Source organism: Rhinolophus sinicus, chromosome 7, assembly GCF_057876585.1.
Source record: "Rhinolophus sinicus isolate RSI-liver-muscle chromosome 7, RSI-T2T, whole genome shotgun sequence".
NCBI lineage: Eukaryota > Metazoa > Chordata > Mammalia > Chiroptera > Rhinolophidae > Rhinolophus > Rhinolophus sinicus.
Window position 1 is genome coordinate 40,880,378 of NC_142507.1, and position 542,679 is coordinate 41,423,056.

Genomic DNA, 542,679 nt, shown 5'->3' on the forward strand with positions numbered 1-542,679 from the left:
CCCCTTGCAGAAGCATAATTGATCCTTTGATAGGACACAAAGCTTGTGCTGGAAAGAGGATATATTTACTGTCTAAGTATTTGCCATATTTAGAAAGATGCTGCTGATGAGGCAAGTGCTGCCCAGATTAATAAGTCACTAAAAATTGAGAAAATTTAGCTTCTTTGGAGTTTCCTTAAAAAGGACTTTTGGATTTTTATTGTAAGGTCCATCATTTAAAATGTGTTTAGTACTCCTGAGTGATCCAAGTGTCATGTTTTTGTCAGTGTATTAACAAAATGTAACTATGGAACTAGGTGAGGAGTTTATTAATACAAGCTTCACTATGTGAGAATATTTCATTTTGTTCTCCGTTCATTTGAATAGGCTATGAGAGAAACACTTTTTGGTGGTTGGAAGTTTACCAACCATAAAGACTTGCACGACTGTTTTATGAACTGTGATCCTGAGAAGAGCATTTTTATCATTCAATTTTCTCATCTACTACTATATTAGTGAAGGTTCTTATGACTCTGAGTAATAAAAAGCAACCGGGCTTACTTCAACAAAAAGATAATTTATTGAAAAAAAAAGCAGGGCTCTGAAAGGTAAGGGACAGACACAAGCCATAGAATTTCAGTAGCTGCTTACGCTGTGATCAGTGTATCTCCAAAGTCAATGAAGCCCTATTGTCCCTCCCTTAATGTTTAAGATCTAGAGAAGCAGAGAACTTTATTGACCCATTACTCTCCCAGCATGATTGCATTAAAAGGAATGATTTCTGTCCAAGAATACTATATACAAAATAAAGAAGGAGCTGATAGAGTGGTAAAAGATATCTGCAATGTCTAAAACTGACAAAGTATTTATAATCAGAATACACCAGGGACTCCTACAAATTAACTAGGAAGAAAAAAAAAGTAACTCCAATAGAAAAATGGATACAAGTCATACAGAGGAGAAAATTCAAAAATTCATGAAGCATGTGAAGAGATACTAAAACGTTCCAGTAATCAAAGACATTCCAATGAAGCCACAATAAGAAGTCAATCTAAACCTATGAGTTCAGCAAAAATGAGAAAGTTGGTAATGCCAAGTGTTGGCAGCAATGTGTGGCTGTTGGAACCTTTCGGCACTATTATTAGGAGTGTGAACTAGAGCAGCTATTCTGGAGAACAATCTGGCGCTACCCAGACAAAATAGTATGTGTACAACTTAGCATTTCCAATTCTATTTTGGATACATATCCCAAAGGGGACATGCACAGGATATTCCCTGCAGTGTCATTTGTAGAGGCAAACTTTGTGAAAGAGCGACAGGTAAAATGTTTTAAATGGACACCATGGAGAGGAATGCACAGCTAAAGCAACCACTCAGATGTAATCAAAGCAATGTGGGTGGATTTAAAAGCATTGTTCAGTGTGACAGACAGAGGCTGAACAAAATATATTACATAATGTCATTTATGCCACTTAAAAATTACATACTAACGAAATAACAATACACATTTTGTAAAAGTACCTGTAAACAAAAAGATACCTGCTGTGTGTTTTGAAATTTTGCCTATGGTGGAGAAAGGGAGGAAGGTGAGACTTGGGGATGGATAGATAATGGAATCATTAAATAAATGATGCAAAGGAGGGGATTGAGTGGACCAAAGATGATAAGGTACCATGAGATAAGTAGTAAACCATACTACTCACCATCTGGTTATATATTTATATGTTTTATTAGTGTACACCTGATTAAAAAAATAAAAATAGCAGTCATGTAAACGCGTTATCTTGATTATCTGAAGAATCTAGATTGAAGGGCAAGGAAGCTGCTTATAAACATGAATTAAAAGTAGCTATTCTCAGCTTTTGAAAAATTTTGTGATCCACCATTCCTCTTATTATTTCAGTACATCTTAAAATGTTCTTCTTTATTACCACCATTTCCTAAAACCCCATGGTACCTAATTTTAATCATACAACTGTGTACACATTTTCTTTCCAGTCTGATCTTTCCTTTCATTCATACTGACTTTTATGTCCACGTCATGCCCCATTCAACTTTCAATCTTAGTGTGTAGCCCCTTCAATGAATCAGCCAACAGCTTCCTCTACCCTGCATCATTCAAGCACAAGCTTGATCATATTGTCCACCCTATTGTCACATGGTTTACTTCCTTATGGGCCTCTAATAGCTGCTTTACAATGTACTCTCCCATCTTCTCCCATCCACTAAAACTGCTACTTTCTACTACCACTGAGACTCTAATATCTCATGCACAGAAAATTAAGAAAGTTGATTATAATTGACCCCTTGATACCGTAGTTATCTAATTCTTTAACATCTAAAATCTCACCACCTCTCTCTTACTGAATGGCCTCATTTCAAACTTTATTAAGGATATTGAACTCCCTAAGTACCATCCAATGCACCACAATTCTCTAAATGTTGATCACTAATGTACTCATCCCTTTTCTTTTTTTTCACCTTCGCAGGAACAGAAATATTTCCTCTTATCTAACTCCTCCACCTGAGTCATAAATTCCAACCCTTTTCAATTCCTAAGAAACTTTGCTTCCATATTTATCTTATTCCTAATAGCTCCACGTTCTCCCTCCTCATTGGGCCCTTTCTCTTTCTTCAAGCACACTTAAGACTTCTCTCATCTTGAAAACAAGATTTGCTGAATCATCCCTTGCATCCTAAACCGTTCTCTCCCTGATCCTATGGAAGCACTGATTATATAGAATTTAGACACATACCATCTTGCGCTGTATCTTAAAAAATTTTTATTTTGGGTAATTGTTTCACTCTACTGATCCCCAACCCCACATCACACACACCGTACATCGGGACACATACAGATGATTTCTCAGGCAGGGCAAACTCTTTCTTACAATGTTAGGAAGAATTTTGTTTACTCTGTGGATATTTCTTTTCAATAGCAAAGCCCCAGAAATATGAATTATTTACAATTCTTGCCTGGATAATTTCCATTCCTTCCTAACTGAATTCTCTGTCTCTGTTTCTCCCCACTCTAACCTTTTCTTTTCTACAACACAAATATTTGTATTTCTCTACTACCTAGAAAACCAAGTTCATCTCTTTAGCATTATATGCAATCCTTTAGCAGGACATCTATTCTCTTTCAAAAATGTATCCCCAACTCTTCTTTTCAGTTCCATCTTCAACCAGAAACCTTTCCGGTGTCCATGTCCTAGCCATATCAACGATTTGCATTTCCTAATAGCAGCCTGCTACCTTTTTGTTTTATCTTCATGCTTTCTACATTCTGGCCAATCTAGCTGGCATGTTTGTTCTCATCTCTACCTAGTAAAACTCTACTCAGGCCTTTAAGACCTCTGTCAAATATTATCTCCCTGTGCGTTTCCACAGACATTAAGGTGAATAGCCACGCTCTTTCTGTTCCCATGGCCCTCTGTTAGCACCCTGCCGTTCTGCCATCATAACACTCACCACACTGTATAGTAATTACCTACAGAGTATCTGTCTTCACTACCAGAGTGCAAGCAGAGACTGTCTTATTAACCAACATATCACTAGCCTGATGTCACTGCCTATTACATAACAGACAGTCTATAAAGTCTTGTTGGATGAACAAAAGAAGGAATTAATTAGTTATATTCATATTTATATGTCTTCCACTACCCACAGAATTGTTCCAGAACAATAGTTAGTGTTGAGTAAAAGATTGCTGGGTGGGTAAATGAAGGGGTAAATTAATGAATGACCTCTATTTTCCTATGTCTAACCTTTATCAAATCATTTCCCTTCCCCCCCCCAACTTAAATTTGTTATTAAACATTAATATTGGTAACAGACTGACCTCTCTTAGCTTTACAAGTCCCTTAAAGTCTGTTAAATATCATTTAAAATATATTCCTAATTCTATTTTTAGGATAGTTTATTGTTCATTATTATATGTGCTGCCGAAGTGAGCATTATTGTTCATTATTATTATATCGGGGCACAGGAATGGATTAAGTATAATCCTTGGTTCATGAACGTTATCATTATTGGTTATTAATGCCCTTTTTCATTTTATTTGTTTGATTATTTGTTTGCTTATTTACTGAATGTATTTCTGTGAGCCCGTCAAACAACCTAAGAATAGAATATTACCAGCATCTTATATCTATCTCTGTATTACTTCTTTATTCACACTTCCCCTTCCCCACTATGCCAGAGTAACCTCTATACTGAATTGTATTTTTATCATTCCCTTGTTGATTTTCTTCTTCTTTCTCATATAGATATACACTTGCTTTTGAACTATATAAAAAGCATGTTATACTGTATATATCCTTCTGGGAATTCTTCCATTCCCTGAGCATTATACTATAAAGAATCAGACAATTTCTGTTTTTCCTATAGGGTAGACCCTCTTATCCAAGGGGAATATGTTCCAGGAATCCTCAGTGGATGCCTGCAATCATCGATAGTACTGAACCCTATATATACTAGATTTGTTTGTTTGTTTGTTTGTTTGTTTTTCCTATACATGCCTTTTCATTTAAAGGAGGATTTTATGGCTTCTCTTTGGCATATCCGAATTGCCAGCATTACTACTCTTGCACTTTGAGGTCATTATTAAGTACAACAAAAATTACTTGAACACAAACACTGCAATACCGCAACGGTGGGTCTGATTAACTGAGATAGCTACTAAGTGAGTAATGGGTGGGGAGCATACACAACATGGATACAAGGCACAAAGGGAGGAGTCACTACCAGGGAGGGAGGGAGCAGAACCGTTGAGATTTCATCACACTACTCAGCACAGTATGCAATTTAAAACTTATAAACTGTTTATTTCTGGAATTTTCCATTTAATATTTTCAGACCGAGGTTGACCGTGGGTAACAGACAATGTGGAAAGCAAAACCGTGGATAAGGGTTAACTACTGCAGCTATAATTTCTTCTTCTGGGGTTTTTAAAATCCACTGTATTCAATTACAGGAGACCAATGCCTCCTCTCTGAGAAGTCAGGGTCCTCTCAGACGTAATTTCCAAACACTTATACAGTGATAAAATTAGTATATTTTTAGATTGAGACTTAAGAAACAAACAAGTAGTCTAAGAAAGGTTATTTCTAAACTCTAAGCACATTGCCCAATGATTTTTTCTTTTTTTCAAATAAGGCATAAAGTTTCAAGCATGGGAGTCTGCAGCAAACTATCCATATACAACCAGGATTACTCTATGTCTCACTAATCAGAACACAATCTCTTCCTGTCTAATTTGTTCATTCAAGAAGCATTCTTTTTAGTCTGCTTCCTGTGCACCTGGCACTGATTATAATGCCAGGTATTCCTTTTGTTTGGTAATCTTCCTGACTTATCTTTTGCCAACCAATCACATAAAGGATGAACTCTGCTTATCAGAAACCCAGTGTGCAGTAGTTGATACATAATGCTCACTGGCCAATAGAAAATTATTTTAGCCTGAGACAAAAGCAGGGGAAGCAGCAGCAAATCTTGATGTAGTGAAATGAGATTAACTCTACAGAGGCAAAAGGCAGCAGAGTGTAACTGTGAAGGACACAGACTTTAGTACCTGGCTCTGCCATGTTTTGTCTGAGTGTTCTTGAGAAAGTTACTTAAGTTCTCTGTACCTTAGTTTGTTCATCTGCATAATGAAACTAACATCAGCCCTGGCTTCACAGAGTTGTTATAAAGTAACATGATTTAATATTTATAAAGTGCTTAGAAAAATGTCTGCCCCATAATAGAAGCCAATATAAGTATTTGATACATAAATAAATGATTTTACTGATATTTCATATTTGTTTGCTTCTAACTTTAGCTGCATTTTGATTCCTTCTAAAAAAGTATAGTACCAGAGGGTAAGGGGGATCAAATATATGGTGATGGAAGGAGAACTGACTCTGGGTGGTGAGCACACAATGGGATTTATAGATGATGTAATACAGAATTGTACACCTGAAATCTATGTCATTTTACTAACAATTGTCACCCCAATAAATTTAAAAAAAAAATTTTTTTTAAATATAGTAGTCTTTTGTCATTCTTTGAGAATCTTTCCTGTTGGAAACCATGGTATGTTATTCAACATGGCAACTCAGGTGGAAGACCCCATTCTTGATAATTTTGCATATATGATCATTTCAAGTGAAGACATTGTGTTGACCTAATTCATTCATATAACTGTGCGATTAATGTTTATTGACCTCTTACTTTGTGCAGAGAACTGTGCAAGTGCTTCAGCGAATATAAAGAAAAATAAGACTTGGGACTTGACTTTGAGCTGCTTACAATCTAGTAGCACAATCTTATGTAGATGTCGTAAGAGAAGTGAAGGTAAATTGTAATGCAAGTTCAGGAAAGGGAGATATTTTACCCAGATAGAAATACTAAGAATTTCTGAGAAGGATGCAACTCAGGTAGACTCTGAAGTGTGAGCAGAACATGCAGAAAAAGGAGAGTGTTCCAACGTGAGAGAACACAGGACTGGGCAATTGGGCAGCAAGTTACCTAAGTGTGAATTTAGTACAGGTAGTAAGAGCAATGAAGGCTAGAAACGTAAACTAAGACTAGATTATAAAAGCTAACCATTATTAAGCAGATAACAGCTCTAGGAATGGCACTGACTGTTCTAGATATATTATCATATTTAATCCTCACAATAACCTTGTGGGTAGATACTAATATTATCCCATTTTATAGATGAAGATACTGAAGATCAAAGAGGTTAAGAAGATCCCTAATGTCTCATACTAGCAAGTAGGAGATCTGGGTTTTGAATCAGGTCACTCAGAGGCCCAAATCTCTGAAATTAATTTTGAATTAATTTAAATTTTATTCATTTTTTTTATTTCAATGTTTTATTTGCATTATAATGGAAGCCCAAAGGAGAAAAGATTTGGATTCTAAATAAGTAGATATAAAAATCCTTGCTATGTAAAGAGATGCTATTTGGAAAAAAGGTACAAGGCCCATATAAAAGCAATGCGTATCTGAGATGCTTCCATTGCCATTAACTCCTTACAGACACAGATGGAGATTGCCATGCAGGACATTCTATAAAGGAAGTTCTTACCATCAACACCTGGGGAAGGAAGAGGAAGGAAGCAGGACTGGGTAGAGGAAACTATTCTATAATGAAGTCTCAACAAAGTCCTTACCCCACAACATGGGGAGCTCTCCTGCTGAGATGGCCGTTTAAGAGTTCTCGCTAGTTGAGCTGAGGTGACCATGAGCATTTGTACCTGCTTGTTCACCAGTCATGGAATGATATCTACTCCTAGCAGGGAGTATGACCTTGAATAAGACGAAACTGTTCAGTCCAGGCATTCTCAATGGTGGCTGAAAATGGGGGCTATGTGCTGGCAGCACTCCCTGGAAATAAGTCCTTCATTCCTAAGAAGAACCTTCTTAAAGAAGGCTCATCACAGCTTCCACTACAGGTAATAGATTAACCCCTCAATCTCAAAGACTTAATCTAAGAGAAGTTCATTTCTCTCTTACATAAAGTCCAATTTGTCTTGGGAGTTGGGTAGGGATGCTCTGACTACGCCATCATTCAGAAACCTGCGATCATTCTATCTGTGGCTTCCTTCACCTTTGAGGTTTCAGCATCCTCTTCATTCATTCATCAGAAGGGGAGAGAAAGGGGAAAGGATCATATAGGAGATTTCTGCAGGCTAAGCCTGGAAGTGATATATATTACTCTTGCCTACGTAAGTCTTGCCTCCAACAGGCAGAATTCAGTCATGTGACCATACTTACCTGAAAGGGAAACTAGGAAACGTAGTTAATCTGTGTACTCAGGAAGAAAGAGAAATATGGTCTAAAACAACTACCCAGTCTTTTACAAAAGTATTTTCTTAATAAGACTAATTTTTCTGTTTTTTTATTGTACAAAGCAATGTGCTTTCCAAACGATTCAGCATGGATTTCAGCATACATGGACTTCCTTCGTAGTGAATGGTGTCTTTGAGATCAGGCAAGCCTAATATCTGACCCAGATTTAGACAGACTTAAGAAAATGTGCAAGTACATGATAACAGGGTCAAAATGTGGTGGTTTGCCTGAGGTCAGTACTTTTCTTCCCTCAACTTTATCCCTCTAAAAAATAATACTTATCTGATGATTAGTGATGTTGAACATTTTTTCATATGTCTATTTGCCATTCGTATGTCCTCTTTGGAGAAATGTCTCTTCAGGTCCTCTGCCCATTTTTAAATTGGATTGTTTGTTTTTTTGTTGTTGAGCTGTATGAGTTCCTTATATATTTTGGATATTAGCCCCATAAAAACCACAATGAGATATCACCTCACACCAGTTAGAATGGCTACCATCAACAAAACAAACAGTACAAATAGTAACAAGTGTTTGAGAAGCTGTGCAGAAAAAGGAACCCTCATACACTGTTGGTGAGAATGCAGATTGGTGCAGCTGCTATGGAAGGCAGTGTGGAGGTTCCTCAAAAAATTAGGAATAGAATTACCATATGACCCAGCAATCCCTCTCTTGGGTATCTACCAAAAAAAAAATCTGAAAACATTTATCCATAAAGATATATGTGCTCCGATGTTCACTGTAGCTTTATTTACAGTGACCCAGACATGGAAACAATCGAAGTGTCCTTCGATAGATGATTGGATAAAGATGTTGTGGTATATATACACAATGGAATACTATTCTGCCATAAGAAAAAATGAAATAGTGCCATTTGCTACACCATGGATGGATCTCGAGATTGTAATGCTAAGCGAAATAAGTCAGACAGAAAAAGTCGAGAACCATATGATTTCACTGATATGTGGCATATAAAAATGAAAGCAATAAAAGAACAAGACAAACAAATGAAGAAACAAAACTCATAGACACAGACAATAGTTTAGTGGTTACCAGAGGGTAAGAGGGGATGAGGGTGGGAGATGAGGGAAAATGGGATCAACTATATGGTGAGGGAAGGAGAATTGATTCTGGGTGGTGAACACACAATGTGATATAGAGGTGATGTATTACAGAATTGTACACCTGAAACCTATGTATGTAACTTTGATAACAATTGTCACCCTAATAAAATTTAATTAAAAATAAATAATAATAATAATACTTCAAAATATTTGGTCTATTGACAGTAATATTCTAGTGCAAGGATAATCATAGTTTTTCTTTTGGTTAGACTTTTACAGTTTGGAGCCAGAATGCTAGAGATTGCCAGCAGTGCTTGCTGTTGGAAACACTACATCCACACTACCAAGAATTCTTCAGTGAGCAAAGGGCAAGTGGAGGGTTTCCTGTGTGCTGGTTAAAAAACTGCTTTTTTCCTACCTTCTAAGTTCTTCTAGTTGGGCTAATCAAATAAACAGAGACAGAAAAACAGAAGAAAATATACAAAGTTTATTATAGCTGTACATGCCAGGGGTGTCTAAGATATGAGACCCAAAATGCATTGGGCAGTTGAAGTTTATATGCCATGATGACAAAGGAGAAAGTGGGCAGAGGTGTGAGATTTCAAAGGAAAACAGCAATTTACAGGTAGCTAAGGAAGAGTGGACCACACATGGCAGGCATATTCCTGCTAGGTAACCCAGAAACAATGGGACACGGGGGGGGGGTGGGGTGGGGTGGGGTGGGGGGGATCGAGCTACTAGGCCCCTGCCTGGGGCCTCCTGATCTAACCTTAAGGCGATTATGTTAAGATGCCCTTCCTGGAGTAGGCCTTTCCATCTGAATCTCTTAGGCAGGAAAGGGAGAAGAGTCTTTTGTTTCTTAATAACCAGCTTAAAATCAATATCCCAAAAGGCACAGTTTGAGGAGAGGCAAAACTTTAGTCCCCTTCACATGGCAAAAACATAGTAAATACCGCAATTTTATATTCATAAAATTTCAAGTTTTTAATAAACATTGATCCTAAACCTCGCAGGAAAAGAACACATTGCTTATTTTTTTGGACTTATCTCTCGCTCAGATGGGCTGGTATACAGTACTATACCATGCCAGCATGCTTATTTGCTTGAGCTATACTATACAGCCATTTCTCTTCCTCACTTACCTTGCTATATTTCTAAAATAACACCCTGACACTTTTGATCCTCCATTTGTATCATTCTAGAACTTTCCTCTTTCAACTGCAGCCTGGAATGTATATCAACAAGTGTTAAGATATCCAGGGATTGTTTCCTACGTGGCGACCAGCAGTGCACAAAAAGCAACTTGAAAAGTAACTTATTATTGCTCTTTGAATAAGCTTTAGGGTCAGACTCTTTAGGTCCATCTGTTGCTACCTTCTCAACCTTGTGTCTAGGGACAATCATTTTACTTTACACTCTTCAGTTGTTGTTGTTTTTTCATCTGTAGAATAGGGTTTGTTTGGTCTTTGTCCCCTTTCTTGCACAGGGCTCCTAAAACCCTTGGGATTTTCCTAAGTGATGAGAGCCAGAAAAGTGTCTTTTGTTATGTTAATGGTGATTGTTGGAACTCCCAGAAGGATGGGGGCTGATTGCCAATGAAGCCAGTCATGTGATTATAGGGTTGGAGTTTTTAGTCCCACCTCCCACTCCACTGCACCCCACCTCTGGGGAGGAAAGAGGGTCTGGAGATCGAGTTCAATCACCAATGGCCAATGACTTATCACTCATATATATGTGATAAAGCCTCCATAGAAAACCCAAAGAAGAGGGTTCAGAGAGCTTCCGGGTTGATGAACATATGGAGATTGGGGACAGTGGCATGCCTAGAGACAGGATGGAAGCTCCTTGCTATTTCCCATACCTGCCTTACGCATCTCTTCACCTTGCTGTTCCTGTGTTATATCCTTTTATAATAAACCTGTGTGGACAAAAAACAGGGCCACATACTAAACCTGACAAGCTCAGGGGAGGTCAGCATGGCAGGCCCCACCAACTCAGAGACCAAAATTAACCACACAGGATGGTCTGAACATAAAAATCCTAGCTAAAAGCAGATCATGGTGGGTAGGCACACCCTAGGCTAGTAGTTTTCTTGACAAAGGTTCATCTTTACCATAAGTGTTGTTTGTGTGTGTGTGTGTGTTTTTGCATCTTAGATGACATACCCTTGGAATGTCAGAGTAATCCCTTTTTCCCCGGACCCCTCAGGGTACAGCCCACTGCACCAGAGCAGGAGACCACAGAACCCCTCATTGTTATCTTGTTTCCCCGAAGGCCACCTCTATGTGCTGTAAATGTTAATTATTAACTACCATGTACTCACCAATGTAAAAGAAGTATGTGTCGCTCCGTTTTACTTTTTATCCAATCCTAAAGATTTCCCACTTTGCTTTCTCCCACCCCTTAAATCTACCACCAGTGGATTTCATGTAACCCTCCTTACATCTCCTCCTTTGATTCTAATGTATAAAATAAGCTGCAAAGCTGTCATTCTCTGGAGTATTTTCATAATCTGTTGAGATTTTGCTTCCCTGAAATTGTCATTAGCTTGGTTCAAATAAACTCATTAAAATTCTCAGATTTGGACCTTTCTTACATGGACAATCTAAAAATTGCTTGTTGGTATGGGGAAAATAAACCTTTTCTCACACATTGGAGTTGGTAACCAGAACTTTTAGTTGACCATCACACAGAGTTCTTAGGGATTGTGGGTAATTAACATTCATCATGTGCCTGATACTGTTCTTAGTGATTTACTTGTGTAAAAAATATAACTGGGCCACTTCAAAATGGAGTCAGAGCTGCCATCCCCCAGGAACTGTTTTGTATGTCTTACTCCTCAAATTTTGGGGTGTTAGAATTGGGCAAAATAACCTTTGGATTGAGCCTAAAGCAGCACTGTATTCCAAATACTTGTTTGCAAAGATAACAGGAAAGCAGACATTTTGACTACTACACTGAAAACTAATACATTCTTTAAAATTAGTGTCACTATGTTAACTTAGCTGCACCACTAGAAATTCTTTCCTTAGCTTACTAAGACCCATAGAAATTACTTCCTTCTAGTCATGTAATTATTCCCCTTCCCTTTCTTATATGTACCTCTTGTTCTCACCTCATAATCTAATTAGAACACTATTTGGGTTTCTGCCTGAATCAGTACTTCTGGAATGGCTGTTCTTTTGGATCTTAAATAAACACCTGTATCCTCTCACTTTTGCTTTCTGTTTTTAGGTTAATACTTGTTTAATTCTTATATACCTAAACTGTATGAGGTGAGAGCAATTATCCCCCCTTTTCCATTTTATAGATGAGAAAACTGATGCATAGGAAACTTAAATAATTTGCCAAAGGTATGGGCAGGGATAGAATCTGAATCCAGCCAGTCTGTCTTCAGAAATTAGACTTCAGAAATTAGACTCAACACACTGCATACTGAGAACTGAAGTCAATTGACTCAGGGTCATTTAAAAACATCCCTACTGGGCAAAACTCACTCTGCTTTTCATAACGGGAACCTTAGCGATGTTCATGAGTTACCTGTCCCAGACCTGTGCTGTTACTTAATCCTGTGAGTTGATATCAGCAGTAGAAAATCTAAATGTTCCAAATCCTTTGAATTCTCTAATAATGATGATGATAATAATAATTCATAAAACTAAATTGTTAGCAGAAAACTTATTTTCCTAATAACTATTCTGTATGAACCCAACAGGTAATTTTAAGGTTGCTTTCTTTAAAATTGAAATAACTTAGTCTAAACTATACAAATATTAAGGCTACAGGGAAACAAGCCAAATCAATCATGGTCGAATGGCATGAAAAAAGTCTTCCAAGACTGAAGTTTTGAAAAATTATTGCTTTTCAACTACAATTTCATTTTCAAAGTATCCTTTCTTTGTGACCCCTAAGAAGTGGAAAGATGAAATCCAACACTTTATTTAAAATTGCCACTTTTCAAAACAAGAAATGGGAGACGTCTTCTGTTTATGTTATTAAATAAATCATTCTTTAAAAATATCTTTTCATATTTACATAGCTCACATCTCTAAGATACTCAAGATACTCAAACCAAAACTCTCATTGTAATAAATTACCTTTGAACTAGAACTTGAAAATGTAACATGACTAAGTATTTAAATTTAGAATTTCGTTGGTAAAATACCTCAGAGACTCTAAAAGACTTCTTATTTGATGCTGGATGAGGAAAAAATGGAATGGAGTATTGTATAATAGTTACATAGAGGCAAGAAGCTACAGCTCAGCCTGTTTTGAAAACCTACGATATGTGCTGCATGGAACCCACTGCCCTAACGACCTCTAGGATTGGGACCAGGGTTTCCTCCTCACAGAATGTCTCTAATTAGCTTTGTGGCTGCCTCTTCAAGGATGGGTAGGATTTCAACAAAATGAAATTAAATAAGAAGAAGAATGGTTTGTGTTAGAAAATAGGCAGAGGTACAACTGACCAAAGCACAGGGATCGTGGCAGAGACTAGTAAGCACTGAGGCTAGAAATAGAATGACCTGAAAATATGTGAGTGTCCATCCAGGCCTAACCTCTGGCACATGAGGAAACTGAATCGCAGGGAGATGAAGTGCCTTTCCCAAGTCGCACAGCTAATGGCTGCGCTGAGATGCTCCTCAGCAACCCCGCTCCCCAGGCTGGTTCACTTTCCATCACCTAATAGTTGGGGACAGATAATGGATGGAATTGAATACCATACTCAGGTTTTCCTCTATAAGAAGTGATCTGACACTGAAACACTTTGAGCAGCAGAATATCATAGTCAGAGATGTAAACATCTGATTTAAGCAGCACTGTGACAGGGGAACTGAAGAAGGAAGAGGCTAAAGGCAGGGAGACAGGCAAACGTTTTGATCTTTGACCACTGGGGACCGGAACAAGGGTACCGGTGCTGAGAATGGCTTGGATGGGACAGCTAAGAGGCTTACTGTGAAAGGAGAGCCAGACAACTGGAGGAGACCTAGAGGAATGAGAGAGAAGAAACTGTCAAACCAGCCATGCACCTGTGGGCAAATCATTGAACCTCTCAGTGAGTCCTGTGTATGAAGCACTAAAGAACAATTTGCTTCTGCCTTTATTCTGTAGGAACCTAACAGGTAATTTAAAGACGGCTTTCTTTAAAATTGAAAAATTCAGTGGAAACAATATCAACATTAATGCTATAGGGATAAAAAGTCAAATAAATCATGGTTCAGTGGCTTGAAAAAAAATCTTCCAAGACTGGAGTTTTGAACGAGAGAATCGTTGCTTTCCAAATTTCATTTTCAAAGTATTCTTATTCTTTGCATTATGACTTCACTACAGAGCGAACATATTACCCTTCTGTACATAGAAGAGACAGAGTAGAGAAGAAAGGGCTCTGTGCTCTATCCCAAATCTGCTGCTGACTCTTCGCAGCTCCTAGCAAGTCCCTTTTCTGAGCTCTCATTGTCCCATTCTGTGATACCGGGCATTGCCTGGGTGATGTCTGACACCTCTTCCAGCTCTCATGACAGTGTTTCTGAATCTCAAATGTGAGAAGGGACACAGGGGTCAAGGACTGCCAGGTAGAAAAACGCTTCCACCTGGAGTATCTTGGAAGTTAGAGGGGCACGGGTTGGAAGACAAATTTGCTCTCCTGAGTTCAAGGAGAATCCAGCTTGGTTGTTTCGTCACCCTCCCTGAATCCTGGAGTTAAACACATGGCCCGCTGGAGTGGCAGAAGAGCCTCTAGAAAGATGTAACCTAGCAGCTTGCCTCTATGCAGCGAAGTCCACAAATAGCACACCCCGTGCAGGAGGCTGCCCTTTCTGTCAGTTCACTCAGCACGTCTCTGAGGTGTCACCTGCCTGGGCGGGTCATCAGTCTGGAAGTTGTCCTCAGCCTTCAGGAAAAGGGTGTCTGTGAGCACACCTTGTTGAGCAGAAGGCTTTCTGGCTATTGGGGCGGACTTTTTACATTTCACTCTGTTACCCATAGCTGGGTGTCAGGAACCTACTATTCAATGCTTTACACACAGCCCCCACACGCCTTCTGTATTCACTGTGCCGAGTCACCAACCAGAGCTCCAAACACATTCTTCTGAGTAGTTTTTGTGCTTCTGAGCCAATGCAAGTGCCCTACGGCACAATATGATGGATCTATCTTTCAATATCAAATAATCAATTATGCAGAATGCTTCATTAACAATAACGACTAGAGTAAATGGCCAGGGTCGTGGCTACACAGCTCATCTGTGCTTGAATTCACTGACCCCCTCCCACTCTCCTTGTCAAGAGATATCAAGAAACAAATTCATCAGGAATAACGGCCAGATGTTTGCTTGTTAATGATCCTTCCACAGTCAAAAATGCGATGACCATGGGACACTTCATCTTGTCAATTTTTATGACAGAAAACATGCTTAATTTATCATCAGCTTTGCAGAAAACAGAGCTCTTGCTCATCCAAACCAAACCAGAATTTAGTCTCGTTTGCACTCTAAGTACAACAAGAGCTTTGCATAGTTTGGCCAAACTGTTTCTATTTCTTGCCCGTCCTATGAACTTAGCATCGGGAACTTGAACAAGCAGCTCCCAGACCCCACTCCAAGTGCTGAACTGAGCTGAGTGTTGTGCTAAAATGAGCCGTGGTGGGATCAGTGCCAGGCTCTTCAATCTTGCCTGAGGCCCCCATCAGTGCTCTGTCTCACCTGCACAGTGTGGAAATGCCTCACCAGCTCCTGCCACTCTCAGCCCTCATAGTCACCTCTGCAGTGAGTGATGCCCTCCACACTCTTCTCTGGCAACCTAAGTGTCCCACAGACTCCAGAGCTCCTATCAGGGTGTATCTGTGTGTGTGCCCCCTCCCAGGGTAGTCTCAGCACCAACCACAGTGCACTTTTCTTTCCAAATATGAATGTGCCTACAACCCACACAGCCATGCTGTATGCAGTGTCATCTGGTTGTTTCATGGCCTGTCTCCCCCACTGAATGGGGCAGGATCCGAGTGAGGGCTATTTCATAACTTCCACAGTTGATAAACTGGGCAAAAGTGTAAGAAATTATGGGTAAAAATGTATTAAAGGGGTCGACCCGGTGGCTCAGGCAGTTGGAGCTCCGTGCTCCTAACTCTGAAGGCTGCCGGTTCGATTCCCACATGGGCCAGTGGGCTCTCAACCACAAGGTTGCCGGTTCAATTCCTGGAGTCCCGCAAGGGATAGTGGGCTCTGCCCCCTGCAACTAAGATTGAACACGGCACTTTGAGCTGAGCTGCCTCCCGGATGGCTCAGTTGGTTGGAGCGCAGGCTCTCAACCACAAGGTTGCCGGTTCAACTCCTCCGAATCCCACAAGGGATGGTGGGCTCCACCCCCTGCAACTAGCAATGGCAACTGGACCTGGAGCTGAGCTGCGCCCTCCACAACTAAGACTGAAAAGAACAACAACTTGAAGCTGAACAGCACCCTCCACAACTAAGATGGAAAGGACAACAACTTGACTTGGAAAAAAAAAAAGTATTAAAAAATCCTCATAAAGGCAATGCAAATTATAGAAAAGGCCTTGGAATCTGAAGTCCAGAACCAAGTTAGAAATTATAATTCAGTCTTCTACCTGTGGTGTAACAGGCAAATTATTTTATCTCTATGAGCCTTGGTTCTTCATGTATAAAATGGAGTTCTTGGGCGGATCAAGAAAAATAGCATATGTAAAAAGCCTGGCACAGTGCCTGGTACATAGTGAGGAGTCAATAAATGTCAGTTCCCGTTTCCTTTTTGAGTTATCCAGTAAAAAGACCAGACCCATCCAATCTCAATTTCTTTCTTTCCGTCTTTGTCTTACACAGACTCTCTCTCTCTCTCTCTCTCTCTCTCTCTCTCTCTCTCGCTCTCGCTCTCGCTCTCTCTCTCTCTCTCTCTCAAACATAATGCCCAGCAATTGATCCCCCTAGAAGAATAATTTGAAGAATAAAGAAGAAACAACAGTACTGAAACCAAAACAATATGAAAAGTATACACTTGACATAATACAAGATCTTGTTATAATATCATCCCCATTTTCTCAGTTTACAAACAATTGCAGACACACAAAAGTGTTTTCCAGCTACCTTATCTTAGTCTGCGCAGCCTGCTATAACAAAACACTGTAGACAAGGTGACTTATACAACAAACATTTATTTCTCCCAGTTCTGGAGGCTGAGCACCTGAGATCATGGTGCCAACATGGGTGGGTTCTGGTAAGAACCCACTTCCTGGTTTGTAGACAGTCACTTTCTTACAGTATCTTCATATGGCCAAGAGAAAGGTCTGTGTCTTCTCTTTTTGGAAGGTCATTAATCCCATTGGGTGGGCCTCACCCACATGATCTAATCTAACCCTCATTACCTCCCAAAGGACCCACTTCCAAATACCATCATATTGGGGATTAGGTCTTCAACATATGGCTCTGGGGAGGGGGGTATATATTCAGTCCATAGAATACGTCATATAAGTATTGTTCATAAAACTGCAAAATGGAGTCACCTCATTATGTTTCATGACTCTGAAAGCATTCTATGTTCATTTTTAACAGTAAGCAGTCACTTTATGGGTTTAGTTATTATTAGTAATATTTTTACCAGTAATTTAAAGCTAAAGTCGTTTCTCCAACACTTAATTTATACACTAATACCTGGAGTGGCAAAGTTTTCTTTGTAGAGTCAAACAAATTAGGAAGCTGTTCTAATTTAGTTTTTTAACTGCATTTTTGTTCCATAAAAAAGGGAGACACAATACACAACATAAAGAAAACAAAAATGGACTGAAAGAGATTATGCAGTTTCATATTCCCCCATTACTTGGGGTAATGATATGAAAATACCTCAAATGCTGTGGTCACCATGAGGACACAGCAGCAGAAAAATAGTATTTTATTCCATATTTATCCCTGAGTATGAAATTACAGCAATATTGAAAGTCCCACAGTTCTTCAGCTTCTGGAAATGAGAAATGTCTCTTTACTACTCCCGTTCAGCTAACGCAAAAAGTCATTGAGAAAGCTTCCTCCCCATCTTCAACCTTGTATTTCAGTGGCTAGTGCCCATTTAATGTTACAGTTTTATCTGTCTTATTGTCTCCCGCTAGGGCAGCTATCATGGAAGTAAGTATTAATGATCAAGGGCTACACGCTGTGAGAGAGAAAAGGAGGAACAGAAGGAGAGTAAGAAGGATGAAGACAGAGAAATTTCTAAACACAAGAAAATATTTGATGTGTAAAATCCATTTAAAACACCAGAATTGCAGCAGGGGTACATAAAAGGAAGAGTTTTTGTACTAAAGAGCTACACATTTGGCAAGCTATTAAAAATGTTATGAAATTTTTGGTTACGCATTCCCAAATTTAAGTTGACAATGCTTGGACCAAATGACATTGCTCTATTTCTATAATAAAACTGCAAATCCTTAATGCATATCTACAAACCTCATCAACAGCAATGCTGTTAACCGAACCAGCTCATCAGGAATTGATACCCACATCTATCCACTTGCTCAGCCAAGACAACGTCGTTCTTGAGCCTGTCTCTCTTTCATCCCAATCACCACAATTCACCACCAACTCCTCAGTTCTACTTGCCAAACACATCTCTGAGTCATTCAATTTCCCTGAGTTTTCACTCTTACCCGCCTCGCCCATCACCTTTCACTAGAACTTGTCCAGTGAAAATCTATTCTCTCTGGATATCCATTCTTCCCTCTCCTAATCCATTCTCAGACAGTAGGCCAGAATGATCTCTATAAAATAAAGTCTGACTTTGTCACTTGCTAGGCTCAAATCCTTTTAACTGCTTCCCGACATTTTTTAGAAAAATGTCAAAATTGTTGACAAAAACCCAGAAGTTTCTTCATGATCTGGCCACTACTTGCCTCTGCAACTTCTTTTTTCTTACTCTTCCCCTTCTCACTCTGCTGCTTCTCACTGCCCTGCTTTGGTTTCCTCAAAATGCCAGGTACATCGTTACATCAGTCCTTTGGTACACACTGTTCTCTGTATTTGAAGCAACACCAGCAGCCCTAGTCCCTCTTTCCTGGCTAATTCCTATTGATCCTTCAAGTTTGGGCTTGACAGTTACCTTCTCAGGGAGCCCTGGAGTCCAGTTTAGGTTCCCTGTTAGATTCTCCTATGGCATTAGTTTATATTTTCTTCAAGGCACTTAGAATAATTATATATAGCTATTTGTGTGAGTGTAGATTTAATGCCTGTATCCACCACTCTAAGTACCATGAGGGCAGAGAATGGCTCTGTTGTTTGCCTAGCACAACACCTATAAATAGTATCAGTGCTTTGCGGAATTAATTCATTAGTAAAGTTTACTTTTCCTTAAGCAAGCATCTACATTCCCTTGCAGCTATACTTCTGTGCTAATTAATGGCTATAATTTTTCGAGCACGTATTATGTGCCAGGCATATATTATGTGCTAAGCATGTCATGTGATATGCTGAGTGATATGCTTTATGGTAACCCATAATGTAATGCAGTTATCATCTCCATTTTCTAAACAGGAAACGGAGCCTCTCAAGGTCACAGATTAGTAAAATAAAGATTCAAAACAAAGACTTTCAGGCTCCCCTGGCCCATATTCTTGAACAATTCATTCTACTGCTCCCTTGCAAGAGAAGGTCAATTAAACTTCGTGGGGTGAGGAGAGGAATCAGGAAGTATGTGTTTTGTTAAAAGTTGGGCTGTCTATTATTACTGATTCACACTGACCCCAAAACATCATTTTTCTCTATATTTGTCATTGCCATTGACACTTCCTCTAACCACACCATGCTGAAGTGGGGAGAAATGTGTTTCTGGTTTCCATTCGATGTTACACCTCAGACAGGAATGAGTTTGCAGCCTGTCTCTTCGAGCTGCTTGAGTTTGTTTGTTTTAAATATGAACACATAAGATTTTTCCTTTACTGCCCTCAATACAGGTTTCCCTGCTTGGCATCCTTGCTGGCCAAAGACTGTGGATGACGGAAGCAGTAATGTACGTGTGGCAGGATTCCATCAGGGAAAAGGAAATAGGGACTTTTCCAAGGGAAGTTAAATATACACTAGCTTGGCTTTAATCAAAATGGTGAAAGATGTCATTTAACCACTTTTTAAAAGCGCAACCAACTCTCCTGCCATAGGATTATCTCAACATGCAACCTTATCCATTACAAATCCTGGAAATAGCCAACTCCTCTGTCTTATAAATACACCAACTCTTTGCTCCTCCAAAACTGTTCCCTTGGTGACAAGTCCGTTCCCTGGGTGATAACTGATGGATTTCTTCCTGATGTCACACAGACGATGACTTTAATCTGAAGAAAGGCTTCAGCTCTTTCTGAAGCATTAAAAACAGGATGCAATCATGGTTCTCCTAAGGATAAAAAAATGGAACTTTCTATTCAGCCAGGAAAAGTCTGCATTCTGTGCTAAAACTTGAGGAAAATGCCAATAGAGGTGCTTTGGATAAATATTCCCATGTTCTTGTCCATTTTGGTTGCTTCTGTCCTATGTCTGACTCTGAGCAAGGAGGAGTGGAATATATGCATTGTACAGAAATGTCACTAGTGAGTACAATTTACTGAGCCTCTGCTCATCATTGAGATGACAGTATTTCACAATCCCAGAGAAAATCTTAAGACAGCACATCCAACTTATGGAAGAGAGCCTTCTTTTTCCTATTAATCCATTTTTTGTGGGAGACTTGAACTGCAGTCAATAATACTCTTTGGTATTTATCGTTTATTTATTTTTAAAAATGTTTATTCTCCATATACTTTTTTCTTCATATTAAATATCAAGGGTTTCAACAGGAAAACTATCATGCAGTTAAAAACTTTGAAGCTAGCCAAAATCATTTTCACAATTATTATTCTCCGATTTCCTGCAGATGACAAAATAGCCTAGTCCACAGGAACAGAAAAACAAAATTGATGTCCACCTAAAACGACTTAATGTTTTTTTACAGGAATTATTAGGAGGCAAACAAAATAGTTTAATGCTAAATGTTTGTTTTAGCCATTGTTCTGAGCATCCTGTGTTATTTTATAGGATGTTTTAGGTAGGAATGCACCTGGTACATATGTTAGCTTTCTAAATTAAGCCTTTCAGATCACAGTTGAGGTTTTAACAGCCTCTTAATTTAGATGCCTTGATATATCTTCACTTTCATCACTGCTGCCATTAAAAACAGGATTTTTGCGAGTTCACATGTGCCCTATCAAAATGCTAAATTTTGGTTATTACAAAATTGATCGTCTTAAAGCCACAGATGACTGTATTAACAGGCTACTTGGTAAAGTTTTTAATATTCCTATCCTATTTGCATCTCAAAACTGTTGACTATTCCAGTTCCTTTTTTAAAATCCTGCCCTAAGTAATCATCTGACAACTTTCCCTTAGTGTCAGCTAAATGAATATTCTGGGGGGACAAGGAAAAACAGAGACATTGCCACATAGTAGCAAGCTAAGAAGAAAAGTGAATCCCAAAGTGGAAAAGAGAAGAACGTATATTCTAACCCAGATTCTGCTCCTTATTTCTTTGGTCCTTATACATTTAGTCCTCAGGACTTGGCTTTTCTCAGATTGTGCTGTGATATATATATTACCTTATTACTACCCAGAGTATCAACGTTAATACAGCACTTTGACTCTTGAATTGTGAAGGCAATGGCTTAGAAGCAACATTTTGATAATTCCATGTTTTGGGGAGAGAATATATTTTATACCAATTTCCACTCTATTGATCGTCCCCAAAGACATTACAGTTATTAATAGACAAGAATGGCAAAGGTGCCCAAGATAAGCACTTCAGGCGAAACAGTCTCTACCATTTTTGCTTACCATTACTAGGCATACAATTGGTACTTAATAAAAATTTATGAATGAACACATAGTGAATATGATATGAATGAAGATATAGGGGGAGAAGGGAGGGACAAGGTGATTTGAACCTCTGACTACAGCAGCTTCTGCCTCCTGAGAGAGCGGCATATAGTCTCTCTGGGATATAACAAAACACTTGATGCGTCATTTGGTTATCGGGGGTAAAAAAGCCCAGGATACTCCCACATATACCTGTGTCACCAGTAGTACAAACATTAACTTCTCATTTAAATATGTTTCCAGCCTTCCAGATATTGGTATCACAAGTGGTACGTAAACTTAAAAGTAAGCCTATACTACATAACATTTTGTTGGCTCTATTTACTTGCAGAGTTTGGGGTGGTTGCCCAAGGTTTTTGTTTGTTTGGTTTCCTATATATCTTGAATTGCATAAAATAGCTCTGTGATCTCGTTTAATTCTCACAACAAGCATATATAGTAGGAATCCATCCGCATCTCCATTTTACAGATGAGAAAATTTACATTCAAAAGTAATTTGTTCAAGAGTCACACAGATAATAAGAGACAGAGTCAGGGATTGAACCCCCATGACTACCTGGCTCCAAGGCCTATGATGTGTTTTGAGATGAGCTCAAAAGAGAGGTGTGCCGTTCTGGAAAGAATAACTATTATGTTCCCCTAAATGAATCTCTAGTCTTGAGAGGAAGTTGGTCTGTGAGATGGAGGGCTTTGGGCAGATCTGTCTTATAGGGAAAACTGTGATCCCCACGGGGCTCCTAGATAAAGAAGAGAACTCCAAGTATAACTTGTAACATCCAGGATCTGAAAAACAAGTTGGGGTGGCCTGAATGCATGCAGGATAGGAAGGAATTTAGCAACGTGGTTAATGTCACCTTGAGGTCCATCGTGACATACATAAGGCAGGGCTGGGTTCAGACTCGACTGCAATATACACTTCTCTGAGTTTGTTTCCTCACCCGAAAAACAGGTGTTGTAATGGTATCTACGCCCCAAAGTGATTGTGAGGGTGAACTGACAGAATGCAACTCGGCAGGTTACCTGGCATATTTGCTTTACCTAAGGCTAGTGATGAAGGTGGTAATATGGACCATCACCCTCCAGCTGAGATGAATAAAAGTGCCCTGGACCCTAGTACATGGATTTTGCTCTCTTTGAATTAAAATTTATCCTCATAAGTTGGTTCAGGAGTCTTTATAAGGCAGAACAAAAGTCTTCCCCATAAGATTTTTATCTCGTTATTTTTGGTGAGGGCTGAAGGCAAGAAAACCTAAGGAAGATAAACTGAGTCCTTCAAGTCATGTAGGCAATGATGGCGAAAGGAGCTGGTTACTGTCAGCTGTTTTTATTACACCTTATTGGTTTAAATTTTGTGATTTAAGGAACAGTGTCCTCTAAGTACTGTAGCCCCCAATGGACCAAGGATATAGGAAGAAACATTTCCTGAGTGAGTAGCATTGTTTTTGTGAGTTCTTCTTTGACAACCTGGGAAAATCATAGCAAAACCCAAGCTAATTAATATAAAATAAATATAAATATCCCTATATGGGTCATGAAGAAGATGAGAAAAATGACACCTATTTCCTACCTCACTGACAAAGACACTTAAAAAAAAAAAAACACAAGCAGATACTGCTGGCTGGCTTCTAGGTGTGTTTAACTAATTGGAAAAACACTGAATTTTGAACAGATCCCTCTGTCTGCCGAAGGCTACATTTTGCCACTCAGAAATACAGCTGCTAATGTGAACTCAAGCAATGCACTCAGAACCGTCTCAATAGCTGCAGAAGTCACAGAGCATGGAGGCGATGTGGTCTATCTCCTTGACAGGTGGACTCCCATTTAGCCATCACATCCCCAAATGGTTGAACCACAGTGACTTGCTAAAGGAGAAAAAAGTACTTTGGATATAATCAATTTTCACTGCTGTATGGTACTTCTAAAAGGCTGCTACTGTAATAAAATTAGGATGCCACTTTATTATGGCAGTGGAAGTAATTTTATTTACTTTCGCAGTCGACACATACACACAGGGTGGTGAGAGCAAGCAGCTGCCGCACTTGTTAGCTCACTGATTAAATATGTTGTCACCTAACTCTGAGCTAATTAAAGGAAATTGAAGGTGTTTCTGCATTAGCCAATGTGGCATTAACTTTAACTGAGGTTTCTGAGCTTGCTTACTCTTTTATCTACCATATTTTAAAAATCACTTTTCTTTTTCAGTAGAGATTTCAACCAGAGTTACCAAAACCCATTAGAGCTATCTTTGAATCTTTGGGGTATGTTATTTATAATAGCTATTTACGTCTCTTGCCATCCGATTGTGGAAGAAACTGCAAATAAGAAACAGAGAACTACAGAAACCAGAAACATAAAATTAATTAATACAAGATTTTTGTTTTGCTTTTCCCTACACGATGCCTCTATTTGTGAGTGGACCTATGCATTTCAATAGAAGTAAACCTTCTATTTCAATAGAAGTAAACCTTCTTGTATAGGCTTAAGGCTGATCCTGTGGAACCAACCCGAATCCTGGGAACTCTGTGACTCCACTCCCCTGGCCTCTCACATCAGCTGCCTGGAAGCTTCCTGGCCAGCGGTACTGCCACTGTGTATGTCTCTATATGCAATAACCTCATCATACAGCTATCCCAGTACCAGAAAGTTGATTTGTCTCTTTCCAAAAGCAGATGGATGTCAGTGGGTTGTTTTTCCCAAAATGTTAGCTCTGAAATATTTATCTGTGGCTTTGTTTATACTTATGCTAGTGAAAAGGTAACTTTGGGGCTTCCAAGATCTAAAAGAGAAAGCTCTTAGATACTTCAAAGGGAAGGAAGAAAAAAAGGAAGATCTGGAACAAAAGTTGAACTACCTTGCTGTACCAAACCCACTTCACCAAGGTTACTTTCCCAAATGAAAAAAATATCAGTAATTTGTATTTATATGATGCTTTTAACTTTTTCAAAGCACTTTCACTTATATTATCCTGTGGAATCCAGGAGCTGGCTTTTATAAATGGAAAGTACGTAAGTGATTCTAGGGTGCTTCTAGAGTTCCAAGCGAAAAAAGCTGTCAAGATTAATTAAAAGAAAAGTGCCCAGAAAAGAATCAAACCAGTGCTAATCAAGCAGCACACAGGTGATCAGGAGGAGACAAAGCCTATCGTGTAAATGGTTGAGAATTCAACAGTTTAAGTAGTACCGTGTTTCCCCAAAAATAAGACCTAGCCAACCATCAGCTCTAATGCATCTTTTGGTGCAAAAATTAATATAAGACCCAGTCTTAATATAAAACCGGGTCTTTATAATATAATACAATATGATATGATATGATATAATATATAATACCGGGTCTTGTATTAATTTTTGCTCCAAAAGATGCATTAGAATTGATTGATGGTCCAGCTAGGTCTTATTTTCAGGGAAACACAGTGATAGCAATTCTAAGCAAGATTAAATGCAGGGGGAACAGCTGGAACCACTTTTAGCCAATATTGATTGATTTAGTTTTCATAACACCAGTCAACCAAACAAGTAAACAAAGGCTTTTCACCTCCCACTGGTTATATTGACTTTAAATTCATTGTCTGTGTCTTACCAGATTTTGAAAATTATAAACCCAGGAGATAGACGATCTGGGGTTAAAATTGGGGTGAGGGGAGATAATACTTATGGATTTTAAAATGCAAAAAATTGGGGGGGCTACATACCCAGCATGGAATAGTACATGGAAAATAATACTAGTACAGACAGTGAGCAACACACTCATTGTATAAGGTTCATTTTTTTTAAGAATTGCAAGTCCATGAATTTGAAAGGAATTGCTTTAGGCAAGTCAATGGACGAGGTGTTTCTCTAAGATCCATTGTAGCATTAATATATTATGATTCTGTGAACAACACCCTGGAAACATGGTTTATCAACATCTCCATCTATAGCAGCAGCTTATATATAACATCCAAATCCTAAGGAAGTAGTTTGCTCTGTCGTACATTAACAGGAAACAGAATTACCAGTTTATAAAAAATGAAAATGAAGAAAGGAAAGAAGGTGGGAGGAAGGGAGGAAGAAAGAAAAAAAAGGCCTTCTCAAGGGCCATCAAATCCATTTCTACATTTTGATTCGATATAGAATCTCTCAGAATTTTCCATGAGCATCCAGACACGTCTCAATACATTCTGGTGACTGACCCTTGTTTGCTGCCAACTTAATCCATCAACTGCTTTAACCGAAAGCCCTGGAGAGCTGAGGCAGCCAAAGGTATTGGACTCTTCCAGCACAGCTAAGGAGACATCCCCTCAAAAGCTATGGAGACATGGCCCAGGATTGCTTTTTCACTAAAAGGATGTAATTGCTAATGCAGTTATTGACTTGATGGATCTGTCCCAGCCTAGTTTATTTCATTAGGGCCGTTTCCTCAGCCATTTTAGGATGAAATTTCCTAGGCACCTTACTACAATGAAAACATCTGTCTTCCTTTTCTCCGTTTTTTCAACATGTCATTAAAATTGACTCATGTTTTTTAAGGGCTCATGACGTACTAAGCACTGTATAATACATGGCTGTAATCCCTTAGCAGTTTATATCTTAAATATGCCCTACCAGTGAACACAAAAGCAGCCTCCATATTTGATCCCTAAGATACCTGTGAAAAGCTTTGCTGCTTTCATGAGTCAGTTATTTTAGACCACTTATGGTTCATTGATCCTCTTAAACAATTGCTTGATCATTTCCTTCTTCATCAAAATATGGGCAGAGATGCCGAAGAACAGTTGTAGCCAAAAGCCTTACATTTTCCTCTCGTGAGATAAGAGTTTTGCAGTGATTTCTAAGCTGCAGATTAGGAGACCAAACCCCTTATTTTTCACCGGTTAGCTAAAAAAAAAAAAAAACAGATCTCAGTGATAACAGTCATCAAAAGCAGCTTGTATATAACATCCAAATCCAAAGAAAGTATGTTCGCTACAACAGCTTAGGAAGGTTGGCTTATTCAAAGATGGCAGATTGCTTTCATCCAAATCTGAGGAATGAAACTATTTCTTATAACTTGAAAGACAGTATTTCTTGGAAGGGACAAAGAAACAAAGAAACGGAACCCATGTACAAACTCAGTGACTTCGAAATACACATTTTCAGGACGGAATGGCAAAGCCCACCTGCATGTACAGCCGAGTGTGAATGAAGAGTTAATGCGATGTTTCTCACCTCAACCCTTGCCACACTAATTAAAGTGGTGTCAGCCCTCCACTGTAAACTAGTGGTATGATTTTCAGAGGTTTATGACTCAACCATAAAAATTCACTCTCAGCTGAAAACTGGCACAAGGCAATGAAACTTGAGAACACAATTTTTGTAGAGAAAAATCATTTCAGCTCTTTTAAGGTTATACAAACTTTTTTTTTTAACTTTTCATGCTCACATAATGAAAATAAATCTGCTGTATATATACAAATTTTCTATGAGTTTGTTGAATTTCAATGATCTATGATGTTTAAAGCTCTAAAATATTTATGTTTATACCCCTCCCCACCCCTCAACAGCAGTTTTTGATGCAAGCAAATATTGGGACTTTGCAGAACTGGAGTCAGAAGAAAGCACAAGAGGGTATCAGATCTAATCCCTTTTCTCCATGTACAGTTTCCCTTTGTTTCCCTTCCTTCCTTCTACACGTTATTAATAAGTTAAGGCTAATTTCTTCCTTGGGTTTCTCAAGAATTCTTTTTTAAAAACTGCAAGACTTCCAGGGAGATGGCAGTATCTATTCTGGCTGGAAATATGGAATGCAGTGTGGAGGTTCCTCAAAAAATTACGAATAGAATTACCATATGACCCAGCAATCCCTCTCCTGGGTATCTACCCAAAAAATCTGAAAACATTTATACATAAAGACACGTGTGCTCCAATGTTCATTGCAGCTTTGTTTATGGTGGCCAAGACATGGAAACAACCAAAATGTCCTTCAATAGATGAATAGATAAAGAAGTTGTGGGATATATACACAATGGAATACTATTCGGTGGTAAGAAAGATGATATAGGAACATTTGTGACAACATGGATGGACTTTGAGAGTGTAATGCTGAGTGAAATAAGTCAGACAGAAAAAGCAGATAACCATGTGATTTCACTGATATGTGGTATATAAACGAAAAACAACAAAGGAACAAGACAAACAAATGAGAAACAAAAACTCATAGACACAGACAATAGTTTAGTGGTTACCAGAGGGTAAGGGGGGTGGGGGGTGGGAGATGAGGGTAAAGGGGATCAAATATATGGTGATGGAAGGAGAACTGACTCTGGATGGTGAACACACAATGGGATTTATAGATGATGTAATACAGAATTGTACACCTGAAATCTATGTAATTTTACTAACAGTTGTCACCCCAATAAATTTAAATTAAAAAAAAAGAATTCTACGAATTTTTTTTTTTAATAAACTTTCTAGAAGAATGTGTGGTAAGAAGGGCGATGTGATTGGTGTCTCAAAGGCCATTGACCAAAAGAGTTGGTTTGGCTGTTGGGGATGGTAAAAAACACCTTCTCCCTTTGGAAGAGAAGAAGCCATTCTGAAGCAATGGAATCAGAGGATGGATGTATTTTTCAGGTATATCCTATTCTTGCAGCAAGCTCCTTAGATAAAACCCTTTTAAAGTCACTCATCTTTTGATGTCATTTGCTTCATATAAACTGTCACTTTAATCAGATCTTAAAAAGAATGAAGATCCATTTATGAACTCGAAAGTTTCTTCCTTGAAACAGCAAACAAATATTAACAACAACAACAACAACAAAAGATGAATTCATTTTAAAGCATGCTTCTCTCTCTAGTCTTGTAAAAACAATAAACAAAGAAATCCAGTCCTAAATCAGTTCTACGATGATGAACTGTGTATCTTTCCATAGTAAGTATTTTAATTCCATTGATTTAAAATAATTTGTACAGTAAAGGATATATTATGGAAATCTTCCAGAGAAAAAGAAAGCAATTATTTTAATTATTTTAAAAGGTGAATGAATTAGAAGAAATGAAATAAAATTACCATTTAATCAGTGTCTATTACATATCAGGCAGTTTGCTAGGCAACTTTCATTTACATATTGTGCTTAAGGAGCCAAATAAATTCCAGTTGACACTGATGCTTTTTCTATGAGGTTAAAAGAGCCTAAATCACAGGGAGAGGAGGGAGATGGATAAAAGCACCAGATGAGAGAAAAACACCACATTGCCACTGAAGAATGCTCTTTCTTACATTCTTTCAACTACACATAGAGTACACATCAAATCCGTAGGCAGCAGGTATAGACTGGCTTCGGAAAGCGCATGGGAAAAGTTAACCCCTACACCAAATCCATCAAGCAGTGATTAAACTCTCCCAATAAGTGTGAGGTCAATGAAGAAAAGGGCTCTTACACTCTGGCTCCTTTTGTAAAAGCTGAGCCTCTCTAAGTGCCAGAGTTCCATCTTGACTTGTATTTTTTATGTTGAGCTTCCTCTCCCAGGAGAAGAATGGAATATTCCAGGTGGTCAGAAGAGCTAGAGGAGAGTGAAGAAGTTTTGGCTTGTATGCAGCAGGCCAAGAAAAAGGTTTCCAATGACCTAATTTAAAGGACTCTCACCTTGTAGGGCATAGAGAAGACACCACAGACTGTCGGACAAGTAGGTGTTCCATGATCAGAGGTAAAACAATTCGGTTTGACATCACTCTGACTTTGAGGCCAAGACCACCAACAGAGCGTGCTTGGCAAGCTGTACTGAGAATCCTTGCTCAAAGGACAGGCAGGAAGGGAAACCAGAGTGTGCAAAACTTGCTGATTGGTCTCTGGGATTTTCAGCCACATCAGCATACACAGAAAGGAGCACTTTCATCTTGGCCCTCTCTAAACACAATGGGCAGGGACAGAAAATGAATGTAGCTTTAAAAACAAGGGGAAAGTCCTTCCCAGTGAAGAATTTTGGAACAGCAAAAATGTTTTTCTCCTACAGGGATTTGAATCTTTGCTTGTTTGTTGTTCTTGTCATTTTGGTTCTTAATGTGATCACAGTAATTTGCCAAATGAGACTTATGGACTTCATATTTTCCCTTTAATATTATTTTTTTCTAAATGAAAAAGGTATGTTGTCAAAGGCTGTATTTTGAGCATTTTCTACTTCTATTTCAATCTGAAAGTTTGGATAAAACAGAATTGAGGTATGGATATGGCCTCCTTACATTCTGAATTTTCTCGTATTCCCTGAATTGATGTAATGTTTTTTCAAGTAAATTATTTGTGAGATAATTGTGTACAAATAGGTCAAAAAATACTTTCATATATTTCAAGGTATTTTTTTATCCATGAATTGATTTAGGTTGGGTATCAGGATTTATATTTTGATGTTCAAACCATAATTAGGGCAGCTGTAGATTTGTAGATGAGCTTTTAACAGATCTTTGATGGTTCGTGAATACCAGCAAGGAGAAATTATCGTTTAATTATCTGTGCCTGAAACTGTTCAGTTTACCTTGACTGAAAAAGCTGCCCAAACTGCTAAACTATCTACTAACCCAGCTTCCCTAAGTCTATTCCTGCCTCCCCACTTATGTTCACAACATCTTAGAACCTGGAAAGGAAAAATGTACAGTTATGAGCGTGATTCTTCCCTCTGCCCTCTGTGATACGTACATTGTCCGTGATCTATGCTGAGCATTGAACTTGGCTTGCTTCCTCTTCCCCATCATGGATTATACCACCCCACACCTTATTGCTCTGGATTCCTGGCATTGAACTTCTCACCTTAGGCCAGGTTCCATTCCTTGGTCTCTCTTCCCAATCCTCACCAAAACTTATTTTCAGCTACCTGTCACTTTGGAAATACAAGATCAAGTAAATCATCACCTCGCAGCACTCACACTTCAGGTCTGTAACTCAATTCTATTCTGAGAGCCTTCCTGAAAACTGCAGAGAGATGAGTTCTCCCTGTTTTACATTTTAAAGAACTTTGTCCTTTGCAGGATTCATCACAATTGTCATCGTACAACTGATTATATAATCATTTGTTTAATGTCTATCTTTCCTACTGTACCATAAGATGGCTGAGAGAAGGAACTTGTTCTGTCTCATTTCCTGCTGTGCACTCAGCACCAACCACCATACCTGACAGATAGTAGGCCTTCATGAAACACTCATCACTGCTAAGTCAATAGTCACTGTGGTTTTATGTGCTATTCCTCACATGGAACATTTGTCTTAAAGGAAGAGAAGGGAAGCATGCTTATTGGGCTTCTTCATGTTCCAGTATTATGATAGGATCAAAAGCATTACCTCATGGGTCCTCTCAATAACTCTGTGAGGAATGGGTCATTATTCTCAGATAAGTTCATTATTCAAAATCCCAGAGATAGAGTAGGGTTTAAACCCAAATCTGCCTGACTCCTAAGTATTTTCACTACACTGCACTTCTTTTGTTTCCAAAGAAAGTAATCCTTATGATCAAATGTACAACATTTCTTTCTGACCCTTCATTCATATCAACGAGGTGATCATTTACGTAATTTATGAGCTTTTAATAAGTCTCATTGTTTACTCTCCTAACTCCTAAAATCCTTTGTCTATACCACAATGTAATCTTATCTATAAATCAGGCATGCCTATCTGCTGCCTTGAATCTTCCAGGTTTTTAAATGCACCTAGAATGAAGTCCAGATTCCTTGCAATGGCCAACCAGGTCCTCTGTGATCTGTCCAGCCTACTTTTCAGACCTCATCTCCTACCACAATCCTTTTTGATCGCCATGCCTCAGCCATGCTAGTCCTCTTAATTTTCCTCGACTACACCAAGCTCATTCCTGTCTTAGGACTTTTGCACTCTTCTCTCCTTCTGAAAGTCTACTGTCCTGGCATTTACATGGTTGCATCCTTCTTGCCAGTCAGGTCTCAACTCAGCTTTTATGTCCTCAGGGAATCTCCTCTGACTCCCAGGTTAAAGTAGTACCCTTACCTTGACCCCTATCATTCCCACCGTACTTCTCTGAGATACTTTTTCATCTAGTTAAGCCAAACCTTCACCTAGCTAACTCTTACCATCCAGGCCTCAGCCTAATTATCACTTCCTCAGAGGAGCCATCCCTACACCTTCAGAGAGGGGAGGTCTTCCAACTGCAGATTTTTTAAAAAACTACTTTTTCTTTGCTAAAATTATAATCAAGTAATATTGCTGTTAGCCCTTTTAACTCATATTCTCTTATTTATTTATTTGTGCGATTTCCCAAACACAAATATGAATGTAAGCTCCATAAGACTAGGAAACTTACGTGTCTATTTTTTTTTTTTTTTTTTTTTTACTGCAGTATCATCCAGGGATAAGTAAGTGGTTATTTTTTGTGGAATTTAGAGTGTAGAAAACATTTTAAATGGCTATTTAAAGTAATTATTTCAAGTAATTACTTAAGAAGTTATAATATATAACTGATTAAACTGAGACCTGGAATGTAAGTATGGAAAATGGGGTGGGATGGTAAGGTAAGATTACATAAACACGTATATATCCTACACTCCACCCCAGAGATCTACTGACTCTCTGTCTCATTGCCCTGTTCTCTTCATAGAACTCACAACCATCAGAAAATACATTGTTTTCTTTGTTTGTGGCCTGTCCCTCCAAACCATTAAAAAAACAGTGCCATGAGAAAGAGGACTTTGTCAGTCCTGCTTACCACTATACTTGAGTGCTCAGAACAGTGGCTGTCATGTAGGAGGTGATTGATAAATGACTTTTAAATGACTATGTGAAGATCTTGAAGCAGTAAAAATGAAATCAAGACACTAAAAGAAAAGCACTATGGCTGTGACATAAGATGGGAAGAGATAATGGTGCCCGCTAATTTGGGTTTGGTGAGCCTGTGGGTAAGCAAAAAAACAGAACTGGTAAGCATGCTAAGGAAGTTGGACTTCAGGCAAATGATATCAGGTTTAAGCAGCTGCATTATACGATCAAATATGTGATTTTAAAACACTGCTCTAGCTACAGTGTAGAGAATGGATTGAAGAGAAGCAAAACTGGAAGAAGAGCAGCCAGTATCAGAAAATTTTATAGTTATCCCCACGGGAAATGACAGTCTCTTGGACCAAGGTGAAGGCCATAGCAATACAGAAGAGCAACTAGATCTAAAAGGTGTTTGAGTAACAGAACTGATTGACGTGATGGATAATTGGATGTAGCAAGTGAAGAGAGAGAAGACAGTGTTGATTCCCACCTTGAGCCACAGATGAATGGTGGAGCTATTGCCTACATAGGAAAATCGCTGGAGGAGGAGAAAGCTTAGTGCACAGGGTGAGAGTTCTGTAACTCTGTGGATTGGAAGGGACTCTGAGACTTTCCAGTGAGTCAGTCTAGTAGGAAGGTAGACATACATGTCTAGGGCTCAGGTACATTAAGCTAAAGATAAGCACACTTAGGAATAGTCTGCATTATTGTCAGTTGGTTGGTTTTGTTGTCACTGTGTATAGATAAGGCTCTGGAGTCAAACTGCCTGAATTTGAATCCTGGGTCCCCTCCACCTTTGTTGAGTGATCTTGGCCAGGTTACTTATTACCAGCAAACCTCAGTTTTCTCATCTGCAATATAAAGTTAATAAAAGGACCCACCCTCACAGGATTGTATTGATGGTGAAATGAGATAAAAGGTAATATGATAAAATGAGATAAAACATAGCCTTATATAGAGTGAGCTCTTAATAAATGTTAACAATATTAGCCATTATCAGCCATTTGGGCATCATAGAGACTACTAAATTCATGGATTTTTGTAAATATTACAGAGGTAACATAAAGCCAACAGACTCTCACAGGTTAAATTTTTGTAGTTTTCATCCAAATTTAGATCACGTAGTTCAAATCTTCAACAATAATGACAGCTGAGTTCCTATTTACAGGCTGATGCCTTTAATTATTATAGCAAGCACTGACACCATTTATGACACATTCCATTCCATATTTATTCTATTCTTCAGATTCTACTTGTGTCGTTTTTGGTAAATAGTTACTAACATACAAATATGCATTATACTCATAAGGAAGCGTTAATAGAAATAAAAACTAGTTACCCTAAATTTCTGTCATAATTATTTTTCCTGACTAATCAATGAAAAAGCATTCAAAATGTAATATTATGCTTCCCAGAGGTATATGCTGAAACCTGCCACTGAATAAGTGGTCTCCTTTTCACCTATAATAGATAATATATGTATAAAAGCATAGGTAACTTTATCAGCTGTCGTTATCTTGTTCTTTTTCTTCATCAAATGATACTATGGAATGGAATTGAAACACTAAGTTAAATAGAGATAGAGATATGTGTGTGTACACACACAGGTATTCTCACACACATACCTATATACATATCTACAGAGTAAATTAAAACGGCATGTGAATTATATACACAGAATAGTTTTTAAAAGGTAATAAATCTTCGCCCTGGGAGGGACCTTAAAAGTCACATCATCCAGTGGCCTCATCACACAGATGCAGTATCTGAAGTTGAAAGAATTGGGATGAATTGCTTGAGATCATGCAATGATATAGGGCAGAATCATGAGAGCTGGCCTTTTAACTTCCAGCCAGTGTTTCTTCACTATACTGTGATTAACAGATTTGCAACCGCACTTTATTTTCAATTGATTCTGATGGAATCATGAGTATGTTTGTTGTATTCAACTTCCATGCCTTTACTCTAGTAGTTAAACAGACTCAAAAAGTTAAACTGATTATCTTTATCTCCTTTCTTTTGTCATATATTATAGCTTTAAAAAATAAACAACCCATTATAGACAATTAAAAGATCCATACGGCAAGTCATTGTCTACAAAAGATTTGAAAATAAGGCTGACATCTGTTACAAAGAAGGATTAATTAAGTATTACTTTAAATGATGAATTCTGGTTCTATTTCCCATGAGAACATTTGGTAAATGTACTGTTCTAATTAGGGATTTGGATCAAAATATCATTTTATTCTAATCATGAAGTCTATTAAGATTTTTATTAATACTATCAGTTTTACTAACTATGTACATCACACATGCTTATGTGACAAACACAAATAGTTTTCCTTTGGTGAAAAAACAATCTTGTAAATGGTATTAACATTGATAATTGCTGGTTATTAATTTAGAGCTAAACTACTACATTATAATTCCCTTTCATCAAAGCATGCTTTCTTCGTGATATGTCATTAAGCACACTATGTCATTAAAATCTCCTAAGATCCTATAAAGTGAGTGACAAGAAAAGGAAGGCTATGCCAAGAGGTATGGCAGATTTGGCTTAAATACTGGCCTTATCTTCAGTATGAAGTACTGGTTCCTACCAAAGTAATTTTCAACAGAAAGTACATGCCATAAGCCACACCTCTCCTCTACTATCTTCCTATTTCCATCTGAATCTAGTCACGTGACTTGCCCTAGTCCTATAGTATAGCATTTGCAAAGGTAGTATAGATAATAGAAAGAATACAGAAATTAGAATATGGAGTCCTGGGCTTACATCCTGCCTTTACTGCTTATTCCCTCTGTCAATTTAGGCTGGTGACTTAAGCCCCTAAACTCTTCTTTTCTTTATTTTGTCATGTATACTATAGGGATAAGTTATGATGATAATACACACATTTCTCAAAAATTATTGTGAGAATTACCTGAGATAATTTAAGGGTATGCCATACAGCATTCCTCAAAGAATCATTCAGTTCAGGACTTATCAAGTAACTCTCCTAGAATTTGTGCATAGCTGTTACACATTTTCCAGAAATATACTAGGCCACCAGCAGGTGGGGGGAAGAATGGAGTAAGACAAAATGAAAATATATGTGTATGTGCAAATAAATATTAAATTGCCTGCATATTTCTAATGATAACATGCTTATTTTTTAATGAATGCTTGATTACTTACAGAAAATAATTATTTTAATCTTACTTAGAACATCTAAAGAAAATTACCTGTTGAAAAATTTTGTTATAATGGGAGGAAATGTAAAATGCCAAATCATCCTATTAAATAATAGACATTTGGAATGCTAGTTACATGAAGAGGCCTGCTCCATTGTGAATGCAACCTCAGTGCCACAACTGTACTCTGTCACCTCAAAGGACAAGAGGGTAGTGACAGCTGGGATGGAGGATATAGCCAGGGCTTAGCTGGGAAAGTTATTTGCTGGGTGGATTTTCACAGACGGAAAGGAGGGAGCCTGCAAGAGGATTGTTTGTGTATAGGAGAGTAATTATAGAATTCGTTTTTAAAAATGTATTGAATGTACATCTTAAGAGAGAGTAAATTATAAACAGGGAAGTATTATCAAAAAATGTTTAAAAAATAGTTCTTTTACATGTGTGCTCTAATCTAAGTTACATTCATATTTAGTGAATGTTTTTAATTTTCTTAAAGCAAATTTTGGGACATCTTGCACCCACTTGGCCAAGCAAACATCCATGATATCAAATGACAAGGTAGTTTCTGGAAGCAGCAAACCTTATTGGTTCGGCCTTTACTTTTAGAAATGTGTTATAAGTGAAGGCAGCTGCCCAAAAGCCATTGACCACTTATGCCCTCAGCCTGTGGTTGTTTTCAACAGCCACCATGCCCTCTGAATCAGTAGTAAGCTAAATTTTTGTGTGAGGACCAACTCAGAATAAAATTTTTAAAAGATGTTTATAAGGCCCACTTTTAGAATTCAATATGAAAAGAACTTTTATAGAGATTCATAAAAACATTTATTCCTACAACTTAGATAACTTACTTTACTGAAAAGAAGAATGTCAATGAGAAAAACTGGCACTGCATTTAGCTACTGAAATTGTTCATATTTAGATGTATTTCTGAAGTAGCAACAAAGAAACAGGCATTAGAATTCAAACTGAATAAGCATTACTGGGTACATCCTAGTAGTAGCTAGGTCATACACAGCTTACTGCTACAAATCTAAAGTCTACATCAATTTAATATCAGAAGTGCTAAACTCAAGCAGCTATAATCACTCCCTTGTAACTCCCATTGTTGGTCCCACTCATTCTGCCTCTAGGCTGTATCCTTGAAGCTCAACATCAATGAAGAGATTTATACAACTGAGCAAATTTGTATCACCCATTTTTATGATCATTAACCCCTTCTCCTAACAAAAAGTACTTCTGCTTCTATTCTGAATCCCAGTCCCTTTTGCCTTTGCAAGGAATTTACTTCTTTGGATATTCTTTCTCTCTCCCTCATCTTAAACTTCTTCTCAATTGGATTATTCTTATTAACATGTAAGTATATGCTACTATTTCTGATCTTTAAAAAATAATAACAAAAAAATGAAAGCATCTTATCTTCCAACGGTTACTGCTCTATGTTTCTCTTTCTGTTTGTATCCAAATGATTAAAGAATTTTCTTCTTGCCCTGGCTTTACCTTTGCACTTCTTGTTTACATTTCAACTCACTTGAATCTGTCCTCTGTCTGCAACATTCCACCTAGCTCAAGCTTGCTAAAGTTAGCACTGACCTCCATGATGGATTTTTAAGCATTTGACCCAGTCGGCCACTGTTTTCAAAACATCGCTTCATTGACTCCTTGACATTACATTTCGTCTGACTTGTTTGGGAATTCTCTCAGTCTCCTTTGCTAGCTACTCTTCTTTTTAACCTCTCAATGTTAGAGTCCCTTGGGCTCAGGCTCAGTACTTCCTTTCTTAGCCTCTCTCCCTAAGGCTCTCATCCATTTCCATGATTTTAAATACTGTCTGTGCTAATGACGCCCAAATTGATATTGTCAATCCTGACACCCAGAACGACAGACTCATATCCAATTAACTAGGGCAGGTCCTCAAATGATGTCATTTCATTCAATGTTTCGTTATGATGTTGATGAGATGGCTAAGTAACTTAACTCCTGTCTATGTCAATTAGCCTATGGTAAAATTGCTTTCATTATATATCGTTTCATTTAAAGTGGCAGAATCCATTGAAGAAGTTAGATGGAGGACTTACTATACTTGACTCAGTGATTTACACGCCTTGGGGTCATTGCAAACCAACTGTCCAATATGGAACCCTTATTCTTCCCTCCACTAATCCATTCAGTGGCTTTCCATTCCACTCAGAATAAAATCCAATCTCTTTAACATAGTCCCAAGGCTCTGCACGATTTGACCTTTGTCCAGAACTTCAAACTCATCCTATGTTTCTGCACGGCAGCCTCACTGAACCAATTTTAGTTCCTAGAAAACATCAACCTCTTGCCTGCCTCAGGTTTTGCATATGTTATTTCTTCTATCTAGAAAGCGCCTTCACTTGCTTTCATCCATCAGTTAACACTCTTCACTCAACTAAAGTCAACTCATCTATTAGGGTTCAGTTCAAACATTACACCTACAGCTCTCCAAATCAAGTCAACTCTCACTCCCCAGCTATTATTCTCTCTCATAGAATCCAGTTAATTTGCTTCATGGAAGTCATCACAATGTTTAATTATATAATCATGTGTGTGTTTATATCCAGCTCTTCTAGTAGATGATAAACTCTATGAAGCGGGGAAATTTTCTATTTTATTTACCATTGTAACATACTGTGTGGTCCATAGCCAGGGTTCAATATGCATGAGATCCTGAACTAAATGAATAAAAGTTCATTACTAGCTACTTAAACAGAATAAGCTATTTAATCTTGGTAATGACTCTACATATAATATTATCCATGCATATTATAAATATAAAACATTTAGTATTTGTATCTCATATAATATCTGAATTTGCATAAAGTTTGTGACATGGCGTAACTGCCTAGAAAATTCTCCAATTTACAAAATGTCTCCATTTTGTATTATGTATTTGAACTCCCAAACATCACTTTCATTATCAGATAATGCGACTGAGTCTTAGAAAAATAAAAGACTTACTAAAAATCACATTTCTAGTAAGATGACATATTTTTAGATTCTCATGTCAAAGACTCTTTATAGTATATTATGTTGCTCCAAGACTAAATTTTAAACCTTTGGAGAAATATAGCAGAAACACAACTTTAATTTCCCATTTATTCCCTTAAAAGACAATTACAAGAAACATTAACTTTGATGCCATTAATAAGATTTCATTACCAAATTCACCCCCCACTCTCAGCAATTACAATGCTAAATAATTTTGGCATCAAAATGGAAACATTTAAAATGATTCTATCTAGAGACAAACTATACCATCATAGTTTCCTGGTTCCATTCACTGATTAATGTAGAATAATGTGGTAAGGGAAGAATCCCCCTAATTTTGAGGAGTGGAAGATGATAAAAATTATAGCTAGCAAGTCCTATCATTAAAACACTGTCTTCCACTAACCTATTCACTCATCAGGAAATCTGCATATATATTTTGATAGCTATTTTTCAAGTTTAAACATATAAATAGCAAAATTCTATTCATAGAATAATGCAGGCAGGTTCCGTGGCATCAACAAACATAGACTTATATGGAGCCATTTCTCAAAGAACTACTACTTTATTTTATTAGTAATATGAACAATAATAATAAATAACAATTACTGAGTACTTTTAATGGTCAAAGCACTACTTTAGACTTTTTAACTGCTATTTTATTTTACCCTCAAATCACTCTTTAAGATAGACATTATTTCTGCCATTTTGATGATAACGATGCAAAAGCTCATGGGTCATAAAACCAGGCTTCACGATTGCTCAACGTGTAAGGTTGTGGATATGGTATTTTAACTCAGGTTTTTCTACATCACACCTGTTTTCTTTACATGCTGGCAATACTGACCACCTTTGCAAGTAGCTAACCTTGGTTTCTTTATCTTCAACGTAATGATTATTGTTCTTTTTCTGGGAATCTAATGTTTTCCTAAGAATCTTCTAAAACCTCCATTAAGAATGGGTGGGAGTGAAAACAACAAAACAGTTATTATGTGAGGTGAAGGATGTTAATGAACCTTATTGTGGTAAACATTTCATAATATATATATACGCTTTTCAAATCATCACATTGTACAACCTTGAATCTTCACAATGTTAAATTATATCTCAATAAAGCTGAAAAAGAATGTGTGAGAGACATAAATATTAACTCAGACAGAAGCATGAAATCCCATTTTTTTTACTTACCAGTTGTTGATCGTGGGTACGTTATCTTACTTGAAGTAATTTCTTTGTCTCTAAAACAGAAATGAAAATAACTATAAGCTACTTCATGGGATTCTCAAGAGAAATAAATAAAGCATGTCATATACCAAATATGTTCCCCGATCCATAGGAGATGTCCGATAAGTAATAGTTCTTAGTGCATCTTTTTAAGTTGTTTTGAATATTACTATGTTACTTTTTAGTTGTGTGACTTTGACAAGTTTACATAACCTCCCCAGGATCCATTTCTTCTTAACTTAAATGAAATTATCATATTACACCTGCCAAATTATTTTGTCCAAATCAATTTTTGTTCAGACTGGGTAGTTTTGAGAATGAAAAAGGCATTAAAATAATTCAAATAATATAAATTTTGAAATATTCACTAAAATTGGTTTCATTTATATCAGTATAACCAGAATATAGTTCCGTACAAAAATATTTATAAAAATAAAATTATTTATAAAAAAATAAATAATATATCTATATACTTTACAGAAAAAAAGAAACATTTATAGTGGTTACCTGAGCCTTAAAAATAACATAGGCACAATAATCATTCTTGTTAAAAATTCACATAATTTAAGTAGTTCCTTAGCTACCGTGTTTTCCTGAAAATAAGAGCTAGCCCAACAATCAGCTCTAATGCATCTTTTGGAGCAAAAATTAATGTAAGACCCAGTCTTATTTTGCTATAATATAAGACTGGGTTTTTAATAGTATAATATAATAATAATATAATACAACACAATATAGTATAATATAATACTGGGTCTTATATTAATTTTTGTTCCAAAAGATGCATTAGAGCTGATTGTCTGGCTAGCTCTTATTTTCGGGAAACACGGTATCTTTATCTCATAGCATATCACTGATATTATTTCTACAACATGATTTTTCAACATTGATTTAGTTTTAATTTTTCATAATATTGCCTAGAATCATCTTTAAAATTACATTTGTCATCAACAAATTTGAAATTCTTGATATCTCCAATTGATTTTTTTACGTAGAACATAATACTTGAGAAAATATTCTGTCTACAAGTGCTGAGGAATATGGTATGCTCAGAGCAACTTCTGCTATATGCAGGGAAGTCTAAATTTTTTTTTTCATGTTTAGATGTGGAAATATTTTATCTGAAATATTTTTATAAATAATATATTTTGGGCCTACTTAAAGTAACAATGTTCAACAAATATTTTTGTAATTAAACTTGTCACTACATTCACTCTTTTATTATTCTTTTGAATGTTTCACCAAATTTGATTTTCCAAAATCATTAATCTTCTCAATTTCATTTTATTATGATAGCGAATATAAATTTATACAAGTAAAACAAGAAGCCACATCAAATTCAATTTTAGATTATGTTTGAGCCTATAGTAAAAAAATTTGTAAATTGTTCTGATTTTCCCACAATCTTTTTTATCTTTTTTTGTAACCAAGTTTTCTAATATTTTATGTTGTTTAAAAAGAAAAATTGGGAGAGTGATGTCAGCAACAGGGTGGCATGAAGCGTGTTCCCTGAAATTTCTCTTGGAAGTTAAAATAAATTGAACAGCTATATTCAACAAATGATTAACTATGCAAAACACAGACACACCTGTGAGATCCACACATCGAAGCATCTGAATGTGGATGAATCAGGGCAAACAGGGAAGGAGGAAAGGGAGAAGTGCAGAAACGGGGGCTGCAAGATGCAGCCCAGACCTCACTGCACTCCCAAGAGATGGTAGGACTGAGACTGCAGGTGCACTTCCTGTGGCCACAGCAATCCTGCCTGAGGGATCAGCATATAATACAGCTAAACCCAGTAATGGAGGCAGAGGCCTTGGGGAAAGACAGAATACAGAAGTGTGACAACTGGGGTCTAATGGCCTTCACTGCCAGCAGAAAAGAAAGCCAGAGCCTTGCTGCCTCCTCCAACCTCCCAACGCTCGCCTCCTCAATACCATCCCAGTATTAGCAGCAGCCCCTAGAAAACAAAACAAAACAAAACAAAACAAAACAAAACAAAAAGGTAGCAGTGTCGAATTAAAGAGCAGAATATCTACAGCCTTGAGAACTGGAGAGACAGTTACTGAGCAGCAGACGCACAGTGAGGCTAATTCCAGTGACAAAGGAGGAGCTGTAGGAGTGAGGCAGCTATGGTCTGGTAGTCATCATTACTTAGAAGAGTACAAAGTCACAGATACACCGGTCACCTCTCCTAGCCCACCCTGCCCTGACCTTTCCCAGCAGATCACAGCAGGAGCAACCAGGGCTGCTGAGGTGTACAGCTCTGTGTGTGGCTACAGAGGCAGCACTGGGAGTTCAGAGGCTGGCAACCGCAGCGACCACCACATCCTCCCACAGCGGGTGGTGCCCTGAGACCAAGGAGACCTGGTCACAGAGGAGACGCCCATCTCCACAGGAAATCTCCCACCATGCAAGAAGCAAGAACAGTGCATGAGAAAATAAAAAAACTCTAGCACGAGAGAGGGAGAAAAGAAAAACAAAACAAAACGCTCAGTGCTACCTACTAGAAAGAAAAAGAAAGACCTCTTCACATCAGCCTGCTGCAGAATCAATTCCCATAGACACCCAACAAAAGAAATAATCCATTAATTGCCATGAATAACCAAGGTAACAAGGCAACTCAGAAAGAAAATGAAAAATCTCCACAAAATGAACTTAAAGACATGGAAATATGTGACTTAAAGAGCAGAGAATTCAACATTGCAGTTCTGAAAAAAACTCAATGAGATACAAGAAAACTCAGATAAGCAGTTTAATAAACTCAGAAATAAAACCAACGAACAAAATGAATATTTTACCAAAGATACTGAAGTTAAAAAAAAAAAAAAGGCAAATAGAAATTCTGGAGCTGAAGATCTCAATAAAAGAGATGAAGAATGAAACAGTGAGCTTAGGAAATAGAACTGACCAGATGGAGGAAGAATTTAATGATATCAAAGATAGAAATCTGGAAAGGACATAGATGGGAGATGAGAGAAACTTGAGAGTTAAAAGAAATAAAAGAATTCTACAGGAACTATCTGACTCCATCAGAAAGAGCAATATAAAAACGTGGGTATACCGGACAGAGAAGAGAAGAAGGGCGCAGAGAGTGTACTCAAACAGTCAACAAGAACTTCCCAAACCTATGGAAAGAACTGGATCCTTGAATACAAAAAGCAAATAGAATACTTAATTACTTCAATCCTAACAGGCCTTCTCCAAGACACATTATATTACAACTGTCAAAAATTAATGACAAAGAATTAATTCTCAAGACAACCAGGAAAAAAAAGACTAACTTATAAAGGAAAGCCCATTAGATTACCATCAGATTTTTCAGCAAAAACTCTACAAGCTAGAAGGGAGTGGAATTCAAATATTCAAACTACTGAAAGAGAAAAATTACCAGCCAAGAATAATATATCCAGCAAAGTTATCCTTTAGATACGAAGGAGGAATAAAGACCTTTTCAAATATACAAAAGCTGAGGAAATTTTCCACCACAAGGCCTGCATTACAGGAAATACGGAAGGAGACTACTAATACTGAAACAAAAAGACAAAAGTGTAAAAAACCATCAGCAAGATTACTAACAGACAGAGAGAAGCAGAAAATGCAACCCCTACACAAATAGGGCACTATATACTTAAACATAATACAAAGGATAAAGAAAATGAAAACATAAAAAAAGAAAAAGAGAAAAAGAAGACAATTTGGTACTCTGAGTCAGAAATCAACTCACAGCATAAATAAGTATAATTTATGACAACAAAAACATAAAAGGAGTGAGAGTAAAAGTCTGAATTTGCAAAGAGAAATGGAGATAAGAAGCATGCTGAAGAAAAAGGACTACTGTATATACGCAACATGCAACTTTCTTTTAAATAAACTTAATGTAACCATTAAAAAAAAAAAAAAAAGGCTAGAACTGAGACATATAAGAAAAGAGGAAACAGAGGGAAAAAATCATAGAATACCACCAAACTAAAACAACAGATACAACAAAAAGACAAAGAAATAATGGAAACACTGAGTACCAGAAAACAAAAGATAAAATATCTATAGGAAATTCTCAATATCTATAATCATCTTAAATGTAAATGGACTGAACTCACCAATAAAAAGTCACAGAGTAGCAGATTAAACCAAAAAACAAAACCCAACCATATGCTGACTCTGAGATACATCTCAGCTACAAGGACAAATATAAACTCAAAGTGAAATGGTGAAAAATGATACTCCAAGCCAATGCCATCCAGGGAAAAGTGGGTATAGCCATACTTATATCTGACAAGACTTCAGGATAAAAAAATGTAACAAGAGACAAAGATGGACATATCATAATGATAAAGACGACAATACAACAAGAAGACATAACATTTATTAATATATATGCTCCCAATCAGGGAACACCAAAATATATAAAACAACTACTAACAGAACTAAAGGGAGAAACTGACAGAAACACAATTATAGTGAGGGACCTAAATATGCCACTGACTGCTAAGGATAGATCACCCACACAGGAAATCAATCAGGAACTATCAGCCTTAAGTGACACAGTAGACCAAACGGAGACAATCAACACTTACAGAGCACTTCATCCTAGAACACCAGACTATATGTTCTTTTCTCGGGCACATGGAACATCCTCAATGATAGACCATATTTTGGAAAACAAACACAGCCTCAGCAAATTTAAGAAGACTGAAATCATACCAAGCATATTGTCCAATCACAAGGCTTTGAAATTGGAGATGAACTACAAAAAAAAAAAAAAAAAAGCAGGAAAACCACAAATATGTGGGGATTAAAAACCATACTATTAAAGGAGTGGGTCAAAGAAGAAATCAGCAATCAAAATAACATAGAAACAAATGATAATGAAAATACATTGTATCAAAATTATTGGGATGCAGTGAAAGCAGTAGTAAGAGGAAAATGTATATCATTACAGGCTTATCTCAAGAAAAATCCCAAATAAACAACCTAACATTACATTTTAGAGAACTAGAAAAAGAAGAACAAATGAAGCCCAAAGTCAGAAGAAGGGAGGAAATAATAAAAATTAGAGCAGAACAAAATGAATTAGAGAACAAAAAGACAATAGAAAAAAAATAATGCAACAAAGAACAGGCTCCTTGAAGAGATTAACAAAATTGACAAACCCTTGGCTAACCTCACTAAGGAAAAAAGAGAGAAGATGCAAATAAAATCAGACATGAAAGAGAAGTTACAGCAGATACCACAGAAATAAAAAGGATCATACAAGAATACTATAAAGGACTATATGCCACCAAATTAAATGACCTAGAAGAAATGGACAAGTTCTTAGAAATATATAGCCTTCCTAGACTGAACCAGGAAGAACTGGAGAATCTAAATAGACCGATCAACAGTAAGGAAATTGAACTGTCATCCAAAACCTCCCCAAAGGCAAAATTCTGGGACATGATGACTTCATTAGTGAATTCTACAAAACATTAAAAGAAGATTTAATACCTATCTGTCTTCCTCAGACTCTTCCAAAAATTGAAGAAGAGGGAATAATTCCTAACTCGTTTTATGAGGTCAACATTACCCTGATACCAAAACCTGGTAAGGATAACACACACACACAAACACACACACACACACACAAACACACACACACACACACACACACACACACACACACACACACACACATACTACAGACCAATTATCTCTGATGAACACAGATGCAAAAATTCTAAACAAAATACTAGCCAGGGCAATCAGGCAAGAGAAAGAAATAAAAGGCATCTTAATTGGAAATGAAGAAGTAAAATTGTCACTTTTCGCAGATGACATAATTCTTTATATAGGAAACCCTAAAGACTCCACACAAAAGACAAAAACTATTAGAAACAATAAATGAATGCAGTAGGATACAAAATCAAGATATAAAAATCCATTGCATTCCTATATATTAACAATGAAATTTCAGAAAAAGAAATTTAAAACAACAAACAATTCCTTTTGCAATTGCAACAACAACAAAATATATGAAAGACCTATACATTGAAAACTACAAGACATTATTAAAATAAATTGAATAAGACACAAAGAAATGGAAAGATATTTCATGTTCACGGATTGGAAGAATCAACATAGTTAAAATGGCCATATCACCCAAAGCAATATACAGATTTAATGCCATCCCCATAAAAATCCCAGTGACATTTTTTAAAGAAATAGAACAAAAAAATCATCAAATTTGTATGGAATCACAAAAGACCCCAAAAGCCAAAGCAATCCTGAGAAAAAAGAACAAGGCCAGAGGTGTCAAATTATACTACAAAGTGACAATAAGCAATACAGCATGGCATCAGCAGAAAAACAGACACAGAGACCGATGGAACAGCAGTGAGCACCCATAAACAAACCCACATATATATGAGCAAATAATTTTCGATTAAGGAGACAGAAATGAACAATGGAGGAAAGACAGCCTCTTTAATAAATGGGGCTGGGAAAATTAGAAAGCCATGTGCAAAAGAATAAAACTAGACTTCTATCTGTCACCCTATGCCAAATTAACTCAAAATGGATCAAAGACCTAAACATAAGACCTGAAACAATAAAGTGCATAGGAGAAAACATAGGTACTAAACTTATGGACGTTAGGTTCAGAGAGGATTTTATGAACTGGACCTAAAAGGCAAGGGAAGTAAGAGCAAAAATAAATGAATGGGACTATATGAAGCTAAAAAGCTCCTGCACAGCAAAAGAAAGTATTAAGAAAACAAAGAGGCAACCAACCAAATGGGAAAATGCTTGCAAACAACGCCTCCAATAAGGGATTAATATCTAAAATATATAAAGAACTCGTACAACTCAACGACAAAGAAACAAACAATACATTTAAAAAAATGGATAGTGGACATGAACAGAAAATTTTCCCAAGAAGGCACACAAACAGCCAACAGATATATGAAAAGATGTTCAACTTCACTAGCTATTAGGAAAATGCAAATCAAAACTACAATGAGGTATCGCCTCATATCTATTAGAATGGCTATCATCAACAAGACACGGAATAAAAAGTGTTGGAGAGGGTGTGGAGAAAAAGGAACCCTCATACACTGCCACATAGTGGGAATGCAAATGGATACTGTCACTATGGAAAACAGTATGAAGTTTCCTCAAAAAATTAAGAATAGAAGTGCCATACGATCCAGCAATCCTTCTCCTGGGTATCTACACACAAAAAAAAGGTGAAAACGTTTATCCGTAAAGATATATGTACTCCAATGTTCACTGCAGCATTATTCATGGTTGCCAAGACATGGAAACAAAAATGTCCTCCAATAAGTGATTGGATAAAGAAGATGTGGTATATATACACAATGGAATGTTACTTGGCCATAAGAACTAATGAAATACTGCCATTTGTGACAACATGAATGAATCTTGAGATTATCATACTAAGCGAAATAAGTCAGAAAGAAAATGTCAAGAACCGTATGACTTCACTCTTATGTGGGATACAAAACTGAAAGCAACAAATACATAAGACAAACAAATGAAAAATCATAGACACAGACAACAGTTTACTGGTTACCAGTGGGTAAGACGGGTCGGGTGAGGTCGAAGAGGGTAAAGGGACTCAAACGTACAGTGACAGAAGGAGAACTGACTCTGGGTGGTGAACACACAATGCAATATATAAATGATGTATTATGGAAATGTACACTTGAAACCTATATAGTTTTACTGATCAGTGTCATACCAATAAATGTAATAAAAAAATTTTAAAAGTCAGAAAAATTATAAAATATTAAAAAATCAGATTAAATAATTTCACGTGAAAGGCACAACTTGAAATGATTTTTATTTTATGCAAAATACGTCCATTGGAGAAACTAGAGTTTTCACTTCAATTCTTATCTGTATTTTTAGAAATTAAATGCATTATGTGGCTGAAATATTAGAATTATTTTTCCATGGAAGTTATAGAAATCTCAAAAGAAAAATTTAAATAAACCTTAAATATATTGAAAAAATTGGGAGTATTTAATCACAGTGTAAGAGTGAAATTTCAACTTCTGAAGATTTGGAGGGAACTACAAATATTGAAAACCAAACATGCAAATAGGTAGACACTGAAATGTATCCCTGTAAAAGAAACAATTGAATAAATTAAGAGCTGAGGATGTAAATGTTGCAAACAATTTAATTTTAAAATCTTATAATTGTACTTTGGAATATCTCATCGGGTGATGGGCCGTGAGAAGAGAAAATATATGCTGTCATGATGATATATGTGTATGTTTAATACCAGCTCTTTTACAAAAAAATTTGTAATTCAGTTATTTTGTATGTATAGGATATTTGTACATTTGGATAATTATAGCTTGTATTTCAAAAAATAGAACACTGTAGCTTATTTGGATAATAAATTATGCATGCACCAAAACAAATTTCCTATACATATGTGTTCCATGAGTTTCTTAATTTATGAGGAAACTATTTTTTTTACCATGCATTATATCGTAGTGTGAAAATAGTAGTCATACTATCACCATGAAAACAAATACATCTTCACCTTTAGAAATGAATTTACAAAAGTGTTCAAAATAATGTCAGATGTTTCACTTTCAATATAATGAACTTTTAAACTTTCCTTAAATTGTGTGAATTGGATTTAAATTAATCAAACCCTATGGGAATGTAACTATTTTTTGTATTTCACATTTGACGACTGATATAAATGTATATGAATTTCTATGGAGGTGGCATAAGTATATGTTTAAATGTGAATGAAGTTCTTCAACTATGAAAGCCACATGTTAGCTACCCCTTCGCTTCTCATAGGAGTTCAGGAAATCTTAGAATCATCCATAGCAAAATGAGTTTATAACAATCATTCATTCTCAGTCTCTGTTGTCCAGGGGAGTGACTTAACCTCATCCTTGCATTCTGTGCTTTCACAATAATATCCTACCTATGCATACGTAGTGGCTAGTTCGTCTTCTTGTTAGGGGGTCTATAGTTAGGAACAACCTATGTCACCATTTTGATGATGTCACCTGCCCTCCTTTAAATTACTATTATTAAAATGAAAATTTTAAATATGCAAAGCATTAATTCCTTGATAGTCTTAATCTTTGTTTCATAAAAAAAAAATACTCCACACATACAACACTTTCTTTTATTTTGTGTTTTCCTTGATTGAATTTTTAAGAATGGTTCCAAAATCACCTTCAAGGTGGGCATTAGAGTATCTATTGTTTCATAGAAGTTCATTTCCTGTTTTAAAGACGAAAATATCTTTTCTCTTGGCACTGATTTCAGTTTTACCATTGAAATCAATATTGCTTTTGCTAATTCAGATTTTAAATCAATTTCTGGTTTCACTTAGAGTATCCCACACAGCATTCACATCTTTTTTTTCTTTGCATGTCCTCTATTAAAGTATTTAAAAGAGCTGTGGTCTGTGGAGAATATTCAAATACTGGGAAATGATAGTGAACATTTCGAGTTGTATTAGAATACTATATTGTTCAGATAGCCTAGCAAGGCAATAGCACTATGCAGCATCACATGTCAAAATTACCAATTTAACAACTATTTTGTTTTCAGAACTTGTTTCTTGGAATGCCACTTGTGTCTTGGAAGACTACTCATTAGTTTTGTGTAATGTATTTTACAAATATCACTGACAACTTTTTTTTTTTTTTCTAGAATAACTCACCATTAGCAGTAGACAGGGCCAAGAACCTACACTTATAAAATGGCAAAAAGTACAAGCATGAATGACAGATGAGATCATGACTGTTTCTTTCCATCACGTCCTTGCCCCCCTTCCTTCAAGTTGCATAACTGCCTTTCAAGTGTCCAGAAAAGTTGATCTCAAACATCCCCATTTCTCAGATTCTAAGATTGGCCAAAGATCCATGCCAGTTAACACACTACACAAAGACACAGAAGTAAACATTAGTAAATTGCCATCCTTCCTGAAACAAGGACAAGATTACACAGTTGACTGTATATTTATTCCACTTGCATGACAGTCAAACTCCAGGAAAGTTCACCCAGAGAGGCAACATATTAGTCTATTTTGGAGGTTTGAAAGACTGAATTAGGCCTCCATTTGAATGCATCTATATCACATTAGGAAAGAAAATCAGATGACCTTGAAGCCACTTAGGGCCTTAAAATAATGCTAAGATTTTGATGCCAGAGATTGAACCATTAAACCATCACCACCATCACCACTAGCTGTAAGCGTTATGATACTCGGAAGCTGGAATGAGCCTCTGTACTGCTGGGGCTTAGCGACTACAGAAAACAGAAAAGTCAGGGTAAGCTGTCATCCAAAAAATTAACTTATGCACCTAATTGGCTTAGGGCTTTTTATTATTATTATTCATACAATTACAACTTGTGTCTATAAAAAATGTGGCCATTATTTTTAAATTACTATTTCTGAAAAGCAAGTTATCAATATTAAGGTAGTGACAGAAAGAAGGGAAATTCATCAAATGTACAGAAATTACAGCTAAATCCAAAATAGGCATATCAGGACATAAGTAGGAACACATTTTCAAGTTCTTGGTATGCTTGGCCTCTATCCCATACCACTAATTACTTCTCAGCTCAAATGGGCAAAACCCTTAGCGATTTGCTTGGCAATAGGTAAAAAAGATATGTTTCTTTTTTTCTTTCCCTGTGGAAAATTATCTGCATTGTACTGCAATGCTGAGCAAGTTATTCTTAGCAGCACGTCTCCTCAGGCATTTTATGGCAGCTTGGGGAGTATTAAATGTATGATTAATAAATAATTACAACTATGTGTCCAATCTTCAACTCAAATTCAAAAAGGAGTTTTGACTGTGGAAGGCATTTGAGAGAAGTTCGGAAAACAATATATTTATACATTTTAATTTAGATATATTCCAGCATTAAAATACACATATTTACATATTTCACACATACTTTACATAGAGAATTATTGTAACCATTATCAGTATACACCAACCTCCAGGGAGAAATGCAGTAAAGAATTTAACTGCAGGAAAATGTAGTAAACAACAATTTAGGACAGAAGGTAAAGAGTATCGTAAACATGGAGCATCTGAAATTAGAGAAAGAATTTTTAATTAGGTGGAATGTAATTACTCAGCTGGAATTTGTCTACGTTACAAGAACAGGGGCATTTTGTTATTGTTCTGGAAAGTGTTTTCAGATATTTCATTAACAAACCAAGCAGAAAATCCCATTTCAGTCTTATCCACTGCCTCTCTCTCTCTCTCTCTCTCTCTCTCTCTCTCTCTCTCTCTCTCTCTCTCTCTCTCTCTCCTCTCTCTCCTCTCTCTCTCTCCCCTCTCTCTCTCTCCTCTCTCTCTCTTTCCCCTCTCTCTCTCTCTGCCTAGGAGTACAATGCAATCTGAGCTTAGCTTATCTACCACTGCGCAGTGATATGATATTGGGATGATTTCATCATTTGCTGCCTGGTACAGTCATGGTGAGTGTGGGTCCTGAATTTTCTGGGAAAATCCCAAATTCCTACTTGATCAATTCTATGTGTTATCTCTACGTTCCAAAGTTATGATCACTGCGAGTATGAAACAAAAACTGGCTGGGTAAGAGAATACTTTTAGTTCCAGCTCTACCATTCAGGGTGTGCCCAGAACGTTTCTTAAGCAGTTTGGATTGCAATCCCTACCCCACTCTTTATGCAAAGGCATGAATGCTAAAATGCCAAACAGCCCTTCTCCTTCCGTGGCTTAGCTAGTATTAAGCAGCATGGCATAGCAGCTAAAAACACAGATAGGTACAAGTATGCTTGGATTTGAATCCCATTTCTGTTAATCCTAGCTCTGTTTGACCCTGGGCAGAGCCTCTCTGTGCCTTAGCTGCTCCATCCATAAAATAGGCTCAATGACAATTTCTCATGGAGTTATTATATGAGGCCTTGATGAGTTGATATACATAAAGCACCTAAAACAGCATAGAATAGTAAACGTGAAATAGGTATGGGTTAAATAAACACATTCAGCATAAGAGCTCAAATTTGTTATTAATTCATTTATTCAGCTGCTGTTCCCTCTTTGGACTCCAGCTTGTAACACCCTAAGAGATGGGTTTTGTTCTGTGTAACTATGAAAAAACAGATTAAAGAGGTTAAGAAACGTGCTTACAGTCTCATCCAGTAAGTAACACCCAATATTTAAATCCTTGTATGTCTGATTTCAAATCTGTGCTTTCTAAACTCTGCTTCCCCAGGGTCTCCAGAGATTTTGCAAGCTGATTATTATTCTGTTATAATATGTGTTGGTCCCATCTGCAAAAATACTTAACAAGCATGATTGTTGGACACAGAGTGACTAAAAACAATGCTGGTTTACTTTCTCACAATAAAGAATAGTGGTTAAAGAACCAGATTCCATAGCAAGACTGCCCGTGTTCATAATATCAGTTCTACCTCTATCTGGGTGACCTTGGGCTTCACCTTTCTGTGACTCAGATTCCTCTTCTACTAAATACACATAATAGCACCTAATTGAGGAGGTTATTTAAATATTGAATTAATTAATAAAAATAAAGCATTAGAATAGCGTCTGGTACATAGGAAGTACTATAGAAAGGCTTATTGTTAGTATAATTATCATTACTTCTGTTACTATGACTTGGGAGGGCTGGGGGTTGGATTGAAGAAGAGCCGTTTGATATTATTACACAGATATAATCATGGGTCTACAGAAATGGGTAAATGTGTTTCCAGCTTTCATTCAAACATAAAGTCACTCTTCCTGTCAAAAGGGATTTAATCCATCTTCCTCACAAACCATCATATCAGAGTGCAGAAGGACATTGATCCTCAAAGAAGAGACACTTAAATTGATCAGTTTAGAGATACAGACAGTTGGGATTATATAAGCCCAACTAACAATAAATAAGAATGTTGACAGGGGCAAAGCCTTCCATGAAAACTAGCTGTTATGTCAGTATCTAATAACTAATCTTTGAGCAAGTATATTAACAAAACAAAAAATTTAAATAGTGGATATGTCCAGTTGACCTGGAAGAATGAGGAGAACAATGTCAGGCACCAAAGAAGGTGAAGACTGGAAAAGAAGCATCCCCTTGGGTATACCTATTCAAAGCTTTCAGTAATTAATGAGCAAAGTGGAAAAGGAAACTGACTTTAGGACTCGTGTATAGCCTTCAAAGTTTGTCATATTATGTAAATAGTATATAGCTCTTAGTACACAATGTAGCATTAGTTGTTTGTCCCTATTCATAAAAACTAAATGAAAAGGTCTTGGACCCAGATATGGTCAAGATGGTAGAGTAGGTAAACGCTTACCTTTTCTCAATGACCACATCAAAATTAAAATATATTAAACTACAGAACAACCATCATTGAGAACCACCTGAAGTCTAGCTGAACCAAAGACCTACACCTAAGGACATACAGAATAAGTCACTTCAAGACCCGTAGAAGAGGCAGAGATGCAAAATGGACTGGCCTCACACCCATACGTGACCATTAAAAACTATGAGGGATATCTCGGCTGCAGAGGTCCCCCTGGGAAGATTGAGGGGTCCCATCCCATACCAGGATCCCCAGCGCAGGGTTTCAGTGCTGGGGAGAGAAAGCACCATTACTACTGGCTGTGAAAACCAGTGGAGATTGTGGCTGAGTGAGACGGAGGGCAGCTGCATTCCCAGGCGCTCATCTTAAAGGGAGCACACATGGACTTAACTTGCTGACGGACTCACTCGCTCTGAGCTCTAGCGCTGGGCCAGTGGCTTGAAAGGTGCTAGGGACATATGGAGAGGAACTGAGTTGTCTGGCTTTAGGGCAAGTGCCAGAGGGGCACCTTTCTCCCAGACAGCGGAGCTGGTGGAAGCTATTGTTTCTTTATTGAGCTTCCCCCCTCCCGGTGGGCAGATATAGGCAGATGCCATTGGATATGAACAAGCTAACACCATTCGTTTACCCTGATTCCTTGAGACACTGCCCCACCCAACTTTTGGGTCCACTCAAACCACTTCTAGTGGCTTTTCCATATAAACAGCTTGTCTTTGCTTAAGCTATGGACTTTCTTAAAATCTCTCATAGATTCACAAAACCCAAACAAGCAGCATATGGCTTTAGTATGTCCTGTATCTCTTGCTGAGCAACCCTAAGCCAAGCACTATCAGCAGCCGGCCTGAGTTTGCAGTGTAGCCTCTCTAGGCACCTCAAAGCCATGTGCAGGAGACGGCCATCTATGGATTGCTTTGTGGCTCATGCCAGGTGCCCCAGGAAGGGCACCGGCTGCAGCTGAATTTGGCCTGCAGTGGGGCCCCTCCCAGGATGCCTCGGGGGCTGGCACGCCCAGTGGCCAGCTTCAGACCAAACCAGAGCTTCACCCAGCAGCCTCCACGGAATACACACTCAAAGGGCACACCGCGTAGGCACCAAAGCCCTGCTAAGTGAATCCTGCTCCATAGTGTGAGCCCCTGCACAACAGCTCTCCCACTGTACTCATGGCCACGCCTCACAACCAATCAGACCAAGAGTCAATTCCTCCCATTTACACGCAAATAGAAACCAAGGCACAACTATAACAGGAGGGGACACACAAAGGACACACCTGGAGCACCCAGCTCTGGTGACCAGGGAGACTGTACCAATGGGCCCCATAGCACATTTACTACATAAGCCCACTCTACCAAGACCAGGAGATACAGCAACCCTACCTAATACATATAAACAAACACAGGGAGGCAGCGAAAATGGGGAGACAAATAAACATGTACCAAATAAAAGAATATGACAAAGCTCCAGACAAAGAATTAAACTAAATGGAGACCAGCTATAGAGTTCCAAACACTGGTTATAAGGATGCTCAGTGATCTTAGGGAGAACGTCAACAAAGAGATAGGAAACATAAAAATGGAGGTACAAAAGATAAAAAAGAACCAGTCAGAAATAAAGAATACAATAATGGAAATTAAAAATATGTTACAGAGAAGCAACAGTACATTAGATGAAGCAGAGGACTGAATCAGCAATTTAGAAGATAAGGTAATGAAAACACCCAATCAGAACAGAAAAAAAAAAAAAAAGAATCACAAGAAATAAGGATAGTTTAAGAGACCTCTGGGATGACATCAAGTGTTCCAACATTCGTATCACTGGGCTACTAGAAGGAGAAGACAGAGAACAAGAAATTGAAAACCAACATGAAGAAATAATGATGCAAAACTTCCCTAACCAGGCAAAGGAAATAGACATACAAGCCTAGAAACTGCAGAGTTTCAAACAAGATGAACCCAAACAGACCAACACCAAGAGACATCATAATTAAAATGTCAAAGGCTAAAGATAAAGAAAGAATCTTAAAAGCAGCAAAAGAAAAGCACTTAGTTATAAGGGAGCTCCCATAAGACTGTCAGCTGAGTTTTCAACAGAAACTTTGCAGGACCAAAGGGAATGACAGGAAATATTCAAAGTGATGAAAAGCTAGGACCTACAACCAAGATTACTCTACCCAGCAAAGCTGTCATTTATAATTGAAGGACAGATAAAGAGCTTCCCAGACAAGAAGAAGCTAAAGGGGCTCATCACCACTATAGCAGTATTTCAAGAAATGTTAAAGAGGCTTCTTTAAGAAGAAGAAAAAAGATAAAAAATATGAATACTAAAATGGCAATAACTACATATCTATCAACAATCACCTTCAATGTAAATGAATTAAATGCTCCAATCAAGATAGGGTGACTGAATGGCTAAGAAAACAAGACCCTTACATATGCTGCCTATAAGAGACTCACTTCAGATCAACACACACACACAGAGATTGAAAGTAAAGGGATGGAAAAAAGATAATTCATGAAAATTAAAAAAAAAAAAAAAGTGGGGTAGCAATAGTTATACCAGACAAAATAGACTTTAAAACAAAGGCTATAACAAGAGACACAGAAGGACCCAGTAATCTCACTTCTGGGTATTTATCCAAAGAAACCCAAAATGCTACTTCAACGGGATGTGTGCATCCATATGCTCATTGCAGCATTATTTACAATGGCCAAGATGTAGAGGCAGCCTGGGTGTCTGTCAATGAATGAATGGATAAAGAGTAGGTGGTACATGTATACAATGGGATATTGCTCAGCCATGGAAGGAAATGGGTTCTTGCCAGCTGCAGCGGCATGGATGGACCTGGAAAGTATTGTGCTGAGTAAAATATGTCAGACGGAGAAAGACAGATGTAATGTGATTTCACTTATATGTGGAATCTGAAGAACAAAAGAAACAAACAAAACAGAAAAATACTTGTAGATACAGAGAATATTTTGATGGTTGCCAGACAGGAGGGGGATTGGAGGTAGGTGAAAATGGGAAGAGATTCAGAAGTACAAATTGGTAGCTACAAAATAGTCATGGGAATATAGTAAAAGATAGGGAATATAGTCAATGATATGGTAATAACTATGGATACTAGACTAGTCAGGGGGATTACTTCTTAAAGTATAGAAATGTCTAACCACTATGCTATATGCCTAAAATATTATGTAAAATATTAATTAATTAAAATAATATTTAATGTTAACTGTAATTGAAAATGTTTTAAATGGGGGAAGATGAAGGAGAATAAGACGTTCAAATTCTCAGGTATAAAACAAGTAAGTCATGGGGATGTAATGTACAGCATGGGGAACATAATATATCGTATGCTAACTTTATTTTAATAAAAATCTTAAAAGAAAAAGTCCTATACCCACTCAGCTGTTAGATTTGAGATGTTGGTGCTCAGAGCATGCAAAATAAGTAGCACCTGAAATATTCTCTCTTAATAAGACTTATTTCGGAGTGGGCTCATCTTAGATTTGCCTTGGTAGGGTTTCAGTTTCCCATTTGCTTTTTCCTTTGTTTTCAGGAGAGGGTAAAACTTAAACAGATTTGTTGGGAGACCCAGTGAATGGGTCACTAAGAGGATTACTGATTTTAATGGATTCTTTTTTCCCAGGCAGCTAGCTAGCTCTTTTCTAAAATCCTAAATTTGAAGGATTTGAAATAGATCTTTACCTATTATAGAGCTGAATCATCAAGGGGTTTTAAACCTGCCACTGGATAAAGGACTGAAAGAAAGTACCATCTGATCTAATGCTGTGAATTCTTAGCAGTGAGGCTGGCTCCCCCCGGAGCAGAACAGAAAAAAACAGGAAAGGCAATGCTTAATTGAACCAAAATAGGCTACTCTGACATACATGGAAATCAAAGCTTTAAATGACGAATTAAAATAAAGAGGAAAGAAAGCAAAGGTGATGTTAACTTTTTTCCTGGAGGCTGTTAACTGATCTAGGGCAATGCTTCTCAGATGCTAGAAAAAGTGCTGATCAATAGTGATGTTTTGTATGGTTCCCTCCAAAGTGAGGACACAGTGGTAAGTTTTTGCATTAAGTGTAATTTATTTGATTTAAGTGATTATTCTTTATTCTGGGAATGTGTTCTACTTACATTTTTGCATTAAAATATCCTTTCTTCGGAAGAGATGATGATAACATAGGGTATTATTTTTATATGGTTCATTTTTTTCATTTCAATGCCTTATCAAAATTAGAAGTCAACATCTCTACACATCTCCTCATTAAACAACAACAAAAAAGTTCTGATCCATGAAAAACAAAAATCTGACTCCCAACAATCAAAGTCAAGTTCCCTTGCAGAGGGTAGATTAGAACTACCTTGGAAATATTTTCAAAACAGACACTGCCCTCCCTTCTATTGGGACCTCTCAGAAGGAAGTAGACGGAGGGGGAGGAGACGTGTGTATTTATACAAGATTCTGATAGATACCCTAAATGACATCCAAAGTGCTCAGGGTCAACTCTCACCCTTGGAACACCCCTATCATCTTTACTTTTGTATTTTTTTTTTAACTTATTCACCTTTGTGGATAGGAGACAAATGATTTACAACAGACTTTCCTAAATAAGAAGAATATTTCAGGAAACAAGCTTCTATGCTCTACATAAAAAAGATCTTTGAAGGAGAAGCTTCAAGCAAATGACAATTGTTTTCATAAAGGAATCATAATATTAAGACTCTAGGGATATATCTAGTATATTCTTGGTGGCAAACTAAATAAAGTCCTTGAGCTAATTTTAATGGAAAAAGTTTCTACACACAAACTGAATAAGTAGATATACTCTTCATATATACTTTTATATAGATTTCTTGAACTTTAAAAAGCTACATGGAAGAATGCTGAACCAAATATTCAAACTGTAAGATGGTGAAAGGGTAAAGGAAATCCAGATTTCTTTTATACTGTGAGGCAAAATAAAATGTTTAAGATACTAAGTTCCTCTCTGTCCTTAAGATCAGTCTAATATAATCATTTTGTTCCAATTCAGCTAATTTCCTCATTTATATTTATATACATATTTACATGAAGTTCCGACATTAAGTTCATGAACTTATTGCAACAATGTTGCTAACGATTTTTTGATATCAGAGGTATTATTCATTATAAATTTGTACCAACTGGACAGCTAGCCAAGTTTATTATTTGGAAGTGCTGAAAAGGCTTCATGAAAAGTTACACAACCTGAACTTATCGCCAACAATTCATGACTTTTGTATCACGACAATGCACCAGCTCACATGACACTGTCTGTGAGGGAGTTTATAGCCAGTAAACAAATAGCTGTATTGGAACACCTTCACTACTCACTTGATCTGCCCCCCAATGACTTCTTTCTTTACCCAAAGATAAAGGAAATATTGAAAGGAAATTCAGGATATCAAGGGTAATACAACGACAGCTCTGATGGCCATTCCAGAAAAAGAGTTCCAAGATTGCTTTGAAGGGTGGACGAGGCACTGACATCAATGCATAGCTTCCCAAGGGGAGCATTTAGAAGGTGACCTTAGTGATATTCGGTAAATAGGTATTAACACTTTTTCTAGAATGAGCTCATGAACTTAATCGTCAGATTTTGTGGTGTGTGTGTGTGTGTGTTTGTGTGTGTGTGTGTGTGTAATTGACTTATTTAGCAACTGATTTCCCTGAAAGGCTTTCTTTTATTACAATATTATTGCAACTAATACTATACCCTGTTCCTTCCCTCACTCACCCTAATGTCGGCATAAACGTGTCTCAACTCTTCCTATGCAAATTCCACCTATTGTCTAATGCCTATTTTCTTTTTTTTTCCAATTTATTGGGGTGGCAATTGTTAGTAAAATTACATAGATTTCAGGTGTACAGTTCTGTATTACATCATCTATAAATCCCATTGTGTGTTCACCACGCAGAGTCAGTTCTCCTTCCATCACCATATATTTGATGCCCCTTACCCTCATCTCCCACCCCCCACCCCCCTTACCCTCTGGTAACCACTAAACTATTGTCTGTGTCTATGAGTTTTTGTTTCTCATTTGTTTGTCTTGTTCTTTTGTTGTTTTTGGTTATATACCACATATCAGTGAAATCCTATGGTTCTCTGCTTTTTCCGTCTGACTTGTTTCGCTCAGCATTACACTCTCAAGATCCATCCATATTGTCACAAATGTTCCTATATCATCTTTTCTTACCGCCGAATAGTATTCCATTGTGTATATATACCACAACTTCTTTATCCATTCATCTATTGAAGGACATTTTGGTTGTTTCCATGTCTTGGCCACTGTAAACAAAGCTGCAATGAACATTGGAGCACACATGTCTTTATGGATAAATGTTTTCAGATTTTTTGGGTAGATACCCAGGAGAGGGATTGCTGGGTCATATGGTAATTCTATTCGTAATTTTTTGAGGAACCTCCACACTGCCTTCCATAACTGCTGCACCAGTCTGCATTCCCACCAACAGTGTATGAGGGTTCCTTTTTCTCCACAGCCTCTCCAACACTTGGTACTATTTGTCTTGTTGATGATAGCCATTCTGACTGGGGTGAGGTGATATCTCATTGTGGTTTTTATTTGCATTTCTCTGATGATTAGTGATGCTGAGCATTTTTTCATATGTCTATTTGCCATTTGTATGTCCTCTTTGGAGAAATGTCTCTCCAGGTCCTCTGCCCATTTTTCAATTGGGTTGTTTGTTTTTCTGTTGTTGAGTTGCATGTGTTCCTTGTATATTTTGGATATTAGCCCCTTATCGGAGGCACTGTTTGCAAAAATCTTCTCCCATTCAGTTGGTTTTCTCTTTATTTTGTCGATGGTTTCTTTTGCTGAAGATTTTAAGTTTCATATAGTCCCATTCGTTTATTTTAGCTTTTACTTCCATTGCCTTTGGAGTTAAATTCATAAAATGCTCTTTGAACCCAAGGTCCATAAGTTTAGTACCTATGTTTTCTTCTATGGAGTTTATTGTGTCAGGTCTTATGCTTAAGTCTTTGATCCACTTTGAATTAATTTTGGTTACATGGTGACAAATAGCAGTCTAGTTTCATTCTTTTGCACGTGGTTATCCAATTCTCCCAGCACCATTTATTGAAGAGGCTGTCTTTCCTCCATTGTTTTTAGTTTCTTTGTCAAAAATTATCTGTCCATATTTATGTGGTTTTATTTCTGTGTTCTCAATTGTATTCCATTGGTCTATGTGTCTGTTTTTCTGCCAATACCATGCTGTTTTGATTATTGTAGCCCTGTAGTACAAGCCAAAGTCAGGAAGTGTGATACCTCCATTATTGTTCTTTTTTCTTAAGATTGCTTTGGCTATTCAGGGTCTTTTGTGGTTCCAAACAAATCTGATGATTTTTTGTTCTATTTCTTTAAAATATGCCATTGGGATTTTGATGGGGATTGCATTAAATCTGTGTATTGCCTTGGGTAATATGGCCATTTTAACTATGTTGATTCTTCCAATCCATGAGCACGGAATGGCTTTCCATTTCTTTGTGTCTTCTTCAATTTCTTTCAAAAATGTCTTATAGTTTTCAGCATATAGGTCTTTCACATCCTTGGTTAAGTTTATTCCTAGGTATTTTATTCTTTTTGCTGCAATTGCAAAAGGAATTGTTTTTGTATTTCTTTTTCTGAGATTTCATTGTTAGTATAGCAATGGACTTTTGTAAGTAGATTTTGTAGCCAGCAACTTTACTGTATTCGTTCATTTTTTCTAATAACTTTTTGGTGGAGTCTTTAGGGTTTTCTATATATAGCATCATGTCATCTGCAAAGAGTGATAATTTAACTTCTGCATTCCCAATTTGGATGCCTTTTATTTCTTTCTCTTGCCTGATTGCTCTGGCAAGGACTTCCAACACTATGGTGAAAAGCAGAGGTAACAAGGGATAGCCCTGTTGTGTTCCTGAACATAGAGCAAAGGGCTTCAGTTTTTCACCATTAATTATGAGATTAGCAGAGGGCTTGCCATATATGGACTTTATTGTGTTAAGGTATTTTCCTTCTATACCTATTTTATTAAGTGTTTTAATCATAAATGGATGTTGTATCTTGTCAAATGCTTTTTCTGCATCAATTGATATAATCATATGATTTTTGTCCTTTATTTTGTTTATGTGATGTATCACATTGATGGATTTGTGGATGTTGGACCATCCTTGTGCCCCGGGGATGAACCCCACTTGGTCGTGATGAATAATCGTTTTAATGCATTGTTGTATTCGATTTGCTAGAATTTTGTTTAGGATTTTTGCGTCTGTATTCATCAGAGATAGTGGCTGTAGTTTTTTTGTTGTTGTTGTCCTTACCAGGTTTTGGTATCAGGGTAATGTTGGCCTCATAAAATGAGTTAGGGAGTACTGTCTCTTCTTCAATTTTTTGGAAGAGTTTGAGCAGGATTGGTATTAGGTCCTCTTTGAAGGTTTGGTAGAATTCGCTAGTGAAGCCATCTGGTCCCGAACTTTTGCTTTTGGGAAGGTTTTGGATGACTGATTCAATTTCGTTACTGGTGATCGGTCTGTTTAGATTTTCCAGTTCTTCATGGTTCAGCCTAGGAAGGCTATATGTTTCTAAGAACTTGTCCATTTCTTCTAGGTTATTGAATTTGGTGGCATATAGTCCTTCATAGTATTCTTGGATGATCCTTTGTATTTCTGTGGTGTCCGTGATAACTTCCCCTTTTTCATTTCTGATTTTGTTAATTAGTGTCTTCTCTCTTTTTGTCTTAGTGAGTCTAGCCAAGAGTTTGTCAATTTTGTTAATCTTTTCAAAGAACCAGCTCTTTGTCACATTAATTTTTTCTATTGTCCTTTTGTTCTCTGTTTCATTTAGTTCTGCTCTGATTTTTGTTATTTCCTTTCTTCTGCTGACCTTGGGTTTCATTTGTTCTTCTAGTTCTTTAAGGTGTAACATGGGGTTATTTATTTAGGATTTTTCTTGTTTCTTGAGATAGGCCTGTAATGATATAAATTTCCCTCTTAAAACTGCTTTCGTTGCATCCCAAAAAATTTGGTAGGATGTATTTTCAGTGTCATTTGTTTCTATGTATCTTTTGATCTCTCCTCTAATTTCTTCTTTGACCCGGTTGTTCTTTAAAAGTATGTTGTTTAAATCTCCATGTATTTGTGTTTTTTCCTGCTTTCCTTTTGCAGTTGATATCCAATTTCAAAGCCTTGTGATCAGAGAATATGCTTGGTATGATTTCAATCTTCTTAAATTTGCTGAGGCTGATTTTATGTCCCAATATATGGTCTATCCTTGAGAATGTTCCATGTACACTAGAAAAAAATGTATAGTCTGATGTTTTAGGATGAAATGCTCTATATATGTCAATTATTCAATTTCATCTAATGTGTCATTTAGGGCTGCTATTTCATTATTTATTTTCTGTTTGGATGATCTATCCATAGCTGTCAATAACGTATTTAAGTTCCCTAGTGTAACTGTGTTTTGGTCAATTTCTCCCTTTAGTTCTGTTAGTAGTTGCTTGGTATATTTCGGTGCTCCCTGATTAGGGGCATGAATATTGATGACTGTTATGTCTTCTTGTTGTGTAGTCCCCTCTACCATTATGAAATGTCTCCATCTTTTTCTCTTGTTACCTTTTTCACCCTGAAGTCTGTTTCATCTGACATCATTATGGCTACACCTGATTTTCTCTGGGTACCATTTGCTTGGAGTGTCAATTTTCACCCTTTCACTTTGAGGCTATGCTTATCCTTGTAGCTGAGATGTGTCTCTTGGAGACAGCATATGATTGGGTTTCGTTTTTTGATCCAATCTGCTACTCTGTGTCTTTTTCTTGGTGAGATCAGTCCATTTACATTTAGGGTGATTATTAATAGTGAGGATTTCCTGTTATTCTATCTTTAGTTTTCTGGTAAGGCTGTGTCTCCATTGTTTCTTTGCCTTTTTGTTGTCTATTATTTGTGTGTGGTGGTATTCTATGATGTTTCCCTCTGTTTCTTCTTTTATTATATATTTCAGTTCTGGATTTTTTTTGAGTGGTTACCCTTAAGTTTATGTAAAAGAAAGTTTGATATTCAGAGTATTCCATTTTCTTCAGCATGCTTACTTTCTCCATTCCCATATTCCGGTTCAGGCCTTTACTCTCCCCCTTTTTATGTTTCGGTTGCCACAAATTGTCCCTGTTGATGGTGGTCGAATAGCCTCCTTTAGTATTTCTTGTAGTGCAGGTCGTGTATTAGAAAATTCCCTCAGCTTCTGTATGTCTGGAAAGGTCTTTATTCCTCCTTCATATCTAAAGGATATCTTTGCTGGATATATTATTCTTAGCTCATAATTTCTGTCTTTCAGTAGTTTGAATATTTGGTTCCACTCCCTCCTGGCTTGTAGAGTTTCTGCTGAAAAATCTGATGATAATCTAATGGGCTTTCCTTTGTAGGTTACCGTCTTCTTTTCCCTGGCTGCCTTGAGGATTCTTTCTTTGTCGTTGATTTTAGACAGTTCCAATACAATGTGCCTTGGAGTAGGCCTGTTGGAATTGAGGTAATTAGGTATTCTATTAGGTATTCTACTGTTTCTTGGATTCGAGGATCCAGTTCTGTCCACAAGTTTGGGAAGTTCTCATCGACAATTTGTTTGAATATATTCTTTGTTCCCTTCTCTCTTTCTTCTCCTTCTGGTTTGCCCATTATTCTTATATTGCTCTTTCTGATGGAGTCAGAAAGTTCTTGTAGAGTTCTTTCATTTCTTTTAAGTCTCAAGTCTCTTTCTTCTTCTAGCCGTGTCATTTCCAGGTTTCTATCTTTGATGTCACTGATTCTTTCCTCCATCTGGTCAACTCTACTACCTAAGCTGGTTATTTCATTCTTAATTTCTTCTATTGAGTTCTTAATCTCCAGAAATTCTATTTGGTTCTTTTTTAAAATTTCAGTCTCTTTTGTAAAATGCTCATGTTGTTTTTGATTGTGTTTCTGAGTTCATTAAACTGCCTTTATGTGTTTTTTTGCATCTCATTGAGTTTTTTCAGAACTGCCATCTTGAATTCTCTGTCATTTAAGTCATATATTTCCATATCTTTATATTCCTTTTCTGAAGACTTTTCACTTTCATTCCTTTTCACTTTCTTTCTGAGCTGTCTTGTTGCCTTGGTTATTCATGGCAATTACTGATTTATTATTTCTCTTCCTAGACATCTACAAAAGTGGCTTCTGCAACAGGTTGATAGGAAAAGGTCTTTCTTTTGTTTTCTAGTACTTGTTGGTAGAATATTTTATTTTCTCTCCGACTGCAGCCTTTTTTTCTCTCTCACACAGTAGTGCTATGTTTTCTCTGCACCGTTGCAGTTTCTCACACAATGGGGGGATTCTCTGGGAGATGGACTTCTCCTCTGTTAATAGTCTGCCTGGGTCACAGGGTGCAGTGTCTGTGTGGGTATGCTGAGAGCTTTTGAAGTTCCAAAGCTCTTCCTGCACCAGATTCAGAGCCCGTATGTTTCAGCAGTTCTGTTTACTCCTGCAGGGATCCGCCCAGATAGGTGGGGCCAGGGGCAGGGTGAGTTGGGAGAGGTGGCCCAGAGCAATGGCAGCAACCACCACCATAGCCAGTCCTGCTTCCACAGCTCCCTCCCTTTTGCCAGAACTAGTTGGGCTGCGAATCAGTGTCTGCGGTCCAGAGTTCTCAGAACAGCAAATATTCTGTTCTTTTGATCTGACACTGCTATTGTTCCGTTTCTAGCACTGGGCCAGTGGAGGTGGGGTGAGCACTGGGAGGGTAGGGAGGGGGTGGCTAGTCTCAGTACCTAAGGCTTCTGTTCTCTGCTTGGCAGTGAGGGCTTAAACCACCGTTTTCAGCCCTTTTCCCTCAGTCCCTTCTCCGAGATCTCTGCCGCGAGCTTTGGGCCCAGCCGTGTTATATGCTGTCCCCTCAGCCCTGTGGGCCATAAACAGAGCCCTAGCAGTCCAAGTTCTTCCCTCTCCCGCAGCTGCAGTGGCTCCGGATGCAGCGAGCTCGGAGCACTGAGCTACATCTGCGTCCTACGCCCTCGGCCCCCTCTCCTCAGTTCTCCCTTCCCTCCTCCCCCACTAGCACGATTCGCCCACTTTTAGGTGAATTCAGTAGTGGGCCTCTTTGTCTTGCCTGTCTGCTGTGCAGGGAGTCCTTTGTGGAGTTATAGTTGTTCAATTAGTTGTAAATTCCAGGGGAGATTTACAGAGGCTCACCTCACGCCACCATTTTGATGATGTCTCCTGCCTATTTTCTTTATATAAACACCGAACATGTAGCATATGCCAGGCATTTGGTAGGCCCTGAAAGGCCATGAAGCGTAATTACAGGTTTTAAGCAGATTTGTATTTTTGATGTGGAATATGGCATGGGAGACATCTTGAATAGAAACAGGGAGATTCATTAGGAGGCTATTGAAATAATCTAGGACAATGATTGTGAAAGTATGGTCTCCAAATTTGCAGAATCCAAATCACATGGCAACTTGTTAGAAATGCACGTTGCCATGCCCCTTTTCAGATCTACCAAATCACTAATCCAGTCTTCCTCCCAGCAATCTGCCTTGTTGCAGCCTTCCAGGTCATGATGAAGCACACTGATGTCTGTGAACCACTGACTTAGGAGAATATTGGTAGGAGACAAGATCTGTGGCGGTGCGTTTGGAGAGCAGATAACACATTTTCCAGATGTTACGGAACGGAAACATGTGATGACAGACTAGATGATAAGGAAGAAATTAAATACAATTTTGAGGCTTATGATTTGTGTGATTGATGCTTAGGATAACCTTTTCAGAGATAGAAATATATAAGGACATATCAGATTTATGGTGGTCAGTGTAGATAATGAATGCTTAGTTCATATTGAGATGTATCAAATCTGAAATATTAGACATTCAAAAGGAGACATCCAGAATGGTAGTTTAATAGAGAGATCTGGACATAGGAAAAAAGGATTAAAATAAAAATGATCTTGGTAGTAATTAAAATTGAAAATAAAATAAAAAAGAAAGTAGAGGATTTACTCAAAGAGAATATAAGAATAAGTGAAGGACACTGAAGACGGAATCTGGAAAAGACTAACATTTAAAGGATAGATAATGGCAGGACTTTGAAGAAAAACGTAATTGTGATATTTTAGAAATTCAGCAAGGCAAGAGTTTTCAGAAAGAGGAGTTAATCAAAGTGTCAAATGTCACAGAGAGATTGAGGTAAGAAAAGAAATGAATCCATTGCATTTAGAAATGAAAGATAGCTGTGACTTTGCTAAGAGAAATGTCAATGGTAAAGAAATCAGATTATAGTAGGAAAAAATGAATCTGGTTTCAGTACCCACATGTAAAAAGCTTAAAATTTATCACCTTTACCTTTACAACAGGAAAAGTTTCAACAAACTAAAAATGATTTTTCTCAGACCCATTAGAAAATGGCAGTGTCAGGGCAAACCATCACCCAAAAATCCGGAGAGAAGGATTCTCTAGGAAGAGGACAGATATGTTTACCTTAAGTAAATGCAACTGGAGCCATAAGCTGATAGGAATTCAAAGAGTAATTTTGGCAAATTTCTGGAGAAGTGCAGACTAGCATGAGTTTGAGAAACTCCTGGGAACCTCCATAATCTCACGGACACTCCTTCTAGGTGATGATCCAATAAAGATCCCTCCCTGAATTGATCGTGAAGGGTGTTTTGATCACTTCCTCTTTACCCCATTAGTGAGGAAGGGGTTCCATTCAAAGGTCATGGGGTTGACCAAACACACAACAGCCAACACTAGACACATAAGCTGGACAGCCATTTACTGGTCACATATACTCACAGCCCAAGAAAGGAGGAGACCACAGGCAATAAAGGAATACAAGAGGGTTTCACTTGGGAGCAGAGAGAAAAATCAAGGGCTGAGAGAGGCAGCCTTGGTAATAGCAAGAGGGCATGTGCCCCTTAGTACCTACATAAAGATGTGATTGCTTGTTTGAATAATTCTGGCAAGGTGGCAGGAAATGGAAACCCACTACTTTCTGGGATAAACAGGAACCTGTATATCCAATGGATAAGGAGTGGTTAGGTAGGGGACTTTATCCAAGGGAGCAGAAAGGGGTGGGCATAATAACCAAGTTTTCTAGTTTCTGTACTAGATGCTTGGATACCTGGACTTTGCTGACTGTGGAGGCCTGCCCCTCCCGGGGCTAGCCAACTCCTAGAGGTTGTAAAAAACTTGCTTATGAGCACAACTTTCATATGCAAACCAATCAGTTCAGAGCCAATACTCTGAATTTACTGAGTTCTTACACTTCAGGCCATTATTCTCCTTCTCTAATCACGCCAGAACCAAGTATCAGAAAACTAGGGCTAGTCCTTATACCCCCAAGCCCACTGAAATTATTCAAATGAGCCAATTCTAAGCCCATTCACCCTGATTTGCCTATGTCTTCTTGTGGAAGCCACAATACAGACTCTTGCCCACATTTTCCCTTGCTCCTTCCTTCTCCTGATTGACCTTGGTGCATCCCCATGTGGTCCTGTGTAACATGCTGTGCCTCCTGTTCTAGAGATATGAGTATAAAAAAATGCTTCCTTTATGACAGTGAAGTCTATGTCTGTATGTCTTACCATACCTGACTAAAACAAATTCACCTTTTGGCTACTTTTAAAGCTGATGGGAATTTCAGTTAGGTCATTCATGTCCCTCTTGATTTTCCCAGATGTGAAAACAGCATATAATTTTCATTTTTGGCCTTACACCTCAGGGAGGAGAAGAGAATAATCATTGTGAAATATGTCCAGAGCCTTATCAGAGCAAATACCTACACTCCAGAGGAAAATAATTTGCCAAAGACTATCCCAGTTGAGGGGAGGGCATTTTTCCATTTTAGCCCTATCTATACTACCTATTTCACAAAAAAGGAAATAAACAAACAAACATAGTCAACAGGAGTCAAGATTTCAAGAGAATAGATAGGGAATGCTACATCCAGGGAAAGGAGTAGTCAACAGAAAAAAAGAAAAAAGAAAAAAAACACACAAACAAATGAAAAAAGCTGTACCTCTAGAGAAACACTTATAAAAGTAATAAACCTAAGATACAGGTCCATTAAAACCTTGAGACTTAATTGGGAGATTATAGAATGCCTCTCTCCCCCACACCTCACCAACACGGCTCTAGTACAGTGACAGTGGATTACAGCTGAAAAAACAAGACACAAACTCTCTCTAAGGAGGAGGCATTAGGATATCAAAAAGTCAAGAACGGAAACAAAAGCAGGAAACCAGAGAAGCTAAAGCCTCTAGTACCTAGAACTACGGAAAACATTAAACACATCCCACTCCTAGCCAAGTCACCATATGTCTTCACAATAAAGACCTTGTTACCTCAGTTCCTATTTCCTGATACAAGATATCCAGCTTTTGACAAAAAAAAAAAAAGTATTATTTCTTATAACCTGCAGAGCAGAAAATGACTACTCAAACACACAAATGCATCAATACTAACTAATTACACCTATGATAAATCTCTATTTCATATACCTGAAAAAATACAATTTTAATATAATTTATCTTTAATATTTTAATTTTAAGTCTTTTGTAGCTAAGTTAAAATGTTTTCTTTTTTACTTGATGATGAAGTTAAACAATCTCTATGTGGTAAGGTTGTTTTTCTTTGAGAAAGTTTGACCCAGCATGATAGTAAAAGAAAAAGAAAATTTGTCCACATTAGAAAAGGATTAAAGAAAATCTAGTGAAGTACTTGAAGGGTGAAAACTAACTATAAGTTTAGATAAAAGTGGAGGTAGTTGACTTGTTCAGAGTAGAACCTAAAGGCAGAGGTAGAAACTATGGATATATAATATTTTTTTCTAGTCTGCACTGCCCCACAATGAAGCATACCATTTCAGGAAGGAAGTCAGCTTTGGTGATAGGGATTCTCAGACAAGAGTAGTGAGACCAGCTGCCAGAGAGACTTTAAGAGATTTTCATGGTAGACAGGAAGTTGCAATTTCCTTTATAGAAATCTTTGATTCATGATAAAGTCTAGGAGATTAGGAGACTAGGAGATTAAGTAAAATCTTTGATCTTATAATATTGTAATATAAACTATATATTGTTTTTAGTACCAGAAACTAACCAACTGCTTCATCCAATAAATAATTAATATTTACTAAGGAAAAATGCATTTTTAGAAAGCTCTTGTAGAGGACTGACACTAATAATATCTATTACATCTTAGCTATCCACTACTTGCCAAGCACTGCTCTAAATGCTATACATTTACTATCTCATTGAATGCTCACAACAATCTTTGAGGTATTATACTGTCCCATTTTGCATATGCAAATACTGGGACAGAGATTACGAAGTCCATACAACTAAGAAATGAAAAGGCTAGAATTTTAATAACAATGCTATGACCACAGATCATAACTCCATTCATTAGAGGTATACCAGTTCTTTCATACATATTTTTTTACTGAAGTCGTCTCTTTTTCCATTGATATATTTATGCTACCATGGGGAAAGTAAAAAGGGCAGCAGGAAAAATTATCTCAGCATCTGGATTCTTGTCTGCTAGCTCCTCTGACAACCTTCATTAATCTTTAGAAGCTTCCTCCTGGTTATAGGACTTTTCAATTAACTAGCATGAATACAGAGCAGTGTCTTAACTAAATGAAGTTTATTTGTACCTATAGTGTTACAATGCAATATGGCAAAATGATCTTTATTATCAATCAATTCTAACCCCACAAGCTAAAATATTCCATCTACTAGGAAAAAGAAAAGTACCTTTTACAAATAAAAGTTATCAGTTTCCTTTGTTTCTAACAAAGAAGACTGAACTGGTAATTATCTATCTGAAAATTTATTTTAAAGAAACAATCAGAATTACGAACAAAGATTTATGTAAAAGATGTCACTTATAGCAGTGAAAATTCAAAGTTGTCTAAATGTCCCATAGAAAGGTAATAATTAAGTAGACAATTGTGCATCTATAAATAGATGAAACTCATGTTTAGAAAAGCAGTTAACATCACCAGAAAATTCTCATATATAATATTGGGGGGAAAGGATCCCACTATATGCAAAAATGAATTAAGAGCATATATTCCAAAATATCACCAGTGATTATATCTTGGTGGTGTGATTATAGGTAATTTTAATATTATTTTTTGTCCTTCTGTTTTCCAAATAATCTATAATAAGCATACTGACTTTTATAATAAAAAAATCTATATTAAAATAGAATTTCATGGTTGCTTTTGAATAATAAGATGATATTTACACTTTATACATTGTTCTGGAAATAATGAACATATGTATGGAACTTTATACGCAAACATATTTTGACATACTATTTCATATAATTGTTAAAAGAAACCAGCCAAGATAAAATAACATATATTGGACGTACCCTCCTGCCTGAAGCAACTAAAAAACTTGATGAAAAACATGAAATAATGGTTTTCAGTACACTGGACATCAGGCAATGTAGAATATTCATTCCTAAAGGACAGGACTCTAATGAGGTGATCCTTAAGATTGCCCCAGCTTACTTCCTTGAGAAGTTTACAAAGCATGAAATAGGGTGAGTGGTGGGGAGGAGCCTGGGATGAAGACAATGGTTCCCTAAGGTGAAAAGATGGATTTATGAGTCCAAGGCAACAAAACAGCTAAAGTCCATAGAATAGGACACTGTAAAGTGAGTTGCAAAGAGCAGGAACAATGTGTAAAGAAACCTCATGAGACCTAGGAGAGAACCACCCTGAAGGATTAGAAGGGACAGTACCAAAGCTCACATGTGACTGGAAATGGTGCCTGCTCCCACCAGCCAAACTGGAAAACATAATTTACAGGACATTGGATAGAGTACTCACAGAGATTTTTTTCTCAGCAGCAGAGAAAAATTAGCCCTGGACTAAATGTGACTGTGTCCATCCAACGAATCTTAAAAGCTAGACCAAAAGGATAAAACTGTTTTGAGTAATTTTCTCACACTCTAGAATACACTTCAAGAATATTTATAGCAATACAAAAATATCCAGCACACAATGCAGTAAAATCTACAATGTCTGGACTCACATATTTAAAATAATAAGCCTGCAGAGAAGCCAGAGACAAGAATTCATAATGAGAGAAAAAGATTAGTCAAAATTGACCCAGAACTGAGACAAATGTTAAAATTAGCAGACAAGAATATTAAAACAGTAATAATAACTACATTCCATTTGTTCAAAAAATTAAATAGGGAAACAGGAAATATATAAAAGACTCAGCATGAACTTTTAGCAATGAAAACTACAGTGTTGAGAAGAAAAATACACTGGGTGGGATAATTGGCAGATTAAAACATGAAAACATAGCAACAAAACTATCCAAAATGAAACATACAGAGGAAAAATGAACTAAAAATTAAACAGAGTGGGAGAAAGCTGTGGGAAAAATTCACCTGGCCCAATATATTAGGTTGGTGCAAAAGTAATTGTGGTTTAAAAGTTTAAATTGCAAACACTGCAATTACTTTTGCACCAACCTAATACATATAATAATAATCCCAAAGGAGAGGACAGAGAGGGTGTTACATACAAGTGGTTGTGAGGAGTTGGGTAGCAGGGAGGGAGGGATAGGCTGAGCCACGCCTGGAAATGCTGAGCTGAAGAAACAACCACTGTCACTGGGATTCCAGGATCAGGAAACCACAGCCTCTGAACTACAACTATCTCTTAACTCTGATGAAACTAGTGACTTGCCATTCATGGCTACTGCGAGAAAAACAAAACACAAAACAATGTCTGTGTGACTTTGCCTGCCAACCAACACAGAACTTCAGAAATTGCCCCATAACACTTCTACTCTCCAAATATTGCTCAACTGTATCAGATTGGCAGCACATAATGTTCTTCTGGAGCTCAAACTTCATGAGAATTCTGAGAAATGTTGACTCTTCTCAGTCTTTAACAGAACAAAATGTCACAATAGACCAACATGGGAATGAATGCTGGGGCACCCACTGCATAGCATCTGTGAATCTTAAACTTAACCACACATTGTGAAATAGATCTGTCTCAGTCAACTCAGGCTGTCATAATAAAACACAATACATTGGATGATTTAAAGAACAGAAATTTATTTCTCACAGTTCTAGAGACTGGAAAGTCAAAGATCAAGGAGCCAGCCTACTTGATTCGTGGTGAGAATTCTCTTCCTGGCTTGCAGATGACCACCTTTTTGTCGTGACTTCACATGGCAGAGGTCTTGTATCTCTTCCTCTTCTTATAAGGACTCTAATCTCATGGGGGGGGGGGGGCACTCTCACCATCTCATCTAAACCTACTTACCTCCCAAAGGTCCCACCTCCAAATACTAACACATTGGGGGTGAGAGCTGCAACATATGAATTTGGAGGAGCACATTCAATCCATAACAATCTCCCATGTGGTTTTATCAATACAGTCTGTATTCCTACCATTTGTGTTATCAGTACTCCCATTGTCAACACCGTTTCCAATGCCTGCTATTTTCAAGATTTCTTTTATTTTTATCAATCTAATAGGTGTAAAATTGTATTTTATTCTGGTTTTAATTTGCATTTTTTGATTACTATTTAGACTGAACGTATTTTCACTTGTTAGTTGGACATTTTAATTTCCCCTTCAGATATCTTGTCAAATTTTTCTAATTGGGTTGTTAATCTTCACCATAATGATTTATATGAGGTCTTTGTAAATTCTGCATACTAATCTTCTTTGTTATCTGCATTGAAATTATCTTCTAGTATATGGCTTATACTTGTTGCTTTTCTGTTGTTATTTATAGCATCTTTTTATGATACACTTTTTTTTTAATTTTTAAATAGTCAAATTTTTCTTTATAGTTTATTCTCTTTGGGTCCTATTTATTATATTCCTTTCCAAGAGATAGTAAAGATATTTTATAACAGAAAAGTTCTTTATCACTTCTAAAAATTCCAAAGACTTGATTTGCTTAGTAGGTTTGATTAATCTTCTGACATTAAATACAATATATATTTTATTATTTATGGGTGACTCATTGTTTGTGCACCATTTGTTCTAACTAGATCAACCATCCCTTACTGATAGAAAATACCACGTCTATCATAAAGCAAGTTTCTGAATCTGATTCTGAGGTCTTTCTTCTATTTGTCTATTCTAGCACAGTACTAAAATGTCTTAATAACTTGATAATTTTTGCCTTATAGTCTATTTTTCTGATTTTAGTATACCAGCTTCATTTTGCTTGATATTTAATGAAAAATTTTAGTTGTTTCACTTCCAATTTTTCTGTGTTGGTTTAAGCATGTTTGTTTGTTTTTGTTTTTTAAATAACATATAGCTAGATATTTTAAAAATTCAAGTCTTACAATTTCTTTTTCAACTGGCAGGTTAATCCATTTACATTTAGTGTAGATATATTTGGGTATATGTCTCATTTTGTTCTTTATCTATGCCTTATTTCTATACTTTGGTATTTTTCCATTTTCTGCCTTCTTTTGGATTCATCAATTTTATTTATGATAATTATAGTTATTATTATTCCATCCCCCCACTTGTTTGGGAGTTATTCCCTCCATTTTTATTATTTTAGTGTTTACAATCCCCTTTAAGTGGTTTGGCATGTGTAACTGATTGTTAAAATGGACTCTTTCTCTCATTGAGTTTCAGCTAAAACCACAAAACCACAACCAATAGATTCAAGTAACCTCCATTGAAAAACAAAATATGTTAGATCATTTATGAGTAATTTGCAAGGTTGGTGACTCAAGACTTGTTCTGCTATCTCATAGGCTATCTTTCCACCACATAAGAGAACACTAAGGATTCATTGGAGGTACATTAGAATTGGAACATTCATTGTAAGATGTTCTTTGCAGTGCTGTTCACTTTCTCTTTGCCACATCTCCACCAAGCCAGGTGAGATGAAATTGGGAGATGCTCAGAAAAACACTTAGAAAACTGACTTGTACTGCTTGGAGTTTGGGGATCACAAAGCAGCTGGAACCTGACTCCCTCCTAGAGAAGTCTGAAGGTGGGTGCTATATTTATACATGTTGAAAACAAGACAAGTAGAGAGGGCTAGGGTATAGCAACCTGTGGGGAGCCAAACTTGCACTGTTTTTAAGCAAACCCTTTCTACCCAAGATGTTCAAGAGGGGGAAAGTAACCCAATAGAGAAAAATCTGTGTAGGAGGAAGAGAGAAGCCAGAGCCTAAAGGGAAAGACATAAAACCTGGAGATTTGCATTTCTCATGCTAAGGCATGAGGAAGAGGAGGTCCCCAAGGAGGAAGGGTCCCTGAGAAACTCACAAAAGAGCCACATTAGAGAAAGAGCCAATATGTGTGTGTCTGCCAAACAGAAGGCTCAACACACAATTATACGTTGGAAACTAAACACCACCAGAACTAAAACCTAAAATGTGATGACAAATGTTTTATTACACTACAGAGCAACAACTCACTCTAGCCAACATGAAAAATATGGCCAAGTCCATTGGAATCTAATTCTCCAACGATTTCTTGCTATTTCCTTTGTCCTAGTCACCTCCTTAGGGGTGTGCCTCATAAGCTATGAACCACAAATATTTTACAGATGATAAGCAAGAAGTGGTCTGTTTGCCAGTGTATTGGTGAAGGTTCTGCCAAGACACAGGGGTCAAGTCTAAAAGCTTTGCCTTCCTCTTAAAAGGTTGGATCCCTCTCTCAACATAACATCTGTTGCTAGCCTGCACTTGGACATTTCTCTGCCTACCTCTACTCTTTGACTCCCTGGTTCTTAGATTTAACATCTCTGTTCATTGCTCAGGAACACGTCCTTAACTGGCCAATTCACCCTATTAAAAATAAAGCTGTTGTAGGGAAAGATTATCATAACTGATAGGCAAGAGCTGACTGCATCTTTATTTGAATTATTTGTGTGATTGTAGACTGCAAGATATGAAATAAGATAAATGGATAACTAAACAGATGCTTTTTAAAAAGCCCTCCATTTCTTCTATAGTTCTTAAATTGCTAATGGATTCTTTACTTTTCAACATGAAGAGAACAGAAGGCTCTCTACTGTTATAAACTTTCACAGAGTAAACATGTACCCCTGCATCATTGGACTGGTTCAGTGATGGGGCATGATGGTGCCATTTATGGGACCACCACTAGCAGCAGCCATTACCAGCCAGTCACGATCATTGCCAAGACTCTGTTTCTTCTTTTAGGCTCATCTCTGAAATCTGAAACTCAATTGGCATTTATTTGCTAAAGTGTAAAGCTTCCACCAAGCCTTGGCTCAAATTTGGTGTGAAATTCAGCTCTCCAAGTTGTGTGTGGATATAGGCTAGATTCCAGCTTCTTACACTCCCTATCTTTATCCATCCTCAAGAAACCTCCTGAATCCCACTGTGTCCTTATGGGAACACCCTTTGGCTTGACTTATTCCTGCATGTCTCACATACACAAGCCAGGTGGCCTTCTTCCCAGACTTAATTCATTTGTCAATTCTTTCTGTCATCTTTTGAGGGGGACAATATGGGGGAATCATTTCTTCTTGTAACTTCAGAAATATAAGATACTGGTTTTTTTAAGATCAAAATAAAGATATCTGGGCTCTCTAAATTTTCTGCCAATCTTCTAATTGTCTCTATAATTATTGGAATCAAGTGCTACAACAACAGTGAATCCTCTGAAGAATCTTAAAATTTTAAAAACCTAACAATTTAGCTACTTTTTGAGGTTTAGTAATATTTCAAATGTAACAACAAAGTTGAAAAAGAGCCCCAACTGAGTAGAAACTAAAAAATTTTCAAAACTGCTTTTATCTCCTAACTTGTTTGATTTGTAGTGAGAGCGAAGATTAATTTGCATTTAAAAAGAGCAAAAATATCATAGTTTTGAGTTGCGCCAAGCACACAGGTACAAGGTTAACACAAAATTAACACAAAAAGTCATCACTGGTTATGAGATTGTGATTCTGATTAGGGACTTTTTCAGAGAGGTATGTCAAACAAAATAATTTTTTTTTTAATTCTTAAAAGTTTTTCATAAAAATTCTATTCTTAAAAGTAGAGGAGTAAAATACCAAGACACAAGCAGGTTAAGGAGGTTCTCCTCCCAGAAGTTTGCTGGGAGATTTGATTGCCATCAATAAGCCAAAATTCAGACAAAATCGCTCTTTCCGCCTCCAACGAAAACAATTATTGTCTAAAATGTTTCCGTAATTCTCAAACTGAGCTAATTGCCTCTCTGCTCCACTTCACTTTTCACTTATTTGGCTGTGTCTGATTCACACTTCCTCTATTTCACTTTCAAACCCTTTAAGGCTGGCTGATGTCTTTGGCTAGGAGAGGCCCTGCTGCAGTAACAATTTGTTACTCAGGTGACAGGTCAGGATTAGCACAATTCTCCTCCATGTGGTAACTCAGAGATCTAGGATGCCTCCATCTTACATTCATGTAATCCAGAACATACAGGCTCTAGGTTACCATGGTAAAAAAAAAAAGAATAAATAAATAAGGGAATGAGGTGGTTTACTGCTCTTCTTCATCCTGCAAGGAGTACATTGCATTGACTAGAACCATCACATACAATGGAGACTGGGAGTAAGAGGAGCTCATGGATAGTGGGTGAGTGCTAATCATTTCTGACACAAGAGTGAACTTCTCAAACAATGTTTCTGCCTTGTCTCTTTACCTGAGACTTTCTAATGCTAGTTTTGCTCACCATGAAAGAGCACTATTTGTGTATGTGTATATATGGCTTTATTCCAGTCTCAGCATCTCTTGCTCTTGGACTACACTGCATTTCCCAGTAACTCAGTAACACAATTTTTAGTAAATGTTTACCTTTTCAGTGTAATTTGAGTTAGATGAAAGATAGGGGGGTGAGTAACTTGTCAATAAAAGCCTATCTGCCTTTTTTTCTCGTGAACAAAGAAAATGAGATGTGGGGCTCAGGCATGATGGGACTCTTTCCATTTTCCTAAAGAGGTTATCATGTGACTTTAGCTCTATGGGTGCAGGAAAGTTAAAAAAGACAAAGTCCTGACTTACCCATTAGGAATGTCTGAATGTAAATCTACTGCATGTTTTTACTTGCCAACATATATTTTTCATGTTTTAATAAATCACAAAACAGCATTCACAGTCTGACTCACTTGGAAAAAGTAGAAAATAGTTATCATGCTCTTTCAGACAATGAATTCTCATCAGCCATCCGAGCGACCAGCTTAAGCAGAAATGAATACGAAATTGCCAATACAGTACAGGGGGAAATGTGTGCTCCTGTATTAAAAATGTCGTCAACATCAGGTGAGCAGCACACAGAACCACCAATGGATGACATTCAGCCCGAGTTAAAATAGATTCCAGCCCAGAATGGAGAGAACACAGAGAGGAAAAGAAAACCAACAGCAACACAACTACAGTGGAGACCATGATGTTCCCCGAGCAGTTTACGTCAGGTGGTTTGTCTTTGCAGCTCACCATCCTTGGAGAATTTGGTTCACATCTAAAAGTTGAGCAAATTGAAAAAGAATGAACCATACGTAGTAAGGCGCTTCTGCTACATACGTAAAAGAACCCTTGCGATCCACTGGACCCCAGGAAATGGGTGACCCCATTAAGTCACAAACTGAAAAAATGTTTCAAAATACACTATGGTACCCAGCTAATTAGTTTAGTTTGTTTTAAGCATTGGAATTCTTGATGCCATCCATAAACACACACAGACACACACACACACACACACACACACACACACTCACACACACACATATGAAAGGCTATACATCTAAAGTAGTGGTTTTCAGTTGGGGTGATTTTCTCCCACAGGGGACATCTGGCCATCTATCGAGAACGTTTTGTTGGTCAGAACTGTGTGGATGCTCCTGGAATCTAGTGAATAAAGGCCAGGAGTGCTGCTAAGCATCCTATAATGCACAGGACAACCCCCGTAACATGGAATTACCCAATTCAAAACGTCCATAGTGCTACTGCTCAGAAATCTTGATCTATACATTAATGATTTCTCTGAGTTATAGAATTAATAGTTATTGTTGTTTCTTCTTTGTGCTTTTCCATATTATGGATTATTTATAGAAAGTAGGTGTTAGCTTTATTTTTTTAATCAGGGTAAAAGGCAATTCCATTTGGGAAAAAAAAGAAAATTATTTTAACATAATTGAATTAACTTGAATAAATTTAAATCTAGAGGCATTTTATTCAGGAAAACTTGGGAGCCTTAATTGTTATAGATAGATGATAGATGACAGATAGATAGATGATAGATAGATAGATAGATAGATAGATAGATAGATAGATAGATAGATGATAGATAGATTTCTATTATGTGACCTTCTAATTCTAATGAATTTGTGTTTGTGTTTTTCTTTGCTGTTACATCTATTCCCCAACTTCTCAGAATTGCATTGCTGTCATTCTAAAACTGAATTTCCTATTCATCATTCTTACAGTAAGCCCGCAACGCAGAAATGATTCAAGCATCAGATGGTGGCTGGCCTGATCAGGAATTGGGAAAGGCAATTCCTCATTATCCTGAATCATTCTGAACATTTTAAGATGTCTACCATCTCTGCTCCCTCCCACATCCACTAAACACCAGTAGGGCCCCTTCCATTCGGGCATGTAACAATGAAAAATGCCAAATACATTCTCAAGTACTCCTCGGAGGGGCTATAAACAACCCTGGCTGAGAATCACTTAACTAGGTGGTTTCTGATGGCTTCTTTCAATCTTTTGATTCGTGTATCTTCCACATACCAACAACAACAAAAAAAAACCTCTTCTGATTCTTTCATTTCAATAAGATATGTTCCTCTAATAGAGGCATAAAGATTCCCAGATTTCTCATGCTGAAAAAATGCCATTTTAAAAATGTACTTGGGTTTTGATAGAGTTAACCAAAGTAAATTCAAGAGACAAAACAATAGACCATAACAAAGTTCTAAGTGGAACTGAATGTTTATTAATAAATGTTGACTTAGTGTGACTGGTAAGAGCATTTGCATAAATTTGACATTTCTCTCTACTGTTACTATCTTGAATTTCTGCCTGGTTGCCTCTAATTCCCAAGTTCTAAAGTAATTACTATAAATAGCTAAAATTTTTTAATCTCTATGACATATTTTCATACATTTTGTCAGGTGTATTATTGTCCAAAGAGTTACTGCTAAAGGATACCATAAGTAAAATTTTGCACTACTCAGAGTAGAATACTGCATCTAAAACAATTACTATATTTCAAAAATTCACATTACAAAACACTAAAATTTCATCGCATGAGGAGGTTATATTTTCCTTAGACAAATTATAATCACATATATATTTAGTGACCTGGAATTTATATTTACTAAGGTATAGTAAAATCTTCTCCAAGCTCATCTTTTTCACATATCAGCTGACATGTATGGGAAACAGTGAAAGGCAACAGGAAATTTGAACTTTAACTGAGGTACTAGAGGTATATTGGGTTGAGATTAGGAGGGGATCATCTTAAACTAGAGTTGAAAGCAAAAGAGAAAGAAAAGAAACAGGGTATTTCTTAAAAGGATGAACAGGTCATCAATTAAGTGGCTTCTTAAACCAATAGTAGTGGCAAACTAGATTATTAGGAAGTTAACTTGATCTTAATTCAAAAAGACATGTTTTGACTAAAGTCCACAGCTTTCTTAGAGGCATATAATTTAAATTATTTTGAGTATACGAGGTATGATCACACAATATGGTGAATGTTTAAATTTAAAAAAAAATTATTATAGTAAAAGACACTTTGTCACTAATCCCCCTCAATATATTCCCATGCCCACCATCCAACGCGGGCATTGAACCAGCAACCTTGTTGTTGAGAGCTCCTGCTCTAAGCAACTGAGCCATCTGGCCACCCCTCTGGAAGCTCAGTGGCAGCTCGTTGTCTTCAGTCTAGTTGTGGAGGGCACAACCCACCGACCCATGTGGGAATCAAACCCATTCTTGCCACTTTCTGAAGCAGTTCTGGAAGCAGATCTGGAAGTCCTCTTTCATGAGTGTCTTTAGTTGTGCTGTTGTAGCTGCCTTGATGTCCTGAATCAATTAAAAACATTTACCTTTCATAGTAATTTTGACTTTGGGGAAGAGCCAGAAGTCTCACATATCTGGTGAATAAGGTGGATAAGAACACACTGTAATGTTTTTATTTGACAGAAATTGACATACACCAGAAAAGATGCGTGATATGGAACATTGTCATGATGGACGATGATTTATGGCACACTTTAAAACACACCTCCTCTCAACATAGCTCACACCCAACTGACTACACCAAACTTGAAACTTGTCACACACTGTTACTAAGGTTCGACACACCTACTTCCCATATTGAAGATCCCTGCCTTTCCATTGCATAGCACTCAGCAGCAGCATTCACCGTATTTTGTGATCACAACAGAAAGGCTCTATGTCACACACTGCTTCTGGTACGGCAATTTCTGTCAAATAGAAACATTAAAGTGTGTCCTCATCCTCCTTATTCACTGGATCTGGCACTGTGCAACTTCTGGCTCATCCCCAAAGTCAAAATGACCATGAAATGTAAACGTTTTGAATCTATTCAGGACATCGAGGCAGCCATGACTGTGTAATTAAACACACTCACAAAAGAGGACTTCTAGAACTGCTTCAGAAAGTGGCAAGAACAATAGGATAAGTGTGTTCAAAGCCAGGGGGAATATTTTGAGGGGGGTTAATGTAAATGTGTCTTTAACTGTAATAATTTTTTTGTTTAAACATTCACTGTATGTTTTGATCACATCTCATATAGCATATATGACAATGCTATGTAAAATTTAAGGGAAAACTAGTTGATTCTTGGATTTAGAAACACTACTGAGGATTGTACAATAGTCCTTATTTTTTAAACTTTTTGTTATGGGAAATTTCAAATGTTTATAATAGTAGAGAGTATGTATGATGAACCCACATGTATGCATTATCCAATTCCAACCATTATCATCACAATGCCAATCTTCCTCTTTGAATATGTTTTAATTTTAACTAATGCCTATCTGACTGGATGAATTTAGGAGTAGCCTCCCCAGAAAGCCTGAACATAGCCTGTATAATCTCTGAATTTCCATCTTCAGTCGATAAAGAATAATTTTAGGAAGATTAGATCCTAGATAAAGAAATCAAATTGCACACAGCCATCCACTTTTTATTCCTTCAATAACTCAACCAAAACAACAGTAAATGAACTTTTTTTTTTTTTCAGTATTATTCCACAATGACCAGTAGTGCAGAAGAAAGAACAACAGCAATCAAGTTTAGAAGCTGGAAAGATATGGAAGAGTGGTTTCAACTGAATCCTAAATGGGAGCTGGGAAAAACTGAAAGCAGATCCCATTTATATCTCTGAATCTCTGAAGAGTTTAGGAAGAGAAAATTCCAAATCCTAGAAAGCTAACAGCCATCCTTTGTCTCCTCAAAGGTGAATGGAGGGTGAGTCTCTGCAGAATTTGACCAACATAAAGTAAAAGCCCTAAAAACAGAGATAGCAGGGTCTTCACAACTAAACAGCTCAGCCAGATCATCATACAGCAAAGCTCATAGATAGGAAACTCCCTTCATAGTGTCAGAGATTCCAATCAGAGTTTTAAATTCCCCACTTTTGAATATGAGAAAACTGAGTAATACCAGGCATCTGAGGAAAACATCTAACATGAGAAATTGAGATCAAAATAATCAAATAGAAAAAGTAATTTGGAGGGAAAATGGACTATAGAGTGAACTCTTTAAACAAAAATTTAAAAAAATCAGTATTCTCAGAAAGACAAAAGAAGGTATTACAACCATGAAACAAGAATAGAATATTATTTTTTAAAAGCATTAGAGGAGCAAAGAGAGTTATTGGAAATTAAAAAATATGACATCAGATATGCAAAACTCAATAGATAACATTGAGTACATATGCAACAAATAGAAGGAAAAAGGAAAACAAAAACAATAAAAAACAAGTAAATGGAAAATAGGAGGGAAAAAGATAAGAAAATGAGAGAATCAATCTAGATGATCCAAACTCCAAATTATAGAAAGAAGAAAACAGAGAACACTAAAAGAAAAACCAACCAGGAAATAGTAAAAGCAAATTTCCCAGAACTGATTGAGAAGCCCACCAACTGCCAATAAAAATGATAAAAATACAGCCATACCACAGAAGTTCACCATGAATGTTCTAACACCAAGTACAAACACAAGACCCTAAAAGATTCCAGAGAGGTGGGAAAAAAAGAAAAAGTTCATATGCAAAGAAACAGAAATCAGAGTAGCCTTGAGTTCTCAACAGCAGCATTCAAGGTATTCAGTTTACTACATAGCACAGATCTGGATAAATATCCCTAGTCTTAATAATGTAAGCTCTGAAATCTGTTCCAATCAAAATCAAAAATAACAATATAAGCATGTTGTTTAGACACAGGAGGTAAATACTACACACACACACACACACACACACACACTCAGATGATAGAGAGATAGAGAGATAGATGTAGATGGTAGATAGGTGATAGCAGATAGATACATAGATATTTAAAAGATGGGAAACTGATTTCTCTGAGAAGGGAAAATGGATAAGAGAAGGAAGAGTAAGACTAATGTTTTTTTCTTATCAAATCTTATTCAGTGAATTAATTTATTTGATTTTAAAAATTATTTAATTGTTTGATTAACATTATAGAAATGTATAATTTTGATTAAAATTTAAAACTGCAACATTGACTTAAAAAAAGACTTACTCAACGTTTTTATGTTACTTGTTAATTGATATTTGTGCTCATTTCATTTGGAGAGACTCCTCATGTGATAAAAAAAAACCCACTTTCTAACACTTCTGATTTGCCAGCAGTCCTCTGTGTTTGTGAGAAGGCTGCTACAAGGCTGATTTGAGAATGAGCTTTGACAAAAGTTATGAAAGTGAAACATAGAACAAGTGACCCACATAGTGTTTAATATGTCAGCTGGGTACACAAACCTTTAATTAGCTGGAATGTGTTGACAAAGTAAGACCTTCCTGATGGCTCAACAATTTTACCTGAGAAGAAGATCCTCCAAAACACCGAGTTAAACTGTTGAATTGCTTACAATCAGGTTCTAATATCTAAATCTGTGCTGTCTCAGAAGGAGCTTAAAGAGCAACACAGAGCTTTAGAAAACACTAGCAGGCATTCTTGAGATGATAATTTTCAGCCACAAGAGATTTAACATGAAAAGATAGCACTGACTTGGCCACAGCTCTACTCTGAGTTATGTGCTGATGAGAAGCAGATATCCTTACCCTTCCTGACTAAACCATTCATTTCCTCTACCTAATTTTTAAAATTACTAACAACCGTATTACTAGCAGCTCTAACCATCTCCATGGGCACCAGGACCCATGCTCTCCTTCTCCCCTGTTACCACCTCCACAACCATGGTAAAATACTAAAAACATAGACACTTGGAGATGAGCAAATGGTGATATAAGTCAGGGAAAACAATCAATGAGAAGCATAGCTGTTTTCACTTATTGGATTACCTATTTTGGAATCTGTCTGAGATATGATATTTTAAATAGATTGATATTTTAATATTTATGGAGGGCTCACACTAAATCATAAATATGTACACAGAAACTTCCTTTCACACAGTTGGGAAAAAAATGCAAAGATATCTAAACTAAATGAGATAAGAAGCAGAGCACAAAAGTAACTGTAGAATACTTTTATGATCCCTGTCACCAGACATTCCGATCATTAATGTTATACTGGAAAACATTAATCATCACCCTAAATTGTATCTTTATGTTAATATTTAAGATAATACAATGAGAGTCACTTCAAATAGTTTATTTTTATAATTTACATAATTATCTCATTGTTTAATTTCCTTTGATCTTTTAGGCTATAGCAAGCTTTGAGCAATCAACAAGGAAAAAATGAAATGAAATGAAATGAGGTTGTTTCAAAATACACTCCTTTTAATTCTTTTGAGGCTTGTTTTTTAAAAAGGAGTTAGATACGTCCCTGTAGTTAAGATTCCTTATGCTACCATATTTTTCTGTGAGATAAAAATCACATCTGTGGTTTAATATATGTTCCTAATTTTCTGATCATTTAAAAACTGTCGGTGTCATAAATTGTCTAACATTGGATGGAAAGAATTCTGAGTCTTTCTACTCCTTATAGGTCCAGGTCAATCAGCAATAGTCAAAGTCTCCAAACGATTACAATTTCATCTGACACATGTTCACGAACTATTCTTTTCATAATTTTAGAATCCTGTCCAGATGCTTTACTAGAGTTGATCAACAATATCTTTGCACTTATTGAAAATATAGAGTATATCTATCCTTACATATTTTTCATGATTCTTCTAAGATTTCTGACAGAAGTTCAATAATATTATCTTTAGGTTTCTTGTTTCCTGCAATATAATTTGCCTGAATCAACATATTTAAACAATGTAGACTGCCAAAGACCTGAGAGACTGCATAGAGGACATTTCAGAGGGGCAAGGAAGCAAGGTCATTATGCACACTCTTGTCAATCATTAGTTAAAGGCTTTCCCCAAAGATATTAACTCTTAAATATGTCTGCCCTGCCCTTTGTAGACTGAGAAATCTCCACCTAACCAAGGAATTTGGGGTTCAATTTCCTTTCACTGACATTTGTTCTGCTCTTTTTATTAAAGGTAAAGACAACTTTTCTTAACAGAGAAGGTAGAAGCAATATTGATTTTTCAACATTGGAACACACAGTTCTCAAATCTTTATCATTCTTCCTTTAGTTCCTAAGACAGACATTTAAGTTGTCTACAACAATTTTCATAGGCCTTAGTTTATTCAAGATTTGACAGTCCTTTGATTTATTCATATTCATCCTTACCTGGTTATTCCTCATGTCTTTGTTTTGCTTCATGTTCTTTCAAAATCTGACCCAATCTGAGAATACCTATCTTAGGTTAGCTTCCACCAGAAGACCTTGAGCAAGTTTATGAGTTCGAGGTCGTCCTAGGAAGCACTCATAGAAGACAGAGTAAATGAGACAAGGAAAGGAAGTAACTCAGTGTAAGATGTGTTAAAAAGCAGGTCACCATTGCAAACAACAGAGACTCAATTCTGCTGAGGAGCTTGGGAAACTGGATAAAGTCCTCTTCAAAGAGCCAAGGAAACTGCCTTATTATGCACACTCTTGTCCATCATTAGTGAAGGCTTTTACCAAAGAAATTAATTCTAAAAACATGTCTGAGCTGCCCCTGGCAGCTGAGAGCTCCTCACCTCCCCAAGGAAAGTTTCAGGCAAAGAGATGCAGATGTTTACAGTAGGAAGCTCTTGGGTCAGGTCTGCAAGCATGTGAACTATATGCGTTCAGTGATATGAACAAGGATACTGACAGCATCTGCTACAACACACTAAAATGATTAATATGCCTCTTTAGAAAACAGCCATTCTTTATTTTGATGAGAGCATTCTCTTTATCATTATTAGAATGTGTTTTCAGAAAATCCAAATCCCATTAAGCCATCGTTTATCACAGTCTCGATCACAGAAGCCCACCTCTTTCCTTCCATTTTTGAAAGCCATATCTCTAGTGTCTATGGTAACCATGTCAGTGAGTCAATTGTTCCTTTCTCCCATTACTCCAGCATAATAATGCAACCACTTCCTAGTTTCAGCTAGAGGGCAAGAGTCTCAGAGTCTTCATCTATAAAATGAAGATAATAGTAAGATTTAGTTATTAAGTTGCAAGGATTAAGGAGGTGAAATAACTACAATATTTATCATAGTTCCTGTAAAATAGTAAACACACTAGTGTTAGCTATTATATTATTACTGTAATTAATAAGTAGTGCTTTCTCAAAAGACTTAACTTCCACTTTTTTCCTCTTAATCAAAAGTATGCCTAGAAGAGTAGTTCCCTTTATGTCTAAAATATTCTAGGACAGGGTTTCTCAACTTCAACACTTGGCGTTAGATTAATTTTTGTAGTGGGGTGGGGGACCGTCCTATACATTGTAGGACATTAATTTTTGTAGTGGGGTGGGGGACCGTCCTATACATTGTAGGACATGTCCTGGCCTCTACCTACTATGTTCTAGTAGCACACTAGTCCCAAGTTAGGACAACTAAAAATGTCTTCAGACATAGACAAATGTTCCCTGAGGTTGGGAGTCAAAATAGTTAGGAGAAAAATAGTACCTGATGTGATTTTTCCCATCCAGACGGCAGAGTAGGTAAACTCTGTGCTCATCTCCTCTCAGGACCACATCAATTACTACTAAACTACAGAACCATTATTCAGAATCACCTAAAATCTTGCTTTACTGAAGCCTAAAACTAAAGACATACAAAAGAAGCCACCTGAAGACTGGGAGGAGAGGTAGAGACATGGAACAGGCAGGACCCACACACGCACGTGACCATTAAAAATCGGGAGGAATATCTCAGTGGCAGAGGTAACCCCTGGAGAAGCAAAAGGTCCTAGTCCCTCCCAAGTCCAGGGTTTCAGTTCCAGGGAGAGAAGTTCCCAAAACTTCTGGCTGTGAAAACCAGAGGAGATCGTGGCTCAGTGAGGAGGAGGGCAGCTGCACTCCCAGGCACTCCTCGTAAAGGGCCCACACATAGACTTACTCGCAGATGGACTCACTCGCTCTGAGCTCTAGCACTGGGGCAGCAGCTTGAAAGTTGCCAGGGACATATGGGGAGGAAATGAATTATCTAGCTTCAGGATAAGAGCTAAAGGGACAGCTTTCCCTGAACTGAGGAGCTGGCGGAAGCCATTGTTTCTCTGTTGAGCCCTCCCCCTTCCCAGCATGCAGATGCAGGCAGACACCTCATCTCCATCTCCATCCAACTGGCTGTCACCTTTCATTGCCCTGCCCTAACGATTCCCTAAGACCAGGCCCTACCCAATTTCTGGGCCAACCCAAGATACTTCTAGTGGCTTTTCTATGTCAATGGTCTGCCTTGGCTCATGCTGTAGACTTTTCTAAAATCTCTCAAAGGTTCACAAAACCCAAACAAACAGCACCTGGCTTCAGCATGTTCTGAACCTCTGGTGGAGCAGCCCTAAGCTCGGCACTAAGTACAGCCTGCCTTGCTTTGTGGCTTAGTCTCTCAAGGCACCTCCAGGCAGAGTGTGGACAGTTGCCAGCTCTGGATTTCTCTGTGGTTTATGTCAGATGGCCCCAGGCAGGACACAGACTGCAGCTGAACTTGGCCTGAAGCGGGTCCCTTCCCAGGAGGCCCTGGGGCTGGCAGGCCCAGTCGCCATCTTCAGACTTGACCAGAGCATTGCCTGCCACCTCCAAATATGATACACCCAAAGGAAGACTGCGCAGACACCAGAGCCCTGCTAGAGCAAACCCTGTTCTGTAGGGTCAGCCCCTTCTCAACACTCCTCCACTGTAGTCATAGCCAGTCTCACAACCAATCAGCCTGAGGGTCAATCCCTCCCATTGACATGCAAATGGGTGCTTGATGGGTGCTAGCCATCAAGTCTCAACTACAACAGGAGGACACACACAACCCACACAAAGGACACACCTGGAGCACCCAGCTCTGGTGAGCAGGGAGACTGCTCTACTGAATCCCACAGAACATCTACTACATAAGGCCACTCTACTGAAACAGAAGGAATAGCAGCCCTACATAGAAGCAAACACAGGGAGGCAGCCAAAAGGGGAGACCAAAAAAGTTCCAAATAAAAGAACAGAACAAAGCTCCAGAAAAAGAACTAAACAAAATAGAGACAAGCAATCTGCCAGATGCAGAGTTCCCAACACTGGTTATTAAGATGCTCAATGATCTCAGGGAGAACTTCAACAAAGAGATAGGAAACATAAAAATGGAGATAGAAAACATGAAAAAGAACCAATCAGAAATAAAGAATTCAATAACGGAAATGAAGAATACATTACAGGGAATCAACAGTAAATTAGATGAAGCAGAGGTTGTATCAGTGATTTAGAAGATGAGGTGGCAGAAAACACCCAATCAGAACAGAAAAAAAAAAAAAAAAAGAATCCAAAAAAATGAGGAGAGTTTAAGGAGCCTCTGGGACAACATCTAGTGTAGCAACATTAGCATCATAGTGCTACCAGAAGGGGAAGAGAGATAGCAAGGAATTGAAAACCTATTTGAAGAAATAATGACTGAAAATTTCCCTAACCTGGTGAAGGAAGTAAATATATAAGCTCAGGAAGCAGAGAGAGTCCCAAACAAGATGAACCCAAAGAGGCCCACACCAACACACATCATAATTAAAATGCCAAAGGTTAAAGACAAAGATATAATCTTAAAAGCAACAAGTGAAAGCAGTTGGTTACCTGTAAGGGAGCTCCCATAAGACTGTCAGCTGATTTCCCAACAGAACCTTTGCAAGCCAGAAGGGTTTGGCAGGAAATATTCAAAGCGATGACAAACAAGCAGCTACAACCAAGATTACTCTACCGAGCAAAGCTATCATTTAGAATCAATAAGAAAAAGCTAAAGGAGTTCATCAACACCAAACCAGTATTACAAGGAATCTTAGAGGGGTTTCTTAAAAAAAAAAAATCATAAATATGAACAATAAAATGGCAATAACTACATACTTGGGTGCTAGTCTAGTCAGGGGGATCACTTCCTAAATTATATAGATGTCTAATAACTATGCTGTACATTTGAAGTCAATATAAAATAATATTGAATGTCAACTCTTCTGGAAAATTTTTTAAATGGCGGAAGGTGAAGGGGAATACGAGGTTTAAATTTCCAGGTATAAAACAAGTAAGTCATGGGGATGTAAGGTACAGCATGGGGAATATTGTCAATAATATTGTGATAGCATTGTATGGTGTCAGATGGTTGTTGGACTTACGGTTATCACTTCTTTAGGTACGTAAATGTTGACTAACTATTGTGTACACCTGAAACTAATATTGTATGTTAGATATATTTTAATAAAAATCTTTTTTAAAATAGTGCATGATGCATAAATAAGTAATCAATAATCATTTGTTAAAAGAGAGGGAAAAAGGAAAGTAAAAAAAAAGAATGAAGGATGAAGGAAAAAGGGGAGAGGGAAAAGGAAAAAGGGGAGGGAAAGTGGGTGTAACGGAGGAAAGACAGAAACAGAGACACAAACATATTTCCCACAAATGGCAAGAATTTATCCTATATACTGCATTTAACTAAATGAGAATATCAGTAGATGATCTGACAAATGTCTTGACAAATGACATTACTTGATCTCTTCTGCTTAGAACTTTATTATTTTTGAATAACATATAACTGCCCTGTCCAACATGGTAGCCACTAGCCATATATATAATAGCTGATTAATAATTGTATTTGATTACCTGTTGGTATGATAGTATTTTGAATACAATGAGTTAAATAAAATATGTTGGTGATACTAATTCACTGGTATCTTTTTACTTTTTTTGATATGTAAATAGAGTCAACCAAACTCTGAAGTTGAGGGCACAATCCTCCAAACTGCCAAATATGCCCAAGACTTCTGACATCAACTGTAAGGAGTTGGAATACAGTTAACTGCCCTCACTTCAGACACCAACTAGAAGTTCTAGGGGTTTCCAAAAGCATTCTCAGTTTTGATAATAGACTAGAAGGACTCACAGATATCACTGAAAGCTATTATGCTCCCCATTATGGTTTATGATGCCGTAGGCTAGGGATGCAAAGTGAAATCAGCCAAGGGAAGAAATGCATAGGGCAATATCTAGGAGGGTTCCAAATGTGAAGCTTCCATTGGTGTCAGAAAGAATTACCACACTCGTGGCATCAATGTATGACAAATGCATAGAGTATCGCCAACCAGGGGAGCTCACCCAAGCTTTTGTGTCCAGAGTTTTTATTGAGGCTTCATTACAAAGGCAAAATTGATTGATTTCCCACATGGTTGAACTCAACCTCTAGGTTGACTGATACCATTTCACCCAAAGCTCCCACCCTAAATCATATGGTTGGTCTTGCTGGCATAGTCAACCCTCGCTCTAAGACTGTTGGGTATAGATGGTCCCACCTTGAGATCTGGTGTGGCTGGCCCCTACCCTAAACAAAGATGCCCCTATCAGGTATGACAGATTACTCCTAAAAGCAAATACAAAAGCCTCCTTGGGGCATGGCCAAATTCTTTACTACACAATGTGGTTACTAGAAAATGTTAAACGACATATGTGGCTCACATTATAGTTCTATTAGGCAGTACTTATCTATATGCTTCCATAGCCAAATTTCTTGTAGTCAATTCTGTCATACTAAATCTCATATAGATTCATATAACAAGTTGTGCCATCTTCTGTCATCTCATTTATTTATTTATTTTCATTTCCACTATGATCTATTGGGAACTTTCTCCATCACTTTTTCTCTTTCTAGGTCAGTTTAGGGTAACTGAATATATTTACATGTTTTAGAATCTCTGGCCTATTTTCAGCTGATTAACCTGGCAGATTTCTTCATAAATAAATTTTTCTCCATCCTTGGAGCTCCATTTTTTTTTTCCATCCTGAGCTCATAATTTTGGTAATCTTTAATGATTCTCTAGGAAAACACTGACATCATCTAGCAACCAAGTTTTCAACTGGGCATATCCTCCTTTCTCTTCCATAGTCTATACATTCTATAGAGAAAAGGAGCCCAAGGCATCATAGACTCTAGACACACTCTCTAGGTCTTTTTCAGCCTTATTCATCCTTTAAAAATAGTAAAATCAAATCACGTTCCTTAACTTTTACCAGGTCCCTTGTGTAATTGCACCAAAGACATAGTTCTCTTCCCAGTTAGACATTTCAGGACTACACCTCTACTTCAGAACTACTGTCCCTTGATCAGCACTTTGTTGATCAGATATAAAGTTCTTGGTTCGTGCACCATTTATTATTACTATTCACCTGTGGTGTGATATTAAGCAAGAGCGATAAAAAGAGAAAAGAGAACATTTCTGTTTTCAATGAATTCTTAGCCTGTAATATAGACTTGGCAAAAACATGGCTAATGCCTTTTAAGATAATGAGCCCTATGGGACAGGCAAGCCAAAGGCAAACCAAGATCTGTACTGGTCAGTCCACTCACTATTTATTTCACACTATTATTAAATTTATTTCACACTATTATTAATCTACATCTGTGAGAGATTAGTCTACACCTGTCCTTTCCTGTCAGAAGAAAAGGAAAGTTGTTAGGTTTAATAAGACCTCAAGTAAGAAATGCCCACAGTTAAGTAATGTGTGCTGCAGCAACTGTATAAAAGCAACTCGATTATCTATGTCTTTGCAAAGGGGATTCCTAAATCCTGGATCTCGTGAGGTTAAAACAGGCCATTAATTATGTTCAGTTTGAGTTCATCTTCCTATACCATTCCATTCTGTCCTGAGGCATAGACCAATCAAAATGTATATATGTTGTTTTTATGAGTACATTAAATAGGAATGACAATCACTAATGCAAAAGGAAAACAACTAAGTTGTTCTGTTGTGGTTAGCTCTGGAGGTGGGCATTGCACTAGATTCAGCCTCAAGCGGTTGTGGTCATGGCTTCCCTTCCCTGGCCAAACACTGAGGATGATTCTAATAGATATTACATCTACACATATGCTGTTGGATGTCCTTCCTTCCCGCTCATTGTGCCCTAGCTGACTTTGCAAGATGACCATGTCATGTTTTGGTGAATAATAATAAATACACTTATTCACTGTATGATGCTGCAAGGCACAAACAACTGAAAATTCATTAGGCAACTGAGAATGGAGAATAATCACCTAGTATTAGGGACCATGTCATTGTAGTCATCTTGTGCCAGACCAGGAGTTAGGAAAGCTAAGTCCTGATCTAATATTTCTCCTCCCTTACTGAAAGGCCTTAGGAAAATTGCTTAACTTTTGCCTTCATCATTAATCTCAATAATGAATAACAATATATCTGTTTCAGTTGCTTCAGAGTGATTATAAACATTCAGTTTTCTTTTTAAGTACTTAAAAAACATTCTCTCAGAAATCTGTACAGATGTTTTCTTTAAGGTTTTATTGACCACATATTCCTTAAATGAGATGGTTTTCCATACCACCACACAATAATCAGACCCTTTCAGGGAACAGGTTTGAAATTCCAGTTACTATTTCATAAGCCTGAAGTTGTCATTTGAAACAGAAGTCATAATGTTTTGATCACCCATCAAAAGATATTAAGGCAGCAATCTTCTCATATGTTCATGCTAGTCTGGGAAACCTCAGAGGTTTAGCTGCAACTAAAGACCACAGACTGTTTCAGAAAAGTTTTTTATATTTCTTCTCTCTTGTCAAGAGGTGGTTGTACTTTTCCCTTCATTTTTAAAGCATTCCCTGACAAATAGCTAGCTGTATTACCATCAAGTGGTAAAACAAGTGTTTTCTACCATTATTCTATGACCATGGAAATGTTTCTGCTGTTGGCTTATTGCAAATTAACTCAATGGTGCTGAAATTAATCACCCAGATTCCTTATCTCTATTTAGAAAAATAGGGAGGGACTCCTTGGCTTTTTGTTATTGGTACCATGAGGAGCCCAACATAACATTTTCATCATGTATAGTGCTTTGTAATTGCCTTAATAGGACTAATTAGTACACTGGATTTTGTTTTCCAAGAGTCTGCATATTTTTAATGGTTTTCCTCTCTTGTTAAATGATCTAAATGACTTTCCATGAAGACCAGCTCCCAACACAAGCAGACTGCATGTCAGTAAAAAGACTACTAATCTCAGAATGTTTTTCCCCATGATTAAAAATTCAAATATTTAATGTTGAGTTTTTACGAATTACAAGTAAACCCACTACATTAATAGTAATGGTTCAAATCTTTTAACACACTTTGCATGACTTTAAGTTTATATATTTAGAAGTTTCATCAATATAAGGTACTGTGTTCTGTTAAAGATAAAATGACTATTGTTGGTGCAAGAGATATTTTCCAAGTTACTACAGTCAAAATGTTAAATATAATAATATTTTATACCTGAAAAGCATTTCAAAGTGCTTTCATAAGCATCATTCCTATTAATGACTCTTCAATGTTTCAATAAATGGTAGAATATAGATGCTTTCAAGATCCTTATGTAGAGGTAAATATTCTCTTTATTTTTCTTTTTTATGAATAGTTTTACAATTTTTTAAAAATCAGGTAGAGTATAAAGATTGGTAGAGATTCAGACAATTTATTTAAAGGAAACCATTTGTCGTGCGGGAGACCCTGCTCGCTGCGCCATCTGTCGTGCTGGGAGGCCTGCAGGGTCTCTGCTCCCGCTCCCCATACAAGAACGCAGGATATGGTGAGGCCAAAAAGGAACACCCACGGAGCCATAGGTAGGGGAGTCATACCACTTTATTCTCTCTGGCGGCACTATACTCTCACTGGAGGCTGGATACACACTGTCCGCAAACCGCCATCCACGCTTGCCAGCCCAGCCGCCATCTCCTTGCTAGCCCCATCCTTCTTCTCTTTCCCTTCTTAGCCACAGCAGTTATATTGTGGCCAATGGCTCACTGGTTACAGCTGACGGCCAACTAGCCACAGCTGATGGCCATGCAATCACAGTTGGCCATTTACTACCTGAGCCAGCACCTGTCTATGTGAGGCCGAGAGCCTGGAAACTACTCTCTGGGGCTCCGCCCCCACACTCCACCCCTACAGGCTCTCGCCTCACAATCTACGCGACAAGCGTCTTCCGCGAGGGGACCTGTGCGAGGAACCTGGGGGTGAATGCAATATCCTGGACACAGCCAGGCTCTCTGGGCACAGCCAGGGTTTCTCAGGGCACCACCAGTGCTTCTGGGCACGGCCAGACTTCCTGGACTTCTTAGGGTACCACCTGTCTTCCCGGACACAGCCAGGGTTTCTCAGGGCACCACCAGTACTCCTGGGCACTGCCAGACTTCCTGGACTTCTTAGGGTACCACCTGTCTTCCCGGACACAGCCAGGGTTTCTCAGGGCACCACCAGTACTCCTGGGCACAGCCAGACTTCCTGGACTTCTTAGGGTACCACCTGTCTTCCCGGACACAGCCAGGGTTTCTCAGGGCACCACCAGTACTCCTGGGCACTGCCAGACTTCCTGGACTTCTTAGGGTACCACCTGTCTTCCCGGACACAGCCAGGGTTTCTCAGGGCACTGCCACTCTCTCTGGGAACAGCCCGACTTCCTGGGCACAGCCAGGGTACCTTCAGGGCTCTACTACTCTCTCTGGGAACAGCCCGACTTCCTGGGGACAGCCAGGGTATCTTCAGGGCTCAGCCAGACCTCTCAGCGCACTGCCACTCTCTCTGTGCCTCTCAGGGTACCCTGCTGGAACAACAGCGACTCACAATCAAGGTGCTTACATATTCTCAATGGCGGCCAGTCAAGAGGCAAAAGCAAATATCCCCCAGTTCCACTAACAACAGTTCCCAAACAAACAGTCAAGCGGTCCATTAAATTAGGGATGGAAGGCAATTCCCCATAGTCCATAGTCATTCGCCAGGGCTGTCCTGGGGGTGAGGGATGACCTTGACCTCACCCTCATCTCCCATGGAGGACTCAGCAAGCGTTACCTCCTGGGACTACAAGTCCTGCATCCGGGCTGCCTGAGCAGGAACTTCCCCGGCCCACAGGGCTGCAATAACCTTCGCTTTCTCCGGCCTGTGCTGGTTGGGGAACCGTCCACATCTTTCCACCTCTCCACGGGGCTCCATTTCTCCAGCAGCTGCATGGCTTTTCCTGTGCTGGTGGGAGAACCGTCCACGTCCTCCCACCCCTCCACGGGGGTCCAGCTCTCCGGTAGCTGCTCCTCCTGGTCTTCCTGAGACTGGGTGTTCACACGCACAAACTGCTCCACCGTCCTTTGGAGAGCTTTGGCCGGCACCATATCCTGCCGACTACGCCATGTGTCGTGCGGGAGACCCTGCTCGCTGCGCCATCTGTCGTGCTGGGAGGCCTGCAGGGTCTCTGCTCCCGCTCCCCATACAAGAACGCAGGATATGGTGAGGCCAAAAAGGAACACCCACGGAGCCATAGGTAGGGGAGTCATACCACTTTATTCTCTCTGGCGGCACTATACTCTCACTGGAGGCTGGATACACACTGTCCGCAAACCGCCATCCACGCTTGCCAGCCCAGCCGCCATCTCCTTGCTAGCCCCATCCTTCTTCTCTTTCCCTTCTTAGCCACAGCAGTTATATTGTGGCCAATGGCTCACTGGTTACAGCTGACGGCCAACTAGCCACAGCTGATGGCCATGCAATCACAGTTGGCCATTTACTACCTGAGCCAGCACCTGTCTATGTGAGGCCGAGAGCCTGGAAACTACTCTCTGGGGCTCCGCCCCCACACCATTTGATTCCATATATTGCTACAGAAGAAAAAGATCATGGAAGATACTCAGTGGGATAGGAATCATATCAGCTAAAGAAGATACAACATGTGATTACTTTGTTTTAAAGAAAAAAAAAGAAATCAAAAGCTGCTCTCCATAGATATTTTGAGAAATGGGAAAGTAAAGGAAAAGAATCCACAAGGAAACTAATGAAAATGCCCTGAGGCAGCAGAGTGCTCGGCATAGTCAAGGAACGGAGCTGAGGTACATGCAGCCAGAACACAATGGAAATCCATCTTTAATTAGAATTCTTGTTACAGTGACTTAAATTTCCACACAGTGGTTTAAAACGCCTACTGCCCAACACAATGCAAACAGTGAAAAACCTCTGAACAAAACGTATAAGCATACTGAGTAAAAATCAATAATGTGATCGATATGCAGACCACATTTATGTTCAGGGAAAAAAAACACTACTGTGATTTATAAAACGAAAACAAAGGCCGTGTTATTTTGTTCTGCAGTGTTCGTCTGATATCTTGGAAAATTAATTACATTGTCTTTGAAAAATTAAAATCTAAGTTAAATTTAATGTGAAAGTGGAAAAAAAAAATGCTTAGGAGTCCAATCACTATTAGTGGGAAATTCGAATACAGACTTCAAAATCTGATAAAACTGAACTTTCATTCTTAAACTCCCTTAAGCATTATTAATAAAATGCTCTCTCTTGAGTTATGTGTTTTATAATAATCAGGTATAATTGTATATTTTTGACACTGCGATTTCCATAATCCTGGATTTTATGAGATTAAAATAAACAACTTTTTTAAACTTTAAAAAAAGTATTTTATTTTACATAATGTTGACTATCTTCATAATCATTTTCTGCCACAGGGGGGAGGGAAGGAAGGAAGGAAGGATGATAGATGGATGGATGGATGGATGGATGGATGGATGGATGGATGGATGGATGGGTAGGTAGATAGATTTATGCATTGATTTTATGAGCACATTAATGGGAAATGACAACCACTTACGCAAAACCAAAATAACTAAGGTGCTCTTATAGTACTTGCTCTGAAGGTTAGTCTTACATGAGACTTTCTCTATCATGTAACTAATATTTAGCAGCAAAGTGAGAAGAGAACAGGATATTTTTCTACTACTTAAGAGGAGAACACAGACATTGTATAATCCTGCCTCTGCCACTTACTAGTTGGGACTTACGCAAATTGCTCAACGGCCCTGAGCCTTAGTATACAGTTCTGTAAAACCAAAATAATAATTTCTTATTGTTTCAGAGATACACTATCAAAATCCATGGTACAGTACCAGGCATCTGATAATGCTAGCACCTAGCCATGCTAGCACAGAAACAAACAGTGACCAACACCTGCAGAATTATAAGCTCAGTGACGGAAAATAATGAAGAAGGTTGTTCTCATATTTTGGCATAGAAATTCTTTTATAGCAAAAAAGTGTAAATGAGTTAATGCCTCCCCACAACAAATAATAGCTGTATATTTTTATGACCTACGTTTTGAGAAAAATCACATTCACAAAGGCTTCTATATCTAAGTAATACTTCTTAAAGAATATTTATTCATCACAACAGCTCTCAATACAACAAGACACATATGCAGACAATCTTGGATATGGGAATTTAGTGTATGTTAAAGCTGGTATCTCTAATCTCTGGGGGAAAGATAGACTATCAAAAAAAAAAAAAAGAAAAGAAAGAAAGAAAAACAAAAAAGGTTTTGAACTTGGTAACTATGTAGAAGAAAATAATGTTGGTTCAATAAGTCACACAGTAAAACAGGATAAATTCCTAAATAAGCAGAAGGGAAGCAGCCACCACATTCAGTGTAATTCTCTGCTTTCTTAGAAGCCCGCAAGGATATCACATGGGGTCAAGACACAGTACATTCTGAATAAGATCCCTCGAACTTTGTTCAAGGTCAAGAGCCTGACACCATACCTCCAAGGACTTCTATTCCCTCCCCACTCTCCAACTCAAACTCTTAAATCCTGAAGAGGCTCTCTGCCTTAAACATTCTCAGACTTACTTCAATGCCCTGTATCCCTACTTATGGTTCTCACCACATCCTTAGAACAGAAGAATCCCTACATCCTCTTTTGTGTCTCATTCTCCCGAGCCATCCAATCACTGAAATTCTTCCATTCTACTCTCTGAAATTCATGGTTCCATAGCAACAGAATCCTCGTCCCTTCACCATTTTCACCCCAATGAAACCTGGCTCTCCCCTGTGCTCTCTGATTTTCCTGCAGCGCTCAAGTGGTGGCTGTTTTTTGATCTATAACACTAGTTTCACTGGACTGTGAGGTAGATATCCTCCATCCTCATTGCTTCTTTCAGACCATCCCTTCCCTAAAATACCCAGCTTTGACTCTATTGTCACCAGATTACATCAGTAAATATTCCCTATTTTTGCTGACATGTCATATGATCTGGATCATTTCCCTTAATTTCTCAATTATTACAGCCCCTGATTCATTATCTGTCTCTCCCAAACTACTCCTTCCTTCTTCTGTGGTAATTCAATAGACATGCTTTGTTTGTTTGCAAGGGCTGCCATAACAAAATACTGGGTGGCTTAAAAAAAAAACATTTTTTTTTTCCTTCACAGTTCTGGAGACTGGAAGTCAAAAATGCTGGCAGGGTTGGTTTTCTCTGAGGCCTCTCTCTGGCTTACCGATGGCCACCCTTTTGCTTCCTCTTTCACATGGGCTTGTCTGTGTGTGCACAATTCTTGGTGTCTCTGTATATCCTATTCTTCTCTTCTTATAAAGGCACTGGTAAGATTGGATTAGGGACTACCCTGATGAGCACATTTAACTTAATTACCTCTTTAAAGGCCCTACCTCCAAACACAGTCACATTTTGAGGTACTGGGGTTAGGGCTTCAACATGAATTTGGGGGGGACACAATTCAGCTCATATCACACACTCTGTCTTCTCTTTTCTTTGGCTTCATCTCTCTTAATGATTCTGTCATTAAAGGCATGTCCTTTAAAAATATGTCACATTATGTCATTAACCCTCTCTGAGCCATCCACTTTCAAGATAGCACTGTAGGCTTTGTCATAACTCCAACACCATCATAATCTCAATTCATTGGTTCCCACTCTTGGTACATGCCCCTTTCCAGCCTACTGCTAAAAATACTCAGTCTTAATAATTTTTCAACCCCAATAAAATGGGTCCTACAACCTTTCCCTGCCCTTTGATGTCTTACCTCTCATCTTTCCTTGGTAAATTACTTGGTACCTCTACCCCTTCTCTCACTTCATTGAACTAACTTGGAAAAGCCACAATCCTGATTAAATCCAACTCCCACCATTCTGTACCTGCATCCTTACAGGTACATAGCTGAAACATAGCTGAAATAAAGCATGCTACCTGGTCTCATTAAAATCCAAGATCATGAGTCTCGGGAGAGGCATTCATGCTACCAGCAGACTTTATGCTCCTTGCATATTCACTCCCACACCCTCCAAGATGAACATAACACACGTATTCTCCCTCCTCAACCTCCAATGCCTCCTCCCTCATCCTCATTCTTAAAGCCTTCTTCCTTCTTAAAACCCCATTCATTTCTCCATATTTCCATTTTGGTTGATGGTAACTTCAATCTTCCAATTGCTCAGGAAAACCATCAAATTCATCTTTGTATACCCTCTTTCTTTTCCCTGTATCTATTTCATCAGGAATTTCTGCTGGTAAATCCAACAGCATATTCCAGTGTGACAGCACTGTACCATCTCTGTTGCTTCCACCCTGTTGTCAAGCGTCATTATATCTTTCCTAGAATTTTCCAATAGCATTCTAACCAGTCTCTACATTTCTACCTTTGTTTACCCATAATGCATTCTCAACACAGCTGTCAATGTGATCCTTTTAAAACATTTCCTATGTGTCACTGTTCTGCTCAAAATTCAGTGATGATTCCTCATTTCACTCAAAGTAAAATTTAATGTCTTTATAAGAGTCTAGAAAGCTCTAAATGATCTGGTCTCTGTTGAGGCTCTGGTTTCCTCTCCAACTATTCCCTTCTTCATTCATCAGACACTGTCTTGTTGTTCTTTCTCAGGCATGCTCATGACTTAGAACCTCAACTTAGAACTTTCTCCTCCCAGAGATTTACATGAAAGTCATTCACTTCCTTCCTAGCTTTGCTCAGATACTACCTTCTCAATGAGGTTTGCACCCATCACCTTAAAATTGCTACTTATATCTGCCACTTGTTATTCCAGGTCTCCTTAACTGACTTTTCTTATTTTTATTTTAATAGCACTCACCATTTTCTGACACGCTATATAGTTTACTTATTTTGTTATTGTTGTTGTTTCTAATCTATCTTCTTCCACTAGAATGTAAACTCTACAAGGGCAAGGGTATTTGTCTGTCTTGATCACTGATACACTCCAAGAACTTAAAATAGTTCCTAATACATGAGAGATACTCAAATATTTGTTCAATGAATAGATGAATAAATCAAACAAATCTAAATGTTAAAATGATGAAATTATAAAATGCTGGAAGAAAACTGTGTGTTGAGCCAGAGGAAAGGGCTTTCTATTGTATCTCAAAACCATAAATCCATAAAAAAGATAAATATATTTAAATGAATTAAAAATTTTTAAACCCTTTTGCCCAGCAAACCACCACAAGCCAAAACAAATTTCAAACCACAAAAAAATGATGTCATATCATATAACAGATAAAGTCAATGCTTATATAAAGAGCTTCTAAAAATTGTTAAGAAAAATTTAACAATTCAGTAGAAAATAGATAAAGGCTTTGAGCATACAGTTCATACATAAATGGAAATAACAATGACATTTAACCATATGAAAATATGTGCAGCTGCTCTCATAAGGCATATTAAATATGCCTTTGGATACTATATTTACCCGTCAGACTAATAAAATCCAAAAGCTTGGTAAAGCTTTCTATAGGTGAGACTTACAACACCACTTTCACACATTACTGCTGGAAGTACAAACTGGTACAACCCCCGTGGAAGGCAATTTACCAATATCTGACAAAATTTTAAATACATAGACCTTTTGACCTAGTATTACCACTTCTGGGAATTTATTCTATATAAATCTATTTGCATATGTGTGGCATGAGGTCTGTAGGAGGTTGTTTACTATAATATGATATGTCCTAGTAAAATACTAAAAACAAACAAATTTCATCAATAAGATCTTGGGTAAATAAATTATCGTACCTCCATCAAATGAAATACTTACTATTCAACTGTATAAAAGACTGTGGTGTTCTATATTTTGTTATGGCAGAAGCTCCAAGATATATAATAATATTAAGTGAAAACTGGAAGAAACAGAACAATGATATGTTGCTGTGTTTTGTTGTTTTTAATGGGTAACTAAGAATATAAACAAACACTGGAATGGCATATAAAACAATTAATAAAAGTAGTTATCTATGGAATTGCGAGGTAGGAACTGGGCAAAAGAGAAGGAAAGGTGGGAATAAGCCTTTTCACTGTGTATCTTGCTGCATTTTTATATTATTTTTGAACTAGGAAAATGTATTTTCCATCCTAAAAATCAAATGATGGAAAATAGTTGCAGAAAAATAGCTCATAAAAAAAAAAATCCAATTGGAACTACAACATTGAAATGCCAACTAACTTCATTTTATCAACACCTTGATTGAATATATATATACCAAATATGAAACTAGAGAAAAAGAACATTTCTCCATTTTGACTCCAGGAAGATTGTGGTGAGGGAGGAACAGAAACTGGTAAAGAATTCATTACTGTTATTTGTCAGATACCATAGGCCTGAAAACATGTCAGGAATCCAAATAAAACAAGAAGCAGTATTAGCATCAAAACCAACTACTGACAATCAGCAATACCTCTTGCAGAATGAACAAACAGGTGTATAGCCACTTAAAGATTAATTTCCACACAATAGGTACAAATAGATAAATAAAAGAGAAGCCTTCCCACTGAGACTAAGAGAAACTGGACCACGGAGCAGTAACACAGCACTATTACTGAAATAACAAAAGATGGTGAGTGATGAAAACAGAAGGAAAACACAGAAATCAGAAGAAACCCTCCTTGTATTTTGCATCTGTCAATTCCTTTCTATGTACAGTTCAAGGCCTTCAGTTGAAAAGGGACCTCCATGCCAATTCTCACTTTTGAGACCAAAAGTATAGAGTTAAAAAGTGGTGAGTACAGACAAGTGGATTCCTCCCAGTATGGCTTCTAACAAAAGTCTTCACCAAAAGCTGAGAGATTAAAAAATAATACAACCAAATGAACTAAAAATATAATAGAAGAAGAATAGAAGAATGAATGTAATTGGGAATACTTTACATAGAGAAGAGAATCGTCAGAGCAAGAGCAAGTAGAGTCAGCATCAACAAGAACACATATTATTTTATTACAAAGCATTTTAGACCTTGGGAATCAGAGAATAAAAATAAAACACACTCACTTCAAGGAACTTAGAAAATAGTACATATGCATTAAAACAAAATTTGTGAATTTGTGACTTGTGGATAGATCCAGCATAGAAATGTGTTATATTAGAACAATATGTTAATATTAAAAGTTTTCTGCAATTTCATATAAAAATCTGGAGTTTTCAGCTTTTCTTCAAAAACTGGGATATAGAGGATTACCGAGTGTTGAGAGAAAGTTTTTCGGGAACCATGGGATGTAGTTTACCTTGAGAACAGAGAAAGCTTAGAACAAAATGAAAGACAATATTAAGGCCTTTTATTAGTCAGCTTGGGCAGCCATAACAAAATACCATGGATTGGGTGGCTTAAACAACAGCAATTTATTTTCTTACAATTCTGGACACTAGAAATCTAAAAGCAGGGTGCCAAAATGGTCAGGTTCTGGTGAGACCTCTCTTCCTGGCTTGCAAATCAACGCACATGAGGAAGAGACAGTGATCTCTCTCTCTCTTCCCCTTCGTATAAGGCCAGTGATCCCATCATGACCCAACACCTTACTGACCTTATCTGATCCTAATTACCTCCCAAAGGTCCCATCTCCAAATACCATCACATTGAGGGTTAGGGCTTCAATATATACATTTAGGGCGACCACACAAACATTCTATCTGTATAAGGGGCCAAAGTGAACTGCTTGCTGGGTGAGAAATGTGCATATTATGTAAGCAATACATTTGCATATTATGGAAGAGATGATTTTTCAATTATCACTTTTCACTCTTGCAATTTAAATTTGGTGTACTCGGATCCTGAGAGTATAATGCTAAGGGAAGTAAGTCAGACAGAAAAAGCAGAGAACCGTATGATTTCACTGATATGTGGTATATAAACCAAAAACAACAAAAGAACAAGACAAACAAATGAGAAACAAAAACTCATAGACACAGACAATAGTTTAGTGGTTACCAGAGGGTAAGGGGGTTGAGGGGTGGGAGATGAGGGTAAGGGGGTCAAATGTATGGTGATGGAAGGAGAACTGACTCTGGGTGGTGAACACACAATGGGATTTATAGATGATGTAATACAGAATTGTACACCTGAAATCTATGTAATTTTACTAACAATTGTCACCCCAATAAATTAAAAAACAAATGTTTCTCCATTCCAAACTTCACCCTCTAATTACAGCCCCCCAAAATATCTTCTGAAAACTCGTATTCCTATCATCACTTCCAGAAAAGGTAATTTATATTCCCTTCCATACCAGTTACATACATAAAGCTATGGGGTCAATTTCACAAACTACATAAGGAAATTGGTCTCGTTAATTCATATTTACCTTCCATGAAAAAAAAAAATCAATATTTTTAGTGAGCAGAGATTTAGAATCTAGTCAATTTGGCAGATTAAATTTGCTAATTAATTAATTTACTGATGCTAAATACAGTCAAATGAGGTCACAAATTTTACTTTAAAATTAATTACCTGTGCACATTCTTTAATAATATGGAAGCATTTCACTTATTTTGCAAAGCAGCTGTTAAATATTTAGTTTTTGAAAACATGCTGTTAAAAATCTGCTTTTGCCCATAAAAGTCACCATATTTACATCTCTATTTTTCCCCATTCTAGCTCCTTCTTTTGAAAGCAGGTGGCATGTATTTCATAATTAGCAAAATACTAAAATAGATCATCAAAATGCAACTTTATCAAGCTCCTAAAAGAAAGAACTTAGATGGGAATACAGTCCAATCCATACAGAGGATAGAGCTGGTAAAAGTCAGCTCTTTATAGAACAGAGGCTCTCTCATTCTATGACCACTCAGGTTTCCCTTCACAGATCCTCCCATAGTCCGTAAAGCTGGGTTTGGAATCAGGCTTCTCCCTGATAAATGCAGAAGAATGAACTTGCCTTTTCTATCAGTGTTAGCCCACGAGACCTCATAACCTATGTGAAACACTACAGATTTGAGAGCCACTTATAAGCCATAGTTATACCACTTGCTAGTTATTTGGCCACTTAATCTCTCTGAAATCCAGTTCCCTAATCTGCAAAACTTATACAATAATAATGCCTGCTACTTTGAATGATGAGGAATTAAATTCAAAGCCCCATGTCCTACTAAAAGGAGACACTTAGATGCAAGTTAAACAGAAGGCAGAATACACAAGTTTACGTTCTCTCCTTCTGAAACCATATCATAATGGAGTTTTTGTTGTTTTGTTTTAGGACACAAAGCTACAAGCACAAAGAGAACAAAAGAGTTAGAGAAAAGGAACAAACATTTGAAACCAGAAAGAAAGTAACTGACTAATGGTAACTGACAGCAGACCCAAGAAGGCAAAATGCAAAGCTGGTAATGGGGCAAGTGAGAAGCAACCATATTTAACACCATATAACTAACTGCACACCACCACACACACACACACACACACACACACACACACACACACACACACAGGTGTTTGTGAAAATAAAGGCAAACTATAAAGACTGGTGAAAAGTATTTTTAATAACCAGTTATCCCACCACTATAAAGCTAGATTATCTGGGTGACTGTCTGACCCCAATGAACATTCATATTCTAAATGCTGTAACCTTCAGAATGTAAATGTTCTTACCTCTGCAATTCACAGAGGTTGATGGCCAGGCCTATATATAACCTGTCAGGCAGGAGACTGGAAAAGCTAAGAAGAATGGGACCTCTACCTTGAAAGATAGGAACAAAACAAACAAAAATGAAAAGGCTTCTCAGAAGAAACAGAAACTATGCAGGGAGAACACATTTACAAAATAGTATTAAGACTCTCAGAAATATAATAAAAGATAATGACGTATGAAAAAGAGGACAGCACACTCTAAAAAAGGAATATCAGAGAACAAAGAAAAGTTTCCTGGTCTCCTCTCTAGGCAGTAAATACAGTAAGTGAAGAGTTAGTCTGTCTCCTAATAAAGATTTCCAAAAAGAGATTCCAGTCAAGATGGCAGAATAGGTAAATGCTGTGCTTGCCTTCTCTCACAACCACATCAAAATTATAATTAAATTACAAAACCGTCACTGAGAATCACCTGAATTCTAGTTGAACCAAAGCCATACAATCACGGACATGCAGAAGAAACCACCTCAAGACTGGAAGGAGAGGCAGAGATGTGGAATGGGCTGGTTTCATACCCGTGTGTAATTAAAAATATGGAGGGATATCACAGTTGTGGAGCCCTCCCCCTCCTCCTCCCACAAAGGAACAATTGTTCCCAGGGCCACACCAGGCTCTCTGGCCCAGGGTTGCAGTGCCAGGAAGAGAAGTCCCCATAATTTCTGGTTTGAAAAACAGTGGAGATTGTGGATGAGTGAGACTGAGGGCAGTTGCACTGCCAGGTGCTCCTCTTAAAGGGACCATGCACAGACTTACTTACCAATGGACTCACTGGCTCTGAGCTCAAGCACTGGGGCAGCAGTTGAAGAGTTGACATGGACATATGAGGGGAACTGAGTTGTCTGGTGTCAGGATAAGGGCTGGAGGGGCAGCTTTCTCTGGAATGGGGCAGCTGGTGGAAGCCATTGTTTCTTTGTTGAGCCATCCCCCTTCCTGGCATGTAGATGCAGGCAGCTGCCAAATCTGAGTCGATCAAGCTGGCTGACATCATTCATTCACCACGCCCTAGTGATTCTGAGACCCCGCCCCACCCAATGTTCAGTCATATCCAAGCTGCTTCCAGTGGCTTTTTCATACAAACTGCCTGCCCTGGCTCATGCTGCAGACTTTCCTAAGGTCTCTCAGGGTTCATGGAGCCCAGACAAGCAGCATGTAGCTTGAGCATGCCCATATGTCCTGTACCTCTGGCTGAACAGCCCTAAGCCAGCATTAGTGGCAGCTGGCCTTGGTTCTTGGTTTGGTCTCTCAAGGCATTTCCAAGCATGGCAGGGGCAGCAGCCATTTGCAGATTGTTTTGTGGTTCCTGTTGATTGGCCCTGTGGTGGGGGGGGGGGAGCAATGTCTGCAGCTGAATTTGATCTGTACCAAGTCCCCTCCCAGGTGGTCCTGGGGCTGTCATGCCTAGTGGGTAGCTTCAAAAGAAGCTGGAGCATCACACAGCCACCTCCAAGGATGACACATGCAAAGGGCAAATTCAGCAGGCACCTGAGCTCTGCTGAGGCAGATTCTGCTCTGTGGGGTCAGCCCCTGCACAACAACTCCTCCACTGTAGTCACCACCAGTTCTCACAACCAATGAGCCCGAGGGTTAATCCCTCTCATTAACATGCAAACAGCAATCAAGTCTCAACTACAAGAGGAGGGGCACACACAACCCACAATGGAATGCATAGCTCAGGTGAGGAGGAAGACTGCACCACTGAGCCCACAGCACACCTACTACATCAGGCCACTCGACTAAGACTGGGAAACATAGTAGCTCTACCTAATACATAGAAACAAACATAGGGAAGCAGCCAAAGTGGGGAGACAAACATTTCCCAAATGAAAGAACAGAATAAAGCTCCAGAAAGAGAACTAAGCAACAAGAGACAAGTAATCTACCAGATGCAGAGTTCTAAATACTGGTTATAACGATACTCAATGATCTCAGGGAGAATTTCAACAAAAAGATACAAAACAAAAAAATGGAGATAGAAAACGTAAAAAAGAACCAGTCAGAAATAAAGAATACAATAACAGAAATGAAAAATACATTACAGGGAATCAACAGTAGATTAAATGAAGCAGAGGACCAAATCAGTGATTTGGAAGATAAGGTAGCAGAAAACTCAATCAGAACAGCAACAAGGAAAAAGAATCCAAAAAAGGATGAGAAGAGTTTAAGGCGCCTCTGGTACAACATCTAGTGTAGTAACAGTCACATCATGGTGGTACCAGAAGAAGAGAGAGAACAAGGAATTGAAAACGTATCTGAAGAAATAATGATGAAAACTTCACTAACCTAGCGAAGGAAATAGATATATATAAGCCCAGGAAGTTCAGAGTCCCAAATAAGATGAACCCAAAGAAGCACACACCAACACACATCGTAATGAACAAGCCAAAGATTAAAGACAAACAGAATCTTAAAAGCAGCAAAACTAGTTAGTTACCTACAAGGGAGCTCCCATAAGACTATCAGTTGATTCCTCAACAGAAACTTTGCAGGCCACAAGGGATTGTCAGGAAATATTCAAAGTGACGAAAAGCAAGGAGCTATAACCAGGATTACTCTACCCAGCAAAGCTATCATTTAGAATCAAAGGACCGATAAAAAGCTTCCCAGACAAGAAAAAGCTAAAGAAGTTCATCAACACCAAACCAGTATTACAAGGAATCTTAGAGGGACTTCTTTAAGATAACAACAATAAAACCTCAAAAATAGGAATAATAAAATGGCAATAACTACATACCTATCAATAATTAACAAGATCCTTACATGTGCTGCCTACAAGAGACTCACTTCAGATCAAAAGACTCACACAAACTGAAAATAAAGGAATGGAAAAAGTTATTTCATGAAAATGGTACCAAACAAAAAGAAAGTTGGGGTAGCAATACTTATACCAAACAAAATAGACTTTAAAACAAAGACTGTAACAAGAAACAAAGGAGCTAGTAATCCCACTTCTGGGTATTTGAAGAAACCCAAAACACTATTTCAAGGGGACAAATGCATCCATATGTTCATTGCAGCATTGTTTATTTTGACCAAGATATGAAGGCAACCTGGGTGTCACTGAATGGATGAATGGATAAAGAAATTTAGTAAAGCTAGCATGTGCCTTTAGCAAACAAAAAATTTTTACAAAATTAGCAATGGATATAAATGAGTATCTTGTAGATCTAAGGCTCTGCTTTCCCATCCTTTCTTTCTATTCTTCCTCCCTGACACCTTATTCTTATTTGGATATCCCTTATATGTACACTCAACACATCCTGAGCACACATCTTTCACAGCACATATATACTATAATTTTTGTTTGTTTGTTTGTCTATCTCCCATACTAGAGTGTGAAGTTTCTCCAGGGAAGGATCTGGGTATTACTAACACAGAGCATAGTGTTTGGCATATTAGTAGGTGCTCAATAAGTATTTCTTAAATGGATAAATAAATTGGTGAGTGAACTGCTGTCACACCAGTGTGGTATGTTCCCAGAGCAGATGCTCTTACAAGCCCATTATCAGCTTTGCTGAACCCCCATGCTAAACTCAGATATGCTACTCCTTAAGGGAAAGAAACAAAAAAATACATATTTAACTAAAAGAAGAAGGGATGGATGGGACTCTCCCTTCAGTAAAGAATGACAACTTGAACAAATAATATCTGATTATATACAAGAAAAACAACTCTCAGGAGCACCTATGGCTTTCTGCTTCCAATTGCAAAGGTAAAAGCTCTATCACTATAGTTAAATTCTAAATGTCCATTTGTTTTTTTTAAAGATATTAACAGTGATCATATTTTAATCTATTTCCCTTCTTTGCTTCTGTATTTTGTGATGCTTCTACAATGCACAGGTATTACTTAGATAATTAAAATTAATTTTATATACATACAAATATTATAAAATAATATAAATTCAAATCAATGCTGAAATATAATACAAAAATCCTCACATCTTTATGAAATGTACTTTGAACCAACAAGGGTATAAGATTCTCAATCCTGTTCATGTATAATAAACTACATTTGTCCTGGCTCCTCCCAGATTATCAAACCAAAATCTATGGGAGCGAGACACCCAGGCATTCATAGTTCTAGTAGGCTCCACAGGTGATTCTGATAGGCAGGCAGGTCTGAGAATCACCATTTATAGAACTCTTAAAAGGCCCATTAGAGATCCACGATCTTAATCCAAAAACTAGGACTCCATCCAATAATGGTATTCAATATCTTCACTCATAGCTTGTAGGTGGGAAAGTAATCATTAGTTCAGTAAGAAGAGGGGTAGAAGGAGAATACATAAAGAATAGGATTTCTTGGGGTGACTACTGAGCACAGTTTAATCAAGATCCAAAGTATCTACTAAGACAATGGTTAAGATAGGATTTATCAGGCTTATTTCAAGTTTATCTTGCTTTTCTATATTTCTAACTGCTAAGAAGTAATTTCTTAGAGGATTACCTCCATTAAAACCCACCCTTTTATCCTTTTTGCTAGCAATTCTTTCCAGAGTATGTAAAAGTGCATTTCAGTTTCTAAGAAGCTAGTTAATCAAATGGGTATCCAAATTCATTTGCCTGCTATCCTTTGCTAAGAGTTGACACTGAAATAAGGGCTTATAGCACATTCATTTGTGCTATTAACCATGCCTGCTAACCATTTATCTCCTTTTTTCTAAACTCAAAAGCTGAAATTCTGTTAGCCTGCCACTTTACTTTTATTCACCATATTGTATTCGATCAGCATTGCTATTATATTAATGTAATAGATCATCTCTATAATGAATGTGAATACTGTCACTTTGAACCCTTCTAGAGTTATTAAATCCACAGTATTCATTGTATTTTTTAATGTAGCTGTACAGTAAATAATGCAACACAAATAGACTTGAACCTTTTCCCAAAGTCTACAACAAGGATATAGAGCCAGTGGTGTATTAACTTAAAAAATAGGTCAATCTTATCTTGTAAAAAGAAGATAAAAGGTAGTTATGTCGTAAGGACAACCATGCTTAAGGTTGTAAACTATACTTGAGAATATAAAGAGAAGCCTGGAAGCATGTATTAAATTTTGTTTCTTGTCCTCGGAGAAAGTCTTCAACTCCATGAACATTTTAAAAACAAAAAACGGATTCAATCACCCAGGTATTTCCTCATGTTGACTATGCTGAGAAAGAATAAACCCAACAACAGCAGCAATAATTATAAGGTCATTTCATAGCACTTTACAAAGGGCTTTAATATACATGAAGCGAAAATTAACTGAATTCTTAAATATGGCCATTACACTATCCAATGATATCCTAAATCATATAAATTAAGTAGAGAACCTAACAGTATCCAGCAGAAGAGTAACACAAGAGTTCCTCAAAACAGAAACAAAAACTCAGTGCAAATTAAATGTGTGCAGAGCCCACATATTGGAAAGACATTTGGATAATACAAGAATTATCCTCAAGTTTTTGAGAGAGGCACTCAGCATCATTTGCAAACCATGGACAAACCTGCATTAAAAGACTGGCAAATGGATTATGAGCTCTTTGTGTTGTTGTTGGTTCACACCCTCAGGAGCTTCCTGAGTGAAATCTGTAACCCGCCTCTCCATGCAGGGAGGGCAAAGAGACAGAAGCGAACTGTAACCCAGTCCAGACCGGTAGGTATTAGGTTTACTGAGCAAGGGGACTTACCCACCAGGCTTGTCTTGGGCTCCTCAGGAAGAGTCCACCTCTGTATCCGCCCGCCAGAATTTTAAAAGTTTATATGGAGGGGATAACTGGTATAGTCACGTACACAATCCAGACGGCCTTAACATCACCCTACTCTCTCAAGGCTGCATCCTTTTAAAATAGCTCCGGCTGTGGGTACGGTGTGTGGAATGTATATTCCAAGTCCCGGGCAGCAGGCAAAGAGCTTCCGATTGCCCAGGTCCAGCTTGAGATCTCAACCAGGGGTCACTTTCTCTCCAACACCTCCTCCAGTAATTGTGAGCTCCTTAGGGTGGAAGCTGAGACTGCTGCTTCCTTCTCGCTGTTCCTAAAGCCCGGCGCAGTGCTAGGTATGTAGAGGGAACTCAGTAATATTAAGTGATTACACCAACTAAGGTTCTTAAACAGTCAGTCTATGACAGCCTAATTCCCCCACCCAACTCTTCTGAGTAAAACACCTGTAAAGATTAGATAAAAACACAATGTCTAATGTGTTTTCCTTTGTTGTATAGAAATATAATAGCTGCAGAACAGAGACAGGAGAAATGAGGAGCTCAGTTACCTTCTCTATGCAAAGTCATTCATAGATTTAGCATCATGTATGCCATAGTGGCTTTAGATGTAGCTGAGAAATGAATACTATACAGGAACATAAATAAAGGAACTACTGTTATATGCAACCACATGGATCAATTTCTATATACAGAATGTAGAGCAAAAGAATCTAGACCAAAGCCAAGTTACTTGGCCTCTTTTTGCCCATTTTCTGATCTCTAAATGGGGTTAATGATGATAACTACGGTACCATAAAGGTTTTGTGAAGATTGAGGCCTAGTGTATAGATATCATGAAATAAATGTTAATTATCATCAAAATTATTATTATGACTATATGTATGGTGCTCCACGAGACATTGTGAGGAGATAAAAGGGATTGGTTACTGCCTAGAAGGAATTTATAATCATATAGAAAATATTAAGTAAGATTAGATAAGCTGCTATGTGCCTTGGTTTCCCAAATTGTAAAAACAGGGACGATAATATCCACCTCACAGATTTTGAGAATTGGAGATTATTGCCTAAAATATAAACTTCATAAAAATACAGATTTTTGTCTGTCTTGTTTACCCCTATACTTTTCCATACAGAGTATCAGCTGTTCAGTACATATTTGTTGAATGAAAGAATGAATTAATAATGCATATAAAACATTTAAGTAATACCTGGCACATGGTAAACACATAATAAGTTCTAGCAATTATTAGACACTAAATATATGATAATAAAAATAAATTATTTATATAAAGTAGACTATATTGAGTCAAGACACCCATACAGAAAAACAGAAAACAAAAAACTATGTAAGTCCTGGTAGAAATTATTTCCATCTCAGAGGACCTATGCAACAATAGAAGCCTGGTTAAACAAATTATAATATATTCATAAAATGAAATACTATAAAATAGAGCAATGATGGTGAAAAATACTGCTACATATAGTCATATGGATGGATCTCACAATCATAATGAACAAAAGAAATTAGACATGGGAACACATAGTACTGTATGATTAGAGGTGTACGAAGTTCAAAAACCAGGTCACTGAATCTTTCATGGTATCATCAGGATACATACCTTTGGTAAAGAGGAAAAACATAGGGTTGGAGGAACACAGGCACAACTGTGGCACACGTTGTCATGCGGGAGACCCTGCTCGCTGCACCATTCGTCGTGCGGGGAAGCCTGCGGGGTCTCTGCTCCCGCTCCCCATACAAGAACGCAGGATATGGTGAGGCCAAAAAGGAACACACACGGAGCCATAGGTAGGGGAGTCATATCACTATATTCTCTCTGGCGGCACTATACTCTCACTGGAGGCTGGATCCATACTGTCCGCAAACCGCCATCCACACTTGCCAGCCCAGCCGCCATCTTCTTGCTAGCCCCCATTCTTTCTCTCTCCTCCCTCAAACCGCCATCTTTCTTCTCTCTCCTCCTTAGCGTAGCCACAGCAGTTATATTAGTGGCCAATGGCTCACTGGTTACAGCTGACGGCCAACTAGCCACAGCTGATGGCCATGCAATCACAGTTGGCCATTTACTACCTGAGCCAGGCACCTGTCTATGTGAGGCCGAGAGCCTGGAAACTACTCTCTGGGGCTCCGCCCCCACACTCGTAATGTTTTATGTCTTCACCTGGGTAGTGGTTATACAACGATAATTCATTCTGTGTGTATGTTTGTATTAGTTCAGCTTTGTTTTGCTATTGTAGCAAATTACCCCCAATATCTACGTGGGTTACAACAACAAAAGTATTTTTGTTTCTTACTTTCATTGCATGAGAGCTGCAGTCAGGTAGGTTCTCCTGGGTTCACTTAGACTCAGCTCCACCTGGCTTAAAATTCCAGGAGTCTTTGCTTCTTGGACCCAGACTAGAAAAGTAGCCACGATTTGGGGTATGCTTTTTCACATGGTAGGGTTCAGAATCTCGAGGATGACTGAGGTAAATTGTGCATCTAGCTGCATTAAAATTTGGGGCTCAGATATGGTGTACCACTTATTTAAAACTTTGCTTCTGATTTATTTGATCCAGTTGTCTCTACATGCATAAGGCACACACATAGTTCTCTAAGACAAATTTATTTGCAGATATTTTGCAATATTTATCAAGTTTCAGTGGGAACACACCTTTGGTCTCTTTACCCTGAGCCATTTTCTCCAATTTGAAAGTATTATTTTACAGATGTAATCAAAGTCCCAAATCAGTTGATTTGGAGGTAATCAAAAAGGAGATTATTCTGTTGGGGATAGAGGGCAGGGAAATAATTTGGACTAGAGCCCTCCCTGAGGTCAAAAGTAAGATGCCTGTTGTGAGAGAGCCTGGGGGAGGGCCATGAGGCAAGGAACTGCCAGCAGCCTCTAGGAACTGAAAGTAGGCCCCACCTGACGATCAGAAAGAAGAGGGAATCCTCAGTCCCACAATTGCAAGGAAATTAATTCTGCCAAAAACCACGTGAGCTAGGAAGAGAATTCCAAGCTCCAGAAATGGCCTGGCCCATTCCTGCATCCTTACAGAGGACCCCATGAAACAAAGCCTGGACTCCTGACCCATGGACACTACAAGATTAAAAAAAAAAAAAAAAAAGGTTTGTTGTTTTAAGCTGCTAAATGTGTAGTAATTTGTTGCATAGCAGTAGAAAAAATAATAGACCCTCCATTCCATCAACTCTACATGGCCTCAGACTGCTCCTGGCACTCTTCAAATTGTCAAATATCAGTGCGCATCAGATTCACCGGAAGGTCTGTTGGAACAAAGAATGCTGAGCCCCAACCCCAGAGATTCTAATTCATTAGACATGGAGCAAGGTTCGTGATGTGTAATTCTAACAGCTCCCCAGGTGATGCTGATGCTGTTGGCCTCCAATCACACTTACAGAACCACAGGACTAGCAAGACTATATTTACCTCTAGGCACTTCAAATGCCCTCAGTAGCAAAATACTATGAGAACATAAGCATCTGATTGAATGAAGCAAATGGTGGGTTTCCTTTCATATTAAAGGTTTCCACCAAAGAAGGAAGAGAGAAAAGATCTTACTAAATTATGTTTTAAGGCATAATACCTGATTTTCATTAAGGTACCTGATTCATATTACTCCTGGGACAGGTGAGCAAATGCTTATTTCCATAGATACACTGACACATGACTTTTCCCCATATAATTTACTTTTTTTTTTCTGTACTGTTTTCATTATAGTGGTCTGATTTATAGTAGAAATTGTTAAAATGTCATAACCAATATTTATACTTGAAACTGTTAAAATGCCGTATTCAATACTCTGAAAGGACTCAATAAATTTAAACTGAATTGATAATTATGGATTAAGTTTGTAATATCCCTATCGTAACTTCCTAAACAATACAATACACACATTTTTTAAAAGAATTACAACCACTCATAATAATATCATCAAGGAACTATAAATTAAATATTCTTCTGTTTTAGTATTAGGTTTAATAGCTGGGCCAAAACACCATGGATCTAAAAGACAATATACACATCAATAGAATTACAATACCTAGGCTTTTTATGTTTGATGTTCCAATTTGTTTAAATATAAAAATCACCACCTTTTGTCTTCATTTTCTATAAAGCATTTTTTTTTTTTTTTGACAGAAGTGCCTCTTTCTATGTTGGCAACTTCCAAGAAACTGCAGAATGGTTAAGAACTACATTTTGAAATGAATATTCATATCAGAGATATTTATAACATTGTTCATGTCATTGGTCTTTATCCTTCCTCAACACACACTTCTGAGAATTACAATGAATTCTTGAAATGCTGAAGAAATGACCTTCAATTCTTGCGTAGGCTTGAAAATACATTTTTAAATAACAAACCTTCAAATTAAAAAGGAAATGAAATCAAAAATAAGTTTTCTGGGAGGAAATCACATTGGCAAATCCAAGATAATATAGAAAAGAAAGCTGAGAGTTAAAAGTGGTCTAATAATTTGCTTAAGTAAAATAATTTGCTTATAGATATTATAATAGCAACACAAAAATATAAGCTCCTGAGGCTAGGGATTTTTGTCTTTTGTTTATTGATGTGTTCTCTGTTTCTAGATTATTTAGTACAGAGTGGAAGTCCAGAATGTTTGTTGAATGAATGAATGAATGAATGATTGGATAAGTCAAACAAAACACAGCTATGATCCTGTGTGTATTCAGCACCAACAGCCTAGAATGTGAAAATGGTTCAGATTCCAGCACAACATGCTAGATTCTCAATATAAAAGTGAAAAATACAAAATCTTGGTGTCCCAATAACCACTGTCTTAAGTATATAAAAGCTAAGTATATAAATAGCTCTGGTACAATGGAATAAATGAAAAAAGAGTTATATGTAAGTATTATCAAGCCACAGAATGGTTGAAAAGCTACAAATAAGTGATAATGTTTGAGTCCTACCTAAAAAGATGAGTGAGAGGACAAAAGAAGGTTTGAGCATTAAATAGATCTTAGACCACTGTGAGCCTGGAGGGCGTCATGCGGGGTCTCTGCTCCTGCTCCCCACAAGAGAACGCAGGATATGGTGAGGCCGAAAAGGAACACCCACGGAGCCATAGGTAGGGGAGTCATACCACTATATTCTCGCTGGTGGCTGGGTTGGAGACACAGGAAGCAGGAGCCACACTGTTCGTAACCCTCAGTGTACCGCTTGCAGGCTCAGCCACCATCTTCTTGCTAGCCCCCATTTTTTTTGCTAGCGTAGCCACGGCAGTTATATTAGTGGCCAATGGCTCACTGGTTACAGCTGACAGCCAACTAGCCACAGCTGATGGCCATCCAATCAGTTGATGGCCATTTACTACCTGAGCCAGCACCTTTCCACGTGAGGCTGAGAGCCTGGAAACTGCTCTCTGGGGCTCTGTCCCCACAACCACTGACATGAAAACACGTAGTACGCTCTGCAAGTGCATCTCCAGCTCTTCTCCCATCCAGGTAATTTTCTGCTGAGCTGCGCTGCTTAGAGAAGGGTATGATCTAGATCCCTTTCCTACTTAAAACAACTCTGGTAGAAAAGATGAGTAAAGAAATCCCTCTCTGTATCAAGCTAAAGTGCAGAAAGTGAAAAGGCCACAAGCCATTTCTTCTCTACTCTGGGTACATTTAGGGTTACCATTATTTTATCCAGATAGGTTCAGAGTGTTTGGAAATGAAATGAGTCTCACTTGGAGCATCTTAAATTCCATCTATCTCTGGATTTATCTCAGAGTTTAGCAGAGTCAAGTTGTCATATTGAACTACAAAAAGCAACACTCTCTTGTCCTACTCCTAGGAATAACAATTTAATTGTTTCCAGATTATTGAGCACTTTCTACCTGTCAGGGTGTATTCTAGGGCTAGGAACTACAATGGCGGGGAAACAAAAGTCCAAGTCTTTTGGAATTTCTATTTTACAGAAAACAAATAGACAAATAAATACACTCAGATAACAATAAAGCTATGAAGGGAATAAACAGTGTCTTGGATTTAAAAAAAGGTATTTAAAGTAGCCAAGGAAGGCCTTTCTCAGGGTGTAATATGTAAGTTGAGACCTGTTGGATGAGAAGGAGCCATTGAAGTGCTAAGGAGAAAAACTATTTTACAGACCCTGGAAAAGCACAGGACCTAAGACAAGAAAGACGTGTGTTATTCCAGGCCAGTCTAGCTTTAGCCCAATAGGAGCTGGGAAGAGTAGTGTGAGAGGAAATGGGCAATTACTGGAGAATGACATGGTTCAATTTGGGTTTTTCAAAGCTCATTCTTGTACGTAGGTGGAGAATGGATTAGATAGGGGTATGACTAAAAGCTGAGAGATCTCTTAGAAGACTAACTACCAGGCAAGCAAAGATGGAAGATTAGATGTAATGCAGGGTCTCTGGTCCCACTCTTGGTGGGTGGACACAGAATATGGTGAGGCCAAAAAGGAACACCAACGGAACCATGGGGAGTGGGTTCATAGCACTATAGTCTCACTAGCAGCTGGGTTGAAGATACAGGAAGCAGGATCCACGCAATGCACTGTCCGCTTCTCTGCCAACCGCCTTGCCAGTGTAGCTATGGCAGTTATATTAGTGGGTAATGACTAACCTGTTAAAGCTGATGGCCAACTATTTACAGCGGATGGCCATCTGATTCATCTGATGGCCATCTAATAACTGAGCCAGCATCTTTCCACCTGAGGCCGAGAGCCAGGAAACTGCTCTCTCGGACTCCGTCCCTACATTAGACTAGTGTTGGCAGTGAAGGAGGAGAATAGAAGATGACTCAGAGGTATTTTGAAGGTAGAACCAAAAAAATGTATACTCAGAATTTTCTAAAGAGACAAGTAAGTGAATTTAAAATTGCAGAGAGGAGATTTAAAAAGTAAGGAAAACATTTTGAGGCAGGAAAGAATGGGAGAAGCACACACCAAGGAACAGCCCCAAAATAAAATATTAAAGTGATATTTACAACTCGAATCCCATGTCCTGCCCTGGGCCTCTGTTTTCTTAAAACAAGATTAAACTCAGCAGAAAGAGGAACTGCTCTGAGGATTTTTAGCCTTAAATGGCTGAGCCCAGGCCACTGGAAAAAGATAATTTACCCAATGAAAATAATGAAGCAAGATTTAACTAAGATCATTTTAGTGAGACACAGTGGTTTTCACTCTGGCTGCACATTCAAATTCCCTGATGAGCTTTTAGAATTATATACCCTCACTCCACTGGAGTCCTTCTGATTTAATTTGTTTGAGGTGGGACACAGGCATAGGTATTTTTTAAAAGTTCCACAGAGGCTTGTAATGAGCAACCAGAAATGAGAGCCCTTGAAGAACAGCTGAGGATGTCAGGTCAATAAACCTATTCCATTAAATGATGGATTAATAGCAAGAATGGGGTGAAGGAACTCCCCCCCCCCCCCAGATAAGGAATACAGGCCCATTGGTTAAACTTAGTTCAAGATGACAAGAAAATAAAAGTCAACTTTCTTCGATGTGTGTTTTTTTTTTTTTTTAAGCTAGGAAAAATGTTATTCTCACCTCACTTAAGAACACACTCATATAGACATCAGACATATTTTAAAATATATTTTATTTCTATTATAAACAACAAACAGGAAGAGATTAATAGCTGATAGTTAACTGAAAGAAAAATAGAAGAGGAAGAGGGGAGTACCAATCTTGCCTACACAAGGAGACACACAGGAAAAAATAAGAATTGCAGTGGGAAAGTGATCACAAGGGATAAAAGGTTCCGTTATTACTGGGGGGGATTGTAATTGGTGACTAGACTACACCTGGCAGTGGGTTTCACTACTGTATCACACCACTGTAGCTTTTCAACTGCTCTCAAGTCAGAACTCTTCCAAGATTTTGAATGAGCCACAGAATTACCAAAGCGGGACTAAAAGCTAAGTGCTATTCTCCTTAAATAGAGACCAGAAACGTAATTCTTCGTTGGCAAGCAAGATTCCTTGTTTCTGGAGGGTGAATGGGTAATTGAAAGCAAGTGTAGTTACACAACTTGCCCTAATCATTCGATTAATTTGTGGTCTCACTGGAATCAGAACCAAGGTTTAACATTGTTAGGTTTTTTTCTTTGTTCCATTTACACTTTCTTTGCACCCTAACTCCACTGAAAACAGAAAAGCCTGTAGTGGAATTTCTAAATCTACACGTCTGGAGTTTTAAGAGTTGCAAAAGTCCAGGTGAGGTGCTATTGTGTGAAGGGTGCCGCCCAGATAATTCGGTGGGATTAAATCTGGGAGTTGAGCAGAAAAGATAAAACATGCATTTTTAGTTTTAAGTGGGCGTGTCCACTAGAGGAAGAGAGTGAAAGCAAAAGAGAATTGAGGGCTAAAGGAAGGAGGGGGGACATAAAGAATCACAGAATGTGGTTACGGTGGGGGGAAGGGGATGCCAGGACACCAAGAGTGCAGATGAAGAGTTGAACAGAGTTCCTAGGTACCGGCAGGCACTGGCCGGACAACTCCCAAGTAGGAAGCGCGAGCGCGCACTACAAGTCCCAGAAGCTCCCGCTTCCTGGAGCCCGCGCCGCGCCGCGCAACGCCCGCCGGGAGTCGGCAGGAGCCGCCAAGATGTCGCAGCCCAAGAAAAGAAAACTTGAGTCGGGGGGCGGTGGCGAATTAGGGGAGGGAACTGAAGAGAAAGATGGCGGAGAGCGCGAGGCGGCCCTGCTGCGACCCCGGAGGACTAGGCGGGAGCGGGACCAGCTGTACTACGAGTGCTACTCGGACATATCAGTCCACGAGGAGATGATTGCAGACCGTGTCCGCACAGACGCCTACCGCCTGGGCATCCTGCGTAACTGGGCTGCGCTGAGAGGCAAGACGGTGCTGGACGTGGGCGCGGGCACCGGCATTCTTAGCATCTTCTGTGTCCAGGCCGGGGCCCGGCGCGTGTACGCGGTGGAGGCCAGCGCCATCTGGCAACAGGCCCGGGAGGTGGTGCGGCTCAACGGGCTGGAAGACCGGGTGCACGTCCTGCCCGGGCCGGTGGAAACGGTGGAGTTGCCGGAGCAGGTGGATGTCATCGTTAGCGAGTGGATGGGCTACGGGCTCTTGCACGAGTCCATGCTGAGCTCTGTGCTCCACGCACGGTCCAAGTGGCTAAAGGAGGGCGGTCTTCTCTTGCCGGCTTCCGCCGAGCTCTTCGTGGCGCCCATCAGCGACCAGATGCTGGAGTTGCGCCTCGGCTTCTGGAGCCAGGTGAAGCAGCTCTATGGTGTGGACATGAGCTGCCTGGAGAGTTTCGCCACGCGCTGCATCATGGGCCACTCGGAAATCGTGGTGCAGGACCTGTCCGGCGAGGATGTGCTGGCCCGGCCGCAGCGCTTTGCTCAGCTGGAGCTCGCCCGCGCCGGCCTCGAGCAGGAACTGGAGGCTGGGGTGGGTGGGCGCTTCCGCTTCAGCTGCTACGGCTCGGCCCCCATGCACGGCTTTGCCATCTGGTTCCAGGTGACCTTCCCCGGAGGAGACTCGGAGAAACCCCTGGTGCTGTCCACCTCGCCTTTTCACCCGGTCACGCACTGGAAGCAGGCACTCCTCTACCTGAACGAGCCTGTGCCAGTGGAGCAAGATACGGACATTTCCGGAGAGATCACTCTGCTTCCCTCCCGGGACAACCATCGTCTCCTGCGGGTGCAGCTGCGCTACAAAGTGGGCGACCAGGAGGAAAAGACCAAAGACTTTGCCATGGAGGACTGAGCGTTACCTTTTCTCCCAGCCACCTCCCAAAGCGGCCAGACCTGCGTAGTAGAGGCGGAGGGGGTTCGGAGGAGAAAGGGAGATCCCACCAGCAAGTAGGGGGCACTATCTTCTGTCTCCCTTTTCCCTCTTGGCTCCTGGGGAGGGAGAGTGACTTCAGTCTCCCTTGGAGGAGAGTCTTCTGGCGATATTTATTAAAAAAGTGAATCGGATGCCCCCAACGTTGGAAACAGTGTTTTTATTAATAGGCTTTTAAGCCTCAAAAGCATGTGGTACCAAGCACTTGTATTTCTTTTTTGTTTGTTTCACGGAAAAAAAGAAAACACAGAAGAAAATGTCAGTTTATGAAGGATCGGTGCACATCCCTGACACTTAATACCTTATCTAAGTTAGAGAAACCAGGGAGAACGGTAATAAAGAGTTTATGGTTAGACTCCATAAATTTCCAATATGACTTTAATATCTCTCCAGAGCTATAGTCTCGCCTTCTCTGAATTCCCTCCTTTCCCAGTTGCCTCTAGGCTACAGTACTTCTTCCTCATTGTTTGTTAAATAAACTTTAGTACTGGTGAGAAGAATGAGGCAGCAGTTTGACCCTGTTCTCATTACACTTACTACTTACATAGGGTGCTAAAATTGATGAACACATTACTCCATTAAGTAGACTGTATATATAATTATACAGCCTACCTAAGAAAGCTAGAGATGGTACATTAAGGAGCAAAAGACCTGAAAGACAGTGAAATGGATTTTTTATTTTTGTATTTGTTATGAAGACTTAACCAAGAAAATGTTTCATGTATGTTCCATAATACATTTTTGGGTAATTTTATGAAACAGGCTAATAGAGGATGTTTCAGAACCTGACTCAAGGGCTTATTCATCACCATGGGTAAATTATTTAAGTTCACTTAATTAAGGAAAATATTTTCCCAGCTAGAAAAGTTCACTCTCTTTTAAATTCCTTCACTTAGATGGGTCATGTAACCTGGCCTACATACATCAAGTGAAAGTTCCCTTTTTAGCGCGTTTTTTTTCTTTTTAGCTCAGCCAAATGTGAAAGTTGTGAATTTAGGAAAATCGTTTGTAATGAAGTGTGAGCCATGTTATCCAATTTATTTTCCCGATGTTTCCCTCATCTCTGTGGCAAATAAAACATTGGCCTTCTATTTTTATAGATGAAGAAATTTTGTGTACTGTCTTGAGTTATAATGCTTTTGCCTTTTCAATATTGTCAGTTCCTAAGAACGTTGTTACAGCCCGTTCAGAACATAGCTTCAGGGTAATTCAGACTGCTTAGTGTATGGTTTTTTTCATACTGTTAGCTTTTGTAAGGTGTGAAAACTGGTTTTCTGAAGCGCTCTAACACAAGTTTTGTTTCTAGTAACTGAGTTTTCTGCTCCTTGACAGGTTGGATATTAAAGTACTTAAGTATTATAACTAATTTTTTAAAATTTGGTGTTATAACACTTGGGGTCTGCCATTATGAAGGGAAACAAATGTACAAAATCATAGATTTCGTCGAGTCGTGGCCTTTGTCGAGATCCTTGAATAGCAAGCAGGACAGTTATACTTGTCACCATTTTGATGTCAAGATAGTTAACAGCCTGTATAAGTGGTACAGTCATAGCAAGTTAGGCTTGGTTTAAGCTGTTTTATACTCCTTATTGTAGGATCAACAATATAAGTTGAACATTTATTTAGAATTTTAGTGTATGGTTTTTGAGTAGATTTCTGGTGTTTTTTGTTCTGTTAACTTGCTATTATGTAATGATCCCTTTGCCGTATAGGCCAATGAAAGCATCTTCCAAGTTCCATTTTTTAAAATCTGTTTTCTAAATATATGAGTATTATAGAGTTCTTATTACCAGTATAAGCACACAAAGGGAAACACTAGCTGTAACTCTGGATAACTATAGAAGTGAAAGGTAAATATTTCATAATTAGGCAAAGTAAGCTTTAAAATTATTTATTGTTTCCCCAAAGAAAAATGAATTATCATAAAAATAAAGCTACTAAAGCAATCAAGAGGCAGCATAGCATAGTGGTTAAAACCTTGAATGCTGAAGCCAGACACCTCATGCTGGAGCCAAGCCTCTACCACTCTCAATGTATGACCTTGGGCAAAGGGCTAAACTGTTTTTCTCTCCTGCTCTCCTGCAAATTGGGAATGACAATGGAACCCTCTTAGAAATGTGAGCAAGCAGTGAATACATGTAAGCGTGTAGTACCTGAAAGATCTCAGTCTCTCCTGGCTGTTGTGATTATGGAAAATTTTGTATGCCAACCTGGAGCATTTGGACACATACAAAATGTGCTACAGAATAAACACTCAACATTTTGGTTTTTTCACAGGTGTTGTTTGACAGTATCAACGTGGCTGTATATGACAAGCAATGTATGACACTGGATACCCGACGATCCAAAGGAAGCCCAAGGCCTTTGGCATGAGGACACTTCCAAAAGGATGAAAGTGTGAGATGCAACAACATCCACGCACTGTCCAATCTCTGTATGAACTGGTATTGATTGCTTAGGGCCTTCTGAGCCACGGAAGGAACTTCCAGCCCTAAGGAAGAGAAACACATGGCGAAGTTCTACCTGCTTTCCTCGAATAGCTTACATTTATTTAGCCCTGTGAAACTTTCCAAATATTTCCATTAATTCACTGGACCAATGGGCATTTTTATTGAGTGTACAGTCTAACAGTCACTGTGATAAGCACTTAGGATACAAACCAATAAAACATAGTTTCTGCCTTCAAGTACCATGTTTCCCCGAAAATAAGACCTAGTTGGACCATGAGCTCTAATGCGTCTTTTGGAGCAAAAATTAATATAAGACCCGGTGTTATGTTTTATGTTATATTAATATTAAAATAAGACCAGGTCTTATATTAATGCTCCAAAAGACGCATTAGAGCTGATGGTTCATCTAGGTCTCACTTTCAGGGACACACGGTAGGTATGTTCGTTCATAGGATAAGCCAGAAAGTAAAATAATAATGGGATAAAGACTGTAATGACACCAGTTGTTAGGGAGGGCAGGTAATTGCATGTTAGGAAAAATGACACAGGTAGTAAAGAATTCACCTAAGGTTACATAGCTAATTCTTCACAGTTGAACACAAGTCTTTCAATTCCTTACCACAAACAAACAAACAAAAAAATCACTTTTTAATTATGTTAACCTTGCATGCTTAAAAAAAAAAAAAAAAGGTTCATACCTCTGGAAGGGAAACAGCAGTTGTTATCTTTCGATGAACTTAGGGAAAAGTCCTTAGTTTAAGGAAGTCTCATTGGAGATCTAATAGACCTCTAAGAGCCACTTTCAGTATATAGGATCTCAAGATTGACAGATAGTAAGCACTCATTGAAACACCCCCTGTACCTATTTCTCTAACAGAGGTAATAAAAAATGGCACTCTTTCTGGGGGCCTCAGGAAACTGAATCCCCAACACTAACCAAAGTAGATGAACTCTGCCATTCTGGCTGTAGCGCTGGAGAGCAGAGAGGCGTCCGATGAGGCATTCAGTCATTTAATTATTTAATAAACACCAACTACCTAATAATTAAATTCTATGATAAATAAGCAAATCCTAACCTCAAAGAACTGGGATACAGTAGAGGAATAAAATCTGCATCAGTGAATTGCATACATTCTGTAGCCTAGAAAAATTTCATTCCAACTAAAAGAAGGATCGGGAAGCCAGCCCTCTCACCAATTCCATCCTTAAAATTTCTCCCAGGTACAAAAAAATATTATTACATTATGAGATCTCAGAGAAAAATCCCTCTATGGTGTTAGTTCCAAAAATAAATCTATGCCTTCTAAATAACTGGTTTATTTCAGCTAATGGACACTGTATTGGGTAGATGATTCTTCTCACATTGGTGATTAGAAAGCTGAGCCAAATTTATGGCTCACTTGTGCTCTTTTTTTGCTTTATACCTGGCTCCATGTCCATACCCATTTGTTTTCTTGATTTATCTCTCTCACTTATAATAAATATTGCAGTTTTGTCAGAATTTATGTATCTTTGTCCTAATACTTTTTGGCATTAAAATATGTTCCTACTTTCTGTAATACCTTCATAAGTTCTGAGGGCAAAGAGTTTAGAGAAAGGGCCAGAAGATTCTGAGATATGTCCCCTTTATTTCCTATGAAATCTGGTATCTAACGTTGTTAATATGGATGGAGAGCTGATTGGATCCCATCCTTCTAGCCAACCTACAACATTTTACATTTTGTAGAATCAAGATTTCTGAATCTGTGAAAAACTCTCAGACATATAGACAATCTTGAGGAAAACTTGAATGTTGTGCATCTCTTTCTAAACCTAGAATAGACCCCATTGAATCTTAACAGTAAAGAAAATTATAGATTGCGAAACCTCTTCCAAAAATGTGTCGAAAGAGTTTATAGTAATGATAAAGGAGAAAGATGATATAATGAGACTATTTCTGAAAATATCATAGATGCTTATAGAGAAAGGCATTTGAAACAAAGAATCTTGGACCTAACTAAACACAAAAAGAATTTTAATAAAAATTAAGACATAACCTTTATATACTTGCCCTTCTTTCTATTCTCTCCCTAGATGATCTCATCCAGACCCATTACTTTAAATAGTGTACTGTATGCTGATGACTCCTTGAAGGTATGACAACAGCACAGAGCATTTACATCAGATCATGATAATCGGTACGTGTTTATTGAGTGTTTGTTACATGAGAGTACTAGTTTTGGTTTTAGTGTGTCAAGAAGTATACGATAAGGTCCCTGGCCTGAATGAGCTGAGTCTTAAGTGGAGAGCAAACATCTCAGCATTTCAAAGATACTGGTATTATAATGCAATGTCAAGTGAATCACACAAACACATGCTATAAGAGTTTGGTCATTGCAAGACGGAAGAATCAGAGCTTCTCATTAAAAATGCAGTAATGGACCTAGATCTTGCTGATTCTCAATCATTTCAAGATTCTACCTTAGGTACTCCCTACCTGGAACATTCTTTAGACTGCATGTTATACACACTCTTACTTGCCTTTCAGTTCTCTATTCAAATGTCACCTCAGAGTAGCGTTCCTTGACTACCATGATATGTACCCAGATACTCTTTTCCCCTTTTTATTTGAAATTCAGTTGTTTATTTGTTTGTCTTTCTCACAATATAAGATTTGTAAGAGCAAGAATTTTATTGTCCCCTTGTTCACCATTGTCTATCCATTGAAAACATCTGGCACAAAGTAGGTAGTCCATAAATATTTGTCGAGTAAATGGGCCTCGTAAACCAAATGGAACTTATATGAGGACAGAGTAACCATTTTAGGCAAGGATGATGGTTTGAAAAGCAGGTGCTCCTTACATCTTTTCAATCATGGTCTATAGATGGCTTTCTATGGTCTACGTAGAAATTTTAGTAATACCTGGGATACTGATAATGTCACTGATGCATAGGGCAAATGTTTAGGCATGCCACTATTACAGTAATTCCTGTTCAGCTTATAGCCAGTGAGCCTTCTCCTGGGTCTGCCAATTGTCCCTAAGCACACAGCATGAAGCTTGTCAAAGAGGACTTGGTGGAATCTCTAGAAATAAAACTTTACAAGGCACAAGACAAATAAAAGTGTCGAAAAGACTTTCAAAATTATTGGCTTAGTTTTCAGGATTTCCATGAACAAAAGAGAAAGACTGAAAATGATGACAAAGGATGAAAATGCAACCAAGGTATAATTTATTAAGGTTAATGAAAACTTTTTTCCCCAAAACTATATTTTGGCAACCAGTTTATTTAGATTTCCCCCTAACTACCGTGTTTCCCCAAAAATAAGACCTAGCTGAACAATCAGCTCTAATGCATCTTTTGGAGCAAAAATTAATGTAAGACCCGGTCTTATATTACATTGTATTATATAAGACCCAGTATTTTATATTATATTATATTATATTATATTATATTATATTATATTATATTATTATTTTATATTATATTATATTATACCTGGTCTTATAGTAAAATAAGACCGGGTCTTATATTAATATTTGCTCCAAAAGACTCATTAGAGCTGATTGTCCAGCTAGGTCTTATTTTCGGGGAAACACAGTACTGTTTGACAAGTAAGTACCTGCCAGTTTTCCCCTGAATGGACAAGATCCCACAAAATTGCACCCCTAAAAAAAGCAAAACACTGAAGAAGTTACAGACCTGTGTCTCTTCATTCGTTGGCAGCTCAGTGCTGCCCAATCTCTGCCAGGAGATCATCCCTGGCCCAGTCCGTTTGGGGTTAGCGTGAGTCTGCATGTGCCTCTGGGGTAGGAAGTAGGCAAGATCTTCTCACTGAGTGCTCTGTACGGCTGAAGCTCAGCAAAGGCATGCTTTGTGATAGACTACAGTAAGAGGCAGCAACCACACAGTGAGGCTACATTCCAACATATTGTGTCAGAATTTTATTAAAAACTATTTTGAAAAACGATTCAGTTATTTTGATAGTACTCTTTTATTAATGTGTGATTATAGCAACTTTTAAGCTACAGAGACATAAGAGAGAAAAATAATACATCACTAGCAATTTCACCCCCTAGACTATTTCTTTTCCAACTTTTATGTATGCTTGTTTTCAAATTTTATAAAAATGATATCATGCTGTCTTCTACAATCTTAATTTACATAATTATAACACCACCATCTTCTTTTTCAAACAGCACCTATTGCCACCTGAAATTATTTTGTTTCTTCCTTTACTTTTATATTGACTTTCTCCAAATAAAATCTACATTTTACAGAGAACAGAATCCTCTTAAGCACTCAAGAAATTAATTAATGAATAAATGTTAAATCAATATTCTTATAATTATTATCTTATGTAGTGGTGTTTTTACATCTTTAGATTCCCCTAAGTATTTTGCTTAAGTTCAATTTTAATGAATTTTGATATATGGCTTTCTGGAAGGTTGTCAAAATACACATTCCCAACAAAGATATATGAGAAAATCTGTTTCTTGATATCCTCACTCACTTAAATTTGATTAATCTTATTTTTTTTAAATCTTATGCATAAAAAATGCTAGTTTCTTATTTAAGTTTCATTACCCTAACCTTAACTAAATGGTTGAGCATCTTTCCTTATATTCTTTGGCCCTTTGCATTTCATTTTCTGTGAATTTACTGCTTATTTTACCCATTTTCCTATTAGATTTTATGGCTATTGGAGGACTCTTTGTTAATTAGGAATAGTCTATCATATATACTATAACACATTAATTTTTTACTTAATTAATTTTGGCTCATTGAGAATTTTTCCATTTTAATGAATCCAAATCTAGTTATTTTGTTTGTAATTGCTCCTGGTTAAGAAGCCTTTTCCTAGTTGAAAATTGGGAAAAGACTCCCAAATTAACTTCCATTTTCATTATTTGATTTTTAAATTTAGATATTTAACCTCTATGTAATTTTTGTTTTGTTTTGCTTTTTACAGTTTGAGGTAATGATTCTTTTTTTCCCCCCCACAGCTTTATTTGGGAACTAATGTCCCTCCAGAGGCCAATGCTCTTGTAAGCACAGAAGATTATACAGAATAGAATAAAACTTAGTAATAACGAACCAAGTCCCAGAGTCAATCAAGATGAGAAGGTCCCTGGTCCATGAGAGACGTCTGGGCCCACGACAGGTCTGAGGCAAACTGGTCTTGCAAGGAAGAACTTTGGAGAGTCCTGGTGGCTTGCCCCTCCCAGAGGGTGAGCAGGAGTGCCCAGTGAGACTACTCCGAGGTAATGCTTCTTTGTTTTCAATGTAAAAGCATAAAATCCATTTAATTATGCTACCAAATTACTCTTTTAGCATAAATTGGTTTCTGTGGATTGGCTGGATGGTTCCTATACTAATCTTGTCTGAACTGGCTCATGTAGCTGCGATCAGATTGTAAGTCAAAAGGTGGCTGGGTTCAGCTAGGGCAAATGGGATGGTTGATCCCCCTTACCTAGCATATAGTATTTGATTGTTTGTACTCTATAACCCTCTCCATGTTTCTTCCTGTTCCTCATAAGGGAAGAGAGAATTTTTGTTCTTTCAGGTAGAATTCCCGGCTTAACTGATTTTACAGAAGGACTTAGATGAATTTAGCATCTTTATGCTAGAAAATTCTCTTATTCTAAAAGGAAATCAAAATATTGTATTCCAAAAAGATGGCATATTTTTAATTGAACAATAACTTTGCGACTAAGTTCTGGCTGGCAAAATAATAATAAAATAAAATTGAACATGTTATTGTTCCTCAAAAAACCTTAACCAATTTACAAGTTTCTTGGAAAGAAATTTATTTAAAACCGCAGTGCACATGCCAAGTTCTGCCATAATGTGTTAAAATTGCTTCAGTATAATGTTTATGGTCCATCCATATCTAATCTATACATGTGAAGTATTGACATTATTATAAAGTGTAATTATTTCCAGAAACTTTAAAATAAAAAGTGTTTTTAATTAAACATTTTTCTTACAAGTCACAGCTGTAAGTCACTTTATCTCAGAAAAAATTAGGCAATATTTTAACTAGATCTTGACAAAAATGAATTAAGTCTATTTTTTAAACATCTTATTACTTGCAAGTTTTAGCCTGATCTGATTTTAAAATAGCCAAGTTATAAACCCCTGAAAATTGGAGTTTATAATGGAAGTACTGACATACCCTTAACTTTTAGAAGGAGGAATGTGCTGCTGTTACAACATTTGCTGAGGCTGCCTCAGTGGAGCAACACGACTAGGGTGCTACTAGATGTAGTATTTCAAGTATAAAACTGGTTGAATACTTGCTGAAATATTTTCCTACATTTCTAAAATTTTAGAAAATCATTGTTTTGGAAACTCCTTTTCTGTCACAAGTTATAATAAACAAGTTTAAAGACCTCTTTTCCTGCTTTCTGTCATATTTGCTTAGTTATCTCATCTTCTCCCATGGCTGGCTTCCACGGAGCTTTCCTGCCTCAGTGTATTGCACCTTCACCTACCAGTTAGTCATTCAAGCAAGAAAATGAGAGGTCTGTCTTAACTCCTCATATTACTTCTTCACCACATCTGTTTGGTTGCAAATACTGAGGGTTTTACTACCAAAATATATTTTGAAACCATTTATTCTTTATTATCACTGCAATCACCTTAGTTCATGCCACCAAAACCTCTGGCCAAGATAATCACAATAGCCTCCTGACCTGCGTTTCAGGAGAGCCAATAGTTGGTTAGGTGGTTAGGGAAAGTTCTTTTTTTGTAGAATTCCAGCAAATAAAGCAGTAGGAATCATAGAATTAGAAAATAATCATTTTGGAACTCATGATGAAATAATGGATCTCTGCAATGATACCCAGAGTTGCTAAAACTAGGAGGGGAGTGCTTTACAGAGAATTTTATAATGAAGGAATCAGGCTGAGGTGCTCACAATCCATCAACTGCACTCATCACTGAAGTGGGAAAACCAGATACTATATGTCTTAGACTATGATGAGTGCAACAGATGTATACTTGCCTAAAACACCAAACCTGAATGTAATAGGGCCTCTAGATTTATGGGAGATATAAGGAATGGAAGAATAAGTTAAACACTATGAAGAAGTAATCGGCCAGATCTGGAAGGTGAGAATTCTATAGAAAAACAGTGGCCTAATTTCTCCAACAAATTGATGACATATAAAAGACAGTGTGATGGGGCAGGGATAGTTGTTATAAAATAAGAGTCTTAAGAGACATAACAGCCGAATGCAATATGAGTACCTAGTGGGTCTGATTCACACAAACTACTTATAAAAATAATATTTGAGACAATAAGGGAAATTCACATATGCACTGTATCAAAAATATTAAGAAATTATTGTTAATTTTTTAGGTATGAAAATGGCAATGAGGTTGTTTTTAAAAAATGTTCTTCTTAGAGCTATATACTGAAGTATTTGTAGGTGAAATGACATTGTATATAGGATTTGCTTTAAAATATTCCAGGGGTAAAAAAGGAGGGTGAAAGGAGAAAGCAGATCAACATACACTGATAAGTGTTATAACAGGGAATGAGCACATAGGGTTTATTATACTATTTTCCTTCTTTTGTGTATTTTTCAATTTTCCCCTAAGAAATCATTTTAGAGGAGCATTTAAGTCCTGTATAAAAGAAATGATAAGGCCTTAGCAAAGCTTGTCATAATGGAGAGGGAGAGACATATACAGATTTGAGATATATTTTTAAATTAATAGGAACTGTTAATGGAGGTTAAGGAAAAACACAGGAATCCTTGTTGATTCCTTGGTTTTTTATTTGAGCAACTGGATAGATAAATGGTGCCATTTACTGAATTAGTTTAGACTTCAGAGGAACAGGTTTGGGGATGCATTAAAAACCCAATTTCAGACATTGAGACCCGTATTAGTTTTCTATTGATGCAGTAACAAATTACCACATACTTAGTGGCCTCCAGCAACACAGATTTATTATCTTGCAGTTCTAAAGGTCAGAAGTCCAAAATCAGTTTCGCTGCACTCAAGTCCAAATGTCAGCAGGGTTAGTTCCTTCTGGAGGATACAAGGGTTTCCTTTTTGTCTCCAGCGTCTGAAGGCTGTCCTCATTCCTTGGCTTGTGGCCTCACAGCCCATCTTCTTTTCTCTCTCTTGCTTCATGGTCATATCACCTTCTCTGGCTTTGACCTTCTGGCATCCCTCTTGTAAGGATGCTTTTGATTATATTGGTCCTACCAAGATAATAATTCAGGATAAACTCCCCATCTCAAGGTCCTTAATTTAGTCCAACCTGCAGAGTCTCTTTTGCCATGTAAGATAACATATTCAGTTCTGAGGATTAGGGCTTAGACAAATTTGGGGGACCATTATTTAGCCTACCTCAAGGTCTGATATGTTTGAAGCACCTATTAGGTATCCATGTAGATAGGGTTTCCAGGAGGGAATTCCTGCCCAGTCTCAGGAATTCTTTTCACTTTCCCATTCCCAAATCCTGAGAAAAGTTGGTCGGGAAATCGGGGAAATCAGCTCCTTGAACCCAGGTGGTTGGTAGTATCAGCCGTCACTTTGTGGAAATGATTCATGGCGGAGAACAGAAAACAGTTTATGTCTCAGGATTTGGGAACGGGAAAGCAGAAAAAAAAAATTTGAGAACGGGCAGGAATTCCCTCCTGGAAATCCTATCTGTAGAGATGTGTCAGATGGATAGTTATGAATGCAGAGGTCAGAAAAGAGAACTGAAAGACTAAATTGGGGAGTAATCAGCAAACAGATATGATTTGAAACTAAGCAATGGTTGAATCTGAAGAATTCCAAATTTAGTAGATGGCATCCCAGGTGACTTCAGAGTGAGATGTTCAGGAAGCTAGGCAAGCACTGCACCGGAATAGCTAGGAGAGCAAACCATTCACATAGTACGGAGAGTTGTATTGAATGTGGCTGAGAGGTCAAGCCAGAGGAAAAATATTCATTGCATTTGGTATCATAAATAAAGTTAGTGATTTTTATAAGAGCAGTTCCAGTCTAACTGAAGTGGATTGAAGAATGAAATGGATCCAGTGAGTGCAGGCAAAGCTTCACTGTGGAGAACAGAAACCACACATAAAGGAAGGGATGTTCTTTTTTCAAGAGAGGAGATAAGAAAATATGCTTGTTTGACGATAGAAATGATCTAGTAGAAAAAGAAAGGTTTATAATGGAAGAGAAAGAAAGAGTAAAGGAAGGAGGAACATCGTTAGCAAGGTAACACAGAGGTTCCCCAGCAAAGGGGAAAGGTTTTGATGGGAACAGAGCACTTCTCTGGGCATAAACAAGGGAAGGCAGGATAGTACAAGTGGAGGCTGGCAGGTCAGTTTGCAGAGCTTCCAGGAAGTAGATCTGCTTTGGTAGCTCTATTTTCTTAGTTATGAGAGTTGCAGGTAAAGGTGCAGAGTCAAGTGAAGTTGGGGAGTCAGTTGACGAGGGAAGGTTGGAGAATTGTCCCACCAAGAGGGGTATGATAAAGTCCCTTTCACAGAGCCAATTTGCTGCTCGCAAAACAAGGGGGGTGGATGAGAGAAAGCCTTCTCCTGGTGATGAGATGCATTTGGGAGGTCAGTTTCCTAAGACTGATATTTATAAACACATTATTGTGGATTAATAAATAATAGCCAAATATAATAAACTAATAGATTAAAAGAGAATGTTTCTTTTGTGCTGATGCAATAGGTGTATGTTGACTGCTTGAAATTCACTATGCAGAAAGGATTTCAAAGTCCAACACCTTGTAATGCGTTGTTAAGAATTAGACTTAAAAGTATGTAAAAATGATGGATTCTGTCTGTAGCCCTGGATGAGTGTTTGTCCCTAAGCTTTAACATCAGTTAACACCCCAGAGCCCCAGAAACGTAGCTGTTTCATCCCAGTTAAAGTAGGAGTCATTTCAACAGTCTTGCTGTCCAGCCACAATAATATGTTGCCCACCCTCTCCCAAGTCATAGGCAGATGATATACCAATGAATGAACACTCAAGATTGCCTGGATTCAAATTCCTCTCACACGAACATCAGAAGAGCAAAAATGTGTTGTTCCTGGGCTAAAATCCTCCATCCCTATCTTGAGGTTTAGGATTGAGGGTTGCAAGTACCAGCAATGAAGAGTTAATGTGCTTGAATTTTGTTTTGAGGGATATAAACCTTTGGAAGTATCTTTCAATGCAGAACCACAGTCTTATTAAGAAGGGATGTGTCTCTATATCGCTGAGACTGTTTCTGATTAGTTTGCTCATTTATTCTATTCTTTAGATTCCACATATAAGTGAGATCATATGGTTATTTGTCTTTCTAGAAAAAATTGAGGGTTGCTAGCTGGGAGGGGGATGGGGATGAGGGAGAAGGTAAGGGGATTAGAAAGCACAGATAGGTAACCACAAGATTGTGATGGGAATATGAAGGACAGTTTGGGGAATATAATCAATAATATTGTGAAGATTTGGTAGGGTATCCGATGGACAATGTCTTATTAGGGAAACCACTTCATGGATGGTGTAAGTACCTGACCACTACAGTGTACACCTGAAGCTGAAGCTGAATAATAATAAATGTCAACTATAATTAAATATATATATATATATATATATATATATATATATATATATATATTCCCAGGATGTGGAGTACAGCATAGGGAATAGAGTCAATGGAATTGTAACAGCTGTATATGATGGCAGAGGGGTAGTAGATTGGGGAAAGGGGGTAATCACTTTTTGAGGGATGTAAATGTCTATTACATTGTTTTGTGCACCTGAAACAAATGAAAAAAGAAGAAGGAATATGTCTCAATCTATTCCCTTTGGAAGGAGTATATGAAGGTGTGAAACAGTTATCTTAGGAAAAAAAATTACTTGGAAAGCGTAATAGGATTCTTTATTAAAATACAATCAATTAGGTTTCATTTTCAAGACACATAGTATTGGTTACTTTAATTAGATTCACAGAAATAATCTGGGTTCTTGATCTGATCCAGGAAATAACTTGATTCAAGAGTATTAGCAAACTATCCCCTAAGGCATAAAGAAGATTATTTCTAGTAGTTAATATCTACTACATGTTATTTATTTATTTACTAATTTTACTTTAATAAGTTAACACGTGATTTTAGCTCTAAATTCTGAGTGTACTCTAGTCTGGTTGCCTGTGCACCAAAAATAACATCATTAATAATTTGCCTTCATAGTGCAAAGCTCTTTCCTGGGTTTAAAAAAGTGTACTCTTACAACTTGTCCTTCAGAAGAGACAAAGTTTACTATTCCCACTTAAAAATAATAATAAATTAAGGCACAGACATTAAAAAGTACTATCCCCAAGTACATCAGGTTCCTTTGACTTACAGTTTAATTCACATGCCACAAAATTTGTATGGGTAAGTATAAAAATGTAAACTAAATGGGGCATTTAGGAGACCATTGAAGGAAGGTTCCAACTCCACTTGCTTTGTCTTCTGAATTCGCTTGCAGCAAGACTCAATTCAATTCAACAAGCATGGATTGAAGATCTATTATACTATGTTTAATGCACGTAGAACTTTGTAAGAAGGCAAAAATATCAGTTAATAATAATTTGAAACAAAGACTTGAGCACAAAACATACTAGGTTCATTTACTAGGTTGTTTTCTGAAATTAAAAGTGACGGATTGCTACCCATGTTGATGCTGTTAGACTTAATGCTTTTGTTGCTTTTGCTATTGTTTTGGTAGTGATAATAATGAATTTCTAATTCACTGATTTTTCAGTGCAACAAAAAGATTTGTTCAAAACTCTTGTTTCATTCAAGAAAAACAAAACCTGTAACTACTTTTTGTATTTGACTCGAAACTGGGTAATCAGCAGTCACTACCTTCTCAGTGAGGGACCTCCCTCCTGTGATACATGACATAGCTGGTTCTGTCTGGATAAATGTTCAACTACGTATTTGCTTATGAGGACTGATGCTTATTCTCATGTTATTTTGGTAAGTCCCTAATTACTTAACACAGTCTCTTAGATATGCTATGGTAGTCAATAAATATTGATTAATTTTAAGTTATTTAATTCTAACATTTTTGAATTATAGAAATGTTATATAAAGAGGGAAGACTTTGGATGATTGAGTGGGCCATTAAGCCATTTAGGCACTCAACAGAGATTGGAAGTGATTTTTCTGAACAAGACAGTTGAAGGGAAAAAAAGAAAATAAACTGGTCACTTTAAGAGAAAATAGTTGTATTATAAGTCCTCTTGCAATATCAGAAAGGGTTGTGGTTTTGGTGAAACTAGGTAACCTTTACTGTGCAAAGTATACTTTCCAGAAGTTCAAAACATCATTGGCTGAGGAGTGACATCGGAGAGTAGTGACACCAGAGAAGTGACATAGGAGAAAAAAGATGGCAATTCAAGAGGGGACAGACCAGAGAGGCACTCACCTGAGATTTCAGTGATTGAATGAATTAAGGAGAGTCCCAGAAAATGCCTAAGACTGAGCAGAAAAACAAATGCAGCCCAAGGGGAAAATAATGTAGTATCAAAACATAGGTTTTGCACACTAAGGCCTAACAGGTGTTCTGAATCTACATATGCGTTAATATCAGGCTAATAATTTTTAATGGAAATAGTTTTATGGTTTTGTGTTCCTGCTGTATGCTAAGCACAGTGCTTAGGGGCTAAGAATGAAACTTGAACAAAACAGATACGGTCTCTGCTTTGCTGGGCACAGCTAGTCCTTCTTTGAAAAGGGACCCAAGGGGCACATCTTTGTCTCTACATGAAGGTCACTTCCTTAGAGAGATCTGCCTAGAGCACTCAATTAAAATAGTACCTCACCCCTTTGCCGGATGGTATATTGTATAGAATAGTTATTAACATATTGTTTGTTCCCCCCAGCAAGACATGGATGGACACCATGACAGTGGGGACACTGTCTAGTTTACCACTTTGTCATCAGGGCCACCATATGTGCCTACACATAACAAACTCTCAATAAGTATTTGTTGGATGAATGCATGAATGAATAATGAATTGAGCTAGTTTGCATTTTTGGTTATTGTAATCGACTTTGGGAGAGACATTCTTATACTTTATTTTGGTCTACTTGTCTAATTTTCTTTAATTATTTTTTTTAAGTTAAAGTTTATTGGGGTGACAGTTGTTAGTAAAGTTACATACATAGGTTTCAGGTGTACAATTCTGTAATACATCATCTATATATCACATTGTGTGTTCACCACCCAGCGTCTGTTCTTCTATCACCATGTATTTGATCCCTTTTACCTTCATCTACCACCCGCCTTCCTCCTTATCCTCTGGTAGTCACTAAACTAGTGTCTGTGTCTATGAGTTTCGGTTTCTTCATTTGTTTGTCTCGTTCCTTTGTTGTTTTCAGTTTTATGTACCACATATCAGTGAAATCATATGGTTCTAGGCTTTTTCTATCTGACTTATTTTGCTTAGCGTAATAATCTCAAGATCCACCCATGTTGTCGCAAAAGGCACTATTTCATCTTTTCTTACCGCCGAATAGTATTCCATTGTGTATATATATATATCACAACTTCTTTATCCAATCATCTATCAAAGGACACGGGTTGTTTCCGTGCCTTGGCCGCCATAAATAAAGCTGCGATGAACATCAGAGCACATATATCTTTATGGATAAATGTTTTCAGATTTTTTGGGTAGATACCCAGGAGAGGGATTGCTGGGTCATATGGTAATTCTATTCTTAATTTTTTTCAGAACCTCCACACTGCCTTCCATAGTGGCTGCACCAGTCTGCATTCCCACCAACAGTGTATGAGGGTTTCTTTTTCTCCACAGCCTCTCCCACACTTGTCATTATTTGTCTTGTTGATGATAGCCATTATAACTGGTGTAAGGTGATATCTCATTGCGGTTTTTATTTGCATTTCTCTTATGATTAGTGATGTTGAGCATTTTTTCATATGTCTATTGGCTATTTGTATGTTCTCTTTGGAGAAATATATCTTCAAGTCCTCTAGCCTTTTTTTAATTGGATTGTTTTTTTGTTGTTGAGTTGTATGAGTGCCTTATATATTTTGGATATTAGCCCCTTATTGGAGGTGCTGTTTGCAAAAATTTTCTTCCATTCGGTTGGTTGCCTCTTTATTTTGTTGATGGTTTCTTTTGCAGAAGATGGGACTATATCAAATTAAAAAGCTTCTGCTTTTTTGTTATCTTTTTAGTTTGATATAGTCCCATTCATTTATTTTTGCTTTTACTTTGTCTTTGAAATCAAATTGATAAAATCCTCTTTGAACCCAGGACCCATAAGTTTAGTACCTATGTTTTCTTCTATACAGTTTTTTGTTTCAGGTCTTATGTTTAGGTCTTTGATCCATTTGAGTTGATTTTGGTGTATGGTGACAGATAGCAGTCTAGTTTCATTCTTTTGCACGTGGTTTTCCAATTCTGCCAGCACCATTTATTAAAGAGACTGTTTTTTCTCCATTGTATGTTTTTGGCTTCATTGTCAAAAATTATCTGTCCATATTTATGCGGGTTTATTTCTGGGTTCTCAATTATATTCCATTGGTCTGTGTGTCTGTTTTTCTGCCAATACCATATTGTTTTGATTATTGTTGCCCTGTAGTACAAGGTAAAGTCGGGAAGTATGATACCTCCAGCATTGTTCTTTTTTTTTTTTAGTATTGCTTTGGCTGTTCTGGGTCTTTTGTGGTTCCATTCAAATCTGATGATTTTTTGTTCTATTTCTTTAAAAAATGCCTTTGGGATTTTGATTTTTTTGTTCTATTTCTTTAAAAAATGCCTTTGGGATTTTGATAGGGATTGCATTAAATCTGTATATTGCTTTGGGTAATATGGCTATTTTAACGATGTTGATTCTTCCAATCCATGGACATGGAATATCTTTCCATTTCTGTGTGTCTTCTTCAATTTCTTTTAAAAATGTCTTATAGTTTTCAGTGTATAGGTTTTTCACATCATTGGTTAAGTATATTCTTAGGTATTTTGTTCTTTTTGTTGCAATTGCAAAAGGAATTGGTTTTTTAAAATTTCTTTTTCTGAGATTTCATTGTTAGTATGTAGGACTGCAGTAGACTTTTGTACGTTGATTTTGTAGCCAGCAACTTTACTGTATTCATTTATTGTTTCTAATAGCTTTTTGGTGGCATCTTTAGGGTTTTCTATATATAGCATCATGTCATCTGCAAAAAGTGACAATTTAACTTCTTCATTCCCAATTCAGATGTCTTTTATTTCTTTCTCTTGCCTGATTGCTCTGGCAAGGACTTCCAACACTATGTTGAAAAGCAGAGGTGATAGGGGGCAGCCCTGTCGTATTCCTGAACGTAGGGCAAAGGGCTTCAGTTTTTCACCGTTAATTATGATATTAGCTGAGGGTTTGTGATCTAATTTTCTTAAAATAATTTGTTAGAAGTGGAATTATTGGGTGTGCATATTTTTAAATACTTTTGATAGACTGCCAAGTTGTTATCCTGAAAACAAATTCAAATTTATATTCTTCCAGTGTAGGACAATCCTCATTTCTTATAATTTTCCACAAAAGGATGGTAAATTATTTAACTTGTACCAATTTTATCGGTGCTGTTTTATTTTGAATTTATTTGATTATTAGGTGCATTAGAGTTAGGCTATTTTCATTCTATTGTTGATATTTCTTGTTTTGTGAATTGTTATTACAATGGGCGTATCTCGTTATTCACCTTGTTTCATTGATTTGTACAAACTCTTTATATATCAGAAATATTAACTCTTTGTTACATGTGTTACAAAATATTTTTAACCACTTTGTCATTTGTTGGTCTATCTTCTTTATTATGGGAACTTGGCAGTAAAGGTTTTCATTTTTATGTAATCTGAACAATCAGAATTGTCCTTTAAGGTTTGTACCTGTGGTAGATTAAAAATCCTTTGCAGCCTCTCTCATCACGAGGACGAGTTTTCTTTCCCACCCCTTGAAACTAGCAGATCTTGTGAACTGATATGGTTAACAGAATGAGGCAGAAGTGGCTTGATATAAACTCTGAGAAAGGCCTCCATGTCTGCAGTTTCTGCTTTTGCCTTTTGAATCCTGGAGGCTACTGTACTCTGAATAAGCCCAGTCTAGCCACCCTGAAGATGAAAGATAAACCACCCATTTTTCCTAGCTGAACCCAGCCACCTTTTGATCTATGATCTGTTTGCAGCTGCATGAGCCAGTCCAGCCAAGATCAGCATAGGAACTACCCAGCCAATCCACAGAAGCCTAAGAAATAATACATCATTATTTAAATGCACTAAGATTTAGGGTACTTTGTTACACAGCCATAAATAACAGATGCAATGGCTTTGCTTTATGCTCAGATATTATTTTCATTATATTATAATTATAGAAATAAATACCTAAATTGTATTTTAGTATATTTATTAATTTATTTTTTACCTTTTTGTCTCTAAGTGTAAATTATTTTTGCTGCAATATGTGAGATGGAATTTCAACATAACTTTATTCTCCAAATTGCCAGATCACTGTACCCAAATCATATATTGAATAACTTATATTTACCTTACTCATTTTAATGCCACCACACCAAAATTCCCAAAATTTGAATTTATTTGGTAACTCTTTAAACTTTCCATTGATTTTTTTTATTTGTCCCTATCTAGTATCACACTTTTAATAAATACAGCTTTATATTTTTTTTATAATACGACTTTATTTTTTTTAGACAAATGTTAAGTTCATAGCTAAATGAGAAGAAGGTACAGAGATTTTTCTCATACCCCTTGCTCCCACATATGTGTAGCCTCCTGCATTATCAACAGCACTCACTGAAGTGGTACATTTGTTGTAATTGATGAACCGATACTTATAATCGACCAAAGTTCATAGTCCATTATGGTTTATTCTATGGCTTTAGACAAGTGGATAATGACATGTATCCATCCTTGTAATATCATACAGATTGTCTATTCATTCTCTCCTCTCCCCTCACCCTTACCTGTAATTGATCTTTTTATTGTCTTCATAGTTTTGCCTTTTCCAGAATGTCCTATAGTTGGAATCATGCCGTATGTAAGCTTTACAGATTGGCTTCTTTCACTTAGTAATATGCATTTAAGGTTCCTCGGTATCTTTTCATGGCTTGATAGCTCATTTTTTTTCAGAACTGAATAATATGCCATTGTCTGGATATACCACAGGGTATTTATCCTTTCACCTACTGAAGGACATCTTAATTGCTTCCAAGCTTCAGCTATTATGAATAAAGCTGCTATAAACAGCGTGTACAGCTTTTTGTGGGTGTAAGTTTTCAACTCCTCTAAGTAAATACCAAGCAGCACGATGCTGGATTGTATGCACACAGTATGTTTAGTTTTGTAAGAAACTGCCAAACTGTCTTTCAAAGTGTCTGTACCATTTCGCATCCCCACCAACAATGTATGGGAGTTCCTGTTGCTCCAAGACTTCACCAGCATTTGCTGTTAACAGTGTTCCAGATTTTGTCCATTCCAATGGGTGTGTAGTGGTAGCTCATTGTTATTTTACTTTGCATTTCCCTAATGACCTACTGTGTTTCCCTGAAAATAAGACCTAGCCGGACAATCAGCTCTAATGTGTCTTTTGGAGCATTAATTTTTGCTCCAAAAGACACATTACAGCTGATTATCCTGCTAGGTGTTATTTTCGGGGAAATACAGTATGATGTAAAACATCTTTTCACATGCTTATTTACGATTTGTATATCTTCTTTGGTGAGATGTCTTTAAAGGTGTCTGGCCCATTTTTTAATTAGATTGTTTTCTTAATGCTGAGTTTTAAGAGTTCTTTGTATATTTTGGTTAACAGTCTTTTATCAGATGTATCTTTTGAAAGTATTTTCTCCCAGTCCGTGGCTTGTCTTCTCATTGTCTTGATAGTGTCTTTTGCTGAGCAGAAGTTTTAAATTTTAATAAAATCTAGTTTATTAATTATTTCTTTCATGGATTGTGCCTTTGGTGGTGTATCTAAAAAGTCATCATTATAACCAAGGTCATGTAGGTTTTCTCCTATGTTGTTTTATAGGAGTTTTCTAATTTTATGGTTTATATTTGGGCATATGATACATTTTAAGTTACTTTTTTGTGAAGGGTATAAGGCCTGTGTCTAGGTTCTTTTATTTTTTTTTCCCCAATGTGGATTTCCAGTTGTTCCAGCACCATTTGTTGAAAAAACAATCTTTGCTCCATTGTATCATCTTTGTTCCTTTGCTGAAGATCAGTTGACTATATGTGAGTCTATTTCTAGGCTCTCTATTCTGTTCCATTGATCTACTTATCCATTTTTTTGCCAATACTACTACACTCTCTTGATTACTGCAGTTTCATAGAAAGTGTTGAAGTTGAATAGTTATCAGTCCTCCAACTTTGTTCTTCCCCTTCAGTACGGTGTTGGCTACTATGGGTCTTGTCCCTCCCCATATAAACTTTAGAATCCCATTGTTGATATCCACAAAATAACTTGCTAGGTTTTTTATTGGGACTGCATCGAATCTATCAAACAAGTTGGCTATCTACGTTTTAACAAATCTGATGATTGTTCAGAGTTTGTGATGCCCAGTTTAGGGGCTTTTTTCTTCTCCTCCACAGTTTTCAAATGAATGGCCTCTGTGCTTTGTTTGGCTCAACCAAGTGTCAGCCTCCAAATATTTTCTTTTTTAATTCTAACAGTCTTAAATTGAAATCTTTATGGATCTAGAGATTTCACTTAAAAATCTGGAATTTTGACTTGAATGATCTGGCAATAGACGCCTATAATTCCTCTCGATAGCAATCAGGGGAAGCTGAGTAGCAGGCATTTCTATGTCCAGGCCGGACCTCTTCTGTGAGTGACAAACCATGTGTCTAACTGTTTACTGACATTTCCTCATCCACAAAATTGCTTTTCTGGTATCCATCACTACTAAGGAAATGTCAGGACAACTAACTATTTGTGAGTCTTTTGCAAGTAACCCGCTTGTCTTTCCTGAGTACTTGGAGAGATTGTTCTTTACAGAGCATACATGTTGAGCACTAAATCCCATGACACTCAACTCAGAATGAAAAGATTTCTTTGTTCTTCTCAAATCTACTCCCTCCCTCCAGACCTCTTTCCAAAATGAGAAGTGTTACTGGTAATTTTCAGATTTACTTCACTTACTTTGTAAAACACGGAGTTGCTTTGGAAGGATTATTTAATGTCAATTCACAGTGTCTACTTTCAATTTTGTTCAATCTATACTGTTCCTAAGAGATAGTCCATAAAGTTTGTGGTATACCTTTGAAACTAATCCCTAGTTTAAAGTTTCTTGGCTGTTTTCTTCTTTTTTTTTTTTTTTTCTTTTTTTTTTATATTTCAGGATTGGCTGAGCTATAAACCTTCTCTTATTCCTACACATTTCCTGCAAATGTCTTCACTTAATGTTTGATCTTCGAGTTACATAGTATGTAGTTCATTAAACATTTTAATATAAGAGGACTTGCTTTATTTCCTTTGGATATTCTCTTTTCAAGGATAGGATATATGCCACCTGCATTCCAAGAAACTAATTACATAGGGGAATTTAGGAACAGTTTATTCTTAGAGCTGCTACATGAATAAATATTTGACTGGCATCTATGGTTATTCAACCTAGTTATATTGTCCCTTTTTTTTTTTTCCTTAATCTACCAGCCAGCAAACAAGGTACTTTTAATCTTGTATTTACTCTGAACATTCTAAGAATTCCCACTTTAAAGAAATTTTTAAATAGGTAGAGTGACTTTTCTAAGATAATCATAAGATGTATTAGTCATGGGTCTCCTGAGAAACAAAACCAATAGGATATGTATTTATATATCTATTGAGAAAGGGAGGGAAGGTCGCAGAAAGGGAGAGAGAGAGAGAGAAAGAGAGAGAGAGAGATTGAGATTTATTTATTTATTTTAAAGAATTGGCTCGTGCAATTGTGGAGGCTTGGCAAGTCCAAAATCTGATGGGGGGCAGCCAGCAGTTTGGAGACTCAGGGAAGAAATGCAGTTCTAGTCCAAATTCAGTCCACTTGCAGAATTCCTTCTTACTCGGTGGAAGTCAATCTTTGTTCTATTAAGACTTTCCACCGATTGAATGAGGCCCACCCACATTATGGAAGGTAATCTCCTTCACTCAAAGTCCACCAATTTAGAGGTCAAGCTCATTAAAAACCACCTTCACAGAAAATATCCAGCATAATATTTAACCAAATATCTGGCCACTGTAGCCCAGCCAAGTTGTCATGTAAACTTAACCATCAGAGAGGTGATTTTTATAGGTATTCATATTTATAAAAGTAGGTTACATGGCATCTTTGGATTATTGGAAAAGAAGATCCGTCCTTCGGTGAGCTGTCTCTTTGTTTACTATTAATGTGAATTGACGGGAATCATAGCTATTTTAAACCAGCATTATCGCAACTCATTACAGGAACTGCATATGCTGGAAAAACAAAAAACAAAACAAAACAAAAAATACTGGGCAGTAAAACATATTGATGAATAGTTATTGACAGCTTTTATCCAGACATGCATTTTCAGGAACAATGAGTCAAGTTCTTTTTTGCAACAGTCAAGTTCTTATCACAAGCCTGCTTAGGCCATGGTATACAGATAGTATGCGCTCAGAAAAAACAAGAACTGAATATGCAAGTGTTGCTCCAGTGTTCACAGATAGCATCTGGAAAATTAGATCCACATTTTGATACAAATATGTGTAGAAAGGCGGGTGTGTACTTTTGTGGAAAGTATTTGCTTGGGGCATTATAGTATTATTTGTTGAAATACTTACTTTACTTTTTTCCCAAAAAAGGAATAGAGGAAAATAATTGTTCTAGAAATATTTAGTGACTACGAGTATGTATTCTTGCCTTTATTATTTTTTTTTTTCAGTTTTGTTTTCAGTTTGGGGAGTGAGTATTCCTCAGATATAGAATGTTTGCTGACCACGTAACAGTCGGCACTTAGCAACAATGCTTTGAAATATCAGAAATGTATTTCATCAGTCTGTACTCAGGTATACTCAATGCTAAAACTTGGCACTGCATAAGTTAAATCCCTAATTTCCCCTCTATGTAATATAATTATTCGTTAATTGACTTAAATAATTTTCTAGTTACTACCAATAGAATCACTACTGTACAGGTTAGTCACCATTTTTTTTTTACAAAATAACCATCATTAAAAAAAAATCTGTATTTGTGCTGATGCTACTCTTTGTCCTGGAAAAGTACTCACCCCTCTTTCAAGCCCTGCTTAAAAATAACCCTCTATCAAAAAAAAAAAAAAAAAATGATATTGATTGAAGAGATTCTGCCTCCAGTGGTTCCAGCTCAGGACCTTTCCCGTAGGGCTCGCAGGTGTTCTGCGACAGTGTGTGTGTGCAGTGGTGTGCACAGAGGGTGGCAGGACCAAATAAAGATTTCTGTCATGAAGCACCATACTCTTGTTGGGCATTCAGGGTGAAAGTGGATGAGTCATAAAAGCAAGATTTATCTTTCAAGCTTCAGGGAATTCAACCAATGGGTGCGAGCCTGGTGAGGCTCTTGTCTGGCTGGCAGCTGAGTGGTCCATGGACCAAGACCCAACCCCTGGGAGGTGAGGTCCTTTGGTAGCTTATGAAATCCTTCTTCACTATGTCCGTCCATGAAGTTCTCCCTTCTCTTCTCACTTCTTGAAAATTTTACTGTAATTAGTTCCTAAACTTGAATCCTCTCCTCAGTTGGCCACTCTATCTTCAAAAACGCAATTGTTTCTCAACTCCAAAGTTCTTCCTATGGTTCATGTCACATGGATTCTGCTGCCCCCATCACTAGAAATAGAAACACGGGCTGCTCTGAAATAGCCCAAGATACAAAAAAAAAAAAAGAGGAAAACAAAAGTGTAAACTTCCTATGTTCAGACAGATTCGGTGTTTTTATTCTGCTATAATGTCTATGCAGGGAAATCAAGATTTAATAAATGACATTTTCCCTGGAACCCTCAAAAACAAATGATTCTTTTCAAATGGTTTCACAGAATGCTCCCTGCAGCATAGTACTTTGCTATGATCGGCTTTCTTTCTGTGTTCTCTTAAATAGAAGCAGCTTCTTTTCTCTTCTCTATTATGTGGCCACACTGAGATTCTGGCAGGGTTACCTGTTCTGAGCTCCAGGTGGAACAGTTTCTCTGAAAAGACTGTTTGGGCCAGTGGAAAATGATGGCAACTGTCCCTCCAGTGATGAAATCCTCTCTTTCACCACTGTAGGGAGAGTTGCAGTCTTCTCTCAATTCCTACTGGACTTGCCTGCAATTATGAAAGAAAGAGAGATGGAGAGAGGAAAGGGGTGAGGAGTAGGGTTTCTAGGTGGGAATTCCTGCCCATTCTCAGGACATTTTCCCGTTCCCGAATCCTGAGAAAAGTTGGTCAGGAAATCAGGAAAATCGGCTCCTTGAACCCAGGTGGTTGGTAGTATTGGCTGTCACATTGTGGAAACGATTCATCGTGGAGAACAGAAAACAGTTTATATCTCGGGATTTGGGAAAGGGAAAGGGAAAAAAATTCCTGAGAACAGACGGGAATTCCTGCCTGGAAACCTTAGTGAGGAGGAATGAAAGAAAGAAGGAAGGGAGGGAGAAGGAAAAGAAAAGAAAAGAAAAAATGAGAATTTAAGCAATGAAATGAAAACAGGAAAGAAAACAAATCTATGTATCCCAGGTTGAATAACCAATCCCTTTCTTTTCCCATTGTGTCAGGATATGTATGCACTCCTAAAATGTCAACCCCTGTTACTGCTCTGATCATTCCCAAATCTCCATTTCCAGCCTCTCAAGGACTGTGAAGAGTTTGAGATTTTACCCTGCTTGCAAGCTAACAAGTTAGCCTACCGCAGTTTCACAGATGCTGACAGAAGACACGAGACACTTGGGTCAGAAACAAAGGGCTTTCTTACTTACAGCACAGCAAGGTGAGTGAGCCTTATGTCCGTACTAGTTTCCCTTTTCCATCCGTGTCCCATGGAGTAATCGTGAAGAGGCCCAGGTAGAGGCTGCACCTGCTGTGAGTTTGCATCACAACCGAGAAACCCCAAGCTTAGACAACCCCAAACCCCCAAACTTTTATAATGGACTGCAAGCAAACCTGTCCATCCTGTGCGCCAGAGGGAGACATTATCTTTACTATACTGTGAAGTAAAAAAATAAAGACATGCCCTGGACTCCAGAGTGAGATACTATCTCTATCTCCAAGGTTGTTCCCTATACAAACATCCTTGAAAAGATATTAGGGTACCAAAAGTCAAGTTAATGTCTCTGCCAGAAAGATGTGTCTTTGGAGACATGGAGAATGGTCTCCCAACACAGGCCAGCTCTCTTGTCTGAATTCGAGACCCACATATACAATTTTCTCCTGAGCAGCACCACCAGGATATCATATTGGCCTTTCGAATTCAGCTTGCCAAGAGTGAACTCCCCTCTAACTCTGCTGTCCCTTTAGTTTCTATTTTAGTGAATAGCAGCCCATCCTGAGACTTGGGGTCCTCCTAGATGCCTCTTCTCCCTCATCTCATCCCTCATCCCACTCCGAGCTATTCAGTGACCAAGTCCACTAAATTCAGTCTCATTACATCTTTTGTACTTGTCCACTCTCCTCCGTACTCATGGCGCAGTTTTAGTTCAGGTCTTAACATCTCCCCTGGCTGTTGAAATCCTGCTGTTATCCCAGCATTCCAGGCTGTTCTGTACATTCCCATAAAACAACTCCTAAGGATGTCTATAAAACAAAATGTAAACTTCTACGTCACACAATTGTTTTTACATTCTGGCCCTCACCTCCTTTGCTCTTCAGACTTTTTTCTTCTCTAATTGTATTTATTTATTTGACTTCTCCTACTCAAATGTAAACCCCTCAATTTCAGGGACTCGCACTTATTTGACTTTGATTCTACCAAGATCACAGCAGACACTGCATACATCTTTACTAGATAATTATTGAGAGTTTACGATTTACAAAATTACATAGATATATGCTTTTTATTTCTAGTGTTTATATATTTTACTTACACTTCAAGATAAAATTTTAGACAGCCTAAACACACAATTTTAGACCAACCTTCAAGGGAAGAGGTCACTTAATTTTCAGTATCTCCCTTTGCCAAAGAGGGCATTCTGTAAGTAATGTTTATAGCCAACCAACTATTTTTACTAGCAAACTGACTATACATTTATATCGGGTTTGTTACTGTTGTTTAATTTTCAGCAGGGTTTCTCAGCCTTGGCACTATTCACATATCCTTGGCTTCATAATTTTGTATTGTGGGTGCTTATCCTTTGCTATGTTTCTGGTTTCTACCCACTAGGTCCCAGTAATATACCCCAATCTGATTTTGACAACCAAAATTGAATGCAGACCTTGCCAAATGTCCCCTAGGGGCTAAAATGCCCTCCCCCCACCCCCTTGCAGTCTGAGAATCACATATTTAAGAGTCACTGCTTGGCACTTTTTAGCTTTCTAAAAAGAATTCAAACAGAGTGAAGGTTGTGGACACATTTCTCTCCAGCTGATATTTAAGAATTACTAGAAAAATACATTCCAGCCAGAAAATAGTACCCTGTAGTAAAAATGGGATAAAATCGTTCACAGAATATACATATTAATGAATGAGATATTTACTATGTAGAACAAACCAGTGAAGAGTATAATGCTCAAAAACTATGGTAATAAACCACATGAACCATATTGTGACTATCTTTCTAGAGCCCATAGGAGAGATTTATACCTCCTCCCCTTTTATGGAATAACCTAGCTGTATAGAGTGCTTTTTAATTTACAAGATTTTTCTTTTTGGCTATTAAAATTCTTATTGCCATTTTATTGCCATAGTCAATATTTATTTATTCTAATGCTAATAAATGTTTGCGAGTTTGGTTGATTTTTTTCCAGTAGGATGGTTCAAGATTGATTTTAACAGTCGAAGTTTGCAAAGGGATTGTCATCATATTGTCTATAATTCTTCTGGTATTTTGAGTAAACGTTTTTCAAATTGCTGAGATATTATGCTCTAGAAAATAACTTGAGTGTTTGGAAGTATCTGCTCTTCATTTGGATTATGAGTCTTAATATTCACTTACAGTATCATCTCCAGTAGTTTCAAATGTGCCATTGTGAGCCATTTGGAATTTAAAAAGCATTCATAAATAAATGCTTGCTAGAATAGTTCCAATTGGTTGGATAAGTAATGTACATTTAAAAAATTAAAATAAAATAATATCAAAATGCATACACACTTTGGTTAAATAGAATGTCTTTTAAGTCATTAAAATACATTCTTCATCATATTAAGTGAGCCTTTCACAAATGTTGCTTTTGCATTTTATAACAAATAGCGAGTCATACACTAGAACTAACAAATGCCAGGACTGAGAGTGAAGATCTCAAATAAGAATGGAATATCACTTTATGATTTTCACGAAGAGTGAAAATTCAAAATCTGTTGCCATTTGATTTTCAAGAGACTTATTTATTAAGACATTGAAGCAAAAAATACACAAAGGAATCAAATTTTTTATTCCTTTGTATTCAGTATGGATAGTGTTTGGGAAGCATCAAATTAGATCACATAGACTGAGAATTAATTGAGTAATATTAGGTTGGTGCAAAAGTAATTGCAGTTTTTGTAATCATTTCTAACCTTTTAAACTGCAATTACTTTAGCACCAACCTAATAGACACCTTTTTTTTTAGTTTCTTATATATTCAGAAACTTTATAACAGAAGAAATATCAAATACCTTTATTTTCCAAAATCAAAAAGTCTAAGTCTCCCTCCGCTCCTTCCACAATTCAAGAATTCTGAAATCTGTGGAAACCACTCTGCCACTTCTCCATTCCCGGATCTTCACATCCCTTTTCAGGGCATGAATATACTTTACTTCTGAGCCAGGTGTGACCGTAGGAATCTGTGTCAAGAATCCAGACTTCCCTTGGCACACGTGCAGCCATCACCATTTAAAGTCCTACCTGACCCTAGTGTGCTGATACAAATGGAAAACACAACTTTACTGCTCCAGCAATACCTGTATCCTCCTAGGCTCAGGGTCTGGCCACCCCCATCATCCTTCAGATATTTGTCTCCATTTCCTCCCCTTCCTCAGCAGCCCCATCTCCCTGAACCAAAGTTTCAAGCTGGCTTCACATACATCTTCAGATCTTTAAAGTAGCTCTTAATTACCACTGGGGCAAGAGAAGCGAAAAGCAAAGGTTTAGCTCCTCTTCCATTCTTTCTATTCTCTCTTAACAGTGAGAATAAATCAATATTTTAATAGACCTATAAATTATATATATTACCTTTATCCATATTTCTTTATTCCTTACAAAATTCTTGCAACACACATTTTACAGACTGCGAATGACACTGAGAATGTCTAGCTATCTTGCCCAAGGTCACAAAACTAGAAGAGGCAGAATTGGGACTGAAGCCCAACTCTGCGTGACTCAAGCCCCTCAAACCCTGTAAAAGTTTCATTAAATGGATGAGTCAATGAAAGACAATCTGCTATTACTGAATTTAGCCTTTGCTAATTACAGAACAATAATTTCAAACTCAGTGTTTGGTGTCTGTGGCAGGTAGAATAAGGGTTCTACAAAGATGCCCATATCCTAATCCCCTGAATCTGTCAACACAGTACTACCTCGGTTTTCAAATGTCTCCATTGATGAACATTTCGGTTTACGAAAACCATAAACCCGGAAGTAAATGCTTCGAATTTCGAACATGCCTCAGAAGTCGAACATGTCACTTGACTTCCGCTGAGTGCAAGATCCTGAAGCTTAACTGTAGGCTGTTTTCAAACGCTTCAGAATCTGAATGGTCTTCCAGAACCGATTATGTTCGAAAACCAAGGTAGCTTGTCACTTGTTAGGTGACAAGGCAAAGGGGAATTAAGGTTGCAGATGGAATTAAGTTTGCTAATCAGATGACCCTTGAATGGGGAGATGATCCTGGATTATGCAGGCAAGCCCTCTGAAATTACGAGTCTTTGAATGTGGACAAGGGAGGCAGAAGAATGAGTGTCAGACCGATGTGACAAGGGAAGGACTCAACCTGCCATTGCTCAAGGAGGCAACAAACCAAGGAATGTAGGCAGCCCTTAGAAGCTCAAAAAGGCAAGAAAACAGAAGCTCCCCCAGAGTTTCTAGAAAGGAATGCAGCTCTGCTACACCTTTATTTTGGCCCAGTTGAACCTGGGCCAAAGTCAACACTTCTGAACTCCACAGCTGTAATACATTTGTGTTGTTTTTAGCCACTAAGTTTGTGGTAATTTGTTACAACAGCCAGAGCAAACTGTTCCAGTGTCTATGCCAATTTTATGTTTTTGTAACGTTCTAACCACCATTAGAAAACAATAAACCGAGAAACAAAACAAAAAAAATCAAAGAAGTTAGTGTTCCATTATCATTAAGAAATTCTCAGCCTAAGGCTATATTAAAAAATATATAAATTTAAAGTTTCTGAAGTTTTTCTGTACATTCAGTTAGGCAGATAGTTATTTAATCAACAATTACTTATGGAGCACCTATTATTAACTTGGTGTTGAGATAATGAGAGGCAAAATAGGTAAAGTTTCTGTTTGTCATAGATTTATAGTCGGAAAGTCTCAAAATGTGATTCATTGGGTGTTCACTTTATATGTAAATTGGTCAAGCAGGATGAGCGGTACAAAAGAAGTTCACAGTGAAGTGAACTCTGGATCAAAAGATGAGATGATGTCGTCAGACTCAGCCCCACAGCCTCTCTTGTAGTTGCCCCCATCAGGAAGTATATGTTAATAGAAAATACTTTGGGAATTGCTTTGTTGAAAGAAGAGCCACCTAAGGAATTAGCTTTAAGGAAGATCTTGTCAATAAAATAAATGGTGTCAAATGACCTCATCTCCTGTTCTGTCACTGTAGAACCAGTGAGTTAACTGGTGATTTTTTAAAAAAGCCATTACAATTTTCTTAAATAACGTCCTCCTCCATCCTCACCTTTGTCTCAATTGCAAGGAGCTAACTTCTAAAATGTCAAAAATCAAACTATGCTGCATAGCAGCCAACCCCCAATATAATTTGTACACATTGGTGATGATGAGGAGGTGGGAAGTTTGCAGCCTAATGTTAACTTTTTAGGTGAAAATAACGGAGAAATAAAGATCATTTCCATTCAGTGATACATACTATTTGATTAAAAATAAAGTAGAAAATGATTCTGATCTTTCCTAAGACTTCCTTCTCATGTATTATCACCTTCTCTGAGGAGACTTTTATATAACTCTCCAGGGAAAGAGTGAATGTCCATCTCCTATGGGCTTGCATGGCATAAGTTATGTGTTTGGGTGTATATACTATGTTTTATTGTATACAGCACAATGTAATTGCCTGTAATTACCTGTCTCCCACACACACACATATGAGCAACTGAAGTTTAATGATTTTTGTTTATAATCTGACACTCAGAATAATGATTCTATCTTCCAGAGTGGCTGGCTCAAAATAGGCACAAAATGTTCCCTGAATTCATAGTCAAAGTAATGCATTCATGAGTTAATGAATAGTTCTTTTTGTCTTAAAGATAAACTCTAGACTTTGGAAAAAGTAGACAACTGCCAAAAAGAAGGAAGGGAGGGAGAGAGAGAAGGAGGGAAGTAAGGAGGGAGGGAGGGAGGGAGGGAGGGAGGGAGGGAGGGAGGGAGGGAGGGAGGAAGGAAAGAAGAAAGATTAGTTTTTTGAGACCAAACCAATGCTCGTTGCTCTTCAGATTTAATGAGATATCTGATAGACACTAGCTGTTTGGTGTTTGTTCCAAGTGGGAGGGAGATAGGAATTCCATGCATAAGTTAACCCTGGGGGAATTTTCCCTGGGGGAAAATTCAACAACACATTAGTACAAATAGGTGTTTCTTCAGCAGTTATTTCATAGCCAGTACTTCTTCTAGAGGATAGATACCTTGTTGGGTTGCTTTAGAATTTCTGCTGAAGAGTTACTTGCATAAATCTCAAGAACTCAGTAATGTTTGACTATGGCTCACTCAGAACCAGTTATATCCATTTTTATTATTTGGATACACCTCATTCAGGGATTGTTATGCTCATTTATATTTAAATAATTAGGTACAACCAATAGACTGGTCAGATGTGTATCTTCGCCAATGTTTCGTTTAAATAATAAATGCAGAGATTAAACAGCAAAACCAATACCTAACCAAAACACATTACTACATTTCACACAGCTGAATTGGTTGGCTTCCCCTTGCATTTGCTTGTGTAGATGTTAAAGAAGTAAAATTTTCTGTGTCCCTTGGTTTCTGCCAAGTCACAGCCGCCGATAGTCACAGTAAATCAATGCGTATTCTTCCTCGAAGTCCCTTAGGTGCTGTTGAATGGTAATAAATGCAACTCTCCACTTCAGTGAGCAGGGCTCAGATCCAGGAGAAAGGAAACTCTTGAATTTAGAGTCTTGGCTTATCTTCTGTTGAGCAAGACATTCCAAATTTTAAAGAAGATGCAACTAACCAATGCATGTAAATGATGAAGCTAGAGCTTGTTTTAATTGAGCGTGAGACACCGTACTCCATTTGGGAAATCTTTTTGTCTTGTTAGATTTCAAGTTGTCGTGCTATTACTTGGACCTGCCTTTTATCATGCATTATGTATCTTTGGATAAGTCTTTCCTATTCCTGCTGTTGCAATTTTTAAATATTTGAATTCTAGATTCAATAATATTTTATATAATAACTATGAACTTAGAAAAATATAATGTACTCTCTCATGGTGGAATTATTAGCTGTATCCTTATCAGACAGTAGAGACTAAAACTCTTTTGGGCACATGGGCAGGGGGAGCCTTTGAATGGGTAAGAGATTTTTTTGTTCTAAAGGGTTTTTTTTTTTTTTTTTTGCACCAACAATTTGATCAGAGACATCTAGATCAATTGACATTTCATTGTCATTCATTAAAAAATAATTTTGGACCTCTGAAACATTATGTGACACTTACAAGTTTAATTATTTTAAAATTATGGTTCACATTCTTAGAAATAATTAAATAGTAAATGCTTTATTATAAAACTCCCTATAATTTCCCTTATAAAAGAAAAAGACTTTATCTCTTTGTGTTGAACTAGTAAAACAACTGATACAAAACTTAATTAAATTTTAAAACCTGGTAGATGTGTGAGGGAGTTGGGGAAAGGTGCGCACTGGAGGTCAGTTCATGAAAACAAACTCTGCTTCATTTCCAGTTTCAAAAACATTATGCACTGAGATTTATTTTAGAAGAGAAAGAGAAAAAGGAGAATGGAGCCCATTTCTTCAGTTTCACAGAAACTCAGACTGATTGTCTTTGATTCTTAGCAGCTAGTGAGGACAGAGTTAAAATGTACTAAAGAGACATCAAACACACACACACACACCTAAAGAGCAAGGATTGTGTCCCATTTTTTTCTTCCCCTAGACTCTCTCATTCATCCATTGTTCAAGTATCGATTGAGTGTCTGGCACTCTGCTAAACACTGATAATATTGTGGTGAACTGTATTTTCCAAAGATGGCAGCAGTACTAGCTCCCATCCCACACGCTTTTCTACTATGTGACCTGGCCACCCCTCTTTCAGGAGGCGCGGTCTGATTCTTCTATTGGGCTGCTCATAACCAATAGAATGTAGTAGAAATGAAAGTGCATGAATTTTGTGGTCAGTTCATTGGAGGCCATGCATCTTCTGCCTGGTTTTCGAAACTCTTTCTCTGGGGAAAGATAATAAACATGTCTATCTAGAAAACCTAACTAGCCTGAGACTACCTGGTGGCGAGACCAAGGGTAGGCAGCCCAGCCGACTATTTTGCTGAGCTCAGTCTTTCTACCCTTCTCACCAAAACATCAGATGTTGATCGAAGCTGTCTGGACCCAGCAGAGCAGCTGGTCTTAGTCAGTACTACATAGAGTAGAAAATTGTCCAGAGAAACCCTACTTGGATTTCTAACCTACAAAATTATAATAAAGTGGTGGTGGTTGTAAGCCACTAGGTTTTGGGATTGCTATGACTAATGTGTAACCATAACAAATACTACGAATAATAATAGCTAGTATCGATGGAGTATATAGCATATATAAATATAAATATGTATGTATACATATATATAAATACATATATATAAATATATAAATATATATATATATAAATATATATATATATATATATATATATATATATATATATGTATGTATTCTATGGCTCTTCTTATACCTTAGGCACTTACTTAATCCTCAGATAAGTATTAACATTATCTCTGTTTCCTAGAGAGGCCAAAATGAAGTGGCTCAAGATCACAGAGCCTGGAGGAGCTAGAGCTAGGATTCAAATGCAAGGCCAGCATCCTGACCTGCAATGCTCTCCAGAGTTCCTGCCCTCAAGGAGCTCATAATCCAGGGAAGAAATGGACCCATAAATAATATAATGAAATGTGACAAGTGTCATAACATGGACTTCACAAGACACCATGAGAATTTAGAAGAGACAAAATAGACTTCTTTCTAAAATGAGAAGGAGATGGAGCCAAAGAGAAAAGACTCAGGAGGGTTCCGAAGACAAAGTAGAATTTGATCATGTAACGATCATGTGTTTGAGAGAGGAGCATTGGCCTTACTTGTTCCTCTCTCTCTCTCTCTCTCTCTCTCTCTCTCTCTCTCTCTCTCTCTCTCTATATATATATATATATATATATATATATATATATATATATATATACACACACACACATACATATATATGATGTATATATAGATGCATACATATGCATATATCTATATCTATGTATCTTAATGGCAGATACATTGACACAAGAGAGACTAACAGGATGGAACAAAAAATTTGAGGAGGCAAGTCAGGAAAGAGTAACATGGACCATTTCATTCCTTGCTAAAGCTTTGGTAATTTTTTCCTATGAGTTATAAGGAATCACTAGAGAAATTTTGATCAGGGAAGTAGCAAAAAGAAGCTTGTGTTTCTACAATAGAATTCTGGTTGCAGTGTGAAACATAAATTGGATTGAATTTAGCAATAGGTACTCAAATACATATTTTATATTAAAGAATAAATGGATTAATTTAAATTATAATTTTATTTCTTTCTTCTTCTCCACTGCCTTAGGCAATCTGCCTTATCATTCACAGCAAAACAATACAGAGTATACAAAACAATATGCAAAGTTAGTAATAATGGTAACTAACGTTTATTGAACACTTATTATGTGTGTCATTTAATCCCAACAGCAGACTACAATATAAGAATTATTATCTCCCTTTTCTAGAAGGGAAACTGAGGCAGAGTTTAATAGAACATTATATAGCTATTTGGGATTACATAGCAGAGCTGTGATTCAAGCCACAGCAATCCAATTCCAATTGATGCTACAACTGATACACTTCGGAGACAGAGTTCAGTGGTGGCAGGTCCCAAAGCAGATATTGTCACCAGTAATTTAATAAAGGTTAATATACAGTCATACATAGGGTGCTAGCACTATGAAGGGAATGGGCATGTAGCCAAAACAAAAGGTTAGGAAACGGCTTTCTTGGGGAGATTATGCTTAAGTGAATTTCAAAGGATGGATTTCTTCCTTCTACATTCATTTATTCACTCATCAAGTATTTTTCAATACCTATGGTGCCAGGCACCCTGCCAGGAGAATAAGAGAATTATTTTACCTACTTGAAGGGCAAGTTGTAGCATGTAGACTTAATAACCAAATAATCACAAGCTTAAAGAATGTTATGAATCAGAAGTACAAGGTCTATATAAACTCATAAAGGAATCCTCACCAAATATGGGGAGGTCAAGTTTAAACCAAAGGGCGAGTGAGAGTTATTCAGGTGGAGTGAGAGAATGTGATGTAGGAAGAGCATCCCAGACAGAGACAGAGTCCTGATGGCAGGCAGAGAGGTGGGCGAGCACGAGGAACTGAGAAGCATTGAGTCTGAGGACAATAAGGGAGTGAGCGATGAGCAGAATTATGAGTGTGACAAGTAGAGCCCAACCCGTGAAGAGTTTAATGGTGTCAATGGGCGACGGTACCCGTTGAAGGCATTTTAAAGTCTGACTGAAGATTCATTAAATTCACTCTGGCCATTGTGTGCAGAATGAGTTGAAAGGAGGCAAGAATGGAAATGGAGAAACAGTGTGAAAAGTGGACATATTTTACATATGTTTTGGAAATATAATTGATAAGATTTGGTGATTGATTACGTATCGAAATTGAAAAAGGAAAAGGGAATTTAAAGGACATTTATAGATTGGATGACTGGACAGTTGGTTGTGCCAGACACTGAACATTACAGAAAACTGGAAGAGGAAGAGAAGGGATGGGAGCGAGGCACTGAAGGGTGAGGGGGGATTGGAGCGATCGTAATTGCAGGTCGGACAAGCTTAGTTTGAGGGGCCTGTGAACTACCCAAGGTGAGAGTTAATGTATAGTTGGCTACAGGGAGTCAGGAATGCTGTCCAGACTGAAGATGCAGATCTGAAAATTCCTGGAAAATCCATATTGGTAAATGAAGCTATGAAATTGCTTAGGGAGGGAGAGTCGCATAACAATAGAAGAGTACGCTGGGCAGAGGATGAGAGAACATTTCCGAGTTGGATGTGTTACGAGACAAAGGAGACAGAGGAATTTCCTAGAGAGTTAGCAATGAAAATGGAACAAGACACATAGAGTTTTGAGGTGAAAGAAATGGTTCATAATGTCATTTTCCTGACATGAGGAAATGGAGAAGAAAGAATGAAAAGTGTTGAATTTGGACGCCTCAGGTGACACTCATTTCAGTGGAGTGTTAAGGGTAGGTCACAGAAGGAAGGGAAGGTGCCGCTGAAGAAATTTGGCAGTGAAAGAGATAAGACAGTACGACGGTAAGATATGGGGTCAAGGAAGGTATTTTATGGTTTATTGTTTTATCTTTTTTTTGTTTGTTTTCCAGTGGAAGATTCTAGGCAGTGTTTGGATGTTCTAGTCAGCATTCACCAAGCAGAGAAAGGGGAGTGCTTATATGTCAAGTCCTGTTACTTCCACTAAGAAAAGGGAGTTGTTTCAAAGTATGAGATCAAAGAGAAAAAAGAGAGCACAGAGATCAAAATTTGCTTGAAAGGTGAGAACATGACCAGAAAATATATTGCTGGAATAATTTTTGTGAAATCTTTCCCAAAGTCATTTTTTTTCTCATTACTTCAAATAAATCTGTGGTCATTTGTACACTTATTAATTCTTCCCTGTGAGGATTGTGGCTCTTAATGTGGTTAATAGCTTAAACATTTATTGAGAGTAGGTATCCGTTCGACACTATGTATGTTAAATGTGCCCAATGGAAGTACATTTTCAAGTCTGTATTTCCCAAATGTCTAACCTCATCTCCACATTACAAACAAGAATTTGTCTTCTGAAAATAATTATAGATTCCTGATTTCTAAAAAACACTAAGAACACAGACTTCAAGCTCCCTTTATTGTGATCCAATGCTTGATATGCCCTAGCAGTGAGATAAAATTTCTCACTAAAAAGTTAACAGCAGCAACAAAAAGGAATCCCTAGGTAGATTATTGCTGGCTCCTTCATCACTGCAAAACAAGGAAAGGCATCTCTGGCCAGCACCATGGTAGAGACAAAGCAGAGTAGTGTTCAAAGCCAGATGTGATATGGAGCATGTGACAACAGGGGCAGGCAGACTGTTTGTCTCTGGGCATCTCCTCCACCCACAGTTCTTCTTCCCTTTGCCCCTCAACACCCGAGGGGTCATGGTGGGGTTGGTGTAAACGGGGCAACCTGGCTGTCCGTTGCTGAGAGAATGGATAAATATGGTGGACACATACAGTGAAAATCATACAACAACAGTCAGAAGCAGTGAATCAAATCTGCATTCGGATGGACATTAATATATGCCTGAGTCCTAAAAAGTGTAAGAAACAGGAAAGGAACTCGAATATCTAGTACAATACCATTTACATACATTTTTAGAAAAGATTTAAAACAATATTCCAGAAGGATAGGATATAAAAATGGGCATAATCTTAAATAGAGTAAGTGTCTTTGGTGAGAAGAGGGGGCAGGAGAAGAATGGAACTAGTGACTGTTGAAGAAAGGGGGGGAGGGAGAATGGGATACTTAATTAAAATAAAATGAGGACGGATGGTGATAGTATGCTATGAACCTAGACCTGTGATGAGAACAATTCATCCAAAAAAAGATGAAAGACAGTATAACCAAAAACAAATGTAATAAATATGCAAGTAGGTTTATAGTTAATGAGATTTACAGAAGATTGAAATCTGCCCAAATGTAAATTTAAAAGGGAGTAGGCTTTCTGCTACTGAGCCATTTTAGATGAAGAAAAAATTCAGCAGCCATTCCCCCCAGGCTGTCGATTCATCAAACTTTCCCTAGCAGTTCCAAAAAGTACATAGTGAAAAGGGTCATAGAGGGTACAAAATAAGATTCTGGATGAAGTGACCCTTTGGTGAAAGAACAGGAAATGTGGGAGAAGGGTTAAAGAAATCTCAGTAGGCTAGTAAAAACCTCAAGAGATTGATCAATTTTGTCAAGCTAGTTTTGAGATTGCTTTCATATATCACAAAATATTTTTGAGAGGCAAAGACCTAAAGGCATTGCCAATTAATAAATACAGAAAATCTATATACTGGAAAATTTTATTAAATTAATATTTTATACTTGTGGTCCATGTCAATCTTGACCCAATGATGCTATGACTTTGACGAGAACAAAAGAATGTCCTTCACATGAAAGTTTTATATTCTGACAGCACAAAGGAATGAAATACTTTCTCATCCGAAATAGCAATTGTTTGGCAGGTTCTTTTATTCTTTCATTGGCACATAGTAAATTGAGTCTTTTCAACAGAAATGCAATTGGGAACTTTAAAGATAATTAAGAAACATAAAATATGTCAGTCTTCTCAAACAGTCAGAATATGAGTTTTAATCTCTCTCCTTCAAGAGCATTAGTATAAGTTTAAATCTATAGTCTCATAATTTTTGAAAAAAAGGTATCATTTAAATGTATACTAGGAAAAAATCTCTGATAACTGTAGAAAACAGTAAAATGTATTTTTATAAATATTTAATAAGCTGTATTTGAAATATAGTGCTGATACATGAGCAAATATATTTCTTAAATTTGCTGATATAATGTAGCAAAAAAATATAAAAGAAAAGAAAGGAAATCCTACAATAAAAATTAGGTTTGATGACTGCCTCTGGTATAAATGCAGGGGTTTACTTCTCTCCTGAATGTCTTGGAGGTCACGGGCAACATGAAAGGACATGTGTCTATCTGTCTCCTTATAATCTCGGCAGCTAAAGTGATTGCAGTACAGCATGTACCTAATTGATTGCAGTACGAGAACCTACACCAAATCCTTGTAGTATCTGTAGTCTCCATGAGGTTTCCAAGAGTCCTAACCAGTCTACAGAATTTAAGAAAGACCGTCTGATTCCCACCCGCAGATTGGGAATAGATGATGCGTGTCTCAACTCCAGTTCAAAAGAGTAAACTTGCATGGCCGTTCAGACAGGTAGTCTATACGTTGTTGTAATGCCTTTTAGAACCCACTCGCAGGTGGCCTTTCTCATCTCCTCTGTGCTCTGCATCCACATTCCACAATTCTTAAGTCTGTTATCAAGAGACATATTACTCCCAATCCGGAGGTGTTGATCCTCAGAGCTATTTCCCCCCTAAAGGTTCTTGATACAGTAAAGACATAGACCTTCAAGCAATCAACGCCTGGCGGCCCCCACCTGAGCCAAGGCGCTATCCACCTCTTACTATCAAGGCTCCTACTCCGTGTCCTCCCCAGTATCCATTGTCATGATAAAGCTTGAACACCAAGTTAACATAGGTCCTACATAGCACGCATGCAAATAAAACAGATTCCCAGCTGTAACTATACCCTCATCACAAAAGAAAATTACACAATGCTCTAAAAGAAAAGACAACACAGAATCTCACCAAGAAGACGGAGCAAACCTGTGAAGCAGATTTGAAACATCAAAAACAGACCCATAGCTACCATTTAAATATCTTAGTATTAAACTCTTCCAACGTAGGGGACTTCGATGTATTCCAGTTTAAATATTTCAAACACAAAATAGAGTGTGCCATTAGATGACACATGCTCAGAGTAATTCTCACCCATCGGGGTACGGAGGCAAGGCAGTGGCACCCAGTGAGACGTCAAGAAGGAGAATGCGTCTCCATTCTGTGCAGCCTGAGCAGGGCCACCATCCTGGGTGTATGCGCTCTCTCTTCTCTCCCAAAAGGACTGCACCACTCAAGGTTTAATCAGAGCAAACACCTTGGAGTTACAAGCTGGTATAGCTGAATGGAGAGCTGTGTTTTCATTTTCATTTTGCAAATAATTAGTTATGTGAGGTTGGGGGAAAACAAACAAACAAACAAAAACCTCTGTGGGCCTCAGTTTGCAAATTTATAAATTATCAAGTTTATATCAGATGGTTTCTAAGGTTCTTTGTACCTCTCATTTTTGTCTCAATCTCCTAATCCTAAATTAAATTTAATGATTTGTTACATTTATGAAATAAATGCATTTTCAGTATCAAAAGAATGCTAGGTATGTGCTAAATATTGAAATACAAAGCCAAAAACCTACAACATACATTTTATATACCTATTCAAATGCCTATATAATAGATACGATATTAACAGCATAGGAAAAATAATTTAAAGAGGAAAAAATAATTAATTCTTTGTACAATATAAAGAAAATAATCTCAGTGAAAGTATTGAGTTAAACCTTGAAGGACGTTATTTTCTGCAGATTGGGGTGCATAAAGATGCCCTCTCCAAGTTCCTTCAAATACTATGATACCAAAAATTTACTGGGATCTGCACCATCAAGTATTGAACAAAGCAATATTACCATTACTAAAAATAATAAAAACCTTAATGTGTACCTCAAAGTTAAAAGCTATAAAACTGAAACTCTGAAGTCACTATACACCACAAATGCAGTCAAAGATGAGGCCGCTTAGCGTTTAAATTCCTTTTTTTCATTTGCATTTGGTCAAGACTTTTGGTGGCAAGTGACAGAAACCCAGGTTGAACTATATTATGTAATAGCAGGGAGAGAGGAAAAGACATCTATCGTTCACTTCAATTTAAAGCTTTGTCCAATTATAGAATTCGTATATAATTTATATGTTACAAATTGCATAATTTAGTGTACTATAACTTTTAGATGCGGCCCAGCGTCTCTTTGATAAAAATATTCACTGATTCAGATTCCTCTCCTTTCTTCTCTACCTTACATGTTATCTGGGCATGTAGTTGGCATTGGAGGAGGGAGACGGTAAGGAATAGCGGTGCATGCTCGTCTATCTGGAACTTACCCACATATACCCGCCCTGCTGACAACTGGGGACTCTGCTTCTGACTGTACTGTCTGTGATTGGTCTCTTTGGCTTGGTCAGGTAGTCCTGCCTGACTATCTCAATCTCAGTGTGGTTTCCACCAACGGAAGACACTTTGGTGTCCCCCAGACCTTTCATCCAGCCTGGACTGGTGGTTCCTCTGTAGCCCCTGCCTCTGCTGGAGGCTTATCTGCCCCTGGCATGGTAGGTAGGTCTCATGGCAAGCCGGCTGGCTCTCAAATCAGCGTTTGCTACCTTTCACATATCCATCTGTGCTCCCTCATCTCCTTCAGGTTTTTACTAACATGTCACTTTTCAATGAAGCCTGTATAAAATTGCATCCCCATCACGCTTCCTATTGCCCTTCCTGCTTAGCACTCAGTGGCATCTTACATGTAATGTATTTAATTTATTTTTTGTTTTGTGTGCATCTTTCTCCTACTAGAATATAAATTCTGTGGGGGTAGGGATTTTTGCCTTTGTTTAATACTGTATATTCAGTATCTAAAACATAGCCTTGCATAAAATAAGTGACCAATAAATATTTGTGGAATGAATGAATGGACAAATAGAAACAGGAATGCTTCAGAGTTCTCTCTCTCTCTCTCTCTCTCTCTCTCTCTCTCTCTCTCTCTCTACTTTTATTCTCCTAACTCATCTGGCTCTTGGCACAGAATTTGAGGTCTGACAATTAAGTTTGCAAACTCATTCTAGAAGAAGTGCTACACACCTCATTGCTGAATATCACTATGGTCACCTTCGAAGTACTCCCCTTGGGAAGCTATGCACTGATGCCAGTGCCTAGTCCACCCTTCAAAGCAATTTTGGAATGTTTTTTTTCTGGAATGGCCATTACAGCTGTCGGTGTATTACCCTTGAGGTCCTGAATGTCATCAAAATGTCTACCTTTCAATATTTCCTTTATCTTTGGGTAAAGAAAGAAGTCATTGGGGGCCAGATCAGGTGAGTAGGGAGGGTGTTCCAATACCGTTATTTGTTTACTGGCTAAAAACTCCCTCACAGACAGTGCCGTTCGAGCTGGTACATTGTTGTGATGCAAGAGCCATGAATTGTTAGCGAAAAGTTCAGGTCGTCTAACTTTTTGACGCAGTCTTTTCAGCACTTCCAAATAGTAAATTTGGTTAACTGTTTGTCCAGTTGGTACAAATTCACAATGAATAATCCCTCTGATATCAAAAAAGGTTAGCAACAGTGCTGCAACATGTTTGCAAACTTAATTGCCAGACCTCATAGGTGAATGAATAAATGGGTTTACCATCAATTTGTCCCTTAGTCCTTGGTCTGGCTCCGTTGATGTGGTCCGTCAGCTAGTCTTTTGGTCCATTTGCTTTCATTCCTCAACTGCTGATGACTCCCTTTCCAGCCTTTGATTCCGTCTGTGGCCTGATGTAGCATCCCTCTGTGTAATATACCCTTGAAGATTCTGTATCTGTCTTTTACCTGTGTCCCATTCTCACCTCTCCAACTCCTTGCCTGCTCAGGAGAGGAATTCCTGCCTATACCGGTCTTCACTACCCTTAAATGGTTTCAGGCTGTTAGATTATCAGCTAATTATCTTTATTCTTAATCTGGATGTCCCTGTTCATCTCATTTGGACCATCAGGGAAAAATGAACTAATTGGACCCAATCTTAAATTCTTTTGTGTAGTCACACTGTATTTAAAATTGTGGGCCCTTGCTCCATTAAAAGACAAACATGTATGGATTTCAATTCTATATGCATACTAGTATGAATGTTGCAAGGTTATGTAAGCTTGCAAGTTTAAAAATAGCAAATATTTGTTGAGCTTTTAGTATGTGCCAGACACTGCACTAAGCATTTTCTATGTATTCATTTTATTTTCACATAACCTTATATAAGTAGAGACTGTTGTTTTAGCCCCATTTTAGAGATTTAAAAAAAAGAAAAAAGACTAAGATTCAGAGAGGCTAAGAAATTTCCCGAAGATCACATTTAGTAAGTAGCGGAGCTGAAGTTCAGAGTCAGTTATGTTTGTCATCGATGCTTGTGTTCTGGAGGACCACACTAAATAGCCTTTATTATTCATGGCTTCTAAACAAGGATTTTACCACAATTCGTTTATCAAATAAGTGAACTGTGTAAATTCAGAACCAAGCATTCCTTTAATTGACTGCACAGAACAGAAAAGCGCATTTTTGTCCCTCAGACGTATCTTATGATTTGGAAAGTTCCCAGATGAAGATTGCGATCATAAACAAACAAATGGATTTCGATGAGACAGAAATATCTTCTTTTCTCTTTTATGCCCATATCATCTTTCTTTTACTCATTTTTCATGCTATACACAAAACTGTTGCTCTAACATTCCTCCCTATACCCCTTTACGTAATGACTTAGCTATTAAGCCACTGGACTATATGTATTTTAGTTGACAATGGTTACAGTTTTCCTTAGTAGCTTAAATAATGCAGTGCAAATGACTGATAATAACATGCTAGATCACATTAGTGCTTGCAACTCACTCTCAAGTTGTTTACTAGTCTTTATATTCTAATTACCATTATGGTCAGGAACAAAAATGCCATTTTGTTGTATTTTCTCTCCCGTTTTACATGGCTCAGCGTGGATAAGCTGTGAAATGTATTAGAGAACAATGTTTCTAATGATTTTATTTCAAAATATGTTTCAGATTTTTCATGCTGAGAAAGTTACCCTGTGAATTCATAAACTGCTGCGATGAAGTGAATGCTTGGAATTCTGAAATCTCTCAACTGAGGGAGATCTTCAAAACAAGAATTGCTCTGTGACCCAAGCCTTTCCTGTACTTTGTGTTGACCTGGGACTTAGTTTCTGTGGCCTCAGAAGTGAATGTTTTATTCCTAAAACAGGAACAGGCCGAGAAGGTGGTCAGTACAAGATAAAAATTAGAGGAATAGAGTATGGCTGCCACTACACGTTACATCTAAATTTCCTCCGTATCATTTCACTCAAGCTTTCTCACCAAGTTCATATACACTCTTGCTTTGTCTTTCAGCAAATAGGGTTTTTCATGCCTCTTTCAGAGCAGCAACTACTTTTATCAGCAACCAAAGTAGCTCACCACTGTGAAAATAACTTGGAGTCAAAAACAAGCAACCAAGTAAACAAAATATTTTATTCCTCAAAACTGAAGTGTGAACAAAAATACCTGGGGATATTATATTCAAAGGAATATGGTAAGGAGGCTTGAAAAATAATGCTGTACGCCTTGCTGGGAATGTAGTTTAGAGTTTGAAATTTCTTCAGAATGGAGGCCATTCTGGCATCCTCTGAAATGAGTACTTAAATAATAGACTCTTCCAGATGCTGTTATGCTTTGATAGTCCGGGTGATTCAAGAAGAGTGAGGAGAAGGGGGCTGAATACTTTATTTTGTGATCCTAAGTATAAATGTTTCTCAGGCTAGAGTCCAGCAATTCATTACATGATTTTAATCATTGGCTATGATGGATTGAAACGATTAAAAGAACACTTGAAACCAATATAATAGTGTATGTCAACTGTAACTGAAAATTTTAAAAGAAGGAAGGAAGGAAGGAAGGAAGGAAGGAAGGAAGGAAGGGAGGAAGGAAGGAAGGAAGGAAGGAAGGAAAAAAGGAAAAAAGGAAAAAAGGAAAAAAGGAAGGAAAGAAGCCTTGTTACTGAAAGGAAATGAACAACATAGAATACATCTGCTCCTGCTTTGCGAACCTAGGAACCCATAACCTAAGGTGTCTGGAATTTGAACTGTCAAGTGTTAAATGACAAAAACCAGTTGTTTTCATGAGTGCTGAGATAAAATTAGGATATTTGGGAAGTAACTGTGAAGCGGAGATAACTTTAGGTGGCCTCATTTATTTACCATAATCACGGATAAAGTGCTGAAAAAAAGGACCACACGGCATGTTAAAAGCATATTTCATCCTCTCTTCATGGCGCAGTTGCATGGCCATTGCTGGGCTAACTTTGTATGTCTCAGGATTTACTGACACTGAAAAATGTCTGTGATTCATTATATTGGTGAGATTTTGAGAAGTGCTACCTACCTCATCATAGTAATGACATGATATCACAAAGTAGGTCACATCCTTATTACTTTTGCAGATCTAAAAATCTGGTCTGAAAAAAACTGTCTCTTAAACAACTTCTCCAAGGCCAAGGGATAATATAAAACATGTTATGAGAGAGAGAGAGACGTTCCCTCAAAAATTCTGTTTTGACTTTTCCCTTCTATTGAATGATTACCTTTTTTTGGTTCCTTCCATAGATTGCCTCATACAGGCAAACCCCAGTATAAAATCAATTGGCCTAGACATCCTATTGCAACCATTTCTGAACTGTGGCTGCATATCCGGTATCAGGGGGTGGGTTGGTTTGCTCTTGAAAAAAATACTTAAGAAAATAAAAAATAAAACCTCTGGCACAAATCATTTCAGGGATGCAAGAGATCCCCTCACAAATTTGTTTCTCATAACATCTTGTAAAGTCTATTCTCTGAACGTTCCTGAGGTGGGTGAACAGGTTATCAATGAAAAAAACCACTTTAGTCTTCCTGTCACCCTCAGCCTTTGATGCCTTCCTCTACAGGATTCCAAGAAAGTTATGGCATTTAAACTTATTTGGTATAAGCTATTTCAGACCCATATTTGAACCAACATCAAAAAAAAAAAAAAAAAAAAAAAAATTAGAGCTGTTTCTAGCTCCTCTACTTAAAACTTTAAATATAGAATCTCTCCTTAGTGGGCCAATAGAAATATTTTAGGCCTGATACAACTTTATATTCCTTCTACCTCGATCCCACACTGGTAAGATCTAGTCCTACACATATTCTCCATGTTTCTGTCAAACTCAGTTAGCAGATCATGCAATTCTCTTGGTGAATATTACACCTTATTACAGGTCATGATTTGTATGTTACTGGTGGGGGCCTATTGGGACTTGAGTCTAGCTATAGAGCTGGAAGGGTGACATGGGTAAGTCCAGGGACGATCAGCAGTGCCTTGCAAGGCAGCCTTATCAGGGGAGGTCATTACAGGTTCTTCAGGAAAAGAAAGACTCACCTATCCAGGCAGAGGAGTAAGGGCTGCTTCCACTGGCAAAGAAGGCTCATAAGATTTTAGGAGATTGGGTTATCAGAATCTGCTCACATGTCCCATCCCAATTTTAAGGATCTCATTCCTTCCCAATCAATAGCATAACTTGAAGAGACTTTTTAGTGTTGGAATTCAATTTGCATTATAGTTCAGCTACCTGCAGGATTAGACTTTGTGTTTGGTTTTCAGAAATCTTAGTCCCATTGTTACAGGGGTAGTCATACAAGCTTTTAAGTACTTTGTGTAGAGCTTGAGATGGGAATTTAAAGCACCACGAGCTCATTATCTTCTTGCCTCAACTTCTCCAGCACAGTTAGAAGCAACCAGCCCACCCCATCATGCTCTGTATTTTCACTATAATATTTTAAGACTGTAAATACTTGGTCACCCAGAAACTTGCCTTCTGAAAGCACTTGATTACAGGTGTTTAGAGGTCATAAGTTGAGTCACTGCATTGCCTATGCTTTCTCTCATGCCACAGATTACTAGTGCCTCCTTTATCATGGGATGCAGGATCATTAATATTTTTAAATTTAATCATATCAGAGAGAGAGAGATTTGTTTGTTACAGGGAGTTGATCTCATGCAATTGTGGGAGCTGGTGTTGGTTAAACAATCTCTGTGAGGCTTTATTCTTCACATTTGAGGTGGAACCTTAAGTCCACAGGCCAAGTAGAGTCACAAAGGGAAGATGGGTGCAAAGTGGGGAAAAATAAGAATAAGCGGGAACCCATAAGCATGAGATAAACTCATGAGGATACATTTCATATCTGGTTCTTGTTCCCTTTGACTAGTGTGGGTCCTGAAGAAGCCAGAACACTTCATTATGAAGCTTGAAACACACACACTTGCCCCAGGAGTCAGAGAAGCAGAAAGAAGATCCAGGGACAACTGGAGCAGTTTCAGGCCCAGCTTCTGCCACATATCAACGTGGTGATGTGGTAGACTGCACAATGGCTGCCATTTTATTTATGTCCTCCAAATCTTGCAAAAAAAAAAAAAAATCCCTCTTGGGCCTATTGTAACTGGAAACATAGGAAAGAGAATTCTGGGAAATGTAGTTCAGCTTAACCAATTTGCTGCATTATAAAACCCCCATACACTCTGAGGAGAAGTGTTCCAACAGAAATTTTCTGAAGAGATTTTTGACAGTTGATAGGAGGTAAAGGATGTAAAGCAATGCTAAGTGACTAAGGAGCTATAACAGTAAATAGCAAAAATCCTTAATGGAGAAAATAAGTAGCATAAGACACTCCTATGTACCATAATAGAAATTTATCTACCTTATTATACTATATTGGCTTCTGATTTCCTTTATTGATATCTTACCCAAAACGATGCTGTTTATTTCCCATGGATTCTGGTAAAGATTTCTTTTTCTCAGGCTCTGCCTTCTGTCTCTTTCACTCCTTTGAGATATTCCTATATAACTATTTCTTCATTTGCAAAAACAATAATAGGCTTATTTATATATAATAAAATCGCTGAGTTTATTAAATATATAATGATTGCAAAGTATTAGATTAATACTTAAAAATCAAATCAATCAGTAAGTATAACTAAATATTAATTGAAAATTAAATTAACAATAATTATGGCCAGATCATTGTGTTCCTACAGTGTTATTTATGGTTTTCATTTGCATGGTAGATTTTAAAATTGAGATGCTTTTATGATACTAATATCTTTACTTATGACATTGGGTATAAGAATTATTTTAAAAGATTAAATTTTCTAGATCATTTGCATTTTTGATAGAGAAAATAACCATGTTAGATACTGTCCCAGTTATGAACTTCCCACTTAGAAATTGCCTGTTGCATGTTGCATTTTCTTTCCCTTCACTCACTTGAATTTTTTTCTCCCTAACTACAACTGAAATAATAAATACCACTTACTGAATAATTTTTATGTGGCCAGCACATGACTTATTGATTTAACCCTCCAAAGTTTGAAAGTGCGGTGTTCTGCTATGTGCAGATGGCTTTAGTATGACAGTGTTTTCAAATGTCATCTCCACCTGTGGAAGGGTGGAGAGTAAGAAACTAAAAAATAAAGAGGTAGTTAACCACCATAAAACCAGGAAAACCACAGGGAGCCAGGGAGGCACATAGTAAGTACACAAACCAGCCTTGATGAATCAGGAAAGGTTTCCAAAGGAAGTGAAAACCTGAAGGATATTTGAAATCAGGAAAAGATATGGTAGAACATGAGAGAGAAAATAGTATGTGTGAAGACTGAAGGTGAAAAGTCAAAAGAACTTTTCAAGAAGCTACAAATAATTAAGATGGCTTAAAGTTTGGATTATGAGGGTGTGAGTGGTGCTGTGTGAGAATGGAGAGGTAAGCAGAGTTCTTCTGAAGGGCGGAACTGAGCTGGGATGATTATGCTCAATGCTAAAAACAAGAAGGAACCACTAAAGGACAGTGAACATGGGAGTGCCTGATTAAGCTATAAGTTTAGGAAATTACACTGCATGACTACAGAATGCCATGGAAGAAAAGACTGGTGGCAGATGGACCAATTAAGAGGTGAAAGGTGATTATGGCCTAAACTCAGGTATTGACAGTGACCTTAAGAAGTGGATGGATCAAGAGACATCGACATGGTAGATTTTCAAGTTTTTTTTTTTTTCCTTATGTGAAAGATTTTAGTTAACTCATTGAATGAGACAGATTTTCAAGTCTTAATACATGGGCTAGATGAAAGGAAGAGGTAAAATTCAAGATGGTTCTCAACATTCTTACCTGGGCAACTGGTTCAATGGTGGTGCCAATCACTGAGTAGGTAACAAAGGGAATAATATCCCTTGCATCAGGTGTTGTTATACCCATTTTAGAAATGCACAGTCTGTACGACTAGATCCCTGACTCCTGAGTCCCTGCTGGTAGTATATGTTGTGATATGCTTCCCACATCCCCTTTTGGGATTGAAGAAAATTTTCTCTCAGCTGTTAGGAGTGCTGTCAGCTGACAAACCCCCCTGGGAAAAGAACTACACCAGTGTTTCTCAAAGTATGAGCCCACGGCCAGCATTGTCAGCATCACTTGGCGACTTGTTAGATATGCAAGTTCTCAGGCCACATCCCGGACCTAATTACAAACTCTGGCAGTGGGACCCAATAATCTGTTTTATTAAGCTCTCCTGGATTCTGAATCTGATACATGCTAAAGTTTGAGAACCACTGACCTATGAGAACGCTAATGAGAATTGCCTTGACAAAGTCCCGCTCCTTTCGACCCCTTTGTCCCAACTTGGAACAACTCAGAAGGGCTAGACTCATGATGTCTCTACTGAGGCTGCACTGCAGTACAGCCCACCTTCACTCTCTGCCCTCTTATGTTTGCTTTCCTTTTGCCATGGTTGTCTATCCTGCGCGCTAATCTTCACTTCCCATTCCACCCCCTTGAGAACCCAGCCAGCAATAGCCAATACCAGGGTGTCCAAAAAGTGTAGACACTAAGATGGGATAGTGGATCTTGACCACCTGCCTGTCCCCTGGCAATGAGGACCCTAATACTGTTGGTAGATGATGCTCCTGGAAAAGGTGCCAGTGAAATTTTAAAAATGCTCACTGGTAGTGAACGGTGTTGGTGTAACAGTAGAAGTAAATAAATGCACTAGTGGGTGCAATGTATCTGGTGCTTGAACACTATTAATATAATTATAAGGATAATGGAAGTTTTTGGTTATCGAAGGGGACAACTGATGGTTGGAAAAGGTAATAAAAGGCTGAGCCATTAAGGGGTGGTTATGAAAGCCTGCAGTTCCTCTCTGACACCGTGTAAAGAGACTCTCGTTTTCTGATGCTGGATGGCAAAAACATGCTGAGAACTAGGTCCCAAATGTAATTTTAAAAGTAGCAGAGTTCCAGAGAAGCCGGAATTTTTAACATAAGCAAGTCTGCTATATCAAGGTTAGAATTTTAACTAGGAAAGAATGGAATCCTGAGATGTAGGATGCACTTGAAAACCTTCAATTCCCAGTTCCCAGTGGACCCTCTGGATCTGCAGAAGTTGCCCACTCTTCTCCCTCTGAGGACAGCACTGGCCCGTTGCTTGATGGTGATGCACAAGTCACACATTATGACACTACACGTGCTCCCCCAACCCATCCTTGTCTCCCGATCAACAATTAGGGTTAAAATCACATGTAGTCAAACATAACCTGGCTGGGGAAGTGCTAGATCTAAGTGCTAAGGGTCAAAAAATCATGCTCTTAAATACTCTATTTACCAAAACAGTAAGGGAAGTCCCAGTGAGGGGGCCATTAGCACCATGAGAATTTCGGTGGGGGCTCTCCTTTATAAGCCAGGGCTGTGTTGTTATAGAGCTAGGCTCTCAGATAGCAGTGCTGAGATAGGATCTTCAAATGGTCAATGCCAGATGGTGGTTTTTCTAGGCTGCATCTTACTAGCTGAGGCCAGGGCTTTTGTAAGCCAGTAGGCACCACTATAGACATCTTGTGAGTTAAAATATTGAAATATGTCTGCACTGGTTGGTAGATAGCCACTGTAGTCAGCACTCTGCCACTCCCCACTGCCAGAGACCCATCTCCCCACAGCTAAAGGTTCAATTGTTGCCATAGCATTAAACAGAAGCCCACGTCGGTTGTGTTTGGTCCAGGTCTGTGCCATACTCGTTGTTCAGCATTTTGATATTTTGAAGGGTCTTAATCTATTAAGCTTATTATGAAGATTTGAAGAAAATGCTTCAATATTCCTTTTACCACATATATCATCTGTGTTTATATGTATCAACTCTGTTTTAAAAATCACATAACATTTGTGTTTGTGTTCCTATGATATATTTACAACATTTATTTGAAGGAAGGTACACCAGGATGGTGTGGGTGCCATACTATTCCAAGAAAAGTGGGGCAAAGGATGGAATGAAAAAAATAGATAACGTGGTCCCTGGTTATTGTCTATGTTGAGAATATCAAATGCATGAGCAGTGTTTAATTATCCACCTTACTTGCATTAATTCACAACTAATAAATCTATTTTTTTGCAAAACTTACAGTTTTATATTAGAGCATCCCTTTGAATCTAAGGTATTTTAAGCTTTCAATAAAACATATATTTAAGTCCTTCATTTGCTGACCTATGATTGAAAATCATTGTCAGAAATACAAACACTTTTTAATAATTCTCCCAAACCAAACAGACTCTAGCCAAATATTCCCCAAAGTGTGAAACAACAAAGGCAGTAGATGAAAATGAATCAGTGATGTCGTCTGGAATTTTAGCTTAATTTTTTTTCAGTTGCTCAAATATTAATAACTTGTGATCTGATCTTTTTAAACATGCAGAATCTGCTTCAGCCTTTAAAAAATAAAAAGCTAAACAGAGACTTAGCATCACACTGTAGGAAGTGATCACGACTTGGTAGAAAAAGGAACTAGACAATTCCAAGACATTTTAGGGTTGTTATTTCTATGCTTTCCTAGAGAGTATGTACTGAGTGGGGTTGCTATAAAGAAATTGACTCTATATGCCATGGACACAGGACAGCATGTGTGCTGTTTTTCATCTAGTCAGACACTGACAAAAATGGTTGAATGATTGGATCAGTAGGGTAGGTCTCTTACCACAGGTTTGAACAGATAGAAGCAAAATGTAAATCAGCTAAAAGCAGGACCCGCTTTAGTGGCAGAGTTATGGGAGAATTTCCAAGGGCTGAGAAACAAGCATTGAATTCTTAATTAGGAAATTATTACAGTTTTATTTTTTGCTTTTCAAAGTATGAAATAGGGAGAAAAAAAAAAAAAACCTTCAAAATTATGCTTTGTTACCAAAGCCTAAGCTGCTATTCTACTAATGTTGGAAGTATAAATAGCAGACATATGAATATGATTTTTCTTATAAAAATTATCATTGTCGTTTACCTTAGCTTGAATTTTTCCTAGTTGGAATCCGTAATGTTTTTATTGAACAGAAATTGTCATATACAAGAAGCGATGTGTGACACGGAGCCTTTCATTGTGATCAAAAAAATACTGTGAATGGTGCTGCCAAGTGCCATCCAATGGAAAGGCAGGGATCTTCAATATGGGAAGTGGCACATCGAACCTTAGTAACACTGTGTGACAAGTTTCAGCTTGTTTGGTGGAGTCAGTTGGGTGTGAGCTACAGTTGAGAGAAGGTCTGTTTTAAAGTGTGCCGTAAATCACCCTCCATCATGGCAACGCTCTGTGTCACGTGTCGCTTCTGGTACGGCAATTTCTGTCAAATAAAGACATTACGATGTGTCCTCATCCACCTTATTCACTGGATCTGGTACCATGCGACTTCTGGCTCTTCCCCAGTCAAAATTACCATGAAAAGTAAACATTTTTAATTGATTCAGGACATCGAGGCAGCTACAACAGCACAACTAAAGGTTGTGGAGTTCCAGAACTGCTTCAGAAAGTGGCAAGAATGATGGCATAAGTGTGTTCAAAGCGAGGGGGTGTATTTTGAAGGGGATTAATGGCAATATGTCTTTAACTGTAATAATTTTGTTTTAATTTAAACATTCACCATATTTGTTGATCATACCTTGTAACTATTAGGTGTTATTTTGCCAAATATTGTTGTTTTGTCAAATAGAAAGTCACAGTATGTTCAGTAGTATAGATTTGCTACTTCGTAGGCAAAATAGGCATTTACGGTCTTCAAACATGACTAATTTTTATAACACTAACTCTGGGAAAATGCATTATCTGTCCTAAGCAACCCATTTATAACAGTTGGGGCACATATGCACATTTTAGTTGGGGACAGTCTGAATCAGGCAGTGTGTGATAAGTGCCCAGGAAGAGTTGATTATGTTTAATATTTTCTATTCTAGGCCTTATCCTTGGAATGCAGTTCAGATGACAAGATGCCTACCTTTCTTAACTTATTAGGAAAAGAAAAGGCAAAGTGTTGAGATCAGTCTGGCTAAGTAGGTAGGGGCTAGATCATATCTTTTCTTACAGGTCATGATAAGGATTTTGTTTTCTTCCCCAAAGCAATGGAAAGCCATGAAGGTGTTAGGCAGAACATGGCATGTGATTAGATATTTTTATAAGATCACTCTGCTGCCATGTTGAGAATGCATTGGTGGGAGGCTAGAAGTTTGGACAAATGTGGATGCTAGGAGACCATTAGGTACTATTGCAATGGGTTGGGGAAAATAGGTGTTTGATCCAGTTGTGTTTGTAATAGACACAGACAGCAGATGAAAGTACATGAGATTTCCTTTCAGAGGATCAAATTCAAATCCAGGCTATTGCACTAACATCTTTGATTCTGTGTCCACATTAGTAAGGTAGGGAAATTATAGTTACCATACCTGGGAGCTGTGAAGGATTCAAGATAACTTTGACCCAGAGAGGCAACAAGCCACACAGTGTGAAAGCAGTGATGCCAAGATTAAACTCAAGCTATCTGACCCTTAAAGCTTCTGCCTGTGTGGGCCGCCATAAGAACGAAATGAGGGGATGCTTATAAAATGCTTAGAACCCAAACTTGTCCTAGTGTAAGCTCCCACTAAATGTTACCTATTGCTGTGGTTGTTAAAAAATGCTTTGTAAATTTTAAAGCACCATGGTGACGGATTTATAAGGTGATCCATCGAACAAGACATATGCCTGAGTGCCAGTCACACGTATAACAGGATAGTTTTAAAGCTCAGCTTGTAATTATTTGATGGTGGTTTTAAAGAGAGAGGGCAAAGAGGAAGCAGCCTGGGTAGTAGGGATTTTCCTCTGTAAATTGTGGTGTGTGTGCCCCCTTGCCGGTTGCTATGGTGGTTTTGACAGGGGATGTTAAAAAAGGATGAAATTGGGTCTCAAAGCCCTTCTATGAATAAACAAGATGTGAACTGCAGCAGCCCCCTTTCTGACTGGAATCCACTTTTGCAAAGAATCCTCCATTCTTGCTCATCCACTGACAAGGAAACAGAGTCCCAAATATGTTGACTCACTATTTATTCCTGTAAACAACTATTATTCTTATAAACAACTGTGGGGACAGAGCCAGGAGTGCAGTTTCCAGGCTCTCGGCCTCACATAGAAAGGTTCTGGCTCAGGTAGTAAATGGCCATCAACTGTGATTGGATGGCCATCAGCTGTGGCTAGTTGGCCGTCAGCTGTAATCAGTGAGCCACTGGCCACTAATATAACTGCTGTGGCTACGCTAGCAGAAAATGGGGGCTAGCAAGAAGATGGCGGCTGGGTTAGCAAGAGCGGATTGCAGTTAGCAAGTGAGTCGGTTGGTTGGCAGAAAAGTGGACAACAGGTTGCACATCGTGTGAATCCAGCCTCCAGTGAGAATATAGTGGTATGACTCCCCTACCTATGGCTCCCTGGGTGTTCCTTTTTGGCCTCACCATATCCTGCGTTCTTATGTGGGGAGCAGGAGCTGAGACCCCACAGGCCACCCCGCAGGGCAACAACTAACCTAAATATTGCAGCTCTGATGCAGCTGGGCACTGAGCCCTACTCGAGGTTGGGGCTGCTGTGGGTACGTGTGTCTGGTTCAGGCCGTGCTTGGAGATCAAGTGTACCTCTCTTGACTTTACTGTTTAAAAATGTAAGCAAAGCAGATGAATTTGGGAGACCAGCCCCGAGGTTGGAGCTCATAGAGCTCATGGACATCACGTGTTTGGCTCTCCTAGCCACCTGGCCACATCCGAATGCCTGACTATGAGGGCCTTCCTTCCACGTCGGAAGCAGGAATGGCAGATTAGGAGAAGAGCAGTTGGTGCCTTTTCTATCCTTTCCTTTTGGTTCACACAGTCTTTAAATGCGCCTTCCTTTTTAAGCACTAGGTGTTAAAGACTGCTTATTTAGGTCAAACCTTGGGGGTAGAATTGAAGTAGTCTGCCAGTAACTCAAGTTATCCCAGAAACCATTCTGCATTTGTTATGCCTTTGCACGTAGTACAACCCCAAAACACATTTGTGGAGCTGATTAACTGCAACGTTTGGAGCGGGTGGGTGGGGTCCTTCAATTCCATTTCCAAGGGAGAGCTGAGTCCATTTGTCCTTGGCCAAAGTTCACAATGCACACGCCAGCCGCCAGCCGCAGAAACCTCATGTGCATGAAAATTGTGCAACATGGCACAGAGGTGGCAGTAAAACCTGGAATGCAGAATCAAAACGGTGAATTTTCCATCCGCAGAAAAGAAACGTCAGCTAGAATATATCGTAAATAGTATTGTTAAAGAAAGTGCAGTGAAATGGGCCTGGTTACATTTTCACAGAGCATGGGCCTTCAAAGCTGTAACCTCTGCACCTCTGTCACTTTACCTAAATGCCCATTCCACCATAGATTTGCCTCCGCAGCTTACTGAATGATTGAGAAAATGTGTTCTGTCTCGTTTTTAAATACCTTTAATTCCCAGCAGCTTACAATATTACCATACTATGAGCTAAAGCAAAATGTAAATTCTAATGTGCTCCACAAAAGCACAGACTGGGTGATAACAAAAGGAAAGACAAGAGTAGCCTCCCTCTATTGTTCCAGTAGCTACACAAAGAGCAATGGACAGAAATAATAAATCCCAACCAAATGCAACCTTTCTTGGTGACCCAAAAGGAGGCTTCTCTATTATGTATGTCTAAGGCAGATGTATCCATTAAATACAAAACTGAATTTGCCACTCAAAGGGTATTCTAGTCGAGCTTCAGCAGAGCCCTGCAAAGTCTCCCCGGAACTGGCTTTGCTACTCAAGAAAGAAAAGAAAAAAAGCATCATGATACTAAGGATTTTTGGTGTTTTTTGTTTTGTTTTGTTTTGTTTTTGTCAATTAGTGTGAGACTCACATCTTCCAAAAAAATGTGGGTGGTAACAAATGAAGAAAGCTACATGTTAGATATTGCTGTGTTGATTGCCTAGCCAACACAGGAAAACTAAAATGGAGTCAAGCTAATAAAGGAATTAAGCTTTTCAACATCATCTCCTGTGCTCCTGGCTTCCTCAGCTGTAACATGTCTATAACTGCGTTTCCTGTGTTGAATCTCTTTCTTCTTTCAACACAGCATGGATTCTGAATTGTTTCATTTGTGTTCTGTTGTATAATCAGAATTTTTAAAAAATAAGAGCATTTAGATTTTAAATAGCAGTCTACCGAAAAATGATGCCTACAAAAAGTGATGAGTACCTAATTACGCCTTACCCCCAATTATATGCCTTTACTCTCTCTGTGTCTTTCACATTTACAAGCACCTACTGTACTGTCAAACATAGTGTGAACATTTATCGGAGGTAGACTTCTTAAGTCTTTAAAAAAAGCTTAGTAAGTTTTATATTTCTGTATATAAAGAGGATGGAATTACAATAGAGGATTTGAGAGTATAAGGAACCTTAGAGAGCATTCATCCCATAGCATTATGCAGAGGAAAGAGAGGCTCAGTTGGGTCACAGAGGCACCAGGCTCTAACAAAAGAGGCAGGGCTTTGAGGCCAGACAGTGTCGGGTTCAATGTGTGACTCCGTAATTTACAAGCAAATTGTGTAGGGCAAGGAAGGCTTGATTTCTTCACCTGGAAAGGTGTAACAATGCCTACTTCACAGGCCTCTTGTAAGGACAAAATTAAATAATGATACCAAGTGTCTAACACATGACAAGGTGCACGATAAGCACTCAACATACATTCTTTGTCCCCTCTTCCCTTTCCTTGGGTCGCTGTGGGGACAGAGCCAGGAGTGCAGTTTCCAGGCTCTCGGCCTCACATAGAAAGGTGCTGGCTCAGGTAGTAAATGGCCATCAACTGTGATTGGATGGCCATCAGCTGTGGCTTGTTGGCCGTCAGCTGTAACCAGTGAGCCATTGGCCACTAATATAACTGCTGTGGCTACGCTAGCAGGAAATGGGGGCTAGCAAGAAGATGGTGGCTGAGCTGGCAAGTGTTGAGTGCAGAGAGGCGGATGCCACCAGCGAGAATATAGTGGTATGACTCCCCAGCTATGGCTCCATGGGTGTTCCTTTTTGGCCTCACCATGTCCTGCATTCTTATGTGGGGAGCGGGAGCTGAGACCCCCGCATGACACCCTGCATGACAGTCACACTCCCAGTCAACGGCAGAATGGAAATGACAGTACAGGTCCCTGGACTCCCACTTACACGATGTCCCATCTTCGGTTAGCTGGGCTGAGCTGTGGTTGACCTCAGAGATACCCTATCACAGAAGCCCAAGCAGCCAATGAAATTTATCTCAAATTTGCCAGGAGATAACAATGTAGAGTTGCAGAGGGGGCCAGGAGCAGAGCAGGTCCGAAGTGCAGAGTTGCTCTTCCTCCATTCCCCATGGAGTTCATTCTAATTCAGCTCCAACCAACTCCAAAAGGAGGCGAGTACCCCAGCTATTGGCGGGTCCACTGGGAGAGGCCAGCCACACCCGTCAGCAGCAGCACTAGGCAAAGAGCCTGAACAAGTCCTCAGACACAGGGTCAACATATTCATGCTCCCGCAGGCGGTCGTTATGTCAGAACACTCTAGTAGGGGGAAGGGGCTAACATTTATCGGGCTCCTACCAGGAATGTTTGCAACCAGACTGTGAAATAGGGGTTATTAATTACCCCCATTTACACACCTGCCTCAAAAAGTCAAGGAAGTAACCAGGAAATAGGATAGTAAGTGTCAATACCAGGTTTACAGCGAGGCATACCTGACTTCCAGGCTCAGGCTGGTTTTACCGTACTCTGCCTCCCAGAATTGTTCACTTCAACACATATTGGCTAAGCCTACTCAAATGAGGCTTTAAGTATGAATAGTCGGGATGATAGTAACCTAATCATAAATCAGTGAGACTGGCAACAGTTTTTAAAGATGTGTTGTTCAGCGTGCATTCTATGGCCCTTCCTCAGACAGGCACAGAAGACAGCTTTAACTAGGGAAGACCAAAATAGCAAGTCAGTGGGTAAGAGTATGGTCAGGGGCATTTAGTACTGATGTTTATAGGAAAATATCAGGTTTTCTAATGAGGTTTTTAAAACCCACTGGTCAGAGCGTCTAGAATATGTTCACTGTGCAAACAGGTAACATTAATTTCCCCTTAATTCTTTATCATATGTTAATAAGTAACTTTTAAAGACTGAGAAACTCAGGACAGAAAAAGTTTGTTTTTTTTAAGTATTTGGAAAGGAAAAGAACAAATTAAATTACCACGTACGTTAGATCAAAATGATAGAATCAATCTAAAATTTGTAAACTAATTGTTATTTGTTTTAAAAACAATTTTACCACAAGAACTGAAATATGATTAGTGTAGTTGAGGTGAGTAGCGATTGTTCTGCTGGACTGTGAACCATACAGGTTCTGTGCAGATATCACAGAAGCTCTGTTTAGTCATTGTAATAAGACCCCAAATAATCTCCTCTAACCATCTGAGCATAGCAGCCCAGGGGTCCCATGGTGGTCTGTTATTACAGAAAGCCAGGATCATTTACCTTTTGTTCTGCAGCTCTCCACACCTGGCTTCCATGTCATAGTTCAAGATGGTTATTCCAGCTCTGACCTTCACACCTGCCTTCCAAAAGGAGAGAGAAAAGGGGAAAGTAGGATGAAGGTTATTTCATCCTACTTTCCTTTGAAGGGTATTTCCAGGGATTCTCACATACCATTGAAGTGAGGCTGGAAATGTCCTCAACTACAATTCTATTACTAGGACAGAAAGCAAGATGAGGTTATCGGAACAACTCCTAAACAGGCCCAATCTGCTATTCTTGGTGCAAATCTTAATGTGGGCAATTTGAAAATTACTCTGTCAGAAACTATTTCAAGTTATATAAATTTCACCGATTTTATGGGTGTCGTGCGGGAGACCAGGCGGGTACTCTGGTCCCGCTCCCCACATAAGAATACAGAACATTGTGAGGCCAAAAAGGAACACCCACGGAGCCATAGGTAGGGGAGTCATACCACTATATTCTCACTGGCGGCATCCACCTCTCTGCAATCCACTCTTGCTTGCTCAGCCACCATCTTCTTGCTAGCCCCCATTCTTTCTCTCTTTCCTCTTCTCTCTTTCTGCTAACGTAGCCACAGCAGTTATATTGTGGCCAATGGCTCACTGGTTACAGCTGACGGCCAACTAGCCACAGCTGATGGCCATGCAATCACAGTTGGCCATTTACTACCTGAGCCAGCACCTGTCTATGTGAGGCCGAGAGCCTGGAAACTACTTTCTGAGGCTCTGCCCCCACAATGGGTCATACTCGTTGACTGCAGAGTGGGATGTACTCTAGAAGTGCACACTGAAAGAGAACTATGCTAAAGCTAGGCAGACCTAGAGCAAATACATGACTATGGTGAGTCCTTGCAAGTGAGCGGTGACATTTGCCTCTTGGTTTGTGTCTCTGGAACCTGTGACAACCAATACGTTGTAAAGATCAACAAAGATTTCCCAAGAAATAAGGTTGTCATTTGGTTTTGTAAATTAATACATGATGCTTTTTGAGAAAAAAATATTCATCACAAATTTTTAATTTGATTTCATAATTTATAAGTAACTGCAATATTTTGTTAGTAAACATTGGTGGTTTGCACCGTGTCTTATTACACTGTATTAATGTTCCAGTATAAGTGTAAACGTTACGCTTACTTATGTTCCATGTGTCTTCAAACAATCCAAAGTGACAAGCCTTCTATAATATATTCTCTAATTGATTTGCCTGATACATTTATGTTAAAGAAGAACATTGTTTTCAGGGTAGACCATTTAACTTAATCCTTTTGGGAACTATATAAATTGTGTATTATCCCTATTTTATTCACTGGAAAACAGAGGATCAAAAAGAGTGAAGTCACTTGTGGATATCACAGAAGTCTTATGTAGAAGAGTCAGAGATCATTTGAATGTCGTCTGCCTCCGGAGACTGTGATGTCCCCTATTTGAAAGCCCCAAATCTAGACATACTTACTGTTGGCAAACCTGGAATGTTTTAAGCCATTAAACATCCTCACATCATGCTTGTAACCAGTGATAGAAAATTAAAGTGAAATGTGGCTCTAAGTACAGGGTTGTGGCCTCCTCCTTCTCTTCCTCTCCTGACTCATTTTAATCACTGAGGATAAACACCTCCTCTCCCCTCACCTTCCAACATGTTGCGATGACGAATTAATTTAATCAGAAAGCTCTGGCCAAGTGTAAAATTTGTTGCAAGGATTTTTTTCCCTTTTCTTGTACAAATTATTAAACTATGGAAAAGAATGTGAGTTCAAGTCATGAACTGAACTGATGTCAGAAAAAGAATAGATTGAATTTAGAATTCTATCAATGGATATCCCATTGAGTGTGATTACTCTTTTGTTTTCAATTTCAGATCAGTGAGGTCTTCGGATGTTTACGCTATTAAATAATATGTTTTTGGATAGCAGACTAGAGGATGAGAAAATACTTCATATAAGTGTTCCCAGAATAGCTGTAGAAAAACCTTTGATTTCTGTCTGCTTCTCTCTATGTTCTATAAGAACCAAATGATTCTGAAATGACAAATGGTCAAGTTAATTATAAATTTTGGTTTTGTGTTAAGATTATATTGTTTAAAGCTAGCCTATCAGAACTATTAGCATAATACAGAAGGTGCCAAAAAATGTGTACACATTTTAAGAAAGGAAAATACTGAATTAAAATTGTGATACTCAATATATACCGATAACAAAAGATGAATACAAGTCACGTTTGACTTCTGCAATTACAGAAAGTGCTCAAAGTGGTTACCATCAGCATAATTTTAATAGTTTTTTCCTTTCCTAAAATGTGTATAAATTCTTTTTACACCCTCTGTATAATTAATTTGCAGCAAATACTTTTACATATAACAAAGCCAATCATTTTTATTTACAACTTGAAATAATTAGGCTTTATTGTTTAGTGTTGCAAAATCCTTTATTGTTTACTGTTGCAAAAACCTTTATTGTTTACTGTTGCAGCCCTTTCCTGGCTTGCAGAGGTACCACAAATCACAGGTCATGGTTAGTTGTCAAAGGTGTGAATATCTCCATGGGTTATGCATCAAGCATTATTCCATGTAACGCATATTTGTGAAGACCAGCTGGGGGCCAGCTGAAATAATTCTTCTCCCAACCCCCACCCCAGGCCTCATAGAAGCTGTTCATTACTTATGATGTGTTTCCATGCACCCACTTGAAATCAGGTTCATCAGAATCTCCCATTTGTTTTTCAATATTACCTTACATATCCCAGTGGTCATTGATGTTCTTATGGCACACAAAATTTGTTATAGTCAGTGAGCAGAGATTTTCACATAAATGTAACATAAGACAAATAATTAAGAGATGTAGGCAAACATAAATCATGATAAGTACAAGTATGTAATGGGCACCGCATCGAATGCATACCATATTATAATACTATTGGGATTGTTATCACTGTCTCAAAACAACTTTTAAGAGCATTATCAGTAGGTAGGAGGGTCTTAAAATGTGAAATGTATCGTAATGCTGCCTTGCAGCAGCTCTAAAGCTCCTGATAGTACTTTCTGGTTCTTTTGAAGTATTAAGGTGTTGTTCCTTTCCACCAAGACAAGAATGATACTTAGTATTTCACACGATCCTAAATTTAACAAGATTGGTAAAACTGGACTACAGAACAATCAAGCCTTCCATTTTGACCTTGGTTATGATGTCGTGGTTTCTAGGCTCTGGTACTCAGGCTCAGAGGCTTGCCAGCAGCAGACTAAATATTCCAGTCTCTTCTCTGGCATTCTTATAAGGTTGTGTAACACAACTGAAGATCCCACCCAAGTTTCCCTGGTTTGAATTCAGTATTTTAATGTACAGCAAGGGACAGAGATGGAATTTGTAGAGTTTGTAAACATGGTTATAGAAAATCCTAAGTGAGTAAAGAGATTTCTTTTTTTGCTAAAACAAATATTTTAAGTGTATCCCATGCCTTTCCCAGCATGCTCAACATAACCAGCTGAAGTCTTGAATTAAACTGCCTTTCCTCTGAAACATTTTTTTACTGTTTATTCATATCATTGGCAAGGATGCTGTAAATAATGTTTCATCCCATTATATTTTTTGAGGACCCCCAGAAAAAATGCATGCCTGGTCTTATTGCAAAGAATATTCTTTTTCTATATACTTAGTGTTTTGTTTTGTTTTTTAAATCTAATAGTTATCATAAATTGTAAGATTTTTTTTCTTTTTTGTCCACTAGTAAGCTTAAGGGAAATTTTGTGGTATGTGGACATTATGAAGTGCATTTTAAACCTTACTTCTTTTTTTTTTTTTCAATTTTATTGGGGAATACTGGGGGACAGTGTGTTTCTCCAGGACCCATCAACTCCAAGTAGTTGTCCTTCAATCTAGTTGTGGAGGGCACAGCCCACTGGCCCATGTGGGAATCGAACCAGCAACCCTGTTGTTCAGAGCTCACACTCTAACCAACTGAGCCATCAGGCCACCCCTAAACCTTACTTCTTATTGCACTTTGTTTCTGCTCCTTTTGGGTGGGGGTCGTAATTTATGTACTCTTATAAGTGGCCTCAAATCTTTCTGAGATATGGGGGTGGCCAAAATTAAAAATGGGCAAAGGAGTTTTTAAAAATTTTCTCATAAAATTACAGAAATGAAATATCCATACAAAAGTCAATAATGTTAATAAAAAATAAAAATCATGCTAACTGACATCAAATGTGAAAAAGACTATTCTCCATGCTTAAAGGACTATAATATTTTTCCCCCAAAAGGTTCAGAATTGCTTGATAGAGGCTATGCGATATACAAATAATACAAATATGGTTAGGCCTCAAATGAATGCAATTTGCTGTAAGTTTCTGTCAGATGTTAAAAACAAAATTCTAAATCGCTAGCCATGCTGGCCTCTTCCAACATGCCAGGGAGGCTAAGGGCCTTCCCACTAGTTATTTCTTCTTTCTGGAACATTCTTCCCTCACATATCTGTGGGACCAGCTGTCTTTCCTCCTGAATTCTGCTCAATGTCACCTTCTCTATGGGGTCTGTACTGACCACTCTGTCTCACACTGCAACTAGCCCTCAATATCCTGCTCTGAATTTTTCTTGTTCCCATATATTTTTCTCTTTCAAACATAGTAGATAACTTATTAATTAGGTGTTTTATTTATGTCCCTTGTCCTCCAACTAGAATGTACAGCCCATGAGTTCAATCTTTTTATATTCCACACTGAATCCCAAGCTCCTAGAATAATGCCCGTGTTATGCATTCAATACATGTGTGAATGAAGAACAGGTGGGTATGTGCATTTTGAACATTTGAAGAAAAATGAAAATGTAAGAGTTTTATAGGACTTTTCATTCTCATCTCACTTATAAGAACTGTTTAGTTTAAAATTATTTTTTAAAATAAATTCTGATAGAAATCTCCATGGTTTCACATATCTATTTTTGGTCTGTTCTCTTTCAACATCTATCATTTTACTATAAATGATCATCTACCTGGCTTCATCCAATAGCCTCCTGAACGCTCTCCTTGCTTCTAGTATCTCTGTACTCAAATGCATTATGAACGTGATTTCCAGATAAATTTATAAAAAAGACCACATTATTCAGGGGTCTCCTCTGCTCAGAACTCTAACTGTTCCATATTACCTCCTGGATAAATTTCAAACTCCTCACTGGGGAATTCAGGAAGCATTGACCTTTGGGCTCACCTACTTTTCAAACGTCTGCACACAGCTCGCTAACATGATGCCTTCATTCCAAGGACTCTGCTCCCCACAATCTCCTGGAAATGGCTTGACCTTCCCAGCTCTGCTAAGTGTCTTTGCTCCTGCTCAGCTTCCTGTTCAAATTCCCGCCATTGTTTACCTGTCACTCGGAAAGGTCTTCCTTCCTTCCACCTCTGTCAGAGAAACACTCCCTGATCTTTGAAGACCAATCGTATTCACTTTTGGTCAGTTTTTTAAATTTGTATTTCAGTTTTTAACCTTACACTGTGTGATAGATATTGTTGTAAAATCCTCAAGTAAAATGTAAGTGACTTAAGCATAGAAATAGAAGCATCTACTTCTATACTTCTTTTCCAGAATATTTGGTACAGTGTTAGAAGCATGATGGATGGTCAAACAAAACCCCCCAAAAAACACCCCTTATTTATTAAATAAATAAATGAATATATAAATGTAAGAATTTATGATGATATATTAATTGCAGACTGAATATTATAATATGGGAATAAATGATAGTTAATATTTGCAGTGTTTTTTTAACCAAATATCACATTTACTCTTCACAACAATCCTGTAAGATACTTATTGTCATGATTTCTACTTTACAACTGAGGAAAGAGAAGCTGAGAAAGATAAAGCTAGTTGCCAAGGCCATGCAACAGTTAAGCAATGTATTAAAGACTTGAATTCTGGTCTTTGAGGATTTGCCAACACATCATACTGCATTTCATAATGACTTGAACTCGAATACACAGAAAATACATGCATGCATATAATATGTACACATACCAATTTATAGTTTAATTGATGAATGTCTAATCTAAAATGTTTTGAAAGTCCTGACCTTTACAAAAGCCTGACTGTAATAAATGAGGAGTGCATTTTACATAGACATATTAGCTAGTGCCAGTAAAGAAAGCCTGTAATCACTGACTGATTTTGAAGAAACTCAACTGGAATAAAATGTTCAAAAGCTTTTAACACCTCATGACTGCATGGTGGGTTTCAGAGAACTGGTGTTTAGAAGTCGAATAATACACTTCCAGGAAAGATTTACGGCAGCTTACAGCTAATATGTATGTTCCAGAAACTGGGCCTTAGTGAGCATGGTTACAAATTAACTGTATTGTGTAACAAATGCTTGATTTCTTCCTTTCTTAACAATATGACTTCAAAGTCCTTGGCCTTCATTCTATCTAATCTTACAGAGAATCAAACATATATCCCACTTAATTCAGATATAAATTTATATATGACTTTTAGATATCAGAGATCCTATTCTATCATATAAGAATTTGAAGGATACATGTATTTTTGTCTCAGCTGTCATTTAAATTAATCCCAATCTCAAAGCAATACTCAAAATGCAAAAGCTAGAAGCAACCTTAAGCTAGTGATGCTCAAAATTTAATGTGCTTCAGGAAGAAGCACATCACCTGTAGAGGTGATGATTCAGGAAGCTGCTTTTTACCAAGCCCCCAAGGCCCTTCCAAGGTAGGGAGTCCATGAATGCCACTTTGAGAACTACTTCCTTAGATTCAACAAACTCCACTTCCTCATTTTACAGATTAGGTAAATTAAGGCCCAGAGAAGTGAAATGACTTATGCAAATTCACGCAGCAAGAAAATGTCTTGACAAGGTCTTGGTCTCTTGGCTCCTAGTCCCACGCTGCTTCAACTTTAGTGTCTCATTGGCTTTTCTGAAAAAGTTAATTTGAATGATGTAAACAATTAATGGTCTCAGAATTTTTGTCGCTGCAATCTGGGATCCTGCTTCTCCAGGTTTAAATGAGCCATGACCAGTCAGCTCTCCTTGTCTATGCATCAGCCCTTAATTTGAGGATAATTGCAACATCTTAGTAATATATACACCGTGATGATATGACAGTCTAGCTCTCTTCTTTTATTGCAAACTCAGCCTTCAGACCAGTGGGGGCAGATACAGTTTCAGGGAAGTGACTGAGGAGAGAGGTAGTTTCTTAAGTATTATATTACACGCATATCAAGAAAACTAAGGTTTATAAATGCAGAAGGCAGTTGGGACTATGTGGGAGGGCAGGTGAAAAATAAAAACAGATTATTCATTTTTTGCCTCATCACCGATACATATCCTGACTTTTTGGTCATAAGCAGCTAAAGAGTCTGACTAATGGTCCCATCTTCACCAAAAAGGAAAAATATCTGAACTCCACTTTGACTCAGAGAAGTACTGTTCGCTGCAAGCATCACTTTGTTACTGTTTCCTCCCATTCTGCCTAATTATTTCTAAATTTCTTAAATTTTAGCATCTTTTTCTATCTTCTTTTATTTTCTTCCCCCTTCTTTTTGACAAATAGTTATTTTCTAACAGGAGTTTGAAGCACACTGATTTAGAACAGCAAAAATGCAAACCAGGGTGGAATGACTGGGGGCTGGTTCTTTCATCTAAGGTTTAATTGGTGCCTGCAATTACTAATTACTCAACTCTCCATTATTCATGTGTGGCTTATTCCTGGTTAAATATTTGAACCTTGGGTTTCTCGGTCACCAGTCTGCTCTGCAGCCACGTTCCCCCACTGTCAGTGCTTACTCAGGGAAATCCAACGAATTTTAATACCATTCTAAGCACAAAACCTCATTAGGAAGGTATAGCTCATGCCAAAAGAAGGCATATAATGTATTCCAAAGCAAATATAGAAGTTTTAAAAATTATTTGCTATTTTAGATTACTGTGGGGACAGAGTCCCAGAGAGCAGTTTCCAGGCTCTCGGCCTCACATGGAAAGGTGCTGGCTCGGGTAGTAGATGGCCATCAGCTGTGATCAGATGGCCATCCACTATGGGTGGGTGGCCATCAGCTGTTACCAGTTAGCCATTAGCCACTGATATAACTGCCATGGCTGCGCTAACAGGTGTGGATTGCAGCTAGCAAGTGGGTTGGTTGGCAGAGAAGCGGAAGGCGGATTGCGTATCATGTGTATCCTGCTTCCTGAGTCTCCAACCCAGCTGCCAGAGAGAATACAGTGGTGGAGTCCCATGGCCCCCTTGGTGTTCCTTTTTGGCCTCACCGTATCCTGTGTTCTTGTGCGGGGAAAGGGAGCTGAGACCCTGCATGACAATTACTGTGGGGACAGAGCCCCAGAAAGCAGTTTCCAGGCTCTCGGCCTCACATAGAAAGGTGCTGGCTCAGGTAGTAAATGGCCATCAACTGTGATTGCATGGCCGTCCGCTGTGGCTAGTTGGCCGTCAGCTGTAACCAGTGAGCCATTGGCCACTAATATAACTGCCGTGGCTACGCTAGCAAAAACATGGGGTCTAGCAAGAAGATGGTGGCTGAGCCTGCAAGGGGCGCAATGAGGGTTGAGAATTGTGTGGCTGCTGTTTCCTGTTTCTCCAACCCAGCCGCCAGCGAGAATACAGTGGTATGACTCCCCTACTTATGGCTCCATGGGTGTTCCTTTTTGGCCTCACCACATCCTGCATTCTTATGTGGGGAGCGGGAGCAGAGACCCTGCAGGACGACTCACATAACAATTACTCTTTCCTCTTAACACAAATTACATAGAACTGAATGGGCAGCACTTGGTCTGATTTGATTGAGACCTAAAGATGCCATTTTTGTAGGTCAATAATGATACATTATTGGTCTGTTCATATGTGTCAACCTACATAACATAGGATACTTTCTTTTTAAAAATTTTATCTCCCATAGCTCTCGATTTTTGTTACAAACTTTCTGAATGAAAAGCTCATAAGCATTCACCACAAAGGCCATCTGTATGGGGCTGAGAGCTGCAGTCACACCAAAATATGCCCTATCATTTAGGCCTCCTGACTGTTCCCCGTGCTTCCTGGTTGGAAGGCACTTTGCTCCTTTGTCTGCTAGATGAACACTTATCTTTTGAAGTGTAGGTCATATATCACTTTATCTACCCAGCTTTTTCTAGGATCCCCAAGGGGAATTGTACATGGTTTCCTTTGGGGTTCATCTGCTCCCTGTGGGTTTCAATCTCAGTTCCAACAGCAGTTTATAAGTTTGTCTTCTCTAACAGGTTGTAAGCTATAGGAAGGACAGCCTTATTCATCTTGTTATTTCCAATGCAGTCCCCTAGCACGTAGGACGTCTTAAAGTCATGTTTAGGAAAGAGGAAAAAGGGAAGGAAGAGGGAAAAAGAAATATTTCATAATATCATAGAACTCTTACAATCATATTCTTTTCTATGGGATGTCATACTTTGGAGACTATGAAAGTTGACAATCAATGTTCTTCCTGGCTTACTGAAGTAGAAAGAGAATTCATAACACCTCTGATTTCATTCTCCATTACAAATTGAAACAGGATTTAAGAGAATTAATCATTTTCTGGAGGAGAGGGATTTTTCTTGCCAAAGGAGATGGCAGCTCACTGGGAGGTAAAAGTCACTTGGCAAAAATCCGTTTACTCACTAGAAGCCAACCCAGCTTATATCCACTGCCTCTATTCAGCGTAGAATCTAACGGATGGGAGCCATAGCACTGATGAAAACAGCAGTTGAGGTCATCATTTCAAATAGTAAACATCAAACTAACCCCAGAAGCAGAAGAAAAGCAGGGAGAAACATCAGGGTGGCGTAGAAGTCATACCAATGGCACCATGTGATCTTAAATTTCTCTTCTGTGTCTGCTGTTTTTCTATTCTTGGAATACCTTTCATCATGGATATTATCATTGCAGTGGTTCACTGAAGTGTAGCTCAGCCATTAGTACATTCTGCCTTTGGGCCTGATATAGATCTTTGAAACCCTGTACCATCATCTGAGTTGTGTGCTTCTTTGCTGTATCTTGGGTATAAAAGGAGTCTCCAGACTTAACCATTACAAAAATGCACTTTCCCCAGCATGACAGTGTATACTCTGAGTTGAGAGCTTTGCAGTGCCTCCAGCTTCTAGCACAAGCCCTCGCAGGCAGTGTTGGTTCCATCAATATTTATTGAATGGAAGAAAAGAACCATTGGGATGGAATTAATAAAAAGACCTCTAAATTAGGCAAGGAGTGTTCATCTTCCTCCATATAGTTTCCTTCTCTGTTTGAAAAGGCCGCTGATTTTGTTGTTGGAGAGGAATTGAAAATATGAAAATTACATTGCAGGAAATCTACACAGCTGTTGATTTTTGAGACTGAACTTTTCCAGCCAACATACTAGATTAATTGTGAGATCTTTTTCCCCCCAAGAAATAAGTTAATGATCTTAGACAAACTAAATACAACAAAATATAAGTGCATAAGTATACTGAGTTTGTCCAGACCATAGCATTAGCCCAACATGCCTCTTTTTGTAGCTCGGCAAAAAGATAAATTATTTAACAGATATTGACTATGCATTCTGAGTCTCAAAAAAAAAAAAAAAAAAAAATGCTCAGGGTGTCATAATTTTGACAGATTTCACTGGTTGGATAAAAATGTCTAGTGTCATATGCTCTGAAAGCATAAAAATTAAGAAGTAATTTCTGATGCGTGAGCTAGGATAAACACAGATAAGAAAACAATTCTCCTTTCAACACTTTTAGGGTTGTAAAATTGGAATAATAAAGAGACATGAAGTATTTGACTAAAAAAGGTTATCTTTTAGGTTGGCATGCTTTCTCCTATAAAACAAACCAACAAATAAACAAACAAACCAACAAAAAAACCCCAAACCCACATTTTGTTTTCATATTATTTTAACCAAGCTGCTAATTTTATTATTTCCCAACTAGTTTGCACTTTACCATATATCAGAAAGCACATGGGTGGTAAAGGTCATGTTCCCTCCATCAATCATTGACTACCAATGGCTTATACCATCTGCTATTCTTCATGTTCTAGAATCAGTAACACAGTAAATGTGGGTATTTTCTTATGCTATACAATATGTCCTTTGGTCCGCTCTCAGTTCTCAGCAGAACTAAATGAGATTGTTGATATACGTACGTATGATACTTAGATAGTTTGGGCTTGTAAATTTAAAGTTTCAAGATAGATGTTGTAGATGTTGGTACATCTACAACAGCAGGAAAATGCCAATACAGTTTAGTGATAGAGCCCAGTCCAGATGCTTAGGGCTTGTGAGAGGTTTAAATGTCAAAATATTTAAACATTAAAAAATCCTGTTAGGTAAGGGCTTCAAAACCTGTCAAAATTACACTCCTAATGGCTCTGTGATAAAATATTTCCCTGAGCACAGAGTGGAGGCAAGAAAGAGCTGAAGCTTTTACAACAGCTAGAAAGGATGTTTCTACTGGGACACAAGCAGTAGTTATAAAGGGCATCTATCACACAGTGTACAATTGGCCAGATAGAACTTGTCCCTGATTTGGGTATTCAGACATCAGAGTCTTAGTGTAATATAATAGGAGTTAGTTTCAGATACCAAGGAGGCTATAACAGAATCCTGGGAATGGACAAAAATTATTCACACCTGTGATGAACATTTATCTATACCTACTTTATGTCAAGTACCTGGCAGTATTTATAAGAAGTATCGTTTGGACTAGATATATTTCAAAATGTGATCACTACCTGTTTGGCGTGCTGACGTTACAAACACTTAAATAACCCTGCCAAATCTCTCAAAAGAAGGTTTTTAAGCAGCTAATAACCTAGAAAAGCGAACAACAGTTAGAGACCTAACAGGATTACAAATAAATGAAAATCTAAGTTGAAGAAGAATGAGCAATGCATATGAAACCAGCCAGACATCGGAAGCCAGGAAACTAAAAGATCAAGCAATTCTCTAAATGGAGAGAGAGAAAAAAAGTATGGAAAGGTTCAATAAAAACAGGAAACCCATTCTTTTCAAAGAACATCAATTATATAGAGGTGGAGAAAGCAAAGGGTGATGGGAAAAGTATGCCCTAAATTATTTTCCCTGATCCCCAGAAAATACCTAAATTTCTGATTGGTGTATATTATATAAACAAATGTGCAAAGGTATATTCTGGAAAGCTGGTTTAATATATAAATGTTAGTTCACAGGTTCTCCGTGTAGGGGGAAATATCAGATCCCAAAGTGCTTTCTGGAGAAAAAGCCCTTCCCACCCCTCCCCCACTGGTGGGGACATCAGGATCTGGAGGGGAGGAGGATTTAATGTGGGAAAAGCTCTTCTGGGGATTCTGATTTCCTGCCCAGAGTTTAGCTCCACATGTTTAGTTGGTGATTTACTGATTCTGTGAAAAGATCCGAGCAGATGTGTGGAAGAAAAATTCACCCGTGACTCTCCCACGCTTGGGGTGGGAGAAGCCACTTGACTGGAGAGGGTCCCCATTCACATCAGACTCTTTTGGGACTGATGTCTGCCTCCCCATCAAAGGAACCCTGGAATAGGGTGTACGGAGGGTATGGTATAGGATGAAGGGAACAGGGGTTAGTTCCAAGATTTTGGCAGATGAAAGGGAACATTTCTCCAGGTCAGGCATCAATATCACAAAGATCTTGGTGTGTCCCAGAAGGGAATTTTCTAATCTCTGCATGAATTTCGTTACTTTTTACTGGAAAAGTACCTAAAAAGATCAGATAAAGCTGAGAATGAAAACTCAGAAGGGGGTTTCTTAACTTGACAGAAAAAGGCAGGAGGGAAATGTCAGGCTGAGAGCTGTCTGTGTTTCAGTGTTCTGGCCAAGAGCCAGTGAGAAGTGAGATGGACACCTCCAGTGTTGATTCTCTAGTCCTGCTGGCTCCCCAGAAGGGATGAGGCTCTAGAGGGCTGTAAGGTAGGGGTAGGGGGCTTAGATGGTGAGCAGTATCTCCATATAATCAGTGTATTTCAATCCTGGAGGAGGATGGATGGAGACTGGTTGAAGAGCCAGGAATGGCCACTGTCAAAGAACCCTTTCTAGGAGTTTCACCCCTGCAAGTAACTCCTTATGTAACGTCAATACTTAAGCACAGAGGTGGGGAAGAAGGAAACAGGGAAACCCCAGATTCCTGCAGTGGAGGGAGTCAGGGGAGGAAGGATTCACTGTAGCCTCTCAGGTGTTGGAGGGTCTGGGTTCCTGGAATCTCTGCCTCCATCCTGGCTACTCAGGGCCCAGGAAGGTCTGGTTATAGGCTCAGTTCCCTAAAGACCTGCTTCCCTATGCATATCGTTCTGTTACCACCACCCCCAATCATGGCAGAAAAATGCCCCCTCTGCTCTTAGCTCTTGTGCCTTTTTTGTGGGGCAGTATGACTGACGGACAAAGTGTTCACAATCGCCCATTTCTAAGCCTTGTCTACGCTTGAGTCGGGCTTCTCTCATCCCCACTGGATCCTGAACAGTGAGCTTGCCCCACATCTAAGGAAGCACTAAAATGCAGAACATCCTTCCTTGTTAGCTTATTCACCAAATCCTCGGACCACAGAGACCCATGTCTTGTCAAACCAAGTGCCTTGGTTTTCTCCCTCTCATCTGCCCAACTTTCCCTTACTGCTCACTCCCCTTACCTTATAAAAGCTGATTTCTATTTGGTTTTGAGATGCTTACAGAGGCCTGAGATCAAAGTGTTCTCCCTATTCAAATAGCCTTTCTTTCTAATTAAAGTCTCTATCTAAGTCTTGATTTTTTTTGTTTTTTATATATATATATATATATATATATATATTTTTTTTTTTTTTTTTGGTTGTTTAAGTCAGTGTGTAGCTAAGCGTGATTCCAGGTAAGTCTGAGCCCCCACTGGTGGGAAATGAAGTCCTGGGGGCATTTGTCTGTCTCTTGGGAAAGGCAAGGAGGCCTAAAACGCACAGTTCTCTCTTAAACTTCAACTTTTCTAAAGGAGAAATAATTTCTAAATAAGGAGGTTCTAGGTTTGCGCTGTAGGGGCCGCTGGCTGGGCAAGGGAATTGTTGGTTGAAAAACAGTTGCCATCCCTGCTAGGGGCGAGGGGTGTGCTTAGGCACTGTTTGGGGGAGGAGAGCGAGGAGTGAGGGATGGGATGGGCGGGGGTATAAGTGGAAGGCACGCGAAGAATCACTGAGCCGCTGGGCGGAGGAGGTGAAGTGTGGTCTCAGCCTCAGGGCCCTGAGGTCGTGGAGCAGCGGCAGCAGCGGCTGGAGCAGGAGCAGCAACAGTGAGCCGGACGGAGTTAGGACCGCTCGGAGCGCTCAGGTCTCGAGGTAGTATAAGGTTTGCAATCCTCTCACTTGCTGCCAGTTGCAGAAGAAGATCTGCTTTTAAGTGAAACGTACATGCTACCCCTCCGAGGGCTGCGGCTTCCCCGGGCTTGCGTCTTTCACTCTCGCTTCTCCAGCCCTCGCGCGCACTCTTTCATTTGCACGCGCCCCTAAGTTTGCCCAGAGCTCGCTGTCCGCTCGGAGCAGGGTCCGGCCGGGTGCCGCGGGCGGGGGCGGGGAGCCGAGGACCCGCAATCCAGAAGCATCGTGGGCCATGTATATTTCATCAAATGGACTTTGGGTGCGTCGCGTCTCGCAGCCATCTCCGCTATGTGCAGTGACATTTCTGACTTGAGTGGAGGAATGCGCGAAGGAAGCCCGGGCGAAATTGGTACTAGAGGATCTTCTTGGCGCCAATGCTAATTGTCCTGATTTATGTCCCTTCTGACTAAGCTCAACGTCTTCATCTAAAATAAAATGAAAGCTGTGCCAAGCGGGGTAGAACCGCCGGGCCGCTGGTTCTGATCCCCGGGAATCAGGAAATCGTCCTGCAGCTTAACAAATTAAAAAGAGAGAGAGAGAAAAAGAGAGAGAAAGAGAGACAAAATAGAAATAGAAAAAAAAAAAAATCCCTCCGTAAAAGTTTAAAGCGAGAAGTGGCAGAGGCAGTGGCGCGACGAGGCGCGGAGGAGAGCCGGCAAGCGGGGGACTGGGCTGGCCAGACCTCCCGAAGGCTGCGATTTCGTTACTAATATCACTAGATTTTTGGAGGGAGAGGCACCTTTCTCATCCTCGCTTCCTCTCCGCCCACCCTGTTCCCTCCCCCTCATCTACCTGTCAAAGTCACTGATCTTTTGCATTTCGGAAGAGGAAGTCAACGGGAAGGAATTTCCCCTCTCCGCTAGGGCTTGGAGAGAGGGCAACGCGTACGAGCCCCCCCTCGCCCCCCCGGATCCCAAGGCGAAGGTAATTAAGCGGCGGGGAGTGGCGGGCCGGCGCGGGGCTCCGGGCGCGCGGAGTCCTCTCGCACAGCGGGCCGGGCGCTATCCGCACTCCCGGGCTGCGGCGGCGGCGGCAGCGACCTGGTCTCCACCCCGCCCCTCCCGTTCCTCCCGCGCCCCCAGGAGGCTCGGCGGGAGTCGCGGCGGCCCACCGGCTCTGCCGTTGCGGCCGCCGCCCGAGGTGCACCAGGCTGGGCAGGGCCGCCGCCCCGCGCCGTCGGCTCGGCTCCCGGGGGCGCCAGGGCCCCCAGGCCCCACGGTAAGTGACGCTGGCGTGCCCCCCCCATCAGCCCGTCTCCCCGCTGGCTGCCCCCTCCCTCCGACCCCCCAGTGTCAGCCACTGGCAGGAGGGAAGGCTCCGGGTGGGCGCGGAAGTTTGCGAAGCGCGGGGAGGAGGCAGCGCGCGGAGCCCCTGCCGGTACACACCCCCGCGCACTCTCACCCCCACACTCCCGGCTCCCCGGGTGTGCGCCCGGAGCAGGTGACGCGACTGTGTGTTGTGGCCACAGCTTGGGTTGTGCCTCCACCGACAGACAGACGGACCGGCATACAGCAAGCTCTCCCTTACACATACCTGCCCACACATCACGCACTGGAGGGTCCTTTTTTTTTTTTTTTATTCCCCCTTTCTTTCGCCAATTGTCTTTGCTTTGGGGGGAAAACTTGCCTTCTTGACTGCCCGATGGAGCTGGTGGTCCCACTGACAGCTTTTGAAGTTCCTTTCATTTAATCTCTTTTGTTGGTGCAAGATTAAAGCTTTACTATCCCATGATGTGCAGCTGGGGAGAAGGGAAAATTGAAAGAGGGAAAGACTTGGTGTAGGAATGCTGTTTGAAACATTTTCTCAGGTTCTTTACCGGCATTGCATTAATCAGTTGATGGATTTAGCTAGGGACACTGAATTGCTCTCCCGTGGGGATTTGTGGATATCTATATATAATACAAATAATACTGAATATTATTGGGCTCAAAATAACCAATTAAGTGATTCATACACTGGAAAACTTAGATAAAAAAAGAAACTGCGCCCTCTGCTGTTTATTTTAGTTACCTCACCTGGGAACCTTTTTTTTTTTTTTTTTTCCTTTTCCTGAAATCCACTTAGGAGGCTGTCATTTTACAGAGCAAGGGAGGAAAATTCCTAGCGGGGATTTTAAAGCAACTTTATTTGGAAAAGTCATAGGTTGCGTTCGCATCGTCGCATCAGGTATAGATTTCCAGAGAGTAGAGGCTTTTGTTCCCTATTTTACCCGTTCTCTTTACCCAGGGAAAGGTAATGGAGTCACTCATTACCATTACAATTTGTCAATCTTTGGAATGGAAAATTTTGAGTAAGATTCAAAATTCTGCTAAACATATGGTGTATCTGGCAGTAGCTTTGCTCTAGAAATAAGGCCCTATTTTATGACTGAAAATGCTGTTTTCTTATCTTACAGAAATAATAATAAAAAAACAGAAAGATCTTCCAAAAAATCATTTATTCAAATATACTTAATGGTTAAGCTTGTTAGAAAAAGTTTTCCAGAGAGTCTCTTTTTCGGAGCAGGGGCAAAGTTTTTCTGATTTGTCTACCCTTGAGGTGCATCTCTAACCAGTGGGGAATTAGCAATCGTAGGTTTCATTAAGTATTTTGAACTTTGTCACTTTGAATGGCTGATGCGCCCCACTCCTTTCTCTTTGGCAAAGGAAAAGCAGCTCCATAAACTATCCAAGAGTCTTTTGGAAGATAAACAACCTTCAGTTTTTCATTAAGACAAAACTTGAATCTTTGCCTGTGGATCAGCACACCAAGTAAAAAATGCATGAAGTGTTTCACACGTAATGTTACTCCAGCTTCCATACATAAGGGATATATATCTTCTTTTCTGGATATCATGAAATGAGATCTATTTCACCACTCAAGACCAACGTGAGGGCATTCAGAATTCCATACATTTGTCTATTAATCTAGTGATACTTCCCATCGTGAAATTGAAGAGGGATAATCAAAATTTTGTAAGGAAAACATTTTATTTTATTTGCACAGAAAGCTGTTTTTCCTATTGAGATTTTTGTTTTGTCAGCTTTCACTGTGCGTGTGCATTACAGTAATGCAGGTTAGGTTTTTTTTAGGAGGCTAATGTACTTTTCAATTTCCTTTTATATATTTAATTGGAGCAAATACCTGCCTTTAGTTCCATTATTAATCTGGAAAAAAATCAGGTAATATGCTGAAAAATTAAACCATTGCACATTTAGTCCATATGTTTTCTAAGTGTAAAGATTTTGAGAGTGAGTTTTAGAGTTACAAAAGCACCAAGTTGCTTGGCAAGAAATAAAATTTCATAACTCAGAAAATCAATTATGTGTTCACAGAAAAGTATTTGTGAGTGTGAATCATATTGTAGGTCAGTAAGACATTTAGCATACTTGAAAAAATAATTTTATCTTTGGAATCCAGAGTTTTGTTTCAAAACTTCCAGTGGGTGTTGATTTTCTCAAATACGTATTTGAATACGTGGATCTCTGAACTTCCCTACAAGAGAAGGAAAGATTTGTTGTTCTGTGGTAATGAATCACCAGGTTTCCTTTAGGCTTAAGTGATTCTGAAATAATTTTACTATTATCCCATCTTCAAACAACCTGCAAAATATATGCTAATTTCTCTAATCATTCTTCTCTCGATGAAAACAGAGATCTTTCACATACTAAGGCGTGCTATTTGGTTTTATTAAGAATCTCATGATAGGCAGTTACTCATAATACCCAATCAAGCATAAGTAAAAAATACCAGTCGTGTTCAGTACATGTTTAATTCCTTATATTTTGAGAGAGAGTTAACAAAAGGATAGAAGCAAATGTTTCCCATTAAGATGAGTAGAAAATGCTTCTTCACAACCAATAAATAAATGCAAAGATCATTCAATATATGTTAACTAGTTCATCTAGTCAATTTCATTATGGCAGTTTTGGAAGCTGCTAATTTTGATAGGTTATGGAATTTGTATATTTCCTTATGTCTATATTTTTCAGTCAATGGAATATGATTATAGTCCTTTTGTCCCTTCCCATTCAGAAACATGCATATTTATATAATTCTTAATGTTTATGAGGAATGAGTCAATAGCTGTCTATTTCAGGTGGCCCTGAAGAGCTGAGTATTGATGGAATAAATAGCCTACTACCACCACCTCCACCTCCTAGTGAGATTATGTAATAAAACAAATGCTGAAAGCCAGCTAGAGTTAGTGGATTTGCTGTCAATATTTTCCTCTCAGTTGATGAAATTGGCAGTTGTTTTTGGAATATAATTGTCTATACTTTTGATCATTATTACTTCCTTGTAGTATTTTGAGAGTCTTCTTTTCTGGTGAAAGAAAGGGCCCGTGAAATACTTTTTGCAAAGTTAACCCAAGGTGGAAGGGAATTAGCTACAGAATCCTGGAGAAAAGATATGTTCCATGGATGCAAAGTCATTTTATAGCCCATTTCAGTCCAGATCAATAACATCCATCAATTTGAGGGCCTGACATAATTTTATATTTTTGCATTGGCTCTGCAAATTTATACACTAGACAGAGGTCTGTGGAATCCTCATAGCATATTAATGGGTATTTTTATCTAAGAGGACTTCTCAGTACTTTAGTGCACAGGTAGAGATGATGGCATTGTTTAATTAATGGTGAGTTCCCAGGTCTGCAAAGTAAAGAACTAGAACTGGGGCTTTCTATAGCTCTTCTGGAACTGCTCTATTGGTGATGCGAACACCTGAGACATATTCAAAGCCCACATTACTTGGCAATGAGTTCCGTTATGGGCCAGCAGGGATTAGTTTAGTTATGTTAAATCCTCAAATATGTCATTGACTGTCCTTCTCATAATTGGTTTGCCTAGCTATTTGCTGTGATGGCCTAGCTTTTAAGAAGCTATTGATGATTTTAACCTGGGTGAAAGCATACCCAGATGGGAACTGGTGCCATTCGGTGATAGAGGTTAAGGGGTAAATAATATTCTATTTTTACGACTATTACATTTCATTTTCTTTGAAAACTCCATAAATATACTTTAATAGAAAATTCCTGATTTTGACAGAGGCTTCTTTTCCATTGTGTGGCATAGAAGTTCATAGATTTAATTTCTTATTAATTTTCTATGAAGAGGATTTCCTTTGAAATGTACAAGGCATTGAAAAGTAAGGAAACCCTGATATGAAAAATACAGATTAGGTGACAAATGCTACGAACATAAAAATGAGAACGAATCCAATAATTAATGTTAAAGAGCGCTTAGTGACCCCATGCTCCTGATCTGTAATATGCTGTGGTCAATATCTTTTTCTATATGAATGGAAACTCATTAAATGTAAACTCTGCAGACTAACTGAGCCATGCCATATTAGTGCTTGCCAAAGCTTGGCGTTTTTAATACATTAATAATACGTCTGTAATGTAATGGAAAACTATTAATCACAACTGGTTATGTGCCAGAAATGTAAGCTATAATTGGCTGCTTCTTGTCAAGAATGTCTGTCGCACAGTCCTGCAACTGCCTAATATTCAAATATCTTGCACGCCTCTGCATTTTTCCTTGTCAGTTCCCTAAATTCAATCATGGTGTAGTCCATAATTCTGTGTAATGACCATCATTATAATTCCAGTATACTCTAATGAGAATTCGTGGCAGTGGGATAGCTGTTGTGTCAGGGAAGAGTAACAGGTTCACATATGTTTCCTTAGTGTCCAAATTTTTCATGTACATATATATATATATATATATATATATATATATATATATATATGGTCACTCTTTATTTTGTGGTTGCAGGAAGGCCAAATATGGATAAAGACAGTGACCAAGAATAAATGGATTAGGTGGATAACATTTATTAGTTTAAAAAAAATGTGAAGATTAATCTCAGAGAGAATTCCAATATACACTGAAGGTCATATTTTTGAAATCATATTAACTTCCTGTCTTACTCAGAGTCACTACAGTCCATTTCAGGTCTTCAAGAGTTTAGCATTTTGATAAATAAATTGCTATGTATTTGGAACTAAGAATTGACATTAATAATTTCTGGTCGAGTAGATTTTACACTGCTTCAGTTGTAAAGCCCAGCTCCCCAACCCCACACCCAATGCAAGTGTTTGTTAAAATAAAGTAGTAAAATAAAGCAGTAAACACCATTGAAACATGCATCTAGAAAATGTAAATTTGTATTATTTTAACACCTTTCCATATCATTAATTGTCAAACTGGTGGATGCTTCTGAAAATGTCAACTTACAATTAACTAATGAATCTGAAAAAACTTACTTACAATTAACTAATGAATCTGAAAAAAACAGAAGCCTGTGGTAGCCACAACATATGCTTCTCTGTGACTTTTTTCTTTTTAAGTTAAGATTTCAAAATGTGCTCACCACAGTATAGACTTTACATTACAAGGAAGAGGCAGATTCAAATCTGTAGTTTATACATGTTTAGACAAACTGCTAATTATTGCTTCATAGGAACTCAAATATTCAACACTTTTCCTAATAGAAAATACCAGAAATTGCAGCTGTATGATAACATTTTATGAATTGAATATAATGAAAATTGCACTTGCATCCATAAAGCAATTATTATAAATTACTTTGCTATGGAAACACAATTCAACCATCTGTTGGCATTTCATAGTTTCCGTAGCTTGGTTAATTTTAAGATGGTGCATTATTTAAATATAGTGAATTCCTTTTATAAGATTGTTTGAAGATAGTGAACTTCCGTATTTAAACTGCTTCATGTGAAAAATAACAGTATTTTCTAAAACTGTAGGCTTTTTGTCCTTTTTCAATTGTTTAAAAAAATAATCACTCATTGAGACTATGACAACATGAACCAACTAATTAAACCAATGCACTGTTTTAAACCTGGAATCTAAATTTTACCACTTGTTTAGATTTGCACAGTGATCTCTAAAGAGAAAAGTTGCCAGTTAAACTCACCAATGACTGATACCCATAGCTATATAGGCTGCGTTATCAGTTAACCAACAGCACTTTCAAACAGTAATTTTTATTTTCTCTTAGAATTAGTGCCATATTATTCTGCTTCATGGCCTGTTAACTCACCCTCAGCTATTTTTATATGTGCATTTTAAATTGTGCATTTTACTACAGAGCTTTTAGTTTTAGAGCAGCGTATAGTATTCGCCTTTGGGACAAATTTTCTTCTTCTGTTACTGCAAATGCAGATGTAATGGCTATAAAAAGATGTAAGAGAATAGAAAATTCTTAATGAAAGAAAAATATGCTCCTTTGGTTTTATTTTGAATAATTTTTTCAGAGAGCCAAATTATCTTTATTACTAAACACAGCTAAACAAAAGATGCTAAATTTGTCCAGTATAATGAGCAACTCCAAAAGGACAGGCTCGTTGCTAACAAAGCCAGTTTCCAGTCCTGCTGACAAAAGCTAAGAAATGTATCAGGAATTTGGAGATTTTTAGGGTCTCTTTGCCAAGAGACAAAAGGCATACAAGTAGTTGTCACTCTTTGTCATTGTTATAAAAGTGCTCATTTCCCCCATTGTTCTCCTGGAAGAGTTTCTAGCACTGCGATATTTGAGAAATGTTTAAGTCTAGCTGCTTGCTCTCAGTTTTGTCAAGATGGAGATACAATTTTTGAAGCGACAACGTGTAACTCACCTGAAACACACACATCTGTCTTTGTTACATGGAAGAGTTAAATCCTTCATAGTGAAATTCTCCCCAATGTGAATGATTTCTGTGGTGTGCTCATTTGAGCAAAGCAGCTAAGTAAAGGTTATCTATAATACACCAATTTGCTTTCTATCGCATCTAACCTCCCCCATGTCACCATATCAGACATTTTGTAATGCATTGATTCTAGGACAATAACTCTTATTCATATTGTTTCTAAAAGGGTGTTGGTGCCAGAAGAAAAGAATGATTGATGGGAAACAGACACCGGGCTAGAGACACTCCTCCTTTGGCTTTGGATGCTGACATCTCAGTGCGTCTGAGCAGCCCTTGTGAGCCGTGAGCATCGGGGATCTCCCAGGGTTGTCGGATGTACAAGAGAGCCACCACTTTCAGCGATCGGACATCTTTTACAAAAACCAAACTTGACCCAAGCCTAATATGTTCTAGGACAATGGAAAACCTGCAAGTTGCTGTTAATGCCTAACGCACAAGTATGTTAGCCTTCCACCAAAGTCCCCAGTATCCCTGAACACACACACTATCTCAACCCTTCACTTTTAGTGTGTTTTGGAATCTACTTTGAGGTCTCATCTTTTTTTTTTTTTTTTTAAATATACAGACCTACCTACTTAAAGATATATACGTATATGTAAAATAGACGTAGACCACAGATAAGCAAACCCTGCTTTAGTTACCACGAAGACTGCCAAGAATTTAGAGATGTATTTGTCCAGATTCTTGTCAATTCACGCCCTTTGGGTTACAGTGTCCTCAGTGATGCAGCCCTACCCTCTGGTGTGGGGACATTATGACGTGTGTAAGACTCAGATTTACACAGAAGAGGGGAAAGTTTGGGATTACATGGCCTGTCAGCCGGAATCCACGGACATGACAAAATACCTGAAAGTGAAGTTGGATCCTCCAGACATTACCTGTGGAGACCCTCCTGAGACATTCTGTGCAATGGTGAGGCAACCCTTTTGCATGTAATGTTTGATGTTAAGTGGGGGCATGCTGAATATTCATACAAATGCAGTGAGAGGGTAAAGACTCAACTCAAGCAATGAGCTGAGTCTGCAAGTGGGAAATTTGTGCCAGCAGGCTAGCTTCGTTCTCAGTGGAGGCTAGTACCACCTGGAATTACAATCGCCCAGTATGATTGATGCTCTGGAACGTACCTTCTGCTTTCCATTGATGCTCTGGAACTTACCTTCTGCTTTCCATAGGTTTCACTGAGACAAGCGCACTATATATAAATTATGAAAGAAAACGTCCAACTGAAAGTTAAATTTCAGATTGGACATGGGGAATATGATTAGGCCATATGTGGTATGGTAAGGCTAGAAACCATGGGTAAACCAACTTTAAAACCACAAAGGTTTCTTCATGTGTATATTTAAGGCCAGTCCAAAGTTTCATAATTGAAGGCTAGAGTGGATTTCATGGTTTTCCTCATTGGGGAACTGCTGTGATTTGAAAATCTTTGGTTAGAGCAGGGCTAATGCTTCATGAGAAGCTTTTCCAGAAGAGTCTTATTTGTCAACTCATGTAGCCCCTCATTTTCAAGTGCTGCGGTTTTCTATGGGTATTTTAAAGATGAATGTTGGAGTGTTGAAAACATATTTGCTGAAAGGTAACATTTTCAGTAATGACCTATAAGGTATTAGCATTAGAGTTTGGTGATTAAAATGATATAAATAAATCAATGTGCTAGGTTCATGTTTTTTTGTTTGTCTGTTTTTGTTTGTTTTTTTCTTTTTTAATATATAGATGGTCTTCATTTGATACAGGATCTGTGATCCTATTTCTCTCACATAACAGATATAATCGTTTGGCAGATTTTAATAGGATTCTTATCTGACTTTATTATCTTGAACCTGGCCTGGCATTTTCAGGGTAGTGAAACTATTAATCAAAGTAGCATCTGTTCACAGTCCCCAGTGATTTAAATTAGCATAAGATCATCCTGGACCTAGCACTGTAGAAAAGGTTTTATAACAGGAAACAATTTTGAGCAATAAAGAGTGTTTTCACCTAAAAGCTAAGGGCTTGCCATTTTTCAGAAGTGCCTTTGGGGACTGGTTTGAATTATAGTCTAAACCTGATTTTGTGAAGAGTGGGAAAAAGAGCTTGGCTATTAGGTGTCACTATGACTAAAGTGCCCTGAAAGACTAAATATTTCAAAGAGAGGACCCGTCTCTCTGGGAAGCAGGTATGTGCTTTGCAAAGAAGTTGCACTTTAGAAACCAGAGACTTCTAAAAGAGGAGTTTATTCAAACACATTAGCAAAATGCAATCAATCTGTAAAAGAGCGGGGATATTTGTTGACTTTAGATCAGGCCTTTAATAATCTCTCAGAAAAGGTCAAATTTAAGATCTCATTGCAAGTCTGGGGGGAAATGGCTGTGCGGGTGATAGGTTGTTCCATTCCTTACCGCAGAGGATGATTCTGGGCCAACTCTTTATGTTACGAAGAACACTCTAGCTCTGTATGTTGGCTCTTGTGCACTTGGAGTAATATGCCACTCCTGGACTTGTTTAATAATTTAGAGATCTAAGTAAAATAGCAAATGTCCTCGTTCCGAGAGCTGTTTCCACTTGTACAGGCCCTTCTTGATGTGTTTGACATGTGATTTGAATGTGCAGCTTGCCTGAGCTCAGCCTCCTGCAAGAGAATGCTTGCTCAGTGCTGTTCCTCCCCATCACGTTGAAGGGTTTACTTGGTGTCTTTAGCAGGCCCCTTCCTCCCATCATGAGTGGGAAAGGGTACACTGGACACCTCCTGCCTGCCTTTCACAGCAAGGTGGTCGAAGGTCCTTAAACACGCCAGTTCCTACCAGTCCACTGGCTAAGTGATGTTAGAGACCAAAACATAAAAAAGAATTAAAATGGGATCCCTCAGCTTTCTCCAGTGCAGTCCATATGCATACTTTATATGCCTGCACAAATCTCCACAGGACGGTCTTTTTAAAAGGCTACATCTTACTATGATAGAGATCTTTGGAAGCCTTGGTGGGCTTCAGATTGTCCTTAAGCAGAATTGTTTTCCAAGGGAGAGTGTAAGATTTGGGAGATATTACCCATCAATGCTTAGTTTGGACTCCTTAATATGCATACAATTGGCATAACAGATTTAATAACCCATCCTGTAAATGCATGCTTTGGGACTGTATGTATGCATATTATATACCGAGTCATGATATGGCCTAATGCAGCAGCATTTCCCCTCTGCCGTTTTGGATTTCCCATAAAACTCTGGTGGAAGGGTTCCTGACACAAGGCTGTAAAGCTGTCTCGGGATGCTGTCATATCAGACCTGTTTAGGTGCTCCTTAGCCCAAGGTCTAATGGGAATCCATAAAGTCATTTGTGTTATGACTTTCACGTTCTCCCCTCCTTGACACATGCAGCCATACCTCTCCCTCAGAGTCATTATGGCCTATTACATCAGGGAGCAGCCTCCTGAGCCCTTATATGTAAATGTTTGCTGCCAAATGGTTTCAGTCGTCAGCTGCTCTCTAGTGGCACCCTTATTAGCTGGGACTAGAGCAATTCTGAGCACCCAGGGGATATTTAGTCAGAGAAATACCCTATAATGCCCATGGCCGATTTATTTTATATAAAGTTGAAGTTCATTGGCAATGCATTAAGAGTCTGTGTTGCTGCGTTTTGCATTTGCTCCATCACTGTAGGCCAGTGACCATCCATGAATGCTGCATTTACTTTAGAGGGAAATTTTAAGAAAAAGGGGCCATATGCTTCCATTTAACAATAGATCTCTGCTTGTTAACCTGGATGACCTACTTAATAACTCATGTTTGGTGATTTTAAATTGTTGTGTGTTAATCCCAGCATTTTAACCATTAGTTTTATGGGAAAATTCTGCCATTTCTACGTAAGATAGTGGAATAAGGGGATTTATATAGAGAGATATCCATATATGTGTGTGAATTATGTATATTGAGATCATACATTTTCTTTGACATGTAGTTTAAGTTGTTGGGAGCTAAAAGAAAAAAATCTCGGCTTTTGTTAAGGGGAAAGTATCTGAAGGGTAGAAGAGGGTTAAGCATTTTTTGTTTTAGGCTGGGTTAACATGTTAGTATAGATCATATTCTTCTTGCAGCCTCAGAAAAGTTTCGCACAGCTCTGTCAGAAAACACAGATCATCTGGTGACTACAATTTGTTGCAATTTGCATAAAGAGCACATAGGACGATATGAACCTGTGTGGAAAGCTGAAGTGACAACACAAAACTATGACTTGTTCTTTGAGTTTAGACAAACTTAGCTGTCATGTCTCCACCCAACACCCCAGTGGCTTAAAAATGGCAAAATTATCTGCAATTATCTCCAGCCTGCAGCTAATTTTCTGGATAAGTTAAACAGAAGCTTTGAAGAGAAGCCTACAGACGGAAGGAGTCATGTGCGTTTGTACAATTTATGGTGCAGAAGTGCTGATGGCTGTAGAAAATGTGAGCCCTTGAGTGCAGCTATGGATTTCAGAGCCAATCAAAACTAAATTAGGAAACAAAGATTATTAAAAAGTCTTCTGTGCATGTAATTTTGGCATAATATTATGAGGTGGACATTAAATGTTTCCCTTGGAGAATTTAGGCATCATTAATGTAGCATGCCTTTAATTACAAGTAGGCTCATATTACTAAAAAAATGGAGAAAATAAAGTACTCTGAGGTGTAGTTAGCAATACCCTCATTATGTTTACTGAAATAATGAAATGAAAGGGTGTCATTTTTCTAAATAAAATGTCAGAATTTGAAATGAAAATGGATTTTCTTTAGGAAATTTACTAAGTGTGCCTGCACTCTTGATAGGCATTTATTCAAGTACCATAACAGGTCTATTAATGATCATTTTATATTGTGTTATTTCTAGATAGACTCCTATTAAGAAAAAAAAACACCTTTAATTATTGTAAGCATTGTGGGTAGAGCATATTTCATTATGTTCAAATGGAATTTATGAAAGTAGTAGAAAGCCTTCGTGTTTTATGATTTTAAAGGAACCCAGGGGGTGAGTGAGTGGTAATGAATAGTCTCAGGGCTATCCATAACTTAAATTTCTGACTTGACATCGGCTCAGGTAAAGCCATCTGGTGACTATCAGGTGGCCTTTGAGAAGATAATTTGATAAACTCAGTTACCTTTCCAATGACAAGGCATTAATATCAATTTTTCCAAAATCTGGAAATGACATTGACATACAATAATTGAATAATCTTAGAAATACACTCTGTTCACATGAAACATAAGTCAATGAATGAATGAAGTTTTAATAACAGTGACATATTTCATTTGAACTGATTTATCCCTTAATTTTGCCAGAATGGAATCTTTAAAAACCTCCAGTTCCTTCATTATTAACACTTCATTGTTATTAGTTCATTATTTAGACTTATTTCTTAGAAAAGTTTAATTCATGTTTGCAATGAATTAAGTTCCATGGAGATCAATCTTTCTGATATATCACTGTGTCAAGTATTTCCTTGTTGAGGAGCTTACAAAAGCTCCTTATTATCTATTTCGTCGAGTATAAGGTAGTCTACCTGATTTTTTAATCTGAGTGTGTGCACCCTTACTTCCCGTCACTTGCCATCAGGGCCTTATGGCATCTCCCAGGGATTAAAGGCTAGCAGTCAGGTTGGAAGGGGTCTTCTGGGTTGCAGCTGTATTGGCAAAGCAATGCAGTTGATGGGGGAGGCCTTGGGCGGGAGCTGATAAAGATTATGGCTGGGCCAACAAGACCTAAAACCAACCCATGTCATACATCGATCCCAGACAGTGTTCTCTATGAGCACACATGCCCTTTGCTCTGTTGGGCTAATGCTTCACAAATATTTCAAACGACTGTATGCAGAGTGAAGTGGACAGAGCAGCATGTAGCACATGCAAAACCTACTGGTGTGGTGAGAATCACCGTCCAACAACGTATGGTCCCTGCCTCCAAGGGAAGTAAAGAAGAGTCTTAGGAAAATTCATACAAAATAGTGCGTACACAGAGGGTGGAGGAGCAGAGAAGTAAGGCCAGCACTCACCAGAATTTTAAGGTGAACATTATTTTGCTGCTTATCAAAGGGCCACTTGGGAAACCCTCTCTGGTAGCCAAGTGCCTAACATTAAACAGTGTCTGAAAAAGACAATAAAACGGGCTAAGTGGAACAGATGGAGGCACAGCATTTACATGACAGGGTAGTGCCCTGCTTAATGGTAGAATGACTTATCTGGCAAGATGGAAGAAGAGCAAAAAGTCACAGGACCTGATGAGTTAGACCTGTATATATCTGTTTTTCTTAACTTAGGATATGCTGGAGTATGCTGAGTAAGATAAACCATGGCTCATCTACCTGGAGCTCCAGTTTTACCCAAGGAGTAGGGGAAGCATTTAATTGAATGCACAAGTGCAAGATTTTCAAAGATGAAACACTGAGACTTTAAAATAATAACTGCCTTGTAGTAGACCACTTTGAGTTACTTCCTTCAGTTCCCCCGGCCCTCCCACCCCCCACACCCAGAGGTAAACTTGCCTGCTCAGTCTAGAGGAGCATTACTTTCAAAGTGTGAGAAGCTGTATCCTAAAACAAAACAAAATAAAACAAAAAACCCACAAACAAAATGAAAGTCTGTCTGGACTATTTGGGGTCCCTTAGGCATATTCTTTTGTGGGGGAGCAGAGGAGGGCTTGCTCTGCTTTGCTTTGGAACTCTACGGGGGTCTTAGGTTTGATCCTCTGATTTTGGGGACCAGAATCATCACATAAGAAGCCCCTCATCTCATGTGTTTTCTCCACCTGGAAAAGCAGAAGACATCCCTCAGCCCCCCTTCAAGGTCAAGCTCAAGCTGATTTCTCCATACACTTCCTGCCAATGTCAGCTCATCTCATTCTCCTGACCTTTTAACTCCTCCTGACTCTATGTACAGATTGTACTGTGCCGATGTACTCTACTACGTTCCACTATTTAGTACTGTATTACATTTTGTTGATGTATTGCACCCAAATGCACCGGTTTGCTATATCCTGACTCTTTAACTGGATCACTAGTCTTTAAGTGAGATAATACGTGACAAAGCCTGCCATACTCTCTGATGCAGAGAAGTCAACAGAAACTACACATTCTATTGCCTTTCTACCTCATAACGTTTACTATACTACCAGGCAACAAATAACAACATATTTTTAATGGATCAATTGATTGAATATAGTATTGACTTTCCAGAATGTTTTTTTCTTTCTTGAGAATTTTTATCAGGAATCTAATGTTTGTTTTTTCCTCTGCAAATTAAGAGACAAGTAGGAAAATTTAGCTATCGCACTTGGTTAGCTTATGATGATGTTCTCCAAAGAGAGATGGGAGAGGCGAAATGTACTCTGAGCTCTGATACTGAAAGTATACGTGAGAATTTTTTTCTTCCATTTCTAATTGAATCCTTTAAAAATATTTATCCAAGTAGGAAATTTGGAAAAGATAGAAAAGCCTAACACACAACATCGAAATCATTTTGCCCTCTTTCTTACAAGATTCTCTAACTATAACATATATTTTGTTTTACAAAATTAGAATCGTATTACATATAGTTTTTCATTTCCTATTATGTGTTAACATTCACTTATATAGTCTTAAAAATGTGATTTTGATAGATATCAATATCCTATTATGTGGATATACAATATTTTATTTAGTTATCCTCCCACTTTGGCGACTTGACCTTATTTCCGTATTTTCCTATTTGTTATAATGCTATGATAAACATATATATAGGTATAGTCTATAGACTATAGATATATAGGTATAGTCTTTATTAAACATATCCTTCTCCCATATACCAACCCTCCCATATTAAATGCTTATATTTGGGGGATGTTGAGTTCATCCTATTGTATTTATTTGAAGCTAAAGGATAGGGCTGTACTTCTGTGTTCCCAAGGATGGAATCACTGCTGAATGGATTGGACATTCTGTATGTCAGTCACGGGGAAGGAGGCATTTGTCTGAAATTGGGACGTGGGAGGTAGGCAGGCCCCTCTCTCCAGGCCTTGAGAGAGCTTCTGGGGGTAAAAGGAAGACAGCCTCTGCCACTCGACAGAGAGCAAAGTAGGAGACCTCTATGGGAGCAGCAGGCTGAAGATGAGCATATTACACCTTGTAAACTATACCTGTAGCTTTAAAACTTGCTTTTAATTGATCTACAGTGAGAAATACATTCTATATTGGAACTCAGTAAACACACACTTCTCCCCACACACAACCAAAACAAAAGCTTCACAAAACAGAACTTACCCTTTCTACACGCTATGCCCTCTGATACTTGTTTTCCCTTCTTTGAGAAATAATTGAAAATTACATATTGATTACAATCCACAAATTATATGTAGCATTGTTTTTGATACTTGTGTAAATGAGAAAGTACAGTATACAACATTGCATAACTTTTTAAATTCAACCTTATGTTTTCGAGATATACTGCTTTGTAGTATACGGATATTTCTTTAATCAATCTTTTATTGATAGACATTTAGGTTGGTTTTTCACTTGACAGCTCTTGACCTGTGTCAAACTGTCCTCCAGAAAGAGAGTTATCAATTTATACCCCCACCAGCATTTTATGAAAATGTGCTAGTCACTAGATACTCATCGATATTGGGCATTATAGTCTTAAATTTTCTTCTAATATAGAGCCTTTGTAGATAAGTGAAAAAAAGTAGTTTACCAAAAAAGATAATAAAATTATCTTTATTCCACCACCTTTTCTGCTAAGGTAATAATTTTTAAAATTTGGCATTAATATAGGACATACTGGAAAGTGAAAAATGACATTTTATTTTTTAAAGATGTATTTATTTGTTTAGGGAAAAGATTGATTTTTATTTTTTCTTGACTATTTAAGTTTTCTTAATCCTAACTGTAGTAGTTTTGTTCCTTTGTACTTTTAGCCACTTTTCTGTTATTAAAATATATATATATATATTATATATATATAAAATTATATATATAATATATATTATATATCAACTGCCAAAAAATGGTGTCTGTGTAAAAGGCTCAAATGTTAAATTTATATATATGTATATATATACATGTTATGTTATATAGTATATATATACATGTTATGTTATATACATATTATATATAATATATATGTACATTATACATATTATAAATATAATATATGTATATATATTAATTTAACATTTGAGCCTTTTACACAGACACCAATTTTTGGCATTTGATCAAGTTCAAAAACATGAATATCCTTTCTTCCAGAAGAACAGGTCTTGTTTCAGAGATTTTTCCACACTCTTTATTTTGTGGAACTTTTACATATTCTTGCACTGGCTTTCGCTGTCAGGGAGCCATGATCTCAGGGCCAGGACAGATTTATCTGAGGGCCCTCTCATGTCTTTTGCTCCTAATAGATGAATTTTGAGACATTGTCATTTGGCCTAAGCAAAGTGTCCCTTTTTATATAGTCTATTTGGAAACAGTTGCATACTGAAACGTATTCTTTGTATAAAGTGGCTGGTGTGAAATCTGCCTGCTGTGGTTTTAACTCACCAGACCAACGGGTAGACTAGTTTTCATGTGCCATTTTTTTATTTCATAATTTCTTTTCTTACCAGAGGGGAAAATGGTGAAAGTTGTTTCACACACATACTATTGGAAAAAAACTTATTGAGGTTGGCAGGTTGTAAGTTTCTTCTCATCTTTCTGGGAATAGATAGATTCACATACTGTCAGTTCCATAAAAATTAAAGACCAGAGTTGAGGAAGAAACCAGAATTGGTTTTCACTCTGTGACCTACTTTGAAACTGATTTCTAAAATATTAAATGAAGAATTGAGCTGGCTATGGCTTCTGTACAAAGAAATAGCCCTTCCGTTCCAGAAGGTTGATGTCCATCACATGTAACTTTCTGTTTTCTGTTGCTCCCTTTCCTTCTTGGAAATGATGAAAGGAAGAAATCAAATACATTTCCAAGAACTCTCTCTCAAGGGTCAGCACAGTTGAAGAAGACGATGTGTCTCTCCTGACAGAGAAAGGAGCTGGTGGTCGGTCTGTTCATCTGAGTTGGTTGTGATGCCGGGAACCCTCCTTATGGATTTTGACTTCAAAGTTTAGAGAGACAAATCCTATAGGGGGCGCCCGGGAGCCTTCTCATCAGTGCCTCTGCTGTCTGGCTCAGAGTTATGTTCCGATCGTTCATCACTGGTGTCAGTGCTGCTTCCGAGGTGCCTGGCTCAGTGTGGGGCATATGCTAATACTTGCTGCATGCTTGTTGGATTGAACTTGTATTTTTACGAATAATATTTAGTTATCAAGAACGTACATGGTGCTGCACGCTGTACTAGATAATGGGCCTGTGTTGGTTCATGCCATCCTCAGTCCTTTCCATTCTCCATATTTAACGGGTGAAGTAATTGAGGCGTGAGATGAAGTAACTTTTCCAACTAACTGGTGGGAGCAGGATCTAAACCCAGGCAGTCTGACATGCATGTCCCACTCTAAAACTATGGTATAAACGCTCTCCCTACTTTGATGTGTTGTATGTTGGATAAAACCTTTTTAAAAATCACATTGATGACCTGGACTCCGGACTACAATTATGTGATTTTGTTCTTTAAAAAACTTTTCTCTGAAGACTTCAGGAAATTGGATTCTGTAAACAGAGCATATGGAATGCTGGAAATACACATTATGTGATGAGTGTCTTCATTCAGGGATAAGAGAACCAGTCAACAGTGTTTGTTTCCATGCCTGCTTTTTTTTTCCATTAATGTGTTCATATAAATGGTAATAAGCTGTTAGAAATCATAGAGAATGGAGTACATATTGTATTCACCTTCTAAATCCAGAATAATAAGTCAGCAACCGTTAGCTAGTTAACAAAATCTTGTGGGTGAGGTGTTGAAAAAAGTAATTAGCGTGATACTTTTGATTTTTTATGTTTACAGTATCAAGAACAACTGTTACTGATATTATATAGCCAACTCCCTCTATGCTGTCTGCACTTGGATATCTAGTACGCATTTTCAACTTAACATGTTTAGTATAACAGTCTTGATTTCTTTACCCCAAATCTGTGTTTCGTCTTTCCCATTTCTATAAACATTAGTTTATATTTATCTAGTTGCTCAAGATGAAAAATCTAGGCATCCTCCTTAACTCTTTATGCCCCTCACAACACATATCAGCAAGTCCTGTGAGCTCAATTTTTGAAAACATACCCCAGATCAGGCCACTTTTCATTATTTTCATTGCTACGTATCAACCAGTTCCCAACCAGCTTTATCTTTAGGTTAAACTCCCGCGGTATCTCCTACCTGGCTTTCCTGCTTCCCACTCTTGCCCTGTTATCAAATTCATTATGGTTTATAAGACTATAATATAGTATATAATACCATGGTATATTAATATTATAAATATAAAATATGAACACCATATATAAATATATATGTAATATAATTATATAATATAATCATAGAAGATATATATAACATTTTTAAGCATCTGAGTCAGTTAGGTCTTTTCCTTGTTCAGTTTCCTCCCATATCTTTGTGTCCCATTGAACATTAAATCCACACCCTTAACACCTCTCTGACCTACACTCTGATTGATCACTCCCGCCTTGCTCAGTCTTTTCACCTACAACTTTATATGCTCTTCATAAAACTATGTTGATTCTTGCCTTATTGTTTGGACCCACATTCTCAATATCTTCCCATTGTTTGTTCCTACCTTTTATTCAGGTGTCTGCTTAAAAACCCTTCTCAAAGGGGCCCATCTTCTCAAAGGGACGCTATCCAAAATCACCTCTTCAACCCTTTATCCATCTCTTGAACCTGCTTAATTTTTCTTTATTGAATTTACTACAGGGTGGTGTTTGAATTATTTAACAACTCAAACAGCACCCACGCTGACTAATCAGAAAGACATCAATGGTTACACCTTGCTGGGTACCTTCTGACTGACTGTCAGTTATAATTACTTGATATTTACTACATTATGTACTGCTCATTTCTTTATATCTCTTTTCCCCACCATGATACAAGCTCCAAACGGCAGGAACTTTGTCTTGTGTCTGCCTATAGAAGGACTCAATAAATATTTGTTGAGTGAATCAACGAGCTGCTCAAACAGAAATACGTCAGTGTGATCATAACATTTATAGAAAGTGTGTTGCTCTGATACATCCACGGTCTTTGGCATATACAGGCTGCATCAGAGGTCTTTCATCTTGATGGTATCACAAAAATTTTATTTTTTTCAATTAAAAAATTGAAAAGTACATAAGCAATATAATACACATACAAGCACCAAGTAGAATTAACAATGGCAATATTGTATTGTTTTTGTTAGGATTTTAAAAAATAGGCATTACTGAGTTGAAGTCGTCTTTGTCTTTGTCTGTATCCCCCTTGCCTCTCTCTCCCAGGGGGAACAAGTGTCATCATTTTGATGTGTCTCCTTCTCGTCCATGTTTTTATGTTTTTTATACAAAGCTTGTATGTTCATAAGTAATATGTAGTTTTGATTTGGGTATGTTTTTAAATGTTAACATTCTAAAAAAAAACTCGAACTTGTGTTTTCATTTAACATTATTTCTGTAAAGTATCCATTTGCTCTGCGTGATCTAATTTATATTAAAATAACATATATTTCACTGTATAAACGCATTATTAGTGAGAATTTAGGAAGTTCATTTTTTGTTTTGTGTTGTGTGTTTTTTTCAGTGTTTGCGTTTATCAGCCACTTTACAAGAAACATCTTTGTGTCTATATCTTGTTGCATATGAGCAAGAGTTTATTTTCTTTGGGTTTCCTAAGGTATATACCTAGAAGCCAGCCTGTTGGGTTGTAGAATGAATACAAATGTAGTTACACCACTTTACATTTTTACCAACAGATTATAAGGATTCTCCTCTCTAAGTTTCGTTTTGTCTTGCTTATGAATATTCTTCCTCTTATTATGTAACGCAGATATTTAAGAAATCATGTTTCTCTTATTATCTTGGCTATCAGAACACTCATAGTTAGATTACATGATCTATCATAGCAATCATACTTAACTCAGGATTTTTGATAAAACTATATTTGCCATGGCTCTTAATCGCTCATCTTTGTTTTAATTGTTTAACAGTAAATCACTTGGAAATTGTATGAGCGCCACTAATAAATATCCGTAATGGTGGCTCAACCGGAAGAAGCATGAAATTGGGGAAATAAATATCAAGCTAAACTATAAGCAAATTTCTTTGACTAGATCTTTATAGAGAGGGCAACACATTTTAAGAGTGTTGCCTTACATCTGACTACCTGAATTGAAAGGTATACTCTGACCTGTACAACATGTGCAAAAATCGCAGTTTTAAAAAGTTATTTTTAATATTTAGTTGTGTATATTTTCCCCCCAAATCACTGTCTTTATTACTGAACTCTAACAATAGCCTGATACTGCTTATAAACTGGAAGTCTCCTTGCTTACTTTGCAGCATGATATATAAATATTGCCTCATCCATCACCTGAATGACTTGTCTCCTAGATGAAAACCTGAGGGTGATGTGTAACTGTAATAAATTCAGACAGCAAGGAAAAGGTTGGGTTCCCAATTAAAACCACAGCCAGGAAGTTTCCATTCAGATTGACAGTGTAGGTAGATCAGTACACATTTTGTACACTTGCTTGTTTGTTTGGGGCACATTGGGGTTGTTTTAGGAGTAGCTACACTAAGGTTTACGTGTCTTTGTACCCTTCTAAGAAAGTGCCGCTGCCCCTTCGAGGTAGGAAGGTTCTGGGATCATTGGGTCTTGGACATTCCGAACCAAATATTCAGAAATGGGGTTTTCTAACTGAGAAAAGAGCATGCCTTTAGGGAGATTTTATTTGGATTCAAACAGGTTGGAAGGCTGAAGTTTCAACTTATTTTTATTTCTTTGCTCCAAGGAAAAATGAGATAATGATACACATAGCACAGTACCTGGCACAGAGGAAATACTCAACAAATATTAATCGTCTTTGTCATTGTGACTTTTTAGCATCTTCGTTGCTAAAAAGTTGAAGTCATTCTGAGTTTCATTTTCTGCTTTGAAGGGATCTCCTGAATGTTTTCCCATTAGTTTCCCTTTCTGTGAACTGCCTGGCCCTTCTCTGATGTTACTAATGGCACCTAATAACTAACTGCTTATGAGGCTCTGGCTCCATGCCAGGTATGTAAAATCAAAATAATTTCACAACTGTGGTTCTAAAGTAAATTAAATATATTCTAAATAACACAGTATTAAAATAATCCTTCATAAATGCAGTGGCATTTGCACTAAGATTATAGTGGGTCAATGTTTTAACAACTGCACTAGACAAGCCTAGCAGCCACGTTGTGACTTTTTATAAAAGCAACAAAAAAAAAGTTAACAAAATAAATAGTCATAAATAAAAGTTCGTTTTATTAATAAAATATTGTAATAGGCTCAATGTACTGGCTCTCATGGAGGTTTAGAAGTGAAAGAGAGTTTCAAGTATGGGAAATGGAAATGCTGGGTCCTGAATCAATTTTTTTTTGGCTGCTCTGCTCTCCGTGTTACCCCTTCCTCAACAGCATGCAGAGCTTCTGATCAACAAAACAAAGCCTTCTAGGTGAAACGTTAGATCCATAAGTCTGACTTGTTCCCATGGCAGTTTTTCAGTTCACATGATGTTTGGATCTAGTGTGTTCGATTAGGGCAACAAACGAGTTGCAACGTCAAGGTGACTGACTATGAGAACGAGGAAGAGGTTTCCTTCTAAGAAACGTAGCCTCGTATCATAGCTCAGAGAGGAGAGGGCAGGTTAAATCTCAGCCCCCACCAACCCCTTTGTCTTGGCTCTTAGTGATGGGCGCCCGCCCAGCCATGCTTGCAGGGCATTATGCAGACTTGGTAGCTGTAACTGGGTCTTGTGCAGGACCCACAGTGAATTCTGGAATGAGCACCACGTGGGGGGGAAAAAGCTCTTGCAGACCATACGAAAACTTTATTTTCATGGTACTGGATGGCAAAGCTCTTTTGTAGTTTAATTTAGCAAATACATATGGAGCACCTACTATGTGCAAGGTATGGAGCTAGAGATGTAAAAATGAGCAAGACAGATACATTTCCTAATCTTGTAGAGCTCATGGTCAAGGCAGAGAGCAACACATTAAAAAAAAGTATACCAACAATTACTACTGTGATAAATCAAAGAAAAAATTGAAGTCTCATGAGAGTATGTAATCATGATGCTGGTGGTGATAGGAAAGTGAAGACCGTTCTTCTTGAGGAAAGTGTGGATGTTGTCAAATGGTAGATTTGCTCAACGATCTTACGGTTTTGCCTATAGTCTATAGTCTCAGTGTTGTTAAGCACACAACCATATTATTGGAGTTCTTACGGCAAAATAACTTTGTTATCGCAAGACTAGAAATCTAACCCTTACCCTCATTTCCTCACGGAAACTATTTTTTAAGGCAATTTAAAAATAAAATTTCTTAGACATGTAACTGCCATGTCGTTGTCTGTCGTTGTGCTTAGCAATACACTTAGCACTTCATTTGGTAATTACCGGTTCCTTTTCTGCCTTCCACACCGGGTTGGGAGCTCCTGAAGGACAGTGACAGAGCCCTGTTCTCTGTTATATCCCCAGCAATTAGTTTAGTGCCTGGTGCACAGTGAGCCCTTAATATATAACCGTGGTGATTGGCTTTCCCAAATCTCTCTGTTCTCTCCACTTTTGCTCTTTTATTTTTATTATTGTCCCTCCCTAATCTTTGCTACCACTTCAATTCTTCGTTGCACTGCCTTTGCCGTCATTGGTGATCTGCAGAAGCTGGCAGGAGGTGATCCTCGGGGACGTTTTGTGGAAGCATTCAGTTCCTTACCTTAGTGAGGCTCCCTCCAGTTAGTTCAGTTCTGGGAATGTTTATGTAATTCCTTGCTCTGCAGTTCTGTGCTGGGCGTAACGGGAGGTAACAGTGACAGGCTACCCTCTGCCTTCAAGAAGCTTTATAAAGGGAACAGTTGTTTACAACGAAGAAGAAAATAAATGCGATGCTAGCACTCCATATAAAGAGCTGTGGGAACCCCGAGAGAAGCAATTCATTGCAAACTCAGGGATCAATGATAGCTTCAAAAGGAGACGGCCTTTGAGCTGAGCTTTGGGGGAATAGTAAACTGCTCTGAGGTGGAAGAAGAAAGACAAGGACAGCCCAGCGTAAGGAAACAAGCAAAGCCTTGTCTTTAGCTTTCCTTTTGAAATAATTTCCTTTTGTGGATCTAGCCGAGCAGTAACAAATGTGACTGTACCATCCATGAATTAATCGAAATCCTGCTCAGCCGCCCTTATGTGCCCTCACACAACACCATAAAACATTTCTTATACTGGGCATATTCTCCCGCTCTCTAATCTATCAATCGTTAAACACAGGCATGGAGGTGGAGGTCCTTTGTAAAACACAAGTACTATATAAATAGGGGAAAATGAATGCTACACAAAGATCCTGGAATCTACTACGTTTTTATTTGCAAGCTCCGTGATCATAGATCATAGGTACTTAAGAAATGATACAGGGATTCAATTCCATAAATATTTATTGAACCCTAACCAAATAATTTTGGACAAGTTATCTATTTAAACCTTTGGCATTCCAGTTTTTTTGGCGTGGTTTTGTAAAGATTGACCAAAATAATTAACTTTGAAACCTGTAAAATACAGTATGAAGAAAAGTCACTCTTCATACATACCAGACCCTTGGTTTGACGCAGGTCTTTATCTACCAAGAGCTTTGCCAGAGAGATGAGACTTACATAATTGAAATATATAACAATAGATGAGTGAATATCGAAGTCACTGCTACTGTCATTAAGTGTCATGGCTTTAAGTGTCCTTTTTCAGAGATGGGAATAGCTAGAAAGATCACAGTGAACATAGAATTCAATACAAGCAACTTAACCTGATCTACGTCTGTAAGCTGTGATGTTCAGAGGTCTTCCATAATCTTAGCCCAAACCTCAGTTTTCCCTCTTCTCCCCAAATACTAATTCAAGACGATACGACATTTTCACTGGCACACTGAACTATTGGTTTTACCACTGCTTCCCAGTAAGACTGCTTACATGCCTATTTATTTTATTTGCTCCACACTGTTCCAGAACAAATCTTCTTAACTCCATGAGTCTGCCTACAGCCATTCTTAGAATAGCATGAATTTATACATGATCACAGGGAAGAACTTTGTTCTAAAAGAATCTATCCATAAATGGTACAACATTGGTGTTACATTTTCCGCCGTTTATTAAATAGTTGGGATAAATATACAGAGGGTGCCAAAAAAATGTATACACATTTTAAGAGAGGGAAAAGAACTTAAAATTGTAATACTCAATATATACCAATCACAAAAGACAAATACAAGTCATGTGTGTACATTTTTTTGGCACCCCGGTATATAATTCATTATTATGAGTGTTCCTGAAGTGTCTCAAGTTCAAATCCCGGATTTTTTTTATTTGTATAAAAATAACTTAAAAATGGTTTCAAGCATCTTGAGTCATGTGAATCCTAATATAGGTGGAATATAGGCCCCATTTTATAAATGAGGAAGCTGATTTTTGAAAAGGTTAAATGGCTTGCTCTAAGTCACAATAACTAATTAATGGTCGATCTTGGATTATAACGTATTTGTAAACTTATAATAATGAACTTTTATTGAGTATATTGTACCAGGCACTAAGTGCATAACACGTATTAATCTTTGAATGAAAGTTGGAGTAGGTTTAAGAAGGCTGTGTATATATTGCCCTTGATTTTCCAAGATTTGTCAAAGCCATACTTTTTTTCTTTTCACATATATGTCTTCTGTTAGTTAAGTAAGCATTCGGCAAAAGAATGTTATAATCATTGATGCCCCTTAGCTTGGGTTGTCATAGGCTTAGGAAGGACTTCCACAGAAATAATGCTAGAACAGCGTCCCCTGGGCTCGATAGGATAAGAGGCGTTGGGCTATTGACAAATTGATACCAGAAAAGAACTTTGAGAGCTCTGGAGAAAAGGAGCCTGCAGTTTCACAGTATAGCTAATGGGAGCTTAACTGTGAAACTAGAATATTCATGTAGTCTTAGTCCGAAATGAGCAAGCCAGTTCTCAAATGCTGCTTCTACTGGCTTTCCTTTCCTTTAAGGGAAGTCCGCAATTATAGGAAATCATCAGTAAAGTTCTCATTTCCATTTTAGAAAAATACGAAGGAAGAAATACCCTCAGCACCAGATTCTAACATAAATAATTTCCAAAGCTATAAATTCATATTTATGATTAAGTAGGTACTAATCTATGAAATGAGATACTATGTCCAAGAGAGTATTTTTCTGATATGCAAATCTGATTTATTTTTAATAATCTAGGCAGTTAAAAATTTTTTTTCTCTCTGTCAGTAGAACCATGCAATATCTTTAACTTGACAGTGTGCTTCCATTTTCACCTGTTCATGAGCAGCTCTGCTCCCTTGAGGAAAACAGAAGTGGAATGACTTTGAGGTGACATTTGCCAAGGTCAACAAAATAAAGCCAGTAGTAAATCTATTTTAAAATAATTATCTTTTGAATTGCATCCTGTATAAACACAAGAGCAAACACATAGTATAATTTTTTCATATATATATAGCAGTATCTTTGACCTCTCTGCTATTTGGCTGAGTCTTCCAATCTTGGAACAGGTCCGTCAGTCTCACGATCGTAGTGGGCTGACTCATAGAAACTACCAGCAACAAAATCTACAGAAGTATCTTGAGTTTACTGGATATTTTTTGGTGATCTCATGACATTCTAAAAAAATTGATCAAATTGACCAATTTCAAGTACACACGATGTTTTTGACAGGCTGAAATTTGCCCAAATGATCACGAAGTCCTCCATATGTAGGCTAGCCTTCTTTTCCTATCAAACCTGTACCCACATTTATCAGTATAAAAAAACAAAAACTAGCCATTTTAAGCAGTTAATCTATGCATGTATTAATTCACTCTGTAGCCTATATATCAAACTTTGTTTTCATGAGTGTGTAGATTTTATAAAGAGTGGCAAAAGTATTTTAGAGCTTCTTGATACATGGTGTGAGCTGTCCATTTGATAATGAAATCTTATGGGGAGTATATTCCCATAAGATCTTGCCCACCAGGGAGAATGCAAGCTTATGATTGTATAGGAAATTTGGATGGAGACGTACTAATTCTGGTAGGACTGGCCCTTGCCAAGCTACGAGGTGACAACACTTCCATTTGCTGCCTACTCTTCCCCTGGTTTTTACAGCTCTCCATCATGGGTTCCACCCTCTCTGTGCCTCAGGTGGGAAGACAGGACCTCTAAAGGTAAAGGCCTTAATAGGAATTGTTTATGCTGTTAATTTTGCTAGAAGTATCTGCATTTTTATAGGACCTCACAAAGCAGTGATTGGCTGCCTAATAATGAAATTTTAAATGGTGAGGTATCTATTTTAGGGCAAGTAGAACTTGCCCTAAAACTTTCTGTTTTCACTCATACAGCATCCAAACCACCTTGCACTAGTCTGCTGTATCAGAGTTCAATCAAAGAAGCAGGACTAGTAGGAGACATATATTAAGGGATGTAGTTCAAGGAATTGCCTTATGCGATTATGGAGTCTGGCCAGGCAAATACAAAATGGTAAGGCAGGCTGCCCAAAGGACAGCCCGGAACTCTCAGTCATGGTCTGAAGGTGCTGTCCACAGACAGGAGTTCTTCAGGGAAGGCTTGGCTTCGTTCTTCAGGCCTTCCAACTGGTTAAATCAGGCTCGCCTGCATTTTCCAGGATAGTCTTTCTTATTAAAGTCAACTGATTATGGACTTGAATCACATCTATAAAATACCTTCGCTGCAACACCTAGATTAGTGTTGGAATAACAGACGGCTGTAGCCTAGTGAGTTGACACATCTGCTCTTTAGGAATTCTAAGGAAACCATTTTCAAAGTGGATGAGCTATTTAGGTTTTTTACGTAAATATTTAGTTTAAGACCCAAAGGAAGTGAAATTGAAAGGGTATTAGAGCCTAAGGAAGATAAATAATTTATTTTAGTTCTTGGACCATGTCTACGTCATGCTTCAAAATTCAAGTGGGTGACAAATTTTGGTACCCAGGCAACATTTTATTTATGTTTATGAGTATTTTGTGGATGATGATTTAATACGATATTTATAATTAGCAGTCTTAATAAATGATAAATCAACTAATTATAAGCAAAACACAATTGTTACTGATGATAAAAAGTAATTGTGTAAATGGTAGCTATAGTATTAAGGTTAATAACCAGATACAAACTGAACAGAATTATTGATGCTGATAATCAAAACCAGTTGGAAATGAATTAATTGGATGTACCATTTGGTATCATCTATGTGTTGTTTTAAAAGTAGCTGTTAATGGTCAGGTTTAGAAAACACACTATAATTTACAAGTTACCATTGCTGACCCCCAAATCAAATATAGGTGACCATTTTTCACATTATAGGATACATTTAGGCTCATAATTCCCTTTTCTATTTTTGGAACTCTTCAGTAAGAATAGGAGATTTATAATGGAGCCATCATTACTTGTAGCACCATATAAATATTTAGTGTCTCAACCCCCATTTTAATCAGACAAATTTCATTGTGTTGAAGTCTAGCCCTTAGTATGAGATAAAATCAGATTCACTGGTCTTATTTTGTCACTTCAAAACCAGATACATTTTTTAGCATGACATTTTCTGTATTGCAAATCAATACCACACGCTGTGCCCTTTTTAATATTTAAAAATATTAATGGCTGAGTTATTGATGTTTAAAAATGTTCAGTGTGAATGTATTTTTTTTTCCCTCATTGTGTATATATGTTTAACTACAACGCTTTCTAATCTTCTCTATCCGTTCTTCACCAGATCTGACTTTTGGACTTAGATGTCTCATCTCCCAGCAAACAGTTTTTCCTCCTCCCCTTGGTTGTCTACCCTCCTCTCAAAGCCATTGGCAGAATGGATTTTAAGATTTGGGATGCAGGGTTTTCTTCCTTAAGGTGTCTGGCTGCCTGAAAGATACTGGCTTGTTTTTTGGTCTCAGTAGCTTGCCCCCAGTGGCTCTGCCACAGTGAGCCCCAGCAGGGGCTCAGAGGCTGCCTGGCAGTCCTGTGTGAAGCCTCCCTAGGGCTCTCTGAGCACTGTCGCCCTCAGCATTAGTCACTACCCACCTGCTGCATTTATCCCTCTAACCTCCATTTCCTCAGCCCCCAATGGACATAACTGCCCATCCGTCCTCCCGAGACGCAGAGTATTTCCAGGCTGAGAAGTGACAATGTTTAACCTTGTCCAAATCCACATGATTGCTGAAGGCTGACTACAGTCACCAACAATTTTATAGTCTCACATTCACAATGAGACATAGAAGTACTTTTTCTTAACAGCCTGGATGGTTTGTTTGTTCGTTTGTTCATTTGTTTTGAGTGGGGGAGGGGCGTGGATGGTGGGCGAGAAATCCAGGAGTCTTTAGAACTAAATGTTAATTTACTCTGCAGTCTCTTGTTTCCTTTCCCAACTTGACAATGTAGTCTATATGCTATGTGTTCACTTTAGTTGTTATATACTATTTGGATAACCACGTGACTATGCAGCATGCATTTTGCTTGTTGCTCGTTTCATACTCAATTATACGAGGTAGGTAGCATTGTCCTTGTTTTACCCTTGAGAACACTGAGACTCAGCAAGGTCAAATAGGTTTGTCTGTGATCACAAAGCTAATGAAGGACTGAGGTGGGAATCATTCCTAGTTTCCAAGTCTGTACTTTGCTGAGGGAATTTTTGGAGACCCCGTAATAATGTATGAATAGCTAACGTCTATTGAGCACCAATTGTGTGGCAGGCACTGTTGTCAGACATTGTAACTGTGTTAACTCAGAGCACCTCCAGTAATTAGGTACTATTATTGCCCCATTTTTTCTAACGAGGAAGGTGGGCATAGAAAAGTTATGCAGTTGCCCCAAATCACACCACTGGCAAAAATCTTGGCAGTCTGGTTTTAGATTCCTTGTACGTAACCTGTGTGCCATAACGTATGAAGTCAGAATTCCACACTTAACATCATCAGAACTCTCCTGTCACTAGGAAAGAAAAGTGACTAGTCTTTCAGCTAAGGCATTTTGGGCATGTGGTGACCACCGGATTTGCTTTTAAACGTTGAAAGGAAATGGAATTGTTATGGAATCAAGGTGCTTAAGGGTTTGCCTTAAATTAGACTGCTTTCCCCATGTCCTCTCACTAGGGACTCTCATAAATGTAAATCCACCGATTTATACTTGAAAAATACAACTCTAGCATTTTTAAAGCCATAGGTACTTGGTAGAATGTGTTACGGTGCAGGAAAGTAATTCTTCCCAGCAAACTCTAACATAGAGAATTTGGTGGTGTCCTTCTGCAATCAGTGTGCTGTGTGTGAACTTGACTCTTGAGAACAGCTGCCATGCTAGAGAAATCACCTCATTCAGAACCGAGGACTTTTCTGGTGCCATGTTGGTATGAGGTTGGCCCAGGAGCACTCCATTATAAATTAACTAGTCCACACGAAGATCGTAATGGCCCTGGAGTAGGAGTGGAAATCAGAATTCACTTCTAAGCCATTATGGGATGTTTGTCAAAGAATCAAGTTGCAGTCCTTTGAAAATTTATTGAGATATACTCAGCCAGTGTGTGTGTGTTTTTTTTTGTTTTTTTTGTGTGTTTTTTTTTTGTTTTTTGTTTTTGGTGTATCTTAAAAGCTTCTCACAGTTCACTATTCTAGAAGTCTTTTCTATTTTAAGCTTTGTTCCTTTTTTCCTTTATGCTCTTTTATTTATTTTTGGGGTGGGTATCCAGTCTAGTCCAGGGCACAGAGAGGCTTGTGATTCTTTAGAAACACTAGTGTCAAAGCTCTGGTTGAAAGGGACAGGGATTTCTCATTTTCAGTAATAGGGAACTTGAATAACCTGGCAGATTTTCTTGCCTGAGGCAGTGAAGGAAGTAAGAATTGGGCCAAAGTTTCTCTGACAACAAAGTATGACCCACAATGCTTTGCTTTGCCTGAAACATTACATGCCACGCCCACTATCCTTCAATAATGCCCCAGCACACCCGATACCTTGGAAGTGAAGGTTTTACAGCTCTCTGGATCTTAAGGAAGCCCAGACGCATCTGCTGAAAGTAGTGTGAGATGTTTAAGAAGTTCTTGTGTAGGACAGTGAAATCCAGTGAGAAAAAAATTATAGCCCTTTATCCTTGCTCACCACTCTGAGATAGATAAGCACATCTTAAGTACCAAACGACTTCATGAAGAAAAGACTTCAGTGCCACGTTTAGTGTTTATTCTTAGTCCTGGAGGAGAAAGTTGAGTTTTAGAACTCCATTTCTATGTGGAATTTGAATCCCATTTGAATTCCTTCAGAATTCTGATCTTGATTAATCAGTGTATTGTACTAGTCAATGCTAGTATTGGGAGAGAAAAACTGCATCGTGTTCAGTATTAATGTGACAAAACACAATATGTACTATATCCCACACGAGAAAAATGTGTCAGGGCTGTTTTTATTTAGTCTTTAGATTTCAGTCTTCTAAACAAACAGAACCTCTAATTTTAACCCAATAACTGAAATAGTATTTAAGTAATATCAGGGTTTGAATCATCTATACCTACTTAATGATGGTTATTTATTGAGTGTTTCATGCCACATTCTATTTCTGTTCTTTGCACAATAAATAACCGTGTGAGGTATCTATTTTTATCCCTGATTTATAGCTAAAGGAACAAAGAAGTTCAGGGACACGCTGCTGATGTTTGAGCTGAATTCTCTGAATTGTCACCCAATATTTTGGCTGGATTTTTGCTCATTAATTTATTATGTTAAAATATGTATGACTCCTTGCCAACGTACTTTCTTTTTTTTTTTTTTTTTTTATTGGGGAAGGGGAACAGGACTTTATTGGGGAACAGTGTGTACTTCCAGGCCTTTTTTCCAAGTCAAGTTGTTGTCCTTTCAGTCTTAGTTGTGGAGGGCGCAACTCAGCTCCAGGTCCAGTTGCCGTTGCTAGTTGCAGGGGGTACAGCCCACCATCCCTTGTGGGAGTCGAACTGGCAACCTTGTGGTTGAGAGGATGCGCTCCAACCAACTTTGCCATCTGGGAGCTCAGTGGCAGCTCAGCTCAAGGTGCGCGTTCAACCTTAGTTGCAGGGGGCGGAGCCCACCATCCCTTGCGGGAGTCGAGGAATTGAACTGGCAACCTTGTGGTTGAGAGCCCACTGGCCCATGTGGGAATCGAACCGGCAGCCTTCGGAGTTAGGAGCATGGAGCTCTAACCACCTGAGTCACCGGGTCAGCCTGCCAACTTACTTTCTTAATTCTTTGTCTTCACAACATCCCATCTATGCCTGTGACAGCTTGTACCCCTGCACTGTGATCTCCTGCTTGTTTGTGTAGTTCTTCTATTTGAGCAAGGATCTCATTTCTTGCTCCATGTGAGAACCTCCTGGGGTGTTTTCATGAAATGAAAATATCTGGGCCCTACCTTTGGAGATGAAATCCACAGATTAAAAAAAAAAAATTGGCCAGATAATTTTAATGCAAGTTTAGGCTTGAGAACTATATATTAGCCTATACATTCTTCAAGGGCAAGGATAATTCAACCATATTTCCAGAATTTAGTACCATTGCTGATACATAACAGATATTTATAAAATAATGCTTGGTTGAATGAAGAAATGAATGAGTGAATTTTAAAATGCTGACTTACTATGGTTTTTGCAATATAAATGTTGCAAAACATTTTATTTGTTTGATTAACGTATTGTTGATGAATGCATGGATGCTGGGATATTATTACGTATTCAAGAGCAATTATAATTCTAGCTTTAAATTTGGCTGGTGCTTTCTAATTTTCACAACTAAGCTGTCTTGCCTAGCAGACCTCAGCACAGTGGCTCTTCTAGGGTGCTTTATAAGAAGTCCAAACTCAAGAAAAAGCAGTTTATTAGGATACATGAAGTACAACAATGGTGCAATCAGAATGTGAGGTTTCTTTGCAGGTCTATGCTGGGATTTGAAGGACAAGCCAGTATGTTCTATCCTGCTCAAATTTTGTGTCAGAAAGCAAAGGCATTTTAGAATTTAACCTGCAGAGAGATCCTGGCACCAGCACACAGCAGGCTACCGCCTTGGGCAACTTAATAGGAGAAATTGATTGTTACCCTAGGTAGCCATCAGGATATTACTAGATTTCTTAGAGCCATAAGAACATTAAGTGGGGTTTTCAGGACTATGATACTATATCTTTCAGGTCTAATTTCAGTAGCAATCAATGCTCATAATCCCCCTTTCAAAGCACTGGAAAACATACTGGTATAATTAATGTCACTGAGGTATTGTTTTTCCCTTTGATTTCTGTTGGTTTGTTTTATTTCCTAAGAAAGTTAGGCAAGTTTTAAGACAGATGTCTTCTATGAAAGGCTATTATGTAATTTGAAACAAAAGGCCAGTCTCTAATAATAGTGGGGCATTGGGGGACAATGAATAAATTTGCTTCAATGAGATCAATCATAGAAATTCTCTAGGGCACCATATTTCGACTTGGCATGCAAATTCCAAACCCATTTCCAATATGCCTGGTGAGGACCACAAGTAGTTCTAAGGCCAGTTTTGTCAAGATTCATAATTTGTCAGTTGGTTACGGCTCTGCATAGGATCATAAGTAATTTTAGTGTTGACAAGTACAGATTCTGCTGGGGGCAGGTTGAAATTAAATTCAGCAATTCAGTACAAATCAATAGCTACTTCTTGAGAGCCCACTCTTTTCAAGGCTGAGCACTTAGAGGGAGAGGAAGTTGAGTATGACAAGATTCCTACCCTCAAGGAACTTTCTGTTGAGTAGGAAGAATGTAGCTTTTGATTATAAAATAAAATCTTGTTGCAAAGAAACTAATGGTTTACAAAGTATCACAATGGCAGGGGAGATTGATTTAGGGAAAATTAAGTGGTATCTATTCCCTATGGATACCCTTGTTTTCCATTCAACTGCAATCAGCAACTCATTTGATAAGGGTGATATTGGGAAAATATATGATATACGAGGTAGGACAATTAAGTTCGCGAACTCATCCTAGAAAAAGTGCTACATACCTCATTGCTGAATATCACTACAGTCAACCTTGGAGTACCCCCCTTGGGAAGCTATGCACCAATGCCAGCGCCTAGTCCACCCTTCAAAGCAATTTTGGAACTCTTTTTCTGGAATGGCCATTAGAGTTGTTGTCGTATTACCCTTGATGTCCTGAATGTCATCAAAATGTCTTCCATTCAAAATTTCCTTTATCTTTGGCTAGTGAAAGAAGTCACTGGGGCCCAGATAAGGTGAGTAGGGAGGGTGTTCCAATATAGTTATTTGTTCACTGGCTAAAAACTCCCTCACAGACAGTGCCGTGTGAGCTGGTGCATTGTCGTGATGCAAGAGCCATGAGTTGTTGGCGAAAAGTTCAGGTCGTCTAACTTTTTCACGCAGCCTTTTCAGCACTTCCAAATAGTAAACTTGGTTAACTGTTTGTCCGGTTGGTACAGATTCATAATGAATAATCCCTCTGATATAAAAAAAAAAAAAAAAAAAAAAAGGTTAGCAACCGTGTTGCAACAAGTTCACGAACTTGATTGTCAGGCCTCATACATTATTTCTAACATTAAAGTAAAAATCACTATGCATGTCCATCAACATGAAAAGCATATTTTTACCCTAGGTACCTGAATCCAGAATGCTTTGGAGAAAGAATTTCACTGAATTAACCCTTATAAATAACTCAGTTGTATTGATTCTCAACAGAAAAATTCAAGGATTGCCTATAGCAACGTACAAATCTTAATGTCTCCATTAAGTGCATCAGCTGACTCTTACAGCAAGGCTTAAGGATGTTATGATGCTCATCAGAATTGGAGTGTATTGAAAATTGGCAGGTGAAATATAGTGTCCTGTTACATTCCTGTTAAGGAATTCACTACAATGGATAAACAATACGACATTTCATCATCTATATTTGCAAAGGTTTCTGATCTTCATTTACCATCCAGGGTGCCCCCAAATGCTGCCCTTTCCTCTTAACTGGGTCTTTCATTCAGTCCTTATTGCCATTTGCCAAGTTTGATGTCTTTTTACCTCTCATTTGAACAAATGTATATCGTCTAAAGCCGAGTTTTTCAGCCGGGCTGGGTAATTCCTTGTCTTGTACATCCTAGTAGGATGTTAAGCTTCTACCCACTTGGCACTGGTAACATACAACCCCAGTTGTGACAAACAAAAATATCTCCAGACATTGCCAGATGTCCCCTGGGAGTCAGAATTGCCCCATGAGAACCATTCTTCTTAGGCACCTTCCTAAACATCCTCCCCCAGTCTCACCTCTGTTCATGATAGCTGCCATTTTAATGGTTCTCAGCGTTGCCTTCCCGTGTCGCTCCTGAGCCCTCAAACTTGCAATGGCTTTTTGCCCTAGTATTCAGCCCTTTATCATCGTCACCTTTTCTAAGTTTCACCTTTAACAAAGTACTACCTGCAATTAATAAAGAAGAGTGTCCTGGAGAGCCGTGAAATGCAAGTCTCCCCCTCTACTCCGTCTTTCTCTTATGGCGAAGAGGCAAGTTTAAAAACAGGTTCTGATTGACTTCTAGTAGTTTTCTCTGAAGCTCTAGATATAGCTATACTTCTGTTTATTTGACTTAACAATTTCAGGCAGTATCTATTGCCTCTCTGCCTGAAAGATGGGGTTAGAGCTCGGTTATATAATTCACTATTCTTCCTCCCTTCTTTCCATTTTTTGACATTTAGGTGGTTATTTATAGTCATATCCATATGACCTTTAAAAAATAATATATTATTTGTCAATCAACGTTCAGGACCACAATGTTCCACCCTCTGAAGCTGGGTGGGACCAGAGACCCAGTGGATTTCATCTCTGAACCCTCCTGCTTAGTAAGAAGAGAACCTCGGTGATGTTACCCTTCCTTCCTCTCTTCCATATCCCACCCTCTGTCAGCTGCACTTACATTTACATTACCATTTACAATGCTGATGTTTTCATTCTGCCTTGCAAATACAACCAATTCTTCTGTGCTTTATTCTTAGGTTGACTTTTTAAGTTGAAAGCTAATGAACCAAATTTACATTATGACAACTATGCAAAAGCATTTTTCAATGCCAGGTCAAGTGCAGAGCTATAATTTTATTTTCTTCTCCATAAGTCCAATGTCATGATCCTTGCATCACTTGCAGGAGAAAGACAGTGTCAGTGTCAGAGCCGTTATTTCTTCAGTTCTTATCAACTGTGAGAAATCAGGCGATAGTTTATGTTTACATTGATTCATAAATAGCCCGTATCTTTCTTGTGCGTTTTTTTTGTTTGTTTGTTTGTTTTTGTGGCTTTTTTTTTTTTTTTGTCTAGTCAACTAATATCCATCACTACATGTAGTTACAGTTTTTTACCTTGTGATGAGAACTTTTTTAAGATCTACTCTCTTGGCAACTTGTACATATGCAATATAGCATTGTTAACTGTAATCACCATGCTTGCGTTACATCTTGTCAATTTTTATTTACCTTGTTTCTTGCACTATTTGCCTATTTTCCTTCACCATATCCTCACATTTATCATGTCCATCTTTTCCCCACTTGCCCAACTCCGTGGTTCTCCTAGGTTGGACCCACAGTTTCCTGGATCCTATGTCTTTCTAACTTTTATTTTCATTTTGCTGAGGTATAGGTTCAAGTAACTTACAAATAAAAAAGTGTATGGAAAGTAAACTTTCCATGGATCCTTGTATGATTCTCTGTTCTACCCTCACTTTGATTGAAAAGATAGACGAAGAATTCTAAATCAAAAATATTTTTGTTCCCAATTCTAAAGGCTCAGTTAGACTCAATGGTGCTGAAAGGTATACTTTTTTTTTTTTTTTTTTTTCTTTTTTTGGTGACATATTCTGTTCTCTTGTATTTGGTCTCACTAAGGCCACGGTAACATATAATCCCCAAATCTCAGTGCCTTGCCACATGTTGGCTATGGATGGCTCCAGCTTGGCTCATTTGTCTTGTTAAGTATAGGATCCAGACTAAAGGAGTTGTCCCCGTTAAGGAATGTTCATCTCTTGACAAGAAGAAGTAACCATGGTAGACCCGAACCTGACACTTAAATCTTCTGCTTATGTTATTTCCACACACATTGCAAACCTGACACCAGTGGAGCCAAAAACATTCCCTCCAAGCTTCTTCCTCCTCAGACTTCACCCTTCCCCCAGGAAGGAGCCTCAGGGGCCCTGAGAGGTGAGCCCTCTAGAGAGGGCCAGTGAATAAGAACAATAACACAATGTACCACACTCTTGAAAGATGTTACGACTTCCTGTTTATTCTTGGTGTTCTAAAAAATTTATGATGTTTTATCAGATGCTTAGAACATGTTTTTATTCATCTATTACACTGGACACTTGGAGGATCCTTCCAATTCAAAAGACTTAAACCCTTCCTGTGGGAAATATTTCTCAATTATCTTTTCTCCTTCCTGTTCTTCAGTCATTCTTCCTAGAAGCTGAACCACCTGAGTTGCTTTTCCATATTTCTTTTATCTTTTTTTAAAAAAAAGCAAAAACAAACATATATGCCGTTATCTTGTCTTTGTTTTCTATGACATTTTTCAAGGCATTGATTCTCTTAAAAAAAAAAATCTGACAATAACAGATTATTGTTTGATTGTTTCTTACTTAAACTATTTTGTTCTGTTTTATGAATGCAAAACATTCTTGAATTTCTGAATAGGTGAATCAGATTCTTTTAATGTTCTTTTCAGTTTCCTGGTTTATCTCTATTTCTCTCAGGGTATGGTTTGGTGTTTCTCTTTTGAAGAGTTCCGAATAGGTCTAGTCTGGCTTCAGGAAGTCGTAGGTCCAGCAATGAGTGTCCCAAGTGCAAAAGTGCAAAGGCTCCACTTTGAGACTCAGGTGTCCACACAGAAGTCTCACCTTGGTCTAGGCAGGGTACTCAGGTCCTTTGTAATTCTTACCATTTACACTCCAAAGAGTGCCTTACATTTTCCTGCCTGAAGACATGAACATGGATGGATATCCATCTTTAGCAACAACATAGGAATTCTTAAAATATGTGCATCTCTTGGAAGAGCCCATTAAGGAATGGAAATGTGTTTGCATTTCTAGAAGGTTGGAGTTTCCCAAAGCTTGTATCTGATACTGGTATGGAAGACTCAATCAGTCCTTTTACTTAGGAAGTTTTATAATTAAGCTGGTTTGGCTTCTCTGTCCTCCTTTCCAATGCCAATGTGAGTGTTAGATGATTTGATGAAGGGCCCTAGAACACAAGCTTTCAAATTTTTTTTAAACCTAAAATGAACAATAATGGATTTTACATCAAGACCCAGTAAACACATAGAAACAAACATGCATTTGACTCAAATGAAAGTTTCACAAAAATGCCCATACTATATACAGAGCAGCTTTATACTTCCTGTTCTATTTCAGGTTTTTAAATTCTGATCAAGACTTACTAAACTTGTTTTATGGCTCACTAATCATTTCATAGTGTAAAAATAGTGCTATAGAACACAGTCCTTAGGAGTAAATAAATGTTCTCTGGGTTTTCAAATAAATGTCACAAAATCCCTACTCTAAAGTTATTTCCTTTATTTTTTGAACATTATTTTTAAACTCAGAGTCTTACATGTATTGAACATAACAATTCTTAGCAAGCGTTGTTACCTGTGTATTTTCTCCAAAAAAAATCAAACTTATAGGAAAAACCACAAAACTAAAATGTGGAAGTGACCCAATGATTGCCTCATATAATAATGGGTAGATGTGGTTGTTGTTCTAATTAGGATATTGTGTGGTTAGTATTGCTTGTTTTATATGGCATAGAATTTGCAACGTATTTCAAACAATTTTCATCAAAAAGATTTATGTATTGTTGCTTGATTTTGGTCCACTTCTGAATTTTGAGGTCCGCCTAAGGATGGCTTGAAACAAATAGCTCAAAGACTGTGCTGCAGATTCCCTTCTGGCAGGTGACTGCTCCTGCCTAAAGCTCTGCTAAATATTTTTGTGGAAAATTGTATCACAATTGCACAAGATTAGTCAAGCACTCTTTAAGATTGATTAAAATCTGGGGCTAGCAGAGAAAGGGACTCAACAACAAACATGAGGCACGTACAGTAATGTTACATAAGGAAAGCAATTCTGTAGTCAGTGCTACTCTCTTAGAAAACTAGAGACAACAACAGCATGAATTCTAAATAAAAAATACATTTCAGTGAAATAATCCATGACTGAAAAGTAGCTGTGAGCACACCCGTAGTTAACATCAATTGATTATGTGTTAGGAAATGCGGGTTTGTTTTCTATTGTTATTTGGAGAATTGAGTACCTTTCAAGTACCTAACAAGTTGCATAAAGTACACAGTTTTAAGTGGATTCTGCCATGCTACTGAAAAATCTTAAGTGTTGGTTAACTTGTATGAAAGAGAAAGTAATTTGTTTCTTTTGTGTGTTTTTTCCCCTCTACTGGGGGTTGGGAGGAAGATGGCTTTTTTAGAGTTTTCCAGAACCCTACCCAAACAGTGTTGTTGAGGACTCTTAAGTATCAGCCCCACAAATTACAGTGTCATATAACTTCATTACCAAAATGAAGGAAAAACAGCACCATTTTCATTTTAATGAGGTGTTAGCTCCCTCCCTAGCTGTACCCTGCATCTCAGTGCCCTTGCTGTCTGAACTGACTTGGGGCTCCAAGGCTCTGTCATTACTTGGCCATTCCTTTCTCTAATTTCTTGTGACACACGGTGCTTAAATCCACAAGACATGTGAGGTGAGGCAGAGAGAATTCCTGCAGACTGACTTGCTATATGCAGAACATTCATTTGCATTATTCATTAGATAAGAGCACTGATTTGCATCTCATTCTGATTATCTCCTTTAGGTGAAAAATACTGACGAACTCTCCATATTTTTTATATTAATTATTAGGGGGAATTAGGCTTCATTGCTCTCCTAGATTTTGTCCCATACTATGTGCAATTTATCTGAAAAAAAGAAAAAATACCCCAAACACCCGCAAATCCCTAAATCAATGTGTTTTTTTATTCCCTTTGTATTTAAAATATTTAAAATTTTAACATTTGATGAAAGCTCTGAATACATAAATACATTTTATTGAAATGCAAAATGGGACTTTATTTATGATCTGTATCTAACATTAGGAATGGGAAGGAGGAAGCAGGAGAAAATAAAAGTACATATAGGCACAAGTTTAACATTTAAGTCTACCTAAATTTCATTTTAGAGAAAACTCCTAGCAACAGAAGCATGCCACAGATTAGAAGATACTGCTGGTGGCAAGTTCTTCCCCTCTTGATGGTCAAGTCCAAGATACGAATTTTTATTTTTTTATTGGGGAAGGGGAACAGGATTTTACTGGGTAACAGTGTATATTTCCAGGACTTTTTACTGGGGAACAGTGGTGTGTTTTATTCAAGACTCATCAGCTCCATCCAATTCAAGTTGTTGTCCTTTCAATTTTAGTTGTGGAGGCCGTAGCTCAGCTCTAGGTCTAGTTGCTGTTGTTAGTTGCAGGGGGCACAGCCCACCATCCCCTATGGGAGTTGAACCGGCAACCCTGTGGTTGAGAGCCCACGCTCCATCCAACTGAGCCATCCGGCCACCCGGGAGCTCAGCAGCAGCTCATTGACCCCACTCCAGCTGCAGAGGGTGCAGCTCGCCGGCCCATGTGGGAATCAAACCGGCAGCCCTGCTGCCCAGAGCTCGCGCTCCAACCAACTGAGCCACCCGTCCTCCCCTAAGCGATAAAATTTTGCTTTGCCTTTTCTCTTCAAAAGTAATGACCAATGAAAATTATACTTTCTTGTAAGCTTTAGCCCCATTATTATTAAAAACAACAACAAAAACAAACAAACAAAACTCACTGATGTCCTACTATGGGTAGAGCTCTGTGTTGGCCTCTAAAGTTTCTGTGACAGGAAAAATAGTAAAATGTCCTTATTTCCTTGGCCTATAATGTCAGTTCCCCATGGTCGCAGTAAACTTCTAAGCACTCGCCATTTCCTTGGCACTGTCACTGCAGGCTTTTTGTGTGTCCTCTAGGAATTCTCAGGGATTCTGAGGTCTAAGCTGCACAGGAGACTCTGATCCACGTTTGCACGTTCAATTGGAACCACCGGTGCATTGACAAAGGAGAATCAGGGCATTGTGTGGATGGCAATCTTCCCTATCCTCAGGAGAAAAGGTTGCTGAGGAGTCAGTCTCATTCTTCTTCCTGCTAGTGTGTGGCTGTTCAGTTGCCCCTTGAATAAATGATAGCATTCTATTGACAGTTGCAGCAAATCTACTGTCACGGACCAATCACAGCATTCAAAACTGAAATGGGATTCCTGTGGTATTAACGTAACACTGTAACCAGAAACATGGTGTTTGGCAGGCTGGGGTGGCTTGTTTTGAGTAAAGCTTTCCTACAAATTTCATGTTGTTTCACCAGCACAGGTAACAGACGGTGGAGTCGATTCTTTTGTTCTACTTTTTCATGTCTCCCAAAGCCTTTAATTCACTGGTGGAAGAGGTCATCACAAACATTTATTATCCTTGTTCATGAGGCCCTGCTTAACCCAACTGCTGTTTATTCTTGGCTGGTTCTTGTAATTAATGCTGTGATGCAAAGTGGTTGCCTCTGTTCTTTGTGGCTGTGTCTGGCACACTGTGCTGTTTAAGGGTTTTTGGCATCCCCATAAGGAAGACCATTTTTGAAATACCCCTCATTTGCATCAGCCTGAAACTGGAATCCTGTCCGAGGCTTCTGGCCAATGTGACCAGTTCGGTCAACATCAAATTGTGTTATTCTTGCAAGAGTGATTGTTGAAAGATGTTTTTCCATTTCAAGCATTCAAACGTTTTCAAATAATACAGTGCCTTTTCACTTATTTAATAAGGCCAAATGGTGACCTTTCAAAGTAATAAACATTAATATTAAAAATTGGGGGCAGCTTATGCTTAGTTATATTAGTCTGGGATGATTATGCCATTTGGAGGACATCAAGCTTTTGTTTTTGTTGATGTCGTAATGAGCTCGTAGTGCCATGCTTCATAAAAATGTCACTGGTGAGCTATTTCCACTATAGGAGTCTTATTGTGGTTTCAGAATCCTGAATGAATTAAAGAGATTGCATTTGAATATCTCATATACATTTCAAAAATACCCTGCCCAAAGACAAGGGTGATTTCCCACCCTGCCCACCTCCCCTCCCTTTCCCCCAAAACTATTTTCTAATCATCTCACCTGGTGGTTTCACCATTTCCTCATTTGTCTTAGTCAAAACCCTAGTAGTCATCCTTGATCCTCTCTGTCTCTCATCTGTTCGATCTGATTATTGTTGCTATTAATATATAACAAACCACCTCAGAACTCAGTGATACAAAGTAAAGAAGCGTGTGTGGGACGAAAGATATTGTTGTAGACATCTTTGGTAAATACTCTTAGCCACCGTCCACCCTCTGTCCACAACTATTCACGTCCTTTCCACATACAAAATAGACCTGATCCCTCCCTCAAAATTCCCCAAGTCTCATCTTATTATTACCTGAAATCCAGGATGTTTTCATCCAAATCAGGTCCCAGTGCTGATGAGGCGCTTCGGAAATAGTTCTTCTAGCATGGTTCCTCTCTATCTCTGCAGAGCTGGGAATAAAAGAGTCCAGTTATGCTCCTCCCACATACCCAACGTGCAATGGGGGCCAGGCATAGGATAACCACTATACATGTTCCCATTGCAGAAAGGAACAGGAACTGGAGACGCCCAGCACTCACTGTCCAAGGGCAATTCTGAAATTCCATTGGACACATCTTGCTGGTTCCTTGATAGGCACTCAGATCTACTCCCTAGCAGTTGTTTCCCCAGCTGTTGGATCTACCATCCCCAGAGTTTGGTTTCACTCCCTGAGATACTCTGTCTTTCTGTGAGAAACTGCCCACATTTGCAGCTGAGTACATTTCTCCTCCTGCTTCCTTCCCAAAGTAGTTCATGGGTTCAAAGACCCCATTTCCTTCATTTTGTGGCATCTCTGCTCCTCTCAGTGCAAGCTGATTCAGTTCCTTTGAAATTCTTGGGATTCCTGTGTATCGATTCTTAAATCTACTACATTAGACAAAAGACGCACCAGAAATCTCTTGAATACATGCCCTTTTCTACCATCAACTCCCTGCGAAGCTGCTGTGGGACAAAATCCTTCAGAATCTGGTGCCTATTGTGTAAAAAGACATGCCCTTAAATCCAGAAAGCTTTGGGTGTATTTGAAAGGTTTATGAGGCCCCATCTTAAATTTTTCTGAAGTTTTAATGAAAGATTTTACACACACATTTTTATCCTTAGTCTAACGTTGAGACGTTTTCCTAACCGATCTGAATTTGATCTTTGCACTGAGGCTCGTTCTCACTTCGAGAATCTTCTTCAGGGAGACACTGAATGAGCAATTTTTTTTTTTTCAAAGCCAGCAAGGCCTTTTATATTTCCTTTAAGGCTGGCTTAAAACCCGTTCAATTCATTTTTCCTTATATTTCTCTATCTGCAACTTAGACATGGCTGGAAGGATCAGATTCGCACTGTCAGATCAGCATTCTGCCTGAAAAACGTCCTAAGCCAAATCCGTCAGTTTATTAGGTATAGTTTCAATTTTCCACGTCAATGCAACGAGTGGGGTAGACAGGGTACAGAAAAGATGACTTGTCTCTGTTCCACGATGTCTGGGTCTGGGAGAAAGCAACAGCTGGGTTCAATTCAATAGCTTTCCCATCTATCACCTTGGTAAATCTAGTGCCCATTGGACACCATACATAGTTATTACAATATCATTGACTATATCCCTTTTGCTATACCCTACATCCCCATGACTCCTGGGTAACAACCAATTTGTATACTTAATCTCATCTCCTTTTCACTTACCCCCAACCCCTCTCCCATGGCAACCATCAAAAATTTCTCTGTATCTATGAGTTCCTTTCTGTTTTGTTTATTTTGTTCTTTAGTTTCCACGTATAAGTGAAATCACATTGCACCTGACTTTCTCTATCTTACATACACCACTCAGTACAATACCCTTGAGGTCCAACCATGCCACCGCTGATAGAAGGACCCATTCTGATGCATGGCTCAGCAATATTCCATTGTATATATGCACCACTTCCTCTTTACCCATTCATCCATCGACAGACTCCCAGGCTGCCTGCACATCTTGGCCATTATAAATAATGCTGCAATGAACACATGGATGCACACATCCTCTTGAAGTGGCATTTTTAGGTTTCTTTGGATAAATACCCAGAACTGGGATTACTGGGTCCTTCTTTGTCTCTTGTTATAGGTTTTGTTTTAAAGTCTATTTTGTTTGGTCTAAGTATTGAGACCCCAGCTTTATTTATTTATTTTTATTGTTTCCACTTTCATGAAATATCTTTTTCCATATCTTTTTCATGAAATATCTTTTAGCCTATGTGTCTTTCAATCTGAAGTGAGTTTCTTGTAGGCAGCATATGTGAGGGTCTTGTTTTCTTATCCATTCAGCAATGCTATTTTTTGATTGGAGCCTTTAATTTATTTACATTTAAAATAATTATTGATAGATATATAGTTTTTGCAATTTTATTATTCATATTTTTTATCTATTTATTTATTTTTTCTTAAGTCCCTCTAAGATTCCTTGTAGTATTGGTTTGGTGTTGATGAACACCTTTAGCTTTTTCTTGTCTGGGAAGCTCTTTATCTGTCCTTCCATTCTAAATGATAGCTTTGCTGGGTTATCTTGGTTGAAGGTCCTTGCTTTTCATCACTTTGAATATTTTCTGCCAATCCCTTCTGGCTTGCAAAGTTTCTGTTGAGAACTCAGCTGATAGTCTTATGGAAGCTCCCCTGTAGGTAACTAACTGCTTTCTCTAGCTGCTTTTAAGGTTTTCTCTTTGTCTTTAACCTTTAACATTTTAATTGTGATGTGTGTTGGTGTGGGTCTCTTTGGGTTCATCTTGTTTGGGCTTCTTTATTTCCTGGGCTTGTATATCTATTTCCTTTGCCAGGTTAGGGAAGTTTTCAGTCACAATTTTTTCAAATAGGTTTTCAATTTCTTGCTCTCTTTCTTCTCCTTCTGGCACCCCTGTGATGTGATGTTAGTATGCTTGATGTTGTCCCGGGGAACCCTTAAATTAGCCTCATTTTTTCTGGATTCTTTTTGCTCTTCTGATTGGGTGTTTTCTGCTACCTTATCTTCTAAATCACCAATTCCATCCTCTGCTTCATCTAATTTACTGTTGATTCCCTTGAATGTATTGTTTATTTCCATTATTGTATTCTTTATTTCTGACAGGTTCTTTTTTATGTTTTCTATCTCCATTTTTATGATTTCTATCTCTTTGTTGAAGTTCTCCCTAAGATCATTGAACATCCTTATAACCAGTGTTTGGAACTCTGCATCTGGTAGACTGCTTGTCTCCATTTTATTTAGTTTTTGTTCGGTTTGGTTTGGTTTTCCGGGAGCTTTGTTCTATTTTTTATTTGGGACATATTTCTTTGTCTCCTCATTTTGGCTGCCTCCCTGTGTTTGTTTCTATGTGTTAGGCAGGGCTACTGTGTTTCCTGCTTTTTGTAGAGTGGCCTTATGTAGTAGGTGTGCTTTGGGGCTTGGTGGCACAGTCTTTCTTGTCACCTGAGCTGAGTGCTCCAGGTGTGTCCCTGGTGTGGGTTGTGTGTGTCCTCCTGTTGTAGTTGAGCCTTGATTACTGTTTGCACATCAATGGGAGGGATTAACCCTTAGGATGATTGGTTGTGAGGACTGTGTGTGACTACAGTGGAGAAGCTGTGGTGCAGGGGCTGACCCTACAGAGCAGGGTTTGCTCTAGCGGGGCTCTGGTGCCTGCCCAGTCTGCCCTTTGGGTTGTCCTTGGAGGTGACCAAGTAATGATTCAGCTTGGTCTGAAGCTGAGCACCAGGCGTAGCAGCCCTAGGGCCTCCTGGGAAGGGACCCGCTGCAGACTAAGTTTAGCTGCAGGTTGTGCCCTGCCTGGGGCCACCTGGTTTGAGCCACAAAGCAATCCACAGTTGGCCACTGCCTGCACTAGTCTTGGAGGTGCCTTAAAAGGCCAATCTGCGAACCAAGGCTGGCTATTGCTCATGCCAGGCTTAGGGTTGCTTGGCCAGAGGTACAGGATATGCCAAAGCCAGATGCTGCTTATTTGGGTTGTGTTAACCTTTGAGAGATTTTAGGAAAGTCTGCAGCATGAGCCACGGCAGGCCATTTCTCCAGAAAAGCCACTGGAAACAACTTGTGTGTGCCCAAAATTTGGATGGGGTGTGGCCTCAGGGAATCACTAGGGTTGGGCCGACGAAAGGTGATAGCCAGTTAGATGGAGACTCAGATATGGCATCTGCCTGCATTTGTACACAGGGAAGGGGAGGACTCAACAAAGAAACAATGGCTCCTGTCAGCTCCTCCATCCAGGAGAAAGCTGCCCCTCTCATGCTCACCCTGAAGCTAGAACATACAGTTCCTTCCCATATGTCCCTGACGCCTTTTGACCTGTTGCCTCGGTGCTGGAGCTCAGAGCGAGTGAGTCCATCAACAAGTAAGGTTGTGTGCAGGCCTTTCAAGAGGAGTTCCTGGGAATGCAGCTGCCCTCTGTTTCACTCAGCCACAATCTCTACTGGTTTCCACAGCCAGAAGTTATGGAGACTTCTTTCCCCGGTTCTGGAACCCTGGTCTGGAGAGTCTGGTGTGGGGCTGGGCCCCCTTGCTCTTCCGGGGTGTGAGGACCTCTGCAGTTGAGATATCCCTCCCAATTTTTAATGATCACATATGAGTGTGTCTGCTCCTCCTACCAGTCTCGAGGTGGCTTCTTCTACATGCCCTTAGTTGTAGGGCATATTATAGGTGATTCTTAGTGATGGTTGTTTTATAGTTTAGTTCTAAATGATGTGGTCCTGAGGGTAGGTGAGCACAGCATTTACCTACTCCACCATCTTGACCAGATAGCCAAAGATCCTATTTCTAAAAAATGTAACTTTTTGAATTTTTGTGGGTCACTCTTTAACCCAGTACAAGTTGGAAATTTCACTGTCTCTATAATTTAGCTTTGGAAGTTACATGACATTATTTGTGCTGTGCTCCAGTTGGTTGAAGCAATCACAATCATACCCAGAAATAAGGGCAAGACAGTTAGACTCTACTTATTGATGGGGATTTTCGGGGTCACATTGTAGAAGAATATGGGATTTGAGGTGCTGTTGTGTTCATCTTTGAAAAACTCTGTCTGCCATTCCCTTATCTTGCCCATGACCAAATTCTATTGAGTCTACTTTCAAAGTGTATCCCAAGTCTGTTCACTTACCTCCTTTGCCACCCACCCATGCAAAGTACCATAATCTCTCATCTGAATTATTGTATTGGACTCTTATCTGATCTTTCTGCATCTACTTTTGCCCCTTCTAACTCATTTGCCACCAAGCTGCAAGAAGAGAGATATTAAAACTATAAATTTATTTATGCCACTCTGTTTAAATCTCTTTGGAGGCTTCCAGTTGCATGTACAATAAAATCCACATGCCTCCCAGTGGCCTAAGAAGCCCTACATGATCTTTCCCTAGCTTGTCTTTCCAATTGCCTTGATGAAAAATGACACCACCTTCTTCCTTTGGTACTAGTCTCAAGTCATCCAGGTTTTCTGACAGTTCTTGGACCAACCCAGCGAGCTTCGTACTTGTGCTTTCTGCGGCCTGGAAACCTCTTTTCTTTGGTTTTTCATTAGGGTCACGTTTTGTATACCCTAAGTTCCTATTAATATTACCATATCAAATAGTAAGTATAATATTCAATTGAGTTATCTCAGAATCTTTGCCATGCCTTGACATTAATCATTCTATCTGGATTATCTCTTTAAATCCTTTTAATACCTGGTGAAAGAGGTTCTATTATTATTTTTATTTTACAGATTAAAAAATCTGTGATTTAGAGATTAAATGACATTCCCAAAATCATACTACCATGTGCTATATAACAATATAACATATACCACATACTGCAGAGTTGAGAATCATACCCAGGACTGCCTGACTCCAGAGAGTAGCTTCTCACCACTATACCTTGTGCCTTGACAGAAATACTCGTCCCATGTTTTATTCTCAGTCATAGCAACTACTTCTTTTCTTCATTTTGCTAACCAGATGAAGCTTTTTAAAAAACATGTATTCACTTGTGTATTGCCTTTTTCACTAGTAGTGAAGAATTTTTGTTGTTCATAGCAAAATCCCAGCACCCAACATAGTACATGGCACATAGTGTATACTTAATAAGTATTTGATGAATTAGGGTAGCGATGTGTTGGTTAATGTTTAACCACCAGTTTGGGTGGGGGCTGATTTGTAGCTCTTTTGAATATCCGTACTACCACGACAGGGCCAATTTCAAGCTGCAAACAGTTTAACAACTGACTCACAAGATTCCTGCAAATTAAGTTTTAATATAGCAATGAGTGAGTGAATGAATGAATGAATATTGCAAAGTACAGAGTAGCTCACCGATAATAACTGGTTTTTAAGGGGGCTGAAGGTTTCCTTTTCTCCATAAGCCCTTGCAGTTTTAGCCACACACATCGGTGAGGCTTCACAGCACATCTGTTATTAAAGCTGCAAAAGGGCAATAAAGAGTTAACACTGTATCTGAGATATTAAATATCTCTACCACAATGTAGTGAGAAACTCTGAGACCAGATACTGTCATTTCTTCATCTTTTTTCACTGCCTCAGGTGTTGGCGAGGACACATATGATTCAGCAGCAAGGGCAGGATGACTTTGTTTTATCCTTTATAGGGAAAGGATGCCCGGGATTGGACCAAAAAAAGAGTGAAAAGAAAGAAGGGGGAAAAAATCATTAATATTTCACATTAAATGTAAAAATGCTCACTTACAGCTTTGGCTAGGAAGAATAACTTTCTTGAGAATATGTTACATTTTTATGCTGAATTATCATACATAGGTCCGAAATATACCGCTATATGTGACATAGAATGACATTGGCATTATTTTTTAAATCACTATATGCCACTCGGCATTGTGGATAGTATCTTTTTTGACAGTTCTTAATTATAAAAATATCAGTTGAGGTTTTTTGTTTTTGTTTCTGTTTTTTGATCAGCAGCCCCACACTAATGTGAATCTGGCAATAGGTCTGAATGAATTTGTAGCATTTTGTGGGGTTGTATTTATCTCATCGGGTATGAAAGTCTTGCCATCATGTTGGCTGGTTGCAACACCAGGGTGGTAAGACAAGGGGTGATGCTTAGATGTCTGGTCTCAGTCATGGCCAGGGTGTAATGCGGCTCTTATTTAACTGACAGGTCTATACCTTGGCCCCATATGCTGCGGTCCTTTCACACTCTGCATAAGTAATATCTCCTATTATGCACATTCACTCTGGGATTTTGAATGAATAAATTCTAAAAGGCTCTCCTTGCCAGCTTAAGGATCCTGAGTTTTAAAAGTGCACATGTAATTAATTTTGCTTTAAAGTCTTGAATTAATATCATGAGAGATACCTTGCTCTTTATTAATTGCCAGGTGTGAATCTAAAGAAAACAGCAACTGCTTTTTTTGAAATCACATGAATAATATCGGAGCAAGATTGTCTCAGTAGGAGACAAAAACATTATATTTGCGTCTCATGGCAATCTATCCGTTGGTTAATGGACCCAGAACCCTCTAGACAGTTCACAAATCCACATAACAGAGCAGATTTTTGCATTAGAATTCCTGACTTAGCTGAAAAATGTGAGAAATCAGATGCAGCCAGAGTTCCCTATTGATTACAAATTTGAGGATCAAGAGTGAGTTATTCCATCTAAGGCAGTATTCATTTAAATTTAAAATGGTTCTTCCTGGTAATCTCATTTTGGTTAGTGTCATACAAATCAATGGCATTTTTAGAGTATTAATTCCATCCCATTTGAGGGGCTTCCTATGACAAAATAGGCATTGATATCCAGTCATATTTGGAGAGTCCCTAAGAGTTTGGGTGAATTTAGAAATGCAAGTGAAGCTTTGAGACAAATTTGTAAGCAACTCTTAGTTTTTGTTGTTGTTGTTTTGTTGTTGTTTTTATTTTAAGGAAATTAACAATCAGTAGTCCCTAAAGGTGAAAATGGGAGTCAAAATTCTCAGCATTGTCAAAGTTATTTTTTGCTGCTCAAATATCTTTGACTCATTGTTTCTTTTGCCGTTTGAGCACAGTACTCTAATAGTTGGGGTAAGTTCATCAAATGTTTCAAAATTTTATGCTCTTAAAAGGGACCTCGGAGGTATATAATTCATCAGTTGTCCAGCATTATATCTGATATGAGAGTGCCCTATACATCACCCTGGACAGATAGTTCTAGTTTGAACATATCTAAAAATGGAACATTTTTAAAATGTCGTAAGACAGATGGAGCTAACACCTGTGGCCTAGCAGGTAAATATGAGTCAAAGGTTAAAAAACGAAGTGCCTTACTTGAGCAACTGTTTGTATACCCACGTTCATAACATCATTATTCACAATAGTTAAAAGGTGGAAACAAGTAAAATGTCCACTGACATAAAAATAAACATAATGTGGTATATATATACATACATAATGTGGTATATACATTACTCCACTTAAAAATGAATGAAATTCTTATTCATGGTGCAACATGGATACACCATAAAGATATGCTAAATAACATCAGCCAGACACACAAGGACAAATATTGTATAATTCCACTTATGTGAGTTATCTAGAATAGTCAAATTCATAGAGACAGAATTGTGGTTGCCAGGGCCTGGGTGAAGGGGGGAATGGGGAGCTATTGTTTAATGGATACAGAGTTTCAGTTTGGGAAAATAAAAATGTTTTGGAGATGAATAGTGGTGATGGTTGTATAACAGTGTAAGTGTGGTTAATGCCATTGAACTGTACCCTTGAAAACGGTTAAAATGGTAAATTCTGTGTTGTATATATTTTGCCACAATTGAAAGCAACAAAATAATAATAATGAAAAATCCAAGTGCCTTGGAAGAAGCTAGGAGTCCATGAACATCTTTCTGTACTTTCTCACTCTCTCTATTTGGTTGTTTTCCTGTCTGACTCCTACTTTGTACTACTGACCATCTTCTTTTCATACATCCATCCTGGATAGATAAGCTCCGTCAGTGTTTCCTAAGAGGAAAGTGGACAGACTTTGTTCAAGAGTGTTATCTCTAAGGATGTCTTCGGTTCCAGCGTGTTTCTCCATGTATTTTTCCCCCAAGACTCCACATAACCTCCAGGCCCCTGATTCCCACTGTCAGCCCAAAATCCCCTATCTGGAGTTTAGCCTCTGCCTCCCTCCTTCCAACTCATGGGGGCCCTAGAGAGACACATATTAGCCTGGAATCTCCCTCTCTCTTCCTGTATTTGCTGTTTTGGGGGCGCATGTCTCCTATCTTATTTTTCTTGCATTCCAAAACATGTATTTAGTTTTAAATGTTAAGATACAATTGCTGTTCTTAGGCTGGTGAAATAGTCTTGTTACAGTTGCTGTTCCACCTGTGTGAACTCATTGTGCATACTTGGGAAATTACCGGTGATCCCATGGGATTTGATTCTAATGTTCACTCTAATTCAGTTGGCTCACATTATACAATAAAATCTGACTGATTCTGAATAATGGAAGTTAGACTATTGTGGTTTCCTGTAAAATGAGAACCATTGACTGTTTTTTAAAAGAATTAAATTTTTTCCTTTTAAATTCCACGTGTATCATAAACAAAGTAAACAGAGACTAATAGGCAAAATGAGGTAAGATATAGGAGGACTATAGTTCAAAATATACTAGAATTATAATGTATAACAAATGCCCTTAAACATATACTAATTATTTAATTGTTAGATTCAGAAATGAAATTGATAGGTGATCAAATTGTCTTTCCCTTTGGATGGCAGGATAATTTTCTCTCCTGAATGGTGGGATGCTTTTCTCTCCTGATATTCTTTTTACAGTTTCTTCACTGTTGCCTTTCAATATTATATTTTTTGCTCACCATTCTTCTCCTTTCTCCTAGTCTTCCTGATGTGATCTCAAATTCTACCGAGTTGCTGTCATTTCTTCAACTGTATTCTTTTTGTGCTTTTCAAACCTGGATTCCCAACTGCCCACTGACCATTTCCATGTCTCAGAATAAATCGAAATTCTAGATCCTTTAAACTGAACTCAATCTCTTCCTCCTCATTGCCCACTGTTTTTTGTATTTCCTATTTTTCTCTGCCCAAAAGCCCTTCCTTAGTCTTCTAAGTTAATAGCAAGCAGTAACTAGTATTATTGAACACTTACTATCAGGCACTTTCAAATAAAACAGCCCTTGGAAATGTATTTAATCATATCCTCAGTTGACAGATGAGGAAATAAAGTCTGAATGAAGTCAAGTAACTTGCCTAAGGGCTCCCAGTGACTCTTCTGGCTTTGAGACTACAGGGCTTATATCATCAATGCTGTGCTTTGCCTTCTAGTCACTAGGTCTTACGACTTCTTAATGTCTGTTAAATTTATGTCTCTTCTATATTTTGTCTACTACTATCTCTGTTCAAGTTGTTGTCACTTCATCTGGAATATTCCAACTCTTAATTTGCTCCTAAAACTTTTTTGCAGTTAACTCACGCACATAAGTGACTACTTGTCTGCTTTCTTGTTCTTTCTCCCTTTCGCTCATATCTTTCCATATGTGAGTCAAGAGATAGCCCCAGTTACAGTCCATATATGCAAGCCAACATCTGTATCTAAGGAAAGAAAGTCTAAAATGTTAAAAAGTGACATTGGCACAGTACACCAAAGCCTGTATCTGTAATGTGTTTAAAATTTTCTAGAAGACCGTCAAGTGTCCACATATTTCTATTACTTTCTCCTCTTTCTCAGTGTAATTTGGTTTACCTCCTATAGCACTATTAAAAACTAAATAAGAACATATTTCCTATTCTTATTGATGATTAATATGGCAACATGGTTTCTACTGTATTTTTAGAGTATCTGTAGTGATTCAGCTAGAATATGGATTTCACAGACACTTATGTGTTGACCTGATACTAATAACCATTTGTCAGAGTATCTGTGGGGAAAATCCACTTCAAATTCTAAGTGCCTTACAGACTTTGAGACATAATTCTTATGTACGCTGTGGTCTTCTTACATTTGAATTTGTTGAAATTTCTCTGTGTATTTAAAGAAAATTTAAATAGTTTTCCATATGTGCTTAGGGAACAATAAATATGTCGTGAAAAATGCATGTGTTTTACAGTTAGGCAGATCTGCCTTTGCATTCCACTGCCACAATTTATTTTTTCTGTGTTGATGATAGTTTGCTTAAGCCTAAGTTTTCTCATCTGTAACATGAAGATAAATCCTTCCATATGCATGTGTCAGGGGGTTACGGTTCCCAGGTAAAATATAGAACATCTAGATAAATTTGAATTCCATGTAAATAATGAACATTTTTTGTATAAATTTTTTTTGTACATGAAATTTTAGTGTAAAATTATTCATTGTTTATATGAAGCTCAAATTTAACTGAGCATACTGTCTTCATTTTCTAAATCTGGCAAACCTACAGGGGGCAGTAGTATATCTCTGTGTGACACCCATGGATGTGTGATGTAGGGAATAATTTCCTGTATTAAACAATCTCATGAGAAACTACAATAGTTGCCACTTTAGGGTTTTGTTCTTCGGAAACTGTGTGATAGATGAAGTGATTTTTCATCATTTAATTGAATAATATGATATATTTGAAGTTCCATATAATAAATAAGAATGAATTGACAATATTTAAAATAAGAACGAATTGACAATATTAGATATGAAAGGGATTTCAGAGGCCGTCTTGGCTACTCCGTTTTACACCGATAAGGAGCCAGACCCCCAGAGAGATCAACAGATTTGTGCACAACTACATGCAAACTCAGCCATTTTTCTCCTACAGGGTTTCTCCTGCAGTGTTCCCTATCTAATCCCTGCCATGACTTATCAGAATGCACTTGCATGCAGTGACAGGGTAGGAGCCGTTTCCTTTTCTCTGTGTGGCACCTTGCCCAGGATCGTTAGGATGTATGGACCTAATTGATAATTTGGGGCACCACAGTGTGTAAACATTGCCACCATCTCAGCCACTGCATCTTTAATCATAAACTCATCTCTAGTAAAACACTCTTCTATGCATTAAGTTGGGTCACTTAATGTAATCACTATAATGATCTTATTCCCAGACACTTCTAATACACATTTTCCCCCCATATTCAAAATGCAGTGATATACTGTTGTTATCAAAAGTAGATGCTAGTGTGACTTGCATTACTACAGTTTATTCGGTTATTCTTTGTTTTTAACAACTTAATAAGGTGTAAATTATTCTTGGTTCAAAACAAATTCCAAAAATGACATCTATGGAAAATTGAAAATTTGAACATTTGCTTTAAAGCGATGTTAAAGAATTTATTCTTTAGGTATGATAATGGTATTGTAGTTACAGTTAGAGATACGTGCTGATATACTTAGGAATGTGTTTGTGGATTTGCTTCAGAATCATACTGTAAGAAGAGGTAGGATTACGTAGAGAATAGATAAAACAAGATTGGTCATGAGATAATTGTTGAAGGTGGATGACAGGTACACGGAGCTTTCATTATACTATTCTGTCTGCTTTCATATATGCTTGAAATTTTCTGTAATAAAAAGTTGAAACTATATTCCCGATTCCCAAATTCTAGTCTGAGTATACAGAGCTTAAATAAAATCATATCGCACAAAATCAAAGATTTTAGTGCTCACATTTAGGGGACAGAAATAACATTTGCCTTAAAATTCAATACTTGTTTACTTCCCCCCCCCCCCCATCCCCACCTTTTCTACCCATTGGGAGAGTCACATGTAATGGAAAGAACTTAGAACTGGAGACTCAGAGAGTCTAATTCTAGCAAGTCTCTCCTGCCTTTTGTTGGTTATTGGACCTCAGGCAAAATACTTAAACTCTTTGGGCCTCAGTTTTCTCATTACATAAAATGAGAGCATTGTACTGTGGTCTCATAGGGTGTAAAGCTCTGAAATTGTTTCACTTGATATCTCACACAGGCTTTCCAAATCCACCATTAAGCTGGTTCATGGTGTGTTTAATCTTCATTCTGTCCTTATTACTGAAGCAGTGGGCTTATTCTGGAGCAACTGATTTTAACTTAAAGATACGAAGAATAAGACACCAAAATATTATATGCTTCCTATGGATCTCCTGTACGTGAATTTATTATTTAAGTTCTGAAATTAGTTGATGTCTTTATCAATATTACCTAACCAATGAGTTAGAAAAATTATTTCCCACTTTGAAAAGTTGAACAGTGTTTATGGTATGGAGCAAAAATAAACTTTCAAGATTCAGAGGGTGCACCCTCATCCAAAATTTTCTCACTACCATATTTACTCTCTATATATCATTTTATGATTTTATTACATTCAGTTATGTCCACAACCTTCTTGATGAAATCATTTATGTATTCCATGTAGCAGGAGAGTGTTCTCCTCACCAATTTTATTGTCTTTTTTTTTAGCTTTAACTCATTCCATAGGTTGGCATACATTATGAAAGTTGTGCTTATGCCATTTTTTTTCAAACAAAGGTAAGATTTGACTATATGAAATGTAACCCTAACTCACTGCAGGCCTATGGGTTTGTAATTTCTACCCAAGAATTCAAGTTTGTTTCAGTCCTATAATCATTGCAAAATATTTGCTTATGAAAAATATGCACTGGGTACTATTTTATAGTGATGCTAGCAGTATTATTTCAATGTCACATCAAAATTCATCCATTCAACAAATGTTTAATGAATGCCTTCTTGTGTGTTAATTTTGAAAAGGAATCTCATAGAAGAGAAGTCTTAAAACAAATTATCAGAGGACACGGATTTCCAATTTTAAACTGATTTGTTTATCAGAAAATATTACTAAGAGACATTTACTTATTCATACACACAATCCTCCTCTTGCGCAGATACTTCAAAATTATCATAATTAATTCAGAGTCACAACGTTAGCCCTTATAAAGTGAAGTGACTATTTCACTGGAAGCCATAATAGAATGCCTTTATGAAATCCATTATCACCATTTTTTTAAAACAAATTCTCTCTGCTGACTCAATATTTTTGTAACAATCCATTTTATCAATCAATAACCTTCTGGATCAGGATTTATTTGTTTGTTCTCTGTAAAATGATGATGCTTTCATCCAGGGTCTTCAGAGCTAGCTTATTTAATCTTCATGGAATCATGGGGCCTTCCATCAATGTGTTAGAAGTACTGGGCATGACAACTAATATGACCCATTCTTTCTTTAGTCAGGTATGTATGCCAGTAACCATGTCAGGTTCTTGGACCCTGTTTTTGTAACTGTTCTTTTCTTTCACTCTCATCTCTGACTGATAACATTAGTGTGAGTGACTCTGTTGGTTAATGCAGTCATCCATTCAATAAACATCTTTTTTGAGAATCTACTGTATTGTTAGGTAAGTACAAGAGTGACAAAGGTACCCTTAGCAACCCCCATATTCAAAATATATTTCGAAGTCTAGTTATCTTTGGTAGCATAGCAACTAATCATACGCCATATGGTTAGGTTAGAACAGGCTACATTGTCTTGCTCTTTGTGTCTTGGGTTTCTTTATGAGGATAATTTCATGATGATTGTTTCGTGAGGGTTCCTATCAGTACATTAGGGGAAAGTGTGTCCAGGGGAGAGTTTTAACCAAATCATTCTCCCTTCTTGGCCAACCCCTTGAAGATTCTTTTGTTTCATTATCTTTTTAATACTCTTTGATAAGGAAACATTTCAAAGCCTTTTTAACATTGAAAGAATTTAGGGCCCCTGGCTGCCCCTTGTTCAGGTCATTCTCAACTTCTTCACATAGTTTGTTGATGTGAAGAGGACTTGATTTCTCATTTCAAACATCAGTTGCCTTTCCTCCATGAACCCTTCCTATCACTGTCTAAAGTGACTGATCTGTTCTCTGTCTCAAAAGTTTCCCCTTTTTCATATATGTAGAATTACACAGGATGTAATATTTTGAGATTGGCTTCTTTCACTTAGAATAATGCCATTTGAGATCTATCATGTGGAGATACATCTAATGCATCTTAATTATAAGAATTTCAATCCAAATCTAAAGTGTTTCCATAAGTCTACACTATTTTTAAATGTAAAAGATCTTAGATTCCCACATTCTGACCCTCCATTTCCCTATTTTTCTTGATACTGCTGTTTAGAATTTTAACTGTACACTTTAAAACATAATAATTTTTTAGAAGTAATTACATTTAGAAAATTGACCGATTTCTTTGATCACTCATATTTCTTTGCATCCTTCTACCTCTGCATTTACTATTATTTTAACTGAAGTGAAAAAAAAAATTCTTAGTCTGTGTCTGAAAATGTCTTTGTTCCCCTATACCTTTAGAATAGTAATATACCCAGAGATAGAATTCCAGATTAAGTTATTTTACATCCATTTATGAAGGATATTTTCTGTTCTTTCCCAGTACCTATTGTTACAAATAAAATTTTATTGCAAATTTATGTATCTTGGTGGTTTTTAAATTTTTTTTGTAGAATGTGAAAAAAAACATTTTTTTTTGTAGATAATCAATTTTTCTCTCTGGAAGATAGATAGATAGATAGATAGATAGATAGATAGATAGATAGATAGATAGATATAGTTATTTATATAGTTATTTTTCATGTAGTTTCAATAAATTATTTAATTACACTTTTATTTTTACTTTTTCAGCTTGGTATTTGCTATATACTCTCCGTCTGAGAATATCTATTTTTGTTCAGTTTTAGAAATTTTTATTTATTCCCTTTATTCTGTGCTTTGAATTCTTTTTTGAAGTATACTTGAGAGTCTCAACTGATCTTCTATGTCTCTAACTGCTTTCTCATATATTTTTAAATATCCTTGTCTTTCTGCACTGCATGTTGAGTGAAATTCTCAATGCCATATTTCAGTTCACTTGTCATTGTCAGAATTCTAAAGTTTATTCCTCAAAACAAGCTTTATTTAAAAAAAAAATTAATATCCTTATTTTTTATATTCCAGATTTCTAATTTAATTACTCTTCTTAGCTACTTGTTTATATTGTGTGATATGTTTCATTTCATTGATATTATTGCTTCCCTGTATGTCTTTGAAAATCCTAAACATTTTTATGTTGATATTTCAGATGTTCCTGTTGTTTTCATTTTATCAAGATTATATTAATTTTCCATTTGTTTATTTCTTTGGATAGAATTTTAGCATTTGTTGTCATCACCTATTTTAGAGTTTTGGTTTGAGGATGGTGACGGATTAAACAAGGCACAAATTACTTGACACTACTTCTATTGAGTGGTAGATCTGTATCTCTTCTTTAATTTGGTGGGATATGTAACTGTTTGACCAAGATGCAATGATGGTGATACCGAACCATTTTTCTGGGTACTTCCTATCTCTTGGAACAGTCCCTTTACAGCCCTGAACCACAATGTAAGCAATCCAAATACCATATAAATGGCCATGTGGAAAGGCCCCAAGACTACACGGAGGAGAGGAGAGCGGCCCAGCCAATCCTGGCCCTCCACCTGTCCCTGCCAAGGAGCTAGAATGTGAGAGAAGCCATCTCTAACTCTGTAGATCACCTAAACACCATATAGGACCATAATTGATACCAGGTGGAGCAGCAGAAGAATCACCTAGGTGAGTCCTGCTCAAATCCTGACCCAAGAAATTATGAGATATAATAAAATCGCAACTGATTTAGGCCAATTGATTTAAGCCAAAGTATTAGGAGACTTTGTTACACAGCCGTAGATAATGGACACATGGCCTTATCTTGAATCTGACTGTTTTCCTGCCTCCTACCCACTCTCCCATAATCTCTGTACATACTCATCCTGACTACTGATTTGGGGATACTCTACTAAATTTCCCTATTCCCCCAGTCCAGAACTAGGCCTGAGGGCTCCTGTCTGTAGGTGATGCTGGAGATGGTGCAGACAGAGTCACTGAGCCAGAAGCAGCCTGACCCAGGCCTTGGCTTCCATACTGTGTCTGCTTCCTCCTGCGTCCTTAGGTCTTCAAGTTCATATAAACAGCAGATTTTTTTTTTTTTTTTTTTTTTTTTAGCCACCTTTCAAGCTGGAGGAGGGAGCCATGCTTGATTATAGTTTCTTGTTCTGTGTGGACACTTTTAGTTTCAGCTACCACACAGGAGCTAACGTCCCGTTATGTTTGCTGGTTTCCAGACTTAAAGACCAGGAGACTTTCAGATTCAGTGCTATTTACTGTGATGTTTCTTCCATTTCTGATCCATAAAGGAGAGATGTTCAGCATGTTTGGGAGCTTAGTTCTCTCTCTCTCTCTCTCTCTCTCTCTCTCTCTCTCTGTCTCTCATTTTGTCTATCACAGTAATATTTTTCATTTTCTTAAAGTAACCTTTTTATTTTAGAATAGTTTCAGACTTACAGAAGAAATGTAAAGATGGTAGTTTCCCTATGTTTATATCCAGTATCCACTATTATCAACAGCTTAAATTAGTAAGAGAAATTCCTCACAATTAATGAAGTAATATTGATATACGAGTATGTATAATTATTAACTGAAGTTCATACATTATTCAGGTATTTTTTAGTTTTTACCTAAGGTCCTTTTTCAGTTCCAGGATTGTATCCAGGACACAACTTTACATTTAGTCTCTGAAAACTCTTCTTGGCTATTGGCAGTTTCTTAGACTTTCCTTATTTTGATGACCTTGACAGTTTGAGGAGTACTGGTGAGGTATTTTGTAGACTGTCCCTCCATTAGGATTTATTGTATGTTTTTCTCAGTATTGGACCAGAGTTATGTCTTTTGGGGAGGCAGACCACAGAGATAAAGTGCCATTCGCATCACATCATATGAGAGGGACGTACTATCAACACGACTTACCACTGTTGACCTTAACCCTGACCACCTGGCTGCAGCAGTGTCTGCCAGGTTTTTCTACTGTAAAGTAATTCTTTGATCCCACTTTTTATACTGTCCTCTTTGGAAGGAGGTTCATAGGAAAGGAGTGGGATTTATGCTCCACTTCTTGAGGGTGAAATATCTCCACAAACTGTTCCACCTTTGACCATGGGGAGCACTTTCAGTTGATCCCTGGGTCCCTTTGACATACACCCATTATTGTGTGTATGTATGAGTACGTGTGTGTTTTAGCATTTCTTTACTTTCTGCTCCTATGAGATATTCCAGGTTCATCTTGTCTATTTCCTGCCCCAGTCAGAGAGAATCAACCATTTCCCAAGAGCCCTGCTTCCTTCCGTTGAAGATGGGGGTTAGAAGCCAAGATCTGGGTGCTAAGGGTGCTGCTGCTACTGGAGTGTTGTTGCTTCAATGTCTTGACCTCAGCTGATAGAGCAATGAAACTGATGTGTGCATACTAACCAGTGCATGTACACATACCTATAAATATTTCTGTAGAAAACCATCTATATATTAAGCTAACCATGAGTTCATACTCATGTCTCTAATTCTAATCTGCTACGACGTGAATCACTCTACCATCCTCCCATTGCTTTTCTGTAAACTCCCACTATGACAGTGAGAAACCTGACTCTCACCATCTGCTAACAGCTTCTTAATTTTTGAGTTCTAGTATACTTGTATAGTGGTTTCAGAATATCTAGCACTTCTACTTGTTTCTTTCCTAAAGTTTACATCTTCCTGCTTACATTGCCTATGTGTTTTTTCATGTTGTCTACTTTTTCTTAGAGCCCTTAATGTGCTAATCATCGTTATTTAAATTCCATGTTTGATAATTCCGTGTCATAGCTGAATCTGAGTCTAATACTTCCTTCGGCTCTTCAGACTGTGTTTGCCTTGCTTTTTCATATGCCTTGTGTTTTTTCTTTGGAAGCCAAATTTGTTACACTGAGTTTAGAGAAGGGTGCAGAGCCTCAAAATGTGAAATGACAATGCCCCTTTGACCAAAAATTCTGAATACTTTCTTTATAATTTCCTTTCAATATATAAAGCCAGCTTTTGTTAAACTGTTTAATCAGTCATATATATATATATACATATATATATATATATGTATATATATATATACATATATATATATACACATACACACACACACACACACACACACACACACAGAAATGTGCTCAAATCATAAGTGTATGTACAGAACAGTGAATTTTCACAATCTGAGTCACCTGTACAACTAGCACCCAAATGAAGAAACTACTATATTACCGCCATACCCAGTAACACCTCCTGCCCTTTCAACTGACCTTTACACTTTACTAATTGTTTCCAACCCTCAAAAAATAACTATGTCCTGGCTTCTTACAGCATAATCTAGTGTTTTGGAACTTCCTGTAAATGGAATCATATAGTATGCGTTCTTTCACGTCTGACTTGTTTGGTTTAACAGTATGGTTTTTAGATCTGTTTGTCTTATTCTGTGTAGTTGTACATTGTTCACTGTCATTGCTCATTGTGTGACTATATGACAATTTATTTGTATACTGCATGGTGACTAAAGATTTGGGTAGTTTCCAGGACTGTTGGAATTTTCTAATACATATTTTTTGGTCAATATATACAGAGGGTACCAAAAACAATGTATATGCATTTTAAGAAAGGAAAACTGTATTAAAATTGTAATACTCAATTATACCGATAACAAAAGATGAATACAAGTTACGTGTGACTTCCGCAATTGCAAGAGCCGCTCAAAGTGGTTCCCATCAGAGTCCAGACACTTCTGATTATGGCAAACTACTGCTCGAGCAACATTGACCAAAGTGTCCACTTGTATACATTTTTTTGTTGGCACCCCTGGTATGTATGTTTCCTTTAGATATATATCTAAGGGTGTAATTGCTGGGTCATAATTTAGTCTTACTTCTGGATTACTTAGACCCTGACAAGCAGTTTCCTGAAGCTGTTTCCTGGACAGGCTGTGCCTGTCCTGTCTCACTCTCTCATGCCCCACCCCCTCCAACACCACCCAACAGGTATGAAAGTTCTGGGTTCTCTAAGTGCTCACGCACATTTGATATCTCACACCCTTTTCACTTTTGCTATTCTAGGATGTATAGTGATATTTCCTGTGGTTTTAATTTTCTTTTCCCCGATGGGTAACAAAGTTGAGCATGGTATGTTTTCTGGCCATTTGCACATGCCATTTATTATGATGAATTTTTAACCACCTGTCTTTCTAGTTAGACTAGGGATTCTCAAAATCTGCTATTGCCTTTCTTCGAATGTGCCTTTCATCTACTGTTACGTAGATGTCTGCGTACTTGAGTGAATGTATAGGGTTTTCAACTTCTATATCCAAAGCTGTACCTGGGAACCACCTCAAGGATTGTTCCTGGAGGATGAAGTATGTAAGTTTTATATTTTAAGCATTTTTAATAATGTTAAATATTTTTCAGTGCCTGTTGTGTACTGGGTATTATCTAAGACTGTGTTAGAGGTCCGTATATGAGTGAATCAGAATATTTTGCTTGTTTGTTTTTTTCACTCAGAGAGTTTTTAGACCATGCACCAGCCTAAATTAAATGCTGCTTTTGGATGATTCCTCCTTTAATATAAGGCCTTGGATCTATTTTCCCACCTTTCTGGTGCAGCTGGATGGGTAGAAACTGATAGATAGCACTTTAATGTCCTAGCACATATGAATGTGAAGGCCACTTTGAAATTCGGTTTTGAGAAATTTCTGGCCAATAATTTTCTAGAAGGGAAAAAGAAGGATTTTTCGCTGATATTTTTTCAAAAGTGGTATGAAGTGTATTTTGGAGATGGAAACATCCAATTATTAGGTTGGCGCAAAAGTAATTGCAATTTTTGCAATTGTTTTTAACCTTTTAAACCACAGTTAACTTTTGCATCAACCTAATACTTGGTTCCTAATTTCTCCTGGTCAGTCACAAGTGTCAGTGTGGGTTTTGTTTTGTTTTGTTTTGTTTTGTTTTTAATAATTTTATTACTTTCAGGTGCACAAGACAAAGCAATACTTAGACGTTTATCATTTATATCCCTCACACTGTGTGAACCCCCCTTCCCCCCATCCACTATTCCTCTGACATTGCTCACAGCCATTACATTTCCACTGTCTCTATTCCTAATGCTGTACTCCACTTCCTGTAACCATATACATACATATGTATACATATACATACATATATATGTATATATATATATAAAATTATAGTTGGCAATCATTATTGTTCAGCTTCAGGTGTACAGTGCAGCGATCAGGCATCTACATCATCCCTGAGGTGGTCTCCCAAATGGGACACATGTCCATCAGAGACCCTACAAAATCTTTACATTATTGATTACATTCCCCAAATTAATTTTCAAAACTCCGTGGCCATCTTGTGGTTACCAACTATTTTCTAAACCCCTCACCTTCCCCCTTATCCCCACCCCTCAGTGTGGGTTTTATGAAAGAAATCCTCTTCGCAGTCTAACACAGCTTTATTACCCTTAATGATGGCAGTTGTAAAGCCTGCACTCTGAGGAGACACTCTTCCTAGCAGTAACTATGACACCTGGAGATTTCATTTTGCCTCACACACCTTCCCCTCTTCCTCCACAAAACTCCTCTGTGGAATCAAACTTTATGAAGTAGGTGTGCGTGCAGAAAAAAAAAAAAAAATGGCTTTCAGGTTGTGGATAGCTACTTCCCCCAGGAAGCATACTTTAAAATTTGGCACAGAACCAAATTTTTCATGGTGTACTTCTTTATTTATTTTTAAGAATCTCTTCATTCTGCTTTTCCTTTTGATCAACTTCTGCTCCAGAGATGAAGGAGAAAAATGGGCACTTTCATGGAGAAAATGTCCACATGTTTAGCATCTAGGGTATAAATGATGGCTGTTTTGTACGTTTTTTTAACTATACAAAATGGCTCCAAACTTTTTGCCTCTTGAGGATGAGGTGAGATGTGTATCAATAGTTGTTATAATTCTGGTTCCAGTGACTCAGCTGCCATTGCCTCTGGTATCCACAGGGGAATGGTTTCTGGAGGGCACCTCACTGCCCCACCTCCTCACGCGACTGTGGGGGCACAGCTGGTGCTATCGTCTTCAAGCCACCGAGGTGCTGTGTGTTCTCTGGTGACCTCAAAGTGGTAAGGCCATGCTCTGACTCATACAGAAGTAGGGAGAATGCTTCTTTGCTCACTTCAGTGCTAACCTTTAGAGGGAACACTTTCATTTTCCATCTGTTGTCCCAATCCCCAGAGGACTGGCTGAGTGAGAGACATATGCAAGCGACCAGCACCAGGCAGCACTCAGAATCATCTCCCCCCTTCCAGTGACCAAGGCTTTCTTCCTGGTTTAACCTTGTCTGCTCTATTCTCCTTTCCCTGAGGCAGAGTCCCTCCTAGAAGGTGCTTTTGTCTCTCAGGTGGGTTGTCTTTTTGTAGGGGTTTAGCCTCCAGTTTATCTGACAGATGTGCCTGCCCTCAGCAGTGCTCACAGCTTCTGCAGGCTCTTTCCAGGACTCTACCACCACGACTGTTCTCGTACCCCTGCCCATATACCATAGCAGTTACTTGTGAGATTCCTACTCTAGCCAGTAAATACATCCACTTAGTGAAAATAGAGAGCATGACCAGTTAGCCAGGATCCAAATAAATAAAGCTCAGTTTTTACGTTGTGTGTTGGTAAGCTTCTCTGCTTGGTTTCTCAGATTCCAAACTCTTTTGTTACTTTTTGAAACCTTCTGCTCCTCTTTCTTTCTGTGCTGCATGTGCTTTTCTTCAACTTGTTTAGCTACAAGCCTTGGTGGCATTGGCCATGGGTCCTTGCTCTTCTAATCTGGTCTGCCCCCATTTGGAACCTTACCTACAGTGGTAATTACCCCTGTGCGGTGGTGAACCGATTTCTCTTTTAGTCGGTCACACATTTTGATGTGGTTTTTTTTTAGTCCATTTAATGAATATTTGGGGGGAGATTACTATATGCCAAGCACTGTCGTCACGGTGCATATGCCTCACAGTACACCCTTGAGGGAGGCAGAAAAGGCAGCACGTGGTGGAATAATGGTAACTTAAAATAGCAGCATGTGAAAGGTGTGAAAGGAGATTGTATGGGGGTGACTCAGCTTGGACAGGCAAAAAAAGTTTTCTTGAGTTGGCTATTGTTTTTCTTCTGCTCAGCACTCACTCATGCATCGCCTTCTCCAGGTAACAGCCTCTGAGACATGACCTTGGTTGAGCCAATTAGTGCACCCCATGCTGCTTCCAACAATAATAGATCCAGGAATAGACATAGGACCTAAATTGGGCCAACGGAAGACATTTCTCTGGGATTTTCCTCATAATTTTCTTCCCTCTCTGGTCCAAACGCGGTTGCCTGCGGCCATGTTGCCACCACAAAAAGCCTGTCTATAGGAGGAAGAAATGAATCTATTATATTGAGGGAAGGGGCGGGAGGGCAGGGAGCTGAGAGAAATCTGACAATAGGTGTGTCATTAGATCAGGCAGTGCCTAAGCCCAGCTCCCTAGCAGCCCTTCCTGTCAATACCTCCCTCCTTCTGTTAAGTTGGTTCAGATTTTATTGAAGTTGGACAGGTCAGGATTTTAGTCAATTGCAACTAAAAGAGATGTGATTTAATAGTTCCTAAAAGAGATGATGCCAGAGTTGCGTGTGGAAAGAGGAGGAGAGGAGCATGACAGACAGTGGAAACACTTTGAGCAGAGGCTGCAACGATATGTAAACGTGTGTAGTGAGGACATTCGTGATGGGAGGGAGACCTGCTGAGAGGATGTGGGAGAAGTATTTAAGGGCGAGATCAAGCAGAGGAGTTTGCAGTTTTACCCTGAGGACAATGCATTTTAGAAAGATGGTTTGAGGACTATACTTAATAATACTGTATTGAACACTAGAAATATGTTAAGTGAGTAAATTTCACGTGCACTCGTCACACAAAAAGTGGTAACTATGTGAGATGATATGCGAATTAACTTGACGATAGTAATCATTTCACTGTGTATTTGTATATCAAGTCATCATTTTGTATACCTTAAATCCTTTGTATACCTTAAATATATGTATATTTACATTATGGCATAGGTTTCCTAATATTTCATTCATGGCCCTTTGGAGAACGCAAGAAGAAAAGTTAAGCCCCATAGCACTCTAGTCAGAAATAATGAACACCTGAATTAAGCAGTGGTCCTGGGGACAGAGAAAATAAAGACATATGAGAAAATAAAGATATAAAACTGCCAGGATGGTGTTGCTGAATAGATGGGGGTGGATAAGGGACAGGGAGGCGCAGCGCCCCCCTGTGGATGAAGGTGCCAGTGCGTGAGATGGGGACTACAGGGCAGGCAGAGAAGGTGTCCGTCCACCTGGGAATTCAAAGCTATTCTCTGTCACTGCCAGATGCATCCAATAAAATACTACTTTCAATACATTTCTTCATCTGTGTAAAGGTTTAGATGAGTTGATCTTTAAGATTTCTTCAAGTGATTTTTTAAAAAATGAATTGATTCCCTGCCAAGGGATCTAGAAGAAAGGTTCAAATTCCAATCTCTCTTCCTGTTCTTAAGCCTTCTCTTCCATTTTAATTCCACCCCATACCCTCCCCCCCCACATACACACACACACTCTACCACCACCACGTGTTTCTCTGATCTTGTTGTGCCACACTCCCTGGAGGGAGAGCAGTGCCTCATAGGTTCCTCTAGATGCTGAGCTTATAATGCTCCCCAGCTGGAATCCCGTCTCCCTTTTCTTTATTCTTCCATTGGTTCAGCTTGGCTCGGTGCGTCCTCCCTTCCTTTGGGTGCCTTCCTTCTCATACTGTACCCTGTACTGTGGTCCTTGTACGTCTTCTCTGAATATCCACTTGTGGTCAACGCTTCCTATGTAATGCAATCAATTATATGCATCCTCTATTATTTAGAACCCTAATTATTTTATGTATGTTAGTTTGCTTTGTTAACTAAAGTAGTACTCCTTGAGGGGTTTTGTTGTCCAGAACGGTGCTGGGTAAATTGCGGAAGCATCATATAAACCAGTTATATGTGGTCTTCCCCTCTTTGGGAATCCTGTCCCACTCTCACTGTGTCTGTCAAAATTTCATCAATGCATTCTTTAAGATGCAGTTCAAATTTTGTCTTTTCTAAGCCCCAGCCTGAATTAGTCCCTCTCTTTTCATATATCTATATATATCATATAGCATATATATTTCAGCATGTATATGTAAATGTATCTATATATGAGCATATCAGAGTCATAATATTTCTTAAATAATATAAACCAGTACTTCCAATAATACGTATAAGGGGCAAACAGGTTTATTTTAACATGCTCAAACCACCACCCCCAGTGCAATTACTATTTGACCCTTGGAAAGATTTTTGCAAACAAGAAGATCTCATATTTGTATTCATGGAGTCCCAGTAGCACATTGCATCTTGAGGAGAAGGTTGAACTTGTCCAGGGAATAAGCCCATCAGCTGACAGAAGGCAGGTGATGAGATCTCTCACCAGATTAAAAAGGGAAGGGCAGCAACTCATTAGGAAACACAGAGATGTCTGCTTAATTACTTGAAAAATGTCTTAGCCAGTGCATTTTATGACACCTGGAGGGTATAAACATGCCCATAAATTTAATTAATTTTCTTTCTTCTTTCATTGCACCTGTATGGCCTAAAGGCAAAGAAGTCTAATGAAAGTACAATCAAGCCCTTCTGCTGGACTTCTACAATTCATTTGGGCAATATTCAGAAAATGAAATACTGACTTTTCTATCAGCTTATGAGGAGAAATGTATTTGGAAAAATGCAGCCCAGCAGTGAAATTATTTCCACATCAAATTCTGATCAATGGCTCCCTCAGTCTTATTTCCAAAAAGAGCTTAAATCTCTTTATAGATGTATTAAAATACATTTAATACTCATAAATCTCTAAGATCTCATTGTTTTTCTGGAGGAAAGCGTTATAGGAGAACTAGAAGGCTGAGTGGTTGGTCAAACCCTTAGAGCAAGTAATTCCATTTGCTCGCTATTGCAGTAGCATAACCACACATTTTTATTAAACATCTTTAAATCTATGATATTACTGTTTTATCAATTGCAAACTTAATAGTAATGAGTTTGCTTGAGTAGCCATTGTAGTAATATTATATCACTTAACGCATGCAATTGGCCAGAGACTGCCCTAGTACTTTACATATCTTATCTTGAATTCTCATAACAGCCCTGGAAGGAAAGGATCATCCCTTTTAAAATGACTCCCAGAGAGATTAAGGGATGTATTCAAGGTCACATAGGTAGCAAACTCAAGTCCTTTTGGCCCCCAAATCTGTGCTCATTTAATTTGCTTACATGAGCAGTAATGCCAAGCCATTTTTCTCCTTGTTAATTCAGTGTCACTGAACATATGAAAAGTCCATAGACGTATCTTGATTTCTGAAAAGAATCTTGACATTATTGAGCTTTGAGTAGTGAATTATTCATTGGAGATTCTGGACTTAACCTGGACAATCTGCCTACCCAAGAATTTGTAGAAGAAAATTCCAGCCGTATATGATTCCATTTAACCTGGAATATACGTGTCAGTTGTTCCTACAACAAGCAGAAAAGGACTTCTTTGCTTCCGTGGTATAAGGGAAAGCGGAAAGAAAACATCATATATTGTGCACCTACTGTGTGCCCATTATATACTCAGCATATGGCATGTATTAACTCAGTAGCACGTTATGTGGGTAGTGGAGGTGACGATTCAGAGGTCGTACCCAGTAGGAACACCCCCAAAGCAATACCCCTTCTTAACTTGGAATTCTGCTTTTAAAAGACACAGTGGTGAAATGCCAAACTTCATAGCCTAACATACTCTGGAGTGATTTGAAAATTGTTGCTAGTTAAAAGTGAAATGAAATATTTTCGTTCTAGAAAAAAAGAAAGCCTTATTCTGTTATGAAATACTGTAGTTAGTGCTGTTTTCAGTTTTAATCTCTTGCAAACTCATTGACTGTTAATGTTTAGTGGGCTCATAAATTAATTTGAATCGATCTGATTTTGCACAATGAAGCCCATTACACTTGTTTCAATTTTTTGCATCATGGCTTTAACATCTGGAAGCTATGAAAAGCACAACAGCCTGTCCAAAGAGACTGCCGCAAGAAATCACGTTAAAGGACATATTATTAAGACTTGGCTAACCCTCGGCACTAAAGCTCCAGCCATTCTTTCTTCACTTCTGTATTCCGCATCTCAGGCAGGAGTGCAGACCAGGGAAGGAGCATGAGTAGCCAGCAGCTCCCAAAGCCCTACTGGGGAGTTGCTTTTCCCAAAACAGATTTTTCTCCAGGTACCTATGAAGCCCTCCCTGCCGCCTCTCCTTTCCCACCTCCTGGTTTGTTCTCCAAGGCCACCTATTAAATGAGTTATGACTAGTTCCTCAGTGACATTTTGGACCTAATTAAATCTACCTGACAAATTCTTGTGGCAGAGTCAGAAATAACTTTTGTACTCAAGATTCTCCACCATCATGCATGTCTCAGTATGACTCTATGCCTTTGTGCTTTCTCTATTCATTATTATTTGAAGAAGCTAGTAAGCAAGTAATGCTGCCTTTGAAAGTGGAACGTTTGGAAAAAAAGCCCGCCTGTGATTTTATGCCAGCCGTAGCAAGGGGGAATGAAGGTACCAAATTCATTCACATTTCTGCATGCATTTTAAACCTTGGCTCAGATTAACATGTTCGTGTTTCTGGCCGTTTAAAATATACCTTTTATATATGGTGTCGGCATTTGTTCATATGCGTGGCATTAAGGTGGCGAGAATGGTCTCTGCGGTCAATATCCTGGATATTCAGACTGTCACCCTCCCTACACTGTCGCCACACAGAGAACTCATCACCAGGGCCATGGAGCACAGTCCCCTGGGAAGAGCTGTTTGGGTAGCTTCTGTGGTCAGACATTTTTTGGTCCCAAAAGACTTTACTCAATGGGATTCGATTCCGTTTTCCTGCCTGGAATGTTGCAATTTTTTTTTTGAAGTGCTCCCTACTGGATTTCTGTCTGCTTTGTCTCCCGAGGTTTGCGTTGGTATTTAACAGAAGCTGTAGGATTGCGGTGTGTTCATTTAATTAATGCAGGGATAATGAGAAATTAAATAGCATCCTGGTTCACATTTTACAACTGAGGCAGAATGTATAATGCTTAAAAATACGGATGTTTATGTCAGACAGAATCTGGTTTGCGACCCACCTCTGCAAATAGCTCTGAGACTCTAAGGCTCGGTTTTTCATCTGCTGTATAATAATCACTTCCTTTGTAAGGTTATAGCGAGTCGTAAATGAGATCATGCATATTTGTCAATTAGGGTTGTACCCAGTATATAGTAAATGTTTAATAAATGTTAGTGATTACTGCTTCAGCTGCTACTGTTACGCTTAGTCCACCGGCCCAGAGAATATCTCTAGGAAAATAAAAGAGGAGTGTCCCAAGGAAAAACACCAATTTACCATATAACCAGCACATAAAATTTAGATGGGATGGAATTGGAAGAATTAGCAATCTCTCTTTGGTGGTCAAAGGTTCTGGATAAGAGCTTGACTTTGGAAAGGGACTCAGGGGCATTTCTGGGATCAGCAGATGTCACAGTCAAGGTTATTTATATCCACCTGATAGGTCAAAGGCAGGTGAGAAACATCTGTTCATGGAACAAAAGAAAATGGAGTGCAAATTAAAAATAAATAAATAAAAGAAGGAAGGAAGGAAAGGGAAGGGAAGGGAAGGGAAGGGAAGGGAAGGGAAGGGAAGGGAAGGGAAGGGAAGGGTGGGAAGGGAGGGAAGGAAGGAAGGAAGGAAGGAAGGAAGGAAGGAAGGAAGGAAGGAAGGAAGGAAGGAAGGAAGGAAGGAAACAACAACTTTGCCTGTCTTCAGTGATTGGTTCTGTGTGAAAATATATAATTATGCCCATGCAAGCTTTTTGGAGGATTCAGATAACACGGATTAAGGGTTCAGATATGGCTTTGGAATTAGATAGATCTGGGCTTGCATCCCAGCTCAATCACTTTACTGTGACTCCCTGAGCAAAGTTTATAACCTATGTAAACCACATCTTCCTCCTTTTGTGGGAATTCATTTCGATGCCGAAAGCATATTAGCAGAGAGCATAGCATGAGGTAAGCAATCAGTATGTGTTAGTTACATTTTTCTCTGTATGAGACTGTGACATTGGTGTGTATCCAGGCAGACAATCTTTCTAGCCTGAGAAAGTTCTCATGTGTGTTGAGATAAAATTGAAAAATTTTTTTTAATCCTCATGTACTCTACTGATATAGAAATTTGAATAATCCAGAGATTTTTTTTTTTTATAGAATGCCTTCCAAATCATTAACATTTTAATTACTCAAATAGCCACTAGGGAAAGCCACAGACTAAAGAAGTACATGTGAAGACCACGCTTCGTGGGTCCAGTGCTATTCTCAGCACCTGACACATAATGAATAATGCAAACCTCATGTAAATGCTATGAGATAGGCAAATATCATCTTCATTTTACAGACAAATAAAGTGACACTCAGAGAGATTAAGTGTCTTGTCCAGAGTTATGCAGTTTGTGAGAGGAGGCAGGATTTGAACTAGAGTCTGTTGTCTTTGAAACTGTTTTTTATCCAGTGTCAATGATGTAGTATATACACATCATATATAATGACTATATTGTAGAACAACAACAGAACCCCCAGGATGTCCCAATAAACTCTGTGAGTCTTCATTTGACTGACTTGGTCCCAGATGTTAAATGCTACCTGTGATGCAGTGTTTTAGATTTTTCACCCCCACCCCCACCCACTATTCAAATACAATCATTAACTCAGTCAGGAAGTAAATGTTGCATCTGAGATAAATGCCATGTTCATGTTCGTTTTTTCCCATCTCTGGTTGTATAAGAGAAGGATTTTTATCGTTAATGTGACACAAGTTTTATTTCTCAGGAGTAAAACATGGGTAGATTCACATGCCTCCAGGGCAATCTCCTACTGAGGTGGAGCTCAGCACCTAGCAGGTTTCCTCCCCCACTGGATTTCAGGTAACCTGACTTTCCTTATCACCTAACCTGGTTTCTCCAGGCCACATCAGCCTAGGGGTGAAACAAGTACTGGGATACAAGTAACAGACAATATTTCTTTGACTATCAGCCCATTCGTTATTGTATGTCCTCCCGGCCTATGTTAAGATGTCCTCAGTTATTCCGAGGAGATTTGCTCAATCTTCTGTAAGCTGCCTTCTTCCTCCCATGTTCTAACTTCCTGAAGTGATGGCGCTGTGGAGGGCTGTGGTGTCTGCAAGCTGCTTCCATTGTTGGTGCTTTGGAGCAAGCTGAGCCCAGCAGCTGACAAGCAGTGTGCTGTGTTCTCTGAATTCCTGATGTCTCAGAATAACTTCTGTATGTTTCGAGAACTGGGGTAAACGCAGTTCTCCACTTGAAGATTTTGTTTCATCAACGGTAGTGGGTCAGAGTAGGGGTGTGGGGTCAGACTCCCTCTTGCTGGGTCTGAGTTATAGCCCATTTGTTAGGGTGTGGTGTGACAGTGGGCAATTACTTCATCTCTTGTTTGTCTGGGTTTCTTCATCTGTAAAGTGAGGCTAACACTAGTACTTACCTCGTAGGGTTGCACTAGTCCAGAGTGAGGGCTCGGTAAATGTTGGCTACTGTTACTGTTATACGAGGTCAGACAATTAAGTTCACCACTCATCCTAGAAAAAGTGCTGCATACCTCACTGCTGAATATGACTACAGTCACCTGCGGAGTACTCCCCTTGGGAAGCTATGCACCCATGCCAGTGCCTAGTCCACCCTCAAAGCAATTTTGGAACTCTTTTTCTGGAATGGCCGTCAGAGCTGTCATCGTATTACCCTTGATATCCTGAATGTCATCAAAATGTCTTCCTTCCAATATTTCCTTTATCTTCGGGTAAAGAAAGAAGCCATTGGGGGCCAGATCAGGTGAATAGGGAGGGTGTTCCAATATAGTTATTTGTTTACCGGCTAAAAACTACCCCACAGACAGTGCCATGTGAGCTGGTACATTGTCGTGATGCAAGAGCCATGAATTGTTGGTGAAAAGTTCAGGTCGTCTTTTTCAGGCAGCATTTTCAGCACTTCCAAATAGTAAACTTGGTTAACTGTTTGTCCAGTTGGTACAAATTCATAAGGAATAATCCCTCTGATATCAAAAAAAAAGGTTAGCAACATCGTTGCAACAAGTTTGTGAACTTAATTGGTAGACCTCATATTCAAACTGGCTCAGGCTCCAGGGTTAGTGCAGAGATTTTCATCTGCTCTTTCAGTTTGTACTTGTAACCCATCTCCCAGGACTCAGCCCAGCTCCCTCAGGACCTGAAGGATGCTGGGATTAATAGCACTTGGCTTTATTAAAAAAATGCCCTGTTCTCCAACTTTGTGGCTCTAAACTTAACTTATGTTTGGGTACCTTATTATTCCTTCCATAGTTACTTACTGTTGCCTAGTTAGCTCCCTTGAGCAAATCAGTCCTGTTGGGACTATTCCATCCAAATAGACGAACATATGCCTGTATTTTTTAATTCTTGGTCAAAATTACTTTTGGCTCAAATTGGAAACAGGCATTCTCTCTCTCTCTCTGTCATTATAATTTACTTATAGAACTGACTTTGGTGTACTTGACTCTTAAATCTCTTTCAAAGAGATGATGGTCTCTTACATGAAGCCTCCCAAATAATCTTTCAATGATACTAATTGTTTTTTCTTGAATTTTCTGTATCCAGAATTGAAGACTAATGGAAACATGTACTTTAGTAGTTTACTAATGAATACCTAGTTATATTACTTCTATATGATAGTAGATCATCTATGCTTCTTTTGTTCTTATTCAAGTATTACATAAGTATCAGGTAGTCGACATAAGCTATTCTTGCATCAACTTTTATTTTTTTAATCTCTGATCATTGTTTGTTGCAGGTAAAATGCATGCAAATGTATGTGTATCAACTCTCTACAAGTATTCCATGTTGTTTAAAATTGTGTCTCAGTGTATGTTTGCCGAATTTGTCCTGTTAAGACTGGTAGGAATGATTTTTTTCACTGCATCGTTTTTTGATCACTTTAATCAACAAGCATAGTCTCACGTGCTCAAATTGTGCATGAAAATATTCTTGCATCGACTTGGAACATTTAAATTTTTTTTTGTTAGATGATACATGAATCACAGGAATTATTTTCTAAAGGTAAATTTGAAACACCACCTCCAATATAAAATAGCATTAACCCTTTCACCAAAGAATTCATTTGAACCTAGGTGTTAATCTCTTTTCTCTGTTATGTTGTTGATTTTTCTTAATATTGAAACAGTGTTCCGTGCTGGCTTTTTGCATGCCAGGATATTTTAAATCTATGAGATCAGACTCCACTGTTATTTTGTGCACTATGAAATCCATTTATACAATTGCTTTTGACCTAACACATCAGCGATAATTCCAATCTCGGTTGTAGTAAACGCCTTGCCTGTTTGCAGGAAGTGAGATACTCACTCCCGAGAAAGCACAGCTAATTTCCGTGTTAGGGTGTCCCAGACACCTGGAGTCAGCACATCTTCGGAGAAGCTGAGAAATAACAATAATAATGATTATTATTGACCGAGCAACTACGACATGCCAGCCATTGGACTAAGTAGTTTACAGTAACCTCATAATGACTTCATGAGGCACACAGCATTATTATTTCCAGTTTTAGAGATAAGAACACTGAGGCTCAGAGAAGTTAAATATGGCACTGACCTGTCTTCATGTCCAGATAGTAATACTGTTTTCTGATTCTGAGGAGGCATAAGCCTGGAGCAATCAAGAACAGCACCATCAGCTAGAAGGGAGTCTCCTTTGATGTCAGGGGTATTTGAACGTAGTGGCCAGAATAGATTGTAGGGAATGAAAACTTGTACCATGGTCAGCCCATTAGGCTTGGAAGCATTGGTCCCCCAGTGTGTCCCTATTGGGCTGCTCATGGCTCACAACATCCAAGCAACTGATCTTAGTGGAGTGAGGACCTCATCCTAAGCAGGAGACTAGTGAAAATGCCCCGAGGATGTAGTTGGACACAGCCTCGGACTTGCTTCATGCTACGTGCCTCTCAAGGAAGGACAGAGCACAACCAGGCGAGCAAAGTACCAGCACATTGGAGCTTCCCATACTGAGCAAGACGTCAGGCCAGCAGCAAGTCTAAAAGAGTAGAAATGTCACAAATGAAGATGGGCTCGTAGGTGGCAGTCCCACTTACTAATTGATTGAAGGACAATCCACTCTGTGCTTCATACGCTCTTGTTCTTGGTTGGCCTTCCAGCCACATGTGTATACAATTGATGTCCTTTTCTCGTCAAGGATGCCTTCTCTGAAAATAAGACGCAGCCAGCAATATACAGCTGGAATGAGACGATTCCTTTGTTGCCCGCTCAGGCTCTTAATCCTGTCTGTTCAGAACAACTTGTTTATACGGCAAGAATTTATGATGTGGTTAGTACCTTTCAGAGTTGATTTCATTAGTTTTTAAATAAGAACTTCTGGAAAGGATTGTGCTCTGAACGAAGAAACAATTGGAAAAAGGCTTAGAGGTGGAGGTATTAATGTGTTAGTCTACTCTGTGGGGAGTGGGGAAGCTGATCCCTGTAATATCTTATCTTCCCTTCCCACCTCTAAAAAGTTTGCTATGTCATGACAGTTTGCAGAAACTTTTCAAGATTTTTTTTGGCTTAAAAATATTCTTTGCAGAGTCCCAAGTGATTCTTTCACTTAAGTCATATTGTGGAGTATTCCTGCATTTACTGTGAATTCTATTGGAAAAGATGATCCTCTGAGAAAGGGACTGGAAAAAATGAGGTGGTTTCTCTCCTAGGAGGAAATGCATTTTCCCTGAGTTGCTCTGCTCTTGTAGACCCGTGGGAATATGTTAATGACCCTAAAACGTGAATTTGTTTCTAAAGAAACAGTTCTGTGGTCTCTGGGAATTTGGTTTATTTGTAAAGATGGCAAAGACTGGTCCTAGAATTGTTCACTAAAACAAAATATGGAACAAAGATTGAGGAAACTGAGTTATAAAGTAGATAAATGGTAATACTAGCACTAATCCTAAAATGTTTCCTTTCTTGTTATTATTATTTGCTGACTTATTTTATCTGTTTATTGTACTAGTTCTACAGGCACTTACAAAATAGTCACGAAAGCTTAAGAAATAATGACATCACAAGACATTTTTACTTCTGGGCGTCCTTGGGCCTAGGACTGACATAAGAGGCTAGTATCATGGCGAGAAGAAATGATAAGCATAGTGGCCTTTACTTCTCGTTCCCGTCAGCCCCCTGCATCAGGCAGACTCCTCAAAAGTCTGCAATCCTTGCAGGATTTGTTCCATGTGCAGACCAGAGAGAGCTACAGAAAAATAAGTAGGCTGAAGAGTGTGTATAGGGCAGATGGAGGCTGGCTCTTTGGGGAATTCTGGAAAGACTGAGTTAATAGAGTAGAATTTGAATACTGACTCTGTACGTATTAGCTAAGCAAATGGTCTAGAATTCTGTTTCCTCACCTTTTTTTCCTTTTCATTTTGACCTTAGTTAAGTATATTCCCTTATATTTAAAATGGGGAATATTAATAAAAATATATTTGATGGATTTTTGTGATCTCCAAACCATGCATTATATAAGAATGTGGTTTTAAAACTATATCAGAAAAATGAATTATTATTTCTGAGCCTGCCAAAATTTTGAACGCATATTAGATTAATGCTCAGAGCCTAGAAATGCAGAGTAAGTTACATTTGACTCACTCGTTGGCTTTGGCAGATAACACAGCACCATGATATAATTGCTAATCAATTTCAAAGATGAGTGAGTTTCCTTGTACCACAGAGTGCTTCCCAGAATGGATAACTTTTAATGTGTTATCCACATTTTGACTTCCAGCGGATGAAAGAGGTATTCGAGTAGAGCGGGAATGAACTTGGACTTTGGGGTCAGATAAAGATGGCTTCGGAGCCAGAGTCTGGTGACTATTAAATGTATGACAAAGTACTTGACTCTCAGAGCCTCAGTTTCCTCACCTATAGGACAGGTGACCATCCTTATCTTCCAAATTGCTTCAAGAGATAATGCCCGTAAACCAGCTGCAGAATAAAAGATGAATACGGTGACCATGACAGCCATGATGATGCCATAAAAGTTCATTCTAGTTAGTGAGCTCAGATGCTGGTAGACACAGCCAGAGGTGCTCATCACTGCACCCACTTGTGCCCTCTCAGACCTGGATATAACCTTTTGGGCCATTTTAGAGAGCAAAGGTCAATTTGGAGTTAAGCAACGTGACTTCAATTCCTGACTGCCATTTGCTACTGGTAAATGGTGGTTTATTCAGATAAGTGATTTAGGCTTAATATATTTCTGTGTGTCTTTTCCAACAGATGACATACTTCTTTCTAGGAGTATTCATTGTATCTTGGGGTTAATTTGTCTCACATGGTTAATCATTTTTTCCTTGAGATGGTAGTTCATTAAGTTATAATACGTACCAAATTAATTACAATCCTGACAACTTCACCTCTTGTTAAATTACAGTTCCTTACACAGAAGGGTAGGTGAATAAACAGGTAACCCCTCGGTGGTGCTGTCCCATTCAGGCCAATAGGTGTGCAGACGGAAGGAGAGCAGACTCCCAGTATCTGTTAGTTGGCCCTCAGTGACATCTGCTCCTTCTTTATCACCTTAGGTACTGCTAGTCTATGAAAGGTATACTGCTGCCAAAGAGAATGAAATGAAATTAATACATGGCTATAATAGTAGAAGAAACACATTTAGTCCATAGATCGACCCCTCCATTAGGAAGCCTCAAATGAAATCCATCTAGAGAACTTACCAGGCATTTCCCATATATCTGTGAGTAATTGGTACTTTGGATGGTTTTCCTATATAGAGAGAGAATAATAAAGGCTTCTTGATTCAGAAACACTGGAGAGCAGCCTGGTATTGTGTGAACATTCAGCAGACCAAATTCCAGGGCTAGTTTCATCTGGTTTTTCTGGCTGTTATGTCAAGGTGAATGGAATAAAGGGCTACTGTATGTAACCTTCTTCGTTTCCTAGCTACTAAAACATTTCAAGATCAGATCCTTTTTACTGTAATAATATCTTTTCAAGTGAAGACAAGTATAGGTCCAGAAAAATATCATATAAAGGGCACGTGATGCAGAATGGAGTTCTTTATAAGTGAAAAAAATTCAGCAAAAGGTTGGTTGTTCCCCATGCTTAGAGAAAGCCCCAAATGATGGGTTAAACCAGTTTTTCTCTGCATTTCTTTTCCTACTTCCAGAAGCTCTGGATCTCATGCTTTCCCTGGTTTCTCCCTTTTCTTTTAATAAATATTCCTTATGTTCTCTCACCCACTAATTAGTGTCATCATGTGCCTATATTGCTAACAGTTAAAGAGAGCAGTTCCTTTGAAAATATAATTCTCTTTTAAATGCATCATCATTTTGAAGTGGTCTCATAAATTTTGTTGCTGATTTGGGATCTTAAATGGTATATTTATTTATATTAAAGTCTGCCTGCTGTTCATCTTGAAGATATTATATTTGTATAGTTAACGAAGTGATGAGCCAAATTTAATTTTCTTTCCACTCTGGAATGCTTTGCATCTTGTAATCACCATTGATTGCCTACTTACTAGTCGGAATCAATAGAAGGAGTAGATGTAAAATTGCCCAATCTCAAATTTTATAATATAATAGTCTAGTCAAAATGGAGGGGACTAATAGCATTCAGCTGCATAACATTACGATAATGACAGTGTGTATAGCTCGGACTACAGAGGAACAAATTAAAGTTGGAAGCTCAAATATTGAACTTGATTTTATTTAGGATGAAGTTTGTGCACAAATCTCGTAAGAATATATGTTTTTGACTGTTTTATGGATAATGTAATTTATATTAACGTTTTATCATTTAATTGCATTTCCTTTCAGAGACTACCAACACTGCTTTACCTTTGTTTCAATACTGTCTCTGATATGACTTATGCATTTGGCTAAAATCCATCAATATGAGATTATGGAAACATTAAAGCACATAGACCTGTGCAGAGAATAACAGCTTTCAATTTCAGATTTATATAAATCAGCAAAACCCTGGAAATAAAAAGATAAGAAATATTACTAGGCAGTTGGAGACTTAGTCAACTTCTCTCTTTATTTTGCTTTATGGGACTCAGAAAATAATTTCATTGAGCTTAAATATTTCTAAAATGATTGTTGTTTTATATGAAGTCTGTTAAACACTGGCATACCACTGGGAGAAGCCTTTGGATCATTCATCGGTATTCAAAAATTTAGGTCCTTAAGCAAGCATCTTTGATTATGCTTTTAAAAAAGAAATGCAATGTGTACAATTTCAAAGCCTATCCAAAAAGGAGCTGTACTGAGAAAAACCAATCTTAACAATTGATAAATTACATCCTCTATTGGAAAAGAAATGTGCTCATGGCATTTTGGAAAACATTCAGCATGGTAGTCAAGTTCTTTTAGTGAGTTCCCTGACAGTCCTGGTCTTTAACTATTCCCTACACCTAGATGCAAGAATCCCTCCCCAGACAGCTTTCCAATACAGTGATTAGGGAGTAAACACGGAATGGAAACCTCATTTGTAGACTTTGATTATGGATTAATTACTTAATTGTCTGTTGCCTGTTCAGGATGGTTAATGGATATGAGCATCTGTATTTTGACTTTTTTTTTTCTCCTCTCTTTTACGCCCTTTTATATTAAGTTCTCCTCACTAGAAGCCATGTAATAAGAACTACCTTTCATGTTCCTGTCTTCACTGGTATCTGTTCTAAAGCAGCACAGGATTTTTGTTTCAGAGCAAGAGGTGCATTTGATTAGTATATGTGCTGCCGAAGCAAGCACGCAGTGCATTTGATTAAAAGGCAGAGAACTACCTGTGCTAATTCTGCCTGTGTTGTTTTGTCACTCTAGTCTCTGGAGGTAATTAATTTTTTGGTAATTAATATTTACCTGTATATGGGATAAAATTTTGTAATAGAGCAAAAATAACTTATACATTTAATCACAATGAAATAATGTTCTAGGGATGTTAAAAGATGCTCAAGAATGCACTTTCTTTTTTTTTTCAGACATATATGGTTAATGGAAATCATATTTAATGCTTGAGAGCTTACTGTATGCTAAGCACTTGTTCTAAATACTGTGTTACCTCTTTTGATCCACACAGCTATTCCATAAAGTAGGCACTGTTTCCTTCCTGTTGTCCAGATGAGAAAACTGGCACACAGAGACATTACATAACATGCCTAAATGATGCAGCTGAAACATGACAGAGCTGCATATGACTCTCTCTGCCTCTACCCTCGCTTAACAACACACTTTAATTCCCATGAAAGCCCAAGGTCAGTTTGTCCCCATGAATACAATATTGATAGTCAGGAATTATTCCAGGACTATTTAGATTAGGCCAATTATTAAAATAAGGCTGCTACTGAAACCACAGCTTTCAAATTTGTTAGCTCCGGAACTGCTCACGTAGTATCAAATGTCCCACATGTGGGACCAGGAGGCAGGATGCTGAGAGGTGGGGCAGGGCCTCCAGCAGAGAACCGTGGATAAGCACAAATGAAAGCTGCCCTTGGGAAATAACAGCAGCTAATTTTTATTGAACTCTTTCTGTGTGTTAGACCCCGTGTAATGCAGTACCTTATTTAATTTTAGCTTCTTATAATTATTCCAGTTATATCAATGCAGCAACTGGGGTTAGAAAAGGGTAGGCAATTTTCCCAGGGTGGCATAGCTGCTGAATGGCAATAGCAAGACTCAGACTCTGTTTATGTGAGTTCAAAGGGCATGTTCTAAGATGTCTGGCTTAGCTCTGACACATAAAGAATTGGGAAGTCATCAATCCTGTCTTATAAGAAAAACCTGGATGATCTGAAAATCAATGAGTTTTCTTGCATCCATCAGTGATGAAGTTACAAGGCAAATCATCATCCTAAAAATCTGGAAATACAGGCTCATTCAGAGAGAAACAGCCAAGATCTGCATACCTGCAACAGACATCACTGGAACCATAAATGGGTCGGAACACTTCAAGGATAATTTTGATGAATTGCTGAATGCTGAGTGTGAACTACCATGAATATGAGAAATTCTGGGGGACCTCAACCTCTGAGTCTCCCACACATTTATGCGTTTGCCTCAAGAAATCCCACCACGTTCTCACGGTGAACATTTTATCATTGCTCTGGCAGGGAGTAATTACTGTAAGATGTGCCCAGAGTTATGCAGTAGAAGAAGGACTCAACCACCACCGCTAACTTTAAAGAGGAAGGCAGGGTAACGTGAACCAAAGAATATAGGCAGCTTCGGGAAGCTGGAAAAGCCAAGGAAGTGAATTATTCTCTAGAGTCTTCAGAAAGTAATGCAGTTCTTCCTCTACCTTGATTTTAGCTCAGTGGGACTTGTGTTTGACTTCTAACCTACTGAACTATAAATAATAAACTTGTGCTGTTTTTAGACACTAAGTTTGATATACTTTGTTTAAGGCATCCATAGAACGGAGATGTATGATGCAAATGGATAATGTAAGCAGAGGAATAGAAGTGCTAAGAAAGATTCAAGGAAAATGCTAGAAATCAAAAACACTGTAATGGAAGTGAAGAATGCTTTCGATGGGCTCATCAGTAGACTTGGCACAGCTGGGGAAAGAATCAGTGCACTGGATGATAGGTCAATAAAATCTTTCCAAACTGAAATGCAAAGGGGAAAAAAAAGAATGGAATGATTAAAAAAAAAAATAGAACATCTCAAGAACTGTGGACCGTTTCAAAAGCTGTAACATACACATAATTGGAATGCCAGAAGGAGAATAAAGAGAAAAAGATCAGAAGAAATATTTGAAGTAGTAATAGCATGTTCCAAAATTAATGACACACAATAGGTCCAGGAATCTGAGAACACCAAGTAGGAGAAACATCACACACATGCCTCTAGACATATTATGTTCGAACTGCAATCAATCAAAACCTGAGAAAATAGTGAAAGAAAGTGGGGCAGGAAGGTGACATTTCACCTTTACCTCAGTAGAAACAGAGTGTAAGAAAGACAGTGGATTTCTGCTCAGAAACCATGCAAGCCAGAAGAGCATGGAGTGATATATTTAGTTTTGAAAGAAAAATATCCACCAACCTAGAAGTCTATATTCATGAAAATCATTCTTCCAAAGTGAAGGAGAAATAAACACTCTCTGACAAACAAAAACTGAGAGAAATCATCACCAACTGATTTGCCCTGCAAGAAATGGTATAATAAAAGTTCTTCAGGCAGAAGGAAGATAATATAGGTCAGAAACTTGGATCTATGTAAAGAAAGGAAGACCATCAGAGAAAGAATAAATGAAAGTAAAATAAAGTTTCTTTTTTCTTCTAATTATTACTTAATCTAAAAGATAACTTTAAAGTTATAATAGTACCAGTGTATTGAGAGATTATAGTATACGAATTAGTTCAGTGAAGATAGCAGTGTCACAGGGATGAGAGGGAGGAGTTGGGAAAACTCCATTAAAAGGTGCACATGTGAAGCCAGGTATATGTGGTGTTGTTTGAAGATGGACTTACTCATAGATTAGTTAAAAATGTATATTGTAAACTCTAGAGCAACGACTATTTTTTTAAATAGTATAATGGATATGCTGAGAGGACAGAAAATGGACAAAGATGCAATGAAGGAGTGTAAGGCAAGATTAAGGGTATGCTGTTAATCAAATTAGTGATTTTTTCCTGCTTTGCTTTGCCTAGAAACTCAAAATTAAGACAGCTGTAACCCTAAACTCAACCAAATGTAGTATATTAAAAGAGGACTAGGCAAATATGCTCTTGTCTTTTAACCATGATTATTAACCCGATTAGTAAGACAAAGTCCAAGCATATCAACTGGCAGTAGGTTCTTAATAAATATTTATTGAGAGATCCAAGGTGGTGGAGTAGATAAACACTGCTTGCCTCCTCCCATGAACACATTCAAATTACAACTAAAGTATAGAACAATCAACCTGGAGAACCACATCTTGGGTTCTTGCCATCTGCAGCTGCATGGATGGACCTGGAAAGTATTGTGCTGAGTGGAGTGTAAGACAGAGAAAGACAGATGCAGTGTGGTTTCACTTATATGTGGAATCTAAAGAACAAAATAAACAAAACGGAAACAAATTCACAGGTACAGAGAACGATTTGATAGTTGCCGGGGGGGGGGGGGGGGGGGGTTTGGGGGTAAGTGAAAAAGGGGAAGGGATAAGAAGTACAAATCGGTAGTTACAAAGTAGTCAGGGGGATGTAAAGTAAAGCACAGGGAATGTAGTCAGTAATATGGTAATAACTATGTGTAGTGCCAAGTGGGTACTAGACTAATCAGGAAATCACTTCTTAAATTATATAAACATTTAACCACTATGCTATACACCTGAAATTAATATTAAATAATATTGAATAACAAAAAAAAAATAAAATATTTATTGAATTAGTTCAAATAGTGAATGAGCAACCAGAGAGGCAGACTAAGGCTTTCGAGCTATTAAAGATTTGGGCAGAGTAGGAAACCAGAAGCACTGAAGGAATAGAAAAGCAGAATAAAGCATACGGAAGATAATCCAGACAGTTAAGGCTTAAAGAACTTAATCAGATTGTAGTTAAAGCAGAAAAGATTGCTGGAAGCCCCAGCATGTCATTTAGGTCAAAAGATGATTTATAATGCTCGCTTTGGTCCAGGCGCTGTTCATGTTAGGGATAAAAAGATGAATAAATGTGGTCCATATACTTAGGAAACTGCAGTCAAGCGAGAGACACAGACAAATGAATTGCTATCATCTGGTTCATTCATTTGTTCAATACATATTTCTTGAGCACCTAGTCTTACCAGGCAATGTAATAATTGCGGGAATGAAGAAGTATAGAAAGTGCAATGAGGAAACAAATGTCTAGGATTGTGAAGCAAAGCTCCGTGACAGAAGGACTAGAAGGAGGAGTAAAATAGAAATCAGATAAGAATCTGAACAAGTAACACAATAGCAGAAATGAAGTGTTAGCAATTTCTGACTTAAGGGATTGTATGAATGTTTCATACTCTATCTCAAATTAGTTCCAAGGATTGTGTAGCTCCGGGCCCACGGGGCAGGTCAGACAGTGGGAAACACTAGGTTGGAATCAAAATGAAAGAATAGGACAGGTCCTGACATCTCATTCTGAGTTTAAATACCACTGATGTTGATAGTACCTTTTTTTTTTTTTTTTTTTTTTAATTAGTACCTGAGATGGAACTAATTTAATATTCTTGATTCTGGAGTAAGTAGTCTGTTTCCTAGAGAAACATTAACTCTTGGCTGGAGAGTGAGCCTTATCCTTCTGAAAACCTCCGTTGTGTAGTCTGCAGTCCTACCAAATGAGAGGTCCCCATCTGTTACTCTGCCCATCAGACCAAAAACTGATACGGTTGTGTGCCCACTGGAGCCGGGGTGGTTAGTGGAACTACAGTGAGGAAAAGAGCCTCCAATGACATGCTAGTCAGTTGGGATCGAGTCAGGATGGGATGTACACACTAGATTGAGACCCGTCTATCTGGGACAGATGGTTAAAGAAAAAAATTGTGTGTGTGTGTGTGTGTGTGTGTGTGTGTGTGTGTGTGTGTATTCTCGATTTTGTGGAGGAAAAGCTCAATATGAGAGGAATCATGAGGGAAAACTGAGTCAGTCCATGTAATACTAGGCTTTCTAGAGCTGTGCTATCCAATACCACGGTCACTAACTATTGAAATTGAAATTTGAGTTAATTAAAATTACATAAAATTAAGCATTCAGGTCCTCAGTGGCACCAGTCACATTTTGAGTGCTCAGTGGCCACATGTGTGTGGTGGTTACCAGGTTGGACAGCACAGAAATCAAACAGTTCCGTCAACACAGAAAGTCCTGTTGGATGCTAGTGTTCGAAAGCGAGTGGGATATAATGATTAAACAGAGAACTGTAGTTAATGTTTCCCAGAAACAACTGCAAAGCAGCTTTTAAAAAATATTATTTGGGAAGTGAGGATAGTAGAGCTCTTGCCAGATAATTATCTAACATGACTAACAAACATTTATAGGGGTGTTTGTCCCTTTCAAGTGAAATGAAACATCGTCATTTGTGCAGATGAGGAGATTTAGTGTCAGTGAAGTCAAGTCACTTCACACTCGTAGGAAAAGGGAATCAGGAGTGGAAGTCAGGTTGCTGAAGTCCAAAGCCTGTTCACTTGACCTTTGCACTCCAAGGTGTCCCAGAAGGCCATATCCAGGACCAAGAGGCTGCTGGGGTGCAGTGGAGGGCACCGTTAGCTGTTTGTACCAGCATCTGAGGTTAGCAGGGAAGATGTCTATTCTGCTTCAGCAGTTGTTGGATATTTTGTGGTATCACGCTACCAAAAAATGTGTACAGTCAGGTACACCTTCTGATCTTTGCAAAAAGTTAGATGCATTTATGATTTTCGTTCATACCCAGCCAACCACTTGGTTTGGTTTTCACTCTAAGCTAAGAGCTGGTTTTTTTTTGTTGTTTGTGTTTTAGATTTTATCGGGGAATAGGACTTTATTGGGGAACAGTGTGTACTTCCAGGATTTTTTCCAAATCAAGTTGTCCTTTCAGTCTTTCAATCGTAGTTGTAGAAGGTGCAGCTCAGCTCCAGGTCCAGTTGCCATTGTTAGCTGCATGGGGCACACCCCACCATCCCTTGTGGGAGTCGAGAAGTTGAACTAGCAACCTTGTGGCTGAGAGCCCGTGCTCCAACCAACTGAGCCATCTGGCCACCTGGGAGCTGAGCGGCAGCTCATTGACTTCATTCTAGTTGCGAGGGTGCAGCTCGCTGGCCCATGTGGGAATCGAACCAGCAGCCCCATTGCACAGAGCTCACACTCTAACCAACTGAGCCACCCGTCCGCCACAATATAAACACACTTTTTAAAAAAACCTGAAAGTGGTGTATGTGCAACCAATGAAAAGATTTTAAAAAATAAATTCATTGCCCTATACTGGAAAAATTCCTCAATTTCTCAGTTATAGAAATTAAGTGAAGTGCCTTTATTTCACCAACCCTTGTGCTTTTAGTTTCTTCTTTGGGAAGATGAGAGGCTCAAAATAAATATCTTTAAAATTACTTTGGGTTTTGATTTTTTTTTTTAAGAGCTAATTACTTTTTCTCATTTTGCTCTTAGTTTACTTCAAAGGTTTTTGAAAATAACTATTGAGATTTCTTCATTTAATTTTTTTTTTCTTTTTTAACAGTTAATAAAGCAGCTCCTTACTAAATCTTTTGGAGGCTGGGTAATTTCAGTTAAGGTTTAATGGTTTTCAGGCTGTGAGATGGACCTTCAACTCTCATATGCTCACATATTTTGGAAAGCCTTGGATCATTTGTGATTGACAGTTCAAAAATGCAATGACCTGTTGTGTCTAGCCCATGTCATGCTGGAGAATACTAAATCAATAGTAATGCTATCAGAACCAGAAATCAAATGCAAAATAGTTCCCTTGGCTTCCTGCATAATGATATTTGCTCTTTTGATAAATTACTAATGGGTTCTTGGACAGGAGATCTCCTGGAACAGCCAAGCCTGGGTATAAAGGCAAAGGGTGAAGCAGTGATGTTTATTGTGCAGAAAAAAAATTGCTTTCCGTAAACAAACTACACAAAGAATGTCTAAATATAATTGAATTTCACATTGTGATAGGATATCAGTAAAAAAGTAAGACTAAACAAACCGTAAACCACGGTCTTGGAGCCCTACTGAAAGTTATCTGGAGACCCCCACACGAAACAAACCGCACATTCTACAATGAGAGCAGCTCAGAGAGGGCAGATCACGGCCATGACCAAAGTAACAAAATACCTATATTTGTGCCACAGTTCTCCCTGGAGTACCCACCTCATTTCTCCAAGACAGTGCAGTCATTGACTCAAGGGCATCACTGTTATTCCACATCTTCATAATTTGATTGCTTGAATTGATTTGGGGGATTGTTTAATGCCGTGGACATGTTTTAGGACCAAAAAAGTGGGAGGAGGTTTAAATAATTTTCTTTAAAAGCCTGGTTTAAAAAACTTGTACCACCTGCACCACAGTACCCATGGTGTATATATGTATATACTGCATAAATATAAATACTACAAAGTGTCCACATGTCACCTAACTCAAAGGCTTTAGAAATTTGTGGTAAGAAAAAGTCTTCCTACCACACAGTTGTCTTAAATAGTATGACAAACGCTGACCATCCTCTGAGCTTTGCAGAACGCCGGATAGCATCCTATAAGATGTTTTAAGTAAAACAGTAAACAGGCCCATGTTTCCTGTGCTTTGGTCTACAAAATGAACGTACATCAAGCTTTGGGTTCACTCCAATCCTAACCTTGCTCTATGCATATAAGGTAGTTGCTGTAATTTTTGTATTGAAAATAAACAAAAGTAGGACTTGCATGGTACAGAAAACAAAATATATTTTTCCTTCAGCCACTGACCACCTACCTCGTCTACTTAATATTGTAGCTGAGTCTCACTGCTTGAGTGAGAATATTTGTGCTGCAAATACACCTTTGTTTTGTCAGATTTCCAAATTAAAGGGAGAAAACTCTTATACTGAAGGATTAAATGCAACCAGAGAACAAAATAATGAAAAACCTTATTTGAGAAAAAATACGCTTTGGAATAAGAGGTTACCATATACCAATATGTCACATACAGAGAAAGTGAGCTTTTGATTACTTAGAGGTAAGGTTGCCAGAGGGTTTCTGATTTAAATTTCTAAGGCTTAATCAGAGTATCAGGGGGTTTGTTGAAAATCTTCATAACTTGTGAACTTGTTTTTTATTCCTTTGAAAAATTATACAAAATATTTTTTGCTTACATTTATATTCCATGTGGTATATTTCACCTTGTAGCTTTGCAGCTATTCTTGTGCAGGTTTTATACTTGTTGTAACATCAGAACTGAATTTGAGCATTTCTAGGGGGAAAATAGTAAGTTTTAGAAATGGAAAAGTGACCCCAAAAGTTGGCTCGCAAAATGTATGAGCTCAAAAAATACTGAAAATAACCTAAAAGAATATGAATTGGGACTATATAAATAAATTATGGTGCATCCATTAAACAGAATTCTACCAACAAGTTTAAAAGATCAGAACAGTCTCTAAAACACATTGAAGGAAAAAAAGCAGTGTCCCCACTGTTCAGTACCGTGATTTTTCCACTCAGTATTTTCATGTAAATGTGCATAGAATCAATTAGGAAGAATTGCATAATAAATTAGTAATACTGTTCTTGAGCAAAGGAAAGAAACTAGGGCTCAAGAGATTGAGAGATTTGTTTCTCACTATATGGTGGCCCTTTGTACCCTAATCATTTTTATGTAAAGACAGATAGACGTAATGAATAAAAGAACTATTCAGTTTCTTATACCTTCATGCTTTACATATATTACTTACAGTCTAAATTTCATCAAAATTTGGCATTTTGTCCAGTAAAGTGGAAGTGTGAATATATAACAATTTGGGAAGGTTTTTTTTAAACTTTGAAATGAAAAACTAAGTCACTAACTTCCACTTTGGAAATATTTTGGAGGTAATTTAACCATTCAGCACTAAAGCATTTTTTCAATTCATGACAGTAATTACCAGAAGATAAAAACATTTGGTACAATAAATAAATTTGAAAGATATATCTATTATTGCAGCTAATGTGTAGGCTAACTTCATATATGAGATTGTCTGTTTTTATAAATACATGCTTTATGTAAATATAAGCCTATAAATAAGAGCATTAGTGTTATCTACATTTAATTATCCCATGGACAGAAAAGTTCTAGTTAAATAGATAAAACTTAAAAATTTTGAACTATTTCATTTTTATTTATGCTGCCTGTAACTTTAGAAACTCACGCTTCTGAAAAATTAAAAAGTGTTGACTATTTGATTTCCCCTCCACACCCCATCACTTTAACTTGTTCGAACGTGTGCCACGTGAGGTATCTTGTATTATGTCCCCACATCTGCTGCTCCATATAAACCAGTGCTGCTATGTAGAAACAATAGTCCCCTTTTATTCAGACATTGCCATTATGTGAGATTGTATTAGAGCTTTAAAATTTTTCCGCTCTGTATTTCTGTTTTCAGCTTCTTTTATGGAATAAATAACCCGTCATTTCAGTAATTTTTTATATTCTTATAGTTTTGAGGTTCCTTTCTTCTGGATCTCTCGCCCCTTCCTCTCTTCCCTCTCCTGCTTGCTGGCTCTCTTTCTCTATCAATCTCTCTCTCTCTCTCTCTCTCTCTCTCTCTCTCTCTCTCTCTCTCTCTCTCTCTCTCTGTCACACACACACACACACACACACACACACTCACACACCATTCATAGATCCTCTGAATAAGGTGAAGGGTGTGGAGCAGACAGCAGGACCTTTGTGTGGCACGTGCCAGGCAGTGCCTCTCCTGCTGGAGAATATCCTTGTCACTTTGGAGCCTGCTGAAACTAGTATGCAATTCACATACCCCAAGTACTGAAAGGGAAACCGCATCTGGTGTCAGAGCAGTTTACTGATAAGATTTTATCTTTTCTCCTGCTGATACCGATAGAGCCAGAGCCAGGTGGGCAGTAAATAAAGAAGATGTATTATGGGATGGATTTGTTAGCTAACAGTACTTTCTCAGAACTATATCAAAAAAGACCCAGAAGTATTCATCTTTCCCATCCATGGAGCTCAAAGAGGAATTACGTGGTGGGGGAGGGGCGGCTGCAGGAATTTATCCATACAATTTGTTTTACACGGTGAACATTTCTTACACAGTCAGCCTAATCTGAATAAGTGACTAAAAATCCAGGGGTTGATAAATTATCTTCATGGCACCTGCGTCTTATGCCTCAAGAAACTTAAGCAAACCCAGGGCTGTACTTGCGGATTAATTGAGCATGCATAATTTACCACCGCAGTTTACATAAGTGTAAGTATTTTTCTCATTCTGGTAAATAGGCATTTCTAGCTTCGGGAGAAAAATCAGAATATTGTTACACAATGAAATGAGCCATCAGCCCTATTCAGCTATTAGAAGGGGGAAAAATATCCCTTGCTCTTACGGCCACGTCTTAGTTTTTTAAATTGAAATGATTTTTCAAGTTGAATGTGCTTTTCACTAATTATATATATTTCTTTTCATTCACATTCATTGTGTTGATTTTTACCCATGCTTGTAATCAATACTATTTTCTTGTTCTAGATTGATGCTACTGTATTTGAATTATTCAGAGAATGGTAATCTAGGATAATAGTTTTCTGGCAGTTCTTTTAGGTGGACTACAACCAGCAGCTGTTGAGTAGGGAATAATACTCATGCAAAAAAATTGGGGTTTGAGTGGTTGTCACACATTAGTACCCATGTGCTTTTGGGTAAATTAGCCATTAATATTAAGCCACTATTTTCCTTTATAAAATGGGGATAATAATACCTACCCCACAAATGGTTGTGTTAAATGCTATAATGCATGTAGTGAAGAACCTAATTTAGAGTGAGCTTATGCTAGCTGCTTTATTATCTCATTAAAACAACAATTTATTTTACATACCTAACTGTAAACGCTACATCGCTAAATTAGTAGTTTAAAACATTTATTTCTATATGAGAATTTATTTAATTCTTAATAGTAGGCTCTAAAGTATTTAGAAACACTGTTTATATAATGGTTAGTTGTCTAATTATGGTTTTGTGGAAAATTTATACAAGTTTATATGCAGGCAGATAACCTAGGGGCATGTTAGGTGTGTTCAACTTGTTTATATCATAATGTCTACATTAGAGTTTTATTCTTTTTGTTTAAGCCAAGAGGTCCCTTGTGGGAAATAAAAGCTTAAATGCAGTTGTTCATAAAGGAATACTATTGTGAATTTATTAATCCCTGTGTTACAATGGGGAGATACATCTAAACCTCAATTCATACAGTAGGCATAATCTTTGAGAGGCTCAGTTTAAATTTGATCTTTCTCATCTATTCCTATTCCCTGTAATATAGACATTATAATTTTTAAAGTGTGATTTTTTATTTATGCTAAACTTTTTATTGCAGTAGCTGCTAATGCTGAAATCTTAAATTTTGCTAACTCAGGGCCTCTGTGTAATAAGTTATAAAAAACACATTGAAATATAATAGAAAAACTGGCTACATAAAGGAGCTTTATAGTGAATCTTATAAAATCCACCTTCCCTTTTACAAAAGAGGCACATGTGTTCATATAGTAAGTTTAATTTTTCATAATATACAACACCCACACGTAAATTGTAAAATCCACTGTATGCTTCTTTCTTAGTGAGAATTACAGCTTTCAGCCAGGCACTGGATTATTCCTAGAAAGGCATGTCACATTTTCTGCCACTTCTGCGTGGCTTACTGATGTGGCTGTCACCCTAGAAGCCCAGTGAATTCAGAGATGGGGCTGCCTTTCTGCTTGATTTTTCACTGAGGTATTTCTCAGGAGACTACTGCCCGGCTCTGGTGAAAGAAGCCAAAGGGTAATTCTCCCTAAGAATAATCTTAGACCTCTGAGACTTTCCCTCTGCACACAGCAGACTGGTTGCTTCCTGAATACTAAATGGAAAGTGTCATACCATTAGTCAAGCCACAATAGCACCCTCAGTCCTACCAGAAATAATCATTGCTTAATCAGCTGTTTTTTGTTGTTGTAGTGGTTCTTCTCTCTTTCTTTTTCAGTCCCATGTTAAATATGATCTCAGAGCCATGAATGGGAGAGAAATAAACTAAGGGGATCATTAATTGCTAGCACAGGGCTTAGAGTCAGACAAATGACTTCAAGTACGTAAGACTCAGTTTCTTCTTCTGTAAAGTGGGTATAACAGTATTATCCACCCCAGCTGACTGTTGGGAAGATTAAATGACATGATACATATAGTTATAAACATAGTGCCTGTTATTGTGTGTTGGTGACTTCTAGGTAGATCATGGACCTCAGAAGCATGGACCTTTTCTTCTGATTTCTGCCTGGATGACATGAGATTGAATCCCAGTCTTGTAGTTAATCTTTTCCCTTTCCTTCAAATCACGTGTTCAACTTTTCTGTCTTGGCTTCCTGAATGACCACATTGTAATGCCAATCATCTGCCACTAAAACAAAGAGGGTCTTAATTACGCCTATCAAATAAATCCTCTTATAAGCACCAATATCAATGTTAAGTGAAGTGAGGGTCTTAGCTGCGGGCTCCATCAACCATCCAGGCCGTGAGGAACTCTGCCTTTCTCTGCTCAGTTAATATGTGCCTGGCGCCCACCTTTCCAAGTGCAGACAAAACGAGGAAGTCAGAGGCTGGAGCTCCACAGGTGATATCGAGAATGGTTATAGAGGCCCCGCCTCACCCACCAAAATTGTGTCTTTAAGTCAGTTTTAGTCGTTCTTGCAGAACTTGGGGTTGTCACTCAAAATGGTCCCTGGTCACTGTGTAGCAGACTTTTGTTAATATTTTAATTATCCTACTGCCAATGTGCCTTTCTGTTTAAAAGGAAAATCCCACTTTCAGTAATATTACTAGATATAGCACGCTGTTCCTGAATACAGAAGTCAAGAAAGGGAAATAAAGCTTTTCAAGGTCTTTTGGCAGCCAGAGCTCAGTCATGTGACATTGACTTGACCAATCAGATGTTTTTGTTCAAAGCCTTGCCTCCAGAATGAAATGGTAGGAATTCATTCATGATCACTTCAGTGATGGTGAGTGGTGGCCTCAAATACTTAGTGGGTGGCCAAGTGTATAATATGATGTCTTCTTCAGTTGCTAGGAGGGGAGATAGCAGGTAGTAAAGCTAGTTTTTGGTTTGAGAAAGTCTGGGATTTTTAGATACCGTTAAAAATTAGGTGCTACAGCAGACATGGGAGGTAACAAGGAGTTACTCTTACCAAATAACTAAGATTATATATGCCTATTCACTATCCACCTGTCGTCAAATGTTCTGTGACTTAAGACAAGCATATTTTCATTGCTTGTGGCTAGCAAATTGAGTTCACTGCATCTATAATAACAATCACAATATATGTGATTTTATTAACCTGTCAATTAGCATTCTGCTTTCTTCTGCTGGTCACATCCCAAGTCTAGGAGGGTGTTAAAAATGGAAGACAGTATTTCTTCATATCCAAAGTGCTGAATTTCATATGTTCTCTTCACGAATGAGAATTGGAGTGGTTGTACATATATGTAGCTTCATATAAAATTTTAAGAATGCCTCTGGTTCACTTCATCAGAAGTTTAGGTGTTATATTGAGTGAAATTAGAAAGTTAATTTGTGGAGCTATGCATGTCTTTGGACTTTATCTCATAAGAAATTGCTGCTTTAATTATTCTCCAAGGTAGAAGTTCTCAAAATGCGTTATTTTGATGAGACCACCCTCAAAAAGAGGTGTTCAAGTTGGTTTGTTGAAAACTCGTAAAATAGCTCCCTCTTGAAAATATGTACTATATATTAGCTCATATATATTATCAGTATATATACATGTGTGTGTGTGTGTGTGTATATATATATATACATATATGTACATATATGTTTATATATGTATATATATATATGTATGTTACATTGTCTGACGCAGAGTTTTCCAAATTTGTCTGACTACCCAGATTTCAGGTAAAATGATTCTGAGCACCCCTAAAGTTAATGGTTGTTAAACTTTGTAAGTATAGAGTATTAAGAGATGCACTTTGGGAAATGTTTCCATACTGTAGTTCCTATATTGTGTTTCTTTGCGTTACCTATTTTTAATAGCAGATGCCTTGGGCCTATACCATGTTTCCCTGAAAATAAGACCTAGCTGGATAATCAGCTCTAATGTGTCTTTTGGAACAAAAATTAATAGAAAACCCAGTCTTATTTTACTATAAGACTGGGTCTCATATAATGTAATGTAATGTAAAGTAATGTAATGTAATGTAATGTAATGTAATGTAATATAATACCAGGTCTTATATTAATTTTTGCTCCAAAAGGCGCATTAGAGCTGATTGTCCGGCTAGGTCTTATTTTCGGAGAAACATGGTATGATTCCATGATTCACTTCTGCCTACTTACTAGGTTCTATGATTTTGAGCATGTTATTTGGTTTCATTCTGCATGAGTTTCTCATCTATAAAATGGGGATGATAACATCCATGTCAGAGGATGCTCTGAAAATCAAATGATTCATATCTGTAAATGCTTTGAAGAGGACTAGCTTCTAGTAAGTGTTCTATAAATGTTGGTATTATTAATGTTCTTTGTTTTTCAAGCCAAGTTAAAGTATTCGTTTTACGACACCTCCTTTTGTATGGAATCTTTTACTAAAGCTCCATAACACATAGTTCTTTTTAAATCTAGTAACTGATTTGCTGCTTGCTAATTGTATGTCTGGGCCCAGATTTTTCTATGTGGTGATTCTTTCCAGTTCTAATTCAAGAAATTTTCTATTGAAAGTCACAAAAATTAATTCCTGTAATCACATTGTTTACTGAATAGATCCAACAGGCAATCACACCAACATCTGAAAACAGGAAATTACAGGTAGCTAGGCCCTAAGAAGTTAGACTGAGATGAAACTTCTCGTTCCAGTGTTGGGCATTTCAAGATGTTTTGGTCTCTTCCTGGGCCCCTTACTCTAGTTCTCCTAGCAGACTGACTTTCTCTGTTTGCTCAGTTTTGCTGCTTCCCCATTTTATTTTATTTTATTTTTATTTTTTATTTTGTACGTAGGTGGGTCCGGCTTGCTGATTTCTGCTTTCATTAGCTTTGCATCAGGGCTCCCACAAACAACAAACACAGACTCTCAGCATCTGAATTCCTTATTTCTAGTGAAGAGTAATTTACTGGCTCAGACCAGACTGTAGTTTGAATTCCTGGATCAAGTTCCCCCTCTTGCTTCGGTTAGCTACAGTCTAAGCTGTAGCTTTATCTGTTACAAACACGTCCATTTAGAACAGCGCTCCTGTAGATGGGCATAGGTGGTGCCAACGCCACAAAATGGTTACCATCTTTGCAGTAGGAAGATATCTCGTAGTGTTTTCTTCTAGAATATCTGCTGTTTTCACTTCCTTTTCCCCTCCCAAGAATAACTGAAGGATGGCAGGGAAAATGTTTTCTAATTAAGCATTTAAAACCCACATTCTTAATTTCATGGAAATGTCGCAACAGGACGAAAAATCTGAGTTTGGCTTCCATAAGTTAAAAACACAGTCTTGAGTAAGCCCGTTAACTCAGTAGGGCCTGTCCTAAAGTGAGAATACCACTATATATTATACTCCTGGGCCAAATGGCAGATGTAAATACAATCTGGTGGCTCCATTTTCACTCTTGCAGTAGCCACACTGCAATAAACGTTTGGTCTTCATGACACAAAGTGAAGTTAATGACACAAAGTGAAGTTCATGACATAAAGTGAAGTAGCTGATATCTGACATTATCAAATTCAGATTCCAAAAAAAGGAAAAAGCTAATAAGGAATTTATATTTACCCTTTTATTCTACGTTATCAGAATTAGCTCCCATGCATCCCATTTCCCCTGGAAAAATCAACCAACTCTTCTTCCCAATTTGTGTGTCACAGATCTTAGGGACGGGTACTGTTTTGGATGTCTGCATTTTCCCTTCAATTTCATTTCATTCTCATTCATTGAGACATTAATAATTGAGTTTACCTGCCCTTACCCGGAAGACAATTATTGATCTAGATCGTATTCTAATCATGTCAGGGCTTTCAGTGGCTTCCCTCATGTTTGGTGGTATCGCCCCTGTGTCCTCTTTTATTTTAAAGCATTTGTCCTTTTTGTTTTAGTCTGACAGTGATGTGTTATTCGTCTCTGCAAACAAAGGAGAGGACATCCCACACTGCATAAACATTTGTGTCACACTTTGCTCTTGAAATTAGTATTCTTTTAAACCGGTTAACACATTTGTACCGCCTCTGACACCTTTAACTATGACAACTATGAAACAAAATAGTGTACAATAAACAAACACATCACTTGGAGCCAATGAGATTAATTACTATTCGGGACAGTGCTTAGATTAATTATTTTGTTTATGTAGTATGTTCGTTAAGTGGTTGCCTGATTGCTGCTCAGAAGATTGATTACTTGTTACATTTACCGTGTGGTTTCTGTGGGGAAAACATCTTTTAGGATTTATCACTCCTAAAAGCCCAGGGGGCTTGGTTGACATGAGAATGTTCCGGTAAAGCTGTAAAATGGAGAACAGGCTGTGGATAATGTGTTCTTTAAATAAACACCTACAGTGGGAGCTGGAGTAGCCATCAGGTCTGTTTAACATCAGGAGAAACAATCGATGATAAAATTGAGTTAATGCGAACTATACAGTCTGAAAACCCGGCACACCTGTTGGATTGCAAAACTGAGGTTAATAAGCACTTCCCACGATTTTTCTTGGTCTCCAGGAAGCTAAAATCACAACCACTGCGACTTCATTGTCACTTTACCTCTCAGTCAGTTTATCCCACATCCCAGTGGCAGCTGCATGGTGAGTGCTGCTGCTACTGCTGTGTGAGTTCGCCTCGCAATGGGGCAGGAGAGCCTCCATCCTCACTCCCGGTCCTTTCTGAAGAACCCACACCACAGCCCTTTGAGGTGCCTGCCTCGCTGTATGAAAACGACATGGGATTATGTGATGCATAGTAACGTGTGTTATCTGCTGGGTTCAAAGGGTGACTTTGAGCACCAGGAGAGGATTTACGATAATAGGATTGTGTTGCAGTGGGGGATCATAACAAATTTAAATAGGAAAGTACTTTTAAAGGGCATAAATGAATTAAGATTAAAAATAGGACAGCCTTTTGTTTAGTGAAAGGCTGGATTAATCTCTCCATTTGGGGACCAAAAAATATGCCGCTTACCCATGATTGTATATTATACGTATCTGTGACTTTGAATGCTTATAGCTGTACTAGATGCACAGTGTTAGGATTCAAAGAGAGTTCATGTATATGCCAAATATACTTTCCCTTTGCCCAGAAGAGAAAGACTACAGAATATTTCTATCTTTCCTACTCTTTTGACCTTTCTATTTAGGTCTATTTGTCATAGTCATAAACAACTACCACTAAATACTTAGAAACAGGGCAGTGAAAATGCTTAGAGCTTTTAATATTACGGATTAAAACTAAGCAAGCATTTTAACCAATACGCATCCCAATAAATGGTATGAAAATAACCAAAAAAGTAAAATAATGAAAATGAAATAGGACTTGTCTTCCGTCTGAGTCACAGTTTTCCCTTTATGCCTTGAGATTTCAGAAGACAAGCCATTTACAAACATGACGCGTTTTTCAGCGTTTAAAATAATTTTGAATTGAAGGCAAACATCACAACCATTATGCCATTAGGGCAAAGGTAGTTTTGCTCCCTAAAGATACAGTAATTGCAAAATAGAAACAGCCTAGAGTGTAGGTACAGGGACATTGATAAATGAGAAGATAATGAGAGATGGGGAGTTGTTTTTTGAGTTCGCTGGCTTCCTACAATGGTGCAAAGACTAGAAATAAAAGGAAATGCATTTGTCCAGCTGAAAATATATTTAGGGCCTTTTTGATTAAATTCTTCTTTACCTGTATGACTTGAAAGCTGGAACTAGACGGGAACGGATTCTTTACACGGGAACTAGATGGGAACGGATTATTTTCCTTTTTGTTGACTGCTGTTTGTTGTTTCTGTGTGTGTATCTGTCTAAGTTCAAGTCCAGCAAGAAATTCTAGTAATTCAAGATTTTCAGCAGTTCACCCCTCCCTGCACAATCCCTCAGTTCTGACGGACTAAGTTTGCTATCTTCAGAAGTGGAGCCCACACTATTATAAGAATAAAGTTGCCTATAAAACAGGTTTTCCATGGTTTGAAAACTCTACATTCAGCATATTTAGAAATAGCCTGAAATCCTGAGAAATAGGGTCTGTTTTTCACAGCAACCTTGATACCTTCCTCTAGTGTCCCTTTCATACATTATTATATCTTTTACACCTAAGACCTATTAGAATACCGTGTTTCCCCGAAAATGAGACCTAACCAGAAAATAAGCCCTAGCATGATTTTTCAGGATGACATCCCCTGAACATAAGCCCTAATGCATCTTTTGGAGCAAAAATTAATATCAGACCTTGTCTTATTTTCGGGGAAACACGGTAAGTGGCTTACATTCTTGAACTCTTAACTCTGAGAAAATTGAAAATGTGCATTTGAAACCTCACTGGGTTGTTGTTAACTATTGCCTGAATTGTAAAAGCAGCATGTTTAAATCTATCTGTAAAAGTGTGACTTTAAGTTCGTGAAACTGGTTTTTGTGTATTGTTCATGAAACTGGTTTTTGAAGTCATTTCATTACTTTATGGCCACACCTCAAACATTTAAAGGTCCCTGTAATTATTTGATGGCTTAATGTGGCTACCCCTTTAAAAGAGAAATGACATTATTGATACATTGTTACTCCCGACCCACAGTTTAGTTCAATTGCTTTTTCCACTGGCCTCTCATCAATGTCCTCATGTAACCAAAGATATCTCTCAGAAGACACTAACCAAGGTGAGGAGACCTGGGTGTTTTCTAGAGCAACGTTTTATTCATTCAGTCAGTCAGTAGTTGGTCAGTCAGTCAATGAATAAATGTATGGACTACTTATTAGATGTCGGACCCCGTGCTTTTATTTTCTGTATGAATGAAAGTCCTAATCCCTGTCTCCAAAGAGTTTGGGATTTTGTGAGAAGGCAGAGGAGCAACAATCAGCATAAAGAGCCTAACAGAGCCCTTTAGAGATTACCTAAAGCTCTCAAAAAAAGTGGTCCAGGCTTCACTTGCTGGAGTTGCAGAGAGAACCCTGCTTATGACGTCCCTTAAGCCTGGAAGGAGGAGGAGATGGGATAGGAGGCAGGAGAAGAAGGTAGGGCAAGACTAGGAAGGTCTTTGTAAGCCATGTACTTGGTTTTTACTCTGCAGAAACTGGAAAGCAAATGAAGGATTTAATCGAGAGAATGACTTCTGTCCAATTAGTATCATATTCCAACGGAAATAATCAGCCATACTTTATGCCTTTTCTTTACCTGTCAAAATGTCCAAACTGCTTTTTTTTTATTATTGTTCCTTTTCATTGTCCAATCTGAGTTGGTTTCCATTTCTGACAGATTTGACTTTGAAATGTTTTTGCTTACCTGAAAGATAGGGAGATTTTTCTTTCTCGTCTGAATTTCTAACTTCTACCTTCTTTTCTTAGCTACCTGTTTGCTATGTTTTCCCATGCTAAACTAGAAAACCAAGTCTTCTTTGAAATATAATTATACAGCACTTAAAAAAAGATATTATGTTATTTATATGACATTAACTACCTGCCTTTATAACTGTTGGTACTGAATGAACCAGTTTAGAAACTACTTTAGGTCGTAATTCATAAAATTAATACTAGAAAATATTTTAGCTCCCAACTGTGAGACCAAAATTCACTGTTATTAAAAATTTCCCAAGACTGGAGAACAACTAGTTCTAGAGAAATATTTGGGAAAAGTTTGCCTTGTGATGTGTGTCCATTTCAAATATCTATTTTGTAGTTTAAATGTAAATGGGGAAATAAAAATCTGTGTTTAAGGAATGCATCCCATCTCTTTAATATTTTGTCTCAATGTCCTGACCAGCTCTTCGGAAAAAGAGGATTTGCCCCTTTTGTAGTTAAGACAGTGAAAGGATAAAAGCCATCAATACAGCTGTTTTGGACATCTTAGTGAATACACTGAGTTGTTACACAGCTGTTCTAGTCACTTGCTCTGGAGCTGACTGTGAGTATATCCAAGAATACCAGCATCTCTCTCCACAGTCAGTTTGATTCCTGCATATAGACACATTTAAAAAATGGTGAGGATTTCAGGTGGGAGAGGATCTGAGCCCTCTTTGTGTGGACCCAGCTAAGAGAACCCTTCCCCCACACGTGTCCTGGAGATACAGACGAAGAGGGGGAAGCCAAGCTCTGTGACAAATATCCTGTGGAAGCAGAGAAGAGAACAAAGGTGTCCATGCGCTTGCTGGAATTTCCCAGGACCAGTTCTCCCTATGACCTCAGCAATGAGAAAAGTACCAACATTTTTACTTAAATAATCCAACATTGTTTCCCATGCTTCCTTTTTGTTTCTGTAACCTCAGGCCTATGGGAACCCAAACAGCATTTCTTTTCCCCAAGAGTATTTTATTATTTAGGGCTTTGTCAGTGATAAGAGCACCTCCATTTTCATTTTCCAATTTCAGGCAAGTGGGATTATAGCATCATATGAAAGACATCGTCAGGTTAATCCCTCGCTCTACTATGGCATAGCCTATTTTGCCCTGTATAGATAGCATCATCTACATTTAGATTTATAGGATGAATTTCATTAAGTTGAATGCTCTTACTGGGATTATATGCTTTTTTAGTTAATGGTTTGCCCAGGGCTACTCTTAATAAATATCTTAATGACGCTAAGAAGCTTTTTTCCCCCCACTTTAATAGTAGCTGAGAAAAAGAAAACCATATTATGTTGCTGGAAAAAAATTGTCATTGTGACTACATTAAAACAATGCAGGTTCATCTCTCTGGATTAAAGCCTGTCACTTCATCTACTCTCTAGACAAAATAGTAGAAACAAATTGAATGAAAACAAAAACATGAGCAGTGCTATAACAGACTCTCTATATTGTATTTTATTTGGGAAAAAAAAGCAATTGGAGTGTCAGCTTAGACTTTTTTTAGGGGCATGCAGAAACAGATACAGTTTATAATAACAACAAACACTCACATGGCAATTTTAATGTGCCAAGCACTCTTCCAAGCATTTACTTCCTCAATAAAAACCCTATTTAAAGTGGCTATTATTATATCCTTATTTTCCAAATGAGGAAACTGAGGCACAAAAATTGAAAAACTCACTTGAGTTCATAAACAGGCAAGTGGCAGAGCAAGATTGGAACCTAGGGACCCATCTCCACAGGCACAAAAATCTACTTCATCGAGTGCCTCTTCCCTGAAAGGAGTCAGGTTCCATGCAGCGAGCACAGGCTGGCAAACCCAATGTGCAGAGGGAAAGACCTTAATCAGAAAGTGTGACCATCTTCATTCAAAGAGCATAAAGCTCTTTTATGCTGCTGCTGTTGTTACTGTTTGTTTTAATCCTTGGAGTGGAAGAAGAAGAAAAAAAAGGATTACAAAGAAGACAAAATGTTTCATCCAAGAAGCCCAAAGTGAAAATGGAAAGTACACTAAGTAAAAGAATACTTCAAGGGAGTCCTAAAAATTAATCAGCTCTGTAATAGAGGTGACCAAAATTTGATTGGAATTAGGGACAAGAAGAAAAACAACAACAAATATTTAGGAAAAGCTGCTCTTTTAAAAAGGCACTATAAAAATGGTTGGATTTTTAAAAACGAGAAAGCCATTAAAATTTTAAGTATTAGTGCCTAAGAAAACCGATCATTTTTATGCTAGTCTTAATTGTTCCCATTTTCTTTTCTATGTTTTCTTTTTTTATTTTTCTTTTCTATGTTTTCCTGGTATATTTCTATTCAACCAAATCTCCAAAGCAATTCATAATTTAAACGTTTCCAGTTGTTTCTGTCTGCATTACTGATCCTTTCACACTGAAGTCTTCACTAGGTCAAAGTAGCAAATATGTTAATTGGAGAAAAGACTCCGTGTTAGTCATCATAGGATGACACTGACAAGGGTCCTTGAAAAGCTTACCAGTAATCGGAGTCATATTGTGTAAGGCATACAATGTGAGATAGTTTTGATTGACTAACCCATACAACATCACAGCGAGTCACAGAAAAGACCTTAAAAGTCAGTCAGTTTAACTCTGAACTTCTTGTTTTGGAGGATTTTCATAGATATAAATCCAGAACCTTTTAGAACCCCTTGGTAGGTATTTTCTTTCAAGCTCTACTCTTTATTTTCCCTTTGTAAAATAATATTCTGCTAGTAATGAATAAGTTACAATTGCTACTTTTGTTCTACTCTAATTATACGTTCCTCCCCTACAAGATCAAAACCTCAGTCTTACTACTTGCTTCATTCAGACATCAATCAACTGCTCTCTGGTGAGTGAGATCCGTGTGCACTAGATGCCCAAGATTTTTGCAGGCTGATTTCTCTTTGTTAGGACTCTGTTTTTCTTTAAATGGTTATTCAAATCTTCATGATTTTCTTTATATTTTGAGTCAGAAAAATGATTTGAAATGCTGGTATTTTAATTATAATCTTGTTGATTCAAACTCCAGACTAATGGCAATTCGTTATTGGGGTCAGGAACTTGCTATAACTACTGAGCTAAGTGAGAGGGTCACCACAGAACTATAATTGTGTGAACATTTCCTTCTTTCCTTTTGAATTCAAATTATGATTGATCTAAAAATGACTCTGGAATGCACAAGAAGACACACACTGAAAATTAAATTATTTCCCCATATCTTCATGATTGTAAACAATGATTGAATAATGAAAACACTCATTTGATCATCTCATAATAATGGTTTTCTGTGATAACATCATATAAAAATGAATGAGTTTTTTTATCTCCCCCACTTTTTAGATATCCTACTTCAATTGGTCCCTGACAAGAGCAATTTCTGGTAATCTGGCCCATAAAGAGGCTTTGTGAGATAGGGAAAGATGATCGTCTTCTTGACTGAATACTTTCTGGGGCTACCTTAGGACCTCTTTTCATACTCACTTCAGAAGCTAAATGTGGGGACCACAGGATCCCCATTTCACATTGGTGTTTTTCAGGGAGGAGAGGGTCTATCCTGCCTCCAGTGGCTGTCGTAGCAACAACCACCTTTATAGCATGAAGTGCAGTTGTAGCATCAGCAACAAGACAAAAGTAACCACAGCTAGTAATGGAGCCATAGAAGCATCTGGCTTTGGACCAGGGCCTTCTGCAGCAGTCACTCCCTTCATTACTACTTTTTCCAGAACACATTACTTCTTAGAATACCAGGGCTAAATTACCCCTGTTTTGACATCCTCCTGCCTAGCACCTCTTGGCTCCAAACCAACAGCAGTTTCACCGTCATCACCAGGCAATACGATTGTCAAAACGCCGATGTTTAAGGATCCCCAGAATATTGCTCTGATTTTTCTTGTTGGCGCTTCAGCAGCTTCTGTTGCCTGATAAACCCGATAACTGGAAGCCACTGTTTCAAAGCTAGTATTTTCCATAGAGAAAAGAAGCCCCAGCTGGGACTACTCACCAAATTTAGTTTGTGGGGAGGGGGAAAACAGAGCAAGGGATTGTGGAGAGCCTCAAAGAACCGCAGCCCAGGTAAGTACATCTGAAGAGCTGTATCTATGATGGGTCAGAGCCCAGAGGTGTAGGAGTGCTGGTGATATTTGTTGTTCATTAATTTGTTCATTTCCCCCCGAATAGTCATTCCTTAATTCATCAACAAATGCCAAGTGCCTACCGTGCATCAGGCTAAGTACTGGAGATACAGCCACACATACATGTGGTCCTTTTCCTCATGGAATGGACCGTCTAGTGGGAAATAAAGGCATTAGACAGATGAATATGCAGAGGATTATTTAATCACCAATGTGAGAAGTGTCATGTTATGTAAGCATCTAAACTTTTCTTAAAACAGACAATTTGCAGTAGCCAATTTGATTACAAGAAATTAATTTGTTAACATCAGGTAAGAACTGCTGGCAGTTTCAATTTCTTCTCAATGTGCATGTTTCACAGGATTAAAAAAAAATCTCAAGTAAATGTTACAATTAGTATTTTATTTCCAAGTCTTTTGTTAATCATAAATGACAGTATTTATAGTATATCATTTGTTGGTCCAACATTTATTATGCAAGGGAAACCCAAGATTTGTATAAAGTCCTCTGGCTGAGCACCGTGCACTATGGAAAAGCTGCATTCTAGGTGTTTACCCTCATGAAGGAGAAATAAGATACACAGTGAAATAACCACAAAACAAAGACTTTGAGATAAGGCCCATGAGTTAATATACATAATACATACTATATATATATATATATATATATATATATATATTTTTTTTTTTTTTGAAATGAAAAACTAATGAATGGACAGATAAAGACTTTTGCCCTGATTTATACATTAACATAAAAATGTTTATTAATGTATTTTTTAAAAGCTATTGCACATGTATAATACAAGTAGTAAATCACGTGAAATCTGAATATTTCCAGAAAGTTAGGGGCATATAGTGGAGTTGGGGCGGCGCCTGTGTAGATTGGTTAGGGAGGCCAGATGAGGTACTGATGGCAGCTCAGGGAAGAGGAGCAATGAAACGTATTGAATCATAAAAATTCAAGGGATGCCTGGATACGATAGGAGGCCAGTGGGTCAAAATAGAAATGTGTTGTGTTGTTAAAGAAGAGACCATAAACATAAGTTGGGATCTGACTGTGGTGAACTTTGAGTGCCCAACTAAGGAGTTTGGATTCTGATAGTTTATGCCATTGGAGGTTTGGGGGCGGGGAGGGAGTGTGATGATCAAAGTAGAAAAATCGGTCTGGCCGCAGCACACATAATGAGGGAGACATAGTAGATTTTAATAACTCAAGGAAGTAGCTGGGAGTTAAGAAATAAATATATGGATTAGAAGATCTTCAACAGCTCTTCTGTGGACTGGAGTATATGGTATGCACATTTCCCAGGGGCATATTTGAGTTCTGTTAAAAACAAAACAAAACAAATGGAAACGCAACCTCTCCCTTTACCCCAAATAGGAGGGTGGTAAAGGAAAAAATAAAGGGTTATATGTAGCGCTGTGTGTTGGTAGGAGACACTCCTGAAACACTTTTGCTCTGGTGCACAATTTTCTTCATAATTATGAGCATTTGGGATTAGGGGAAGAGCTGTAGCAAAGACTGGATTGAGGATCAACCCGTTAGAGGATCAGGTGGCAAAGGACTGGAAACCATTAATGACCTAGCACAAGTAATGCCAAGTTGGTCATTTACTTAGGTGTGAGTTCCTGTTGTAAACACGTCTGATCAAAGAGAAGAAAAGTCCATGGAATCAATACCTTTATTGTGAAGGGGAATTGGAGTACACATAACCCAAAGCTTTGAAACGTGGCAAATCCCAGTTTGTGTAACCAAGAACATGGCTGCATGGCCGCAGTTCCGGAGAGAATGGATGTATAGGCTATGAGTGTGAGCATGGGTGTGGGAAAGCTAATAACACTTCCAGGTTCGCTTTTGTGCTTTGTTTTACTTTTCTTTAATTTTCTTCAAAGCTTTAAGACAAGCAGGCTTATACCTTTGAGACCTCTACTAATTTCTGAGGCCCATTTTATACTCTTTCTATTTAGTCATGAATCGGGAGTTGGTCTTTGCAAAGTGCAAATCATGAATAGTGAATATGAAACATTTTAAGAATGTAGTAGGAAAGATATTAGCACTTTGGGGATGGCTGCTTAGTGGAGTGAGAGAGCTAATAAATACTCTCTGTTACCAGCTCTTTTCATCTATGGTAATTAGCCTTAACAAGGCAAGTTAAAGAAATTCTTTCCAAGTCTTGTACAGTGCGACTTCCCACTTAGCATTTCTTGTCTCCTTACAAGCCTTATAACCTGAGGCAATTCCAGACATTCCCCATGGGAAAGACATATTTCAGAGTTATGCTTACGGCACTTGCCTTTATTAATTTTATGAAAGAAATCCATTTTAACGTTCATTTTAATGTTTGAGTATTCAAGAATTTGGGGGTTGGGTTTAAGTATTGTTATTATTTTAAAAATGGAAGTAAGGTATAATGACAACAAATTATGACCCAAACACATCTTAATTAAATATTCTGAAACTCCACATATTTTAATGTATTATGCTATTTCTCTTGGGAGTCTTTTTATCATAATTTGTTGAAACATTCCAAGGAATTATAGATACTAAGCTATCTTGTTTGATAGATGTCAGTAGATGACAGCAGTTTAATATAGAATCCTAGCTCTCTCTTGTCATTTATTGAACAGGTCCATGCCACCTTCTTTCTACTTTGCCTATAGAATACACACCCACACGCATGCATGCACACACACACACATACACACACCCTTCTGTTTTTCAGCATTCCTAATCACACCCCACACCACCATTTTGCCACTGTGTTGCACGCCTCTGTAGTCAGTTGCTCCTTAAGGTGACAGTGAAAGAGACTTCTTATTGATTATTTTACCTCCCATGCAATTGGAGATTGACCTACTCCCTGCCATTTTTTCTCTGTGAAGATTGAAGGGACCATTCATTAGAGAGAAGGCTTCATTTAAAAAAGCAACCCCAAAGTTTTAGTGGATTAAGCCATTTAGTTACAGAGTAAAATCCTTTGCAATCTTATGACAATCGATGACCTCCGTCCTTCCTTTATAAAGTTAAAAGACTGTATATGGATCTTCCTTTCATTTTTTATAAGCTCTTTGGACTTTTATATCATATCACACTGTATTTTCTAGGGAGAATTCCTAGCTATAGCTCTTTGTTCTTATTTCTTTATACATTGGCAGTTTTAAAAATAGAAATCATTTTGCATCTATTGGGCTGATCTAGACATTTTCTCTATTTACATTAGTTTCAGTCATCTTTGGGCCACTTCCTTCTCTTTTTTTTTTTTTTTTAATTGGTCTCTATGTTTGGCCCTGGTTGTGATAAGGGAGACAGAAGCTGAGTCTAGACTTCAGTCCTTTTGTGCACCTGTGAAGCTCCCTTGAGAACTCCTGCCTGTTACACATGGCTTGTCTGTACTGAAATAAAGGTTTGGGTCAAACAGGCAGTCAGGACATTTGTGTGACTTGACAATTTTGCCTATTTGCCTCTCTTGTGGGATGATGAGCACCTTAACTGCGTATTTTCTCACTTTTTTATCCTCCAGTGTGTTGTACAGTATTAGGCATCAACACATATTTGTTAAATGAAAGAGTGTTTCGTGAAGGGCTAATCCTGGTGTGGTGATTGTCTCTTGCTTTCTCATTGTTCCAATATTCTATTTCACTGTCCTCTCTCAAGAGATTGCTACCTTGAGTTCCCTGAAGAATTACAGAAGAGTAGAAGCTGATAAAAATGTATAATAAGTCTGTGGTGGGGTTAGGAAAGGAACCTAGAAGTCTCTACCTCTGTACTTTGACACACTGTTATAAATTCACCCCTCCACTGGGCTCCATCAATTACTTTTCCAGACATTAAGAGGGTTTTCATTAATGAAAATTCAGGTACAGCACTTCTCTTTCCTTGATTTTTTTAATTTGGGGATGGATTGGAATGGTGAGCATCTGGAAGTGGGAGGACTTCCTGAAAAGAAGTCAAGTAAGTATGATTAACAGAATAATCACGGGCATTGATAGTTCTCCGTCATGAGTTAGGCTTTGCAGGGCTGCAAGTCTGGGTGGTGAGAAAAATGTCACATGGAGATTTCTGAAAAGCAATGAATTCTTTCTGTTAGGTAATTTGGTTGTATTGACCCTTAGTTATTTTGAAATCACTTATTTACAACTTACTCTAAACCAGATTGCTTTCTGTTAAAGGTTCAATATTAGGAGTAAGAAATATGAGCCCCAAATGTGTCTTATTTTAAGACTTTCAATCATGCTCTCTTTTGTTAAAAGTATAAGAAATTATTTGCTTAAGAAATACATAAGAAAATAAAGCAGAACTATGAATGCATAGCAAAAAATTGGATCATTCTTTTTGGTGTTCTGATTGGCCTGCTGCCAGTGGGTGCTTCTCTTTAATTCAATATCCAGTGGTGATCAATATATTTGAAAATGCATTTTGGAATTAATGGACAATTGAAACCTCTTCCATTTCTCTACCCCTTGCTCCAAGCAAAATTAATCTTTCCAATCACTGTGTTTTTTTAGTATTTTGTACAAATTCCGATTGCATTTATCACAGTTTAGAATGATTTTTAACTGCTTATTTTTTTCTTTTATTGGTATATGAGAGTCTGCATCTCATTCATCTTGTTTCCCCTTGTAAATACCCAATATGTGTTAGTTGAAATGGGGACCACTGAGAAATACCAGTTTATAGTTATATGGGAGGTAAAGTGGTACCTCAGAAAGTCTGCTGGATATGCAGTTTTTCCAAGTTTAGAATTGTTGTCACATAACTAAGCCATATACCAAGATGCACCTCATAGGGCTGTAGTAGAGGTTAAGGTAATGCATATTAAACACCAAGTGCCAGGCCTGATACACAGAAGACTTTCAACCAATAGTAGCTGTTTCGATCATTATTCAAGGAAGAGCATGATAAGGGTGGGCTGGAAGAGAAAAAGGTGGGATTCATAGGGAGCTAGGACCTGCCTTGGATGTGAAAGCAGAACAAATTGGCATAGAGATAAAGCATGAACAAAGGCTCAGAGGAGACTGGGTTAATGCCAGCATCGATTTAAACCAAGTGCTCAAGCTAGAAACCTGGGTATCAGCTGTGGCTCTTTTCTTCCCCCTTATTCTTATCCCCAACATTCAGTTCACTACCAAGTTCTGTCCATTCTGACTTCCAAATATTTCTCAAGCTTATACAGTTGTCTCCGTTCTCACTGCACCACTCCATTCCTGCCACCCCTTTCTAGCCATGATCCCTTGAACTTGCCGCTTGCTTAACACTGAGCACTGAGCACCTGGCCACTTCTTCCCCATCCTGAGCACATATCAAGCACACACACAGTAACTCTTACACTCTTTTCCTCCAGTAAGTCCTTGTCATAACACCCATTGCCTGTATGTTTGTCTCTGTCCTTCACAATGTAAGCACAAAAGGAACTCTGCTGTAAACCATCAGAGATCCTACTTTCCACAGGTTCCCAGCACCATGTCTTACAGCGTTCCTGCATCTAACCCCCAGACTTTGCCTCTCTTCCCATTCCTATGGATGAGTTGTCCCCATTCCTATGGATGAGTTGTCCCCATTCTAACCCCTCTGTGCACGCATGGATCCCATCCTTTCTCACCAAAGGGAGACATCGCTGCAGATCATTCTACCCTTTTTCTCCTACATCATTTTCTCTCTCTTGCATCATGTATGCAAATATGCTAAAATGGCCCATTAAAACACAAAAAACCACCTTAACTTTCCATCTCCTAACAACTGCTGTTTCTCTATTCCAGTTTACAGCAAAGCTTTTTTAAAAAGTCGCCTACACTGGCTTTCTCTGCTCCCTTTTATACCACTCTCTCTAATCATGGCTTTGTCCCCACCATTCTAACATGTCAGTTCCTGTCAGGATCACCATTGATCTCCATATTGTCACATTCAACGGTGAGAGCTCAGACTTCACCTTTCTTGATTGTTTAATACAATGGATTCAGTTGATTCCTCCCTCCTTCTTGGAACTCTTTCCTCACTTAGCTTTCTGGGCTCTTCAATCCTGGTTCTCTCTCATTGCTCCTTTTCACTCTTTTTGGCTGGTTTTTCTTCATCCTCCAACGTCTCAAGGTACAATCTGTTTTTCCTTCTCTGTCTCTACTTACAGTCCCAGCAAACAGTTCTTATGGCCTTAAGCATCAACTGTGTGTTGATAAGCCCCAAATAGCTCAAACCCAGACCTCAGGACCAAACTCCAGACTTACTGCGGCTTCCTATTGCTGAGTTTCTATTAAGCATTTCAAACTTATCTTAGACAAAACTCCAAATTTCCACTCTGCCCACAGACAATGAATGTAACTTCATTCTGCCAGTTGCTTAGGCCCCAAATCTTGGAATTCTCCTCTCTTCATCACATCCCAAACTTTGGTGTCTTCTCATTAGAACAGCCAGTTTATCAACAAATATAGCTAGAAGCCAACCATCCAAGCCACCAGCATCTCCCATGTGGGTAATCACAGTAGTCTCCCATCTGGTTTCACTATTTCCACCCTGGCTCCCTAGAGTTTTTTTATGGAGATGGCATCCAGAGCAGTTCTTTTAAAACGTAAGGCATATTGTGCTACTCCTCTGTTAAAACATTGTCTAATGTTTTCTCATCTCTAATGGGTAAAAGTCAAAGTCGAACTCTTTCTAGTGGCCTCACACCTCTCTGACTTTATCTCCTACTAGCCTCTCCTTTGTTCAGTTTGCAACCCCAGGAGCCCTGGTTCACTTCTACCACACACCCAATCACGTCTCCACCTCAGGGACTTTCTGCAGGCTATTCTTTCTGACTGGAACTTTTTTGACCTCAAAGCCTCCATGGCTCACTCTCGTTTTCCTCAATTCTCTGCTCACTTGTTACCTTTTCGGTGAAACCTTATTTGATCACCTAAGTAAAATAATATCCCCATCCTTACCTTTGGCATATCCAATTCTGTTTACGCTGCTTTATTATTAGTTTTTCATAGCACTTACCGCCTTATGAGATATGAGGTCTGACAGTTAAGTTCATGAACTTGTAACGATGTTGCTAACCTTTTTTGTTATCAAAGGGATTATTCATTATGAATTTGTACCAACTGGACAAACAGTTAACCAAGTTTACTATTTGGAAGCGCTGAAAAGGCTGTGTGAAAAAATTAGATGACCTGACCTTTTCACTAACAATTCACGGCTCTTGCATCACAACAATGCACCAGCTCACACAGCTTTGTCTGTGAGGGAGGTTTTAGCCAATAAACAAATAACTGTATTGGAACATCCTCCCTACTTACCTGATCTGGCCCCCAATGACTTCTTTCTTTACCTGAAGATAAAGGAAACATTGAAAGGAAGACATTTTGATGATATTCAGGACATCAAGGGTAATACGATGACAGCTCTGATGGTCATTCCAGAAAAAGAGTTCCAAAATTACTTTGAAGGGTGGACTAGGCGCTGGCGTCAGTGCATAGCTTCCCAAGGGGAGTCCTTCAAAGGCAACTGTAGTGATATTCAGTAGTGAGGTATGTAGGGCTTTTTCTAGGATGAGTTCGCACACTTAATTGTCAGACCTCGTATATTTATTTGCCTGTTTATTGGCTGCCTTTACCCATATGAAGGCAACTCCATGACAACAGGGCCTTTATTTTTCTCCTTCCATTTATCTTTATCCGGTATATGGAATGTTGAATGAACAAATGAGTGAGGCCCTTAGTTGACCATATGACATCAGGATATCAGTCATTCCTTCTAGCCCATCAACACAAATGTACTAGATGGAGTAATACTCTTGAGCATGTCTTGTTTCATGTCTTTAAAATATTTAGAAGTTTCCCTGATGGAGTCCTTTTTAGAGCTTTTTTTTTTTCCATGTTAAAACCCCTGCCTTGAAATATCATAAGTTTAACGAAGCATGTATCTAGCAGCAGCTTTAAAGCAATTTTGTGTTGATGTCTTCACAATGGTGGTATCAGCAATTGTGTTGCTTCTGGGATCGCTGGCTCTGTAATTTCTATTCGTGCTCAAATGCCATTGAAAAGCCACTGAATATTACACAATGTATGCCAATAGGAAAAATACCATCAACTGCCATTTTATTCCAAGCTGCGCTTCTGTACAACAAACTGTTCCAAATTTAGTGAAAACCAAATCCAAGTTACCTTAAGCAGAAAGACAGATATAAAACAGTGAATGACTTTTTAAAACAGAAAACAAACTTAATGTGTTCACCCCATTAGAACCATATAATATTACTTTTTTTTGTTGTTAACATTTTCTGACCTGTCACTTGTATTGAGTTTTTCATGCTTTAATCAAAATCATTTTATCATGTCTGCAAATAATTTTGTAAGATACGAAAATCCCATGGTAGGTTGCTATGGGTGGTTTATCTGCTCATTTACTATTGTGATTTCAAAGCTCAGGCTTTGTAATCAGGTAGATCTTAGTCTGAAACTAAGCTCTTTAAATTCTCATGTAGGCAAACTCATAAAATTACATAACATCTCTACTACTCAGTTTCCTCATTTTATGAAATGGGAAGAATAAGTTTGTTATGATTGAAATAAATAATACGTAGCATTCAATATGCACTTACTGGTATTTCTGTTGTTATTAATTATACTGTTGGGAGGACGATTTATTAAAAGCTCATAATTTGGATCTGCATTCATCTCCAGAATATAAAGTTTTTCTCACTTCCTAAGTGAAACATTATTCCAAATGCATTGACTTGATTCACTAAAGTGCAATGTTTGTTCTTTTCTCCTTTTTAAGATCTGACATATTTCTTTGAACTTAAAAACTAAGTTTTTCAGTGATAGCTATCTTCTGAAAAGAAGACAAGTTAACATAGCCCTTTGCTTGTTTTACTTGCATAATATATGATTTATTTTAAGAGAAGACCCTCATATAGCTAAAGCACCCATTATCCATTACAATATACAATGTATTGCATGATTCTAATAGTAAGGAAATTGACTACACATCAAGTGAGTTCATGTCAAGTACTGAAGAGCTTATTAACCAACAGAAGGTGTTCTGCATATTCAACCAAAAGGATTGAAAGGCAAATTATTTACCACAAAAAACAGGCAACAATAGTTAGGCATAAATCTAAAACTAAGAAAATGTAAATAATTACAATAACTTTCTTTGTAGAGATATAGGTCACAATTTCGGTTTCCAGGTAATGTAAATCAACCCAAAATATATTTTAATTGAGATTTAAGCATTATCATCAGACAAAACCAGTTGGAAGTCAACAAGTCTGATCTAAACAAATTTATCCTCTTTGTGCATTTATTACTTTCGTTTATAACTTCCAAGTTTTCCCTTTCTAGTTTATTACAGATTCAGCTTAAGAGTAATTATTATATGCTCAGAGGGTTATATTTTAAACAACAAAACTTCTTAGTAACTGGCAGACACCAAAAACCTCCATAAACCCAAACTGCAGATGAATAAGAGTCCTAAATAATTGTAATATCAAACTGATCTATTTCCTTGTAACAGTTATTTTTGTATGGATTGCTATTTAATTAGAAATAGGTAATAGACATAGTTATCATGTATAAGGATAAACACAGAGAAGTGTTGTTGACTCTCCTGAGTCTGGTTAAATACAGTTCCACATCTTTGGGTCAAAAAAGTGCTACTAATCTTAGATAAGAACGTGATAAGGTATAAAGCTTTGCAGGGTAACACCCCAATCATGTTTGGCTCATGAATATATATTAGTAACTTCAGAATCTAGGCCAGGCACTGCCTTTTAAATGCATGGAAAAAAAAATGACATTAATGAAAAGGGGAATTATGGAGAGGTAAGACCTTGTTCTGTCAAGTTTAGTACCTGTTCTAAAAACAATGATTCAGAGTTTTAAGCTAAAACAATCGCTTCTAGTTAAAATTCCCTTCCGACCAAATAGTGATGCAGAGAACTTTTAAAAGTCAAATGGAAATGAGCTTCAGTAAAATATCCTTGTTTTTAAGTGACTCTGCAACAAACATTTATCGAGAGCCTCCTCATGTCAACACTGTGCCTTTACCAATGACCCAGTTTCTTTCTACCCTCAAAAACTATATCGTTTAGTTTTTTTGATTAATAATATTATTAAGAACTACTAATAATATTCGTAAAGGGACTAAAATAGGTTACTGAATATCTTTCAAATAATTTTTTTTCATGTGGCAAAGTGTTTCCTTCTCTGTAGCTGCTTTCAGAGCACAGAATAATAAGCATTGTCTCTTCCCTTAGGAATTTATATTATAAACTAATGACTCTCTGCATTTGCTCTACAACTTTTGAGCTCTCTGCTGGGCTGATCTAAGCACCAGAGTCCTTGGTGGCTAATAAATGAGCATTTTACAAAGAATTCCACTGGGAAAATGGGATCCAAATGAGCACTCCAGGGCATTTTGTTGCAGTGAATTCCCTTAGGTCCATGGAGCAAGATGATGAAAACATTCACCTTTTGGAAGGTTATTTATGTGCTTCAGCCTGGCTCCACGGAATAATTGGAAACCCCCATTGGCAGCCACAAACCCCCAGAAGGAACCCTTTCCCCCACATGTACATAGTTGAGCAAGTGAAAGTTAATCTGTATTTAAGGGACAGTTCTTGAGGGGTGACACTGAGGTTTCATAGTGTTCACTAAGTCTCTTGAAAAGCCAGTCTTTAAAAGTGATGTGTAATGTATAAATTTGGCTTTCAGTGCTGTTGTATTAACAGAGTAGACATTATCATTGTATAACCATTAAGTATAAATGCTTAAGCAGTTTAAAGTACTGAAGTCGGAAGCACTTAAAAGCTCTAGTAAAATTGTCTATAGGACTCAACTAATCTAAAGCATCATAAATACTTAAAGATCATTAGCATATACCTTACTATGTTGTTTTTTCAAGCAGCTTGCTTTTTGCATGATGATAAGAAGCAAAGATCAATAACTGCCCATTTCTTAGCAGAGGAATGAAGTGTGTATCTATTTTTCCCCTTCTGTGAAGGTTACTGCTTTTTATTCTCTCTCTCTTTTTTTTTTTTTTTTTTGAACAGTATCAGGCCTTGCTAAATGGTGTGGGTGACCCAGAAGCTGACACATGTCAAGGCAGGGAAGTCCTGAAAAGGGTGGCAAGGTGTGAGAGAAATGAGGAAGAGAGAAGCTGAGTGATAGAGACGAAAATGTGTAAAACTCGGGGTAAGAACTTGGAGTCAGACATTAGGATGTGTGAATCCTGGTAAAGGAAGAATGTCTTGGCTTGTGAATTGGGACAAGTTATAAACTCTCGAAAGTTATTAAAAACACACCCACATTATTAAGAGGATTATATGATATATGCCTTTGGAAGTGCAAAATATAAAGCAACGTAGTTGTTTTCTGTGGTAGTGGTTTTGTGTGTGTATTTGGGTTTTTGTTTTCTTTGTTTATGATGGCAGAAGGGATTGGTTTGCTTTGATTATTTTCCTCTCTCTCTCTCTCTCTCTCTCTCTCTCTCTCTCTCTCTCTTCCTTTCTTTCTTTCTTTCTTTCTTTCTTCCTTTTTTTTTAATACAAGGAACAACAGCCATTCCTGCTCTTTCTTCTGTGTCTTTTCATGAAGTCTCCACTGGAATGTCTCATATGTGACTTAAATCAAATAGGTGCTAAATGAATATTTGAAAAATGAATGAAGTGTTTTTTTTCTTCTCACAACTCTGAATTTTTTCAATTTGGAATATGAATTACATACTTCCTTATACTGGTTTCATGTTTATACATGGCCTCTCAGCTGTTAGTCTGCAGGGCTCTTGGTGATCGCATATCACTCATAGTCACATAGCCCATATGCCCAGTTAGTGTTCACTGATTATGTATTAAATGAACTGAGTACATGAGGTATAAACCCACCAAGCTTTGTTGTTTTACTTCTCCATGTCTTTTTTTTTGTTTTTTTTCTGACAATGCTTTCTCCCTTTCTTCTGAATTTTATCATTATAATGATTTTATCATTATCATTCTGTAACTTGAACCAGGTGTTGGGAATTTGAGAATTAAGGCCCAGCTCTGTTCACTCGGAACTTACAATTTATTAACATCAAACATTTAGTAAGCTCTTATGTGCCAGACACCTTGTTAGACTTTATGTGTGTTTTGCCACCCAAATTGTAAAAGAACCCACTGAGGTAGGTATTATTACCCTCACAATTTACAAATGAGGGCATTGAAGATTGAGGAATACCTTTCCCAAGGGCACAGGAGGTGGTGCTGGGACTCTGATCCAGGCAGCCTGTCTTCCAGGCCCAGTGAGGGAGAACAAGTGACATTCCAAGGTATGAAGTGCTAAGTGTCCATGGAGAATTTAAAAGTGCCATCAGATTTCAAGAACATGAAATGCTATTTGGATAGACTTGGAGTAGGTACAACTTGAGTTGGAACACTACCTGGTATTATATTATATTATATCATATTATACTATATTATACCCAGTGATATTTATAGTAAAATAAGACCGGGTCTTACATTAATTTTTGCTCCAAAAGATGCATTAGAGCTGATTGTCCGGCTATGTCTTATTTTGGGGGAAACACGGTATGTAAGGCCAATAGTAACAATGTGAAACACTTTCATAGCACTTCCCCCTGTGAAAGAGACCACTTGTTAATGAACTCATGTGTGCCTTACAATAGCCCTAGGAAGCAGGCAGGTAACATGCCCATCTTACAGAAGAGGAAACTGAAGCCCAGACAGTGAAATAACAGCGCGGTCTCCTCGCCGGTGAGAGAAGTATTTAGAAGAGTAGCAAAGAGTGGGTACAGATTGTCCAGAAGAAAGCCATACCGAAAAATTTTAGAAAGAATCAAACCTATTCTGCCCTAGGAGGCATTTCTCTAGGCAATGAGTAGGAAAGCACTTGAGACAAATTATCTTCCCCTACTGACAAATTGCAGATGGTGTTAGGTACGTTGGCTGAGGAATTTACATTCGATTCTATGTGAGCAATAGAATTCCATTGAAATGATTTTGAGCATTTATTGTTTAACATTTGATTTAATATAAAAGTTGCTGCACTAAGACTCAGCTTAGACACTTCCTCTGAGAAGCTTCCTGGCCACCCCTCCATCACCCATCTCCACCTGTGGGAGAGATGCCCCTCTGCGTTCCCTGACGACCCAGAAGCCCTCGTTCTCACAGCTCTTACTACATTGTTGTATTTCCTTGTATCATTCTGCCCACAAAGATTGAGATCCAATGACATGAGAAGAGAGTTGTGGGATTTTTTCCTTCGTTTTTTTGTAAATCCCCCAGCACTTAGTACAGAGTTTGGACTACAGAAGATGCTAAATATAATCACATTAACTACCTGAAATATTTTCTGGACAAAATAAGATATAGCTAGATATTAACAAATTTGTTTCCTTCTCCATTTGTCTTGAGTGTATGTATGTGTTTCGTACATCCCTATGAAATCTCGAACACATTACGGGTAGGGATCAGACCTTTTCCTCGTATCCCTCCCAGTTTCTGCTGTAAATCTGATTTCATACCTAGGAGACTATAAGTACTTGTTGATCACATTCTCCCTTGTGTGAGGAGGAAAACAGTGTATCCAGACATTTATTTACTAGGTTTCAGCACAGTAGTCTGTCACTACCAGCAGTTTCTCTTTTCTCAGTTCTGACTTCCTCCCCAAATCACTCTAGGTTCCGACCACCCTGCTATTCACCACTTCTCACACGTCGCTCGTACTTGTCCTTCCCTTATACTGTACCCTCTGACTGGAAACTTTTCCTTGTGCTTCCTGCATGTGGTGACGCCCTGCTCAGATTTCAAGGCTCAGATCACTGAACCTCCAACCTTCAACCTTTCTCTTGTAGAAGAATCAATTAGGTTTTCAAATGAGTTCCATGACACTAGGTATCTACTTCCCTTAGAGTTTATTCAGGAAGTATTGCCTTGCTAGTCAGTGAAATGCAAGGAGGCAAAGCCTAGGTCATATTTATCTCTGTATCCCAAGCACCTAGGACTGACTGTACCTAGAACATAGTAAGCAATCAATAATTGTTGGAGGAATAAACTAATGTATATAATAAAGTTACTAACAATGGTATTCATTACCTAATATTATCTGACCCTCCCTAAGTCAAATTTCCTTTTCTGTCTTGTTGAAAAGATGGGTAAACCTGTCATTCTTAAGATGTAAGTCTTTAATGATGCATCAAAAGTAGTTCAGGTTCTCTAAGAAGCAGATGCTATGACAGTATATGATATACAGGAGACTTATTGGGAAGACTTTGCGTGGGGGGGGGGGAAGGAGAGGAAGCTTGGGGAGGCTGAGAAAATTGATCACCATGCAGTTCCCTTGCGGAGGAGAGAGAGAAGGAATGAAAGTTGGGGAGGAAAGCTTTTGACTATGGTGCAGTTCTAAGAATGTTTCAACAGAGTCTGTGGGAAATCTTCAAGCCAATAGTCATCCATCATAGGAGCCCTGCACCACCCAGGAATTGGGTGACTTAATATTTCTGATGCATTTAGTCCTCAGCTGGGAGTAGATCTTGGGAAGTGCGGCCTCCCTGGTTAAACCCAGAGATGGATTTCAGAGCCCAGCAGCTGAGACTGTTGGTCAGCTATAATCCCTGCAGTTAGAGAGAAGAGACCACATTTTCATGGTGACTACAAAGGCTTGAAACCCTTGAGGCAATAGGGATGGTCCTTTATCACATCTACAGATTAACGCCTAAACCTACTTTAAATACATGAAGCTGCTTTAAATAATGTAACAATAGACGGTGCGCCCAGAATCTTATATCCATTTGAAGTTGCTTAGTCTTCAGGTAAACTTCAGATGTTAGCCAATTCTGACATTTTAGAGAAAAATAGAATATTCAATGGAATAAACTTAAAATACTACAGGAAATTTTTAGCACAAATGTATTTCCAAGAAAAATCATGGGAGTTTTTTTACGTGCAGTTTCTAATAAGTAGACATTTGACTAAGGTCATAGTTTTGTGGATAGTAGAGGTTAAATTCAAAAGACTTCCTTTTTACAAAAAAAATTACATTTAACAAATTGTTAGTGCCGCATATCTTATGCAAAAGAATGTGTAAAAGTTTATTGTATAGAATAGAGCATATCTAATTTATAGGGGTTTTAAATGACAAGCCTTTTCTAAATTCCAGAAGGCTTTTTAAATTTGCATTCTTATAAATAAACCAGTCTCTCTTAGAAGCAACCTTAAGTCTAATAAATAAGTAAAACCCAACGGTTATTTCATATGACATTTTTCATGCCAGAAAGAAATGATTCACGATAAAATATGGTATAATTTATAGAAAGTAGTGCTATTAAAACTACATGATATGGTTTCTCCGCTCAATATCAACTCTACTTACCATCCTTGGCACTCGACCACCTGTTCACTACTTTTTCTTATTTCTGGGTGTTTTCTCATTGGTTTCATCTTTTTGAAAATGTCTTTCCATTTCCTCCCCACCCGCATGAATCCATTACTTCCTTGTGGATACCTTGAGTTGGTGAAGACTACCCTCTTCTAAGAAATCTTTCCTAAAAAATTATTCTCCCAATTTTCTTTTAGAAGCTATAAAAATAAGATGAAATACTGTTATTATGCATTTGTGTTCCCTCAGCTTCTGTACAAGTAAATTTTACACTGTGGTAGGTAGGCACTTGGTCACCTCTTGCCTTTTCATTGAGTTGTTTCATGTCTCGTTTCACGTATTAGATCAGAAAGTCTTCAGGGAAATACACTTTTATTCCTTTCGTTTTCCCATTCATGCAGTAGATCCTCAACAAATGTTGTGTGTGTGTGTGTGTGTGTGTGTGTGTGTGTGTTAGTTTTATTATCTTTTTAAAATCAGGGTAAGTGCTTATGATAAGGAAACCCAAGATTGAGGATCTTTTATTTATTCAATGTTACTGCCCAGAGACAGCTTCTTTTAATTATTTCTGTTTTTATTCTTATGATGTGTTTACCTTCATAAATAACATGCATTTACCTCTCTTCATTAGAAATTTTAGACATTATCTACTGATTCCCTAATATAAGAGTCTAATATAGCATTATTTTCACTGTTTGCTCTCCTTTTTTCATCATTTAATGGTTATTTTATTAATTTAAGCATTTTCTTTATTTTGTAACTTTAAAAAAATACGTATTTCTTGATTTCTTGTTTCACCAACTTCGGTGAGCACCTTGATTTTCCCAATGTGAGAATTTTAATGCCCCTAAACTTTCTTCTACTTTTCTTTCTCCCATTTCATCGATCACATCCTCAGTTACTTCTGTTTTTATGTTGTCAGGATTCTCAAGATTTGTATTTTGTGCTGTAACCATAACCAAGGCTTTCATGCTTGATCCCTAGGTTGATTCTAAAAGTTAAAATTCAAGTAGACCAGGGTTACTATGGCTATATTGATGCTGCTCATGGATGAATTGAGTACAGAGATTGCATTTCCTTCTTTATAGCACCAATGGGAAGAATATTTCTAGCCCAACGTCAAATAGACTCTTTTAAAATTACCTCCAATGCCTTAAAATCTTGCCACGTTATTTTTTGGCTTATATACGCTTTATATCAAAACTCCATGCTTTCTTTTACAGCTTTTTCTTTAACTCCTTATTTTCTTGTTGACAACAGCATATGTGCTTATCATAGTCTGAAGAGTTTCATCTTCTTAATTATAAAATCTATTGCATATCATCAGCTTTTTTTCCTGTTGACCTCCCTCTTGGATTTACATTGGAGTCAAATTATTTAACAACTAACATGACGTCATCACTGACCAATCAGGGAAGAACCCATTTATAAACTGCCTTAGAAACTTCATTGTGAATGATTGGTTTCTAAGGCAGCAGCACAGCTATCACACTAGGAGTCCTCCTTTTTGTTCTCCTGAGTTGACTTCGTTATTTGTTGACTCTCCTGAATTTTTCTGTTTCTCTTTCATTTTTCTAGAACACACATTCAGCTTCTTCAGAAGAAATTTTGGGAAATTAAGTTTACATAAATGAAAAGTCTTTATTTTACCTTCATTCTGGATTGATAATTTGGCTGGGAATAGAACTCTGGGTTGAAAATAATATTCTCCTAGAATTTTGAAAGCATCACTGTACTGGCTCTTGGCCTCGGCTGTTGCTGATGAAAGAAGTCTGATGCTTTCTGAATTCCTGTTTGTGTATATTTGTGTGTGTGTGTGTGTGTGTATGTGTGTGTGTGTGTACTCATGCATATGTATTTTCTTTTTTAATCTAGGAGCTTTTGGATCACTTTTCTTGAGTTTCTTAGATTTCCTCAAGATGTGCAGATGTATCAGGGTATTGGATTTATTTTTTAACTCATTGTGTTAGTCATTCTGTGAGACCTCTCAACCTGAAGGCTAATTTGCCCCTTTAGTTATGGAAAATGTTTTTTCTTTATTTCTGATCATTTCTTATGTCCTGATAACATCTACATGTTTTCTGTTCACTCCTTTTGTAACTCTACTAGGTGTACTTTGGATTCAATCTCTGTGTCACTTACTTCTCTCATATTTGTGTGTGTGTGTGTGTGTGTGTGTGTGTTGTTCCCTTTACTCAGTCTTCTGAGCAATTTTCCCAGCTTTATTTCAAACTCTCCTATTTATTTTATTTTAACTATCTTTTAAACACATACACACACACGCACACACGAGCTTTTTATTATATCCTAGCTGTTCCCTTTTCATAGCATTCTGTTCTTGTGTCGCAGATGTAGAATATTTCTGACTTTCTCTGGGCATACTAATTAATCACAGTTTTTATACTGTTCTCTGTTTCTTGAATTATTTCTCTTTCCTTAGAAGTCAGTTACTTTTCTCAGTTATGCTGTAGCTCTTCCTCCAGTGTCTGGTGGTTCTTGGTAATCCATCGTTCTATAAGAACCAAGGCTTGGGAAGTCGCATGGCTTTTCTTGGCCACTGTATAAGTACATTAACCTGTAACCCTCCTCCATGAATAAGAAGTCTCATTTGGAGCTTTATGTTATTGGTCAGGGATTCTCAACTGGCAGGCCTCCCTTTGGATTGAGTTGATAGAGAGTCAGTGATCAGACTGCAGTCTGCAAGCCACAGGACCACAAATGCCAAAATAAGGAGAGATTGATTCTTGGGCACTGACATTCAAAACTGAAACTTAGGCTGTCCTCAGTCTATTTAATTTATTTCAAAAATAGTCACGGTTTGTTTTTGTTTGTTTTTTTGGTTGGGAACAAATGCAAAGCTTCTGATCACTCTGAGTAATTCAAGTGGCATGCGTAGTTGTTCTGTATAAGACCTTCATTCCCCTCCTATTTTTAGCACCACTTCTCACCCTTACTCTCAGATCACCCAATAGTCCTGAGCCTGGAGCATTTCAGATTTCCACAATTCTCACCTTCACAGTAGTCCTCTCAGCATATTCTGGACTATTGTATTTCTATCTATGTTATATCTGTCAACATTCCCATTTGTTTTCTTCTATAAATGTGTCAAAATATTATATCTTTGTTGTTCTGTGTCTATTCCTCTTTGTGCTTCCACACAATTATATACATATAAAATACATTACTTCAGGGTCCCTGGTGGAATTCAGAGAATGCATACCTGTGCTCAGTCTGCCATTTTGTCCCACAAGGCCCATAAATGTTTTAGAATTTATATTGAACAGGGATGTTTTCTAGAAAAAATATATATATATGTCTTCCTAAACAAAAGCAAAATGCATTTCTTTGCTATTGTTTATCTTTTGTGAGACTCAATGGTTATGTTTAAGGGTTTTCAAAACAATTGAGGAATGCGAACCACTTCACAAAGGAATTTTAATGTTGTTGGCACAGGACTGAAGAAATGGACGAATACTAAAATTAAAACAAAAAAAATTGCCCTATATTTTTCTTAATTAGATTTGATTCATTTACTTGGGTAAGAGGGATAATGTATATAAATTAAGCCTATCTGAAATGTGGTTTGTGGACCACTGCAAACAAGTCCATGCATTGTTTGTTACCTGCCCATGACAAAATAAGGAACTTGCACCTGAATGTAAATCAACTAAATTACTAAGCACACTGTGTACTTAGCTGACATATTTTTTTTCCATTGGAAAGCAAGACTTTCCAATGAAAAAACAGTAGTACCTTTATTAACGTTTTGGCAAATGCTACTTATCCTATCAGAAACAGGTAACAGTTTGCATATCAGCACCAGTCCTTGGATCACACTTTGAGAACCCTAGTAGAAACCACTTAGAATAGCGCCTGGCAGAGATAGCAGTGCATAAATGTTAGTTGAGTCTGACACACGCTTTTTTTGGAATGAAATTTGCAAACTACCATGATCGTTCACACATAGGATGCTTAGTTGTTTATCTCTCTAATAAAACAATAAAGGGAATTTTGCTAATTTCTCACAATGAAAGTTTGGTGATTTTTTAGTTTGGCAAAATCTCATAAACCCCTTTGGTTTATTCAACAGAAAACACTCTTTAGGTTGCCAATGAGTCAATAGCCAAAACTGTGCAGTTCTATCCTTGTTGCCAATCCTTGCCTTTCGGTCCTAGCTCTCTTCCTGAGAGCCCCCATCCTGAGACTCCATGCCAGTATAATTAATACTCTGGAATCTGCAAACCATGGTTTGTATTTTGCTAGTGAGTTAATATATCAACATCTGTCTTCCATCGTAAGTCCCCCCAGAGTTTGGAAATGATCTCTCCATCTCTGCTTGCCAATAAAAGGCAAGACATTTCTGCCATGCTGTTGAGCAGGTACTGCCTCCCAAATATGCATACTATGGCATAATCAGGCACTGGTCAGCCCCATTCTGTACGCACTCAGGGTTCCGTGGTTCTCTTCCTGAGCACTTTTAGGAGAAAACTCACCTAAACCCTAGCTCACTGTCTGGTACTAGTCCACCATTGTTTCCAGCCAGCTGTAGTTCCAAAGGTCATGTTATGGCCCTGTCCTCCAATCTCATGCCAGAGTATCCTGGAATGGCCTAGTTTCTAAATGGGGCTCTTACCGTCTTTACACTTTACTCCCAGAACTAGTGCGCAATCTCTCTGTGTGGAGTTTATCTTCCCGTGCTTCTACCACTCAATCCACAGAAGACTGAATAGACTACACCCTAGTCCAACTTGGTTCAAGTCCCCGTGACCTACCTCAAGCACCACAGCTCTGTTCCCTCTTAGGACCTACTTCTCTTCTTTCCCAGGATGTCATGTTGGTTCAGGGCACTGCTTGGGACAACTCTTCACAAAACCTGCTCCAGCTATGCTGAAGTTCAACCTGCGAGCTATGCCTTGCCCAATTCTCGAGACAAGGAATGCCGAAGGCATGCAGGTTATGTTAGCACAGAAAACCCTTTTAGTTTGTCACTTACCCACTTTCAGTTTTCCAAACATGTATGGTGACATTATGCCTTTGTTTTTAATGATTGCCTTGGAATGAGCAAGTCAGAACAATTGCTGCCTTTCCATTTCCAGAGAGTTAGCCTTATCAGGCCGAGACCATTTCAGTAGAGCTGACCCAGATACCTTGTTAATCTTTCTCTGCTCCATCCGATTCACACACTGCTGCCATATTAACTTTCTTAATTTGCTTCATGAGCCCTCATGTCTGTGCTGAAGAAGCTACAGTGGCTCCCTGTGGCCCAACAGATGGAGTCCTAGAAGCACTGCCTGAGGATTAGGCCACATCGTTTATTCAGCCACTGACTCTCACACTCTAGGGTCTCTTTCGTTCTTCAGTCACATGCCTTTAAGTATTGTGTCTAATTTTGCTCATGTTATTAGACCTGCCTTCTCCCTTTCTACTGATTCAATTGTTAGGCCTTCTCTAAAGCTCAGTTCAAGTGCCCTCTCTTTAGGACAGCCTTCTGGATTACCTCATCCAAATGTGACCTTTGCCCCTTTGAACTCCTACTGTGTTTACTGTCATTTCCTTTTATTTATTAGTGTACTTCTCTCCTCTCGTTGTGGTGTTAGCTCTTTGAGGGCAGGTGCTGCTCCTTCATGAATTGGGTTTAGTCGTAGTGGCTAACACAGTATCCTTCATAGGGAAGACACTCAGTAAAAAAAATAGTGACTAAGTTATTGATTGTTATATACTAAGGAAGAGCCAAGAGAGTAACTATATGGTGGTCACTTAATGGAATAGGTTTGGGAAAGTTTGAACCTAGGCCAAAAGAAATGGGGCCACTCTGGATGAACAGAAGCTAATTCTTACGATACTGAACAGCAGGTTTGAAGATCCCCTTTTCAATAATTTACCTTAAAGTATTGATTTATAGATACCATTCCGAAACCTTCATTATATGTATGCAAATTATGGTATTTGGACCGAAAAGATATAGAAACACCTATTTTATCTGGGACTCTTTAGCAAATCTCTACTTAAGAAAATTGGCCTAATAATTTATTCACTTCATGGACAATTTTATAGCCATTAAAATTATACTTGATAGTTCACAATAACATGGAAAAGATTTACATAATACAAGTGAAAAACAAGATAAAAATTGTATAGATAGTATAATTGCGACTGTATTTTTTAAAAAATGCATAAGAAAAGATTTGCAAGAAAGAAATATCTACAAATCATCTATGATTAAGTGTAGTTTCATAACTCTGGGTTTTTTTCTCTTTTATAATATTTTGCATATTCTAAGTTTTCATGAATAAATATGCTAGACTTTACTATATGAAAAAGGGATGGATGAAAAGAGAAAGGAAAAATACCTAATGAAATGAAGTCCAGTTCATTGGTAGCTATTGTTAGGTCATTAGTCCGTTGGCTTGGAATAGAGAACAGAGAGGCTGTCCCTCAAGAAGGAATATAGAATTCTGCTTTCAATCCAGGTTTTATTACATTCGTCATGAATATATTTCAGTGACTAATTTGTATCTCATTGATTGCCACTCATATATAAAAAATATTTTGACATCTGTTAAGTTTTTGTGGGATAGTTGGGATATACTGAGTTCTCCCCAAAATTGAGCTTATACTACTTGATGGTGTAGAAAAATATGGATTAAATTCAGAAATAATTTTACATAACTATCCAGAATAATTTTAAGTAGAGTGGATAAGTAGAGTGGCACTTCTTTCTAAAGAATCATGCTGTGTAATTTGAAAATATAAGAAAACCTAGCTCCAATCTGTGCTAAGGAGACGGACTTCACTCTGGTGAGGTCCGGCTTTCAAATTTGCTCTCTCATGAGTTTTGGACAACATGTTTGTTGATGATGAATCATGGGGAAAATGAACAGCTAAACAATCAATGCACCGTTTTAGAAAAGTGAAAGGAAATCGGGTTCCACATACTATTGTCATTTTTATTTAGGTTAACTTTCTCCCATTCACAGGCTTGTATTCACACAAGGGTTATTGAGAGCTAAAAAGTGCCTACAACAATGATCAAAGACCACAGAAGTGAGTGCTGAGTTTTATGGCAAGAATAAGGCAGTTTTTTAATATATGAAATTAGTGTTTCTGCCTAAGATCAGCAATTCTAATTGTGGTGCTTGACATTCAGTGTTAATCCACCAGCTCTAAAACTTATTAAAAATGGCAGCAGACACACTGGCAGCACAGAAGCAGATCAGAAATTGTCGAAAACAATGAGAGCTTTATGATCAGCCATGAAATTGAGGTTATTTTAGAAATCCGACTTTTGCATGGAATCCACAGGTGCAGAATCAATAGCTCACGAATAATGTTTGCAATTGCAGACAATCCCGGCAGTACATTTCAAAGTTCCCAAGTGGGGGAAAAAGAACCTTCATTTGTTGTTTTTGCCTTTGTTTTCATCCGGATGTGTGGAGCTCCTCGTCCCTACCCAGTGGAATGAGCAATTGAATTAACAATAAAGAATAAATGTCAGCTTTTCTTCCTAAATGAAGGAAACACATCAAAACAAAGAGCCTATGAAGGGAGGAGACCTTCCTTCACTTTATCACTTGTGAAAGTGTTTGCTGCACATTCCCGTAAGCAGGTGTGTAAGGCCATGGGAGCTGTTCATGTTTTAGCTTCTATATCTAGAATTATCTAGGAGCCACCCCAAACCATAACTCCTTAATTATTCAGGAGCTTGTGAAAAAATGGTGGAGAAGTGGCTGAAGGTGTACAGAGGTCATCTAATTGGGTGTGGCCATTTTCTTCTCCTACTCGTTAAGTGAGTGAGACCTGAGGACCTCATTTCTGTTCTTCCGGCACGACCCTATGCTTTGTCGCATGTCTGACAAGAAAGTCATTTTCCTCCTGCCACCCATGGTGAGTTATCCTAGTAATGGCTAAGCCTTCTGCCAAGGAAATAGAAACCATCCAAGGAAAAATGAGGAACCTAAAACTGACAGTATCTTGTCACAAGCACCCATTAATGAATACCATGGAGGTTTACATGCTACCTATTCATTGCCATTCTGCAATTTACATCTGATTCCCCACAGATAACACAGATGTGTTGTGTGAATATTTGTTGTAGCTATACAGTTTGAGGAGCAAATAGGATTTTATAATAAATGGGGGGAGGTAAGAAGAGAGAAATGCATTGTGAAGTCACTTCTTTGGGGTGAATATTTCAACAGAGTAAGTGCTTTTGTAAATGTGCTATCTTTTGTCCACTGATCATGGGTTTCTTTGCATAGAAAGGGTTACAAATAATGTTAATTCCTGGTTATTGGTGTGATTCACTGTGATCTCCATAACCTCTCTTATTCCAATTCCAAAGATTTTTTTCCAAGAAAAGTATAAATCTTATCATCCAAAGTTGTGCAAAATATTAATACCCTTTTCAGGCCAACAAAGATTTGGGGTATTCAAATGACACTGAACACTGTATCCTTCATACATATGTATAATGACGTTTTTACATTTATAAAAACTGTTTAAATCTGTGCAAAGTTGTATAGCTACAAATGTACAGCTACATTTGGTTTTCTGAGACATTTTGAAGACTCCTTCCTCTTGCACATATAGCACTCTTATTGATACAAAGGAACAATAGGTATATTCATTTATAAAAGGAAGAATAATTGCTGCCAGCTGTGGAGACTGAAACCCAGCAAAATGTGCATAGTGCGTATATAAGGCTTTACATAAAGTATTATAATGCATTTCTGTCTTTTTAATATCTCCTTTCCACCCAAACAAAGAGAGTAGAGATAATATACTATTACAATTTTTTTTTTTTTTTTTTTACCTAGGGTGTAACCAGTTTATATCACTACTTCCTTAATCAGGTACAGCATAGAGTACTTAAATTTCATGGCCCTTGCTTATTACTGCAAATCCTTTGGAGAATTAGCACCTCAAAGATTTTCCACTGTATGGCATCCTTGCCAGAAATGTAGCTCAGCTCATTTAAATTGGGAGGAGTGATGGTGGGCCAAAGAGTCAAGATGTATATTTGAGACACATCTTGAGAACCTGGAATGTAAGGCCAGGGAATCGGACCTGTTCTTTATTCTCTAGGTAGAGGGTAGTGGTTAGTAGCAGAGATTTAGGGTTAACCAGATGCTTTGTTGGAATTCTGGCCTTCCCATTAGGTGAGCTCTATGACTGTCCCACTTTCATCTGTAAAATGGAAGCACTACTCCTCTCTTAGGTTATGGTAAGGAAGAGGGTAAACAATATTATGTAATGTAAGACAAGTTTCGTAAACTGCCTGGAGATATAGAGCTTGTTAAATGAAAACTATCACTAATAAGAAGCCATGGGAGGATTCTGAACATGAGAGTAACATGATTCCACCTATAATTTAGCAAGATCACGCTGGTGATCCTTGGGAAGTGTATACGGTGTATGTACCATTCCGTGTGTGTGTGTGTGTGTGTGTGTGTACACACACACACACACACACACACACACACACACCATTCTGGTGAGTGATGTTGATAATGGGGAGACTATGAATGTATGGGGCAGGGGTTTATGGGACATCTCTCTACCTCTTTCTCAATTTTCTTGTAAATCTAAAAGTTCTAAAAAATAAAATCCTATTTCATAAAAGTCAATGAAGGCATTTCAAGATGGCAGGAGAAAACGGAGTTTCAAGGATGTCAACCTTTGAGGAAAGGTGATATAGGACGAAGCCAAACACTTTGCAACTGAATCATCTGTATCCTTGAAAACATCAATTTCCATTGCAAGGGTTTGAGGAGTGAGTAGGGTGAATAAAAGGAAACAAGTGTGAAATATTGTTTCAAAAAGTTTGGTAGGAATGGAATTCAAGAAATGTTTATAATCTGAGGGTGTTTGATTCATGTATTTTATTGGATGGTTATACGTTCAATCTCATTGGATTAATCGTTTTGAAGTCTTTTTGAATCAAGGGTCAATGATTTTCTTAGTTTCCTTTAGCCCTAATTTCTCAGATGACTTCATGGACAAAAGTCAAGATAAGTTTTGTATGACACAAAAATACACACAAGGGGCCTGACTTTAATAAAGTATCATTTCCCCTGGTGAGTTGTCTCTCCCATTGACCCCAATGATTATGTCAAAATCTTTGCATTCCTCCAACCTCCTCCTCTTCGTTGTCTTCATTCCCCTTGGACAGTCTAGCTCAGTGAGAAGACACAAGCCATCAGTGATTCTGAGTCTTTCAACTTTCAACTATCAAATCAAAACACGTTACATGCCTCTGAATCTCCTGATTTTTCCTTTCCTCTTCACAATGGAGCAGAACAACACTTCCGCCTGCTGGGCTGGGTTTCTCTCCTCCCTCCTCTTCCAGAACCCGTGTTATTAGTCCTCTTTTCACCTCATATATCTGCAGCTTCACAGTCTTCAATAAACAGGCTCCAGTCTCAACCAAACTTTGTAAAAACCCTCCCTTTACTCATTTTCTCCCTCCAGCCACTTTTGTAAGAAGCTGATGTTACTTCTATAGTCTTATGAAGTTTGGCCAACTTTTCACATTTTGCTTCTTCCTTTGCAAGTTTCTGTGCTTTGAATGTTCTTTCTTGCCCCACAATTCCCCTGCTTCTCCCCAAGCTTCTTCACATCATTTTTTCAGTCTCAACTTTAACATCACTTCTTTAGAATGGTCTTTTCTCAACCCTCGCCAAGGACCTTCTCTTCGTTACACCTACTACACTTCTAGTCACTTCTTGTTGTTCTTTCCTACGAGATTATAAAGTCCACAAGGGAGGGATAATATGTCCTGTTCATTCTTATGTAATAAATGCTGTGTACAGCCTGACGTAGAGTAAGTATTCAGAAAAATTTTTGTTGAATATTCATTGCAGATTTTCATTAATAGATAGAATTCCCTAGTACGTATATTATAATGTAATTAATCAAAAGAATAGGTTTAGATGCAATTGATTTTTACATTAACAGATTTTTATTCATTGATTTGGGGAGTAAAGCAAAGAATATTTTCAAATGAAATTATATTTTTCACCGAGCACAATTATAATTTCAAATATGTTTCCTCTGAAAAAGTGTTGACCTCAACATATGCTATAGCCATCTTTAACATTTCTGTATTTACTTCAACAAGCATTATCTCTTTGCCATATGTATTTAATTTTTAAGTTTGTGTATTTAATTCTCTTCTGCCACTAATAATTTAGTCAGCCAGACACATAATGTTTATCCATACACATATTGAAATGTAGAACAGAATTACTTCACAATCCATAAGGGTTTCCTCATGATTTGGTAATTCATTCTCATGGCTTGAGAGCCTCACCCACCCTGCCTTTGTGCAAGATTTTTAGCAGAGCAGCCCAGCTAGAAGAGCCAAATAAAATGCTAGTAAAAAAAAAGGAAAAAAGAGTGTGGCGATAGAAAGTGACAGCTGAAAGACCTGGGTTCTGATGCTAATATGGTCATTGATGAGCTGTGTGATCTTGAAAAAGGCGTTTGATCTCCTCCAACCTGCTTCATTTCCAAAATTAATGTAAATGGTTTGCAGTTAACTTTTAAGTAAGAGAATAAATGTATCTGAAATGTGTATTCTGCATATAAGCATGCTTTTCCTAAGCACGGAGGGGTACTTAGGAGATAGCCACAGATACGTTATCCACAGGTAGCGTGTCTTCTTCATGTGGACCCAAAGTAAACAATCTAAAATAAAAACATGCTGTTGTACTTGAGATAATTAAATGCTTAATGAACAGAAGAGACCATTCCATGCCAGAGAGTTTAGAGAAAAGTAGAACTTCTCATTAATTAGTAAGACCTCTTCCCTATCAATATAATAATAAGATTGAGTATAAAGCATCTAATTATGTGCTTGCCTGTAGAAACTACTCATGAATATGCACTGAATAAATGAATGAAAGAGATGGATGCATCAATGAATTCGAGTATTTAAAATCTTGATTATACCTGCATAAACATTTTACAGTGTTTTGTACATATACGTATGAATGTATATATGTGTGTATGTGTGTATATATGTGTGTGTACATATATACATGCATACATGCATAATGTAAATGTGTCTGTGTCTATGGTTATGGGTCTTTTTCATAAATGTAAAGGTAGCATTTCTTGAATTTTTCAAGAAATATTACTAACTTAATTTATTAAATACTTGAAATATATTAGTTTATTATTGTACCCCACGCCAAAATATGTTCCAAATGCTTTAAATATTAAATGATGCCGTAAATTTAAAAATATGTTAATATTTACATTTAGTGGAGTGAGAATAGATTTTTCTAAGTTCTATCTTAGAAAAACAAATAGAGAAACCATAATGGAAAATACTGATAGATATGGCCACATTAAAATTTAAACTCTACAACATCAAAAATATTCATAAGAAATATGCAAATGACAAAATGGGGTATTTTGCAATGGATTTGACAGAGCTAATAGTCTTAATATAACAAAACTCTCTCAAAGAAATAATAAGAAAGAAACTTGCAACCTAAAGATATTTTTTAAGTAAAGACAAAGGACATGAGTAAGAAAGAGAGAGAGAGAGAGAGAGAGAGAGAGAGAGAGAGAGAGAGAGAAAAGAAAGAAAGAAAGAAAGAAAGAAAGAAAGAAAGAAAGAAAGAAAGAAAGAGGAGAAAGACAATGAGTCAACACCTATGAAAAGCTGTTCTATTTCATTAATTCTTAAAAATTCAGATAGAAACAAAATGTTTGGTGTTGACAAGGGTGGGGTAGAAATGCTCACCCACATTCTCTGCTGATGGGAGTATAATTGTGATCTGTCTGGCAGTGTTAACAGCTTTAAAACGTGTACCCATTGATCCAGGCAGTCCAGCTTTAGAAATTGAACAGAAATAATTGAACAGAAATAATTGAACAGAAATTTAAAGAAACAATCAGAAATTTAGGCAAAGATAAATGTACAGATATGGTCACCTAGGATTTATTTATAATCAGGAAAAACGAGAAATGGCTACATAAGCATTTTGGCCACAGCAGATGAAAAATGTGTGCAGAGATTTTTATAATCTTTTGTTAAAAGCAACTTGGCCATATGCATCGAGATTTATATTTTTTAAATATTTATACCCTATGACGTATTGATTCATTTTCTAGGAAATAATTGGAAACACACAAAAAAACTAAATTCATAAAGATATTCATTACATTATAGCAATTTATACATTGTTGGATTGAGAGCATTGGTTAGCAAATGGTAGAGTCCGAAAACAAGAGTACTTGGCCATTACAGATGTTATTTATAAAATATTTTCAATATCTTGGAAACATGCATATATCAAATGTTAAAGTGAGAGAAACGTTAAAGCTGTCTTGGGTTCAAGCCAGCACTCAGCCACTACCTTCCATGACTTTTCTAAGCTGCAGTTTTTGAACCCGTAAAATGGGAGCAAACTTGTGTATTCCTTATAAGCGTGCTATGAAGACTGTATGAAATAATGAATATAAAGTACTTAGCACAAGGCACATACCACTCAATAAAAACTTAAAAAAAAAATGGAGCACATGATTCCATGCAAGAATAGTTGTAACTGCCTGAATGAATTATACAGTGGAAATAATTTACTGCAGCATTAACAGTGGTTATCTTGTTTATGCAGGTGCAATGATAAGTGATTTTTTTTTCTACATATTTCCCAGACTTTTCTACCTTTGTAATTTTTTTAAAAACATTGGTTCTGTTTTTTTATTTATGTATTTTTTTTTTCTTTATTTTTTTTGCCTCATTTTGTTTCCAAATGTTAGAAAGCAGACAAAGGATTCTGAAAAGAAAGAGTAAGTCAGAAAGCAGCAGCAGCAACCAGGACCTGGGCCACCAGGGCAGAGCCACCATCAGCCAGCACCATCTGCCACACAGCAAATAGTCAGAGTCTTGGCTGGTGAGGTGCAACCTGGTGGCCAGCGCGGTTGGTGCTGCAGTTGTGGGGTCCATCTGAATCCACCGTGGAGCCTGTGGACAGCAGAGATGCCAGGGCCCCACCAGACATTGTCATTTGGGAGGCCCGAGGGAGGATCCAAGCGCTGGGATTTTTCATAATTACTCCACCTGTGATTCTAACTCACACGCAAAATTGAGAACCCCTGGGCTAGAGTGTGGCATCAATGAGGCCAAAGTTCCAGACTGCATCCCCAAGGGACTTCCGTAGTTAGCAGTTCTGTGTGCTCGCAGGCTGCATGCCCATGCGTTAGCATATGTCTCACCAAGGCTGGGCCAGTTCAGCGCCTGAGAGGAAGGGAGCAAACTACCCCTCCTCTCTTTCCACCTCCCCCACACTCTATTAAATGGATGACCCCAAACATATGTCCTATTATTGGTGCGTCAGTGGCCTCACTTTACCTAGACAGTCAGAGCACGTATTTTAAAAACAAATGAGACCTCGACTGCTAAAGATGATTGTTGATAAAGATCAGAGGAAGCAGGTGATCTGAAAAAGGTATCAGTTTAATGGAATTCGTGTTTAAGAGGGTGGGGTAGTTTTGCTTTTCCGGTAGAGTTAGAGAGATTAGTGACTTCACAATTGTTTAGAGTTCACTCGCAATATTTCAGCATTTTCCTCCTGCTTTTGTGGGCATCATTTATTTATCCACCGGTGTGTAACGTTACCTTAAAACATAATGTGCTATGAGGTCTGAGTTCATCTGAAGTTCAGAGTGTTCCAACATATAAAATGAGCTGACCGGAGAGGAGTCAGTTTTTTCATCCAAAATAGTATCAACCTAAGTGCACCCAACAAGTGAAATCGTTGCAACACTCACACATCTGATTTTTACTTGCCCTTTTGCAAAATCCATTCCTGTTTGCTTTTGAAAATAACTTTTAATTAAAAGCATCCTGTGGATTTTACACGGTGTTCCGTTTTCGATGTCAAAAAGCGGCTGTGTAATTACAGGAGGGTTAGTTGGGAAGTGCAGGAAGAATCATTTATGCTCTTGCCTTTTTCAAATGGAGCCCAATGGAGCGAGTTATATCACTTTGATTTTCCTGTAGGTCTCACTCAACCTTTCTTCTTCTGGTTCCTTTTAGATGTGGTCATTTTAAGCTTCAGTACCTGTACCTTTGTTCCATTCCTTTTGTTTATCCATTGTGGATATATCTCTCTTTCCTTTGCTTCATACTAGCAGAGCCTCTTGCTTCTGTAGTGGATTAGGTAATCCAGCTTCTTCCATGGATTGGAAACATCAACTACCCTTGCTGTGTGTCACTAGTTCCTGTGTCATAATGAAGATGTGTCTGATGGCATTTAGCTTAGGCAGTTGAAACCTGAAGGGAGCAATGGGGGTGTGGTATAATAACAAAGGGAACAGGCCTTGTTATCTGCACAATTTAGCTTCAGTTCCCTCTTCTTTGAATTATAGTTGCGGGAACACTCTGTTTCTTCATCTTTAAAATGGAGATGACTATGGATTTTGCAGGTTTGTTTGTAAGTTAACAATAAGGTTTGTAAAGAACCAGAGATACAGTAGGCATTTAATAAATTGTATCTGCTATCATGACTGTATATAAAGTAAACATACATGTATAAAGTTTATAAATGACACAAAGCAGAAAAACTTACCTATTATAAGAGATAACAGAATCCAGATTCAAAATTGTTTCAACAAGTGTGACATTTAACATGTGTGAAGACATAGTATTCAATTTAGTTTCCAAAAGTGGGCTACTGGTTTCCTAATTCAGAGCACAGTTTAGCTTCTTTAATTTACTATATTTTATCACAGCATTTGTCCCTGTCAACCAATTTCACCCTCCTGAAATTTCCCGTTCTCTTGACCCATTCTCCTTATTTCCTTCTTACCCCTGGCTTATCCATCTCTGTCTCCTTTATGTTCTTATCTGGCTCAGTTCATTTCTCCATGGTGGTTTTGCCCAGGTTCCATTTTCAACCTTTTGATCTTTCCATTTTGTATAATCTTTTATGGATTCTGCTACTGGTTCACTAGTGAACATTAGGTTCACATATCCACTTACTGACTAAGTATCACCCTGTAATCCTATACCAACATTCTAAAAGATAACCCATCAAGTTTTCATAAAGTTTCTGCCTTCAGCTAATTGCCCATAGTGGTGAATTATGTCACCATTTACTCAGACACACAAACCAGAAATCTCCCAGTGAACCATGAGCTCCTTGAAAGCATGAAATTCATCTCATTTGTTTTCACGTCATTCATTCCTAGCACAGTACCTGCAAAACACAAACTGTGTATATTAATTATGGCGTTCCACCTTCTTCATTTCAACAATGAAACCCTGAATAAGGGAAGATCCTTCAGCAACAAAATAAAAAATTAATGAGCATTAAGTTGGGTCTCAGTTGTACTTGAAATACCAGTCGGATAAGTGTGAACACCGTAGAGAATTATCTTCGTTTCTCATGTTGTTCTCCCTGACTATGTCTTGTTTGGTGCTGTTGACCCAGTCTCCCACTTCTCCATTCATCTCTTTCTCCTACACATGCCCTCCGTCACCTGCCGTTACACTATGTATGAAATCGAAAAAGACACATAAATGCAAATTAGTTTTTCCTTTTGCTTTCAGTCACTGACCAGACCTCCAAACTCCATTCTCTGTGTCCCATTGAGTAATTATAACAACAGCTAGCATTTATCGAGAGCTTACCATATGCTAGCTCCCTCTAAGCACATTTCATATAGTATATCATTTAATGGTGTGAGGGGTAAATAGTGAGTATCTGTTGTGCTACACACCCATTCTGAACTGAGGGTTCCTCCTTCAACTAGCCCTGAGTTTTGTTCTTTGATTCACATCTTTAAATGATCTTTCTATGTTCATTTCCATCAATGCTGGAAGAAAAGAATCATCTTCCTGGTCTTGTTTTGTGACCCAAACTAGTTCACTTCTGGAAGGGACCTTATGGCAACATCTTCTCCAGGCCCTAGAGGACAAGTTTTAAGAATAGCTGCTCCAACATAAGCGGCATAACAACCAAATGCGATCTGTATACACTTTTTGGTATCTGATGCAACACATTAACTGTGAAATATCTTTTTTTTTAATCACAAGGGGAAATTTGAATATGATCGTGCAATGTGAGATGCTAATTTTATTAAGTGTTATAATGTCATTGCAGTTGTTTATTTTTAAAAAAGTTCTTATCAGTTAGGGATGCATTCTGCAGATTTAAGAGTGAAAATACCTGATGTCTATAATATGCTCTAAATAGTCCAGAAAAAAAAATTATAATATTAAAAAAAAAAAAGAACGAAAAAGATAAAATGGGGGTGCTAGGGATAGAAGAAGACTGATGAGCAAACTATTGATAATTGTTGAAGCTGGCATACGGGTACAAAGCAGTTCACTACATTGATCCTGTACTTTAATGTGTATTTGAAAACCTCATGTGAAACATTTAACAAATGACGGTTCCTGGTACCCCACTCCCGTTGTGCTGAATCAAAGTCACTGGGAGTGGAGCCCTGGAATCTGCATTCTTAGAAGGCTCCCCAGGCGATTCTTAGGTGCTCTGAAACTTGAGAATCACTGGTTGAAATTTAAGATGGCAGGATCGTATCCATCTCTCCCAAAACAAAAATTGCTACTGCCCACGATGTCCACGCAAAACCTTAATTTCCAGGATGAAAAATATCAACACATCAATTTCAAAGATGAATAGTAATAGCACCAGTTCTGCCACATAGACAGAACCAAGTTATAAGAGTTCAGAAATAAATCTGATCTATTTCATGAAATAGAAGATATGGTTTTAGAAATTACCTACTTTTTATTCCTAATGAAATAAAGGAGGACATTGTCTAGATTGAGCAAAAGCAGGCCTGGGTAAGGAGAGCAGGCTACATAATGAAAATGACAATAACTGAAATAAAAATCTTATTTGAAAGTAGTAAAAAGCAGACCTGACATTGCAGATAATCAAATCAGCCATACCCAGAATACTGAGAAAATGAAATCATGAGTTTAAAAAATGAGACAGAATATAATGGGCATAGAGGTCAGTCATGAAGATAAAAACCTATAGACTCAACAAATGGATCAAAATGAATCATTGAAGATATAATAACCTGTATTTTAGAATTCTGGGGAGAAAAAGACCCCAAAATAGCATCTGATAGAGTTTATCATGGCCCAGGTAACTTAGCAATCAGGGCAGTGACACAGACTCTTTCTTGTTATAATTTTTAAATTATGGAAAATGGTGGTGATGCATTTCCTAAGTTTCAGAGCAGAAAAGTTAGAATCCTTAAAGAGGAGTTAACATTACCTTTTCTCCTCGTTCTCATCTCTTCATAGACATGAAGACGATGGAACAACTCTAGTATTCAGAGGGTGCAATTGTGAGTTGTTCATATTAGAAGACATCCTCAGATGTGCAATATAATGGAGACTCTGTCACCCACCAACCTGTTTCTTAAAATTATTAACAAATATTTAAAATCATTGATGAAAAATCAATGTTCATGTATCCTCTGGATCATATTTTGTGATCGCGAATGCATCAGTCTTAAATTACATTCCCTCCTCCCGATTTTAACATCACTGAACTCAGGGTGTATCTTCTAATCAGTCGTGTCCTACAGTTACTGTTTGACAGGTGGCACTTGTGACATAGTTGTCATCTCCTGCATGTGCACAAACCAGCCTGGGATTCTTGTTGACATGACTGAACAAGGGCAGTCCCTTGATATTTCAAAAAAGACCATTTCAGGACAATAAGAGGAAGGATTATGGTTCCAGATTCTTGCTGAAACCCTTCTATTGACATCTTCTAGTAAGATCAAGAAAATGTAAGCATCAAAACTTGTAAAACAAGTATTAGGAACTTGGGGGGTGGAATCCTGCTGATGGTAAAAGTACTTTGTTAAGATTGTTGTTTGGGTTATGGGTATATAAGGGTTATTATACTGCTCTCTCTACTAATACGCATCTTGGGGAAAAATTGAAATTAAAAGTCTTTAGAAATTGGAAGAAAGAGAAGGAGCAAGAAGTGGGAAAGGAGATAATGCATTCCCAATGTCCCCGCTTGCTCAGAAGATGATAATTATGTAGAAAAGCATTGATAGGGAGAACACAGTGGTTCAAAGTGATTTAGCAAAGTCAATCTAACTATAATTAAACGTCTATTTTTCTTTTTACAAATGCACAGTAGTAATGTATGGTGCAAATCTATATCTAGGTCTAGAGACCTTTTTATAAGTATAAGATAAAAATTCAAATAAGGAAGCATTGTGTCACAATTGAATTTGAAGCATTTTTTTCCTTCATCAGTAGTACATACGATGGTATTAATACTTCTGATAATCAATGATGTATTAAATTCTATGAACTGTAGAAACAACTATTAATTATTAAGCACTTACCTTGTTCTGGACACTGTTTTAAGGGCTTTCTGTGTCTTGTTTCTTAAAAATAAGGTATTTCTTATTATACTCACTTTACAGAAGAGGAAACTGAATTATGGGGAAGTTAAGCAATGTGTCCAATATCTTGCAGCTAGTAAGGCGCAGAGCCAAGATTCAAATCCAGGCAGTGGCCGGGCTCATGACCATTATATCACTGCCTGAAATGTCTTCAGGATACAGAGCGTCTGGTGCTCGCTTACATGTGTGCAGATAAGGAACAGAGGCCCAGAGCACTTCAGTAGCTTGACAAGAAGCATGTAATAAGTTAGTGATAAAATACAGTCTGATCTTGTTCTATTTCTATCTTACATGACCTCAACAACCACAAAACACAAACATTGTGAATATTCAGACTACACACACAAATCCCCCCCTTTCCCCTCAAAAAAAATTCCTGTTATTTCCAATGTTACCAGCCAAATGAAAGTAAAAGAATGCAGTGAATTTTAAAGGAGAGTCGGGCCATGTATGTGATTTAAGCCTCACAGCACGGCTTCAGGTTAAAGTTACCATTTTCCTCTGTGGTGTAGCAGCTGGAGAAATGAAGTCTTGGAGAGGATAGGTAACCAAGTTCCACATCTCTTAGGTGGCAGCATCCAAGCTTAGACATATCTGCCCACCGTCTTTGATTTTCCAAAGATAATTAAATATAATTGCCCATCTCCAAAAGGAAGTTGTTGCCACAGCAGAGGTTGCAGCCAGCAACTTCCATTTCAATTTCGCCTACAGATGCGCTTGGTCTGTCATGGGCAATGTTTTCTTTAAAAATTGGGGCAGCTTTAAATACTAAGAGTTCACCTAAAATCTGATTATTATCACTTCTCTGCAAAAAGGAGAGACTGTGGAAAAACTGGATCTGATTCCCAACATGGCAATAATCAGCTGGAGCTGACTAGAGGTTGCTCCCTTCGTCCAGTGACCGCCCCCCCCCCCCCCCCCCCGGGCCCCGGCCCACAACACTGGATCCTTTTGTACCCCACATACTTCATAGGGTAACGCTGCCTGCCTGGGCCCTCTGGGCTTTGAGTCTGTGACCTTGAATCTGCATAATTATTATATTTCAGACAAATTCAGAAACATAAACTATGACAGTGGCGGTCGACTCTCAAGGTTTTTTTTGTTTTATTTTGTTTTTAAGTTAGAAGCAGCGATCAGATCTGGTTTGTGATCTTCAGAATTACATTGGTAATCTTTTTCAAAGGGGATCCAGATAAATCAACTGACCCATCTCTTCTTTTTAAATCTGGGAGTTATGTTTGTGTCTCAAAAAATAACAAATTTTACCTCTACTTTCACTTTCTGTTAATACCTGCAGTCACAGCAATGTTAGAGTGTTACAATTTGTAACTAATTACAACTGGCTATTTAAAGGTTAACAATATCTTGCAAATTTAGATTGTATTTTTAAAATGTATGTCAGCAGACTTAGAATTTGAAAGGCTTTGGGGAAAAGGGATTTTTATAAATCCAAATAACTGTAGTGACTGAATGGATTTTCTTTTTCATTTTTTCCTACCTAAAAGCTGGGGGCTTTTTGAGATAAGCACTTTTTTTGCTTATAAAACTCTTATATTAGGCCCTAAATAGATATCAATATTAGAAAGAAAAGAAGTATTATTGATTTCTATTCAGAAGATCTCTATATGAACTAATTGTTGGTGTATTTATTTCTTTTAAAAAGTGAAATCACAATAAAAGCACTAGGTAATGTTTAGATTTATTTTCATATTTACTCTGAGGGAGCAAGAATTCATATTATCTTTGAAAGTCTTCATATGACATTGTTTAAGTTGATATTGCTACTTACCACTAATGCCATAGCATTCAGTAGCTAAGAGTTACCATGGAAGGCTTGGATTTATCCTGGACAAGCACCAAAAGAAACAAAAGTAGAGGAGGAATGAGGCTAAGCCCCCCACTTTGTATAGATTAGGGTTGCATTCTGGGTAAAAACATCCACTCGAAAATTGGTCTCATTCCTCTCCTGGTTGTCTCCAAACCCATTTGCTAAATGCCTATCATCTGTAAAAGGCAGGGAGTGGGTACCCTCAATATATGTGTGCTCAATTATAGTGTAAAAATGGTTCTCCTGCACGAATACATTTTTTCTTGTTTACTTTCTCCCCCTTTGTTGAAAATCTCCATTGGTGCTTTCTAATCTGCCATCTTGGAACTTCTCCTGAACTAATACATTTTGAACATTATAAAACATATCAAAATAAGAGTTTTTAAAGGCTGAGATAATATAAGTAGAAAAAGATGTTCCCATATTTTCTGCAGCTCCCCTAATGGGCCACTTTGTGCCATCTTCTTACTAGTGTCTATCCCAGTGTTTCCCCAAGTCTTGTCTATGCAATACCAGCTCAATGTCATTTTAATAAATATATGACAGGGTTTAATTGTCAAGTAAGTCTGGGAAGTGCTAGATTAAAATTAGACAGGTTTCTTGCCATGGGACTTCTCATCTTTAATCTAGAATCCTATGGTGAATCCTTATGAGGGAGAGAACCTACAGGACTAATAGTCTTCGGAGATCTCTTAGGTATATCCTACTCTATTCAAGTTTCCTGAAGATCATCTTCACTTGCCAGCTCATTCCATAGATTTCCCATATATTCCCAGGAAGATCCCAGTCACCAATTCCCAATCTCTTTGTATGATAAGCCTTTTATCTCACTGACTCTTCCCTTTTATCCTAGGACTATGTCCTCCCCTCTGCGCCTAGAACCTAATAAATTTTTGAATATTCCCTGTCTGGGTCTTGGCCCCAACTCTCCTCTTGCCCACATAATTGGGGTATCTTGGCTTTAGACAGACTTGCCAGCCTAGCTTCACTCCAAGTTCTAGGATAAATCCTGGTTTTAGGTAGCAGGGATTTAAAATACATGGAATCCACAATTTGGGACTCGCCACAGATTCCCTCTTCCTGGCTTGTCCTGCTCGTGTATAAGAACACCTGTTCTGATAACCTTCTTATTTCCAGGACCCGGTCCCCACTTTGTACTCCATTGGTGGTTACCATCATGCTAACCAGCCTGGCACTTGACCATTTTAAGAAAAATATTTTAAACTCTTGTTAACAAAGAATATGATTATCAGGGACTTAAACAAAAATTAAAATATCAGTTAGGTTTTATTCAGGAACTATTGTAGTGTACCAGTATTTTGATCACACACACACACACTCACACACACACACACACACACACACACACACACACAACTTAGATTTGGTTCTATCCACATTCTGCCATTACTGATCGTGCAACTTTGCCAGCTGACTTCAGTCCCAGTTTCCTCATCTGCAAAATAAAATGACAACAGTATATTGTTCATAGGATTGGTTTGTTTGCTTATTTGTTTTGAGAATCAAATGATTTAATAAGCATAAAGGACTTGAAAGAGAGTACTTAGAACAATCCTGGCACAGAATAGGTCCCCAATAAATATTAACTTTTATTATTGTTGTTGTTTTAAATACATGCATTTAAGGTATTTTTCCTGAAGAGATTTGGGCCTTTTTTATAGTTCAATAAAAATCAAATTTGTGTGTTTCGTTGGAGGGTTCAAAATTGCGCATGTTGTTTCTGGTTTTAATTTTTTTAAGTATTGCTCACTATTGATTATTCTTAGGACATGTCAAAATAGTACAGTTGAAAAGTAGTGTTGAGGTGACCCACTTTGGTCTTATAAGCTTGGATCCTCAGAATTATCCTCTCCATGTGTTTTTGTTTACTACCTTTTATATGGTGTCAACATACCAGACTGCTCAGAGGCAGTCTCTCTTGGCAGAATGTTTCTTTTTAAAGGCAATACCACAAATGACTCAAACAAAGTCATCACTTCTTTAGGTTAGTTTGGTATATTTGTTTCGTTTTGTTTGAGATTTCTTTTGCTACAATAGTCAAATATGATTTGGCCATCATATGTTAATAAATTACCGTGTTTAAAGTTTGGCAACATTTATTGTAAAGATTGGGCTGTCCACCATTCAATAAGTAGTATAAGTATTTTCCCTCACCCTGTAGGCTCATGAGCCATCAAGTACTGTACTAAAACAATACTGATCCTGCAGCAAGATAAAAAAGAAGGCTAGCAATAAGGACAATGTGATTTTACACTTTAATATCTAATATTAGATCCAAAGTCCAATATAAAATAATCTAATATTTAAAATTCAATATCTTCTGACTTCCCAGTTCTGGAATCACTTGAGTAGACCAGTGCAATCCATTCAGGACAAATAGGTTTTTCTCTGATATGGTCCTGAACTAATATTGAAGAAGATCTGAAATTGCCTAAAATCAATCCTTATATAGGTTCCTGTTAGTGAGAGTTAACACAGCAGATTAATGAAATTAGAAGGTGAGAAACAAAGGAGACGTTTATTCAATAATTTTAGTCACGGAGTATCCTGGCTGCTAACTAAAAAGATGTAGCCAATAAATAAGAGAGCTTTTTGCATTAGAAATTCATTTTTGTTTCCAAAATAACAGCATAGACACTAGCAGCTTATTCCCATACTTAACCCTTCTTTCATGAGTTTGTTTATTCTTTCCTTTTCCACTATATTTCTTTCTGCTCTATCATCAAACATTCATCAGTCTTAAAAATTCGTTACTTGATCCTCTTCCCCATTTAAAATGCTACCCCATTTTCTGACTTCTCCAATGAGTGTTTTGAATCCCTGCTCTCCCCCCTCTTTTTTTTATTATTCCACCATTCTCTAGTAAAATGGCTTCTGCCTCAGCCCTCTATTGTAACAAGTATTTCCAAGATCATTGACAACCAATTTCAAGACAAATCAAAAAGATTTTTCTTTTTGTTGTTGTTGTTGTTGTTTTGTTGTTGTTGTTGTTTTTGTGTGTTTTTTTTGTTTGTTTTTTTAAGATTTTTCTTACTCCTTCTCTCAAGTCTCTGGCTCTATTGATCACACACACTTTTTTTTTTTCCTCCTGGCATTTTAAAAGAATATATATGTTTTTAACCTCTAGGATATGAATTGCCTTTTCATTTTTCTTGGAGGTCAGATTAAATTTTTATTTCTCTCTTTGTACACACATTCAAATATCTAGAGCACCCTGTATTATACCAAGGGTGCCAAAAACATGTATATATATATATATGACTTGTGTTCATCTTTTATCGGTATATATTGAGTATTAAAATTGTAATACAGTTCTTTTCCTTTCTTAAACTGTGTATACATTTTTTGGCACCCTCTGTATTTTAACTCAACCATGGGTTGTAAGCTGCCGATATAACCAGCTCTAACTAAAGGGTATTTTTACTTTATAATCAAATGTATGGGCTCTTTCTTCTCCAAGGGGAGTTAGTTGATCAATCCCTACGTGGTTGGTCCAGAATACATCACTCCAGAGTTACATCATCCTTTACCCCTAAATTCTGGAATAACTTAATATTGAGGTTGAGAGATTCCTAATTACCTTTCTGGAGGCACATAAGTGCATCCTTATTGCAGTTTGATTTGTGGCCATCCAGTTCATATTCTTTTAGATGTAATCTTCGGAGAATTTTTTGGTCCTTGTGGCTTACCTCCCCTTGGCCTTCCCAACCATGAAAAACACAGGCTCAAATAATTCTTCAAAGACTCCTTATCAGTCTAGTTTTCATCTTGGGCTTTGTTTTTGTCAGCTGGTCAGGCTATATTTTCCATGGCTTCTGTTCTCATGTAACTCGTTATCCTTATTATCATTACTATTTTGTGTGTGGGGGAGATGGGGATGTATCCCCTTTCCTGGACTTCTGCCCAAAGCAAACACATCAAGGACCTGTTGGCATCGATGGGAAATGTCATTTCAGTTTAAGCTGTGAGAAATACCAGGAACCACTGTGAAAGGTCAATTGCCAAACAATTTCCTTCATCACATTTGGTTGACTATTTAAGCCAGTATTGTCCAATGAAAATACAATGTAGCCACATAAGTAATTTTAAATTTAACAAAGGTAAAAAGAAACAGGTAAAATAATTTTAATAATAATGTTTTATCTAATCTATATCCAAAATATTATCATTTGAACATGTAAAGTTATTGATGAGGTATATATTTCAGTTTCTATGTTAAGTGGGTTTTTTTGTTTGTTTGTTTGTTTTTTGTTTTTTATTAATGGATTAGCTACTTTAATCTTCACCTGGGAGTGAGATATATATAGTCTCTGTTGTATACTTGAGTAAACAGAGGCTCAAAATGTTAGATAATTTCTCCAAGCTGATTTTGCTCATAAATTCAAGAGTGAGGATTCAGTCTCAGGTTTGATCTCTTCCCATCGGGGTTGATTTTACATATACTGTATTCTGAGTTGGCTGGCAGGGTGGGAGGATTATGTGTTTTTCTAGATTGGCTGTAGCTACTATAACAGTATTGATACTGAGTGATAGATATGGTGTTTAGTAAGAGTCACCTGGGGATGTGTTTATATTTATTTACAAAGGGCATCCGGGAACTTGTACAGTTACATCATAAATAATAGGAATGGTGTGTCTGTATTTGGATCTCCGATAGAATGACTAATTCTATGTATTCTATGAAGAGATTGACTTTCACACTTCCATTTGATTAGCTCCCTTTGAAGAACTGAGGTTGAACTATTTGGTGGCACACGGGACCCTGAAAAGGAGGCTTTTATGAGATGACAAGTTGAAAAGGTCATAGTTAAGAATAGCAATGATAGTGATGACAGGGGTGATAATAAGAGTAATTGCTGGCATTTATTGAAGTCTTATTATGTGCCAGGCATCTTGCTAAGCTCTTTTTACATGCTAGCTCATTTAGTCCTCACAAAAGCACTGTGAAAGTGTACCATTATTATTCGTATTACACAGATGAGAAAACCTCTGAGGCATAAAGAATTCATATGGACCCATTCTCCATTCCAAAAAGAGAATGTCTTCTTCACCTATGCAAACCTGAGATATCTTTGAAAACCAAGACTCCAACTCTTCTAAATCATTTATAATGATTTCTTAACTTTTATACCCCTCTTTAATAATAAATTTTTGCACATATTGTCTGCAAATTAGACAATTCATTTCTATATAACCTACTCAAAATAGCCCTCTATAATACATTTTCTTATTTTCAAAATGATACATCTTTCTCAGTTTTGTCTTGCTGCTACATTGTAGCTGATAAGGGAGAATCAAGCTTGATAGAAATTAATCTATAACATGTAACATAATGCTTGGCACATGATAGCTGCTTAATATCTTTGTTACTTAATTTACTTTAGTTCCTGACGGTAGCTCTGGTAGACTAACAGCCACTCCAGCCTTACAAATAAACGAAGATTATATTTGTTGTTAGTAATATGCCAAGATAATTATGTGTCTGTTGATCTGAATAAAAATAGTTTGCATTTTAATGAAATATTGGAAAATTATAAATATAATAAATATTGGTAGATTCTGTCAATATTAGATACAGCTATATCTCAGGTATGAATTTGAGCAAGAAAATTGGATTTAGAGAAAATGTATTTCAGGTGGTAATGCTGAGATGGCATATCTTAGGGGGGAAAAGGGAGTGAAATTAATTGAAATGAAGGACTAGAAAGGAAGAAAGAAAACTTAGCTTTCATTCAATAGGCCCTGGAATACACTACCTACATCCCAGACAGTGTGGACTAGATTTTACGAGCCTAGAGCCAATACCATTCTGGAGCCCTTTTTTTACAAACCTTGGCTTGGAGAAAGTCCTGGAAGTACACATTGTTCTCCAATAAAGTCCTGTTCCCCTCCCCCAATAAAATCTTTGAGAGAGAGAGAGAGAGAGAGAGAGAGAGAGAGAGAGAGAGAGAGAGAAATGTAAAACTACAAGCACACACTTAGCGACAAAGCCTGAGATGCCGCTTGTGTAATTGAGCAGCTTTGAGGTATAAATTTCATTAGTTTCCTAATGAATCAACCTCTGGGCCCAGGTAGAATTTTCAGGATCCCTGTAATCAGAGAGCCATTTAAGCTGCAGCACAATAAAGAAAGACCATTTCCTCTTCGGCAAAATATGTATGTTCCTTGTTCTCCACCCATTTCCACTTTATCACATCTTACATTTTTTTTCAAGGATTTGCATCACGGAGACACTTCCATGCCTGGGCATGTAAAATTTCAACTACTTCCTCACTCACTGCTTCTTCCCTCGGTTTTATTTCGTTCTTCATAACTACCCAAGAACAAAATCAAATTCTTAGGATTCAGTGATTCCTGTAATTTCACAGGGATGCTTCGATTTGGATAAGTAAGGCAAGATGAGGTGAGGAAAAGAGATCTTCAGTTCTAAAGCCACTAGGAGAAATACTGCTGTGAGTGATGGAGAAAAACGAAGACAAAATGAACACCAGGAAAGGACTGGGACATAATTGCAGCTCGTGCCATTTGTCTTTGTCCTCCAACCTCTCCAAAAGTCCCAGTAACTGTATCAATCACACACACAGCCACTCTGCACTTGGAGTTGGCCTTTTTGTTTTTTGTTTGGTTTTATTTTGTTTTACACTGTTTGTGACATCATATAAATTCCTTCTACAACTTAGGGGGCTGAGTAGTTCTCTAAGCTTGGTAATCTATGTGATCCCCAATCACCAACCTGTGGGCAAATACCCCCCATCCCTCCAATACTTTCCAATCTACTTAAGTTACCCTATCCCTCCCTGCCTTCCTATCTTTCTGCTTTCCTTTATTTATATTCGTAAAATTTTGTTCCACACTTATTATGTACCAATTCTTCTCACAGCACTCTAGTGGAGGAGACATAAAATAAACAATTGGGACTTAATGTAATGAGTTGCATGATAATGTATATGGTCTACTGTATGGTGTGTGTGTGTGTGTGTGTGTGTGTGTGTGTGTGTGCGCACACGCACGCGCACTCATAGGTTGGTTTGCTTGACTTATGAAGTATGACCATGAGTGAGTAAAAAAGACATAAAATAACAACTACAGAGGTCAGATCTTGAAGGATCTTACAAACCATGGTAAGGAATACAGTAAGTAATTTGAACTGTACTCCTGAAGGTAATGAGAAATCCCTTAAAGAGCTTCAACAGGAGGCATGATACAGTTAGTGGATTTTAGAAAGCTCACTAGCAGAGCTATGTAGAGAATAGACTGTAAGAGGGCAATATAATATGGGGAGAGATCATTTAAGAGTCTATTATAGTAATTCAGGAGAAAACTCCTTAGTATTTAAAAAACCAAAGCAAGCATTGGTGGTGAGAACAAAGCTGTGGTGATGGGTTGCATCTAGAGAGCTCTGTTGCTGAAGAGACTGAGGAAAAAGAAAGAATATGAGAAGATCCCCAGGTTTCCTGCTTGGGAAATGGAAGAAGTTGTCATTCTCAGAGTCAAGAAACATAGTAGGAGGGCATGTTCAATGCTAACTACTAATTATTGTGCGCTCACTGCATGTCTAGGAGATGCTAAACACCTCACATGCGTTCTGTAATTTTATCTCAAATTAACACCATGAAATACAAATGATTATATTGAATTTAAAGAAGAAGAAATCAAAAGTAGCTTGTCCAAAGTTACATAATAGCTGTGTAGTAGAGCTGAGATTCAAACTAGACAGGTCTAACCCAGAGCCTTGGTTCTCAATAAGCAATACACCAGTGTTTTTCTAGACCACTGGTGTGGTCTAGAGGGTGTCTGCGGCAGAATCAACTAGGGTACTTGTTAGATTGGGTACCTAGGTCCAACCCAATCTATTTAACCAGAATTCCTATGTATGGTGCTGAGCTCACCATGTATTTCCTATGTACCGTAAAGTTTACATACGGCAGCAATACATAGTATATATTACAACTCATGACAAGAATGACAAGTTCACTTTTTTTTTTTTTAATATGGTGATTTTAGTGTATGGAGAATGCCACCCAGATTGCCATAGTGGTGGAATGCAGCAAATATTTTCAGGCTGAATTTGCTGCTAGGATGGTTTAACTCACAACGCTCAGTCTTGGTAAGGCTATCCAGGTTTGTGTGAAGTACATTATATATGGGAAGGGGGGTGGAATGGAAGAAATTAACACCATGCCAAGCCTTCCAGACTCTTCCTGCTTCGAACTCTGTTCAGTGGGTTTTGACACTTACCTCCAAATCTGCCCCAAGCATGAAATGTCTTTGTGGTTTTATTCCCAAAAAATGCTTGCAAATTCCTTTTGCATTTTACTTCGTAAAATGTCTTTTTTAAACATATAAAGATATGTTTAATTTTGTGTCCAGGGGTGAAATGGACACTCCAGGAAGTTGCACAATGTTGTTGGTGACTGTTCCCCTCAAGAACACCCAGTACTCTCTCTAGGGGCATGAGTAACCGATTTGAGAAACGTGTGATCTCCAGTACTGAACTGCAAGCATTTTGTTGCATTATTTCTGTGTTCTTCACAATGCCTCTAACATAGTGGGTACCCAGTCAACACCTGGTGAATTTGGAAGAGAGGAGGTTGAAAGGAACAAGGAGTATGAGGAATCAGAATAGACTCACTAGAAACCAATCCCTTTGGAAAGTGTGACATTAGGAAGTTCTCTTCATGCTTCTCATGATGAAGTGATCACTTCAGCAGAGGATGGTTTGGTTTTCTTATACTCTCTTAAGTCTGGGGTCTTTCAGAAAATGGACTTCAAGTGGGTCTTGGACTTGCTTTCTCATGTGAGAGAAGAAGGAACTTGTTTGTGAGAATCAAGTCAGAACTCTCAGGATTCAAAATGCTCAGACCAAACATCACAATATGTGACAGTATCAGGACTCAGAACATTCTCACCTTCATGATGTTTTAACTCCTTCAAGTTACTTTAACGTTAAAATGCAGACAGCTCATTTCAGCGCTGTGTTGTTAAGATTTAAATGTCTGTGTTTTGATCTATTTCAAGAGTATGTATTAAGAATATATTGTACCAATGATTTTAGGTGATATTTTTTTAAGAAAATAAGATTTAAAAAAGCAGTTTTCCTACCAATAGTGTTGTTATGCAGGGGACCCTGCTGGGTCTCTGGTCCCGCTCCCCCCATAAGAACGCAGGATATGGTGAGGCCAAAAAGGAACACCCACGGAGCCATAGGTAGGGGAGTCATACCACTATATTGTCTCTGGCGGCACTATACTCTCACTGGAGGCTGGATCCACACTGTCCGCAAACCGCCATCCGCGCTTGCCAGCCCAGCCGCCATCTTCTTGCTAGCCCCATTCTTTCTCTCTTTCCTCTCTCTCCTAGCGTAGCCACAGCAGTTATATTAGTGGCTAATGGCTCACTGGTTACAGCTGACAGCCAACTAGCCACAGCTGATGGCCATGCAATCACAGTTGGCCATTTACTACCTGAGCCAGCACCTGTCTATGTGAGGCTGAGAGCCTGGAAACTACTTTCTGGGGCTCTGCCCCCACAAGTGTCATCTTACCACAGTGTTTTCTATAGCCATTCACTTTCAAACCCACTTGATTCATTAATATCCATTGCTTCTTCAGTATATGCAAAGTATATATTTCGATTGCATTTGTGGCTTGTGGCTTGAGAATGTATTTGGCTCCTGTTTAGAAACTTGGTCGGGCTTCTTGACCTCTGCTGCCTTCACCCGTTTGAAAATCCTAACTATAATCCTCTGTGGGGATTTACACAGGTGTCTATTATGGCCTATAATCTGTGATATGGCTTCTAGTATTCTCATTGCAGAAAGGTTAAGCCCTCCTGCCTTTATTCCTGAGTAGAAAAGTTCACACAGTGTTAGTATTGTCAGGGAGCAGATTGAAACAAGCAACAGCTTCAATCAGGCCTTAAGCCTGTGTTTATGCCAAGGAGAAATCTTTGTGATGAGCAAGGGGTTTTGTTAGAAAATGGAGCAGTTTTTAACTCTGGAGTTCAAAAACAAAGCTCTTTATCCTCTGTTATTCTTAGAGTGGCCCTATTTCCCAAACTGAAATTTAGAACTCCTGCTCTGACAAATACATAGGTACTTATGTCACAGCAGTTTCAGAATATCTAAAGTTGGGACAGTCCCATAATATTCAGGCTATATTGTTACCGTGTGTATACCCCACATTGGGACCCAAATGCCAGTTAACAGGGCAGGTTACAAATGAGATCACGTGGTCATTTGTAGAGATTGCTACATTTTATGATCAAAAAATATGTTGCCTTGTGGTCTGTACCTGTCTGAGGGCATACAGAGTTGATCCCCGTAACTGTGGGCATCAAGGCCTGTCAGTATGCATGGTGCTGACACTTATCTTTCAGATTTCAGAGCAGATGTCCACCATCTTGGATTGGACTTAACCTCTGGTTATGATTTCTTCCTGTTCTCCCTAATGCCAGTGTGGGGACAGAGTCCCAGAGAGCGGTTTCCAGGCTCTTGGCCTCACGTGGAAAGGTGCTGGCTCGGGTAGTAGACGGCCGTCAGCTGTGGCTAATTGGCCATCAGCTGTAACCAGTTAGCCAATTAGCCACTGATATAACTGCCACAGCTGCTCTGGGGAGTCAAGTCGTGAGTTGAGAAAGTCAGTCGCTTGGTTGGCAGGCAGAGAAGCAGACGGCAGGTTGCAGGTTGTGTGAATCCAGCCTCCAGTGAGACTATAGTGGTGTGACTCCCCTACCTATGGCTCCGTGGGTGTTCCTTTTTGGCCTCACCCTATCCTGCGTTCTTATGTGGGGAGCGGGAGCTGAGACCCTGCAGGCCACCTCGCACGACAAATGGCGGAGCGAGCAGGGTCTCCCACACGACAGCCAGTGACGAAACTCTAAGACCTGAAGGGAGCTCCTCAACGTGACCAACAGACATCAGCTTTCAGACTCAGAGTCATAAGAGTGTCTTCAGAAAAATCGTAAAGGATGGTTCTTTCCCATGTTATAGCTGAGCAAGAATCGGGAGCAGAGAGAACTCGGGGAAAGGAGGAGTGACCATGAAGGGACTGGGAATAGGGTGCCGCCCACCAAAAATTACACCTCTGATAGAAAGAGGCCAATCACCAGCCTCCCAGAAACTGTCCTTGGTTGGCTCCCAATGAGCTGTAATGACAGAGGAGACAAGGAAGCCATCTCCTCAAGATGAGAGCCCGTCCTAGCAGTTACAGCATGGTGCTCATGGTTCATCTCTCTGAGAGATGAGCGGACGGCTGTGTTACCACTTTCTTCACCCTTTTAAAGCCGTGCATTGGCAAAACCAGAGCGATATCTATTTCAGAGTCACAGTGAGAACAGGTTGGGTGTGCTATCCCAGAATGCTGTTTCTGCTCTGCTTGCCTTTGTTTGTTTGTTTTTGACTGTCACTTACCAATAAAACAGGCAGGGACTAGCCAGATGCAAATGGGTGTGAGGTAGCTCCGTCTCACTGTTTTGCACAATCAGTGTAAGTGTTAGCCCAAAGGCTTCTCACAACCACTTGGAAGTACATGCATGCCTGCTTGGCATGGAACTTATAGTTCAGTAGCAAATCTCCCATTAGAATTCCCTACGTTGCCAACTGTCATTCCCAATAGTTTGCCAATACGATGGGAAGGGCAAGTTCAAAATGGCAGGATCCACAGGTATTATTATATTAATACTGCTTATGTAGGATTTTCTTTTTTTTAACTCTGAAGGGTCTAGCACATCTTAGGTGAAAGGATATTCTTTTCAAAGTGTCACTTGTTAGAAGAAAGGCACTTCCATCAACAAACAATGAAAGCATATCTCAAATATGATTTATCCCTTAAGTCCTGAAAGGGAAGAATAACAGCATATTCCACTTTGGCTACCATGCTAATTAATAACTAACTTCAGTATTCCCAGAGGTAAAATATTAGTTGTTTTTCACACAGAATTAAGCATCACAATCTTCTTCCTCTTCTAATTGTCATAAAAATATTTAACAGCAATCTCTGTTTAATTATGAAGGCATCTTTTAATGGTGTAAATATTGTCTGCACAGTCCTAAGTGTTTCTACTTTGTCCATAGACAATCAGTTAAGGCTCTGTTGCTTGTATGACTTATTAAGATCTATGTAAGGCTGCCTGCTGGCTACAAAATAATTACGTATACTTGCTAACGCCTGAATCTGTTGGATTTAGCAGCAAGAAGTATTCTTTGTTTTCACAAGTAGGGGGAAGTTATTTTTCTTATATAAATTTCATTGTTGATGATATTAGAGAGGATTAGGGTAGGGTTGAAGTAGTTGAAAATTTAATTAATCTAATCCCTTTAACAGTAATTGTTTTCCGTTGGTAATTCTCTGTAAAAACAGTATTATAGAGCACGCCCAAGTGAAACAGTTATACTAAATATTTTAGCATAAAGTCTCTCTTCCAGCTTTTTCTTTCTAGAATGGTAACATTTTCAGCTTCTTTGGCTTTTCATTTTTCTTTTCCTTTCTCTGTTACCTGAAATGCAAGGTTTCTGCTCAGGGGACTAGAATAATTTTTTTTTTTCCTGCTAATTTTCTCTCAATGTCATTGTCTCTCAGTAAGTTATGTTCAAGGCTATCATATCATTAATCTAAAGAGCATGAGTACTATGAAATAAGAATGGTTCAATTGATTTTTTTAAATTTATTTATTTATTTATTTATTTATTTATTTATTTATTTATTTTTGGTATCTACAGTCATTTGGTATAGATTCTCATTTGAAATTATTTGTTTACTCATCAATTTCAATAAGTTGTTATGCTGCTGAAATTATCACTAAGTCGAGAGTCAGAAAGATGAAGGACAAAACTGTCATTGTGGTCAACCTCTGGTTATCTCCACTGAAAACTGGGAATTGTTCTTAATCTGCTCAAATGTGACATGTTGAGGAGAGACTTGCTCCGACCTCCCAATATAAATTACAATTAGTATTCCTTCCCCAACATGATTCTTCCCTTTATTTAGCAGGCTTTATTTTCCTGCATAGCAGTTATCAACATGTAACATCACGAAACATTAAATATTTCTTTACTCAGTGCATAGCCTCCAACTAAGATGGACGCTCTGCTGAAAGCAAGGACTTGAATTTGTTTACTCCTGTATCTTGAGATTCAAGACAAGTGCCTTAAATATAGTTGATATAGTAAGCAATCAATAAATCATTATTGAATGCATGAAGCTTTTCTCTCATTTTTCAGGTGCCTAAAGCACCAGATCCCTGCAAAGCAATGAAATTGTCTCTTTGTCCCGGCATGCATTTTGTTGGCTGACAACTTGATGTAAATGCAAGCATTTCTCCTGAGCTGACTGTCCTGCTGAGCCCCAGTGGAAGCCCTGTGGTACAAACACAGACACTGAGTGCTTGACGTGGGCATGTCTTCATTAACGGACTAAAGCGTCGGGTTGTGCAGTGCTGTTCGGCGTCCACATGTTTATCATTTTAAGAGTCATATAAAGCAGAGACTCTCCAAGGATGCTCTACAGACACTAGCTATGTGCTGTATAAGTAGAGGTTACTAAACCAAAAAGAGGCTCTGTGATCAGAAGCTTCTGAAACTAGGTATTGCGCGAAGCTAAGGAAGGTTCTTCACTTCCTGGCATCTCAGATGTATGATAATGCTCATTAGGGCTCTCAAAGAGGAGCACATCTTAGGCTGTGTGTCCCAAACTCACCAGACAACTCTGTTCTAAGACAGGGTTGCATCATAGGGAATCCACTGACTTGGAAGTTGAACAGGCCATGGCAGGGCAGGGGAAGCAGATCCTGACTCTGCCTCTGACTCGCTTTGCTTTGTGACCTTGGGCAAGTCACTGATGCTGCCTCACGACTCAGCTTCCTCTTCTGTAAGGTAGGCATGGAAAGTATAACCCAGGATACTGTACTTAAAGTGTCTGACCCCTAAGTGGTAAATAAATGGTGGTTATTGTCAACACCTTTTATTGATTGTACCTATGAGTGCATTTTAGACAGGGATCTTCAAGTATATTTTCTAAGACAGGTTTGCTCGTATTGACCTATTTCCAGAATCAACCTGCTGTGCCTCCTTCTTTATCTCAGCACTCTATGCCCATCTGAGAAACTCTGTGCAAATGTGCTGAAGTCAAAGAAGTTCTGTCTTTCGACACGACTTACTGCAAATGTCTGATAACTCACTCGGTGCATCCTGCAGAGTTGATACCCTTGACCTCAAATGAAGATGCTTTTGTCAGAAGGAAGGTGTTAGCATCCAAGCTAATGATTGTGCAGATGTCGACATCCTGATAGATTTTGAAGGGACCATATTTTTTCAGTAAATTTAAATGAAGGTGTGATTTGTGTAAATCTGACCCCTTCCAGTAAAATGTGCATTTACATATATTTAGAATTTATAAATCCTGACAGATTCCACAATATGTATAGCCCTCCATAAAAAGCCCTTGCCTGTTTGCAGAGCTTTGCATTTGGCTCTCTGGTATGCGTAAAACAGTTTAAATAATAATAAATTTGGTGATTTATTCCACCTGGAAGAGAAACTTATTTTACCCTCTTGGCTCGTTTTGAAGGGGATACTATAAATAGTACCACAAACTCTGGGATCAGGAATAGGGAATTGAAATTCGAGACAGAAATACAGAAACATTTCTATTATCACTGATGCCTTGAATGTATTTTTGAAACAGTTCTGTTCCTCAAATAATGTACCTTCTCTTCTTTCTCCTGCCCCATCTCAGTTATACTTGAGTCCCCCAAACCTGTTGCCAGCTCGAGGATTCAGTTGCATTAATGGGAAAGAGAGAGTGAAAGTATTAGCTGACTAGGTAAGAGAAAGTGGCCTCTAGGGAAGCCAAAGCAATTCTCCAATGTTCATCTTACATTTCACAGGAGTCAGCCGGTAACTGAGCATCGATGTCTAAAGTGTAAATTCATTATTTGAGACCCAGCTCATGCATCCTGCAGGTATGATGAAAAACTCTCAGTTCATGAAAAATGAAAAAAAATCAAATTATAGTTAAAAGAGAAAGGCTAAAGACATTGTCAGAGGATCTATCCTTTCACGTATCCATGCTTTCAATTATCCACTACAGGATTAGAGAGAAATACATGAATAGTTGACTCCAAATGACCACATTTGTTTTCTTAAACAAAAATTGGGGAGCAAGTTGTTTGCCATAGGATCTACTGATGAGAATGGAGGGCAGCCACTTAGTGTAGCATAAATGGTGTTATCACTTGTGATCTGACAAGAAGACTGCTTTCTAGTTTCTTGGTTGAATGGACTGTGAAGGAAAGTAGGCTTTGTGAGAGGGAAAATAACAATAATGGCCAACATCCATAGAGAGCTGACTGTGGGCTGGCACAGAGGGACACATCAAGTGCCCACAGCTCTTTGCAACACCCTTCTAATTTAGTACTGGATTTTCCTGTCATGCTAAGTTGTAGTACACACCTGCTCCAAGTCTTTCCTGAGCAATCCTCCTGCCTCTAGCTAATGGGATGGCAGATGTTTGGACCAAGCCCCAGAGCCTATAGTAGACCACATTTTAATGATTTGTGGTGGACAAAGTAAATGCTTTAAAAGCAGGCTTTATGAAGCAGGGACCCAGTTAAGTGTGATGGATTTGAAGTAAACCAGAAAGAAGCTGAATGTTGCATTGGGGTATTGTTTCCCAAACAGGACACAGGTACCTACGGTTCATTGCTAATTCTAAAGCTCTGCTTGAAAAATGACTTTTTAAAGAACTGCGTTCTTGAGGAATGTCCTTGAGGCAGGGAGGAATTCCCTTGCTTTTTCTAAAGTGTCTTTCTAAGAGATGTCAAGGTATTGAGATGTTAGTTGCTCAATGTCTCCTTTGTGCTTCCGGGACCACATTATAGGTCTAACACATGGGATAAATAAATTGTTTTCATTTCTTAAAGCCCATGGAAGGAAACAAGGCAAGAAAATTGCCATAGTGCTTCTTTTAAAATTTTTTTTTCACTAGAAGAATGCAGTGAGGACGAATAAAAATGATTACTGCAAACAGTTTTTATTTCCTATCTTTCCTACCCTCTGACTCAGCAACAGCAATATGGCAAGACTTGTGTCAAACCCATGTCTTGATGGACCCTCTTTTGTTCTTCTTCCACAGGGCAACCCCTACATGTGCAATAATGAGTGTGATGCAAGTACCCCTGAGTTGGCACATCCCCCTGAGCTGATGTTTGATTTTGAAGGAAGACATCCCTCCACATTTTGGCAGTCTGCTACTTGGAAAGACTATCCCAAGCCTCTTCAAGTTAACATCACTCTGTCTTGGAGCAAAACCATTGAGCTCACGGACAACATAGTTATCACCTTTGAATCGGGGCGTCCAGACCAAATGATCCTGGAGAAATCTCTTGATTATGGACGAACATGGCAGCCCTATCAGTATTACGCCACAGACTGCTTGGATGCTTTTCACATGGACCCTAAATCCGTGAAGGATTTATCACAGCATACGGTCTTAGAAATCATTTGCACCGAAGAGTACTCCACGGGGTATATGACAAATAGCAAGATAATCCACTTTGAAATCAAAGACAGGTTCGCGTTTTTTGCTGGACCCTGGCTACGCAATATGGCTTCCCTCTATGGACAGCTGGATACCACCAAGAAACTCAGAGATTTCTTTACAGTCACAGACCTGAGGATAAGGCTTTTGAGACCAGCCGTCGGGGAAATATTTGTAGATGAGCTACACTTGGCACGCTACTTTTATGCGATCTCAGACATAAAAGTGCATGGAAGGTAAGAGAACTTCTCTGTCTGACTTGAATGAGAATGGGTGTGTTCAAAGAAAATGCCAGTGTGTCAGTCAAGCCGCTGTGCAGTGACATTTGTCACTTTCTGCTGCAACATTTTCTCAGGAACACCAGCCTAGAGGTAGGTTCTCAGGCATTTGAGACCCTTCTTACTCAGCAGTAATTTGTGATCCCAGACGTGCTGTCACTAAACCGCAACCTGGCAGAATTTCTTAGAATGTAAACAAAAGGGGGAAAAGACATCTTAGAAAAGGCACTGAAAAACAAGAACTACATATTTCTGTTGTTGTCAAGTATAAGAGAAGGTTTCAACAAGCTACAGCTCTGTGTTTATGTTTTATTATATTGCACAAAAGAAAGTTCTGGAAATGAAAGTTATATTTCTTTAAATTGATTAAATTAGCACCAAAAGCATTTAGGAAACATAATGCATTTGTTTAAATGGGGCAAGCAGTGCTTTTCAGGTTTTTGGATGTTATTGTCTTTAAAAGATATGCTGCCATTTTAAATGTGGACCTGAGTTAAGCTCCCTTTATTTTGTGGGTCATTTATAGATGGACCAGAGTTTAAACATTAATGGTCATGGTCAGGCATATCTTTGATTTCGATAATATACCAGAGACAAAACTGAGCAATTTTCCAAGAATTTTCAAGATATTTAAATGAAAAACTTGAGTAATAAGAACCAGGACCGCCAAAGTAGAGATTTGCTACCAGATTTTTAAGTGTGGTATGTTATCAAAATAACCAACTGATGGCAGTGGACGCATGAGATAATGAGTTGGAAAAACTAAAGTTGAGTGGACTATGAAACAAAATGGAAAAAAAGAGAGAAAAACGCAAAGCCAAGCCAAAGAATAGTCATTCTAAACATGGCAACATCACTTTAAATCAGAATATATGAAGATCAGAATATCAATGGTATATAAATGATGTAGGTTTAATTAAGTAACCGTAACATTTAAACAAATAAAGCAGGATTCATTGACTGGTCGCCAGCAACCCATAGGGCAGCGCAGTCCTCAGAAACGGGTGAACTGTGAGACTCCCTGGCCTTTCAGAGAGTTGTCGCAACCTGTCTCTGATAATAGTGCTATTATATTTGTGCCCTAGAAGGAAGATGAGGTCACTGCTATTAAGGAAAGGGCCATAGTGGGCACACACAATGGTGTGGTGGGCATGACCTCCACATGGTGGCAAAGGTTTCAGAACGATGCCTGTGGAAAGTAGCAGGCATGGGTCGCCGGCCACCAGTGACTCACAGTTTTGTTCTAGCTTCATGTTCCTCCTGGAAGAGTCAAGAATCTTTAGCAATAGAGCCTCTTTAAAAACTTTTAATCAAGGTCTTTGTGATGTATGATAATGATATTTTTACAGCAAAGTAGTATTTCAGAGGGAAATATGCACTAGTACAGTGTTGATCTTGTGGCTTCCTGAGTATAGAGGGCAGTTCAGGTGTGAGAGGGACCACAGGTGTGCAATAGGAAGCTGTTGCCTTGAACAGGAGTCTGCTGTTTATGATAAAATGTAGCCATTATACTCATGAATATTTTGGCAAAACATGATCAGTTTCCAGTATCTTATTCTTGGGAACTATAATATATAAAAATAATTGATGTTGATATTATTACCCATAGCTTTTCATGACAAAGTAACAAATATTCTGTTTACGAGAAGCAAGGTCAAAATTAATAAGCTGTGATCTGCACTGTTAGGTAGAGTTCCCTAGGTCAGTTTCCTTGCAGTTTGAGAAATCCTTAATCTACGCCAAAGTCCTTATTAGCCCAACTTCCCCCAAACACTCTCCTTTTTCCATGTGTAAAGAAGGCAGTCTTCTAAAGCTTTTAGTTGGGAAATAATCATTGTTGGGGCGTATTTCTCTTATCATATATTCATTGTTGTTTCCTCTTATTATTTAAAAAATGAGTGTGAATACACTGTAAAGCTACAGGCATTTTTATGCATTCTCTTTTGGGGTCAGACGAATGTATTATCTCTTCGTTGGCATGTTAGAAATGTAAAATCCCACCAGATTTACCACTTTTCTCTTACCCCTCATCCTGCTACTGTCGTCCAACTGCATTTCAGTGGTTCTGAGGAGTTTGGAGGAGCCCTCTCCCTTCCCTGGGACTCACCTCCGCTGTCTTTTCTTGTTCACCAGTCAACTGTAAGCTGGTGAGGAAGCAGCTGGGCAAGACAGAGAGGTCCACTAGAGGTGAGCCCCTTCCATAAGGTCTCACTCTGTCACCTCGAAACTCTGTCCAAATTCCTTAGGGCAAAACTGATGTTGGCATGTACTGTGCTAGGCACCAGATGGCCGGGGTATTTTTAGTCTTAGGGGAGGGACTAAAGAAGCAAAGCCTGATGGCTCCGGCGTGTCTCCAGCTTCTGAGTTATATAAGGAAGATGGAGCTACTAAAGGAAACTGTTGAACTGTTGCCTGGTTCGCAGGCCTTTCAAGCATAGAAGCTGATACGCTGATATACATTTTACCCTTGAACATTTCAGTAGGGTTAACAGTTTGGTTTGTCTTTTTCTTTTTCTTTTTTTAATTAAAGTTTATCGGGGTGACAATTGTTAGTAAAGTTACATAGGTTTCAGGTGTATAATTCTGTAATACATAATCTATAGCAAATCATCTACAGGAGGATTGAATATTAATTGATGATCTCTAAAGAAAATTCTACATCTTCCTTTTTAAGAATAAATAAAAACTTTCCAAAATATAACTGAGGTCTTCGGTTCCTTCAATTCCCCGTCCTCCATCCATGAGATGAGTGCAACACTTGACATGTCTATACCTGATATGATCTTTTTCTACTTGTCACTCCACCCGTACCCTCACCATAATGTGCGAATAGGCATGAATTACTTGGGGAAAGTGGGTAAATATTTACAGAATAGAGGACAGAGAATACAAGATTTTTATTCTTGAAATACTAAGCTATGAAACAAAAGCAGTCGGAGAATCTTTGGTGAGTTGACTGTGAATCCCAGTTCTCTACTGCTTGTGCACATGTGTACACGGTGTTTAAGTGTCATATTGGCCAGTACTGTTTGGGATGAAAATGTTTTGACCATCATAAGACTAATGTAGCATTTATGTGTTTTTTAGCATGTGACACACCTGAAACCTGTTTTACTGGTAACAAAAACTATAATCTCATGGTAAAAATTGTAGTCTTCTTTTGTTACATACTTATTTTGCTTCCATTTACTCCCTTTCATTGTGTGCTTTTTAAGATAATGGAAGAAAAAGAGGAAACATGGCTGTTGGCAATCTCAGCAACTCTAGTACTTACATTGTTCAATAAACTTAATAATCTTCATGGACTAATTCTGACTTATGGATGTGCTCCTTCAGTAAATCAGGGCGATTTTCTCTAGTGAATAACAGATGAGTGCAGTGTGCCAGTACCTTAATTACAGAGTGGCTCTCTTAGTCTTGATCTCATTTTAATTTACAGAGTAATACTACAATAATATCACTAATGGAAGGTACATTAAAGGGCATCAAGTAGCATTAACTGTATTAAATTATGGTACTTGTGTTAATTAACTGCCGAAGCAAGATGGTTCTAATGGCCGAAAAGGTCGTCTAATGCATAAATACAATCTACCCAAGTGAGAGGTGAGAGGAGAAATGAAGAGTAGATGTTTGTTCTGAACATCTCTCTGTACTGACAGGGAGTTAAACACATGAGCTGTTAAATATAATGTCCAACATGTTTTGTCAATTATACATAGAAAGTTTTTATTATTTTTAACATTTCTGTTAAAATATAGCTAACATACAATATTATATTAGTTTCAGGTGTGCACCATAGTTATTCAACATTTATAGACCTCAAGCAGTGATCACCATAAGACCAGCAACCATCTGACACTGCCACGCTATCACGTTATTGACTGTATTCCGCATGCTGTGCATTACATCCCCATGACTTATTTGTTTTATATCTGGAAATTTGACCTCTTATTCCCCTTCACCTTTTCCCTGCTTTTTAATTTTTTCAATTACAGTTGACATTCAGTATTATTTTGTATTAATTTCAGGTGTACAGCACAGTGGTAAGACATTTGTATAATTTAAAAAATGATCCCACTCACTAGGCTAGTACTCACCTGACACTACCCATAGTTATTACCACATTACTGACTATATTCCCTGTGCTTTACATCCCATGACTATTTTGTAACTATCAGTTTGTACTTCTTAATCCCTTCACCTTTTTCACCCTGCCCTCACCCCTCCCATCTATCACCCCAACATATCTAGTACCCATCTGCATCTGACATTATACACAGTTATTACAATATTATTGACTATATTCCTTATGCTATACCCTACATCCCCATGATTACTGTGTAAAAACCAGTATGTACTTCTTAATTCACTCCCTTTTGACTCATACCCTACACATACACCCCAAAATCTGGCAACCATAATATGTTCTCTGTATCTATAAGTTTGTTTCCGTTTTGTTTATTTTGTTCTTTAGATTTCACATATAAACAAAATCACATCGCATCTGTCTTTCTCTGTCTGACACTCCACTCAGCACAATACCCTCCAGGTCCATCATGCCGCTGCATATGGCAAGTACCCATTCCCTTTCATGGCTGAGCAATATTCCATTGTATATATGAACCACCTCCTCTTTATCCATTCTTCCATCAACAGACACCCAGGCTGCCTCCGCATTTTGGCCATTGTAAACAGTGCTGTAATGAACATATTGGATGCACACGTCCCCTTGAAGTAGCGTTTGGATTTCTTCAGATAAATACCCTGAAGTGAGATTACCAGGTCCTTCTTTGTCTCTTGTTATAATGTTTGTTTTAAAGTCTATTTTGTCTGGTATAAGTATTGCTACTCTAACTTTTTTTTATTGTTTGTTTGTTTTTCTCATTTTTATTTTCATGAAATATCTTTTTCCATCCCTTTACTTTCCGTTTGTGTGTGTCTTTCAATCTGAAGTGAGTCTCCTGTAGGCAGCATATGTAAGGATTTTGTTTTCTTCGCCATTCAGCCACCCTATGTGTTTTGACTAGGGCATTTAATCTATTTACATTGAAAGTAATTGTTGATAGATATGTAGCTTTTGCAATTTTATTATTCATAATTTTGATCTTTTTTTTTTTCATTTTAAAAAACTCCCTCTAAGATTCTTTGTAATACTGATTTGGTGATGATGAACTCCTTTAGCTCTTTCTTGTCTCGGAAGCTCTTTATCTGTACTTCAATTATCAATGATACCTTTGCTGGGTCATCTTGGTCGTAGGTCCTTGCTTTTCATCCCTTTGAATATTTTGTACCAATCCCTTCTGGCCTTCAAAGTTTCTGTTGGGAAATCAGATGACAATCTTATGGGAGTTCCCTTATAAAGTACTCGTTGCTTTTCTTTTGCTGCTTTTAGGATTCTCTGTTTGTCTTTAACCTTTGCCATTTTAATTACAATGTATCTTGGTGTGGGCCTGTTTGGGTTCATCTTGTTTGGGACTCTCTGTGCTTCCTGGACTTATATGTCTGTTTCCTTCACCAGGTTAGGACAGTTTTCAGGCATTATTTCTTCAAGTAGGTTCTCAATCTCTTGCTTTCTCTCTTTTCCTCTGGGTACCCCTGTGATGCGAATATTGTTATGCTTCATATTTTCCCAGAGGTCTCTTAACTATCCTCATTTTTTTGGATATTTTTTTCCTGTTTGCTGTTGCAATTGGGTGTTTTCTACTACTTTGTCTTTCAAATCATTGATTTGATCCTCTGCTTCATCTAGTCTGCTGGTGATTCCTTCTAGTACATTCTTCATTTCAGTTGTATTCTTCTGACTGGTTCTTTATGGTTTCTATGTCCTTTTTAATACTTGCTGTCTCTTTGTTGAAGTTCTCAATAAGTTCCTTGAGCATTTTCATAACCGTTGTTTTGGACTCTGTGTCTGGTAGGTTGCTTGCCTCCATTTTGTTTAGTTTTGTTTTCTGGAGTTTTCTCCTGTTCTTTCATTTGGGATGTATTTTTTCATTTCCTCATTTTGGCAGCCTCTCTGTTTGTTTCTATGTATTAGGTAGATCTGCTATATCACCCAGTCTTGGCTGGGTGGCCTTTTTTAGTAGGTGCCCTGTGGAGCCTAGTGGTACAGTCCCCCTTGTCACCTGCACCAGGTGCTCCAGGAGTGTCCCTTGTGTGGGTCGTGTGTGCCCTCCTGTTATAATTGATCCTTGGTTACTATTGGCACATCAGTGGATGAGATTGACCTTCAGGCTAATTGGCTGTGGGGTTTGGCTACATCCACAGCTTGCAGGCTGCTGTGTGGGTGCTCATCCCACTGAGTGGGATTCACCCCAGTGGGTTCTGGTGCCTATTGAGACCACCCTTTGGGTGTGCCACTTGTTGGGCTAATTAGGCAATGCTCTGCTGTGATATGAAGCCAACCTCCAAGTATATTGGTTGTGGGGCCTCTTGCAAGGTTTCCGGTACAGGCCCAGGTTACCCACAGCCTGTGACTAGCCAAGGACTACCTGGTAAGAGCTACAAAGCTATCTGGGGTTGTTTGCTGACTTTGCTAACCCTGGAGGTGCATGGGAGAGGCCATGCTGTGAAGCAAGGACATCTGCCACCAGTACCAGGCCTGGGGTATCTCCGCAAAAAGCCAGGACACCCCAAGGCCTGCTGCTACCTGCCAGCTCCCTTAAGGTTCAGCCACTGATAAAGCCTCATGTGGTACAAAAGTTGGGTGAGGCAGGGTCTCAGGGAGTCACAAGAGTGGGAAGAGTTGTGGTCCCCAGGTTAATGTGAATTCTGGTTTGGTGCCAGTGCTGAGCCTGAAGCTTCTCAGCAAAAGTCTCAGAGCACACCGAGGCTAGTCGCTGCCAGCTAGGGCCTGTCAGACTTTGATTTTTTCCAAGAAAGAGTACAATATGGGTGAGTCTGGCTGCTCTTGGGGAAAGTACCTCTGGTGTTAGGGGAGTTGGGTTGGGCATGGTCCCAGTGAGTCAGCAGGGCAGAGCTTCAGAGCTCCCAGACCAATGAGATTCATATTTGGCCGTGTTGGGGTAGGCTCAACACAAGAAAGTGGTGCCCGCCTGCTGGCTGCATGGGAGTAGGACTTCCTAATAGGGAAATAGCAGCTGTCCTCCAGCTCGCAACCTGAAGCAACACAACTCAGTCTGTCTCCTGTATGTCTCCAACACCCCCTGTCCCGTCCCCCCCCGAGTTACTGTCCCTTCACTGGAGTCCAAAGTGAGGGCCTGGGAGTAAGACAGTGTCTGCTCGGGCCCTTTAGGAGGATACCTGGGTTTCCTACCACCTTCCATCCCACCCAGATGGTAGGAACCCCCACTATCTTTCATAGCCAGATGTTGTGGGGGGTGCTCCTCTTCCTGGCACCAGTACTCTGGGCTGGGGAGGCCAGTGTGGGGCTAGGGTCCCTCACTCCTCTGGGGGGAACCTTCACGGCTGAGATATCCCTCCCTGTTCTCAACCTCCACACAGAGGTTTGGGGTTAGCCAGTTCCATGCTTTTGCCCCTCCTACCAGTCTCAATGTGGCTTCTTCTTTATATCCTTAGTTATAAAACCTGTTCAGCCAGACTTCAGATGGTTTTCCAAGTTGATTGTTCTATAATTTAGTTGTAGTTTTAATTTGCTCATGGAAGGAAGCAGGTACAGTGTTTATCTACTCCACCATCTTGGATCTCTAGAAAGTTTTGAATTTTAAGTGTTTTGGTTCCTTCTAAGCTTTCCATAATTAACTTGAAAATTTGAACGTTATGTTTTTCTGTTGCGTAGGTTTTATAGAATATAAACTCAGCAGTATTTACTGTTTCTTTCAGGTGAACAGTTTCAAGGAAGTAATGTGATTTATTATAATAATTGTTAAATCTGAAAGACAAATGAACATTTGATGATGTGCTCATTATTTGTAAGATATACTATGAGCAATGTGTCAGGGTACTTGTTTCAGACATAAGATAGTAGAAATTCTTTTTCAACCACAAGAACTTTTAAATAGAATTGTGTAAGAACTTTTTTCAGTGGCTTGGAAAATTCTAACCCACATCTCTATTACTTGCCTAATTATGTTTATATTCCTAAGCATAATTATCAATAATTTTTCTCAGTGGTGTTTACTCGTGTCTAACCCTTCGTAGCATCTATCCAAGCTCTTTACAGGTAGTTGGCTGTCAGATACTATTTGTAGAATTGACTGTTCCTTCTATGTCTCCTTTGTTTATCTCCAAGAAAGGAGTGCTAGCCCAGAAGCTTCACTTCTACAAACTTTTGGTGCTATCTTCACTTCACTCCTGCCCCAGCTCAGAACCACACCCTCCCTGTCTACTCCCAGGACCTGGAAAGGCCCAGAGACAGAGCCGCTCTAACTGGGAGTCAGGAGTGAGAGAGGCCACTGCACTCTCACCCTTAAAAGGAATCCAAGATGTTTGTAAATCCTTACTGTTTGAATGTCAGCACATCTGTATTTGCTACAATTAGGACAAAGTGAGGTTGAAGTTCACTTTATTCAAGCGAGGCTTTCAAATGGTGAGTGGAAAAATATGTGAAATTAGGTAAACAAGGACACTGGGAAAAGTTTAAAAGTATAAAAGCAGTAGGGCGTTGTTCATATTTTCTCAAATAATTTGGAAAATCATGTAACACAGAAGTGATCTGCCAATGCAAAAGGCTTGCTAGTTATCTTGCAATTTCTCTAAGTCTTTTTCCTAGCCACAGTTTGAATAAATCTACCAAAATATTTACTCTTCACCTCTCATGTGAGAGGCTTCAAAGCATTGGGCCTGGCATTTTTTCATTCTTCCCCATTAATCCTAATGATTGCAGTTGGGTTTTACAACGTTACACAGATTCTGCTTTTATATCTTCTTTCTGTCACCGGTAAATACTTGTTCTCCACCCTGGGACAAACACTGGGTTAGACACTGGGTACACGGAGATGCACAAGGCACAGTTCATGCTCTCCAGGGGCTAATATCCAGAACAGGCACGGACATGTAAACAAAAAAGGATGACAACATGGGTTAAGTGCTTTTACCATGTGCATGTGTCAAGTGTGACTGTGTAAAGTATCCCCTCTGGCAAGAGAGGAGATACTAATTGAATCTGAAAAGCCTAACAAACGCTTTGATGAGGATGTGACATTTGCATGGTGTCTTGAAATGTGCACTTTAGAATGCCAGGCAGCCAGGGCAGAATGGATATTCTAGATGACAAGTGATGCTTTAAAACAACACAGCATGTTAACAAACTCCAAATAGTTGGGAACTGGAAGAGTGGACAAACTCTGGGAGAGGGCCTTCCATCTTCTCCCTGTGGACTGTCAGCATCTCCAAGAAGTATTGAAGGGTTCTTCCATTTTGGCCTCTGAGTCTCCCATGCCATAAGAAATGTAAAATAGTATGGTTTCTCTTATGTCAACTAAGTGCAGGTGAGAAGCATTCTAAGGCTGTGGAATTCAAGGATATCCTAGCATGGCTATGTTAGCAAGAAGACGCAGATACAGACAAGGAGAAGTGTAACTGCTAAATTGTAGAGCGACTGTAACTCGAAGTCCTGATGCCCAAATGGAGAGGCCAGAAAGGCTCTCCAAATTCCACAAAAGCCATGATAACACAAGGGTTTGAGGCTTGCTTACAAAGTCAATGGGACTTGGTGACCAATCAGATTTTAAGGAAAGAAGAGCTGAAGGAAAGACTTTAGTAGGACTCCAAGTGGATAGTTCAGTTAAGGATTTGAAAACACGGCCCTGGTGTTGCAGAAAGAGATTTGAGTTGGAAATACAGAAGTTTGAATATTATCACCTTATATGTGATGGTTGTAGTTTAGGGAATGGATGACCTCTATATGATAGGGTTTTTTCCATATAATTATAACTGACTATGGTCATTTATAGAACATTTACAGGACTCTGTGGAATGCTGTTATTTAAGATGTAATTTCTGAAGGAAACTGAGAAATAATCTGCGAAAGAGGAGGAAATAAGAAGAGGTGAATGAGTTAAGGAAATTCTAATAGCTCCCGTTAATATTCCAGTATTAATCCTTTCCATGTGTATAGTACTCAGGTTATAAGGTTCTTGTCAGGTAACTTCTTTCCATTAATCCTCACTAGGGACTTGTGAGTCAGGTGTTGTTTAACCGCACTTTACAGATGAGAAAATTGAGGACCTGAGAAGTTCCGTGAAAAAAAAAATTTTTTTTTTAATATCCCACATATACTAAAGTGGCAAAATCGTGTTGCTCTTTACAAATGTGCTTTCTCGTTATGCTCTCGTAACCACACTAGCCTGAAGTGAGCTCAGTACATACAGGAGGCCCAGAAAATTCCCAAAGGAGCCATCTTTAAATAGCAACAATGAACCAATAAGTCTTGTGGCTCCTCCATCCTGGGAATATTCAGGGAGAGCCCTTGTCCATGTCCATTGGCTCTGTCTTTCCTATACCAAGTTGCTGTGTGTTTATCTGAACTCCTTGCCTCATTTTTTTAATCAATTCTTTAATGTTTTATTGAGCTAATGTGTCATATTGCATTAGATCTAGATGTTTTACTTCTAAAGTAAAATTATGATGATAGAGGGGAGGGGAGAAAAGAAAAGAAATGAAGCAAATTTTCTCAATATTAATTTTTCTGTCATATTTTCCCATAAACCTTTAATACCAATAACTTTTTTTGCTTAATGGCCATCGTCAAACACTAAATCAAGCCACAAATATTAATGGATAAACTTGGATATGGACAGCTTACCTTAGCTTATTTTAAGGACGTTTATTCTTTAATTGAAGGCAATCTGCTTTTTCTTTTAACTTCCACATATTAGTCCACATTTTCCTTCTAGAACTATAGTGAATATGTGTCTGCCTCTTTCATATAACAAAATTTTATAAATCTGCAGTCAGTTAACCTCTCCCCCAAGTTTTTTTTCAAGTTAAATGTATATTTAACTATTCTACCATCCCAAATTTTTGTATTTAATTAGCTCTTCTTTTAAAGGGAGAATGAAGGTCAGCAAATAAGAGTATCTAAATGTAAAGCTTAGTAACCATAATTAAAAACAGAAAACAGCATAAGAATTGCTATTTCAGTCCAGTGGAAACACTTAGAATAAAGATTTGCAGTGTGAACCCATTTTAAGTGGACACCTGAGTGCCATTCTGATTTGGAGCATATTTTTTGAATCCTTGAGGATTTCTTGAATTAAAAAGAGAATATATGCATAAGCAGCTCATTTTCCTCTGAGGTTTGCACCATTATAAGGAGAGAATGTATCTAATAATTCCTCCAATTAAATTATGAACTTCATTAGTGTACAGAAAAACAACCCAGTTTAGGAGCTTGTCTCTTTATCCCTAATTCCCCGGTGCCGTAGAGTTTTTAAAACTAGTGGATCATTAAAGGAAAGATGTCTCCTTCCTAAGAAACATGAAGATATTTAGGCAAAATACCATCTAATCAAAAAGTGAAATAGTTTCCTCTCTCACTTAACTTCACATGTGTACAGGAGGCTACATTCTAGCTACATCCTGCAGGCCCGAACAATGGGAAACGGGTACACTCAGCTCTCAATCTAACTGCTAGAGCCATGTTATTTTTATCTGAACTCAGTGGTTGGCATTTTTGGAAGGTCTTGCTGTTTCTTGTCCCAAGGAGCAGAGGTACCTCCTGACACATTAGGAAGTTGTGTAGCATTTTTTGTGGACTTATGTGATCAGTGGTTCAGTAGAGATACCATTTCCATTCATTCTTCAAACAGTAACACATGTGTTGAGGTCATGGGTTTTATCGTAATAATTTGATTGTGTGGAGAGACATGTTGATTTCATTGCAATATAGGTCTGTATTCCAATTCTGTAAGCTACCGTTAGAGCTAAATATGTTAATTTACCAGAACTAACTGCACTGCATATAATGATTGGTATTTCTGCCTCTTTCTTATAGGTTGGAAAACTGTATTTAAACAAGGTCAATCGAGTCGTGGCAAAGGGGGAAAGGGAAATATTTAAGCAAGTGAATTTGTTTCTGAACTTGCACTTGAAAAACATTGAATGAATGCATAGGCTAGGTTTTATATATGTGATACAGGAGCCTCACAAATCTCATTGGTCCACAGATCCCAATCTAGAATATAATATAATTGGGAGAATGACTGTTAGCTCTTTGTTGCTTTCTGACTGGTGCCTAGGAGAACTGATATTGTGCTAGGAATGTATTAATATTAAGAGGACAGAGAGCAAAACATTTGGATCTCAAAATCATTAATTGTCTTATTTTAGATGGAAACATTGGCTAGAAGGCACGAGAAATACATTCTAGCTCTAGCTGTGCTAGTAACTCTGTGAGCTCAGAGTAAGTCTCAACCACTATACACAGAATCCCCTCATCTTCAAAGTGAGAGGGATATACTAGATCAGTATTTCTCAGAATTACTCCTCAAATAAAAGCAGTAATGATCAAAATACATTTGGGAAACTTTTGCACTATTTCCTTCTAGGAGAATTGCAATGTTTATTAGCATGTTAAGGGCCTGAGATGTCTTTACAGTAAAAAAAAAACAAAAAAAAAACAACTTCCATTTTATTTAACCAGACCTCCCAAATTTACTTAGCCAAAACCATTTACTAATACCCCCAGAGAACTAGGGTTAACAGAACTCATGTGGGGTAACAAGGTTCCTTCAGTCTCCAATATCATGGGACTGTTTATGTGATATAAAGAAAGAAAGAAAAGCATTGTGTGTGTGTGTGTGTGTGTGTGTGTGTGTGTGTGTGTGTGTTTGAATTATTTGCACTGCTAAGAACAGATTGATTTCACAGTAAGGTCTAATTTTAGTTATCATCCTTCCCATATTGTTACTACATTGGGTGAAAAAAATGAGACGGTCTTAGGGAAAGGTTAGCCTTCGCAGGGATTACCTTGCTTTTTATAACTGTTGCTCTTATTTTTTGAACATTGGAGAGTACTGTGTATCTAAGAATTATAGGAAATTAAGTACTGTATTGGAATAGATAGAGATATTTTTGTTTTGTTTTTAAGCTAGAGAAATTGTGATGGAGGAGTCAGCAGAGATGTAAAAAATGAAATGCCAAGTGTTACAATCTGGTGCTTTTTAGAGATAAATAGAGATACTGGAGGATTTCGATTCCTCTCGAATGTAAGCTCTTCAAACTCGAATTACAGCAACAAACTAAAATCATGTATTTAAAGGAAAATAAGGTTAACTAATATTTAATATATTCTTTTTTATTTCTTCATTTCCTTAGGTCGATACTCTTGAAACCACAGGCTGGTTTTAGTGAAATGCATATTGCCTCTACTTTGGCTCCTTAGCAGTGTTAATGAATAACAAATGAGAGCCCAGTAAAAGTAAACATCGTATACAGCTAAGGGACATGGTCTTGTGTAGGCATTGCTGCTGCCATGGCTGCTTTTACTCATTTAGTCTTACCAGAATATCAGGGAAGCAAAGCTGTTATAACATATTGGTGGCATCCATGTGTAATTATAGATCCTCCCTTGCTGCTGGGAACAGGGAACAGATGGGGGGCGGGTGGGCCAAGAGATAATGGGAGGGGGAGTCTAAGAGGTCAGCGATTTGGCAGATTGGGAGTAGATAGCATCATGACCTCCTGTATTGGAATTACATAGGCAGTGTGTATGCCAAATAGTCAGAGTTAGAGCATTGCAAAATCATTTCTTGCAGAACTGAGAGAAACCATGAAATAATGTCGCTCCCTCTTTTTCAGATGTGAAACAGAATGGTTAAATAAATTAGCTAAGGATGATGCTGTTGCATCACCAGAATTTAGACCCAGATGGATCTTGTGTTTTACTCACTGATCTGCCCTCAGTGCCAAGAACTAGGCCTGGCACATAGTAGGGCTTCAATACATATATTGATTGAGACAATGAGTGAATGGCTGTGGAATAGCCTTTTGAGCATCACGTAAACCAGGGGTGTCCAAACTGCGGCCCGCGGGCCAACTGCGGCCCGCAATCCATTGTTAATTGGCCCACAGTAAATTCCAAAAATATATTTAGTTTACTTAAATAAACCAGGTGAGGCAATACGTACTTCACCTCGAGGGAGTGGCCCGGCTGTTTGTGTATTTTACTGCATATGGCCCTTGGTGAAAACGGTTGAAAAAAGTTTGGACACCCCTGACGTAAACCAACCATTCTAAGTATCTATGCTCTTCCCATTTGGGCTCCTGTGGCCACATTTATGTATTTTTTGCATAAGTCTACAAGGGAATTGGGGCTAAACCCAATATTTTTGGCAACGCTTTATCTAACAAACTAGAATTGCAAAGCTTCAGGCTTCCACCAAGTTGTCCAGAGTTAGAGAATAAAATTTATCAGAGTAATACATGTTTTCAGGATAAATGGGTATCACCCTACCCAACCATACGTTGTTTCTTTTATTCATCTGGTTGGTGCTTATAAGACCAGAAATTGTGAGTTACCCTTTTTTTTTCTGAGAAAGGACAAGTCTCTGAAGACATGGACTCTTCTGTCCATCCTCAAGAATTATTTAGTAAAATTACAATATCACTGTATGTCTCAAAGTTGTCGTCAAATAATGTTTGTTTCTTGAGTTGCACAACTAAGAAATTAAAAATGTATAAAAGCCATCTACACTTCTAACTGGCGCATTTGTTCCCCCAGGGCCCCAGCGCCCGCTACTCAGTCTATGGCTAAAGGAGCCATCATCTCACCCCAGCTAGTTCTGCTACATGAAAGCCTGACAGCAACGTGGCATTGCTGAAGGAAGGCAGACACTGGGCTTGGGCACAAGACTCATAAATGGGGACTGAATCTGCCTGGTCTTGGGATATAAACTTAGCCAGGAAGGTGCCTAGGAGGCCAAAGCAAGAAGGTTCTCCTCTTCCCTGCCTCATTTCTCCATTTCAGGATTTCGAGGTAGTTCTAAGCGCCTCCCAAAACAATGCCAAGGGCTCTCCTTCTGGTAATGGCCAAGCATTTCCTGTCATGCTAACACTCTTGCAAATAATAACTACTAACTCTGGACTAAATACAAGAGCAATTATTTGAAGGTCCTAGAGAGTGGCCAGAAGCAGCAGGCAGATACTGGAAAGGAGTTGATACTTGGAAGAAAGGAAAGGCATTAGGTGAGTTTCCCTTTGTTTTGCTTTTCTACTAAAAAGTAGGAAAAAATGCAAAGAGACTTCAATTTTTCTTCTCACTTCTCCACTCCCACCCCTAACCTATACACTTGACCTCTCTCAGCCCTGCATCTTCCAGCAGGAGAATGGTGAGATCCAGCTTAACTCTCAAGCCCACCTTCCCATAATTCCTATATGTTACCAAACTTTCAAAACACTTTAAGAGAACAAAAAGAAAAAAGATGTGTTTCCATATTTGTGATGTACAGGACCCTTTAAAGTCACAGTGCAGAGCAGTGACCCATTTTGCAGGGGAACTAAGGGCAGCAATAGTAGATGATAGAGGAGAGAGATATGGGTCTCTACAATGTATTAACAAATTTTTCATCCCAGGGAGCCAGAGTGTGATGGTGACATTGATAATATTTTAGAAATTGAGAGGGATACCTATTTGGAACTACAGTGAGCTCATATTTTTACTTAAAAGTGATAATGACCTACAGGAAATTGGAATTATGAAACTGGTAAACAAAGGAGAGCGGAGACTTAGATATGATAAGTATTTGTCATTGAATGTATGAGTAAATTAGTCTATTGATGACCTACAAATAAAGTAAATTGCTCTTTTGCATTTTTAAGTTTCCATCAAATATAAACATTTACTTAGAAATAATCAAATGACAATAATTATTATTTTTACTGATTGGAGCCTGATCATTGTGAATGACAGCAGGGTACCTAGGAAGTATTCTTACCCTGTATTTCACCTTGAATGCGTTTAGATCATCGATAACCAGTATTAGAGGACAATGTTTGACTCTTCAATGTTTTCTGGCTCAGCTGGAAATATATACCAATAATATAAGCATAGAGAATAGGATTCTGAATGGACAGTATATTACAAAAATATGTTGAGAATGTTTTACTTCCTTTGGAAAAGTTGTTTTGTTTTGTTTTTTATGCTAAGTGAAATAAGTCAGAGAAAAAGTGGAGAACCATATGACTTCACTGATATGTGGGATATAAAACTGAAGGCAACAAAGGAACAAGACAAACAGATAAAGAAACAAAAACTCATAGACACAGACAACAGCTTAGTGGTTACCAGAGGGTAAGGAGGGTGGGGGATGGTAGAAGAGAGTAAAGGGGGTCAAATATACGGTGATGGAAGGAGAACTGACTCTGGGTGGTGAACACACAATGCAACCTATAGATGATGTATTACAGAATTGTACACTTGAAACCTATGTAGTTTTGTTAACCATTGTCACCCCAATAAATTTTAATTTAAAAAAAGAGAGAGAAAAGAAGCAGGAAGTGGTATTTCTCAGGAAGTCTTGAAGATGCAAGAGAAGTCTATAATTGCGTGTTGCATTTTTCCGCACTCCTACCCGGCGTGAGCAGATCAGTTGAGAAATCTCATTCACACTCGCTTCAGAAGCATTTTTTATTGTCCACCCTCATGGCTGACTACAGATCAGAGAGAATGTAAGGGTGGAGCATGTTCTCTTCTTGGTTCCAAGGGACATCTCCGACCCACTAGAGCAACTCAAATGCTCTTTGGTTCTCCAAGCTCTGCCCACTTCTCCAGCCGTAGTGAATGTGGGAAGTCAGCAGATCACAGGCTCTAAGATGGAGCCTTTCTTGTGTTCCACAGTGACCCATTCCGAGGAAGAGATAAAGCATGCTGAAAGCAGCGAGTGTTAGCATCAAAGGAGACCGTGGCAGCCACCTTCTTATCCTCAGCAGCACGTGGAATGGAAAATGTACTAAATCCCGGAAGGTATAACAGAAACTAAAGATAGGCCAGGGGATGTCAGAAATACACTATAATTAAAAAAGGAAAGAAGCCCATTTTGGAAAAAGCAGTAACCATTTGATTAAACTAATGCATTGCAACATTTTACAAGTGTGGCTTAAGAAAGAAAAGAATCTCCAGTTATGTTTGGTTAAATCACAGGGATTCTAATCCCAAAACTGTACCATGGGAAATAATAAGATAGTAGCCCTCCCTTCTCCACAGGGGATATGTTCCAAGACCCCCAGTGGATGCCTGAAACCACAGATAGCACCAAACCCCATATATACTCTGTTTTTTCCTATACATACATACCTATGATAAAGTTTAATTTGTAAATTAGGCACAGTAAGAGGTTAGCAACAATAACTAATAATAATATAGAACAATTATAATAATATACTGTAATGCAGGTTATGTGAATATGATCTCTCTCAAAATATCTTATTGTACTATATAGTCACCCTTCTTCTTGTGATGATGTGAGATGATAAAATGCTTTATTAAGTTGAGAACTTCCCACCTTTTCACTTACAGGAAGTACTTTACAGCTTCTCTTTGGCATGTCTGAATTGCCAGCGTCACAACTCTGGTGCTTTGTTTCCATTGTTAAGTAAAACAAGGGTTATTTGAACACAAGTATTGTGAACTACGACAGGAGATTTGATAACCGAGGAGGCTAGTAAGTAATGAATGGGTGGGTAGGTGTACAGTGTGGAGACACTGGACCAAAGGTTGATTCTTACCCAGGCAGGATGGAGCAGGAAGGCACAAGATTTCATCATACTACTCAGAATGGCAAACAATTTAAAACTTACGAATTGTCTATTTCTGGAATTTTCCGTTTAATAATTTCAGACCCCATTTGACCGCATGGAAAGCAAAACTGCAGATAAGGGGGGACTCCTATACCTACCTCACCTCCCTTTCAAGAATTTTAAAAAATGCAAAATACTATACAAATAAATGTGAGCACTTAAGTGTTTAGTGCTTACTAGTTCTTGGCAGTGTGCCAGTTGATGGAGCTACAAAGATGAAAAGCCAAAAAAAAAAAAAAAGATGAAAAGCCACAATCCCTGTCTTCAAGTTGCTACCATTTGGATGGATTGATTGACATTTCACAAGTTAAATTATAAAGCAATGTGATCTGTGCAGAGATAGAGACATGCATAAAGTTGCTATGGCAACAGCAGGGAGGAGGAGGAAGACCTCTCTGATGGGGGAAGCTTTCTGGAGGATCTTCGCTATTCTCTCCTTCATCAAGGTTACTTCTGAACAATCATCTCCATATGTTAGGTTGAACCATATGCAATTATTTTTATTACTCAGTTAAAGATGGTCAAATATTATCTAATAATCGAAAACATCCAATGCCCTATTTCAGTTCTAGTACACTTAGAAAGACACGTTTTGTTCTCCTTTCCCTAATATAGGTGTATCCAGAAAATGTACTCACAGTAGAGTTGGTTCCAAACACACAGAAATATTGAGTAAAATGTAGATTTGCAAGACCACATGTTGTTTAATCAGACTGAGTGACAGGCTCAATTTTCAATACAAAGTTAATCCCGTTTTCATTAAACATAAATGTTATTTATGGAAAACAAGAGTCCTGCAGAAGCAAAAGGATATCTCTCAGGGTTACGCATTTAATATTTGCTTAGCATTGATGAGTTTCAACAAAGACGCTTCTTTGCAATTTATTTGCTCCTTTCCTTGATATTGATCATTCTATTAGATTTTGCTTCTAACAACAGCATATGTAAAGATTCCAGCATTATTTTCCTACCAAAACAAGATGCCAGAGTAAATTACATACCGCAGTTGAGTTTTTGACACAAACAAAAATGAGAAAATGTGAAGTGGAGGCATGTGCTTGTTAACCAGCTCTGGTTACATGGAAAGGCAGCAGAGGGTGGCTGGTTTAAAGATAGGCTTTGGTTCAAATTCCAGCTCCTCCATTTGTCAATTGACTTAAGAAAAATTATGTAAGTTAAATAACTCAGTGTCAGGCCCCCTCATCTATAAAATGGAACAAATGTATCCCACATTGATGAGTTCTTCAAAGATTATTAATGTATGCAAAATGCAAGTACATGTTAAATAAATGATGGCTATTATATTGGGCCCTGGAATGGTAATTACAATGGAATAGTAGGACCTCAAAAGCAGTTTAGCTTTATTTCCTATTAGTCTCAGTACAACAAATTTTCTGTCACTATTAACCATTAATATTTTTCTTCTGTGAACTTCCTTTTTCTATATTGCTGGACTGAGTTGATATTTATACTAATATATAACTCATACTCTATCGTATTTTTTCATGAATGCACTTATGTTATCTGCCTTAATAGTTTCCTTTCCCTTTAAGGACTTCAGCACGTTAAATTTATCCTCACTGTATTTCTGGAGTTCTTTGTTTGTAGAGATCCCCATGAAAATGAAAACTGGGAATTGCCAAAAGAGCAGAGCCGGGTCATGTTTTCTAAGCTTGAGTTCTGGATAAATGCAGTCATATGCTACCCATTTCCTCTGGGCCATCTATGTGCAATCATCCTGACGATGGTGGATGGCCTACTCTGACATTTTGCATGGGGGACTCTTGAGAACGAAAACTGTAGTTATAAAAGATTCATTGTTTCATCCCACAGTCCTAACACTGTCACCTTGACACTCAGTGACAGTATCGTAGTGTCCACTGACTCTGTTGGTCAGCAAAAAGGAGAAGAAAATGTCTCAGGGTCATCTAAGACTGAAAAAGAGTGTGGGACTTCTTTTCCATAGAAGGCAGTAACTAATGCCATTTTTAGTTCTGTCTTTCCTCTGGCTTCAGGGAATCCACTTTTGAAAGGCAGCAAAGCCCCTCCGTGCTGGGGAGGTCCAGGGGTCACCATGTTAAGAGGCACATCCATTTTAGAGACAGATCCATGAGCTATGAGCGAATTGGAGCAGAGTTTTAGCAGGTGGAGGAAAAATTCTGGGAGCTCGGTAGAGTGGGCAATTTAGTGAAGAAGATATGATGCAAAAGGAATTACATATTGAGAAATGACTTTCAAAACCCAATTAAAACTAGTCACTCTCTGTAAATCAACTTTTTGATTAGTAGTCTTATTTCATGTCTGTTACCTGGGTGAATATAAAATAACGTATTCTAGTTTAAAGGTAAAGTGGACTTCTTAAAGTAAGCATGTTGGTGGGTTTGGGAATAACATATAAGCATTCTAACATTTAAAAACAAAAGGTGGCTGACCTGTCAATGCCCAGGGAAATTCTGACATGCAAATGATAACCTCCTGAATAAAAAAAAAAAAAAAAAAAGTGACCGAAGCATTACTAGAACCACAATTTCTACATCACTATAATTGGAAAATGAATGTCATAGTTCAGACTTAAGTGCTTTTCACAAATAAAACAGTAAACTATAAAAATATAAAACATAGTTAGAGGAGGTCTCTGTACGTGGAGATATGTGTCTTTACACTTAACTAATTAGTCGCTACTGAATGTTTTTGCTTTGCTCAGCGGCATGTGGTACATAAATCATTGCAATATGTTAAATGCAAATGGTTGTTAATAGAGGAGCCATCTGCTCTGTACTGGAGAGTTGGTTAAAAAGAATGTGGTAAACCTACTTTGGATAATGTTGGAAAACTCAAATACCAAATTTCTAAAACGAGCTGCTGCTTTTAACCCCCACATTATTAGTGCTCCCCTGGCCTTTTGAATTCCATGGACTCATCGCTAACCCACACATAATATCGTCTGTGCTGTTTTAATGCAACCCACTGGACACTTCTAAAGGCAGAGTATCCTTCAGAGGCATCTCCCACCGCACGAAGACCTGCGGCATCCTAAAATTGTGTTCAGGGATTGGGAACAGCCAATAAATAATCCGATGATCCCTTCTGGAACATCTTTGCTAACATGAATAAGACAGATTCTCCATTCCTGTCCCTCCTGGAAGCTATTCCTTTATAGCTGTAGGTCACTGGCAAGTTGCAGGCTGATGATGGATTGCCGTGGGTATCATCAGTGTTTGCCACCTCCACCTCCCGTAATCCACAACACTGTATTTCTTCCAAACATCATCAGTGCAAAGGGAAGCCATGATTTCTCTCCCAACATACTTTATTAGATGCTGTCACGTCGCGTCCTAATAATGTCTGCTGGACTCACCGGTGACAGTGTAAAACATGGGGAAATTAGTAATAGGACAGGAATCAGAGCCTTCAGCTTTCTAATGTCATGTTCCTCTTTCTGGCAAAACGGAAATGCTCCTGAATCCTGCCCTTTCTAATCAGTTTCTGGTCAAGGTTGCTACCAGTATATTTAAGAGCCAGCTGCCATGATGATATATTACATTAATATCCATTGGAGATGTGCTCAAATGATGCGACACTCAAAATAGAACCTTGGCCATGAAAGAACAAGCTTAGAAATTAACTGTGTGGATGAAAATCTTCAAGCTTACAACTTCGCTAAAGCCAGATGTGGTGTATGAATATTGGCCTACTGCTAACTTGGTTTTCTTGACCCTACTTTTTTTTTTTCTTTCTTTTTTCTTTTCTTCACCCCATTCCTCTCTCTTTTGGCTTTAATAGTATCTGATGTAAGACTGTGCTTTTGGGGATTCGCCTGCGGGAGAAAAGGCTGCAGGAGAGCTCATTAGCCCAGCAGAAGATGTATCCTTGGATGAGTTATACAATGAAAAGCTTGCTTCTGAGGGCCACCGAAAAGAACCAGGGCTTTTCGGAGGTGGGCAGCCCTGCGGTGCAATACAAGCTTTTTATTTGTTAAAAAGGGATTTTTGTACTAAAAACATTCCCCTTTATTTGTTCTGCTGAAACGAGGAGCCTCCTGAAGGCTGCAGGCATTTGATGACTCCATTTCAAAATGAACACTTGTCAGTTTCCAAACGGGCTGCTGCACTTGAAAGTTACACAGAACCATTCGCAGATGGAGAGACTGGTGTGATAATCAAACAAGCAATACCTTAAAGGCAGCATGTGCTGGCTGTGAACTTGAGAAGCTCGAATATCGAATTGGGTTCTAACAATGATCTTGAGCCTTTACAAAGCCCGTGCTTTAGATTTGGAGCCCAGGAAAAAAAAAAATTTTTTTTTTTTAGGTTGTCTAATTACCTTAGTTTATGGAGCTGTCATACCACTTTGGTACTCAGAACACTATTTTAATGTAATTTAGATTTTGTTACTTCTTCCCCTCCAAAAGGAAAACTTTACCATAGAGGCATATTCATTGTTTTTAATGCTAATGTCTGGAAACATTCACTAATTAATTTTCCCACTTAATTACAGGGAACAGGAGAATTGATTCTTTAAACCTGCGGATGATATTTACTAAAGTTTTAATGGAACTATAAGTGGAAAGTTTCTTTGGGCCAAAATTATGGTCTGATTTTCTGGATTTTTCTTAGGAGAGGAAAAGGTACCTGGGAAAATAGGAAGAGGAAACAAAAGCCAGCTGCGGAGACATGGCATTTGTCAACTTTGAGTCTTTTGTCTAGAGAAGTACATTTGGGTCATTTCTGCTTTCGTTCTTGAAGGCAGGATCCTATGGGGCATCCCCAATGTACTCTGCTGATATTCAGTGATACACACCCCAGCAGGGAGGACATTCAGACACATTCCATCTGTTGGTGTTTTAATTTTTTTTCAAATCCACTTGACGAAGTGTTTGTCAGCAAACTTCTCACTCTGTTGTATTTTTGAGGTTTGGGCCCTCTCCTTGGGCCCAAAGATATCTCAGAGATGCAAAGCAGAATTTCAAACCCTCCCTTAATACTTTTTTATACTCAATTCCAAAAGACTTATTTCACTTTTGTTCTGAAAACTCCTCTGAGCCATAAAGTTCAACCAACCTGTCTAGTTAGGTGAAAGCAGGCATGTGTTTATTCTGTATGATATGGATAATTTTTTAAACCTTTACAATGTGATATTCTGCTTTAAAATAGAAAAGGTTGATGTGTGAATAAAATACCTCTCTTTCTTTAAAACAGATCGAAAAAATATATTTGAATTTACTATCAAAAATAGCAGCCCCACACCATTCAAATACTGATATTTGGGGTATAGTTCCAAAATGTCACTTACAGTATTTCTGTCTAAGAAGGGTATGACTCAAGAATTCTAAGGGAGACTAGGGATCACATTATATTATAGATCTAATCATGAAAATCTTTTTCACATGTTTGCTAGTCACTTATTTGTCTGGGAATTAAAATCCAGTGTTCAAAAGCTATATGGAAAATCTGGGTGGTGTCAGGTATCTTGTTTTCACACTGGTTGATACCAGAATTAATTAACAAAAGACAGGGGAGCTAGCATTTTGAAACTGGTTGTAAACAGGAAGTACTTCTTGTTATATGATGTTCGGAACAGCCGACCTTATTGTTCTTTGTGTGAACCCACAGAGCCAGAGGGTGATTTTCAAAGTCCTATAGATCATGCTGGAAAGCCGTGAGCTCAGCTGCTCCCTAGACAGCTGTGATCGGCTGTGGCACAGAAGTCATGAGCACAGCCACGAGGGGAAGCAGGTTACTTTGGCTTTCTCCTTTGAAATGGCATTTTTCAGCGATGGCACTGTCAGGTGGCACTGCATATTGTTCACAATGGCAACCCCATAGCCCAGAACCACTGAGCTAGAAAACCCACCTGCAGTCTGATAACCATCCTTGTCGACAACTGTTGAGTGCAGTCTTTTCATGACCTTGGAGATTCTTTCCTCCCCATAGGAAAAGTGTGCAGTCTGCCCTCGATTTGTGCTACTCTTTCTTTTTCATTGAAAAACTTTCTGAATCGAAAGCTTTTTATCCCAGGGTCATGCATCGGACATGGGGAGCTGTACCCTCTCCTCATTTCCAGACTGAGTTCTGTGTCTTCTCAGAACCGAGACTGCTCTTTCTTCGTCTGGTATCAACTGTGTAACTGACTGGTCAGTTTTCTGAGAAGGGGTTTCCTGGGGATGCCCAGGCCTCAAGATGTCAGAAAAAGCACACACAACAAAGGCACGCCCTTCGAGCCTGCATTTGGGTTGGAGTCTGGAGTCTCCCTGCCTGTGTGCCTGATGTGTTTGTAGTCTGACTTGCCTGGGCGTTGCAATTTCCATAGGGTTCAAAAAAGGAGAAATGTCTGAGGCTGAGAAATACTGAACTACAGCCAAGCGAGAGTGGTTGGAGGTTTCCTTCATCAGTAATACAGCTCTGGGAGAAGCTCGCTCCCTAGACAGTGGCTCTGTGAGGAAACTACATTTCTTTGGCTCCGAGTATGAATTTAGTATAGTGGGCTAGCCAGAATCAAAATGGGGCTTGAGTAAGCCTCGGGTGTTACACGCTAGCGCAAAAGACCACTCATTTGAGAGCAAGCCAGAGGCTGGGTGAGGGTTTACCCTGAAAGTGTGTTCCAGGCAGCAGCATAGTCCCTACCTGTGTGGTCCCCTTCCTTGGATGACAGTTTGGCTACATGGGCTGCGATGGCTTTTCTGGATTGAGAATACGTTTCTCTCAAGGTGCACTCACAAATCTGTTACAGATTTAGATTTTTATTTTTTATTTTTTTTTGGCAAGTTTTTTAAAAATCTTCAGAGATGTCAAAACAAGTGAAAAATTTATATCCATGCTAAAATGTTCAGTCCCTGGTTTAAAAAGAAGCTTTGATCAGGCTTAGGGGACCAGAATAGCATTTGGAACTTATTGCAAAGCAATCTTGAGTTAACACATCCCTTCCAAATTGCTTAACTATGTCTTTAACCTTGCACCCATAGCAGCCAGGACTTTCTTACCTTGTATTTGCATTTATGAAGAACCCACACATAGTAGAAGTTCAAAAACAGCACTTCAACCTTAGTAATCCCATCTCTGCCATCATCTCTTTCCTATTCTTGAAAAAAACAAACAACTTTCCTGTCTTGAGGTGTATACTGACCCCAGAAAACAGTGTAGCAGAAGCAGCTGTAGCATATGTTAGGGGCAGAAGGGAGAGAGGAAAGTAAAACAGAACAAGACAGAGCAAGCAGCAAGAGCAGATTTCTAGAGCGAGAACAGCACGGTCACACCAAAGCTTTGTGTTACTTAGTACTCATCGCTGTAGTTGGACAGACTGAATTCAAATCCATTTCTTTATTATCTACTATCTCTGTAAATTGAGCAACTGCCTCGTCTCTTTGAGCTATATTTTCCACATCACTAATGTAGGAATAATAACTGGCTTCATGGGGTTCTTGGAGGAATACTGTATAATATCCATCCTTTCCTTTTGCTATTCACTGCTACTTCTGTCTTATATTGGGTTTCTCTCTATATAAAACTCTTGAATTTTTTATTTCAGTGAGTATATCTTTTATTTCTACAGTTGTGTTTAGTTTATTTTTTGTTTTTGTTTTCAAATTTGCCTGGTTATTTTTGATAGTCTCTTGTTCCCCTCTTGTGTTTTTTAACTTTCTCTTTATTTGTTAAGGCTATTAAACATACTTTGTATTTGATCTAATTATTCCAATTTTTGAAGTCTTTACTTGTCTGGTTCGTTTTACTTTTTCCGCCAATTCTCATATATGGTGGTTTGTTTCCTGCAAGCTTTGTGATATTTTTATTCTTATAATTGATAGTCCTCTATCTATAGCAATTCTTTAAATAATAAAATAGATTGTGTTTGTTTTTCTGTGTTTTTTTTTTCTTTCAGGCACCTTGTACAGCATAAACCCAAGTCTATTTAAAGTTATAATTTAGACCTTACAGTTTTCAGGACCATGCAAATAAGGTATATTTAAACCCCAGGGCCTCGGAGGGCTGGGCAGTGACTACAGACAATCAGAGATAGTTGGCTTTAACTGTACTTAGAGCCAAGCCAAGAAAAATGACTTTCCTTGCCGACTGACTTGTGCATTTACAGGGAGTGTGGATGTGGGTGTTGATGTATATATATATATGTGCTCACACACATTAATTTACCTTTTCCCACAAGACCCTAACCCTTTGTGGGTTCCATCTTTATTTAAGGTCGTCTTTGATCCACCGGGCTCCAGGTTTGGTGCCAGAACCACTCTAACTCCACCAGCACAGCCACCCTCAAGCTCTAGGCCATAGAAATCTGATAACCCCGTGGCTTCAACAGTCACCTGCTTCCCTTGTTTTATGGTTTATTCCTGACTTCAGTTTATTTTCTATACTCTTTTGCAGTCTCAAGGTGTTTATCAAGTATTTTTAGATCTAGTATTGTAAGAAGGTTCTAGTGTGTTCTAGACTACTATGACAGAAACAAACGTCTTTATAAATATTTTAGGCTGTTTTCTTCACTAAAATGTAAGTACCATGACAGCAGGGACCTAGTCTATTCTGTTCATCTTTGTAAGCTCAGTGCCTAGAAAGTATTTCCCAATCCTGGTTACACTTAGGATCGTGCCCAATGCCTGTGGATCTGGTGTGGGACCTGACATAGGCATATTTTAAAAGCTCTTTAGGAAATTTAAATGAGCAGCCAAGACTGAGAAACGTTGACCTATAATATACCTGGTGGAGAGTACATCTCAACAAGTGTTCATTGAATGAATTAACGAATTATTAAGAAATCTCCCAAGGCAGAAACGTTCTTTTCTTTTGAAAGGAGTCAAGTCATTGGGAAATAAGTAGTGGATCATTTGGGAATTGATAGAAAAGGCTAATCCTGGGGAGGATTTTTCCTAGCCTTTCTTTATCTGGGCTGATATCAGCAATTCCTAACCAAATAACTCTTCTCAAGCCAACAATTATGATTTATAAGTACCTTCTCTGGCAGGCCCCACCCCAGTAAGAATTGGATCTGATAATCGTGTGCATGGATTTCTTCCCCAGGTTACAGAGCATCGTCCAACAGTATATGAGTCCTATTAGGAAGGCGATCTTTTTTGCTGGCCAGATCCATTATAGTAGGTTGACCTTATTGAGCGATAATATCAACAAAAGCAAACTCCTGAATGCTTGCTTAATTGTGCCAGAGAAACAGCAGTATACAGTGAGCATGAGAAAAGAAAAAGAGGCTAAAAATGATTTAAGAATATGACATCTTTTCTGGATACCTTAGTCCTAATATCTGTTTGTCAAAGTCTTGGGCTCCAGAATCTTCACCTTTCAATTTTAACTATTTCATTTCTTTCACAGGCATTTCATAGTTCCTTAAAAACATGAAGTAATGTCATCCTTTACTTGACTGATCTGATAGAAATAGTTGAGAAATGACCAGAAAGTCTGGATCACAACGTTAACATTGAAAGGAAGAGGAGGGGCTGGCTTTAAATGCCAACAGAGAAGGAGTGAAACTGGAAAAAAAATGTATTTTTTTAACAGAAAAATATAAACACATTGCTTTTGTTGGTGGTATTTAACAGTTTGTTTTTCATAGTGACAACTGTAAATTATTTATGATGGGCTATTTTGTCCTTAGCTTTTGAATTATATGTGGTTATAATGGCGAGTTGATACAACATAAAGGAAAATATTGATTGGGAACATTTGAAATATAGATGAAGTCCTTTGGTTAGATAGAATATTGAAGTTGCACTTTGTTTCATATATCTAAGGAACATTTAGAAACTCTAAATGTAGAATTTATAGCATTGTATCCTACTCTACTATGTAAGTCAAATTACGGCGTTTAAATTTCTGACTACTCTTAAATAATGGATTATTCCATATTCCGTATGATTAAGATTTTGAAACATATAGACTTTAAATAATTAGAATTATTATTGTGAACTCCATTTTAAACACCATGAGAAAATGTTTACATGTCCTAAGACTGCAATAGAGATTTTTGGATACAACAATATGCAAAATCTGAAAGTAAATATGAAAAACATGGATTTTTTTAATCTCTCTGGGGAAAATATTAATTGTGAGAAAATATTACTCTCTTGACTAATAGAGCACCTCAATGTGAGTTCCAGGCATACCTCAAAGATATTGCAGGTTCAGTTCCAGACCGCCACAATAAAATGAGTATCACAATAAAGTGAGTAACACCAGTTTTTTAGTTTCCCAGTGCATGGACAGTTATGTTTACATTATAGTATACTCTATTAAGTGTGCAGTAGCATTATGTCTAAAAAACAATGTACAGACCTTAATTATAAATATTCGGTTGCTAAAAAATGCTATCCATCATCTGAGCCTTCAGCAAGCCATAATCTTTTTGTTGGTGGCGGGTCTTGCCTCAAAGTTGATGGCTGCTAACTAATCAGGATGGTGGTTGCTGAAGGCTGAGGTGGCTGTGGCAATTTTAAAAAATAACGCAACAGTGAAATTTGCCGCGTCTATTGACTTTTCCTTTCACAAACGAGTCTCTGTAGCATGCAATGACGTTTAATAGCATTTACCCCACAGTAGAACTTCTTTCAAAACTGGAGTCAGTCTTCTCAAACCCTGCCTCTGCTTTATCAACTAAGAATATGTCATATTCTAAATCCTTTACTGTCATTTCAACAATCTTCACAGCCTCTTCAACGGGAGTAGATTTCATCTCAAAAAACAACTTTCTTTGCCCAACCATAAGAAGCAACTCTGTATCCATTCAGGTTTTATCATGAGATGCAGCAATTCAATCACATCTTCGGGCTCCACTTCTAATTCTAGTTCTCTTGCTGTTCCCACCACAGCTACAGTTACTTCCTCCACTCAAATCTTGACTCCCTCAAAATCATCAATGAAGGTTCAAATCAATTTCTTTCAAACTCCTGTTTATGTTGCAATTTTGACCTCTTCTTGCTAAGAATCACAAATATTCTTAATGGCATCTAGAATGGTGAATACTTTCCAAAAGGTTTTCAATTTACTTTGCCCAGGTCCATCAGGGCAATTTACTTTGCTGGGAGGAATCACTATCTATGCCAGCTATAGCCTTACAAAATGTATCTTAAATAATAAGACTTGAAAGTCAAAATTATTCCTTGATTAATGGGCTACAGAATGGAAGTTGTGTTAGCAGGTGTGAAAACAACATTAATCTCATTGTACATCTCCATCAGAGCTCTTAGGTGACCAGGTGCATTGTCAACAAGCAGTAATATTATGAAAGAAATCTTTTCTTCTGAGAAGGTCTCAAAAATAAGCTTAAACTATTCAGTAAACCATGTTCTGAACAGATGTTCTATCATATAGGCTTTATTGTTACATTTATAGAGCACAAGCAGAGTAGATCTAGCATAAATCTTAAGGGCCCTAGGACTTTCAGAATGGTAAATGAACACCGATTTCAACTGAAAGTCGCCAGCTGCATCAGTCTCTAACAAGAGAGTCAGCTTGTCCTTTGAAACTTTGAAACTAGGCATTGACTTTTCCTCTCTAGCTATGCAAGTCCTAGATGGATTCTTCTTCCAATATAATGCTGTTTCATCTACTTTGAAAACCTTTGTTTAGTATAGCAACCTTCTCTTTTTAAATTATCTTAGACCTTCTGGATAACTTGCTACAGCTTCTGTATCAGCAGTTGCTGCTTCACTTTGTACTTTTGTTATGGAAATGGCTTCTTTCCTTAAACCTCATGAACCAACCTCTACCGAGCTTCAAACTTTTCTTCTGCAGCTTTCTCACCTGCTCTGGATTAAGCTTTGGTTTAAGGGAATGTTGTGACTCGTTTGATCTTCTATCCAGACCACTAAAACTTTCTCCATATCAAACATAAGGCTGTTTTTCTTTCTTACCATTAATGTGTTCACTGGAGTGGCACTTTTAATTTCCTTTAAGAACTTTTCCTTTGTATTTACAACTTGGCTAACTGTTTAGCACAAGAGGCCTTCCTAGCTTTCAGCCTATCTCGGCTTTCAACATGCCTTCTTCACTAAGCTTAATCATTTCTAGCTATTTATTTTAAGTGACAGGTGTGTGACTGTTCCTTTCACTTGAACATTTAGAGGCCATGGTAGGGTTATTAATTGGCCTAATTTCAATATTATTGTGTCTCAGGTAATAGGGAAGCTTGAGGAGAGGGTGAGAGATGGGGGGATGGCCTGCTGGTGGAGCAGTCAGCACACACACAACATTAATAATGCTACATCGATGAAAGTTCACTGTCTTATATGAGCATGTTTCGTGTCATCCCAATTCAATTACAATGACAACATCAAAGATCACTGATCACAGATCACCGTAACAAACATAATAATAATGACAAAGCTTGAAATGTTGCAAGAATTAACCAAACTGTAACAGAGAGACACGGAGTGAGCAAATGCTATTGGAAAAATGCCAATAGGCTTGCCTGACTCAGCGTTGCTACAAATCTTCAACTTGTAAAAAAAAATGTGTCATCCGCGAAGCTCAATAAAAGTGAAGTACAATAAAGTGACATTTGCATGTGTTTTTAAAGTTTAGTCCGTAAAGCCTTCTTGATAAAGATGTTACTCTAAAATTGAGCATTGGAAAATAGGTGGGTGTGAAGAGATAGTATGTAATTTGGTGGGGTTTTGTTTTTTTGTTTTTCGTTTTTTTCTGACATCTGTGATTCCCTGTGATTAACTAGAATTAATCAACAGGAAATGACCACTTGCTCGTAGGTTTGGTTACAAGTGGGGACTTTGTGTTCTTTGTTCTAGATGAGTCTGTCAGCAGTAACATAGTTCTTTATTTCCAATGAATTTGGTGCCTTCTGAGTGTTGATCTAGCCCATGAAAAATTTGGTCACCTTTTCCCAAACTAATATCCTATGAAAAAAGCCTAAATTAGAACAACTGTTTTGAAAATAATGAATTCTGAAAAGCACCTTAAGATGACAATAAATTGTTCCAGAAAAAAAGAGGTAGAGAGTTTAACAATATCCACAAGCTGACATTGCTTGAAAACACACAATTTGAACTGAAATGTGAGCATATTTCTACCCTTTAGACATTATAAACTTGCGATAACACCCTACTGTGAGGAGAGCTTTGGTGCCCCAGAAGTAAGAGTTTAGCTGTGATTAAAAGGATTGAGGTCTGTGCCTTGAACTGACAGATTAGATTTTGCCCCATTTTCCCTGTTAATTCTAGGCTTGACAGCCCCAACATAAATTAATCTAAATGATGGCAAACTCCTACAAAGCCAAGCATTGTCTTGCAAAACATCATAAAGTACAACTGAAAATGCTGATATCTTTATCACAAACTGCTGTTCCAATTTGGTAGAAACATGAACAAGGCAACTAAAAACAGGAAATCACAGCTACCTCGATGCTGAGAGCTATAGAGATTTGGACCCACAAACTGAGTTTATGGGGAAAATGTGCCTGACTTCTGTGGTCACTGCTGTGAGCTTCTGTGTTTGTCTTCTAGTAACTCATACCAGTGTAATTGCATCCTGCTTGCCCAATATTTCTCATAACTAAAGTTGATAAATATAAACCACAGTTTATGATTGTGAATCACAGCCTGAAGTAAGGTGGCATGGACATTGCAGAGAAATGTAAACAGTAGATGATAATAGATTCATTGACTCAATCCAAACCCTATCATAGACCAGTTAAGACATCAGAGAATCAGAAGAGTCGAAGACGAATCTTAGGTTCCAAGGAACAGAACATGGATGCAGAGCAGACAGGTCTAGTCTTCAAATAAAGGCTTTACAGACTCGTTAACCTGATTCATATTATAAGCTGATTATTCCTTTGGGAATTACCCATCTCTACAGAGTTGCGAGTAGGTCCCAGAAGTTAGGGGTGGTGTTTTCCATTTTTTTGTCATCAGCCAGCCCCCTGCCTCCCCACTTCATAACTATGTTCTTCAGTTTGGAGCTTCCTGGTTCTGTGATTAGAAAACCTACAGATCTTTTCATTTGCAGTAACTGTTCATATGATTAGATTGCTGAACAGTCAAGAATTGAACACATACATTGTTAATTCATCCTCAGATCTTAAGGAAAAATACTAAAGAACACAAGATGAAAGAAAGGAAGAGGGAGAAATGGGAATAAATATTTACTGTAAACAATGTTTCTTTCTAAAACAAGCTACCATTAGGTGATCACTGCTACCCTGTTTCCCCGAAAATAAGACCTAGCTGGACCATCAGCTCTAATGCGTCTTTTGGAGCAAAAATTAATGTAAGACTCGGTATTATATTTTATATTATATTATATTATATTATATTATATTATATTATATTATATTATACCTGGTATTATATTATATTATATTATATTATATTATATTATATTATATTATATTATATTATATTATATTATATTATATTAGACCCAGTCTTATTTTAATATATATAATTTTTGCTCCAAAAGTCACATTACAGCTGATGGTCCGGCTAGGTCTTATTTTCGGGGAAACACGGTATCTATAAATGCATTATTTATGTAAACCCAAAGAGGCCAAGCCTACTCTAGTCCCTAGATGTATTTTTATTTGGTCAACACAGTATGTTAATTTTGTTTGTAATTTGAATATCTTTTCAGGGAACATAAAATTTCCAGATAGTTAGTGTTCACACGCCACACCTTGTTATCTCAGACAAGGTGTACTTACCTGCCTGACAACTGAAGTCATTCAAGTTGGGACCCCTTGGTCCCAACAGAATGATTTGGAAACATTGACTCTTGGAGTGAAATGTGTACTGGGTACCTATGATTTACCAGGTACTGAACTTGAAATGAGTAAAACAATAAATTTTCTAATTTCAGGCAGTGATACATGTAATGAAGAAAAATAAATTAAGGTAAGGGAAAGAAAAGGGAGAAGACAGCCACTTCAGGAGTGGTGTAAGAAGGGTTCCCTGAGGTCAGGATATCAAAGCAAGAATTAAATAATAGGAAGGAATGAACCATGCAAAAATCTAGGGGAAGAGCATTCCAAAACAAATAGTACCGTGTTTCCCCAAAAATAAGACCTAACCGGAAAATAAGCCCTAGCATGATTTTTCAGGAGGACATCCCTGAACATAAGCCCTAATGCATCTTTTGGAGCAAACCTTAATATAAGACCCAGTCTTATTTTGGGGGAAACATGGTTAAGTACAAAGACCCTAAAGACAAACAGGAAGTAGAGAAGTGTAGAGTACTTAAGGGGGTAAGTGATAGAAATTAAGGTAGGAAACTTAAGCAAGTGCCAGATTGTTTAGGTCTGATAGCCTGTGGGAAGCCACTGGAAGATTTTTAGCAAGGAAATCAAGTATTTAATTTATGTGATAATGAATAGGTAATTTCTAATTCATAAGTAGTTCATAAATATTTTAAGTTATTTTAATTTCTTAAAATATTAGCAAAGTTAATGCTCTTGGAATTGTATCTGTATTCTTAATCTGCTCAGCTAATCAATATGTTAGAAAACATTTATTGAGCACTTACTATGTGCAAAGTCTTATGCTAAGCTCTGTTGACAGTATAAAGATCATTTAATACATAAACCCCCTGCCTCAAATTGCTTAGCCTTTACGTTCTAACATTCATTCACTAGTCACTGGATGTTTTCTGCTATGCTTCCTAAACACATTTGTTATATTTTTCTTCCTATGATTATTAAAAAGCGGACTTAAGAACCTTAGTTTTGTTATTGACCAATCTATGACACATAAGTCTGCTTCTAATGGAACTTCCATGTCACTCCTTTAACTCATTAATTGCATCACTTTTAAGGAAAGCATACAGCAATATGGAAGTTCCCAGCTCAAAAAAAGGCAAAAGGTCTTTGAAATGGGTTTGAGAAAATAAATCTTTTCATCACTGCCAGCACCTCTCATCCTGTTGAAAGCTGATGTCATTTGTGACACTCAGGAAATGATTTCTATATGGAAGGAATGATAAACCAGTCTGCCTCCTACTGCAGTAACCCAATGAAAGGCAGTGTTTGCAATTTCAATTCTGAGGATCGCTTCGTAATTGTTGAGTTATATCAAATTAGCATCTTGGCTTCTGTTACCCTATTTTGTGGAATCTTGAGTGTGATTGACAGGGTCTGTGGACACTCAGCAATGACAGAGGCTGCTTTGAAATGACAGAGACGCTGTCATTGCTGAGTGTCCACAGACCCTGTCAATAGGACAGGGACGGGAGCTCCCTGAACAAAATTAGAGAAAGGGTCATCTCATATCGCACCCGCCCACACACTTCCAGTCTCATACAGACATTAGGAGGAATTTCTTGGGCACCCACAAACCTCCCATCCCTGAAACCAACCCATCAGAATTACTCTGACCTCTATCCACTTTCCTTAGAGCCGTCTCTCTGATAGTTTCCCAAGTTTTTGTGCCATGATTTTCCATCTCAATAACATAATAGCTTTTTTAAAAGCTGTGGTTATATCTTACCCGAAGGAAGAACTTGAATGGTGGAAATTCTAGATGCCTTAGCAGGCAGCATAGCAGAGTTAGGGACAAGAGGCCTTTTGTTCCCCTCGGAATGCCACCATTTGATGTCTCAGGTGAGGCAGACCAGACGCCTGTGTCTGGGGAGATGTTACTGCCTAAAACCTTTGCTGGATATGGTTAAGTGCTATGCAATTCAACTACTTTCACTACTGGAAGGCCGGTGTTCATAAGTTATTTCTCCGTTTAGCCACCTCTATAGTGCGGCAGGATCTAAGTAGGAAAATGAATGCGTCAGAGCGTCATCCCAGCACACGTGGAGCCAAAGCTCACAGGCACGTGTTGTGGTGCAGTGGAGAGAACTTTGGAGTTTGGAGACCCAGGTGTGCACTTGGTCTCTGCTGCTTGCCACAGGACAGGTGTGGGGCAGCTTCCTGGGCCTCAGGGACGCTGACGTCATCCGTAAGCTCCCACAGCGCTGTGAAACTTAAACATAGAACAAGTATATGTTAAAACACTTGGTAAACTGCAAAGCACAAGGCAAATGATGCTATTTTCATTTTAAACAAAATTAGAATGAGGGCAGATGGAGATTTCAAGATCTTTTAGCTATTTTTTTTTTTAAGTTTCTCTACCTTTCTTAACAATCTGTTTTTATTATGGCTGATTACTTGAGCATGCGCTCAGGAAACCTTTCTCAGCAAACATCAGAGTTTTATCTTAGTGCCTCCCCCTCCTTGTCCCTTCCGTTTCTTGGCTTTTCCAGGGCTTTCTGGTGTCACGCAGGAGGTTGGCTGCACGTGTTCCTGAGCCAAATCTTGTGTATCTTGTCAAATTAACTGTCACGTCCTGTCATGTTGTTTCTTCTTTTTTTTTAAATTACCCAATTAAAGAACTAGAGTTCGTTTTTCTTTTCTTTATTTTGTAAATATGAATTAGTCTAATTATGCTTTTCAAAATAAAGCATACTCTCATCTGAATTTCATGACCATATGATAGAGTGAAGGTGGGGCTTATATTTTGGATTCTTTTCTGGAGAACCCAATGGGAAAAAAAAGCCCAATTTCAAGTACAAATATAGTGGAGCATCCTGACATAACCCATGAAGGGGTATAGTGTTGCGGAGTCTTTGTGTCAGAAAGCTGCGCGGGGTGTGTCGTCACAGAATCTCATCCCCATGAAGGATATGGAGGGTCATCCAGTCCAACTCGATCGTCATTTAGGAAACAGGACACATGACTTCAGTGTGGCCTACCTTCAATGTCATGCCAAGTTTGATCACTCTTTATCTGAACCATAGTTTGCACTGAGTAAATGTTAATGTAAAATGAATAATTATCCCACTATTCTTCCCCTTTCAAAAAAAGAAACTTGTTCATATTATCAGTTTCTTCTCTGATTAATACCATTCACTCCGTGCTTTTACTCACTTTTTCTCCCTCTAGAATATGAATCCTCTTTTGCTATGTACACGATTGCCTATCCTTTAAACTTCAGCTCAAGTCTGATCTCCACCAAGAAACACCATCCTATGTTAATCATGATTTTCCTTCTTACCTGAATACAATTCAATTTAGTGCTTATTCATATATATGTGTATATATGCAAATGAGTGAATATATTCATGTGTATAACTTTTAAATTATCATTTAACTTCTCAAAAATGGTGCTGGAATCGAGTTGTTTCTTATGGACCCTAGAGTGTCAAGAAAGATTAGATAGATAGATAGATAGATAGATAGATAGATAGATAGATAGATAGATAGATAGAGATAGATGTATATATATATATATATATATATATATATATATATATATATAGAGAGAGAGAGAGAGAGAGAGAGAGAGAGAGAGAGAGAGAGATGGAATTATAGTGTGAATAAAGACAAGATCCTAGGATTGGCTTTGACCATTCTGAATTGCTGAATGAAGTCTTTCAGGAAGAACTATGCTCTATAGTCCTAGGCAATATGTTGGATCTCAACTGCTTTTTAGGTCAGCTCTTTTCTGTTGGAATGTAATGCGAGTGACAAAAAGTAGAGGGATAATTAGGTGTGTATCAGACAGAAGCGGATGGGAACTCCAGGTTCTGTATTTGACTGTATAATTGACCCCAGGCAGGTAATTTAGCACTCTGAGCCACTCTTATCTGTAAAGGGAGAATAATAATACCTGATTCAGATTAAGTAAGCATTCAAGGAACTTAGAACATTGCCTGGCATCGAGCAATTACTCAGTAAATTCTATAAAGAAGATGATGGTGACGCCTTCTTGAGTGTCCACAGGGGGTACAGCTCCTTACTAGGAGCTCCACTTGAGCGTAGTCTGTACCCTACCAGACACATTGGAAATGGTTGTAGAAGCCCCTTGGGGAGCAATTTTTGAAACGTAGTGAGACTATTAAATGTGTCTTTTAACCAAGTCAACTCATTCCTATCCTAGAGTATATCTGAATGAAATAATTCAAGTGAAACAACAACAAAAATGTATTATAAAGATTTTCATTGCAGTGTTGCGTATGAAAGAAATAAATGGAAAAAGGTCAAAGTTTAATAATGAAAGAATAACTTAATAAAACTATGGTCCACCCATACAAGGCAATGTTATGCTATATATTATTATGCAATTAACATTATAATCATGAAAATTATGTAAAATTACTGAAATGATCCTAGCAAATACAAATGAAAATTCAGAATACAGAATGATAAGTGTACTCTGATAATGATTCTATAAAATATACATGGGTGTGGAAAAGGTTGGAAGGTAATTTGCAAAAGTAGAAATAATTGTGTTAGAGCGAAACAACTTAAATTATTATTTAATATTATTACAACACATTCTCAATAAAATAAGTATAAGCACTTTGTTATAGAAATACTTACACATTCTTATTATTCAGTCAAGCACAAATATTTATTTAGCATCTGTTCTATGTTCTACCCTTCACTGGTCACAATGGGACAATCTAAAAGGAAAAGGGACAATCCTCTGTCCCTCAAAAGGCTGCATAGACCAGCAACACAATAGGAATTGTAATAGGAGTTGCCTAAAAAAAACAAAAAAAAATGATTCCTACCAATAAAAAATAGCCCAAGGGCCACCAATATGGTGAATGATTTACTGATGGTGCACATTAATCTTTCTTGACACTCTAGGGCCCATAAGAAACAACTCGATTCCAGCACCATTTTTGAGAAGTTAAATGATAATTAAAAAGTTATACACATGAATATATTTACTCATTTGCATATAGGTAAACCAATATAATTTTTATATATGCATATTTTACAGTCACCATATGTGATGTAATGATGTCTATAAATATAAAAATTCAAATTCAGCCATAATATAGAATAGACAGAATCTTCAATGAAACATAATCATATTTTTGCATATTTTTTCTATATGCCACTTGGCACGAGATATGATTTGTAAGAACTACTTAACATAATCCCTCAGGATCTGAATTCATAAGAATTTAAAATCTATTTTAAACATCTAAAACTACATTGAGTTTGTTTTGCTTAGGGGAGGGCAGATTTCTAGCATACCATTGTTACGCCCAACTATTATTTTAATTTTACCTTCTTTCAAAGCTATATTAAACAGTATGAAATTCACCTCTTTTGTTTCTCCAGCCACAGTAAACAATTCAACAGAAACCCAATTTTCTTTCAGTTCATAAATGTACTGTATTCCCCATTGTGTCAAAGTACCACCTCTACTTTGCTTCTCCAGTAAGCTGATGACAGATAAAGATTCTACAACCTACGTCTGCTCAGTGCAACAATAGCAGTTGACATAGATCTGTAACAACTCACTTGGGTAGCTCGATTAGTGTGGGGAAAATAATAAATGTAGTACAGAGTTAAGTAATATTTTTGAATGGTATTGTAACCATGTCCCCTCCGATGGTAATTTAATCTCTACAATTGTAGACCTCCCACACAACAAATTGTTCTCTTTCAGAGACACAGTAGGGAGAAGAGTGCGGGATACCAGCTGGCAGTTGCTGCTATGGAATGCTACCTACAAATAGAGGTGGGAAGTTATGGGTCATCACTCACATCGCAAAAGGATGGCTACTGAGCAGATGTATGGGCACTTTTAATTAAATATAGACCCAAAAATCTGTCTCAATGTAAAGTTTGTTATGATACATTCTCTCCAGAGACCTGGAAATTCATAGCTAAAATTAACTTTAGAACAAAAGGGTTTAGAGTCAAGGATGATATTCCAAAGGGCCACAAAATGTCAACCTGATAAAAGTAGGGATCTGTAGACAAAATCTCCTATTTCTATAAGGGTGGGTTGGTGTGTGTGTGTGTGTGTGTGTGTGTGTGTGTGTGTAAAGGCATTCAAAATGAAAGGATAAAGTCAGACTTCAAATCTTTTCCAAGTTATTAACATATAAGCTACTGGGATAATATGAAATCTTCCACATTTTGTATCTAGATTGAAATGATGCAGAATTAATTCATCTTGTCTATGTGGGGATTTAAGATGTTCTCTGATCTTTAATTTTTTTCTGGGAAATTTAGGAGAAATTGTATGGAATAATTTTGAAATATTTACTTCAAGATGTTTTCAATTCATTTTGTCCACAAAAGCGGTAGACCTTTAAATTTTTATTTAGAATCCTATTTTAGTAATCCAAGAAGCTTAGGTTTCCCTGTCAGAGTTGCTGTACAACATCTTGATTAAATATTTATAAGTTTTTTTAAATGTATATTGCTTGCTTGATCTATTGAATAAGCATATATTCATCAGTCTTTTACAAAAGACTGCTAGGCAGGAGCAATGTCTTTTATCTGTTTTCTGTGTGTCTAGCACACTATGGGTGCCTAATAAATGTTTAATGACATTAAGCCATAAGATAAATCACTACTGTTCTACATATAATTGGAAAAGGAGCGTCCTGAATGGAGACTTGGGCATTCTAAACCTGTGCCTGCCAAAAATAGGAAGTGCAGATCTTAATATTTTCCCCAAATGGTTTTTTGGGGTTTTTGTTTGTTTGTTTGTTTTCATATGGGACTCTAGGAAATGAAGATAGGAAGTAGAAACATGCAGATTTGAAATTCTTTGAAGAATGGCGCTGAGTCTTTTGACCATCGGACACCTGCATGCTTATTTCATATCAGATACCCACTAAATAATTATTGAGTGAATGATTATCGTTATGGCCTAACAAACTTCATTTGCGACTGTGATCAGATTTATCCTGAGGAAAATGTAGTCCTGTGTGATTCTTAAACCCTAGGATTTTCTTGTGCGCGTAGATCTCAGTTGCATCATGACCAACCCTGGGATATCAATGGTATTCTTAGAAAATGGCCATTTTTCTCATTTGTAAAACAGGCAATTTTGCCACAAAATAAAAATAATATATAGTACAATAGATGAGCTATCTGCATTTCCCCTAGTCCCTAGCCTACTGGAGTTGCCCTGTACTAAGATCTTTAAATAAAAATGGCTGAAACATTCACCCAACATGTAGTTGGAAACCCTTTCTTCTATCACCATGTCCCCAATATTTCCAGGGTTCTTGGGTGATTTTTCTCTCACCTCATTGCTTTTTGCTCCATTTCCCTACTCACACTGTCTTCATTCATTCTCTCCTTTCCGCTGTTCCCTTCCTTCTGCACCACACGAACATAGTATGTGGAACAAGGATGAATCGCAGCCCATAATCCCAGGTGTGCAGAATACCACATTTCTTTATTTTCTTTACCTAAAAGAACATTGGTGACAAACTTTTGTAGTATGATTTTCCTTTCACCTTCCTTCATAATGACCCCTGTATGGTAAGTACTAGTGCTATCCCCATTTTACAGGTAGGGAGACTGGGGCTGAGAAAAGTTAAGTAACTTATTTAAAGTTTCACTGCCAGGAAATAAAGTACTAGGATGTGAACTTAAGACTCCTGGTCTACACCTGCACTGGACTTCTAAGTACTATGAGCACCCCCTGAGGACTACAGAACGGCATTCCTCTGAGTCTGTCATGTGTGCTATCTTGTCTGATATTAACATGCCCGTCCAGCTTCCTCTTGACTAGTGTTAACAGGATATATTTTTTTCCATCCTTTTGTAGGCAACATATAGTTGCTCATGCTTTTAAAAACTCTCGCTCTTAATTGAGTGTTAGATTTAGATTTAATGTGCTTGCTGATATGGTTAGACTTAAGTCTATCATCTTGCTATTCGTTTGCTATTTGTCCCTTTCTTGTTTCCTTTCCTCTTTTTCCACATTTGTTTGGATTAATGTAATTTTATGATTCCTTTGTTGGCTTATTAACTGTGCCTCTTTGTGTTGTTATATTTAGGAATGCTTTAGGGTTTATAATATGTAACTGAAAGTTACCACAGTCTAACTTTGTAATTTACATCTGCCCAGACTTGGGTTTTTGGGGAGTTCTTTTGTTTTTTCTTGAGTTTCTGACATGTTTTACTCTAACTTTCAATTTGTATAATGTAGGGATTTCTAACCTGGTTGATAACATATTACCGAAAGTAAACTATATTAGATAATTTCTTATTTTTCTTGGTCCCAACTTCCAATCTTCTCCTGCTGCTCCCCGGCCATGAACCCAGGCCGATGTAAGTGCCTACTCTTCATATTTTCCCCCTGCTTTTCATAGTCACAGCTCTTTTCACTCAGAATTAGTTGTCTAATGCCTCTCCTTAAATTACTACAGCCTTCGCCCACTTATTTAATGGTGTCACACACAGCGTCATTTAGAGCAACAGTGAGGCAGAAGGAGCAAGGGATGGAGTTTTGCCTGAGGGGAAATTGAAGTGCCCTGAACCTGATATATGTGGCTCTGGGGTTCTTCTGACCCCTCTCACCTGCTTACAAGGAGTTAATGAGTCTGCTTGCCACATCCCTGTTTTCCCCCGTTGTGGACACCGACTTTCTTAAAGCAAGGTTGTTAAATTTAACAGCACTTTATAGAAGGTTTGGGGCACACGGAAGTACCACGTCCAATGTGAGTGACTAGTTTTAGGGTGTCATGTTCACTCTTGAGCAGCTTTCAGCCACAGAAGGTGTCACACAGCGGTGATGGGGTGGCCAGGGCAGAGAGAAGCATCTCCATCACTGCCAGCTGGAATCTCCAACCACCACCACACCTCATCCTCCAGGTTCCTCACTCCTGGCTGCAGAGAGAGAAGAAAGCCCTCCTTTCTCCTTCCAAATTTCACCTGATTCCGTGCCTCACGAAGATTGTCTGGAAGCATTTTGTTCCTTCAAGGGAAATTCCCACCCCTACCCTGAGAAGGTCTAATGTATGTGAAAACAACTGTGCTTCGCAACAGTATATGTCCTCAAGTCTGTCTCATCCTCCATAGCATCACCTTTGAGGGACCAAAATCCAGTTTACGGTGCGGGTGCCAAGCTCAGTCTGGTTCCCTATCGTAGTGTTTTCTCCAAAAAGAGGTATAAGAAAGATCAGACCACCACATTCCTCCTTGTGTTGTGTTCTCCCCTAATTTCCTAGGAGCAAATGCTTGGGTAAAAAGATGCACGTATTTCCCAGGGAGAAGTGAGTTTTTTCCGGCATAGGGCAGCATAAGTTGTGATTTAGTGCAGTCTCCTCAGAGTCTTGGATCTGCAAATGACACACCAAATTTACATCACTAATCAGAAAGCTTATCATCTCAAGCATCTCAAGCATGTGCATTTCAGTTATTTCAAAGGATCGGGGCTTTCCCAAGAAGAGAGAGTAGGTATTTGCATTTTATTGCATGAATGAAAATCTCAACAAATGTGTTTTCAGAATTAAAGATTTTGTCACACAGATGTAATCCATCACAGGTGTTTCTGGCAGAGGTCCCAAATGACAGTTTTGCAGCTTCAATAAATATTAAAGTACTTTCTCTACTAAATATCTCTATTTAATGTAGAGGTTTATTTTTTAAAAATTAATGAAAATAGAATTATTTTGAGTGATTGTAATGTGAAAAGTGAAGCTCAGAGAAATTAAACAACACCCCTAAAAGTTACATCGCTTCTTAAATGATGATCAATAAATGCAGCGGTTCCCCCAGTGAAATAATCCCAGGTTCTTGGGGTGTGTCCGTGTCATCAACAGAAGCATGTTCCCCTCCCAGTCTTAGCACATGGCCCGTGACCCTGAGGGATATTTCTGATGAGGTGAAAAACTGAGGGCATAACTAGGAGAGAAGATACATCTAGAGACATGGTCAGGTGATTGCCTCAGGAAGAAGAGCCCTTCCTAAAGAACCAGTGTGTTGGAAGTGACCAGAATGAAAAAGTCAGGGTCAAACACTGCAAATCAAACCATCAGCCAATGCAGAAACCACGATGAATGCACATTAATCCTGGTTAAAAACAGAGTTAGAATCTGAGGTATGTGATGCAGGGAAACCGCCTTGGAATAGAGTCACAGCCCCGGGCACTGGGAATAAGTTTGTTAAGCCAAAAGCGCCAACATGGGAGAACAGAGCTGGGTGCCATGCCCACGCCAGGACCATCGTGGAATGTCCGGGAAGGAGAAAAGCCAGAGGTGCAGGCTCCCAGGTCAGGACAGACTGGAGACAGACACAGCTGAGAGTGTCTTGACAGCTTTAAGTCCCAAGAGACCCCCTCAGGAGTACCTGTTTCTTCTGGCTCTGTCTGGCAGGTTGTGGGGCCAACCTGCTTGCTTCCAGGCAGTGTCCTGACACCAATCAATGGTGACCACACAGCCCCACACAGACACCTCCATTGGACAGAGGGCACTCTGTCGGGCAGATTCACTGCCAGCCTCGTATCTTATTCTTTGTCAAAAAGCTCTTGTGTTTACCAGTGCATTAAATACAACCCTGCAATAGAAAACCCTCATTTTCATGCTTGAAATATATTATCTAATGGCATATCTATTTGACTTTTACTACATGCCTTTCATTCCTCTAAGTGAGGTAATTGACCTTTACTTTGCTACCCTGTGGATTAAAAGGCTACAGCACACTCTGCATTTGATATTTCCAGTCCTGCAGGAGAGGCAATTTCGATTTGCTTTTGTTACAGTGCTGCTCTTCAGTTGGGCCCTCAAATGAAGGGAAACCTCAAGGCCCAAGACTGCGGTTATTGTCCCCATCATGTGGCTTTTATTAGAAAAAGTACAGATCACTTCATTTCTATGGCCATGGGCCATGGGCCTATAAGACTTCCAGAATCTTCTACCTCCGTTTCAGATGACAAAGCCTCAGTCCCTGCCTCCAGTGGTGGTGTTCGGGGATCAACAGAATTTTTCAGATTTGGTTCAAGCACCTGAAAGTTTAACATTATGTCCAAACTACACAATTTGTGGGGAAGAAACAGATATTAGTGTTATCAGCAAAAGCTTAAGCTCTCTGTCAACCAGGTATACCCAGAAGTCTTTGTGTGAGAATTTAGCAATCGTGTTCTACAGGCCTCTACAAGTCAGGGATCTGGAAGCCTTGACTTTGTCTGGTGCCCCATTAGCTTTCCTTCCCACAACTAAAATGATGACAAGTGAAGGTGTTGATAATGAAGGGGATGCTGATAAGTAGCAAACATTTACTATGTGCCAGGCACGGTTTTAAAATGCTTTGAAGGTAATAATTGGTTATTTTTCCTAACAACTGTATGAGTGAGATACCATTATTCCCCAGTTTTCAGAGGAGGAAACCGAGGCACACAAACGTTACGTAGCCTGCCCATGGTTACACTGCAAGCAAATAATAGAGCCAGAATCCAAACTGAGGCATTGTGGACTTGAGAGACGGAAGACCCGGATGCAAGTCTGGTTCCTAATGTATTTGGACGTAGTAAAATCTTAACCACGGAGTCTCACATATTGTGTTTAACAGATGTCTCGTAATGATTGATGATGACAGGCAGAAACTAAGACTTACCATGTTCACTTATTTTTGAGTTGTTCGTGGTGGCGCTTGACATGCTATCTCATTCAAAAGCCAAAATAAAAACAAATGGAGTTGCTTGCTCATTGTCCTCTCTGTTTTACAGATGAGGAACTAGTCGACTTAGAGAAGCAAAGCCACCAGCCTAAGAGCGAACAGTTTAAAAGTGATCAAGGGACTATTCAAATCCAGGTCTTTTCTAACTCCAAAGTACAGCACTTTTCATCTTCACTTAAACAGTTAGTTCATCTACAAAAACAAATAAATAATTATTAATTAAAACTTTTGATATGAATTGTGTCAAGTTAGAACTGGAACGGACTTTGAAATTATCTAGTATATTCTAAGATACTAGTGATAACATGTCTCCATATTCCAATTCTAAATCCTTTGCAGAGAAATCTGGTCAGACCAGTTCATCTTTTTAAGCCAGGCAATGAATTTTGGGCTGTTGACCAATTTATGTAATGACTGTTTTGGGGTCATACATTCAGTCTAGTTTAATCAGCTTGAGAGGAGGCACAGTCGTGGAGAAGTAACATGATGTGTTTTGTTAGAATCTTTTGGTTGCTAGTGGCAGGAAAACAATTCAAACTAGTTTAAACAAAATAGAGACTATTTTGGTTCATGTAACGAAGAATCCAAGATACAGCTAGAGTCAGACAGGCTGGCATCGTGGGCTACACAAAGGCATCATGATATTGCCCCTGTTTCTTGGATTTGCTCTCCTTTCTGTTGGCTTTATTCTAAGCTGAGATTCTACACTTTCAGGCTATTTATTACCAGTTTAGCAAAACTCTAAGCAAAGAAATTTCTTACTCCCATAATCTTGACCCCAGGTCCAGTCACTGGTAGTGGGCCATGTTTCCATCCTTGAACCAATTATTGTGTCCAAGAAGTTAGAGTGAATCAATGGACTGAGACCAGCCACTCTGTTCACCCCCGGAACTGCAAGTTGGAATAGAGACTCTCTTAGCCTAGGAATGAGAAAGGGTGGTCCAAATGTATTGTTACAGAAGAAAGAAGAAGGGATTTGGAGTGTGCAAAAAGTACAGCATGCATACCCACTACAGTATAGATATTGCCAAAAGGTAGTCAGTCAGCCAGAAACGTGGGGCATTTTCAAACACAGACCAAACCCTTCACATTTCAAAGGAATTAGCCCTGGAAAGCTAATGTAACCCACCCAAAGTGAATCAGCTAGTTAGTGATTGAACCTAGGTCCCATGATCATATATCCTTTGACTCTAAACTGTGACTGTGACCCATAGTACATTATTTTAAATTTCGCCTGTCATAAAGATATTTTCATACTTTTGGTGTAGACCCCACCTCTGAATATTTAACCATATAGATGGAAAGATAATTCCAGTAGCTACTATCTAGTATTGTGTTCCTGACCATGTCCTATCAGTTGGATTGTTTCAGAACTCATTGTTGTTGTTCATTTCTCTTTTCAGGGTTCTTTGTTTTTTGTTTTAGAGACTTTGTTCCTAATCTTAATCTTCAGTGACACAGTACTATTCAAGGGTCACAGCAAATAAGACCAGGAGATCAGGCTTCTTTAGTGGGTGGGTTTCTCTCTCTCTCATTCTCATTTTTTTTGTTTGTTTGTTTGTTTTTGTTCTTAAACGTCAACTTTTCCAAGGCTTGTTGACAAAAGTAGGGGGAGAAAACAAAGGCCTTACTCGGTGCACTCTTTTCTACTGGATATTATTTTATTTCTCAGAAAAAAGGAGAATTAGAAGAAAGCTATTTCCCCCAATTTTCCATACCACCCATGGGAATCTAATTCAATTTCCTCTCAAATTTTGTAGTGAAAAGTCAAAGTGTATAGTAAGATTTGCTGTAGTGTATTCTTTTGCATAGATTGTACTTTTATTCCTAGTCATAAACTTAGTTATTCAGCCTGATTCATTTTTAATCCGACTCTAATATAACTATTTGAAGAAATAAAGTTTTTAAAGTGGATGAGTGTACTTACGAGATCTCAAAAACTTACCTGACAATCTCACCTGATAAAGGAATCCTACAGCGTCAGACAGCTTTCAGGTCTATAGCCAGAGCCTTATGAACTCTGTGGCTTGGCAGAACTCAAAGAAACTTTCGGTTTATTTCTGCCCTATTTTTTTTCTTTTGTCCCAGTTTCTCATAGAAAAAAAAAAAAAAAAAAAAGGAGAATTATGTTTTTTTAATCCAAGAAAGTATATAAGAAATTATCATGATACAATTCACATCACATTGGAAGTAAAAAATTGTGGAAGAAATATTTCACTTATGTGGTTCTACGAAGAGAAAAAAGAAATGTAACTTAGCCGTCGGTTACCATAAACCATAGAATGGATGACTATGTGGGAAAATAACTTGAATAAATCCACCGTCTTTACAATTGCTTCTTATATCAGGAATATATTCAGTTTATAAAACCAGGTAAAGCTGACTGTCTTCAACAGGATGGAGCTTGTTTTCTTCAAGTGAAATCACCTGGGAGGTTCCCCAGGCTCAGGGCTCATATGGTGTGTAAGGACATTCTCAGGCTGTGGTTTCCTTCTAGCCCCCCATCATTCAACGGAACGTCCATTCTTATGGCTACAAAGCCTGAAGTCCCTCTAGCATCTCAGTCTGGATCCCAGACAAGAGAAAGGAGGAAAGCACAAAGAGAAAGGGGCAAACAGCCAGAGGAATGATTCCATTTAAGCTGTCCTTCTTCAAAAGTGTTCCTGAACACCCTACTGAGTGGCTCCTGGTCACATCTCATCGGTCAGAAATACACAACCTGGCCAACCCGAGAGGGGAACATGAGTATTATAGTTTTCCCACATGTTTTCTAGAGGAAGAAAAGAGAGAAGGGGGTGTGAAGGACTTTTAGATAGCCAAGCCATGAATTTGCCAGACTTCCCTATTATTATAATAGCTACTATTTGTTGAATACTTACTATGCCAGAATCGGTGGTATACACTTTATGTGGACAATAGTACATTAAATAGTCATTTAATCTTTGTAGCAATCCAATATTTCAGACACTAATAGTCGTCCATATAATAGATAAGGAAACTGAGACTCAGATGGAGACACCAGCAGGTTTATGGTAGAGCTAGCACTTGAACTCAAGCCCTTTGTCTCCGGAGTCGAAGCTCTTAATACCATGTTGTCCTATCTCGCTTATAGACTCTGGTTCGTCGAACAATGATCATTTGTATTTCTGGAACTGGAGACCCCTAAATTTTCTGTTTCTCAATACGAAAGTTCACCATGCGTATATTAAGCCTCTAGGGTCTTCTATTAATTGCGACTTGGTCTTGGATTAGTTTAGTTTTAATTTAACCAGCTCTTTCCCTCCCAATCTTCTGATTGATTGGCTGTGCAGAGAACAGTGGCAGTCTGGACTGTGATAATTATCTTGTTATGTCTGTATTTTATCCTCGGCACCTCCTATCTAACCAGATTCCTCGTGAGTGTAGTAAACGGCTCACAGAACACAATCATATACCTGTTCTGATCTTGGACAATACATTATCTCCAATTTATGAGCTCCTATTTTTATTTTATTTTATAGTCATGGTACTCTAGCATCCATGGCAAGTCTTAGAAATGGGAGAAGGGCTGTTTTTAATTTTATCTAAAAGAACTGGCAGTTTAGTGAATCATGTAATCTGATGTTTCACGACGGGTAAGTTTAGGGTTTCAAGTAAAATTTAAATAGAACTTTTAGAGGGTTTTAAAAATGCCATGGGCATCTCAAAGTCGTTTATTGTTTAAATATACAAGAAGACTTTCTGGTCCTTGTTCCATCAATTTTTGGAGCAAACCAATTGCCTCATAAATTTAAAAAAGATCACACGATTCCGGTGTCTGTGAAGAACTGATCAAGTCTCAGTTTTTATTTTTACACTCCCAGAGAAAACAATGTAAAAGTACGTTTCTCTGCTTCAAATAATAATAACAATAACAATAATAAGGTTATTCCACTCAGTTTTCAAAAATAATTCTTCCAAGAACAAAGCACAGGAGAGGAAGCCCCCATCAACCAGGGTCGATATTAGGTTCTCAATATATTATAAGAGAATGAGCTCAAGAACCCTATGGAAACCCGCCCTCTTGATTAGCAGGGTGGCTTTGTAGAGTCCTAATGCCCCTTCTTCCATGTATACTTCTCCAATAAGACAGGAATCCAAGCAAAATTTGGATGTCCAGACTCTCATTTGTCTGTTAGTGTCTGGCTGCTTTCAAAAAAATGATGTTAAAAGCAGGTATCTATTTCACATTGAATTTTGGCCATTGCATAGTTTACAAAAATAGATCTTCTGAAAATATCCTTGCTTACCAATGATAACTACCGTCAGAGTCTGGGCTTTATTAATGAAGACAGAATAGTAGAGTGTTGGAAAGATTGGAGCCCTCTTTCCTCATGGGATTAGGGTCAGACCATGCCCGTCTGATATTTGAAGATCTCATATTTTGCTGTAAGATTATGCTTTCTAATAGTGGTAGTTATGTTTATTAAATGCTTATTATATACTAGGTGCTGTGTTCAGATATTAGCTCAGATGTGTGTAAGAGAGACTCATATTAACAATGCCTTAGACAAAGTAGAAGTTTATTTCTCACGCCTTGTAGTTGGGAGGTAGGGAAGTAGGGCTGGAATGGTGGCTCTGCTCCACACACCTGCCTTGACTCCCCTTCCCCTGGCTGCAGTGGAGGTTGTCCCAAGGCCCAGGTTCCACTTCCATCATCATTAACATAGTCCATGTGGTTCAAGATTGCACAGTGCCATGTTCATGTTCCAGGAGGAATGGAGGAAAGTGTACAGACCCAACAGAGTTGTCACAGACACCACTCCTGCTAGTATCCCAGTGGCTGGAATGTAGTCACATGGCCACACCTACCAGAAAGGGGTGCTGGGAAATGTAGTCTTTATATACGTGACAAATGCAGTGGTAAGAGCAGAGTTCTGGAGACCTGTTGCCCATGGTTTGAATCCCTGTTCCATCTCATACTAAATGGGAGACGAGGGTTTTTTAACTCTTCAGTACTCAGATGCATCATCTATAATTGTTAGTGCCTGTCTCACGAGATTATTGTGAGGTTGTACAAAATAATGTGTGAAATATGCAAAAAGCACTTCGCACAATGCCGAGTGCTTGGAAGTCTTCAGTTAACATTAGTTCTATTTATTTGTCAAGTCACTCATCCATGGCCTCACAGCAAATAAGTGGCAAAGGTGGGATTTGAACCCACGCCGTCTGATTCCAGTGTCGTAACACATAATCTCTAAATTATATCGATGCTAGTCTCCCATTTCAAAAACATGTAGAGTTGGAAACCAAAACTTCATGTATTGAAGTGAAAAGCAAAATGTGGAGGGGGTGCAGAGGCAGAAAAAGTATGTGAGAGACATTTTATACTGTAGCACCTTTTAAAAAGACCTCTACAAAGCTCTAATATTTTTGCTAACCCATTTTCTAAAAGCATTTGTGTACCTAGTGTCAATCCAAGGCAAGGGGTGCAACTGGAGGCCAACTCAGGTTTTGTAGTGCCTGAAATATGTACCATTGGGGCAGGGCTTATTCAGAAAAAAACCTTCATTAATTAAAAGTATATAATATCTTATTTGTGAAAATTATGCAAAAGCAAATGACCACGTGAACACATTGTTAGGGTCTTCCTCAAGGTCTTGGAGGGCTGTGATGCTGAAACTTGATTCACTTCAGGCAAATCCCCCTCTGGCTCAAAAGTAGCCCAAACCCTGACCTACAGGCAGCAAACCTGGCTTCCTTTCCTGTTTTGCTTCATAAAAGGCCAGTTGCAAACTTCTTTGTCTCAGTACCTCTAAAATGTTAGTAATAGACTATATATACAGACCTCTAATTCACAGGAAATTCTGGTGGATAACATGCTTCCCAGAATAAATATATTAAATTATATCATTTAAAAAGCAAGCAGACTGGGTTTTTCATACCTACTGGCAGGTGGCACAGATCTAAACGTTGGATCTTTTTTATAAGCAAGATGAAATTGACTCATGACAGCTGGTCACTAAAATACAGGAAGTGCAGACCTCATTGAAAGCAAGAACACACTGGTTTTCACTCTTTGCATCACAGATTAGAGCTCACGTTTCCTTTTTTAAATCTGTCTTAGCAATGCCCTTATTTGACAGTATGTGCTGTTTGTCACTTACATACAAGTGGGCCTTCAACGTACAAACAAGTCAATTAGTTCTGTCAGCTGTGTCTTGGTGTGAGTTTTTTTTTTGTGTGTAAACAGATTTGGTGAATAGGCTTAGCTCTCCAGAACATCAGATATTTATTTCACTGCTAGTGAAATCTGTTCAGTCTCTACTTGTATAATTGCTCCCCCACCTAATGTGATGGCAGATGTGGGAGCTGGGTAGCCGTGAAAATGGATAAAGAATCTGTCAGAGACAAGTGGATGTCACAGAAATCTACCCTCCACCCCATTACAAGGCTGGAGGTCATAATACCAGGAATTGAGAGCAATCGCCTAGCATTGTGAAATCCCCCCTCAGAGGAAAAACCACTTTGGCAGGGACTCTAAATAATGAATTTTAGCATCTGATTAGAATGGAGTGATGAGAATAAACTGAGCTGTGGAAAATGAAAGGGAGTCATTCCCAAATCCAGGCCAATGTCAGGGTACTTCAGTGTCCGTTTTCACATGCTCAGCCCTGGCACAGTGACTGAGGAAGGACAGCCCCGAAGCTGAGCTAGGTCAGCAGATTTACTACTGGAGAAGTTTTCACCAGTGCCCAAGCAATGCTCTGTCAAACTTCAACTGAATCAGGGTGGTCTTCTTTGCATGAGACGTTGAAGCTAAAACATGCACATTCCAAAATAATTATGCTACACAAATATTTGGTTTTCCCTTTCCTCTAAGCCACGTTCTCCTGGGTCTTTCAGGCATTCTTGTGTTAGGTTCCTGGCATTTGGCAAATCCTCTGCAGTTTAAATTAAATTAAATTGGGTTTTACAAGGTCTCACCAATCATATAGAGTGCCATTTGCCCATTTTAAGTTAGTTATGAAAACCAATGATGAGGGCACGTGGCAGTTTTCAGCATACATCATGCAGTATTTATTTGATTTACTACAGTGGCTATTCATCCTCGATCTTTAGTCCATTGCTGGGTTAAACATATAGAACAGGTTCATGAAGGTCCTGCTTTCAGGGAGCTTACTTGTTTCTTAATCATTTGTTAATTCATCAAATATTTTTTTAAGTATTTATTATGTGCTGAGGGACGTTTCAGTAAATCATACGTGACTGTTGCTCCCAGGAGCTTATGCTCTAGTGAAGGTGATGGAAGAATAGGCAGTTACAACACAGCCAGTGTCTGCAGCAGAGATAGCATGGGTTTTCTCACGCGACTAGCCTTGCCTGGTATCAGAGGAGCACATACGAAAGGCATTCTGGTGGGAGAAGAGCTAGATGTCAAAGGCACTTATAGACCATGTTACAGAGCTTGGACTCTATTCTGAGAATAATAGGAAATCTTTCAATGGTGCTAAGCCAGGGTGACCCAATTATTTTTGTCTGAATGATTGTTTTGACTCTTGTGTTCAGATTGGGCTAGAGAGGAGCATGACTTGAGTCACCAAGGTCTGTTCAGAAGTCCTTGTGATAAACCAGATCAAAGGTGGTGATGGTCTCAAATAGGGAAGCGGCAATGGCTAGAACTGGATGTATTTCAGGGCTGTCAGGGAGGAGGAATCTCAGAGCTTGGTAGGGGTTAAGTAACAAACAATTAGATGTGATAGGAAAGGGGGAGGTAGAAGTCATTCTTGACCAACTGACTGGAAGGTGATGTAATTTACTGAGACAGAAACCACAGAAGGAGTAGGTGGGGCGGGGAAGCCAAAGAATTCAGTTTATGTCGAGTTTGACATGCCCAAGAGAGACATTCCTGGTGGAGATCCAGGACGTATCAACGTGTTAATCAGGTCACCTTCACCTGGTGATAATGGAGGGACGAGGTTCTGTGGGTTTCTATGAGTAACAGAGAATTTCTGACTACCCTAAAATGTTTTCAAATGTTTGAGCTTATTTTGCGTACGTTTATTTTTTTTCTGGAGGCAAAAATATGATGCAAGTTTGCTTTAAAATGCCTATAACTCAAAGGCAGTTAAGGACCACAGAGGAAATTAAAGGGACAAGCTCGATAAGAATGCCCAAGGAGAGTCACTTAGGCTGACTGTGCTGGGGCAGAACCCAAAGAACAGCACATGAAGAGAACACAAGGGAGAAGAGGGTTCTGGAAATGAGCCTGAGAATCCTGTGGGGAGAGAATGTCAAAAGGGAGTGGTCTACAGAGTCATATGCCGCTGAGTCATCAAATAAGGCAAGGAAAAGCATCCATTGGATTTTGAACAAGGAGCCCATAGGTGATCTTGGCAAGAGAGGCTGTGGTTAGTTGGAAAGAGGGAGTGAGTGCAAGGTGAGAAACCAGAGATGGCAAGTGCAGGAAACTCAAGAAGGGAGAGGAGCGTGTTAAAGAGGTAACTGGAAGAGAAAAGCAGGGAACAAGGTAGATATCCTCCCAACCCCTTAATATGGGACCGATTTGTGCAACGAGTGAAAAATTTAAAAGCACAAAGAGCCTTCGGTAATAACCAGGTAAACCAAACACACAGAAACATTTAAGGAAATCAGAAGGGTAGAGATCAGGGTGTCTATAATATGCAGGGTAGATATCAGGGAAGAGTTATGAACTGAGTTGAGACTTGAGCGATTAATAAGCTTTCGGGCAGGTGGAGATGAACCATTAACTGGAAGAAATCTGAGAAAAATAAGGCTAAACATTCATCTATTCTTCTTTCGCCTCCTTTTGTTATTCAAAGAATATTTTCTCAGTAAATAGAAAGTCTTTAGAATGGAAATTGCCTGTAACTTGGAGGGTGACTACACGTATGAAAGTATTAACAGTTATAAGAAATAAATCCAATTTATAATTACTACTTGCATTCTTGTTCTTCACACATGAAACAGAATATTCTTTGGGGTCACATTGTTGATTTCCTCATTTGGAATTTTTAACACCAGAGAGTGTACTAAATCAGTATAAGTTGGTGGTTCTATCACTTAGGTTTCTAACATCTTCTATATATATAAAACATACCCATAAATAAAGGTGCTAATGTTAGAAGGAGAAAGATCCTTTAATAAGCAACTTAGCACAACCAACTCCTCACATATAGGAGATTGTTATAAGGCCTAGCTCATAATTAAACACTGCCTATTTCACTTAACTGAATGATTTATTTCCTCTTTTCCTTTTTAAAAGATTATGCAAATGTTAATTTTTAAAGGTTCAGTTTATGTGTCTGATTTGAATAGGTATGGTTGAAATAGCCTTTCGGCTTCTTACAGTGAATATGCGTAACTATACAGAGGGCCTGGGATAGCTATAAGTATTATAAATTATAGCAGAACCCAAAGGAAACTGAAACTTGGTTTTCTCCAAGGAGGTCTGAATGTGTGGCCATTGCTTTAGGTGCTACACAGTTTAGTTAGAAGGGAGCCCAGCAGCTGTCAGTGATAGCCCTTGTCATCCCTTGGCTTCCTTGCTGCAAGGATGGGTCAGTGCTCCAAACAGATCATCGATGCACGAGAGAGAAACTTGAGTGTTACTGTACAAACATTATATAAACCAACATCAGTTATTAAAGCATCTTATTTTTCTACCTAAGAGTATTGTTACTTTTCCCAATTCATAACATCTTCCACACAAAAAAACAAATGTAAAACATTACCATATTTCTTTGTCTTTATGAAACTTGGCTTTCTATATTTTTGTCCTAGTTCCTAGAAGAGACCAGGCCAGTTTAAAAATACACACACACACACACACACACACACACACACACGTAACATTTTCAGGTTCTGACTCTGACAGACCTTGGTCCTTTATCCCCGAGCCTGGGTGTTGGGTTCTCTCCTTTGTGTGGAGACATCTCTTCCTGCATGCATTGTTCTGACTTCAGGATATGGTCATTTTGTCAGCCTGGGTTTTACTTCTCCAGAGGATGTGGCTCGTGCTTGGAGTGTTACAATTTATAACCTGCTACCTCAACAAATATCAAGTTGGCCTTTGCAATTTTACAATCAAAGACTTTGGATATGGCAATGTATTTATTTTTGTGGAAACTGCATATTCCATTTTTGCCTCTCATATATCACAGCTTTATTCGTGGATACCAATGGCAAGGCCTTTGCTAATGAGCTCAAACCCCTACCACATGTAGGTTTTTATTTTCTAGGACTCTAAGCATCTTTTATCTGAGCTATTTGACCCATTTCTGAGAGATCTTTGTGATGACCTTGTTTTCCGCAAGTGGGGAATCTGAGGATTACTCAGACTCATTAGAGGCCTTGGTGGAAATATTCTTCTGATCTGAGGAGATGTCATTTTAGGAATGAGAACAGCTGATTATAACTTCTTGGGGTCTATACAATAAATCTGAATAGCAGATTGTCTTAATGGTTATGTATCTTTTTAAACAAATAAGAATTATCCTTCTGGTTTAAAGAAAAACAGAAGATAACATTTTTCTTCCAACCCACATGAAATTGTCACAGATTTGATAATATCACAGAAGAACCTCTCACGATTGGCAGTGTTTTGGATGCTCGTTGGGAAACCCTTAATTTCGGAGCTCGATTGTCTTAGGAGAGCTTCAGGCCCCCACTGAACTGACTGGTATTAAGATTCCCCATCCCCACCCCCAAGGGCACTTGTTGAGAAGATTTTGAGGGTGGGGCTGCAAATCTGCATTTCACCAAGCAACAGCCTCCATGTAGCACTCAAGCCCTGCAGGGTGAGAGCCACAACCTAGGAGCCAGATGAGTAAAGCCTTAGTGATCACTAAGACCAACGTGACTTACAGTGAACTCTTGTCTTTCCTCTGCCTAGGTGCAAATGTAATCTCCATGCCACTGTGTGTGTATATGACAACAGCAAATTGACCTGTGAATGTGAGCACAACACTACAGGTCCAGACTGTGGGAAATGCAAGAAGAATTATCAGGGCCGACCTTGGAGCCCAGGCTCGTATCTCCCCATCCCCAAAGGCACTGCAAATACCTGTGAGTAACTGCTCGTAACACCTATTCTGTGCACGATGAGCTGATAGTTCCTGTCAATTTCACTTGCAATTGTGCTTTTGCTCCTCTTACCAATTGTCCCATTCCTTTTCAAAATGCAGCTAAAGCTTTTATCCCTATTTTACTACTTGTAAGCACGTTTTAGCACTCAGATCATCTGCTAAATTCAGTCTTCCAATTCACATCAGATGAGTTGGGAAATGATGGAAATCACAGGAGAAATTTTTTCTAAGTGGATGAAACAGGAGGTATCCCCCCCCCCCATTAGTTTCCTATTAAAATAATGAACACATTCAAAACTCCCAACTCTAACTTAATTTTAACTTCCAGAAATTCTCTAAATGTTTACAATCCTATGCTTTGTCCAGAAGTGCTTCCCTCTTTAATTTAAGTGCTTTCCTCTTTAATATAAACTACGACTTAACTTTGCCCGGTGAAATAATTGGCTTTTTGCAAATTCTAGCAGTTGAGGTCATGCCTGGCCTAGATCCTGTTAGTAGAGGCCACCTTTAGCTAAAGAGCATGACTGTAGGCATGTGGGGACCACACTGAGAAGAGAGATGCTTGTGTGCATGTGAGTGGAGCACAGGCATTATTTGTGTCTACAGGAACCATGGGAGATGCCCCATTACCATGCATGTGCATGCACCACTGAAATTTCTGAACATCCATTAGGAAAACATGCTCTGACAAGCTCGAGGAGAGAAGTCATTACTTCGAGAATAAATTGCCCAGTTCCATGAATGGACCGATTAGCCACTTGCTAAAGCTCAAGGTTTACCCTCTTTCAAAATTAGAGAAAGGGTGAGGTTGAGAATATATCCATCCAAGTGAGAAGCAACAGAAAGAGCAGGACAGTGGGCAATGGGAGAATGGGAACTTGAAAAGCCACTGGCTCCATGCAAGGTGACAAATGTTATCAGGCACTTCAAAGCAGCAGCTGTGAGAAACCAAAATTTAAAAACTAATATCACAGACACCAGGACCTTATCAAGTTAAATGTGAGAGTAATGAACCAAGTAACAAGCTATGAAGTGTGGGGGCATGAGATTATGATAAAATTTCTAGGAAGCAGGAAAAAAAAATCCCTTACTCAGTTTCTTTGTGTGTTAAAGAAAAAAACTGATGGTCTAGCTCCTAAAATTAATACATAAAGCTCTGTTGAGCAGAAATGTTGATTTTCCAAGGCATTTTTTGTTAACAGAGACTCTTTCCTCCATTGTTGCCATAACTCAAGAATTCAGAAGGAATCTCATGAGGTTATTTGTTGCAATACCCTGTGGCCGGCTACCAAAGAATCCCTATCACCACAGTTGTCAAAAGGGTTTACAAGTTTCCCAAAACAAAAATGGCTCAGATTTCACTGAAGAAGTCTGCTGCTTCTTTAGTGGGACAGGATGGAAGAGAGTGAAGTTCACAAACCCTGGCTGGCCAACTCGTCATGGCTGCCAGAAAGGCGTCTGGGCTGGACTACTATTGAAGCATGGGCTTCTAGTCTACCGTGACCTCGTTCTTCTTCTACCCATAACTGTGCTTCAGAGTCTTGTTTATTTCAAGACATTTTCACTGCGAAGACCTTCTTGTGCCAGCCAAGCCTTTTCACTGAAATGGATTTCTTGTTATATTCTCTGTAGAAATGATCTACCTACCTTTAATCTTTTGCCTATCGCAGATCACCAATTCACTCCCTGGCCAAAGGAATGTAACCCCTCTCAGTTTTCCTTATAGATTCCTTTGTCTATCCATCCCGTAGTTTTCCCTGGCCTTCTTGAGACTCTTAGACTTGTCTCCATCTCTATTAAAATAGGAAGCTGACAGATGGACCCAATGGCCAAGAGGGTTCAAGTCAATGTTTCAATTCTCAATATGGCAGAAATTGGATTAAAAATTTTAGAAATTATCTGCAGTGGTCCAGTCTTGCAATGGAAAAGTCTTACAATGGAATGAACCCCTTAAACTAAATCTCTGACACATCAGACTGTGCTTTAAAAAACGTCCAAGGATGGAAATAAACAATTGAACACAGGTTCCGGGATCAAATACCAGTTTGTCCGTTCACTAGCTCTGTGACCTTGAAAAAGTAAACTAACCTCTCAAATACTGAGTTTACCATCTGTAATGTGAAGATAATAGCAGTTCTAACCTTACAGCAATTTTGAGAGAATTGAATAAGCTAATGCATGTAATGTGTTTAGCATAACACCTGTCACAAAATAAGCGTTCAAAAATAATTTTATTTTTTGGATTCTTTTCACAAGGCAGACTTGTCCCTTTTTGGACAGTTTTAATTGTTATAAAACTTAATTTCTTAACATCAATGTTGAATGTCTCCTAATTTTGAACCACTTTTTTCTTTTTAAGTAGTAAAAGAAATGCATTGACCCCAATTTTGTTTTTCTTCTCCAGGTTAACATCATTAATTCCATTTTTCATGTGTTAAGATTTTCATGTCTTTTACTTGGTTGCTGGCCCTGGCAATTCTCTAATTTTTTTAGTGTGGAAATTTAAGCCAAGCACAGGACTTCTAGTACTATTATGATTCTCATTTCATATTCCCTTTTTCTTACACACATGCATACATGCACATACACACACACACACACACACACGTACACACATACACACACGACTCCATTTGATAAATTACAAGTCAGTTATTTCAGAGGGACACTTAGGATGTGTTATATCCTAACACAAGAATACAAAACCTACGAAGTTAAAAAGGAGCGACTGCAACCTCTGATCCCTCAACATCAACTCCTTAGTGGCCTAGAAATGCCACCTATACTGGAGAATCTCTGGATTTGGCAGAATCTCAAGCAGCCAGGATAAGTTTTGAACAGGAGGGTTAGTTCCCACCCATTCTTAGCAAAAGAACTAAGAGGATTGCATTAAACAAAGAAATTGATAGGGTCTCCCTTCAGAGACACTCAGCCCATCACTCAGAGGTACCCTAAGGTGGCAACCTTGCTGGAAATCATGTGGCTTCAGAAGCCCTGATTTTTGGTGCAACTCCAAGGCAGCTTTTATATGGAGCGTGTAGAGTCAGGAGAGTACAGAGCCCCAATAGTCTAAAATACAGCCACCCCAATCTGCAACATGTTACGTTTCCCTATGCTTTTCACTACAGTCATCTTGGCAGAGGCAGAAGTAATAACTCTTGTGAGGAAATTTTTATTCATCACCCGATTTATTCAAGACCCAGTGTGTTTTCTTGGTCTTTTAAAGCCATATATATGTGCATCAAATCTTTTCCTTATTTCCCTACAAAAGTGTGTAGAATTTGTATTTTATCTGTAAGATGTCTTTCTTCTCCCCATTGATCTTCATTCTATTTTTGACAGAATTCTATTTTGAATGTCCTTTGAATTGTATTTCTGCTTTCCACGTACAGGAACTCTGTCCAACTTCATGCTTAATCATGACTCTTTTGATTCTCATTGTTCAGCTTATAAATAACCGTATTAAGTAGCACCTCTTGAAATTCTGATCCCTGTGAAATAACACAAAAGAGTTTTCTACATATAGTTACTGAAAACTTAATAATCAACCTTTAAGAACTATAGCTCCAGGAAAGATAATATAATAGACCCTGTACCACTGCTTCCCAAACTGTGTTCTATAACCCTTAAAAGAATTCCATGACCAAGTAACTTTAGAAAATGCTATATACGATACTGACCCTTAGATATTCACATTACCTTATTTAAAAATTTTTGAGAATCCTATAGTAAAGCAACCTATTTTACCCAGTGTTTCCCAAACTTAATTGTTCATGGGACACTTAATAACTTTCTATAAAATACTCTTTGAAGGTCACGCTGCTCTAAACAGTTTCTCCAGCCTAGTGATAAAAATGTCATGGAGACAGACAGAAAGCCCAGCTCATTCAACTGCATTCAATCTTTTCCTTTCCTTTTACCTACATGGTCTAATATTCTTCAAAGAAAGAAAATTAAATTGGTCTGACACTGACATTATTTGTTTGTTCAGAAATCCAACTTGAATTGTTACACAATACCTAGGGCTCCTCCAAGTTAAGTGATGGAAAGTAATTTGATGATTGTTCTATTATTTTCTCTGATATTAAATTTGCATTGATCAATTTGGATTTTCCCAGGAGAACCCATGTGTGTCATTATCCAGACAATTTCCTAAGTGTTCTACATGCATTAGTTCATTCTTAACTGACAACAATCTTGTAAGGTAGAAGTTACTGTGTTCATTTTACAAATCTGGAATCTGATAACTACTTAGGGAAAGAAACCTTTAAGGTTTACATAGCTAGTCGGGGTGAGAAGGAGGATTTGAACCCAGGTGTGTCTTAACTCAAAGGACTGTTCATTGCACCATTTTACGTCCCAGATTCAAGTTCACTGACTTCTTCTGTCCTCCACTGGGGTATGGGCTCCATCTTGACACCTGTTTGAACAAGTTAGCCTTCTCTAAACCAGCTTTCCCCCCTTCTCTTCCTAGACCTCTGCTTGTTGTTTCTTTGCCTTCAAAGACTCCCCTTTCGTCCTTGCTTTACATTTTCTGGCTCCCCACCCCTGCCTCTTCTCAGTTTACAGTTTCTTCATTGGCTTTCCAATCTATTCCTGTGTTTTCAGTTCTTAGTATTAGTGGTTTAACAGCAATCAACCAGTTGTAGCCTGAATTCTTCCAATGACTCCAGATTGATTTTTCTACCTGTCTATGAAGATCTCCAAGTCAGCATGCTAGATATTGAATTCATTCCTTTCCCCAAATCACCTTTCTCTTCTCTCTCTATTGAAATTCTGCTCATTTTCAATTCTGCTCGTTTTCCTCAGTGACTATTCCTCAGTGAAGCCTACCTCGATTCTCCCATGCAAAATCAACTGCTCTTTCTCTCTAGATTCTTGGTAATGTATGTACACTCACAATCGAATGACTCTAACCAAAATTCTAATAATAATGATAATAATGGTGGCCACTATTGGTTAAGCACACCATAGGCTATTATACTTTGTGAAGAGCTTTATGTGCTTTCTTGCATTGAATCCTTACAATATCCCCATGGGTTGCGTACTAATTTCATCCCTATTTTACAAATAAGGAGGCACAGGCGCATAAAGGTTAGCAAGGTGCCTGAAGGTCCCCCAGTGAATTCATGACAGAGCAAGATTTAAACCTGACTTCAGGAGCTAAATGGTTAGAAATGTAAGAATGGGACCATATTTTATTTTTGGCCTTTATAAATATTTATGGAATTAATGATTTGGTGGATGAATAAGTGAACTTAAATGACCCTGTAATGTTCATTTGGGTACATTGACCTCCCATTGACCTTCTGGTGCCTCGTGGAACATGTGGCCTTCACAGCTCAGAGACTCTAACACAAGGACCTTCAATTTCCTACAGGAAAAGACCAGCTGAGATCTTGGAGGAAACACAATAGGAAAAAGACTCACTTTTGTTTCATGGCCCATCCAGCCATTAAAGATGACACATTGACTGGTTTGCTTTCAGAGGCTTCCCCCAGAGGCATTCATGGCCTCAACAACTTAACTCCTGTCGGGTTCTGGCCACCAACCTTTCAGGCTCAGAACCCTGATCCTGTCAGCCCCAATAAGAGCGGGCCTTCCTCTCAAAGCCTTATGGAGATAAACCAAACTGGAAGTCCCAATGTGTAAAAGCAGAATACCCAGTTATGCATATAAACTACCCATCCACCGTCTCTTATCTGAAGCTTATAGGACCAGATATGATTTGGAATTCAAAAATTTTAGGATTTTAAGGGTAATCCAGTGTACATATCTCATATTACAATCCCCACAGCAGAATATCAGGTGGCACCACTTAATTCAAATCTCAGTGTCTTTCCCAACTGATGGAGATGACCTTGGGCAAGCTCTTTGTGTTTGAGTCTGCCCCATCTATAAAATAAACCCAAGTATTGACCTCATAGGGTTGTCATAAAAAGTACACTAATTAATACAGATGAGGTATTTAGAACAGGTACATAGTAAACACACAATAAAGTTAACTGCTCTATATTTTCATAATTTCGCTGAGCTCTAGACATGGATCCATCCCAGTCTGATCAGAAAAGTCTCCTTTTGGAGACAGCAACTATATGGGGAGACCAGTTGTGTCCAAATGCCAGTCGATTCATCCACAATGTGAAATAACTATTACGGTGTTCAGAATATTCTAGTCCTTCTGACCAGGGTATTCTCTCCTCCGTAATTAAGTCTCCTTGCAGAGCCAGGCAATAATCAGAAGGTGGCCTGGCATGCATGGGAGCAGGAAGTGGAAACGACTCAAATGCTACCAACATCAGGCTGAAACCTCCTGACAATCCGTCCTACCACAGGGTCCGCCTCCCTGATTCCAACAGAACAGGGAAGGTGTGAAAGTGCACAGGTTACCCCTCCCTCTTTCTGAGACAATGCTAGGCCAGCGCTGCCACCGCAGGCATCAGGATGGCCCTCTTTCTGAGTAACCATTCTTCCATTCTTTACACATGTCAATAAGCTAATATCACCTCTGTCAATTCTATCAGTTACTTCAGGCCCCAAAGCCCTTCTGCGGTGGCAAGATGACTTTACCTACCTCTGATTGCATCATTTATACGATGATTTCACAGTATAATTCTGTTAAGACAGTCATTTCCTTCACTTCCAAGTTCCCCGGAGACAACTCACTGTACCTCCTATCAATAGCAGTTTGGAGCAGGGACCAGGGCTGGAAGGACGTTGGCAGAAATTGCTGCAGAATACAAGTGAGGCTGCAGAATGTCTCCTTACTTTTCACCTACCTCTGCTTCAGTGGCGCTTTTTGGAGCTAGCGTTCCCAATAGCCACAGCCTAGCTAGAAGATCCGGTCACTCACTTGACCGGCTTTAATCAAACTATCACAACAGTGGTAATATTTCCTGTCATTTTGAAGCAGGCCGAATCCTCGTCCCTTCTGCTTCTCTCGTGATAAAAAGCTGCTGAACTTCCCATTGACTCTCCAAAGGAGTTACGGCTTTTAGCCCTGCATTAACCTGTTTCGGAAGCGCAGTGTGTTTATTTTTGAGCTCTCCATCTCCTTGACTCCCTTAAGTCTCACTACGTCCCCTTTAGCCATGTACTTGGTTGGAAGGTTAGTATGGGAGAAAAACAAAAGAAGAAGAAGACAGTAACACATTATATAATTCTACTAGGTTCTCATCCTTTTAATTATAGCAAAATTCCTTTAAAACAAACATTAAAATAAATATGGAGGTGTGGAGGGCTGGTTAAGGAGGGAGTAACTGCAAGTGCCTCCAACTGAGTACCTTCCCATTCTTTGGGCTCACTGAGCCCTTTGGCCATTCAGCAAGTGTGCGTATCTCTGACTGACGTTGCATTTCTATTCTTGAAGAAGCAATAGTACCAAAGTCATAAACCGCGTATTGCAGAACCCTCACTCAAAGCTCATGTATATCATGTTTCCCCCAAAATAAGACCTAACCGGAAAATAAGCCCTAGCATGATTTTTCAGGATGACATCCCCTGAACATAAGCCCTAGGGTGTCTTTTGAAGCAAAAATTAATATAAGACCCGGTCTTATTTTCGGGGAAACACGGTACCTGTGCTTTATTTCCTCAGTTCAAGTTTAGCAGTGTCTCAGGAGGCAGGAATTAGGAAGGACCTGCTCCAATGCTGAATACAAAGCGGTCGACTTGGACAAGGTTCTTGCTTCTGTTTATACCTTCAATTTCCTCTTCTATAAAATGAAAGGGCTGAATAAGATTATTTCTTAACTCCCTTCCAGCTCTCCATTTTTTCACTTTCTGAATTTCCTTATCTGCTATCTTCCCTCCTTTTCTTCCTTCCTATCAGGCATCTAGTTATCTTTCCCACATGTTTTTGAAGTTGTTTCAGAGACTGAGCTAAGCTAATGAAACCTGAATTTCATACTCCTTCACTAGACTCCTTCTAAAAAAATAAAAAAATTAATCAATTTCAAATTTATCTAATTTTATATTTTGAAGTTAGTATTCTTTTTCTCAAAGCGAGCTCCCAGATTTGTATAGCTTTAGGCCCCACAAAATTTGTATTTGCCCCAAGGTGGCTTAGGAAAAAAGGGAAATACAAATCAGAATATTTAAATAAGAATTTAAAAAGGAAGATGTTAAAGAAGAAAAATAGAAAGAAAATAAGCCAAACATTAAACAAGTTTTATTCAGTTGAGCTTTGAGCCTCTGAGGTTCCTGGAAGGCAGGGTGGTGAGGACTTCTGTAGATCTTGTAACTCTTGCTATCAGGATAGAGCAAATGCTCAAAGAGCACAAAAATATTCACTAACACTAAACTTGGAGAAATATTTCAGTGGAACATTTTGGAGGGGATAAGATCATACAATGACCTCAAGGGTATTTTCACTATGACAGAGAGAAAGCTTCTTGGAAACAAGTGCTAGTTCATTGCTCATATATAAATCAAGCAAATCTTCTGTATCAGGCATTGTCCCAGCCAGATAGTAGAGATACAGGAAGGGACAACAGATGGCACTCATCCCCTCAGAGTTCTCAGGCAAACACACAATCATAAAAATAAGTTGATAAGTTGCTCACAGAGGCCTGTACAAAGAGGTGTGTGATCAGGAAGGAGAGTGGCAATTTACATCAGGGAGATGAAGAAGGAAGGGAAAAAATAACTTCTGAATGCAATTTTTAAGGTAAAAATATTCTTTCCATAATAGTTGTCACTTCACAGAGAATGTTAATAAAAACTGCCACCATGTGTCTCGACAGTGTTTTCTGAGCATGATCTGACTCTTATTCCCATGGCTTATGGCCACTGCCACTTGTAAGATAGAATCACATTCATCGATTCATCCCCCACAGATCCCAAAGAAACTCACCTTTCATGAAATGAATTGTATTGTAGCCTTCCTGTCTTATTTTCTTAAACTTTTGAAAGATGTTTCGTGACTAACTCATCGCTTTTTTAATGGCTGTGATAGGTTTATTAAATTCTTTAGATGTCTGTAGAGAAACAAGGTGTTTGGACATTAAATAAGAAACATTAGGGGAAAAAAATAACATTTGAAAATATACCAGTGAGCATCCCTTGGCTTTCAGCTCTTTTCAACTTCAAACATCTTTATTCCAATGAGCAGTTTAAAAAAAAAAAAAATCTTTTCTAAGTAATTTCCATTTCATACCAATGGAATCGAAAATGACTCACCTGGTAGCACCTCGAAAAATTGTCAGCCACAAAATGAGGAAGAGTCTGAATTTCAAGCATTCGAATGTTAGGTAATAGAAAACAGCTTCATGAGGAAAATAGGATCTCCTAATGGCCGTGCTTGGTGAGGTTTGTCTCGCTGCAGTAAACATTTGTCCCCTGTACTGGCATCCCCAAAGGAATGGAAACATTCTTGCATCTTTCCAAAGTGCTCAACTCCAGCATGTACTTACTTCATCAAACCCTCTTGTGGGTTGGCTCTCCATTGTGGCCGGCCAAACACCCCGAGAACTTTGTCTTGCATTATGCATGGGCCTCTAACTCCATGTAAGTTTGAATACACATGAAAAGTCTCTTTCCTGCCAGCCTAACTTCCATTCTCTTTGATGGATTACAAAAGGCAAGCAGTTTCTCGTGGTGGAGCAGGGTTTTCAATCATGGGGAAATTTGGAGCTTCTGAAATTGATACTAAAATTACGATGCTGCCATCATACCTCACTCAGCAGGGGATTTGCAAAGGGGGGGGGGGGGAATCAGTACCAAGCCACTGTCACGCTGTGGCAAAGACAGTCTACTGATTGTCAGGTCAGGAATTCAGCAACCCTTTGTAGAAATCGCATTCAGCTTGAAATTCAGTTCACAGCGTAGAACTAAAACATGGAAATGGAAACTCAGGTTTCCAGTTTGGGTTGCTCAGTAATCGGTAATTAAGCTGAAGCACCATAAACTCTGTGCATGTATAATCAAGAGAGTTTGAATGTATCTAGTAACTGAAAAAAAGATTTCCATCCTTCCAAGGTTTTTAAAAAGTCATGGTAAACTTTAATTTCTCCTTCCCACCCCCCCCATCCCACCCCCACCACCACCGACAACAACAACTAAGAAATAGGAAAACAGCTCTTGGTTTTAAAGAATACAAAGCTAGAGGTCTCTGAGGAAGGTACAGTGATTAGTTAAAAAAAGCAGAGGGCAGTCATTCAAAGATAAATACTAAAATAGAAGTTTAATGATTCCTACATTTACCACCTGTTAGTACACTTCAGCCATGTGGAGAACAAGCCTGAACAGCTCATTAACAGCTATCATTTATTGACTATGTACCATGTGTCAGACATTTTTATGGATTATCTCATTCAAGCCTCACAGCAGCCCTATGCAGTAGATATTATTAGCCCCTTTGCAGATGAGGAAACAGGCGTCGAGGCTGGGAACTTGCCCAAAATCACCCGGCTAGTCAGTTGCAAAACAGGACTATCACTCAGTTCTGTCTGATTTCCATCTCCTGCTCCACCCACACCACTACCTGAATTTAGTGGAGAAGATAAAACTCTCTGGCTTTTAATTAGCAATATCTATCACGGTGTTGCTTGCTTGATGAGCCAACTAAATCAATATTAGTAATCATAGCAAAGATGGATATAGGACATACGACCTGCCAACCAGACAGCATGCTCTGAGCGCTTTACATATATCAATTTATGTAATCCTTGCAACTATCCTAAAAGGCAGAAAACAGCCGAGAGTGTAAGCAACTTGCCCCAAAGTCATACAGTCAGTGAGTGTAAGAGTAAAGCTTCAAATCCAGACAGCGTCGCTCCCGTGCCTTGATTCCTAGCTAGGAGTTTTCATCTAGATACACACTAAATTCATTCCCAGGGTTATGCCAAATCCAGTTGTATTCTGAAATGGTTCCACCATCTTAGCACAACTTGTAAATTAAAGTAGAAGCTGAAAAATCAATGAAGTCCATGATCAATATGAGCAACCTAATGTATTCTTGAATTATTCTGCTCAATTAAGTTTCTATTACAGAGTTTAATCCACATATCTGACAAGCAAAAGAGGAATAAAAATGATGGTTATGGGAAATTAATCAAATAAAGTGCCAAATGATTTTCATCAGCTAACACATGCATCTCATAACACATTTAAAGAGATCTATTGCATTATGAGGATGTATTTGCTCAGGTCTATGTTGTGTCTACTTGGTACTCTGTGCCCAGAACATAAGCCTAATTTAACATCTGTTTTGAACCACATACAAATGTTCATTAACCTTATAGGCAAACACAAAATGTTTCATCTCATGAAGCTGTCTTGAGCCAGCTGTTGAAGTTGAGCATTCATTTCCTAACTCTGATGAGTTCAGGAGTTCTAGAATGAAAGAAAAATGACTTGGATGGATGGAAATATATTTTGGGTTTTTTCTGTGCATATTTCCTAATGATCTGAATGTTATCAAGTGTTCAGTTTCTGAGATTTTTTTATATTGAGTTAAAGATGTCATGTGCTAATAAAGGTCTAACAGCTTTTCTTTATTGTTTCTTTTTCTCTAGGTATCCCCAGTATTTCCAGTATTGGTAGTAAGTAAAAAAAAAAAAAAAAAAAAAAAAATCACCAAACCAAGTCTAGACTAGCTTTGCTTTGTTGTTCAGTTCCTCGGATCTATTTTCCCAGTGTCCATTTCTGATGTAAGAGAGCATATTCTTTGTGAATTGAATTGTTGTGTTTGTTCTCTGCACAGATATGATGAGAACACAGATAAAATAGTTATCTATGTAGAATTCTTTTGTGGATATGGCAGTACCACAGTCTTCCTGACTACTTTTGATCAATGAAGGCTACCTTTACAGAGGTGCAATTACTTAGGTAACCTTAACTCATTTAGCAAAAATATAAACAGTCCTATTTACCAATGCTTAGTAACCAACAAACAAATTGCACTCTCTCCCTAGGACTGGATATAGATTTCTACCATAATTTAGAAAAGCAGAGAATGGATGCCAGTGAATGCTTCAGGCATATTCATTAGAACCCAAGGAAAATGCCACGAAACCCAGAGGAGGGAATTTTATTAATGCATTAAACTTTAGTCTTTGTGAAGGCCTGAAAGAAGCAGGTTTGTGCTCATTAGTCTTTCTGGAGGAATGAAGGAAGAAAAATAATCAGTCTGTCCATTTCTCCCGCCTAAAAAAGAGTGATCCGTGTTTATCTGACTACTTAGGTTTAAGTTTGCTAGAGAAGGGATATAAAAAAAAATACATGCAGCATTTAGGAGTCAGACTACTAGAAATTTCTGCAAGAAATCTTTTAGTAGAATTGGAAGCAATTGAAAGAGAGATGCCTCTTCAACCCTCTATGGAACACTTGTCCAATCCCATTGCAAAAAGCATTCTCCCAGCTATTATGTGAGACGCAGACTGTAGCCGCCTCTTCACATAAAAACAATGACAGTCCAGTATAATCCTGAAATGCTTATTAAGGAAATGCCCTAGAACTTTTCAGAGCAGAATCTTGCATATTTCTATACATTGCACCCTCTCTCTCTCTCTGATGGCTAAAACCTTTGCACAGCGGCTGAATAACTGATCAGAAAGAAGGTACTCAGGAAGGGAGGTTATACACTGTAAGTGAAGAGAAGAACTTTCACTGTGGTCTCACCCCTCACAGGCTTTGTCATATGAACTCTGCCATGCGGGGTGCTTGCAAGGTAAACAGCAGCAGTGGAAGCATCACAATACCCAACATTCGTCTAAAAAGCAATACTCTCTGAATTCATATAAAACAACTACTTCCCACTTCGTATAAATGCACAGTCAGGTCTTCCAATTTTTAAATCAACCCAGTTTACTTAAGCTTGTGAATAGGCCCAGACACAGATTCGTTAAGAACTAGCTGTGTTAAATTCCATGAAAATGAGTTGCTTTGAAAATAGAAGTAATGTTCTCATCCATTTAGATACCAAGCTAATTCTCCAGCATCCTCTTTGTGGTCTTGTTGAGAAGACATCAGTGCTACAAACTTGCCAATGAACACGTTCACCTCTAATAGTCTAAATTTTCTGCTTTAGTATCTCCCATGGTCTTTGCCTGGGTCTTTGCCCCACAATGTGTTCCTTTCAGGCCTTGACAATTGCATTTGCACGTGCATTTTAGAGCAAAAAGGAACCTCGTGGAAGGAAGCTGAGACAGGTTATTGAGGCTGCTTGGCGATACGGCCTGTCAAAGTTTTCAGAAATGGACAGCTGGGAAGTAGTTCTGTGGCGCTGGGGTGTGTTTCTGTTCGGAGTGTCAGTCGTGTGTTGCATGGAACTTCTGACTGTTCTGCTCACTCAGCATCTCATCCGGCTGCCTCCACCACATGCCCCGTCTCTGAGCATCAGCAGATGTTGACCTTTTACACACCGAATCGGGCAATTCCGTTTTGTTTTGCTTTCTTTTATTTTGAAATCATTGGTGACCTGAAAGGATGCTTTGTTGTGCCTTTGGAAAATGGATTAACCTTTATTATCAGGAACCTAGGAAAACTGAGGTCCTTCATACCTAACCCAAACCCTCCAACAAAGTGATGGCTTGTACCCTGGCTTCATTACGCCTCTGGCTGTGGTGCTTGGAGAGCAGCAGGTGTTTCCTCAGATTTCTTTAGCAAACAGGATGTAAGAACCTGCAGGGGTCACCCAACATCACACATGACTAGCTTGCCTGTTGCCCGGCTTTAAGGTCAAGAGATTTATGATAAAACCATCAAACACGATTGTATCTCCCTGGCTACTTCAATGGCATTGTTCCTTCTTTGTGGGCTCCTAAGGTGGTTGTGTGCACTGGTGGGTTACTCTCTTCTCCGAAGGGCAAGAATTTATGCATAGGTGACTCACTGCCTGTTTTAGAGGGTACAGGAAAGGGTTTTCCAAGGTACCAGCCAGAGAAGAGGGAGCTGCCTGGCCAGAGCTTTTCCCCTTATTCCAAAGAAGGAAATCAATGAACACAATTCCACCAAGTCTGTTGAAAGATGCCATTACAACAGATGTAGCCTTCATAAGACTCCCGTCATCAAAGCGTATCTCAAGGAAAATGAATGATGTATATTAGCGACGTAAGTTATTGATGTATGTAACTATAAGTTCACATACATATGCTAGGTACACAATGACTAAAGCTTTTGGAGCCCTGATATTGGATTTCAGGATAGATCTCCAACTGTGAACACCTATATGAAGTTTCAAATGCATACACAGAGGGGTCATCCTTTCCGATCATCTGCTAAAAATGTTTTTGAAACAAACTTCCCATTAAGGTCATTTATACCTGCTGTTGTCTATCTATTAGGAAATAGGTTTTCCAGTCATCCCAAAGGTACTTGATTTAAAACTCAGTCATTTTGATGTGCTTTGGCCATGGCTGAAAAAATACTGGTGATATTGTCAGCAATTAATGAATCCCAAAATAGATCTGTCGCCATTTGAGCCTTGTGAACTCTGTTTTAACTTTACCTGATGTGGTAGTAATTCATTTAGGTTTCTTTCTTTATACAAAATGTATCATGTACTTATAAGTAAACAGTCACAATTTTATCCAAGTGAACATTTTGTTGGTTGGTGCTGATGGTCCAAATTAATAGTTGGTTTGGTGTGGGTATTTTTGTTAAAGTGATAAACTAATCATTACCTTCTGAGATATACTATGTGAGCCTTAATCCTGAAACGCAAGCGATTTCACTAAGTATGTTAAACAGTATATTACAAAGATCATAGTTAGAACAACAGGAATTGACCTAATGTGCAAATACCTTCGTGTGGGTGACTGTCACTTAAGAAAGTAGAGGACAGATGAGTCAGTTTAAAGGTACATCATCCACTGAAATGAAAGAGCATATCAGGAAACACCATTTCAAAAACATGGAATTTTTTTAATAAATCAAAATATTTCTTAAGACAGCAGGAAAAGAAGAGAGATGTAAACAATTTGTGAAACTGAGTATACATTAATTCCTTAAAACACTTTCAGATGTTAGACATAATGGTATGAAGAGCATAGAATATTGATGGAGGCATTTGGCTGTCCCCTCCTCTCCAACTTATTCAATTTGAAACAATAGTTCACTTAAGGGAAATAATCCGTGTTCCTGTTTTCTTTTATAATAAGTATTGCCTTCATCACAGAGCTGAAAATTCATCTCTAATTTGATTTAATTGGCAGGACCATTAAACAACGGAACTGCTACCTGCAGGGATCCATCAGCCCGTTGAGAAAGCCCAGAGATGTTTTCATACTTGAAAACATTTGATGCCAGTTGGAGACATTGTAAAAGTTGTTTTCCATGCAGCATCCAAATATTTTTGTTCACTACCGATTTACCGTAGAAACCTGGATTGCGAGGAAATAACAAGGTTAATCATTTCCCCACCCAAGGGTTATGGGTAATTGTGCATGCTACTCAGAGAGCTGCAGTGTTTGTTTTCTTCCCCTTTGCTTTAATGCTTCTAAATCCCCCAAATAAAAGTTTCATTTGAATTGCCCTTTAACTAATTAGGTTTTATATAATGAGGGGAAAAATGATCAGGCTTGTGTAGCTATACAACAAAGTGCGTGGTGAGCTACATTAATTTTGAACTGTTTGCTGATGTTCTAGGAGGAAAACTAAGGTCCCAGGTGAAAATGCCTTTGGGACTTTGTTCTGTCATGTACCCAGTATCATCATCACTGATCCATTTCATATTTGTGTAACTAACATTTCCCATCCATGAAACCTTTGTGGTTATCCTAAAATTGAATGAACATTAGGGCATAGCTGCTTCTTTCATTTTAAAGAATAAATCAAACATGTCAGTGAAGGAGGAGGAAGTAGTCCCCTACCTGAAAAAAATAAATAAATAAAAAGAATTCCAAGAGGTTTAGCAATCTTGAATGACAACAGTTTCCCACCTTGAGCAAATTCATTTTTTTTCATGTATTAATCTTTTACCAGGTGAACTTAAGTGTGAGCTGATATCTGTGCCTTTGCTATTATCTCTATGTGGGGGCATCTGGAAATTCCTAACTTAAAGATTTGCCAAGATCACTGAAACATCCTAGAACGAAGCTGTTGATCCCTAAATTGATCCTTTTCTGTGAGGGGAACTTTAGCGTCCTGGAGAAAAACAGAAATTAATTTTCTGGTACCTCACTGTGTTGTCAAATTATAGGCATCACATCTGAGGACAGGGGAGAGGGGACTGTGACCCTCCCCACATTAAAATATACCCTTCCTGTAGCACCAAACATCCTTAATATGCTGAGGAAGAAGGGAAATGTATAGATGTGAAGTATACAGAGGGTGCCAAAAAAATGTATACACATTTTAAGAAAGGAAAAAACTATTAAAATTGTAATACTCAATATATACCGATAACAAAAGATGAACACAAGTCATGTTTGACTTCTGCAGTTACAAGAGGTGCTCAAAGTGGTTACCATCAGCATCCAGACATTTCTGATTATGGCAAACTACTGCTTGAGCAATGTTGACCAAAGTGTCCCCTTGTATACATTTTTTTGGCACCCCTGGTGTTATAGAATATGGGACAGTTCATGAAATTAGCTATGCAAATTCTAAAACATGTTTGTATATATTCTGTGACAGTAAAAATCCAATTTTTTTTTCTTATCAGGATAGTCGCTTACAGCAAAATAAAATTCTGTGCGTCATCTCAAGGACAGACCTACCACTGTCACATTAAACTGTATCTTCCCCACCAGTTTAATGAGGCTGTATTTCTGAGAGTAAGCAGCTTGCTGTGAAGATGGTAAGATTACCTTCAAGGCCCTGGGGATTTCATCTGGAGAGCTTTAGGGTTTTCTATAGATTCCTTTCTAGGCATCAATAATGTTTCCAGGTTCCCTGAGGAACAACAGCAGTCATTGTATAAACCCAAAGGGACCCTGTGACTTTGTCTTCACCTGATAATTTTCTCATCATTCCTGGAAGAAGGATGTTTGATGACAGCTCACTAATATTCCCTCCGTGGCTTTTCCTATTCATGGTGGCACCCTGTTTCCCACCATATTTTAAAAACCAAAAAGTTATGTAAAAATTCGTGTTTTTAGTAAACTTAAAGAGCACAGATCCAACATCATCATTTTACAGATAAGGCAACTAATTAAGACTTAAATGAATTGTCTTTCATCTGGATAGTGGCCAAGGTAGGAGTCCGGCTCAGCGCCCAATTTCTAAATGAGGACTCTTTACCCTTTACCATGACATTAGAATGTGCCTTCTCATTTGCTTAAATTACTAAAATATGAAATACTACATGGTAGACTGTTCTAGAAAACACAGATGGGAAAGCATGGTCCCATTTTACTCTGTTTTTAAAGGGTGTACAGGAAGTGAGTTGAAAGCTGTCTACGGTTCTTGCTAAGTGAATGCCATATATGATAGAAGACTACTTAATATTCTAAAACAACCCTACCTCTAACGCTTTCTTAATGTAAAAAAAAAAAAAAAGTTGTTAACCTGCTTCAAGCTCGCTTTTTAGCTTGATACACTATGAAGTCAGCAGTAGATGGTTAGAGTTAGCAATTTTAACGTAGTTCTTTCCAACTTATAGCACAGTTTCCCTTGGGGGACAGAAGAGAAAAGCTTTCTTTCCAAAGCCTCATTTTCATGAATAGTTTCTGTTTTTCTGATTCATGAAAATGAAATCCAAGTGCCACAACCAAATTGTCACATAAGAGTTTTCTAAGTTCCCTCATTAATTAAAAAAAAAAATTAGGTAAGATATTTGATTCTTAGTCTAAACTGATGTGCTTCTAAACAGAAAGAAACTTGGAAATTAACATTTTGTGTTTATATGTTAAAAATAAAATCTGTTTCACAGTGTTCCAAAATAATTTCTATTGTTTTCTGAGCAGTAGTATTAATTGATGTAGGGCCTAGGATGCGATAATTCCCTAAAGTAAGTTATATCTTAAGCGAGATTTTTTTATATATCAGAATCACTCACTTTTGGGAACAATTAAAATTGGAAAAAATACAGGGAGCACATTATTTTTTCAACTTTAATTCAGCAGGAACTGTTTATACTAGGGTAATCTGATTTTTATCGCAACAGCAACCACAATTAGAATAATAAGAGCTAGCATTTATTGAATTTTCAGTACAATGACAAGCAAATATTAACTCATTCAGGCCCAACAACAACCAGCATCCCCTTTTTATAAATGAGAAAGTTTAGACACAGAGAAGTTAAGGAACTCGTCCAAGTGATAGAGCTGGGATTCGAATCCAGGCGGAACTCTATTTACATGCACTGTATCTTAATAGATATTTTCTAGGTTTCCCATAGATGTAATTTGAAAAACCAAGGACAGTAGAGTAATAGCATCTGATGAGCCTTTCAGCTGTTTTGTTTCTTTATAAAGGGGGCAGTTGTGGAGTATGCGATGGTGGTCTCCATACTCCCAGAGCCAGTCTTTGGAGTCCAGTCCATTTTCCCAGCTGTATGGGGCCAGGATCCTTAAGAAGAAGGGATTTTTATAAAAGACTATTCTTGAATGATTGGCCATCTACAATTCCATTGGACACATATGGTGATCCCTCCCCTCAGCCCAGAAATAATTTCTCAGCTCCAGTATGGGTTTCACCATGACAGTCAAAAGGTCCGCAGTCACAGCATACAGCCATCATTCTTCCTTCACACAAGGAACTCTTCATCCCCTAGATTCTCCAAGGAGCTCGTGCCTCATCCCAACAGCCTTCATCCTTCCATGAATCTTAGTGTGATCCTGCAGGGCCATGCGAGACACTGGAGTGATGGAACTTAGTAGCGCTGAGAGGAACCTTCCAGATCTTTTAGTCCAGCACCTTTATCTGACACATAAGGAAACTGAAGTCCAGAGAAATTAACAGCCAGACTGCCCCTTAGTAGCAGAACTGGTACCAGACCCCTGATCTTCTGACTCCTAGTGCCCTTTGCCTTGCAACAAACTACCACACTGTGACCTTCGTATGGACCCAAAGATATCCCCTGGTTAATTCGTGAAAGAATGAAATTAATAAATTCTGCAACAGTTCACCTGAAGAGACAATACGAATACTGTTGACCTATTATAATCTTTTTATTTGCAATTTCTAACTACTCAGACAAGGGGCCCACTGGCAAAAAAAATTCTCGGAGGCTTCATGTTATGCAAAGACTTTTATTAGAATTGGATACATAGAATTTGTCTCAATTATACTATTAATATGGCCTCCAATGTGCCTAATTTACTTCTGGGAATTAAACATGTCTTAGTAATATTGAGTGAATATTTATATGTGCCAGGATCATAGAATAACAATAGTAACCAGAGACTAACTGGCTAATTATACTTTCCTTACGATTATAAAACAAAATGAATTTTTAAAAATTAAGATGAGATATTAAATTCAAAATCTCGTGATGGCCAAATATTAAAACATGTATGCACAGACAGTAACATGCTATAGGAATTTAGGGGCTTCAGATTTCAATATCTTTTTCTTTTTCCCCAGGACATTTTTATTCCCAAGGAAGACATAACACCTAAAATTTTGTTCCACTGGAGATATGTATAGATTAGATTAGGATTTTCACATGATGACTGCTGGTGGTTCTGAGTTTTAATGGTTGAAGAAGGTTGAGCTTCCCACATATAAAAATTATTTGGAAAAACATGTCTAATTATATTCCCAGGCAAATACAAGGACAGCCCTCCCCCACCATCCCCAAGAAACTGTCTTAAGTGCGCAATGCAGAAGAAAATTATACTCTATGTGGGGATCAGATTGTAACTGAGGTGTCAATCTTGATAATTCCATACAGATCAAGTAGTTTACAATTCAAAAGGAGAATGACCTACATTAATTTTTATACATGTGGGAAGATCCTTAAAATGAAACCTCAGCATCCTGGGGGGTGGGGGGAATCACAAGACACTAAGAAAAGGGTAACTAAAATATAGGCATGAGCAAACATTTAATATACTGGAATATGGAGTAAAGTTTCATTTATGAAGTGAATTTTCAAAATTCACTTCTAAGTTGATAGAGTGTAAAATTTTTGCTTTAAATTTCTTGGCAAAGCTTATTGACAAAACAATCATATTATTATATTATTTTAATTTCATCAAGACAAACCAGTCACTTGAAACTTAACATTAAATTTGTAAACATCACCCCCACTTATGACCTGGATTTGCCTCTCCTACAGGAGAAGGACGGAGAGAACCATTTCAACAAACTAAATTTCTCTTAATTTGATGTTCATAACATAAAGAATTTTCTATATAAAACCATAACAATGGTTTGAAATTTTTTCTAAATGAACAATTTCTAGAAATTATATTCCCTGAAAATGCAAATTTATCGTTTTTCAAAAGTGATTATCACCGTTCACGGTAGGCTTGTTCTATTCATTCAATAGCTACCCATCACCCAAATGCTCAAGTGAAAAGCAACATTCAGTCTACAACTTGCATATTTTGCTACTTGCTACCAAGTGTCTATTTAGTAACACCTGAAAACAGATGTGGAAAGTTGTTGCATGCTGTTTTCATTCATAAATTTTGACAGATATAACAATATTCACAGAAAGATTTCCGTGGTCAAATATTTGAAAACCGAAGTTATAGTGAAAGTTCCATGTCTTACAAGAATGTTATTTGCTCTAATCTAATTATGGAGGAAACAATCTGATAATACCTATTTAGTAGCCTAACCACTTGATATCAATTATTCAACTATTAGATATTTACTGCGGCCTTCTGCAAGGCATTGCCCTTCCTCAGAGAGATCCAATCCAATTACAGAGACGAGAAATGGATGTATGACATTTAAACTAGCAATATTAAAACTCATGTTTATCCGCAGCAATGAGAAGTCAGGAGACAGTGACATGCTAGATAGAGTTTAGCATTAAGGGCTCTCCTTGTGAACCTGGGTGGGCCCAAAGGACCAGCCAAAAGATGTGGTTTTGAGTTGATCGCAGGGCCTGGTAGATTGGAGTCATGAGATGACTGCTTTTCTAGTCATGGCCTATGCACCTTAGCAAAGATATTTTTAAAGCATCCAATCCTAAACCTGGCTGTTCTCCTGCGTTTCCAGAGTCACTTTTTTTTTCATACTGGTGAATCTAAGAAAGAAAGTACATCAATTCTTGAATTAACAATGCTCATGTTTATTTTTAGATCAGAACCAAAGTCTCTAGAAACATATTTTTTAGGTAAAAACATCATGAAAACATATGCGCATCCATTCGTGCAAGCCTAAAATGTGATGAGAAGCACCTTGGACTATTCTCCTTAAGCCAGAACCACAGTAATCCCTCTCTTTCTTTCTCTAAGAAATCACATAAACAAAAATAGGAAATAAATCCACTTCTTTGCAGAGATAATGGCTCACACTTAAAACATACCCCCAAAGAATTGCTCACAAAAGACTAATGCAGGCAGTTCACATCTGTAAATATAAATTGCAGAGACTGAGATCCTCAAGTGAGAAATTATTTCTTTCTCATTATCTTCCAATTTCAGGCACTAGCTTTGTAGAAGGTTTGAAATGCTGAAGTCCCTATTTGGTTATGTGTAAGAACAGTCTATTGCAAAAGACAGTGTATATGGGTTGGTTAGGGAAGGTGCTCTATAATTAATGTCCATTCAATGTTTTGGGAATCATCAATTGCTTGCTCTCGTTTGGTGCCAGAGTCATGTTTTGTTAAGTTCATCACAGCCAAGTTAAAATGTGTGGTTTGTGTCTTTGTCCATATGATTTTTTTCTGTTTAGACCAAATGACATGATAGCTGAAAATAACATGCCCTGATTTTTCCTGATGCATGCAGATTCTCCCAAGTTTAATACGATATGGCCGAATATTTCTTCCCTTGAGGTTTCTAAACCAAAACAAGGTAGGAGCATGTAAAATTCCTACTGATAGAAAATCCCACATGTTTAGGGGGAAAATCCTATATACTGTCATTCTGGCACTGAATAAGAGCGTTATAATAAATGCCATGTCTCCAAAAGAATCATGATTCAAACATTTTTTCTGATATGGAGAGTGTCCCAGAAACATAGTGAAAGATGTAGGAAAAAATTAAGTGGCATAGACGTTATAAGCACTTTATTAAATTTACATTGTATATCAGTCCCAAGAAAAGCCTAGAGTTCTGTCGCCATCACAGTGTGTGAGTACCAATAATAAGTCTTAAAAACTTGTGAGTGGCACAGGCGTCCTTCCACTGTCTCCCTTTTGCTTTTCTTAAACAAACTAATATGTCAGTTGTATTGAGGGTTGAGGAAAATAAATGTAAAGGCAGTATTGCAACCCCTAAGGAGACTTTCTTTTTTTCTTTTTTTTTCACTTTTCCTCTATATTGACTTACAAAAATTTGGAACTCCTCTCTCTCTCTCTCTCTCTCTCTCTCTCTCTCTCTCTCTCTCTCTCTCTCTCTCTCTCTCCTCCCTCTCCTTCCTTCCCCACATCACAGTATATTTTCCCTGTTGGGGCTTTCCCGCTTGTAATCCTTTATGAATTAACAATAATTTCTACCAGCACTAAAAGCAACTTGTGTTCTGTCTGTCCTTATAGCAGTCATTATTTTCTGACTTCTAACATCAACAATAAAAAGAAAGTTCATAATAGAGAGAGACAGACAGGAAGAAATAGAACTTTTAAAAACGGGGCAACCAAATTCATAAGATGCAGTGGAATGTTGAATTCACACTGACATCTAGCCTCTCGATAGACATGTACAAGTACGAGTTTATTTTCTTAGAAAATTGTATTCTTTTGCCTTCTTCCTTCTCAAAAAAGAAGAAAAAAGGCACATCTTTGGCTTCCACCTTCCTTCATTATATACAGGATGTTTCTTTGAAACTCTAATGAATACAGATGGAGGAGGAAATGAGCAAAAAGAGGAACCAGGAAATAGCTGCTAAGCAAAACAAAATATATTAGCAATTTGTTGAGGAGTCAAATTGGAAGGGCTGCATTTTCAGTCCTTGATCAGAGTGATAAAATCGAGACTGTCCTAGATACATATATTACTAGTAAATAGAATTATCTTAATCATCTGCTCCAAATGAATATTTTCAAGTTTCTGCACATATATGTGGAAGAAATACAGCTCAAGCTCACCCCTATTAGCAGATTTCTCTGAGGATTCAGGGGGAGGTTTGGTGACTTTATTCCTTGGCAAGTTCAATGAGAGCATCTTCAGTGAAAGGTCACTCAGTATTTCCCACTGAATTCCATAGTTCAACAAATTATACATGACAGGATCTAATACTTAACACTTCTCCACAGTAAGTGTTGAGACGAACGAAGTTATGCATTGTTCACAACCTGAAACAGACCGATTTAATTATTTTGCTATGTTTTCTGTGAGTGTCACAGGATTGAAAGCTTTCAGAAAATGTCTTTAGTTAACGCCAGCTTCACTTTTTTAGAATGTAGATAATGAGTTCAAATGAATTGATTTGAGAAGCAGCACAGTTGAATCAAGTGCTTGAACTTGAACTCTAGCTAAAGGTGCACTTTCCAGCAGAGGCCAGTTCTGTGCACCCACAATTTATCCTGTGCACATCTGCAGAGAGCATCAGAATCTATCCTGTTTTTTGCTATTTTCACAAGCAACTCTTCAGGAATAATTGGAAAAGAAATGGCAGGCCAACTTAGAGAGAAATCCCTGCCATTAACAAACCAATATCATCACAAAGGTAATAAATGTTGAGGAGAACACTACACTTTTGAAAGGTAGACAGATTGAAGGTGATTTAGATGAGGTCCAGATGCCACAGAATGGTGGACCATTATGATTCTGTTCTGTGATGTCTGATCATTTCAACCAAAACAGTGTAACTGATTTATACGTAAATGAGCTTATGGTTACACAGAGAAAATGACATGGTGAACTGAGGCAATGATATTGCTGATTAACTCAACAACACACGTGTTATTTTAAGAGAGGGACAATAGGGGATCCCAATATCTATATTGTTACTAGAATAATCTTCATATCACTGGTTACTTGATTTAAATGGTAATTCTATTTGCCTCTAAAACTAAAGCTTCTAAACTTTATGTCTGACAATGTTAAACCATTTCAACCAAACAGAAGGCTTCCTTTGCAACAAACTCCCAGAAATAACAGATACAAACAGTCTCTTCATTTAGGGCTACTTTTCAAGTGGGTGGATAAGTGATTATAGTTTGAACGTTTCACTATTGCTTCTAATGTGCTGTTCATTCTTTTAAACCTATCCAGTTGCTCCCAAAGTAGCTTTGTCAACAGTTTCTTCTGTTCAAGTTGCAAACCACAAGAGAGGTAGGAATTCTTGGATTCATACAGTGATTTCATGGTGTTATGTGTTGTGAAACATTGCACTGTATGAATCTGGAATATCTGTGAAGTGTCCCCATCAGCTTATCGGTGAGGCATGTTGACTGCTATTGATCAATGCATCAAAAAGTCCTGAGAATGTCATCTGTCAGAGGGGAAAAACAGCGTCACTCAAGAATTTGATTGCTGCAAATTAAAAATGCTGCAACATTTGTTTTCTGAAAGATTAATGTGTGAATAAGAATTATAACAGTTTAGGTTCCTGTTTAGAACATGAATGTTAGACTCTGAACATTGTTATTCATTTGCATTGAAAATATGGAGACTCACTTAGAGTGAGTTTCAAGTATGCTTTTCATGAGAACAGGATGGCAGGTTCCAGGTCTGGTGCCCATTTGGCTTTGTAACAAATGAAATAACCTTGGAATTTCTACTTCCAAACATTATTCAGAATGAATCTGAGTAAATACCAATGAAGATTTGCACTGGGTTAAGCCTTGATTATGACCTGAAAATAATAATTATATTATTGTCTTTATATGAAAACGAGCAGTATCTTTACTGTGACTCATGAATGGCCCATTCCAACTAGCATCTGTCATTCACAGAATGAAGATTTTTCAGGAAACATAAAGACTCTTGTTTCTATTTCACCATTTTCCTTTAAATGTGCTATGTGACAGGTGTGTCTTGTTTTCCACCCTTGACTGTTGGGCATATGTTATGATTTTCCTTTTTTTTTTTCTTTTTTTTTTTAAGGAAACACCTCCTACAAATAAATATATTTGTTAGTAAAATATGAATTTAGTTTGACCCACTTGGTGAAAATGACCATAATAGCTTCTCTATTGAATTTAGCCAAATCATTTTTCAGATTTTAATCAACATTGAATTGTTCCTTCTGTGGCATATAGAGAAAAAAGAGGAAAGTGATCAGAAGATGGGAAAAGCAAAACCGATAGTATTTAAACCATGCCTTAAACTTTCCTCACAACGTGCTTTCACATATTGAACATTAAAAATGCCCTTTTGAGGGGTTTCCAAATGGATTTTAAACCTGGGGAAATAAGTCATTTAGGAAAAGAGAAGGACCAGCTGATAGGTTATCAAGCCTGTGTGGGTATATGTGCGTGTACATCCTAAGGCAATCATGGAGGCCACGGTGGGGACATCATTCCTAATCTATAATATGCAAATCTACACAAAGAAACCAAGGAGGTGAAGGAGAAAGGAAGCAATAGGGACTTTTACAAAGTCCATCTCTATGTCATCTCAAGCAGGCTGGATAAACAAGAAGCCTCTTGACCTGGAATTTGACCTTACCTCATTGAATCTCTGATATCTTGGTGTCAACAGCACTGATAAGATCCAAACGCATCACTGGTGGCAAGAATAGGCCACCTCAGGAGGTAGCATTATCATAGAAAAATCCACATCATCATCCAGTGATGTGTATGGAAGAGTTTCACGAGCTACACAAGGTTGTAAGACAGGGTTGGGGTGGGGTAAGGACCAGGAAAACATTTCATTCCCACCCCTGAGGGAGGCCCCTTTGGAGTCTTGATGACTATTAATGCAGTGAAGGGAAAATAATTTTTAGAGTTTGAATTCATTCACCTCCTGTCTATCTAAAGTCTGTTCCCTAAATCCTTTCTTTTTGAGTGACTGAAATTAGGTCAAAAAAAGAAAATCTACCAATACCACAGTCAGGGTACTTTATCTTATATTTACTTAGGTAATGTAATAATGTAATCAGAGGCAGCATGGGGAACAGTGAAAAAGAAGGCACCAAGGGGATATTTAACCCTCTCCTTTACATTCTTTTTCTTCCATTTTTTCTTTCCAACCTTTTGTTTTCCTGTAACTCCTATCAGAAAGAGCCTCTAAACCTTAGAAGAGGATTGGTTCTTTCCCGACCTAGAAAGCCAACTTTGAACACTCCCTCTTCTAAAACACTTCTAGCTTTTATTGGTTTTTAACTAGCCAATTACTAAGGACTATGTTATCATAACTGCCTTATATGATATCATATGATATATGGAGGATTTTTGCCCCCCCCCAGGGGACTTTTGGTTGTCACAACTAGTTGCTACTGCATCTAGTGGGTAGAGACCAGGGAAGCTTCTGAATATCCTACAATCTACAGGACAACAAAGAATGGTTTGGCCCAAAATGGCACTAGTGCCAAGGTTGAGAACAATGCATTAGACTTTGCAGGCCTGGGCCTCATCCATTTCCCCCGGTACAAGGTGGTTCTCAGAAATATTGAAGTGTCTGCTGTGCCCCAGTATGTAGGTATGGTTTGGAGACCCCCATTAGCTTTGTTTACACAACAGTAATTACCGTGTTTCCCCCAAAATAAGACCTAGCTGGACAATCAGCTCTAATGCGTCTTTTGGAGCAAAAATTAATATAAGACCCAGTATTATATTATATCATATCATATCATATTATACCCAGTCTTATGTCATAGTTAAATAAGACCGGGTCTTATATTAATTTTTGCTCCAAAAGACACATTAGAGCTGATTGTCCGGCTAGGTCTTATTTTTGAGGAAATACATTAAAACGTATCTGAAAAAATATATGTAGTCTACAATGCAATTTGAGATTGAGATACTATATAAAGCTATAGCAATTTTTGGAAATACGGTTTTTCCTACCTAAGTTGACCTGAGTAGACATATAGTCAACTCTACTAAAATAATCACTAACTCAGTTATATCTTCTTGTTTTTTTAAATGCTTTAATCTATAGTCTATAGCCAGACTCTTATGGAATTGGAGTGGTGGGGGGATGAATTTAAAAATAACTTTCCTCTGTGATTTCCTCTGACTTCCAAAGGAAAGTGTCTCAGGATCATCACTGATTGCTTAATTCATTCCACATTTTTTTTTTTTTTAGTGCTCAGTACATGTCAGGTGATGTTTTGTGCTCTGTGGTTACAACTGTGAACAAAACAGACAAGGTCTGCATTCATGTATTTGCAACCAGAGTGTGGGGGAGAATATTTTTTGAATATAATTTCAGGTACTATAAAGGTTAAAAAATAATTAAACAGGATTAGAAAATTGGGGGTTATTGTGATTTGATCTAGGGCTGTTATTTCAGAGTGGTCACAGGATTTTCTTTGAGCAGAGAACTAAAAACAAAGTGAGGAAGCAAGTCATAGGGACACCTGTGGTGGGGCGGGGGAAATATTCCAGATAGAGGTAACAGCAAGTGCAAAGGCCCTGGGGAAGTTCTTGACACGTTTGCAGAGCAACATGGAGACATTTTGCAATGAGTGAGGGAGAGAGTCATAGCAGTGAGCCCCCCAGGGAAGCCAGGGACCAGATCAATGGGGAATGAAAGAGTTCAAACTCTGTTCATCTGAATGGCATGGGGAATCATTAGGGTTATGAGCAGAGGGATGTCATAATCTAATTTAAATTTTGAAAGAGTTACTCTGACTGCTGTGTGGAAAGGAGACTATCACAAAGATGGAAGCCAGGAGAGCAGTTTGGAGACGGCAGCAACAATCCAGGTGAGGGGTGATGGTACCTTAAGGATGAGGTGGTGAGAGGTGCTGAGATTTAGGATGTATTTTAAAAGCACAGCCAGAGGATCTGTTAATGGATTAGTTGTCAGGGATGAGAAAATGAAAGGCGTCAAAAACAACTCCAGGAATTTCGAGCTAAGCAATTGGAGGAGCAGAACTGTTGTTTATTGAGATGGCGTGAGCTGCCTGGGTGAGTAGCAGGTTTGGGAAGGTGACCAAATAGCTCAATTTTGCACATGTTAAACTTGATGTTAAGTGTCCAAGTGGAGACATTAAAAAGGCCATTGAGTATATTAGTCTGAATGAAGCCTCACTAACTGACTGCGGAGTTGGTCCAGGCCAGAAATAACTATTTTGGAAAGATCAGCACATAGATGGTTTATAAAGTCATGAGACTGAGTAAAAAACCCTGGCTCTAGGGTGAACCTAAGTAGCAATGAGGTCCAAGGACTAAGGCCTGAGACATTTCAGGACATAGGACAAAAAGCAAAAGAGAGGGAAAAGCAATGGTGGGTACAGATGGAGGAGCACCGATAGAGACAATGGTGGCCCAGAAGTCCCCTGTTCAGGAAGGGTTGCCAGGCAGCCCTGAGGGCCCCAGGAGGTTTATGATTATCAACTTAAAGTGAAACTTACTTCAAAATGGTTGGAGGAAAACTCCAGCTACGTTTGGCTGCTAGGGTTGTAGGCATGGAGAGGTGGAGAACTGGATTTAACCAGGATCAGGTTTACCCGGAAGACTGATTGGGGAGAGGGGGGCGGGGACAAGGGAGAGGAGAATATATGAAAGGAAGTGCTTATGAGGATGGACCATGGGAAGGGAGGCGATGGTAGGTAAGTGAATTGGAGGATCAAAGAATTATTGAGCTATTCCTATCATCCCTTAAGAAACTTAATATGATAACGCAGCTCAAACTGTATCCTTAATAATCATTGATGGATTCTATGCCTATGCTGAAAGACTAGTCACTAGTGGTAAATTAACAGAATACTGGGAAGAAAAAAAGAACAGTTTCATAGTTACGTTTGCAACGCCTTGTATTTGTACAATTTTCTCATGTTTTTCAAATCATTTTCAAAGATATTTTTCTCACTTTTTATTCTGCAATATGTCGTGGCCAGAGAAGACAGCTTTGTCAATGTCTCAGAAGAGTCTAAAAGTGTTAAAAAAATCAAGTTATTGTCAGCCCATTTCCTAGATTATAAGACATTTTAAATATCCACTTATTTTCTGAAATAAATTTATAGTATTGGTTTTTAGCTGAATATGATTTCATATATAACTATATGATTACTTATGTCATTTATAGTATTTACTTTTCTGATCAAAATTAATAAATTGGTTTTCAAAAAAAGGACGCAGAAACAAATAGTTAATGTCATCACAGAAATGTATACTATTCATTAAATTCAAAGAATAGTAGGTAACAGTGTCACATTTGACATATCTGTGGAGATTCATAGACTATGTTTGAAAGTGTTGAACTTGGATATCTACAAATATGCTTTTATTCCTTGGATAAAGCCTTGTCCGATGGAGCTCATTGGGAAGATCTTAGAGTCCTTCAAATACAAAGGAGCCATGTTGTGAAACGTCTCCAGCCTTAATCTCGACCCTTTCCCAACTGCATGCCTTTGCCCACTCTGTTCCTTTCACCTGAAATGCTCCTGCCCTCCTTTTTTTTTTTTTTTAATAAACCCTACCTGCCCGAAAAAGATTTAGTGTTAAGTCCAGCATTCAGTTAGTCTGTCCTAAGTCCTCTCAAGTTGGATGAATGTCTTTTTAGATCGTTTTGTGCCACTATTAAAATACCTCATGCCATTTTGTTCTCTATTTCTCAGCACACATAAACAAACCTCTTCACAACAAGGACTTCCCTGTAGTTCTAAAAAGTTCCTAGGATGAATTTATGCCCATAAAAGATGCTTTTGAAAAAAGTTGGATTAACTCTACTAGGTGCACCAAGGATCAACCTGGGGTGAGGAACATGAAGGAGGACAGCCATTCAGGGGCCCCTTCCAGACAGGAAGAGGCTGAGGGTGGGCTGTTCGTGCCCTCGGGAATTCTAGGCAGCTCTGAGGGAAGAAATCCTTGGGAAGCAATTATATTTGGAGAGTTGGGTCTCCTCCCTGTTGCCGCTACTGTGAGGTGGATCCAAGCTGAAAAGATTCTGCTTGTTTCAAACCTTCAAGCAAGGAACATTCTAGAGGCCTTCTACGTTTCCTAAGGTGTCAGAAATGCCAGCTCAGCAAGGTGTAACTCAGGGAGATGTAGTGTATTGGGGTAAATGCTTATTGTTTTTTAAGAGAATTTAATTCCATGAGCTGCAATTCTATTGTTGTTGTTACTCTTATTAATTTGGCATGCCTTAACTACTAAATTTAGGCAAGTATTTTTTTTACCTCGTATCCCACATTGGATTCCAAAGGCCTCCTTCGCCTAGAACTTCCTCTCTCTGGTTTTATTGGCTCCCCATCCCCATCCCCACCCAGCACACACACAGTGATACAGGTAGCCTCAAATAGGGACAGTGGCTTGCCTTCAGGAATCTTCCCTTCTTGCCTTTTGTTTAAGCATCTGGAGTCCCCAAGGTGCTGACCCTATCCCTGAGTATCTTCTACTCTTCACCATTTTCAGTGTCATCCTCTGCTTCTATCGAAATTTGATTTCATTCTGTCAGGACCTTGACCTCAGCTCTCTACTGTAGTAACTGCCTCTCCAATAAATGAATCTACAATGTCCTGATGAGTTGCAGCATGTTAACAAGAAAAGAAGGGGAGGCTTGTCACCCTTCCTTATTCTTCCTTATTCATTGTTGATGATGCTTATTCATTTTTACCTAGTCACCAAATGCAGTACTTCCAAAATTTTATCTGGGACAACAGAGTAACTCAGCACCTTTCATAGTGCCTGGCACATGGTAGACCAATCCAATAAAGTATTGAATGGATGGGCTCAAATAGTGCCTGTGTTTGGCTTCCTGGTGAGATGAAATCAAAGCTGGACGTTTTAAAAAAGGAGTATAAAAATGATTTTCAGTATCATGGTTGACCTTCCCCATAAATGTCCAGGTAGGCTTACCCCCCATATTTTGAGAAGACAAATAAATTACATTCCCCACCTAGTTACCTCTCACCCTTCTCATTTCTGTCTAATTTAATAATTATTGCTACCAGTTGTCTTTGTCTTTACCACTTCTTTGGAAAAGGTTGAATTAGTTCACCACTTCTTGCTTTGGTTGAGAGGCAACACAGAGAAAATCTAGTCACTCTTCACCCTTCCCCACCTGCTGTCGTTCTCTTTCCTCCATCCCCTTGTCTAGTTCTTGTTACCATCACCCCTAAGCTTCAGAGCCTCCTCCAACATTTTGAGGAGGCTAAGGGAAAAAATCTGGGAATACAGTAGCTGCCTAATCCTTCTTTTGTAGCAGACTTAGCTTGAAACTTGAAAGAAAAAGAAATCGTAAGAGCCCTTTTATAATACAAATAATCTCCCTGCTTTAGATATTGTCTCTCACACATAAACAAACATGCAGATTTGGCCTGATGAAAGGCTTCCCAAAGCCATTTTCCCTTTTAGCATTTGGGAAAAAAGCAAAAATAAGGAATTACTTAGTTGTCTAGATCACTATTAAATTTGCCGTGATTTCTGTGAAATCCTGACGAAGTTCAAGTCTCAACAGAAATGATAGTTAGACTGTAAACAATGGAGCCAAGGGTGATGGCAGATTCAGGTTCTGGATGCTCACATACTTGCCAGCCTCTTTTTGAAGCCTGCAGATGTGAAGAGAAAATGAGGGCAGTGATGCAAAGACAGTCAAGTTCTCAGTGCGCAAAAAGTAGACTTTTGCATCAATAAAATCCAACTCTTTCCAAATATTAAAAGGTGTACACCTGCAAATGCTTCTGTTCATCTGGTCTGCCAAGAATTGACAATCCCCAGTCATGTTCTGAATGTCCAACCTTTCTATCGTGCTTGAAACAGATGCTACTTCCATGCCAGTCACAACCACCTGTTGTCGCCATGTGTCATGTTGAATCGTGTATATGTAATGCCGTTCCGCCATCTTTTCTCCACTCCTCATTTTATCCGAGCATGTAGTGTGCTATTACTCTGCTACTGTATACACTCTGTATACATTTCTGTTCTTCCTTGCAAGATTGTGAATGCTTCGGCCACTCCAATCGATGCAGTTATATCGATCTGCTAAATACAGTCATTTGCGTGAGCTGTAAACACAACACTAGAGGGCAGCACTGTGAGTTATGCAGGCTGGGCTACTTCAGAAATGCTTCTGCACAGCTGGACGATGAGAATGTGTGCATAGGTCAGTTCCATTACAATTTCAGCTATTGTTCTGTGCCTTTCGAGCTATGGGGAGCTATTTAAAGTGGAGAGGCTGGTGATTTGCACCATGGCTGAGCCAAAATGAATTTTCTCAATGGAGAAAAACATCTTTGTGATAGATTTAAAATTCACTTGTGCTGGTTGAAATCATAGTTGGGGGATATATTTTGAATCCTTATGTTATTGTTGCTTTAAAGATAATGCTCTGAAAAATCGTGTTTAGAAGATGAAGAATTTTCTTTCTATTTTTTTCTTTCCTTTTTTTTTTTTTTTTTTTGCATGAAATCTTAAAACCTGGTAATTTCTATCTGATCCTAACTTTTGAAATGAAAACTCATTATATGGGATGTAACAATAGATATGAGAAATTAGGATACAAGCTCTTGCACATAATTGGTAATCAACAAATACTGATTGATTAAAAATATTGCCGTTTGGAATTGAAAGCTACTAATAACTGGTAATGTAAAAGTTTTCCTGAAATTTTCATCCACAGTAAAGAAATTCCATTTATTGAATTTTCCTAGAGCCCCCCAAAAGAGAAGCAATTTCTGAAAATTATTCTAGATGCTTAATTCTCTTAGCTTCATGAGCCCTGGAAAACTGAGTCCCCTGGGTCCCCTGGAGCAGTCTCCCCAAACCCCATGACTACTGTTTATGTCAGCTGCCGGGATAGGTGCCCTTCTCATCCAAAAAACCTTGCCTACCTTTTGTGTAGTGGAACCTGCCTTTAAGAAAGGGAGCTAATGGAAAAATAAGAAACAATAAATGGAATTTCACTTCATAATTTACTTGGAACAAATGCATATATTCAAAATGGTGATGGCTACAGATCTGTTGCCACACCAGTAGGTAACTGTATAGGCAACCAACTTTAAAGGTAGATTTTTTTACATAAGTTAAACAGAATACACGAGCTGAAAAATGGCAGGTGATCTTTTCATCAAAAAAAGGAATCCAGTCAATCTGCAATTCTGAGATTATTGTTCTTTGATTGGATTGCCAAGGTGATATAGGTACTTGCCAAGTGTCTCATAAAATAGCTGTACAAGTTGTTTTGAATTCAATTGGGCCAACTTTTACATAATGCTGTTTATGTCTACAGTATGTTCTATTTTTCAAAGTCTTCCGTATTTATTATTTGTGAATTAGTGGAGAAATCCCTGGATTTAAAGGCCGGAGAGCTGGGTTCAAGTCCCAGTTTGCTAGTTTAATAGCTGAGTGCCTTAGGTAAGTCATTGGAGAACTCTTGGTCAAATTGGGATAATACGGGATGACCAGGAAACACTTGGTGAACTATGGACTGACTTGTAAATATGTTTTTCTGACTTGATCCTCATTAACGAAATACTTGGGGGTAAGTATCGCACTGATAATTTCCCCTATTTTCTAGTTGAGAAAAGTCAGGCAAATTGGCCTAAATCATATACCTTTAGCAAAGAGTTATTTTCCTGACTTCAAAGTTAAACACTGTCTCCCAACCACTGTGACACATTTAGCAAAGCTAAGCTTGTCAGTCTTCTACTTATGGTTTACTTTCTGGATGACAGCCACAATTCGACTATGAGCTTGTGAACAGAAGCAGTTCAATTACCTCTATAACACTTGGGTTACAAAGATTTCAGGATACTAATAAAAACCAAAAGACATGTAGCTGTCTGAATTTTGAATGCAGAGTTACATTTCACTGAATGTCATTTGTAAAAGTATACAAATGTCATACCATAAATATGGAAACAAGAGAAAAGGGAAAATAAATAGGAACACAGGAGTAAAACCTAATCATTTTTACAAAATACATAAAATTAAAATGTTTTATAACTTAATTCATATTATTTTAAATAAACCAAAGAAAAGGGCCTTCTGAGAGAAGATTTTATTCCATAAAATTTCTTATAGCAGGTCACTTAATATTATCCCAATATGTTTGGCTCAGAGTATTCTATTCTCAGGAAGTTTGGCCTTTTTTCAGTCCTAAAGTAATCTGTGAACTACAAAATCTGCACTTCCTGGCCAATTCTAAGAGGTATGGTCCTGTTGTAAATCCATGTTTGATTATCCACAGACAAGAACAGAGCCCATTCAGTTTTTGTGGTTTAAATCACATAAACTAAAGATGAAATATGAAAAGCTTAATATTCATTTCTGTATTGATTTCTATTCTTAAAAAATCAAGAGCAATTGTTTTTTACCATTTCTAGAAAGTTTGTTAATTAAAATTATAAACCTTTGGAGAATTTCATTTGTTATTGAGACAAACATGTTTCTATTCAGTATGTTATACTCTTCAAACCAAGTAAAGTAATTGGTAAACACAAAGATGAGTGTTTTTAGGTACCACACAATTAGCTACAATAACCCCCAAATATCAAAATTCCTTACATTGTTGTCCTTTTCCTAAGGGGTAAAGTTGTTTTTAAAGAGTGAACAAAAAAATTTGCCTCGCTGGTATATGCTATGGTTTATCTTTTGTCTTTAGTCAATATACACACACAAGGAATCAATAACAATTTCCTAAAAGAGCTATAGATTTTAATTTTCCCACTTAAGGGGTGAAGGGCAGAGATATTGGGGCTGCCTGTACACAAGGCTAAGGCTGGAGTTCACAAGGGCTTCTGGAAGCCTGTGGCTCCATTGCCAAGGTTTGCCCTATGGAGCAATATGCCCTATTCACTCTGTTCCACCTTTAAGCTCCCCAAAGGGCTTGAGGCAGGACTGAGAATTAAATTGGAGAGGATACACCACAAGTAATTGAGAGTTCATGTTTATACTATTTTGTACAGAAAGCACTAATGAAAATGAATGGGTATTTATCCAACTCATTTTCACAGAATTAGGCAGTAAACTCAGAAAATTTGAACTTCATCTTAGTCTCTCCAAATTAAAAAAAAAAAAAAAAAAACCAAGGCACTTTCCCAATTTTTTAACAACTGGCAGTCAGATCCACGAGGGTACAGCCTATACCTTTGACAAAGTGTCGACTCTGTGTTGAAATAGATGTTTAAACTACTTGCATCATTTTATATTATGGCAAATATAAAATGCAACCTTTTCATGTTGCCACAGTGATTGCTGCTTTGTGATTACTGGTGAATTTACCCATTTTCATACAAATTCCAAGCACTACCATGTCTCCAAAGATGCATGTAATTACCCTGTATGATGCAGCAATTACATGAAGTTGACATCCTTGCATGATTCTGTTTCATATAAACTCAAGCATTAAGCAGGAAGCTAGAGGATAGGTGGTTTGTGACCTTGGGTAATCACTGCTAATAATCCCTGATAACAAGCTTGACATCAGAATGGAACACAGGGCTCAGCAGTTGCTACTAAACGTATCTCAAATTATGATGTATTATGTTTTATTGCTCTTGAAACCCACGATCAGGTCATCAGGGATAGCTTCTCTAGAGCAAAGCAAACACAAGACACTTCTAATACCTATAAATCAATTGTAGTGTAACTTTTTAATCAAACCTCCAAAAGTATGTCATGTTGTTTTTTATTCTCATAGTTCTTCCTAGTTTCATGAAATAAAATATAATTCTCCAAGGCCATCCTCATCACCCCAACACCTACCATTGATCAAAGCCCCATAAATGGTATTTTTAAAACTAAATTATTTGTATGAAAGGTGGAGTGTAGACCACACCTCTCCTTGTCACTTATTTTCATGACTGTTTGAAAAGCATTACATTTACTGCCTTTTCCTATGAGAACCATTGGGATATACTGTGATTTAGATCTTCTACATTTTTAAAAATTTTATTTACATTTTTTTGCATCTAAAAACCTTAATCCATTGTTATGGGCCAATTGATTAGAATAATATATGAATTCATGTTGGCCAGATGTAACTCTCTTCCTGGCCTACAAAATGTTGGTGACTCATTGCCAACTTATACACTTTAAATAGTAAGAAACATTATTACAGATTTGGTATAGGAACATACTTATAATATACATATGTACAGAGAAACATTTTAAAGCCACAACAAAATTCCTATTTAAAAAATTTTGAACAACCCCTATACACACACACTAAAATAAATAATGCCAATTTAAAATAAAACTCTAATTATTAGGGACAAGCCAAGCCAGGCAAGGAGAGAGCATTTTAGAGTAAAATTTAGTTTTATTTTCACCTATGTATTTCATTCTTTATGTCTTATATATATGTTTGTATCATAAGAATGTTGAAGTCAAAACACGACTTAACGTGAAATAAATCATAATTCTAAGGTACTCCACATTCTTTGAAGAAATTATCTAAATAGTTCCTATGACAAAAATAGTGAGAGCCAAAATTCTGGACCTCTCTATAATATTAAACCCTGAATTTCCATTGCTAATTTGACGTTAAACTTAGTAATATGAAACCAAAGTTTTCAGGGCTTTTCATGGTTGGTTGTTTCGTTGGTTGCTTGGTATGATTTTATTTGTTTTTTTTGTTGTTGTTTTGTTTTGTTTTGTTTTGTTTTTAACAAGAAAACCTCTTAATGGGACCATAAAGAAAGTGAGATAGAGACATACAAACCTGTCTAAGAGTATACAGTGCGGTAATGAGGAAAGAAACTTTGGCCCAGAAATTCCAAAACTAGCTGTTATTACTTTTCAAGTGAGTGGAAGCTAAGTAATTCTGGTTCAGCCTTTAAGCAAAATAGTGCTTCAGAAGTAAAAAAGTATCCTGTATAAGAATGTGTAAAGAGTCAAGGAAATATTCTATTTACTTTTTATTACACGGAGTTATATTGTCCTACCAGCAGACGTTATAATGGAAAATGTGTTTCACATGATGCCTATATTGAAATTGACTTGTGATTGCAAAATTTATTTTTCTTTCATGATTGTTCATCGAGGCTGCATAAAAGCTGTACTAACATGCCTAGCAGATACAATATCTAAAGGCTCATCACAAAACGGTGCATATATAAATAAGTTAAGGTGCTATCCCAAATCATAAAGTAAAACTGCCTTTGAATGAACAAAGTGCATTCATATTGCACTTTAAAAATATTCAGCAATTCTCAAAAATTGAGTGTAACAAATAAGCCCATTTGAAAAATTTAAAACAGGTTTTACACTGATGGCATGTTGATTTATCTTTGATATAGAAAATTCTCATGGTGTTCATTAGACCATCTAAAACTGCCCTCACAGATGGCATCTCCATTATGATCTGTTAGCAGTGAAGAGCATGATGTCTTATTTCCTGGAAGTTTTCAGTTGGTTTCCTCCGATATCGTGGAAGGCTGAGCATGTAAATCATGAACCTGAAATAGCCATATTTCCAAAAGCATTTCATTAGTGGCCATCTTTCTTTAAGTAAGTGATGCGTTGATGGATAAGTGACGCTTCTGTGTTGATAACCTGTAAACCATACAGACTTGTCTCCAGCCTGTGTGTTGTCTTGTTTCTACAGAGTGTTATTGTAACCCTTTGGGCTCAGTCCATGATCGTTGTAATGGCTCAGGATTTTGTGAGTGTAAGACTGGAACGACAGGGCCTAAGTGTGATGAGTGTCTGCCGGGAAATTCCTGGCACTACGGCTGTCAACGTAAGTAACTCTGGGAGGTGCCCTCTGCCTGCTGCAGCATGGCTGATTCTGCTTGTCTAGGCCGGTGCGTGCAGCTGCTCAGAGCAGAAAAAGACCCCAGCCACTGACAAGCTTTAAAAGCTCCTTAATGCCCCAGCCTATGGCTAGGAGAGAGAGCAATCCATCAGCTGTCCAGCTGGCTGTTTTGAAACCCAACTTCATCCCCTCTGATGGCTGGAGCAACTTATATTGAAATATTGAACACAGAACCATGTACCTGGCCTAACCATAAATTAAGTGGCACAATAGGGACCCAGCTTGAAAACTTTCACCGCAAAATGAAGGGTGATGTGTATGTGGTTAATATATTTCTTGAACTGGAAGTTACCCTGGAGCTCCAGAGTTCATAAATTAAATTATATCTACATAACTTACTACCACCCTTGCTATCATACCCATCACTGAATCTTAACCAAAAATCTAAAGGTATTAAATCTAAGGGATAGTTAAATGCCAGGGTAAAATAAATGATGAAAATCAATATTGATTTTAAGCCTCTGAGGTTAGGCACCCTTCAGTGAGCCTTAGATGGATGTCATTTCGTTTGGTTCAGCCTCATTTCTCTGAGGATTATCAGACCTTCTTAAGAGCTTGTCAAGGCAGGTGGCATGTCAGTGTATTCAGGGAACAGAAATTTAAAAATCTGAGCATAAGCTTCCTTCTGTCATTCATAACCTTTTCTGCTTTTTAATTCTACACTAACTTTCCATTCTATCTACACAGTCAGCTTACTAATATTAAAGAGCCACCAGATATATCCTCTACAGCAACACAATCCAGTGGACAATCGTGCCAGCCAGATATGTAGCTTTAAATGTTTTGTTATCCGCATTAAAAAGTAAAAATAAATAAAAATTGATGTGAACAACTTATTTTACCCACAATAGCTGAAATATTATAATTTCTACATATAATTAACGTTAAAATAAGGATATAGTTTACATTTTTTTTCCTACAGTCTTTGAAGTCAGATTTTTTATACTTAAACAGAACATCTCATTTAGGACCGGCCATATTGCAAGGCTTAATGGCCACATGTGTCTGCCATATTGGACAGCACAGCTCAGAGGTCTCTTAGCTTACCTGTCACTTGAAAAAATGTCAGCATGCAGGAAACGTCTGAAAGCCAGTTTCTACCAGGGCTGTACAGAATATTTTACTAGCTACTTGTAGAATTTGTAGTAATCTGTAAGCTATACTTCTACATAATGGAAAGCCAAAGTGAAATTTACTGCCATACGAATGTCATGGGCATCAGTGAACTGTGGAAGTGGGTTGAGCAATTTAGCACTGAGTCAGCCAAGGGTAAGGTGGGATCCAGGAGCTGGAGGATGGGCATCTCCAGCCATGCTGGAGAGGAGCATTAAAAGACAGTCAAATCAAAGCAGTCAGGCAGCACACCTGCGTGTAAGCTCTGGATAAGGTCATGGTTTAAAAGTCCTCTATGCCGTAGGTTCCAAGAAAGCACCTTCGGGGTCTGGATGAGTTGGTGGATCTCAGGTGCCATGTGAGGAGCCGGGTCTCAGAACAGTCCTCAGTCCTGGCACATATGGACAGCGAGGCCCAGAGAAGGCCACCAGTCAGAAGGAGAGAAGGAGGGACAGAAAAAGGTCTAAAACCAGCCCCAAGACTCAAGGCATGAGGTGTAGGGAGACTTTGTAATTAAAACACACTTCTCAAAAAAGAAAGTCTCATGTAAACTTCCTGAAACAGCAAGACCTAATGAATGGATTCCTGGAGTGTAACCAAGGAAAGACATTAGAGAGGAAAGTGAATTAATCTAGCCGTAGGGGAAATGTATCTCAAAAAGGGCCTAACGTAATGTTTCTGTATTAATTATTAGAGTATCATAAAAGGATATAATGTCACCACATGTTTCCTTCTGGGATGGAAGGTTGGATGTAAGTGCGGCCCTACCACATAAGGGCTGTGTGATGTACAAGACTCTCTGTGCCTCAGCTCTAGCGCCTCACATAGTTGCTATGTGGATCAGTGAGATTATGGGAGTAAATGCTTTATCCTTTTGAGTATTTCTTGAGGACCTACTGTGTGTTAGGCATTGAGCCAACAGTAGAGTCTGCACAATGAAGAGAGATAGCAACTGTGGACATGTGGGCATGGAGTACACAATCTGGAATGAGAGGCTGACATGCAACCCAACAGGTTTGACAGGTGATAAGAAGTAAGAACGAGCTATGTACATGCTTTTGGTGAAGCCCGGATGGGAAGTAAAGCTTCCCTAAGAGATAACTATTTGCTTGAGTACTGAAGGATTCGTAGGAGCTTTCCAGGATAGAACCTCCTGGGCAAAGGTGCATGAGCTAATGTACTATGTTTCAGAAATATCAAATAGTTTTGATATGACGGGGGATAAGGTTGTATGGGTGTGTGTGTGCATGCGGGCACATGTATGTATGCTAGAAAGGTAGAGAAGATGTTGAAAAAGCAACCAGAAACCAGACCATGTGGTTTCTTAAACACCAAGCTAAGGAGTTGCATCTCATCAGGAAGGCGACTTGGGAACCATCAAACAAAGGAGATATGGAATCTATCATACAGTTTTAAGCAGAGGAATGAAAGGGTAAAATTTTGTTTTAGAAAGACTCCTCTGGCTAATCTGTAAAGGAAGGACTGGAACAAGATGAGACTAGATTTGCTATATAAATTTAACATATTTCGAGTACACCCTTAAACACAGTTTTATCTCACCGTGAAATCTTTCCTTCCCTCAGACCCATCCGCACAGGATAGATACTCTATGTCAAAATATAGAAATTCTTCTGTCAGTTGGCAAATGGCTACTGCATGCGATCCCTAAGTGCCTTCCCCTGGGATATATCTTAGACCACCCCCAAGATCCAGCAACTAATGAGGCGACACCTGTCTTAGCAGGGTACCTTCCAACACCAGTCTTATAACAAGTATCCATTCTACTCAGTTGGGGATTGTCTGTTGACAAATATTTTTATATCACTCCTGTGTCTGCACATACATAAGTACATTCAAAAATGTTTTTCTGTCTTTCTCTTCCCTCCACCCCCATGCACACTTCTGCTTGCCCTGAGTTGAACCCATCCTTGGGTTAGGCACCTGATCAGTGGCAGTGATAGTAACCTGGCCACAAGAAACCATGCCAAGAAGAAAAATAGTGGTGGAGTAGGGTTGACAGTGGCATTGGCAGCCGCGAGCAGGGATTAAGTAAACATTTGGGTAGGTACTGCCAGGAAGGGGCAGCAGTAGGTGTCAGCACAGAGTCTGGGGATCCAGACACCCAGCTCCAGTCTCCTAGAGGAGCCATGTGGAACTGTAGTCTCAAAGGACTTGGGAACGGAAAATAACAGGATCCAGTTACCGATACTACCGCTTACATCCTCTGAGCGGAACAAAGTGAGTACACACTTAGGCTCTGGAGTCATACAGGCCTGGGTTTGAATCCCACCTCCACCCCTTACAACCTGCGAGACTTAGAGGAAATTACTTGGACTCTCTAAGCCTAGTTTTCATCTAAAAATGGGGGTAATGGTAGGACCTAACACATGATAATTGTGGAAGTTCAAGGAAAATAATAAATGTGGACCTCATGGTACCTAGTAAGCACTCAGTTACTATTATTTAGTTCCAAGCACATGTTGATGTGACAAAGCGCTAGGCAAGAACCCATGTTTAAACTTACTGTACAATAATAGTGAGGAACATGCAGCAAGGATGACCACTCTTGAAATATCACACTATCGACCTAGGAGCCTCTAAAAATCCCTTGATAGAAACAAGGCTGATTCAAGAGACTGAAGCAAAGCTGACCCCCACAGCAGTGGTGGGGCTTCAGCTGGGGAATGCAGAATTCCAGGCTCAGCAGTAAGTCTCTGCCTGAGGGGCCCACCAATGGGGTGCTCCGTAAATGTAAGTGGGTCTCTCTCACATAAAAGGCGAAACACTTGACAACTATCAGAATGAATGGTCTTTGCTCCACATGGAACACACAATCCAGGAAAGGAAGCAGAAATAAAAAGATTTCAAGGAGGCCAGGCAGAATCAAAATTAGTGTTGAGGTAACCAATAGAAGAATGAGACCCGGAAGAGAAAAAGGTATTTTTTTTAATGTGCCCCTGTGAAATCAGAGAAGAGGTATGTGCCACATCTCAGAGAATAAAGCTGAACCTTCTAAAGAGGAAGCCACATTCCATGCTTCACATAAAATATAGGGGTTAACATTTATTGGGAAGCAATGAAACACTTATTACTTGCACAAAGAAGACTGGATAATAGGGGAGGTTTGTGGGGTGGGGGGGGAGGGAGGAGTCTTTCCTTGGAAAATGGAATGGAAATAGCCACGCATAGAACCAGTGAGGCTGAGATGTGTTCTCTTCCTGCAGGATGGAGAAGATACATTAGAACATCATGCAGTGTTTATTAAAGCCACCAATTGTCCCCCATTTTTACCTAATTTATGAATTCTAATGATGCTTTCAGAAGCACTTAAAGCCTGACTATTTGGGTTAAAGTCAAAAGATTTGGTGACATAGTTAAATGTTATGATTTTGCGAGATAACAGCGCATGTAGGAAATCAAGAACTAAGCATGCATAGCAAGGGGAAGGCTAAGTAAGATTCAGTTGCTAACCATGGCCTACAGTCTCAACATATCAGTTCTCAGAAAGGATCAGTACACATGTTACCAAAACAGGAAAGTGTGTTTAATAGGAGACTCAATGGCCTAAGCAAGAAGATTTTTATTAAATTTGAATGGGATATAGTGAAAGCACCCTTATAAAAGTGTAAAACTAGACACTGTGTCAAAAAAAAAACAATAGTTATTCTCAGGAGAAGCATAAGAAAGTTTGGGGAACAAAACTTGATGGCTTAGATGTATCCCTTCCCAGAGAATGCATAATACTGTATTCATTTTCTATTGCTGTTGTTGAAAATTACCATAAATTACCACAAACTTAGTGGCTGAAAACAACACACGTTTATTGTCTCATAGTTCTGTAGTGGGAAGCCCAAAAAGGGTCTCCAAGGTGTCAACAGGGCTGCCTTCCCTCTGGAGGCACAAGGAGAGAATCTTTTTCCCTGCTTCTACTTCCTTCTAGAGGTCACCTGCATTCTCTTGTTCGTGGCCTGCTTCCTCCAGCTTCAAAGCCAGAAACTTTCTCTGTACCTTTCTTCTATCACCACATCTTTCTCTGACCACAGCAGAGAAAGGGTCTCCACTTTTAAGGAACCACATGATCAGACTGCACACACACAAGTAATCCAAAATAACCGCTCCATCTCAAGGCTCTTCCTTAGTTGGATCATATCTGTAAAGGCCCTTTTGCCACCTAAGGGAACAGATTCCAGGGATTAGGGTGCAGACATCTTTGAGGAGGCATTTTATTCTGCTTAGCATGGTAATCATCCAGAATATCAACTTTTAATGCCAGGGATAAATAGGCATGTGTCCTGGAGAAGGAATGTAACTCATGCTCGGTAAAACTTATTCAAAAGACACATGGAATAGAATTAGAAAAGAGCAACATATGTCAGGAAGGTATGGACTTGTACTGTGAATTAGAAACAGTGAAATATTTTTCAGTCAAGACCAAAGATCTTACAGGAAATGTGAGAGTATGTTGTAGACCACACAACCATTGGGAGGATATAGACACTGTCTAAAACCAAATTAGAAAATCTAAATGCTCTGCAATCTTCCAAAATGGGGAAATTCTGATAACAAGATACTAAAAGATGCGTTGTTGACTTGTATTGATGAGAATTTCTTCACCCAAAGAATAGAAAAAGCAGTCGGGAACTACTAGTAGTGCTTATTGGTCATATGGAGATGACAGTGTCACATAAGAGAGCAAATGCTGATAAAACCTTTAAGGGGTCTCATGCCAAACCTTAAAAAAATTTGTGATATTCTTGGTGGGGAGAGTAAAATCTTCAACCTTCTTTAACACACACACACACACACACACACACACACACACACACACACACATATTTTTCCCAGTAGACTACCTAGAGAAAATGGGAGACTACTGAAATAAACAACATGGCTACACAAGGGTTCCCAATGAGGTGTTGATGAACATTTATTTAGCACCTACTATGTGCTAGACACTGCTGCAAATTAAGGCTAGCAAATCACAATTGCCAAAAAGCAGAGTGGTAGAGAGTTGTGCTAACAGCTGTTCAAGTGACAGATATGGAGATCTTATCTTACAGCCAAGCTCAATTCTAGACAGCATTGTGTCCTACGTTGCAAAGAAGCTAAAACAATTCCAGGCTGAACAAAGACCAAAGGAGGTTATAGGCCCCTGAAATGTGCCCTGAGTAGCCCAGGTCAAGAGGCGAGACCTTGGGAAACTTTTAACACAGCGGACAGTGATGTAGGAGAGTCCAGTCTTTGATAAAGAGTTTTTCATAAAGAGAGTTGAAGCAGGTGGGTGAGCATATGATTTGACATGTTCCAGGTGTCAGCCCATGTTTGGAGGACTGTTATGTAACAAGTGGACTTGTTGGCTCTGGAAGATAGACTTGGGACCAGTGGATAAAAAGAGAGAAGTAGACTTCCGCTTAGCATTTTAAAACAATTATTCTCTCCAGCTGCCTGAGAATAAACAGTAGGGTACCTTGGATGACGATAAATCCCTGGATTCTGGGAAAGTTCAAACAGAAGCTGAACAGGCTCCTATGAATGATGCTTTTTGGAGAGTTTCTGCTTACATGAAAAATCAAGCGAAAAGACCTCGAGGGCCTCTCCAACTTCCCAGCTCTGACTTGCAGACCAAGTCCATGGGACAAAAAGTGAAGGTATAGTGAGATACTCAGCTCAATTTGTATTAAGAACCACAATTTGGCCACTCAGCTAGCCTCTGTACTCAAGTCTCTCTTTACCACCCGAAAGACGCTGATACCCCTCAGTTGCCATGTTCTCAGTCCTCCCTGTATTTCCTAGAGTCAGATTTCAGACTTACATAATTCCTTTATTTCTGGAGATGAATTGGTTCCCATCATAGCTTTCCTGCCGCTGTAGTTCAGCCGGTTTCCTTTTCTTTCCTTTTTTTTTTTTTTTTTTTTCCTGGTATGAGATTAACTTCTACAGGCCTGACAACTTGTGACCATTAAGATGATGCTCCCAATTGCTTCTCTGAGATGAACATTATACCTCCCTGGACAAATACCTTGAGCCTAACTTGTAATTTTTCAATTGCCTCTCGCTGCCGTCTCCTGCTATGTGCTGTGTTACATGAAAATATCCAGTTCCCGTTGCACCAGCTGACCTCACAGGTTGAATCCACTGACAGGCGGCATGTCACTTAGACAAGGATGTCTGCGATGCATTAGCGCATTTGCAGTCCTAGAAATACAGTTTCACTCACTTGGCTCTTGTATCTCTATTGTTAGAAGTGAATGGCATCACCGAATCCTAGTTTTTAATTTCCTTGCTAGCAACGTGAACACCAGTCTCCTCTCCCTTGCTGAGCCCCACATCCATAACAGTGATGAAAAACAAATACTTGGAAGGGCACTTGATGTTACTGTTGTTCCACTCCTAAGGGTGGGAAGGAAATGCTCTTTAAACAGACCCAGCAGGTGCCTCCCAGAGGTAATTTAAAAAGGAAAACATTAGGAAGACAGAAGATAGAAAGTGGTAATTTGTAGGCATTACAAATGCGCTGGGTAGTCTTACTGGGAGGGAAAGGCTCATTTTGTCAGCCAGAAGAGCAAACCCCAGGGTGGCTCCCAGTTGTGAAATCTCTCCTGATTCAGCAGGAGGACGCCATACCACTCAGTCATGCTAATAGCCGTCGCTTTCCAGTTCCAGGTCCCGGTTTCCCTCCATTCTTAACATACCTTTAATTTAGGGTTGGGAGGAAAAGCCCACCAATTTCTAGTACATAGGGGATCTCATGCCACCACGAGTGGGGGGTTACACTTAGGCCGTGGAAAGCACTTTAACTCCTCACACCACTAATAACTTCTTTGGAAACAACCATCAGAGGCAAAGCCTGATGGGGCAGCTTGACGGGAGTGGGTTGTTCAGACTGCCCTTCACTAAGGATTGGGTCCTAAATACATTCAAAACCGGAGGCTCTTGAATTGCGGAAGCTCGTTGTAGGACAAATGCAGAGAATGGATGTACTAACAGCAATTCCAGGCTACCTCCTGACATTCTGAAGTTTGCCTACCACTGAGCTATCCTGCACGAAGCTCAGAGAGGGGCCTCGGCCCGACCTGGGTGGGCCACTCTCCACAGTTACTTGACAACCCATGTTAATTTTCCCCTCTGTTTGAAGAGACTATTAAGAATGACAAATATGCCCAAACACTATGATGTCACACCATAGAACCATCCAAGTTTGACAGCGAAAGGTGTGTGAAATGCCAAACCACACGGAGGAATGCAGGTATAATGGTATCTATAAGTATCCCAGAATCAAAGCAGCAGCGCGGAGCTATCTGAGAGTAAGATGATCAGTAGGCAAGTGGAAATACAATACGGGTTGTTCTTTCCTTACTTTACTCGTAAATGGAGTTTCACCTTGAGCCATTCTTTACGCACTAGTGAGTATATGTGTGTGTGAGTATGTGTGTATGAAAGAGAACGAGAGAGAATCTCAGAATCTTCTAAAGCTGCATCTGTAATGTCTAAATATGAAAATCAATCTAATGGGAAAAGGACCCCCACACTGGAAACTTGTAAGACAAAAATTGTCATTTCAGTGAAGGGCCAGTCATCAGCCCCCCGTCGCAATGGGGTAGAACTCGGAGATAGAAGAGCCACAGGGTACGCCAGGGTGGGAGGGTTCCTGACAACTAAATTCTAGGTGTCAACCCAGTGAAGTCAAGGGTCTTGATTCTGGGTGTGACTGCTGCCACCTTCCCGGGCCATGTCTGCTCAACCACCGTGGTCAGCCTTCTCTGTGCACCGCCTGTGACATCCGAGAGAGGGGCTGGGCATTCTAAGGTGTAATCTTGAAATCTCACAAGTGGTCTGAGATTTGCATATGGACGAACTTCTGAGGAATAATACTATTTTAACATATCGAAAATTGTTCTTATTTACTGTGTCTGGAGTATGAATGCATTCTCATTCTGCAAGAGAGGTCAGATTATTTTCCTCGTTTTGTAGATGGCAAAACTGAGATTCAAACTGGGTAATTTCCCCAACTCAAACACCAGATAAGTGGGAAACCTGTTATTAGTGAATATTTATTGTTCATTGAGTTTGCTGTGGCATTTTATAGGATTTTTGTCATTTTTCCTTTGCAGATGGAGACAGAGGCTTTGGTGATTTATTCCAGGGATTGGCAAACTTTTTCTATAAAGGGACAGATAGCAATTATCTTAGGCTTCATGGGCCTTATAGTCTCTGTCACAACTCCTCAAATCAGCTGTCGTAGCCTGGAATCAGCTGCAGGTGACACATAAATGAATGAATGTGTCTGTGTCCCAATACAGTTTTATTTATGGACGCTGAAATTTGAATTTCATTTAATTTTCCCATGCCATGAAATATTGTTCTTTTGATTTTATTTCAATCACTTAAAAAATTGAAAAAGCCATTCTTAGTTCATAGGCCATAGACAACAGGAGGGCTGGATTTGGCCTGCAGATCATAGCTTGATTTATTTCAAACTCGCACAGCACTTAGAAATGAAGAAACAGAGGACCTGTTCAATAAAGTGGAGAGAATGTGAAGCAGGAGGCAGACGAGGACATTTTTTGAAAACCAAAACCATACGTTTCATTAAAGTGTGCCCTCTGTCTGGCCGTGGGTATCATGGATCTAACTGATTCATATTTACCAGGCCCTAATTGGTCTGAAGAAAAACGGTAGGATTTCCAGAAACAGGAAGGCTTTGACCATATAATTTCCAGGACAAGATCACAGACATAGTCAGTGCCAACTGTTTAAAGGCTCATGAGCCAGCCAAGTCAATTTAGCATCAATTTCGTACAATCAGCAGCTAATGAACGAGAAGTCAGGGTGGCCACCAAGCAATCAGGATTGCTCATGTTGGTGTGAGAAATCATTCTGTTGCATTCTGCAGGAACAACCTGTCACCTTGAATACCAGCAAAAACCTTTACGAAGAGAAAATTACAGTAATAATATCAGGCTATATCACCAAGGGCACAGGAAAAAAATATATACATACAGATCCTGTTGAGAATTTATTTTTTTTAACCATCACCTTTGATAGTGGAGGTGATTATTCTGAATAAAGTGCATGTCTGTGCTTTGAACCCCTGCCTTTTCTGTCCCAGTGCTCTTTTGAGTGTGACTGAGTCTATTGAACTCAAGGCATTCTGGATCATGTGGCTCTGCCTACAGAAATAGAATAATGTCATGACCCAACTCTATTTAAATGCTATTTGCTTTTTGTCCTATCTTTGTCAGGTTCTCTATTTTTAAAAATTAACCTTCAGTTGTCCATTGCTGCAAGGTGGGGAGAAGAGGCCTGCATAAATACACGCTATTGAGCATGTTGCGATAAATTCCAATAAAGCTGAATTCCATCGAAAGCAGGCATAAGCACACAGAAATTCAGACCCACACACAGTTCATCTGGTCACTATCCAATCTCATCATTATAGTTTACAGTCTTCAACATCCAGAAACTACTAATTATTTTTAAACAGAAATAATCACTGAGATGTGTTTTTAACAATATTCCTTCCATCTACAAAAGGGTAGGATTAATATTATGTATTATAGTTATTTCTTCTAAGCTGCAACTCTTGGGGGAAATAGGCATATGTCTCAGAGATAAACCACTACAAAATAATGAAATATTGATGTAATTATTTTTAAGAATCACATTTAGACCTCTTTTTAATTAGTATTATTGACCCTATGGACTTACTCTTATGTTAATCTGTATTCTTTGTCATGAAAATCAATAATATGGACAACTGCATTGTTCACGTGGATTTTAAGTGCAAAAAGACCAAGTTTGGGAGTTTTCAGGAGGGCTTGTTACCAGGATAATTTGGTAATTTCTTGGTGTATGTGTCGGAAGTAAGAGTCACAGCATTTTCAATGATTTTACTGACCCAGCATTTATTATTGCCCACTTGGAAGATGTATCATAAGAGTTTTCCTGAGATATCACCCCTGATTTTTTTATTTAAAATAAGAATTAAAGTTGCTGATTTTGCACCAATAATACTAAGATAAATATAGACATATAAATTCTACCTGATTATATCAAACCTTGAAATTTCTAAAGCAATGAGGACTTTGTGCTTCACCTATTAATAGGCCCATCGAACAAACATGATTAAGTCAATCGTATCTAATGCGCCCCTTCATACACAGCATATGAGACCAGATCATACCATAATCTGTAGGAAAACTATGCCCTTCATTTCATCTGGGGTTACTAAACTTAATGTAACCAAGGTGATAGATGGGCTTCTTACCAGAGTCTTGCTACATCTTTTGAATTCTCCTCTCTGGCAAACTGGGTTGGCTATAGGATGGCCCGATTCATTCACTTGTTCATGCAGTCATGCACTCGATTATGCATTCATTATTCATACTCTCATTCATTTAAAAAATATTCATACTCTCATTCATTTAAAAGTCCTACTATGTGCCAGGCATTGTGATAAATTTTAAAACCAAAAGACAGATGAAATGTGATCCCTACCTGCCCTCTAAGGGCTAACAGTTCAAGAGGGGGGTCTCAAATCTGAAAGGGCCTTATTGTTGCTGGAATCTAGAAGACCAACTTCCAGTACCATTTTTCTACTTCACTTTTCTGATCCTAGGTCTCTCTGCTTTGTCCTATAACCTTAGAATCACACATCTGAGATGGAGTCTTAGCGATATTCTAGTTTAGCTCTCACTGTAAGTCATACAGTTATCCCCACTTTGCAGGTAAAGGAACCCAGGCTCCGAGAGGCTAAGTAACCTTCACTTGTCATCTGGATCCCTGCAACTTAAAAGTGTGACCCATCAGTATCACTTGGGAATTTGTAAGAAATGCAGAATCTCAGGTCCCACCTCAGACTTACTGATCTGCATTTTAACAAAATCTCCAACTGATTCATAGGCACGTTAAAGTTTGAGAATCAGAGAATGAGATAGTAAGTGTGGACTTTAACATAGGATAGGCTGACTCAAAATCCATGTTTGTTGTTTGTTTTTACCACTTAGTGTTCATAGAATAATGCTGGCTGGGAAACCAAGGGCAGGCAAATGCCTTGTAAAAATTTATATAAGGGGCAGGAACTCATATAGTTTCACACGTCGTCAGTTTTTACCAGCACGTATTCTACAAATCCAAATCATATTAAAATAGAGAGAATCATGAAAACTTAAACAAGTAGCCTGTTTATTTTCTTTCATCCCTATAATTTAAAAGTGGTTAATATTTGATAGGTTAATAATAAATATTTTAATATAGTATATTGCGTTTGGTTATGAATATATCAAAAGGAAATACAGAGTGAGTTCCAAAAGATAAACTTTTATTGGGCACATGAAATAGAACATAAAATTTGATGGCAATTACCATTTAATCTATTCATGTTTAGAAACGTGTTGAAAGAGAATCTCATAACTCAGTTAATTGTTATGAATTATTAATTGCTCGTTTGAAACGCAATGAGCAGAACTGCACTTGTTGAAAAACTTTCTCAGTGGCTTTAACCTTTGTGTCATTGTTTTTATGAGGACGGAAGGGAAAGACTGACAGCAAGAGTCTGATCATCCAAAACAAGGAAGTGACAAGACGTGAACATCTCAGTGACTATGTAAAGGGTAATAGAGATTGAAATGAGGTAGTTATTGGTGGTCCCACTCCAGCATACTTAAGTGTATTTTATAATACAAATGCCATACAGAGACCCAGGCATCTGTATTATAAAACTGCCTAGTCAATTACGATGTGCAGCCGGGATTGATGACTGCAGTTTCAGTATTTGTACATCATCAGAGAGATTTAATCCAACCACGATTTGACTCAGGATATTCTGAACCCACAGTGAGATGCAAGCTGGGCTCCCGTTTGCCACCCCTTGTTAGAGTTCGAGGTAAGAGGGCACCCAACTAAGGCCAGGAACAATTTAGACTGTGGGCAGCTTTATAAAGACATATTCCCTAGATGGCAAGGGATTGCTGATCCAAACAGTCTAAGATCAAGAATACGTCTGGATTTAAAGATACCGGATGTAAAGAGTCCCTTCTTTCTCAAAAATCAATGTTATGAGTTTCTTCTGTTGGATGAAAAAAACAAACCTTCAAAAAGCAGGAGCTTTTTTTATTAACTAAATCCAGGGATTTATTGTTTAGTGTCAGCATCGTAACTGCTTTATAATTGATTTTTCTGAAAAGAGCTGAAAACTTAAGCCACGTTAATTTCCTTTATCTTGACACACTTGATTAGCATTACTCTGAAATATATTTTACCAGGTTCCCAATTACCATTTTTTTTAAAACCCACTTCCTCATTGCATACTTGCTTTGATAAAATATTTCTAAAAGAGAGAGAAGGCAAGTGTATAAAGAGAAAACTATGGCTGCTTTATTCCTCTTGATAGCTTTATCCTCTTTCTTCAAAAAAATTATGTTTATATTTAGTGATATTTTTAAAAATAAATGGGATTATTAAAATACATTAATACCTGTTAATTTTTATTTTTATTTTTTTCTTTTTCTATCAGATTTATTTCACTTAGCATAATAACCTCCATGTTTCCCATCTATGTTGATGCAAATGGCAAGACTTCATTCTTTTTTTATAGCTGAATAATATTCCATTGTGTGAGTGTGTGTGTGTGTGTGTGTGTGTGTGTGTGTGTGTATACACCACATTTTCTTTTTTTTTTTTTTGCATTTTTTAAATTAGTTTCAGGTGTACAAAACAATGTAATAGTTAGACATTTACACACAAAATGATAACCCCCTCCCCCAATTTATTACCCCTCTGACATCGTATAAAGCTGTTACAATTCCATTGACTCTATTCTCTATGCTGTACTCCACATCCCATGAATAATATATAATATATATGTATATATATTATATATAATTATAGTTGACAGCCAATATTGTTCAGCTTCAGGTGTACAGCACAGTGAACACCTCTTAATTTTTTAAGTCTTGGGATAAAGAAGTAAGAACATTATAGGCAATGACAGAAATTTTTAAATAATGAAACAAAATGTAATATTTGCAACCTAGACTAAGGTGCCTCAATCCTCATAGACTCAACCAAATATTTAGCGTGCAACAATTGCCCTCCTGCACTGTCAGTGACCCTTACTTGGCCTGAATTTGCTCATGGAAAATGAAAACAAGAATTGGACCCACCTCATTTAATCTGTGAGAATTAAATAATGTTATTCAACTCAGTTTCTGTCATACAGTAAGGGCACACAGTGAGGTAATGAAACTACAACTGATGATTCCTGCCCTCCACATTTCATTGAAAATAGTAGAGATTGTATCAACGAATTTAAGAAAGCAATCACGTTACAAACACATGACATGATAAAATGAAAGCTAAGGGAGTCATGGCCACATCCTGAAAAAAAAGGAAGCTAAAAAATGAATAGGATTTGATACTTTTTGTGGTTATTTCAAGTTGTAATGGTGATCTGTAAAGGCAAAGTTTTAGTTAAGATTTTGTCACTAAAATCAGTGCCTTTTAGTCTTGCAGCTTCCAAATAGGAAAATAAAGCCCTTATGATTAACTGTTATCCGTTAAATTAACCCTAACCTTAGCAGCAGTTCTTCATCAATTTTAGGATCATCTTAAATCTTGGAAATTACTCTATACTGCTAAAACGCCTGCCTGCTAGCTGGATCCTGAATTATGGTGACCCTTTAACAGACCAAAAGCTACACTAGGTTCTGCACTTGGACATAAATTAATTTCTCAGGAGTGAAGGTTGGACAGTTAGAAACCATTGAGTCCTCATCAGACCTATTGGACACTTGACTATTTTTAGCTTGGTGACTGTTGACACCCTAGGGATTTGTATATCAGAAATGCACTCAGCTCCCTCATTTTTATTTTATTTTTTTAGAGCTCCTCAAGAGACTTTCCACTGGGTTATTTGGCTGTTCTTAGCAAGTTCATGCTATGTGCTATCTTTCAGCAAAGTTAAGATTTCTCTTCTGGTACCAAAAAGATACTCAAATCGAGACTCTTATTTTGAAGGGAAATAAGGTTGTTTATTCCTGCAGAAGATTAAAAAAAATAGTAATGCGTAACAATTTAACCACATGCCATTCTGCCCTTGAAGAAATAAGGCTGAATCTTATATGAACCAAAAGGCATTGAGGAACAGAGAATAAGTTAATACTTCTGCACATAATGTCACTACCACATGTGAAAATGAGAAGGAATCATAACGTTTTTAAAAAGTAAGGAGAGTGTGAGTGAAGTGTCACTAGCAGCAGGCTTGCACAGGGCTCATTGCCAGGGTCAGCCAGTCTTGATTTAGTCTATTTGAAATGTGCTCTCTCTCTACACACTTATTGGCATATTATGTTTTGTAGTCCAAGACTAGAACACTGTAGCTCCTCCTAGCTCTAAAAGAAAATCGAGCTTAAAGTGGGTCTGTTTTGGACCCATCACAATGAATTTGTGTGGCACAAGGGACAAAGAGCCAGATCTATATGTTGGTTTTATAACAGCTCCATCACTTATTAGTTGTTTGCTTTGAAAAAAAATTAAACTCTCGGAGCTCCAGGTTCCCCATCCGTAAAATGGGTACAGTAGCACACAACTGAAATGAAGATTTCCTGCCCAGAATACTTGGAGCTCTCCTAATGGCTCTCATTGTAAAAGGAAACTGGAAACTATTGGAGGTCTATTCTAGCTGAGTGACTCTCTCTTGTATAATGGTTGTAACCCTGGCATTGCCTCTTACTTTGAGTCGTGTTGAGCAAATTATGTAACCTCTCCATACTAAGATTTTACTTCTTGAAAACAGAGATAATTCCATCTCACAGGGTTGTTGGAGAATTAAATGAAAGGCTTGTAACGTACTGAGCACAGGTCCTGGGACACAGTAAGCTCTCTGCATAATCACTGTAATTAGTATTGCTCTACTATAAGCAAACTCCAGAAGGTAACAGAGAACCTTGATGAAGAGCTTGGAAAGATTTGCAACTGTCAATGAGTCACTGAACCTGCAAATGGAAATCACAATCATAAATGTTGGTTTTTAAGCAATATTTGACAAGACAGTTAACTCTATGTGTCCAGAAGCCATCGGGGGAAAGTGGAAAGTCTCTGGTGGTGGATAAAGACCTTAATACGGATTTCTTGATGTTCTGAAATTCGGTGGGGGATGGAAGCATAGGAAAGGCAAGGAACTGAAAGTCCTTCCTATACTCAGAAGGCACCTGACATCGCAGGTCTGTTCCCTTGGTCCTAGGGAGGTGACTGAGACCTGGAGAGTGCTGGAGTCCTCGCAGCCTTGCTCAGCATTCTTAAATACTTCCCCCTGGTTCTCTGAGTGAGAGAATGAATCTGCGACTCCGTTCACTGTGGCTCATTTCTTGGCCACTAGTTGAGTGTCACAAGACAATGGCCAACGTTGGCCATTTGTATAGTAGAAGAAAGAGTTCTTTTGTGTCCAGTTTCAAATTAGAACCTTATTGTTTCGTAGCAGAGCACAGTCACCTTCAAGTTTGTCAATACCTCTGAAGGTAAAGGTAGTCCTTTATTTCTCTTTAATCAAGAAAGCAAAGCTTTCCTGTTCCTAGTTCCAAATTTAACATTAATACAGAAAATAATGTTTCTTTAGAGCATGGATTTCTAACTAGAACTTCATCCATTAAACTGACAGTCAAAAAGGAGGCTGCAAACGTTTCTTTTCAAGAGAAGACAGGAATTTACTGGGGATCTTTTCTTTCCCTCAGCAGGTACCTAGTTTGCAGCTACAAGAGTATACATTACTCACTGAAAGAGGTATTTAAAAACACAGCTAGAGATCATGAATAAAACCCCTCAGGGGGTGTCTTCAGTCCAGTTCTTTTCCTCTGCTGTACTTCAAGCTTTTCCTGCTGACTGTGTCTTTCTTTTCAAACTACTATGACTTTAGTAAACAAGAAAGAGGAATACCCTGTAGGGAAGCATGCTGGAGTCTTACAAATAAATACAACCATATTATAAACACTTCATAAATTAAGTTGCACTCAAAAACGTTTTAATAATAAACATGCCATAAGTATGCTTGGACATTTCATACATATTATTTCATTAATTCTTCCCAATAAACCTACAAGGAAGTGCGTCTATACCCGTTTTATAGATAAGAAACCTGGGGCTCAAACAGTTACTGTTTTTAAAGCAAACAACTACATAGTGGGTGATAAATGCTATAAATCCAAGATAGAGTTCGGACTCTTTGTCCCATATGACACACAAACTCATTGTGATGGGGTCTAAAATAGACCCACTTTAAGCTCAATTCTCCTTTAGCGCTAGGAGGGTAATAGGAGCTTGCAGTGCTCAGTCTTGGACCATAGCCCAGCTGCAGGATCAGTTTGCTGTCAGGGAGATGGAAGCAAGCCTCAGTACTCATTCATGGGAGCATTCATGAACACAAACACCACCACACAGGAGAGAGAGCCTTCTGGATAAAATCAAGCATCGACTGACAAAGGTTACCAACTCTCTCTCGCTATCACTTTATCATCTGACAACAGAAGCAAATGTTTCTTCACTGCCCTCCATGTGCAGTGAATTTAGTTTTCAAAATCAACAATTAGTTCACCCATGTTCACTTGGAACAAGCAAGTGATACCCCCTGATGCCCAGCTTTCAAGCTCAATGCTTGCAGGTGTGTGCAGAGGAGAAGCCCTGCTTAACATACAAACATGGAGCATCTCATACAGGCCTAGGATGTGAAAAGAAAGAATGGACTGTCATTCTAAGAATGCAAATCATGCAATTCAAGCCCCAAAGCCTGTGTCTTCTCAGCCAAAAATATGACCCAAACTGGTTGTGAAACTATTTTCTGACCAACTCTTCCAGCCAGTCAAAAATTCAAATAAATAGACATCAAACTGTAGCAGACAGACCCCATGTCACGTCACAAGTTAATACCCCGAAGAAGGAAACGGCACCCATAGACAGCTCTCAGATATCTAGTCAGGGGATAAGATGTGACAAAAGAGAGCATCTTATTCCAACATCACCATCACTTGGATGTTGGCAAACCCTTTGCATCATCTTATTTAATCTTCACAACATCCCTCTAAAAGAAGATATCACTTTCTGCATTTTACCGATGAGGAAACTAAGACTTGCGAGGTGAAATAATTATCTAAGATCACGATATTAGAAGAGAAAAGAACGAGGCTCAAACTCGGCTCTCTCCTTCCTCTCCAGCCCACACCAACACACACTCCTCGTTCAGCTGCTGGATGCAGAGCACTAAGCTTCAGCAACTCGGGGGTGAGCCTTCTAGGGAAAGTGAGGCGAGAAGTAAGGCACACTGAGGGAGACTACTGAACCTCAGACACTTGCATGACGACTTTCAGAAGCAATAACAAGTCATTTTTCACAATTCCGTCCATCAGCCTCGTGTGGCGCTCTGCAGGATCGAAGGAAACAGGGTTGCATTCTGGAAAATGAAGGTTCCAGCTTCTCTAAAACAGCAGGCTATTCTTCACTACCTGTCTTAGTGTTTGCGAAAAGCAACAAATGCCTATTGACTCTGAAGGCTCAATATTCTCAGATGGGAGAGCAACTCCAAAGGCTCTACTGGGCGGCTCTGTGGTGAAATGGAAAGTAGCTGCTGTTGCACCGCAGCCATTCCTGTGAAATGAGGTGACAGCACTGGATAACATGGCAAGAACAATACATGGACAAGCCTTTGTTGTGGTAGCAGCTTCCGTGATGTCATGTCAGTCCTATGCAGTAAGGCTCCCTCTGTTGCCTTGGAGACAAGGAATGGCAAGAATTCTCTTCGATGCCAAGTCCTTATTCCCTGGTGGCAGACACACTGTCTCAGTTCTGGCATCCTGCCCTGTGCCTGGCATTCCTTTGGGAAGGTGTGTGAGGAGAAATGGAGATGGCTTGAGATTGTGGCTGCAAATGCTATAAACAAGCTCTTTAAAAACTTGGGCAGGTGTCACAGAGTAGTGTCTGATGAGTTTGGAAAGACACACCTATTTCCAGAAAGGATAAGAATATTCACCAGGCTGTAACACAGTGACCCCTCATGATAGGAGACAATGCATTTCATCTTAAAAACTGAAAATTGTCTTGTGAAAAGAAAGATGAGGAATAAAGAACAAAGGAAATAGGGCAGTGGACGGCACTCTGGAATCACAGGAGGCTTTAAGTAGAGTGAATGGATCTGCTTACAATAAGTAATAAGATAATAGAGTGACCCACAGGAAGCTGAGAGACCCTCCGTGAACTAGTCTGATAAGTGATAGGCTTACTTGGCTGTAAGCTACTTGGGTTTAACAAAATGAAAACCCCTTGGACACCAAGCAGATGCCCCTATTCCTGCTTTCAAGCTTTAGGAGCGAGAGCAGGATTTGGACACAATGAGTGCAAGCAAGTTCTCTCTCACCCAGAATTTTGGAGTCTGTTGTAACCTAACTCTTGGTACCCTGGTATTTATTAGAGGACCTCTCTCGGTCAAGTGAACCAGCCAAGTCTCTCTGAGTGCTCCAACCAGAAGCAGGTGGACCCACCAAGGAGCCCAGCCTGCCTGCTTATGGGGCTCTTAGTGGATTTTAGAATAATAAATAGCCTTTAATGTGGATGCAGGTACCACATTGCACTTCATCTAACCTTCACTCCCAAAGTAGATTGAGGTATGTGGTACCAAACAGGAAACCCAATAGCCCAGGGTTAGAGGTTCCAAGTGGTTTCATATTCGTCTGCAAATACCTTTGTCTGGCTACACATCACAGTACTGTTGCTTACGTAATACGGTGCAAGACTTTTGTTCCCCCAGTTGGGTGACATTTGTGCTTTGATGTCCTATTGGTTCTCAGAGACACCACTATAAAACCGTTCTCCATAAGACCCTACGGGAATGCTAGGCCTTAGATCCATGGAATTACACATGTGGAGTATTGTGTGTCATATGACTATAACTCAACATACAGATGAATTAATAGTTGTTCTGCAGAAATTCTGCATGCAACATGATCCACACATTTGAGAAATGGCTTTCTTTTTGTTCCATCGTGAATCTAATTACTGGCACATCTAAGTTGTATTATTTGAAGGAGCTATCAATCTCAATTTATTTTGCGTTACTTTAGATGTGTACACATAGAATTGTTCCAGTCTGTTCTCCTTCGTTAGAAAAGCATTTTTGGAAAGAAAGAAAGTCCAGCAGGCATCATCCAAATTGGAAGGAAACATCATACACCTATCGCTCAGCTATTTTCCATTATGCATTTCTGGTTCTTTCGGTACCAAACTCCCAATCCAATACTTTAACTACAAAAAGCAGCATACATTTGGAAAAATCTGGAAGCACTGCATTTGAATTCCATTTGCACCTTTCACATTTACGCATGTGCCTGGCACTATGCTTAGTGCTATGGGTGGACATCACCCAACATGGTTACACTCGGTGTGTTATGCTCAGTTCACAGAGAACTTAGGGATGTTTAATATCTTGCCTAATAATGATATACATGTGTCTATCAGATATTCATTAATGTTCTAAGAAGCAAATAGATATTTTGGGGGCTTATCTAACAATATTTTTATTATGTTTTTTGGTAACAGGAAAATTGCAACATTCTTTTATAAATATTACAGTTTGAATCATACCGGTACATAAGCTGCCAGCATAAATTATGTGTATCAATAGACTTACGAGTTCGTAGTCTCCTACGAACCTGAGGATATGTTCTCCTAAAGTTTAGAAAATTATGACTCTAAACTTTGTTATGTCTAAGAAGCAGAAGATTAATTTCTTGTTTTTTTGGATTATGAGTAGTGTAAGGAAATTTTTTGAAGACTTTTCTTTTTCACTTATATATCCCAGACTCCTTAGAGATAGAAAGTGAAGCAAACTTCAGAATGGTCTCTTTTTATCCACAATATTCAAGGAAAAGCCTCAGTTTCCCATTAAAAGTTGATCTCATTTGCTCTAACAGCCCAAGTGCAGATATATTTCAATTCTTACATGTTCTGATCTGAAAGTTTGGGAGTGTTATTCACCATAGGTCTGATGTCAAATATTAAAAAACACAAAACAATGAAAAGCTAGTTCAAAATCCCCTTACTTTCCATTTATTAAATTAATGAAGATGACACATTAGTGCCACTGTCATACCACTCCACTGGCAATCTTCTAGAATTAGGAAGTGCCAATCCAGGGGAAGCAAGAGAAATCTATCATTTTAAATTTATCTTCAGCCTACTCTGAAGCCATTAGAAATGATTATATTCAGCCCAGTAGTCTTTAAGTTCGAAAGGTAAAAAGCACTTTTTACTGTAAATAAACTGAGGGACAAAATTATTTTCAATGAACCTTCAATTTCAGTGAAAATAAAGTAGGCAATTACATTGGCTATTACTGAGGTCACTGACCATCTGGCTTTAAACTAAAAAATAGGTATAATTTTGCGTCATGGACAGAAATGAGCTATGTAGCCACAGCTTCCTTTTTAAAGACCTGTAAATTCAGTTAATTCACATATTAACAGTCTTCATGAAACTGTTACTAAAAATATAGCCTGACAGCCTTTTTGAAGCTGAGTAACTCAGGGGTAAAAAAAAACAACAACATGTAATGTCTTGCCATTACCATTACTATATTTACTAGTTTCCATATGATGGGTCTTTGCAAAACATTTTTGCATGCCAAAAAAACTGGTAGCCTAATTTATCATTCCAATTTCTATAGGCTTCCTACATATGGAATCCAGTTTGTTGGACATAAACTTCATTTTTAGGCTGGAAGCGTTACTGCCTCGTAAGAAATATAATTTAGTTTTTACCTAATTTTGTTCTACTTCCTACAATCTCGAAGGCATCAAAGCAATTTAGGAAGTTGGACGGATTGCTGTTTTAAATTCACTTTCAGTGCATATGGCTTATTTTATTTACTTTTATTAATCTCTTTTACCTCTGAAAAATGTCATTATAGGATTTTTATATAGCATTGGTTCACACAATCTATTATGACTTGAATTGTGTCATGGAGGAAAAAAATTAGAGCAGCTCATTGCTTTTTTTTCTTTGACAACTTTGCAAAGACTTATAAACATACTGTTCAAGAAGAGAGAGATAAAAATTGCATTAACTTGATTTGAGTCTTAAGCCTCTGCTAACTTGATTCTTATATTCTTTGTAAAACCTAGATTCTGTGGTATTGTGTTTTGTTTTTCTAACACAAGCCACTAGCTTCAGGTTATGCTATTCATTCAGCCTCAAAATAGAATACATACTTTCTGAAGGTTCCGTTCTCTGTATTCACTGCTCTTAGAGAGGCTTTGAAAGCACCCTTGCCAGTATACATAGATGCCAGCCTACAAAAAGGAGAGAAAAGGTGGGGGCAGGAGCAAGGCAGGAGTAAAAAATAAGTCACCAAGAGGAGAAAAAAAAAAAAAAAAATCTATTTTCAATTTGAGGTTATTTCTATTCAGTCAAGTCTTTCAAAATTATTCACAGTAAAGAGTTATGATTCCTTACAGGTGGGGGTAGGCCTCAGCTCCCACAGTTCTTCTGATAAAACAAACCCATTATGCTAACAGGAAGCCAGCAGGGGAGAGTTTGTTAAAACACCTTCAGAATGGAGCTCTGTTTAACCTAGAACCTGGCACAAAGGAGCTGCTCCAATCCATGGCTTGGGATGTTGAAGAAAAGGGTTCACAGCAGCACTTTCAGAGGTAGCTAACCTGGTACTCCCAGGTAGGAAGCCAGAAATCACTATCTCCCTTCCCCAACTAGTCAGATGTACAGGAAGGAAGTGCAAATGGATTGACAAGTCAATGTACACTCGTGCGTGGCTCGTCTTTTCTGATTTCATCCTTTGTTCTTTTCCATTTCTTTAGAACATTGAGAGTAGAAAACAGTTTGCTTTGCCAGGAGAGAAAAACCTCAAAAACAGTTCTCAGCACAATGAGCGTGCAGACTGAGACCCATCTCAGAGTCACAGATGGTTAGTCCCGCATCTCATCATGACACATCTAATGCCCTAGTGCCACGCCATGAAGCCGGGCCCCTGCATGGTGACATCCTGACAGTTCACCATGAGTGCACCCTTGGGTCATTAGAAGTCCCTTTTAGCATGACATAGCTCCTCTGCTCTCCCACTCAGAAAGAGGTGAGCTGACAATATCGTATCAGGCAGGACAGATTTTACAATTTGGAATAACTTTTGCAATTAAATCTCAGAAAGAAATCCAATAGTTCCTGTGTGGGATGTGAAATTATTTCCTCTATGGCCCATGGTTTAATATTGACTACTTATGAATATTTATGTTCCTAGCATTTTAGCTATACTGCTGGGGAAAGAGACAGTTTTGTTGAAAAAACAGCTGTAATTGTTTGATAGGTTCCTTTTTTTTTTTTTGACCGCAGTACATCCTTCAGCTTTCACTTTTACACCGAACTAGAAATTAGGAGGTAGCCAAGCTGTGGAAACCGCTGTCGGAAATTGCCCATCCATCATGAAGAATGATCTTTTCTCTGAGGGAGATTTTCTGCTGGATTGCCAAGTGCATAATATTCCCCTGGAGCAAGCCTGCATTAAACAACACTGCTATAACACATCCCCAGGGGTATTTAGCTCTGGCAGTTCTGGCAGCCCCATGCACTGGGGCGCTAATTATGTTCTATAGTTATCATCACATCTTAAAGCGCGGAAGGTCAGAAGAGTTTATCTAATCCTGGGATAGAACAGCAATTAGAATCTATCCCAGCCAGGACAGCTTCCATAAAATCCTTTATCTCTGCCCATAAAGGAAGGGTGCTGGGTGAAACAAGCCTTAGAAGCCTTCCATTTTATTCAAGAAACATGTATTGAGCATGAATTCTGTGCCAGGTGTTGTCCCGGATACTGACGATATGGTACTAAGTAAGAAGACACAGTAGACGGTGCTCTCAGCAGCTATACGCTGGTGGGAGGCCGATGGGAAACAAGTAAAGGGATAAACAGTGGATGAACACCTCATTAGACTGGCCGTCCTCCAAGGTCTTTCTGAGAAGGTAACACTTCGGCTGAGACCTGAGTGTCAAGAAAGAACCCACCATGGAAAGTTCTGAGGAAGAGTATTCCACGTAGAGGAAACACCTCCAGCAAAAGCCAGAAGTTAGGAAGGCGCTCAGCCAATTCAGAAAATGCAAAGAAGCAAGTGTCACTGGAGGATGGTGAGCGAGTGGGAGATGGTCTGAGATGACGTAGGAAAGGGTGATAGACAGGCACCAGATCACCGGTCGCAAAAGGCCAGGACAAGAGGTGTGGACTTTATTCTAAGTGCAGTGGACATTAACCACGAGAGTGGCATGATATAGAGGTTTACATTTCAAAGGAATAATTCTGGCTACTGTGTGAACAGTGGATTCTAGAGCGGGGAGAGGAGGGAGGGCAAGATTGAACTAACAAAACTGCAGTAGTCCAGATAAGAGGTGTTAAAGTCTTGGAGTAGGTTGGGTGCAAAGCAGGACCTGTTGCAGTCTGTGTCTGCCTTTGTGGAAAAACTCACTATTAAATCTAAATTTTGAGGTGGTCTGCAACAGAGATGTGCATCTTACTGTTTTCTCTTGCCCTCACCACGTGGAAGCCTTGTAATTGATTAGTACCCGATTCTGGTTGACAGAGAAGGAAACAGAGGGACAAAAGTAGTAGCAGGTACAGCATTCCAGCATAAGGATGTAGAGCATAGTGAGCGCACTGTATACCAAGGTGGTTAAGCCTACGGGACTGGGTGGGGTCCCAGGCTCAGCCACCCACCACCTGTGTGACCGTAAACAGGTTATTTACCTTCCTTGAGCCCTGGTTTCTTTATTGGTAAAACTGTTGGGATGAAAGTACTTCCCTTATAAGGTTGTTAAAAGGATTAAATAAATCAATGCATGAAAAGCACTTAGAAAAATGTCTAGCACAGACTGAGTGATCAATAAATAAATGTTAGCTTTTGTTATTATTATTCTGGTTTGGCTGAATCCTCTCCCCCCAAAATGAGATACATATAATGGCATATCAGCATGCAAATTTCCTTTTAGTTACCAAACAGGAAGAGGGACTATGGAGAGAATTATTATTTTTTTAAATCTATTATAAGGAGAAGAGGAATTAACATTCAAGAACGTTACTTGCCAGATGTTTCCTAGACAATCACATCTCGTTTAGACCTCTCTGTAATCAAAATAGTTACCATTTATTGGTAAGCTTTTTATATGCAGTGTCTATTTTCATCTTCAAAAGTATCCTACTAGGAAAACATATGCCTGTTTCACGGACGTGGAAGCTGAGGTTCAAGGAGGTTACTGACCCTCGCAAGGTCCTACAACTAGTGAGTTGAGGAGCCACGATTTGACCCGCCCAGCTTTGTATGATTTCACAGACTTTGCTATTTCTCCTAAAAAGTGAGTAAGAGACAAGCTGTAACATGCCGCTTACAGCTGTCTCTTAGATCCATCATCAAACAAACCAGGAAATTAGGTTTCTCCCCTCCCTTTTCCCCATGACAGCTCAGGTCTTCATTTGTCCCTTGACTGGTTTCCAGTCAAGAATGTTCTGCACTATATTCCTAGCCCAGTTAGTGTGTATTGATCATGCATTTTGATGACATAAGGCAGTACCCATCATCAACATGAATTCATTATGTGCTTCTTAGGAAATAAACTGATGAAGGTTGGAAATCATTGAAAATCCTTTACTTTTTCATGTGGTCATTCAATCTTTTCCCATTATGCTCACATTATTGCTCTTGGCAATATAGTTAAGAGTCTATTGATGTAAGAATTGTAAAATAAATCTATATTATGTAGTTTATAACTTGGTCAGACAGATTCATTTATCTTGAAATTTTGGCCTGGTTGTTCGTTACTGACTGAATTTTTGCCATAAACTTTCATCATATTATGTAATACTAGAAAAAATAATACACAATTTAAGTTTGTGGTACCTTTGGTTTTTTGTTTGTTTCTTTGTTTTGTTTTTTACACGTTTCCAGAAAAGAAGATTGGTGAATTTAAAGTAACAAATAAATAATCGATAATATGAATTGAAACATTTTTGTGTACTTAAGCATTCAATCAAAAGAAAGTCTAAGACATCTCATCAGAAAATTGTCAAGAACTACCTTGTTTCCCCGAAAATAAGACCTAGCCGGACAATCAGCTCTAATGCGTCTTTTGGAGCAAAAATTAATATAAGACCTGGTATATTATATTATATTATATTATATTATATTATATTATATTATATTATATTATATTATATTATTATATTATTATATTAAGATACTATATATCTTATAGTAAAATGAGACCAGGTCTTATATTAATTTTTGCTCCAAAAGATGCATTAGAGCTGATGGTCTGGCTAGGTCTTATTTTCAGGGAAACACGGTAAAATGTACTTGTGTTTTGCAAGGTTTTTTTCAAACAGTTTGCTACCTAGTGTATGCAAGGGCTGTGATTATGTCCTTAAGGGTCAGTTCCATGTGTTTACTAAATTATAGTCCTTATTCATTTTTTACGTCATTAGTAACCCTAACAATTGCCAAATGCCCGCAGTACAGTAAAAATGCAATGTATTCAGTTTTACGTACATTTTCATTTTGATGGATTTGTGAGATTTGGGGTTATTTTGAAGTTATATACTTTCTTCCTAGACTTTGAAAAAGGCTTCTAATCATTATTTTGGAACTACGAGAATAATTAACTGCAGCAAGGTAAAGGCTTCTACATTCAAGTTTGAAATAACAGCCTTACCTTCAGCTCCACATCCTTTGAATTATGTGTTTCTCCCCCTCTATTTAACATAAGCAGAGGCATCATTTTTACACATTCAGTGCATCTTTTCTTTATTTGCAATTTGTAAATAAACTGCCCTGCTTTGTCTTGTAAAAGCCAGGCCAGCCATAGACGAGCCTATAGACTAATGCATTTTTAAACACTGTAGGTAGAAAGATTTATAACCAGCAACCTCATTAGCACAGAGGAGTTGCCTGACGGGACGGGTCAGAGGTCTACCTGCAACAGACCCTAATCGGCTGGAGTAATATTCCAAAGATTTGACAAGTTCGGGGCACCCAGTGTAAAAAAACAAGCACTGCGTGGAAAAGAGTGATTTGGACACAGAGGAAAGATTGAATGCAGCTGTGACAGATAGCAGGAACCCAGGGAAAGAGGGGGGAATGGGAGCAGAGAACTTCATGTTAACCATGAGGCCTACACGGAACAACGGCTACAAAGCAATTAGAACCCTGGAAGGTAAAACCAGATAAAATGACCGGTGTGCGATCACACAGCATATCAAGCAGCAGACCCAGTGACAAGAAACGTGTTTGTTTGAGGCGGAGTCTTAGCTTTGTTTGGCCGCAGGACAAGTCTGAATGGGAATTTGGGAAGTGCAGAAGTCTGTTCGCTCTTCTGCACGTTTTTATGGGGGGGTACATGAAATTCATTCATCCTTCTGACCCTTGGAGTGAACTAGCCCAGATAGAAACTAAATCCAAGATACAGTTTTAGTTTAAGACTTGAAGTTTTTAAACTTTAAATGTCATCCATATCCCCAAGCAAACAGAGCTGGAGACACCCCTCCAGAAGGAACACACCTCTGGAGAGGTTGAGGTAGGTGTTCCTCTCTCAATCAGTGCAACCCCGCATTTCCCCTCCTTCCTGGCTCTCCTCGCCCCTCTCTTCCTGCTGCTCTCCTTCACACCACAACAAAAGAAAAAACAAAAAGTACTAAAAACTAGTAAGGTAAGGGAATTTCTGAAGACTTCGAGTTAGAAATGAAACTCCAATTAGTTTGAGTTATATTCTCAAGAATGATTTAACTCTTACGTGACTTTAGGAATGGAGCAATCACTTCAAAAAACCATCATGGAGAATCTCCTGTCATGTGCCAGAAAATAGAGTAAGATGCTTAAAATACAAAGAAGACAGCACCCTGTCCTCAGACTGCTTATGTTTGAGTTGCGGAGACGGACATGCACATAGAAAAGGAGAGCTTGTTGCAGGTTTCAAAGAGCCAAATAAAACCTACTTTCACTGAAGGACTTTATGTCAGGCATTGTTATAATTACCTTATATGTATTAATTCATTTGATCTACATAACAATCCTATTAGGTATGAAATTACCTGCATTTTATAAATGAAACAAAGATAGGTTGAGTTATTTGCAGGAGATCACCCAGCTAGTATTTGGTGCGGTCAAGATTTAAATCCAGGCTGTCCAAATTGTATCTACAGTTATATCTATGTCAACATCTAGACCACTTGCCGTAAGGCTTCAAAGGCAGGACCGGTGTCTGAGGGCTGGAACAGCCTGAGAAATCTTCATGGTGGGGGTTGTCCAAGAGCTGGGCCTTCAAGGATGGGTGGGGGAATTAAGAAAGGACACTCCAAGAGCAGAGACATCAACTCAGGGGCCAGCATGTGGCCGTCATGGGACAGGAGGGCTACAAGGACACATGGACCTTTGGGGTCAGAGGTACCTAAGCTCTAGTCCTGCCTCTGCTACTCGGTTGACAGCGGGGCTTGGGTAAGAGCCACGGGTTCCCCATAAACTGGAAATAATAATTATAATGATGATACCCATCCTGCCAGGTTAGTGGAAATGTTTGGCAAGATGACATAAGTAAAAGTGTCTGGCCTCTTAATTATAATTTAATTAATTGTAAGTGTGTGTGTGTGTGTGTGTGTGTGTGTGTGTGTGTGTGTGTCTAAGACAGCGAACAGATTAGCCAGGAGTAAGAAGCTTACGTTGGGGAGTAAAAGGAGATGATGGGGAGATTCTGATCACATTATGGGAGATTCTGACTACACAATTATCAAATTAGCAGTGGGAAGCCATGGAAGGTCATAAGTGAAAGAGTGAGTGAGCGGTATTGTGAAAACTCTGTGAGAAAACTCAATCTGGCTATAGCACCTCTGTACAATATGATTTCAGGGAAGAGAATAAGCACAGTGGGAGGGTATTTTAGAAGCAGAAAGAAGCAGTGGGTAGGGAATATGTGATTTTTTTCTATAAAATCCATTTATTAATTCACTCAGAAATACTCAGCTATTCATTGACTATGATGTGGTACCAAGCGCTGCTCTAAACATTGCACATACAGGAGAGAACAAAACAGTCACAAGCCTTATCTTCACAGAGCTTATATTCTAGAATAATTCCTTATTAATATAAAGGTGCATGTATTCATAAGAAACAGAGATGTTGAAGAAAGTGAAATGTGTTAGCACGAGATGTTTTCAAAGCATCTTATATGATTTCTCTTCGACCAGCCCACCCAAATCTTATTCATCCCTGACAAATCTAACCTTGGTATGCTTTCGTCTATTTCAAAGAGAAGCGTGAACATCTCTTCACTCTATTTTAAATAATGTTCCCAGGCTCCCAGTTGTATCCAAATCAATTCTTTTTTTTTTTTTTTCTTTCTGCTGCTGGATCTGAAAGCCCTGGAATGCACAGCCTCCACACACAGCTTGCCTCGCCAGCCTCTCATTTTTATCTCATTAGCTCACCTCTCTCCTGCTCCTCCCAGGAGAAGCCTTAAAATGCCCTTGTCTATTCCAGCAATAACTTCTTTGTTCCTTGTTGAGGTCACCTACTATGTGGACTTGTTCTCTTTCCTACACCTTTTTCTTAACCATTTAGGAAAGTGTTCCATTGGAGGTTAAGAAAGGATTCTGAGTACCTCCCTTCTGCCTCATGTATGAAGTTTAGTTTTAGTAAAAGTTATGTTGCACAGAATTACTTAACTTGGCTCATGAGTTGGTCTTACATCTCTGTCTTTACCTAAATGTTTTCTTCAATAAGGGCTTGTGTCTGTTTTTCTCTTCATTAAAAAAAAATGGACAAATTGATCTTCTTTAATAGGTAAGCAGTTGTTTATGCACGTAAGGAACTATAGGAGTGAACGATGATTTTTTTCCCCAAATTGACAAGTATTTATTAGGCACCAAAGAGGCTAGAAATTATTAAGGATGAAAGTGAACTAGAAGACACAAGAGCACATACAATGTGAAGTTACCTCATCTGCTGAGACATACATACATGAACCTATAAAAGTAAATGCCATTTCTATGGCTCTTCCAGTGTGTCTTTTTATTGTAGGACTTTGAGGAGTGCCTGGCACTTACAAAGCACTTAATAATAATCATTGATTTACATAGTAATCTCTCAGATCCACAATAACCCTGTGAAATGGCCTCTGTTGCAGATGAAGAAATAGAGGGTCAGAAGCTTAGATTAGAGAGCCGTGAGTGGCGATGTCAGTATTCGAACCCAGATCTGGACACCACCACAGTTAAAAACAATTCAGTACTAAACATTTTTCAGTATTTATCAGTGGGAAAGGACACTGTGACTTGCAATGGTCGTCATCAACTTTATTGAAAAGGTATGCTTCTGACTTGTCTATAATTGTATTGTAACCCCTCTGTCCTACCCAGAACTCACTACTAGAGTTTAGGTCACTTAAACGTTTGGTCCCCGGTAGCAAATACATTTTTGAAAATTAGCAGTCCTTTTCACTTGCAGCTCGGCCTCCCTAAATGACTCGTGTCATCATTTTGCACATTCTCTGGATTCCTTAATGTTGTTTTCCTCACCTTGAATTTATTGACACCGATTCATTTTGCCTTGACATTGGCATTAACAAGGAAATGGCTTTGTTTCATCCTGACATTATAAAATCACCTCCTAAGACTTGGTTTGACATTGTCAGGAGGTGGTTATGGTGACAGCAAGGCCACAGCAGACAAGAGTGAATTACAGTGATTCCCGGGGGAAAAAAAAAAAATCATTAAGAAAAGTTACTGCTGTGCGATTTCAGTAGCTATTTTTCATACTTAAATATCCCTGCTGTTTAAAAATCCTAAGAGGTCTTGGACCATATTTAGAACACTCCTGCCAAGTACATATAGGAAAAATTAAGTCTCTAAGGAGACATTTGGCTATAGCTCGACAAACAGGAACTTTAAATTATATTTTACAAAGTGCTCAAAACATTGAAATTCTGCCTCAAAAAAAAAACCAAAAAAAAAACTACGCATGTGTATTAATGACACAATTATCTCCTTTCATCCCTGGATACCTGGATTTCTTAATGTCGAATATCAAAGGCCTGTAGTATTGCTCTGCCTCCTATTCAGAATATGAAATGTTTTACAGATTTGTCTCCAGCACTGAATGGGGTTATGTGGATTGCCCTTCACAATTCTCATGCCATTTCAAAGAACTTTTGAAATTCTTTTACTTGGCATTCTTCTATGTGCCATTGATAGTCTCTCACCTCCATCCCTGTAACTATTTAACTAGTCACTTCCAATTCAAAGAAAAAAAAAAAAAAAGTCACAGAGTTTCTTCAGGGCCATGTATTTTTCACCGCCATATTACCAGCAATGCTAAGATTATGATAAAAGCTGTTACATTTTTGCCTAATGAAAAATGAAAGAAATGCTTCTGATCTCTTAGCTCACCCAGCCACCCTTGCTCCTTCCCCTCCCTCCATCTCTTCCCCAGTGTATATTGTATCATTGAAGGAAGAAACCCAAACCAAGTCTCCATTCTTTTCCTGTTAATGTTCTCCATTATGAAATCATGTATGGGAAGCCCTGACGAGTCACGGTGTACGATTTTTACATGTGCCCCTTGTCCACTTCCTTTCCCATTCCTTACCAAACATTTTACCCCTCCAACAGCCCACCTTGCCTCGGCCTCACCATGCTCAGCCTTACCTCCTACTTCCCGGAAACTGAAATGAGGCCATCAGGAATAAGTTCTTTCCACTTCCCACTCTCCAACCTATTAGCTTTATATCCGTCTGTATCAATATCTATCTATCTGTCTATCTATTTATCTATATACCTGTCTTACTAATAAGAGATATATAGCCACCATTTAGAAAGAGGCAGAGAACAAAAGACAATTTTTATTTACTTGTCTCGTATTTGTTGGACAACGATTCAGTGGCAGGGACAATGCTGAATGCTCTCGCCGTAACCGCAATGAACAGATCACAGACATGGTGCAGACATGAACAAGGGGAGCAGGAATGAGTCTCCCTCAAACTCAAGTTGCGTGAAATATGTTTTTTTCGAGTTAAATCTGACTGTGTGCCCCTCTGCTGGAGGAGTGGTGTGAGATTCAATCCCAATCACCACTGTGGCTTGATGTTCAAATGTAAAAACGCCCCCTCGTTTTGCCTCAGTTGGCACTAGTTACCCACGACGATGTGGAGCTGGGTGGGGCTGCAGGTCCCTTTGGCTCAGGAGGCTCTGCTGGTTCCATCCACCTGGGGCCGTGCAGTCCTTGCCCCAGGGTCCACCGCCCTCTTAGGCTTATGGGATCGTGTAGGAACTCCCTCTTCTGAGATAATTTTTGTAGACAGTTAAGATCATCGGCGGTTTGAGTATATGTATTAATAACACAAATACTGATATCAGGCAAAATTTGGTCACATGATTCATTTATTAAACAAATTATCTTTATTATCTCAGGAAAAGATACTTTTCTATTCTCGAGTAACGATTCCTGTTATGAACATTTTTTATATCATCAAAGGACTGTATATTTATTCTAGGTAATTTGGAAAGAGTGAAAAGTATAAAGATGAAAATTAAAATTACTGCAATCACCTGCCCTCCTACCAGCCAGAGATAAATACTGGTCACATTTTGGTACAATTGTGCAGTACCTGTTCTGAAGTATGTATTACGTAAGGTATATGCAGAGGTATATGTATGTACTCATGGGAGCATATGAGATAAATATTTTACTGCTTTGCCTCCTGACATAATGTCATGTACTTTGAAACGATGGTTTGCACCCTGCTGTGTGCCGCCATTGTGTGACTATAGCTCCCAAAGAACACCATCTTCACCTTGGCCCAAAGAGTAGAGGTTGCATCTTCTTATTAAGCCAGACGAGTGTGTGTTCTGGTCCTAGAGGAGAAATGCTGTGATTTCTCAGCAGCGTTTGTATGAGCATCTTGCTTGTGTCTATGTCTGAAGGTGCTGACCTAACTATGATTTCAATACATCATTAATGATCGCTTGGGGAAAGGTGCCCAGCCTTCGGCTTGTGGGATCCTCAGTGAATTAATTCTTTCTCAACACCAGCAGAGCCTTATTTCAGGTTGCAAACGCTGTGAACTTTGGAGGTGTTTGGGTAGTGCCTCTCACTCCTGCATTAGTGTCACCTGTTACCTTTCACGCCAGCTGGGTGACCGAATACTGCAAACATAGGCTGCTTCAAAATGAATGTGGCTTTTAAATGATGTTTTGAGCAGTATTTCCTTTGATTAGACAAGAGCCAGTGTCACTCCCTCCCATGATTGGTACTTTGACATTAGAGGAATAAGAAGAGAGTGGCTGTTCTCTAAAGTCAGAACCTGCTATACCTGATTACCCAGCCATGTCTGACCACCCAGCTGACAGCTTCCACGTGGTTCTGTACAGCCCTTCAGCTCTGCTTCTTGACCTCACTGCACTGGAACCAAGTAGTCTGGATGATGTCACACAGGCATTGTGCCACCAGCACCACTGTCCCCAGATGGATATAGACGCAGACAGGAGTAGAGACTGAGAGCAGGGAAGCATGGATGTTTCCACCTGATGGCTCCCACTTTTCAGTTTAGACACCGTTTGCATCTAACCATCCCCAGCCTCACCATTATAGAAGCCCAGGTGGGCTATGGGGCCGTGGAAGCAGGATGCTGGCCTCCTGCTAGTCTGAAAACACACCTATGTACTCTGATTGGTGCAGGAGAATGCACATTGAACGAGAGTGTACAGGTCACCTTTGAGAAAACGGGCACTGCTGCATGTGGGGACAGAGTCCCAGAGAGCAGTTTCCAGACTCTTGGCCTCACATGGAAAGGTGCTGGCTCGGGAAGTAGATGGCCGTCAGCTGTGGCTAGTTGGCCATCAGCTGTAACCAGTTAACCAATTAGCCACTGATATAACTGCTGTGTTGGTTGGTCAGTCGGTCGGTTGGCAGGCAGAGAAGCAGACAGCAGGTTGCAGGTCGTGTGGATCCAGCCTCCAGTGAGACTATAGTGGTATGACTCCCCTACCTATGGCTCCGTGGGTGTTCCTTTTTGGCCTAGCCATATCCTACATTCTTATGTGGGGAGCGGGACTAGAGGCCCCATAGGCCGCCTCGCACAACAAATGGCACAGTGAGCAGGGTCTCCCGCCCAACACTGTGCCAAGCTGACCTTGCAAGGCTTTGTGGCGTACACAGCAATTGAAGACAAATATTCAGGAGTTGTGTGCTTGACCCCACACTCTTTCAAGACTCTGGCCCACAGAGGACACATACAGATGCTGTCTTTGAGGGAGGGTATTTGCTTCCTCTTTCACTTTGAGTACCTTGAATGGGATAGGTAGTGATGAATTCATTATTCTGACACAGATAGGAATAAATACCTCACTCTGCCATCTGGGCTTCCAGCACTACGGGGCATTGAGGAAGTCACTGAACGTTAACAAAGTATACGCAGCTTGTATTTTATATTTTTTAAAGCAGCTCCACATAATTCACCTTGAGGCTTCCAACAACTGTGAGGTGGGTGGATAGGACAAGTGTTATTATCCTTGCTTTAGAAATGAGGAAAGAGAGGCACAAAGAGGTTAAATGATTTCCCCAAGTTCACCCAGCCCATTAACCGCAGAGAACAGGCTTGAATCACAAATTCTTCATGTAACCCTCTTCAACCCCCTTATGCTGTTAGTACAAGTGAGGAGAAAAACTATCCCCGTTCCACAGAAGGCTGACAGGTGAAACCAATCAAGTGAAAACAGCCACCTGAGTCATCACCAGGGCTCATAACATTGGACAAGAAGCCCAGTCGTCACCTGTTTGATCAACACAGGGAGAAACTCCTCACTCTTTGCCTTTTAAGATGATAGGCTTTCCATGAAAGATATTCATGCAAATCATCAAGCTCAAGAGAACTTTACATATACCTGCTACAAAGTCTTCCCCTAACGTTAGAGTTGTCACTCAAACGTAGGCTCCACAGACGCAGCTGTGTTGTCAGTCTGGCCCACTCTACATGCCCATCGTCAAGAATAGGGCCTGCTAGAGAATGGATGGATAAATGGATCGATGTCACTAAGTGGTTTCATGATAGGTCCAAGGCCTTACAGCAAAGTGATGGCTAGTGAGAACTAGAACTCAGGTTACATAGCTCCTAATCAATGTTTTTTCCACTGTACCACACCACCAAATCATAGCCAGAAATATGAGAAAAGATAGGAAAAAATCCAATCAGTATACCTAGAATTCCCCAAAGAGGCCATTGCACAGCAGTCTATAAAGTTTCTTCACTACCCCAGGAGCTAACCTGTAGGCTCAGTTTTATATCTTCTATCTCCCAACTTAGTAAAACTGCCGCCAAGGCTGAATAAATGGGTCATAATCCCAGCTCTTCATCTCCCTGCCACAGCCTCTCAAATGCCTAAATCAGAACAGAATGCTGCACACATGCCTTTGTTATTAGCCTGTTTGGTGGAGGTTATTCATTCTTTGACGTTTCTTTGAAAAGGACAGGAACAATTTGGAACATTGTTCCCTTAGCAATCCTGGGCATGTTTCAGGTGATGAAGGTAGAGGTCACTTTATTAATGCAACCATCAAGGAAGGCTGTCATAGTAATATGTTGCATCAATTCCTTGAAGTGCAGGAGACAAAGCCAAAAAGAGAAACTTTCAAGTCTATAAATACAGCCCCAGCATTGCTCAAGCATAGCAGCTTACTGACAGGGGGAACCTAAATGTATAGCTTTGAACAAGACCCAAACAGAGAAAAGAAAACTTTCTTTGGGTAATGTAATGGGTCATCAGGACCATAATGGGAATAAGTGACCCTGCGGGTCGCAAAGGAAAAGAAGAAAAGAACAAGTAGCAACACTGAGTCCTGGCTGGTGGCGTCTTTGAGCACATGCAGTCTCTCTCTAGGTCTGCTCTTCCCTACTTTCCAGAATGGACTAATAGAGAGAAAAGGAATCAAAATCTCATAATTCACATTTTGGCAATATATTGCAGTTTGGGGAGAGCAAATGGGTATGACAATCAAGAAACCTACAAAAATCAAGGTAAAGAATGGAATAATTTAGCTACATCCTTGTGACTCTCCTTTTCCAAGCTACAGGACAAGTAAAAAGAAGTGAAAGGGGGAGGAAGAAATTCTGCTCATTCTTCTTCTTTCCCTGTGAAAATTCTGAACATTTTTGTAGACTCACAGCAATTGTGGGAGCTTATTTATCTACTGTTGTGGCTTGCTTACTGAAGCTGTGATGAGGGTTATTATAACACCTTGCTGACTTCAGCGTTCTCACCAGGACCCCACACTTCATCTTGTAGCCACATAACTCTGTTTCAGTCTAACATTTAATACGATAACCATATCTACCAGGCGCCACAGGTTATCTTGGTTACTCCACATGAAAGCATTCCTAATTTGAAACATGAAGGGGTTACAGGTTCTATGTTGTGATATTAGACACACCATAAATGCATTATTTTCATCAACGGTAAAATGGCCCTTTAGAATATAGTCAAGCTATTATCAAAGTAGTATTAGCTTAAAAAAAAAAGTAGTATTAGCTTTTCCTACACACAGCAATCATATTTTATCATAATAAAAAGAATTGTGTCTAGCAAATAACAATTTGCCTCCAGTACTGGATTAAATGTTGCATATGGAATTTAAAAATGAACCTTCTGTGTTTAGTGAGATTGTATCCTCTTAGATTGTCAATGACAATGAAGAGAGTCAGGACATGCTTAATATAAATACTTCATAAAATAAGTTCAGAGGTTCCAGTTTAAGGCAGATTCACACAGATGGGTACCACATAAAGAGAGTGCCAACTGCGAGGTGCCTGTTGGCTACAAATCCAGCCCTACTTGGATTTTTAATCTGTAGCTACATGCCAGATGAAATGGAGGAAATGCCAGGATTGTAAGGGAGGATTTATCCTCTGGCCAGTTCTGTCAACTGTTGGTGGATGCCCCAAACCTTGTGTTGACAGGAATTCTGCAGTCCAGTGCAAGAGGGTGTCCTGCCTAAGTACTTGTGTCTTCTATGTACCGGGGAAGAAGGGAGAAGGGCAGGTACAACATCATTTGCCATTTCCAAACTAGACCTTCGCTATTTGGGGTTATAGCTTACATCTGAGCTGATTTGTTTTTGGAGCGCTGCAGAATGTGGTAGAACGCTGGAAGATGTGATGCTTAATGCTGCTCACAAAGACCTCTCCTGGTCACAGTGTGGTGTGAAAGCAGAGCAGCTGGTCAATACAACTGAAAACTGACTGAGGATCTACAGAAGATTTATTTCTACTGTCTTGAGGAGCACAGAATATAGCACCGTGCAACACCATTTACTGTGTTTCTCCTAATGGAGAGACCTGGGTTCTAATTCTAGTTCTACCTTAAATTGCTTTCGATTTCCTCATCTAGACTTTCTGAATTTTCCTCAAGCTCTGATTTTGCTCTTTATATCAGAGCAAAGTAGAGCAAATTACATGAGGGTGACTTTGGTTCCTCTTATCCTTTAATAAATTGTGGGCAATACTAAAGCGTCTGCCTTAGATCCTGACCTTTTGTATTTATACCCCCAGGAAGACAATCCATTCTTACATTTCAACTTCCAGTACTTACCATTGCCTCTACCATGTTTCCCTGATAATAAGACCTAGCCGGATCATCAGCTCTAATGCGTCTTTTGGAGCAAAAATTAATATAAGACCTGGTTTTATTTTAATATAAGACCTGGTCTTATTTTAATATAAGACCTGGTCTTATTTTAATATAAGACCCTGTCAATAATATAATATAATATAATATAATATAATATAATATAATATAATAATACCAGATGTTATATTAATTTTTGCTCCAAAAGACGCATTAGAGCTGATGGTCCGGTTAGGTCTTATTTTGGGGGAAACACGGTAATTCCCATGGCGCTGCACCTGGAAAGTCACTGTCTCTGATCTAGAATCTCCAAAGTGTCTTCATTCTCCTTTCCCCAATATGCTTATCTTCATTGCTACAGCTGACACCCTGAGCTAGACCTTCATCATTTTACCCCAATATTAATTGAGGAGTAATTCTTTGTTGTGGGGGACTGTCCTGTGCATTGTGGGGTACTTAATAACATCTCTGCCCTCTAGAGGCCAGTAGCACGCCGTTTCTCGAATTGTGACAACCAAAAACATTTCCAGATATTGGCAAATGTCCCCTAGGAGGCAAAAATTACCTCCTGTTGAAAAACCACTACTTTAGACTGGCAGCCAGTGACCTCTGTTAAATGTTAATTCCTCAAATTTCTCCAGTCCTTTTACTGATTATTTCAAAATCCATGCTGTCAGATTCAGTCAACAACAAGCAATGCTTCCTTTGAATTATTCCTTCGCCCGGCTCAAAGTGCCCTTCCTCTCATACTCTTCCAGTCTGTCTCTTTATTCCTAAACACAGTCAACTGCAGCAGGAAGACCTTTATGATTAATTTACACTCTCATATGATCACTGCATTTTGTTGACATCTTCTCTTCTCAGCATCCATCATGGTCTTTGTTTCTCTTCCTATGGCGTAAGCGCTGATACTCTCGGTGTTCTGTCTCCAGTCTTCATTTCTACTTAACCTCTCTTCTACCAGGATACGGCCTTCTGTTCCTTTCACTGCACCCATTGTAACAATAACCACCATCATCCCAGCTCCACATCTGTATCTCCTGGGTGACCAATCTCCTGAACCTTGAACTAGTTTTTCCTGCTAATAACAAGAGTCCTGCAGAAAAGCCTACAGACCCTTCAAGGTCAATAGGTCCAAAAAAATATTCCTTTTCTTTCTTCAGTAAACTCTTCTTCCAACCTTCTTTTCTTAATAAATCACATTATGATGCATGCAAATACCGAAAATGGCAAACTCCGAATCTCTCTTATGCATTTCCAAAACATCTGTCTCCAGATCTGTCCCTTCTACTTTCTTCCCATTGCTCTAACTCGGCCCAAGCCCATGCTATGGAAGCATCTTGTATCCTTGCCTCCAGTCTGTTTTTCGTCTGGTCTAGCCACATTTTGTATTTTCCCTTAAAATAGCATCCTGTCCATATGTCTTTGATAGCCTCCCATTGCCTTTTAGCTAAACTCTGTAGTGTGTTAGGTAGAACCTTCACAACTAGGACACAGCCTACCTTTCTAGTCTCTATTTTCCCTTTGCGCACCCATCATTCTAGCCAGACCAGTCCATTCATCACTCACTAACATGTTCCATGTCTCTCACTCAGGCTCCAGGCAGAAAACTGAAACCACACTAGGTATTTTAACAGAGAATGCATTAAAGGAAATGGTTAAAAACAGGTGTTTTAGAATTTAAAAGTGAGAAGAGGACACTGAAGTCATTCAGAGATAGTAACTGTGTAAGCAGGAAGCAGCTATCACTCTTGGGGTGAGGGATTTCAGAGAAGAGGATGGGGTTACTAGAAACAAAAGTTTGGAAGACAGACCCCACAGATCCGGGACCTGCACCTCCAAGAAGGGGTAGTGACTGGCTACTGCTAGTACCTCTGAAATATTGAGCAGGGGCCCCTTGGAGCTGGAATTGAAATCTCTAAAGAAGGAATGCAGGAACCTCCAAGGGCGAGATGAAACTGATTCTGAAAAGCTGAGTTCCAAAACCAAATGCTGCTGTTGGGATGAAGGACCTTTACTGGGGCAGTACTGTTAGGAAGAGCCATGAAACAGGAAAAAAGGAAATTTCTTCTTCCTTCCTCTTTCCTTGTCTGCTCCCTCTAGTGTTCCCTGTGGTTGGAGGAAGCCAGGAGACAACCTACAGGGTTCCAGCCTCAACATCAGAAGGGACGACCGATTTAGAATTGAGAGAACATCGCTTAATAACCAACTCAATGCTCTTTCACGTCTCCTTGCCTTACTCATACCGCTTCCCCATCCATAATGCTCTTCCTACCAACATCTGCCTGATACATGATTCTGTTCAAATACACTCTCCTTCCTTTAGTCTCCTCTAATCTTCCCCCAAGTAATTATTTACACCAGCATCTGAGTTCCCCTGGCAGTTTGCAAATATTTCCTTTATCATATTTTTTCATATTGTATCATAATTATTTCTGTATATGTTCAATGGTTTGTTTGTTTTCTGCCAAATGTGACCTCCTTTAGGGCAGGTAGAGTTACAACCATAAAATCTAGCAGAGTGCCTGGCACACAATAGATATGCTGGTTGAGCTGGACGAATGGAATTGATAAGGGCATTTCAGTGAAATAAATATTACATTTCTTGTACATATTTTTTCTTCCTAACCAGGCTTGAACTCCGTAAGAGTAGAGAGCATGCTTTATATTTCTTTTGTTTCTTTGTAGTACTTAGTACAAGGTTTCATATGCTGAAAAAGAGCTCAATGATATTTGTTAACCACTTAGTTTATTCATTAAGCACAATTTTGGTTCAAAATGACATGAAGATGGAGCATAAATTTATGAATAGCAGGTAGGGTCTCTAATTAGGTTTAGCATATAAACCTATATATGCTGAGTTTCTAGCATATAATTCCAACAGAGTGTTCTTTTATCTGTTGTCATGTTCTTTTATCTGTTGAAAGAAGAGCACAATCAAGAGACTGCATGTACCATGTTTCCCCAAAAATAAGACCTAGCCAGACCATCAGCTCTAATGCGTCTTTTGGAGCAAAAATTAATAGAAGACCCAGTCTTATTTTGCTATACTATAAGGCTGGGTCAATATAATATAATATAATATAATATAATATAATATAATATAATATAATATAATATAATATAATATAATATAATACTGGGTCTGATATTAATTTTTGCTCCAAAAGATGCATTAGAGCTGATGTTCCAGCTCGGTCTTATTTTCGGGGAAACAGGGTAGCATGTATTATAGGAATGCTACAGTGATGATATAGATAGTCTAGGTTTCTTTTTCCTGTTTATCTCTTACAGCAAATATATTCCCCCAGTTCATGAGGTTACATCTGTTCCTTGTGTAGTTATTAAATTTCTCACAATCATCATCAACTAGTAGATTATTTAAATGTAGGAAAAGTATTGCATTTTAACTTAACCACTAATTTCTTGAAAAAACAAAACCTCTGTTCAACACTGATTTATATTCAGGTCCAAGAAGAAGCAAATAGCTTTTTTTTTTTTAAGGGAGTGATATTTAATTAACTATTGATTTCTTCTCAATTATTCAAGGCAAGCAATTATCGATATTGATGGAACAGATATTTCTCTACCTCCAGTGCCCAAATGAAAGGAAATATCCCATTCAGCAATCTGGTGCCTGGAACAAGAAATGCCAAGAATCTTTAACTTTAAATGAAAACAATTATTTGGATCTGTTTATTCCGTGTTGCCCCAATTAAACAGATATTTCCTGAATTGTAAGCAAAATAAAATCCTGAAAACCTATGTATGCTTTCCAAATTAACAACAACAAAAAAAGAAAAGAAAGAAAGAAAGAGAGACAGAGTTTTTGTCAGTTTTGACCAGATCTAAACACCTGTAGACTTGGCATCCTGACATTCTTAACCATGACTCATAAAATACAATAATTTGGGTCTAATACTCATGATTTCTAAACCACCCAGTGAGGGATAGCTTCCATAATCATTAGCTATATCATTTATAGCTGGAACACCACCTGGTATATCAAGATTTTGAGCCTGAAGGATTTAGTAGGCCTAATTGTCCCTTCTGACACTTACAAATAGCAAGTGTGGGTACATGTGAAAATTACACCAATACATTATACACCTGTGTTAGAAGTCTCCAACGAATTGTTCTGGAAGGTGGTAAAACAGGGCCCTGTCAGGCCACTTTGTTACTAATTCTGGGAGCATCCACCACCATTTCCTTCTCAGCTCATTTGCACATAAAACATTAGCATGTTATGTATACGAAGCTCCTTTTGAAAGTGACGTAACTATTGGACACGAAAATGGACAAGGCAAAATTCTCTATTGTATTATTACTTGGGAGACGATGGTTATCTTTTAAAAAATACTTTGCATTTGATGATAATATTAAGTGTGTGTATGTGTGTGTGTGTGTGTGTGTGTGTGTGTGTGTGTAATTCATGTGGTACCCCTGGAGAAATTTGACCATAACATTTTTAAAAAATGAAAAATATTATAATTTGCAAAAAGCTTCTTTTTCTGCTCTGCCCCCACCGCCCATTCCAGAATGGGTCTACATATTAAGTGCTTAAGCAGCATATGTTGCTGGGAAGTGTTCTTGGCTCCTTTACTCTTTGTTGTTGTTTTAATTTCCCTGGGTTCTATTTAACATTCTGCTAAATCAGTGAAACCTTGATTATCGAAAAGAATAGGAAACATGGAATTAATGAGAATAACCAGGACTTTGAAGAAATAAGAAATTATTGGAGATGAAAGTTACATGACAGGGACAGCGAATGAATTTTAGTCTCTGGAATTGCTTGTCTTGATTTATGCAAACTGATGCTGTTAATTGATGGAAAGAGTGAGATTTTGGTAATCAGGGTTTCACCATTGCATTTATTATTATCCCCAGAAACCAAGGTAACCTTGGACTCTACTTCCCAAATTTACAAGACAATAGAACTCCTAACAGGCTGTCAGAGGCAAAGTGACTGTCTTCTTCCTCACACCCCTCCCACGAAACAGTTTTCTCTCTTCCCATCTGGCTGCCGCCTGCCTGGAGCATGCCGCCTGCCCCTGTCCCATCCCCCCAGTGCTTTGCTGTTCATTCCTGACTTCATGCATGCAGCAGCTAGCCATCACCTGCAGGGAGAATGTCACACCCCTTAGAGGTTCTTGGTCATTTTAGCAATACTGCTTTGCATTTTAATTACCATCTTCTGGCTTCAAAGCTCTGCATTCTTGTATCAGGCACTTGTCCTTTAAAACCCCCAAGGTCACCACAGGTCCCCCTTCCATGAAGAGAAGCTACTGCCAAACCAGGAGTATCACGTTACTTTGTATTCCATAGCCTGAAATGGACAATGATAACATCCCAGATTGCAGCAAAAATCTATATGAAAAGAACTAATGTGATGAAAACAAAGGCAGCAAACTACATTTGTTTGGAAATTGGAGTCACATGCTTAGTTTGTGGCGGGGAGGGGGAGCGCAAGATCGATAGAGATTTTTTTAAAGCTGAAAACATGATGTACCAGATGAACTTAAATTGATTCTGCTTCTCCTCCCCGCGCCCCGCTCCCCTCCCCCTCACTCTGCAGCGAATGTCTGCGACAACGAGCTCCTGCACTGCCAGAACGGAGGGACGTGTCACAACAACGTGCGCTGCTTATGCCCGGCCGCCTACACGGGCATCCTGTGCGAGAAGCTGCGGTGCGAGGAGGCCGGCAGCTGCAGCCCCGACTCCGGCCAGGGGTCGTCCCCGCAGGGCCACCCGATGCTGCTGCTCCTGCTGCTGCTGACCGCTCTGCTGGTGACAACCAGCCCCCTGGTGTTCTAGGAGGGGCGTCCAGCCACCAGACGGGCCTGTGCAGTGGGGAAGCAAACCCAACCCAAGCATTTGCTACTAACGTAGGAAACACACACTCAGACACCCCCACTCAAACACAGTGTACCAACTAAGAAGGCCTGACTGAACTAAGCCATATTTATCAGCCGTGGACAGCACATCCGAGTCAAGACTGTTAATTTCTGACTCCAGAGGAGTTGGCAGCTGTTGACATTATCACTGCAGAACTCTCATTGCCGATTGGAAAGGTTGGGACAGCCCCCCAAACAGGAAAGACAAACCAAACAAACAAAAAATAACACATCAAGCAAACTAAAAATATTTGCTACTCTCACGTGGTGCGCCCAGTACCACTTGGCCCTGTGCCGTGGACCAACCAAATAGGAGTGTTCTTTGCTGGCAGTGCACTGTGGGTATCAAGACACCAGTTATAAGCTGCCATATTGGCCTGCTTCAGTCCCTGAATCCCTTCCAACCTGTGCTTTAGTGAACGTTGCTCTGTAACCCTTGTTGGTTGAAAGGTTTCTTTGTCTGATGTTAGTAATGCACATGTGTAACAGCCCCGTCCAGAAGCTCCAGCCAGTCACACCCTGTATATCTTTGCAGCACTGAGTAATCCCAGTGCGAGCACACATCCACTGTCCAAGAGTGGCGATAGGAAAACAAGAAAGTGTATCTATCCTTTTGTATTCAAATGAAGTTATTTTTCTTGAAATACTGTAATATGTAGATTTTTTGTATTCTTGCCAATTTGTGTTACCAGACAATCTGTTCATGTATCTAATTCCAATCAGCAAAGACTGACAATTTGCTTTGTCCTCTTTCGTTCTGTTTTGTTTCATTGCGCAGAGATTTCTCTGTAAGGGCAACGAACGTGCTGGCATCAAAGAATATCAGTTTACATATATAACAAGTGTAATAAGATTCCACCAAAGGACATTCTAAGTATTTTCTTGTTGCTTTAACACTGGAAGATTTAAAGAATAAAAATTCCTGCATAAATGATTTCAGGAATTTGTATTGCAATTTCTTAAGATGAAAGGAGCAGCCACCACGCAGTTGCACACTCACTTTACTGATTTCTATGTGGACTGAATACATTCAGCCGGTGAATTTAGTACCCAGGAAGACGGAATGATGTTCACTAGCTTGGACAACTTCTGCAAAATATGAGACTATTTCCACTTGGGAAAATTATAACAGAAAAAAAAAAAGATCTAAGTGATTGCCAAGATTATGCCAAAGCCTGTTGGCAGAGTATTAAGAGACTTTTATTTTTAAGTCATGCTATTTTCACAGATTGATATGGTCATGTGACTCGAGGGATGCTGATCTATGTATCTTTCCAAATACAGTGTTTACATGAGGTATAATACGAGGCAGCATACAATGGGGAACCAGGGAAGTCGCAGGGACAATGAGTGATTAGCAATTTGATTTTGAATATATTCAGACTGAGTACTTAGAGGAAATATCAAATATACAGCAGCAAGCAGACATAACTGCTGTTCCTGAGAATAAAGTTTGTTTTAAGTACCGCCCAAGGTGTAATAAATTCTTCTTTCTGCCTTTTATTAGGCCAATTACTGTGCAAGGCAGCAAGGGGAGGAGGGTGGGGGAGAACCACGGCAAAGTTTCAAGGCGGCTGAAACAGTGTGTGTTCCATTCCCAGTACACTGCTGTCCTACAGGTTACAAATGTGTCAGCAGCAGCATCTCCTGGAATCAAAACCAATTATCAGCCCAAGCCAGAGTCTTAAGGACAATGAAGTCCTACATGACTTGGTAGAGCACTAACTTACGATGGCGTTAGGTCAGAAGCCTACTGCCAGGCTCAATTCTTCACCCTGTTGCCACTCCCTGCTGAAACGGGGCATCGGAAAATGTCTTCCGATAAATAACCTGGCTAAAAACTAGGTGAAGGAACAGCTTGTCTTATTGGTTTTGTTCCCAGAAAAGCCAATTCAAAGCAGGCAATAAAAGGTAAACAGGTAGTAATGCCTGCGCTGCCTGCCACCCCATGTCTAAGTCAATTGAATGTTTGTTATTCAAACCAGCAGTCTCTTTTGATGTAAGAAATAAGAAGAGATGGGAAGAAATTAGAGCCCTGGCTCACTGCCAGAGTGGCCAACCAGAAATCGGAGATTTACATTAGAAGTATAAACAGCAAATTGTAGTTCAGGCTCACCAAAGAATACCCATGAAAATGCCAATAACATACAGAGTTTGAGATTACTTATAATGAGGTGGATTTCTAATATGAAAATTGGAATTTAAGTTGTCTTATAGTTTATTAGCATTAACCAAAGGCAGACTGTGTTATTTCTAGCCATGAGGCATTTTATTATCATCCATTCATGGCTTTGTCACAATGCTCAGGAATCAGACTGCACATTCCAATACGTGGGATTCCAAAAGCTAATTCTAAAATTTAATGAAGGCCTGATCTAAATCAGTTCATCTTCATTTTATCTTTATGAAGCTATAAGAATCTAAATTGATGAGGAATATCTTGCATTCAGTGTATTTAGATATAGTTTTCGGAATTTCCTGAGGTGATGTGATCTGCTTTTAATAAAAACTCACTTTTAGGTATATAATCAGTGGAAATGAAATGTTCTTTTTCATCTGGATTCTCAGATTCCTCTAAAAGGTGGGTTCCTTTGAAGAAACCCCAACTCCATGGATCTTAGTTGTCTGCTGCTTTCCAGCATTCTTACAAAGCTGATTTCATCTATAATATTATGTCTTTAAAAAGTGTTGGGGTAAAATGTGGGTACTAAGTTATTCACACACTTAAGTTTCTAATTCTTGCTCCGTCTCTACTTCAATAAACCTTTAAGGTGGATTAGTAGAGTCTTGTATATGAGCTAATCTATCGAATTCACCACAAAGTAAAAACGTGATTCCTCCTATCAACCCCATTCATGAGCATAAGACTTCAAAGAGATCTTTGTCCAATGGTTCAGCTCTGTTGAAAGTGTTGGCATTTATAGGAAAGTGATTAGACTGCTCTGCCATGATGTGGGAGTGATTTGTTTCCCGCCCCATACACAGTTTAGAAGAGTAAACTCAGCCCCAGCAAAGGGAAGCCCTTTCTTAGAGGGGTCCATTCTGATCACACTTCCACTTTGTCTCGGTAGCCGGGAACCTAGAATTCCCTAACCAGATGTTCTCCACCCACTTTCAGGGTGTGTATGCACCACCTCTTCTGGGGGGGTCCAAACAGCTGAAGGTAGGCAGCAGCATGAGTGCATATCCCTGGGCATGGCAAAGGCTGAACGTGTGTGGGTAGATTAGTGCCTTGAGCCTGGGAGTATGCACTGGGGAATTCATACGTAAGTGAGAAGAGGCCCCTTGCAGTGAAAACCAGAGTTCAGGGAAGGAAAAGAAGGGGCTAAAGGTGGGAGAGAGGTAGACTAGGCTTTCAGGACCAAGGTCCAGTACAGAACAGTTAAAGATTCTAAATCTCTACCTGGGTTTCTAATTGTTATCAAAACATTTGTGTCAAAGTAGCAGGTTAAAACATGTTTTATTTCACACTATGTTAGCTTGATGTATAACTTTTAAATATCTAGACATATGGCACATGGGCTTTCCTTGGTACATACTTTGGTTCTGGCCCCCGCCTGGTGGATCTCCCTGGACATGACCTTGAGGTGCCCTTGAGTCAAATCACTAAGTTGGCACTAATTACTCACCCAGGTGACATAAAGAAAGGTATAGGTTGGGAAAAGGCATATCAAGGGTTCCTATAGTTAATGTTCTGCCTCACCTCTTCTTGGACCCGTGGCTTCACTGGAATGTAAGAACCTCTGAATGGACTGGGCATAGCTGTAAGGAAACCCTGTCCTATCACCTTTATTCTCCACCATCAATAATCCAGTATTATTGGGATATAAAGATTCCATATTCTGAAATGGGATGCTCTGTGCTATCTGGGAAATGGGTTGTTGTACTTTACCTGCTATTAAATACTAAATAAAATACCTGTTTAATGGTTTCTCTGCTCACAGAATTGCACAGAAAGTGCCAGAACTTTGAACTCCATGTTTTATGTATTTACATACAGGACTCTATATATTTATGATCTGGTGCAATTTAAACCTTCAGCTTCAGAAATCTGAACTAGAATTCCTTACCGTTTTTATTTCCAGTCTTATTAACAGGGATGGCGATGGTAGTGGTGATACGCTGCATCTGAGAACAAAGTGAATAAACCAGGTGAAATTCTAGGATTTTTTTTTTTTAGAAAATCCAAAAGGACAGCATTAATAATATATAAGAATAAAAAATATAGATAAGGAACACCCCCAGAGTTTTGATCCAAATGTCTGGCCGTGAGCAAGTCTTTCTTTGCCTCAGGACTAGATTCTAATCAATTTTCTTTCTAAGAAATATCAAATGTTCATTGGGCACAAATTTTGTGATAGTTCTGACCATTTCCATATAGAAGAATTTTTTACTTTTAACTATATTTTAACATTTTTACCCTAAAAGTAGTTTTTCCTTTTAGTTAACTAAAACAGATGCCAAGAAATGCCCAGCAAAAACTGCACATAAATATATGATATTGGAAAGAATTAAGAATGCCAACTATCATATTTTGAATTTTCACCCACAATCTTGAGAACATAAAGAACTTTTACTCTTCGCAACACCTTGTAAATTGTGACTCACATATTACCATCTTCATTTTGCATCTGAAGAATCAAATAACTAAGAAACAAAAATACACCTTGTATAAATTATTTTGCATTTAACTAGAAATGAGAAAATAAGATCTGTGAAAAACTTATATTAACATTGAAAAAAATGAAGTTATTTGAGATCTATTATGGCAGAAAAATTCTGCCCCTAATGCATTTTTAGAGTAGGTTTTGAAACAAGTCTACCAAAAAGATTTAAATGATTTTAGGAGCTGTTGTTTAGATTTGTATATTGAGTATTTAACGAATGCTGGAATCCCCCCTCTGCCTTCTCCCATCATCCAAGAATTCTTTTTAACTGGCAGATGAATTAAAATGTAGCAGTAACATTTAAAATTGTGATGTTTTCATTAACCTGAAATAATAGCTGGTAAAATGGGCCATTATTCTGTGAGACCTAATTATGTTAAACTGAAGATGTAGCTAGCTAGGCTGGCTGAAGCAAGCTACAGAGAATTGGAAGTAAAAATAATACCCATTTTCTTAACTTAGTCCCATTTTTTCAGAGGTGTCACTTATAACTATTATTTAATTAGTGAACTATGAATTGTATGGGGGAAAAAAACTGACTGGAAGAAAGAAAAAATAATTACTACCCCTCCTACGTCTATCTGAATAGACTCAAATTCCTGCGTGGCAAGAATGTGTCAAGTTACACTGGAGACATAAAGAGCCATGGTGTGTATCCTCCAGCCGCCCTGCCCTGATAGTAGCTTTACTCTTACAAGAGGCAGTCATTCTAATCTAATAAAAGAAGGAAAATGGCAGAAAATCACACACCTGAAGTCCTGTTAAGAATAGGTGATTCTTTTTGCCCCAGGCAGGCAAGAACATAATGTCATTTTTGTTCATTTGTATTTGCACTCTGAAGGAGGGCCGATCCTGTGGGGGAATGATTCGCTTTCTGCCAGTGTGAAACACAGCAAGAAAATGTTCTCCAAGGAAATAGCATTTTGCTATTTACCAATCATGCCTACCCCATGAAGCCCTGAGTAATTGTTTTGGCTTTCGTGGTGTGATAAACACCTAAAGGCAAAGAGATTAGTGTCATCACTCTCCATCTCTTTTTCTCTCCCTTTAGAGAAAAAAAAAAAAAAAGTCCAAATATAGAATGACGACGTGTGCAGGAATCGTTCAGTCAATTGATGCCTAATTATGAAGACCTCAGCTAAATATTTAGTTTATTAAATGAATAGTGTGACAAATATTGGAGCGGTTTTACAACCACTTAAACTAGTGTTTACATCTTGTGTAATTACAATTCATAATTGGGAAAGCAGTCAACTCTAATGCATTCTGATCAATGGTTCTCATTCTGTCAAGTAGACCCAGCACAACTCGTTACAGTAAGTGACTCTGAAAAACGGGACTTCTGCATCTGGAGTTCACACCAGATTTGGGGAGGGCAATGAGGGATTCTAACAGTGAACTGCTTAAATTATGTGTAAGATTTTGTATATGTATGCTTTTTTTTTTCTGGGCAGAGGATCTATTATACTTTCTCTTTTTTTTTTTAAATTCATAAAAGGCCTGAAAATGTAAGGATGACTGCTCTAAAACCTAAGAGTAAGATTTACCCAAACTGTAGAAGGTCTCTTTAAATAATACACTGTTGACAGGAGATGTGCGAAAAGAGCGTATAGGTATTTGAAAGCACATGTTTTCCAGCAATCCGCTGCTCATTCGTTTCATACTGACCTTATCTCTCCTAAGCTGCTAACGGCATCTGTATTCCCTTTTGTAGATACATATTTTAACATGGTCATGGTTGTTCTGGAAAGCAGGCATGAAGTAAAAGTGAAAATGGCCCAGATCAGGAGTGCAGTGTGAGTGCCAACTGATCAAAATGTCTTGGCAACTTTGCTGTATTTCTCATGGCAGCAGGTAGACCAAAGGAGACTCACATCCTTTGGGTCTCTGGCTTCATCCTCCTTTAGAGTTTGAGGGATATTGGCTCCAGTAACGAGTCCCAAATACAACTCTTGAGAGAATTTCTGTTCTCAGATAATTTAAATATTTGCATTAATATATTCATAATAAAAGCCTTATACCTCATAACCAGTTCCAATTAAATGATAACTAAATTTTGGCATTTGGGTGTATATCATTTTCCATTCAATGTGAATGTGTACATATTTCCATGTGCATTCTTACCTTAATGCACACAGCATTTTTTCATGCACAATCACATGACTGTACTATTGGTAGTGAGTGAGGGCTACCTCTAATTAAAGGCAGACAGCACTTGATTTGAGATGACAATTAGAGTATGTCATCACATAGATTTCAATCCCTCCCCATTAGTCAGATTCTGTCACCTGAAATATGATCACACGGAAAATGTCTGAAATAAGGTGGGTTCTGAATCTGTTTCCAAGGTTGTGAGAAGCACAACCCAGTCTGATTTCTCTATTGCAGACATTTTGCTAGAAAGAGCTCAAACTGTTTCTTTCCCACAGTTGTCATAAAATTTTAAAAAATGAAATGTGTAACACTGGAACACATTTGGATTGAATGACACTAAGTCATTTTCTTTTTGGCTGGTTTGTTTCATTTTTATGGCTATCCTAGGTTACAAGCGTTAGATCAGGAGCAAAGATCTTTCTAATTGTCTTTATGGTTCCCTGAGTTGTGGGCACTATTCTGACTATTCATTCAGGGGACTTTTCTACATTCCCACTCTGCCTTCTAGACCTGTGCTATCCAAACCAGTAGCCACCAGCTACCTATGGCTATTGAACATTTAAATGTGATTAGTCCAAATTGACATGCCCTGGGAATGTAAGATAAAAAGATTTCAAAGTCTCAGTACAAAACAAACAAGAAAAGAATCTAAATTATCGCTTTAATAATTTTCATATCGATTACATGTTGGAATGATATTTTGATTATACAGGCTTAAATAAAATACATTATTAGAGTTGATTGTAACTGTTTCTTTTTGCTTTTCTAATAATGCTACCAGAGATTTTTTAAATTACCTATGTGGTTCGCATTATATTTCTATTGAACAACACTGCTCTAGACACCTAATTTTCCCATCTATGCAATGGGGTTAATAATATTCATTCTCCAGAGTTAATATGGAAATCAAATTGAGCTAATGAACATGAAATTACTTGGTAAATTATAAAGTGTAGGAAGAGTCTAAAGTGCTGATGGCCGTAAGGGTACTAATCATGATGATATTTCCAAGCTCCAGTTCCACATTTCCAGATTTTTCTAGAAAAATTCAGCCAGAGTTCTTTCCATAACTTCCTCTAAAAGTGCTGTGGGGCAATGAATGCAAAGCATTTAAAGTTTTGAATGTGACACAGGACAGGAGCATGGAGCTTACCTTAGCAACAATATCAACACAGAGAACATTAATGCTCATAAACAAATAATAGTAATAACAGCACTTCTGCTAATCTTTAGTAAAAGCCTTGAGCCGGGTTAAAAAAAAAAAAGTGCTTTTACCGTCTTTTTTCTAAATAATAGACTGCGCTTCTATTAATGCAACTTGTGAGCACATTGTTGACTCATAGTATTCTTGCTGGAAACTTAATTGCTTCTGATAAGTTATGAGTGCATTCAAAGAATGGAGTTTAGCAAAATGCAAAATGTGACTTAGCAGCAATTCAGCAGACAAAAGCAAAATGTGAGTCAACAACGTGTGGGTGGGTGAGGTTGCATAATAGAGATGCAGTGTTATAATGCAAAACGTGTTAGGATTCCTGTAGTTGGATTCAAGTGTTCACCCTCTCCTTAATTTAAATTGTACCTGCTTAAAGGATGTGTGGAGACAGAGCCAGGAGAGCAGTTTCCAGGCTCTCAACCTCACATGGAAAGGTGCTGGCTCAGGTGGTAGATGGCCATCAGCTGTGACAAGTTGGCCATCAGCTGTTACAGGTTAGCCATTGGCCACTAATATAACTGCCGTGGCGTGTACAGCCTGCTTCTTATGTCTCCAACCCAGCCGCCAGGGAGAATATAGTGGTATGACTCCCCTATCCATGGCTCCGTTGGCCTCACCATATCCTGCGTTTTTGTGCGGGGAGCGGGACCAGAGACCCTGCACGACAGGATGAATTTCATGAAATGATACTTGTTATCTCTCCTCTCCATTCAACAACCTTTCAAGATAAACTGCTCACTCCACAGCCCTGCACTCAAAACCCATCGTCATGTTGTTCCCAAGATGCCTTCCCAACCCACAAAGCTTGAAAATGCCCTGAGTATAATCATCTTCTTGACTTTAGTTGGGTCTTTTAAAAAACCTGGAGTACCTCTCAACATTCTTCACCCATAAAAATCCTACCCCAAGTTCCACCTTCCCAAGAAACCTTGCCAAATCATCCTCACTACCTCTATTCGCACTTAGTGGTTTGACTTAACACTTAGTTCTTGCTAAATGTGATTTATATTGTGATTTACTTGTTATCTCTCCTGTCATTGTTAATGCTAACATTACACACACAGAGACATACACAGAGGATCTTGCATATCATAGGGCTCTATACATTCATTCCCAAATATTTATTGAGCACCTATTATGTGCCAAACTCTAAATGATTGAAGCAACAGAGTCTACCCTGTTTCCCCGAAAATAAGACCTAGCCAGACCATCAGCTCTCATGCATCTTTTGGAGCAAAAATTAATGCAAGACCCGGTCTTATTTTACTATGAGACCAGGTCTTATATAAGACTGGGTCTTACATTAATTTTTGCTCCAAAAGATGCATGAGAGCTGATGGCCTGGCTAGGTCTTATTTTTGGGGAAATACGGTAATACAAAGTTGGGTGTGTGTGCCTCTTATTATAGTTAAATCATGCAATGTAAGTAAGTTACTGTCTAAAATAATATAAATAAGAACTAAAACAAGCTTAATTCCTGAAGAGAAAATGTGTATATATTAAAGATTTGCAGATTGAAATCTCATTAAATACATTGCAGAATATTCCCCACTAAAACGTGTGGTGTACGCTTCTTAGAAAGAAAACAGTTCTTCCTAAGACCACCAATGTATCCCAGTTCACTTTTTCTAATTTCTGATTTTGATATATGTCGGCTTTTCTTAAAATAGAACCATCTGTATTCCTCAGTCTTTGTCATACTGTGCCCTTGAGCGAATCATTCTCAGACCTGAGCGTGCATCAAAACCACCTGGAGGGCTTTAGTAAAACAGTTTACTAGAGCCAACCCCCAGAGTTTCTGCTTCAGTAGGTCTGGGGTGGAGCCGGAGGGTTTGAGTTGTACCAAGTTCCCAGGTGAGATTGATGCTGCTGGTTGAGTTGTCACCCTTTGAGAACCATTGGTTTAAGCTAATGAAAAACCTCACTGCAGTTTACTGAGAACCTCACCAGGCTTCACCTAACTCCCCTACCTTGAGGCTCAGTTACCTAACATTAAGATGGGCATTATAATCCATACCCAACGGGGTTGTGGTGAGAATTCAATGATGTAATGTCCATGATTCAGAGGTTCACATTTAGGAAATGGGAGTGGAAACCACACCTTTTCAATTTAGCCATAAAATAAGGCTAAGACACTTATTTCATTAGATTCTCCCACTCAAGCAATTCTAGCTATCCATTAGAAAATTCTGCCCTCTAAATTCAACTGATTTCACGGACAAAAGGACAAAACAATAGGATCCTACAGTTGACAAAGACCTTAGAGATTTTCTGGAGCGAGTAGTTAATTGTTTTGGACCGGTAAATTGTCCTACCTTTTTTTGTTTACTTTCTTGATTCAATAAAGCAATCAAAACCATTGAGCTAGTTGCATGTATCATTCCTCAACTTGAAAATCTGGCTTCTCCTAAAATGAGTTATTTGAACAAAACAAGCTACGTCTGAACTAAAAGGAAAATAGAAATGAGATTCTCATTTTTTTTGTCAGCTCATGGTTTAGCTTCCACACGGAAGCTCTAAGGGCCTGCAAGATCCCACTTAATTAAAGACCAGTTCCTTCTAACTCCAGCTTGCCCACTAACTTGCTCTGTGGCCTCGCTCTGTGGTGTTTCTCTACCCACCAGAAGGGCTCGGGGGAATGTTAATGCAAGGAATCAGTGACCAAAAATTAATTGTAAAGCCCGTGGTAAGAACGCATTACCATGAACAGTGCAGCTTGCCTAGCAGAGAGTCTGAGCAGCACAGCTGAGGTCTTCCAAAGGATTTGAGAACAAAATTTTGCAGATAGAATGTATCTTGAGAATAATGACGCATGTCACTAATAACCTAGTGCTAAGTTATAAGCCTGAATTGGAGACTTTGCAGAGAAATACACAGCCTCTATAATTTCCAGTTTGGTGTAATAATATGGAAATGGCTTTTGGTGCCGGGATTGGATCAGCCTAAATGAGCTGGAATTGATAGCTGCCTGTAATACTAGGGCCAAGAGAAAGTGATCACGTCTGTGTCCTTCCTGACTTATCTAGGGCTCTCCAGACGTGACAATTTTAAGGAGTAAGCCTTTAAATGTGTTATGGAAATGCACTACAATATCCTGCAGCACAGAGCAGGTACTTCTAAAACTGCCTCCACAAGAATATAGAATGGGGAGTCTCCTTTGCAGGGAGGGAAGGGCTTTTGTTCCCTGAAAAGTAAAAGGAGATGGTAAATTCAGGGGGAAAAATGTGATAAAGGTATTCTGAGAGCACGGAGAAGTTAGCTCTCTCCTTCGGAGACCCCCCAAGCCCCAGTCCACTCTGTGTCCTGGAAGTGATAGCATTCCAGAAGTCAGACTCCTGTACCCTTTTGGGGGGGGGGGGGGGGAAGACGGGACAAGAAAGTAGACATTCAAGGACAAAGCAATTACACTCATAATTAAAATGTTATACAGCAAAATTCAAAGCCTGAGGTCCTATGACAGGAAATACAGAGGTTCTTCAGTTTCTATTTATTGATAACATCTCAGTATTACACAACAATTAATGCCACTAATTAGCCATCACCGCATGGATGAATCATTGGGAGGGTGGCCCACTGGCAATTTTAGGTTAGCCTGAATGGATCAAGCATGATGCAGTATTTGCAAGGCATGTAAGGCTCCCTGTTATCTGGTCTCTGTATTGCATCCACCTCAGCTTCTTGCCAGCCTGTGCCCCAGCTGTCCCAGTGATGGCAATTCCCTGAAGACACCAGACTCAGATGCTCTCTGTGCCTTTGCATGTGCTGTCCCTTCTGCCTGACGTGCCCTTCGCCACTCTGTCCATCTGGTGAGCTTACCCTCAAGGTACAGCTCGAGTGCCTTCTTGCTGATGCCAGTCACTATGGCTGTGTAACAAACCACCCTAAAACATCATGGGACAAAACAAGATAAGCAAGGATGGCTTGTCTCTCTTCCACAATATCTGGCACCTCTGTCAGAGGAGACTCAAAGGACAGAAGACTGACAGCTGGGACTGTAAAGTCTACTCCCCAAATGGCTTCTTCACTCAATATCTGGCATGTTGCTGAGGATGGCTGAAGGCTAAGCTCAGCTGGGACTGTCAACCAGAGACCTACACATGGCCTCTCTGGCGTAACTGCCATAGGGTAGTCAGACAGCTTATATAGAGGCTCCGTATTCCATCGAACCAGATGGAAGCCACATGTCTTTTATGACCCAGATCCAGAAAGCATATGGTGCTCCTTTTGTCACATTCTATCACGGAACAGTCACAAGCTAGCCCAGATTCATGTGGAGGGGACGTAGGCTCTTCCTTTTATTGGGAGAAGTGCCAAAGAAGTGGGCACCTTGTTCCTTCTCTGACGCCTCCCAGATAGGGTGGTCATAAAAGGCATGTGGCTTCCACTTTCTCCTTCACCCGCCCCTGTACCTTGGGGTCTCTGTCAGCACACCCTTGTGGCTGTGCTGTGTGGCTGTTTAGCACACTGACATCTGCACCAGACACTAGACTTCTAGAGGCATTGTATCTGCAGGGCCTGGCCACGCTCATGTAAGATATTAAATAAAAAGGGCTTAATAAGACCACCCTGAGCACGGCTCAAATGGAGTGTCTGGTTCAAGTTTGGATTCCAGGCAGAAACTCCTCCACCAAAGGCTATGTCACCCTCACCCCAAGCGCAGCCCCACTGTGCCCTGCGGAAGAGCTGTCTGTGAGCAGGGGGGGGCAGTGGCTGAGCGAACACAGACTCAGACCTTCAGTGAGAGACCCCACCAGTGGCCGCAGCCCACAGCCTTTCCAGAGGCAAGTGATGAAAGACAAATGCCAGCAATGATCAAGGCCAGGGCTCCAGGCCAGGAGGAGCACTCCCAGTGCAGAGGGGGCAGGGGACAGGAATAGCAGGGGCACAGGGCCCAGGGGTCATGCAGGCGGGCACCCAGAAACACTCCATCGGCTGCAGTTATGCCCGGCTGCAGCACGGATGGACAAGATCCTGACAGGAAAAGCGCTGCTCTAGAGAACTAAACACAGCACACAGGTCAGGGTAAAGAGTCTGCCCTTCTAAGCAGCAACAGTGTTCTATCTGTGATGGACTGAATTGTGTTCTCCCAAAACTCTTATGTGGAAGCCCAAACCCCCAGTGGGACTATATTTGGAGACGGGGGTCTTTAAAGTTAAATAGGTCATAAGGGTGGGGTCCGACTCCAATAGGCCTGGTGTCCTTTTAAGAAAGGATTAGACGCATGGAATGCATGCACACAGGGAACAGGCATGTGAGGACAGAGCGAAAAGATGGCCGTCTGCAGGTTAAGGAGAGAGTCCTCAGGAGACACCAACCCTGCCAGCACCTTGATCTTGGACTTCCAGCCTCCAGAACTGTGAGAAAATAAATATCAGTTGTTTAAGCCATCCAGTCCATGGTATTTTGCTACAGAAGCCCTAGAACACTAATACACCATCGATAAACCTGCCTTTGAAAAAGAAAAGAAAAGCCATTGTTAAATGCATTCCCTCAGTCTCCACGTTTGTAGGAAGGACTTATCGTGCACAAGGAATGATTCTGTTCAAGTGCCAGGATCCAGTGAAGAACAGATGATCGTGTTGTGATGGTGCCTACACTCGAGTGGTGGGTGACGGACAGAGAGGACATGTCAGGTGGTGATTCACGCCACGAGGACAGAGCACGGGTAGGTCAGTGCCCTCTGAGGTAGAGTGAAGATGCCACGACAAAATGGCCTCTAAGCAGGAACCCAGATTAAGTGAAGGGGAGGAACGTTGCAGATAGAGCGTACAGCAAAGACCAATAACAGGAGGCAAGAGCATGTTTGAGGAACCACAAAAAGGAAGAATGGCTGAACAGACTGAGGAAGGAGAGAATGGAAGATGAGGTGAGAGAGTCAGGGCGCATCTCATCTTAAACTGATACAAATTTGTAAACTCAATACAAACAGTTAGGTGAGGATTTCTGGTGCTCAGAGGCAATAAAGCGAAGAAAGTCGCTCCCTTATAGGGTTCTGCCTTAATTAGTCTCATTTCTGTGTTGCAAGTCATACAAAAAGGTAGCAAATCACATAAGAAGTGTTCAATAAATGCTTGTGGCACAAGTGAATTCATGACCACTTGAATTAACTGACTCAGTAATACTGCATCCAGACTTTTTGAACAGTCTCAATTTTGAAATATTAATATTTATCAGGCCATCTGTGCCAAGGTTTAGTCAGAAAATATGATTGATAAATTTTATAGAGTAGTCTGTATTTCCTCCACAATCAAAGGAGAAATTTTGCCAATACTGAAAATTTTGTCCCAGGAAATAACTAACGTTTATGAACTAGAACTACACGCACCCACAGGGGTTGTCAAAGGCACATCCAATCTTGCTGTCGCTCTCCTCAGCCACTGCCATCTCAGCCCTGCCCTGGAACCCAGCTCTGTGTCTGGTGGCCTATGGGACATCTACCTGGGTGTCTAATCAGAGTGCTCAACCAGTACGTCTAAAACACCAAACTCTCATGTGCCCACCTCCTCCAACCCCCACCTGTACCTCAGCTTTTCCCATTTCAGGTCATGGCACCACCTTTCGTCCAGTTTCTCAGACTCTGAAGCTTGGAATCTTCTCTTTCCCTCGTAGATCCAGTCAGCAAGCCCTTCTGGCTCCACCTTCAGTCACATCCCAAACGTAGCTCCTCTCCCACCTGGTCAATGGCAGCAGTGTCCTTACTGGTTTCCTTTCATCCAGCCTCGCCCCTCTTCGCTTGTCCCCTGGGCTGGCAGAGAAACCCTTTAAATAAGAAGTACAGTCAAGTCCCTCCTGGGTTCAAACCCACCAATGGCTTCAACTCACATGTAGATTAAAGTCCAGAAGGATTCCAAGCCTCACAAGGCCCCACGTATAATAAATCGCCCTCAGCGCCATCTCCACCCTAATGTCCTCCCACACCACCCCTCACCGACCGCACCTCAGACACGCTCTGCCTTCCCTCTAGCACACTCTACCTCAAGCCTCTCTCCTGGCTGTTTCCTCCGCCCGAATCTTCTTCCCTAGATAGTCTTCAGAAGTCGTTCAGGATTCTGCTCAACTATCGCCTCACCAGAGGATCCCCTTTTTCTCACCAGCCACTTCCTATTCCTTTCACCTGCTTTGTTTTTCTTCCCACCACTTACCACCAACCGACATTATATTATTTGTTTCTTTGTGTCTGTTTCCTTCACTAGAATGTCTGCTATGGTTGCTACTGCATCCCAAGCATCAGAACAGCGTCTGGCAGTATAGATAGCTCTCAATAAATGTTTGTGGAATGAATGAACAAATGAAAGAATGCTCCTGGAAGACATTGATCTCAGTGCTGTCCCCTGCGGAGCCCAAGGAAGCCTTAGGACCCTTCTGATCAGTGATCTAGGTGGCCACTAATGGTCTAAAAGTATTTTGGCTCAAGAAGCTAAAACGATATTCCATCCCTGTGCTAAACCTTGGGATGCTTTTGTTTTTGTTTTCTTTTTACAACAAGGACTGTTCTATTTGTCTCTTTATTCCCAGGACCTAACAGCATCTGGGACGAATAGGCACTTGCTATGTGTTTGCTGAAGTCATGCTCAGTAGACAAGTGGAAATACACAAGATGGCTTTGTGACTCACTATACGTAAAAACTAACCTGTGATATGATCACCCCAATTTAATTCTGCACGTAGTTCATTGACACCTGTCGTGCTGGAGACCCTGCTCGCTGCGCCATTTGTCATGCGGGGCAGCCTGCGGGGTCTCTGCTCCCGCTCCCCATACAAGAACGCAGGGTATGGTGAGGCCAAAAAGGAACACCCACGGAGCCATAGGTAAGGGAGTCATACCACTACTGTCTCACTGGAGGCTGGGTTCACTGGACGTGCGACCTGCCGTCCGTTTTGTCTGCAACCCACCGACGACTCTCTTTCACTCTCCTCCACTCTCCTCCGTAGCCGCAGCAGTTATATTAGTGGCCAATGGCTCAATGGCTACAGCTGACGGCCAATCAGCCACAGCTGATGGCCATCTACTACCTGAGCCAGCACCCCTCCACGTGAGGCCGAAAGCCTGTAAACTACTTTCTGGGGCTCTGCCCCCACAACACCCAATATGTGTAAAGCACTGTACCCCATGCACCATGCTCCTCCTGCATCTCCGTGGCTCATCTGAGGGTTTGGAAGGCAGGAGAAGTGGCTCCTCACTAACCAGCTGTCTCCTGAGAAAAGTACCCCTGTATCCTTCATCAGCACAGCCTCCTCTCTGGGCACGTACTAGAGCGACGTGGCTGGTCGCTCTGAGCTGGCATCTCTCCTTGGATTACAGGGAGATAAGAAACAGTGCTGTCTTTATCCTGTGCTTACATATAACTTTTAAGGAAAGTATTGCTTCAGTTTGCGACACAAGCCCTTAATTTACGTTTGACATTTTCTGCCTTCTAATGTGAACACTCAGTCACTCAGGTGGCACCATCGCTTCATAGGACCCAAGAGACTGTGCTTTCAGCATTTCTGCCAGAACGGCACCCCTGCGATAGGTGCTAAATAAGGACAAAGAGACGCAGGGAATGAGGCTTTGTGTTTGCCAAAGTTCTTCCGGCCAAGGCTCTATAAGCATGGTAGAAACATTAAGAGAAATTATGATTCCCACTTTACATAAAAAGGAGAAACATTTGATTTCTTTAGTAATAGCCTCTTATAATGGTTTGCAAATGTAATTACATTGGTTGGAAATGCCAACTTGTGCAATAAAATTATCAGCACATTACAGGAGACAAATAACGGAAAGCAATACTTCATAGAACGCATCAAGTACAAGAGGAGTTTCCTCCAGATCCTGACCCCCACTCTCATGTGGTAAAACACAGCATTGCCATTTGGAGGACATCTGACTTGTCTTTTTGGGCTGTGGTGGAATGTTCTAACATCATTTACACACACATGAGATAAGAAGTTCCCCTGGGCGTAAGAAGAAGGCTGCCCCTTGCCCCTCAGGCATTCATTCTCTGAGTGAAATAATGAACAAATAAAGTTTTACCAAGCACCAGCTACGCACCTGGCAATGTGATAGGGGCATTCACATACCCAATCTCCTTTAATCCTCATCACATTCATTTTACAGGTGAGGGAATTGTGGCTTAAAGAGGCAGTGGGAGCTTGGTCTTGGACTCCAGGGTTGGTGTACTTTCCATGACCCACAGCTGCAATACCCAGGTCAGGCCAGGACTCACTGCCCTCTCCCAGCACCTCCAGTTCCTCACTTCTCCAGCATCCCCAGTGGGCAGAGAGCCAGCTCTCCAGAGCTGGGGGGGCATGTCTGAGTCATGGGAGTGTGACGTGGGTAGAAGGAGAATGCTGGGAGTAAGACATGATAGGAGCCCCCTCACTGAGGGCCACAGGGTCTTCAGTACCCATCCGGCTTCCCTGACGCTTTCCTTGTCTACTACAGTAGTTGGGAATGTGGTCCCATTGCCTGGGTTTCAGGCACAGTGCCTTCATTCATGCCATTTTTGGCACTGACTTAACCTTAGTGTGCCTCAGTTTCTTCACTGTTAAATGAGTGTGGGGGCAGAGCCCCAGAGAGCAGTTTCCAGGCTCTCGGCCTCACATAGAAAGGTGCTGGCTCAGGTAGTAAATGGCCATCAATGTGATTGGATGGCCATCAGCTGTGGCTGATTGGCCGTCAGCTGTAGCCAGTGAGCCAATTAGCCGCTAATATAACTGCTGAGGCTACGGAGGAGAAGGAAGAGAAGAAGAGAGAAAGAATGGGGGCTAGCAAGAAGATGGCGGCTGGGCTGGCAAGTGTGGATGGCGGTTTGCGGACAGTGTGGATCCAGCCTCCAGTGAGAGTATAGTGCCGCCAGAGAGAATATAGTGGTATGACTCCCCTACCTATGGCTCCGTGGGTGTTCCTTTTTGGCCTCACCATATCCTGCGTTCTTGTATGGGGAGCGGGAGCAGAGACTCCGCAGGCCTCCCTGCACGACAATGAGTTTAATAATATCTACCTCACATTGTTGTTAGAGGAATTGAATGTATCGCTACATATTTCAAGCTCAGAACCTAATAAGCACTTTCCAGGCTCTCGGCCTCACGTGGAAAGGTGCTGGCTCAGGTAGTAAATGGCCACCAACTGTGATTGGATGGCCATCAGCTGTGGCTAGTTGGCCATCAGCTGTAACCAGTGAACCATTGGCCACTAATATAATTGCCGTGGCTATGCTAGCAGCAATTGGGGGCTAGCAAGAAGATGGTGGCTGAGCTGGCAAGCACGGATTGCAGAGAGGCGGATGTGCTGCCAGCAAGACTATAGTGGTATGACTCCCCAATGTATGGCTCCGTGGGTGTTCCTTTTTGGCCTCACCATATCCTACATTCTTATGTGGGGAGCGGGACCAGAGGCCCCGCATGACACCCCACATGACAAGCACTTAATAAATACTGAGTGTTATCATTATTACTTTTATTAGTGCTTTTTTACTGCGAAGTGTCTGTGTCCTCCCAAAATTCATATGTTGAAGCCCTCATCCCAATATGATGATATCAGGAGGTGGGACCTTTGAGAGATAATTAGATCATGAGGGTGGGGCCCTCATGCATGGGATTAGTTTCCTTATCAGAAGAGACATGAGAGAGATGGTCTCTGTCTCTACCATGTGAGGACATGGCAAGAAAGTGGCCATCTACAAACCAGGAAGAGAGTCCTCACCAGGAACCAAATCAGCCAACATCTTGATCTTGGACTTGCCGCTTTCAGAACTGTGAGAAATAACTTTCTGTTATTTAAGCCACACAATCTGTGCTATTTTGTTATAGCAGCCCGAGGTGACTAAGACAATTACTATTCAATTTCTTTAGTGGTGTCATCTGCTCCCATTATTTTAACCTCCACTTGGACATGGCACTCCTCACGATCTCCTTCTATTTAATTCCCTCCTCGGAGGTGCCAGGACGGATCTGATTGAAATTGGGGTCTGCAGCCCTGGGTAGCTGGCTGGGTCCTGTAAAAATTGGGTCAGGCAGGGTGATCCAGAATGATCTTGAGGCCAAATGGGCAAAAATATTCACCACGTGAGGTTCTCCAGGATCCAGCTTGAACTGAAAGTTTTCCCAACAAAAGAACAAGACAAACAAATGAGAAACGGAAACTCATAGACACAGACAATAGTTTAGTGGTTACCAGAGGGTAAGGGGGGTGGGGGGTGGGAGAGGAGGGTAAGGGAGATCAAATATACGGTGATGGAAGGAGAACTGACTCTGGGTGGTGAACACACAATGGGATTTATAGATGATGTAATACAGAATTGTACACCTGAAATCTATGTAATTTTATTAACAATTGTCACCCCAATAAATTAAAAAAAAAAAAAAGAAAGTTTTCCTTTTCAAGTTTAAATGGGTGGGGAAAGCCAGTACTAGTGAAAAAAGCAAGAGATTCAGTAAAGAGTGAAATGGCAAGCGATGTGGGGAATGGGGACGGTGTGGGGGGCAGGGAAAAGAAGACAATTACCTGTTTCTCACAGTCACCCAGGCTCTAAAACTTGCGGTCGTATTTGCCACCTCCCTCAATTTCCCTTTCAATTCAGTCCCGTTCATTCTACAGCCATCAGACGTTTTTGTATCAGTCTTCTCTCTTTCATTCTCATCACCCCCACACCTCACGTCAGACCTTCTCTTCCTGTCCCCCACACCATTATCGTAGCCCACCTTCAGTTCATCCTGCTGCCTGCTGCTGAGATGGTCTGTATAAAATACACTCTGAGAATTCCAATTCTACCTTTAGAACAAAATCCTTACAGATGTCCATTTTGTTATTTAATAAAACCCATATGCCTTTCCTTTTTCTACTGTCCACTGACAAAGCTGGCTGCTTGCTGTCCCCAGAACATGTATATCCTATGTTTTCATTCAACAAATATTTATTGAGCACCATCACTGTTTCAGTATTATTGTAGGACCTAAGGGCATAAAGATGTACTTGGTCCTTGAACACCAGGTCACAATCTAGCAGGGAAATCGGCAGGGACTAATGTAAAAGCGTGTCAGGAATGGGTGGAGAGGATGCAACACATATGATTGGCAGCACTCACTTGGCGGAGGCTTCTCTTTTAAAATACTATCAGCATTGAGTTATTTCATTAATTGTTGAATGACCTTGACTTAATGAAAAAAATCTGAAAGAGAATGGAGAACACCTGGGTCAGGAATAGGACGATAAAGAGAATGGTGGTATGGAAGGGCCACAACTGAAATACCTTCAGTAGTCAGGAGGGAATGTTGGGGACTGTATGTCGTGCCTAAACATGTTCTTTCTCATTTTTCTTTCTAAATTCCATGACAAACCAAATATCTAAGCAGGGCATGATCAGCCCACTACACATCCTTTACAAGCTGCCCCACTGGAGAGAGAACAGCCAAGATCCAGAACTCTCACATCCAAGATGGCGTTCCACCACCTCTAAGGAGCTGTGTATCTTTGGGCAAGTAACACAAATTCTCTGAGCCTCAGTTATCTATTTTGAAAACTGAGATAAAACTATCCCAGGGGGGTGGCCGGTTAGCTCAGTTGGTTAGAGCGCGGAGCTCTTAACAAGGTTGCCAGTTCGATTCCCACATGGGCCACTGTGAGCTGTGCCCTCCACAGCTAAATTGAAACAACTGCTTGACTTGGAGCTGATGGTTCCTGGAAAAACACACTTATATAAATTTTTTAAAAGTTAAAAAAAAAGAATTCCTACCCCATAGAGTACCATGGGATTTACAAAACAGAGCTCATTTTCCATTATGGGAATGCTATTATATCAGGAAAACAAAACCAAAGAAATGACCATGAAAGCGTTTCCTACCTTAATTACCCAATTATAGGCAGAGTTCAACATTCTAAATAAAATGAAGTCATAAGCAATGGTGCCTAGGTTCCTTTGCTTTCCAAATTTCCCCTCTTTTTTTTTATCAAGACCTCTTTTTCCTTGATATAGCTGCCTACAGATAAAAACTCACAGTCTCTAGGTGATTCCATCCCTGACCCACTCCTGTCTCAATGAGATGGGAAATTGTTCTCTGAAGATAGAAATGCACTTATGTAGGTGCATATACACATTTTCCTCCCTTTGGGCAATAAAGCCTTAAGGAAAACAACAATGTGTTTTTTAAGATGGGGCCATAAAACTATTTGGTAGATCTTATAATCTCAGGACCAAGAGAAACAAGAAGAGAAATTTCAAACAATGTTATAGAACCACAGCACTAAAGAAGTTGTTTTCTGAACAACATCATCGCTAAGCCACGTGACCTTTGCTGCCATGTGAAGAGCAAGAAATTCCCTAAATTAAATCAGCCGGAATGGTGAACCTGAGAGGTGCCTCCTCACTGAGACCTCTGGCAGCAGGTCAGAGGGCCAGGCTGAGAAATCAAGCAGAATTGAAGGCCCCCTGAGAGAGCAGTTAAGAGTGGAATGGGTAGGTGTTTATAACTTTTGCCAAGTTGTCTCTGGCTGACAGACTGTGGCTTCTCAATTGAGTATTCCACTTCTGTTTTATGTCTCTGCTTCTGTATCATGGACTTGCAAATACTGTAATGTTAAATTATGGCATGCTTCTGTTCTCTGAACCAACACCCAGAAGGTAACTTCCCAATATGCACATACGTTAGGACTAAAGACAAAACGGGGTCATAGCCTCATGATACTCAAATGCACTTCCCTTGAAACGGGGCATATCTGAGCCTCAGATGGACCTGTGAGAAAAGCAGGTGGCCCCATCTGGTCATATTTGCACCTGGCTGAGCTGGAACTTGGATACAGTTCACACATAGTATGAAGTGACACCTTCCCCAACTCAGCCATGAGTGTTTAGGGATCAGATGCTACCTAGGAGTGGAGTAAGGCAATGTCCTCCATCCTTGTCCCTTCCCACAGCCATGTACCTATTTGAGTCTCTAATTTAGTAGAATGCTAGCTTGGGATGGATCATACCCAAGAGCAAATTTCAAGAGAGGACAGAGGTTTCTGAAGAAGAAAATGACTTTGGAGTAAGTGCCACAGCCTAAAACACAGAGAAGAGACTTGGATTTTGACCCAATCATCCTCTTGACATGGGGGGAGGGGGGGGGTGCCTTGGAGAAATGACTCCGGTGTAGTCAGGTTTCCAACAGGAAATGGATGGCACACTCAAAAGGAGCAACTGAGGAGAATTTCATGAAACAGCTATGTTCAAAGCTGTAAGAAGAGATAAGGGAAAAGCCATGATGAAGTATCTGGGTTTGGGGAGCTGCTATGTGCCCTAGGCCTGAAGGGTGAAGGGAGTGAGCCATCACCAGAACCTGGAGAGACTGGCAGCTTTGGGAGAGGTGTGGGCTTCGGCAGAGGAAACAGCCTCTGCCAACATGCATCCTATAGGAGGAGCTCCTGGGGAAAAAACTCCCATTCTCCTCTGCCCTTGAGTCTCTTGCCAGTGCCTCCCATTGGTTGAACCCAACAGGAATCAAAAGAGCAAAGAAGCCTACTTATGTGATCCATGAAGGAGCCAGGAAGGATTGCCCAAGACATGGAGCAGGTGGAAAAGAGTGGAAGGCGGGTCTTCAGGGGCAAATGGAGAATGTCAGCATCACCCTTCTCAGTCCCTGACATCCTGGCCATCTGGGGCAATCAGAGAATCTTCACAGAGGCCAACCTGAGTGACCAGATTAGGCATATCCCCAAGAGGCAATCAGGGACCCTTCTGTCTTGGTTGGCAGCCCTCCAATCAGGTTGACAAGTTCCTGGTTCTACCAATAGCTACTAGGATATTTTGCAACATGGTAGGCAGTGCAGAGGGGGCAGTAAAAGCTATGGCATTGAGGCCATCAAGGCCAGCAGGAGGGGCTGACCCCATTGCAGTGGCCCCTCTGTGGGGTGTTTGAGGCTAGCAGTCTCTGAGACCGGCCTCAAAGGACACACACAGACTCCCAGTTCCCCAAGAAGGACATCCTCAGGACTGGTATGTGAGCATCCTGGCAGACCTCAAACATTTTGGAGGCATGGAAAGAGGGGTCAGCAAACTGTTTCTGAAAAGAGCCAATAGTCAATACTTTAGGCTTTGTGAGCTGTATGTTCTGTGTTGCAACCACTCGATTCTGTCATTGCAGCCTCAAAACAGCCACAGACAAGTAAACACATGGATGTGGCCATGTTCCAATAAAACTTAAAAAAAAGGTGGCAGGGTGGATCTGACCTTCAAGTAGTAGGTACTGACTACTGACTTAGAATTTGAGATTCGGGATGTTCATATAACTCTTCCCTCCTTTGTACCCGCAAGATGGGGAGGCTGTGGTCACATCTGTTTTATGTGTTGACATTCCTGATTTCGACGAGACTGTAAGTAAGCCACATAAAAACAGGAGCCATGTCTTATTGTTCTGGGCATCTTAATACTAAGAATTACACGAATGAATTAATTAATTAATGATTATCCACAGAAGGGATACTATAATTTCCAGTTCCATCTGCAGTTTTTGTTAACTGAAACTCCATGCCTTGTTCATATATTTAAAATATTGAATGATCAGAAAATGTGTAGAGAAATAGACATTCCAGAGGGGTCCGAAATTACTTATAAAATTGAAACACATTTTCATGTGCCGACTGCTGCTGCTTTACTTTCATGAAGGTAGACTAGGTTAGCTCAGACAAACAAACATTGACAGCAGAAAAGTAAACAAGATCCTAATTAATGTGTTTGCTAATGAGACTCCCTGGATGGGTGTTTAACCATGACACGTGACTTAGGTGTTTATTCCTAACATACGCTCAACTTTGGGGGTTGGGTGTTCAGTGCTCTATTGATCATATATGGCCTTCAAAAACTCCAGAAAAAAATCCTTGCAACTCTGTGTTTATGATCTTGAATAAGTTCTTTCCCTTTCTATCTTCCTTCCCTTCCACCCCCAGAGTATTGGTGGCACACCTGCTATCATCAGCGTTCTCATAAAAGATAACTTTGGAACTGCCTATGAGACACTAGTCTTAGCACCCCAACCACTAATGCAGATCCAAAGACTCCTGGGACGATATACACCCATTTGCAGGGAGGCAGAGAGAGCTGGAGAAGAGAATTCAAAACAGTTTATGTAGTATAGTATAAGGTTGGACCACAACCCCCCTTTCCAAGTAAAAAGAGATAGCAAGAGGAAAAGACTTCTCTGCCTTCCTCATAGCCTGAATCAAATTCTTTATGATGGACGGAATACAGCCAGTAAAGGACTGGAACAGAGCCTCTTTTTCCTTAAGTAAACAGTCATTTGAACCATTTGACCATAAAACATTGAAATAAGGGAGTTCTTAGCTTTCCCAGAGCAGAAACAAAATTTTGGGGGTGGTGGCGTTTATGGGGCACAAAGACTCTAGTAAATGAGTTTCAGCATGAGTGGCTGGAAATATCTATGCTCAAGCATCAAGAAAAACATATGACCTCTATTTCTAGGTCACTGAGTTCATTCAATAAATATTTATTGAGCATTCACCAAATATCCAGCAAGATGAATTCAAATCTGGATGCTGCTGCTTCATCCAGCCTATGCACAAACTGTTCTACAAGCATTTTAGAAAGTATATATTTGATACTTGCTTTATAGTCGTCACAGAATCAGAAACGAATTCCCTGCCACTGACACTTTTCTGTCTGTGTTTGTGCCATGGTTTGCAATGCCTCACCTTAGCATGGTTGGCCAAAGAACACACACAAAAAAAGTTTTGTGGTTTATTGACAGGCAATTGATAAAATAGTATTCTTATTTTTTTTGGTGAAAACAACAATAAAAAAAATGTGTTTCCTTTATTTCAATCTAAATAAAATGTAAATTTTATCTTTTTCTTTTTTAAAACGGCAATATTCTTCATAAAATCTGAGTTCTTCATAAAATCTGTGGTCTGAGCATTCGTATCTTGATAAATTATAAAACAACTTCCTCTCCTCTTGCCTTTTCCTGCTGAGACCCAGCTCTTCCCAGGTCTTGCTCTCTACTCTTTCAACCTGTGGCACATGGCTATTACTCAGAGTACCAACTAGAGGTCAACAAGTTCCTCAAAAAAGACCAGAAAAAGGAAAGAAATCCTTACTGCTTCGCACTGACTGTTGGCCTAAAAGCACAATGATTCATATTATTTTGGGGGGTCAAGTTCTTGTATGTCAGCCTATGTATGGGAAATACATAACAATAAGTGAGCCAGGTTAATAGAAATGTTAAATTGTTTACATGCAAATATATTTAATAAAATTAAATTTGAAAAGGTACAATCCTCATTTTGTTCAACCCCAAGACATTCTGCTAAAACGGATTCTTAGGATCAATCAGTAGGACAGGAACACAGATCATGAAAAACACTGGAATTTTAGAATAAAGAATGACTGTAACTAGAGTCAATAGGTGGCAGATAGTTACACATTGAGGGGCAAACTTAAACACTTTCATGCTGTTTCTGAATTTCTCATTACTTTGAAGAACAATTGTTTAGTCCTAAAGAAGCTGTACACTTACATAGAGAAAGAGGACACATGCAGCTGTAGATCTTGAGCCATCAATGGATGGCGTTATCGACACCAGCGGCCAGTGAACTGGTAAGAAAACTGGCATGTTTTCAATTCAGATTGACACTGTTTAAGACGTGGGCATATCTGACATCTCTTCAGTAATACTGTACTAAGACGTATCACAGATCTGAGAAAGTGTCTGATACTTAGAGTAAACATCAAGTCAAACACTGGGTAAAAACACCTTCCAGACTGTCACAGATGTTCTCCGCAAAACTGTTCAGCTGATGGAAGATTCAACATGAAGGGACTGTTTAATGAGTTAAATCATGTTCTTAAAAAAAGAACAACAAAAGAGAAAAACGGTAGCCAGGTGTTTGTGTGGTATGATTCTTTGTTTTGAAGTTGCTAACAGGAGACAAGATATAAATGTCAGTTCTCATTCAGCTATTCAATCTTTGTGGGCTGAATGAGACTTGTATTCAATCTTTAAGAGAATCATGTAGGAGAGGAAGGATTTTTAGATACTCCTTTTGGGGAAGTGAGGTAGTGGGCTAAAGATATAGATTTGACAAAGGTGTTTGAGAATGAGAGAGATCAGAACCTAATCCTGTGATTACATGAGAGCATGCTAGTTTGAGTGTGTGGCAGTAATAGAGATACTGAATAATACATGTACAGTCACACAGCACAGGAGTTGTTTGATTTGAGTAACAGGTTAGGACACTAAAACAGAGACCAGTGATCAATCAAGGGTCAAAGATTACATAAGCAAACTCAGCACATGGCATGTGACTCCTACTGTATGCCGAAGAAAATGTCAACACAGCGAAGCAGAACCTTGGGCAACTAAAAGAACATTGGTTAGATACCACCTCCAACCTTCTCACCCTACCTCCATTATTTTACAGATATAGAGACAAGGTCCAAAGAGAAATGATTCCTCTGATCATACTTTTTATTCCTTCATGCACTCAAATTAATGAACACCTACGATGGTCCAGGTGCCATGCTAAACAGTAGGCAGAAGTGGAGCCAGCTTTGTGGATCCTGTGTTATCTGTGTTGTATATAATTTTAAGAAAGGAGTGTAAAATTAGGTCAAAAAGTGAATACTTATGTAGAATAACGCAAAAACACAAATAAAAAAACCCACGAAAGCCAAGATCATTACAAGTATCACAAAATCCAGAAAAATAGTGACATTTTTATTAATTAGCTGCCCGTTACACTTCTATGATACTTTTCCCTGACAATTCTGGCTGCGTATTCCCTGCTCACCTTTTTGATGACAAATGATTTTATAAAATAATCTTCTATAGATAGAAAGGAAAGGTATTTCAGTCTTCCCTTCAGCATCATTGGTCAAAATTTGTTTTTTACAATTGGCAATGTGAAGTGTTTTCTTTTTTCAGCTTCACAACTCCTCATTGGTAATGTAATATAAAATGTCAGAATTGCCATCAAATCTGGGAAACCATTTATCAAGGAGAAAACTTCTCTTTTGATTTGGTTCCAGCAATGAGGACAAAACCCTCTAGGATTTTATACAGGTGATGAGGGGGAGATTTTTCATAGATTCACTTCTGGCACCATATAGTTCTAACCTTGTGTTTCTTCTGTTTCCTCTCCCTTCCCTGCTTGGAGCCATAGGAACACACACATTTCAAAGCACAAACTCTGGTCTTTCATCGTTGAGGATGAGCTGGCACAGGAGGCGTTAAGATCATATCTGGAAACTGTTCTTGGCCTGGATCAGTGAGCAATAACTAAGTTATACAAAAAAGTGTATGTGAACCTCAGAAATATACCTCATTAAACGAAAGTTAAATATTTATGCAACTCAACTGTCCCTTAGCTGAATCCAAGAATCACCCCTGGCCACGTGGACACGACTCAACACGAAGGAGAGGGTGACTAAGGGGACGTGACAGAGGGGAAAGACCTGTAAGTTTAACTGATTGTTAAGATTTCTTACTCATGCAAAGTTTACCAGTAATAATCATGTGAACTTTTGTTGAAGACGCTCCCCACCATCACCCCAGTAAAGGGAAAATGCGAGTTAGGAGCCTGAAGTCCAAACTACACTAGCTTTATGGCAAGTGCACCTCGGGTGCTAGGAATTCAATAATGAACAAGTAGCCATTTGAAAACCATCCAATGGCTTTCAGTCTAAACCAGTAAACAGCTATTACTACACAATGTGTTAGGCGTTACTTGTCCACTTGGAGAATAGTGTATGGACTACTTGTGAAAACTCTTAGACGACATCCCTCTCCCCCGTTCCTCTCAGGGAGCAAGGGATGATGGTTATAATTGAAAGTAAAACCCAGTCACTCTATCCAGCAGTCTAGGTCCAGATAAAAGATCTTTTCCAAAGGCCGCAGGTTATTCTGAGCACATGTTTTAGTTTATGATACTCATGATGGCTACAAACAAAGGAGACAGTGAAACTAATTGGTGAAGGAGTCTTGCCCCCTTTTTAAGAAGTGGTAAACTAGAAAGAGCAGCGCCAAAATTACTTATCACTTGCCATGCAAATTTTCCAAGTATTACAAGTTAAAGATTAACATCTTGTTCCTAAGACAACTTATGTAGCTACTGGAACACTGTCACCTCTCTGTACCCCATCTATAACCACCATTTTTTGTCACTTACCATCAACAGGCTCTGGGCAAAGGGTTTTACATGGTGTCTCACATTTCAGCCATTTGACAACCTTCGTGTTTGGGATTTTTAGTGTCTACCCAAATATGGAAACTGGTGTTAAGGAGTTTAAATGCTTTGCTCAGGATATACAGATATTGCAATTAAGAGTCTCTGACTCCAGAGCCTGTTTTGGACCCACTGTGTGTCAGACATGGTTCCACCACAGGAGACACAGAGGTGAAGATAACACAGTTCTTGTTGCCAGAGAGGAAAGACTGACAAGGAACAACAACAAAACCCCAGGCCTGTCATATCTCATGGGTGATGAGTGCTGTGAGAAACCCTCCACATCCCCAGCTACTGGCCCCTGCACTTGCTCATTCTGCTCTATCACTCCAGACTTCGGATTTGTTCCTTACGTACACAAATATCCACAGTTCAGGGCTTTTGTGTTTGGTGTTTTCTTTGCCTCGGAACACTTTCCTCCTAGATTTCCACCTAGTTTATCCCACACCTTCCTGAGGTCTCTGCTCAGATAGCATCTCCTTAAACAGAATTTGGACCAAACCAAACCCTTTCGCTGTATTCCCCTTTGGTTTATTTTTCTTCATAGCACTCAGCACTACCTGTATGCATGAATGTTTACGTACATATACTCTTTATGTACACTGCCTCCCCCATTAGATTTAAATTTCATGAGATCAGGGGCTTTGTTTCATTGTCTGTTCTATCTGCAGTGCTCAGAATAGCGTCCAGTGCATTGTAGGTGACCAGTAAATATTTGTGGGTAAACGGATATGCCTCCTGTGTGGCCTGATGTCATGAATTGTCAATGAGGCTGTCCCTCTAAAGCAAAAGCAAAAGAAAAACATAAATCCCTATACACGTGTTTTTCCACTGAAGGTCTGGATCTATAATCTGAATTGTTCCGGTTCCCTCTGGCTTCTACCAGAAAACACTCCTTTTCTTTGTCAGGTAAACTCTCTCCCTGTAAGAGGGTCAGGTTTAAGGCCAGAATTAGGATTCTGAGCAACACATTCAGTCCTCACACGGACTTTTCATTCTTTACCATGAGTCACGTGTATCTCTCCTTGTCAGCAAGTCTGACTCTTAAGATATACTTATTGCACTGCTCTGGGAAGCTGTTTGTGATATTTAGGGCACAACTTTATCTACCCTTGCTATAAAGTGATACAGACACACACTATATGTATAAATGGCTGGTGAGTCATATATGCGTAGCAGAAAGGGGAGCGAGGATTTACTTGGCTAAAAAGCTGACTCTGAAACTATTGTTCCTTAGGCCCTGTAATGACACCCTCCTAGTAATATCTTTTTTAATGAAGAGGATGCATTCCAATGAAACTCTTAAATGCAACAATTTATCAGAGGAGTAATGACCTAGAAAGTCCCAGGATGTGCTTCAGCCTCAGCAACTAGGAAGTCGCTCCCATTTCCCCAAATTGCCTAAGAACAGAGGGGGTTCAGAGAGGCCAGTGTGTATAAAGCATCACTACAGCTCCATTCTCCAATTTAGGCTCAGCCCCATCCCCTGCAGCCATGGCTGCCAAGAATTTGTGCTGTAAAAAATACCATTACCTTTTAAACAACAATGGAGTTCAAAGATACTGGCTGCTCCTGAAATCTTTACCGGGGTATTCTCATTTCTTGCCATTTGTCCCAACCTGGACACACAGTATGGTGGGGAAATGCATTAACATTCCAAAGACATCGATCTTGATTTCCAGGTTTAATTTAAGGGAAGTTTTTCCATCATCCCACAGCAGTATAGGAACCCCTACCTGCCCCGCAGTGGTCGGGCACTGCCTGTGAGTGCTCACATCAGGATGAGGAGATAAGGGAAATTGGCCTCTGTGCTCACTGGGCAGCCCTAAGTCTGGTCATAACGATGGAAACAGCACATGGTGACTTGCCTGTGCTCACCCTGTTCTCATGACTGGGCCACGTCCCCTCTAAGAACCTACCTTCTCCTCAGCCCGGCCAGGCCTTGAACCTAAATCACCTGTGTCCTCAGCTGTGCCTTGGCCACCATCATGACAAAACCTAGACATCAACTGGAATGGAATATCCTGCAAGTTCTTTAAAACCCAAGGCCAGAACTCTCTAAACCCACTCCAAACCCTGGTCAAAGGACCTTTGCATCCAAAGGGCTATACCTAGCCTATATTTACTGAGCCCTTTATTTAATATGTTTCAGTGTGATTAGAGAATAGCAATCAAACGGCAGAGAGGTATCAGATGACGTTCAACAGCTATACAGGGGCCACATCAAGAAGAAACTTGTTTGTAAAGATTTGGGACTCCTGTGAGGTCCTCTTGCACTAGATCACAGCTGTGATCTAGTGCTATTGACAAAGCTGGGACTCAAATCCAGGCCAGTCTGATCCCACAGCCCAAACTCTTAACAATCATAATGAATCCTTAATTGCAGTTCTTACCATTATACAACAACTTTCTATATTTTTCAATATTTTATTCTTTTTTTCAAGTATAATTTCTATTTCTTTACACCCCTTCATTGGCAAATTTCTTAAAATATCCATTCATACCCATTTCCTCCTGATTCTCACCATGCGCTCACTCTCTCTCTTAAAATCTGTTCCCTGCTCTCAATAGTCTTTCGTGAAACTCCTTGTTCCAGTACGGTCACTAAACTAAAACTCTAACGGGATTCTTTTAGCCCTCATTCTTCTCAATGTCTCTACAGCATTTGATGCCTCTTTCTTTCAGAAAGTCTCTTTTCCTTTAGCTTCTGTGACACAGCAAGACAACGTCCTATGCTCCTTTAATGTCCACTCTTCCTTTCCTGCCCCCTAATGATGTTCTTCAGCTTCTGTTCTCAAGGCAGTCGTTTTCTTCACTTCCACCACCACCTAGAAGCAGGTGATTCCTGAGCCCTGAACTTTGTTTTGAATCCTTCAATCGTAATTAGTTCATGGTCCAAATTCTTTTTTCCTTCCAAACTCATTTCTCCTATTACAATTCCTATTTCCACTAAAGGCCACATAATTCTTCTAGTATCTCAAGTTGGAAAATCTAGACCTAGATCCTCCCCCCATCTCTCGCTGCTAATCACTCAAAGAAATCCTATAAATTCAGTTATGACGATATTTCTCCTATGTATCATCTCTCTTCCACTATCCTAATTCTTACTCTCATTTTCTCTTGTCTAGATTATTGAATATATTTTCGGTTTTTCTATAAATTGACATGAGAGTACTGTTTCAAAAATGTAAGCTTTGAACATATATGCCACTGCCCTAGTATTAAGACAAAACAAAACAAAACAAAAGGAAAGCACTCCAATTAGTCCTCATTAAAAAATCCAGACTCTTAACCATGGCTTGAGTTACAATCAGGACGGGCTAGGATTTGCTGAAGTAACAAGCAGTCCCCAACATCTCAGTGCCTTAAAACAATGCATTCATTTTTCATTCACACAAATCTGATATGGGTTCAAATGACTCTCCAAGGAAGCCATCCACCACATAATGACTCTATGTTTGCATTTCCATGTCAACACATGTTTTATAGTCTCATGATAGAACCAGATATAGAGTTGAGCACCAGTAATTAAATGTTTCTTTCAACACACATTCCATTAGCTAAAGGAAATCACATGGTCATAACTAATTTTAAGCAGTGTACAGTCCCCTCAGGTTCCCAGAAAAAGAGGGCAACAAGACTTCGGTGAACAGTAGTAAGGTTCTCCACAGTTTGCAAATGTTTGCATGTTCTGTTTCCTGCTTATGTAGCTAAGTTCATCTTTGGCTACTCTCATCTCCCTTTCATAATCTATATATCAGCCTTTCTGAGATAATTCCAGTTTTTCCAAACACAAGATGATTTTCTTCAATATTTTCTTGTTGAAAATCTCAGGACTCAGAGTTAAGGTCATCTGCCCAATAAAACCTGTCTGACCTTTTCTGAGCTATTAAATGCCTTGGTAATGCATCTGCATAGACTCTGAATTTACTCTATTACCGTACATTTTTTGTTTTATACTAAAATTGCTTTTTGCATTGTGTTGTTACCCCCCAGAAAACTGAAACCTTGAGAATAAGTAGCATATCTTATTCATAGGACCACTAGTCTAGTAGGTGCTCAACAAAAATTGGTTCAACAATGGTGTTGTCTACCACATACAGGCAAAGATTTTGGCTTAACCATAATCTGGCCTCTATGATCCTTCCAGTGTTATCTCTATTAGGTGTCTTCATGAACCTTATTTTACCACACAATTAAGTTGTTTACCATTTCCACTACACGCTTCCCATTTCCCCACCATTGTGTCTTTGTTCCCACTGCTTCCTTATCCTGGAAGCTTGCCTAACCGCATTTGTATATTTTTAAATCCTACAGATATTTCAAAAGTCAGCTCTAAAGACAAGTCTCTTTCCAGTCTGAATAATGTCTCCCTCCTTTGAGTGAATGCCCATCAAATATTACCCGTAGCCTATAACACCACTTTATCATACAAAGTGCTCAATAAAGTTTTGTGGGATGAATGTTGAATGTTTTACTACTTCATATAAAATCCTTTCCATTCCCTCCCCACCTCAGAAACAAGAAGTGGACACCTAAAAATCTATGAAATATTCAACACTCTATTAGTCCTTATTAACAAGCCGCTGGAACAATGACCCGAGTGGGCAGAAATATCTGTGTAACTTTAAACGAATCATCAACAATCAACATTTTGCCCAGGAAAACCAATAGGTGTGTCTTATTTGTTGTTTTGCCTTATTCTTTCTTCTTGTTGGGTTTATTAATGCCCATATCATCACAGTTATAATAAGCCTTAAAATGAATATCTAATGTCTTTTATAGCTTAAGACTTAATTTATTCCCCAAGCCTTAGACTCTGGCACAATTAGGTTTTGATACATGGACTTTTCTGCTTACTCGGGACTTACTAGGAAAGGACTCCACATTTTGAATGGCCTCATAAATATATATTGAATTCAATTTTCTAACATGCAAAGCCCATTTTCCTGTTGTTTGGAGCTTTTTCAGGCAGGGGGTAGAGTGAGTTTCTATAAGTATTTTTGTTGTGTTCCATTAATTAGTTCATAAATCAACGTGCCTTAGAATTGCACAGATTACCCTAAAGCCAATACACTTAGCATCAGAACACAAAAGTACATTCTTCAATCTCACCTATGTCTTGAAAGGTTTTATTCCTAGCAATTAAGATTGTTGGGGTCACATGTACATTAATAAGAAGTTAGTGATACTTTCAATTTTCACTGTATTCTTTTTTGAAAAAAAAGGTTACTATTTTTAATTATACAGTTACATAGGTTAAACAAAAAACACTGCAGAAAAAAAGAGAAAATACTGTTGAACTAAAAGATAAAAAGTTAAAGTCTTCCAAGATGCCCCTACTCAGAAAAAAACACAGTTAATATATATATGTTTTATTCCATCTCTTAGGCTTTTATTTGTATGTATGTATGTTGTTTTTTTCTTTCTCATTCCTGGTCAAAATGTCTTGTGTGCTTTATTGTCACACTCATCTGTTGGTCATTATGCATTCTTTTTTTTTGATGAGGCTAGTGGGAGCAAGAAATGCAAAGGATAAGAATTATTGTATTGGATAGTCTCCATCGCTTCTGGCTTTGCTGCAGCAGTGAACGAATCTGGTCCCATTTTATCCTATTGTATCCTCTTGTTATAGCTGCTCTACCCTCACCTGGTACCTGCAAGGAGTATGCACAGAGGCCATGCACCTCTACCTCTCCTGACTTGATTTTCACTTCTGACTTTGGAAATGATAGTTTAATGAGAAGGCAAAGCCACACAGTGAAGGAAAATGACAAAAGAGTGAGATGTGAATTTGGTTGAGAACAAGTTGGTCTGTAGACAAATTTATTTATTTTTGGTTCACTTCCAGCTTCCAAGCTCCCAAAGATTTAAATAGATCAAAATGATTATCAAGGAAGTACCTAGAGAGGCCTCTTTAAGTGGCAAGTTATGTAAAACAAACAAATAAACAAAAGTATGACCAATGGAGAACTCTGAGCATTATCAATTCATCCATCCATCTAGCCAACCATTTCATCTATTTGTCTTTCATTATTTTTTTAATCAACTCTTATTTATTTATTTTTTATTCCATAAAGGCATTGTTATTAGGTATGACTAGATCAGTAAAATCACGACCTTATCTTTAAGGAGTTTAAACTCTAGGATATAATCCTCATTTCCATTCTGATGAAAACATGAAGTTCCTTAATCCTGGGTTTCTTTTTCCTAGGTTTGGATCCCAGTCTCCAAGTCTCTCTCTCTCTCTCTCTCTCTCTCTCTCTCTCACCTCTTCAGTGATAACCTAATTATTTTTATCACCTTAAGGAAAAAACTTGTATTTGGATTATATCTTTCAGTACTCCATAGGTTATCTTTTACCAGAAGAAATAAACCATGCCAAGCTCCCAGCCTGCTGCCTGGCACACAATAAGCGGCTGACACGTTATTTCCCTTTCTCTTCCCCCTTTGCGAGCTTATCTAAGGTGATATTCACACCCACCCACCCAGTGAGGTAAACTGAGCAGGGTTTGAGCACTCTCATTAGCATACGAGGAAAAGAAAAATCTAAGAGTAATGAGGTGACAGAGTTGGCAGATCCATGACCTCTGTCTGACCCCTAGTCCAGCATTCTTTACTCCCAACATGTTACCACCGATTAGATTACTAAAACAAATAATGGGGGGGGGGGGAATTGAAATGCAAAAGAAATTCCACTTGAAATTGAACAGTAAGAAGCTGTTGCCTCATCGTGGTTTTTCTGAATATGCTTAAAGATAGCTGACGGCTCTCACCTCACACTTACCTTGATCTCTACAGCATACTAAGTCCTCTACTGCAATAGCAGCAAGAACGTTTTGGTTCTCTGGCATCTCAGAAACCTTGTCAGATAGAAAGAGCAGTTTCTCAGTGACAGCCACTGCCATAGCCTCCTTATGCATCTGCATCAAAGCCAAAGTTCTCATAATGCACTTAAGGCAAGATGCCATCGAGCCCTCAGGCTCTGCCACAGCCACACCCCTACTCTCTGCTCCAGCCACACAGACTCCTGTCATGCCTGAGAACAAACTAGGCCTGCTCCTACCTTAAGGCCTTTGCTCTACTGTTTCCTTGACCTGCAAGGAACACTCTTTTCCCAGTTACCCTCGATGGCTACTTCCACACTACCTTTAAGCCATCGCTTAAATGTCACCTTCTCCATAAGGCTCACCCGCACACTGTACTTCAAATGTCAAATACTCCCTGCCCCTGTTATTCCCCTTACTCTACTCTATTTTTTCAGGATTTGTGTGTTGTTGTGTTTATTTCCATAGTACTTATCATCTTCTGAAGTATATACTTTACTAATTTAATGTTTATTACTTATCATCTTATCCCCACCTCCCTTGCCTATCTTAGTCAAAGATAATATCAAGTGGCACTTAGGAAATATTCAATAAATGTGTGCAGAAGGAAGGGAGGAAGGAAGGAAGGAAGGAAGGAAGGAAGGAAGGAAGGACCACATCCTTAGGCAAAAGTCAGAGTTAAGATGGATGCATGGTAGGCATTGTTCCTATACTGAAATTCAAGGGAGGACTTAAGTCTTTCAAACTGTCACCTGTTGTAATTATTAGAGTTGCTTAATTATCCTTCGCTTTGTTATTTTTCTCTCAGGAAATAATTCCCAAAGAGATCCCAGGTGCCCTTAATTCTGCATTGTCTCCCTGCAGGAGCCATTTCCCCCAGGGCTTCCTGCATTGTCAAGACAGCATGGGCGGTGCATTAATTGGAGCTGGTCCCTGCCCTTGACTCTACCTGCAAACTAAGGGCAGTCTACCTGGCCCAGTCAGAGCTGGTTCCCCCTGAGCTTTCCTAGCCAGCAGCATGTTTTCCTGTTTGATCCATGTTAACAGCCCAACGCAGGTTCTCCTCACTGGAGGAGATTCTGTCTGATAAGCCTCATCCCCCCCTTCCTGCTTCTGTCCTCTTTTCTCTTATAGAAACATCATTTATTGATAATGTATTGTAACCAACAACTATATAGCCAAGAGGGAAGCGTACTTCCTCCTGATAATACCCGCGTAAGATATTACAGGTGATTTTTCCACTTGCAGGATGCAGGCTGGGAAAGCAGTGTAGGTTTGGCAGGAACCGGAGCTGGGAGGAGTAAGACGGAGATCCTGGGAAGCCCCCGCTATCGGGGTGGTTTTGCTAAACCATCTCTTCCCGGAGCCTGCTCAGCGTGCTTCAGCCTCTGAAAGCATGCAACGTGCTTCTTCCTTAATGTGACTCTAATGTACGTATATTTGGAAGTGGAAACACTGACCTCTCCGATCTGTTTGACTGGGCCATACACCACAGAACGTATCTTGCAAGGGGAAGGAGGGAGAAAAGCCGTTAATTTTCTTCAATTTGTCATGGTTTTCATTTCCATTTGAATGGTATATGTCAGAAGACCTCTGTGTGCTGAAATGTCTTACCCTTGTCATCATTTCCTCTCCACAGTCTGCCTCAGGCCCATGAACTATACTGTGGAGTCACTCCTGGCAGGAACCCATTCCTTCTTGAACTGCATGGAAATCATTTCCTAGGCCACCTTTGTTAGCATTCTAGCAAAGCTCCAGTGTGACCCTTTCAAGGGAGGGGACATCTGCTTTCAGGACAGTGCTTTGCTAAGCACACGATAAATAACTATTGATCAACTGCTTAGCCACCTAAGTAAGACATTTGTAATCTTGCCATTATGTAGTACAACATCTGGAAGGCCACATGATCCATTACCAGAGAGAATCCAATCTTACTCTTAGTCAATTACAAACATGCTTGGGGTGGGGTCAGGGGCAGAGAATGGTGCAAGCAGTACTTTATAGCTCTCCTTGGGTTCAGAGGGAGGCCTGCCGTTCTTCCTCCCTCCTTTCTCCTTTAGGTTTCTCTGACCCCACCCCCACCCCAAGGTCTGGCCTCTATCTAGCTGTGGCTCCCATGGAATAAGTCTGTGGGGTGCATTCCTGGCCCCACGTACCGAAGTGGATGCTAGGGAGACAATCACTTTCCTCAGCATAAAAGATCTGAAAGACACACAGGCTCTCATTTGCTAATATCTGTCATTTCTCAAGCATGATATGAAGAGCTAAAAATCTGTGGCGCTCTGCCTGTGTGCCGGGCACTGTGCTATATACACTTTACCTGTGTGATCTCGTTTAAAGTTCATGAAGCCTATGAGTTGAATACTATCATTTTTCTGATGATTTCATGGGCTGGGGAGGTGAGACATGGAGAGTTATACAGATAAGTCATAAGGAAAGCAGAACCAAACCCATGTTGTCTAATTCTAGAGCTGGCATGCAGTAGGGTCTAGAGCAGTGTTGAGAAGATAAAGGAGCTGAGACATGCAACGCACTCAAAATATTGCCTGGCACATGGCACACTCACCGCACAGGTGTGCTTCCCACCAGGGATGAACATGGAATGAAATCAAACGGGTGAAGGGAAAGTGTGTGCTACACACTCATTGTTCGGAGAGTGTATATAAAGAACAAAGGGGGGGGGGAATTGCCTTAAGAAGCTTTCTTTCCCTTATCAAATATTTATAGACTGACTATTAAAGAGCAGGTCCTGTACTCCATAGAAAGATTCAACCTAATTGTTGTCTCAAAAGAGAGAGAGGAAGAGACATAAATGGATTAGCCCATAACATGTTGTAGACCTTATTAGAGCAAGATTTGCAGAGAAGAGGGAATGGTTGATCCCTATAGGAGTAGGGTTCAAGGTCAGGAAAGATTTCATAGATTCATAGTAAATGCATCAAGATTTCATTGGCCGGAATGAGGACCTCCAATTTGTAAGACAACTGGTATTACAGTGAGGGGTATTAGAGTCAACCTTTTCCTGAATTTCATCTGCCAAGCCTGCCAAGCCCAGATACCACTCACAGATGTCTGAAGGCTATTTCTTGTCACATCCCTCCTTACCAGTACAGTGGGGTGCAGATATTGTTCACTACCGTATGCTTAATGAAGTGGTGAGATTAAATCCAAACACACAGTCAGAACCTGCTTCAGTTCCAATGACGACATCACCTCTTTCCTTTGTTCCAAAAAGGTCACATTTGCTGTAGGTACAAAGAGGGTTGTTGGGCAGTGAACTTAGGTTTACATTTCAGTTTTGTTTAGTTTGTATAGTCCCCATAATCCTAATAATTTTCTGCCATACCCATATTACCATATTTCACTGTCGTCATTACACTAAGCTAAACTGATTTACTTTCGTGTGTACATTTTCTATTTACAAAGTTAGAATAAACCCAGGAAAATGTGACTGAGTAGAAAGGATGCTGGACCCAGAGTTGGATGATTTGGCCTCTGATCTCTTCCCTTCCATTTACTAGCATCACTTAACCCAGATTGTTCATCAGTAAAGCGGGTTTGATAATAGACAGAGTTGCTGCTCTGAAACTCGAAGAGAAATAAAATTGGCTTCTAAGAATGCAACTAGTGGAATTCTACACAAGGAACGTGACAAACATCAATGGTAATAAACCAAGAGATTTTCTGTGATGTGCAACTTTAGAAATATCCCAAATTCCAATCAGGTTGGTCTGGGTGCAAATTCAGGGATGGTAAACTTGAGAACATAATTAAGATTTAGTTCGTAGAAAAAAATCAATAGTAATGAATCCTCCTTGGAGGAAGATTTTGTGAACAGAGATAATCTAAGAAATAATCTCAGACAGGTGGGGGTATCAGCCAACTACGGCCCATGAACCAAATCCAACTTGTTGCCTATTTTTGTAAATAAAGTTTAATTGGAACATTTGTTTACATATTGTCAAAGGCTATTTTTATGCTATAATTAGAGTTGAGTAGTTATGGCAGAAATCTTATGGCCCACAATATCTAAAAGGTTTAATAACCGGCCCTTTACAGAAAAACCTTGCTCATCTCTAATGTAGAAAGTCACTTTTAATCTCTCCATCTGGAGCGTGTCTCTTCTGGCACATGTCCAGAATAAAATATACTCCCATTAGTTCCCAAATTGGGGCTGGGAAGCCCTGGTCCTTATCAGAATCTCCATTTTGTGGGGTGTAATTATAAGTGTCCCCTAGTGTGGATATAGTGACAGAAACTCCAGAGTTTCCAAATTTGGGAATGTCTAGGACGAGATGCCTGTTTAGTCCAACACAGGAAGTCAGTGCCCCCGATAGCCACATTCCCACCTTGGAGATGAATATATCAGACTATCAGAGTTTAACACCATTTCATATTCAAATATACAATTCCCCTGTTCTGTTGTACAATCCTAAAGCAATCTTCTAATAATTGACTTCCCATGTAGAGAGCCCCCGAGAGAATGAGTCAAGTTGACGTGTCTGCCTTCCAGTGGCGTTGTTCCTTACAGACGCCTAAATTGGTGTTCTGGCTTGTCTATGTCAGTCTGTGTGAAGTTAGTTTATGTGCCTCAGTCCCTGAGCGGTGGATGCACTCTCAAATGGACCAACACATTCAGGGCTCGGAACCCACAAGTTTCTCCTGAGAATTACATGAGTAATTCATGTATGGACCAACTTGGTAAACCATAAAAACTCACTATGCTGGCTTTGATTTCCAAGGTGGGCATAATTAATAAAAACTCGGGAGTGTGGGGCCTTCTCCTCTGTGGAAGAGGCTTTGCTAACAGTGGAAATACTGTCAATATGTTTTGTTAACACTTTTTCATTGAGGCGACTAATAGAACCCTAACAGCCAGTTTCAGTTCAAATTCTTCTTAAATGTCTCTTAAATCTCCTTTACCCTCACTGTCAGCCCTTCCCCACCCGAGTAAAACTCTCATCATCTCTGACCTGAGCCTACAACAACTGCCTGCTTCCAATCTACCCATACCAAGCGTCTCTCAAACGCCAGGTAATACAGTGATCTACCCCAAACTCAAAACTCAGCATGCTGGCCCCATTACAATTATTTCAGTAATGTAGCATTCAAACTCATCCATGTCTGGCCCCACCAGCCACTATCCATGTCCTGGCCTCCACCACGTACAAATCCGGCAACACAGCATTCCCTTTATATCCCTTTGCTATGGCTGGCTGCTACTTGTTCCCCACAGCTTTTTCTCCCCTTTTCCACCATATTAAAAATATATTTCCCTGACCCTTACGCCCCCTGCAGCGAGACGTGGCCATGTTTCTATGCTCGAAGCCAATGAAATGTAAGGGGAAGCGGAGCACGTACCTTCTGCCTCACTTGATGAAAATCAACTAGCTTGCCCTGGACCTCTTCGCTTTCTCCTTCCTACAACTGCAAGTGCTCTTAGCAGCAAGCCTCCTGATAGTCCACCGATCCTGGAGGACTGTGGAGCTACACGTCGGAAGCATCTAAATCCTTGAATGGCCTAGTGGAGAAAAGCTGCTCCACCCAACTGACTTTCCACCTTCAGACTGTTATGTGAGAGACAGATGGGCTTCTTTCAAGTCACTATATTAGATCTCTTTGTTAGAGCCCTTAGCCTTTACCTGAACACACTTGCCTTCACATGTCCTAATTCTTCAGGCTGCCCCATCTCTGTTCACTTGGTAAGCGCCGGGTCACCACTTTCGTGAAGTACCACGACGTCCTCAGGACCAAGCAAAATTAATCCTTCCTTGCGTCTACACGCCACAGTGTGTTTACTTGATTACATCACCACCACCAGACTCCTGCAATTTGACTGTTGAGTTGTCTTCTGCATGACCATACTCTCCCATCAGGAAGGTGAGAACCATTTTTTAAATTTATCTTTGAATCTTCAGACCAAAGTTTGGCATGTAATAAGAGGTCAATATGTTTTCAAAGGTAAATGAATACATAGCTCCTCTCCTTATCTTCTAGCTTAAGAGTAAGGAGCATTGGAAGGGTTGAGAAGCAGAAGACAGAAAATTAGAGAAAGGATAAATAAGAAGGAAGGAAAGAAGGGTGAGGCTTAGCCCATGCCCTCAAGGTCTTCTGCATTCTCACCAGCACTTGGCCCTCTGTAGGAACTCAGTAACTGCTTAATGTTAGACCCAACTTCTGCTTGTCATTACAGTAGCCACCATATAATGATAACTCAGGCAATGACTAAATCACCTCTTTTCTTTGTTCCAAAAGGGTCACATTTGTTGTAGGTGTAAAGGGGGTGTTGGGCAGTGAACGTAGGTTTACATTTCAGTTTTGGTTTGTTTGTATAGCCCCCAAATCCTAATAATTTTTTGCCATACCCATATTACCATATGTCACTGTCACCATTACACTAAGCTACACTGATTTACTTTCATGTGTACATTCTATACTTACAAAGTTAGAAAAAACCCAGGAAAATGTGACTGAGTGGAAAGGATGCTGGACCCAGAGTTGGATGATTTGGCCTCTAATCTCTTCCCTTCCATTTACTAGCATCACTTAACCCGGATTATTTACCTGTAAAATGGGTTTGTGGTCCCATTTGTGCATATACAGCAGGTGGTCCTATGAGATTATAGTGGAGCTGAAAACCACCACCTAGTGACATCGTAGCCATTCTAACTTTGTAACGCAATGCGTTCCTCACGTGTCTGTGGTGATGCTCGTGTAAACACACCTACTGCTGTGCCAGTCGTATACGTAGAAGTACAGCACATACAGTTATGTACCGTACATAATACTTGATAATAAATGACTATGTTACTGGTTTATGTATTTACTATACTATATTATACTATACTATACTTTTTATCATTATTTTAGAGTGTACTCTTTCTACTTACAAAATGTTCCCTGTAAAACAGTATGCCATGTTACACAAGCTGCATCTCTTCATTGCATCATTCTCTCTTGTGCTTGATTTAATCTCATGTTGTTTTGTACAGTAACATGCTGTAAAGGCTTGTAGCCTAGGAGCAATAGGATCTACCATACAGCCTGGGTGTGTAGTAGGAAATCCCCTAACAACACAGTTCTATTTAGAACATTTTCTGCTGTTAAGTGGCTCATGACTATATTGCTTCTTTTCTGTCAGCTCCCAAGGAAGCCGCTGTAGGAAGTCACTCAGGAGACTAAAAGAATAGTGAGGGAGGGGTATAGCATTGACTATTAACTAACACCCGTCATTCAAACCACTGAGTTAATAAATCTACGTGAGATATATGCAAATGTTTAGACATAGGGCTTTCATTTAACATAGTTCAATTTATAAAATGTCCCATGATTATATGATTGTTGTTAAAGCCCATTTCTTTATTTCATCAGATTTTCAAACAAAAACTTTCAGAGGTGATTGCTTCTCTAACTGATCCTGTTTCTTTCTTATAGTCCTGTCCACTCGTGGCACTCTCTAATTACAGCACATGTTGCTTGTGGTAACACACGCTGGGGAAAGAACTGGGAAACTCGGTGGCCTTTAATTATTCAAGATTTAATCGTGCAAGCAGGTACAATCAATATTTGTTCATTTTAACCTGATTACCAGCTAGCAGTGTTCCGTACCCCCACCAACAGGATAACAATATGGCACATTTCATAGACCTTCCCTACACCCTTCTAACAAGCTTATTGGAAGGATTTTAATCAGCTAATGAACTCATCAATGGCATTTTCAGGAGCCAACCCACCTTCCAGCACCTATGTCCCATGACCATATTTGCCTGACATCTTGTGGCCACGAGGAACATGACAGTCTGTAAGCCCAACATCTGTACACAGTACCAGCAGCATCTTTGAATGCTAATGTCAGCATTACAGTTGGAGCAAATACAAAACGGCTTAGAAGATGTGTGACATGTAATTATTTCATCTAATTAAAATGGAAAATAGCCTTTTCTTTTTATATTTATGAGGCAAGTTGGAACATGTGGTTCAATTTTTCTATGGAAATGAATGGCTGGGGCCTCTTTCTGAGCTGAACAACATCTGGCTTGGTGTCCACTACCTTGGCCACGGGACACTTCTCCTATGAAAAATCCTCTCAGAATGTGGCTCACTGGACTGCGAAGAAAAAGAGACTCTGCAGACAGCTCCTCTGGGAAAGACGATTTCAAGCTGGGACTGTTGGAACAAAGAACAAAGAATCCTGTGAGTACTACAGGAAGCTGATGAAACATTTCGTTTTCAACACATCTGGTGCAGTGTTGTGGCTCGTGAGCTTTGTTTTTTAGCACTGGAAAAGTTTTGTTCCAAACCAGGTTTAGTGTGGAATCTTATAAATATAAAACAGAAAAAAGGGTGGGGGGAGCAGCTTTGATTGAATCGGGAGGTCTGAGCTCCTTTGGCTTAGCTTCTTTTGCCCCTCAGATACCTCCCAAAACCCAGACCTTTGAGAGAGCAGCTGGAAAACCATTGGAAAGATGGAAATAGCATTAGATTTGAAACCAGAGCTGCTTAGTATCCCAACTCGAACCATTAGTAGCTGAGGAGTCATTAACCTTTGTAAACCTCAGGTTCTCCATCTATAAAACAGGGGACATAATATTTATTCCACAGGGTTATTGGGAACATTAAAAGAGGCCGTAAAATGAAAGTGCTTTGTAATTACTAGACAAATGATCATGTTGTCATCATTAGACATAAATGGGCAGTCACGCAACCAAGACGAACACGCTCCAGACAGTGCCCTGCATTGTCTTCTTGCCAAGTTCCAAAGAAATCTGGAGGAATCCACCAGAAGTCTTGATTAATGAATATGTTTCTTTTCTCAGCTTAGCATAGCTAAGACACAGTGGAGTGCTCTGAACACTAAATACAGGGCCTCCAAAACACCTGTTGGTCCACCATGAAGGATAGCTGTCCCTCAGTCTGTCACCCTCTTCTACCTTACGCGATAACCAAATCAGGAGAACGACATCAGTATGTCTTAAAAGAAGGTACAGATACAGAGACACAGAGAGGCTAAAACGTGTCTGTGAACACAGAGCAAGTTCATGACTGAGGCTCCACTTCTCTTGTCACTCCAGCCATCATCCACCTGCTCAAGACATCCTGTCATACAAACAACACCCGTCTAGGAAGGGAGAGAACTGGTCCTGCACTGAAGAAATCCAGTGAAGATGGCCAGAAGCACAACTCCAGAATCACTTGCAGGAAGTGGGAGCTGGCTGGGGACAGAGAGCAGGATGAAACAGCATAGGAGCCTAGCATTTGCTTCCCTTGGGAAGGTAACGAGTGGGGGCATGGAATATGTTCCCTCTGCTGGAAAGAACATCAGGAGATATTTCTAGGTGTTTCCAAGGGAGGACTAACCTTGACTGACCAGCAGTAGGCTGTCACCCCTTGGAGCCCATGACTCTGGGCACACACAAACCCATGAGCGTGTGATACCAGGTGAGGAGGTAAAGCTGGAGGTGTTGCTACCACGTTACCCAGCTGGGTGTTATCAGAGAGCTATGATGCAGACAGTCAAATGCAGAAGACCTGGCTTATCCTACAGCACACATTTAACACATTAGAATAAATTCTCAAGAGAAAGCGTATTATTTCCAGTGGAGAACTTTACAAATAAGCTGTCTGATGTGTGATCCTGACCCAAGAAAGAGGATATCTGTAGGATCAGATATCCAAACCCTCTTTTGGGGCTGAAAATTATATGGTTGTATTGTACCATTAGAGATAATTTAAAAGAAAATTGATATTTAATTTAAAGATCGTCTCTGGCAAGCCTGAGCCCTATCTTCACCAGCATTTGAAGCTATTATATAAACCACCAAAATCAGAACTGCAGGCAATCTTCTCTATTAATGGTCCAGGCATTTATGCCTCTCCTCTCTGCTCTTTAATATTTTCTCTTTCCTTTATTTGGACCAAAGGGAGAAAAAGCTCAGTCGCAGAAATAGAACATCACTTGAATTCAGCAGAGGTTTTTAAAAAAAGAGAGCGCCTTCCGAAGCAAGATGATAAATGGCTAATGAGAAACAGGGGTGCCTGGGGGCTGGCAAGGAGGGGCTTACCACGCAGGGGAGAATTCAGGATTCAGTGAGAGGTAGCTGCTGTTTCTACCCTCAAAGAAGGAGCTATTGATTCACTTTTAAGGAAAACAAGTGGGATCCTAGGGACTGCTGAAGGTGGAGCAGCGGCTTCTCTGAGCCTGCCATACTGGGTGACCTTTGCACGGCGCCACAGAAAGAACAATGGAGAGGCAACACTCCTAAATTAGTCATCAGGGCTGTTTGATTTGTTCCTGTGCCAGATGTTCCCTGGTTGATCCCTGCCTGGCCCATATGTCCTCCGTGAACAAGAAAGCCAGGGGAGCCAGCAGCCACCACTTCAGAAGCAGCCACCAGAGCGGGCTAATGGAGTCCTTGGCAGGAGGTTACCGCCCGATTGGTTCCTCACTGTTCTCTTAGAGATCAAGGGCATTATGCAGACAGCACACCTGCTGGCTCCTGGGGCCAGACTCAGGACGGCCAGGCAGCCTTGATTCCCACTGAGCTCTGGTGAACTCCACAGTTCCTCAGCTGTGTCCCGACCCGCTCCCTCTTTTCATACCCTTAGCAAGAAGCCACTGAGCAAGTTTAGTAAACAGTCATGGAATTGAGTCAACAGCCATTGTCATGTTCAATGTGGGCCCCAACCTGGAGCAGCTTTTCTGTTCCCTCTAGCAGTATCTATTTGCTGTCTACTGAGCTGAGGGTTGGGGGGCTCTGCCCTGCTCTGAGTGAAGGGTGGGGGGGGGGGTCACCATCTTAAGCTGGCAAGTGGAGACAAGAGACTTGAGACCTTGTTCATTTGAGGACCTGGCTGGTTTTGTCCTTGTGTATCCATAAGAACTACGCTGTGGGTATAAAAAGCAAGGGCACCTTTTCCAGCTTCTCATGGGGTCTGTGAGGACATCTCTTTTCTCTGCCCACATCGTCCCCTTCTTTTAAAAACGCTGCCAGCCCCTGCTTTGGGATGCCTTTCTCATGCTGGCCAATGAGAATTTCTCTGCAGTTTTCAAAGCAAAACTAAGCAGATAGTCAGTCCGCTCCAGGGATGGGAGCCGTGGGATGAGAGACTCAGGACCAGTCAGTGGCTTCGTGGCAGAAGCCAGCATGGCACACGTGAGTCTCGGCAGACACCAGCCCTGGGGCAGCCTGTCCCTGGGCCAGCTGCCCCTGAGGACCCACTGCAGCTCTGCCTCTCCCCTTTAGCTGGCTGGCCCTCCCTTCAATTACATAGGCTTCTCCCATATCCTTCTAGTAAATTACTCTTTTTGCCAAAGCCATTTTGAGTTTCTGTCCTTGAATCTAAAAGAATCCTGACAAATAAATGAATCAAATCAAATGGAAACAGGACAGGACCCTGAATCACCATGTTTTTGAAAGCCACCTCTCAGATGAACCACTTCGCCCAAAATCAATTCCTCAACTAATCTATTTACCGAGAGACCTAGTCACAAAACAGGATTTCCCCATGCATTGGCTTAGCCATCGCTTCTCTCAGGCTGTTTCTTTAGCTATGATGTCAGTCACACTCGTCTAAGTTGAATGTCAATTTCTTATGGATTTCACATCTTAAATGCCCAGGACGTTTTGAAGGGGAGAATTTTTACACAGAAGTGGAATGAATTTCCCTTGAATACAGTTTGTCACCTTCTAATTTGAGACCTTTCACCCCTGCTTCTGCCTATTTATTTTCATCTGGAGCTCCATCATGACCTGTGCCCTCACAATGGCTGTGACAAGCTGTTCTAGAGCCAGTTAAAGAATGTATCGGACCAATTTCAGTGATTTGATCATTTAGCAAGTCTTCACAGGAATTATGAATAATTTACTGTCAATAACTTGACCAAGACCCCAGTCAAATATCTCACCACCAAGATGGATGGGAAGAATGAAATCCAAGAGGAAATTGCAAACTTTAGCTTTTACCTACCCTCTCCCTTCCCATTCAGTAGACTAGCCCACGGACCCTACTAGTGGATCTCCCCAACCCACAAGATAAATTTGGAGCCCCTGACCTGAGGGTTGGTACTATCGCTGTGGGAAGGCCACGTCTTCCTCTTGGGCTCCAAGCTCCAAGTGGTCACATCACCTGTGCCGTCATAGCTGGAACTTCTCTTTCACAGCCCATCAATCACCTGCATTAACTAATCTTTCATTACAGTTATTGTTCACTCTGTCCTTCCTCACTAAACCATAAGTTTTTGAGGGGAGGAACCATGTCAGCCTGATGTCATCATTGTGTCCTGGGTGTCTGGCCAGTCAGTGGCACCATTTGGGAAACATCCTACCTCCAGCGTCCTGAGCTGACCATGCTGTTGCCTCACCTCACCCTGCTGAGTCTCCAGCAGCCCGAGCACTAGGCTGCAGTCACCCACGCCTTTTCTATCAGCTCTGGTTTTCTGACGGCCATGTGACTGGGAGAGCCTAGTCATACCGAGCGGACGAGCCCAGCCAAGCCTTCTGCTTTCCATTGACCTCAGCAACTATTTCCTGCACCTCTCAGGTCTCTGTCTCTGGGTAAATTGTTGCCACTCTGTGGTCTATCCAAGAAAGGAAGCTGAAACACCTGACACCCGTCATCTATCATGACAAAAGAGGGGACTCAGTCGGATGCCTCAGAAAGAGGAGGCACATGAGACCCTGGAAGAGCAAGAACTGTTGCCATTGGCCTCATTAGGGTCAATTTCAGGTTCTCTCATTTATTAACCATTTAATGTGTTGTAAAGGAGAGTTAATAATAGCAACTCGCTTACAGTACACTAGTTGTGAGGAATAAGACACTCAGATAAAAAACAAAAACAAAACTGGAATGAATTAAAAAGGAGTGTTTCTGCTAGGCCAGGTGCAAGGACAGCTGAACTGGAAAGCTGCCAATAGTTTGTCTCTGTCTGTCTGTCTGTCTGTCTCTCTGGTCTCTATCTTTCTCTGCTCTCTGTGCACTGGCTTTCTCTGCACTATAAATGGCATACACGGGTTACTCTGGTCACCTAAAATGGCCAACTAATCTTCTGAGTCCATAGGCTCTTCGAACTTTTCTTCCCACAATTAAGAGGTTCAGTCTCTGTGTCCCATTCGGAAGCTTCAGGAGAGTTTCCTGTTGGCTCAATTTAGATAATGATATTTACATGGAAACTAGAGCTGCCAAGTCCAAACTCTGGCTGTGTGTGTGAAGGGGAAGAGGGTGTAGAAGAGGGGGACAAAAGGAGGAGAAAAAAGTGAGACAGACCCCAGTAAATAAGGACTGGGGTGCCGGGGAGTTAATAGGCACTGCAACTCCCCCATGTCACAGTGGTTGTTATGAAAATAAATTCAGGAGCAAATACAAAATGCCTGGCCCAGAGTAAATGTTTATTAGTTTCCCCTTAGGTTCTGCCTCTATTGAGTCACACTTACCAGCTAGTTACAGAGAATTCACACTTAGAGTCTCTGCTTAAGGTCACACTCTTGGCCCCTAGGACAACCAAACGTTCTCTTGCTTTTGAAAAAAAAAAAAAAAAAAAAAAAAGGCCCTGGAAAAATGTGAAGGGTTTTTAAATTACTGTTCAGTTCTTACTCAGTCTGAAGTCTGGCGGGACACGGGAGTGCTGCCTACAGCTTTCTCCCCGGACCTGGTGGAAGCAGATCTCCTGATTCACCCGCTGACCAAGGGGACTCCAAAGCTGTCCACAGCAAGCCTACCTCCTGAGCAGAACCCATGGTGCTGTGCGGCCCACCTCAGCTAGGCTGCTGCCCACCTGCTTTATCTGACCTAGGCCTCCTGAATTTAGGGTGGCCGCATTTAGCAAATAAAAGTACGGGGCACCCATTTACATTTCAGACAAACAACAAACGCTGTTTAGTGTAAGTCTATTCTAAATATTCATTGTTTACCTGAAATTTAAATTTAACTGAGTATATTGTATTTTATCTGGAAACATGTCATTGCTTGTTTTATTCTCTGAAGCAGCTCCCTAATCACACACACCCCCACCACCCCAACACACACACACTCCCTACCTAAGTAGGCCCATGGTCAGTGTTCTCTAAAGTTAATCTTCTCCCCACCCTCCCCTGTCTGCCTCAGTCCGGAGTCTCTAACCATAGTCCTGTTCTAAGTTGTCTGACCAACTTCCAGCCTCAGCTGTACGTGCCTGATCATTTACGCTGGGCATTAGCCCAGCCCAGCCCAAACCCATAACAAACCAGGCCCTTGGCTCCGTACCAGCTATTTCTGAAACCAAAATGGGCACTGATGTTGCTTACGCACTACATCATAAGGATAACAGCTTAGCCTCTACCTGCATCTCCCTCTAAAAGAGTGATCATCCCGCAAGTAAGAAAACCTTCAACGTCTTGCATTATTTCATTTCCCCCCTCATTTCTAGGCTTCAGTGATGTATTCCAGAAAACTGCTGTGGCCCTCACTTTCTGTCTCTGTTGAACAGTTTGTCGTGTTCTCTTATGGTGTTTTTGTTGTTGTTATTGTTTTGGCTTGTTTCCCTGAAGCTACATTCCAGAGTGCCTCACTGAGGTCAGAACGAGGAGGGCAGACTGTATTCAGAATTCTCAAATTGGGGAATTGATAAAAGTCTTGGATCACATCCCTTTGGGGGATGGATGCCAAGATCTTGAAGTATATCCAAAATGATTTCATTTGACTTTCCGACTTCCTGTCAGAGATCCCTAAAACACAAAGCAAGCCCCAGGCCCTATAACCTCCCTATTCTGAAGGGTAAAGAAAAGACCAGAAAAATCTGAGCCAGTGCAGTCTGCCAGATGTCAGAGAGAAAGAAACACCTGCTCGAGCCACCATCGAAGACAGAACAAAACATTTCTCAAATTAAAGAAAGAAGGAAAATCCTTCGTCATCACAAATGAAATGTTTGGCAATTGAACAAACTTTTGCATCAACCTCATTTCGGTGGTGGTTACAAATACAAACATCATAAGATTTCTTCAGAGAGCCCAAGAGAGAGCAGATGTTAATTAGAATGAAATCGTAGCAAGGCAGACTGTATTTTGTTCTGTCCTGGTGTTGCATTATTAGTTCATCACATCCACTTAGTCAGCATTGCAATCTGGGCAGAAAATAGTCTATGCAAATAGCCTGGTCTATAGAAGCCATGCTCAAAGTGTAGTCCTGAATCCAAAGCCTCAGCATAACCTAGGAACTGGCTAGACATGTGACTTCCTGATGGACCTAGAGGGTAACATGCTAAGTGAAATAAGTCACACAGAGGAAGAATAATACTGAATAATTTCACTTATATGTGGAATCTTAAAAAACAAGACAAAACAGATGAACAAACAAAACAAAACAAAAACAGACTCACAGAGAATAAGCTGATGGTTGCCAAAGGGGAAGGGGTTGGGGGATGGGTGAAAAAATATATTGAGTGTCATGGAATCGATTTTTATTCTGTATCCCAAAACAAAACAAAAACAAAACACTGAGCCAACACAGAAACAGAAAAAAAAAAGATGTATTCATGCCCCTAAATTATATCAGAAAAAAAGAGAAAATAATAAAGGAAGATTTCAGAATACAAATTCTGCCAAACCAAGTTATTTACACTGCATTTCTTTTTTATTAATATGTCTAATCCAGACATTGTATTTTGGCTTAAAATGAAGTAGCACTACATAGCAGACAAAGCTTCAAGTACTTTTCTTGAGTTGTCTCCTTTAATTCTCACAACAAGCCTGTGAGGTAGACACTAATATTAACCCATTTTACAGATGAGGAAAATGAGGCACAGGTTGGTTGGTAACTTGACCAATGTTACTTAGATTATGTAAATGGTCAAATACATTTTTTTAGTTCCTAGTCAGGCTAATCTTACCATTGAAAGGGCTATGTATTTAGCTTACAATTTGCAGCTTGTCAATCGGGGTCTGTTCCTGTGCTTTGCATTCCTGTACCTACTAAAAAACAAACAAAAGAAAAAGAAGAAGAAAAGAAAAGGAAAGGAAATGTAACTTCCTGGCTGCCACCCCAGGCCAACTGCATCAGAGAGTCTGGGAATGGCCTGGCAACCTCTGGGTTAACTAGCCTGCAGCTAAGGTAGCTCCAGCAACAACTCAGATGTCACCGACACGACACGGCTCTTGGTGATTTCCCTGAAGCTCATCCACTCTAAAGCTTTTTGACAGGAGAAAGAGCCATTTTCGTCAAAGCATTTTTAAAATGTGTCAGAAGTCTAATTTGGTCATTGACCTTGCTTAACATGAACATCAGAGTCAACCTGGTATTAATGCTGGACCCAGAGGGTTATTTAGTTACCCACAAACATTTGCAATAACAAAAGCATTGTTTTCTTACTGCTTTCCCTAGTCTGGAGTCCTGAAGAGGGATCCCCAGGCGGGAGAGAGATATAGATATCCACATTCCCGTAAGTCAATCTGGAGTAACAGTAAAAGAAAGTGGATCTGGTAGGTGTTGTAATACTACCTTTACGTATCTTCCCGGACCCACAATACAACTGATGGTACTAGCTGGTTCACTTAAGAAAAGCCAAAGAGAGACAATGGTGGGATGCCTGTGCCGCTCACAAGGTTTTAAGGCTAATTATTGATACACAGCACTGTGATGGCAGCAGAACTCTGAAGTTTCTCTTGGGACTGACGGACAGTCCATGTAAATTTGTAAAATGCCTATAACTTTGACACCATCCATTTTTCCCTACATCTTTCACTATAATATTTCTGGGACATTCTTCATATTAGGAAAAAAAAAAGCTCACATTATGATTCTTTCCAAGACTCATTTATGAAATGAGTCCTAGTTGTTACCAGCTGGGCTGCCTCCCTCCACCCCAGGTGAGGGCTCCTAAAATGATGAGGAAAGCATTAGAATTTTCCTTCCGTCAGTGAAAATCAAACACTTTTGAATGAGATTTAAGCTGGCATTCTAGAATGTCTAAATGGCTCAGTTTTCACTGTGAAAGACTTGTGGCTTTGGTCTCTGCCTCAGAGGTCAAGAAGTGAGAGTGAGGTTGTCGAGCTTGGGAGCTAGGGAATTGCTCGTTGTCCCTGCCTTGAACCCCATCTCAGCACACACAACCTCAAGCTAGATTATTTTTGCCCTGTTACCTGGTTTTAAATTAAAAGCCGATATATTTTAAACCTCGGGTGACGGTATTGATCTTAAACACCCATTCTTAGTAGCGGGGGGATAATGAATGAGTCATATCATCCTCGATGGTCTTCCCAAATATAATTTTGCATTAAAGTATGTTCACAACATGCTAAATTTAAGAAATCGGTTACCAAATAGTAAACACACCACACACACACACACACACACACACACACACACACACACTGCAGTGATTGGTGAGATTCGGGTTTTTGTTTATGAAATAGGTGAGATTTAGCTTTCCTGCTTTCCACTTTTGTGATTAGAGAAAGGAAGAAAAGTTAATTTTAAAATAATAAAACTATTTGCCTTCAAATTAACTCTCCCAAGTATTGATTAATTACTGTGGTGGTTATAGCATATGTTTACAAATTCTTTCATAGTCCTCCCTCCTCCTGTCCTCAGTGTAGGCTGGACTTAATGTCTGTCTTCAAAGGAAGACTATGGAAGGGGAAGGACAGTACCTTCCCAGTGGAGAGACCCAGAAGGTACCACCTTCACTCCCTGGAGGTTAACATCACCAGCCGTAAGCCCCAGTGGTACCACGTTGACATTACGTGACAAGAAGAGTGCTTTCACCTCAGGGCCACTTTTCCCCTGATCTATAACCCCAGGTTAATCACAAGAAAGCATCAAACACAAATTGAGGGACCTTCCACAAAATACCTGACCAGTACTTTTCAAAAGTATCAAGGTCATAAACCACAAGGAGAGACTGAGAAACTGTCCAGATTGGAAAAGACTGAGGAGGCCCTACAACTGAACGCAATGTGGCTTCCTGAACTGGATCCTGGAATAGAAAAAAGACATTAGTGGAACCAGTGGTGAGATGGGAATAAAAAAAAATTCACAGAGACCATGTGAATTTCTGTGTTTTGAAAAATGTACCGTGGCTAAATATGAGGTTAACACTAGGGGAAGGGTATATGAGAATTCTCTGTACCATATTGGCAACTCTTCTCTAACTCTGAAATGATTTAAAAACAAAAAGTTAAAACCAGAATAAGGCTACTGGGCATTTATAAAAACACTAATCCATCCCTTTGCCAACTGTGAATCGCGCACCTGGACAGCTATTAGATAAGGATGTTTCAGTCAATCCCAGCAGACCCAGAGCGCTCAGAACTTCCCCCAGGAGCATCACATCCTGGGAAGACAAGTGAATTCGCTCCCTGAGTGGAGAAGGAGCAGTTGGAACAGGAATTCTGCGTGCAGCAACCCCCTGCCTTGCTTTTTTATTGAGCACCTCTCTCCCCTGACTACCCCACTGGGGCATTGCTGGCACCTTTCTTGTTGCCTGCCCTAGAGAAAAAAAGGAATATCTGAATATTCGCCATTTTTTCTCTTCCCAAGGAACCCACCCAGCCAATCTGCTTAATTCTCCATTTGTCATCAACACACGACAAGGACATTTTAGATTCATTTGTGCTTGGTTTTGTTTTATTCCTCCCAGAATGAGAAGAGCTTTTTTACCTCTGAGGGTTTATGTTTCATTATTTCATTGGCATTGATTTCTTTGCCACATAGCCCAGCTTCTTTCAAAAGCGCAAAATCTGTCCTCACTATACATTGCCACTGGAGTTCATTTTCTGTATGAGTTTCCAGGCATAGCTTCTCTTTTTTTGAGAAACAAAGGATCCCGCCAGCAGAGTGGTCTTTCTCACAACCTATTTCAGGATGACATCTGACCCAGGAGGTTTGCATTCTGGCTCACAAGTTTCCCCTGTGAGCAGACCCTCATATCCCCTGTGGATTGCAAAGGGCATAATTGAATAGATGAGAACGGTGACAATGGGCATCCAGGGTCTACAGAGCACCTTTCCTTTGGAAACCGTTGGCTCTTCATCTGTATGATCATTTGCAAATATTCACTGAGCGGCCTTGGTGAGGGAGATGATGAAAACATTAAACAAGGCAGAGGACAACCTGTCTCGAACATTTGACATTAATGCTTACTAGGTTTCTGAGACAAGTCAGGAACAGAGGAAAAGAATGAGAAGAGATCACGCATGTGTCAAGTCTCCCAGTCTCCAGAGACTGGAAAGCAAATGAGAAGAAAGAAGATCTGAGTCTAAAGTATTCAATCCACAGGAACCCAGTGGAGGCTCATATGTGCTCCAAGGAGATCTGACTTCTTTTTTTTGGTGGCAAAACTAGGACATGCTCAGAAAGGAGGAATTGTGAGCTGACCTGGGAGACGAGATCCTTGTTGGCAAAGTCCAGGAGCCATGACAACTACCGAACTCCCTGTCTCCAATTAGCAAGATGGTGCCTGCAATGATCTAAGATGGAAATTCATTTGCTTCAAAAAAAACTAACTAGCAACAGCAAAAATAAAAATAAAAAATAAAAATACAAGAACAAAACCCTATTTATCTTACTTGCTTAGCATGTTGACTTTACAAACATTTTAACAGATTTTAAAAATCACAATAATTACATCACTGGGCAAATCAACTCTTTGTTTATTCAAGTGCCTTTGTAGGAGTTGTCCTTGTATAATTATTCTTACAAAATTAAAATCATAGCACAAGTAGATTTTTGAATTTTGCTGTTTAATTTTAAATGGCAAAGCATTTTCTAAGCCATTAGAAGACAGCCATGATCACTATTTTTAGTAAGTGTACAATATTCTATTTTATTGGTATCCTATAATTTATTTGACTAGCCCTTTTTGTTGGGTATGGATATTTTCCTTTTTCTTTCTTTCTTTTTTTTTCTATTATAAACTAGAATTGAATGCATATGACTTTTGTCTTTTCCTGGATAATTTATTTGGGATAATTTCCCAGAGGTCGAATTTGGAGGTTAAAGGATACATTTTAAACCCCTCGTTTACAACTCATAAGTAATTTTCCAGAGACATTATCTATAATATGTTTCTTTGTTCAATGACTAGAAGACGAGATGAAAATGGAATAGATATGCAGCTTTGTTTCTGTTGGGCACCAGACCCATATATCAAAGTGTCTACCAGACATCTGTGTTTGGATGTTCTGTAAGTATTTGAAATTCAACATTTCCACAACTAGTTGTTATATTCTTCTCGACTCCCCAAACTTGCTCCTCCCCCAGTGCACCCTGGTTCAAATGACAGCATTACCATCCTCCCCATTGCTTAGGCCAGAGCCTGGGAGTCAACCTTGAATCCTTCTCTGCCCTCACCTCTCCCTCCATCTAATTAATCATTAAGTGCTGTGGGTTCTTTCTCCTTGGTATTTGTTGAACTTGACCATTTCTCTAAATACCCACAGCTCCTGCACTAATCTCACCTGGACCACACACTAACCACCTACCTGGACCCCAAGCCTCTGGTCTAATACCTTTCCAATCATCTGGCTGCTCACAGAGAGATCTTTGTAAAGCATTCTATTCCTGTACTTAGAGTTCTTTGTTTCCCCTTTGCATAATCTTAAATTTCTCATTATGATTCACAGGTCTATCTGGGATCTGACCATTTCTAATCTTTCTAGTTTCATTATATGCCACTTTCCCTTTGTTTTCTCTACACCAGCCATTCTTTTTCTTGGGGGCAGCCTACAAAAAGTTATTTTATTGCTGTGAAGTATTACTACTGAAGTATTACCCTCACATTCCTGTGGTTCTTGCTAACATATACGAGTCTTCAAACATTTGTGGGGGACCCCAAGGAAGGGTGGACAGAGGATAAAGTGGTAACCCTTCTCTCTATGGGTAAATTTGCAAGGGCTTCTTTTTAAAAAAAAAATAAATATATTTATTTATTTTTATTTCACCATCTCTCACCCGCTCCCTGTGGCATCCATCTGCTTGTTCTCTGTATCTGTGGGTCTGTTTCTGTTTTGTTTATTCATTTGTTTTGTTTTTTTAGATTCCATATACAAGTGAAATCATACAGTATTTGTCTTTGTCTATCTGACTTGTTTCCCTTAGCATAATACCCCCTAGGTCCAACATGTTGTCAACAATGGCAAGATTTAATTCTTTTGTATGGCTGAGTAATATTCCAGCCGTGCTTATTTCAGTTACTGAAATGTCCCCTGCTCCCTTTTGCA

At 38.8% G+C, this 542,679-nt stretch overlaps 2 protein-coding genes and 1 long non-coding RNA gene across 16 annotated transcripts; all 3 read left to right on the forward strand.

Annotated features, from left to right (window-relative positions):
* Positions 1 to 72,279: 72,279 nt before the first annotated feature.
* Positions 72,280 to 89,202, forward strand: LOC109455140 (uncharacterized). 2 transcript variants are annotated; one of them, XR_002138579.3, is made up of 3 exons: positions 72,280 to 72,470; positions 74,110 to 74,264; positions 81,488 to 89,202. It is a non-coding gene; the product is annotated as an uncharacterized LOC109455140 (long non-coding RNA). The 2 variants fall into 2 exon arrangements; XR_016021742.1 differs by lacking the exon at positions 81,488 to 89,202 and adding an exon at positions 77,416 to 77,908.
* Positions 89,203 to 118,995: 29,793 nt separating this feature from the next.
* Positions 118,996 to 145,593, forward strand: PRMT6 (protein arginine methyltransferase 6). 2 transcript variants are annotated; one of them, XM_088799465.1, is made up of 5 exons: positions 118,996 to 120,246; positions 122,507 to 122,626; positions 124,753 to 124,856; positions 127,665 to 127,922; positions 145,470 to 145,593. In XM_088799465.1, the coding sequence occupies exon 1, from the start codon at positions 119,024 to 119,026 to the stop codon at positions 120,149 to 120,151; it is 1,128 nt and encodes a 375-aa protein (XP_088655591.1). In that variant the 5' UTR covers positions 118,996 to 119,023; the 3' UTR covers positions 120,152 to 120,246; positions 122,507 to 122,626; positions 124,753 to 124,856; positions 127,665 to 127,922; positions 145,470 to 145,593. The 2 variants fall into 2 exon arrangements, with proteins under 2 accessions (XP_088655591.1, XP_074174827.1); XM_074318726.2 differs by lacking the exons at positions 124,753 to 124,856; positions 127,665 to 127,922; positions 145,470 to 145,593 and having other exon boundaries at positions 122,507 to 124,180.
* Positions 145,594 to 192,767: 47,174 nt separating this feature from the next.
* Positions 192,768 to 487,370, forward strand: NTNG1 (netrin G1). Of its 12 annotated transcripts, none has more exons than XM_074318381.2 (10): positions 192,768 to 192,933; positions 200,838 to 201,583; positions 349,061 to 349,701; positions 404,726 to 404,898; positions 416,435 to 416,461; positions 426,713 to 426,778; positions 429,140 to 429,199; positions 436,916 to 437,083; positions 442,529 to 442,663; positions 486,118 to 487,370. In XM_074318381.2, the coding sequence occupies exons 2-10, from the start codon at positions 201,338 to 201,340 to the stop codon at positions 486,354 to 486,356; spliced, it is 1,755 nt and encodes a 584-aa protein (XP_074174482.1). In that variant the 5' UTR covers positions 192,768 to 192,933; positions 200,838 to 201,337; the 3' UTR covers positions 486,357 to 487,370. The 12 variants fall into 12 exon arrangements, with proteins under 12 accessions (XP_074174482.1, XP_074174480.1, XP_074174483.1 ...); XM_074318379.2 differs by lacking the exon at positions 192,768 to 192,933 and adding an exon at positions 192,940 to 193,896; XM_074318380.2 differs by lacking the exon at positions 192,768 to 192,933 and adding an exon at positions 193,923 to 194,190.
* Positions 487,371 to 542,679: the final 55,309 nt, after the last annotated feature.

Bases quoted from the DNA above. Each gene is read 5' to 3' on its own strand.
- PRMT6 (XM_088799465.1), top strand. From the start codon at position 119,024: ATGTCGCAGCCCAAGAAAAGAAAACTTGAGTCGGGGGGCGGTGGCGAA.
- NTNG1 (XM_074318381.2), top strand. From the start codon at position 201,338: ATGTATTTGTCCAGATTCTTGTCAATTCACGCCCTTTGGGTTACAGTG. The intron at 349,702-404,725 runs GTAAGAGAACTT...TCCTCTGCCTAG, and splicing joins GACATAAAAGTGCATGGAAG to GTGCAAATGTAATCTCCATG. The intron at 442,664-486,117 runs GTAAGTAACTCT...CTCACTCTGCAG, and splicing joins CTGGCACTACGGCTGTCAAC to CGAATGTCTGCGACAACGAG.